The sequence below is a fragment of the Stenella coeruleoalba genome (genome assembly GCF_951394435.1).
Source record: "Stenella coeruleoalba genome assembly, chromosome: 14".
In the NCBI taxonomy this organism is placed as follows: Eukaryota; Metazoa; Chordata; class Mammalia; order Artiodactyla; family Delphinidae; genus Stenella; species Stenella coeruleoalba.
Window position 1 is genome coordinate 73654822 of NC_137160.1, and position 406180 is coordinate 74061001.

General features: G+C 41.0%; 8 protein-coding genes, 2 long non-coding RNA genes and 1 pseudogene across 20 annotated transcripts; 6 read left to right on the top strand and 5 right to left on the bottom strand.

Annotated features, from left to right (window-relative positions):
* Positions 1 to 3145: 3145 nt before the first annotated feature.
* On the bottom strand, positions 3146 to 3331 carry LOC307197105 (small ribosomal subunit protein eS27-like). Its single transcript, XM_079942708.1, has one exon. It carries the CDS (start codon positions 3303 to 3305, stop codon positions 3147 to 3149), a length of 159 nt encoding a protein of 52 aa, XP_079798834.1. The 5' UTR covers positions 3306 to 3331; the 3' UTR covers position 3146.
* Positions 3332 to 17306: 13975 nt separating this feature from the next.
* LOC307197041 lies at positions 17307 to 62585 on the bottom strand. 2 transcript variants are annotated; one of them, XR_013831308.1, is made up of 5 exons: positions 62116 to 62585; positions 49405 to 49511; positions 31958 to 32077; positions 20939 to 21108; positions 17307 to 17378 (listed from the first exon to the last, which is right to left on the bottom strand). It is a non-coding gene; the product is annotated as an uncharacterized lncRNA (long non-coding RNA). The 2 variants fall into 2 exon arrangements; XR_013831309.1 differs by lacking the exon at positions 17307 to 17378 and having other exon boundaries at positions 20604 to 21108.
* A 5903-nt stretch (positions 62586 to 68488) lies between these two features.
* ALDH2 (aldehyde dehydrogenase 2 family member) lies at positions 68489 to 99280 on the top strand. Its single transcript, XM_079942593.1, has 13 exons — positions 68489 to 68735; positions 79107 to 79211; positions 81099 to 81239; positions 82385 to 82464; positions 84600 to 84711; positions 85218 to 85346; positions 85783 to 85896; positions 88441 to 88543; positions 89147 to 89331; positions 91703 to 91867; positions 93710 to 93867; positions 95486 to 95600; positions 97802 to 99280. Exons 1-13 carry the CDS (start codon positions 68616 to 68618, stop codon positions 97832 to 97834), a joined length of 1560 nt encoding a protein of 519 aa, XP_079798719.1. The 5' UTR covers positions 68489 to 68615; the 3' UTR covers positions 97835 to 99280.
* On the bottom strand, positions 85905 to 99368 carry LOC307197040. Of its 2 annotated transcripts, XR_013831306.1 has the most exons (4): positions 99278 to 99368; positions 93944 to 94107; positions 89682 to 89766; positions 85905 to 86077 (listed from the first exon to the last, which is right to left on the bottom strand). It is a non-coding gene; the product is annotated as an uncharacterized lncRNA (long non-coding RNA). The 2 variants fall into 2 exon arrangements; XR_013831307.1 differs by lacking the exon at positions 85905 to 86077 and having other exon boundaries at positions 89342 to 89766.
* A 17739-nt stretch (positions 99369 to 117107) lies between these two features.
* MAPKAPK5 (MAPK activated protein kinase 5) lies at positions 117108 to 157563 on the top strand. 4 transcript variants are annotated; one of them, XM_079942594.1, is made up of 14 exons: positions 117115 to 118067; positions 128519 to 128592; positions 129078 to 129153; positions 129947 to 130044; positions 131478 to 131590; positions 133025 to 133110; positions 133862 to 133957; positions 142721 to 142801; positions 145281 to 145468; positions 147619 to 147739; positions 150274 to 150404; positions 150668 to 150789; positions 152149 to 152253; positions 154112 to 157563. In XM_079942594.1, exons 1-14 carry the CDS (start codon positions 118032 to 118034, stop codon positions 154204 to 154206), a joined length of 1422 nt encoding a protein of 473 aa, XP_079798720.1. In that variant the 5' UTR covers positions 117115 to 118031; the 3' UTR covers positions 154207 to 157563. The 4 variants fall into 4 exon arrangements, with proteins under 4 accessions (XP_079798723.1, XP_079798722.1, XP_079798720.1 ...); XM_079942595.1 differs by having other exon boundaries at positions 117117 to 118067; positions 150668 to 150783; XM_079942597.1 differs by lacking the exon at positions 129947 to 130044 and having other exon boundaries at positions 117108 to 118067; positions 131478 to 131586.
* TMEM116 (transmembrane protein 116) lies at positions 137709 to 273565 on the bottom strand. 4 transcript variants are annotated; one of them, XM_079942599.1, is made up of 12 exons: positions 272680 to 273133; positions 258906 to 258952; positions 258325 to 258388; positions 252274 to 252405; positions 198352 to 198456; positions 192473 to 192522; positions 191462 to 191545; positions 190982 to 191120; positions 188892 to 189036; positions 188268 to 188341; positions 146104 to 146206; positions 137709 to 142723 (listed from the first exon to the last, which is right to left on the bottom strand). In XM_079942599.1, the coding sequence occupies exons 1-11, from the start codon at positions 273022 to 273024 to the stop codon at positions 146117 to 146119; spliced, it is 1275 nt and encodes a 424-aa protein (XP_079798725.1). In that variant the 5' UTR covers positions 273025 to 273133; the 3' UTR covers positions 137709 to 142723; positions 146104 to 146116. The 4 variants fall into 4 exon arrangements, with proteins under 4 accessions (XP_079798725.1, XP_079798727.1, XP_079798724.1 ...); XM_079942601.1 differs by lacking the exons at positions 137709 to 142723; positions 146104 to 146206; positions 272680 to 273133 and adding exons at positions 177594 to 187492; positions 273528 to 273565; XM_079942598.1 differs by lacking the exons at positions 137709 to 142723; positions 146104 to 146206 and adding an exon at positions 177594 to 187492.
* On the top strand, positions 157664 to 161551 carry LOC307197164 (disintegrin and metalloproteinase domain-containing protein 1a-like). Its single transcript, XM_079942879.1, has one exon. The coding sequence runs from the start codon at positions 158661 to 158663 to the stop codon at positions 161196 to 161198; it is 2538 nt and encodes an 845-aa protein (XP_079799005.1). The 5' UTR covers positions 157664 to 158660; the 3' UTR covers positions 161199 to 161551.
* On the top strand, positions 273090 to 280774 carry ERP29 (endoplasmic reticulum protein 29). The gene is made up of 3 exons (XM_079942602.1): positions 273090 to 273320; positions 277914 to 278052; positions 279958 to 280774. The coding sequence occupies exons 1-3, from the start codon at positions 273177 to 273179 to the stop codon at positions 280458 to 280460; spliced, it is 786 nt and encodes a 261-aa protein (XP_079798728.1). The 5' UTR covers positions 273090 to 273176; the 3' UTR covers positions 280461 to 280774.
* A 1450-nt stretch (positions 280775 to 282224) lies between these two features.
* On the bottom strand, positions 282225 to 355863 carry NAA25 (N-alpha-acetyltransferase 25, NatB auxiliary subunit). Of its 2 annotated transcripts, none has more exons than XM_079942591.1 (24): positions 355801 to 355863; positions 344502 to 344587; positions 343561 to 343699; positions 340277 to 340395; positions 335800 to 335874; positions 334558 to 334665; positions 334119 to 334197; positions 330160 to 330271; positions 329053 to 329142; positions 327830 to 327999; positions 325556 to 325668; positions 318527 to 318734; positions 317614 to 317703; positions 313626 to 313806; positions 312836 to 312935; positions 307720 to 307871; positions 307055 to 307180; positions 302757 to 303000; positions 302206 to 302329; positions 300736 to 300801; positions 298766 to 298863; positions 296887 to 296997; positions 291567 to 291713; positions 282225 to 285100 (listed from the first exon to the last, which is right to left on the bottom strand). In XM_079942591.1, the coding sequence occupies exons 1-24, from the start codon at positions 355856 to 355858 to the stop codon at positions 284978 to 284980; spliced, it is 2919 nt and encodes a 972-aa protein (XP_079798717.1). In that variant the 5' UTR covers positions 355859 to 355863; the 3' UTR covers positions 282225 to 284977. The 2 variants fall into 2 exon arrangements, with proteins under 2 accessions (XP_079798717.1, XP_079798718.1); XM_079942592.1 differs by having other exon boundaries at positions 285003 to 286065.
* LOC307197039 (large ribosomal subunit protein eL22-like) lies at positions 332231 to 333278 on the top strand (annotated as a pseudogene). The gene is made up of 3 exons: positions 332231 to 332275; positions 332521 to 332873; positions 333250 to 333278. The product of its transcript is annotated as a large ribosomal subunit protein eL22-like (transcript).
* A 21947-nt stretch (positions 355864 to 377810) lies between the features above and the next one.
* Positions 377811 to 398756, top strand: TRAFD1 (TRAF-type zinc finger domain containing 1). The gene is made up of 12 exons (XM_079942815.1): positions 377811 to 377936; positions 379827 to 379885; positions 386025 to 386160; positions 386271 to 386324; positions 388895 to 389297; positions 389957 to 390163; positions 391586 to 391662; positions 392897 to 393127; positions 394180 to 394300; positions 395003 to 395342; positions 395796 to 395868; positions 396098 to 398756. Exons 2-12 carry the CDS (start codon positions 379839 to 379841, stop codon positions 396155 to 396157), a joined length of 1749 nt encoding a protein of 582 aa, XP_079798941.1. The 5' UTR covers positions 377811 to 377936; positions 379827 to 379838; the 3' UTR covers positions 396158 to 398756.
* The last annotated feature ends 7424 nt before the right edge of the window (positions 398757 to 406180 follow it).

Genomic DNA, 406180 nt, shown 5'->3' on the forward strand with positions numbered 1-406180 from the left:
AACCACCCTGTTGCTGCTGCTCCCGCTGCCGCCGCTGGCCGGGCAGCGCCTCACGGGGCGGGCGGCGCTCCGCTGTCGCTGCGACGCTCGCTGCTGCTGCTGCCGGTGGCCGCTCTCTGCAGCCGCGCTCCATGTCCCTCGGCTCGGCGGCAGCCCCAGCAGCAGCGGCGGCGACAGCGGCTGCTGCAGGGGCCGAGGCGGCGGCTCCACATCGCGCGCCGCGCAGCCCAACGAGCTCCTTCCTGACTGCCTCAGCTCCTCCAGTTCACCCGGACGGCCGCACCCGGCCCGGGGCTTCCGGCCGCGCCCCCTCTCCCCGCCCCTTGCCGGCGCCTGACGCGCACGGGCACCTGTTCGCCGCGCCAGCGCGCGATTCGCCGGCTCGTGGGTCTCCTCAGCGGCGCCCAGGTGGCGCCGACGGCCTTAACCCCTGCGCTGCCTCACGCCCGGCGGCGGCTGCGCGCACCGCCCGTGGAGACAGCTGGCGCATGCTTAACTGTCCGGGCGGCTCCCCGACGCGGCCGCGCCCCCGGCCTCACGTCCACCCGGTGTGGCTCCGCCCCCAGCACGCTCACCTCGGGGTGTGGCCTCGCGCGCACCTCCGAGCACGGCCTCGCCCCTAGCCTTGTTCTCACCTTAGGGGACGGCCCCACCCCCCGCCTCACTTCCGCTTCTAGGGCTGGGGCGTTTCTCTGGGTCCAATGGGTCTCAGTCTTAGGTGATCACCAAGGGGACTGAGGACATTTCTCCAAGACGGGTGGCGAAGCCCGACAGAGACTTGCAGCCACGGCTTGTGGGTCTGAGCCCCCGTGAGAGCTAAGCAGTCAAGAGAGGGAGCCCTAGAGAGCAGTAGGAGGGATGACTTCAGAAACCCAGCATCTCAATGATGATGACTCAGGGATATAAGGGACCAGATGCCTCAGAGATCAGCAGCCCCGAAAGAAAGGGGTTATGTTGAGAAACAACGGAAAAAACTGCTCACAGATGGAAATAACGAAGCAAAGACGCTCCATGATAACTTCCGTTTATTAGGCGCTTAGTATGTGCCATGTCTTGTGTTAAGTGCTTTATACGCATTATCTTAGATAATCCTCTCAAGAATCTTAAAAGTCAGTACTATCACTCTTCTCATTTTACAGAGAAGGAAATTGAGGCCTTGAGAAATACAGGATCAGATCCAGACAGGCTGACTCCAGGGTTCACATATATATCGTTATTCTTTACTTTCCTCACATATAAGTGTTGAGGAAGGTAAATAGTAATTTGTGATCAAGATGGCCTGTGTCGATATCCAAGGTGCTATCAGGAAAGCTTACTGCAATGATCAAACCAAGGACTGAAGAACCTACTGGGTGATTCCAGTCAGTTCTTGCTTTGACCTCATTGGTAATGCTCTGTCTTCTATTTTCAGAAACAATCCCATCTGAAGCTAGAATTGGTCACTATTCCCTTTCCTCTTGGACAACAACCCATTTTTGAGTTAGACCGTATTTTGATTCATTACAGTAAGATGGAATATTTCAGGACACTGAGCGGCTGAAATGAGTCAAATGGTTTCTCATGGCTTTTTGTCCTTATTAAATTCAGAGCCTAAACAATACTCAAGTATATACATCACCTTCTACCCTCAGGCTGAAGGTCAGAATCCTAAAGGTCCTGAGCCTCAGGGCTGACTTTGTTCTCTTGTTGACTGAAAAGGAGACAGACCATAGAGGGGTTCCCACATCAGTCTTAGAGCTAAATTTTGAAAGTTGACCATGGTACCATTCCAACAATGCATTGTTCTCACACTTTTTATTATGCCCTCTTGAGCAGAAATTGTGGGCCCATGGTGAGACCCAACTGAAGAATCCCTTTTGTCTTTTTTGATCAGGAAAGGAGAAGTTACTCCTATAAATAGATTAGGGACACACATATCAAGAGCAAACAGAATTCCTAATTCAAAGTCGTTTGTTTCAGCTATTTATTTTTCCTGATGCAGATTTGCAGCCTGTCTTTCCCTAAAGGTCTTTTCCTTGCCTTCCTTAAACTCGATGGTCCTACTCTATTAGACTTGCCTGTTACTGTGAGAATGAACAATTACAATGCTAACTCTAATTTCTGAGGATCCTTCTTCACAATGTTCCCCTGCCTAACCGGACTAGGAAGTGATCATTTTCTACTACAGGTTTGGCCCTAAGTACTATCTTCTTGTGAATAGTCAAAGGAGACCAGCCCAAGTTTGGAGAACTATTTAGAATAGTGGTTCTTATACTTTTTGGTCTCAGAACCTCTTTACACCCTTAAAAATCATCAAAGATATCAAAAAACTTTATATAGGTTTAGATATTGATATTTACTGTATTAAAAATTGAAACAGAAAAATTTTTATTTTAAATATTTAAAATAAACCTGTTAAATCTTAACATAATGTATTTAATGAAAAATATATATTCCCCTCCAAAAAAAAATGAGCAAGAAGAAAGGCATTGTTTTTCATTTTTCTAAATCTCTAATGTTTGGCTTAACAGTAGAAAATGGACTTTTATATCTGCCTCTCCATTCAATGTGGTGATGTTTTGTTTTGGTTGAAATATATGGAGAGAATCTGGTCTCACAAAGATGCAATTGGGAAAAGGAGGAATATTTTAATAGCCTTTTCTGATTGTTGAAGATATTTTTCTTTGATAATACACCAAAACTCGGCAAGTGATAGCTTCTTAAAGGTTAGTTGCAAGGTGGAATCTAAAACCACATCAAGGAAATCCACTGATCTACCTTTCGCTTTGAATGGATCTTTTACCCATGTGTGATTGATTCTTTAGAAGTATGTATCAGTCATTGGGAAAATATTGGTTCACTGAGTTATGCAGATCTTCCAAATATTGTCACATGTCATTATACTATATATATTTTAAAATACCATTCATTAATATAACCACTGATCTCATCAGAAAGGTCTTTATGTATTGGCAAGCTATCAAGCTCACTGAGGTGTGTATGAGTTTTCCAAAATTCTTATTTCTACTGGAAAGCTCCAGTTTTATCATTGGTAACCATAGTGTCTATTGTTTTCCTTGAAGTGACAGACTTGGTACATTCTTTTTTTTTTAATCCAAAATGTGTTTATTGGGATGGTTTCCCATTCATTTTGATTCAGGGTGCTTTTAGTGCTGCTTCTGTCTAAAGGAGCATCCTTCTGTAAGCCTTACTATTCCTCCTGTAGGCTGGCAGAGGACAGTAAAGCAGCCAACACAAAAAACTACTGTTTGTGCATGGCTAAAGATGGTTGTGATTTTATAGCATCCTGGGTATTTCACATCCATGAAATAGGAATTGGGGCTTTGCACCAGGTGCTTCTTCTTGTGTTTCCTCTTCTCCTCTGGAGAGGGATGAAGGGGATCCTTTGCGAGAGGCACGTTCTCGTGGGGAGGTTGTCACTGCCAGAAAGGGTGGTACATTCAATTTTGAGTAAATATCTGCCAGATACCCAAATCTGAATACCAAAGTCTGTCTATCATTCATTCAAGTAAAAACGGTGTTCCATGAAAAACGTGACTAGTTCAACTCCTAATTCAAATGATGGTACAAGGGCTTTATCTCAAGACAACAACATACTTAGGTATGCAGCAGAAGTGCTTTATCGGTACTTTCCATTTCATCACATGGAATATTAAAAAGATGTGTACTCAAGCATTGGGATTTAATAAAAGTACTGCTTCATCAGGCACATTTTTAAATGAAATTAGCTTTCTTCTTCTTCTTCTTGTGAGCACATAGTAGTGAAGAATAACTCGCTTTGGTACCACTGTCATGAATCATGCTAAGGTATCAGTAGAGTTACTTACCCACTATTCCTTTTGCATTACCAATGCCAATGTCAACACAGTGAAAAACAAAAATAGTATTAGACAATTAGTATTATGTCTACTAACATGAAATTATGAAATAAAATATGAGATTATGAAATTAGTTTTACTCTTATTAATAAAATTAGAATTACTATCATTGCAATTATTATGAAAATAGTGCTTCCTTCCTTGACCCTCTGAAAGGCTCTTTGGGACCTCAGGAGTTGACGAACCACACTTCGAAAATTGCTGATTTAAAGCCATTCGAGACAGGTCAACCCTAAGCTAAGAAGAATGAACAAGTACCTCCCCACATGGAAATTAGTGGCAGGATTCAAAACTCATCAAAGCAGAGATATAAAAACCCTCGGACTTCTAAGAAGCTTATTATTTAGTTTATTCTGCTTCATACTATAATAATAGTGGCTAGAATATATTTAGCATTTAATTCCTTAAATCCTTTATGACATCTCATTTAATCCCCACAATGACCCTATACCTATGCTGGTATATAACACTAGTATATACTAGGACGTGATACTATGATGCTGTCTAACTCTAAAGTGTTTGCTCTTAGTTACTAAGCCTCACATTTTCATCATTTTTATATTCCTTTATAATATATTTGCTTCAGTGTTGCTTTTGGTACCTGGATATTTTGGTGAACTTAGGTATGACCCAACTTAACGTGCAATGGATGGATTTCCACATAAGTGCTGTCACATCACTAAGAGTAAAGCATGAAATGTTTTATTTTTTAGAAACCCTGATATTTCCAAATATGATAACACTCATCGAATTTCCTCAAACTGTTTATTTTTATTAGCATCCTGATCTGCAAAAACTGGAAAGTGTAAAAGACAAAACATATTACAGAAAATTTGTTTTTGAAAAGTTAAGTGTGGAAGAAACATGAGGAGCTGGCAAAACGTGATAAAGCAGTTCTACACTTGGTATTTTCATTCAGCAATTTTAAGTGTGTGTGCATTTTTTTAAGTTTTATATTTTACTTATGAACTAGTCGTGGGAACATAAAAGTCTCAAAAATTCCTAAAATGTTACCCAAAAGCTTTTTATATTTTTTGGAGATGAATTGACTCAACATTTTGCAAAGTGTGGTGTGTGTACCTCTACTGATTCTCAACTTGATTTTTAAGGGAAAAACATTAACTTCAGTGGCTGACGCTCAGTAGTGTCAGCCTTTAGCAGATACCCTGCCTTGCCTGGTGTAGGCGTGTGCTTTCTCTGCTACCTATCACGGTGCCCCAGCATGCCCTGCTGGGACTCCTTCCCAGCCCCTCCCATCTCTAGGTTCTCACCTTGGCAGCCCCTCCCACCTTTCCCTTCATCCTCTCAGGGTCCCCTCAACCCCACCCCACACTCCCTTTTCCCTTTTACTTTTAGGTTGTTATTAAGATAAAAAGATTTCATGTATGTACAGCACTTAAAATAGTGCCTGGCACATGGTAGGCACAGTGTGGGTTCTTGATAAATAAATACATAAAATAACTGAACACAGAGAATTCCCTGGCGTCCAGTGGTTAGGACTCCGAGCTTCCATTGCAGGGGCCCGGGTTTGATACCTGGTTGGGGAACTAAGATCCTACAAGCTGCGAGGACTGAAAAAAAAAAAAAGCACATGTTTCTCCCTCTGACACCATGATTTTTCATATCTTTTATGTCTGACTTCTTTTCCTTTATATGCCTGTTTCCTTTTTTTTTTTTAATTGAAGTATAGTTGATTTACAATGTTGTGTTAGTTTTCTGGTATACAGCAAAGTGATTCAGTTATATATGTATTCTTTTTCAGGTTCTTTTCCACTATAGGCTATTACAAGGTATTGAATATAGTTCCCCATTTCCTTTTTTTAAAAATAAATTTATTTTATTTACTTATTTTTGGCTGTGTTGGGTCTTCGTTGCTGTGTGCAGGTTTTCTCTAGTTGCGGCAAGCGGGGGCTACTCTTCGCTGCAGTGTGCGGGCTTCTCATTGTGCTGGCTTCTCTTGTTGTGGAGCACAGGCTCTAGGCATGCGGGCTCAGTAGTTCTGGCTTGCAGGCTCTAGAGCACAGGCTCAGTAGTTGTGGCGCATGGGCATAGCTGCTCCGCAGCATGTGGGATCTTCCCAGACCAGGGCTCGAACCCGTGTCCCCTGCATTGGCAGGCGTATTCTCAACCACTGTGCCACCAGGGAAGCCCCTCCATTTCCTTTTAAAATAAATTTATCAAGTTAAAAAATAGTCAACTCAATAAAAATAATAAATAATAATGTGTCATTGGGTAGAGCAAAATCATGACGGTGGTATGCAAATGACTAAAGTTGGCATATAGTGCAGTTACTGAGAGTGATGACCTGAGGCTCCTGGATTAGATCTGTGTTTAACCAGCTGTGTACATTTGAGAAAGGAATTCAGTGTGTTTGGGCTTTGGTTTCCTCATCCGTATGGTACAGGGTTGGGCTGGATGATCATCTCTGCATCCTCTAAACCAGTGGTTCTCAACTGGGGGTGATTTTGCCCCCTGGGGACATTGGGCAGTATCTGGAGACATTTTTGGTTTTCACAACTGGGGATGGGGGTCGCTATTGGCATCTAGTGGATAGAGGCCAGAGATGCTGCTAAACACTCTGCAATGCATAAGACAGCAGCACCCACCCCCAACAAGAATTATCTGTCCCTAAATGCCAGTAGCACCGAGGTTGAGAAATCCTGATCTAAAACAACAGGCTTCTACAATCTGACCATGGGATTTGTTGCCTGAGAAATATATAAATGGGTTATACACAAGAGAGGCTGTGATGTGAGCCCAAGGGTGCCTTTGGTTGCTCTTAAGAATTCGCATCTGGAAACCAGCTCATAATAGAGCCATACCACTTAGGCAAACAAACAAATAAACAACAACAACAACAAAACCCTTCTGTTTTGGGCTGAATCGCTCCCAACATTGACTAAATTGCTCCCTACATTCACTCTCTCTTCTAGTGATTTGGCAGTCTCCACTGCTCAAACTCATCAGAAAACAACTGCTTTATGCTCAAGAGTTGGGTATTTTCGGGTCTTCCAATGCCCAAATATAGAAAGATTTGTGATTTAATTTTCTGTGCTCACATTTTCCTACTTCTTTTCAATGATCTTGGCCCTAAACACACTACTGATGTGTTTTGTACATAGATCATTCATCTGAAGCTATTTTTAGACACTTCCTAGTTTGTTTGCTTTTTTTTTGCGGTACGCGGGCGTCTCACTGTTGTGGCCTCTCACGTTGTGGCGCATAGGCTCCGGACGCGCAGGCTCAGCAGCCATGGCTCACGGGCCCAGCCGCTCCGCGGCATGTGGGATCTTCCCGGACCGGGGCACGAACGCGTGTCCCCTGCATCGGCAGGCGGACTCTCAACAACTGCGCCACCAGGGAAGCCCCTAGACACTTCCTAGTTTTATTTCATTTCAAGAATTTGCCAAATATTTGTTATGTCTTATTCTTTCTGCATCACATTCTGATTTAATCTGTTGGCTGTTAAGTTAATTATACCTATTGATACTGCTCATGATAACACTGTTTCTTAAGTGAATTCCCCTCCCCCCCATTTTCTCTTTATTTTTCTTTGTCATTTTCAGAGTAAACTGATTGTAGAAGTAGTATATCATCCAGTTGCCAGGACAACTGAAAACTTTTGCTGGTGGATAGGCAAAATGCCTTTAATCTATTTTTCACAGTTTGTGTTATCACTGCTACTACTACCCTTCTTGCTCTTAGTAAAAAGCCTAGATGGGCTTCTTGGTGCCTTTCTGTGATAAAAGGAAACATCATTATCCGAAGAGTCAAGGTTTAATTGCCTGTTTTGCAGAATGTAGTTTTGTTTGTGTCTGAGGTGTATATGTAGGCAAGTTAAGTGTTCTGGGAAGACAGGTGGAATAATGCACCAGTTAATATTGGTAATTTAATTGATACTTGACAGTCACTGGGAGAAACAAGCTTTTATTGGGGATTAATTTTTTACGGTGAATTTTGAAATTCCCAAGTCATGAAGAAGTCCACTGGATTATATAGTTATCAAGGTAGTTGGCCAGTAAGTATTAATTAAGTAACCATCAGAAGTTGGTATGGGTTTGGTATTCACATTATAAAAGCCCTTTAGGATTTAGGAAAATACAAATCCCTATCCTCGAGAATGATTCCATCATTGCTTGTGTAAGAGAGTGTGGTCAAACTGGGCAATCACCAGTCTCCTATGGCTTCTCTATAGCTCACACCAGAGGAAATATAATATAGTGGTTAAGAACATGGTTGCTAGGGTAAGACCCAGTTTCCAACTGAGGCTCCCCCAGTTACTAGCTGAATAACCCTGGTTAAGTTAGTTAACCTCTCTGGCCACCAGGCATTGTGTAAGTAAACAATTTTGTTCACTAACGTCTTCTTAAGGCCTAGCACAGTGCTTAGGATAGAGTAGGAACTTGATACATTTTTATAATGAATGATGTATGTAAAGCACTTAGCACATTGCCTAGCACAGAGTCAGTGCTCACACAATAAGACGTTAAAAAAAGCCACCTTGGGAATTCCCTGGCGGTCCAGTGGTTAGAACTCCACACTTTCACAGCCAAGGGCACGGGTTTGATCCCTGGCTGGGGAACTAAGATCCCACAAACCGCTCAGTGCGGCCAAAAAAAGCCACCTTGATCTCAGAATGCCAGATGTGTTACATATTAACTTGGTCTGTATGGTTGATATTAACCTCTTCATTTATCCAGAACATTTATTGCATAGAAGCTGTTATGCAGGAGAAACAAGGATTTATATGTTATGATACTTGCCCTCAAAAAGTTTACAGTTTAATAATGGATAGAAAACGTGAATAGAAATAACTATAATAATAACCAGTATTGAATTATATTAAACAGTATATTAAATACCTTATAAACGATGCTTTGCATTTTTTGGAATTCAGAGAAGGGAGATATTATTAGATACAGTAGCATAAAGCTAAAAGTCTGTGTGCTTTCTATTATCACTATGAGCTGGCAATTCTAAACAATGTCAGTGGCAACACATCCTTACCTCCCCCCTTGGCATGCCACTGACAATATTTGACAAAACTGATCAAGGAACACTTCATGACTGTGGCCCTTAAAGGACATAGGGAATTATATGGGCAAAGATGGAAGGCAAGGCAAGTAGAGAGAACAGCTTCTCCAAAGACCCTGGGGCAGGAAGTTGTGTTTGGAGAACAGCCAAGGAAGAAGAATAAAGTTGTAAAGGTAAAGATAGGTTGGCATTGGCTCCCAGAAGAAGGAAAGATGCCATTTATTGAGTGCCAACTACGGGTAGCCAAAGGATTGGCTTACATTGTCTAGCTTAAAACTTACAATAATCTTTCCACTTGGGTATTATTACCCCCATTTTATGGATGTGGAAACAGGTTCTGAGAGGGTCAGGGTCTTGCCCAAAATCCTGCAACTAGTGAAGGGCAGAGCTGGTATTAGAACAGAGATCAGATTGCTTATAAAACCTGTGGTCTTTCCACCTATGTAGCTTTGAATGCTGAGCTGAAGACAATGGGGGCCATTGGAGATTTTAAAATCGTGAAGTGATCTGAATACAGCTGTAGTTCAGGGAGGAGAATCATCGGGCACTGGTGTTGAGGATGAGCTCACAGTGGGAGTTGGGAATCGGGGAGGCCAGTTATGACACTGCTGGAAGGGTCTAGATGAAAGGGATGATGGAAATGGGGAAAAGATGTCAGAGAGGCTGAAAAGAAAGAATTGCTAGGATTTGGAGACTCACTGGAGATTAGGGAGTGGAAATGAGGAAAAAGAAGGATGCAGAGATGCCTCTGAGGTTCTAACCTGGGAAACAGAATGATGGTGCTATTGCCAGAAACAAGAAAGCCAGAAAAAAGAGGGAGAATCACACAATCATGCCCTTGGATCTGGCTATGGTTGAGGACATTTGGCCTGCCCAGGGAAATAAGACAAGCATATAATCAGTATAAACATAGCAATTCTAAGAGTGAGTTGTTGATGAGATGTTGGTCAGGAATTATATCAATGGGCTTGAAAATGAAAAGAGTTTCCTCATCTGGAAGAAACCTCCTTAAAGGAAGCTACACTGGATGGAAGAGAAGGGCTAGAATACTTGACAGGAGGAGAAAGGTTATTCTCTGTAGTTGGAAAAGCATTAGTCAAGGCCTGGCGATAGGAAACAGCTCACAATGGCTCCATACCTGCGGGAATGGAAGCGCCTCTCTTTTACTGGGCCAGGGTGACTACAGGTGGAGTGACCGTTTCCCCCATCTTCCTCAGTTCCCATCTGTAAGCAAAGAGCATTGGACTTCTCTTCCTGACAGCTCACTCCACCCATCCACCCCCAATCTAATAAAGGAAAGGATTAGGGAGAGAAGCAGGCCTCCTTGATGGGTTTGGAAAATAACTGCATAGAAAAAAGCTGGATGCATGTTCTATTATACATTTGCAATTACAAAAATCAAGAATTTGCAAAGGCTTATATTCAAGAAGGCAAATGAAATCACCCAATTAAAAGAAAAGAAGATGGCAAGGACTCAAAAACTGGTTACAGAATGTAATTTAATTGAAGAAAAACCAAGTATGGCAAAGGTATAATCTGCATTTCCCCTGGGTCTCAATTGAGTGATTCAGCTTTTTTTAGTAAGTGGGTCAGAAAACTGTTAATCCTATAATGATTTTGTTCAACTGCATTCAGCTGGTACATTTGTTTCTTGCAGATTTTAAAAAGCAAGTATGTTAAGACTGTCAAAGTTGTTGTTAACCCAATATCACATTGCTTTGTTTATCACCCATGAATAATGTATTTATTTTCTTGATTGAAGTCTGTCCTTTTAATTGACAAGTAGTGACAATATTGTTTGTGGTTTTACTTTGAAATTTTGTGTTTTGTGTTGCATAGCTCTATGGTATAGCTGATACAGTGATACCATATAATAGGGAGTCTCAAACAGAAATTTAACAGGCCAAGCCATTGCACTACATGAGGACAAATATAGGAGCTGATATATTGGTTTTGTGGAGGCAAAGCTCAGGTTTAAAAACATAAGCCATGAGTCACCATGGAAGAGCTATTTTTTTTCAGTCAGTCCCTGGACATAGTAATCTTAATTAACATGAGTCCTATTCTAAAATGTGGACCTGCTCTTGATGTGCTGGCAAATCAAAGATTTCAAAGCCTTTTAGACAATAGACCAGGGCCAGGTCATAGATGTCTCTGAAGCTCAGTTTTCTTATCTGAAAATGGAGTTTAAAAATAGTGCTTACCTTAGGGCTTCCACGGTGGCACAGTGGTTAAGAATCTACCTGCCAATGCAGGGGACACAGGTTCGAGCCCTGGTCCAGGAAGATCCCACATGCCATGGAGCAATTAAGCCCACACGCCACAACTACTGAGCCTGCGCTCTAGAGCCCACGAGCCACAACTACTGAGCCTGCGTGCCACAACTACTGAGCCTGCGCTCTGGAGCCTGCAAGCCACAGCTACCGAGCCCACGTGTCACAACTACTGAAGCCCATGCACCTAGAGCCCGGGCTTCACAACACAAGAAGCCACCACAATGAGAAGCCCTCACAAAGCAATGAAGAGTAGCCCCTGCTTGCCACAACTAGAGAAAGCCTGCGTGCAGCAACGAAGATCCAACGCAGACAAAAATAAATAAATTAAATAAATAAATTAAAAAAAAAACCCTCATATTAAAAAAAAAAAGTGCTTACCCAGGGGCTTCCCTGGTGGTGCAGTGGTTGAGAGTCCGCCTGCCGATGCAGGGGACACGGGTTCGTGCCCCGGTCTGGGAAGATCCCACATGCCACGGAGCGGCTGGGCCCGGAGCCTGTGCTCCGCAACGGGAAAGGCCGCAACAGTGAGAGGTCCACGTACCGCAAAAAAAAAAAAAGAAAAGTTTTTTTAATTAAAAATAAAAATAAAAAAGATAACCAACAAGGACCTACTGTATAGCACAGGGAATTCTGCTCAATGTTATGTAGCAACCTGGATGGGAAGGGAGTCTGGGGGAGAATGGATACACATATATGTATGGCTGAGTCACTTTGCTGTGCACCTGAAACTATCACATTGTTAACAGGCTGTACTCCAATATAAAATAAAAAGTTAAAAAAAAATAGTGCTTACCTTATGGAGTTGTTGTGATGATTAAATAAATAAATACATGTAAAGCGTTGAGAACAGTGCCTCGCACATAATAAACACTATATAAATGTTGATCTTGTTATTGATGGGAAATTCTCCAAGGCATTATTACCGTATGAACTTTGTTGGTAGACAAAGTCTGACCTCACGGAACACATTTGCTTCTTTTCTGTTGGAATCTGCATAACTCTTATTCTCAAAGCACAAAGTTGCGAGGGATTTACCTTGCTTGTCTATTCTTACCTCTTCATTTAGTGCCCCTCCCTCTGCTTCCAGGCACCCCACACCCTCAGGATTTTGTGCTCTGGCAAGACAAAGCCAGCACCCCACAGGCAGTAAGTACCCCAAGCTCTGGCCTTCAGATAACCCAGCTTGCAAGTTCCTAAGAACTGGTCACTGTAGCCAGTATGAGAAATTGACTGATGCCAATGAAGTCATGACTGATAATGACAATGGATTACACACAGGTATGTTTTAACCTTCCTGGCAATTTATTGCCAACATCCAAAGGAATGCTCTCAAATTGTAGAATTTAATTGACTGAGATTGGCCAATAGGGAAAAAACCCTATTTTTTTGGTGCCACCTCTCAAGTCTATAGTTTTCTCTACTGTCCCTTGGAAGAATTCTGGGCCATTACAGAAAGAGAACTTTTGCTCTTGTTGTGAATTCAAGGGGTTTTATGAGATTTGTAGGACTTTGGGTGAGACTAGAGAAATTCTTGGGCTAAATTAGGGGTTTCCAGGTGTGGGCAAGCTGCTGAATAGTAAGTATAAGGTAGTTCCGGGGCAGGTGCAAAAGAGTAACAATGAAATGGAGCTGGTCTGAGCCTAGGACAGACATTGTTTCTTTTGGAGCAAACTAGGCTTGGTCCAGGGGACCTAAAGCAAAGAGGTGGACTGGCCACCATTCACTTTGCTTCTTTCTAATTCTGAGTCAGTATATGTTGCCAAAACTAGCAGATGGTTCAGAGAATCAAAAATATGGTTAAACAATTGGTAAATAGAACTTACAAAGAAAATGTGAATGAAGAGAATTATTTAACCAGAGACAGGTAATAACATACCCTGTGTTATTTTACTGAAGGTTGGTTGTCTCAGTTCTCCTGGAAAACAGAACCAATAGGAGATATCTATCTATCTACCTATCTATCTATATCTATATCTATCTATATCTATATCTATCTATATCTATATCTATCTGTCTATATATATATATATGTAGAGAGAGAGAGAGAGAGATTTATGATAGAAATTAGCTCACATGATTATGGAGGCTGAGAAGTCCCACCATCTGCCCATATGTCTTCTGGAGAAGCAGGAAAGCTGGTGGTGCGATTGAGTCCAAGGCCAAAAGCTCAAGAACTGGGGGGCTGCTGTTGTAAGTCTAATTCCTAGTTCAAAGGCCTGAGAACTGGAAGAGAAACTGTCCAACAGCAGAAGATGAAAGTCCCAGCTCAAGCAAAAAAAAAAGCATATAGAGCTTTGCTCTGTTTTTTTGTTTTGTTCAGGCCCTCAACTGATTGGAGAGGGTGAACTTCTTTGTCAGTCTACCGATTCAAATGCTAATCTCTTCCAGAAACAGACGCACCCAGAAATAATGTTTCACCAGCTATCTGGGCATCTCAGCCCAGTCAAGTTGACTGCTAAAATTAACCATCACAGTGGTGATCAATTGTTCGCTAATTGCACTGAGGGTTTTAATTAAACATCAAAGAAAACTTTCAGAAAATGCTGGTTGCCTGACTCTGGGATCATTTACTGAGTTTACAGACTCGCTGGACACCTTTAAAAAACTGGGGAGGTGGGCTAGGATGGCTTGGATGTGGCCATGGTAAACATCTAAATATGAATGAATGATACACAAATGCCTTATCTCTATTATAATTAACCATGAAAACAGAAGTTAGTGTGTATTGACCTAAGCTCACCCACTATATTGGTCATATATGTCAGCATGTAGTGACAATATTTCCAGAAAGTTCTTGCCCTTAATTTAACACTTAGGTCATTATGGTAACTAGCCTTTGCAATGTCTGCAAACAGATCAGGATGGTTTGTGTCAGCTGTGCAAAGTTTTGACAATGAAAAGTGAAGGATACAATTTTTATCAAAGACAGCTGCGACTTCCATGATAAACATTTCTTTTCATACAAATCGACTTTGACTTTAAAGCTAAGATTAAATCTTCAGGACATAAGTTGGGTTACGGAAGCTCATTAGATTCTTGTGTAATAGATATTGTGAATTAGGTATTACCACAAACTGTTACTCTTAAGAAATGAATTCATGACCATTTCCTAGGGATGGGAAAGCTTTCTATGTCAAAGCCACCTTGAGAAGAGTGAAAAGTCCATTGTTCACACAGGTTTGGGCCACTTACCTCATTTACCTTCCACTCGTTTTTCCCTTGAAGTTTTGAGTAAGTGGGACTCCCTTTTGGGAGGGTGCAAATATAGGAGAGAGAGGAAGAGGCCAGAGGAGAAAGAGTGGAAAAATTAAGCGAAGAAACTGTTTGATCAGGGTGTCAGATCAGAGCCAGCTGTCTCAGTCAGCTAGCAAGGGAAAGGGGGTTTTAGATTTGTCCATGTTTTGGCCAGTTAAAGGGGGCACTATGGAGAAAGTCAGAGATGTGCTGGGGATTTTTGTTTTGTTTTGTTTTTTGCCAATTTCCTTTTCTCCTTGAAATGAACACCAGGGAAGTCATTTAAGGTATAGAATCATTGTACAAGACTGAGAAAATATACAGTATCACATGCAATTGCTCTCATAAAAATGGGAATGTCCCAAGAGGATAAATTTACCAACTTTAGTTATGCTGCAGCTCACTAAAAATTGAACCCTAACAACGTAACTTTTAGGGTTTATTCTTTTCAGAACACATTCTTGGGGGTGTGAAGCATAGTCATCTGGTATTATTTCAAATGATGATTAAAAGTGAGTCTTTTGTGGTAAGGAGTTCTGTTATTTTTATTTACTTAGTTACTTATTTATCTATTTATTTATTTATTTTAAGCCTCCTTGCCAACCACTGTGGTATAGTTCTGCTTATTTTAGGAAGCATGCATACAATTTGCCATTATTGTATTCAGTATCAATTATCCACTTGCTCTGTGTGGGTGAGTTGCAGAGTTGAGAATTTCCTTAAGAAAATGAGTTCTGATTTTTAAGTTTACTTTGATCACTTTCTTATTTCAGCTGGCTACCTGGGGTGAAGAAAAGCTCAAAAGACATCTGATGCTGCTTTTAACTTTTGGCTTGAGTCATACAGATTGGATTTAACTTTAATGAAAACAGAGGAAATAAACTCTGAATGTATGTGTTTGTCCAAATAAATAGGTCTTGGACAAGAAGCCTGAGTTGTTTTTAAAAATTCATAAAGAATGCACTTTTCATTTTGCTGTTTGAAATCTCAGGTATTGCTTAGCCTAAAACAATCAGGCCAACAAAATGATGTACTATTAGATTCTTGGCAAAAATTTTTTTAACTCCACCCAACCTCCCCTCCCAGGGTCTACCTCTCCCTTGTCAGCCCCTGCTTTCCCCTCATCAACACAAAGACACCCTCATCAGCTTCAGCATGGTAATGAGCTGGGCCCCTGCCTGCCTTATTTTCTTTCATCATAGAGACTGTTTCTCAAAGTCCTGTTTGTGATTAACTAACCTTGGTGGTTACGATAACAAAAGGTGAAACAGTTCAAGCAGCATGTGGGAAATTTCCTTTACAGATGGTTTCTTTCCCTTTGGTGGAAAAAACAGAAACTATTGGATGGCATATATTGGCTCATAATTAATCATAAGCCAGGTTTGATATCCATCGAGCTGACTCTCCCAGAGTGTTCTGATTTATAGGATTGCCTCCTTAACAAGAAGGTAGGTGGTTCATCCTCACCTCTGTCTGGGTCTAGAAGGAGTTAAGCCGATGAAAGATTAAAAACGTCTTGGACAAAAACATATTAGATCTGGCTTTTTATCCAGAAGAATTTAAAGCAGGGTCTTGAAGAGATATCTGTATATCCTGTCCACAGCAGCATTGTTCACAATAGCCAAAAAGTGGAAGCAACCCAAGTATCTACTGACGGATGAATGGATAAACCAAAGGTGGTAGAAACACCCAATGGAGTATTATTCCTCACCAAGGAAGGAAATTCTGATATGTGCTTCAACATGGTTGAATCTTGAGGACATTATGCTAAGTGAAATAGGACAGTCTCAAAAAGACACTTACATAAGGTACCTAAAATGGTCACATTTCTAGAGACAGAAAGCCAGATGGTGGTTGCCAGGGTCTGGGGAGAAGGAAGAATGAGGAGCTATTTAATGGCTGGCTATTGAGCTTGCCTTGCAAGATGAAAACGTTCCAGGGGTTGGTTGCACAATGCCGTGAATGTACTTAACAATACTGAACTGTGCACTTAAAAATGGTTAAGATGGTAAATCTTCTGTTACGTGTATTTTACGACAATAACAATACCTGGAAAGAGGAGTCAGTGAGAAACACTGACTGGTGCCAAGTTTGAGACCGCGACAGGGAGAGGCAAGTGTTGGGTCCTGGACACAGATGGGGCTGTTGTGGTTGGCACCAGCCGTCCCCCTTCGGGACTGAAGGGCACTTGTCACAGCTGACACACCCCCGTTACCAGCCCTCAGCTGTCAGCCTTGTGTGAGAATCGCCCTCGGCAGAAGAAAGCCATCCTACCCAGTGTCACAGCCACTTCCCCAGGGCAGCTCGCATCCAATGAGAAGTCAAGGCAGGGGCAGAAAAGGCCCAGTCCTCTTGGCCCCAGATGGGGACAGCTCTGAAGGGTAAGCCCAGCTTCAGAGCTCCCTGAGGGGTCAGCTGGAATCTCGCTGTGACTATGTCACAACTTCTCTCTCTGTCCCATCTTGCTTCCTTCACTTGCCCCACAGGTGTCGTGCTGAGAGCCTTCTCTAATAAACTTCCTGCCTGCTAAGCTCAGCGATAAGGGTCTGAGTCACATCACCAGCTAAGACACCAAAGCCAGCAGCGGTGGTAGCTGAGACGAAGGTGAATCCAGACCGGGTAGTGGAGGAGGAAGAGAATGGGGACCAACTGCAGCAGCAGGGGCCGCGGCTCAGCCCACTAATTCCCGCTTCCAAGTTCTCCCTCAAGAAGAGAGACCCACGGGGCCATGGAGGAGCCGGTCCATGGAGGAGAGTACATGGAGGCGGGGTCCAAGCAGAGCAAGAGGTGGACTCTGGTAGGCACAGAGATGTCCCATTCAGATAGATCCCTCTTCAAGGAAGGGCTTGCTGCCCAGCTGTGAGGAATGCGGTCAGCAGATGGCCTCCAGCTGTCAGCTTCTTCAGGGTCAGCCTCACCTGAGATCATGTCCTTCCCAGGGCAGCCTGCATCAGGGCTAAAAGGATGAGGACATATAAAGGAATGGCTGTTTTGTCCTATGAGTTTCCTGCTGGGTTGACCCAATGTTTGTGTCCCCGTAAAACCTGTCTGTTGAAACCTAATCCCCAAGGTGATAGTATTTGGAGGTAGGACGTTTGGGGGTGATTAGTGCCCTTAACAAAAGAGACCCCAGAGAACTCCCGTTCTGCCATGTGAGGCTATAGCAAGAAAACAGCTGTGTGACCTAGGGCTCTCCTCAGACACAGAATCTGCCAGCACCTTGATCTTGGACTTGCTAGCCTCCAGAATGGTGAGAAAAATGCCTGCTGTTTATAAGCCACCCAGTCTATGGTATTGTGTTTTAGCAGCCCAAGCGGCCTAAGCCATGGGTTGACCAAGGCTCTGTCAAGCTTGCATTTGCACTTTGCCTTCTGCCTCTTCCCAACCTTTAAATGTCCTGCACCCCTCAAAAACTCCACCTTGGTGTTTGCTTCCATATAATCCAACACAACATAAGCACCGATACTTTTAGCAGGTATTTTTAACTTATTTCATTGTCTACCACATTGTAGGTCCTCACTAAATGTTTGTTGAATAAATAAACAATATTTATTACTATGTAAAAAGCATTATTATGCTGGTTATACAAAAAAGAATAAGAAATTCTGTCTTCATTGGGGCTTGTTGTTCAATGCCCTCCTAGCTTGCACAATGGGCCCATGAACAAAGTGACTGGGGTGGCAGAGGTGGAGACGGTGCCTTTCTCACAATTATACCCAATGATCCACTTGCTGATTCTGTGCTTCTCATCCCTGTAAACTTGGGCTCTCTACGGTAAGCGCTTCTAATTTTTGGAGGAGCATTTAGGCTGGGGGACACAGGGAGGGTTCCACTGAATTGCACACTGTGACAACACTTAGTCACTTTGGGCTCCTCGTGTCACTGAACCAACAGACAGAGAAGGGAGTTACTGCACTACCTGGGTTAATCGGTTCTGATTGCCGGGGGAATTACTAGGGCTGCTGCTATAGTTGGCCCTTGAACAACATGAGTTTGAACTGCAAGGATCCACTCATACTCGGATATTTTTCAATAGTAAATCCTATAGTACTACTTGATCTGGTCTATGGTTGGTTGAATCCATGGTTGCTGAGGGACCATGGATGCAGACAGCCAACTATAAATTGTATGTGGATTCACCCCCTCGTAGTTCAAGGTTCAACTGTATTTAACAGGGGCAGGATAGAGAATGTCTGGAACCCAGAGGGTTCACTAGTGTTATCACTTGATACTTCTATGCTTGGGATGACTGTTAGTGGGCAGTTACAATAACTGCGACCCGACAAGGGCACCTAATCATTCGCACCCCTTCGGGATGAACGTCTGGGTATTCCATCAGGCAAGTCACCTTGACCAACAAAAATACTAGCTGAAGATGAGGGAAATCCAGGTGGGTAGTGGAGGAGGGAGATGATAAATGAATTATGGCCCTAGGACTTGCTATAGCAGTAGAGACTGTGTATTAGTTTCCTATTGCTGCTGTAACAAATTACCACAAACTTTGTGGCTTGGAAAAATATAAATTTATTTTCTTACAGTTGTTTAAGTCAAAAGTCTAAGATGGGTTTCACTGAGCTAAAATCAAGTGTCATCAGGGCTGTCTTCCTTTCTGAGGCTCTAGGAGAAAATCTGTTTCCTTGCCTTTTCCAACTTTGAGAGGCTGCCCACATTCCTTGGCTAGTGGCCCCCTTTCTCCACTGCAAAGCCAGTAACGTAGCATTACTCAGATCCTTCTTATGTTGTCCTGTTTCTCTTTAACCACAGCTGGGGAAAACTCTCTTATTTTAAGGATTCATGTGATTAGATTGGGCCCACCTCGATAATCCAGGCTACAGTCCCCTTACCCAAGTCCTTAACTTTATCGTATATGCATTTTGCCATGTAAGATAACATATTGACAGGTTCCAGGGATTAGGATATGGATATCTTTTGGGGATGGGGCATTATTCTTTCTACCACAGACTGTAACTTGTGTCACTAATCCTCTTGTCTCAGCCTTCCTGGAGTTTGTGACAGCCACCTTCCTGAGACAAACTCTGTAACTGACTGAACTCGTTTCTCTCCTCTTTGGGAAAGAGTAAGGGCAATGTGGTTCTTACAGACACAGTGGTGGCCCAATATTATCCTATGGAAGGGCATGAATGGACCTGAGTCATGCAGGGGAATTGCACTTTATAAACCTTTCCAGATTTCTCGACTACCATCTTCTTTCTTCTTTCCTGATCAGCTTCCTACCCACACTGAGTTATCCTTCTACTTCTGGGCTTGATGCAATGCCATGCATGGGAATTTTCCAGCCTGGGTGGCTGCAAGGTGCCAGGTTACACAACCAGGAAGTGTAGGGAAGTTAGTTTCCCAAGCAATGAGTCTTGACCACTGGGAAGTGGGAAATGGGAGAGAGCTGAGGAGATACATTCCCTCTCCTTCCTCCCCTTCACAGATCCCTCTTAGCTGTGGTTTCTTCTGTGGCCCCTCTGGAAAAATCCGTCTGCCAAGCAAACAAGCATCAGCTTCCTGCTGTGAATAATTGGGATCAGTGGCCAGTATGGAAATGCATCACGTTGCTTTGCATCTTTTCTCACCTCTTTTCTCTTTTTTTCCCACATCCTCACTTCCATAGGATTTTACCTCCTAAATAAAGTGTCAGCACATTAAGCTTTGTCTCAGTCTCTGTTTTCTAGATGAACCAGGCTAAGTAAGTAGAACCAAGGAAAGGAAACTTTGTTTACGATTGGGGAAGGTCCATAGTGTCAGGCCTCTGGGTGCTTATCAAGAAGGTTGTAAGATTGTAGAAAAAACTGAAAAGGAAGGCCCTAAAGGCGTGTTTCCCTGACTTAACACTTCTGTTGAGGCAAGCCTCTACAATTGGAGATAAAAAAGGGAATGTGGCCTATTCAAATGTCACAGTGACACAGAGAATGTCAAGACAGAAGGAATTCAGAACTTAAGGGGAGAAATTCCATAAAGCCTTCTTTCCTATAAGCTACAGTCTAGTTTTTCATCCATCCACCCATCCATCCATCCATCCATCCATCCATCCTCTACTGAGCACCTCCTTTGCATCGGGTACCACACTAGGTGCTAGGAAATAGCAGTGGAGGGAGATAATGATTCTGGTCCTCATGGAGCCCACATTTTGCAGGGAAGACAGAAAGGACACATATAAATGAAAAGTGCAGGATTAAAGGGGAGAATTTTTTTAGGAGCTTTTGGTGTCAAGAACCAGATGGTCTCCTATTACTACAAGCATATGAATGGAAATGAGCAAGGCAGAAATCTCAAAAGGCTGCCAGGTCTCATGGGAATCCAGATAAAAGCATACAATTCAGCTTCCCTGCATGTGTGGAAACTGGATCTTGTTGGGTTTCTGAATGACTAGATTGTAGGCAGGAACTGTAAGGCCCTTCAGATCCAGTGCAGTGATCCCAGCTCTATTATTTCCATGAATAAGCTACTATAACAAACAGACCCCAAAATACAGGGATTAATCAAGTTAGACATTTCCTCCTTTCTCACATTCTTGCCCATAGGTAGGAGTTGGTCCAAGACGATGAGGCAGCTCTGCTCCTGGAAGCTGAATGGGGACCCAGGTTCCTTCTGTGTTGTTGCTCTGCCATACCGGGGTGGGTACTGTCTGTATCTACACAGTCCAATCTGGCTCTCCAGCACTGCATCATCATTTGATCCTGTGAGAAGGGGGGAAATGGAGGAATTGAGTGGGCAAGTTGCTGAAGTGACACACTTCACTTCCACTTGTTCTACTGACAAGAACTAGTCACATGACCACTCCTACTGCCAGGGAGGCATGGAAACAGTCTCTAGCTGGGCTGAAACTCCTATTACTAAAAGGAAGAAAGGGAGAATAGGTACTGGATAAGATGGCCAGAATTAGCACATAATAATCCCAGTTAACATTGAATTTCAGATAAACAACAATTTTTAGTATAAGTATGTCCCATTTAGACATATTCATTGTTTATCTGAAAATTATTTGTCAGGTATCCTCAATTCAAAGCTAACCGTGTGTTCTATATTTTCTGTGTCAACACTAATAATGGGGCACAAAGAGCATTGTCACTTTTGTCACTGATATTGTCTTTTTGCATTGGTTACAAGTGAGCCATTAAGGCACCCAGGTTCAAGGGGAGGGATTAGAACACCTCTTGATGAGGAGGGAGTGACAAGGTCACACTGCAGAAGAGTGTGTGGGATGGAAGTTATGATTGTGGCCATCTTCGGAAAACACAGTTCGCCTTACATGTTTTATCTCATTTGAGCAAATCAAATGTCACCCCTCTTAAACACTAGTTTCATCTCTCTCTTGCACCAAGTCTGTTTAAGGGCACCTGACCCACCCTGGGCTCTCTCCCAGGAATCTGAAATTGGAAATAGAAAGGAAGGAAATGGGAGGAGACCTGGAACAAAGTGTGTGCTCTTTAATGGCAGTGCTCTGGAGAAAAAGTTCATTAGTTGCTATTGAATTCTCAAAACTCACCCTTGGTTTCTTCCTTTTATAAATTTTAATTGTTCAACTCTTCCTTTGATGCCACAAAATACCTCTAGCATCCTTTCATTAACTTCTTCTTCTCTCATTCGGTTTTTTTTTTTTTTTTTTTTTGGTTTACACTAACTATAGGACACTTCTGTTAATTGCAATCAAAATTTTGCAAGCAAGACATTGCACACAGCCAAATTTAACCTTGAAAGAGGTATAAAAGACGGACACTCTTTGGGGAATATTTGTCATTTCTCCTGAGGCATCTATAAAAGACATCACTTTTGTCAGCAACAGGACTGAATATGCCACCATGGTTTATATTTTATTGTTGTTGTCATTGCTGTTTAAAGAAACTATCCACCGTCTGTGTTATCAATAAATAAGAGGTATAGATTTATGGTGACAGCTATCACTCCAGTATTAGAAAGGTAGAATTTGAATACATTTCCACTATTAGACTGGCCAAGAAAAAACTGACCAGTGGAAACTTTATTTACTTTTCTCTCCAATCTAATAAAGAGGGGGGAAAAAAAGGCAGTGGGGAGCAAGAAAAACAGAGAGAGGATAAACAGTCCAGGCAGCCTACAAACTGAAGAATCATATTGGGATATAGAAGCATCAGAAATGAGAAAATGCTAAGGAGATACTTCCAGGTAAAGGGTCCTGATATTCAGGCTTAGCTGGGAGGTTTAAAAGATAAACTAATAGGAGAAGTTTTGATAAGAAAGTCTTAGAGGAACACTTCTTGATACCTGAGAGGTATGATTCAGTGCAATGAGAAAAACAAGAGGGGTTGTTGAGTGTTATCTCTGGGGGAGTTGAAAGAAAAGAGCAAATTACTTGTATTCATTTGGGATGGGCCATGTGAGCTCATCAGATCCTTCAGAGCCCTATGAATCATCCTTGGGGTTTCTTAAGGTTTTACGCTCCTAATCATTTAAGCTGCTCTTTTCATGTGTGTCGCGACCAGCACAGTGCCTGCTCTCTGTGATCTTCCTTCTCTGCTCCCCTCCAGCTCCCTGGAGGGGATGGCTGTTGGAAAACATTATAATGACTTATAATGTTCTTGAAGCACAGACCACAAGTTTCTGGATGCCGGGCACCCTTCAGAAAAACTATGAAAGGATCACAACATGCTCAAAAGTGTGACGGACTTAACAATCTGTCACCCAAAACGTGCTGATCATGTGGAACAGTAGCAATCAGATTCATGGCTAACTCTTGTGAAATAGAAACGTGACACTTCAGTGGCTGCCAGGTGGTGCTTAAATAAACTGGGACACTTCACCTTGAAAGCTTTCAGTAAGTGCTGGGAAGCTGTGTCCTGTAAAAACGGAAATAAATGATTTTAAAAGCCCTGGCCTCGGCATAAGAGTAGCTTGGTCCCGTGCTGTGCAATGTCAGTCTAGTGCTGTTGAGCACTTGGATTGAGGCTAGTGTGATGGAGGAACTGAAGTTATAATTTTAATTAAATTTTATTAGCTTCAATTTTTAAAATCAAGGTGAAATTCACACAACATAAAATTAAACATTTTAAAATGAACAATTCCATGGCATTTGGTACATTCACAATGCTGTGCAACCACCACCTCTACTCAGTTCCAGAACATTTTTATCACCCCAGAAAAGACCCCGTACTCATTAAGCAATTACTCCTCACTCCTCTTCCCCCAGCCCCTGGCAACCACCAATCTATGTTCTGTCTCTATGGATTTACCTATTGTGGACATTTCATATAAACAGAATCATAAAATATGTGACCTTCTGTGTCTGACTTCTTTTACTTAGCATAATGCTATTAATTTCCATGTTAAATTTTAAAACTGATAAACTTGATTCCATTACTGTAAAAACTTTTAAGTATTTTTGGAATTCCTTGGGTATGTGAATCTACTTTTTTTTTTTTTAACATCTTTATTGGAGTATAATTGCTTTACAATGGTGTGTTAGTTTCTGCTTTATAACAAAGTGAATCAGTTATATATATACATATGTTCCCATATCTCTTCCCTCTTGCGTCTCCCTCCCTCCCACCCTCCCTATCCCACCCCTCTAGGTGGTCACAAAGCACCGAGCTGATCTCCCTGTGCCATGCGGCTACTTCCTACTAGCTATCTATTTTACGTTTGGTAGTGTATATATGTCCATGCCACTCTCTCACTTTGTCCCAGTTTACCCTTCCCCCCCCACCATATCCTCAAATCCATTCTCTAGTAGGTCTGTGTCTTTATTCCCATCGTACCCCTAGGTTCTTCATGACATTTTTTTTTTTGGCATTTTTCACAGAAGTAGAACAAAAAATTTCACAATTTGTATGGAAACACAAAAGACCCTGAATAGCCAAAGCAATCTTGAGAACGATAAATGGAGCTGGAGGAATCAGGCTCCCTGACTTCAGACTATACTACAAAGCTACAGTAATCAAGACAGTATGGTACCAGCACAAAAACAGAAATATAGATCAATGGAACAGGATAGAAAGCCCAGAGATAAACCCACGCGCGTATGGTCACCTTATCTTTGATAAAGGAGGTAAGAATATACAGTGGAGAAAAGACAGCCTCTTCAATAAGTGGTGCTGGGAAAACTGGACAGGTACATGTAAAAGTATGAGATTAGAACACTCCCTAACACCATACACAAAAATAAGCTCAAAATGGATTAAAGATCTAAATGTAAGGCCAGAAACTATCAAACTCTTAGAGGAAAACATAGGCAGAACACTCTATGACATAAATCTCAGCAAGATCCTTTTTGACCCACCTCCTAGGGAAATGGAAATAAAAACAAAAATAAACAAATGGGACCTAATGAAACTTAAAAGCTTCTGCACAGCAAAGGAAACCATAAACAAGTCCAAAAGACAACCCTCAGAATGGGAGAAAATATTTGCAAATGAAGCAACTGACAAAGGATTAATCTCCAAAATTTACAAGCAGCTCATGCAGCTCAATAACAAAAAAACAAACAACCCAATCCAAAAATGGGCAGAAGACCTAAACAGACATTTCTCCAAAGAAGATATACAGGTTACCAACAAACACATGAAAGAATGCTCAACATCATTAATCATTAGAGAAATGCAAATCAAAACTACAATGAGATGTCATCTCACACCGGTCAGAATGGCCATCATCAAAAAATCTAGAAACAATAAATGCTGGAGAGGGTGTGGAGAAAAGGGAACACTCTTGCACTGCTGGTGGGAATGTAAATTGATACAGCCACTATGGAAAACAGTATGGAGATTCCTTAAAAAACTACAAATAGAACTACCATACGACCCAGCAATCCCACTACTGGGCATATACCCTGAGAAAACCATAATTCAAAAAGAGTCATGTACCAATATGTTCATTGCAGCTCTATTTACAATAGCCAGGAGATGGAAGCAACCTAAGTGTTCATCATCGGATGAATGGATAAAGAAGATGTGGCACATATATACAATGGAATATTACACAGCCATAAAAAGAAATGAAATTGAGTTATTTGTAGTGAGGTGGATGGACCTAGAGTCTGTCATACAGAGTGAAGTAAGTCAGAAAGAGAAAAACAAATACCGTATGCTAACACATATATATGGAATCTAAGGGGGAAAAAAAGGTTGTGAATCTACTTTTTCAAGTCTAAATTTTTGAAATCTAAATACAAAGCAATAATTTCCAATCAAATTTATCATCTCGGGAGTTCCCTGGTAGTCCAGTGGTTAGGACTTGGCACTTTCACTGCCGGGACCCAAGTTCAATCCTTGGTTGGGGAACCAAGATGCCGCAAGCCGCACGGCACGGACAACAAATTTATCATCTCAATTGAGATAAGCTGTAAGTATAAAATAAGAAAGAATGTAAAAGATCTAATTTATCTTTTTTAAATTTATTTATTTATTTATTTATTGGCTGCGTTGGGTCTTTGTTGCTGCGCGTGGGCTTTCTCTAGTTGTGGTGAGCGGGGGCTACTCTTCATTGCAGTGTACGGGCTTCTCATTGCGGTGTTTTATCTTTATTGTGGAGCACGGGCTCTGGGTGCCAGGGCCTCAGTAGTTGTGGCATGCGGGCCCAGCAGCTATGGATCGCGGGCTCCAGAGCGCAGGCTCAGCAGCTGTGGCACACAGGCCCAGTTGCTCTGCAGCATGTGGGATCCTCCCAGACCAGAGATCGAACCCGTGTCCCCTGCATTGGCAGGCGGATTCTTAACCACTGCACCACCAGGGAAGCCCTCTTTTTTAAAAAATGTTGATTACATGTTGAAATGATACTATTTTGGAAAACTAAGTTTAATGAAATGTATTACTAAAATTAATTTCAACGGTTTCTTTTTATTCTTTTCATTGTGGGTACTAGAAAATGTAAAATTTTGCGTGTGGGGAAAAAAATTATGCATGTGACTCACATTATATTTCTATTGGACAGTGTTGGTCTAGTCAAAAGATCTAACTCGGGCTTCCCTGGTGGCGCAGTGGTTGAGAGTCCGCCTGCTGATGCAGGGGACAGGGGCTCGTGCCCCGGTCCGGGAAGATCCCACATGCTGCTTAGCGGCTGGGCCCGTGAGCCATGGCCGCTGAGCCTGCGCGTCCGGAGTCTGTGCTCCGCAACGGGAGAGGCCACAACAGTGAGAGGCCCGCGTACCACAAAAAAAAAAAAAAAGATCTAACTCAAACTAGATACTAATTCAAAAAAATTTTTGAGCACCTACCGTGAACTTTTTTTTTTTTTTTTTTTCCATGTCACATGGCATGCAGGATCCTAGTTCTCTGACCAGGGATTGAACCCATGCCCCCTGCAGTGGAAGCACAGAGTCCCAACCACTGGACCGCTAGGGAATTCCCTACCATGAACTTTTTTTTTTTTTTTTTTTTTGCTATCATGTGAAAACGTTGGTTAGAAATAATGTTTGCCAATTCTATTGACCTTTCCTTAGACTTTACCCTGGACCAGAAATTGGTTATGCGTTAAACTGGGGAGTTTGATAAAGCTTTCCTCCTCTCCTGCCAGTTACTGATGTTCATACAGATCAGAATCACTAGGAAATGTTTTATGATACAATCATTAAAATATTTTAAATGAGGGAAAATAAGGGATGTTTGCTGGCCTCCCTGCTTTTTAACTCATACTTGATGATATACTCTCAGTTTTGGATGAAACAAAAGTATGCGTCTTTCCGCTATTGAGAACAGAAAATAAGCACTTGTTTATGTACATTCACTCATCAACATATTGGATGGATATTGTGTGCACTATGATTGGTGTTGAGTATTCAGCAGCAAAAAACCAAACAAGGTACCTGTCCTCAGGAAGCTTACATTCCAGTGAAAGAAGACAGAAAACCAATGAATAAGATAATCATAGATTCTGACAAGTTCTATGGAAAAAAATTAATATAATGATTTGGTAAAGAGTAACTTTATCAAATGGTGGGGAGCGTGTGTGTGTGTGTGTCTCTAATTTAGGTCAGGTAACTGGGCAATCTCTTTGAGAAGATGACATTTGAGCAGACACTTGAAGAAAAAGGATTCAGCCATAGGAAGAGCCATGGGAAAGGCAGTCCAGGCAGAAGGCATAACAGACGCAAAGGCCTTGAGTTGGAGGAGAGTTTGATGTGTTTGAAGAACAGAAAGGAAGTCATATGACTAGGATGTGGTGAGCAAAAGGGAAAGGGATAGGAGATGGGATTGGCAAGCAGGAGCCAACAGCAGCCAATAGGTCATATTAAGAAGTCTAAATTTTATTTTAAGGGTAATGGGGAGCCATTGAAGGTTTTAGAGCACAAGAGTAACCAGATGCTTTTTTTTTTTCCACACAGATGATCCAGTAGTAGCTTCAACGACAGCTGACCCTGTTCTATAATTGCCAGAAAGACCTAAGAACTGATTGGTTTGGGTAGGTGCCCTCCAATATTCAATAGTATTTTAGTTAATAATTCCATATACCAAGACACCTTGCATGTACCCTGTTTGCACCAGGGGCCCAAGAACCCCCAGGAGATAACTCATCAAAAGGAAAGACAGATCAGTCAAATAAATAAGTCAGACTCAGAATAAGGTTAATATTTGGCTAGGGTTTGGATGGGTGATTTCTGAGGAGTGCGGTGTACCTGTCACTCAGATTAGTTCTCATGACCAGTCCTTATGGACTTACCATGCCTGAGTTTTATGTGGCTATGGCTGTAAGTAAAAACTAAGGGGGTTGTTTAATGAAAACCTCTTCTTGGTCCTCAAAGCAATGTTGGTCTAGCATCTCATCAACACGGTGGAACACAGAGTGGCTGGGAGGCATTCCCCTCGACTGAACATCACCATTGAACATCCAACGGCTTTGGCACCTGCACCTTGTGTTAGTTAGTACCTGACAGGAGGCAGCAGTGCCTGGTAGGAAAGGTGATACCCAGTGATACAAGGTGGAGATGACTCTTGGATAAAGTGGAAATCAGTCAAGGTAGTCAGTCATAAGCAGCAGAAATAGCAGCATGCCTGGTTGGTACAGGGGTGCCCAGAATAGGAGAAAAAGAGGAAAAATCCACAAACATCGTAGCTGACTAGACTTGTTTCTGACCATATGTGACTCCCTCCTGGGCACCCCCAGAAATCCCGATAGGGAGTGAACTTTGCAGGAGCCTGGAGTTCTACAATAAATAGCAGATGAGGGTACGGTGAGCTGTTTTGGGCTGGGTTCCCCAAGAAGCTCATTCTGAGACAAGGATTCAAGGGCAGGTAGTTTATTTGGGCAACGATCCCAGGAAACAACAGGATGGGGAGAGGGAAAGGGCGACACAGAAAGGAAGACAACCAATAAAGGGCATGTGGCAAGCAAGTGACTGCTACAGGCAAGTGGAGCTCAGCATCCCCAGAGGGCACTGGGATACTGCAGATAACAGGCCTCACATTATCTCAGTGGAAGGAGAGGAAGCTGGGAGATTCCTCTACCAATACCCATCCATCACTGGGTGGGGCTGTTTCTAGGGAAACAAACTCTTTGGAACTTCCAGGCCATCCTGCTTGCTGGCCGGGTGTGCTTCCACAGCCAGAACAAAGCCCTCACTCAGAGTCACAGGTGTGGCAATGAGCATCCTTTGGTGTATAGAGAGGAGTGTTGAGGGACTCTGGGCAGGGCCCCAGCTGCATCGACTACACCAGTGACTACACCAGGCTACAAGCATAGAGGAAGTTATCATATAGTCTCATTTCTGGCCCAATTTCAGTCCTCATTCTTAGTTTTTCTTTTTCTCCCTTCTCTCCTACTTATAATTTATGCAATATGGCTGTTTGATGTATCCTTGTAAGCTGCCTTAAATCTTTTTCTGGAACACAGCAGCACATAAATAAATAAACACTAGCAAGATTTAACATTTTCCCTTTATTTATTGACCATTTTTCCCTTCTCTGAACTTCTTGGACCAGAGCCTCATTTACCTGCATCTAGCTCTGTGCTGGGCACATCAGAGGCATTTTATCGTTGTTCTGTAGACTGGCACAAAGATATACAGTTGGTTTATAAACTGACTCTGTGACCAGAAGCAGATATAGAGGCACAGGACTCTCTGGCCCCTTCTTTCTTGAACCCAGTGCTTAGAACAGTGCCTGCACATAACAGGTGCTCGGTAAATATCTGTTAAATGAAAGAATGAGACTTGGAGGACCTATGTCCATAAGGGTTCCCATAAATCACCATTTAGAAATCCATCAACATACTGGAATTGTGTGCTTTGTAAGGTCAAACTTGCCCTGGAAACCACTATCATGTGGATGTACTTATTTTCATGAGCACAAGCTGGAAGGCAGGGACTAAAGATAGATCTAGAGATGGTGTTTTAAAGTATATACCCAGCAGGCTCCGTGCATCTCAGAACACCCAGTGCTAACTCAAATGCAGTCCGTTTATGAACGTAATCTTTGCTTGTAGGTGTCCTGGCAAACTGTTCTCAATAACATCCCTATTGAGAAACTGGGTTCCTCAGGAATCTCAGATGCTAGAAACTGAGTGACTGCTTTACATCCCATGAATCAGAAAGAAACTGTTGTTTAAGTGGTGGGTCACATGCATGTAGGTATCTGGGTTTTTTGTTTTGTTTTGTTTTTTGCTGTAATACTTTTCTCCTTAAGAGGCAAGCACAGTAGTTTTATTTAATAAAACACTAACTAGAAATTTTTTTTTTGGCTGCATTGCACAGCGTATGGGATATTAATTCCATGACCAGGGACTGAACTCGGGCTCTCAGTGGTGAGAGCATGGCGTCCTAACCACCGGACCACCAGGGAATTCCATAAAACACTAACTAGAAATTTAAAAGTTTAGCCTTTGAAAAACAAATTTTTCCGTTTAATAAATCAGCATTACCCATAAGTAGGTTACTTCTAGGAAGCTCCATTTTTATGTAGATCTTAGCAAAGAAGGAGAGAGAAATAGTTTGGCACTTCTGCTATTTGTGTTTAAATTAAGATAAAATTTACATAATATAAAATTCATCCTTTTAAAGTGAACAATTCAGTGGTTTTTAGTATATTCACGATGTTATGCAAACAACACCACTATCTAATTCCAGAACTGTTTCTTCACCCCCAAAAGAACCCTATACCCATTAGCAGTCATTTCCTATCCCCCCCTCTTCTTAGCTCCTGGCAACCGCTAGTCTATGTGGATTTGCCTATTCTAGATATTTCATATAAATCGAATCATACCATATGTGACCTTTCCTTTCTGGCTTCTTTCACTTACCAGGATGATTTTAAGTTTCATCCATGTTGTAGCATGTATCAGTACTTCCTTTTTTTATGGCTGAAGAATATTCCATTGGTGTATGGATACACCACACTTTGCTTATCCATTCATCCATGGACAGACACTTGGCTGTTTCTACTTTTTGGCTATTGTGAATAAGGTTGCAGTGAATGCTGGCATACAAGTATCTGTTCAAGTCCTTGCTTTCAATTCCTTTGGGTGTCTACCTAGGAGTGGAATTGCTAGGTCATATGAGAATCACCTGTTTTCCAAAGTGGTTACACCATTTTACATTCACACCAGCAATGTATGAGAATTCTAATTTCTCCACATCCTCACTAACACTTGTTATTCTGTGTGTGTGTTCAAAGTATAGCCCACCTGGGACCTCCCTGGTGGTCCAGTGGGTAAGACTCCATGCTCCCAATGCAGGGGACCCGGGTTTGATCCTTGGTAGGGGAACTAGATCTCGCATGCATGCTGCAACTAAGATCCCACATGCCGCAACTAAAAAAAAGATCCCACGTGCCATAACTAAGGTCTGGCACAGCCAAAAAATAAAAATAAAAATAAAATAAAGTATAACCATCCTAATGGGTGTGAAGTGGTATCTTGTGGGTTACCTCTGTTATTTTTTTTGAAAATTTAAGTTTCCCCCTGTCCTGGAAAAAAACATCCATTTTTCCCCCATCTTTCCTCTTTCATACACTTTTGTTTTGTTTTGCTTTTAGAACAATTTTAGGTTTACAGAAAATTGAGCAGACAGTATAGAGAGCTGCCATATACCTCTTCTCTCTTCCTGTCACAGTTTTCCCTCTTAGTGACATCATACATTAGTGTGATATATTTGTTACCATTGTTGAACCAATATTGATACATTATTATTAACTAAAGTCCCTACTTTACACTAGGGCCCTTCTTTGTGCTGTACATTGGTATGGGTTTTGACAAACACGTAATGTTATATATCTATTACTGTCGTATCACACAAAGTAGTTTCATTACCCTGAAGATCCTCTGTGCTCTACTTATTCATTCCTCCCTCCCTCCCCCAAAGTGCTGGCAACCATTTATCTCTTCCTGTCTCTTTTAACTAGAATCATTTTTGACTATAGTTTTGTCTATTCCAGAGTGTAATGTAGTTGGAATCATATAGAGTTTAGCCTTTTCAGAATGACTGCTTTCACTTGTTTGTTTACCTTTTGAAGGACATCTTGGTTGCTTTCAGATTTGGGCAATTATAAATAAAGGTGCTATAGGCATTCTCAGATTGAGTGATGACCTGGAGAAGCCAATGCCATTGAACGACTGTTTATTACTTACATTCCTGAGAGAAGGGGACATGCCATGCCACTCAGGGCCACAGGGAAGGCATCAGGTTTTGATCAGGAGGCAGAAGCAGGAATAAGAGAAAAGCCTAAGCCAGAGCCTTTACTGGAGTTTCTGCAGAAAAGGAGAGACAGTTAAACAGTTTAGGATGGGCTCCTTTGAATAATTCCAGTGGGCTCTAGGGCATAGAAGCTGTCTTCAGTTGTCTGGGACCTGATTCTGGGATGATTTAAGACAGAGGAAATATTGAGTTGGTATGTGAGTTACATAAGCAGGTGGGTGGGGACGTGGCACTGGGTCAGGTGGTCTGCGCATGACTAGACATATTCCAGGCAAGCAGTCCACCTCCCCTAGGAATTAGCTAGCCCTATAAGGGCAGTCTCCTCTCAAGTCTGAAAGGTCCCCCAGGATGTCAAAACATCATAAGATACAGAAAATAAAAAACATGATGAATACACTGAGTTTCCCTATAGGGATGGTTTTGGGATAGGTTCTCTAGAAGCAGATGCTTACATGGGGTTTGGAAAACAAAATGCTTATTAAGGATCCGCCCCTCTGAAAGGAAAGGAAAAGTCTAGTTGCAATACTAGCTTGGCAAAGGCTTGGCCAACCCAGAGGGAAGCTCTGGAGTGAGGACTGCCCATCAGACTGTCCCGCATCTGGAGGAAATGGGCAGCCGTTATAGCCTGGCCTTGCTTGGTCAGCAGTGCAGGCTGCTCTGTGAAGGACGTGACCTTGAACGAGGCAGCTCTCTGCCCCTAAGGCAGACCCTGAAGGAGCTGACAGCTGGGGGCCATCTGCTGACCCCACTCCCTGCAGGTGGACAGCAAGTCCTTCCTCAAGGGGGAATGTGGGCGGCACATCTGTGACCGCCTCAGGGATCCTGTTCCAGTTGGCCTCAGCAGTTGCTGGCTTGAGGACATACTCTTACTGGCTACCTTTCTTTCCCTGCCTCACTTCCACACTCTCCTTTACCTCCCTAATAAACTACTCTCACCGAAATTTTTATCTTAGAGTCTGCTTTTGGGGGAACTGAAACCAAGACACATCCAACTCACCTTTAGAGTGATGTCCCTTGGGGCCGTTCTGGCAGTTTCCAGTTATATAAATGTACTTTTCTTGCATTACATATACTTAGGGTGATTCCAGTCCTGGTTTGTTCAACATAATTCCTGTTTAATATGTTGCCCTGATGTTCCATTCCATTGATGCCCCTTTTTATCTTAAAACTATCCTGGTTTGGATGATACATTTTATGATCAACCTACAACTCTTTAAAGTGAGTGACCCTTAATAAGATCCATGGACAGGGAAAAGTGGTTTCTTTTGATCTTGAATGCCATCAACTCATAGTTTATTTGGGGTGAATCATCCAATTTTAGAGCTGGAAGCAACTCTATGGCTGGCTTATCCATTGACTCTGCCTTTGGCTTATCCATTGACTCAACCTTTCTTTTTTTTTTTTAACTATTGGAATGCACATGGTTGGATATTCACATTTATAACAATCCCATGGGACTTCCCAATATGCCAGCTGTAACTCCACTCCTTTCCTCCTACCAGGAAAGCATATTGAATGCTGGCAAGAATTAACGTTGTTACAGGGATAATGTATTATTTTTAAAAAGATGAATCATTCTCAAGTCCTGGTACTTTAACCATTAGCATCAAATCAGTCATGACACAGTTCATGACTGATTGAATTTGAGAACTGCTGATCTCATTCTAAATCCCTGCATTACATAAAGAAGTCATTTAGCCACATGGTGGCCCCATCTTCTCACCTGGAAATGGGGATGCTAAAATCCCCTTCCCTGTCTGGCTGAGTTATGGTGGAAGGCAAATGAGATAATGAATGTAAAAGCTTTGGGAAAGGGACTTCCCTGGTGGCGCAGTGGTTAAGAACCCGCCTGCCAATGCAGGGGACACAGGTTCGAGCCCTGGTTTGGGAAGATCCCACATGCCGCGGAGCAACTAAGCCCGTGCACCACAACTACTGAGCCTGTGCTCTAGAGCCCGCGAGCCACAACTACTGAGCCCGTGTGCCAAAACTACTGAAGCCTGCACACCTAGAGCCTGTGCTCTGCAACAAGAGAAGCCACCGCAATGAGAAGCCCGCGCACTGCAGTGAAGAGTAGCCCCTGCTCGCCGCAGCTAAAGTCCATGCGCAGCAATGAAGACCCAACACAGCCAAAAATAAAGTTAAATAAATTTGTATTAAAAAAAAGCTTTGGGAAGTATAAATCCTTTGAACCAATGGAAGCCATTGTGGTGGTATCTGCAGATGGGAAGAAGCAGCCATATTTGCTAAGCATTTTCTAGAGCCACACCAGAATTTACAAAATAGCTGAATTTGCACCCATCTGGTTTGCACAGTACATCTATGAGCGAAAATTTTACCAGTGCTCCTGGTCATTATGTGAATTCTCTTTACAACTTTGCTAAGATGCCTTAGTCAAAACCCAGTGGTTGCAAGAGAAAAAATCCAACATGAATTAGCTTGAATAAATTGGCTCACATAATGAAAACATGGGAACGTCCTGGTTGGAGTTGGCCACAGCGATGGCTGGAACCCGAGATTGGAACATCGCAAGGATTCTCTGTGTCTCTCACCCATGCTGTTCTCTATGTATTGGCTTCGTTTTCTCAGAACAGCTTCTTCAGTAGGTGCGGGCATGGCTACTGAATGCTGGGCTCCCATCTTTACCTCTTTGTGATCATAGAGGAGAGATACCCTTTTCCCCTCCCTGCCCCCTCAGATTAGTTAGAAGAACCCTAGAGAGGTACTCTGATTGGCCCACCCGTGGACCAATCACTGTATTCCAGGAAATAACCTGTAAACTAAGCCCGTTAAGCCAGATGCCCACACCTCAGATCAATTACTCAGGGCTTCTCATGTATACAGTTGCTTCAGGGATTTTTGGGAGCTGGCAACCATCAGATCTGTGCCTATCATTCAGTGAAAATAAAGTCTTATAGATTGTCAAACCTTTATTCCTAATGAATCTTTTATATTCCTAGAGCTATAAATAGTAAATCCTTTCCCTTTCCTTCCAAATGCAAATATTTTGAATTTTTAATGATTGCTTTCCAAAGCCTACTTTCAGAATCACTCTTCAAAAGGTTTGTGCCAACGTATACTCCCACAAACAGATGGTGGTAGGCATTCTTGAATTGTAAACTGTCACTGATCTATGCTGGTGGTTCTCCATTGAGGGTGATTGTGACTTCCCAGGGTATAATGGCAATGTCTGGAGACATTTTTGATTGTCACAACTGGGGTGATGCTACTGGCTTCTAGTGGGTAGGAGGACAGGATGCTGCTAGACATCCTGCAATGCACAGATAGCAGCTCCCCACGACGAAGAATTATCTGGTCCAAAATCTCAATAGTGCTGAAGTTGAGAATTTCTGATCTATGCAAACAGACATGGTCTTTATTTTTGTATATAGAGAAGTCTCAACAAGAAGACTTGCCTCGACAGAAAAACTTTGGCAGCGCACTCTATGGCTGGTCTTGGCATAGGGAGGTACACTTGAAGTCCTATTTTCCCAATTTGGGAGGAGGGCATTGAACATGGCAGGTAAAAGTTTTCAAAGTGCCCAGTTAAACTGCTTGGAAAACTCACTCTCCCAAGCTCTGCTGGACTCTGTTTTAAGGATAGTATTTAAAACACTTTAGCAAAAAGAGGGGTAGCTCAGTATACAACTGAATGTGAGAATTACCCATGCTTGGTTTATTTCTATTCTGATCCTTGGAAAATAATAGTCATATACTATCATTAAGGAAATTTAATGCAGGACAAAATAGAATGTAAGAAACCCCCCACTAACAGGGTCTGGTCTCAGCAAATTATACAACAGGAAATAATTTAGCTTTCAGCTTCCTGGTTTTGTATCTTTCTCCATGTCACTCACTGCCTCCCTCTACCCATTGACCCCAACTAATGTACCACTTGCTGCTTCTTTTCAGAAGTAGTAAAATGAGGCAGTAAAGAGTAGACTCTGGCATTAGCCCACCTTAATTCAAAGCCTGACTCTGCTAATTACTATTGGTGCAACTTTGGGCAAATTACTTAACTAAGTTTCCTCATCTGTAAAGTAGAGATGATAATGGTGCCTCCTCATAGGGTTGTTGTGAGGGTTAAATAGGTAATATACACAAAGAACTTAGAGCAGTGCCTGGAACATACCAAGTACTATGTAAGTGTTAGTAATGTTATTTTCAATTCTCTACCACTTTATCAAAATCTGATGTTAGACCAATACCCAGTTTGAAGGCTTAAATGAATGGGAACAACTGAGTATGGAGTGATGGTGATAGCCTTTGGGTTTAAGAACCTGAAATCTCAGGACTTCCCTGGTGGCCCAGTGGTTAAGACTCTGCACTCCCAATGCAGGGGGCACGGGTTCCATCCCTGGTCAGGGAACTAGAGCCCACCTGCCGCAACCAGAGATCCTGCATGCTGCACGCTGCAACAAAGATCCTGCGTGCTGTAGCTAAGACCTGGCACAGCCAAATAAATAAATAAATATTTAAAAAATTTTTTAAAGAACCTGAAATCTCAACTGGACAGTACCCCACATACAACCCAGCCAACACATTCTCTACATACTTAAAGCTCATCCAGGAATAGAAATATCTAGAGCAGGGGTGGGCAAACGATAGTCTGAAGGCCAAATCCAGCAAGCCTTTTGTTTTTATAAGTAAAGTTTTTCAGAACCCAGCCACACCCATTTTTTAATGTATTATCTAAGGTTCCTGTTGTGCTATAATGGCAGAACTGAGAATTCACAATGGCGGAATTGAGTAGTCACAACAGAGACTGTACAACTTGCAAATCCTCAAATATTTCATCCACCACAGGACAAGTTTGCTGGCCTCTGCTCCAGACCCTTGTGACTCAAAGTAGCAGTCTGTGTACCTACAGCATCAGCATCACCTGGGGGGCTGGTTAGAAATGCAGAGTCTCAGGCCCCACCCCAGACCAAGTGCATCAGAAGCTGCATCCCCAGGGAGTTTGTGTGCACAGTAAGACTGGAGGACACTACAGAGAGTACACTTGCTTTCCAAGGAAGAGTAATTTATGTGACTTTCAGGGTTCCTTCTAATGCTAAGCTTCAAGTGAAGAACTTAGTTGATTTCTTTTTACTTTTTGTTTAAAATTAATTTATTTTATTTATTTTTGGCTGTGTTGGGTCTTTGTTGCTGCACGTGGGCTTTCTCTAGCTGCGGTGAGTGGGGGCTGCTCTTTGTTGTGGTGTGCGTGCTTCTCATTGCGGTGGCTTCTCTTAGTGTAGAGCACGGACTCTAGGGCGCTTGGGCTCAGTAGTTGTGGCACATGAGCTTAGTTGCTCCACGGCATGTGGGATCTTCCTGGAGCAGGGATCAAACCTGTGTCCCCTGCATTGGCAGGCAGATTCTTAACCACTGCGCCACCAGGGAAGTCCCCTTTTTACTCTATTTTAAAAATTTACTTTTAATTGAGCTATAATTGACAAGTAAAATTATATTACTTTTAGGTGTACAACAGAATGATTTGATATATGTATACATTGTGAAATGATTACCAGAATAAGTTTAGTTAACCTCCATCACCTCACATAAGTTTTTTTTTCTTGTGATGAGAAATCTTAGCAACTTTCAATTGTACAATACAGTATTGGTATCTTAGTTGATTCTTATTTGTCTCTCACTGATCTGAAATCTTAAACTTTGGGGGTATTACTTGAAATTAATAAATTTTGAGCTGGAAAAAACTTTAGAGATGCCATTTCTTTCTTCTCCCTCTTCTTGGTCCATTTTCCTTTTCTTTGTCACTTTTCAGGGTTTATTTATTTATTTATTTATTTGCCTTCTACCCAGAATAAAACTAAAGAAGTAATATCAATTTGGTTGTAGCCAGCGAACTAGGAATCAGATAACGTGGGTTCCAGCCTCATCTGAACTCTGCTCTTTCCCTGCGGCAAGGGCCTGTGCAGGCTGGGTCTCAGTTTCTTCACCTGCAAAATGGGAATAATTTTACGTGCTCAGGGCCTCCTTCACAGGATTGCTATGAGGACAAGTTGCAATACTGTATGTGAAAATGCTCCATCATTGGTAAAGGAGCATAAAAATGTAGGGAATTATTTATAGATTGCCTGGCATAGAGCCTTGAATACAGTAGGTGCTGCATAACTGTTGGGTAGAATTTTTTTTTTTTCTTGTGGGAACTGCTCCAATAACAGCCAGCAGATGGCAGCAAAAAGCAAGCTTCCCCTCAGAGGCTCCCTCTGGTCCACTCCCGGGGTTTTACAGTAGTAACGTAACTGAAGGTTCTCCCTGATTTCTAACAAGTTCATACCCCTTCACTCACTTTCTGCCCACATTTTTGAGGGCACTAGGGACTGGGCCTGCTGGGGCCGATGGAGAAGTTGGCCCTGAGTGAACTCATCCATTTCCATTTCTCCGACTATTGCCTTTGTTCCAACGACACTCAGGTCTCCATCACCAGCCCCATCATCTTTCTTGATGGCACAGCTGACCATCTAGTCACTCAACAGTATCCACATAATGCATCTGGTCCAAAACTGAACACATTGCTTTTCTCTCCAAATCTGCTTTTGCTCCTATGTCCTTATTTGCACCACTATCCAACAAGTCATGAATGGAGAAACCTCAGGATCATCTATGACTCTTCCCTCTCCTTCATTCTCCACATCCAATCAATCACCAAATCCTGCTAACACCACCGCCTGAAAAACACTAGGGAAAAACACAACTCCAAAGCAGATACAGACTCGTTTTTAAAACATTTTAAAACAGACTCGTTTTAAAAAAACACTGAAAAACACACATGGAACTGTTTCACTGTTTGGAAGACTGGTGTTTTCTTTGTGCCTTCCGCTTTTCTTTGTTTTCTAAAATTTCTGCACTGAGCTTGTGATTATTCTGAAATTAGAAAAATTTTAAAACCTACAATAAATGTTATTTTTCTCCCAAAAGTATATGTACACACAATTGCTAGGACATCACACATAGCTCTAGTGTACTAACATGCAAAAATAATTTGGCCGTGAGTACAATATTTTGCCAGGCATCTGTGGTGAGGCTGCACAGTGGATCAGCTGGCACGGTGACCCTGTAAGCCCTTCATTAAAAATGTCACTTCCAGGCTTCCCTGGTGGTGCAGTGGTTGAGAGTCTGCCTGCCGATGCAGGGGTTCGTGCCCCGGTCCAGGAAGATCCCACATGCCTCGGAGCAGCTGGGCCCGTGAGCCATGGCCCGCAGAGCCTCTGCGTCCGGAGCCTGTGCTCCGCAACGGGAGAGGCCACAACAGTGAGAGGCCCGCGTACAGCAAAAAAAAAAAAAAAAAAAAAAACAGCACTTCCTCCACACATGGCTCCCAGAAGCACTTCATGTTTGGATCCACTTATTTAATGTGGAAAAAATTTCTGCTGTAGAAATTCATTGTTATCTCAAGTTTATAGAGAAGATATTTTCTTCTCATGGAGTACAGTGCCAATACCTCTGAAGGGAAGCAGAGCCCTGCCCGAGTCCTTCTTTCAACAAACATTTATAGGGCGCTGACTTAATGCCCTGGGCATAGTTTTAGGAGTCTGGGTTCCAGAGGTGAAGGAGACATTCAAGGTCCCTGCTCTTAAGAAGAGGACATCATATAGCTGGTAAACAGATGAACAAGATGATTACAAAGAGTAATAATGCGAGGGTGGTGAGGGAGAAAAACTAAATCAGTAGGGGTGGCTAATTTGGGGTTGTGTGATCACCCCATAGGAGGGCACATTTGAACCAAGAAATAAACTACAAGATGGAGCTAGCCATCTGCAGAGCTGCTGATAGAGCCCAGCCAGAGGGAATGGCAAGTAGAAAGGCCCTGGGGCAGGAACAAACTTGGCTTATTTGAGGAAGAAAAAGGCCAGTGTGGTTTTCGAGAGGTAAGCCAGTGAGGAGCAATGGGGCAGATGAGGGGGAGAAGGTGGACAGAGTTCAAGCAGGGTCTTGTAGTTTATTGATAGAGGTTGTATTTTACTCCAAGTTAAAAACCAACGATATACAATAGCTTACACGTATGTATTATGTACCTACTATGTGCAGGTACTGTTCTAAGCATTTTACAAGTATTGTTTCATTTAATCATTACAACAACCCTGTGAAGCAGGGATTATTATAATCCTTATTTTTCCCGAGAAGAAAACAGAGTCATAGAGACTTAAATAACTTCAGGTTACACAGGTAATAAGCAGCTGAGCTGGGATTTGAACTGTGGATGGAGTTCTACTTCTGTACACTGTCCAGTGAACCAGGCATATGAACTCTACATCTAATGTGACCAGAAACAAAAAGCTTGTTCCAAACCAATTCTATCTTTGCCACTGTGAGATCATCACAATAATTTGTATAAATAGTTGGAAAAGTCACTTGCTTAACAAAAACATATCAAATACCTTCAATGTGCCAAGTATTGTGTGGACTGTGGTTTTTTTTTTTTTTTTTTGCTGTACGCGGGCCTCTCACTGTTGTGGCCTCTCCCGTTGCGGAGCACAGGCTCCGGACGCGCAGGCTCAGCGGCCATGGCTCACGGGCCCAGCCGCTCCACAGCATGTGGGATCTTCCCGGACCGGGGCACGAACCCGGTGTCCCCTGCATCGGCGGACGGACTCTCAACCACTGCGCCACCAGGGAAGCCCGGATTGTGTTTTTTATACATTTCTATCATTTTGTCTCCTCAAAGCCAGCATCTTAAAAAAATCTGATAAATGACTTCCTGCTTCAGAACTCCACACCATCTTGCCACCATTGTCAGCCATCGCTTAATAATGGTGGTAATGAGCAAAACAGCCAGGGAGCCAGCCCTTTTATACCAAGAGTAGAAATAATAGAAACAATCTCTTAAATTGCGATAGCTTTTAACCGTTCTCCAAAGGCTTCCCTACTTGCTATTTAACTTGATCCTCTCAACAATCCCTACTCTTTTCCAGTTGGATGTGCCTGTGTGACTTGCTTTTGACAACGAATTGTGAGCAGGAATGACAGCACAGCTTGGTGGGGCTTTGAAGAGCCAGTTTGTGATTCACCACAGCTTTTCCCTTGGTCATGACCACCAATGGCTCTCAAGATGATGGCGGCTCCATCAGCCTGAATCCCAGGGTGATTATGATGAACAGAGCCTCTTGTCAACAGAAGATGGGCATTTAGTGTGAGCAGGAAATAAACCTTTGCTGTATTAAGCCATTGAGATTTTGAGTTTGTTGCCTTGGTATAACCTAGGCTAGTGGTTCTCGAATTTGAGCCTGCATCAGAATCAACAAAAGACCTTGTTAAAACACAAAATGCTGGCCCCTCCCTTAGATTTTCTGATTCAGCACATCTGGGGTGGAGCCTGATAATTTGCATTTCTAACGAGTTCCTCAGGGCTGCTGCTGCTGCTGCAGGGACCATACTTTGGGAATTATTACCTCGCCTCTCTTTACCAATTCAATATTATCCCAAGGAAATATTACTCAGCCATAAAAAAGAATGAAATAATGCTATTTGCAGCAACATGGATGGACCTAGAGATTATCATACTAAGGGAAGTCGGTAAGAGAAAGACAAATACCATATGATATTACTTATATGTGGAATCTAAAATATGATACAAATGAACTTATCTATGAAACAGAAACAGAGTCACAGATATAGAGAATGGACTTGTGGTTGTCAAGGGGGAGGTGAGGGGGGAGGGAAAGATTGGGAGTTTGGGATTAGCAGGTGTAAACTATTATATATAGGCTGGATCAACAAGGTCCTACTGTATAGCACAGGGAACTATACTCTATATCCTGTGATAAACCATAATGGAAAAGAATATGAAAAAGAATATATATATATAACTGAATCACTTTGATGCACAGCAGATAATATAACACTGTAAATCAACTATATTTCAATAAAATTTAAAAAAATATATTATCCTAAGGAAATCAAAGCTCAGGCAAAGCTTGTTCATTCCTTCATGTATTTACTAAGCCAGCTACGTGCCAGGCGCTAACCTAAGTTCTGCATAATCAGTGACAAACAAAGCAGACACAATCCTTGCCCTCTTGTCTCATTAACTAGTGATTTGCTCAAGTGTACACAGCTAGTGGTGGAGCTAGCAGTTGAATCTGTGTCTTCTTACTCAAAATCCAGTATGTATTCCATTATGCAATAAGCAACATTGACAAACACCTCCTTGGTTGCTATTTATTTCCCCCTTCAATATCTTCTAATATGGAGGTAACTCTTAGTTCGGGGTAATTCTCAGACCCTTTGTTTGTGGATGGGTTTGCATTTGCAAGTTTGGAGAAGGAAGCTTCAGTGGGGGTGAGGAATGTGAGGGGTCCTCAGCCCTGTGAGGAGACAGGAGAAGAAGGGAAGCCTCCCTGATGGCAGCTGCAGAAAGAGAGAAGTGAGTACGGAAGTGCTGTAGGTACTGTGATGCGCTGTCCAGATTCCCCTTCAAGGATGAAGGACTTACTCTCCCAGCTGCTTGGTGTATTGCTGGCTGGCAGTCCTCAGCTCTCAGCTCCCTATGAGGACTACCTCTCCTAAAGAGAGCCACTTCATCCAAGGTCTCAACCCATTCCTATAACCAATAATTGATGGGGAACCAAAAAGCTCTGAAAGGCCAACCCAGCTCCAGCGTTCTTCACAGGGCCAGCCTTTGGGGTGACTGCATCACAGCTCAACATTTCCCAGTCCTGCTTTCCTTCCGTCCCTTCCCAAAGGTTGGGGTCCCAAGAGCACTCTTTAATAAACACCTTTCATGCTAATCTTCATCTCAGAGTCTGCTTTCCAGCAACCCAACCTGTGACAGGGGATTTCAAGGTATCTGCTGTGGGGTACCTTGAATCTAAATCTTCTCCTGGTCCCTTTCAAAAGCTTTGGTGAAATTGGCATTTCTCACTCATGCTTTTGTGAGACAGCATTATAGTGGATAAAATGATGTCCTCCCCAACCAAAAGAATTTTTTTTCATGCCTACATGGAACCTAAGAATGTGACCTTATTTGGAAGTAGAGTCTTTGCAGATGTAACTAGTTAAGGATCTCAAGATGAAATCATTCTGGATTTAGTCTGGGCCCTAACTCCAAGGACTGGCATCTTTATAATATGAGGAGAGGAGGCAGGGAGGCCCACATGCAGAAGAAGGCCACGTGAAGACAGAGGCTGAGATTGGGGTGATGTGGCCACAGGACAAGGAACACCTGGCACCACCAAAGGCTGGAAGAGGCAGGAAAGATTCTTCTCTGAAGTCTTCAGAGAGAACATGGCTCTTATTTGGGACTTCTAGCCTCCAAAACTGTGACAATTAAATTCCATTGTTTTAACTCTTCAGTTTGTGGTACTCTGTTATGGCAGCCTTAGGAAACTAACACAGTATTCTATTGATGAGGAAAATGAGGTGACAGCTGACCATCGTATGAATGGAAATGAAATGTTCAGTGCTGGGCATGGAGCAGGCATTCAGTAAATGCTTGTTGAACTAAACTGAACAAAATGCTCATAAAGGGGAAGAATGTGTTTCTTAGGATAACTTCTTGATTTATTTTCTTTAGACTCTGGGCATGTGGGCATCTGCTAATATGCATAGTTGCTCATGGTATTTGAGTCTATCCATGGAACTGTGGAAGGGTCAGTATTCATTTTTGGACAATTCTAATAACTCCTTAAAAGTTAGTCACTAATGAGGTCCCTGCGGGGACCTAGATTTATAATTCTAAAATGTCCCTGGCCTTTTCTTTCTTCCTTTCTTTCTTCCTTCCTTCCTTCCTTCCTTCTTCCTTCCTTCTTCCTTCCTTCCTTCTTCCTTCCTTCTTCCTTCCTTCTTCCTTCCTTCTTCCTTCCTTCCTTCCTTCCTTCCTTCCTTCCTTCCTTTCTTCCCTCCCTCCCTCCTTCCTTCCTTCTTTTTTTGCTCCTCCTGGCCCCTCAGGAGAACTCCAGTTCTATTTTTAGGCATCTAGGCAGGTGGATAACAATGCAATTTATATACAAAGGTTATTTAAGAGCTCTTCACAGCATTAAATGTGAACACCCTTGCTAGTGCTTGTCTTGTTAAGTCACAGCTCAGTCAATCACCACCACATGCCTCAGTTGGCCTTATCTGTAAAATGGAGCTCACACTTCCTTTTCATAAGTTAGCAGCAGTAAGAGAATAAAGTGAATTACCTGATCAGCTCTCATAAGCTCAGCTGCTCCTCTGGTCACTTTTGAAAGTCCCAAATCATTTCTGAATCCTGCAGATTGAGTCTTTGGATCAACATCACACAGAGGAGAGTTGTGTTTATCAATGGCCAGAGATGTAAAATAAATGATTTTCTGAGCTTTACGTGGGTTGTTAAGAGCCCGGAATTAGCCCCAAGACACTAGCTTTCTTTGTTCTTGCCTACTTCACACTTAGGACTATAGGAACGATTTTCAAAGACTAACTAAAATCACAGTGAAAATTTCCGGTCAATCATAAATTGATTTTCTTGCTTAGGTAGGACACTCTAAAAGATTCCATTGGAGGATGCAGACATAGGGTTTCTATAACTGAAGGGGCTCAAGGAGGATCTGTGAATACCCCTTAAAGTGCCAAGAGAGCCTGCAGAGCTTGCTTTGGGAGTTGGGTCCTCTTCAATGACACATGGCCTGATGTTCCTCCATCTCTTACCCCCTAAAGAAGTAGCAGGTTATTCTTATTAAGAGATAGTTGTCAGTGAGGGTGCTTTTGATTGCAGCCTAACTCCAGATGGCTTAAAATTACAGGCAATTTATTATCTATTTGCTCACATAACTCAATGTCTATACATAGGGCTCCCTTCAGGTAAGGCGTGATCCAGTGGCTTACAGAATGTCACCAAGCATGTCTTTCATTCTGCCTCTCCGTTCTAACTCCTGTAGTATTGGCATCATCTCCAGAGTCTACCCAGTGGTCCTATGGCTGCTCTGGATTCTGCTACTTTTAGTACATCTCATATCTTCATGCCACACCATTTAGGGGAGGAAAAAATAGATCTTCTGGTATCTCTCTCTTTTTTTTTTTTTTTCTTTTTTTCTGGTATCTCTTACATGAGTCCTGGTGTAGGGCTAGCCAACTGGAGGATGAGAGGTCATGTGGAGGAGAGCTGAGGCTCCTCAGATGACAGTCAGTCCCCACTACCAAATATTGAGTGAGACCATCTTGATCTTGTAGCCCAGCCCAGCCAAACTTCTAGCAACCCAGGAGTATCGCTTGCTGGTCCCACCAATATGTAGAAAGACAGCATCTCTGATGCAACTTAAACTTAGATTAAAGAAGGTTGGCCATTGTATTTATACTTGGAAAATAACAACTACTAACTCATATAGAACATTTTTAATGTACCAGGCACTATGCTACCTTTACATAGCATTTCTCCCTAAAACAGTCCTGTGACATAGGTATTGTATATTAGTTCCTTTTTATAGATGATGAAACTGAGGCGCTGAGAGATGAACTGACTTGTTCAGAGTCATACAGCTTGTAAGAGCCCCCGTTGCACAACCCTGGGGAAATGGAAGGGAAATCATTCACGTGGACTGCAGCGCTGGAATTTTCCTTCGGGGGCACAATTCACATTGCATTCTATGTGTATATGCTGTCCAACCTCGTGCTTTTTTACTCATTATTCTGTACTGTACTGACTCCAGCTGCCCATTCTGGATGCACAAATTAGGCCAACAGAACCTCTGAGAGACGAAGGATACAAAATAGCGTGACATTAGCCATCAGTGCCGTGCTGGGGATCTGGAGTCTTGGAAGTCGTCCACAGCCAGGGAACTTAGCAAGGGGGTGGGAACCAGGCGGCAAGCATTAGATGGAACCCTGAAGCTGCAGCTGGGGACCCAGGTAAGACTATGTGTCAATCTAGGCTGCTATGCAGAGACTAGAAAGGCAGAAACTTTAGAAGGCAAAAAGAAGGGAAGTGGTCAAGACTGGGTGGCTGGTTGGAAGCTAGAAAATACACTGATAGAGGCAGACAGCAAAAGTCCCTGTGCCTTTGCTGCAAACTCGGGCACTCTCTCTCCCAGACTGGTTTGGTGGGTGCCAGTCCCAGGTGTATCCATCATCGGGAGCAACAAAGAGGGTGAACTTGAGAGGTACCACTGACATAAAGAAAGCAAGTACCCAAAGCCAGGAAATGTATACCTATAGCTAGGTATGAAGATGTGTTTCCCCCTCACCCTCCTCTCTTTCTCTGTCTCTCTGTCTCTGTCTCTCTGTCAGTTTCTTAGTCCAGGCCCTGAACCTTGGCAATAATAGGAATCCATATTTGCACCTCATTGGAGGAACATGCCAGAGACTTGAATGCCTTCCGTCCAGGTTACTAGTCCACAGGATCAGCACGATCTCAGGAACTTGCACCACAGGGCAAGTTTGAACAGGGGTCTACTCTTTATAAAGCTGTTTGGGAGGCTTATTAGCATGTTTGAGGTTCTGCCAAAGGTTTGTAATAAAAACACAATGGAAGGACACAAGAAGTTTTAGGGAGATTATTTTCTATAACAAAACACTCTTCTAAACAGACCCCACTGGTTTATATTCCATTCCAGGACTCGATTCCCTTTTGCAAGTGCAAAGGTCTCTATGCCATGTTCTGCTGAGTCAGGTAAGAAGATAACTGTCAACTCCACATTCTTAGGTGCAGGTAACTTAGATTTTTTTTGGCTGACAACTCGAATAATGAATGCTCATTATTAAAAATAATCGGATGTGGCCAGGTGGGGCAAGGCCCCCAGTGGTAACCAGAGCTCTCACCCTTGGTCCACTCTGAGGCTGCATTCAGTGTTTAAATGCAATGCTAGGAGACCAGTTCCAGTCTGCTATACATGATGGAGCGATAAAGTTTTACTGAAGATTTTTTGGAGAAGGTGTGGAAGAAGACTGACATTGCATACCACGTGGCAAACATCACAGCAATTCCCTTTAAACATCTATGTTCCACTGGAATTTCCTCTCTAAATATCAGCCTCCTGGGACTTCCCTGGTGTTCCAGTGAGCAAGACTCCGAGCTGTGGTGCTTCAAGGACAAAGGACGTCCCTGCCTGAAAAGGTTTCAGCGTCACACCCCCTACTGGACTCTTAATCACCCTCCCTACCATGTTTCCATGGTTACGAAATTCCTGAGCCCACCTGGGCAATGGGACCTGTCCCAAATAAGGAAAGGCATCTGCCCTGTCCCAATCCCACTCTATAGAAGGAAGGTATATGTGCCTCGACCAATCAGTAAATGAAATTTTCACCTCGGACCATTCCTTTGTTCTCTGGCTATAAAAACTGGCTAATAGCACATGTTTGGAATAGGAAGTCAGCCCACTGTTCTGGGAGCAGCCCTTCCCTCTAATAAATTCTATCTTCTTTACATTCTGCCTTGTGTCTGGAAATTCTTTTCCAACCCGCATTTGGACCACGACACGCGCTCCCAATGCAGGGGGCCCGGGTTTGATCCCTGGTCAGGGAACTAGATCCTGCACGCGTGACGCAACTAACTCCACATGCCACAACTAAGAAGCCCACATGCCGCAACTGAAGATGCCATGTGCCGCAACTAAGATCTGGTGCAGCCAAAAAAAAAAAAAAAAATTCAGGCTCCTGTCCCCCACCCTTCTCCTTCCCTGTCTCTGTCTTTGTTCCCCATCAAAACATAAATTCCCCTCAATGGTCTGGAAGAACTCAGTTCTGGCTCTCAACTTGCCTATCCCACTCAAAAAGAGAAAAAGCTCAGTAGATGGCTGATTGTACTCTGACCCTTTTGAAAAAGAAAGCAGCTCAATATCCAATTATTTGTCAAGAATGGCTGGGAATGGGCACTGGAGCTAGCTTTCTCAGGCTTGAGAGACCTAACTGCGTGTTTTTCTTCTCAGTTGCACATTCAATGAAATCACGGTGGCAGCTTGAAACGGGCTGTGGTTGTAGCATTTACAGCACAGAAATTGGCGAACACTGTAAAGCACCACCTCCCCCCCACCCCAGAAGCTAGTTCTTAAGCATTTACCAGCATACAGCTGTACCCACTCTACAAGATATATCTAAAAGTTTTCACCAAACAAAATTAGGTCTTGTTCTGTGGAAGGCAGTGCCAGGAGGTGGGGTTAGGGTGGGAGATAATTTTTGACGTCAAGAAAATAAAAGATTTCTCCATATAGTGATATGTATAATATATATTGTTAAAGAGAAAAACCACTGGCCCCAAATGGCATCACTTGTGCTAGTGCCCATGGTACCAAACCTAGATTTCATACCTAATCTAATTGCAGTTTTGACCTTCACCAGAAATGCAATCTTAATTAACCAGCTTGGAATTTTCTGGTCAGCACCAATGTGGTAATCTGTCATGTGGGTCCTCTCCATTCCCCCCACCCTCACTCCTGCACCCGTGGATGGGGAGGAGATCTGCATGATAATATCCCTGCCTGTTACCTCCCTCCAAAAAGATATCCTGGCCTGAAAATAATCCTTATTTTCTTCTGCTAAGAGCTCCCTTGCCCCACCCTTCTTCCTATAAAAACGTTACATTTTGTACAACCCCTAGGAGTGCCCTTCTAAGTTGCTAGATAAAATGCTGCCTGATTCCTGAATTGTTGAAACCAGCCAATTAGATCTTCAAATTTACTAGGTTGAATTTTAGTTTTTCAACAATAGAGAAAGTTTAACTACCATTGCTTTCCCCTCTCACAGCATGCATTCTCCCCAGATAACCACTGTTAAGTTCTGTATATACTTTCCTCATTTTTTTCCCAAGCATCCACAATACTCTTGTAATTTGTATGGGATTATGCTCTACTTCCTGTTGCTGTCTTACTTTTTTTTTTTAATCTAACAAGGTATCTTGGACATTTTTCTTTGTGCGCATAGAGTTAATTTTTAAAAGTGGATGCATAGTATTCAATTGTGTGGCTCTAGATATGGAAAGTAATGGGAAGGGCGTTTGAAGGGGGACTTAAGCATCTGGTCTTGGCCCAGTTTACAGTTGAGAATTATCCACTGCATGGGCTCTCCCTGTGCGTGGCCTTTAAGGCAGAGTTTCTCAGCTTTGGCACTACTGACATTTGGGCCAGTTAATTCTCTATGATGGGGGTCCTGGCCTGTGCAACAGCCGGAGTTAGTACCACCCTCATGTCCAAAGGTGCAAGCCCGGGCTCCAGTTATAACTACAGCACAACACACAACTCCAAAACTGCGTGCCTGTCAACAGCGACAGCAATGATCTTACTCATGAATCTGCAGTATGGGGACAGGATGGCTTGTTTGTGCCACTGAGGTGTGTCTCAGGCAGGGGACTGGAATCACCTGAAGGCTTGCTCACACCTGCATGGGGGCAGAAGGGAGCTGAGCTCCCTGAGTCTCTCTCTGTGTCTCTGTGTTTTCCCACCTGGTCTCTCCAGTATGGCAGCTTCCGGGTAGCTGGACTTCTTACCTGGTGGCTCAGGGCTGCAAAGCTGTGTGTTCAGAGGGGAGAGGGCCAGGCGGGAGCTGATCACCTTTTCTGTCCTCGTCTCGGGAGTCACTCAGCACTGCTTCCACCTGCATTGTAATTGTTAGAAGTGAGATGTTTCCAGGGGTGAAGGATTAGACTCTTCCTTTTGTGGCAGGAGTGTCAAAAACCTGCAGACTTGTTTTAAAACCATCTCAGGGAAGGAGTAATTACCAGAACCCAGACATGGCCGCTATGTAGAGAGGGCTACCTGACCAAAGCTGTGGCTCTTGGGAGAGGAATATCCCTCAGTCTTCTGCTGAGAGGGAGGTGGGGAACTAATAAGCAGGCCCCTTTCCCACCACCTGCTGGTGTCCCAGTTGGCTGAGCCCGACTGAGCCAGAGGGCAAGGGAGCTGGTGGATGCAGCCCATGCAGGCTCCCGGGCACATGGGAGGGGTGGGGAGTGCTTCTGAAGGGGTCAGCAGAAGATGCCCAGCACAGAATACACCCTAGCGGTCACTTTTCTTAGCGCTGTCTCCATCCCTTCTATAGCTCCTTCAGGCTGGACAACATGCTATTCCATCCAGAAACGGCCGAGGTGCTTGCTGTCCTTGACTGGGAACTCGCTACCTCAGGTGACCCCCTTGCCGACGTGGCCTACAGCTGCCTGGCTCACTACCTGCCATCCAGCTTTCCCATTCAGCCAGGTAGGAACTGCCGCTGGGGGAGTAAGGGATGGAGCCAGCGCTATTCTCAAAGCATAGGACAAACTCGGCTAAGCCACTATTTCCCCATTTTTGTTATGGTTTTGCAATAAAAGATAACCAAGAACATTTAAGTAAACAGAATGGCTGCTAAGTCCAAACGGTGATGAACAGGTCTGATTGCCTGTAGGCCTTTTCTAGTGGGCTGCTGAGTTCTCACTGCCTTCTGCTCCAGTGGCTGGGGATAGCTGGATTGATTCTGCCATTAAGAATTATCCATTCTAGGGACTTCCCTCGTGGTCCAGTGGTAAGAATCCACCTTACAAGGCAGGGGACGCGGGTTCGATCCCTGGTCAGGGGACTAAAATCCCACATGCCGTGGGGCAACTAAGCCCACATGCCACAACTACTGAGCTCATGTGCCTCAACTAGAGAGCCTGCATGCCGCAAATTACAGAGCCCACATGCTCTGGAACCTGCATGCCACAACTACAGAGCCCACACACCCTGGAGCCTGCGTGCCACAACTAGAGAAGAGAAAACCCACATGACACAACTAGAGAGAGGCCCGCGTGCCGCAACGAAAGATCCCACATACCTCAACAAAGATCCTGCGTGCTGCAACTAAGACCCGATGAAGCCAAAAATAAATAAATAAATAACAAATAAATCTTAAAAAAAAAAGAATTATCCATTCTATGGATAAAGAAGATGTGGTACATATATACAATGGAATACTACTCAGCCATAAAAAAGAATGAAATAATGCCATTTGCAGCAACATGGATGAACCTAGAGATTATCATACTAAGTGAAGTAAGTCAGAAAGAGAAAGACAAACATTATATGACATCACTTATATGTGGAATCTAAAATATGACACAAACGAACTTATTGATGAAACAAAACAGACTCACAGACATAGAGAATGGACTTGTGGTTGTCAAGGGGGAGGGGTATGGGGGAGGGATTGATTGGGAGTTTGGGGTTAGCAGATGCAAACTACTATATATAGGATGGATAAACAACAAGGTTCTACTGTGTAGCACAGGGAACTATATTCAATATCCTGTGATACAGCGAAGGAAAACATAAACAAGACAAAAAGTCATCCCTCAGAATGGGAGAAAATATTTGCAAGTGAAGCAACTGACAAAGGATTCATCTCCAAAATTTACAAGCAGCTCATGCAGCTCCATATCAAAAAGACAAACAACTCAATCCAAAAATGGGCAGAAGACCTAAATAGACATTTCTCCAAAGAAGATATACAGATTGCCAACAAACACATGAAAGAATGCTCAACATCATTAATCATTAGAGTAATGCAAATCAAAAGTACAAGGAGGTATCACCTCACACTAGTCAGAATGGCCATCATCAAAAAATCTATAAACAATAAATGCTGGAGAGGGTGTGGAGAAAAGGGAACCCTCTTGCACTGTTGGTGGGAATGTAAATTGATACAGCCACTATGGAGAACAGTATGGAGGTTCCTTAAAAAATTAAAAATAGAACTACCATACAACCCAGCAATCCCACTACTGGGCATATACCCTGAGAAAACTATAATTCAAAAAGAGTCATGTGGGCTTCCCTGGTGGCACAGTGGTTGACAGTCCGCCTGCCGATGCAGGGGACACGGGTTCATGCCCCGGTCCGGGAGGATCCCACATGCCGCGGAGTGGCTGGGCCCGTGAGCCATGGCCGCTGAGCCTGCGCGTTCAGAGCCCATGCTCTGCAATGGGAGAGGCCACAACAGTGAGAGGCCCGCGTACCGCAAAAAAAAAAAAAAAAAAAATCAGATACCTGGGAGAGGCTGGGGTTCCAGCATCCAGTCCTGCACCACCCTCCTCCCCTACATGTCCTAAAAACGTTGTTCTTCTGTGACCCCCTCAAAGGTTGGAAGCCCACACAAAAGAAAGCTCTTGCTGTGAATGGCAATTCAAATCAGTTGTATTGACTTCACAAAGATGAAGCAAACCGTTGAGACCAAACAAATATTTCACAAGACACTCTGTACAAAGAACAGAAGTGGTCCAGTGTGTTTGGATTACTGAGCAAACCTGAGATTCACACCCTTCTGAGTTGAGACCGTGTTTTTTTTTTCTTTGAAAAGAAAATGCTCCTCTCTAAGGGCTCAGGTATAGTATATAGTACTCCAGTCCCATCCTGCAGAGAAGTTTGACCATACGTGTCAGAAGTCTTACACGGTGCCACAGTATTCACGTGGCTGTTCCACTCACAGGACTTGGTCACAAGGAGTAATTAGATTTGATACTAGGAGGCTCACCACAGCCGTGATTATAATATGTTGGAAACAACCTATAAGGACAACAATCGGAGCCTAGTCTAGATAACTGTGATATGCGCATGCAGTGAAATTCCAAAACAATGCTATAGAAATCTATTTCTTTCTTTCTTCTTCTTCTTTTTTGTTTTTGGCTGAGCCACGTGGCATACAGGGATCTTAGTTCCCTGACCAGGGATGGAACCTGTGCCTCTTGCAGTGGAAGCGTAGAGTCCTAACCACTGGACCTCCAGGGAATTCCCTAGAAATCTATTTCTTAATATATAGAGAGATGCTCTTAAATGAAAAAAAAACAAACAAACAGCAGGCTACAAAGCATTGTATAGAGTATGACTCCATTTTTGGTAAAAAGTGCAGATGTATGTATTTGCATGTACAAACAGTATAGAAGGGTATCCACCAAATATTAAGTGTAAGTGACTAGATGATGGGATACCGGGTGTTTGTATTTTCTTTTTTTGTCTGCAAATGTGTACTATTTCTGCCATGAGATATATTATTTGTGTCATAACTATTTTTAGTTAAAAAAGCGGAGGGAGAAGGATCCCTTATAACCTTTTCTGATCACTTGTGGCTTTCAAAGACTGTAGAATCCCCGTTGCAATAACGGTTGGCAACAAGGGGGCTCTGGCAGCCAGACTTTGCTCCCGAGGGCGCCCTCTTGGCCTGTGAGGCGCCCACAGTCACTGCCTAGTTTGCAGAGTAGCCCCGGGCCAGAGGCGGCTCAGATCAAGCACTGTCCCTGCCTGGCAGCGGAGCCTGCCCAGAAGGGGTTGGATGGCTGGAGTATAGGGGTTCCCAGAAGTAATTTGTGCAGCCACCACGTTGACTAGCTCCGCAGTGCCCACGAACTTTGTCTGCGTTTGACTCTTCTCCCTGGAAGTTTCCAGTGGCTGGAGAGCTGGCAAAGTGACAAATGCTGCATGGTCCCGCTTCTGCCCCTCTTCCCCTCCAGCCCTCTCCTGTGTGCTTCCACCCACCTCCTCTGCAGGGCACAGCCCCGAGCCTCCCATCCTGTCTCCTGTGTCCGCAGGCGAAGTCCTGAGTGGCCTTTGGGAAGCCCCTGGTAGAGGAGGGCACGGTCTTGGCCGACACCTCCCAGTCCTGCATGGAGATCGAGCAGGCCCGGCTGCTGGTGCTGAAAGCTGCCCACCTCCTGGACGTGGCGGGAAGGAGGTAGCAGGCCGAGGGGCCTCACAGAGGACAGGTCCTGACGTCACGGTGAGGGACTGAATCTGTAGACTCGGACTCTTCCCTCCCCATTCAGCAAACCACAGAGAAAGCGCTTGGCTCCTTGACATAAATGACTTTGACAAACTCTCCTTGGGACTGCTTGGGCAGCTTTTCAAAAATGGAAAAGGTACAATAAAAAAGGACGGAACTGGGCTTCCCTGGTGGCACAGTGGTTGAGAGTCCGCCTGCCGATGCAGGGGACACGGGTTCGTGCCCCAGTCCAGGAAGATCCCACATGCCGCGGAGCGGCTGGGCTGGTGAGCCATGGCCGCTGAGCCTTCACGTCCAGAGCCTGTGCTCCACAATGGGAGAGGCCACAACAGTGAGAGGCCCGCGTACTGCAAAAAAAAAAGACTGAACTTTCTGTTTTATTGACCCGATGAATTTCAGGGTCCAAGACAGCGGGCCTGACAGGGCCACACGGCCCCCGGCCTCAGCTACAGCACCGCCTGGACTTCCAGGCACCAGGCAAGCTAAGAGTAAACAAGCTAAGAGTAGCCAAAAGAGAAGCTCTACTTTCAGGTTTGACTTTATTCCTTAAAAGGCTCTTCTGAGGGCCTCTATCTCCAAGCACGATGTCACGCTGACCCCTGCCTCCTCCAGCTCTCCACGGGCCCTCCACCCTTTAGCCGAGAGCCTCGGTACGGGTGGGGGTGACCCAGACTCAAGTTCCCAGTTTCTTGGTTCTCTAGTGCCAGCATTGAGGGCTATAAGGGACTTCACTCAAATGCCCACACTCAGGGTAGATCCTTGCAGCTCAATTCCCCAGAGTCCTGGCTGGCCTTGGTCCAATGTCCGGTTGGAAACAGAGTGGCCATGACCCCGAACAAAGCACAAGCCAGACTACACACCCAGGCACACTACACAACATCCTGAGTCATCCTCCTAGTCACCACCGCCTCCCCCTCCACCCTCCTTGGTGCTGGATACACACTGTACACGAGGCAGGGCTGCCTCCTGGAGCTTGCGGTCCAGCGGGACCTCAGGTTCTGTTCTGCGCTGTAGTTTCTACTCTTCCCTGTGAAACAGATCATTCTTCCAAGCATTCGGCCCTCGGGTCTGCCCTCCTAACCACACTCCCTCTTCCTTGCAGGCTGCAGGTTTGGATATTGCCATGATTTAAATGGTGGCCCCACCCACGGCCTGCTGAGTGATTGATCATTCTATTCTGGTGAGCACAGACAGCGGATTGGTGGTTCCGTTGAATCATTTACAACAGATGCAAAACTCCCTCTCCTTCAGCTGCCCTTTGCGCACACTCACCACACGTGACTTTCCTTTTCCTCCTCAGAACAACGCTATGAGGGGTCCTATTCCCTCCTCTATTTTGAATATGTGGAAACAGAAGCGCAGAAAAGTGAAGTGACTTGTCCAAGGTCACTCAGCTTGCAAGGAGCTGAACTCAGATTTGGGGAACCTAGGTCCTTCTTTGAGCAGGCCCAGCCTCCTAACCATGCAGGGTTGCCTCCTTCCCAAATCTCAATCCCTGGCCCCAACAGAGGGATTTCCCGATGGCAGAAGTCACCTAGCAGAGCAGACCTGGGAGTCTGGCATCCCTGGTATGGCAAGTGCGGGCCCACCTGAAGTCTTCCAGAACATCGTTATCACACAGGTGTCAGGGGACATGCCTGGGTACGTGGCTGTTATGAGCTGTTCTGAGATCTTAGGAGCAGGCACTTGTTCCTGGGGTGCTCAGGGATGAGGGCTCACCCAGGGCTTCCCCCTTCCTGCCCTGTGTCTTCCAGGCCTTCAGAGCAGCAGGGCTGAGCAACAACTACCCACTGGCTCAGTTCTTCGCCTGGGCCTGAGCCCTGCACTTTGCCCTGATGAGGTACACAGGGCGGCAGTGGCCAAGACGGAGCTGAAGCGCTGCATTTAGACCCACAGGACTGCAGGAGCCCAGTCGTCCCTGCAGGGCCTGCCGGGCCTAAAACTTTAAATGATGTGCTTTGAAAGTCCTGATATGTGTGATTCTTGCACCCTGCCTGGCAGGTCTGTCCTGGGACCCTTACTGTGAACTCAGCCTTGGTGGGTCCCCACAGAAGACACTTCTGTGAGAAGCCTGGAGTTGCCTGTTTCAGGCAAGGAGGGAGGGGATTAGCCAAGAGCTGAGTGGGTTTCAGGACAGAGGGTGGAGAGCTGGTCTTCAGTCCAGGCGCCCGGTTGGGCAGCCAGGCCCCCTTCTCTCTGGCTGTGGCGCGTAAAGGCTGTGGGACTCTGCACGAATGTTAGGAGTCCTGCTGGGGTGGGGTGCCCGTGCTCGCTCCCAATATGGGGCCTCCTGCTCCGTGCCTCCGCACCCCCGCTCCCAGCTGATGGCTGCAGCCTACAGACCCAGGGCGGGAGTGCTCCTGGGAAAAAGGAATGAAACCCCAATCATGAAGCCACTGCCATCTGATATTCTCCCTTTGAATGTACAAAACACAGAATACTGACATCTATTTTGCAAAGGAACTCTGGGAACACAAAAGAACAAGAAAATATACCTCAGAGATGTCACGAATGTTCAATGTCATACAAAAAGAATGGAGAATAAAGGCTCACACTTCAGCCCCTGTCTCAGTACATCAGTTGCCTCCTAGTACCTGAGTTTACTTGGGATTCTGCCCAGTGCGTCGGCCCACTTGTATGCATGGGGGGCACAGACGTGGTGACCCCTGGTAGGTCCCGAATCGGCTGCCTCACTGCTGCTCATGTAAAGGTCAGCAAAGGACCACGGCTTTCTGGTGTGTGAGGGCCACTCCTCCATCTGCTCTATAGTTAGAATGTTCTGGGGGGAGGGGAGGTGGTGGGCAATATGTCATTACAATTCAGAGAGCAGTATTCTTCCCTCGGAGAAAGGTGGACATGCTTGCTCACCTGAGGTCCGAACTCTTCAAGGAATGGGTGTCCCATGAACCCAGGTGGCAGGCAGAGATAAGCCACTGGCTGTTAGGACCTGGACTGCTAATCTCATGATCTGGGATGATGTAGCAAAGAGCTGCCCATTTCAGGTCAGACCAGATGGGCAGGGACCCTCATCCCCTTGTCTGCTGCAATGCAGACTTGACCTCTTTGAGGGAACTGCTTTACTGGAGAGAGCGCCCACCTGCTGCAGCCAGGACAATGGGCCTTCAGGGTACCGGGGAGTCATGGGGGTGTTGTGAAAGGGCTTCCCAGACATTCTTGCCCCAGTGGTCTGGGGAGACAGGTCCTACTGCTTGTTGCTCACAAAAGGTAAAGTTAAATTCAAACCCCCAAACGAATTGCTGTCACAACACCAGCCACACTGGCAAACAACCTTTTGCAAACTCTGGCAGGGTTCTAGCAGCCTAACCTCCTGTTTCAAGCCTTAGGAAGGAGGAAGATGCTTTGAAAAAGGAAGTGCTTTGGCCGGTGGCCCAGTGTATCACGTGGTCCTAGAATTTCTCTCATGGCCTCTGAGGTTAACTTTGCTTGTTAAGTAGTACAGCTGCAGGGATGAAAATAGAAGCAGTGCTGTGGGGCGACTCCATGTGTCCCTCAGATACTGTGCTGCAAAGTGGGGAGGCCCGAGGGTGGGACAGTGAACACTGCCTGAAGGATGCGAGTCACAGAGATGTGGCCTCCAGCAGCCCCTCAACCAGGGTCTCCCATTCTGTGAAATAATTCCACTCATTGCTGTCAGTTGCACCCCACCTCTGGGCCTGGTACTGGTCTAGGCCTTGGGGAATGAGCAGGAAAACAAACAGGTCAAGCTGCCATTATCAAAGGGCCCATATCTCAAGTAGGGGATGGTGGTGAGGGTCCGAGACCATGGTGGGTGATGTGGGTGCTGTGGTGGGTGATGAGGGTGCCGTGGTGGGTGATGAGGGTGCTGTGGTGGGTGATGAGGGTGCTGTGCTGGGTGATGTGGGTGCCGTGGTGGGTGATGAGGGTGCCGTGGTGGGTGATGTGGGTGCCGTGGTGGGTGATGTGGGTGCTGTGGTGGGTGATGTGGGTGCCGTGGTGGGTGATGAGGGTGCTGTGGTGAGTGATGAGGGTGCTGTGGTGAGTGCTGTGCTGGGTGATGAGGGTGCTGTGCTGGGTGATGTGGGTATGTGGTGAGTGATGTGGGTGCTGTGGTGGGTGATGTGGGTGCTGTGCTGGGTGATGTGGGTGCTGTGGTGGGTGATGTGGGTGCCGTGGTGGGTGATGAGGGTGCTGTGGTGAGTGCTGTGGTGGGTGATGTGATAGGCACTGCTGGGGGTGAGGAGCTGTGGGCTCAGGAGGGGGGACTCGTTCCAGAAGAGGCATTTGAGCCAGACGTGCATGACATGAACAGGCAAGCGTGCTTCAGAAGGAGCAGCAGATGCAGAGGCCCTGGGGGGCAGCCCAGTGTGTCTGGGTGAGGAGCACAGAGAGTGGGAGGTGCCAGGTCTCGTGAGGCCTCAGGGGCCTTGGTCAGGAGTTTGGTGTTGATTCTAAATGTGACAAATGTGAGTTTAGATAGTGGTGTGACTTGCTTTGATTTGAGTTTTTAAAAGATCCTTTTGCTTTCCAAAGTTCACCAGGATGAAGAAGGAATAAAGGAGGATTAGAGCTGGTTCCCTAATGCTGCAGAAGGCTCCAAAAGAACCACCCACAAAATTAAAATTAAAATTAAAATTAAAAAAGAAAGAGGGACTTCCCTGGCGATCCAGTGGTTAAGACTCCATGCTTCCACTGCAGGAGATACGGGTTTGATCTCTGGTCGGGGAACTAAGATCCCGCATGCTGCACGGGGCAGCCAAATAAATAAATGAATAAATAAACAAACAAACAAATAAATAAATAAAATAAGATAAAAAAGAAAGAAAAGAGAAGGAAAGCCAGGGGAATGGGGGCAGAGCCTTAACAAGATACGAGCAAAGAATCTAAAGGATAAAGGAAATCTAACCTGGTCCTCATCTGGCTTTTTCCCCACCTTCAGCAGACAGTTGGCATTTCTGGTGGGCCAATGCTGTAACTAGTGTGGTGATGCGCCAGCACCGTGCTCCTCTGGAGTGGGGTCAGCGTGTGGTGTGGGTGCCCGCTGGGCGTGGACAGGCCTGGCATGGTGATGAGCGTGCCTGACCAGTTTTATCTGTGGCACACTTAACATCTTGCCACCAGCCCTACGTGGCTGGGCCTGCCTTCCTATTAGCCTGCCTTGGGAAAGGGAACAAAATGTGATCATAACATAGTAATGATATTTTTTTTCTTTCTCACAGCAATTTTCTATCCCCAAACAACTGAACACACATTCCTCTGCTCATCTCTTGGCGTCAGGGGCTAGATTCCTGTAGGGCTGAGCCCTCCCCAGCGGTCCCGTGACAGTCCCCGGGCCTCAGGGTTCCATCCAGGATGCCAGCTCTGGAGAGGCTTCCATCCTTCCCTTCCTATTCTCCCCCACCTCATGCTCCCTGCAGCGACTTGTGGTCTTGGCATCCACAGTTGCCTGTGCTCCTCCAAGCCCTGATTTCAGATGCTGTCAGATAATTCCAGAATAATCCTAGAGAGGCTGTAAGAGACCAGATTTCAGGCAACTCGCCTGGGTGCGACCCCTTCAGGACGTCACTGGGAGTGATGTTGAAAGAACAGGCTCCAGCGTTCTCCACCAACATTCCCATCCTAGAGTCCCCAGTGGTTGTCTAAGAGATGGCTCCTGTCTGTCACCACCCGGGACTTCAGAGTTCCCCAGGGATGCCTTGGGGATGCCAGGGCTGTGCTGCAGCTCACCTCTCTGCAGTTACAAGGAAACCCAGTGCGAGCCCAGGGCTGAAGCATTGGTTGAGCCCCTCTGGGACATCTGGATTGGTATTTATACTGCCCTCCACGGTGCCTTGTGGCTACAGCCCTCTCCCCTCTATTGACCTTGCCAATGTGTGTGAGCGTCAGAGCAGAAAGATGGAGGAGTCCCAGACTCCAGCAACCTGGGGTCCAAACCTGTGATCACCTATTGGACAAGTACTCTGGGAACAGAGTTCTTTTAATCAAGATGGCTGAATAGAGAAATGATTTCAGGGAATTCTATATCTTATTAGCATTAGATAGATAACCTAGTGGTAAGGAGCTGTCACAGATAAACAAAGACAGACACTACGGTATTAAGAACAGATATTAATCAGTAATATGTTATTTCATATATGCTATTTTCTAGTAGGAAAGTGGGCCCGGCATAAACTGACCTCAACTTCCATTTGTACAGAAGGCATTTTAAAGGGAGAATGAGGGCTTCCCTGGTGGCGCAGTTGTTGAGAGTCTGCCTGCCGATGGACGCGGGTTCGTGCGCCGGTCCGGGAGGATTCCACATGCTGCGGAGCGGTGTGGGCCATGGCCGCTGAGCCTGCACGTCCAGAGCCTGTGCTCCGCAATGGGAGAGGCCACGGCAGTGAGAGGCCCACATACCGCAAAAAAATAAAAAAAAATAAAAAGGGAGAATGAGAGAGCAGGGAGGGGCAATGGCGGGGTTTACACATGGAATTGCCTGCTAAATCTATAAAAAGTGGGAAGGTGGAGGGCTCTGGTCCACATGAAACTTACCTGGGTTTGCTAACTGGCACTTAAGGAAGTTTGGCTCCTAGACTCTCAAAGAGACTGGGAGATAGGGCCCTATCTTGAGGCGTTGGATGGAATAAACAGTAACTTCTGGCAGCTTTGAGTTTTCTCAGGCAGGCACATTTGCCAGGCTCCGGTGTGGCCTTGAGCTATTAGAAACTGTGTTAGTGTTTGTTCAGGTCTTCAGATGTAGTGGGGGTGGACTAAATCATTTGTGCTGCAGTTTTTATAGGCTGAGGTTGAGGCTCAGTCAGGAAGAGAGTTTAGGGACTTCCCTGGCTGTCCATTAGTTAGGACTCGGTGCTTCCACTGCGGAGGCCTGGGTTCAATCCCTGATCGGGGAAAGGGGGAGGGGGTGGGGGAGGAGGAGGAGGGGGGGAGGAGGAAGAGGGGGAGGAGGGGGGAGGAGGGGGGAGGAGGGGGGAGGAGGGGGGAGGGGGGAGGAGGGGGGAGGAGGGGGGAGGGGGGAGGGGGGAGGGGGGGGAGGGGGGAGGAGGAGGAGGAGGAGGAGGAGGAGGAGGAGAAGAGAGCTTAGAGAAGCCTAGCAAGAGTCCTGTCAAGGAGAGGCTCTTTGTCAGCTGTGCTTCTGGATTCCAACTTCCCTGGGTTTCAATCCTGCCTCTGTAACAGACAGGCTGGGTGACAAGAGGGAAGTGATTTTTCATCTAGTAGGGCTATTTTTCTCATTTGGAAAATGGGGAGAACAGCATTCCCTCCCAGGATTGTTTGAAGATTAAATGAGCTGACCCACAAAGATTACATATGAAGCCTGCAGTACATGCCAGTGTTTCACATGGCTGGAGTCCAGAGGGGGCTAAAGAGGAGGCTGTGCTTCAGCTGAGATACAGTCCTGCGGGGGCCCCACCAGGGCCTGGCACAGCTGGACCAGCTGAGGCTGCAGCCTCTCACAGGCTAATGTGCAGAGGAATGAACCCGGGGATCTGGTTATAGTGCCAAGCGTGACTCTGCAGGTCTGCCTTCCTAATGCGCTCACCGTTAATGCTGCTTGTTTGGGGACCCCATCTGGAGAAGCTGGGCAAAGAGAATGGCTAGACTCCCCTCACTTCATCCCCTGGATGGAGTAATAGCTCCTAGGTATTTAGTACCTACCAGGTGCCAAGAACTGCACATGTATTATTTTGAACCCTTAAAACAACTGGCAGATACATTTTTCTGCCCATTTAGGAGGTGAGGAGACTGAGGTTCAAAGAGTTTACATGACTTGCCTAAGATCACACAGCTAGTCAGTGAATTCAAACCTAAACTACGAGACTGTAGAGCTCTTTCCACTTGGAGGCATGGATTTTTACCATCTCTGAGGGGCTTCCTGAGAGGTGCTGGCTGCCTCACCCGGAAAAGGAGGAAGAGGAAAAAGCTCCACCCAACCAAGGAGGGCATGTCCTGCCATGAAGAAAGTGTGTGAGTATGTTTCCAGAGCCGGGGAATCTCGGGGGTACCTCCTCACTGCCTTAGGGGGCAGTCCGTGTGATGGGTGTGTCTCCTTCAAGGGCTGGGCTGCAGGTGGGGCAGGGTGAGTTGCCTGCGTGTGTGTGTGTGTGTGTGTGTGCGCACGCGCGCACGGGCAAGTAAGGAGGGCAGCCTGCACACAGGCTGGATCACATTTTTTCCTCTTGCCTCTGAGAGAGAATGTCTTCCTGTTTAAATGTTGCTTTGAATTAACCCTTACCATTTTTTGCAAAAAACAAAACACACCTGCCATTTGATAGTGTCAGTGTCCCAGCTCTGGGACTATATAAGCAAAGACCTAAAATCTCACCATTTTAGATGGACACCTCAGTTACCACCGTTTTTGGAGAGCAGGTGGAAGTAGATCTTTTTCAACCTGAAAATACACTGTTGGGCCATAACAATGAAAAGTTTTGGAGTACTTCAAAGTTAAGACTTTGTATATTTTCTTAGAGGAAGTGAATGACTATTTCTTACCCACCTCAGTGCTTCTCCCAATGATCTCAGCACTGTGGGAGGACACCATTTATTCACGTCAAAGTGTTCTGCATCTCTCCCCTCTGCAGTACCTGAAAAGAAGTTACATTTTGCTTGCTTAGTTCCTCCCCCTGCTTCATTCTTCTTCCCTTTAAGGATAATTTGCTTTTGTCAGTTCCTTTCCTGGCAGTGAGTTCCATAGACAAGGGGCAATGGAGAATAAGAAAGTTGGACCCAGAGAAAAAAGAGATTAAAACAATCAGAATAGGGACTTCCCTGGCAGTCCAGTGGTTAAGACTTCACCTTCCAATGCAGGGGGTGCAGGTTCGATTCCTCCTCAGGGAGCTAAGATCCCACATGCCTCGAGGCCAAAAAACCTTGAAGCAATATTGTAACAAATTCAATAAAGACTTTAAAAATGGCCCACAGTCAAAAAAAATCTTAAAAAAAAAATCAGAATAAAGACTTACAGAAGAGCACGAAAACAGATTGAAAGAAAGATGGAAGAAAGAATAGAGCCAACACAGATTGTCAGGGAGAAATCTAGGTTGAGAGTTGAATTGTATTTAATGCTTTGGTCAGACTGAGCCAAATGGAGCCACAAATATATTAGGGTTTCAGTACATGCAGTTAATCTTAGGCTGCAGTGTTAGGTTGACCTTGAACTGAAAATTGTGTGAAAGCAGCTAAAGGAGGCTAGTGTGGTTACAGAAGTCTTCCCCAGAAGACGGGATTTGAGTTGAATCTTGATAGGTAAGATTTCCTTAAGCAGAGAGGGTAGGATGAGCATGGGGAAGATGGGTCCCCAAAACTAGGGGACCAGGGGTGAGAAAGCTGCTGGTGGGGTATGGTGAGCACCACAGACGAACAAACCAGAATAAATGAACCTGTGAACCAACGTGTTCTAAAATGATACACACAACCATGCACACCAGTGGGGATCCAAGCATGTCGCCGCACGCCATCTCAGCATCAATGAATGTCTATATGTTAATGCATTTCTCCTTGCTGTCCCCACAACCAAATTTACTGTTTTTCCTGGCTTCCACTTCTTAGTGAACAGCAGAAGGTAGAAATCTCAGCACCATCTTCCACTCTTCCCTCACCCTCATCTCTACCAGGTGACCTGCCAATTCTACCTCCATGCCCTCCTTCCTAACCATCCCTGTTGCTTCTAACCAGGCCCTCATCATTTCCCAAGTCAGCTCTCTGCTTCCAGGCTGTCTCTTCTTTACAATTGATTTTCCATGCTGTCTCAAGAGGGATCCCTCAAAAGCATATTTGCAAACTCATCACTTCCAGGCTTAAAAATCTTGGTCAAGAGAAATGTTAGTACAAGAGATTAAGACTTACAAGAAAGCTATAGTGGCCACAACAGCATCATACTGGCATGTGAATAGGCAGATCCATGAAACAGAATATAGTTCAGAAATACTCAACTACTCAAGGGCATTTAGTACAAAAAGATGGCTTTTCATATGGGTGGGGAAAAGATTAATTATTGAATAAATGGTGTTAGGAACTCCAAGTAACATCAAAAAAAAAAAAAAAAGAAAAAGAACTGGATCTCTAAATCTTTCCTTGTACCAAAATTAATAAAAGAATCAAATTTTAGAGCATAAAATATGAACAATAAAAGTACTAGAAAATAAAGAAATACTCAATAAGTGGTGTTGGGAAAGCAGAAGAATGAATCTGGACCCCTATCTTACATCACTCACAAGAATTAACTCGAATTAACTGGAATAAAGACTTAAGCATAAAACTCCTGGAAAAAAAAAACATGAAAAAAATCTCCTTGACATCAGTCTTGGCAATAATTTTTTGGATATGACACCAAAAGTACAAGCAACAAAAGTAAAAATTAATAAGTGGGACTACATCAAACTAAAAAGCTTTTGCAGAGCAAAAGTAACAACAAAATGAAAAGGCAACCTTCAGAAGGAGAAAAATATTTGCAAATCATATATCTGATAAGGGGTTAATATACAAAATATTAAAAAACTCATACAACCCAATAGCAGAAAAACAAATAACCTGACTAAAAAATGGGCAGAGGAACCAATAAACATCTTTCCAAAGAAGACATACAAATGGCCAACAGTTCCATGAAAAGAGACTTGCCTCACTAATCATCAGAGAAATGCAAGTCAAAACCACAATGAGATATCACCTCACACCTGTTAGAATGGCTATCAACAAAAAGTCAACCATAGCAAGTGCTGGTGAGGATGGGGAGAAAAGGGAACCCTTACATACTACTGGTGGGAATGTAAATTGGTACAGCTACTATGGAAAACAGTATGGAGGACTACCTTTTGATCTCTCCATCCTACTTGAGTCCAAAGAAACTAAAATAACCATCCCAAAGAGATATCTGAACTCTCATGTTCATTGCAGCACTATTCACAATAGGTGAGATACAGAAACAACCATCAACAGATGAATGGATAAAGAAGATGGAATATTATTCAACCATGGGAAAAAAATCCTGCCATTTCAACAACATGGATGAACCATGAGGGCTTTATGCTAAGTGAGATAAGTCAGAGACAGAATGACAAATACTGTATGACTGTATTTGTATTGGAATCTGCAAAAGGTAAACCCATAGAAACAGAGTAGAATGGTTATGGTGGTTGTGAGGGGCTGGGGATTGGAGAAATGAGTAGATACTGGTCAAAGGGTACAAACTTCCAGTTATAAGATGAATAAATTGTGGAGAGCTAATATACAGCATGGTATTACAGTTAACTATATTGGTAATATAGTTAACAATATTATATACTCGAAAGTTGCTAAGGGAGTAGATCTTAAATGTTCTCACCACAAAAAAGAAATGATATTTAGGTGATGTGATGGGGGTGCTAGTTAATATATCAAATCAACATGTTGTATACCTTAAACTTACACAATGTTTTATGTCAATTAGATCTCAACAAAGTTGAAAAAAAAAGTACTTGAAAAAATATACGAGAAATTAAAAACAAATAATCTCAGAGTGGAAAAGGCTTTCTAGACATACTATAAAAGCCAGAAGGCACAAAAGAAAGCATTGGCCAAAAAACCCCACCAAAAACAAACAAAAAAATCTCTAAAACAAAAATAAAAACAAGTTATAGACTGAGTAAAGAGATAAATGAGGACTAACAGAAAGTATTTGCACTACATATGACAGAATAAAGGTTAATTGCTTTGATATAAGTGAAGTCCCTACAAATCAATTTTAAAGAAACCAACAACCAATCCAATAGAAAAATGAGCAAGGGACATGAACAGTTAGTTCGTAGCACATGAAGAATATGTGACTTTACACAGGCAAAGACACTCAAGCTCATTCCTAAGAAGAGAAATTCAAATTAATGCTATTTTTCATCTACCGGATTAGCAAAGCTAAAAAAAAATAATCTGATAAGCTGTATTTGTGAGGGTGTGAGGAAACTCAGACATGACAGGGGGTGGGGCATAAATTGATCAAACCTGTATGGAGAATAATATAGTAATAGCTATATTACTATTTACTATTACTAATTTATATTACTAATTACTAACTATTTACTATATTACTAATTACTATATATTAAATTGTAAATATCCTTCAGCTTAGTAGTTCCATTTCTATGAATTTCTCAAGCAAGACAAGGATATACATTGCAGCATTGTTTATAATGACAAAAGATCAGAAACAACCTAAATGGCCATTCAAGAGCACTTTCCTTGGGTGCAGGTACAGAAGATCTCCCACACACATTACTAAGTGAAAAAAGCAAGATGTCTTGGGGAAGGGGAACAGGAAGAGGGGTCTGGGTGCTGCATTCAGAGAAGAGAGGGAGACTCACTTTGCAGTTTATCTCTGCAGCTGATCTCCAAACTTATTTCCCCTTCTTCCTGGGAACATAGCCTGTTTTCTAGACTCCTTTACATGGAGGAATGGCCACATGACTGAATTCTAGCCAATGAAACAGGCTCAGCCCAGAAACACCTCCCTTGTGCCATCCTTAATGCTTTTTTCTCTTTCGGTTGTCTGGAATGGTGCTGAGACCTAGGGTGACTTTGGGAATCAGGTTTTGACCTCAGAGTCACCTGGAGGGGAACTACTGTGTGAGACTCATGTGGGCAGGGACTTTATTGTGTTTAGCCATCAGAATTTTGTGGCAAATCTATTTTAGCAGCTTTATTAACTATTACGATATCCTTTTGACATCATACTAGCTCTTCAAAACAAAGCAAAACTCTCTCTCTCTGCTGGTCTCCTTCAGATGCTGGATCAACATCTTTGCCTGGTACTTCATACTTGGGCCTTGTTCAACCTCTTTGGCCTCAGCTCCAATGGCTGGAGTCTTAAACAGCTCCCCAGACACATGCCACCTAGATGTGCCCCTTTCCTCTGCTTCTCTGCTGTCAAAACACTTATCTCTGACCAGCTCAGCTCCTCCTGCCAGGTTTCTTCACTCCTTCCTGGACTTTTGCTGATATTTACCTAGTTGAAATGCACACATTTGACTTGGTGTCCATCTGCCTTCCTATCCTATGTCCTCTCATTCCTCCCTGTGTCCCCAGTGCCCAGCTCTGGGATGTCTATGGAATAAAAGTTTGCAAGATCCTTACTTCCAGCCTTGCCCTCCTGTAGTCCATTTTCCAAAGAAGGAGAAACCAGTTAGTTTAAGATGCAAATCAAGCAAGTCATCCTGAGGTAGGAGATAGATGGGCCCCTGGGCCAGACAGCTGGTGTCTGTCAAGTGGTGTTTGTCCACTCTAAGGACAAAGCTAGTGGCAGAAGCTGAGCTCTGCTGAAGTAAAGAGATAAGATGACCACTCCTGAGGTCAGGGAAAACTTCCCTGTCTGCACATCTGCAGGAAGGCTCCTTAGGGTTCAAAAAGGGAGGGGGTGCCACCCCATAATAAGTGTGGACATACCCCCACAGGCCTCTGAGGTGGGATCCATTTTAGCAAAAAGATGTGCATGCATGTTGAGGATGTCCTAGGACTGGTCAGGTGTGAAAAAAGAAACAAGATAATTGGCCAAGGGACTTCCCTGGTGGCACAGTGGTTAAGAATCTGCCTTACAATGCAGGGGACACAGGTTCGAGCCCTAGTCTGGGAAGATCCCACATGCCTCGGAGCAACTAAGCCCGTGAGCCACAACTACTGAGCCTGCATGCCACAACTACTGAAGCCCGTGTGCCTAGAGCCCATGCTCCACAACAAAAGAAGCCACCGCAATGAGAAGCCCGCGCACCACAATGAAGAGTAGCCCACGCTCGCCGCAACTAGAGAAAGCCCATGCGCAGCAACAAAGACCCAACCCAAACAAAAATAAATTAATTAAAAAATATATAATTGGCCAAATGTAAACAAAGACCTGGAAGAACTGTCCTGTATGAGAGATTTAAATCGCCTCTTTATTGCACTCCTCCTCATTAGAGAGGACGCCCATACCCTTTCTCTCTGGGTATGTATTTCTGCCTAACTTCTGACTTACATAAATAAACTGCTTCTCTGTGTGTTCTCCCATACAGTTGTGCTGTGTCTCTAATAATAAACTTTGTACCTGATTTTACAGTTTTTGCCTCTTTGAACCATTCTTGCTTTCAAATGGGGGAAGGAGCCAGGGCCACTTTGCTTCTAGCCTCTAGCCCCTGGTGGTCTAGCGGCTAGGATTTCTGGTTTTCATCTAGGCTACCCAGGTTCAATTCCTGGGCAGGGAACTAAAAATCTCTGCTCAGGACCACTCACTGCTGTCTCTCCAAGATCTATCCTTCCCTTCCAAATCCCTCACCACTGCCTCTAAAATCCTTCCACCTCTGGCCCTGCCCACCTCTCTCACCTCACCTCCCAACCCTCTCCCCCTTGTTCACTGGCCTCCAGTTTTTCCCTTTCTGCAACACAAGTCAGATGTCCCATCTCAAGGCCTTGCCCTTGCTGTTCCTTCCCCTGCAATGCTTCCCTTAGTCACAGAACCTTAACAATTCAGGTCTTAATTCCTGACCAAGGGATTTAAAAGCAGTGCCTTCTGCCCCAACTACACCTTCACCCTATTCATTTCCTTCACATCCCTAATCACAATCTGAAATTACCTCCTGTTTGGTTTAAGGTTGGCCTCTCCCACTAGAGTATAAGCCCCCTGAAGTCAGGGCCAGGGTCGCTTCGGTTCTTGCCTGTACACATTAAGGGTTCAGGCACACAGTAGGGGTTCAGCCAACGTGCGGTGAACTCGCCAGATCCTGAGACGCTACACCCACGGCGCGCCACGCGCAGGAGGTTCTACCTTCGAGCCCCACCCGCCCCTTCGCGGGCGCGCGCGCGTATTGGCGGCGAGCAGCCGAGGCGCAGCTCCGCCTGGGGCGGGGGAAGGCGCGGGTACGCCCCAGGGCCCCGCCACGCGCCTGCCCATTGGCGGCCGCGCCGGGGACGGGGGGAGGTCGCGCACGGGGCTGCCCGCCCGGCCGTCCTTCCAGTTCAAGCCGCCAGGGCTCCGCTCGGCACTCCAGCGGGAGCCTCGGCATGTTGCGCGCAGTTGTGCTCGCCGCCGCCCGGCCCTGCCAGGGCCGCCGGCTGCTGTCGGCCGCCGCCACCCCGGCCGTGCCGGCCCCCAACCAGCAGCCCGAGGTCTTCTACAACAAGGTGAGGCCGCCCCAGCGCTTTGTTCTCTGGGGACGGAGGCCGCCGGGTGGGAAGGGACTGGATCTCTTCGGGCCTCAGTTTATCCAGCTGGGACTCGAGGGGTCTGCTGCAGTTGCTGTTTCCGCACATCTTCCCTTCCCTGCCTGCGAGCAGTTTGGCCCCTTCGCCGCCCCTGACACCTCGGTTCCATTATGCAGCTGTGACTTTGGCCACTTATTTGTCTTGTCTGGCCGCTGCCCGTTTTCCGGGTTCCATCCCCCGCCCCCTCCCCCATCCCCAGTCGTTCTCGGCTTTCGGGCCTTGGTCGTCCTGTGTCTGCGCAGAGTCTTCACGACATCACCCACCCAGAGGACATGTCCATTTAAGACCCTCTTTGCAGGAACAGTTTTGTCTTTTCGTAGTCTTTTATCCCTTGCCTCATGCCCTCGTCCAAGAACGTCCAAAAGGAAAAACAAAAAGGAGTCCTTTTCAGCTAAGGGTCACCAGTTCGCCGAGAGGCCAAGGCCACGGCCGCGGCCGCTCGGCGTCCTGGCACTTCCACTGCTGGCAACTGGGAAAGGGTGGAGACCTTCGCTACAACAGCGCAATTCCCAAATGGTGTCTGTGCCTTCCAAGGCTCTTTCTTTGGTCAAAGAAAGGAGGGACTTTCCAGGATAACTTTGACTCCCAGTAGCTGATTTCTTGCTCGATCAGGACTTGGGAATATTTTTTCTTTTGATCTTTGAGTTTGGGTAAAGTGCTGAAAGTCACAGAGAAGGAAATTGGTTATGAGAGTTCATTTTGTTTGTGTAGTTGCTGCCCTTCTCTGAGCTTCAACTTCTATAAAGTGGGAAGGGGTCAGAGGGTGAGCACAGGGGTTCATACACCACGTGGGCACTTAACAGGAGTAACAGCTCATATTCTCTGTGTACCTCCTTTGCACCTGGCACCAGTCTAAGCATTTACCTGTTGTGCCGGCCCGGTGGGGTAGGTACTGTGATTATCTCCATTTTACAGTTGAAGAGACTGAGTTACAAAGAGGTTTAGTGAGTTACCCGAAGACTCAAGTCAACGGCAGAGTTGGGGTCCACATCTAGGCCCCCAAGAGTAAGCCGATAACCAGAACCTTCCATAGTACTATTGTTGCAACTCTGGGTGGGAATAAAGGGGTCACTGCTGACTTAGGATGCTGTAGAGATGGCCCCTGGCTGGCTGCTTTCAACAGGGAACCTGCTTGTCTGGTCAGGAGCTTGGCTGCAAATCTGCACAGAGACAGTGGGTAAAGGCACACCTGTGTGATTTAAAGGGTGTTACAAATGGTCATTTGCAAGGGAATAAAAACAAAAGGTAAAATAAGATGCCCTTTGCATAACACAAGCCAAAAAGGCAGTGGCTGCTGCTCCTTAGGCTGCTTAAGGAGGAGTTCATGCTTGGAAGACTTGAACATCAAGCAGAAATATCCTCAAGGGAAAGGCAGCAGCATCCCAAGCCTTTGTGGCCGCAGGATCTAATGAAGATCATCCTCCTTTGTGCTTATGTGGAGGTGAGGAAACAGGGTCCAAACATGCACACAGCTCTGGTCGACAGCACGAGCCCTGTTCTCTAGATTTAGTTTATAAGGTAAGTTGGAGCAGAGTGAAATCTTCCTGCAGCTGCTTTTCTTTATCAGATTTTTTTGAGATCCTAAAAGTAACCCTTGGACTTACCTGCTGGTCCAGTGGTTAAGACTCCACGCTTCCACTGCAGGGGGCCCCTGTTTCGATCTAAGATCCCACAGGCCACACGGTGCAAGAGAAAAAAAAAAAAGAATGCTATTTATAAAAAAAAGGAACCCTTGCTCACTGTATACAAATGCAGAAGTAAGTAAAACTTCCCGCATACCCCCTTGCACTCCCTTCAAGAGCACTGTTAACTGGTAGGTCTGTGATCCTGCAGACTTTTTCTTTGCCTCAGTGTGTGTGTGAGAGCGTGCACCAGGTTTTTTTGCTTTTACTTAAATGAGATCCTTGCACTTACTGTTCTGAAGCTGTCTCATTGAACAATGTATCTGGATTGTCTTCCTAAACTAGTACATTCAGATCTTATTTATTCTTCCCAGGGGTTGCAAAGCAATCCGCATGAGCAATCCACACTCTGCTGGAACAGGCCCCTTTTAAAGCTTCTTGGGCCATTTTCAGTGTTGAGTTGTTGCAATCCCTGATGGCAAGAATGCCAAGGTCTAATCCTAACATTTTGAGTCTCTTACCAGGAGCTCTAGGTACAAACTAGATCACATGCCTGGACATTTCCCTGGGGATTATTGATTCCTTGACGTTCAGTGAACTGTTCTGGAGTCTGGAGTTTCCCCAGAAGGAGCTGTTCCAGGCTTTGAAGTTGCTTCTATAGGCGCTGGAATTTCTCACCCAAGGGTATTTGGGGGAATGTTGCATTTCAAGCTTGTTGGGTCTCTCCTTGAAGAGGGGGTGGCACAGGCAATAGGTCTTTTCCTTCCCACATCTATTTCATAACCAGAAGAGTCTATAGAGTGGGGTGGTTTGGTCAACCTTCCTGGGGTCCTCTTGCCTCTACTTGTCCTGGGTGGAGCTATAGGGTTGGGGGAACTTCTTTGTTGGGTTAGGGAGATTACAGGACAAGTTCCTCCCCCACTCACCAGCAGGGACCTGTATGGGGAGCTGATGATGGCCAGGCTTCATGAAGATCAACATTTCTCATCCTTGGTGGGTTTCAGGGACACAGCTCTGTCAAGGAAACTGATTTTCATTTTTCATTCCTTTTTTCTTCCCTGACTTGGAGAGTAATTAAGATCTGGAAAGACAACTCAAAGGAAAACTCAAGGGAGTGTGGTTTCAGCAGAGTAATTCCTTTGGATGAGCTGTGACTAATACTTTTCATCTTCAACATCACCAGTTCATGTTGGTTGATAATAATAATGAAGATGAGAAAAATCACTGGACACTATTTCACTCTCTGGACTCAGGCTGCCTGTCACTCAGTAACATCAATCCGGGTAGGTTCACTCATTCAAAAGACACCTCAGCAACCCCAATTCCAACCAACAAAACAGGCAAGAATCCCTGATCACGGGAAGTTTGCATCCTAGAAGACAAGCGAAATGCATAGTATGGAGCAAGCTGATCGATCGGCGCTATGGAGAAAAATAAGGCAAGGAAAGAGGGATATGGAGGGTGGTACAGTTACTTAGCTCTGTACCTTAGCTGCTACATCTGTAAAATGGGGTAAAAATCCCATCTACATCATCTGGTTGCTGTCAGGATAAAAGGGAGGCATCCTTGCACAGCCCTTAGCAAGTGCCTGGCTCATGGCTTCTTGCACCTCCGTATTTACTGCAGCCTTAAATAGGAGATAACAGTGAGGCTTTTGAGCTTCGAATATAATGGTGGTGTAACTCCATTTTATGCGGGCACTGTTGTAGTTGTAATTTGTTTCCTGGAGGGCTGCGCTAGGTTGCGGTAAAGTTGAATGGGAGTTCGGGGTGAATTAAATTTGTGTCTTGGGAACTCCCTGGCATTCCAGTGGTTAGTTCTCTGCGCTTTCACTGCGAGGGTTCAATCCCTGGTCAGGGAACTAAGATCCTGCAAGCTGCGCCTTGTGGGCAGGAAAAAAAATTGTGTCTCTATTCTTAACCTCTTGACCACAACATTCAGGAACTAAAGAGAAAACTGACAAAAAGAGAATTAAAAAAGGGTCTCCTTATATCGAATTTTCTGATTCCAGTAGTAATACATCCTCAGTACAAAAAGTCAAGCATTACAGAAGTATGTGAGGTGGAAATTCACTGGACATATACATAGGCACATATAGATGTTCATTGCTGCATATTAGCAAAAACCAAGAAATAAGCCAGCCTGCCTTCCATGGGGAAACAGATGAACAACATATGTTACAGCTACAGGAAAGAATAATTCTGTGCACACAGTAGTTAAAGGAATTAGCTGGAACCGTATGAATAATGGATCTCAAAAACAATGTTTCAAGAGGGGAAAATGTCTCCTACTCTGAGTGATGTGAAACTAATTAAAATTATCAAAACAGACTTTCTGTCAAATATGGATAAACATAGGTCCATATAAATGGCTAAAAATGTCCTGGAAGGAAAATGCTCCTTGGCGTGAGGGCACGGCTGCATAGGGAATCTGCTTGTGGGCAGTGATTCAAGGGGAGTTTAAATGTTTTATTTCTTTAAAAATAAGTGGCCTATAAGCTAATATAAAAATGAAAAATAAAAGAAAAACAGTCCTCTGATATCCCACCCCTGCAGATGATCACTGTTAACAGGTGGTATGTACAGAATAGGAGTTTGATTTATCTTGTTTTCCTTGAGAGATTGTTACGGAATGAGCCAAAACCTGTGTTGGGCTAAGCAGTGGTTTGGAATGGCTGTGTGCTGAATGAGTCAAGTGACATATCTCCACACTGATTACGTTGCTTTTATTGCTTGTTTAGGAGTTTTAAGATCTTTGTAGAAATAATAGAAAGTCCAGGAATGTGAGACCAAAGGCCTTGGGGGATGAGGAAAGAATGTTCAGGAAGACATTCTGGGGGAGGTGGCTGCCCTTGGCCTAAACCCCAAACTAACCCCGAGGTACCTAAATGATTGTGTGGATAAGTGTGAATGTGGGTGGCATTCCATGTTTATGTTTCTCTCCTTATGATCTGTTTTCTCTTAGACATAAATTACCCAACTGCCACTGAAAAAGCAGTTGCCAGCAGGATTCACCCCAGGATAGAAAGCCACAGCATTTCCTCACTCCTTCTTAGGGAAAATAACATATTCCAGGGGTGTAGATTTCCTAGGTAACAGATCCCTAATTCTTTCATGCATCAAAGCTTGAAAATAAAGTCTTTCTAGAATGGGTCCTACATCTGTAAATTGGAGCTGCTGAGTGGCATTTAACCTTTTTTGGCGACCTTGGGCAGATTATGACTGTCCATTGCCATGGGGTGGAGGTGGCACTAGAATATCACTCTGTCCTCGCTTTGGTTAAGACTCCTCTCCAGGGTCCTGCAGTCCTGCTCCCAGCTCTACTGTCCTGCCCCAGTTTCTCACCCCTCCCCACAAGTTTCTGTTTGCAGTTCCTAATCCGCAGGGGCCTGGAATAGAAGATATCCGAGGAAGCCACGGATCATGTTATCTTCCAACTCAGTAATTCTAAATACGGTAACCTGCCCCAGCTTTGCAAAGATGCGTGTCTAAGGATGTTTGCAGCAGCAGCACTGTCAGGAATACAGGCAGACCTCATTTTATTGTGCTGTGCTTTATTGCACTTTGTAGATACTGCGCTTTTTACAAATTGAAGCTTTGTGGCAACCCTGCATTGGGCAAGTCTGTTGGCGCCGTTTTCCCAACAGCATTGGCTCACTTCCTGTCTCTCTGTCACATTTTGGTAATTCTCACCACATTTCAAATCCTCCACCAGCAAAAAGATTATGACTTGCTGAAGGCTTGGAGGATGATTGGCACTTTTTAGCAATAAAGTTTTTTGTTTTTAAATTTTATTTATTTATTTATCTATTTTTGGCTGCATTGGGTCTTCGTTGCTCTGCGTGGGCTTTCTCTAGTTGCAGCGAGCAGGGGCTGCTCTTTGTTGCGGTGCACGGGCTTCTCATTGCAGGGGCTTCTTTTGTTGTGGAGCACGGGCTCTAGGCGCGTGGGCTTCAGTAGTTGTAGCACGTAGGCTCAGTAGTTGTGGCTCGCAGGCTCTAGGCGCAGGCTCAGTAGTTGGGGCGCACGGGCTTAGTTGCTCTGCGGCATGTGGGATCTTCCTGGACCAGGGCTTGAACCCATGTCTCCTGCATTTGCAGGCGGATTCTTAACCACTGTGCCACCAGGGAAGCTCCAGCAATAAAGTATTTTTAAATTAAGGTATGCACATTGATTTTTTTAGATATCATGCTATTGCACCCTTAATAGACTGTGGTATAATGTAAACATAGCTTTCATATGCACTGGGAAACCAAAAGATTCCTGTGACTCCCTTTATTGCAATACTTTATTGCGATGGTCTGGAGTGAACCCAAAATATCTCTGAGGTCTGCTTGCAGTGAAAACTTTTCCTAAAAGTGCATTTGTAGGACACGATTAAATAAATTGTGGTCCGTTAGTTTTGAAGATTGCTATGTTGCTTAAAATAATGAGGCAGATATGCCTGTGGAATAACGTCCAAGATAAACTTACTCATAAAAGCAAGTTACAGAATAAAAGTCCATTATCGGACTTCCCTGGTGGCACAGTGGTTAAGAATCCAGTCCTGGGGACACAGGTTCAATCCCTGGTCTGGGAAGATCCCACATGCGCAGAGCAACTAAGCCTGCGTTCCACAACTACTGAGCCTGCGCTCTAGAGCCCGCGAGCCACAACTACTGAGCCCGCGTGCTGCAGCTACTGAAGCCCGAGCTCCTAGAGCCTGTGCTCTGCAACAAGAGAAGCCACCCCAGTGAAAAGCCCACGCACCGCAACGGAGAGTAGCCCTCACTCACTGCAACTAGAGAAAGCCCGTGCGCAGCAATGAAGACCCTACGCAGGCAAAAATAAATAAAATAAAATAAATAAATTTATTAAAAAAAAAAAGTCCATGATCCCCACTGAGAATGGACACTCCCCATGTCTGTCCCGTTCCCTCCAGGACCCCAGCACGAGTGCAGGTCCTGGCACACTGCAGGTGCGGAACCCAGAGCCCCCTCTGTTCTCCCCCACCCTCACTCTGCAGCTACGGGGCCCTTTTGGTTCCTTGTGTCCCCAAGCCCTTGCCTCAGGTACCCCCTCTGGTCCTCACTGTTGCCTGTTTGTTTCTGCTTCTCTCTTCATTTGCTTGTTGATCATGTCTCTTCTCCCGGGACTTTGGTTCAACGAGCCAGGACTTGGCTGTTTCACTCAGTGCCCAGCATGGCAATGGCACTTGGTTAACACTAACCACTGCATGGATGAGTGAATCCAACTTATAAAATGCAGTGAGATGTATTTATTAAAATGTAGAGAAAATAGAGCATTTTGATGGAAAAGCTCTATGAGTTTTGCCAGCAGTCCAGATTCAAAGTGTCAGCTTCTGATTCCATGAGGCTGTCTGTCCCTCTGCTTCTGGAAACTATAATGGGGAAGTGTGAGCCCGGTAGGACCCCCTCCCAGGGAGAGTGAGTTAACATATTATGTAAGTTAGGCGTTGGGTTTTTGGCCGAGAGGTTATGAAGCATTTGGCCTAGAGTCCACTCTTGTGTTTATTCAAGATGAGTCACTATGAAGCTCTCCCCACTTGAAGCAGAACTTTGGCAGAGGCTTAGTATGAGAACGGTTCTCACCCTAGCTCCCCCTCCCCAAGGAGGGCACCACTGAAGTCTGGCTTTAGGAGAAGGGAAGTGGGAACTCTAAACAGAAGGAAGATTCCAGGTTCCTGCAAATCCCAGCTTATCCTATTAGTTAGAAGGGAGGATGGACTATTGAAAATCCAGCAGTGGAGAGTGACTCAACAAATCCAGGGCATTGAGAGGCAGACAGGGACCAGGGAGTGCTCTTTCCAGGGTCCTAGACAAGATCAGGGGACGGTGTGGGCCCCGCCCAGGGAGGAAGGGGTGAGGACCTGGGGAGTTTAACCAGACTGGCCCACTCTCCGCTTCATACTTCCTGATCTTTGCAAAATAACAACGAAAATTTTTTCAGGATAAACTAATTTAGTATGCTGCTGTGCAGGTGTCTGGAGTAATGTACTGACTGTGGTGGTGAGACACACTGTGTGTGGGGTCCTGGCTTAGGAGCTTACACCCCTCGTTGAATTTAGTCCTCACATTTAAGCCCCCGGCTGTGTCATCCCCAGAGACTGACGAGCATCTGGAAATGAAGGGATTGGCCCCAAGGTCACAGCTTGTGAGGGGTAGAGCCAAGATTCGAACACATGTCTGTCTGGCTTAGAGGCTGGTGCTTTTTATAGCACCCATAATAAAAACTCAAAATCAAACTGGCAGCAGGGCAGTTAAGTAAACCATAAAGATGGAGATTAGGAAACGAGTTCTGACCTCCTCGAAGGCAAACATGGGCTCTGACTGGAGTCTGGAGTTGGGGGGAAGAACTGGGTGAAGAGCACAGGCTTTGGAGTTCCGAAGACTTGGGTTCAAATCCCGGCTCTGCTCTCACTGCTGTGTGACCTTGAGCAGGTGGCTTGACTTCTCTGTGCCTCAGTGTCCCCCAACTGTAGGGAGGATGCAGCTTACCTAGGTTTGCTATGAGGTTTAAATGGGAATGATCCAGTAATGGAAAGCTTCTGGTACAGGGGCTGCCACATAATGAGTAGCCAGGAACTGTCAATAGCCATTTCCATGACATGCAGGTGATGGGTAGAACATTCACATGATTCCAGGTGCTGACATCTTGGTCAGCAGAAGGGAACAGTACAAGGCCAGCCAGGCTCACCCCCACCCACTGCGGCCTGCCTTTCTCTGTAGCTGACCTCCTCCTTAAAGTGCTTCAGTGAATCAGTGGGTGTGAGGCTGTGAAACCTGAGCCTGCACTCAGGGTGGCAACGGGAACAGATGTTTGGAGTGGTCACAGGCTGTGTGCCAGGCTGTCCTCCTTCCTCCACGGGTGTTACCTCTGCTCCTCCCCGTGGGCTTCACTCTCCTCCAAGTTCACCAGGAGGCAAGGCCGATTCTCAGAGAGGGGAGCATGTGGGGAGGGTGTGGCCCAGTCCAGCTTGAACTCGGGTCCAGCTGGCTTCCAGCCTGAACTCTTTCTGCTACACCTGTTCCCTCCACTGGAAACTACCTGTTGCCTGCTTCCCAGCTCTCTTGCAGGAGGAAACAGGGGTGTCTTTTCCCTTCAGATTGATGATCAGCCACCTAATGTGAACCCACACACATTTCCAAAGAACCTGGCTGAGTGACTGCAGACAACTTCCCAGGTCCTAAGCCGGGGCCAGGCCATGTTGGGATGCTGGGGCCCAGGAGAGCCCTTGGGGAAGGAAGGCAGAGTGGCCTTGGACAGGTGTCCTTGCCTTCACCCCACCTGTGACCTTTGCCCAGCCTTGGTTAAAGTGACTGAAGTGACCTCAGCCCCCTCTGGAAAGACCAGTTTCCCCAGCCTCAGGGGACAGCTTGCTGGGAGATTTCTGCTCTGCTCCCCTGAGGGTTTCACAGGACCTGTCCTCCTCTCTGACCCCATCTCCTAGCACTTCCTTCCTGGTTCATCAGTAACTCTGGCTGCCTTTGTTTTTTCTCAAACACACCAGACTTATTCCTGCCCCAGGGCCTTTGCACTTGCTGTTCCTGCTGCCTGGATTGTTCATCCTTCCATTCTTCCCATGGCTGGCTCCTTTTCATCAGTCAGGGCTCAAGTCAAATGTCTGCTCTTCAGAGAAACCCTCCCTGACCATCCCAGCTAGAGCTCTCTATCTTCCTCCACTTCAGTACTCTCTATGGATCTTGTTTTTCTCCTTTGCACTTATGACTGCAGTCTGAGACTGCCTTGTATATTTGATTGCTTCTTTATTTTCTGTGCCTACCAGAACGCCAGCTCCATGAGAGAAAAGTTCCTGAGTTTGGTTCCCACTGTGTCCTCAGCCCTAGAACCGTGCCTGGCCCATTGCAGGTGTTCACTAAATATTTACTGAATGGATGAAAGAATAATCTAACTTGGTTCTCATAACAACCCTACTACAGTAGTGTGGTAGAGGAACAGCGGTTGCTAATTCTTCGTTGCTCTTCCCAGGCAGAGGTGGAGGCTCTCCTCCCTCCCTGTGAATCTGGACTGGGCCTGTGACTCATGCTGACCAATGGAATTGGTGGCAGAAATAAGGCCATGTGACTTCTGAAGCTAGGTCTTAAGAAGCCTTTCAGCTTTTGCCTGGTGTCTTGGAACACTCTCTAGGGAAGCCAGCTGTCATGTGAGAGGTCTGACTAGCCTGAGTCTGCCATACAGTCAGGAAGCCCAAGCAACCATGTGGTGCCAGACATATGAGTGAAGAAAGTATCTTGCACCTGCAGCCCCAGGTGCCCTCGCTCTGCAACCACATGACCAAGCCCTGCCCAGCTGAGCCTAATCAATGGACACAACTGTGAGAGATAATAATAAAGCATTTTAAGCTACCAACTGTTGAGGTGATGTTACACAGCAGTATATACGGATTACTGATAAGAAAGGAACACAGTCTTCATTTCTCAGGTCAAAGAAACCAGGGCATTGAAAGGTGAAATGACTTACCCACAGTACTTGGCAGAGTGGGTGCTCCAGCTTGGATTGTCTCCAAGGCCTGTGCTTTTAACTTCTAGGCCACATCCCTCTGAAGCTAATTCCTATTTGTTCTTTCTGATTTTTTTTTTTAAAACATGGCTGGTGGTCAGTATCAGGTTGAGAGCTGGTCCTGAGGACTTTCTTCCTTCTCATTGTAGATCTTCATAAACAATGAGTGGCATGATTCTGTCAGCAAGAAAACTTTCCCCACCATCAATCCATCCACTGGGGATGTCATCTGTCATGTAGCTGAAGGGGACAAGGTGAGATATGGTAACTTAAACTTCAGGGCAGGGCTGAGTGGGTTGGGGGTGCACAAGGATGGTTTCATTCTCTAACATGTTTTTTTATGGTTGAAACTGTGTGTGTATTACTTTCATAACTAAAAATGCCAATTAAACTTTTTGAGTTAAGTGAAACCACAGAAACTCTTCCTTGCAGGTAAAAGTGCTAGATTGTACCCGGGTTCAAGAATTTGTACAGTTGTGCAAAGAAGATGTGGCACATAAATACAATGGAATATTACTCCACCATAAAAAGAAACGAAACTGAGTTATTTGTAGTGAGGTGGATGGACTTAGAGTCTGTCATACAGAGTGAAGTGAGAGAAAAATACTGTATGCTAACGCATATATATGGAATCTAAAAAAAAAAAAAGGTACTGATGAACCTAGTGGCAGGGCAGGAATAAAGACGTAGACAGACGTAGAGAATGGACTTGAGGACACGGCGGGGAGGGGGAAGCTGGGGCGAAGTAAGAGTAGCATCGACATATATACACTACCAAATGTAAAATAGATAGCTAGCTAGTGGAAAGCAGCAGCATAGCACAGGGAGATCAGCTCCGTGCTTTGGGACAACCTAGAGGGGTGGGATAGGGAGGGTGGGAGGGAGACTCGAGAGGGAGGGGATATATGTGTGCATGTGGCTGGTTCACTTTGTTGTGCCACAGAGGCTAGCACAGTATTGTGAAGCAGGTTATACACCAATAAAGATATATTAAAAATAAAATATAAAAAAATTCATACAGTTGCAGAATTGTAGACTTGGAATTTAATTTGAGAACATCTAATCCAGTCTGTCCATTTCAGACCTGGAAGTTGAAGGTCAGAGAAGGGAAGTACAGAGCTAGATGGAAATCTTCTTCAGCAGAATTCAGATCTCCTGAGATCTAGCTATGGTGTCTATAGTATATTTGGATTTGATTATATGTACCCATAGTAATGAAAAAATACTAATTTTAAAGTTAAAAATTAGACTTTCAGGGGCTCCCCTGGTGGCGCCGTGGTTGAGAGTCCGCCTGCCGATGCAGGGGACACGGGTTCGTGCCCCGGTCCAGGAAGATCCCACATGCCGCGGAGCGGCTGGGCCCGTGAGCCATGGCTGCTGAGCCTGCGCGTCCGGAGCCTGTGCTCCGCAACGGGAGAGGCCACAACAGTGAGAGGCCCGCGTACCACAAAAAAAAAAAATTAAACTTTCAGTAAAAAACATTTCATTTATTAAAATAGAAAAAGCATTAAAAATAATTCAAGAATGCCTCCTGTCCTCTGCTTTAAAACAGTCTTCTATATGTACATTTAAGGCCTTTCTCCCTTTGCTAAAAGAAAGTGTGAATACTTTCCTGGCTCATAGGGTAGTCTAATGGTAAATGTATTTAATATTAATGAAAACCATGCTCCGTACCTCCTGATACACATCTCCCTATATGGAAAATGCTAGCTGTGTTGATTTTATTGCTTTCCCAGGAGAGGGAAGCTGGTTAAACCTGCATTAGTTGGAGACTGCCAGTCGTCTCCGAAGGAATGGTTAATTTCACTGGGCTTGTTTTGAAAGGAAGAGGGGGAAAATGGCCAATTTCTTAGTGCTGATCCCTGAATGCCTCTCCCTACGTTAACTCTTTGGGGGATTTTGAAATGGAAACCATCAGGATCCTCATTCCCACCATGACTGCTGGGAAGGAGAGAAGCCCAGTCATTTAATTCTGAAGCTGGTCAAACAGAGCCCTTTTGAGGCTGGGAGGAACTGTTTGGGGCAGTTCCCACACAGGCATTGACTGAAGCTCCTGTGGGCACGTTCGGCAGCGGGGCAGGAGGCGTTTGGAGGTGGTTATTGCTGAGAAGGCCTGAAGTACCTCGGTGGGTATTTTCCAGGAAGACGTGGACAGGGCAGTGAAGGCTGCCCGGGCTGCATTCCAGCTGGGCTCGCCGTGGCGCCGCATGGATGCGTCCAAAAGGGGCTGGCTGCTGAACCGCCTGGCTGATCTGATTGAGCGGGACCGGACCTACCTGGCAGTAAGTTCTCTGCCCTCTCCCCTCTCATCCCACATGGCGAATGGATGTCCCACGGATAGCCAGGAAAGTGTTGCCTTGCTGACAAGTAACTGGCCAGAATGGCGTAGGCTGGACACCTTTGGGGTACCCTCCTGTACCAACCTGGGAAGCCTCTTAGTGTTTCCTTTGATGCAGTGGGTTTGGCTAAGAAAGGAGGAGACTCGGGTGGGGAGGGGGCTATGATGGGGAAACCTTCCTGGAGAGAGACCCCCCAGAGGGATGGACACCTCTCCCAGACCCTCTCTGTGTGGTGGGCCTCCTCCCTGTCTGCAAGAGGCAGAAGAAACCAGGAGGCAATACCCTCTCCTCCCCCAGTTCATACTGCACATAGCAGCCAGAGTGAAGCTTCTAGAAGGCAAATTATACCATGGCACTCTGCTCTTAAGCCTTCCATCACATTCTGTGTCCTTAGGATAAAGCCCTGTTCCCTCAACATAATCTACTAGGCCTTCCTGATCTGGCTCTATCTCCCAACTGTGGCCCTCACACACAGAGCTCAACTCACCAGCTTTCCCTCAGCTTCTTCGCTGCCAAGCTTTGGGCCTTTGCACATGCTGTTTCCTCTGCCCAGGGTACTCTTCCCTCTGTCACCATTCATACCTTCCCCTTTGCTTTGTTCCTCTTACATATCCTTCAGGTTTTAGCCTAAAGGGTGCTTCTCAGGCTGGAGTTTCTCCAGCTGGGTTGGGCACTTTGTAACACTCTTTTAACACTTGTGACTAATTCATGTCATTATTTGCTGGCTTTTTGCTCTTTTTTCTTTTTTTTTTTTTAACATCCTTATTGGAATATAATTGCTTTACAAAGGCATTTTGTTCTATAAGCTCCATGATCGCCTCTGTATTCCTAGCACCTGGATCCGCCATAGAGTAGAAGCTTGAAAAAAATATAGTGAAATGATTGAATGAGAAGTTGGTGCATCCTTCCTCTCATCCCCCTCCTCTTGCTCTCTGCCATTGAAGAGGCCCAGAAATGCCTCAAAGTTCAGCACAAAGGGGCCACCAGCCCTTCTCAGACCATGCTGAGCCTCAATGCTGTTTGTCACCCGATTTACTGATTCATTCCTGTGCCCCCGTGTCCGTGTTGATCTTGTTGTCTTTGCTCAGGCCTTGGAGACCCTGGACAACGGCAAGCCCTACGTCATTTCCTACCTGGTGGATTTGGACATGGTTCTCAAATGTCTCCGGTATGGGCTCAGGCTTCCTGTTCTTTGTTCTGGCCGTGCCAGAGGGGAGGGAGTGTTGCTGGAGGGGTGGAAACAGAATAATGTAAAAGGATCCACAGGAGTTGGAGAAATGTATTCTAGTTAGACTCCATCTCATGGGAATCATCCCTCAATACCAAAACTGTAATTGAGTCATACACGTTTTCTCTTTCAGTTTTGGTAATTTATATGTTAGTTGGAATTTGTCCATTTCTTCTAGGTTATCTAATTTGTTGACTACAGTTGCACATAACATTGTCTTATAATGATTTTTATCCCGTTTTTATAATGTCCCCACTTCCATTTCTGATTTTAGTTATTTGTGCTTCTCCCTTTTTTTCTTAGTCTGGCTAAAGGTTTGTCAATTTAGTGAATGTTTTCAAAGAACCAGCTTGTGGATTTGTTGATTCTCTGTTGTTTTTCATTTCACCCATCTCTGCTCTGATCTTCATTATTTGCTTCCTCTTGCTAGCTTTGGGTTTAGTTTAATCATAAACATTTTAATAACCAAGAAATACAAGATGAGGAATAAGAGCTTTGTCAGAGCCCTTGGGTCATAGGTAACAGGAACTCACTCAGCCTAACTTGGGCAACTGTGGAGAGTGAGGGGTCTGAAATCGAGAAGGCCATTCAGTCTAACTGCTGCCTACTTGCTTCCTTCTTCTCTCGACTACACTGGCCTCTCCTGGGGCCAGTCTGCATGTTGGAACCCGGTTGCTCACACCTGGGCTGGCTGCTGTATGAGTGCTTCCGGCCAGACTAAGCTGCAGTCCCTTAGTCCTCGTGCCAAATTCCTGGAAGGGGGGCCCTGACTGGCTGGCCTTGAGTCTGACCAGATGTGGTTCAGGTGGACAGATCATTGTTCAAATAATGGCTGTTCCTCTGTGACCATGTGGACAGAGGTGGAGGGGAAGAAGCGGTGCCAGAAAAGTATGGGTTGGACAACAAAACTGTAGTTATCCCCCATAACAGGGTTTCTCAACCAGGGCAGTTGCGTCTCCCAGGGGACAGTGGCTAATGTCTGGAGACGTTTTTGGTTGTCACAACTGGGAGGGAGGGGTGCTACTGGCATCTGGTGCATAGATGCCAGGGATGCTTTCAAAATCCTGCAGTGCACAGGACAGCCTCCCACAGCAAAGAATTTTCCAGCCCCAAATGGCAGCAGTGCCAAGATAGAGAATGCTCTGCAAGGACGCCCCAGAGGGAGCAGCCTGGTGAACAGCAGGCAGAGCCCCAGGCCTTCCTGTGTTTTAGCAGAGTGCCTCTGTGCCCATTAAATACCTGTTCTGAGGCGTGCAAACACACGTAATACAGACCTGGGAAGAAGGGAGCAGCGATGCCTTAATTCGTACAGATTGGCAACTCCGTGGCTATTTTTCTCCCTGGCGTCACAAACCTATGTTCACACCCAGGTCAAGTCTGGTCTCAGGCTAACCTCAGCAGACACATTCATTTCATAAATCTCTCTTTTACATTGCATGTTGCATCTCTCCCCCATCTTTCATTCTTCCTACTTCCCTGAAAATCATCACATACTATAAACACATGACTCTTCTTTTCCCCCCAGCTCTAATTTGCTGTGTTTTTGCCATTTGTGTCCCTGTGTGTCTGGATGGTAAGCTTTACAGGGTTGGGACCCAGTCATTGATTTGTTTCTGGTCACTGTTCACTCAGTCTTAGTACAATGCTCTGCACACAGCAAGTGCCAGCTGTTAGATGGGTTTGCACTTTCCCACTAGAGTCGATCCATGGTTCTCAGATGCTAATCTGTGGTGCTGGGCTGGTGCGACAGTCACAGTTTAATAAATCTGAATGTTTATTAAAAATACTGATTCCTGGGCATCAGCCCCAGAGTCAGTTGAGTAGGTCAGAAGTGGGTACCTGGAATTTGGTGTTTTTTATGAGCACCCCAGGTGATTCTGAGGCTTAGAGGTTAGTTACCGAGAATGAATTATTGTGACCCTAGCAGTTAAGTCTTTCTGGAAATAAGCCCAGAGCCAGGGCAATTATCAGAAAGACCCAGTTGGACCAGTTTGAGTTTTCTCTTTCTGCCAGAGTTTACAGGGGTCCCTGACAGTCATTGACGGAATTTGGATTTTTTTTTTTTTTTTTTTAAGTTACTATGCAGGCTGGGCTGATAAGTACCACGGAAAAACCATTCCCATCGATGGGGACTACTTCAGCTACACCCGCCATGAACCTGTGGGAGTGTGTGGGCAGATCATCCCGGTGAGTGTTAGACTCATAATAAACAAATGAAGGTTTATCAGGAGTGCTGTGAGAGGCAGCAATCTTGGGCAGGTTCATTGCCAAGGTGGGAGGGTCTGTGGGGTGATGTTGGAAGGCGGCCTGGGCAGTGGTTGAGAACATGGTCTTTAACAAAGCCAACCAGCCCTGCCACGGGTGAACTCTGTGACCTTGGACAAGTCACTTATCCCCCTAGGACTTGGTTTCCTTATCTGAAAAGTAGAAGTGATAGTAGCTGTCTTAGGGCAGTAGGGAGGATTGAAGGCGGTGATGTAGCATGGTGCCTAGTATGGAAAAGCATGAATGCGAGTCACTAATGTTATCATCCACCACCTGCCTTGTTTATCTGTCTTAAATCTACAATTGAGTGGTGAGGGGAACACGAGAGGTTCAGAGAACCTGGTGTTGCTTCTGCTCCCTGGTTGCCACTTTCTGCTGCCAGTGCAGCTCTCGGCCGAGATTTCGGGAGTGGCTGTTGTTGATTGCAGTGGAACTTCCCGCTCTTGATGCAAGCATGGAAACTGGGCCCAGCCTTGGCGACTGGAAACGTGGTTGTGATGAAGGTGGCTGAGCAGACTCCACTCACTGCCCTCTATGTGGCCAACTTGATTAAGGAGGTGCGTGGCTTGCGTCCATCTTGACCTCTATATGCCTTTGTAGAGGCTTGCTCTATAGGAGTGCTGATGAGGGGCCCCCGTAGTGGGGACGGGTATTTGTAGAGAAGGGAGTGAACCCCCCTCATCCCTGCTCATCACACTTCAGCTGAAGTGACCCGCACCACCTCTCTTCTACATTGGGTTTCATTGCAAGACCCCTCTGAAGGATGAAAACCATTCTAAGTGAGTGCCATGGGGGCAGGGGCAAAGGGCACAGGGAATCCCACAAAACAGGCTCCTTGCTGCACCATTTGGAATTCCTGAGCAGTACCCGGTAAGACTGCTCACCTGTGTGCTGGGCAGACTGCCGCAGCTTCTGGGAGGGGATGTGTATTCCTCTGTCCAGACCCTTTGGAGCGGGAGAATGACTCCCAGTGTCCCTGGTGTTTGCCTACAGGCCGGCTTTCCTCCTGGCGTGGTCAATATCGTACCTGGATTTGGCCCCACGGCTGGGGCCGCCGTTGCCTCTCATGAGGATGTGGACAAAGTGGCCTTCACAGGCTCCACTGAGGTAAGGCATCCTAGGACCTCAGGCTTGTGGTATGTTTGGCTCAAACGCTGCCAGTCCTCAAAGGATGATGCGTTCAAGACTATCCTGGCGGTCCAGTGGTTAGGACTCGGTGCTTTCACCGCTGTGGCCCAGGTTCAGCCCCTGGTTGGGGAACTAAGATCCCGCAAGCCGTGCAGCGCAGCTAAAATAAAGTAAAATAAGATTAGCCTCTGGGTACTGCATGGGGGTCTACCCCAGGACTGCCTTTGAGTAGCTCAAGTGAGGGGCCCCATGTGTGCCAGCAGGGACCATCAGGGTGGAACCCTTTGTGGATTGGTTGACACTCCAGTTGCTGTAGGGGGGTGGCCTGGCATCCCATGTGGGATAAAGAGGCCAGGACTGTCTATGTGTAGACTTTATAAAGCCCAGAGCTGACTGCCTGCCCAAGGTCAAAGCACCTCGGCTGTGTCAGACTCTTTGACTGGCACTGCCCTGGCAATTAAAGAGAGTGGGCTTTAGGGAGACATGAGTTCAAATCCCAGCCTTGTCATTATGACATGAGGCAATTCACTGAGTGTCTTTGGGGGCTCCATTCATTGTGTTTAAAATGAGGATGGCAGTGGGCTTCCCTGGTGGCGCAGTGGTTGAGAGTCTGCCTGCCGATGTAGGGGACACGGGTGCGTGTCCCGGTCCGGGAAGATCCCACATGCCGCGGAGCGGCTGGGCCCGTGAGCCATGACCGCTGAGCCTGTGCGTCCAGAGCCTGTGCTCCGCAACGGGAGAGGCCACAGCAGTGAGAGGCCCGTGTACCGCAAAAAAAAAAAAAAAAAAAATGAGGATGGCAGTATCTATGCAGTACAGACAGTGGGTGTGGTGTAGTGGGAAAGATAATGCGCTTTGGAGTCAAACTAACTGTTTCAGCAGCACTTACTTAGCTATGCGACCTTAGGCAAGTTAGCCTCCTGAAGCCTCCTTTTCCCCACCTATAAAATAGGGATAATAACTGTGCCCACCTCCCGGGGTTGGCCTGAGTGAGATAAAGCTTATGATGTATTCAGCAAAAGTCTAGCCCAGAGTAAGTGCTCAGTGAGTGAATGGATGAGTGAGTGCCGCTCTGTGCCAGGCCCCGGAGAGACAAAGACATATAAGCTGCCTGGGGATTCCTTAAACATAATCACCTTGAAAGCAGGGACAAAATTCATTTTTCCTATCTTGAATTCTTGGAAGCCTTCATTGCATGACTTTAGAGAAGGCATGCTGAATAGTATAATAAAGGTGATCTTTAAAATGATCCCCGAGGTAAAGTTACCTTTAGACATTCAGTCTGTATGCAGAGATGGCGGTTGCCGGAGGGCAGAACTGTGGCCTAGATGACACAGTCCAGGCTCTTTCTTGGCTTAGTCACCACCTAAATTAATGCCTCAAGGGGATGTTGAGAATCTTGCAGATGGGATGGTTTCTTTCTTTCTTTTTAAATTAATTTATTTTTGGCTGTGTTGGGTCTTCATTGCTGTGCACGGGCTTTCTCTAGTTGCAGCGAGCAGGGGCTACTCTTCGTTGCAGTGCGCGGGCTTCTTTTTTTTTTTTTTAACATCTTTATTGGGGTACAATTGCTTTACAATGGTGTGTTAGTTTCTGCTTTATAACAAAGTGAATCAGTTATACATATACATATGTTCCCATATCTCTTCCCTCTTGCGTCTCCCTCCCTCCCACCCTCCCTATCCCACTCGGGCTTCTTATTGCAGTGGCTTCTCCTGTTGCGGAGCACGGGCTCTAGGCGCAGGCTTCAGTAGTTGTGGCTCGCGGGCTCTAGGCCCGCGGGCTTCAGTAGTTGTGGCACATGGGCTTAGTTGCTCCGCGGCATGTGGGATCTTTCTGGACCAGGGCTCGTACCCGTGTCCCCCTGCATTGACAGACGGATTCTTAACCACTGTACCACCAGGGAAGTCACATGGGATGGTTTCTTGACCGCGGTATGTGTGCTCATTCAACAGATAAGCACAGGGGTTCTTTGTGCCAGGCTCTTGGAATATGGAGGTGAGAAGCACCCCATCCTTGCCCTGTGCTAGGAGATACCATTTAAAACACTGTGAGAATGAGGCAGGATAGCAGGTCTGAACTGGTGCTGGATGCAGTTTGCCCAAATGTGAATTCTGACTCCACATTTACTGTGTGACTTTGGGCAAGTGACTTGACCACTCTGAGCTATAGCTCCCACATTTCTATATCAAGGGAAAGAGTCGGCCCTACCTCTGAGGTTGTTGTGAGGGTTGAACTTAATGCACACAAAACACTTAGCACAGTGTCTGGTATGTAGGTGGTGCTGAGTGTGTAGAAGCCACACAGCAATGACCCTGCTCGTGTCGTTACTGACATTGTCATCCTACGAGCTCAGAGGATGGGGCAGTGATGGTAAGTGAATGGCCAGATTTGGTGAAATTCTCCAGGTCTCTTGTAGTCCAGCTACTCCCTCAGGTTGCGGGGGCTTCCGTTCTGTGTGTCTGAGAACATTTGGTTTTGTTTTCCTCTGCTGAGTTTGTCTCTGTTCCCGCTTCCCTGTAGGTTGGCCACCTAATCCAGACTGCTGCGGGGAACAGTAACCTCAAGAGAGTGACCCTGGAGCTAGGAGGAAAGAGTCCCAATATCATCATGTCAGATGCTGACAGTAAGTTTTCAGGGGGGAGGTCTGATAGCAACCTGCCGCTGGCTCTGTATTCTGTGGTTCCACTCAGTTCCGCAATCCTCAGCATCCCTCGGATTGGTTTCTGCCCCCAGGGCCTCAGGATGAAAGTAAGATTCCTCAGCATGGCCCTGTGGCCTACACGATGTGGCCTCTCCCCCAGCCTTTCTCCTCTCTGCTCCCTGTAATCCAGCCAGGCTGAGCTACTCACTTGCACAAGAATGCAGCCTGCTTTCAGATTAGACTACTTTTCCTCCATCACATCCTTTTTCCTGGTCCTGCTGAGGTGCTCCCAGATTCGTCCTCCTTGAGGGAGTCTTCCCTGATGGCCATAGGCCAGCTGGTTTGGTCCTCCAGCCGCCCTTGGCTCTATTACCATAGTGGGTGATGACCACCGTCCTTCGTGTCTATCTGCCACTTGGTCTCCACACTCAGAGAAGGGAGCGATCGGCCCTGCCTTGTTCCCACACAGAGTCTGGCACCCAGCAGGCATGAACGCTGTTGGTAGTGTTAACGGGTTAAGGGTAGCAGCCACTGGGGCCAGGCTCCTCCTTATCCTCTTCTTATGGTTGCCTTCTGCCTCCGCAGTGGACTGGGCTGTGGAGCAGGCCCACTTCGCCCTGTTCTTCAACCAGGGCCAGTGCTGCTGTGCAGGCTCCCGGACCTTTGTGCAGGAGGACGTTTACACCGAGTTTGTGGAGCGGAGTGTTGCCCGGGCCAGGTCTCGTGTGGTCGGGAACCCCTTTGACAGCCGGACTGAGCAGGGGCCGCAGGTAAGCCCAGTGGTTGCACGCAGGTCTCGGTGTCCGGAGCCACCATGGAGAAGCGGAAAGGGCCTTGGACTCTGAATCCGGCAGGCCTGGCTTCAAGTCTCAGCTCTGCCAGGTACCAGCTGTGTGCCCTTGGGAAGCCACATGCTCTCTCCGAGCCACCATTCTCTCATCCATAAAGCCTGTCCTTCGTAACTCACAGAGTGGCCGTGAAGTGGAAATTAATAATGGAAAGCCCTTTGTAAATTACATACACATAATAAATATGAGGAATGGCTGTGAGAAAGGGAATGCATGTTTCCTGGACCTTGGCCATCCATATAAATGCATCTACCAGAAAGACACACACATACCTGTTGTTAATCGCAGTTACGTCTGGGAGGAGGGCGGAGGGCTGTTGTAGCAGAGGGACTTCATTTCACTTTATACTCTTCTGAGCTGTTTGATTTAAAATTTAAAAAAAATTTTTTTTTTTTACAGTGAGCATGTATTCATTTTAACTAATAAAAATACAGTCAATAATAATTATAACAAAAGGAAACACAGTGCCTCACCCCATCACATCCTGATCCTTTTTCCAGCATTGGCCTTAGACCCAGCCTGTCTTGGGCTCACTCTCCACAGGGCCCTGTGCTGGCCTCCTCCAGCCTCCTCCTTCCAGGGATGAGGAATCCACTGGGTCAGGGATGCTTCCTCCCACAAATCCCTTGCACGCGGCCCTGAGCCCACTTCTGGGGCCAACAGGGGCGTCTCTGCAGGCTTCATTGTCCTGGGGATGTCTGCGTTCCTTGTGTCTACTCCCCAGGCTCCAGTGCTGGCCAAGGCAGCCTTTTTTTTTTTTTAATTAATAGATTCTATTCCTTTAGAAAAATGAGCAGAAAGTACAGAGTTCCCATATATCCCCTAACCTCCCCATCCTCTAGTTTCTCCTATTATTAATATCTTGCATTGGTGTGATACGTTTGTTATAATTTGATGAGCCAGTATTGATATATGATTATTAAATGAAGTCCGTAGTTTACATTAGAGTTCACTCCTGGTGTTGTACATTCTGTGGGTTTTGACAAATGAATCAAGACATGTACCCATGATTACGGTATCACACAGAATAGTTTCAGTGCCCTAAAAATCTCCTGTGCTCCACCAGTTCATTCCTCCCTCCCCCTAACCCTTGAACCACTGATCTTTTTACTGTCTCTATAGTTTTGTCTTTTCCAGAATGTCATATAGTTGGAATCATATAGTCTGTAGCCTTTTCAGATTAGGCTTCTTCCTCTTTTCCTTTCTTTTTCCCCCAGATTGCCTTCTTTTACTTAGCAATGTAATTTTAAGTTTCCTCTATGTCTTTTCGTGACTTGATGGCTCATTACTTTTCCTGGCTGAATAATATGCTACTGAATGGATAGGCCACATTTTCTTTATCCATTCATCTGCTGATAGACCCTTGGGTTGTTTCTACTTTTTAGCTATTGTGAATAGTGCTGCTGTGAATCCCAGCGTCTTTTTTTCTCTCATTTTTCTTTGTGGTTTGTAGCTATATAATTATTAAGGTAATACAAATTTGTATTAAAAACTTCATAAAAAAGAGTTTAAAGTAAAAAATAAGATCCCCTTGTCCCCTTCATGTCCATTCCTCATAGGTAACCACATACACACAGAGTTACATTTTGGCATGTTTGTTTTAGCAAAAGTAGGGTCATATAATATATATCATCCTACAAGCTTCCCCCCTCTTTACAGAACATCTTAGGCTGTCATTCTGTGTCTGTCTGTGGACAGGTCTGTTGTTAATGATGCCAACATATGGGTGTGCCATATTAACCAGCTCCTCTACTGATGCATACTTGGGATTGTTTCCACTTCTTGCTTCTGTAAGATGTTCCCCAGTGACTATCCTTGTTCAGGTCCCTTTGTCACATGTAGAATAAATTCCTAGAAGTTAAATAGCTGGGTCAGAGGATATGAACATCTAATTTTTTGTCTGATATTAATAAGCCATTTGCCCGAAGAGCTGTACCAGCTTATAGTCCTTTCTCTTTTTTTTTAAATTGAGGTGTAATTGACCTATAATGTTGTATCAGTCCTTCTAATAATGTATGAATATTACAGAGTATGCAGCATACCCTTGGTATCAATGTATTTTCTTACTATTTAAAATTTTTAGTAATCTCATACTTGAAAAACAAAAACAGTAGGCTTGATATTCATTTCTTTGAGGGCTAATGAGTTTGGTGGAATCTATTCTTGTTTTGGGCCTTGCTTATTCATGATCTGGCCATTTCCCAGTTGGCTTCTTGCCTGTGTGGTTCTAAGCCTGAAGCTGGGAGAGGTATGGCTGTAGCATCTCTGTAACTCTGGGCTCCTTCTCCCTCAGGTGGATGAGACTCAGTTTAAGAAGGTCCTTGGCTACATCAAATCTGGGAAGGAGGAGGGGGCGAAGCTGCTGTGTGGTGGAGGGGCGGCTGCTGACCGTGGCTACTTCATCCAGCCCACCGTGTTTGGAGACGTGCAGGATGGCATGACCATCGCAAAGGAGGAGGTTAGCATGCGTCCAGCGCTCGAGGGAATGTTCCTAGGAGGAGAAGCGGACAGTTCAGTCCAGCATCTTGACCCAGGACCCATCCGCTGGCCTTGGGCCAAATCCTGGCTCTATGCATAAGACAAATGATTTGCAATTCACTTCTGATCTTGTGCCTCTCCTCTTCAGTCTCTTATGGCTGCCAGTGGTTGGGGAGAAAGTCTGAATTCCCCAGCAGAGCCTACAGGTCCTTTGTGTTCTGCTCCCTGCGAGCTGTGAGTTAAAGGAATGACTCTTCCCAGCCCTTCTCATGGCCTTCGTGTAAGCAGACACTGGACTAGATCAAAGGGCTGACTTCCCCACATGGCGAGAGTCCCTTGATCTTCTCTCCCCCTTGGCACTGATTATGAAGGTAGGGCAGCAACTCCATCTCATTCATTCGTTCATTTCACAAAATTTTTTTTTTAACATCTTTATTGGAGTATAATTGCTTTACAATGGTGTGTTAGTTTCTGCTCTATAACAAAGTGAATCAGCTATACGTATATATATATCTCCATATCCCTTACCACAAATAATTTTTGAATTCCTACTATGTGCAAGGTGCTCTACAGACACTGGAGATCCAGGGGTATCCGACATGTGTACTCTGCCCTTGTGGATTCAGACTCACTCCACTTCCCCCAGCAGGATGAAGCCCTTTAGCGGCCCTATGCAGGGAAAACATTATACTGCCACCCCCTCTCATGGATAATTCAAAATAAAATAATATTAAAATGCAAAATCAGGGTAAGAGAGTACAACAGAGTTCTGCCTCTTTTCCCATCATGACTACTTCGATGCTATTTTTTTTTTTTAATCTTGATGGAAATGGAAAATATCCATTTTCTAGAAGGGCAGGGGCTGCCTTTGCTTTGCTAGTGCCCGAAGTGCAAGATGCCCCGTCTCGCAATCCTCGCTCCAACCATGATGGGCTCCTGGCAGTCTTCTCGCACCTCCGTCTTGACACTCTCCACCCAGTCCTAGAATCAGTGATTTCTTCAAGAAGTCCTAGTTTCTTTAGTGGAGAATGGGATGTTTTAAGAATGGGTGCTGCGTGTGCCGGTGACTGGAACTCCATTTCCCTCCTCCCTGCTCCTCATCCTCACTCTGGTTTGGCCAGTTTCTGCTCGTGTGGTGTCACAGCTTGACTGTCACCTCTCGAGGCCTTCCCTGATCCCCTGCCTCCCATCACTCAGACCAGGTAGCTCCTCTGGGCTCCCACCACTTGTCACGGTCACATGCCAATCACTTGATTACATCAGGATCTGTTCCCCGGGGTCTCTCCCCTGATAGGGCTGAGAGCAGCCACACCCCAACCGCAACAAGCACGCCTAGCTCCCATGTTTTGGTTTCTGAAGCCCACTAAAGCCCACTAAAAGGAACCAGGATGCCTTGAAGAAATGGCTCAGAAATAGGGCAGGGAAAGTATAAGATAAACTCAGAACATCTTGAGATCAGAGACCCTATTTTGTTCATAGCTTTTTCTTCAGCATCTAGTGTGTGCCTTGTTGAATGACTGACTGAAATTCTTTGAAACTAAATTTCCATGTGACCTGTCAGTGCAAGCCCCTACCTCACAGGACTGTTTAGAAATAAGATAAGGTATGTAAGGTCCATGCCACACAGAAGGTAACCAGTCCCCTTAGCTTCCTTCCCTTTGTATTCCAGTGAGTGTGAGAGCTGTCTTCTCCCTCTGGAACCGTTAGGGTGTGTCTGGTGGCTTGCTACCACATCTGGAATGATCTGCTCAATGCTGTGGAAAGCTGGGTAACAGGTGGTTCCGTGTCTGCCCCACCCACCCATTGTGCTCTCTAACCCCAGATCTTTGGGCCAGTGATGCAGATTCTGAAGTTCAAGACCATAGAGGAAGTCGTTGGGAGAGCCAACAATTCCAAGTACGGGCTGGCTGCAGCTGTCTTCACAAAGGACTTGGACAAGGCCAATTATCTGTCCCAAGCCCTCCAGGCTGGCACCGTGTGGTAAGTGCCTCCCAGCAGCCTCTCGCAACCCAGGTAGAGATCCCCAAGCCAGGGTCTTCTGGAATCCACTACTCACATCCCAGAATTGGGGTGCCGGGCTTAGTTCCTCCTGGGTCAGGGTGTGGTATAGCAGATGGGGATGTCCTTCCCCCTCTCCTCCAGATGAAACTTCCCTCCGGTGCATATGCCCATGCAGCTGTTCTTGGGCAAGCAGATGGATGACTGGGGCTCCTTACCAAGCTGTAACAAGAGCAGGAGACCAGAGCTGAGGGCCCACATCTATGTAAACACTGGTCTTAAAAGCTTAGCACCTATGGCACACCCACTAGGATGGCTGTAATTTATTTATTTTTAATTTTTTAAAAAAAATTATTTTATTTTTGGCTGTGTTGGGTCTTTGTTGCTGCACGTGGGCTTTTCTCTGGTTGCAGCAAGTGGGGGCTACTCTTTGTTGTGGTGCGCGGGCTTCTCATTGTGGTGGCTTCTCTTGTTGTGAAGCACGGGCTCTAGTCATGTGGGCTTCAGTAGTTGTGGCTTGCGGGCTCTAGAGCGCAGGCCTAGTAGTTGTGGCGCACGGGCTTAGTTGCTCCGTGGCATGTGGGATCATCCTGGATCAGGGCTTGAACCCATGTCTCCTGCACTGGCAGGCGGATTCTTAACCACTGTGCCACCAGGGAAGCTCCAATGGCTGTAATTTAAAAAACAGAAAATACCAGGTGTTGGTTAGGATGTGGAGAAACTGGAACCCTTACACATAGCTGGTGGGAATGTAAAATGTTGCAGCCACTAGAAAAGTCTGGCAGTTCTCCATAAGTTAAACATAGAATTATCATAGGACCCAGCAATTCCACTCCTGGGTACATACCCAAGAGAAAAAAAACATACATCCACACAAAAAAGTGTATCTGAATGTTCATAGATTAGTCACAATAGTCAAAAGGTGGAAATAACCTAAATGTCCATCAACTGATGAATGGATACACAAAATGTGGTTTATCTGTGCGATGGAATATTCAGCCATAAAAAGAAATGAAGTACTGATAACCTGCTACAACATGGAAAACATAATACTAAATGAAATAAGCCAGACACAGAAGGTCACATATTATATGATTCCATTATATGACGTGCCCAGAATAGACAAATCCATAGAGAGAGAAAGTAGATTAGGGGCTGCCAGAGGCTGGAGGAGGGGGGGGAATGGGGAGTAACTGCTTATTGGGTATAGGGTTTCTTTCTGGGGTGATAAATGTTCTGGAATTATATAGAGGTAATGGTTGCACAACATTGTGAATATATTATAAAGCACTGAATGTACTATAAAGCACCTTTAAAGTGGTGAGTTTTAAATTCAGTTAAAATTTAATAATTAAAAAAAATTGCCCCAAAAAGCTTAATACCCAATTAGCAAAAATGATTCATTGAAATGGGAAGGATGAGATGACTTATGGCTTTATTTCATGTGGCCTGCTTTTGACTTATATATAGCTAGCTATTAGTAGGGTTCTACCCATCCATTTTTCTCAATAAGATTTTAGAACAATACAGGAGGTCTGAGGGGTATGATGCTTATCCTCCACCCCAAAAGTTACTTCTGAAATCTCATCTTAAATTATAGGGTCAACTGCTATGATGTGTTTGGGGCCCAGTCACCATTTGGTGGCTACAAACTGTCTGGGAGCGGCCGGGAGCTGGGAGAGTATGGGCTGCAGGCATACACTGAAGTGAAAACTGTGAGTATGGGCACCTTCTCAGCCCTCTCCCTCGTGCTGGGGTCCATCAGTATTGACTGCTAGTTTCTTGTTTTAAGCCATGGAAGCTACCAAAGAGGGTAAAGACCCAGTCTCTGCTGTGTCTCATGAGGAATAAGTAGGGACTTGACCACCACTATGCCTACACAGTCCTTTGCTGGGCTTTGTTATACACTGAGTTCTGTAAAACCTGAGAGGAGGCAAAGATCCCAGTGGGCTGAAGCAGCGAGGAAAAACTTCTAATAAGAATCAAGCTACGAGGCATTAGATATCAAGGGGCGTATCCTTTGCTTCTGCAATCCTGAAGAACTAAGCAGAAATAGAAAGAAAGCTTTACTTCCCTAAATAGCCATCACAGCATTCTCCAACAGGGAAAAATCAGATGTAACCTAAATGCCCAATAAATTATGGAATATTAAGTAGCTGTTAAAGTATTTTTGTAGAATATTTGATGTGAAAAATGCTTATCCTTTAAAGTAAAAAAGGAGGATACAAAGTGATATATGCAGTATAAGCCCAACTTTAAAACTGTATATGCCCATATACAGATACTCAGATATCTTTATCAAAGTGAAAAAAGACAGGAAAGAAAGATACTAAGGTAAAAATGATTTTCTGTCTACAATGAATACTAATTATAATTTAACCAGGAAACATACTCACAATGATATTTTAAGAAAAGAGAAATGGGCACAGGGCAAGCAAACCAGCCTGGGGGTGGGGGGCGGCGATGGGAGCAGGATGAGAAAGGGGGAACAGAGCAGGAAAACGTAAACAGTGGTCTTCATTCAGTATATACTATATAGCGTGAAACTCTAATAAGATACAACCTAAGCTCTCAAGAAGATCACTGGAATAAAGTAAACATGTTTACTTGTTTATTGAAATGTTTCCATCATATACAAGAGGTGAGACCCAGATTTGATATTGACATTGAGATGTCATTAGCCTATAACTGTTCATCAAAACAATAGTTATGGAGGAGATTATTTAGGTATGGAGTGAGGGAGGAGGGAGGCCTAGGACTGAGCCCCAAGGAACTGCAGTATTTAAGGATTGACTGGAGGGCAGTGGAAGAGCCTGAAAAGGAGAGGCTTGAGTTGAGGTGATTTGTGGAGGAAGCCAACTGTAAGCTGCGAATGCTGGGGCCCTCAGGAAATGAGATGTTGGGGAGAACTCGAGAAGGCTTTTGAAGAAATGGCAGGACTTGATGGCTTAGGAGGGTTAGAGGATGTGGGTGAAGGGGGCAAAGCTGATTCAGCCCAGCATCCACACTGTGCTTGGTGCTCATGATAAAGAGTCCTGTTAAAAAAAAAAAAAAAAAAAAATCCTGTATTTTGAGCTTTAGGAACTTGAATGATAACACTAACAAAAATAAGGATTTTTGTGTTATCATTCACTAACAAAAATGACTGTTGCATGCTAAAGGTCTCAGAAGTCAAGTTTGCAAGGGGGACTGATGAGAAAATTTCTTTTTATTTTTACTGAAAGTTTACTTTGTGCCAGGATCTGTGCTACACTGTCTTATGTATGTTACATCATTTAATGCTCACAACAACCCCATGAAAGAGATATTGCTGTTACCCCATTTTACAGATGAGGGAACGAGTCACACAGAGGTGAAGCACTTGCCCAGTAGCGGGGAACGATGGGATTCAACCCCATATCCATCTGAATCTGGAACCTTCCCCCTAACACACTGAGACACCTGTGAGCTTGAGCACATTATCTTTTCCTGGCTCTGATTCTTGTGGAGGAACATACGGATCTCGGTCAGGGTCTCTCAGCCTTGGAACTGTGGACACTTGGGGTTGGATAATTCTTTGTGGTGGGGCTGTCAAGTGCAGCGTAGGATGTTGAGCAGCATCCCTGACTTTTGCCCATTAGATGCCTGTAGCAACCCTCCCCCCAACTGTGACAATCAAAAATGTCTCCAGACATTGCCCACTGTTCTCTGGGGGGCACAGCTGTCCCCGGTTGAGAATGACTAGGTCAAGGGGAGGCAGAGTGTGATCTCATGCAGAACACAGCCCTAGCGGTTGCTGGGATTGGCCACTGGCCATCGAGATGTTAGAAGTCAGGAAAGCCCTTCTGTTTATAGCTCAGGCATCACCCAGCTGAGGCGGCCTGCAGACCAAAGGGAAGCATGAAGATTTAACAGCTTCTCTGCACCCCTCTTACAGGTCACAGTCAAAGTTCCTCAGAAGAACTCATAAAGAACCATGCTGGCTTTACTCATCCAGTGATGGAAAGTTCAAGGAGATAAGCAACAAAACCAAGAAAAATGACCGTTGCATGCTAAAGGTCTCAAAAGAGAAATTCTGCCAGAAAAATCTCTTGGATCAAGAAAGTTCCAGAATTTGAATCAATAAATAGGGTGGGTGTGGGACAAAGGGTATATGGAAAGCCTTTTAAACTGCAACAATACTACTAGCTTTCAGGGTGATCTTTCAAAGATAGATTCAAATATCTCATCCATTCCTTCTGTAACTTGCCTTAATGGGGGAAGAAAAAGCCATTGTTTACCACTGTTCCATCTTTGAAGTAGCAACTAGCACCTTTCTTTGTATTCTGGACTAAAACTCATTAAAAACAGTGCTGCTCTTCACTTTTTAGGTAACTCTTCCTCCATCTCAACCCAAGGAGATGCTGTCACATAGATATGTTGTCCCCTCTGTGTGTATGTCACATTGTAAACAACTGTCACCCATCCCCTACTGTGGATAAATAGCCTTTGTTTCCTGCACGTAGTTAACAGATGTTTCCGGCCTGCCCATGTGTGGTGGGCCCTGTACGACACACTGAGGACGACACCTACACAAGACTCCCAGCCCCTGCCCTCAGAGAGAGGGAGGTAAACCAGGAAACACACACTTGACACCCAAGGTTGGTTCTCAGTGTTTTAAGTTCAAAAACTTGGTCAGACAAATGAGACAGATTCCTGCTGGACCAGTTTCATAAGAGATTAATTTGAAATCCAGATATCAATTTACTCACTTTAAGTGAGGTCTGTATTTCCAATAGCCGGACCTTTTGAATCTTGTATCAAGAACACTGCCTTACTTTAGTCAAGGGACCTGGCAAAAATCAGTATTATTAGTAAATTAGGAATCAGAAGATTCCTTAGTGAGCAATGGAATTGGAGCAAAAAGAATTGAATCACAGTAGTAGTTTGTGAGTGATCACATTTGGGTCACAGATTCCTTTAAGAATTTGAGGCAAAGTTTGATCCTTTCCTGAGGAAAAAACACCTGTATAATATTTGCAGACAGTGTCAGGGAGTGATGGAGCTCACTGGTTGACCCCTGGCTTTATTTCACTGAGGCTAAGCCACATCTTGATAGGTGATCCCTATTCCACTGGAGACTAATTGGACTTCTTTGAATAGCACTTCTCAATTTTTGTCATATATGCATATACCTGTACTATCATTTACTTTTTTCTTTAAACTGACCCTTATTTAGATAAAAATTTTGAAAAATACCTTACTGCAATACCTAAAAAAGAACAGCATTTAACTGCCATAAATAGAAGACATTATAAAAAAGATGAAACAATGTTACTAAATTTAAAATAATGAAATACAAGTAAAGCTAATCTTTTAGATTTTATATATGTATGTATACAAATTAATCATTCTATAGCTGAAATAAGTGTACCTCATTGAGGAGACAAGGATTTTATGACCAGTCAGCAGTAATGGGATATTCCAGTTGACGTTGCTTCAAGAAATGATTCTGTATTTTAGCTTTGATGATGAGCAGCAGCAACAGTGCCATTACACGTGAACCGAGCTGCAAAGGGCAGAGCTTTGAGCTCACCCCCGTTCTCCCATCTTCTCTGCAGCTTCTTAGGCTTAAGGTGGTGCGCGGTGGCACCAGGTCAACTGAAACGTCTGTCCCTGTCCTCATGGCACTTGCATCTACCTGGGGAGAGAGGCATTAAACATAGGGATATAACAGGAAGAGGGTGTTCTGAGAGTGCAAAAGGGGATGCCTGGCCTAAGCTGGGCCTGGTGGAAGAAAAGGTCACGCCCCTCACACATGCGTCCATCATAAACACTTACTGGGAGGTTACTGAGTGCTAGGTACTGGCGATGCAAAGACGAATAAGACTTATAAGACACTATCTAGAAGCTCAGGATCTGGTGAGGGGAACAGAGTCTCAAAAGTGATGATTATAATATAATATAGATGCCAGATATTGACAATGAGAGCGATCAGGTAATGACATCATGGAAGGATAAGAAGGGCCCCTGCTGACTGCAGGCAGGGAAGGATGCTCCCTAGACAATACTCATGTATTTTACTTGCTTTCCAGGCTTCTTGCCAGAAGTTAAATTCTTGAAGGTTTGAGCCTGGGTTATTTGCCTATAATTTATGCCCTTTATGTAAATGGGAGTACCACTATTATCTGCTAAATATTTACCCTAAGCAATAATAAATGCATGTCAAAGTCTGATTTTCAGAAGTTAAAAACATGACTCCTGTGTGAATATAAGATGAACACAGGTCAAAGATTTTACTCATTAATTAATAAGACGATGAAGCGGATAAACAACAAAGTCCTACTGTATAGCACAAAGAACTATATTCAACATCTTGTAATAAACCGTAATGGAAAAGAATATGAAAAAGAATATATATAACTGAATCACTTTGCTGAACACCAGAAACTAACACAACATGGTAAATCAACTATACTTCAATTAAAAAGAAAAGATGATGAATCAGGTTCAAAAATCATTGAGGAACTGGCCGTTTGTGGGCATTTTAATAAAGGTTTTTGCAGCAACGAAGACCCAACACAGGCAAAAATAAAATATATAAAAATAAATTAATTAAAAAAAAAGATTGCTAGGTTAGATACAAAACTGGTTAATGTCCTAGAAAGCAAGAAACAGTAACTAACCATGAGCATTTTGTTTTTACCAGATAGAAATCATTTGCAGCTGTACTGGACATAAATCTATATATAAATTATAAGTCACTTCACAGAGTGAGCTCTTAATTAGTTAACAGCAAATTCAAACAATGCTACGATCTCCTAGGGCAGAGTTGACAAGCTTTTTCTGTAAAAGGCCAAGGTGATAAACATGTTAGGCTTTTCAGGGTACATAACATCTCTGTCACATTTTCTTTTTTGGTTTTTAGTCCTTTAAAAATGGGGGAAAACCCAACATTCTTAGCTCGAGGGCTGTACAAAAATCGGCCACGGACTGGATTTGGTTTCCTGGCCGTAGCTTGCTGACCCTTGTCCTAGAAAATGAGAAAAAATGGGGTTAGGCATGACTTTGAAAGGACATGCATTTATCTTCTTGGCCATATTTGTAAGTTTTGGATAATTTACAAATATGTAATCATTAAGACAAAGTTTGCCTTTGTACCACCTGAAGTCATCTCAGTAACACCACTGGTGGGCAAAACTTACTTTGGGAAACAGGATTCCTTGTACATCCCAGCGCCAAGAGTCTCCCTCTAGCAGTTCAGACTGAACAAATTCATAGCCTTCGGTTCACTGCTTCTCTGACAAGATTTGGGAACTGCCCAAGCCAACTTGGAGGAGATAAATGGGGGGACCTGAGATTACTATCCTCTTGCAGCAATGTGTTAACAAATCATTCTGGCAATTTTTTTAGATTTTTAAAATTTTACCTTTTTTCCATTCATTTATCTATTCCTTGTTTCAGGAAGTCTTAAGTAGCACTTATCATAGGCTAGGTACTGTGCTAGGTAACTGCTTCCTCAGGGAGTAATGCTGGTGACATTACTGGCTCCCAATGCTTAGTCTAGCTGTGGAGATAATGAAACAAGCGATTGCACTAAAGTGAAGTGTCACAATAAAATGACTAGACACTCCCAGATTGTGGGATTACAGTGTTGGGGGCTTTGTCACCCTCCATGCACTAAACACATTTTTTAATGTAATATTTATTTTGTTAATCATAATAAACACACTTCTAATGTTTTGTTTTACTGGTTACAAGGAACAGTGAATTAGGAACTATAGAGGCAAAACTAGCATTATATTACCTAGTTTGGTGTCTCTTTCACTGAGTTACAAGGTTCTGACTCTTCCACTCCTTGATTTTGTTCCCAGTCCACATTTCTCAGGCAAAAATAACAACTAAAATAAGGATAAAAGTTTATTTCTCTCTCAAGTAAAAGAAGTCCAAAGTTGGGCAGTTAAGGGCTATTAATGTGACTCCACAAAGTCTTTAAGTAACCTGGGATCCTACTATTTCAATGTTCCATTATCCCTAGAGTATGACCCTCATCCTCAAGGTTTAATATGGCTGCTAACATTCCAGCCATCACATCAACATTCCAGGGAGTAGGATGGTAAAAAGGACAAAGGAAGGTGGGACACTCTTCTCTATAAGGCAACTTCCCAGAGGTTGCCCACAAAACTTCCATTTATATGTCTTTGGACAAAATTAAGATACATGGCCACAACTAGCTGCAAAGAAGGATAAGGAATATTGTCTTTTTAGCCAGGGATCAGCGTGCGTAGCTAAAACTGAAGTTCTTAATTCTAAAGAAGAAAAGGAAAATGGATTTGGGGAGGCAAATAGCAATCCCTACCATGATGTGAAACAGTACCCTCAAAATTTTGGGTGATGCCTCTCCTATGCCTAACCTTACCACCAATTTAATCCAAATCTCATGATGTAGGGTGAGAGTACTGGGAAGATTTTCTGAACAGACAGTGTATTACTTAAGAATATTTTAGTTGCAAGTGTCAGAAAACCAAATTCAAACCAGTGTAAAAAAATGGTTCCTATATTCCAAAATCCTGACATCTCAGCTTTGGCCATGGCTTGATTCAGAAGTTCAAAAAGTTTCCATCTCTTGGCTCCACCTCTGCCAGGTGGGCTTCATTTTTAGACCATACCCATTTTGGTTCTGGTGGGTCTGGATCCTTAGAAGAGCCAACTGACCTCAACAGCTCTCATCTCGCACCCAGCCAGACTCAAGTCCACTGGCTAGGAGAAAGTCCCTTTTTGCTAGCCCCAGCAAAGAGGTTCATGCTAATTGGTCCAGCTGATGTGACATCCTGCCCCTCCCTCAACCAGTCACTGTGGCCAGAGGGTTGAGATATGATGATTCACTTAGACCTGAGTCATAATGGTCCACACTTGTGGCCAGGACTGGAGTCCCCTCTAGTCCATCTGGGCTGAAAACGAGGGAGGGATGGATCCCCCAAAGAATACTGGTGCTCTTACCTGAAGAAGAAGACATAGAGATTGGAGAGTTTCCCGAGTTACTGCCGACCTTTTAATATTTCAGTGTTGCCAAAACCCCTGTTGGGGTGAATTGGAGAAAACAGAGGAATGTAATGTTTCTTGCCCCCAGTCCCTGTGAATTAGACTCATTGTAATTGTAAGAGAATCTGTTTTTCAAACTGACAAATAACAAAGGAAATGCTAGCTATTAAGAAATGTCTATAATGTTGATTCTGACATCCTAGACACATTAATCTCCTTGTGCTTTTAGTGACAAACCAGTTAGAACACTAGCTATCTAAGCAAAAAGATCTCAGGTTATAACCTAATCTCTCTGGGTATTTGGATATGGGTCAGTCACAGGAGTATTGGATGTAAAGCTGCTGTTTCTGCCTTTAGCCTTGCCCAGTGCCCAAGAGGAAATGGCTGAATAAGGGACACAAGGAACTACGCAGCCCCAAGAACTGAGCTGATGAGGCGTTTTCTAAGTCTAGGCGCCACCTCGTGGTCAATAAGTACAACTACAGTGTTATCCTCTCCGAGAGCTGATAGGTTAGACCTACCAGGCTGGTGTCTTTCAAAGATGGTGTTACACAAATGATTTTATTTACAAAACAGAAAAAGACTCACAAACTTATGGTTACTAAAGAGTATAGTGGGGGGCGGGGAGATAAATTAGGAGTTTTGGATTAACATATACACACTACTATATATAAAATAGATAAGCAAGGACCTACTGTATAGCACAGGGAACTATATTCAAAATCTTGTAATAACCTATAATGGAAATGAATCTGAAAAAGATTATATATAATATATATAATATATATATAACTGAATCACTTTTCTGTATACCTGGAACACAACATTGTAAATTAACTATACTTCAATTTTAAAAATGGTTAAAACAAGCAAAACAAAACAAAACATGGTGTTACATACAACAAAACTGTATATGGGCAATACCTAGCAGGCAAATGCAATGAGAGAATCAAGAGGCCAGGGTCACATACCCAGAATAACTGAAAACAGGGACTCCAACAAAAACTTGTTTACGAATGTTCACAGCAGTACTATTCATAATAGCCCAAAGGCGGAAACAACCCAAATGTCTATCAACAGATGAATGGATAAACAAAATGTGGTCCATTCACATAATGAAATATTCAACCATAAAGAAGTAATGAAGCACTGATACATGCTATAATATAGATGAACCTCAAAAACATGATGCTAAGTGAAAGAAGCTGAACATAAAAGGCCACATATTGTCTGATTCCATGTTTATGAAATGTTCAGAAAAGGTAAATCCATAGAGACAGAAAGTAGATTGGTAGTTGCCAGGGGCTGGGGAAAGGAGGAAAGGGGATGGATAATAGATACGGGTTTCCTTTGGGGATGATGAAAACGTTTTCAAACGAGATAGAGGTGATAGTTGCACAACACTGTGAATGTACTGAATGTCACTGAATTGTTTACTTTAAAATGGTCAATTTTATGTGAGTTTTACCTTAATTTAAAAAAATTAGCCGCATTACCTCTGGGCCTCCATCTCCTCACGATCCCTACAGTAACATCCAGTTCTCACTCAGCTCTTTTGTGAAGAATAAAAGGGAACTGATATTCATTTACATTGATTTTATTAACCCTTTTCTGAAAAGGAAATAAACAAACACAGTAAAAAAAAAATGTTCAGTGAAATATACCCCTAGCTCCCAATCTGGTGGCCCCAGGAAGAAGTATTTACTGTGTATCTACTAAGTGCCAGATGATGCTGATGCTGCTGGTCTGGCGGCCACACTTTGCGAACCACCGCCTGAGGAAAAAATGTATCAGGTCGTTCTTTGACCCTTCCATACAGAAACCCTCATTTCCTTAATATGAGAGGGATCTGAACTTCCTTCAGAAAGACTTGTGTTAGCTCTTTATTTTTTATTTTGAAATTATTTCAAACTTAGAGTTTTGAGAAAAGTACAATCATCTCTCATATACTCTACCCAAATTCATCCATTTTTAGCATTTTCTCCCATTTGCTCTATCCCTTCTTACCCCCCTTCCCAACTCCCATTATATATTTTCTTTTTTTTCTGGACCATCTATGAGTAAGTTGCAGGCATCATGCCCATTTACTTCTTAATACTTTAATGTGTTTGAATTTTTATCTTGGATACTCCCTTAAGTAACCACAGTTCAGTTACCTAATACAGGGAATTTCATTTGATACACACTGACCCAATACTTGTGGGAGCTTTTGACAACACTAGGAACATCTGAGGAACAGGATTATCCTGGGGGAAGCTGGTGATATTTCCTGGTCCTACTCTGCCTCCTTAGAGACTCTTATATGCCAGCTATGATCCAGGAAGAGGGCCCTCACCCAAACCATGTTGGCACTCTGGCCTCGGACTCCTATCCTCCAGAACTGTGAGAAATATGTTCCTGTTGCTTCTAAGCCACCCAGTTTGTGGCATTTTGTTGGAGCAGCTCGAATAGACTAAGATAGCACCTGCCCTTCACTCATTTCTGACTCCTGCTGATTCCTCTCTTCAATCCCATTGCAAAGGGTAGAGATAAGGATATCAGTTCAGTATATTACCTGGCAATAACAACAATAAAAACCATCATCACCATAATCATCTGAGCATTTAATGATTTATTTTTAAAGCTATATCAAAATGTCATGTTCCTGTGTCTCATTTCAGGTAATCTCTGTGTCTTGTTTCTCAGCTGAAAAGTGGGAATCACAGTCGTCAAATGAGATATTGTAACTCTTTGGAAATTGTGCCTTTTCAGAATCTTACTTTCCCCTTGGGGCTTCAAAAGGCTACCAAGTGAAGTGGTTGTTTAATGGGTATAGAGTTTCACTTTTGCAAGATAAAAAAGTTGTGAATATACTTAAAACTACTAATTCATACACTTAGAAATAATTAAGATGGTAAATTTGATGTTTTACAGTTTTTACCAAAATAATACTTAAAAAAAAAAAAAACTACCAAGTGAGACATCTGAGGAGCTGTCCCAGAAGAGGGATGATGTTTCTGTGGCTCCCAAAGGAGAGACCCGAGCCAGTCAGTGAACAGTGACGGAAGCAAGCAGGAAATCTCTGGCAATGGGCAGGAAAAGCTGCATGTGGGAAGGTTCACGCCAGGTCAAGGGAAGTGCTCCAGCAGGGGCTGAGGAGCCGCAGAAATGCAGAGCTGCACTGTGGGCACAGGGTTGGACTTGATGATTGCTAGGGTCCCTTCCACCTCAAGAGGCTGAAGGATTTGAACTGAGTCAAGTTGAGCAAATGCTAGAACTTTACATTCACAGACTGTCAAATTTTATTATGCTATATTTGAGGAACAGAAATTTAGGTAAAAAAACCAGTGCATGCTCTCATACTATAGGAGAATATAACTTGTTATGACTTTTCTGGTGGGAATCCACTGCTAAAAATTTATCCAAGGTAACAAATGGACAAGTGGACAAAATATGTTTATTTCCTAAGTGCTCTTTCCAAGCACTATTTGTGATAGCAGAAAACTTCAAACAACTTAAATGTCCATTAAGTGACCACTCGGTGACACTCAGAGGGTCGAGACATCAATCTGAGTATCAAGCAGAAGGGAGATGTTTGGGGCAGGATGAGGGACAGCAAGTACCAAGAGAGACTGGATGCTGCTCCTCTTTGCTTCTCTCCACAGCCTTCTCCTTTCTCTGCAGGTTGGCTTTCACTGCTTTAATATTCATGCAGCAGACGATGACTGCCTCAGCCTGGACAGCACGACTCACGGTTGGCTTAATGTTCCAGTCTCAGTTCCCATGAGCTTCTGATAGGTCCAGCTTGGCCCAGAAGTCCATTCCTGAGCCAGTCAGCTGTGGCTGCAGGATGGGGCCACATGGTACTCACTAGATGTTAAGCCCATCCCCTAAGCAGGGGCTTTTGGGTGATGGGCACCCTGGAGGTGTCTACACTCACTCATCAGTGTGGTCCAGGACCAACTGGCAGCATCTATAGCACCAGGCAGCTTCTTAGCAATGCAGATTCCCAGGTTCCACCCCATACCTAATGAATCAAAATCTGCATTTTAATAAGGTCCTCAGGGGTCAGTCTGCATTAAAGTTTGGAAGACACTGATTTATCACAAGAAACGATGGTTCCTTCCCATTTTCTTTCTTCCTTCCTTCTTCCTCCACCCCCTTTCCTCATTAAAATGCCTTTACTGAGGTATAATTCACATACCATACAATTCACCCATTTATTTAAAGAGTACAATTGAATTTTTTTAGTATGTTTACAGAATTATACATCTATCACCATAATAGATTTTATAGCATTTTGACTGCTCTAAAAAGAAGCCTGTACTCCTTGGCTGTCATCCCCTAATCCCCCCCCAACTCCCCCCACCCCAGCCCCTGGCAATCACTAATCTACTTTGTCTCTAGGGATTTGCCTACTCTGGATATTTCATGTAAGTGGAGTCATACAGTATGTGACCTTTTGTGTCTGTCTTCTTTCACTTTTTTTTTTTTTTTTTTTGGCTGTGCCTTGCAGCTTGCAGGATCCTAGTTCCCCGACCAGGAATCAAACCCGGGCCCCCTGCAGTGGAAGCACAGAGTCCTAACCACTGGACTCCCAGGGAAGTCCCTGTTGGGAGTTTTTAAAAATTACGGATTCAATTTCATTACTGGTAATTGGTCTCTTTATATTTTCCATTTCTTCCTGCCTCAGTCTTGGTAGATTGTACATTTCTAGCAATATACCCGTTTCTTCTAGGTTGTCCATTTTATTGACATATAATTGTTTGTAGTAATCTCTTATGATCCTTTGTATTTCTGTGGTGTTGGTTGTAACTTCCCTTTCATTTTTAATTATTTATTGGAGCCCTTTTTCTTTTTTTCTTGATGAGTCTGACTAAATTTTCTCTTTTCAAAGAAACACCTCTTAGTTTCATTGATCTTTTTTGTTGCCTTTTTAATCTCTATTGCACTTATTTCTGCTCTGATCTTTATGATTTCTTTCCTTCAACTAATTTTGAGTTTTGTTTGCTCTTCTTTTTCTAGTTCCTTTAGGTGTAAAGTTTGGTTGTTTGAGATTTCTTTTCTTGTTTCTGAGGTAGGCTTGTATCACTATAAACTCTCCTCTTAGAACTGCTTTTGCTGCATCCCATAGATTTTGGATCACTGTGTTTCCATTTTCTTTTGTCTCCAGGTATTTTTTTATTTCCTCTTTGATTTCTTTGGTGAACAATTTGTTGTTCAGTAGCATATTGTTTAGTCTCCACATGTTGGTATTTTTTGCCATTTTTTTCTTGTAGTTGACTTCTAGCTATCACTGTGGCTGGAAAAGATGCTTGATATAATTTCAGTTCTCTTAAATTTATTGAGACTCGTGATCTTTCCTGGAGAATGTTCCATGTGCCCTTGGAAAGAATTTTCAGTCTGCAGCTTTTGGATAAAAAGTTCTACTTACATCTATTAAGTCCATCTGGTCTAATGTGTCACTTAAGGCCAGTGTTTCCTTATTGATTTTCTGTCTGGATGATCTGTCCATTGATGTAAATGTGCTGTTAAAGTCCCCTACAATGATATGTTACTGTCAGCTTCTCCCTTTATATTTGTTAGTATTTGCCTTATGTATTTAGATGCTCCTGTGTTGGGTACATATATAATTGTTGTATCTTCTTATTGGCTAGATCCCTTTATCATTATCTAATGTCCTTCTTTGTCTCATTATGGTCTTTGTTTTAAAGTCTGTTTTGTCTGATACAAGTATTGCTATCTCAACCTTCTTTTTATTTCCATTTGCATGGAATACCTTTTCCCATCCCCTCACTTTCAATCTGTTTGTCTTTAGATCCGAAGTGAATCTTTTGTAGGCACCATATATATGGGTCTTTTTTTTTTTTTAACCATTCAGCCACTCTAAATCTTTTAATTGGAGCATTTAATACATTTACATTTAAAGTAATTATTGATAGATATGTATTTGTTGCCATTGTGTTAACTGTTTTCTGGTTGTTTTTGTAGTTCTCTTTTGTTCGTTTCTTCTTCTTTTGCTTTCTTCCTCTGTGATTTGATGGCTATCCTTAGTGTTGTTTGGATTCCTTTGTCTTTCTTGTGTGTGTATCTATCACAGGTTTTTGGGTTGTGGTTACTATGAGGTTTATATATAACAATCATATATACATATGTGATTATTTTAAGTTGATCTCTTAAGTTTGAACACATTCTAACCACCCTGCATATTTACTCACCACTGCGTTTAATATTTAATGTTTTTGAAACCATATTTTATGTCTTTTTGTTTTGCGTAGCCCTTAACTACTGATTATGGATATAGATAATTTTACTACTTTTGTCTTTTAACCTTTCTACTAGCCTTATAAGTGGTTGACCTACTACCTTTACTGTATATTTGCCTTTACATTTTTCCTTTAGTAATTTTTATATTTCTAGTTGTGGTCTTTTCTTTTTTTAAAGATTTCTTTATCATTTATTTATTTATTTAATTTATTTTTGGCTGCATCGGGTCTTAGTTGTGGCATGCAGGATCTTTCATTGCAGTGCACAGGCTTCTCTCTAGTTGTGGCGTGTGGGTTTTCTCTTTTCTAGTTGTGGCACACAGGCTCCAGGGCATGTGGGCTCTGTAGTTGTGGTGCGCAGGCTTAGTTGCCCCGTGGCATGTGGGATCTTAGTTCCCTGACCAGGGATTGAACCCATGTCCCCTGCATTGTAAGGTGGATTCTTTACCACTGGACCACCAGGGAAATCCTGTGGTCTTTTCCTTTTCACTCAGAGAAGTCCCTTTCACATTTCTTGTTAAGCTGGCTTATTGGTACTGAACTCTTTTAGCTTTTGCTTGTCTGTAAAACTCTTTGTCTTTCCTTCAAATCTGAATTATAACCTTGCTGGGTAGAATATTCTTGGTTGTAGGTTTTTTCATTTCATCACTTTAAATATATTGTGCCATTTCCTTCTGGCCTGCAAAGTTTCTGCTGAAAAGTCAGCTGAGAGTCTTATAGGAGTTCCCTTGTATGTAACTACTTCCTTTTCCCTTGCTGCTTTTAATGTTCTCTAATTTTTTTTCTATTTTAATTACAATGTGTCTTGGTGTGGACCTCTTTGTGATGATCTTGTTTAGGACTCTGTGCTTCCTGGTCCTGGATGTCTGTTTCCTTTCCTTGGATAGGGAATTTTTCAGCTATTATGTATTCAAGTAAGTTCTCTGCCTCTTTCTGTCTTTCTTCTCCTTCTGGGACCCTATAATGTGAACTTCAATATGCTTGATGTTGTCCCAGAGGTACCTTAAACTATTCTTATTTTTCAAAATTCTTTTTCCTTTTTTGTGTTCAGTTTGGGTGATTTCCACTACTCTGTCTTCCAGTTTGCTGATCTGTTCTTCTGTATAATCTATTCTATTGTTGATTCCTTCTTGTGTATTTTTTATTTCCACTATTGTATTCTTCGGCTGTTTGGTTCTTCTTTATATTTTGTTAAGCTTCTGTGTTCATCCATTCTTCTCCTGAGTTCATTGAACATCTTTATAATCATTACCTGGAATTCTTTAATGGCTAGATTACTTACCTCCACTTTGCTTAGTCTTTTTCTAGGGTTTTACCTTGTTCCTTTGTTTGGAACATATTCCTCTATTGCTTCATTTTGCCTAATTCTGTGTTTAGTTCTATGTATTAGGTAGATTGGATACAATTCTCAATCTTGGAGAAGTGGCCTTATATAAGAGATGTCCTGTGGGGCTTAGCAGCACCTTCTCCTCTGGTTACCAGAGCTATACACTCTAGGGGTGCCCCCATGTGGGTTTCATGGGTCCATCTGTTGTCACAGGGCTGACTACTTTGAGCACACTGGTAGGCAGGGCTGGCCTCCAGCCCAGTTGGCTGCCAGGCCCTGCCTTGTGTGGAGGCTGCTGGCCTACTGGTGGGCGGGGCATATCCCTGCATGGCTGGCTGTTCAGCTTGGGGATCCTGGGATCCCCAACTGGCTGGTGGCGGTAAGGCCCTGGTACTAATAGGCTAGTAGGAGGACTCCAAAATGGCACTTGGCAGAACCAATGTCATGGTAGAATGAGCTCCTAAAAATGGCTGCCACCAGAGTCTGTGTCCCCATGGGGAGTCCCAGTTGACTCCTGCCTCTCCTGGAGGCCCTCCGAGATCAGCAAGTGGGTCTGACCCAGGCTCCTTTCAAATTATTGCCTCTGTACTAGGTCTCAGAGCATGTGAAATTTTGCATATGTCCTTTAAGAGCCAAGTCTGTTTCCTATAGCCCTCTGGTTCTCCCATACAGAAGCCCCTCTCATCTTCAAAGCCAGACGTTTTGGGGCTGGACTCTTCTGGATGGCCTACCCTGAAGGTGTGGGTCTTAACTATACTGTATCTCTGCCCCTCCTATCTGCCTGGTTGTGTTTCCCTTTCTTTTTTTTTTTTTTCTTTTTGGCCACACTGCACAACTTGTGGGATCTTAGTTCCCTGACCAGGGATTGAACCCAGGCCCTTGGCAGTGAAAACACAGTCTTAACTACTGGACCTCCAGGGAATTCCCTGTAGTTCCTTCTTTCCATCTTTAGTTGTGGAAAATCTGCTAGTCTTCAGGTCATTCTCATCAATAGTTGATCTGTAAATAGTTGTAATTTTGGTGTGCCGATGGGTGGAGGTGAGCTCTGGGTCTTCCCACTCCATCATCTTGGCCACGCCCATAAATGTCTAATTCAAAGACACCCAGTCTACAGTATTTCCTTATAGCAGCCCAAGCTATGACAGATTTTGGTGCTGAGAAGTGGGGTGCTGCTATAACAATTACCTAAAAATGTGGAAGCAGCTTTTGAACTGGGGAAAGGGTGGAGGTTGGAAGAATTTGGAAGTACATGCTAGAAAGATAGATGTTTCTGGTGAGGGCTCAGAAAGAAAAGAGGAGAGGTGGAGAGAAAGCTTTCATTTTCTTAGCAAACACATAAATAATCATGAAAAGAGTGTTGGCAGAAATATGGATGGTAAGGTCCACTTTGTTGAGGTCTTAGAGGGAAATGAGAAACATGCTGTTGGACAATGGAGAACAGACGATTCTTGTTATAAAGTGGCAAAGAACTTGGCTGAACTGTGCCCTAGTGTTTTTGCAAGGTACAGCTGGAGAGCAATGAAAATGAATATTCAATAACTGAATTATTTTGCTGTACACTTGAAACTAACACAATATTGTAAGTCAACTATACTCCAATAAAATTTAATAAAAAAGAACAAATCCTGCTGCAAGTAAAAGATCAAAGTTAAATATTTAAGTCATATTTGTAAAAAAAAAGAAAATGAATATTCAGTGAAGAGATTTATAAATAAAGTGTTTGAAGAGTAGCTTTCTTCCTCCTGACTGCTTACAATAAAATGTGAAAGGAAAGAGATGACTTAAAGAAGGAATTGTTAAGCAAAGGGAACCAGAATTTAATGCTTTGGAAAATTCTCAGCCTGTCCATATCCCAAAAAATGAGCAAATGTGTTTGGAAGAGAACACTAAAGGGTGTGGATGGACTATCAAATGATAAGAGATTATTGGATTACAGGAACAGAAACACTGCCTGTTTGTGCTGAAGGGGACTGAGATGGGAAGAAATGCTTTCAGATGTTGATTCTACAGGACAGGATGATAAAGCTACTTGGCTATGAATGTGCACTATTCAAGAAAGGGGAAGAATGATCCCAAAAGCAATTCAGAAATCATCAGGGCCATCACCTTGGTTTCAACAGGACAGACAGGCTTCATCTGAAGTCATGGGGGCAGGACCCTTGCCTGGGCAGAGCTGCAAAGGCAGGACCACAACCCAGTGGATCCAGAGGGCAGAGCATCAAACCAAAGAGGATTATTCTGGAGCCTTAAGATCTAAAGGTATTTGCCTTGCTAGAATTGGACTTGGTTGGGACCCATCACTCCTTTCTTCCTTCTGATTACTCCTTTCTTTCTTCTGATCACTCCTTTTTGGAATGAGAATGTCTACCCTATGCCTATCCCACCACTGTATTTTGGAAGTAGATAACTTATCTGGTTTCACAGGTTCACAGCTAGAGAGGAATTTTGTTTCAAGATGAATCATACCTAGAGTGTCACCTATATCTGATTTAGATAGTATTTAGATACTTTATTTTTTTAAGGAAGGCTTTATTCTTTTTTTGACTGCACCACACAGTATGTGGGATCTTAGTTCCCTGACCAGGGATCGAACCCATGCCCCCTGCAATGGAAGCATGGTGTCTTAACCACTGGACCACCAGGGAAGTCCAACAGTATCTAGATACTTTAGACATTAGAGTTGATTCTGAAGAGTTAAGACTTTGGAGCTGTTGGAATGAAGTGAATATATTTTGCATGTGAGAAGACATGCATCTGCAGGGCCACATATTTTGTAATAGCAGCCTGAACTGACAAAGACAGATCATGTTTTCCTTACAGGACCCTGGGTTTGATTTTGCTTGAAAGCCATAGCTTAATTTTAGCCCTGGTTGCCATCTAGAGAGACTAAAAAATTTCAAAATCATCAAGTCCTGACTCCTTATTGTTCAATAATTTATCTCTCTTCTCCCATTTTACTACAAGAAGCAAGACGAAACCAGGCAGCACCTTCTGCTTGGTAACTGCTTTAGTTAGATCACCCAGTTCACTAGGAACATTTTCTCTTTCCACATACTTGCAGATGATGCTATTGCTAAACCTTCTGCCACTTCATAACAAGGATCCTCTTTCCTTCAGTTTCCAATAACATGTTCCTTACTCCCTTTTGAGCACTCATTGGCAGCAGCATCAAAGTCCAGATTCCTACTAAGTTTGTTCAAGATAATTTAGGCTGTCTCTAACACACTCCTCAAAATCTTTCCTGCTTCTGTCCACTGCCTGGTTCCAAACCACTCCCACATTTTAGGTAGTTGTTATGACAGCACCCCATTTCCAGGCACCAAAATCTGTATTAGTTATCTATGCTGCATGACAAATTGCCCCTAAATTTAGTGCTTTAAAAAGTTATTATCTCAAAATTTCTGTGGGTCAGGAATTTGGACACAGCTTAGCTGGGTGCCCCTGGTACAGAAGGTTGCAGTCAAGTTGTTGGCCAAGGCTGCAATCATCTCAGGGTTCAACTAGGTGAGGATCCATTCTAAGCTCACTTATGTGACCACTGGCCAGGCCTCAGGTTCTCACTGACAGTTGGTGAGACATTAGTTCCTTGACATATGGAGCCCTCTATTGGGCAACTATAGTGGGCTGACTAGTATCCCCACCCCCATTCATGTTCACATGGAACCTCAGAATGTGGAAATAGGGTCTCTGCAGATGTAATTAGTTAGGTTAAGATGAGGTCATACTAAATTTGGGTGGGCCCTAAATCCAATGACTGCTGTCCTCATAAGAAGAGAGAACATAGAGGCACACAGAAAAGGTCATGTGGAGATGGAGGCAAAGATTAGAATAATGTACCTATAAGCCAAGGAATGCCAAGGACTGCTGGAAGACTCCACCCTTCCCTAGAGTCTTCAGAGGGAGCATGGCCCTTATGACACCTGGATTTCAGACTTTTGGCCTCCAGAACTGTAGAGAATTTCTGTTGTTTTAAGCCACCCAGTTTGTGGTAGTTTGTTATGGCAGCCCCAGGAAACTAATAAAGCAGCTCACATTTTTGACCTGGCTTTCCTCAGAGCAAATAAGCAAGAGAATAGGAGAGAAAGGGGTACCCAAGATGGAAGCCACAGACTTTTTGCAACCTAATCTCAGACATGCCATCCCATCATTAGAAGCAAGTCACTCGATCAGCCCACGAGCAGGGTGAGGGGATTAAACAAGATCATGAATACCCAGAGGTGGGCATCATTGAAGGCTATCTTAGGCTATCTACTACCTCCCCAGCAAAAAAATGGAAAAAATGGAGGAAACCTCTCCTTCCTCAGGGCTCTGCCTTCTCCATTCCTTGATTCCTTCAACAAATATTTATTAAACACCTACAGTGGGCCAGCTGTTGGGGATGTGACCAATAATACAGACAAGGTTCTTTCCCTTGAGAGTATTTAGTCTAGTGTGGGAGAGAACACTAAAGAAAAAAAGCAAGTGGATATATAAATTAAAATTGTGATAAGTACAAGGAAGTAAATTATGAGGTAATAGGAATATCTGATTTAGATTGAACCAAGGGTCAGGCCTACACTTTCTGATAAAATAGTATTTCGAATGTGGTTGAAGACTGTGTAGAAATTGGGCTGTGTGTGTGTGCTGGGTGGGGAGAGTAAGTCTCTAGATAGAGAGATAGTATGTGCAGATAACAGCCAGTAAGTTTAACTGCCAGACTCAGAACATTTAAGGCAGGGATTTCATCTCTGCATCTCTACTATGTAGCACAGTGCCCGGCACAGAGAGGCACTTGATAAATTCTTACTGAATGAATGAATGAATCCAAGGTACCTTCTATTTCCTGTTATAGATAATGTCAATTCAAGTCATTTCGAAGTTTTCTCCCAAAGTTCACTGCTGGATCACTGTTCTTATTTGTATTAGGTAGCATAAACAAAGCTGCTATAATAAAAAGACGTAAATAGATAAAAGCTCAACACAAGAGGTTTTTTTTTTCTTTTTCCCTCATATAACAATGCTGAGTGGGTGTTTAGGTCAACAGGGCAGAGTTCTCCTCCACCCAGGTATCTTCCATCTTAAAGCCTTGCCTTCTCCAGAACCTGGTCATCATCTTCCAGCTGGCAGAGTAAGTAAGAGCATCTGTTGACAGATTTTCTGGGCCAGGCCTGGATATGTGCACATCCCTTCTGCTCACTTTCCATTGGGGGAGAGCATAGGCATATGGCCACTTTAAGGGGGTTGAGGAATGTACTGTAGGTGTATGGCCAACAAAGAGAACAACTAAATAAGTCAAATACTTGACTTATTCTCTGGTACATTACTCAAGAACCTCAAATTAACCAGATAAAAAAGAACTCTGGATTCCCTGCTTTCACTCTCATCTGAGTCTTTCATTCACTGAATGGCACCACCATCCATGCAAGTTGCTTAAGGCAGTCTCCTGGAAGTTATTCTTGATTTGTTTTTATTTTTTTGGCCGTGCTACGTGGGATGTGGGATCTTAGTTCTCCACCAGGGATCGAACCCATGACCCCTGCAGTGGAAGTGCAGAGTCTTAACCACTGGACCGCCAGGGAAGTCCCCTTGATTTGTTTATTTTCATCTTCCACGTGGAGTCCTTCAGGAAGCCCTTTCAACTCTACCTCCAAAACATATCATAAACCCATCTATTCTATCTTTACTGCCACTTTCTTAGTTCAAGCTTCATAATAATCTGGGTTATTCCAAAAGCATTTTAATAACTTTCCATGTCTCCACTTTCGCTTGCCAATATTTCATTCTCCATACAGCAGAGTCTTATCTTTTAAAACATAAATTTGATCATATCACTCTTTAGTTTAAAACCTTCCAGTGGCTTAGAATAAAACCCAAAGTTCTCACCATGACCCCTAAGGCTGTATATGATACAACCTCTGCCTACCTCTCCAACCTCATCCTGTATCACTCTCTGCTACTCACCCTGCTCCAGCTACAATGATCTTGCTGCTCCTTGACCACATTTACCTTACTTCCACTTTAAGACTTTTGCACTTGCTGTTCCATCTGCTCAGAAATCCCCTTGGATTTCCAATAGACAGTTCCTTCTCTTTAGAGGTCTCAGCTTCAAGGTTACGGCCTGGGAGACCTTCCCTGATCATCTACTTCGAAAAAGCCCCCACACCCAGTTATTCTCTTACCTCAGCATCCTATTTATTTGCTTTTTAGTATCCACAAACTCTGTTTTTCCCTCTTTATTTTCTGCTTCCCTTTCTTGAAAATAAGATCCATGAGCAGGTACCGTGTCTTTTTTCTACTGTTTCCCCAGGGTCGAGTAGGCGTGGCACACAGCTGTGCTCAGTAAATAAGTGAATGAATGAAGAGGCATCAAGAGGTAATTAACCAAAAGCTCCTGCAAGGTTCTTTAACAGATTGTTGGTGTCGTGTAAGGAGCACAAACCTGGGTTCCGGTTCCGACTTGCCCACTTCTCAGCTGTGCGCAAATGATTGCCGCTCTCTGAGGGCCTCAGTTACTGCATCCGTTAACAGGAAATAAGCACATACTTACCTGAAAAGGCCAAATGCCTACTTTATAAAGGAGAAAGGAACTAAGAGAAGAAAAGAGCTTCACGTAAAATAAACGCTCCGTATATATAACTTATTATATATAATTGTTTTTACCGTAGGACCCGCCCGTGGCCTCAGTTTCCTCTTCTCTATCACTAGTTGATATCCCCGGCTCCTTCCGCAGGGTGTTTCTGGCGCCACAAATCTCGTCCGCGGCGCTAGGAGAAAAGAGAGACGCTCCCGCAGCCACTAGAGTCCGGTGGTGAGGTCCAATAGCCCCGCCCCGCGAGCCTGAACCTTTTACATCATCAACTCGGCGCCAGCGCTGCGGAGGGCCCGGGGGCCTATCCTGGGTGTGGCGCCACCTTGGGGAGGCCTTGGCGGACGCCTGCAAGTCAACTGCTTGGTTCGGGGGCGGCTCGGAAACCGCAGCTGACCGTGACGAGGGGCGCGTGGAGCCGTGGGGACACGAAGTCGGGCGGCAGGAGAGGCGGCCCGGAGCTCAGGCGGGGCACAGCGCCGGCAAGCGGGCGCCTGGCGGGGCTGCCCGGCGCGGGTGTCCCGGCGATGTGTGGCGCTGAAGCGGCAGCGGGAGCGGCGGCGGCGGCGGTGGGCTCGGCCTCGGTTTCGCGGCGGTGCCGGCGGCGGAGGCGGAGGCGCAGGCTTCTACTCAGGACCTGGCGAGCCCGGGCCTAAGCGGCGGCCCCGCGAGGCCCCAGCACATCGCCCCGGATCGGGGCCTTCCCCGCCTCGCCCTGCCCCGGGAGCCTGCCTCCCCGGCCGGGGATGAGGCCGGGAGGCGGCCGCGCGGGGCCCAGCACAAAGGCTTGTTCCCGGGGGCCGCTGCCGCCGCCGCCCCCAGCCTAGAGCCGCCCGCCGAGGCCGAGCCGGCGCCGGGGCCGTCATCCCCGCAGGTCCCCGGGGGCGGCTGCTGCCCGTCTCCCCGAGACCCAGGACCCCGAGCGCTGAGCCCCTTCTTCCTTCGGCTGCGGCGGGATCCGGCAGCTGCGCAGCCTCCGCTGCTCCCGGCCGTGCGGGCCCCGCGGAGCATGTGGGAAGAGAGCGACATGGAGAAAGCCATCAAGGTAAGGGGGAGATGCCCCCTTCCTCCCCGCTTTGTCTCTGTGACATTCCTCTCGGCTCCAACCTCAGAAAGCGGAGAGAACTTGGAGCAACTCCCGGGTTTCGGTTTTCACTGGGTTCCGTGGACTGCGTTTTACAGTACTGGGGCGAAGGGTTTGTGTGTGTGGGGAGGGACATCCGACTCTCTCCGACTTACCTGCTTAAAGCAGGGATATGATTCCCCGCTTCGCTAGAATGGAAGGTGAGTGGCGTGGAGATACTTGATGTGAGTAGGACGGAGGGGGCCCCACTACTGTTTTCGATCATTCCCCAAGTGCCATTAGAATTTGCTTTCAGATGATCTGCTGCAACACCACTTGGAGAGCTGGACCTTACCCATCGCTCCAGATTTGTTTTAAATCTGCTGCTGCGGAAGGAGGTGATCGCCTTCTTACAAGACCTGTCCTTTGGCAAATAAGTTGTTCTCACTTTTCCGTGTGGTCCCTCCCCTATTCCTGTTTCCTTTTCCTTCTCCTCCTAGGTAGCGCTAAGTTTATTTAGAAGGAGCTAATGGTGTCCTGTAAGTTACTGCTCTGTTAACCAAAATAAAAGCAAATATGTGTGTTCCAAAGTGACCCAAATAAAATGACACATTTTTTAAAACCTGCTTTTTACTCTTTTTTAAACAGGCAGACATTGAGGCATTCAGTCACAGGAGTCAGAAATTTATTATTTAGCTGTACTTAGGAAATTAGGTTCTTATGTGAATTGAACACTGAATCTTAAAGTTTGATATGTATTATTTACTTATTTTACAGTATTAGGTCAACTCTGTGAATTTCATTTTCCCTTGAGGGACAGGCAACTTGGGGTTATTTTCCCCATCAAGACACAATCACTACAGTCAACAACTAATTAATAACTTACACATCTAACAATTTTGGGGGTGGTAAAGTTTATAGAAGTCATCAGTCACTTCAAAGAAAATTCACCATTTAAACGAGGCATCAAAACAGAACATACACATTAAGGAAGATCAAACTTTAAATAGTAGAAATAAAGGTTCTAAAAGACTACTTTGATAGATACATTTTTTTTCTTTTGGTTTGGATTTTATTGGTACAGCGGCGTGAATTGCCTAAAGTTATATGATTGGGTTGTGAATCAAAATATATTTGGCAGATTTTTAAATTCAAGAAGTATTATCTGCTTTGTGCCAGGTGCTGTCTTAGGCACTTGTAGTGCAAAGCCAGACTCCTAGATGTCCCTCTTTCATAGAGCTTCTATCTAGATGGTGGAGTTAGGTAATAAACATTGCCAGGTGATATAATTAAGTATTAAAAAGTGGGGAGTACTACGTTAGGAAGGGTAGGCAGGGAAGGCTTTCCTGAGGAGGTGACATTTGCATAGAGCTTTGAAGGGAATGAGGGAACAAACCTCCACTGTCTTGGGGAAGAATATTATAGGCAGTGGGAACAGCAGGTACAAAGGCCCTGAGGTAGGTGCGGGTCTCGTGTGACCCAGGAACAACAAGGTGGCTGGAATGCAGAGATAGAGATATGTGATGAGATAGGTGATGGGAAGCCACAGTATACACAGGGCCTTGTAGGCCATTGTAGGAACTTTGGCTTTGACCCTGAGTAGAAGGGGAAATCTCAGAGAGTTTTGAGCAGAACAGGGACATAGTTCTAGTGGGCAAATGTATAAACGGGGAAGCAGTGTTACTGAGTGATTGTTATAGTTTCTCCAGGTTGACTGATGAGTTGAAATTCAGCCTGGCCATTCATTTAACTGTGTCCTTGAATAAGTCACTTTACTTCTTTGTCACTTAGTTTCCTCATCCATAGGAAGAGGATAAAAGAATCTCCTCAGCTTAGGGTTTTTTTGAGAATTTAATAAGCACATGTATCTAAATGTGCTTACAGTACCTAGCATTTAGTAAGAACTCAATGGATATTAGCTCATAGCAACCTAAGAATGGTTTAGAAAGAGTTGGGGTTTTCTTCAGTCAGTCACTATTGTCCAACTTAGTTTTCTTAAAACTTTTTAGCTTTTCTTCATGTACTTACTAATAGGTCATTGGTGAATCTTCCTACTAATTTGGGTGTGTCCAACCAATACAAATTAGTGGAGTTGAAAATATCTGATCTAACAACCAGTACTGACGAGGATATGTTCCCTTGGCAGCAAGCCAGCATCACATCAAATAAAACTTTTGGTCTGTGGCATTGTGTTGTATTCATTGTTTTGCTTTTTTGAGGCTGTCCCTCATTTGGTAAGAACTGAGACCTCTGGAGTTCAGCTGGAAAAGCTATTTCCCTGGGTTCTCACCACAACATTTAAACTTCTGCTGCCTGATTACCTGAGAGTGGGTGGATTGGACTTTAAGATCTCATCCTATTACTCTTCAAGGTATTAGGATAAGGCCAACTGGCTACAACCATAGACTCTGTCTTCTCATTTCTGTCTCTACTGCCATAGGCCATGACTTCACTGCTCCCAAGTCACTTAGCTAAACCTAGATAATGAACGTTTTGGGATTAGAGATTGCCTTACATATTTGTTTTCTGTTGTATATGGCAGAGTTTTTAATACTTTATGAACTTAACGAAAATTCATTTTCTTAGTTTTAAAAACATTAAAAAAATTGCAGTTATAATTCACATACCATAAAATTCGCCCAAGGTAAGTGTATAATTCAGTAATTTTTAGTGAGTTTATAGAGCTGTGCATCTGTCTTCACAATCCAGTTTTAGAATTTTTCTATCTCGCCTCCGTCTCCCCCACCCCACCCCTGTCCCTGGAAAGTTCCTTCTGCCTCATTGTAGTCAGCCTCTACTGTGACTCCCCACCCCAGACAACTGCTGATCTGCTTTCTGTCACTATTCTTTTGTCTTCTCTAGAAATTCCAAATAATCAAAATTATATAATATGTAGTCTTATGTGTTTGGCTTCTTTTACTTATACTTTTGAGGTTCATCCATGTTAGTGTATGCATTAGTAGTTCACTCCTTTTTATTGTTGAGGAATGTTTTTATTGTTTATCCCCTGTTGATGGACATTTAGATTGTTTCCAGTTTTTAGCTATTATGAATAAAATGATAAATAAAACTTGTCCATACAAGTTTTTGTGTGAACGTATGTTTCATTTTCTTCTGGGTAAATACCTATGTGTGGAATTATTGGGTAGTACAGTAAGTTTATGCTTAACTTTTTAAGAAATGGCAAAACTTTTCCAAAATGGAATTGTTCCAAGACCATTTGTTCAAAACATTGTCTTTTTGCTTGTTGAATTACCTTTGTTGAAAATCAGTTGATCATAAATGTATAAGTTTATTTTTGGATTCTCTTTTTTTCTTCTTTTCCTTTTTTCTTTTCTTTTTTTTGTTTTTGTTTGTTTGTTTGTTTGATTCTCTTTTCTGTTTCATTGATCCATATAACTATCCTTATGCCAGTGCCACACTGATTTGATTACTGAAGCTTTATGGTAAGTTTTCAAATTGGGTAGCATGAGAACCAACTTGGTTTTTCTTTTTCAAAATTAAGCTGGCAGGACTTCCCTGGTGGTCCAGCGGTAAAGAATCTGCCTTACAATGCAGGGGACACGGGTTCTATCCCTGGTCAGGGAACTAAGATCCCACATGCCGTGGGGCAACTAAGCCCACACGCCACAACTACTGAGCTTGCACGCCTTAGCTAGAGAACCTGTGTGCTGCAGACTACAGAGCCCACGTGCCCTGGAGCCTGTGCGCCACAACTAGAGAAGAGAAAACCTGCCCGCTGCAACTAGAGAGAAGCCCGTGAGCTGTAACAAAAGATCCCGTGTGCCGCAACTAAGACCCAATGCAGCCAAAAATAAATAAAATAAATAAATAATAAATCTCAAAAAACAAACCCCAAGAAACCTAGGAAACTGAAGGTTTCTCTATATATAAAAAAATTAAGTTGGTTATTTAAGTTCTTTGTATTTCCAAATAAATTTTAGAATCAGCATGTCAATTTCTACCAAGAAAAGTGTGCTGGGATTTTGACGGGGATTCCATAGAATCTGTTGGTCAGTTTTAGGACAGTTGCCATCTTAACAATATTGTCTACTAGGCCAAGAACATGGTATAACTCTCCATTTTTTTCCCGGGCCTTCCCCTATTTATCAGTGTGTTTGAGTCTTTAGTGTATAGATCTTCTTTTGATAAATTTATTCCTAAATATTTTATTCTTTATGACGCTATTAAGAGTGGAATTGTTTTTAAAAATAAATTTATTTATTTAGTTATGGCTGCATTGGGTCTTTGTTGCTGCGCGCGGGCTTTTCTCTAGTTGCGACGGGGCTTCTCACTGTGGTGGCTTCTCCTGTTGCGGAGCACGGGCTCTAGGTGCGTGGGCTTCAGTAGTTGTGGTGCACGGGCTCAGTAGTTGTGGCTTGCAGGCTCAGGAGTTGTGGCACACAGGCTTAGTTGCCCCGCAGCGTGTGGGATCTTCCCGGATCAGGGCTTAAACCTGTGTCCCCTGCATTGGCAGGCGGGTTCTTAACCACTGTGCCACCAGGGAAGCCCCCATTTCTAATGTTAATAACTTGTGTTTTTTCTCTCTTTCTCAGTCAGTCTAGCTAAAGGTTTGTTAATTTTGTTGGCCTTTCAAAGAATCAGCTTTTGGTTTTCATTTATTTTTCTCTATTTTCTGTTTTCTACTTTATTGATTTCTGCTCTACTTTTTAATATTTCTGCTTGCTTTGGGTATAGTTTGTTCTTTAGTTTTTCAAGGTAGAAGCTTAGATTATTGATTTGTGATCTTCCTTTGTTATAGAGGTATTGATAGCTAAAGCAGTGTTTAGTGTTTTCATCTAAATGCTGCTTTAGCTGCAGCTCATACGTTTTAGCTTATTGCGTTTTCATTTTCCTTCAGATCAAAATATTTTCTAATTTCCCTTATTATTTCTTCTTCATTGGTTATTTAGAAGCATATTACTTAGTTTCTATATATTTTTAAATTTCCCAAATTTTCTTCTGTTGATTTATAGCTTAATTCCATTATTGTTGGAGAACTTTACATAATTTTAATTTTCAGAAGTTTATTGAGACTTATGACCTAGCATGTGGTTTATCCTGGAGGATATTCCGTGTGCACTTAGGATATATATTCCCCTGTTGTTGAATGGAGTGTTTTGTAGATGTCAGGTCAGGTTCATTGATAGTGTTGTTTTCTACATTCTTGCTGATTTTCTGTCTAGTTTATCTGTTATTGAGAGTGGAGGTTTTGAAATCGCCAACTATTATTTTTGTTTTTCTTTTCAATAATTATTTATTTATTTGGTTGCACCAGGTCTTAGTTGCAGCAGGGGGGCTCCTTTAGTTATGGCACTTGCACTCCTTAGTTTTGGCATGCCTGTGGGATCTAGTTCCCTGACCAGGGATTGAACCTGGGCCCCTGCACTGGGAGTGCGGAGTCTTAACCACTGCACCACCAGGGAAGCCCTTGAATTGATCTTATCATTATAAAAAGTTCCTCTCTTTCTCTATTAACATCTTCTGTTTTAAAGTCTGTTTTATCTGTTGTCAGGTATAGCTACTCCAGCTTTCTTTCGGTTACTTGTGGTATATTTTTTTCCATTCTTTTTTTTTTTTTCATTTTTTTAGTAAAGCATACATAGCATGAAATTTACCATCTTAACCATTTTTACCTGTATAGTTCAGTGGTATTAAATATACTCATAATGTTGGGCAACCATTACCACTATTCAACTCCATAACTCTTTTCATCTTATAAAACTGAAACTCTACCCAGTAAGCAGTAATTCCCCATTGCTTCCTTTCCCCCAGTCCCTAGCAACTGCCATTCTACTTTCTATGATTTTGACTATTCTGAATACTTCATATAAGTAGACGCATATAGAATTTGTCTTTTTGTGAATGGCTTATTTCACTTAGCATAATGTCCTCAAGGTTCATCTGTGTTGTGGCATATTGCAGAATTTCCTTCCTTTTTAAGGGTGAATAATATTCCATTGTATGTATAGCCCACATTTTGCTTATCTATTCATCCATCAGTGGGCACTCAGGTTGCTTGCATGTATTAGCTATTGTAAATAATGCTACTTTGAACATGGACATACAAATATCTCTTCAGGATCCTGCTTTCAACTCTTTTGGGTTTATACCCAGAAGTAGAATTACTGGATCATATAGTCATTCTATTTTTAAGTTTCTGAGGAACCACCATACCATATTCCACAGCAGCTGTACTATTTTACGTTCCCACCAATAGTGCACAGGGGTTCCAGTTTTCTCCACATTCTCTCCAATACTTGTTCTTTTCTGTTTTGTTGTTGTTGTTGTTTTTAATAGTGGCCATCCTAATGGGTTTGAGGTAGTATCTCATTGTAGTTTTGATTTGCATTCCCCTAATGATTAGTGACATTGAGCATTTTTCATGTGCTCTAGGCCATTCATGTATCTTCTTTGGAGAAATGTCTGTTTGAGTCCTTGGCCCATTTTTTGAATTGGGTTGTTTGGGGGGTTTTTTGTTGTGTTTTAGGAGTTCTCTACATATTCTGCATATTAATCCCTTATCAGATATATGATTTGCAAATATTTTCTCCAATTTTGTGGGTTGCCTTTGTTACACTGTTAATAGTGTTTTTTGTTTGTTTGTTTGTTTTGCGGTACGAGGGCCTCTCACTGTTGTGGCCTCTCCCATTGTGGAGCACAGGCTCCGGACGCGCAGGCTCAGCAGCCATGGCTCACGGGCCCAGGCGCTCTGCAGCATGTGGGACCTTCCCGGGCCGGGGCACGAACCCGTGTCCCCTGCATCGGCAGGTGGACTCTCAACCACTGTGCCACCAGGGAAGCCCCTAATAGTGTTTTTTGATGTACAAAATTTAAAATTTTCATAACATCCATTTTGTCTATTCTTTTGTGCCTGTTCCTCTGGGTTTTTTTTTTAATTTAATTTTTTTATACAGCAGGTTCTTATTAGTCATCCATTTTATACATATTGGTATATACATGTCAATCCCAATCTCCCAATTCATCCTACCTCCACCCCCACCCCCCACTTTCCTCTCTTGGTGTCCATATGTTTGTTCTCTACATCTGGGTCTCTATTTCTGCCTTGTAAACTGGTTCATCTGTACCATTTTTCTAGATTCCACATATATGTGTTAATATACGATATTTGTTTTTCTTTCTGACTTACTTCACTTTGTATGACAGTCTCTAAGTCCATCCACGTCTCTACCAGTGACCCAGTTTCACTCCTTTTTATGGCTGAGTAATATTCCATCGTATATATGTACCACATCCTCTTTATGCATTCATCTGTCGATGGGCATTTCAGTTGCTTCCATGACCTGGCTATTGTAAATAGTGCTGCAATGAACACTGGGGTGCATGTGTCTTTTTTTTTTTTTTTTTTTTTGCGGTATGCGGGCCTCTCACTGTTGTGGCCTCTCCTCCGGACGTGCAGGCTCAGCGGCCATGGCCCATGGGCCTAGCTGCTCCGCGGCATGTGGGATCCTCCCAGGCCGGGGCACGAACCCGCGTCCCCTGCATTGGCAGGCAGACTCTCAACCACTGTGCCACCAGAGAGGCCCTGAACAACACAGATTTGAACTGTGTGGGCCCACTTATGTATGGATTTTTTTTCAGTAAAGATGGATTACAGTACTAAATGATCTGTGGTTTGAAACCATGGATGTGGAACTCCTGATACGAAGTCTGACCCTAAAGTTATACTTGGATTTTGTTTTTTTTTTTGCAGTACGCAGGCCTCTCACTGTTGTGGCCTCTCCCATTGCGGAGCACAGGCTCCGGACGCGCAGGCTCAGCGGCCATGGCTCACGGGCCCAGCCGCTCCACGGCATGTGGATCTTCCCGGACCGGGGCATGAACCCGTGTCCCCTGCATCAGCAGGTGGACTCTCAACCACTGCGCCACCAGGGAAGCCCCTATACGTGGATTTTTGACTGTGCCAGTGCCAGCACCCCTAACCCCCTATCTTGTTCAAGGGTCAACTGTACTTCATTCCATGAGTCTATATCCTTATTTAAGACAGTGTATAGATTAAATATATATATATTTATTTATTTATTTGGTTGTGCTGGGTCTTAGTTGCGCCAGGCGGGCTCCTTAATTGTGACTTGAGGGCTCCTTAGTTGTAGCTCGCCTGCTCCTTAGTTGCAGCACATGGGCTCCTTTGTTGTGGCTTGTGAACTCTTAGTTGTGGCATGCATGTGGGATCTAGTTCCCTGACAAGGGATAGAACCCAGGCCCCCTGCATTGGGAGCACGGAGTCTTAACCACTGTGCCACTGGGGAAATCCCAGTGTATAGATTTCTTTAGCAGAACCCAGTCAATGTATTTGTCATTGATACATTTGAGGTAGTCCATAATTTTCTTCAATAAAGTGTCTTAATTGACCCATGCCTTTTTACTTTCTCTTTGCCATTAAAATATGTGAGAAAATATGCCATCTACACATAGAAGAGTCGGCTGATGTGAGAATGTTACTTCTTTTGCCCAGCTGGGCTTAGTGAAGTCTTAGAACTGGTTAGTGTTTATGGCACCATCAACAAATGTGCAAGAATTAAACCTGGTAAAGAGGACAACAGACGTAAGAAAAACAGGGTTCAGAGATCAGGGCTGTAGAGAGATCTGGTAGTGCTTCTCTTACCTTCTGCAAAGCCAAGTGTCAAAACTTCAGTCAGAGCCTCTATAATTTGAACTTTCTTGGCTGTCCATTAGGTAGAGTACCATCTTAATAAGCACCAGTGCAGTGAAGAATTTGGTCTAATATTATTTTTACATCCCAGGAACTGGACATATGAATAGTCCTTTGATCTGACTGTAACAAATAATTCCGTAGAATGAATCTGTCTTTTCCATTGAGTCTCCAGTGAGTGTATGTCTTCATTAGAGGCCTGGCAAATTTTACTCTACCATGAAGCATAGACTATGCTCCAATTCTTTCTTTCCCAATTCTGTCTTCCTCTCTGTCTTCTCAAATACTTCTGAATCCGGCAGGATAGGCAGTGGAAACATGAAGGAGGTAGACAGGTTAAATGGGTAGGTTTGAATTCTGTTTAGGAGATGGTGAGTGGAGACCTGGGACCTCCCTAATTGGGCAGGATTCATTCCTAATCCTCATGCAGGGGCCTGGGCAGTTACCCCTGATAGCTGGGGATGATGCCAAAGATGAATGATGCTGGGGAAGAGGCCAAAGCCATAGTTTCTAGTCTTATCAGTGCCTATAACTCACTGTGTGACTTTGACAAGCTCCTTAACCCTGATACACAGTTTTTCAGAAGAGAGTTTGTGTAATGATTTTGCTAGTCCCTCGCAAATCAATGTCCTTCCATCACCTGGTTTTAGTCCACCTTTCTAGTCATTCATTCCATAGTTATTGAGCATTTACTATATGATGGGAACCTTTATCAAGAACTGGCAGCAGGAAGGTGTGGAGATGAAGGCTATTCTAAACTTGTTTTATACACTTACATATTCATTGGACAGAAGCTGTTTTCATCTCTGAACTTATCCTGGTGTCTGGCACTTACTGCTCATTGAGTTTGTGTTACATGGTCAAATATTCTGTTCCTATACCTGGGAATCAAGATTCTGTTGCTAATTATAATCTATCAGATTTTCATTGCAACAAAACAATTTGATAGTCTCATGAGTTTTGGCCTAATTTCTTCAGGTCTGTAGTCGGTTTTCTGTTCTACCCGTGGAACCCTGAAAAATGAATTTTAGCCTACCACAGTTTAAGTGTATGGCTTTCTTGCCTAAAAACATATGGCAACAGAAGCTCAATATTTAGTGACTACACAGTAATTCAATAAAAACTTTAATTAATTTGTAGAGGCTGTATCTGGAACTATTGAAAGCTATTGGAATCTATTAAAACTGTGAAGAATATAGTTATACAGTGAACGTGACAATATCTTTGTACTCAAAATAGCACTTGAAAACTAGATAAATGTACTACAATATTTATTACTATTTTATTTGAACTTTTAAGGTTTAATTTATTCAGTTATTCCAATTTGATCAACTTGTTCAAGGATATAGACCTCTATATCATAGCAGCATATATCAGACCAGTCTTTCTAGAATCTCAGAAAATATATTTGACCATTTGGCAAATAAGTACTTAGTAGTGAAACATTTTGAAAGAATATCTTCTTCCCACACTCAAGAAAAAAAAAAACCACGAGTATTTACTCACGTGGACCTTGCAGATGAGCTGAAGAATTTCTTTTTATCCTAAAGTTTGCCTTCTCTTGTTGGAAAGCAATGCCTAGCATAGTCCTGTAGGCGAAATGTGTAATTATAAAGCCCTACACAAAGCTCTACTTATCAGCTTCTTTCAGAAGCTGAGATGTTGAGCATTAAGGTTTTCTGTTGTCCCACCTCTGCTTAACTATTCAGCTTTTTAACTGGAGAATCATTCTCTGCCTCCTCCATTTTTATTTTAATAGGAAACCTCCATTTTAGAGGAATACAATATCAATTGGACTCAGAAGCTGGGAGCTGGAATTAGTGGTCCAGTTAGGTAAGAGACCCATGTGCAAACTATGACACGATTGTTCTCAAGAGGACCTGTTCGAAATACATCTTAAGTTAGAAGCATTAGGTTTGCCAGATTTGTGAAACAGCCTTAATTTAACAAGCAGAGGTATTTATGATAGGCTTTTTCTCATCCATTTAGAAATATATTTAAGTGACGAAGTCACATGATCTGTAACAGAATCATTTAAGATGTTGATACCATGGAGCCACTGTATGAGTCACTTGTAGCCAGCAGAGGCCATTTTGTCTTTCTTGGCCAGCATCAAGTTGATTTCACATGTCTAAGGCCTGTGAAGGGTGGGCGAGATGCCTTTCTGCCTTTCCATCTGCTAGACCTGGGGGCAAGTTTGTTCTGATGTGCCTGGATATATTTTTGATTAGAAGCACAGTTCTCAAAGAACAGCTTGCTAAATTAGTTTTCACTGTAACTTAGATAATTTCTGATTGAACTTTTTTCTCCAAATCTAGAGTCTGTGTGAAGAAATCTACCCAAGAACGGTTTGCACTGAAAATTCTTTTTGATCGTCCAAAAGCTAGAAATGAGGTATGGTCCTTTATTGCCTTGATTTGCCTAAATATTTGAAGTGCCTAAGAATTATTCTTTTTACAAGTAAGGCAGCTTCATGGAGAGAATACAGAGATTCACAAAGAATTTTATGTTCATACTTACTCTCTTTATATTCATACTTTTTGCTATTCCATGTTATCATTATAAAGCACTTCTTCATCCATCAATACCAAAAGCTGTTAGTGAAGTCTTGCTTCCTTTCAAACCACCTTTTGTTCTTTTTCAATTAATGCGATTCTTATACCGCAAAATACTCAGGTTTACTTCAGCTTTTGCTTATTGGAAAAGGTCTTTAAAGAGTGGAGATAAAATAGTATGAGGAAGGTTCTAGTGAATAGTGTATTGAAAAGATGTTGCAGGAGAACTCTGAGGATGTATTTCTAGTTTTTAATAATAGGCATTTGTTTAAAATTATTTGGATGTGGTGATGACATGTTAATAATATGCAATGAAGGACTTATTCTTTTGCTTAGAGATATATGAATAATTTCTGAAATAAGATGTATTATTTACCAAATTTTTCATTTGCTAATAGATAGGACAGTAGAAGTAAATAAACCTGTTGGCGAGGTTTTTTTCATGGAAAGAGCATTAAGGAGGTAATCTGTGTATGAAAACACTTTTTTTTTTACATCATTCCAGGTGATAAGGTTTTTTACTGTAATAGGCTCATCCACGGGCCTAGTGTGGTCAGTTTTGGGGGGAAAGTTTGGAGAGAAAATGTTGGCATCCCCTATGTACAGAAACATTTCCTCTGTTCTTCTTTAAGGTACGTCTGCACATGATGTGTGCCACACACCCAAATATAGTTCAAATCATTGAAGTGTTTGCTAACAGTGTACAGTTTCCTCATGAGTCCAGCCCCAGGTAAGACTACACAGGGTCATTATCACATGACCACCTCTCCATATGTAAGCCAAGGTGTAGTGGGGTCTTCTTTTCTTTTGTGCCCTCTTTCTCTCCCTTCCCTTCCCTCCCTCCCTGCCTGCCTCCCTCCCTTCCTCTTTCTTTTTCTTCTCTCCTTTACTTTTTAATTTGGAAATTTTCAAACATTTGTAAAAGAATCATGTAATGAATCCTTAAGTACCCATCACCCAGCCTCAACAGTTATCAACTCATTGCCAGCCGTGCTTCATCTATACCCTACCCACTCTCCTGGGCCCCCCTGAGTAATGTGGAATTAAAACAGATTCTATTTCAAATTAGCAAAAGGAGACCAAATATTATTCTAGGCAATGTCTTAGAAGTTGATATGGCAAAAAGCCCTTATTGCTGAATCTGACATTCCTTTTAAAGGAAGAAATCAACATCATTCTTTTAGCCTCCAGATGTTTGGCAAGCTCATTGGGTGTCATTCTAAATCTTTTCCAGGGAATTCAAAGTTAAATAAGGTATGGTTTCCATTGAAGGGACTGAGATGTAAACCTATTATTCTAGCAGTGTGATAGGTACCAAGGAGAGGCATGCATAAAGTATTTTGAGCTTACAAAGGAGGAGAGCTGCCCTCTGTAGGCTAGGGAGGCGAGGTGTCTCAGAGCAGTTACGTGGGGGCGAGGACTTGAAGGGGGTGAGTAGGAGTTTTCCAGATGGAAAAAGATGGAATTTGTAAAGAAGAATGGGAAATCAAATGATTATTTCTTAAAATTGTGCTCTGTTGGTGAAAGCATTTGGATGGAAGCTGGAAGCATTTATATCAAAGAGTGGTAACCAAAATTCGGATTTTTTTTTTTCACAACATGAGAATTTTTGCTTTTATTTAGTAGCTGTGTAACCCTATCTGGCTATCTTGCTGGGCATGCTGTGGGTCATATGGAAAACTAGTGGAGTGGGGGCAGGGAGTAGAGAGGGGGAGACACACACACACACACACACACACACACACACACACACACACACACACACACACACACACGAGAGTGAATAACCAAGACAGCCCAACTGAATGACTTGATATTCATGTCCTATACAAAGTCGTATTCTGTTTTCGATACACTTTCAGTGTAGCGTCCATAAAATGTATATACAAGTTAAGTACAGAATCTTCAAAAGGATCATTGTCTTCAAAACTAATTCTTCTGCTTTCTTTTAGCTTCTTAGAAACCTTTAGGTCAGGGATAGTCCTCATTCATAGTGCCCAGCTGGTAGTGACAAGGAATCCAACTCAAAGGGGCTTGGTAGGACTAGATTTAGGAAGTAGTAACACTTTGTAGATGAGGTATCTAGGTTAGCTACTTGATGTTTCAGTTTTGTTTTGTTTTGCTTTGTTTTTTAACTTAACAAAATCAAATGCTTTCAAACAGGGCTCGACTCTTAATTGTAATGGAGATGATGGAAGGGGGAGAGCTATTTCACAGAATCAGCCAGCACCGGCACTTTACAGAGAAGCAAGCCAGCCAAGTAACAAAGCAGGCAAGTTAACCCCGGGTACCAATCAAACTGCCAACGGTGTTGGTTAACAAGCACAATTTCATTGGGGGGAATAAAAGAAAGCTTGAAGAAAAGCTCTATTTGATCTCTCATTGCCTGCTTTGTTATGTAATTAGAAAAGATGCCTTGACAGGAGGAATGTGACCCCCTTTTATGCTTTGGTGGGGGGAACCTGTATTCTTAAGTGGTTTTCAATTGTTTGCCTATGATAAGATTTAAATAAACTCTGGAAGGAAGGTAATCTTAACTCCTTTTTAGATTGTAGATAATCTTTAGACGTATAGCTTCCAAGCACTGTTATTGGACTTTGAGATAAAATGCTAGTGATACTACCTGAAAGACTGTATGGTGTAAAAATATGTTCTAAGGCAATTACATATAAGATACTTTATGCTTATGAGTCACCTTTCTCTCATCAGATTTTAATAGTAGTCTAAGGTCTTTGTAATTCTGGGTTATTCCTGGTTTTATGTTCTCTCTGTTTTGACATCACATTTTATTGCTAGAGGAATGATGTACGTCACAAACAATACTAGGAATCCAACTGGAAATAACCTCATGAGGAGATGAAAAAGCTAAACCCTCAAGGTTTCTCTTCAGGCCAAGCAAGCAAAGCAGAGAGAAGCAGGACACGTAGCCCAACTGGTTCTTAATGAAAAAATTCTTCCAAATTTTCTGTGAGCCTCAAGCATTTTTTGATGCCTCCTTTCTGGTAGGGAGGAACTGATATTTGGAATGCCAAGGCAATTCCATACAGAGTGTTAAAGAACAGATAAAATCTGTTCTATTTGATTTTAAAAATTATAGCTTGTATTTTTCAAATATTAGGCCTAAAGGATGAGCTCTGATAATCTTCTGTAAAACCAAACTCCTTTAAATCCACCTAAACAGGCAACATTTTCAACCAGTGGGACGGGCAGATTAGAACATCAGGTGGAAAAATCCATTCAGCTGCTTTCTGTTGTTCTTGAAAGCAGAACTTCAAGTTGGGCTCCCTGAAGAGTGCAGGTTTCCTCTGAGTCAGGCATTAGTGCCACTGCCCTGCTAGGGGGAAGCCAGGCCCTCTGAAGACTGCCTGGCCCAGTGTTTGCTTTGCAGTACTTGTCACATCTCAGATTAATGGAAGTGCAAGTATTTCATTTTTCCCATTTCATACAGGATTTAACCATCAGTTGATTATGACAAAGAATTGTTTTACTGTTGTATTTTTTCTTTTTATTGAACAAAATACAGCTTAATTCATTTCTATTTCTTGATATCTGAAATCTTACTTAATTTCTGCTTTAAAATTGAAAACTGACCACAGTCTTAATTGACTTAGTAAGGATCATTTTTTAACATCCTGAGTTCTCTAAACCAGGGGAATTAAAGAGCTATCTTTTCTAAGATATGGTTGCTCCATTATGTCCTTTCCAGATAGCTTTGGCTCTACAGCACTGTCACTTGTTAAACATCGCACACAGAGACCTCAAGCCTGAAAATCTGCTCTTCAAGGATAACTCTTTGGTGAGATGACTTGCCCTTCTGTATTTTAGTGCTGCTACTCTCAGTATAGTTCAGGAACAGTGTGTAGGTGTGTATATGTTTGGAGTGCTCTGAATCCATGGTGAAGAGGCTTTAGGCCAAAGCGCTGCAAGCAGCTTACTTTTCCCATATCTGTTTCCTTGCTAGAGGCTCAGAGAAATTGTACCATACCCCTGGCATCGATCATTTTGGATGACACTGATGTGTGTTTGTACATAAGGACTTTAGATTTTGGATATTATTTGGAAGGACTTTGGGAAGGGGCAGGAATCTATATGCTGTTATATGTTACCTTGGAACTTAGTGGTTGTGTTCAGTGTTAACCCTCATAAGGTGTGTTTTCCTCTCCAGCTCCAATCCATGCCCCATGCACTGTGTCCCACCAGATAACTTACTCTGGCTATCATGAAGCTGATGTTGAGGGTGAAGCAGCACCCTAGATTGATGAGAGATAATGGGCCAATAGAGTCAGGAAGCATCTTGATTTTAGTGCTGCCTTTACAAGTTATAAAACAGGGATAATTGTGAGTGGGTAGAAATTCCTTACTTCTGTATTACTAAGAACAGTTTCTAAATATGAATCATTGTCTCCAGAGCTGAGGACATGCTACTCATAGGTTCAGGTCTCAGCTAGAAACTCCTGAGAGCTTAAGGTAACATGTCTTGCACCTGCATTTTCCTTTAACGTTTTCTGAGAACTCTGGAGCGGTGACTCCCATTTGTTTTATTTCAGGATGCCCCAGTGAAGTTGTGTGACTTTGGATTTGCCAAAATTGACCAAGGTGACTTGATGACACCTCAGTTCACCCCATATTATGTAGCACCTCAGGTAAGCATGTGCTGTTTCTTCCGTAGGATGTGTCACCAAGCTGCCTGTAGACTCACGTTTCTTCCATTCCACAGCATGAGTGGGTATATATTACAAATGGAAGGAGGAGGACTCAGCTTCACAAACCTATAGGCTGCTTAATTTGGTGCAGGCATTTTATTCTTTTAAAAGCAGCCTTATTGAGGTATGATTAATATACAATAAAATACTTCTACATTAAGTGTAGTTTGATGAGTTTTGACAAATGGATACTCCTGCGTGAACATCACCAAAGTCAAAATACAAAACATTTCCATCACTTCAAAAACTGTCTTGTGTGCCTTTGCAGTCATTATGCTCCCAACTTAATCCCCTTAATTAAAACCACTGATCTACTTTGTCATTATTGGTTAGTTTTGCCTGTTGTAGAATTTCATAAAAATGGAATTTTGTACCTTTTGTGTTTCACTTCTTTGGCTCAGCATGTTTTTCAGATCCATCCATGTTTCTGTGTGTATCAGTAATTAGTTCCTTTTTATTGCTAAGTAGTATTCCATCATATGACCAAGCCACATTTGTTTATCCATTCACTGACTGATGGCCATTTGGGGTTGTTTCCTATTTTTCACCATTAGGAATAAAGTTGCTAGGAACATTCATTTACGAGTTTTGGGGGACATACCCCTACCTTTAGGTAAAATCTTTTTCCAAAATGGTTGTATGCACCACTAATGTAATGTAAATGTTCCAGTTTCTTCACATTCTTATCACCAACTTATGTTTGTTAGTGTTTATAATCTTGGTCATTCTGGTAGGTATGTTTGTGTTATTTCGTTATGGATTTAATTATAGCATTTTCCTGATGGCTACTGTTGTTGAATATTTTTTCATGTGTATACTGGCTGTTCTATTGTGAAATATGGGTACAACATTCTGTTGTGTAGTATGGGTACAAATCTTTTGCCCTTTTTGTGTTGTTTTATAAATGAGATATAAGAATTTTTTAAATTATATTCTGGATACAAGTTCTTTGTCATATATATGTATTAATATTTTACTGCTGCTGTAACAAATTGCCACAAACTTAGTAACTTAAAACAGCACACATTTATTACCTTACAGTTTTGGAGGTCAGAAGTCTGAAATGGTTCAGGATGTCAGCAGGACTGTGTTCCTTTTGGAGGCTCTAGGGGAGAATCCATTCCCTTGCCTTTTCAGCTTCTGAGGCTACCTGCATTCTTTGGCTTGTGGCCTCTTTTTTTTTTTTTTTTTTGCGGTACGCGGGCCTCTCACTGCTGTGGCCTCTCCCATTGCGGAGCACAGGCTCCGGACGCGCAGGCTCAGCGGTCATGGCTCACAGGCCCAGCTGCTCCACGGCACGCGGCATTCCCCCAGACAGGGGCACGAACCCGTGTCCCCTGCATTGGCAGGCGGACTCTCAACCACTGCGCCACCAGGGAAGCCCTGACTTGTGGGCTCTTCCTCCATTTTCAAAGACAGCAGTGTAGGTAGCATCTTCCAGTCTCTCTGACTCTGACCGAGGATAATTGGTCAGATTATCCTGGGTAATCCAGGATAATCCCCCATCTCAAGATCCTTAATTTAATCAAATCTTAGAAGTCCCTTTTGCTATGTAAGGTAACATATTCATAGATTCCAGGGATTAGGACAGGACTTCTTTGGGAGGCCATTATCCTGCCTACAACATATGTATTATGAATATTTCTCTCAGTCTGTGGCTTGCATTTCAGTTTTCTTTTTTTTTTTTTGGCCGTGCCACATGGCATGTGGGATCTTAGTTCCCTGATCAGGGGTCGAACCCATGCCCCCTGCATTGGAAGCACAGAGTCTTAGCCACTGGACCGCCAGGGAAGTCCCCATCAGTTTTCTTAATGATCTTTTGAATAGTAGAAGTTTTAAATATTGACCAAGTCCAATTCACCAATTTTTTTTTCAATGGTTAGTGCTGTTTGTTCCTAAGAAGTCTTTCCATATCCATGGAGATGAAGATTTTCTCATGTTTTCTTATTAAAGGTTATAGTTTTAGCTTTTACATTTTAGACTGTGATCCATTTGAGGTATGTGTGTGTGTGTGTGTGTGTGTGTGTGTGTATAAAGGGTCAAGCTTTTTTTCCCTTATGAATGTCGTTTCCATATCACTTGTTGAAAAGACTATCCTTGCCTCATTGAATTACCTTACAGTTTTGTCGAATTGAATTATTTTGCAGTTTTGTCGAAAATCAATTGACCATATATGTGTTGGTCTATTCTAGGCTCTATTCTGTTTATTTGATACATACGTCTATATATCATCTGGATCACTGTAGCTTTATATTAAGTCTTGACCTATATTAAGTCTTGACCTCAGATAGTGTAATAAGTCCTTCAAATGTATTCTTTTTCAAAATTGTTTTCACTATTCTGGATCCTTTGCATTTCTCTGTAAATTTTAGAATTCAATTCTCTATGACAGAAAAGCCTCCTGGGATTTGATTTGAATTGTATTTAATCTATAGATGAATTTGGAGAGAATTGACATCTTAACAATATAAAGTCTTCTATTTAATGAACGTGGTATATCTTTTTTTTTTTTTTTTTTCTGTATGCGGGCCTCTCACTGTTGTGGCCTCTCCCGTTGCGGAGCACAGGCTCCGGACGTGCAGGCTCAGCGGCCATGTCTCATGGGCCCAGCCGCTCCGCGGCATGTGGGATCCTCTCAGACCGGGGCACGAACCCGTGTCCCCTGCATCGGCAGGCGGACTCTCAACCACTGTGCCACCAGGGAAGCCCAAACGGTGTATCTTTCCATTTATTTAGGTCTTTCATTTTTCTCAGAAACATTTATATTTCTTAGTGTATAGGTTTTATACCTATTTTCTTAAATTTTTTCCTATATTTTATGTTTATGGAAATTATTGGAAATGATATTTTTAAAAATTTCATTTTCCAATTGTTTGTTTATAGTTTGTAGAGAAATAAATGATTTTTGATCCCTTGAATCCTGGGATCTTGCCTAAATCGCTTATTCTAGTAGATTTTTTTAATAGATTTATTAAGATTTTCTACATACAGAGTCATGTCATCTGTGAATAAAGATAGTTTTACTTTGTTCTTTCCAGTATGTTTGCCTTTTATTTCTTTTCCTTCCCTTATTGTGTTGGCTAGAACTACCAGTTGAATATAAGTGATGAGAGCAGACATCCTTGCCTTGTTCCTGATCTTACAGAAAAAATGTTCAGTCTTTCACCATTAAGTATGATATTAACTGTTATGTTTTTTGTAGATGTTCTTTATCAGGTTGAGGAAGTTTCCTTCTGTTCCTAGTTTACTGAAAGGGAATGTGTTAAATTTTACCCAAGGCTTTTTCTGCATCTATTGAACTGATGATATATTTTTTCTTCTTTATTTTGTTAATATGATGAATTAATTGATTTTCAGGCATTATACCAATCTTATATTCCTAAGATAAAACTCAGTCATGATGATTGATTTGTTTTGCTAGTATTTTGTTAAGGATTTTGTGTTTTTTAACAAAAGGGATATTGGTCCATAATCCTTTCTCATAATGTCTTTGCCTTGTTTCAAGGTATCAGGGTAATAATGCTGACATCATACTATTAGTTGGGAAATGTGTCTTCCTCCTTTATTTTCTGAAACAGTTTGTGTAAGATGGGTATTTTGGAGTTTTCATTGTGGATTTTTAATGATGTAATCAATTTAAAAATAGGTATAGGTCTATTGAATTTTTATATTTCTTCTTGAGCCAGTTTTAGTAATTTGTGTCTTTAAGAAATTTGACTGTTTTTTAATTTATTGGCATAAAATTATGATAATCCCTTATTAAACTTTTAAATCTTTGTAGGATCTGTAGAGATGGAGGTGGAAGTCTAGAAGTTGGCTTGCTGCTTCTGCAGTTAGTCCTTTAGTATGGGAGTAGGGAATTGAGTCAGTCTACTTAGGAGTTGAGCTTAGTGTGAGCTCTGTTGTTGCTATTGTTATTTTTACTGTGTCACTGGCTTGAGATTCCTCTCTTGTTACCTTGTGCTTAGGGTGGGGTTTGGGGTGCCACAGGTTTGTGTGTTTTTTTGTGTTTCTTCTCCATCTTTATCTTTGGCATTGGCTGTGTGCCTCTGCCTCAGAGGGGCTTTTGCTTCACAGTCTTTTTCTGCCACTAACAGTGGACTGCTGTTACTTATTACTTGGTGCTTGCTAGCCTGATGGAGGGTGATGGCAACGATGGGTGGAGAGGTATCTCTTTTCTGAACCAGCCTCAGTCTTGGTCAGGTCCTGTTTTCTTGGTTCTTACCATGGTTCGTTTATCCACTCATCTATTGATGGACATATACATATATATATAGCTGGTGCTTATTCTTTCCGAGATTTGTTTTATATAAGCCTTCTTTAAAAAAATTTTTTTATTGAGATGTAATTGATACATGATAAACTATACATATTTAACTTGCACAACTTATAAGTTTTGACATACACACACACTCATTAAACCATCACCACAGTCAAGGTAGTGAACATATTTGTCACCCCCCAAAATTTTACTGTGCCCCTTGAAATCCTTCCCTGCCTCTCTATTTTTCCCTTCATTGCCAGGCAGCAGTTGATCTGCTTTCTGTCATTATAGATTAGTTTGCATTTTCTGTAGATTTATATATAAAGTAGCACATCGTATGGTATTTTCTTTTGGGGGGGGTTTCTTTCACTCAGCAAAATTACGTTTAAGATTTATCCATGTTATTGCATGTATCAATAGTTCTTTCGTTTTTACTGCTGGGAAGTATTCCACTGTGTGGATATACCATGGTTCGTTTATCCACTCATCTATTGATGGACATCTGGGTTGTTTTCAGTTTTTGGCTGTTAAAAATAAACGTGTTACAAACATTTTTGCACAGGTTTTTGGATGGACATTTATTTCCTTTTCTCTTTGGTAAATACCTAGAGTGGAATGGCTAGATCATGTGGTAGATGTATTTAACTTACTTAGAAACTGCCAAGTTGTTTTCCAAAGTGGTGTTCAATTTTACATTCCCATCAGCAGTGTATGAAAGTTTCAGGTCCTCCACATTCCTACTAGCATTTGGTATGGACAGTCTTTTTATTTTTTATTTATTTATGTATTTTAATTTTTTTTAATATTTATTTATTTGGTTGCGCTGGGTCTTAGTTGCAGCAGGTAGGGTTCTTAGTTGTGGCTCACGGGCTCCTTAGTTGAGGCTCGCCAGCTTCTTAGTTGTGACACGTGGGTTCCTTAGTTGAGGCAGGCAGGCTCCTTAGTTGTGGCTCGAGGGCTCCTTAGTTGCAGCTTGCTGGCTCTTTAGTTGCAGCACATGGGCTCCTTAGTTGCAGCATTCATGTGGGATCTAGTTCCCTAACCAGGAATCAAACCCGGGCCCCCTGCATTGGGAGCATGGAGCCTTAACCACTGTGCCACCAGGGAAGTCCCCTGGACAGTCTTTTTAGCCATTTTAGTGACTGTGTAGCAGTATTTCATTGTGGTTTCAATTTGCATTTCCCTAATAACTAATGATGTTGAGCATCCATGGTGCTTCTTTGCTGTCTGTATATTTTCTTTGGTGAAGTATCGGATCAGATCTTTTCCCCATATTTTAAATTGGATTGTTTATTTTCTTATTGCTGAATTTTACAGTTTTTTAAATATGTTTTGGATATAAGTCATTTATCAGATATATGCTTTGGAAAGATTTTCTTCCAGTCTGTGGCTTATCTTTCATTCTCTTAACAGTGTCTTTTTCTTTTCTTTTTTTAAAAATTGAAGCATAGTTGATTTACAGTGTTTCAGGTGTACAGCAAAGTGATTCAGTTACACACATGCACACACACACATGTATATATACTTTTTCAGATTCTTTTCCATTATAGGTTATTTCAAGACATTGAATATAGTTCCCTGTGCTATACAATAGGTCCTTGTTGTTTATCTATTTTATATATAGTAGTGGGTATCTGTTAATCCCAAATTCCCAATTTATCTCTCCCCCACTTTCCTCTTTGAAAACCATAAGTTAGTTTTCTAAGTCTGTGAGTCTGTTTCTCTTTTGTGAATGAGTTCATTTGTATCACTTTTTTAGATTCCACATATAAGTGATATCACATGATATTTGTCTTTCTCTGTCTGACTTCACTTAGTATGATAATCTCTAGGTCCATCCATGTTGCTGCAAATGGCATTACTTCATTCTTTTTTATGGCTGAGTAATATTCCAGTGTGTGTGTGTGTGTGTGTGTGTGTGTGTGTGTGTGTGTGTGTGTGTGTGTGTGTGTGTGTGTGTGTGTGTCTATTACACCGTCTTTATCCATTCCTCTATCGATGGACATTTAAGTTGTTTCCATGTCTTGCCTATTGTAAATAGTGCTACTGTGAACATTGGGTGGCATATATCTTTTCAAATTAGTGTTTTCATCTTTTCTGGATATACGCCCAGGAGTGGGATCACTGGATCATATGGTAACTCTATTTGTAGTTTTTTAAGGAGCCTACATACTATTTTCCATAGTGGCTGCACCAATTTACTTTCCCACCAACAGTGTAGGAGGGTTCCCTTTGCTCCACACCCTCTCCAGCATTTATTATTTGTAGATTTTTAAAAAATATTTATTTATTTGGTTGTGCTGGGTCTTAGTTGCAGCAGGTGGGATCCTTAGTTGTAGCTCACCAGCTCCTTAGTTGCAGCTTGCAGGCTCCTTAGTTGCAGCACTTGGGCTTTTTAGTTGCAGCAGGTGGGCTCCTTAGTTGTGGCATATGAACTCTTCGTTGCGGCATGCAAATGGGATCTAGTTCCCTGAGCAGAGATCAAACCTGGGCCCCCTGCATTGGGAGCGTGCAGTCTTAACCACGGTGCCACCAGGGAAGTCCCTATTTGTAGACTTTTTGAGGATGGCCATTCTGACTGGTGTGAGGTGGTAACAACATCTTCTGAAGAGCAAAAGATTTTAATTTTGGTGTGAAGGCCAATTTGTTAATTTAAAAAAAAAATTTTATGGACTCTGCTTTTGGTTTTCTATCCAAGAAATCTGTCTTAACTCAAGACCACAAAGATTTTATGCTACAAGTTTTATAATTTTAGGCTTTACATTTGGGTCTGTGATCCATTTTGAGTTAATTTTTGTATAATGTGTGAGGTATGGATCCAAGTTCATTTTTTAGCATTTGGATATCTAGTTGTTCCAGTACCATTTGTTGAAAAACTATCTTTTCTCTACTGCATTGCTTCTGAGCCTTTGTCAAAAATCAGTCGAATGTATATGTGTGGGTTTATTTTTGGATTTTCCACTCTGTTCCATTGATCTCTTTGTCTGTCTTTACACTAATACCATACCGTTTTGATTATTGACACTTTTTAATAATTTTTGAGATAAGGTAGTTTTAGCCCTCCAACTTTGTTCTTCTTTTTCATAGTTGTTTTGGCTATTCAAATTTCTTTGCATTTCCATATGAACTTTAGAATTGGCTGTTTACTTCTACAAAAAAGCATGCTGGGATTTTGACTAGGGTTGTTTTAAACGTATAGTTCAGTATGGGATCACTGACATCATAACAATATTGAGCCCTCTGACCCATAAGCCAGCTGTATTTTTGTCTTTGGTTTTGCTCAGCAATATTTGTATAGTTTTCATGTACAGGTCTTTCACATGTCTTTTTAGATTTATTCTTAATTTTTTTTTTTTTTTTTTTTTTGCGGTACGCGGGCCTCTCACTGTTGTGGCCTCTCCCGTTGCGGAGCACAGGCTCTGGACGCGCAGGCTCAGTGGCCATGGCTCACAGGCCCAGCCGCTCCGCGGCATGTGGGATCTTCCCAGACTGGGGCACAAACCCCTGTCCCCTGCATCGGCAGGCGGACTCTCAACCACTGCGCCACCAGGGAAGCCCAATTCTTAAATTTTTATGCTCTCATAAGTGGTATTTTCTTTTTCAGTTTTAATTAATTCACTTTATTATTCTTGTGTGAAAACACAAGCCTTGTGCAACACAAGATGGTCAATGAATTGCTTATAGGGAGCCTTGGTGAGCACAGTCCCCTTCGAGAGGTCAGGTGTAAGATAGCTGTAGGTCTTAGAGGTGGCATCGAAGGTGGCCTTGGTAAAGTTGCCCAACGAGCCTGTGCAGCCGCTGACCAAGGGGTAACAGTTTTCAGTGCCTGCTGTCAGCAGCAGCTTTGTGGCCACGAAGACCAAGACACTAGCAGTGGATCTGGGTGCAAGGATGAAGCATACCAGCAGAGAGCTGCAGTATCCTGCCACCTTCAAGGAACTGTATGGGGTTTGCCAATCTTGTGTTTCCAGGAGTCCTATTACCCATGACAGCGGAGTGGTTGGCCAGGAGGATGGCCCTGTGGATGGCAGTGGTTACCTCCTTGGAGCACTTAACACCCAGACCCATGTGACTATTACAGTCCCTCATGGCAACAAATACCTCGAACCTGAACTGCTGGCCAGCACCATTCTGCTTTCACTGCTTTCAAAGGCATAAGGGACTCCCCTAGGGAAAAGTAACCTCAGATCGAGAGGAAGAAGAGATAAATTCTCCTTCAGGGACTTAATCTTCATGTCCTTGACCTCGGCAAACACTGATAATAAATTGCTGATTCCAAGAAAGAAAAAAGTTTTTGAAAGTATTTATGTAGAGTTTTTTCAGTTGTTGATTGTTGACTGCCAGTGACTACCCTCTTCAGCCTTCCAGCAGTCTGTCTCAAGCTGCAGGTCGCTGGTGTGATTTTCAGTAAACTGTCCCCTTTGGTGTAACTCTGACAGGTACTGGAGGCACAGAGAAGGCATCAGAAGGAGAAATCTGGCATCATACCTACCTCGCCAACACCCTACACTTATAACAAGGTAGGAGAGGAGACACTAATCTTTACCCCTTGGGTGTAGCCCCTCTTCTCCTATGAGGTGTTTGTGGCCCTCTGGGAAGGTGGCAAATTCCATTCTTATCCCTTAATATTGCTGCCCAAGAGGCTGAAAGCAGCCACATATGCAGAAGAGTGGAATTCAAGTATTTGTCTGATGAAATAAGATTCATACCAGTTTAGGTTTTGCAGCAGGAACCAAAGGCTATGGTCACCTGGAGGTTATTTATTTGGCTAGCTGTACAGTCCACTGATCACATTTAAAGATATGTTTGTCTTGCTTTTTTGAGGTGGAGGCCATTTCAGAGAATATTATTTGTCCATTTATGGTGCCATTCTTTCTAACCCCATAAAATACCCAACTTAGAACAGTGTCTAGTACACATAGCAAGTGCTCCCAAATGTTACCTGGTACTTCACAGTTCTTAATCAGTAGCCTACACATCAATCTTCTCTGTTCTAAAGTATGAGAGGTTTAGGGCCTCTTGAAACAGGTCCTAGAGGTCCTGGAGTCACTGAGTAGATCAGAAAAAAATGATGCTGCTTGGGGACTCCAGGTGATATAGATGGTAGAGAGGGAGCTGAGGATGGTAGAAAGGCAGGCCAGCTCTTCCCGGTCCCACACCTTTAGAGGGCCCCACATATTCCTAATGCATGTGCGTGCACACATGCAGGCATACATATTGAAGAACACACAGGCTTCTGTGGCACTCAGGACCCTCCACTTGCATTGGCACTGGCACTGGCACAGCATGACCAGAACGCTAAACAACTACTTTCATGATTAACACTGTTCAGTCCCCAAGTAAGAACTGCTCCACATCATCTTGATCTACTTGCAAAACTGTAGGCAGCTGTGCCCTTATATAGTGAAGGTTGGAAGTGAGGGCTGTGCTGATTATAGTCAGTCAGAAACTGCTTCCTGCTTCCCAATGCAGACAGGAATTGAGTGGTAGAAGCACTTAGCTAACAGAGATATTAATTTACCTGATACGGTCTTCTCGTCATGAATACAATGGATTCTTGTGTGATACATTATTTCCCAGTACTATTTTTTTCTCCTCTTCCTGTTCCATTTTGTGAATCTAGTGGTGTTTGTGAATTAGCATGGCATTCATAAAATTTACACTCCACAGATGAGTAGTATATTGAAATAAGTTCATATTACTTTTGAATGTGTATATATGTTGGTCTAGTTATAATCTTTATATTGGCAACTAAGTGAACACTGACTGCTACATTTACAAATAATTTTTTAAATAAAAATAATGTAAAAAGATGTAGTTAAAATTTCAAAAGTTAAATAAATACATCAACGTTAATTAAAAAGAAAAAGAGGCAGTAAGCCAGGTGACTTGCTGTGACTCCACCACCATTCAGCTGTATGATGTTGGTTGGTGCACTTAGTTTCACTCTTGACAGATGACCTTAGAGATGACAAGATCTCTGTAGTATCAGTTTCCTCATGTGAACTATTTTTTAAGATTTCTCTCCACCTCTATAATTTTATAAGTATGTTCTACAGCATGGGTCATGTCATCTATAAATGTCTACTAGTATGATGCCAAGACATGGCTGAGAGTACCTGAGACACCTCATTTTCCAGGCTTCACTCAGAGCAGCACACAGCTGTGGTGTGAGGAGCGTGTGGCCACAGTGGCAGGTTCCCTGGGCTGCCTTTCTCAGGTGGACACTGCTTTTGTCCTGCAATTCAGGAGGACAAGCCTCTGTGTTGAAGCCTCTGAGGACCCAGTTTCCGAGGCAGGTAGAGCTACGTTTAATTAAAATAGGAGTCCTTTATTAATAAGCATGCTGTGACTACAGGCCATGAAATCACCTTAATATCTACAGACATGGTAGTTGGTGGCAGTTTTGTTTCGTTCAGAATATCTTCCCCAAGAATGGTCTTGCAAATGGGCACAGTGAGTCCTTCATGGCCAAAGGATTGCTTTTAGCCTCCTGTTTTTCCCTGCAGTGCCTATCCCTAATCTTTGTCAGACTGCTTTGGGCCTTTATAAAATGACTTGTGCTGTTTTATAGAGTCAGCCCACCTGTGTCCTAGCTGCTTTGTTCCTGCACCCTCAGCCCTGCCCAGGTGGACAGAGTAAATGTTTCACAACCAGCTGGCTTATATCTACCACTTTTCTGGCTGGGGACAAAGTATCCTACATCTGTACCCAATAATCAGGTAGCAGCTTGGGCCTAAGCAGTGAGAATAAGTGACTATTTTACCCCAGACTGGCCTTGTATATATGGTGTGCACATATGTAGTGTTGGTAGCACGTAACAAATAAGGAGAGAATGGTTAATTCTCTTAAGACTTCCTGAAGCTTTTACAGTCTCTGTGAAGTGATTCTCGGAGATATCAGCCTGTGTATATCAGGGGCTGTTTCTGGGTCAGTCCTAGGGACTTTATTTTAGAGCTGTGCCTCTGCTGTGAGTGACCATGTTCTTTTTGCTTTCAGAGCTGTGACTTGTGGTCCCTAGGGGTGATTATCTACGTGATGTTGTGCGGATACCCTCCTTTTTACTCCAGACACCACAGCCGGACTATCCCAAAGGATATGCGGAGAAAGATCATGACAGGCAGTTTTGAGTTCCCAGAGGAAGAGTGGAGCCAGATCTCAGAGATGGCCAAAGATGTTGTGAGGAAGTGAGTCCCCAGGCCACTGCGGGGGGAGGCCAGGGAGGCCTTAAAAGTGGTGGAACACAAAGGAATGTTGGGTAAAGGAAAGTCATTTGTTTCCCAGGCATACTCCTTCTCATTTTAGCATCACAGAAAATTTTCCCTGGAGCCTGAGATGAGAGTTCTCAGTGTCCACACCTTGGTGAAATTGGAGCTTTGCTCCCTCCTGTTGCACTCCTAGAATTTGTCCTTAGGGTTGAATCCAGGTCCCTTGGTAGCCATTGTATCTGTGAGCATTAATTTAGGACCTTAAATGGTAACCCCCCTGGTGTACCCTTCCTGCACGGAGGTTGGTCATTTGGGACAGACATGATTCCAGGAACTGAACTGGGGTGCTAAAATGACCATGATGCTTTTGGCTTTTCATTCCTTAGCTGCTGTGGGAGTGTGTGATTGGTTGTGCAGGGCCTGGACCCCACCTCCTGCCCTTCCTACTGCTAGTTGGTTGCTCTGGTGTATATTAAGATGGAAAGATTTAGAAGAATTAGGGGTAGTGAATGGATGATGGAGACTTGACATTCAGAGTCCTTTGGAGAAATTAGCTAGAGCACTAAGAAAGAAGTCAGACCTAAATATGAGGTGTCTTTGCTTTTTCTACCCACCTGTGTCAGAGGCTTAGCTGACTGGAGCTTGGATGCTGTTCTGGTATCCTACTGCTTGTTCTTCACTGAGTAACTTTTCCTCTTTTGGTTTCAGTTTCTTCATCTGTAATGCGATAAAGATAAGCATTAAAAGGGCAGTACCTGGGAACTGTCTCCTAACAGTACAGCTGTTTCTGTATGGAGATTACTCTCTTTCAGAAGTGAGCTTGTTCTGTTGGTGTTGGGTATTTATGTATTCAAAAAGGGACTAGTTTCTAAAATATACAGGTGAAAGTTTTTTAGGAGGGTGGAGGCAATGTTTAAATCATCATTTGTCTTCCTATGCTCTTTCCCTGCTGTATTCTCAGTTACTTAACCAAAATATCAGTATCCTCTAATTGGTTCTTTGGAGTTCTGTAGAATGTATTTCCTCTCCCTAGAGCAACATTGATTATCTTCTTTCAGCATTGAGATTCTTTTCTAAATAATCCTTTCTTTAGAATCTGTGTTTGTTCACAATGATCCAAAAGGTTACAGAGAACATGAAAGAGCAAGTAGGCATGTTGTCCTGACTCTGATGTTTGGAATGGGAGGCTATGTATTTGGAAGAAGGTGCTGTAAGAGGCCCAGGGAGTATGCTGGGGTGAGCTAGGAAGTGCATTAGGATAAATGTACAAGATGTAAAGAACTATGGTCAAAAAGCCGATGGTACAGAACAATACATTAGGCTTAGAAGGAAATGCCATCCCCTTCTCAGAGATTAGATTTTTAGCTTTTTGTTGTTGTTTTGTGTGGTTTTTTTTTTTTTTTTTTTTTTTTTTTTTTGCGGTACGCAGGCCTCTCACTGTTGTGGCCTCTCCCGTTGCGGAGCAATAGGCTCCGGACGTGCAGGCTCAGCGGCCATGGCTCACAGGCGCAGCCGCTCCGCGGCATGTGGGATCTTCCCGGACCTGGGCACGAACCCGTGGCCCCTGCATTGGCAGGCGGACTCTCAACCACTGTGCCACCAGGGAAGCCCTAGATTTTTAGCTTTTGAATGTCTTTGGAATAAAGGGTTCATGTCCTGCCAAATGGTGACAAGAGTTTTATCACAAGTAGCAACCTGGATTTTCAGAACCGTATGACCCCTCAATTTTACAGTCACTGTTAGCCAAAAGAGCACTTTGAGTCCCTTTTGGAAATTATAGCCCACTGTCCTAGAAACATTAGTCTGGGGATTCAGTGTCTCAGAAACTGTAAGCCATATGTAAGACTACTTTACTGAACCTAGAACTCAGTCTGAGGTATCACTGGACTAAGCCTTTTCCTACCATTCTTATCTCAATTTATTTAGTATAGAAAGAACTGCGTAAGGACAGAGTGCCCTCACAACTAACGGTTAGGGACGAGAGCCCCACCTCTGTCCTGCAAATAGAAAGCCTAGGCTTGTAAGAGTTGGTGGAAAGTCAGAAGCTGGAGCTGGTTAGAGCCAGACCCAGGAACTTCCCGGCCTCTGGAAGCAACTGCATGGCAGCCCTGTTGGCCTTTTCTCCACAGGCTCTTGAAGGTCAAACCAGAGGAAAGACTTACCATCGAGGGAGTGTTGGATCACCCCTGGCTCAACTCAACTGAGGCCCTGGATAATGTGCTACCCTCTGCTCAACTGATGATGGATAAGGTTTTGAATGATGCTTATTTTGTTGGCCGAAAAGGCTGTGTTGGGAAGGAATGCTGAGGCTTGACTCAATGAGGGGTTAAAGGCAAAACAATGCAGAGCACACAGTCTTTCCCAGAGAAATACCTCTGGTCTTCCAAAGATCAGGATTGGAAATAAAGAGGTTATTTCCGTAAAAGACCAGATCAAGGCCTGGTAAATACACTAAGGGAACACTCAAAGGACTATCCTTCATATTTGTGCTATGGGGTTGGGGGCCCAGAGCAGTATCAGACACCGTTCTTTTGCCCAAGGTGTTTAAACAATACTGGTTGGAAAGACCAATAAACACAAAACAAAGAGGGAACATTTTCAGACATCAGAGCTTTTGCATGCTAAATTTTCTGTGAATGCTATGGAAATTCAGAAAAAGAGAACATCTTTGAAGGGCTGTAATTAGGGAAGGGTTCCCAAAGAGAAGGCAAAAACCATCACAATTATTAACTATTGTGTGGCATTTTTTAACCCCTTTACATGTTTAACCCCTTTACATGTAATGAAGCCTGACTTCATTGATGGGAAGTTGGTAAAATGGGTGTGGCAGACCTGGCTTTGAAAGTAGACAGAGGGGTTTAAGTCTTAGTAGGACATAATTGAGAGGCTATTGTAGATTTTTGAGAAGAAATTTGCCACAGGGAAGGTGTTTAGGGATGGTTAGTCAGACTTGCAGACTTGCCAACCTAATACTTTTACAATAATCTAGAAGCTGAGAAGCTGCTCTAGGAGCAGAGAAGTAGAGATGAATGAATAGGCTCAATATTTTTGAAGACAAATTTCTACAATTTTTGGTGACTGACTAGATATAAGGGGACAGTGGGTGGCATATCTGGTGACACCATTGACAGAGGGAAATCAGGAATGAGGCTGGTTTTGGGTGAAGGGAAGTCTCTTAGGTTTTAGATATTGTTTAAGGTGGTAGATGGATGTGTGGTGTGGAATCAGAATGTGGCTGAGAGGGAAAGGCAGTGACACAGACTTGAGTGTTACTGACTTAGAAGGGATGGAGTTGAAATGTAAGCGAATCAGAAAAAAGAATGCTAAGACCTCCCTTAGTTTAGCTGGAGTATGAGAGAGAAAGGAGAGCTAGAAGGAACAGAGTTTTCTGCTATCTCTGATTTATGTGCAGTTGTCTTCCTGGTTTAAATGTGCCCAGTAGTCCAGAAATGGTTTGTTTGGTCAGTCCAAAATACAAAAGGATTACTTATACCCTCTGGTTGTCAGCAATTGAGTGTTACATTGTGGCTTTCCTCAAGATCTTGAAATGGAGAAATAAGATTGCCTTCTGGAGTTACTTTAAGATTAGTGTATAATGAAGCCAAGTATGGATATGCATAATCTTCTTAATGAGGAGGAGTAGCTCCTGGGCCTATAAGATGGAACTGCAATGTGACAGTGTATTCCTATTTTTAAAGAAATGATGTGGTCAAGATGCAGGCTGGTCAACTTTGGAAGTGTAGAAAAAATGTCCACATATGCAGAAGCTGAATAGTGTCCATCTAAGCTGTGCCTAAGAGATGGAGCCTAAGCTCACAACCTTGAGGTGTTCCCATCTTTTTGGTCGGGCTATCACGGATAAGGAAATAGATTCAAGGGTCTGGGGGTGTGTAGCCAGGGCCAGTTAGTATAGTTCTCTTAAATGAGTTCAAACTCTTCCTGATCTAATTGCACGCTTACCAAGGAACTATTTTTGTAAATTGTCAAATTTTGTTGTTGAAATTCAAACAACACGGAGGTATATAAAATAAAAAGCAAAAGTTCCCTTTCATTACCCTGCCTCAGTCTCACCCCTCAGAGGTGAGGTGACCTATGGCTTGATGTATTCTTCCTGATCTTTTTCTGGGGAGACACACACACACTCACAGAGTTTGTCTTTTTTTTTAAATACAGAAGTGGGATCGTCTCATTCTTACAAAGCCTTTTCTGATTATTTGCCTTCCCTTATTGGTCTGCCCGTAGTAAGAGAACGCACTGGTCATAAAGACAGACTTGAAGAGTGCTAGACCTTATGACAGTTATTTCTCATTGTAAATTAATTGACTGGCTTATAGATCAGTTTGTGAGGGTCTACTATGCTCACCAGGTGAAATGCTTGGGGTTCTGAGCCATCAGGGCTAAGGTGACTGTCTACACCATGGGGGCAGGGAGTAAATGCCAGTCAGGGAGGCTTCTCAGGTGGCAGCCTGCTAGCTTTTCCCCTGATGTACATGTATGACTCTCTTTACACTTGCCCTTGCCAGTGACTATGAGTATGAGCCTTGTTAGTATTTCTTACTTGCATTTCTGTCAGCCCACAGGAAAGAAGGGCTAGCTGTTGGCCTGGTATTCCCTGGGCCCTGCTGATCCATGGGGAAGAGTCCTCTGCCTTATCAAAATTTGTATACTGCCAGCATAAGAATGAAATTGCCACCTTAGTTCTTTGTGATTCTCCTTCCCACTGTCTTAGATTGGCTTTTTAGGTGCCCAGAATGTGAAAAACTGATGGCAGTGTTTGCATTCAGGCGGTGGTTGCAGGAATCCAACAGGCCCATGCAGAACAGTTGGCCAACATGCGAATCCAGGACCTGAAAGTCAGCCTCAAACCCCTGCACTCTGTGAACAACCCCATTCTAAGGAAGAGGAAATTACTCGGGTAACTGAGCTTATTTCTTCAGTTCTCCCTCATGGCTGGTGTGGTTGAGTACAGGGTCCTGAAAGGTCAGCCAGGGGTCTGCCCTTTTTTGTCTCTTAAGAGGGTGGAAAGGATATGTTCTTTAAATAGCATCAGAAGTTGGAGATACTCTATAGTTACTTATTTATCTGAAAAATCTGTTCCTTATGTTTAGCATTAACATCTGTTAAGAGTTGGGTTTTGGGGTCTCACCTTGTTATTACCTCTCTCCCAAACTTCTAAAGCACCAAGCCAAAGGATGGTGTTTATATCCACGACCGTGAGAATGGAGCCGAGGATTCAAATGTTGCCTTGGAAAAGCTCCGAGATGTGATTGCTCAGTGTATTCTCCCCCAGGCTGGTAAAGGTCACACCATTTATGAATGCTCTGTGCGTGTCTGTGTGTGTGCACGTGCACATGACTAAAGGAGTGGTTTAATTTGAAGTTGTCTGTTTCATCTTTGTGTTATAAGAAAATAAGTACATTATATAGTTTGTGCCCACTGAAAAGAATGGACAGTGGGAACTCAGAAATGTGAGGCTCTGGCCCACCTTTGGCTTCCTGTAAAATTTCTAGTTTCGGTATAATTGCCAGCGTCAGACACAGCACGTAATTTTGTATTTTCCTAGTTTGTTAATGAGATTACAGGATAGAGGATGGAAAATGGAAAATGTGAACAGGGTCAGGATTAGGTTGGGAAGGTCAGGAGCGTTGGGAAATACCATATCCAGAGCCCTTAGAGTACAAGGCTGTCATTAACTTGTGAATATAAAGAGACGATCTCCCAAGTTCAGAAGTGGCCCTGGCTGCTACTTGTATCATGGGCAGGGTGGGACTTAAACAGAAGTCCTTTCGAGTGAGAGCTCTCTTTCAGTATGTTCTCTTTCCACCTAATGGGGTATGATGGGCTTTTCTCAGCAGATGAATGAGATGCTTCAAGTAGTAGGCCAGGAAACTGTTGAGTTGACCAGTCTTCCTAGATTCCTTGGCTTTTAAGGGAACTTACTAGTGTGCCTCAGGTAGTCTTCCAAAGTAAGAAATGAGCTTAGGAGAAAGAAGGTAGCCCACTCAGCCTTATTCTCCCTCTCGCTCATGGTCTCTTAAGTTAACCAGGTGCTTTTGCTCAGCAATAGTCTGACATCCTATGGGATGCCTATTTCCCATCCCCCAGTGCTAAGACTCTGGGGGCATCAGGGAATTTGTGTGAGGTGGTCAGAGCAGGAAGAGTTGAGAAACCAGAAGCGGTCTACATCAGTGGTCCCCAACCTTTTTGGCATCAGGGACTGCTTTCGTGGAAGACAATTTTTCCATGGACTGGGGGTGGGGGTGGCGGGGGTGGTTTCAGGATGATTCAAGTGCATTACGTTTATTGTGTGCTTTATTTCTATTATTATTACATTGTAATATATAATGAAATAATTATACAACTCACCATAATGCTGACAGGAGGCAGAGCTCAGGTGGTAATGTGAGCGATGGGGAGTGGCTGTAAATACAGATGAAGCTTCCCTCGCTTGTCCACCGCTCACCTCCTGCTGTGTGGCCCAGTGGTTGGGACCCCTGCTCTACATGTAATGTAGGGACTAGAAGTAATGATAGTCTGGTAAAGCTTGCACCTTTAATCATCACTTCTCAATAAGTTGGACATCATGTCCTTCCATCTCTGACACTAAAATCCCATGATGCTGCAGGAAAATGCAACTTCTTCTTCATCTTTATCAACAGGAGAGAATGAAGATGAAAAGCTGAATGAAGTAGTTCAGGAAGCTTGGAAGTATAACCGGGAATGCAAACTCCTAAGAGATACTCTGCAAAGCTTCAGCTGGAATGGTAGGAGTCTTAATTATGCCTTTCCCCAGGAATGCAAAGAAGTAATTGTGTTTAGAATATGTAGGATCTCTGGGGGCTGAGTTGGGACTGTTTTCAGGTAAAGTAGGGCTGGCGAGTGAGTGGAATACTGTGGGACAGGGGGTTAGCCCTACAGTAACTGCCCAGGCGTATCTGGACATCTGGCCCTTTCGCTTGTTTTCCAGAGTTCAGATGAATTATGTGTCGCAGATTCATTGCTGCAGAGCCCCCGTCACATACCACTTGGGCAAAAAAACAGTCAGATCTCAGAACTCCTTCCAGATACCTGAACTGTTCACTGGGTCATTAAGGAGCAGTATACTCTGAAGGGGAGAAAGAGGGCAAAGTACCACAGAGTCCGCCCTGCTGATCTGCTTAGCTTAGAGAAGACCTGTTTCACTGAAGAGTAGAGAGTGCCAAATCTGCTGCTCTTTGAATTTTTTTCCCCACAGGCAAACAAGGTACAGGTGTGTTTTTTGAGCTGCTTTTGTATTGTCTTTCTACTTTAGCAGACTAAACTAGACTTAAGGTCTAGGATGCTCAGGGAAGGAAGCAAACTCATTGCCTAGCTTGATTCTTGGACATGAGAAATCCAAGGTGCTAGCCTGGCCATTCCCATACTTGGAGGAGATTAGCTTCCCTAGGATTTTTTTTATTTTTTAAGATTTTGAAATATCAATACAGAAAAGTGATCACATTTGAGGTATGCACGTCCGATGAATTTTCACAAAGTGAACACTCCCATGTAACAAGCACCTAGAACATGTAGTGGAGCATGTGCCCTCTTTTAACTGCTACCTCCCTCCTCACAAGGGTAATTATGATCCCAGTTTCTAGCAGTGTATATTAGTTTTGCCTGGTTTTATATTTTATGTAAGTGGAGTCAGAGAAGTCTGTGTTCTTTTGTGTCTGGCTTCTTTTAGTCAAGATTATATTTGTGAGATTCAACCATATTGTTGTGTGTAGCAGCAATTCATTCTCATATATATGTATGTAAATATATATATATTCTCTCTATATATATTTTTCTCCATATATATATACACATATATTTTTTGTATTTATATTTATTCATTCTGCTGTTGAACGGACATATGGGTTGTTTCCAGGTTTTGGTAATTAAGGAAAGCACTGCTATAAACACTCTTGTGTACATCTTTTATGAATATTTTAATGAACTCATTTCTCTTATGTATCTAGGATTGGAGTTGCTGGTTCATGGGGATATTCATCTGTTTAGCTTCTGTAGGTACTGCCACCAGTTTTCCAAAGTGGTTGTACCACTTTACACTTCCACTAGCAGTGTTTGAGGGTTCTAGTTATTCTATATCCACACCAACCCTTGCTATTGTCTTTTTCATTTTAGTCATTCTGATTAATAAGTACTACTGGTATTGCGTGTCATTTTACTTTGCCTTTCCCTGATGACTATGAGCTTAAGCACGTTTTAATGTTTATTGGCCATTTAGATTTTGTTAAGTGCCTATTCTTTTGCCCATTTTTCTGTTGAGTTGTATCTCTCTTATAGATGTGTAGGAGTTCTTTATACAGTCCGGATATGAGTTCTGTTGTCGACATACATATCACAAAGAACTTCTCCCTCTTTGTGGTTTCTTGCTGTGCTGTTGTACTGAACATTGGATTTTTACGGCCAGGTTAATAAGCTGCTCAGTTCTACTTGAAAAATGGGGGAGTTGAACTGCTTTTGATCAGTGTTGGTGATGGTTCCTCCATGGTGAGGGTGAATTTGACACTGGTGAGATGTACCTTATTGGGTCCCTGTCAAGAATCTTATCACCTCCCAGTTTGGAGACTGACCTTTTTCTTTTTTGGGTTTCAGGTCGTGGATTCACAGATAAAGTAGATCGACTAAAACTGGCAGAAATTGTGAAGCAAGTGATAGAAGAGCAAACCACATCCCACGAATCCCAATAATGACAGCTTCAGACTTTGTTTTTTAACAAGTTGAAAATTTATTCATTAATGTATAAAGTAATTTGTATGTAAATTAATAAATCATAATTTCATTTCCACATTGCTTAAAGATGCTGTATAAATTTAGATACAGGATTTACTAATAGTATAGTTCATTTGTTTTTAAGAAAAGCTCAGTTCCTAATATATTATTACTTTAGGATTGTTTAGTCATATATGGTAAAGCTGACAGATGGTATTGTCAAGCAAGATTGTTTTATTTGTAATAAAGTATACAAAAACCATTTGCCAGTGGTAGGCAAAGGACCAACTATACTGACCTTAGTAAACAGTTGAATCAAGTACTGTGGAATCTGGTTTCAATTGCCCTGTGTATTTTACTTTCTGCACTATCAGTGGATTAGCTCTGGTGCCAAGAAATTTTTGTGGATCCATGTTGCAGACTGCTTGCCTGTTACAGGGTGCCACCTCCCATGATGGAAGAGGCAGGGAGTTGAGCCCTCATTTCTCTTATCCCTAATTCCCTAGAGAAGAGTGGTAATACTCCTTTTTTGTCATATTTTTTTTAAAAGGTATTGGTGTATTTCTTAAATCTAATGGGATTCTCTATTGAGTTTATTCTTTTCATGTTTAACCAGAGCTTCAGCCCTCCCACCTCCTTTGAGATCCTACTTTGTCCTCTCCCTTTCCTGCAGCCCTCACCAGCTCCATTGCTTCTTATCTCCTTTCCCTGTTCTTCTGGCCCCTTTTATGGGATGATTTTTCTGAGAAAGTTACATATCATAAAAACTGGACTATTGGGTTAGCATCTAAAGATGGTCCAAGTTTTTTCTCTTAAAGCTACCCTTTTTCTCTAACATTTCTGCCTGGGTTTCATGGTGGCATCCCCTGGGATGCATGTATTTTATTTATCACCCTTCATTTTCAGGAAGCATGGTTCTGGCCCAGAGATCAGATACTGGAATAGAAAACAAGGCTGGGTGCTTTTCTACTTTGCTGTTGTACATATCGGCATCCATAACACACCATTTTTATTTATTTTTTTAGCAGTTCTTGATTGGTGGTTCTGTGTTGGTAAATGGGAGAGCTAATAGGCCAACTCCAATTCACAGAGGAGAAGAAAAGGGTCAGTAGGCTCAGTTATTCAGTTTCATCCCATCAAATTCTCTTCAATCAAAATCAACCCCCCAGAGCTCACTTATTTTCTAACTCTTCCACTTTGCTGAGTATGTCTTCAGGGTGACATTTGCTTAGTATGTCCCATATGTGTGTGAATGACTGTAGGAATATATGATAAAAACATTAAGTATCTCTTAGAAATTACCTTACACATTGGTTCCCTTTTACTTTGGAGAGTTTTAAATTCAAGGCATTTTTTGAGGTAAGGCTCACTAATCTTCGGTGATTGATAACTGCTACAAATGGATAACCTGTAAGGAGAATTCAATACTTTTTTTTTTTTTTTTTTTTTTTGCGGTACGCGGGCCTCTCACTGTTGTGGCCTCTCCCGTTGCCGGAGCACAGGCTCCGGACGTGCAGGCTCAGAGGCCATGGCTCACGGGCCCAGCCGCTCCGCGGCATGTGGGATCTTCCTGGACCGGGGCACGAACCCGCGTCCCCTGCATCGGCAGGCGGACTCTCAATCACTGCACCACAAGGGAAGCCCGAGAATTCAATACTTTTAAACATGGCAAAATCTAACAGGCAGCAGAGAAAAACAAAATGTTTTCTTATTTACTAACCACAAAACTTAGCTGAGAGTTGAATTAAGGGTTGAATAATTCTGTTTTTTCAGTGAAATGCAGTCTTACAAATCAAAATCACTTCTTACAATCAGGAAAAACTCTGCACTTGTTTCTGGAACAACTGAATACCTGTTATTTTTCTTATCTTAGGGTAGAGGTTCAGTGTTCACTTGGGAGAGGAAGGCAGTAATTAACTTTGTTACTCTTTTTCTTCAGAGGAATCTTCTAGCATGCCCAGTCTACCATTAACTTCTCAAATTTGTTATCTGGGTGTCTTCTAGAGGCTCAAGATGATTTCCTTCCCTGTGTGGTGAATTTTAGGCATGATCTAAAAGGGTATCCAAAAGATTCTTCCTTTTACTCTGAGCAGCAGTTGCCCGTGTTTCTTTAGTTTGAATTAAACTGGCCGCGAAAATGAGTGCTGTATCCAGACAGGTCCATGCTGAAAGTTTGTGAATACCCTGGAGGATGCTCTAGCTGTTGTAACTCAAAAGTGGGTCCTATCCTACAGAGAGCTCCTTGACAAAACAACAGCTTCCAAAAGACTCAGCAATGTTTGGTCTTTAAAGTGGAGTTTTGTTTATGGAATTTGTTTGTAGGCCAGTAGCAAATTCTGCTTTAACTTTACCAGTCAGGTTTACTAATAAAACATTCACATGTACTGGAAGTGAAACAAAATCATCCTTGTCTCTTTTGGCCTGTCTGTCTAATGCCTGTACCTGCAGGAAGTTCACACTGTAAGAACAGTTCTCATAGGCAGGAGGTTAGAGTCTTCAGTTTTCCTACATGATTTGCTAACCCTCTGCTTACTATAAAACCATTACTCAAATACCTTTAGACTTTACCATAGTTATTAATCTGCTTGATGCGAAACAACTTTTGTATTTTTCTGGCTAACATATTGTATAAGCTATAGGAGAACACCTGTGAGAAATTTATTGTCTGAAACATATGATAGGAGGAACTGCTTTTTAAAAAGTTTTGTTTTTGTATTCATTTGAGATAGAACAAGTTGAAGGAATTATTGGTTGAAGAAGTCAAATGATTTAAATCAGATCTTTTGTGTGAATGCTTGCGTGCGTGTGTATTTATTGAAGAAAATGTGTCTCAATTTGAGAACTGGAAAATTGGATATTTGATTTTAATTATATTTTTATTTATTTAAAAAAGTAGAAGTGGTCTTTCATTATTGATTTTTTTGTCCCACAGAATGACTTAAATTTTCCCTGCCTGTTTGGTTAAGACACAGGGGAACATCTTAAATCTGTGATAATTTCCAAGTTACATAATTTTAAGAGGCTTTCCTCTTATACAGAACACAAGGAGAAAAGAAATCCAGCTGGAAATCATTTCACCATTTTTGCTGTAAATTTTTTAATATGTTTGTGATATGATAGTATTAATTTTCTTGCTAGATGTGGATGATTAATTTTTTCATCTGTATTAGGAATTAAATATTATTAATTGGGGTTAATGAGTTGATCTACTCTCATGCTTATATCTGAGCTCTTGTAGTACTATTCCATTCTCTTTTGAATTATATAAGGCATTTCTCCATTTTTGTGTGGTACTTATAGCCATAACCCTTATTTTGAAGGTTTTATATTGTAGATATTTGACTTAATATAAAATTATTTTTATGCAAGATAAAAGATGTAGAGTCTTTAGTTCATCTTATGATGCAAAGGAGAATAACTGGGCAAGGAATGTGGTTAAATAGGGCTTTTTTCCTTTTAAATTTATACTGCTAAATACACCAGGAGATCAACATCAAAATCAAATCCAAGGACTTCCATAGACATTACAGTTCAATTTTAGTTACGAAAGCAAAGAAGTCTTTAAAAAGCTCTTATACAGTCCATTTTTATTTTCTTGATGAAATGGTAACTAGATACCTGGTTAATCAGAGTTTAGTTTTATTCCAGACTTTGTTTTTATGTTGGGAGGAACTGAACTTTGATCTTAGTCACTTGTAAGTCTCCGTAGTGAAACTGAACTCCTTTCATTTAACACTTAGTACGTTTGTGCATTAGGAAAACTTATTAGAGGAAAATTATGTTTATATGCAGACACAAAGTGGCTAAACTCATCTGTTATGAACAAAAGTTAATGAGGGAGAATTTGTGCATCCACATACAAGTTTTCTTGAATTAAAGGAGAAAAACCAGACCCTGACAAAGGAGGGCTGGACTGAAAAACAGTACCCTCAATACTACAGAAATGAGGAAAAGAGGTAATGGGCAACAGAGAGCTTCGTCCTGCTCTGAGATCCCGAAGAATCCCCATCCCCTCCCCCCTGACCTCCTGCCAGAATGTTGGGTTTCAAAGAATGCGCAGATTAACGGATATCAGGAGTAGCGTGGCCCTGGGCTGAGGATAAGGATAATTTACCTGAGTAACAGTCCTGGCTGAATCATTACAGGCCTTCTACTTGGTATATCTCTGTGTAAGCGTAAAGGGAACTTAGCCAAGGAGCATTAAAACCATTGCTGTTGGAAGGAAGTCATATAGTAAGGAAACCACTGAAGGCCAAGAGAGAAAAGCAAGAACAGAAACACAGCCCCAAGGTCTGTAAGACTCAGAGTTGGGCAGTGCCCACCCATAAGGGAGCCAGCATAGATCTGAAGTGAATACCTGTGACGGAGGGTCTGCGTGTCAGGGAAAGCTGCTGCTGCTGGACATAGGCCCTGCATCATCAACTGATTTAACATGGCAGCGTCTGTGACACACTCTGCCTCTATACTGCCTTCTCTACGGAAAAACCAAGTGGCCTTGAAGGAGGGTAAGATGAAGTTTCAGACTTGGGCTCAGCAGAAGAGGGATTTGAGGCTGGGGCCAGTGCCAGGATCTTCATGTTTCAGTTTGAGGATTGTGTTGCTGTTGGTGATTTCTCTGCCAAGCTTGTACTGTGACCTGGGATCAGTATATTACTCTTCCTATGAAACAGTCACCCCCAAGAGTCTGACAGTGGAAGGAAGGGAAGACCAAGTGGGAAAGCTCTCCTATGTGCTATTTATGCAGGGCCAGAAACAGCTGATTCACCTGAAGGTGAAGAGAGACTATTTTGTGAATAACTTTCCAGTCTTCAGCTACCACAATGGCATCCTGGGGCAAGAAATGCCTTTGATCTCACATGACTGTCATTATGAAGGCTACATAGAAGGAGTCCCAGGTTCTTTTGTTTCTGTCAACACCTGTTCAGGCCTCAGAGGCGTCCTGATTAAGGAGGCAAAATCCTATGGCATTGAGCCCATTCACTCTTCAAAACGGTTTGAACATGTGTTGTACACCATGGCCCGTGAAGCTCCAGTCTCCTGTAGTGTCACTTCCAATGACAGCCAAGTGGCATTCACCAGCCGGCAACAAGAGAGCAGCAAGCCTCGCAGTCGGCAGGTGCCATCCTACTTGTGGTCACATACCAAATACGTGGAGATGTTTGTCGTGGTCGACAACCAGCGGTTCCAAATGTGGGGCAATGACATCAATGAGACAGTCCAGAGAGTAATGGACATCATTGCTCTGGCCAACAGCTTCACTAGGGGAATAAACACAGAGGTGGTGCTGGCTGGAATGGAGATTTGGACCGAGGGGGACCTCATACAGGTCCCAGTGGACCTGCAAGTTGCACTCAGGAATTTCAATAGCTGGAGACAAGAGAGGCTCTTCCATCGTGTGAAGCATGATGTTGCCCACATGATCGTTGGACACCATCCTAAAGAGGATACGGGGCAGGCATTTCTCAGTGGTGCCTGTTCAAGTGATTTTGCAGCAGCCATTGAATCCTTCCACCATGAGGATGTCCTCCTGTTTGCAGCGCTCATGGTCCATGAGCTTGGGCACAACTTGGGTATTCCGCATGACCATTCGGCCTGCGTTTGTAAAGATAAACCCTTTGGCCTCATGCGTGAAAATATCACTAAAGAAAGTGGCTTCAGCAACTGCAGCTCTGACTTCTTCTACCAGTTCCTCTGGGAACACAAAGGGGCCTGCCTATTTAACAAGCCTGGGCCCAAAGGCCGCGTACGGAGGGATTCCCGCTGTGGAAATGGTGTTGTAGAAGAGGATGAGCAGTGTGACTGTGGTTCTGACTGTGACAATCACCCATGCTGTGACCAAACATGTAGGCTGAAGGAGAATGCAGAGTGTAGTGATGGACTCTGCTGCGTTAAATGCCAACTGAAATATAAGGGATTCATGTGCCGTCCTGCTTTGGGGGAGTGTGACCTCCCAGAGTATTGTGATGGTTCCTCTGGAGAATGCCCCATAGACAGCTATAAGATAGATGGTACAATGTGTGATAGAATTCACTATTGTGCTGGAGGTCGCTGTAAGAACCCTGATAATCAGTGCATGGATATATATGGGTTCTCTGCAAGGTCTGCCCCAGAAAACTGTTACATTTCAATGAACAGAAGAGGGGACCGGTTTGGAAACTGTGGTATTACCAACTCACCTAGGTTAAGATATTTGAAGTGTGTAGATGATAATATATTTTGTGGGAAACTTATATGTACAAATGTTAGACAGGTACCACAAATCAAACCAAATCATACACTGATCCAGGTCGCTCATGAAGATGACTGGTGCTGGAGCATAGATGCCTATAACACTACTGATATCCCTGATGATGGAGATGTACACACTGGCACTCTTTGTGCTCCAAACAAAGTCTGTGTAAATTACTCTTGTACTGATTATGCTGTGCTCAAGTATGACTGCAAACCAGAAGAAATGTGTAATGGTAACGGAGTTTGCAACAATTTTAGGCACTGCCATTGTGAGGCTGGCTATGCTCCCCCTGACTGCAGAGGTCCAGGAGATGGTGGTAGTGTAGACAGTGGTCCACCTGGCAAACCAACTGAAATTCAAAGTGTAGGTGTAGGTGGCGGTTCTTTTCAACGTAGCATTGAGTTTAGAAATGTTGGCAAGCTAATTTTCATACTCCCTTCATTTCTTTTAATATTGTTGTTAGTTTTAATATTTTACATTACCCTCAGGGCTGTAAATGAGTCAGTAGAGACCCTAGGGCGTACCTTGGAGGAAAGTTCAGAGGAAACCACTAGTAAGGGATTCTTAACGGAGTTTCTACCAGTGGGGCTACAGGAGGAGGAGTCAGAAGAGAAGGACCAAGAAGAGGAGGCCCCCCCACCGGAGGAGGCCCCCTTGCCGCCGCTGGAGGCTCCCCCGCCGCTGGAGGCAATGCTGCTGCTGCTGGAGGCCCCACCACCAGGAGAGCTAGAACCATAAGAGGTAGCAGGTGAAGGAAAAGGATAACCAAAGGCAGAAGTGTATTGGTGGAAGAATCCAAAAATATCGAATATCTCAAGCACTGAGTGGGAAAGAGGGGCTCAGAGAAGCAAAGGTGAAGTGAGAATTGATGGCTCCTGTAGCTCTGAACAGGATATATAGTCTACAGAAACATACTAACATGGGAACAGAGACGTCCCTGCTTTCAGTATTCATTTTAGTAATTTGGTTATATGTTCATATATGAACTCATAAAATATTCTATATTTTTGCTTTTTTCCCATTTCATGAAACAATTTTATTTAAGCTCTTCTCATGAATCATACCTATCAATATCATCATTCATTTGGGCCAATTTCTGATCTGAAATTACTTTTCAGGGCCTACCATCTTCCATCTACATTGTTTGATACATTATCTCTACCTATGACTATCACAGGGTCATTAATCCCACTCATAACACATTATCTTAAAAATGTTATCTGTTGAGTAATCTAATTTGCCCCAAAAGTTGCTATTCACGAATAAAAGGTAATTTAAAATAAATAAAAAGCTATTTTAAGATGAAGCATCGCTTCAGACTCCATACAGCCTAGTCCTTGAGGCTTCTTTATTTTGGGGCTCTCTTGGAAGGGGCTACATCTGATCCAGGGTTGTCCGATCACCCTGGGTCTGGGTGCATGGGGGAAGGGGAGCAACTTAGGCAAGAGACAACCTTGTCTAGTGCGGAGTTAAATTGAAAGTATTAATTGTTCCTTCTTTTCTGTTTTTCGACTTTACTTATTATATTTATTTCTCATTTCCTTTTTAAGTTAACATATTGTTGACTGACAGTCCAAAGGAACAGAGCTTTGGAGGGTAGTCAATTGTCTGTAAAGAGAGCACAAAGCACATACAATAAAACATGCATTCTGTGCAAGACACTGTGCTACTTTACATTTGTTGTCTTAATTTAATCCTCCCATCCACCCTATGAGACCTCCATCTTGTACATGAAGAAACAGAGACCAAAGATTTTTGCTCTAGAGTTGATAAGGGGTGGAACCTGCATACGGCCCCACGTATGACTGAATCTACATTCGCCACTGCCTCGTGAGCCTGTTCCTTTAGTAAAAAAAAAGTGAGCAGGAAGACAACTGTCCTTAATTGCCCAGGTGATTAGTGATGTTGAACACCTTTTCATGGACCTGCTGGCCATCTTTATGTCTTCTTTGGAAAAATGCCTATTCAGATTCTCTGTCCATTTTTAAATTGGACTTTTTTCTTTTTGATATTGAGTTGTATAAGTTCTTTTTATATTTGGATATTAACCCCATATCAGATATATGATTTGCAAATATTTTTTCCCATTCGATAGGTTGACTTCATTTTGTTGATGATTTCCTTTGCTGTGCAGAAAGAAGCCTTTTAGTTTGATGTAGTTCCACTGTTTTTTCTTTCCTTTTTTAATATTTATTTATTTATTTGGCTGCTCCGTGTCTTAGTTGCAGCATGCAGGATGTTCATTGCCACGTGAGGGATCTTCCTTGAGGCATGCAGGATCTTTAGTTGCAGCACACAGGTTTTTAGTTGCGGCATGTAGGATCTAGTTCCCTGACCAGGGATTGAACCTAGGCCCCCTGCATTAGGAGCATGGAGTCTTAACCACTGGATCACCAGGGAAGTCCCTAGTTCCACTTGTTTTTGCATTTGTTGCCTTGGCTTTTGGTGTCAAATCCAAAAAGCCATTGTCAAGGCCAGTGTCAAGGAGCTTACTGCCTATGTTTTTTTCCTAGGAGTTTTATGGTTTCAGATCTTATTTTCACATCTTTAACCCATTTTGAGTTAATTTTTGTATATGGTATAAGATAGTGATGCACTTTCATTTTATGCATATGGTTGTTCAGTTTTCCCCCTTATTGAAGAGACTGTTCTTTCCTCATTGTATATTCTTGGCTTCTTTGTTGTAAATTAATTGACTATATATGTATGAGTTTATTTCTGAGCTTTCTATTCTGTTCCATTGATCTATGTGTCTGTTTTTATGCCAATACCATAGTGTTTTGATTACTATAGCTTTGTAATATAGTTTGAAATCAGGAAGCATTATGCTTCCAGCTTTGTTCTTTTTTATCAAGACTGCTTTGGCTATCTGGGGTCTTTCATAGTTCCAAAAAATTTTTAGGATTATTTGTTCTATTTATGTGGTAAATGTCATTGGAATTTTGATAGTGATTGCACTGAGCCTACAGATTGCTTTGGGTATTATGGAAATTTTTTTTTTTTTTTTTTTGCGGTACGTGGGCCTTTCACCATTGTGGCCTCTCCCGCTGTGGAGCACAGGCTCCAGACACGCAGGCCCAGCGGCCATAGCTCACGGGCCCAGCCGCTCCACGGCATGTGGGATCCTCACGGACCGGGGCACAAACCCGTGTCCCCTGCATCGGCAGGCGGACTCTCAACCACTGCGCCACCAGGGAAGCCCTATTATGGACATTTTAACAATAATAATTCTTCCAACTCATAAACACAGAATATTTTTCTATTATTTGCATCTTCTTCCATTTCCTTCATCAATGTCTTATAGTTTTCAGTGTATAGGTCATTCACCTCCTTGGTTAAGTTCATTCCAAGTATTTTATTCTTTTTGATGCAATTATAAATGGGATTGTTTTCTTAATTTCTCCTATGATAGTTTGTTATTAGTGTATAGAAACACAACTAATTTTTGTATATTGATTTTGCATCCTACAACTTTACTGAATTCATTTATTAGTTCTAACAGTATTTTGATTGAGTCCTTAGGGCTTTTTATATATAACATGTCATCTGCAAGTAGTGACAGTTTTACTTCTTCCTTATTTATTTATTTATTTTTTTCCGTACGTGGGCCTCCCACTGCTGTGGCCTCTCCTGTTGCGGAGCACGGGCTCCGGACGTGCAGGCTCAGCAGCCATGGCTCACAGGCCCAGCCGCCCCGCGGCATGAGGGATCCCTCCAGACCGGGGCACAAACCCACATCCCCCGCATCAGCAGGCAGACTCCCAACCACTGCGCCACCAGGGAAGCCCACTTCTTCCTTTTTGATTTGGATGCTTTTATTCCTTTTTCTTGCCTAACTGCTCTGCCTATGACTTTTAATACTATGTTGAATAAAAGTGGTGAAAGTGGGCATCCTTGTGCTGTTACTGATCTTAGAGGAAAAGCTTTCAGCTTTTTCACCACTGAGCATAATGTTAGCAAGGGGTTCAAATTTCATTCTTTTTTTTTTTTTTTTTTTTGTATGCGGGCCTCTCACTGTTGTGGCCTCTCCCGCTGTGGAGCACAGGCTCCGAACGCGCAGGCCCAGCGGCCATGGCTCACAGGCCCAGCCGCTCCGCGGCATGTGGGATCTTCCCGGACCGGGGCACGAACCCTTGTCTCCTGCATCGGCAGGCGGACTCTCAACCACTGCGCCACCAGGGAAGCCCAAATTTCATTCTTGAGTAGAATTCATCATTTGGGGTGGGTGTGGACCAAAATCTCACTGAAGTGTTCTCTTAAAAAAAACAAAACAAAAAACAAAGGCAATCTTTCTCCACCAATGAAAATGCTGAGCAACTTTAAAATAATTTTTCACCTGCTTCTATACATAAAGCTGTCAAAATATTTAAGCTCCATTATTACACAACCTAAATGTACAACGTTAGATGAATGGATAAAGAAGATGTGGTACACATATACAATGGAATATTACTCAGCTGTAAAAAGGAACGAAATTGGGTCATTTGCAGAGATGTGGATGGACCTAGAGTCTGTCATACAGAGTGAAGTAAGGCAGAAAGAGAAAAACAAATATTGTAAATTAATGCATATATGTGGAATCTCGAAAAATGGTACAGATGAACCTATCTGTAGGTCAGGAATAGAGTTGCAGATGTAGACAATGGACGTGTGGACACAGGGGGTAAGGCGAGGGTGGGACGAATCAGGAAATTAGGTTTTACATAAATACACTACCATGTGTAAAATAGATAGCTAGTGGGAACATGCTGTATAGCACAGGGAGCTCAGCTTGGTGAGCTGTGACGACCTAGATGGGTGGGATGGCAGAGTGGGAGGGAGGTGCAAGAGGGAAGGGATATAGGTATACATATAGCTGATTCACTTCACTGTACAGCAGAAACTAACACAACATTGTAAAGCAATTTTACTCCAATTAAAAAAAAAAGGCTATCTTCCTCCAGCAACAAAAATGATGAACAACTTTAAAATAATTTTTCACCTGCTTCTATACATAAAGCTGTCAAAATATTTAAGCTCCGTTATCACACTCCATAATACATGTCATGGCTCCAGGTGATTACTCGGGAATGAGGAGATGAATCTTTCGTAACCCTCCCCCCAGAAATATGCACACTCCACCACCTTATGTTCTGTTATGGAAAATTCTTCTAATTCCAGATGCTGATTGGTGGGGGGAGCTAAATACTTTGACTATGACCTTACCTATGAGATAGATTTTGTGTCTTTGAAACCTGTAGCATAATGAACTATAATTACACACATTTCAAATTCTCAGTAGTTTTTGCTTAATCAGAATCAAAGGCAAAATCTGCATTTACTTGTGGGAGAACCTTTCGGTGAAATTTTAAGATAAAACTCAAGGCCTATTCCTCACTAGAGTGGTTGAGACATGATTTATATACAGCTCGACTAAACTTAAAGATGAGCTGTCTTCAGTGTAGGCAAAATTACATCCTTATGGAGCTCATTGTAATGTTGATCACTGAGAAGGAAGGATTTTGTTGAGAGAAAAGTTGGAAGTTGGGGACCTAGGGTTTGTTTAAGAGGGTCCAGGTAAAGGACCGAGGCACAAGAGGCTGGAAGGTACTGCCCTCTGGAAGACTGCTGCCTCTTGAGTTTTGATGCATTGATGTCACACATCCATTATCTCCTGTTTTCTGAATTGTAATCCCTGTTATTTTCAGAAAGCCCAGACCCAAATACTTTTTAAAAATGGGATCCTATCCTACATGCTCCATTTATTTTGGACTCCCTCCCTTTAAGAAGATGCTATCTTAATTTATTTCATGATCATCTCCTTTTACCCCCTTCACTGGCTGCAGCTCTCCTCACTTTGTTCTTGAAAGTCACTGCTAACTTAGTGTACAACTTTCCATATCCTTTTCCATAGTCATGTAAGTATACATATATAGAGTATATATATATATATATATATATATATATATATATATATATATATAGTGTGTGTTTTAGGGGTAATCTTTTAAAACTGAGTTCACATTATTTTTTTTTTTTTTTTTTTTTTTTTTTTGCAGTACGCGGGCCTCTCACTTCTGTGGCCTCTCCCGTTGCGGAGCACAGGCTCCGGACGCGCAGGCTCAGTGGCCATGGCTCACGGGCACAGCCGCTCCGCGGTACGTGGGATCCTCCCGGACCGGGGCACGATCCCGTGTCCCCTGCACTGGCAGGCGGACTCTCAACCACTGCGCCACCAGGGAAGCCCCACATTATTTATATTCCTTTGAATCTTGCTTTTCTCTGCATAGTGGCAAGCTCAGCAAGTCATCCTATATTTCGAAATAATTTCTTTTCACGACTGCATAGTATTCCATGGTATTTTGTTAAGTATCTTCTACAGTTAATTCAACCATTTTCAATAGTTGGCCATGAATTTTGTTTCCATGGTTTTGTTTTTAGCCTCTACAAATAATACTGCCAACAAAATACTTCCAAATACACAAATCTGAATATAGTACATCTAGGATTTTCTTCTGGGCCCTATTCTCCAACTGTGCTATCTTCCTGTTATTCCTTTCTCTTCTCCACCACTCCTCTTGGCAGAATTCTACTCTCAGGATGACTGACAGACATGTTCAGGAAACTCAGACCAGGTGAGAAGCACCTCCCAGTATCATGCTTCAAGCAATCCTGTTACCTTGAGTTAACTCAAGCTTTGGCTGCTTGTGTTGTGCTGGTTCTGAGAGGCAGTAACTCCACAGCTAGAATTCATTATTGTTAGCAGGGGATAAGGCCGAGGTGATTTATGGCAGCCTGCCCCTCTCCTTTAAGGCCTTGCAGAGGTAGTTTCAGAGGACATCTCTCTATGAAAAAAAAATTAACAAATTTTCCCAGACACCTCATTAAGGGTTTAGGAATAGTACGTTGGGCTTTGGGGACTTCTGCTCCTTCAACGCACTCACTAAAATGGAATCTAAACTTCTAATCCAGGCATACCACTTCCTATACCACTGGCCAACTCTAGGGCTATTTTGAGAGGTTGGCTAAATCATTTGGGTTTTGAAGTCATAGTGATTTAGGTTTGAATCTCTACTCATCTTTCTTAGCAGTGAGTTTGGATAACTTAATTTTACCCTATGAACATCAGTTTTTTTCAACCATAAAACTGGATAAATCATAAATACCCTGCAGTGTTATCGTGTGGATTACTAATATGTAAAACTTTTAGACTTCTGCTCAGAACAAAATAAAGTCAATAAATATTTGTCCAGGTTACTATTGTTTTCCTTTGTTGCATATCATATTAACAAATTAGGTCTTTATAGGGTATTTCCTGCCCATCCTACATCCTCTTAATTCTCCGCAAGTTGTAACAAGTTATAAATCCCAGAAATTTCTAACTAGGGTCTACCCTGAAATGAGGACTCAGTTTATGCTTTCCAAAAATTCCACCTACATTTAACTAGATCAAACTGTCTTCTTTTTTGTAACACTTATCTTCTTAAATGAATATTTATGGGAAAAAAACCTGTCAGGAACTTATAGAAGAAGAGGGAACTGGTAGAGTGGGCAGAAGGATCTTCAGAGAAGGAAAGTAAGGAACTGAGTTAGCCTCAGCGTATGTGGTTTTGCCTAGAGTTTAGTGGTCAACAAGTATTGACTAATAAGTCTCTTATCGGGACCCAGCTCCACGGTTGAGCTATTCACATTCATACCTGACCATCCATTAGATGTCCCAAACTGGTACTTTCTCATGTCTTTTCTTTTTTTTTTCAATTGAAGTATAGTTTATGTACAATGCTATATGTTACAGTAGACAGTATAGTGATTCACAATTTTTAAAGGTTATACTCCATTTACAGTTATTATAAAATATTGGCTATATTCCTTGTGTTGTACAATATTGTCTTTTCTTATTAATAACACAAATGTCTTTGAGGTTAATAGAAATAGCTCAATTTTATATATGAGGCTCAGAAAGGAGAACTGTTTGGCAATGTCACATAGTTAATTAGTAGCAGAGTCAGGACTGGAATTTTAGGTCATTTGATTTCATCGTCAGTTTTCTTTTTGGTATTAGTGATGTGCTGGAGCAAGTTAATATTGCTGGTGAGAGCTCACTGTAGCATATCTTACCAATTCTGTGTTCAGTGACATCATACTGGTAGCTTGAAATTGGCCATGGTGGTGGGAGTATTTACAGCACAGAAATAGGTAAATCATACAAATTTGAGTACCAATTGTCAAACACTTACGAGCATATCACCACAATTATTTCTAGTAATACAAAGAAATTATAAACCATGTTCCCTGAATCCAAGGAATTTATAATCTACCTGTCTTTGTAGACAAAACAATATTATATGAACCCAACTGGTTGTGATATGTATAGGACTAACTGTAAGTTCATTAATAGAATAATGTAAGTTCATAACACCAAATAATGGTCAATTGATCAAATGTAGGCGATAAATCCATGGACCTTGACTTACCCTAGAATTATGAACCAGGATTAAAATTGAGGGACTTCCCTGGCGGTGCAGTGATTAAGAATCTGCCTGCCAATGCATGGGACACGGGTTCAATCCCTGGTCTGGGAAGATCCCACATGCTGCGGAGCAACTAAGCTCGTGCGGCACAACTACTGAGCCTGCGCTCTAGAGCCCACAAGCCACAACTACTGAGTCTGTGCCCCTAGAGCCTGTGCTCTGCAACAAGAGAAGCCACCGCAAAGAGAAGCCCGTGCACCGCAACGAAGAGTAGCCCCCGCTCGCTGCAACTAGAGAAAGCCCACGTGCAGCACCGAAGACCCAACACAGACAAAAATAAAATAAATTAAAAAATAAAAAAATAATTAAAAAAAGATTAAAATTGAGAAACTAATGGTCAATATCTTTACTGTGAATTGCTATTAAATATGAAATCTGACCTCAACACATTTGTTCACTTTTTCATTGATTCATTCTTTCATTCAAGCTTTCACATTCAAGAAACATTTATATGCCAGGAACTGCACTAGATGCTGAAGATAAAAACACAGATTCTGGATGTGGAAAAACTGGAACTTCTACATATCATTGGTGGGAATTTAAAAATGGTGCAACTACGTTGGAACAAAGTTTGGCAGTTCCACAAAATGCTAAACATAGAGTTACCATATGACCTAGCAACTCCACTCCTATAAACATATATATCCAAAAAATATGAAAACATACACCCATACAAAAATTTGTACACAAACGTTCAGAGCATCACTATTCATCCCCAAAGTGGAAACTATGTAAATGTCTATCAGCTGAAGAATGGATAAATAAAATGTTGTATAGCTATACAACAGACCATTATTCAGCAATAAAAAGGAAAGTAGTATTGATACATGCTACAGTATGGATGAATCTTGAAAACATTATGCTAAGTGAAAAAAGCTAGTCACATAAGGTCACATATTATATCATTCTATCTATGTTAAATGTCCAGAATAGGCAAATCCACAGAAACAGAAAGCTGGGGTGGAAGAAGCTGAGGGGGAAAGTGAGGAGGGACTGCTAACCAGAACAAGTTTCTTTCTGGAGTGATAAAAATGTTCTAAAATTAAATTGTAGTGATAGTTGCACAATATTTATTCTAAAAACTTTTGAATTGTGAGCTTTAAAAGGGTGAATTTTGTAGTAGCTTAATTATACATCAATAAAGGTATTTTTTTTTAATTTTTATTTTTTTTTATTTTTTATTTTTTTTTAAACATCTTTATTGGAGTATAATTGCTTTACAATGGTATGTTAGTTTCAGCTTCACAACAAAATGAATCAGTTATATATACACATATGTTCCCATATCTCTTCCCGCTTGCGTCTCCCTCCCTCCCACCCTCCCTATCCCACCCCTCCAGGCGGTCACAAAGCACCGAGCTGATCTCCCTGTGCTATGCGGCTGCTTCCCACTAGCTATCTACCTTACGTTTAGTAGTGTATATATGTCCATGCCTCTTTATCGCTTTGTCACCGTTTACCCTTCCCCCTCCCCATAGCCTCAAGTCCATTCTCTAGTAAGTCTGTGTCTTTATTCCTGTTTCACCCCTAGGTTTTTCATGACATTTTTTTTTTTCTTAAATTCCATATATATGTGTTAGCATACGGTATTTGTCTCTCTCTTTCTGACTTACTTCACTCTGTATGACAGACTCTAGGTCTATCCACCTCATTACAAATAGCTCAATTTCATCTCTTTTTATGGCTGAGTAATATTCCATTGTATATATGTGCCACATCTTCTTTATCCATTCATCCGATGATGATTTTTTACTTTTAAAAGTAAAAAAATTAGGGAATTCCCTGGTGGTCCAGTGGTTAGTACTCCACACTTCCACTGCAAGGGGCACGTGTTCGATCCCTGGTTGGGGAACTAAGATCCCGCAAGTTGCGTGGTGTGTACCAAAAAAAAAAAAAATTATAAAAGTAAAAATATTAAATATAAGGCTAAAGTTCCCTTTTATCAGTAGTCCTAATCACTTCCTAATCCTCCTCATTGGGAACCATTATTATCAGTTTAGTGTATTTGTTTCTAGACCTTCTCTTAAGGTAGAAAGAAAATATATAGTATTGTTTCATGTATGTAAGTATAACATAAATAGTACCATGCTTTTTTTTTAACTCATTATGTCTTGAAGATGGATCCATTTATATATAAGCTCCTCAAAGAAAGTGCTCTGGTGGGATCTTGGGCATTATAAATGTATGTAAGTATAACATGTATGTAAGTATATAAGTATGTATGTAAGTATAACATGTATGTAAGTATAACATAAATAGTACCATGCTTTTTTTTTAACTCATTATGTCTTGAAGATGGGTCCATTTATATATAAGCTCCTCAAAGAAAGTGCTCTGGTGGGATCTTGGGCATTATAAATGCTTACTGTATTTGATGTAATTCAAATAAATAGCATCAAGATATTTGGGGAAAGGCATTGTCATTTCTGCAAAGGATTTCATGCCTGGCTAATTCCCTGGACCTCCATGGTGGGTTAAATATTCCTGATGATATAGTAAGAACTTTGCTACAATCTTCTTCAATTAAAAAAAAACTTTGCTCCAGCAAAGGGTTGAGAGTACAAGCCCTGGGACTTTGTATGGAGGAGCCATACTGGAGGTAAAATAAGAAACAGGAGAGGGTCACGTCTGGAAAGCCAAGTGCAAAAGTGTTTCAAGGAGTGATCAACAGTATTTATGTAGGTGATTAACCAAAAAGCTTAACTAAATGGGATTCTAAAAATTAATATGAACATACTTTAAACAACTTGAATATTCGTCTATTGGACTATTGTTTGATGTGGTAGGTAAGAACCTTTATTTCTCTTTGGTTCATTAATGGAAGTAAAATGTAAATAGAGAATGATTCGTGATTTTTTTTAAAAGAGCCTCTCTGCCATTTACAGTTGTCGTGTTCACATCTAATGCTATAACATATATTTTCAAGTAGCTTTTCCAAATCATTTGACTCAGTGCAAAAACGTTTTCTCTTTACAGTCACATCTTAACACTTTATGTAATATTTAATTGGGTACTATAGTCATAGGTACCATAGTCATAAGTATAACTGGCACAAATAGGTTTGGAAATAAACATATCTTGGTACTTGGTGGAAGCAGATATGTAAGGAAAGTAGATATTAAAGTATAGCCTACTAAATGTCCAGTGAGTTGTGACTGTCACTTTGTTTTAGAGAAAGAATGGAGAACATCAGTTAATGAAATGAGTAGGTCACTTTGTTTTACAGAAAGAATGTAGAACATCAGTTAATGAAATGAGTAGGTAAGTGAAGGGTAAGAGAACTTCCAGTACATACCAAAATATTAATGTTAAATGAGTATGTTGGGCATTATAGGATACTTTAAAACAATTACAGTCATCACCCCAAACTTGTAAGGTCAATTAGGCTGCAGTTTAAAAATGTGTCCTGAAAAGACAGACTCTTCAGCAAGTGCTGTTGGGAAAGCTGGACAGCGCATGTAAATCAATGAAGTTAGAACATACCCAAAAATAGACTCAAAATGGCTTAAAGATGTAAATATCAGACATGACACCATAAAACTCCTAGAAGAGAACATAGACAAAACATTCTCTGACATAAATCATAGCAATGTTTTCTTAGGCCAGTCTCCCAAGGCAAAAGAAATAAAAGCAAAAATAAACAAATGGAACCTAATCAAACTTAAAAGCTTTTGCACAACAAAGGACACGATCAACAAAACAAAAAGACAACCTACAGGCTGGGAGAAAATATTAGCAAATGATGCAACTGACTAGGGCTTAATTTCTAAAACACATAAACAGCTCATACAATTCAATAACAAAAAACCAAACAACCCAATCAAGAAATGGGCAGAAAAGATAAATAGACATTTCTCCAAATAAGACATACAGATAGCCAACAGGCACATGAAAAGATGCTCAACATCGCTAATTATTAGAGTAATGCAAATCAAAACTACAATGAGGTACGACCTCACAGTGGTCAGAATGGCCATCATTAAAAATTCTACAAATAATAAATACCAGAGAGGGTGTGGAGAAAAGGGAACCCTCCTACACTGTTGGTGGGAATGTACATTGGTGCAGCCACTATGGAAAACAGTATGGTGATTCCTTAAAAAACTAAAAATAGAGTTGCCATATGATCAGCAATCCCACTCCCAGGCATATATCTGGACAAAACTCTAATTCAAAAATATACATGCACCTGAATGTTCACAGCAACAATAGCCAAGACATGGAAGCAACCTAAATGTCCAGCAACATGAACATAAATGGATGTTCATGAATGGATAAAGAAGATGTGGTATAGATATACAATGGAATACTACACTCAGTCATAAAAAAGAATAAAATAATGCCATTGGCAGCAACATGGGTGGGCCTAGAGGTTATCATACTAAGTGAAGTAAGCCAGAAAGAGAAAAACAAATACCATAGGATATCACTTATATGCGGAATCTAAAATATGACACAAAATGAACTTATTTATGAAACAGAAATGGACTGACACACATAGAAAACAAACTTATGGTAACCAAAGGGGAAAGTGGGTAGGAGAGGGATTAGGAGTTTGGATTAGCAGATACAAACCACTATATACAAAATAGATAAACACAAGGTCCTAATGTATAGCACAGTAAACTACATCCAATATCCTGTAATAAACCATAATGGAAATGAATAAGGTGTATATATGCATATAGGTATATATATGTATAACTGAAGAATAGGTATATATATGTATAACTGAAGAACAGGTATATATATATGTATAACTGAATCACTATGCTGTACACCAGAAACTAACACATTGTAAATAAAGTATACTTCAATAAAAATAAATAAATAAGCAAATAAATAAATAAAACTGGGAAAAAATTCATGGGAAAGGGGAAATCCTAGGAAAGTTCTCAGTCAAAAGGGAATATGTGAAGGAAGTTGATAATAATATCCTGTGCCTGTGTAGCACTTTTTATTTTACAAAGCATTTTTACAAATATTATTGAATCATCAGAAAAGCTCATATAGATATTATTTCCACTTTACAAACGAAGAAGCTGATGCCCAAAGAGAGTAAATGACAAAAATAAAAAAATTTGCAAATAAACAAACTGAGTCTTGAATTCGGGTTTCTATGTTAAAAAAAAAAAACAAAAAAACCTTGTAGTAAGGCTCCATATCACAGTCCATGAAAAAAATTGATTTACCATAGGATGTAGCATTCAATTTCTTAAAGGCTACAAAACAAATTTAAATATAGGAAGAGAGATTTTCAGAAGGTGGCAGCAGCAGTGCAATTTTTAAAACTCTCCTCAAGTCACCCCATAAAAACAGACAAAGCACTATGATGGTAAAAAATCAAACCCTACAAGCAACAACAAAAAAAGGTGATAAGTCATCTTACAAACCCCAAGGTATGGTGTATAAGGACAAACTACCAATAACTCCAAGACCCAAGTGGTAAATAGTACCTGTCATGGAGAAAGCAGAGAGAAGTAATGGGATGCCTATTGGACCTGAGAACAGGATAAAACCGAATATCCAACAGATACTCGCTGGAAAGCATAGTGAGCCAATTTGAAAAAAAGCACCTGAAACTGAAGTTTCTGACACTTCAATTTTGGGGAGAATGCAAGGGGTCGATTGTAAGGGGTGAAGGGGCCAGAGAAGTCTGAGGCCTACAACTTTAAAAATTAAAGGACAAGGGCTTCCCTGGTGGCGCAGTGGTTGAGAGTCCGCCTGCCGATGCAGGGGACACGGGTTCGTGCCCCGGTCCCGGAAGATCCCACATGCCCCGGAGCGGCTGGGCCCGTGAGCCATGGCCGCTGAGCCTGCGCGTCCGGAGCCTGTGCTCCGCAACGGGAGAGGCCACAACAGTGAGAGGCCCGCATACCGCAAAAAAAAAAAAAAAAAAAAAAAAATTAAAGGACAAAGTCTTCTAGGACAAAGTCTTATGCTGGGGAGAATCTGCTGTTAGTAGAATTCAAATTGTCCAGGACGAAAAGGCAAAGGAAAGAGATTTTAACTGGAAACACTTCCATTGTTTCACTAATTAATGTTATTTGGCATTACATTTTGGTAAGTGGTCTTTACCATGTTTATGTAGTATCTTTGTTTTCCCATTAAAGTTTTAAAATAGGAATAGCCAGTGAATTTTAACAACTTTTTGGCATGCATTCATATGTTTATATTTATTTCTCCTTTAACTTTTTTGTGTGATGAATTATGATGATACATTTCTTAATGCTAAACTCATGCTTATGTTTCTGGCATAAATTCTTTTTGAGCATGGTGTTTTCCTTGAATATACTACAAGGTTCTATTTCTAATATATCTTTTAAAATTATTTTAATCTACATTCAGAAAAAGTGAAATTTATTTTGGAGTTTTAAAAAATGCCATCTTTATCAGGTTAGGGAATTAAGATTATATTACCTCCAGGCTTCCCTGGTGGCGCAGTGGTTAAGAATTCGCCTGCCAATGCAGGGGACACGGGTTTGAGCCCTGGTCCGGGAAGATCCCACATGTCGCGGAGCAACTAAGCCTATGAGCCACAACTACTGAGCCTGCGCTCTAGAGCCCACAAGCCACAACTACTGAAGCCTGTGTGCCTAGAGCCCATGCTCCACAACAAGAAAAGCCATCACAATGAGAAGCCCGCACACCGCAATGAAGAGTAGCCCCCGCTCGCCACAACTAGAGAAAGCCCACGTGCAGCAACGAAGACCCAACGCAGCCAAAAATAAATAAATAAATACATTTAAAAAAATTATATTACCTCCATAAAGAATTTTTCATATTTTCCTTTGAATTTTAAAATTTAGCGATGATAGAGTTGCACAAATAGTTTTGTATAATTTAAAATCCTCTGTACCCATATTATACATTTCTAACATTCATTTTTGTACTGTGGTAAGAACGCAACAATTTTTAACAAAAATTTAAGTGTACAACACAGTATTTTTTTTTAATTGGGGTATAGTTGTTTTGCAATGTTGTGTTAGTTTCTACTATACAGCGAAGTGGAGTTCTCTGTGCTATACAGCAGGGTCTCATTAGTTATCTATTTTATACATATTAGTATATATATGTCAATTCTAATCTCCCAATTCATTCCCACCCACAACACAGTATTGTTGACTCTAGGTACAATGTTGTACAGCAGAGACCTAGAAATTATTCATCTTGCTTAACTGAGACTTGATGTTATTGATTGGTAAATCCCCATTTCCCCATACCCCAGCCTGTGGCAACCATCATTCAACTCTTTGATTCTATGAATTTGACTAATTTAGATACCTCATATAAGTAGAATAATGAGGTATTTGTATTTCTGTGACTGGTCTATTTTACTCAGCATAATGTCCTCAAGGTTCATCCATGTCATCACATGTTGCAAGATATCCTTATTTCTTAAGGCTGAATAGTATCATATGTATATCACATTTTCTGTATCTGTTGATGAACATTTAGGCTGTTTCCACATCTTAACATCTGGTTATTGTGAATCTTGGCTGCAATGAACAAGGGAATGCTAATATCTCTTTGATATCATGCCACTCCTTTCTGGCCTGCAAGGTTTCTGCTGGAAAAAACGCTGAGAGTCTTTTGGATGTTTCTTTGTATGTTACAAGTCACTTTTCTCTAGCCTCTTTCAAAATTCTCTGACTTTTGACAATTTGATTATATGCACCTCAGTGTGGATTATCTTTAGATTCATCTTGCTTGGTGATCTCTAGAGTTTGTGGATCTGTATTCCACTTGCTTCTCTATATCTGGGAAGTTTTCAGTCAATTTTTTGAATATGCTTTCTGGTCTTTTTTTCTCTCGTCCGACTGGGACTCCTATAATGGTTGGCTTGATGATATCCTGAAAGTCCCTTAAGCTTTCTTCACTGTTTTTCATTCTTTCTTTCTGTTTTCTCCTCTGACTGCATTATTTCCAAAGTTCACTGATCCTTTCTTCTGGTTGATCTAGTCTAATGTTGAACCCTTCTAGTGAATTGTTTTTCAGTTCAATTATTGTGTTCTTCAGCTCCATGACTTCTGTCTGGTAGTTTTTAATATCTTCTATCTCTGTGTTGAAATTCTCACCTTGTTCATGCATTGTTCTCTTGACTTCAGTGAACATTTTTAAAACAGTATTTTTGGATTCTCTATCAGGTAAATAATACACGTTCATTTCACTAGGGTCAGTTTCTGGAGATTTATCTTGTTCCTTTAATGTGGAACATCTTTGCCTAATTCTTCATACCTTTGACTTTCTGTGTTGGAGTCTGTGTATCAGACAAACCAGGCACCTCTTTCAATCTTCATAGACTGGCCTCATACAGGAGAAGACCTCAACCAATAACTCTGGCCAGAGATTCTAGGGGCCTCTACCAACTCTTTCTCTCCCCAGGAAGCAGCAGGCATCTGTGTTTTTTATATGCTTGCTTTGTGCTAAGCCAAGGGGAGGAGTTGTCTTTAATTTTTGCCAATTTGATTACTGTGTATCTTGGCATGTTCTTCCTTGGGTTTATCCTGCCTGGGACTCTGTGTACTTCCTGGGCTTGGGTGACTGTTTCTCTTCTCATGTTAGGGAAGTTTTCAGCTATTATCTCTTCCAATATTTCCTCAGGTCCTTTCTCTCTCTCTGTTCTCCTTCTGGGACTCCTAGAATGTGAATGTTGGTGCATCTGACGTTGTCCCAGAGGTCTCTTAGACTGTCTTCATTTCGAGTCATTCTTTTTTCTTTATTTTGTTCTACAGCAATGATTTCCGCCATTTTGTCGTCCAGCTCACTTATCCATTCTTCTGCCTCACTTATTCTGTTATTGATTCCTTCTAGTGTATTTTTCATTTCAGTTATTGTATTCTTCATCTCTTTGTTCTTTAGTTCTACCAGGTCTTTATTAAACATTTCTTGTATCTTCTCGGTCTGTGCCTCCATTCTGTTTTCCAAGATCTTGGATCATCTTTACTATCATTATTCTGAATTCTTTTTTGGGCAGATTGCCTACCTCCACTTCATTTAGTTGTTCTTCTTTGGGGGTTTTATCTTCTTCCTTCATCTGGTACATAATCCTCTGCCGTCTCATTTTGTCTTACTTTCTGCAATTGTGGTTTCATTCTACAGGCTGCAGGGTTGTAGTTCTTCTTGCTTCTGCTGTCTGCCTCCTGGTGGATGAGGCTGTCTAAGAGGCTTGCACAGGCTTCCTGGTAGAAGGGACTGGTTCCTGCCCACTAATGGGTGGAGCTGGGTCTTGTCCCTCTGATGGGTAGAGCTGTGCCAAGGGTTGTGTCTAGAGGGCTATGGACTCAGGAAGACTTTAAGCAGCCTGTCGGCTGATGGGTGGGGCTGTTTCCACCCTGTTGGTTGTTTGGCCTGAGATGTCCCAGCACTGGAGTCTGCAGGCTGTGGGGGTGGGGCCAGGTCTTAAGAAAATGGTGGCCTCCAGGAGGGCTCATGCTAATGAGTACTTCCCAGATCTGCTGCCACCAGTCTCTCTGTTCCTGCAATGAGCCACAGCTCCCCACTGCCTCCACAGGAGACCCTCCAATACTAGCCCAGTCTAGTAGGCCTGGCCCAGTCTCTTACGAGGTCCCTGCTTTTTCCCTGGGTCCTGGTGCACATGAGACCTTGTGTGCATGCTCCAAGAGTAGAGTTTCTGTTTCCCCCAGTCCTGTGGAATTCCAGTGATCAAGCCCTGCTGGCCTTCAAAGCCAGATTCTCTGGGACCTCCTCCTCCCATTGCCAGACCCCCAGGCTGGGAAGCCAGACGTGGGGCTCAGTACTTTCACTCCTGTGGGAGAACTTCTGTGGTATAATTATTTTCCAGTTTGTGGGTTGCCCACCTGGCAGGTATGGGATATGATTTTATCATGATTGCACCCTCTCCTACCATCTCACTGTGGCTTCTTCTTTGTCTTTGGGTGTAGGGGATCTTTTTTGTTAGGTTCCAGCACTTTTTTTTTTTTTTTTGTCAGTAGTTGTTCAGCAGTTAGTTGTGATTTTGGTGTTTTCATAAGAAACAGTGAGCTCACATCCTTCTACTCTGCCATCTTGTCTCTGTCTCAAGCTAAGGTTCTTGACAAGAGCTTTTACTTTTGATGAGGTCCAATTTATGGATTTTTTTTAATGGATCATGCTTTTTGGTACCATGTTTAAGAATTCTTCACCAAGTCTTAGATCCTGAAGATATTCTATGTTTTCTTCTAAAAAGTTTTATATTTTACATTTATATCTATGATCCATTTGAGGTGATTTTTTTTTTTTTTGTAGTACGTGGGCCTCTCACTGTTGTGGCCTCTCCCGTTGCGGAGCACAGGCTCCAGACGCGCAGGCTCAGCGGCCATGGCTCACGGGCCTAGCCGCTCCATGGCATCTGGATCTTCCCGGACCGGGACACGAACCCGTGTCCCCTGCATCGGCAGGCAGACTCTCAATCACTGAGCCACCGGGGAAGCCCCTGAGGTGATTTTTGTATGAAGTGTTAGGTTTAGGTTGAGGTTCCTCTTTTTTGTCTATGTATATCCAATTTTCCAGCACAATTTGTTGAAAAGATGCTCCTTCCTCCACAGAATTGCTTTTCCCCTTTTGTCAAAAATCAGATGAACATACATGTGTGGGTTCTCTATTTCTGAATTCTCTATTCTGTTCCATTGATCTATGTGTCTATCCCATCACCAATACTACACAGTCTTGAAACTCAGTAGAGTGGTCCCTCCCACGTTACTCATTCCCAAAATTATTTTAACTATTCTAGTTTTTTTGCCTTTTAGAAAACATATATTCACAATAAATAAATATTTCACACTGTGTACATATATATCAAATCATCATATTGTACACTTTAAATATATAAAATTTTATTTGTGAATTATACCACAGTAAAGCTAGGGGGAGAAAGTTGAGAAGAAAAAAATGCCAAGAGCTTGATAGAAAAAGGGGAAAAGACATTAACCGACAATTGTTAAAAGATATAAAAATGGCCTTTAAACATATTAAAACATTTCAAATTCACTCAAAATCAGAAAAATACAAATTAAACAATATCGACCTGCTACTTATCACCTATCAGTCTGGTGAAAATTAAAACGTATGGCATGGCAATATACTCTGTTGCTTAGACTTTGGGGAAACAGGCACTCTGATACACTGCCAGTGGAAATGAAAACTGGCAAAAACCTTCTGAAGGGGAATTTGGCAATATCAAACAAAGCTACATATGCAATTAGCATGAACACTACCTTCTCATTTCTAGGAATTTTCCTCCACAAAAATATATATGTGCAATATTATTTGCTGATGATAGTGTATAATTTCAAAATAATATAAACAATGCAAAAACCCATACATAGGAGAGTGATTGAATAAATTATGGTACATCTATAAAACTACTATGTAGCTATAAAAAAGAGAATGAGGAATATTTCTATAAACTGATATGGAGTGATTTACAGGATGTATCTTTAAGTTTAGAAAGGAAAGTGGAAAATATTATGCTACATTTACATAAGAAAAAAGGGGATACAAGGAAATGTATCTGCTTATTTGTGCAGAAAGAAATACAGGAAAAATAAACCAAGTACTATTGAGACTGATGAATGAGAAGTGGGTGGAAAGAATAAGGACATGGGAACAGGTTAAAGGCTTTGAATACACGTTTTTGCATAGTACTGACTTTTAGAATCATGGAAACATTTCACATACATTTCCCTCCAAATCATCAGCAACATCCCAAATGTGGGGGCAAACCAGAATGAAATACAAACAGTAACATATGACCCTAACTGAATTAAAAATGAATAACATGACCATACTGAATAGGTCTGGATAGAAAAGTACCAATCTAAATAATTTTGGGAAACATTATTGCAACCTCATACTGTAAGGCTAAAGATAAAAAGAACTGAACATATTGGGTTGACCAAAAAGTTCCTTTGGTTTTTAAGTAAAAATAAAAGACACATTTTTCCTTTTCACCAAGAACTTTATTGAACAACGTATTCACCATTTTGTTCCACTACCTTCTGCCATTTTTCAGGCAACTTCATAATTCCATCTTCCCCAAACTTTTTAATCTTTTTGAGCAACGAACTGTTCCAGGTGCCTTTTACAGTCTTCCAGGGAATTGAAATTTTTTCCATTAAGAGAATTTTGTAAAGACCGAAATAAATGGAAATCCGAAGGTGCAATGTCTGGTGAGTATGGCAGATGAATGAGAACTTCCCAGCCAAGCTGCAACAGTTTTTGTCTGGTCATCAAAGAAACATGCAGTCTTGCATTATCCTAATGGAAGATTGTGCGTTTTTCTGTTGACTAATTCCAGATGTTTTCCATCAGGTGCTGCTTTCAGGTGGTCTAATTGGGAGCAGTACTTGTTGGAATTAAACGTTTGGTTTTCTGGAAGGAGCTCATAATAGAGAACTCCCTTCCAATCCCACCATATACACATCATCACCTTCTTTGGATGAAGCCTGGCCTTTGGTGTGGTTGGTGGTGGTTCATTTCACTTGCCCCACGATCTCTTCAACTCCACATTATTGTACGGTATGCACTTTTCATCACCCGTCACAATTTGTTTTAAAAACAGAACATTTTCATTATGTTTAAGTAAAGAATTGCATGCAAAATACGGTCAAGAAGATTTTCTTCACTTAACTTCTGTGGAACCCAAACCTCAACGTGAATAACATAACCAAGCTGGTGCAGATGATTTTCAACGCTTGATTTGGATATTAGGAGTATGTCGGCTATCTCCCATGGTATAACTTTGATTGTTCTCAATTAACGCCTCGATTTTTAAAAAATATTTTAATTAATTAATTTATTTGGCTGTGTTGGGTCTTAGTTGCAGCACGCAGGATCTTCATTGCAGCATGCGGGATCTTTAGTTGAGGCATGCAAACTTTTAGTTGCAGCATGTGGGATCTAGTTCCCTGACCAGGGATCGGACCCAGGCCCCCAGCATTGGGAGCACGGAGTGTTAGCCACTGGACCACCAGGGAAGTCCCTAATATCTCAATTTGATCACTAACAACTTCAACTAGTCTACCCGACCATGGAGCATCGTCCAGCAAAAAATCTCCAGCACGAAACTTTGCAAACCACTTCTAACACATTCAATCAGTCACAGCACCTTCTACATACACTGCACAAATCTTTTTTTGCATTTCAGTTGTGTTTTTACCTTTCTTGAAATAATAAAGCATAATATGCCGAAAATGTTGGTTTTTTTCTTACATCTTCAATATTAAAATGGCTACGCAAAAATTCACCAATTTTGATAAGATTTTTTAAAATGCATGCTGATATGACAGCTATCACGATACAATCTACCAAAATTGTTTCAAATGAAGTTAGAGACAACTAAGCACTACTAGAGCCATCTTACAGAAAAATCTGAACGAACCTTTTGGCCAACCCAATAAACACTGTTCTCCAGTTCATATATTTGCTTTTCACAGAGGCATGGGTTAGTTACTCTAAAAATACTTTACATGTATCCTAGGATTGAGCAACTAAACAAACATATTGTGAATAATTTTTTTTTAAAAAAGGAAAAGGATTGGATGTTTGAAATGGGCTGTATGGTACAGAGTAGGGAATGGTGCAAAAGGCATTAAACAGCAGACCTACCCAGAAATCCACAAACCTCTGCTCTGGAAGTTAAGTTTCAATGACTCAAAAGAGTACTGGATGACAGGAAGGGAAGGCTGTTCCATGGGAACTGGGACTAAGGGAAGAGGTTATATATTTTCTTTTCTTGGGGCCTGATCCTGGATCGTTGTACTGACTGGACCTCTGAAAGTTTCCTCTCCTTGGTATACTCCTCTATGAAGACAGCAGGAGCTCAGCTAAGGAGCACTAAAACTGTTGTTCTTTGAGGGTGGTTGCAAAGTAAGGACACTCCAGAAGAGAGAGAGCTCAAGAGGAGTAGGAAGAGACATAGTCAAAAGGTAGGTGTCATCATGTAATACTCTGAGGGTGGGAGCAGCTATCCTTCTGGCAGGCAGCATAGCTTTGATCTTTGGCCAAACAACTGTGTCACTGACAAAGACTTGGGTCCAAGGGAAGTCAACTCACAGAGGTCTGGGATCATTTGCTGTTTCACTTGGGCCATGACAATGACAACCCCAGTTAGTTACTTTGCCCGCCCCCTGTCTTGTCTTCTATGAAATCAAGTGGTCATGGATAAGGTTTGGAGTGATGTTTCTTCAAGGAATGCCGCTTAGGGCATTTGAGAAAGGGCCCTTCCCATATTAAGCTGCATGTCACTTTATTGGTAATTGTGACTATTCTTCCAGGGATGCACTGTAGTGGGAATCTCTTTATTATGAAATAGTCTTCCCTAGGAATCTGATGATGTTCAGAGAACTAGAAGAAAAAGCAGAAAAGGTGTCCAATGTCCTGCTCAAACAAGAAAAACGGCATACTATTAAGTTGAAGCAAAAGAAAGAATTATTTGTCAAGAAGTTCCCTGTTTATACACATCAAAATGGGAAACTAAAAAAAAAAAAAAAAAGGGAAACTAGTCTTGCTTTTATTCAGGATGACTGAGTATTCAGAGGACGACCTGGATTCTTTTGTGAAAATCAGCACTTGCTCAGGGCAAAAGGGAATCCTGACCTTAGATGGCACTGTCTTTGGTATCAAGCCTATATATATTGAGCATATATGGTTTACAGCATATCTTTAAAATCAGGTGAGTCTTGTGTAATCCGTGGAGATAAGCAAGAGGAGCTCTTAAGCACTTCACAATTTCAGAGCAAAATAGAACCTTCCTCAGTTCCTATGTCCTATATGTGGCCACTTCCCAAGTATGTACAAGTTGATTGTGGTTGACAATAAGTGATTCCAAATGTGGAATAATAATGTTACCAAGACCACAAAGATGTTAATAGATGTCCATGCTCTGGTCAATAGGTACACGAAGGATATAACATGAAAGCGGTGCTTACTGGGTTAGGGATATGGATAGAGAAAACCCTTGTGCAAATCTTCCTGAATTTGCAGGAAACACTTCAAAATTTTATACACTGGAAAGGCCGGAATCTCTTGAGAGGGGTGAAACATGATGCTGCTCATGTGATTATTGGCCAAATTCTTGGGAAGTATGAGGGCCATGCATTTCTCAGTGGTTACCTGCATTGCCAAGAATGAAACCATTGCTGAATCTTTCTTTCATGAAGATACACCACATTTCACAGCTTTCATAGCTCATGAGGTTGGCCATGACTTGGGAATGAAGCATGACCACGTGGCCTGCAAGTTCCATGGCCAGCACCTCTGTACTACTCATGAATTTATTACTGTAGATATGGGCTTCAGCAACTGCAGCTTCCACTATTTCCACCAGCTGTTGCATAAGCACAGAGAGGGCTGCCTATTTAATAGAACTGAGCTCCAAAGCTCTTTTTGAAAGCCATATTGTGGGAATAAGATATTAGACAAAGGAGAAGAATTTGACTACGGCAGTGTTCTTGACTGTCAAAAGGATCACTGTTGTCTGCCCTCATGCCAGCTGAGGAAGGGTTTAAATTATGTATTTGGATCTTGCAGCAAAAACCGCAAATCTCTAAAAGCAACCACAACTTGCCACCTCAGCGTGGATAAGTGTGACCTCCCAGAATACTGTAATGGCACCCCCAAGTGCTGCCACACGGACACCTACAAGCAAGATGGCACTCCTTGCAAGGAACAAGGTTATTGTTGCCAAGGCCGGGGTTGAAGCCTGGAGAATCTGTGTGTTAAAATCTTTGAAAGGGGCACAAAGGTTGCCCAGGAAAGTTGCTAACATTAATGAATACCAAGGGAGACAGGTTTGGAAACTGTGGCAGTGAATCTAAAGGGATATTTAAAGTCTTCAGCAAGTGCAAGGCCAGAGATGTAAAAAGTGGGAGGCTGCTATGAGAAAACATCCAAAGGCTCCCATGCATTGAAAAACATCAAACACCCAGTTCCCCATGCAGAACACATGGTATTGGGGTGCAGAGATTTTTTGAAGCTACAGACTGGGCTGATGAGGAGGAGGTGAAGGATGATACAACATATGGTTCAAGGAAGATCTGTATTAATCAAAGCTGCATAGATACAACTGTACTCCACTATGACCGTAAACTGGACAAGTCATGGAGTCATGGGAGGGGTATTTGCAGAAATTTTAAGAACTGCCACTGTATCTATGTCTATGCCCCTCCTACATGTGAATTCAAGGGTTACATAGTTTGAATAGTGGCCCTCCTACTCTCAGCATGACGAAGAGTTGATAATCCCAATCTTGCCTACCATTTTATTATTTTCCATTCCTACTATCTTTTTATTTGCCTACATCTATAGAATATCTAAGACCAGTGTCAATGCAAAAAATTCATCAGAGAAGCAAGATGAACAAACCTGACATATATTTGATAATTATCTTCTTTCTGGTAATAAAGTCAAATATGAAGTGATACCAATAGGACATTTTAAGAATTGGACTCCTAAATTCTGGTGTCCCTCAAGGTCTATGGAAATGAGAATCTTGCTTCCATCTGTCTTTCTATATGCTGAATTCTTATTAGTTTTTAAATTAAAAGAAGTTAAAGCAGCTCTCTAGGTAAGGCAATCTTTCTTGTTCTGTGCTACCCAGTAATCTGTGTTATACGTCTTAGGAGGCCTCAAGATGTGTTCTTGACATAATGAAGTCAGGTTACCATCCATAGTAAGGCTGAAGCTCATGGCCTAAAACCTAAAGAACTATTATTGAGCTCCCTAACATTTCTACTGAGAACTCCTTTGGAAAGATCTCTGGAACTTACTTTTCAGAGTATACTGTCTAATGCACCATTATAATCTACTCTGTCAATTTCCTCTAATCTTAAGGATTTTGCCTTGCACTGATGAAGGGAATTTACCAGGTGAAAAGTATCTGATTATTAGTTCCAGATGTTTTAGTTGATTGTCATTCCAGTTTTTGTCCATTTGGCTTTCCCCTTTGTTTTGGCATCATAGTATCTGATGCCCTGGCCTCAGTTTGGCCTTGTTAATGACTTAACTGGAGAGACCAAACATCACTTGTTATGTGACTAAAGAGGAAGAAACATTAAACATCCCTACCCATGAATGAGGCTCTTCAGTGTGGGAATCTTTTATTTCCCCAAAGGTTAAATTCTGCTTGTTAGTCATTCATTCATCTGTTCATTCATTTATTCAATACACATATATTTAGCACTTACAGCCAGATTGAACCATGTAAAATTGATATTAGACCATTTTCACCTACAAAAATGGCAAGTTCATATGGTTCAACCTAATTCTACGTCCAAGCACTATGAAACCTACCTTGGGTTTTTGCTTATAAATGAGAGTTGAGAAGTTTTTGATTCAGAGTTTTAGTCCTGATTTCTCTTAAATCTTATTATCCACTGTAACTTCAAAAGACTGGCCTTAATTTTATGGAGCAGGAAGGTTCCTATTGCTAAGGCCTAGAACGGCATGGAATATGTAAGAGACTAGGATGTGGTGTGTATGAGGATCCCACTATCACTTTTTTTTAAATTAATTAATTTATTTTGGCTGCGTTGGGTCTTCATTGCTGCACGCGGGCTTTCTCTAGTTGCGGCGAGTGGGGGCTACTCTTCTTGCGGTGCACAGGCTTCTCATTGAGGTGGCTTCTCTTGTTGCGGAGCACGGGCTCTAGGTAGTGCGGGCTTCAGCAGTTGTGGTTCGCGGGCTCTAGAGCGCAGGCTCAGTAGTTGTGGCGCACACACTTAGGTGCTCCACGGCATGTGGGATCTTCCCCGACCAGGGCTCGAACCCGTGTCCCCTGCATTGGCAGGCAGATTCTTAACCACTGCGCCCCCTACTATCACTTTTTTTGGCAGCTTCTGTCCTTGCTTCTTCTGAGTTTCCAAAACTCTTCAAAAAATGTAAACCCAGGACTTTGTACAACCAAAAGGAGAGTAATAGCAATGTGAAGATCTGAGAAAGTTGTTGCATGCCACACTACTTCCCCCACAACCATGGAGTAGAGAGCCTGGAAATACTTTATATAAATAATAACTTGGAATTTATTTTTTGTAGAAGAGACTTAGACAAATCTAATATCTATTGAAATAATGAGTCTATGTCTTAGGTGGAAAGTGGCTTCATCTCCCTGAATAGTGACTTTACTTGTGAATCAGAGAATAATGATTAGATCCCACCCACTTCACCTAGAGTAGCTACTAACCATGGCACTACACTCCCTTTCACTTCCGTAGTTTAAGGCATGGTTAGAAAAGACTTAAGATGTTCTTCCCAAACATTCCTCCCAAACCATTAGTGTAGAATCATTCCAGTTCTGGATGTTCCAGTTTTACAGTTTCAAAGAATGGTGGAGGTGCTAGTAGCAAAAGCAATGGTAGACTCCAGTGGATCTGGGCCTCTGCTATAGAATCTCTTCTGTGAGCATAATAATGGTGTCTGGGTGTCTGCATCATGCCGAGCTTCTTGCTTTAGTTGGTAGAACTTGTACTGTGTCCAGCTGTATACTCCACAGTTGAGCAGACCCTGAGATGATGCTGTTAGAGCCTGGAGGAGATGAAGGGGTGATGGAGCCCATCCTTCAGATTTTCAGAGATTTGGGGAATAGTTTCCATTCCTCTTATTTATAAATCACTGTTATATTTATTCTATCTCAAAAATCAAAATTTGGTGTCAGTTTTTAAAAAATATTTTTCTAGCTCTTCCTGAACTCACTCTTCACACCATACCTTGTTATGGATGACTGAGAGTTAGTCATATTTCTTAGTATATACATAAGGATAATGAAGTCGTTTCAATGGCCCTCCTTATTGCCCCATTTCCCAGGTTAGGCTTGAAGAAACTGCCCTATCACCATAGTCGGATAGCCCAAAAAACCCTTCTTAAATCTGATAAAGGATGAAAAGAGAGAACCATTTTTTCTTTACTTCTCTCTCTCCATTCACCTAGAATAGCTAATTTATCCCATTCATTTCACTCTGGGTGAGAGAGAATCATGTCACTATCAGAGTTTCATAAGAACATTATCTGGTAGATCTTTTCTTTTGTTACCCATCCCTTAAAAAAAAAACACATCAATGAAATGAAGTTGGCCTGAGATATACATGCTCTGGAATGCATGGCAGCACTTCACAAAGGTATCTACCTCATCTGTGAGGAAATTTCCACATTCTTCATGACTGAATATAAATAATATATTTCTCTCTTGCAATGCAGAAAGAAATACCCTAAGGGGAAAAATTGTGCTTACTGAATAATGGCAATGTAAGAGAACAGGATAAGAGAGTATAAGAACAGAAATGCTGGATGTTCAAGGTGTTACCTGGAGAACATAGAGGGCCATGTGAAGTTTGGTGTCCTGTGGCTTAGTCATCTTTATGATCATCAGAATGACAGCTGTGAAAACACAAAGTATAAATCTTGCTGCCAGCCCTGGCTGCCTGAGCATAATTTTTTTCAGTATACACGCCTAAGCATTGTGAGAATTATAGGCATAATGAAGACTAGCAGTGAGATTAACCAGTTATATAAACCACTGGCCTCAGATCTCCAACCGCTATTCCTCATTGATTAAACTTTGCAGATTATTAGAGTAGCAATGGTGGCAAGACATACTACAGGAACATCATAAGTTACAATTCTTAACTTCTTATGTTTACCAAGCCCTTTCATAAACATTATCCTATCTGATCCTTACACTTTAACTTTATGTAGTAGAAAGGGCAGGTGTTAATGTCTCTGAGTTCTGTCAGTACATTTCCTCTCATATCATCTCACATCTAATTCTCTTAATTTCTAAAACATAAGAAGATACGGGTGGAATGAAGGTAAATTTTACATGCTGGACAGAAATTTGTAGTCATCCTTCTTGGTGAGACTACTTTGCTTGACCACAATCTAATGGTTACCCTTTTCATTGCCCAAATCTTTCCATTAAGATACCCACCTGGGCCCCAGCAGCAAAAGAAGGCCACGGGGTAGAAGCGTACTCGCTGCTCCACAATGTGAATCACTGCCCACTGTTCACTCCCCAGAAAGCCAGTCGATTTCAGAAACTTCTTGTAAAGTGTCTGGGCTTGAATGAGTAAGACCTAAACATGAGTATAGCGGTGAGTAGTCTGCCTAAGGCTTACTAAAACTTCCCAGGTCTAGCCTATCATTTTGGAGCGATCCTTCTCTTAGGATCTGACAGCAGGAAAGACCATCCTCCTGTCTTTACCATCTGAGACCAGGCTTTTTGAAAATTATCTCTAGAGTGATCTTTTGCTTGGCCAGGTAAATTGACAGATATTAGTCAAACTATATATGTTCAATACATAAACCTTACATCAACCCTCAGGCTTTCATTTTTCTCAATGAAGTTAATCACAATATGCATGGGAAGTTAAAACTAAGATCTAACCAGATTCTCTCTTAAAACACTTTATTAAAGGCTGTGTTGCAGGGAGATCAGCTCGGTGCTTTGTGACCACCTAGAGGGGTGGGATAGGGAGGGTGGGAGGGAGACACAAGAGGGAGGAGATATGCGGATATATGAATATGGTGAATTACATGTACAGTACAGCTGATTCACTTTGTTGTAAAGCAGACACTAACATACCACTGTAAAGCAATTATACTCCAAAAAAGGTGTTTAAACTAAATAAATAAAGGTTGTGTTATTAAGTGTTCTGTGCTTAATACCCCTAAAATAAATACTTTAGCACTGTGACAGAGCTTAAATTCTCAACTCCCAGAAAAAAAGTTTTAGGAAGTCTCTTCTTGCACTTAGATGGAAAACAGATTGTTTTTCCCTTCCATTTGGGAGCAATTTGAATACGGTTTAGTTAATGAAATAAATATAAATCAGTTCAATGTCCTTTTTGTGGGGAGTAAATTAGGTAATAAAATCTGTCCAAATCTGAAACTTTTTCTAATAATCCAGATCCACTCTGTAAGTTAATAACCCAATTACTTAAGGTTAGCCATGTGGTTTCCTTTCCCCACAGACATAGGAATCATAAAGAGGCTTGAACTTATTTGAGAATATTTACATCTAGTAGAATCAGTTCACCGTTTGCTGATTACAAAAGAATCAGAATGCCAGTCCTGAATGCCCACTGAAGCCTGGGTTATTCTGAAGGAGCAAACAGGAATCCCTAGGGTGCCAGGTTTTGGGACACATGTCTCTCCTGTCAATCAGTTCTAAATGAAAACCATCAAGGCCATTTTAATATAAACTAGTCATTGTGCATTCTTTACAAAGTTGCTGATTTGATCTAAGCTATCTCCATAACTTATTTTTGAATTGTCAAAGAAAAATTTCCACAATTGTATTTCATTCACAGATGTTAGTTGTGTTAGCAAAAGGAAAAAAACTGTGGGATAAAGTTGGTCTGCAACCAGATAGTTTATAATTCCTGAACTAGCATATGAAAAGTGGAGAAAATGATACTGGAAAGTAGATATGACAAATAAAAAGGCATGTTCACTTGCTTACTGATTTCGTACTGGGCAGTTATATATAAATAATGTATTGTCCCATGGATGATTACTTGTCCATCAGTCTGATGATGTCAAATGAGTATTTAATAACTGTCTGAGTCACTCAGCACTTTAAACCCAGTTAGACATAGCATAAATGCAAATTTATAGTCAATAAAGAATTGAGAAAAGAAAACTCTTTAATTATTTGGAAAATTAAAACAGAGAAGATGTCCTGTGTTCCAGAGTATCATACTTTATAAAGAATATACCCGACACATACTACTTTTCTGGTCTGGTCCTCCATGAGGATCCACAGGAACACATTATTTCTAGAGTGAGCATAATTCTCGCATAATGAATATAGGCTCTTTTCCCCACTCATCATTTGATCTTGGGAAGTCCAAAAGACTGAGGTAGTAATTAAATTATCAATATCTGCTAGACACTTTCTTAGTTCTAGGACTATGAGAAGTGCCTCTCCGCCCCATCTTTCCCAGGCCTGGGTATACTGCCCCATCCCACCCAACCGCCCCCTCTCTTTCCATAAAGGCAAGTAGGGTGGCACCATACCACAATGGTGAGGAGGCTGAGTAGAAAGCTGGCCAGGAAAATGATAAGCCCATAAAAATAAAGTGTGCTACAGACTGATATGTTGGCAGAAGGCAGGACTTTAGCCATGGATGTTGGTGTTGAGTACATCAGGATACACCTAGGAAGAGAATCAATGGTCAGGAATGTTGCTACAGGTATAAGACCAGAGAGATACCTATTTGGTGCAACAAAAGTTAATGAGTATGTAATTTAACTTATCATTTAGCTAAGCCTTGCCCATAATACCTTATTCCTTCTCACTGACACATAATCATCTAGTCATTTTGTGTTGTATTTCTGCTTATATATTTTTGGCCTTGACTGTACAACTTGTCCAAAGCCCATTTCAAATACAAGCACCTTGGCCAGAATGTATGTACAAAGTCTTCCTCCATCTTTGTTTGTAGAAAAGAATAGGTGTAGTCTATTATAAAAATGATAGGTTTGGTCCTTACTTACCTGTGGCTCTGGCTGAAGTTGCGGAAACATTCACTGGCATTGCCCAAACAGAATACAGGTATCATCAATAGTAGAGGTATCAGGCTGGGAGGAAAAAAACTTATCACCCTAATATTCAAACTTTTTTATGCCATTTTCCCTTTGCAAAATATTCTCCTGTCCTTCTTCCAACTCCATCACCCCACCAGCTCTCCGCAAATACATATATTTAATTCCTTCAAGAAAAGTACCTCAAAAACTTTAAGTATACCTTCTTTTCAAGTTCTGGGGGAAGTGGAGTGGGAAATGTATTTTATACCTAGGTTAATAAACCCTAACAGAGTTTCACAGAGAGTCTCTGGGAGCTGTATGATCAGATTAAAAATCCAAGTGGGTAATCGTGAAATGAAAAAGCTACCAAGGAGCTCTGTGATCAGTCTGTTTCACTTTTCATGGTGACCAGTAATAACTTCATTCTCATCAGCTCCTTCCTGAGAGCTTTTCCAAAGCACAGCTTTAAGCAACCAGTTATTTATGCAGCTAAATATATCCAGATCCCTATAAGAGGAAAAGATCTAGGAGTAAAAGTTATAAAGTCTAAAACCAACTCAATGTGACTACCACTTTAGGTGAGATCCAGATCCTTTCTGAGCTTAATAATTTTAAGAGTCTCACCCAATGTTATAAAGGTGAATAAGATCTTGAAAACCACCTACTACAACTTTTCATGATATATGAAAAGGAATTAGAAGTCAAAAGACTTAAAGGGAACTATTTATTGAAGGTCACACAGAGTTAATGGCAGAATTGGGACTAAAACCTAATCTGAAACTTCAAATTGCTTGCCTATTTTACCTGGGAAAATGGAATCAATGATCACACATTTGTTGTTTCTTACTTAGTAAAGCTCTGTGAGGACTCAGGAGTGACAGAATCAATGGAAATAAGGGCATTGTCCTCCTATTTGTTCCTACCTAGACCCAAGACTAACAAGAATCTACGCCTTGCTAGGAAGGAAAGCAAAAATCTTACCTTGACAAAATGATGGCTATTTGACTAACTCGACAGGTATAACCTATAACCTATGAAAAGAATAAATGTGAGTAATGTCTTAGGATATTGCCAATCATATTACAATAAATACCAGATCATCACTTACCATTTGATAGTACAAAAATTCCCAACAGCAGGTTTACTTCAGTTAAGCAATATTTGATATAAAATTCAATGAAATAGGGGGCTTCCCTGGTGGTGCAGTGGTTAAGAATCCGCCTGCCAATGCAGGGGACATGAATTCGAGCCCTGGTCCAGGAAGATCCCACATGTCACGGAGCAACTAAGCCCGTGCACTACAACTACTGAGTCTGCGCTCTAGAGCCCGCGAGCCACAACTACTGAAGCCCGTGTGCCTAGAGCCCGTGCTCCGCAACAAGAGAAGACACCGCAATGAGAAGCCTGAGCGCTGCAGCGAAGAGTAGACCGCGTGCAACCAAGACCCAATGCAGCCAAAAATAAATAAATTTATTTTTTAAAATTCAATGAAGTAGATAGTTCCTTAGCACTGAAGATAACAGAATTTTATCTGTATTACTATATTCTAAAAAGTACACCAAAAGCCACAAAGAGGGCCTGTAGAAAGTAGCTTAATATAAGATTTGGATACCACAACAAATTCTCTTAAGAAGAAAGGCAAATATGAAATCACACCATAATCCTTCATCTTCTAATAAAGTTCAATCCTCTCCTCTTTTAGATCAAGGGAGGTGTAGACTTTTCAGACCATATGGGTGGAGTAAAAGTCTATGTATAAGACGACCAGCAGAAACCATTATAGGCCAGTTTCAGTATAATAGGGCAGAGTCAGAAAAGCCCTTTGAATATAAGACCTATCTAGAAGAAAGAACATTTCAAAAATTCCCAGTTGCATTAGACACTGTAAAACAACTTACAGAAGAATGGCCCATATCCACTAGGAGTCTATGGAGAGAGATTTTGAAGAGAACGTCTTAATATAATAGAAAACAAAATTTTTTCTATTGGGTTGGCCAAAAAGCTCCTTTGGTTTTTAAGTAAAAATAAAGACACATTTTTCATTTTCACCAGGAACTTTATTGAACAACGTATTCACCATTTTGTTCCACTACCTTCTGCCATTTTTCAGGCAACTTCATAATTCCATCTTCCCCAAACTGTTTAATCTCTTTGAGCAAAGAACTGTTCCAGGTGCCTTTTACAGTCTTCCAGGGAATTGAAATTTTTTCCATTAAGAGAATTTTGTAAAGACCAAAACAAATGGAAATCCAAAGGTGCAATGTCTGGTGAATACGGCAGATGAATCAGAACTTCCCAGCCAAGCTGCAACAGTTTTTGCCTTGTCATCAAGGAAACATGCAGTCTTGCGTTACCATGATGGAAATTTATGCGTTTTCTGTTGACTAATTCCAGATGATTTTCCTCAAGCGCTGCTTTCAGTTGTTCTAATTGGGAGCAGTACTTGTTAATCGTTTGGTTTTCTGGAAGGAGCTCATAAAAGAGGACCCTTCCAATCCCACCATATACACAACATCACCTTCTTTGGATGAAGACTGGCCTTTGGTGTGGTTGGTGGTGGTTCATTTTGCTTGCCCCACAATCTCTTCCATTCCACATTATTGTACAGTATCCACTTTTCATCGCCTGTCACAATTTGTTTTAAAAACAAAATGTTTTTGTTACATTTAAGTAGAGAATCGCATGCAGAAATACAGTCAAGAAGGTTTTTTTCACTTAACTTCTGTGGAACCCAAATCTCAACGCGATTAACATAACCAAGCTGGTGCAGATGATTTTCAACACTTGATTTGGATATTTTGAGTATGTTGGCTATCTCCTACGTGGTATAATGTTGATTGTTCTCAATTAATGTCTCAATTTGATCGTTATCAACTTCAACTGGTCTATCCAACCATGGAGCATTGTCCACCGAGAAATCTCCAGCACGAACTTCGCAAACCACTTTCGACACGTTCGATCAGTCACAGCACCTTCTCTATACACTGCACAAATATTTTTTTGCACTGCGTTTTTACCTTTCTTGAAATAATAAAGCATAGTATGCCGAAAATGTTGCGTTTTTTCTTCCATCTTCAATATTAAAATGGCTACACAAAAACTCACCAATTTTGATCAATTATTTTAAAATGCATGCCGATATGACAGCTGTCACAATATGATCTAACAAAATTGTTTCAAATGAACTTAAAGACAACTAAGCACTATTAGAGCCATCTTACGGAAAAAGCCAAATAACCTTTTTGGCCAATCCAATATTTTAAGGCAGAGATCATATTATATTCTGGAATGCCATTGCTAGGGATCAATAAGGATTAAGTGAGCAATTAATCAATAATCAGAGCTGGGGGCTTCCGTGGTGGCGCAGTGGTTGAGGGTTCGCCTGCCGATGCAGGGAATACGGCCCCGGTCCGGGAGGATCCCACATGCCGCAGAGTGGCTGGGCCCGTGAGCCATGGCCGCTGAGCCTGCGCGTCCGGAGCCTGTGCTCTGCAATGGGAGAGGCCGCGGCAGTGAGAGGCCCGTGTACCGCAAAAAAAAAAAAAAAAAAAAAAAAAAACAAATCAGAGGTGGGTAACTGATTTTTCCTAAGAACTTTGGATCAGGAATAGCAAATGATTTAAAGTAGAACAGCCAGTGTCGACTTCAGGTAAAATGGGAAATAAGTAAAATTAGTCTTTGGTGACCTCTCCCACTCACGTTTCTTCTTCTTTTTTTATTCTATCTTCTATCCATCATCACGTGGCTACCCTGTGTTTAACTGCTGTTCTTATCCACTGTCAATGAATCTCTGGTAAAAAGCTTACTAGTAATAGTTTAGGGCCGAAGTCTTCCTGGGGTATTTAAAAGAGAACTCAAAAATGAAAAACAAATCTTCAAGGCTCCTGATATAAAGCTATAATGACAGAGTAATAGGCAGTGGGGGCAAATTTGGAGATAGAGTTTGTTTTCTTGGAATTAGTGTCATAGCATGGGTTATAAAGAGAAGTATCAATACTGCATTTGTATGCATAGAAAGCAACAGAATATTATATATGAGAGTTAATCTTACATCTCTCCTTCTATTTTCCTTCAAAAATTAAATTGCTCTGTAAGAAACAAGGATATATTATATGGCACAGGGAAATATAGCCATTATCTTGTAATAACTTTATTTTTTTTATTATTATTATATTTTGCGGTACGTGGGCCTCTCACTGTTGTGGCCTCTCCCGTTGCAGAGCACAGGCTCCAGACATGCAGGCTCAGTGGCCACGGCTCACGGGCCTAGCCACTCCGTGGCATGTGGGATCCTCCTGGACCGGGGCACGAACCCGTGTCCCCTGCATCGGCAGGCAGACTCTCAACCACTGCACCACCAGGGAAGCCCCTGTAATAATTTTAAATGGAGTATAATCTATATAAATATTGAATCAATATGTTGTACACCTGAAACTAATATAATATTGTAAATCAACTATACTTCAATTTAAAAAAAAGGTTAATTTGTTCTACTACCAGGAGCCCAAGACTCAGGATAATATTCCCCCATGTTGTCCCCATCCTTGGCTTCTGGTCTCATGACTACTTCTTTAGAGAATAACTCTGTGCCTGAAGAACTTCTCTCAAATTCCAGTTAGTCTCTTAGCTTATGAGTGAATGAATGAATAAAAACTTTAAATACTATATCTATACATTTCTTGAACTTTTTTGACATTAATCTGCTTGAAGGGAGGGAACTGAACTAATTGTTTCTTTGTAGTATCTTCTAGCTCCAGGATTGTAGGATTATGTAAACAAACATGTAAAATGGATATATAGCCGTAGGTCATTACTAAATTGCAGGGAGTTAAGAAATTATACAAGTTGAAAATATAAAAGAATAATTATAAGGGTTGAATCCTCAGAGGTAAACAAGAGATAAAGGGATCAGAATATAGTCCTGGGCTGTACAATACAGTAGCCACTAGCTTCATGCGGTTAAATTAAAATTAAGATTAAATAAAATAGAGATTAAAAAAAATTAAATGAAATAAAAATTCAGTTCCTCAATCGCATCAGCCACATTTCAAGTGCTCAGTAGCCACATATGACTAGCGGCTATAGAACTGAACAGTACATAAAATATTTTAATCATTGCAAAGAGTTCTATTGACAGTACTTGTACAGACTGTAATATCCTGTCTGGGATGCTGATAAGGGGGTCTCGTCATATTAATTTTTCAAGGATTTCCTTACCGCACTTTGTCCTTACAACAAAAAAGAAAAAAAAGAGAGAAAAAAAATTAAAAGCATTCTATACTCCTGCCCTTTTCCAGCAGTATGTATCTAGAGCAAGGCTACAAAAAGCAAGAAGAGTATCTTCTTAAGAAGTCAGTCAAGTGAGAATTTAAGAGTATTGTAGCATTTTAGAGCTGGAAGAAGACATTAAAAATCACAAAGACCAGCACTTCATTTTTATGATGAAAAGTTGAGGCCCAAGAAAGGGAGATGACATGTCCAAGGACATACAGGAGATAAATGACAGAACTAGGTTTATAAGACAGATCTCCTGATTCACTTTCAAATGCTCTTTTCACAGTGCTATAATACCATTTATTCATTCAACAAACATTTGCTGAGTTTCCCCATATACATGACAGTATACCACTTTCATTTGTTCTAGAACTGATGTGTAGGCTCTGGAAGAAGTATGTTGGGAGGATTTCCAGATTCACTTACTCCATGGTGCTCTTGAACAAAAATTCCCCTTCAAAAAGCCACAACAGAATGGATACTACAGAAATAAAAGGGCTAGAATATTTGTAAGATATGTATAGTAAGATTAAAATACATAAAGACATTTAAAGAAATGAAAATTGCTAACATCAGAAAAATGTCTTCTGTTAAATCACTTAGTGATTTACTGAAAGAATCAGAAATAAGAAACTAAGTGTACTATACAATAGAATACTACTGAGCAATAAAAAGGAATGAATTACTTAGACACACTACAATGAATGAACTTCAAAAGCATTATGCTGAATAAAATAAACCAGACACAGAGACTACATTTTGTATGATATATGAAATGTCTATATGAAATGTCCAGAAAAGGAAAATCTATAGAGACAGAAAGTATATTAGTGGTTGCCTAGCGTAGGGTATGGAAAATGGATTAACAGTAAATGTGCATGAAGGATCTTATTGGGGCAAATAAAATATTCTGAAACTGATCTATGATGATAATTTTACAACCTGGTAAGTTTACTTTTAAAACCACTGAATTGTACACATGAAATAGGTGAACTATGTGACACGTAAGATATGTATACACAAAAAAGAATCCAGATGTACTGACTCACTGACTTTGTGTTCTCCTCTCTTTTTGTAATGCTAGACAGTGCCCCAAACTCTTTGTGAACCAAAGAAGGAAAGACAGTTGCTCCCTGGATCCATCTTGTTTTCTGATTACCACACATGAATTCCTCTGCCCTTCTTCACACCAATACCTGTTACCCACACATACCAAAGAAATACATCAGAGAAGAACAAACACCCTCCCTTTCCAATACCTGTAACCCAAATCCCATGTTAGCTGGCTGAGCACTTTCCCTAACTGCTCTCCAAGATCTTTTTCTTTACTCTAAAAATAATGACGGATTGGCATAGAGCCAAGAAGGATTTCCCTTACTGAAAGGAACCAGGCAGGAATGGCAATACTATAAATAATATTTCCTATAATCAAATCCTGTTGGTGGTGGCGGTGACGGCAAGAGAGAAGGGGAAGTCATGTCAACAGACTGGAAACTACGCCAGTGTTGTTTGAGTGCTGTTTGTCAAGGATGTATGGGTTTGTCTTAGCATATTGTTCATAACTATTAGCTCTGAATAAAACTTACCAGTGGAACTGTGCTCTGTCCACTCTGGTGGGGTTTCATCCTCAGCTCTTTGTACAGGTACCAGATGTAATTGACAGTGTAGAAAAATGAGGAAATGTAGAGTATCTAGGTGAAAATCAAAACAGCCCATCATAACTGTCCCACTATGGCTTCCTTCAATTTTCTACATTATTTTCTGCTGTAAGAATCCTACCTACTGGTCTATTAGTAACTTACCATCTACTATCCATACCATGCAAAACAGGGCCAAGTCTGGGAAACCTACCCAAGGCCTAAAATATGTCCCAGGTTTCTTATTTTATCCTTTTGAATATTCAGAGGAACCACAGCATTATCTACCTCCTCTCACCCAACTGTTCTAATTTTATGAGGATATCACAGAATCTTCTTCTATTTTATTTTTTAATTGCAAAGGACATAAGAAGGGTACAAATGACCTTGTTTACAAAACAGAAGTAGAGTCACAGATATAGAAAACAAACTTATGGTTACCAGGGGATAAGGGGTGGGGGGAGGGATAAACTGGGAGATTGGGATTGACATATACACACTACTATATATAAAATAGATAACCAATAAGGACCTACTGAATAGCACAGGGAACTCTACTCAATACTCTGTAATGGCCTATATGGGAAAAGAATCTTAAAAAAGAGTGGCTATATGTATATGTATAACTGATTCACTTTGCTGTACACCTGAAACTAATACAACATTGTAAATCAACTATACTCTAATAAAAATTTTCAAAAAAGAAAAGGCCATAAGAATTTCCATTTCTAATAATGATAGCCTAGGCTGTCTTAACCAAACTTTCCAATCAAAAGAACAAAATATGTTGAATAAAATGTTTTTTAAATCTTTAAAAGCATCAAAGAGCTGACAAGATCACAATGAACCAGCAGCACAAAATCCAAGAGAAGGAATTTCTGCTTCCACCTTTGATGAAATAACATGAATAGAACTTGTCTTTCAGCCTTAAAAACTAAAAATTGGACAAAATATATGAAAACACCCTGTTTTCAAACACTGGATAACATCATTACAGAACAGTAATCCCTGAAAGAAGAAAAACGAACAAATTGAGTTCATCAAGTTCCCCAGCTACCTGGCTAGGAAAAGTGAGTACAGTGATGGGGAATCCAAACAGAGACAAGCTGTCCTGGTGAGTTGAGGAGACATTTCAGTGTTTGGGGAGGCCAAGGCAGCTAAAATGTGTGAAGCAAATTATCAGAGAAGAGGCAGACACACAGAGACATAGTGCTCTGGAGATGTGCAGAGGTACCTTCAAGTCTTTGATTAAGTATTGATCTACACACATGGGAGAGAAAACCATGAAGAGAAGAGAAAGAAGCACCAGAAAGGAATAGGTGGAACAATCTCCAAAGGAATCCCTGAAGGAGTAGTTTGTGTTCCCATCAGCCAGTGTGGCATGACTTCCTAATCCATAGGCTGGAAGGGCAGTACTGTAGAATAATAAGGTAGAATCATAAGAAGAGTATTGCCTTACTATTGGGACCAAATTAGCTGTACATGAAATACTTTCCTAACTAAAGCTTGAAAGCAAGCCTTCAAAAAATAAAGGATCAAACAGACTCAGAGTTAACTATATATAAGACAAAATCCCCAAATTTAAATGGGATTTATATATGTATATAAAATTTATGCATGTATATAAAACCTAATACCCAACAATGTTAAATCTAGAATGTCTGGTGTCTACTAAAATATTGTAAGTCATGTAGATAAGCAGGAAATTATGGCCCATAACTAAGAGGAAAATTAATCAACAGAAATGAACCCAGATACAACATAGATTATGAAAATTAGGAGACAAAAATGTTAAAGGAACTATTGTAAATATACTCAATATGTCCAAGAAGGTAGAGGAAAGCATGAGCACAACATTGAGAAATGGAAGATATAAAAAAGATCCAAGTTGAAATTCTAGAGATTTTAGAAAAATTCTAGAAAAATATAATATATGGAATTTAAAATATGGAAAATTAAAAACCACAAAAAATTAGTAAACTTGAAGACACAGAAATAGAAACTAAAATGAAACATCTAGAGAAAAAAGACTGAAAAAAAATGAACAAAACTTCAGTGAGCTGTGGAATACAAGTGGGCTAACACACCTGGGATTGGAATTCCAGAAGGAGTAGAGAGGAAGGGAGAAACAAAGAAAATATGTTTGAGGAAATAATAACCAAAAATTTTCCAAATATGATGAAAATATTAACCACCATGTCCAAGAAGCTTAACAAAACCAAACATAAGAAACATGAAGAAACCACACCAAGGCACAAGGTAATCATGAATATAGATGCAAAAATCCTCAACAAAATATTAGCAAACCAAATTCAACAACACATAAAAAGAATCATACACCATGATCAAGCTGGATTTATTCCAGGGTCACAAAGATGGTTCAGCATATGCAAATCAATCAATGTGATACACCACATCAACAAAAGGAAAGGCTAAAACCACATGATCATCTCAATAGATGCAGAAAAGAGCATTTGACAAAATTCAACAATTCATAATAAAAATTCTCACCAAAGTGGGTATGGAGGGAAGACATCTCAACATAATAAAAGCTACTTACGACAAACCCATAACCAACATAATACTCAATGATGAAAAGCTGAAAGCCTTCTCACTAAATTCAGAACAAGACAAGGATGCCTACTCTCACCACTTCTATTCAGCACAGTATCGGAAGCCCTAGCCACAGAAATGAGACAAGAAAAAGAGATAAAACGTATACAAATTGGAGAGGAAGAGATAAAACTGCCACTATCTGCACATGACATGATACTCTATAGAGAGAACCCTGAAGTCCCCCACAAAAACTGTTAGAACTAATAAATGAATCCAGCAAGGTAGCGGAACACAAGAATATATAGAAATCTGTTGCATTTCTTTGCACTAACAATGAAATATCAGAAAGAGAAGGTGAAAAAACAATCCCATTCTAAATTGTATCCAAAAAAAAAAAATACCTAGGAGATGAAAGACCAAGGAGATGAAAGGTGTATATACTGAAAACTACAAAACATTGATAAAGGAAATAGACGATGATTCAAAGAAATGGAAAAATATCCCATGTGCTTGGACTGGAAGGCTTAATATTGTTAAAATGGCCATACTACCCAAAGCAATCTACAGATTTAATGCAATCCCTACTAAAATAACCATGACATTTTTCACAGAACTAGAACAAATAATCCTTAAATTTATATGGAACCACAAAAGACCCAGAATTGCCAAAGCAATTCTGAGGAAAAAGAACAAAGCTGGAGGCATAATGCTTCCAGATTTCAGACTATACTACAAAGCTACAATAATCAAAACAGTGTAGTATTGGCACAAAAACAGATATATAGTACAACGGAACAGAACAGAGAGCCCAGAAATAAACCCACGCACCTAGAGCAAAAAGACACATAACATACATAGGTCAACTAACCTATAACAAAAGAGGCAAGAATATACAATGGAGAAAAGACAGTCTCTTTAACAAGTGGTGATGGGAAAGCTGGACAGCCGCATGTAAATCAATGAAGTTAGAACACTCACTCACACCATATACAAAAACAAACTCAAAATGGTTTAAAGCCTACATATAAGACATGACACCATAAAAGTCCTAGAAGAGAACATAGGCAAAACATTCTCTGACATAAATCGTAACAATATTTTCTTAGCTCAGTCTCCCAAGGCAATAGAAATAAAAACAAAAATAAACACATGGGTCCTAATCAAACTTAAAAGCTTTTGTACAGCAAAGGAAACCATCAACAAAATGAAAAGACAACCTATGGAATAGGAGAAAATATTTGCAAATGATGCAATGAACAAGGGGTTAATATCCAAAATATACAAACAATTCATACAAATCAATATCAAAAAAAAAAATCAAACAACCCAATCAAAACATGGGTAGAAGACCTGAATAGACATTTCTTTAAAGAGGACATGCAGATGGCCAACAGGCACATGAAAACATGCTCAACATCACTAATTATTAGAGAAATGCAAATCAAAACCACAGTGAGGTAACACTTCACACCAATCATAATGATTACCATCAAAAAGTCTACAAATGAAAATGCTGGACAGGGTGTGGAGAAAAGGGAACCATCCTACATTGTTGATGGGAATATAAATTGGTACAGCTACTATGGAGAACAGTATGGAGGTTCCTTAAAAAACTAAAATTAGAGTTACCATATGATCCAGCAATCCTACTCCTGGGCATATACCCAGAGAAAACTCTAACTTAAAAAGATACATGCACCCCAATGTTCACAGTAGCACTATTTACAATAGCCAAGACATGGAAGCAAACTAAGTGTCCATCGACAGATGAATGGATAAAGAAGATGTGGTTATACATACACAATGCAATATTACTCAGCCATAAAAAAGAATGAAATATTGCCATTTGCAGCAACATAGATGAACCTAGAGAATATTATCCTTAGTGAAGTAAGTCAGAGAAAGACAAATATATATGATATCACTTATATGTGCAATCTAAAAATAATACAAATGAATCTGTACACAAAACATAAACAGACTCAGATATATGAAACAAACTTATGGTTACCAAAGAGAAGAGGGAACGGGGAGGGACATATTAGGAGTATGGGGTTAACAAATACAAACTACTGTACATAAAATAGATAAGCAACGAGGATTTCCCATATAGCACAGGGAATTATAGTCAATACCTTGTAATAATCTATAATGGAAAATCTGAAAAAACATATATATAGAACTGAATCACATTGCTGTACACCTAAAATTAACACAATATTGTAACTCAACTACACTTCAATTTAGGAACTTCCCTGGCAGTCCACTGGTTAAGACTCTGCACTCCCAGTGCAGGAGGCACAGGTTCACTCCCTGGTTGGGGAACTAAGGCCCCGCATGCCTCATGGCACGGCCAAATAAATTAATGAATTAAAAAAAACTATACTTCTAATTAAAAAAGCGGACATCATAATCAAATCACTGAAAGTCATGGGAAAACAGAAAATACCAAAAGCATCTAAAGCAAAAAGACACATTACATACATAGGAACAAAGATGAGAATGATAGCAGACACAATGCAGAAACAATCAGAAACAATGCAATCCAGAAAACATTAGGAGCAACATCTTTAAAATACTGAAAGGGAAAAAAAAATCTGTCAACCCAGAATTTTATACACAGTGAAAATACCTTCCAAACAAAGGAAAAAAATAAGGACTTTTTCAGACAAACAAAAGCTGAGAGATTACACCGAAGCACACCATTACTATAAGAAATGTTAAAGGAAGTACTTCAGGGAAAAAATGTAGTAACAGATAGAAATTTGGATCTACACAAAGGAATTAAGAGCATCAAAAATGTGAATCATTTGGTGCTTCCTCAAATAATTAAACATAAAATTACTGTATGATTCAACAATTCCACTCTTAGGTATATACCCAAAATAATTGGAAATAATCAATCACATGCACGTGCATGTATATAAAGGTGAAAAGGTAGAAGCAGTGCAAATGTCCATAATCAGAAGAATAAATAAGCAAATTATGATGTATACACACAGTGGAATATTATTCAGCCATAAAAAGGAATGAAGTACTGATACATGCTACAATGTAGACGATCCTTCAAGACATTATGCTAGGGCTTCCCTGGCGGTGCAGTGGTTAAGAAGCCGCCTGCCAATGCAGGGGACATGGGTTCAAGCCCTGGTCCAGGAAGACCCCACATGCTGCAAAGCGACTAAGCAACAACTACTGAGCCTGCACCACAACTACTGAGCCTGCACTCTAGAGCCCACGAGCCACAACTACTGAAGCCAATGCACCACAACTGCTGAAGCTCGTGTGCCTAGAGCCTGTGCTCCACAACAAGAGAAGCCACCGCAATAAGAAGCCTGCGCACTGCAATGAAGATTAGCCCCCACTTGCCACAACTAAAGAAAGCCCACACACAGCAACGAGGACACAATGCAGCCAAAAATAAATTTATTAAAAAAAAAAATCTTCCCTGTGTAAAAAATAAAAAAAGACATTATGCTAAGTGAACAAAGCCAGACACAAAAGGTCACATTTTGAATGATTTTATTACTACATCAAATAATATAGAATAGATATAGCCATAGATACTAAATTCAGACTGGTGGTTCCCAAGTGTTGGAGGTAGGAAAGACGGGGAGAAACTGTTTAATGAGTAAGCTGTTTTACTTTGGAAGGACAGAAATGTTTTGGAACTAGATAGAGATGGTGGTTGCACAACACTGTGAATGTACTAAATACCACTAAACTGTTATTCACTTTAAAATGGTTAATTTCATGTTATGTGAATTTCACCTCAATAAATTATTTTTTAAAACCTTCGTGCATGAAAGGACATTATTAAGAAAGTGAAAAGACAACCTAAAGAATGGGAGAAAATATTTGCAAATGATATATCTGATATGGATCTATTATTCAGAATATATTTTAGGGCTTCCCTGGTGGCACAGTGGTTGAGAGTCTGCCTGCCGATGCAGGGGACGTGGGTTCGTGCCCCGGTCTGGGAAGATCCCACATGCCGCAGAGCGGCTGGGCCTGTGAGCCATGGCCACTGGGCCTGCGCGTCTGGAGCCTGTGTTCTGCAATGGGAGAGGCCACAACAGTGAGAGGCCCGCGTACCGCAAAAAAAACAAAAACAAAAAACCAGAATATATTTTAAAAACTCTTACAACTCAACAACCAAAAGACAAAGCTGTGGTGTCACTCTACACAGCTCACCTCCCAATACACACCGAGAGTCCACACAGGCCTCCACCAGCTCTATGGAGCAAAGAGGGCCAAGAGCAGTGGAGGCTGGGAAAGTGATTGGCTGTGAGGGACAAAGGACACCTGCATCCGAGGCTGCATCTGAGTAGAGTCGCAGGCACTTACACAGGCAGCACATCAGACCTGTATCTGCACATGGGCCCCCCCCTTGCTTTGGCACTCCCCTCCTCAGGGGCAAGAGACCTGGTGTGGGGAGAGCGAAAAACACACACTTAAAGGGAACAGAGCCAGCCTGAGTCCAACCCTCAGGGGTTCTGCTCCAGTAACTTGGGATCAGACCCTGCCCCACGTAGGGTCATGATGGCCACTGAGCAGAGGGAAAGCCCTGCCTCACACAGTGCCAGTTCGCGCCCCTCCATCTCCAGCCCTACTCCCTACTGGGGTGATAGCTGCCAGCACACCCTGTGGAAATATGTGACTGGCATACAAGTCAAATCCAGCTCTCCCACCAAAGGCACCGGACACATGCAGTCCGTATAGGGACACTCCCTCATAAGAGCACCCCTTCAAAACTGCAATAGGTAACTATTTCACCTAAATTCATAGAGGCAGAGAAAGTTACACAAATGAAAAAAGCAGAAGAACTACTCTCAATTGAAAGAGAAAATCCCTGAAAAAATGAAATAATGAAATGGAAAGAAACAATTTACCAGATAAAGAATTCAAAACATTGGTAATGAAATTACCAATGTTAACTGAATTAGGGAAAAGAATTGATGCAAACAGCGAACATTTTAACAAGCAACTAGAAGATATAAAAAAAGACCCAATCAGAAATGAATAATTCAATAGCTGAAATAAGAAACAACACACTAGACGGGATGAATAGCAGACTAAGTGATACAGAAGAATGCATAAGTGATCTGGATGACAGAATAATGGAAACAATCCAATCGTAACAGCAGAAAGAAAAACAACTTTTTAAAAAATTAAAGCAATTCAAGAGATCTCTGGGATAACATTAAGCATACCAACATTCACATTATAAGGGATCCCAGAAGGAGAAGAGAGAGTGAAGGGGATCTAAAATGTAATTAAGGAAATTATGGCTAAAAACTTCCCAAACCTGAAGAAGGAAACAGATATCCAGGTACAGGAAGCACAGAGGGTCCCAACCAAGATCAACTCAAACAGACTCACAATAAGACATATCATAATTAAAATGGCAAAAGTTAAAGAGAATACTAAAGGCAACAAGAGAAAAACAAAAAGTCATATACAAGCGAATCCCCATAAGGCTAAGAGCTGATTTCTCTGCAGCAACTTTACAGGCCAGAAGGGAGTGGCATGATTATTCAAAGTGCTGAAAGGGAAAAACCTGCAACCGAGGATACTCTACCCAGCAAGACTATCATTTAGAATAGAAGGAGAGACAAAGAATCTCTCAGATAAGCTAAAACTAAAACAGTTCATCAATATTAAACCTACCCTAAAAGAAATGTTGAAGGGTCTTCTCTAAGTGGAAAAGAAGTAAGAATCTACAGGAAAGGGGAAATCCCACTAGGAAAGGCAAATATATATATGGTAAGGACTGGGGATCAACCATTAAATAAGCCAGTATGTAGAATAAAAGATAAAAAATTGTAAAAGTGACTATGACTACAATAAATAGATAAGGGATAAGCACAAAGATGTAAAATATGGCATCAAAAACATAAAATGTTGGGGAGGTGAGTAAAAAATGTAAATATTTTAGAATGTGTTTGAACTTAAAAATTACCAGTTTAAAACAAGTTGATATAATTATAGGTCAACATATATGAGTCCCATGGTAACCACAAATCAAAAACCTACAATAGATACACAAAAACTAAGAAGAAAGAAACACAAGTATACTTCTAAAGAAAATCATCGAACATAGGGGAAGAAACTAAAAGAAGAAATGAACAGAGAAGAACTATAAAAACAATGAGAAAACAAGCAATAAAATAGCAATAAGTACATATCTATTAAAAATTACTTTAAATGTCAAGAGACTAAATACTCCAATCAAAAGACAAGAGTGTGGCTGACTGGATGAAAAAAACAAGACCCTTCAATATGCTGCCTACAAGAGACTTCACTTCAGGGCTAAAGACACATACAGACTGAAAGTGACAGAATGGAAAAAGATATTTCAAGCAAATGGAAATGACAAGAAAGCAGGGGTAGCAATACTCATATCAGACTAAATAGACTGTAAAACATAGGCTATAATAAAAGACAAAGAAGGGAATTATATAATAATAAAGGGATCAACACAGAGGAGGCTACTACACTCATTGACATATATGCACCCAATACAGAAGCGTCTAAATATATAAAGCAAATACTAACAGACATAAAGGGAGAAACTGACAATAATAAGTAGGGGACTTTAACACCCCATTTACATCAATGGACAGATCATCTAGATGGAAAATCAGTAAGGCAACAATAGACTAGTTGGACTTAGATATCAACAGGCCGTTACACCCCAAAACAGCAGAATAGACATTCTTTTCAAGGGCACATGGAATGTTCTACAGTATAGATCACATGCTACACCACAAAACAAGACTCAACAAATTTAAGAGGATAAAAATTATATCAAGCATTTTTTCTGACCACAAAAGTATGCTAAATACATTAAAGGGATCATACACCATGATCAAGTGGGATTTATCCCAAAATGCAAAGATGGTTCAATATCGGCAAATCAATCAGTGTGATACATCACATTAACAAATTGAAGAACAAAAATCATGTGAGAGGGGCTTCCCTGGTGGCACAGTGGTTAAGAATCTGCCTGCCAATGCAGGGGACATGGGTTCGAGCCCTGGTCCTGGAAGATCCCACATACCATGGAGCAACTAAGCCCGTGGTCACAATTACTGAGCCTGTGCTCTGGAGCCTGTGAGCCACAACTACTGAGCTTGCATGCCACAACTACTGAAGCCTGCACGCCTACAGCCCGTGCTCTGCAACAAGAGAAGCCACTGCAATGAGAAGCCCGCACACCACAATGAAGAGTAGCCCCCGACTGCCACAACTACAGAAAGCCCGCACACAGCAGTGAAGACCCAATGCAGCCAAAAATAAATAAATAAAATAATAAATTTATAAAAGAAAAAAGATCATGTGACAATCTCAACATATGCAGAAAAAGCTTCTGACAAAATTCAACATTCATTTATGATAAAAACTCTTAACAAAGTGAGTATAGAAGGAACATATCTCAACATTATAAAGACCATTTATGACAAGCCAACAGCAGCATCATACTCAACAGTGAAAAGCTGAACGCATTTCCTCTGAGATCAACAACAAGACAAGAATGCCCACTCTTGTCACTTCTATTCAACATAGTATTGGAAGTCCTAGCCACAGCAATCAGACACGAAAAAGAAATGAAAGATAAAAGGAATGCAAATTGGAAAGGAAGAAGTAAAACTGTCACTGTTTGCAGATGACATGACACTATGCATAGAAATCCTATAGACACCAAAAGACTATTAGAACTCATAAATCAACTCCATAAATTTTCAGGATACATAATTAATATGCAGAAATCTGTTGCGTTTCTATACACTAACAATGAACTACTAGAAAGAGAAATTAAGAAAACAATCCCACATACAATAGCATCAAAAAGAATAAAATACCTGGTAATAACTCTAACCATGGAGGTAAAAGACCAGTATTTAGAAAACTTTAAGACACTGATGAAGGAAACTAAAGATGACACAAACAGATGGAAAAATATCCCATGTTCATGGATTGGAAGAATTAATACTGTTAAAAAGAACATAGTACCCAAGGCACTCTACAGATTCAATGCAATCCCTATCAAAATACCAATGGTATTTTTCACAGAACTAGAATAAATAATTTAAAACTTTGTATGGAAACACAAAATACCTTTAATAGAGAGAACAATCTTGAGAAAGAAGAACAAAGCAGGAAGAATCATGATCCCTAACTTCATATTACACTACAAAGCTACAGTCACCAAAACAGTATAGTACCGGCATTAAAAACAGATACACAGATCAATGGAACAGGACAGAAAGCCCAGAAATAAACCCATGCACTTATGGTCAATTAATCTACAACAAAGAAGGCAAGAATATACAATGGAGAAAAGACAGTCTCTTCAATAAGTGGTGCTGAGAAAACCAGACAGCTACATGTAAATCAAATTAGAACATTCCCTAACGCCATATAAAAGAATACATTCAAAATGCATTAAAGACCTAAATGTAAGACCGGATAATATAAAACTAGAGGAAAACATAGGCAGAACATCCCTTGACATAAACACAGCAATATTTTTTTGGATCCTTTTCCTAAATAAAGGAAATAAAAGCAAAATAAACAAATGGAACCTAATTAAACTTAAAAACTTTTGCAAAGCAAAGGAAACCATCACCAAAACAAAAAGACAACCTACAGAATGGGAGAAAACATTTGCAAATGATATGACTGATAAGGGATTAATATCCAACATACATAAACAGCTCACACAATTCAACATCAAAAAGCAAATAACCTGATTAAAAATGGGCAGAAGAACTGAATAGACATTTTTCCAAAGAGGAAATGCAGATGGCCAACAGAAACATGAAAAGGTGTTCAACATTGCTAATCATCAGGGAAATGCAAATCAAAACCACCATTAGAGAGGAGCTTCAAGATGGCGGAAGAGTAAGACGCAGAGATCACTTTTCTCCCCACAAATACATCAGAAATACATCTACATGTGGAACAACTCCTACAGAACACCTACTGAACGCTAGCAGAAGGCCTCAGACCTCCCAAAAGGCAAGAAACTCCCTACCAGGGTAGGGCAAAAGAAAAAAGGAAAAACAGAGACAAGAATAGGGACGGGACCTGCACCAGTGGGAGGCAGCTGTGAAGGACGTAAGGTTTCCACACACTAGGAAGCCCCTTCGCAGGCGGAGACTGCAGGTGGTGGAGCGGGGGGAGCTTTGGAGCCACGGAGGAGAGTGCAGCAACAGGGGTGTAGAGGGCAAAGCGGAGAGATTCCCACACAGAGGACAGGTGCTGACCAGCACTCACCAGCCTGAAAGGCTTGTCTGCTCACCCGCCGGGACGGGTGGGGGCTGGGAGCTGAGACTCGGGCTTCAGTCGGATCCCAGGGAAAGGACTGGGGTTGGCTGCGTGAACACAGCCTGAAGGGGGCTAGTGTACCACAGCTAGCCGGGAGGGAGTCAGGGAAAAAGTCTGGAGCTGCTGAAGAGACAGGAGACATTTTCTTGCCTATTTGTTTCCTGGTGCGTGAGGAGAGGGGATTCTGAGCACCGCTTAAAGGAGCTCCAGAGACGGGCACGAGCCGCGGCTATCAGCGCGGACCTCAGAGACGGGCATGGGACGCTAGGGCGGCTGCTGCAGTCACCAAGAAGCCTGTGTACAAACACAGGTCACTCTCCACACCTCCCCTCCCGGGAGCCTGTGCAGCCCACCACTGCCAGAGTCCCATGATCCAGGGACAACTTCCCCGGGAGAATGCACGGCACGCCTCAGGCTGCTGCAATGTCATGCTGGCCTCTGCCACTGCAGGCTCGCCCCGCATCCGTACCCCTCCCTCCCCCCGGCCTGAGTGAGCCAGAGACCCCAAAGCAGCTGCTCCTTTAACCCCATCCTGTCTGAGCGAAGAACAGACGCTCTCAGGCGACCTACATGCTGAGGCGGGTCCAAATCCAAAGCTGAACCCCAGGAGCTGAGCGAACAAAGAAGAGAAAGGGAAACTTCTTCCAGCAGCCTCAGGAGCAGCGGATTAAATCTCCACAATCAACTTGATGTACCCTGCATCTGTGGAATACCTGAATAGACAATGAATCATCCCAAAGTGAGGAGGTGGACTTCAGGAGCAACGATATATATATATATTTTTTCCCTTTTTCTCTTTTTGTGAGTGTGTATGTGTATGCTTCTGTGTGTGATTTTGTCTGTATAGCTTTGCTTTTACCATTTGGCCTAGGGTTCTGTCTGTCCAGTTTGTTTTGGTTTTTTTTACTTAAAAATATTTTTTTCTTAATAATTATTTTTTAAATAACTTTATTTTATTTTATCTTCTTTCTCTCTTTCTTTCTTTTTTTTCTCCCTTTTATTCTGAGCCTTGTGGAGGACAGGCTCTTGGTGCTCCAGCCAGGCGTCAGGGCTGTGCCACTGAAGTGGGAGAGCCAAGTTCAGGACACTGGTCCACAAGAGACCTCCCAGCTATACGTAACATCAAACTGCGAAAATATCCCAGAGATCTCCATCTCAATGCTAAGACCCAGCTCCACTCAACGACCAGCAAGCTACGGTGCTGGACACCCTATGCCAAACAACTAGCAAGACAGGAACACAACCCCATCCATTAGCACAGAGGCTGCCTAAATCATAATAAGGCCACAGACACCCCAAAACACACCACCAGATGTGGACCTGCCCAACAGAAAGACAAGATCCAGCCTCATCCACCAGAACACAGGCACTAGTGCCCTCCACCAGGAAGCCTACACAACCCACTGAACCAACCTTAGCCACTGGGGACAGGCACCAAAAACAACAGGAACTATGAACCTGCAGCCTGCAAAAAGGAGACCGCAAACAGTAAGTTAAGCAAAATGAGAAGACAGAGAAACACACAGCAGATGAAGGAGCAAGGCAAAAACCCACCAGACCTAACAAATGAAGAGGAAATAAGCAGTCTACCTGAAAAAGAATTCAGAATAATGATAGTAAAGATGATCCAAAATCTTGGAAATAGAATGGAGAAAATTTTTTAAATGAAGAAACATTTAACAAGGACCTAGAAGAACTAAAGAGCAAACAAACAGTGATGAACAACACAATAAGTGAAATTAAATATTCTCTAGAAGGGATCAATAGCAGAATAACTGAGGCAGAAGAATGGATAAGTGACCTAGAAGATAAAATAGTGGAAATAACTACTACAGAAGAGAATAAAGAAAAAAGAATGAAAAGAATTGAGGACAGTCTCAGAGACCTCTAGGACTACATTAAATGCACCAACATTCAAATTATAGGGGTCCCAGAAGAAGAAGAGAAAAAGAAAGGGACTGAGAAAATATTTGAAGAGATTATAGTTGAAAACTACCCTAATATGGGGAAGGAAATAGTTAATCAAGTCCAGGAAGTACAGAGAGTCCCAACAGGATAAATCCAAGGAGAAACACGCCAAGACACATATTAATCAAACTATCAAAAATTAAATACAAAGAACAAATATTAAAAGCAGCAAGGGAAAAAAACCAAGTAACACATAAGGGAATCCCCATAAGGTTAACAGCTGATCTTTCAGCAGAAACTCTGCAAGCCAGAAGGGAGTGGCAGGACATATTTAAAGTGATGAAAGAGAAAAACCTACAACCAAGATTACTCTACCCAGCAAGGATCTCATTCAGATTTGATGGAGAAATTACAAGCTTTACAGACAAGCAAAAGCTAAGAGAATTCAGCACCACCAAACCAGCTTTACAACAAGTGCTAAAGGAACTTCTCTAGGCAGGAAACACAAGAGAAGGAAAACACCTACAATAACAAACCCAAAACAATTAAGAAAATGGGAATAGGAACATACATATTGATAATTACCTTAAATGTAAATGGATTAAATGCTCCAACCAAAAGACACAGACTGGCTGAATGGATACAAAAACAAGACCCGTATATATGCTGTCTACAAGAGACCCACTTCAGACCTAGGGACACATACAGACTGAAAGTGAGGGGATGGAAAAAGATATTCCATGCAAATGGAAATCAAAAGAAAGCTGGAGTAGCAATTCTCATATCAGACAAAATAGACTTTAAAACAAAGACTATTACAAGAGACAAAGAAGGACACTACATAATGATCAAGGGATCAATCCAAGAAAAAGATATAACAGTTGTAAATATTTATGCACCCAACATAGGAGCACCTCAATAAATAAGGCAAATACTAACAGCCATAAAAGGGGAAATTGATAGTAACACAATCATAGTAGGGGACTTTTAACACCCCACTTTCACCAATGGACAGCTGATCCAAAAAGAAAATAAATAAAGAAACACAAGCTTTAAAGGATACATTAAACAAGATGGACTTAATTGATATTTATAGGACATTCCATCCAAAAACAACAGAATACATATTCTTCTCAAGTGCTCATGGAACATTCTCCAGGATAGATCGTATCTTGGGCCACAAATTAAGCCTTGGTAAATTTAAGAAAATTGAAGTCATATCAAGTATCCTTTCCGACCACAACGCTATGAGACTAGATATCAATTACAAGAAAAAAATCTGTAAGAAATACAAACACATGGAGGCTAAACAATACACTACTTAATAACCAAGAGATCACTGAAGAAATCAAAGAGGAAATCAAAAAATACCTAGAAACAAATGACAATGAAAACACAATGACCCAAAACCTATGGGATGCAGCAAAAGCAGTTCTAAGAGGGCAGTTTATAGCAATACAATCCTGCCTTAAGAAGCAAGAAACATCTCAAATAAACAACCTAACCTTACACCTAAAGCAACCAGAGAAAGAAGAACAAAAACCCCCCAGTTAGCAGAAGGAAAGAAATCATAAAGATCAGATCAGAAAAAAAATGAAAAAGAAATGAAGGAAACAATAGCAAAGGTCAATAAAACTAAAAGCTGGTTCTTTAAGAAGATAAACAAAATTGATAAATCATTAGCCAGACTTGTCAAGAAAAGAGGGAGAAGACTCAAATCAATAGAATTAGAAATGAAAAAGGAGAAGTAACAACTGACACTGAAGAAATACAAAGGATCATGAGAGATCCTTTGTACAAGAGAGATCATTTGAGATCCTAGATACAAGCAATTATATGCCCATAATATGGACAATCTGGAAGAAATGGACAAATTCTTAGAAATGCACAACCTTCCGAGACTGAACCAGGAAGAAATAGAAAACATAAACAGACCAATCACAAGCACTGAAATTGAAACTGTGATTTAAAATCTTGCAACAAACAAAAGCCCAGAACCAGATGGCTTCACAGGTGAATTCTATCAAACATTTAGAGAAGAGCTAATACCTATCCTTCTCAAACTCTTCCAAAATATAGCAGAGGGAGGAACACTCCAAAACTCATTCTACGAGGCCACCATCACCCTGATACCAAAACCAGACAAAGATGTCACAAAGAAAAAAAACCACAGGCCAATATCACTGATGAATATAGATGCAAAAATCCTCAACAAAATACTAGCAAACAGAATCCAACAGCACATTAAAAGGATCATACACTATGATCAAGTGGGGTTTATCCCAGGAATGCAAGGATTCTTCAATATATGCAAATCAATCAATGTGATACACCATATTAACAAACTGAAGAAGAAAAACCATATGATCATCACAATAGATGCAGAGAAAGCTTTTGACAAAATCCAACACCCATTTATGATAAAAACCCTCCAGAACGTAGGCATAGAGGGAACTTACCTCAACATAATAAAGGCCATATATGACAAACCCACAGCCAACATCGTCCTCAGTGGTGAAAAACTGAAAGCATTTCCACTAAGATCAGGAACAAGACAAGGTTGCCCACTCCCACCACTATTATTTAACATAGTTTTGGAAGTTTTAGCCACAGCAATCAGAGAAGAAAAAGAAATAAAAGGAATCCAAATTGGAAAAGAAGTAAAGCTGTCACTGTTTGCAGATGACATGATACTATACGTAGAGAATCCTAAAGATGCTACCTGAAGACTACTAGAGCTAATCAATGAATTTGGTAAAGTAGTAGGATACAAAATTAATGCACAGAAATCTCTTGCATTCCTATATACTAATGATGAAAAATCTGAAAGTGAAATTAAGAAAACACTCACATTTACCACTGCAACAAAAAGAATAAAATATCTAGGAATAAACCTACGTAAGGAGACAAAAGACCTGTATGCAGAAAATTATAAGACACTGATGAAAGAAATTTAAGATGATATAAATAGATGGAGAGATATACCATGTTCTTGGATTGGAAGAATCAACATTGTGAAAACGACTCTACTACCCTAAGCAATCTACAGATTCAATGCAATCCCTATCAAACTACCAGTGGCATTTTTCACAGAACTAGAACAAAATTTTTCACAATTTGTATGGAAATACAAAAGACCCCGAATAGCTAAAGCAATCTTGAGAAAGAAAAACGGAGCTGGAGGAATCAGGCTCCCTGACTTCAGACAACACTACAAAGCTTCAGTAATCGAGACAGTATGGTACTGGTTCAGAAACAGAAATGTAGATCAATGGAACAGGATAGAAAGCCCAGAGATAAACCCACACACATATGGTCACCTTATCTTTGATAAAGGAGGCAAGAATATAAAATGGAGAAAAGACAGTCTCTTCAATAAGTGGTGCTGGGAAAACTGGAGAGCTACATGTAAAAGAATGAAATTAGAACACTCCCTAACACCATACACAAAAATAAACTCAAAATGGATTAAAGACCTAAATATGAGGCCAGACACCATCAAACTCTTAGAGGAAAACATAGGCAGGACACTCTATGACATAAATCACAGCAAGATCCTTTTTGACCCACCTCCTAGAGAAATGGAAATAAAAACAAGAATAAACAAATGGGACCTAATGAAACGTCAAAGCTTTTGCACAGCAAAGGAAACCATAAACAAGACAAAAGGACAACCCTCAGAATGGGAGAAAATATTTGCAAATGAAGCAACTGACAAAGGAGTAATCTCCAAAATTTACAAGGAGCTCATGCAGCTCCATATCAAAAAAATCAAACAACCCAATCCAAAAATGGGCAGAAGACCTAAACAGACATTTCTCCAAAGAAGATATACAGATTGCCAACAAACACATGAAAGAATGCTCAACATCATTAATCATTAGAGAAATGCAAATCAAAACTACAATGAGGTATCATCTCACACCGGTCAGAATGGCCATCATCAAAAAATCTACAAAGAATAAATGCTGGAGAGGGTGTGGAGAAAAGGGAACCCTCTTGCACTGTTGGTGGGAATGTAAATTGATACAGCCACTATGGAGAACAGTATGGAGGTTCCTTAAAAAACTAAAAACAGAACTACCATATGACCCAGCAATCCCACTACTGGGCATATACCCTGAGAAAACCATAATTCAAAAAGAGTCATGTACCAAAATGTTCACTGCAGCTCTATTTACAATAGCCAGGACATGTAAGCAACCTAAGTGTCCATCAACAGATGAATGGATAAAGAAGATGCGGCACACATATAAAATGCAATATCACTCAGCCATGAAAAGAAACGAAATTGAATTATTTGTAGTGAGGTGGATGGACCTAGAGTCTGTCATACAGAGTGAAGTAAGTCAGAAAGAGAAAAACAAATACCGTATGCTAACACATATATATGGAATCTAAAAGAGAAAAAATGGTCATGAAGAACCTAGGGGCAAGATGGGAATAAAGATGCAGACCTAGTAGAGAATGGACGTGAGGATACGGGGAGGGGGAAGGGTAAGCTGTGACAAAGTGAGAGAGTGGCATGGACATATATACACTACCAAACGTACAATAGATAGCTAGTAGGAAGCAGCTGAATAGCACAGGGAGATCAGCTCGGTGCTTTGTGACCACATAGAGGGTTGGGATAGGGAGGGTGGGAGGGAGGGAGATGCAAGAGGGAAGAGATATGGGAACATGTGTATATGTATAACTGATTCACTTTGTTATAAAGCAGAAATTAACACACCACTGTAAAGCAATTATACTTCAATAAAGATGCTAAAAAAAACACCATTAGATTTCACCTCACACCTGTCAGAATGGCTATTAAGAAAAAGTCAACAAATAACAAATGTTGGCGAAGATGTGGAGAACAGGGTACACTTGTACACTGTTGGTGGGAATGTAAATTGATGCAGCCGCTATGGAGAACAGTAGGGAGGTTTCTCAAAAAACTAAAAATGGAACTGCCATACAACCCAACAATTCCATTCCTGGGTACATATCTGAAAAAAAACAAAAGCACTAATTTGAAAAGATATATGCAACGCAATGTTCATATCAGCATTATTTACAATTGCCAAGACATAGAAACAACCTCAAAGCCCATCAGCAGATGAATGGATAAAGAAGAAATAATATCTATATACAATGGAATACTGCTCAGCCATAAAAAGAATAAAATTTTGCCATTTGCAGCAACATGGATGGACTTGGACAGCATTATGCTAAGTGAAATAAGTCAGACAGAGAAAGACAAATACTGTAAGATATGTGAATTCTAAAAATACAACAAACTAGTGAATATAACAAAAAAGAAGCAGACTCACAGATATAGAGAACAAACTAGTGTTTACTAGTGGGTGGGGGCAATATAGGGATGAAGGAGTCAGAGGTACAACTATTGGGTATAAGATAGGCTCAAGGATGTATTGTACAACACAGGGAATATAGCCAATATTTTATAATAACTGTGAATGGTAACCTTTAAAAATTGTATAAAAAATAAGTAAATTAACTGCAAAGAAAAAAAAGAAAGATTCTGAACATCACTGAGATCACTCAGCATCACTGAACATCATCTGAGAAATACAAAATCAAAACACCATGATGTATCACCTCCCACCCATCAGAATGACTATTATAAAAATGACAACAAATAACAAGCGTTGTAGAGGATGTGGAGAAAATGAACTCTAGTGCACTGTTGGTGGGAATGTAAACTGGTGTAGCCACTATGGAAAACAGTAAGAAGGTTCCTCAAAAAAACTAAAATTTGGGCTTCCCTGGTGGCGCAGTGGTTGAGAGTCCGCCTGCCGATGCAGGGGACACGGGTTCATGCCCCAGTCCGGGAATATCCCACATGCCGCGGAATGGATAGGCCCATGAGCCATAGCCGCTAGGTCTGCGAGTCCGGAGCCTGTGCTCCGCAACGGGAGAGGCCACATCAGTGAGAGGCCCACGTACCGCAAAAGAAAAATAATAATAAAATAAAACTAAAAATTGAACTACCTTATGATCCAGCAATTCCACTTCTGGGTAGTTTTTGAATACAACAAAAACACTCGAAAAGATATATACACACATATGTTCACTGCAGCATTACTTACAATAGGCAAGATATGGAAGCAACCTACATGCCTATGGATAAAGAAAACATAGTGTCTGTGCATGTGTGTGTGTGTGCGTGTGTGCATGTGTGTGTGTGTGTGTGTGTGTGAGAGAGAGAGAGATGGAATATTACTTGGCCATAAAAAAGAATGAAATCTTACCATTTGCTACAACATGGATGGACCTAGAGGGTATTATGGTAGGTGAAATAAGTCAGACAGACAAGGACAAGTACTGAATGACTTCACTTATATGTGGATTCTAAAAAACCAAACAATGAACAAACATAACAAAACAGAAACAGAGTCACAGATACAGAGAACAAACTGGTGGTTGACAGAGTGGAGAGATGTTGGGGGATGAGTGAAATAGGTGAGGGAGATTAAGTGGTACAAACTTCCAGTTGCAAAATAAATGAATCTCGGGGTGAAGTGTACAGCATGGGGAATATAGTCAATAATAATGTACTATCTTTGTATGGTGACAAATGGTAACTAGACTTATCATGGTGATCATTTTGTAAAGTATAGAAATGTAGAATCACTATCTTCTGCATCAGGAACTAACATAGTGTTTGTAGGTAAATAATGCTTCAAAAAACAAAGTCATAGAAAAAGAGATCAGATTTGTGGTTACCAGAGGTGGGGGTGGGAGGAGGGGGAACTGATGAAGGTGGTCAAAAGGTACAAACTTCCAGTTATAAGATAAATAAGTACTAGAAATGTAAAGTACAACATGATAAATATAATTTAAACTGCTGTATGGGGCTTCCCTGGTGGCACAGTGGTTAAGAATCCGCCTGCCAATGCAGGGGACACGGGTTTGAGTCCTGGTCCGGGAAGATCCCACATGCTGCAGCGCAACTAAGCCCGTGCACCACAACTACTGAACCTGAGCACTAGAGCCCACAAGCCACAACTACTGAGTCCGTGCCTCACAACTACTGAAGCCCGTGTGCCTAGAGCCCGTGCTCTGCAACGAGAAGCCACCACAATAAGAAGCCTGCACACTGCAACGAAGAGTAGCCCCTGCTTGCCGCAAGTAGAGAAAGCCCGTGTGCAGCAACAAAGACCTAACGCAGCCAAAAATAAATAAATTAAAACAAACAAACAAAAAAACTGCTGTATGTTATACATAAAAGTTGGTAAGAGTAAATCCTAAGTGTTCTCATCTCAAGGAAAACTTTTTTCCTTTTCTTTTATTTTTATCTACATGTGATGATGGATGTTCACTAAACTTATTACGGTAATAAATTCCTGATTTATTTAAGTCAAATCATTATTCTGTACACCTTAAACTTACACAGTGCTATATGTCAATTATATCTCAATAAAACTGGAAGAAAAAAGTTTATCTCCTATTGACAGCAAATAGTTGGATCTCTGCCTCGATTCAATTGTTTAATCCGTTCACATTTAATATTATTATTGATATAGCTGTATTTTATCTGATATTTGCCATTTATCTTCTATTTATCTCATGTCTACGTTCTCCTTTGTTTCTCCTTTATTACCTCGTTTTTGCTTAAGTGAATATTTTCTAGTGAGCCATTTGAATTCTTTAATTTTTTTTTTTTTTTGTGGTATGCAGGCCTCTCACTGTTGTGTCCTCTCCCATTGTGGAGCACAGGCTCCCGACGTGCAGGCTCAGCGGCCCTGGCTCACGGGCCCTGCCGCTCCGTGGCATGTGGGATCTTCCCAGATTGGGGCACGAACCCACGTCCCCTGCATCGGCAGGCGGACTCTCAACCGCTGTGCCACCAGGGAAGCCTAATTATTTGTTTTTAAACATCTTCATTGGAGTATATTTGCTTTACAATGGTGTGTTAGTTCCTGCTTTATAACAAAGTGAGTCAGCTATACATATACATATATCCCCATATCTCCTCCTCTTGCGTCTCCCTCCCACCCTCCCTATCCCACCACTCTAGTTGATCACAAAGCAACGAGCTGATCTCCCTGTGCTATGCGGCTGCTTCCCACTAGCTATCTATTTTACATTTGGTAGTATATATTAGTCCATGCCGCCAGTCTCTCACTTTAATTATTTTAAACTATACTTTTGGAGCTAATTTCTTGGCGGTTGCCCTAGGTTTTAAAATGTACATTTTAATTTATCAAAACTGACCTCATGGGCTTCCCTGGTGGCGCAGTGGTTGAGAGTCCGCCTGCCGATGCAGGGGACACGGGTTCGTGCCCCGGTCTGGGAAGATCCTACATGTCGCAGAGTGGCTGGGCCCGTGAGCCATGGCTGCTGAGCCTGCGTGTCCGGAGCCTGTGCTCCACAACGGGAGAGGCCACAACAGTGAGAGGCCCGCGTACCACAAAATAAAATAAAATAAAGGTGTGATTCCTAAATGCCCCAAAATGTCGGAAAATTAAAATGTTATGTTTAAAAAAAAAAAAAAAACTGACCTCATATTTATACTAACTTAATTCCAATAGGATATACTCCTATATAATCTTTAGATACATACTTATACTAATTTAATTCCAGTAAGATTACTCCTATATAGCTCCATCTACTCTCCTTTTTATTTCTATTTTTTATTCATATTACATCTGTATATGTTAACTATACATTGTTACAATTATTGCTTTCTATAATGTCTTTTAATGAACCTAAGAGAAGAAAGGGGAGGACAAATCTATAAAGTTATATTAACCTTCTTATTTATCACTTTTGGTTCCCTTTATTTATTCATATGATTTATCATCTAATAAAATGTTCTTACTGCAAATATAGCCTTATTCCCACCCTAACTTTTGTGTTGTTATTGTTAAATATATTACATTTATGTATGTTATAGGCCCAACAATATAATACAATTTTATAGATAGTTTTATGTGATTGCTTTTTAAATGTAAGCTGGGACAAAGTGAGAGAGTGGCATGGACATATATACACTACCAAATGTGAAATAGATAGCTAGTGGGAAGCAGCCACATAGCACAGGGAGATCAGCTCGGTGCTTTGTGTCCACCTAGAGGGGTGGGATAGGGAGGGTGGGAGGGAGACGCAAGAGGGAGGGGATATGGGGATATATGTATATGTATAGCTGATTCACTTTGTTATAAAGCAGAAACTAACACACCATTGTAAAGCAATTATACTCCAATAAAGATGTTAAAAAAAAAAGAATTGAGGGCTTCCCTGCTGGCGCAGTGGTTGACAGTCCGCCTGCCAATGCAGGGGACACGGGTTCGTGCCCTGGTCCAGGAAGATCCCACATGCTGCAGAGCAGCTAGGCCCGTGAGCCATGGCCGCTGAGCCTGGACGTCTGGAGCCTGCGCTCCGCAACGGGAGAGACCACAACAGTGAGAGGCCCGCGTACAGCAAAAAAAAAAAAAAAAAAAAAAAAAAAAGAATTGAGAAGAAAGAAGCAGAAATATGTAATCACACTGTCTTTCACCATTACCTACATAATTATTTTTATTGGAAATCTTTATTTTTTCATGTGGATTCACATTATTGTATTGTATCACTTCCTTTCAGCCTAAGTAACTTCTTTTAATATTTGTTGGTTTTTTTTTGGCCACACCACGCAGCTTGTGGAATCTTAGTTCCCTGACCAGGGATCAAACCCAGGCCCTTCAGAAATTGAGACACAGATGTAGAGAACAAACGTATGGACACCAAGGGGGGTAAGCGGCAGGGCGGGCAGGGTGGTGGTATGATGAATTGGGTGATTGGGATTGACATGTATACACTGATGGGTATAAAATTGATGACTAATAAGAACCTGCTGTATAAAAAAAAATTAAATTTAAAAATTAAAAAGAAACGAATATATATATAGGAATACAAAAATATCCAGCACCCAATTAAAAATTACCAGGCATGCAAAGAAGTAGGACATTAAGGCCCATAATGAGGAAAAATATCAATCAACTGAACCTGACCCAGAAACGACACATATGATAGAATTAGCACACAAAAATAGTTATAAAAACAAAAACCCGGGCCCTTGCAGTGAGAGCACGGAGTCCTAACCACTGGACCACCAGGGAATTCTGTTTTAATATTTCTTGTCTGCTAGCAACCAATTCTCTCCATTTTTATTCATTTGGGAGTGCCTTTATTTAATCATCATTTGTAAGAAATAGTTTTGCTGGGTATAGGACTCTCTTGGTTAGCAGAATTCTTCCTTCAGCACTTTGAATAAATATTCCTCCACTTGTTACATGTCTTTAGGAAAATTCCCAGGGGCTTTAAATAGTTGTTCTTTGTTTTGTGTTGTTTATAATTTTGACAGTTAAATAGCTGCTTCACTGGGGATAGTGTCTGCCAGGCTCTTCATAGCATCTTTCCAGAAATCCGGCCTCTGTGATATTCAGATTTTTAAAAATATCTTTTAATCACCAGGTTCCCCTTCCATTTTTTGGTCTTTTTTAAATAGAAGAAACAAGATTTTTTTTTCCTATAGTTCCCCACAGTCTGGATTTTTCTAATTGCATCCCTATTGAGACAGGCTGGGATCTGGGACCCAGGTCTCTTTGCTGCAGTGCTTGCACCTGGGTCTCCTCAAGCAACAAAATACAAAGAAACTACACAGGACTAAAAATAACTGTGTACATGTGCAGTTGGGGCAAATTATGAACAAGATACAAAAAGACCAAAACCCCACATAGCACCACCAAGGGGATAGGCAGACCACCTAAGCCACCCCTCTGCCCCAACCCCTGGACCACCCTTACCCTCACTACCCTCAGGGAGTGAGGAAGGGAACCTGTTACTTGTTTTTGCTCCCCCTGCTGCAGCAGGGGCCCCAATAAAGCCTTGCCTGAATTTTTTGTCTGGTTTCTTATCAATTTCTATTGATTAGGCCAAGAACCCTGGTTGATAACACTATGGTATAGTTTATCATATTTTTCTGTCTCTGTATTTCCCATATATTAGATATATACCACCGTCCCAATAGGTCAATTTCAGATTTGATAATTTTTTTGCCAGTAATACTTCATAGTTTGTGTTGTGTTCTTCCATCGGAGACACATAAATCAGATACTCTCTCTTTTTGTAATATAAGCAGTTGTCAGTGTTCAATACTTCCATCTTCTAGTTTATTGGGGGAACATTACTTTTAAAGGATGGATACTGTTCACTACGTGCATGTACCATTATTTAGTAAATCATTCCGTAAGAGGGATATCTGGGTTCCAACTTTTTGCTATTATAAAATATTATGTATGAATATCCTTGCAATTCTTTGCCCAGTTGTGCATACATTTCCTAGATTCCTAGAAGTAAAATTGCTGTAAGATATGAAAAATTATTATTTTGAGAGATGTCACCAAATTGCCTACCAAAAATTTTTTTACCAATTTATATTTCCATCAAATATGCCTGTTTTCTCACATTCTTACCAGCTGGCGTTACCTGTCTTTTAAATTTTTGCCATCTCATTATCACCTTAATTTATACTTTAATTATTAGTGGGGTTGAACATATTTTCATTTATTTGCCTTTGTACTTCTTCTGGGAGTTGCTCATTTACACATTTTGTGGGTCAAATTCCTTCACCTCTTGCAAAGTCCACCAGACTCAGCCAAACAATCAAACTCACATGACTACCATTAGCCACATTTTATACTCAGAAAGATACGGGCCAGGAGACACAGTGTAGGAGCAGGGCAGCATCAGGCATTTCTCTTCATTGAAGACTTTGTGGCACTCCAGGAACTAGTCACTGCCCCCATCCACACCAAGTGAAAGCTTAAGTATTAGGGGACACAATCACATTGTCATTATCAGGGTGTGAAAACCATCTTGGTTTATGTCTCAAATAGGAACCAATATGTCTTTTACTGTCCATGAACTTAGCTTCCAGGTTCTCTGTAAGGAACATGCCAAATTCCAAGATTCACTGTATTCAGAGAAGCCTAAAGATATCACTTCCTAACAGATTTTATATTTTATCTACAATCTTCCTGGTCTAGGTGTATTTTATCTAGCAGAGGTCATTTTTACCATAATCAATGTTGCCTGGTAACAGAACTGATGTTCCATCTTATCAGGTATCCAGGAGAAGAGAGTAGAAAATTAATTCAAGGTCACATTTGTCCACAGAGACAGAGAAAGGAGTTTTTCTTAATACTTTTCCCACACCTTTCTAAGCCTCAGTTTCAGTACAAGAATAAAAGTATCTACCTTTGTAGGGTTGCTGTAAAAATAGCATGAAATAATATATATAAAGTACTTTTTGTAGTCCATGGCACATAGTTTAAGCATTCAAAAACTAGTATGTGTCATTATTTACAGGGATTTTGCAAAGTTATATTGTGATATTTAAATAAAACTAACAGGGAAGTTGTTATTAAAAATAACAGAGAAAATAATGGATGTCAGTTGAGTCACAAAAAGATATGGGGTGTAGCAGTCTCAGTGTCAGAAAGGAAATCAGTGGCAAGAATTTGGGTGAACTACATGAGCTCGTGTACAAACAGCCTGAATGAGATCACTGGGTAAAATGCCAGGTCTCCATTTTTCAGTGGCTAACCATAAGGTCATGTACTACCTATATCTGCACTGCCCAATAAATTAGTTACTAGACACATGTTGTTATTTAAAATTAAACTAATAAAGTTGAAATATAACTTAAAATACAGTTCCTCACTCATTCTAGCCATATTTCAAGTACTCAATAGCCCAGTGTGATTACCGGTTACCATACTGGACAGCGCAGACAAAGAACATTCCTATCACCACTTATCTTGAGGCCTGACGTTACATCCTTCCTTACATTGCTTGGCTTCAGACCATTTTACTGTTCAAGTTGCTCAGGAAAATAATGAAAGAGAGGAACCTCAGATAAATACATTTTGTTCCTAAGATGTACAGTAAGAAGAGGCTGAAACTTTTGGTTAAGTGAAACTTTTGGTTTTGTTACCCTTTCTGTGATATTTTTCTCAATTTCTCCAGTTAGAATCAATCACTTCTTTCATATTCCTAGTTTATACTTTTATTAAAGAACTGAATTTGCTTTGTGCTGTAATGATTTATATAAAGTATATATGTCCATCCTCCCATTAGGTTTTAAGCTCCTTGAGGTGAGGCACCATATTTGTATCTATATTTATACCACCATACACAGAGCCAATCTCACCTTCTAGAAGCTTAGCACAGAGCTTTATATACAGCAGGCACTCAACAACATGAGGTGAATTATTACTAGAACTGTAAACTCCATGAAGGTAGGAAATTTATCTTTTTCATCAATGTGTGCTCCAGAGTGTAGTATAGTGACTGGCACATTGTAAACACTCAAAATATTTATCTAATAATTTTGAGTTCCTTTATCCAAGGCCACAGGCAGGTACAAATTTAGCTTTCTGAGAAGATGTGTAGAGAAAGATCCCCCAAACCTAACCATCATTACTAAGGTAGACATGTGAGAGAAGTGATGGTCTATAATAGGAAATAATGTCCTCTAAATTACATGGCTCTCCAACACTGGCAGTAAAATTTTAAATGTGATCTGATTCCCTTGTCTTCCCCTCTCCTATTGCTTCCATGCTGAGGCTGAAGTCTTATGAAGCAGTAGGTAATTTCATTTAAGCCCAGTAGAGGGAATCAGGATGTCATTATATCCGATACATTCCTCCACCCTCACACTAGACACATAAACATTCTAAATTTGACCTTTCTTGCAATTTTCAGATTTAAAAGTTTGTTAAAGCCTGAGAGGTATTCTTGTCAATAACCTTGACCATTGTGATTAATGTTAACATTCTACAATGTCAAACAGAATTGACTAATCGTAAATTTATCATCTTAACTACTTTGTATTCTTTTGAGAAACTTAAGACTCATCAAATCCATCATCTTTATTTTCCTAAAATCCCAGTAAGGCAAATAGTTATTGAATGGTTACCATGTACAAAGGAGAATCTATAATAGGGAAGACAAACAAGAACACTCCACTCAATCTTATATTTGTATGATGCTTTATAACTGAAAAGTACTGTAACATATATGCTGGCATTTATTTACCCAATTTTTGTGATGAGAAAACCAAGACTATAAGTGATTTAGTTTTTTAAAGTGACTGAAGGTCTGTTAGGTGGCGGAAAGTATTTTGCTTCTATTACTAAATTAATAAAAAACTAATGTAAAAAGTTATTTGCCCAAAATCTCTCCTACACCAGCTGGAGGCAGATCCAAGAAGGTAACTCCAGAGCCCTGGTTTTCAACCAGACTTTTTAATTGCCTGTGTCTAAATGAGACCTCAATAGCTTATTTAGTGCACTCTTTTACAAGATGAACATATCTAAAACTATCTCAAACATGTAGTTTTCTACTTCTTTGTAAAATTGTCTTGAAAAGATGGCAGCCCAACCTTGTCACAGAAAATAGAGACAGAGTACAATTAAGTACAAAAATACTCTCAGATGAGGTTTTCCGAACAATTTAATTCTGCCTCTATGCAGTCAGAAGCCATTTTCTGAGGAACAGAATAAAAGATGGGAGAGTTCCACTCTAATGTAGACTCTAGACATCCCAAAACACTTAGGATGATAGGTAAAGCTATTTCTATTACATGGACCTAGGGTACAACGGATTTTTGTTGCTGTTTTTCAGTGCTTACTCCTAACAAAGGGAATTGGTCATGATACAAATCTGTTCTGCTACAGATCAGACATGGTGCCACGGCATTAATCAGATGTTGGCTAAAAGAGGTAAAAGCTAGCTCAAGGGGGCTAGGATCAGAAATATACCCATATAGAATGGCCTAGTGCCTCTCAGCATAGCATTAATCCAGGGAGGTGAGCTATGAAATAGCAAAAATCATTTGAACTCTTTTGATATTTAATCCATTAGAAGACCCTAAAAATCACAGTAAGAATGCTATGTAAACCCCCAGCCACTCTAAAATTTAAGCCTTGAAGTTAGGCAGGTTAAGTCCAAGAGGTCAGAGGGGCAGTGAGAATACATTAACTAGCAAAGATCATGAAATCTAATCCTAGATGAAAGAATCTTTTATTAGACCCAGATTTCTATTGCCAGACAGATTCAGAAAGTAACAGATAAGTAGCTACGTGGAGGAAAAGAAAGGCCTGACGGTCAATTCTGTTCTTAAGGAGGTAAGCAGAGATTCTATTTTACCTCCAGAAATAATTATAATTTTAAAAACAACAATAGTTTACACTAAGGGCAAGCACTTTGCATTTGTTATCTATTTAATCTAATAAAGAATCCTACCATTATTCCTATTTTACATGGGGAAACTAAGACTTAGAGAAATTAACCTGCTTAAAAATCACACAGATAATCAGAGATGGGATTTGAACAAAGGTCTGTTTGACTCCAAATCCTTTGCCTTAACTCTAAGCTACAAACTTCAAGTCATTTGCAATCTAAACTGGTATCTCTAAATTACCTGACTAGCACATTCTTTCAGGAAATGAAACGGTTCATTCAGAAAAGATGACTGTTGACATTTCAACTTGTGCCAAAATAAACACTAGAATAGCCAAGAGTAAATAAGAGAGGCTGGACAGTGTCTGGCGCTGTCATTTCCCCCCCATCTTGTTTCTCCATAGCAGTTATTTTTGATAAACAAAAATATTAGCACAGTAATACTTCCAGACCCTTTTGGGAAAAGCATGGAATTTTTTCCTGACCCCAAGACTGATCTGGGGGACAATCATACACAACCAAATTAATCCTCTCAGTGAAGAGCTAGTCATCTAACAGAATTTTTTAAATCTCAGTATTTTAGACTATGGATCAGATTCCATCTTTCTGAGCCTGATGCTGGAGTCTAGACAAAGTATTCTGATCCAAATACTATTCCAGTACTGTAACATCTACTTAGCTGGTTGCCTGAGCTCACAAAGAAACAGCACTTGGAAAACCCCACATCTCAAGTTATTAATCAAAGACTAAAATTACTTCTGATGGTTTGGTTCTCAAACTTACTTTGCTCCTCAGGTAAGTTCCAGAACAAAAGACTGAGATCAGCTGGGACCTGGGACCCTTTACCAGAGTGCTTGTACTTGCACCTGAAAAAACATCTCCTCCAGCAACAGAATACAAAGAAACTATAAGGGACTAAAAATAACTGTATGCATATGCAGTTGGGGCAATTATGAACCAATAAGATACAAAAAGGCCACGAATCAACTGCCATTTCTGAGGTGCTGGGAGCAAAGGCAGGTACTGCGCATGATCCCTGCACACAGCATCACCAAGGGGGTGGGTAGACCACCTAAGCTGGCCTCCTGCCCAACCCACGGATCCACCCCTACCCTCACCAGCTTGCCACCCATCCCACGAGCAAGGGCACCTGTTACTTGCTTTTGCTCCTCCTGCTACAGCACGAGTCCCAATAAAGTCTTGACTGAATTTCTTGTCTGGCCTCTTATCAATTTCCATTGATTAAAGAGTCCAATGATCCCAGTCTGTAACAATAATAGCTCTTGGTAAATGGTTGATTTCTTCTGTTTCAGTTCAGTGAAGTGGCATAAGAGTGACCCAGCTATATTGAGCCAGTTCTCTCCCCAGTCAGCTCTGGGTTTCCTACAAAACTCTTTTCATTATCTGAATCAGGCAGGAACCCAATAACTGTAGGCACATAATAAAGTTATAAGAAGTGAATAAGCCTGGTTCTAATTTGCACCCCACATCCACCCCAGTAGAGGAGAAAAAGCTCAAAACAGAAAAATATTCATGCGTCCTGAAGCTTTAGCATCCTAAACCTGGAAAAAACTTTGAAAGGAGATTTAGTACAATAATTTCCAAATGCTGGTTTACAAATTAGTGCTGATCCCTGACAAAACAGTCATTAGTCTAAGAAATACTGAGAAAAATATAGGCTATGTTGTAAGTTTTGCATACGGCTAAATTTACTGATTTAAAGAAACGATCCTTTATTCTGAGATTATATTTTGCCCAGTTTTTAAGTATCAATTATTATTCCCACAACTAGGGTGCCTGTAGGCTGCTGGTGGGGGACTCTGACGCCCAAGGAGATGGGAAGAACCCCAGAGTGAACCGGTAGGATGTAGGGGGACTGAGGGGGGGAGGAGGAGTGGAGGCCAGACAGGATTGGCGACCCTGAGATGAGGGAGATCAGGAGAGGCAGGTGGGAGGGACTCTCCGGGAGGAGCTAAGGGTGATGGCCTGGCCCACTCGGGGCGGGGAGCCTGCTGAGCTCCCAGGCTGGTCCCCTGCCATCCAAGGCACTCCCTTACCCACCCGGCCACATTGGTCCTGGGGCCATAGGAGGGAGGCCAGGAAGATCAGGAGAGTCAGGCAGGAGGGGCCCTCGCAGACCCCAGACCAGAGGAGCAGGAGAGGAGAAGAAGGCATTTGCCCTGCCCACTCGAACCCAGGAAGACTGCTGGGCTCCCAGGTGAGGTCTGCTGCCCTCTGAAAACAGGGGTTGGGGGCATGCCTGGGCCCCTTCTGTTCCTTGAGCCTAAGCCCCACTGCCCACAGCCCACAGGGGTCCTAAGCATTGGCCCTGCCCACCACCCAAACCTCGCCCTTTTTTTTTTTCTTTTTTTTTTCCTCCTCCTCTTTTTTACTATTGTGGTACTGATGTACCTTCCGGTTGTGATTCACCTATATTTTTATTTTTACATTCTTTCTATCATGTCTGTTAGTTTCCTAGTCTAATCTTACTTTTTGACTTTGGTATTGTTTTTTTTGCCACCCCACGTGGCTTGTGGGATCTTGGTTCGTGAGCCTGGGGTCGGGGGTAAGCTCCTGCGCTGGGAGCTCTGAGTCCGAACCACTGGACTAACAGAGAACCTCAGAACCCAGGGAATATTCATCGGAGTGAGGTCTCACAGAGGTTCTCATCTCAGCACCAAGACCCAGCTCTACCCAACAGCCTACAAACCCCAGTGTTGGAAGTCTCAGGCCAAACAACCAATAAAACACGAACATAATGCCACTCATAAAAAAAAAATGAGATGGCAAAAAAATATGTCACAGATGAAGGAGCAAAGTTAAAACCTACAAGACCAAATAAATGAAGAGAAAATAGGCAATCTACCTGAAAAAGAATGCAGAATAATGATAATAAAGATGATCCAGAATCTCAGAAACAGAATGGAAGCAAGGATTGAGAAAATACAAGAAAAATTTAACAAACATCTAGGAGAACTAAAGAACAAACAAACAGACATGAACAACACAATAACTGAAATGAAAAATACACTAGAAGGAATCAATAACAGGATAACTGAGGCAGAAGAACGAATAACTGAGCTGGAAGACACAATGGTGGAAATAACTGCTGAGGGGCAGAATAAAGAAAAAAGAATGAAAAGAATTGAAGACAATCTCAGAGACCTCTGGGACAACACTAAATGCACCAACATTAGAATTATAGGGGTCCCAGAAGAAGAAGAGAAAAAGAAAGGGTCTGAGAAAATATTTGAAGAGATTATAGTCGAAAACTTCCCTAACATGGGAAAGGAAATAGTCACCCAAGTCCAGGAAGCACAGAGAGTCCCATGCAAGATAAACCCTAGGAAAAACACACCAAGACACATATTAATCAGACTAACAAAGATTAAATTCAAAGAAAAAATATTAAAAGCAGCAAGGGAGGGCTTCCCTGGTGGCGCCGTGGTTGGGAGTCCGCCTGCCGATGCAGGGGACACGGGTTCGTGCCCCGGTCTGGGAAGATCCCACATGCCGCGGAGCAGCAAGGCCCGTGAGCCATGGCCGCTGGGCCTGCGCGTCCAGAACCTGTGCTCCGCAACAGGAGAGGCCACAACAATGGGAGGCCCGCGTACCGCAAAAAAAAAAAAAAAAAAAAAAAAAAAAGGCAGCAAGGGAAAAACAGAAAATAACATACAAAGGAATCCCCATATGGTTATCAGACAATTTTTCAGTGGAAACTCTGCAAGCCAGAAGGGAGTGGCAAGATATACTTAAAGTGATTAAAGAGAAAAACCTATAGCCAAGATTACTCTACACAGTAAAGATTTCATTCAGATTCGATGGAGATGTCAAAAGCTTTTTGACAAGCAAAAGCTAAGAGAATTCAGCACCACCAAACCAGCTTTACAACAAATGCTAAAGAAACTTCTCTAGGCAGGAACCACAGGAGAAGAAAAAGACCCTCAAAAACAAACCCAAAACAATTAAGAAAATGGTAATAGGAACATACATATCAATAATAACCTTGAATAAATGGATTAAATGCCCCAACCAAAAGACACAGACTGGCTGAACGGATACAAAAACAAGACCCAAAATATGCTGTCTACAAGAGACCCACTTCACACCTAGGGATGCATACAGAATGAAAGTGAAGGGATGGAAAAAGATATTCCATGCAAATGTAAATCAAAAGGAAGCTGGAGCAGCAATACTCATATCACATAAAATACACTTTAAAAAAAGACTGTTACAAGAGATAAGGAGGGACACTGCATAATGATCAAAGGATCAATCCAAGAAGAAGCTATAACGATTATAAATGTTTATGCACCCAACATTGGAGCACCTCAATATATAAGGCAAATGCTAACAACCATGAAAGGAGAAATCGACAGTAACACAATAATAGTAGGGGACTTTAATACCCCACTTAACAGCAGTGGACAGATCATCCAAACAGAAAATAAATAAGGAAACACAAACTTTAAATGACACAATAGATCAGATAGTTCTAACTGATATTTATAGAACATTCCACCCAAAAGTTGCAGATACACTTCCTTCCCAAGTGCACACAGAACATTCTCCAGGACAGATCACATCTTGGGTCACAAATCAAGCCTCAGAAAATTTAAGAGAATTGAAATAGTATCAAGCATCTTTTCTGACCACAACGCTATGAGACTGGAAATCAATTACAGGAAAAAAACTGTAAAAAACAAAAATACATGGAGGATAAACAGTGTGATACTAAATAACTAAGAGATCACTGAAGAAATCAAAGAAGAAATTAAAAACTACATAGAAACAAATGACAACAAAAACACAACGACCCAAAACCTATGGGATGCAGCAAAAGCAGTTCAAAGAGGGAAATTTATAACAATTCAATCTCACCTCAAGAAACAAGAAACATCTCAAATAAACAATCTAACCTTACACTTAAAACAACTAGAGAGGGCTGCCCTGGTGGCGCAGTGGTTAAGAATCCGCCTGCCAATGCGGGAGACACGGGTTTGAGCCCTGGTCCAGGAAGATCCCACATGCCGTGGAGCAACTAAGCCTGTGCGCCACAACTACTGAGCCTGTGCCCTAGAACCTTCGAGCCACAGCTACTGAAGCCTACGCGTCTAAAGCCCATGCTCCCCAACAACAGAAGCCACCGCAATGAGAAGCCCGTGCACAGCAACGAAGACACAATGTGGCCATAAATAAATAAATTTAAAAAAAAAACTGGAGAAAGAAGAAAAAAGAAAACCCAAAGACAGTAGAAGGACAGAAGTCATAAAGATCAGAGCAGAAATAAATGAAATAAAAATGAAGAAAATAGCAAAGATCAATAAAACTAAAAGCTGGTTTTTTGAGAAGGTAAAGAAAACTGATAAAGCCTTAGCCAGACTCATCAAGAAAAAAAGGAGAGGACACAAATCAATAAAATTAGAAATGAAAAAGGAGAAATCACAACTGACACTGCAGAAATAAAAAGGATTATAAGAGACTACTACAAACAACAATATGCCAATAAAATGGACAACCACAAAGAAATGGACAAATTTTTGGAAAGGTACAATTTTACAAGACTGAACGAGGAAGAATTAGAAAATATAAACAGACCTATCACAAGTAATAAAATTGAAACCGTAATTAAAAATCTTCCAAAAAACAAAAGTCCAGGACCAGATGGCTTCACAGGTGAATTCTATCACACATTTAGAGAGCAGCTAACACCAATCCTTCTCAAACTCTTCCAAAAAATTGCAAAGGGAGAAACACTCCAAAGTTCATTTGACAAAGCCACCATCACCCTGATACCAAAACCAGAAAAAGATATCACAAAAAAGAAAATTATGGACCAATATCACTGATGAACATAGATGCAAAAATCCTGAACAAAATACTAGCAAACAGAATCCAACAGCACTTTCAAAGCATCATACACCATGATCAAGTGGGGATTACCCCAGGGATGCAAGAATTCTTCAATATATGCTAATCAATCAATGTGATACACCACATTAACAAATTAAGGAATAAAACCATATGATCATATCAATAGATGCAGAAAAAGCTTTTGACAAAATTCAGTACCCATTTATGATAAAAATCTCTCCAGAAAATGGGCATAAGAGGGAAACTACCTCAACATAATAAAGTCCATATATGACAAACCCACAGCAAGCATCACACTCAATGGTGAAAAACTGAAAGCATTTCCACTAAGATCAGGAACAAGACAAGGATGTCCACTCTCGCCACTCTTATTCAACATAGTTTTGGAAGTCCTAGCCATGGCAATCAGAGAAGAAAAAGAAATAAAAGGTATACAAATTGGAAAAGAAGAAGTAAAACTGTCACTGCTTGCTGATGACATGATACTATACATAGGTAATCCTAAAGATGCCACCAGAAAACTACCAGAACTAATCAATGAATTTGGTAACGTTGCAGGATACAAAATTAATGCACAGAAATCTCTGGAATTCCTATACACCGACAAATGAAAAATCAGAAAGAGAAATTAAGGAAACACTCCCATTTACCATTGCAACAAAAGGAATAAAATATTTAGGAATAAACCTGCCTAAGGAGGCGGAAGACTTGTACTCAGAAAACTATAAAACACTGATGAAAGAAATCGAAGATGACATAAACAGATGGAGGATTATACCATGTTCTTGGATTGGAAGAATCAATATTGTGAAAATGACTATACTACCCAAAGCAACTTACAGATTCAATGCACTCCCTATCAAACTACGAATGGCATTCTTCACAGAATTAGAACAAAAAATTTTACAATTCATATGGAAACACAAAAGACCCCGAGTAGCCAAAGCAATCTTGAGAAAGAAAAATGGAGTTGCAGGAATCAGGCTCCCCGACTTCAAACTATACCACAAACCTACAGTAATCAAGACAGTATGGTACTGGCACAAAAACAGAAATGTAGATCAGTGGTACAGGATAGAATGCCCAGAGATAAACCCATGCACAGATGGTCACCTAATTTACGACAAGGGAGGCAACAACATACAATGGAGAAAGGACAGCCTCTTCAATAAGTGGTGCTGGGAAAACTGGACAGCTACATGTAAAAGAATGAAATTAGAACACTACCTAACACCATACACAAAAGTAAACTCCAAATGGATTAAAGACCTAAATGTAAGACCAGACAATATAAAACTCTTAGAGGAAAACATAGGGAAAACACTCTTTGACATAAACCACAGCAAGATCTTTTTTGACCCACCTCCCTGAGTAAGAGAAATAAAAATTAAAATAAACAAATGGGACTTAATTAAACTTAAAAGCTTTTTCACAGCAAAGGAGACCATAAACAAGACAAAAAGACAGCCCTCAGAATGGGAGAAATTATTTGCAAATGAAACAACAGACAAAGGATTAATCTCAAAACATACAAACAGCTCACGGAGCTCAATAACAAAAAAAACAAACAATCCAGTTAAAAAATGGGCAGAAGACCTAAATAGATATTTCACCAAGGAAGACACTCAGATGGCCAACAGGCACATGCAAAGATGCTCAATATCACTAATTATTAGAGAAATGCAAATCAAAACTACAATGAGGTATCACCTCACACCAGTCAGAATGGCCATTATCAAAAAATCTAGAAACAATAAATGCTGGAAAGGGTGTGGTGAAAAGGGAACCCTCCTGCACTGTTGGTGAGAATGTAAATTGATAGAACCACAGTGGAAAACAGTATGGAGGTTCCTTAAACAACTAAAAATAGAAGTACCATATGACCCAGCAATCCCACTACTGGGCATATACCCTGAGAAAACCATAATTCAAAAAGGGACATGTACCACAATGTTCATCACAGCACTATTTACAACAGCCAGGACATGGAACTAACTTAAATGTCCATCAACAGATGAATGGATAAATAAGATGTGGCACATATATAAAATGCAATATCACTCAGCCATGAAAAGAAACGAAATTGAATTATTTGTAGTGAGGTGGATGGACCTAGAGTCTGTCATACAGAGTGAAGTAAGTCAGAAAGAGAAAAACAAATACTGTATTCTAATGCATATATATGGAATCTAAAAAAAAAAAATGGTACTGATGAACCTAGTTGCAGGGCAGGAATAAAGAAACAGACACAGAGAATGGACTTGAGGACACGGGGTGGGAGGGGGAAACGGGCAAAGTGAGAGTAGCATCGACATATATACACTACTGAATGTAAAATAGTTAGCTAGTGGGAAGCAGGTGTTAGCACAGGGAGATCAGCTCAGTGCTTTGTGACGACCTAGAGGGGTAGGATAGGGAGGATGGGAGGGAGGCTCAAGAGCGAGGGGATATGGGGACATGTGTATGCCTATGGCTGATTCACTTTGTTGTACAACAGAAACTAACACAGTATTGTGAAGCAATTATACTCCAATAAATATCTATTAAAAAGAAAAACCTAAATGATGAAAATATTCCTTTTTTAGGGAAGTAAGTATTTCTGTCTTGATATCCAGGTTTCTAAAGAGTATTAAATTAGGTACCAGGATGCTCCAATAACATGGAAAAAGAAAAAAGAGTCAAATTTGGGTTTGCTTTTGTGACATAATAAGAAATATAAGAGTAAGCTGGGACAAAGTGAGAGAGCGGCATGGACATATATAGAGTGGCATGGACATATATACACTACCAAATGTAAAACCGATAGCTAGTGGGAAGCAGCCACATAGCACAGGGAGATCAGCTCGGTGCTTTGTGACCACCTAGAGGGGTGGGGTAGGGAGGGTGGGAGGGAGAGAGACACAAGAGGGAAGAGATATGGGGATATATGTATATGTATAGCTGATTCACTTTGTTATAAAGCAGAAACTAACACACCATTGTAAAGCAATTATACTCCAATAAAGATGTTAAAAAAAAGATTAAAAAAAAAAAAAAAGAAAGAAATATATATTTGGTCTCTGTCCCTGGTTGCTGACACAGAGCTCAAAAACCCTTGGAATTTCCTGGGTGACAGGAGTGTCTTTTGTTCTAATGAGGCAATTCGTGGTAGGCTCCTGGCTAGCTTCAGGATTGGGGCTGGTCACCAAACAGATCAAGCCATAATTAGAGGCTTGGAACTTTCAGCCCTATGCCCAATCCTCCGGGGAGGGGAGAGAGATTGGAAATTGAGTTAATAATTGATCATGCCCACATGATGAAGACTCAATAAAAATCTCTATAACAGTGGAATTCGGAAAGCTTCCGGGTTGGTGAACACATCTGTGTGCCAGGAGGGTGGCCCACCTCAGCTCCATGGGGACAGAAGCTCCTGTGCTAAGGCCCCTTTTGGACCTTGCCCTCTCTCTCTTTTTTAAAAAAAATATTTATTTATTAATTTATTATTATTGGCTGCACTGGGTCTTCGTTGCTGCGCACAGGCTTTCTCTAGTTACGGTGAGCAGGGGCTACCATTTGTTGCAGTGGGCAGGCTTCTCATTGCTGTGGTTTCTCTTGTTGCAGAACACAGGCTCTAGGTGCATGGGCTTCAGTGGTTGCGGCAAGCGGGCTCAGTAGTTGTGGCTCATGGGCTCTAGAGCGCAGGCTCAGTAGTTGTGGTACACAGGCTTAGTTGCTCTGCAGCATGTGGGATGTTCCTGGACCAGGGCTCAAATCCATGTTTCCTGCATTGGCAGGTGGATTCTTAACCACTGCACCACCAGGGAAGTCCCCGTATCTCTCTCTTCATCTGGCTATTCATCTGTGTCCTTCATTATATTCTTTATAATAAACTGGTAAATGTTAAGTATTTCCCTGAGTTCTGTGAGCCATTATAATTGTATTATTAATAGCAAATTACCAAACCTTAGGATGGGGTCATGGGAACCGTGATTTGTAGCCAAGTTGGACAGAAGAGAGGGTAACTTGGGCACCCACTTCTTGCAATTGGTGTCTGAAGTGGAGACCAGTCTTGTGGGACTAAGCCCTTAACCTGTGGGATCTGTGCTAACTCCAGGTAGTTAGTGTCAGACCTGAACTGTAGGATACTCACTTGGTGTCTGGAGAATTGAGGAACTGGTTGGTTGGGAACAACACATTTGGTGTCAGAAATGTTGTGAGTAGAGAAAGTTTTCCTTTAGCTTTTTAATGTAATAATAGAACAATCAATTATATCATCTAATTCCCAGCTCAAAAGTGGAGAAAATAGAAAGTATTCTTAAACAATTCTTACTGAGTAGCGGTAAAGGTGAAGGTTAGGTCCTAAAGACCTACTTAAAATATTTTCATCTGAATTTGTCTAAGGAGAAATTTAGCTATGGTACCAGACTCAAGGTGATCTCTTAACTAACTAACTAGTTATGATCTCATAAGTAGTGCTAGGAAACTCTGATTCTGTAAAACTGATGCCTGGGTGTGCTCTCAAGTTAAACAGGTAAACAGTAATGGATTATCAGAAGATCCAGACTGGCTATATAAAAAAAAATGACTCTGAATGGAAATTTCCACTCTATAGACAGGTGAAAGGGAAGAAACAAGGGTCTCTCAATCCACCCTTTTCCACTGGATTCCAATCAGGAGAGGGAAGAAAAAGGCAGTTCTCCTTTCAGGGGTGGCTGTGGCTCACTATGGGGACAAGGACACAGGTGGTAATGGGGAATATTCATTGGTATGAGCTCTCCTGAAGGCTGCCATTTTGACACCAAGACCTGGCCCCACCCAACAGCCTATAGGCTCCAGTGCTGGGACATCTCAGGCCAAACAACCAACAGGGTGGGAATGCAGCCCCACCCATCAGCAGACAGGCTGCCTAAGTCTTCCTGAACCCACAGCCACGTCTAAACACACCCCTTGAAATGGCCGTGTCCACCAAAGAGACAAGATCCAGCTCCACCCACCAGTGGGCAAGCACCAGTCCCTCCCACCAGGAAGCCTGCACAAGCCTCTTAGACCAGCTTCACCCACCAGAGGGCAGACACCAAAAGCAAGAGGAACTACAATCTTGCAACCTGCAGAACAGAGGCAGCAAACACAGAAAGTCAGACAAAATGAGACAGCAGAGGAATATGTTCCAGACAAAGAAACAAGATAAAACCCCAGAAGAAAAACTAAGTGAAGTGGAGACAGGAAATCTACCTGAAAAAGAATTCAGAGTAATGACAGTAAAGATGATCCAAGATATCGGAAAAAGAATGGAGGCACAGATGGAGAAGATAGAAGAAATGTTTAACAAAGAGCTACAAGATATACTGAACAAACACAGTTGAACAACACAATAACTGAAATGAAAAATACAGTAGAAGGAATCAATAGCAGAATAAATGAGTCAAAAGAACAGGTAAGTGAGTTGGAAGACAGAATGGTGGAAACACTGACATGGAACAGACTAAAGAAAAAAGAATGAAAAGAAATGAGGACAGTTTGAGAGACCAACATTAAACACACCAACATCTGCAGTATAGGGGCCCCAGAGAAGATAGAGAGAAAGGGCCTGAGAAAATATTGTAAGAGATAATAGCTGAAAACTTCCCTAACGTGGGAAACGAAACACTCACTCAAGTCCAGGAAGCACAGAGAGTCCCATACAGGATAAACCCAAGGAGGAACATGCTGAGACACACAGTAATCAAACTAACCAAAAATTAAAGAAAAAGAGCAAATATTAAAAGCAACAAGGGAAAAGCAACAAATAACATACAAGGGGATCCCCATAAGGTTATAAGTTGATTTTTCAGCAGAAACTCTGCAGGCCAGAAGGGAGTGGCATGATATATTTAAAGTGATGAAAAGGAAAAACCTACAACCAAGAATACTCTACCCAGCAAGGCTCTCATTCAGATTCAAGGGAGAAGTCAAAAGCTTTACAGACAAGCAAAAGCTAAGAGAATTCAGCACCACCAAAACAGCTTTACAACAAATGCTAAAGGAACTTACCTAGGTGGAAAAGAAAAAGCCACAACTAGAAATAAGAAAACTACAAATGGGAAATCTCACCAGTAAATGGAAACATAAAGTTAGGAAATCATCCATAAACAAAGCCAGCAATCGTGAGAAGAGGAGAGTACAAATGCAGGATATTGGAAATTTATTTGAAATAAAGAGACCAAAAACTTAGAACAATCTTTTATATACATAGACTACTATATCAAAAGCTCCTAGTAAGCTCAAACCAAAAATCTACAATAGATGTACACACTAAAAAGAAAGAGGAATCCAAATACAACATTAAAGATAGTCATCAAGTCACAAGAGAAGAGAACAATAGAGGAAGGGAAGGAAAAAGACCTACAAAAACAAGTCCAAAACAGTTAATGAAATGGCAATAAGAACATACATATTGGTAATTATCTTAAATGTAAGTGGATTAAATGCTCCAACCAAAAGATACAGACTGGCTGAATGGATACAAAAAACAAGACCTGTATACATGTTGTCTACAAGAGGCCCACTTCAGATCCAGGGACACATAGAGACAGAAAGTGAGGGGATAGAAAAAGGTATTCCATGCAAATGGAAAGCAAAAGAAAGGTGGAGTAGCAATATTCATATCAGACAAAATAGACTTTAAAATAAAGACTGTTACAAGAGACAAAGAAGGACACTACATAATGATCAAGGGATCAATCCAAGAAGAAGATATAACAATTGTAAATATATATGCACCCACCAAATGAGCCAAAAAAGGAGAAATTGACACTAACACAATAATAGTGAGGGACTGAAATACCCCACTTACATCAAAGAACATATCATCCACACAGAAAATAAATAAGCTAACACAGGCCTTGAATGACACACTAGACCAGACAGACTTAAATGATATTAATAGAGCATTCCATCCAAAAGCAGCAGAATACACATTCTTTTCAACTGCACATGGAACATTCTCCGGGACAGATCACATGCTAGGCCATAAAGCAAGCCTCAGTAAATTTAAGAAAACTGAAATCATATCAAGCATCTTTTCCAACCACAATGCTATGAGATTAGAAATCAACTAGAAGAAAAAAAAAAAACTGTAGAAAACACAAACATGTAGAGGCTAAAAATATGCTACTAAACAATCAATGGATCACTGAAAAAATCAAAGAGGAAATAAAAAAAATACCTAGAGGGCTTCCCTGGTGGCGCAGTGGTTGAGAGTCCGCCTGCCGATGCAGGGGATACGGGTTCATGCCCCGGTCCGGGAAGATCCCACATGCCGCGGAGCGGCTGGGCCCGTGAGCCATGGCTGCTGAGCCTGCGCGTCCGGAGCCTGTGCTCCGCAACGGGAGAGGCCACAACAGTGAGAAGCCTGCGTACCGCAAAACAAAAACAAAAACAAAAAAAAACCCTAGAGATAAATGAAAATGAAAGCATGATGATCCAAAACCTATGCGATGGAGCCAGCCCTTCTCTGGCTGGAAGCAGCATTTCTCTGGGCGCCAAGGTGAGAGTGGAAGTGGTGTTGTGCAGGGAGTGGGGGGCAAGGCACCACGGGTCGGCAGGCAAGGCGCGAGGTTCACGGTGCTGGGCTGGATGTCAAGGATGCATTCCAAGACAGTTCTAAAAATATGTCACCAGCTCCAACCTTATAGTTGACCTAGCCATGGAAAACCTCATTGGAACCTCACGAGATCAGACCATACTGAAACTCTTAAAAACCCTTCCCATCAAAAAGTATCGGGGGGCTTCCCTGGTGACACAGTGTTTGAGAGTCCATCTGCTGATGCAGGGGACACGGGTTCGTGCCCCGGTCCGGGAGGATCCCCTGGGCCCGTGAGCCATGGCTGCTGGGCCTGCGCGTCCGGAGCCTGTGCTCCGCAGTGGGAGGGGCCACATCAGTGAGAGGCCCGCATACCGCAAAAAAAAAAAAAAAAAAAAAAGTATCAGGAAAGAAAATCAGGAATGATATATACCTACGACTTCAAGAAAGTTCCTGTATAAGCTAACAGTTTAGCAGATCAGCTAGCTTCTTTGATCATCAAGCAGACGTAGTCAACCCAGTAACACAAAAGAGGAAAACGTCTCTATATCAGTGTTTTTCACATTATGCATGTGACCCATTTAGTAGGTCATGAAATCAATTTTGTGAGTCACAATGAACATTTTTAAAAACAAAATAAAAAATATCAGAGTGCTTTGCATGAATCCTTTGCCAGAATTTTACACCTTGCAAGGAATACTAAGGTCAGTTTCAATATGTGGAAAGATATTTGATGGAGGGGATATGAGGAATAGAATGTACATTGATTGCCTAAGAAATGGTTTTTCAATCATTTGTCTGCTGATGTCTTATTTGGTTTTCATAATAACAGGTTGATGTGCAATCTAGTTTATATATTACCATGACTTGCAACTGGATATAAAGTCTGAGATGTTCCACTGAGATGCAGCTGCAAACTGCATTTTTTGGAAAGATGTTATCTAGGCTATAAAAAATATATATATATATATACATGAATGGCAATTATAGTTAATGGCAAATATTATAACTGCCTCTTTTCAAAATTGCTTTTAAAATGGATCATTTCTTTTTTAAAAGAAAGAGGAATAATGACGTGAAATATGCAGAAACATGTTCAAGTTCTACAGCTGGATCTCCAAGTATGAATAGTGACAATATTGAGAAAAATGTTGACTCTAATCTGCAAACATCAACTTCGTTTGAGCCACATTTCAAAAAGAAAAACGTAACTGCAAGACATTATAATGAAGATTATTTAAAATATGGTTTTATCAAAAGTGAAAAACCCTTTGAAAATGACAGTCTTCAGTGTGTTATTTGTAATAATATTCTTGCAAATGAAAGCTTAAAACCTTCAAAATTAAAAAGGTACTTAGAAACACAGCATGCTGAACTTATTGATGAGCCTCTTGAATACTTTCAAAGAAAGAAAATAGATGTAAAGTCATCAACACAATTTCTTAGTTGCTCTACTACTGTTAGTGAGAAAACATTATTATCATCATATTTAGTTGCATATCATGTGGCAAAAGAGAACATGGCTCACACAGATGCTGAAAAAATTATTCTTCCAGCATGTTTGGATATGGTGCATACAATTTTTTACGATAAATCTGCTGATAAATTAAAAACTATTCCTAGTGATAACACGGTATCTCTTCAAATTTGTACGGTTGCCGAACATTTAGAGGCAATGCTTATTACTCAGTTACAGTCGGCAATAGACTTTGCAATCCAGCTTGATGAAATCACAGATACTGGAAGCTGCACAGCACTTTTAGTCTATGTCAGATATGCGTGGCAAGGCGATTTTATGGAGGATTTTTTGTGTTGTTTAAACTTAACCTCACACCTAAATGGATTATATATTTTCACAGAATTAGAAAGGTGCATTGTTGGTCAGTATAAATTAAACTGGAAAAACTTCAAAGGAATTACAAGTGATGGAACAGCAAACATAACTGGAAAACAGAGCAGAGTAATTAAAAAATTGCTACAAGTTACTAGTGCTGCGTGGAGTCACTGTTTTATACATCGTGAAGCGTTAGCGTCCAGAGAGATTCCACAGAAGCTCATGGAAGTACTGAAAAATGCAGTGAAAGTTGTTAACTTTATTAAAGGAAGCTCACTAAATAGCCGAATGCTTGAAACATTTTATTCGGAGATTGGAGCTAATTATACCCACTTACTGTATCATACCAAAGTTCGTTGGTTGTCACAAGGGAAAATACTAAGCAGCGTTTACGAACTCAGGAATGAGATCCATGGTTTTCGCATTGAAAAGAAATCTCATTTGGCAACTATTTTTGAGGATGATATTTGGGTAACGAAACTGCCATATTTAACTGATATTTTTGGAATCTTTAATGAACTACGTTTAAAGCTACAGGGGAAAAACAGTGATATATTCCAACATGCCGAACGTATCCAAGGACTCCAGAAGGCATTGTTGTTGTGGCAAGTGAGGCTTAAAAGCAACCGTCCTAGCTACTACATGTTTCCAAGGTTTTTGCAGCACATTGAAGAGAATGTTGTTAATGAAAACATTTTGGAAGAAATAAAACTAGAGATATTGTTGCATCTCACTTCTCTATGTCAAACTTTTAACCATTTATTCCCAGAAGAGAAATTTGAAACATTAAGACAGAATTGTTGCATAAAAGATCCGTTTGCTTTTTGAAACCCAGAATCAATAATTGAGTTAAACTTGGTGCCTGAAGAAGAAAATGAATTATTGCAGCTCAGTTCTTCATATACATTGAAGAATGATTATAAAACACTAAGTTTATCAGCATTTTGGATTAAGATAAAGGAAGACTTCCCTTTGATAAGTCGAAAGAGTATCCTGCTATTATTACCATTCACAACAACTAGTTTGTGTGAACTAGGATTTTCAGTCTTAACCCAGTTAAAAATAAAGGAAAGGAATGGATTAAATGATGCAGCAGATATGCTAGTAGCATTATTCTCCTGTGTTCCAGACTGGAATGAACTTACGAACAGGCAAGCACGCCTACCACGTTAAATAAATCTTTTTTTTAAATTGGAGTATAGTTGCTTTACAGTATTGTGTAAATAAATCTTACCTGGGTTTTTTGTTTTTGCAAAAAAAAAAAAACCTACGTGACACATCAAAAGCAGTTCTAAGATGGAAGTTTATAGCAATACGATCTTACCTCAGTAAACAAGAAAAATCTCAAATAAACAAGCTAACTTACACCTAAAGCAACTAGAGGAAGAAGAACAAAGAAAACCCAAAGTTAGTAGAAGGAAAAAATCCTAAAGAGCAGAGCAGAAATAAATGAAATAGAGATGAAGAAAACAATACAAACGATCAATGAAACTGAAAGCTTGTTCTTTGAAAAGATAAATAAAATTGATAAACTGTTAGCCAGACTCATTAAGAAAAAAAGGGAGAGGGCTCAAATCTATAAAATTAGACATGAGAAAGGAGAAGTTACAATGGACACCACAGAAATGATCCTTTGATCATAAAAGACTACTACAAGCAACCCTATGCCAATAAAACAGTCAACCTAGAAGAAATGGACAAATTCTTAGAAAGGTACAATCTCCCAAGACTCAACAGGAAGGTACAGAAAATATGAACAGACCAATCACAAGTACTGAAATTAAAACTGTGATTTAAATACTCCCAACAAACAAAAGTCCAGGACCAGATGGTCTCACAGGCGAATTCTATGAAACATTTAGAGAACAGTTAACACGTATCCTTCTGAAACTATTTTTTAAAATTGCAGAGGAAGGAACACCCCAAACTCATTCTATGAGGCCACCATCACCCTGATACCAAAACCATACTAAGATACCACAAAAAAAGAAAATCGTAGACCAATATCACTGATGAACATAGATGTAAAAATCGTCAACTAAGTACTAGCAATCCGAATCCAACAATACAATAAAAGGATCATACACCATGATCAAGTGGGATTTATCCCAGGGATGCAAGGAGTTTTCAGTATTCTCAAATCAATCAATGTGATACACCACATTAACAAGTTGAAGAATAAAAAACATATGATCATCTCAATAGATGCAGGAAAAGCTTTTGACAAAATTCAACATCAATTTACGTTAAAAACTCTCCAGAAAGTGGGCATAGAGGGAGCATAACTCAACATAACAAAGGCCATATGTGAAAAACCCAGAGCTAACATCATACACAACAGTGAAAAGCTGAAAGCATTTCCTCTAAGATCAGGAACAAGACAAGGATGTCCACTCTCGCCACTTCTTTCAACATAGTTTTGGAAGTCCTAGTCATGGCAATCAGAGAAGGAAAAGAAAGAAAAGGAATCCAAGTTGGAAAAGAAGAAGTAAAACTGTCACTATTTGCAGATGACATGATACTATACATAGAAAATCCTAAAGATGCTATGAGAAAACTACTAGAGCTCATCAATGAATTCAATAAAGTTGCAGGATACAAAATTAATACACAGAAATCTGTTGCATTTCTATACACTAACAGTGAAAGGTCAGAAAGATAAATTAAGGAAACAATCCCATTTACCATCAAATCAAAAAGAATAAAACACCTAGGAATAAACCTACTAAGGAGGCAAAAGACCTGTCTCTGAAAACTATAAGATGCTGATGAAAGAAATCAATGATGACACAAACAGATAGAAAGATATACCATGCTCTTGGACTGGAGGAATCAATATTGTGAAAATGACTATACTACCCATATCAATCTACAGATTCAATGCAATCCCTGTCAAATTACCAATGGCATGTTTTGCAGATCTAGAACAAAAAAATCTTAAAATTTGTATGGAAACACAAAAGACCCTAAGGAGCCAAAGCAATCTTGAGAAAGAAAAACGGGGCTGGAGGAATCAGGTTCCCTGACTTCAGACTATACTATAAAGCTACAGTAACCAAAATAGTATGGTATTGCACAAAGACAGACTTATAGATCAATGGAACAGAATAGAAAGCCTGGAAATAAACCCACACGCCTATGGTCAATTAATCTATGACAAAGGAGGCAAGAATATACAATGGAGGAAAGATAGTCTCTTCAATAAGTGGTGCTGGGAAAACTGGACAGCTACTGTAAGGGAATGAAATTAGAACATTTTCTAACACCATACACAAAAATAAACTCAAAATGGTTTAAAGACCTAAAGGTAAGACCAGATACTATAAAACTCCTAGAGGAAAACATAGGCAGCACACTTTTTGACATAAATTGCAGCAAAATCTTTTTCAATTCGTCTCCTAGAGTAATGGAAATAAAAACAAAAATAAACAAATGGTGCCTAATTAAACTTAAAATCCTTTCCACAGCAAAGGAAATCATAAAACGAAAAGGCGACACAAAGAATGGGAGAAAATATTTGCAAATGAAGTGACTGACAAGAGATTAACCTCCAAAAGATGTATGCATCTCTATGTTCACTGCAGCACTATTGACAGTAGCCAAGACATGGAAGCAACCTAAATGTCCATTGACAGAGGAATGGATAAAGAAGATGTGGTACATATATACAATGGAATATTACTCAGCCATAAAAAGAATGAAATAATGCCATTTGCAGCAACATGGATGGACCTAGAGATTATCACACTAAGTGAAATAAGCCAGACAGAGAAAGACAAATATATGATATCAGTTATATGTGAAATGTAAAAAAAAAAAAGATACAAATGAACTTATTTGCAAAACAGAAACAGACTCAGAGACTTAGAAAATAAACTTATGATTACCAAAGGGGAAAGATGGGGGGAGAGAAAAATTAGGAGGTTAGGATTAACATATACACACTACTATATATAAAGGGAACTCTACTCAATACTCCGTAATAACCTATATGGGAAAATATTTTTTAATTGGGGTATAGTTGTTTTACAATGTTGTCTTAGTTTCTGCTGTACAATGAAGTAAATCAGCTATATGTATACATATATCCCCTCCCACTTGGACCTCCCTCTCACCCACCCCTATGCCACCCATCTAGGTCTCCACAAGGCACCAAGCTGAGCTCCCTGTGTTATAGAGCAGGTTCCCACTAGCTATCTATTTTACACATGGTAGTGTATAAACATCAATCCCAATCTCCCAATTCATCCCACCCCCATTCCCACCTGCCGTGTCCACACATCCACTCTCTACATCCGTCTCTATTCCTGCCCTGCAAATAGGTTCATCTGTACCATTCTTCTAGATTCCACATATATGCATTAACATATGATATTTGTTTTTCTCTTTCTGACTTCACTCTGTATGACAGACAGGAAAAGAATTTGAAAAAGAATAGATATGTGTATATGTATAACTGAATCACTTTGCTGTATACCTGAAACTAACATGACATTGTAAATCACTTATACTCCAATATAAAATTAAAATTTAAAAAAAAGAAAGAAAATGGCTCTGCCTGTTTACCTAGGGCTGGTGGAAAACTATACTTAAGCCAGACTTGGAAAGTTTCAGGCTTCAGTGCTATTCAGTTTAAAAAGAGACTTCAGAGACAAGAGAGGTCTCACTGGGTGGTTAGAACCTTAACTCTTAAAAGAGGTGTTGAGGGAGTTCTCTGGTGTCCTAGTGGTTAGGATTCCTGGCTTTCACTGCTGTGGCCCGGATTCAATCCCTGGTCAGGGAACTGAGATCCCGCAAGCCGTGTGGCACGGCAAAAAAAAAAAAAAAAAAAAAAGAGGTGTTGAACTATATACAATGCAGTTCTGGTTTGATATTGACCAAGATTTCCTAATCTCTGATTCAGTGTACTTTCTACTATTTCTTTTCTAATGGATTGTACAGCTGGAGCATATTTTATCTTCTCATCGGCTCTCCTGGGCCTGTTAGCTTTTGGTAAATGATTGATTTCTTCTGTTCCAGTTCAGTGAAGTGGCATAAGGGTGCTGTGGCTGTATTGAGTTAATTCTCTCTGACCAGCTCTGGCTTTCCTATAACTAGCCAAACATCTGGAACAGAACATCTAGGCAATTTCTGACCAATTTTGGGAGGAGGCACTAATGCCTCGACAGATCAGCACAGTCAACCTATCTTGTCAAGGGAAGTTTCTGCCTTATCAAACATATTTCTCCATAGGAAAGTATCAAAAATGAGGTTCTGAAACCTTGCCAAGTGGAGAGAGAAACTGAATCCACTTTCAGGACTAGGAAGAAGCAACTCTTGGTATAGGATACAAGATTAACATACAGAAATCTGTTGCATTTCTTTACACTAACAATGAAGTATCGGGAATTCCCTGGCAGTCCAGTGGTTAGGACTCTGCACTTTCACTGCTGAGGGCCTGTGTTCAATCCCTGGTTGGGGAACTAAGATGCCAGAAGCAACACGTGGACATAAATAAATAAATAAATAAGTAAATAAAGTGTTCATCTGTTTTAAAAAAAAGCAATGACGTATCAGAAAGAGAAAGTAAGAAAACAATCCCGTTTAAAGTCACATCAAAAAAAATAATAAAATACTTAGGAATAAACCTGACCAAGGAGGTGAAAGACCTATATACTGAGAATTATAAAACACTGATAAAGGAAATTGAAGATGATTCACAGAAATAGAAAGATATCCCATGTGCTTCGATTGGAAGAACTAATATTGTTCAAATGGCCATACTACCCAAAGCAATCTACAGATTTAATGCAATCCCTATCAAATTACCCATGACATTTTTGACAGAACTACAACAAATAATCCTAAAATTTCTATAGAACCACAGGAGACCCAGAATTGCCAAAGGAATCCTGAGGAAAAAGAACAAAGCTGGAGGCATAACCCTTCCAGACTTCAGAAAATACTACAAAGCTATAGCAAACAAACAGTGTGGTAGTGGCACAAAAACAGATGTATGGATCAATGGAACAGAACAGAGAGCCCAGAAATAAACCAACACACCTACAGTCAATTAATCTTCAACAAAGGAGGCAAGAATATACAATGCAGTGTATAATTCAGCCCGTGGTGTTGGGAAAGCTAGACAGCCCACATGTAAATCAGTGAAGTCAGAACACTCCCTTACCCCCTACACAAAAATAAACTCAAAATGTCTTAAAGACTGAAATATCAGATATGACACTTTAAAACTCCTAGAAGAGAACATAGGCAAAACATTCTCTGACATAAATCGTAACAATGTTTTCTTAGGTCAGTCTCCCAAGGCAAAAAAAATAAACAAATGGGACCTAATCAAACTGAAAACCTTTTGCACAGCAAAGGAAACCATAAACATATTGAAAATACAACCCACAGAATGGGAGAAAATATTTGCAAATGATGCGACTGACAAGGGATTAATCCAAAATATACAAACAGCTCATAGAACTCAAAAGCAAAATACCAAATAACTCATTCAAAAAATGGGCAGAAGACCTAAATAGACATTTCTCCAAAGAAGACACACAGATGGCCAACAGGCACATGGAAATGTGCTCAACACTGCTAATTATTAGAGAAAAGCAAATCAAAACTACAATGAGGTACCACCTCACACAGATCAGAATGGCCATCATTAAAAAGTCAACAAATAACAAATACTGGAGAGGGTATGGAGAAAAGTGAACCCTCCTACACTGTTGGTGAGAATATACACTGGTGCAGCCACTATGGAAAACAGTATGGTGGTTCCTTAAAAAACTAAAAACAGAGTTGCCATATCATCCAGCAATCCCACTCCTGGGCATATACCTGGACAAAACTCTAATTTAAAAATATACATGCAGGGCTTCCCTGGTGGCACAGTGGTTGAGAGTCTGCCTGCCAATGCAGGGGACACGAGTTCGTGCCCCGGTCCAGGAAGATCCCACATGCCACAGAGTGGCTGGGCCCGTGAGCCATGGGCGCTAAGCCTGCACGTCTGCAGCCTGTGCTCCACAACAGGAGAGGCCATAACAGTGAGAGGCCCACGTACCGCAAAAAAAAAAAAAAAATATATATATATATATATACATGCACCCAAATGTTCACAGCAACACTATTTACAATAGCCAAGACATGGAAGCAACCTAAATATCCATTGACAGATGAATGGATAAAGAAGATGTGGTATATATACACAATGGAATACTACTCAGTCATAAAAAAGAATAAAATAATGCCATTGGCAGCAACGTGGATAGACGTAGAGATTATCTTACTAAATGAAGTAAGTCAGAAGGAGAAAAACAAATACCATATGATACCAAATTTGTGTGGAATCTAAAATGACACAAATGAACTTATTTATGAAAGAGAAATAGACTCACACACATAGAAAACAAACTTATGGCTACCAAAGGGGAAAGGGGGTGGGGGAGGGATAAATTAGGAGTTTGGGAATAGAAGATACAAACTACTGTATATAAAATAGATAAACAACAAGGTCCTACTATATAGCACAGGGAAGTATATTCAATATCCTGTAATAAACCATAATGGAAAAGAATATGAAAAAGAATAGGTATATACATGTATAACTGAATCACTTTGCTGTACAGCAGAAATTAACACAACACTGTCAATCAACTATACTTCAATTTTTAAAAAAGAGAGAACATTGGACAACAACAACAAAAAAGAAAAAAGCCACATAAAATAGTATTTTTTTTCCCTCCAAACTGGCAGAATTAATCAGGAGGAAATGCAACGGGGAATATTAAAAGTTTTACTTTAATCTGGAAGAAACTGGACATTTTTTTCTTTTCTAAAGAATAATTTAGACATTCATTAAGAATTATTTATATAGTATATTCTCCTGAATCTGCCAAGTTAACCCTGAATATCAAAAGGCTGAAGTTTTTTAGCATAATCTCAGTCCCTGAGCTTTATTTATGACATCTGTACCAAGCACCTGTGATTTAAAAAACACTTGATATTACAATAATAACACAATGAATCCTGGCCTAATAAACATCACATAGGTGGTTAAAAAATACACTTTATAGGGTTTCCCTGGTGGCGCAGTGGTTGAGAGTCCGCCTGCTGATGCAGGGGACACAGGTTCGTGCCCTGGTCTGGGAAGATCCCACATGCCGCAGAGCGGCTGGGCCCGTGAGCCATGGCCACTGAGCCTGCACATCCAGAGCCTGTGCTCTGCAACAGGAGAGGCCACAACAGTGAGAGGCCCGCGTACCACGAAAAAAAAAAAAAAGAATCTGCCTGCCAATGCAGGGGACACGGGTTTGAGCCCTGGTCCGGGAAGATCCCACATGCCACGGAGCAACTAAGCCCGTGTGCCACAACTACTGAGCCTGCATACCACAACTACTGAAGCCCATGCGCCTAGAGCCTGTCTCCGCAACAAGAGAAGCCATAGCAATGAGAAGCCTGCACACCGCAACGAAGAGTAGCCCCCACTCGACACAGCTAGAGAAATCTTGCACGCAGCAACGAAGACCCAATGCCAAAATAAATAAATAAATAATTAAAAAAACGCCACACACGGGGGCTTCCCTGGTGGCGCACTGGTTGAGAATCTGCCTGCCAATGCAGGAGAAACGGGTTTGAGCCCTGGTCTGGGAAGATCCCACATGCCGCGGAGCAACTAGGCCCGTGAGCCACAACTACTGAGCCTGCGCGTCTGGAGCTTGTGCTCCGCAACAAGAAAGGCCATGACAGTGAGAGGCCCGCACACCACAATGAAGAGTGGCCCCCGCTCGTTGCAACTAGAGAAAACCCACGCACAGTAGCAAAGACCCAACACAGTCAAAAATAAGTAAATAAATTAATTAAAAAACAAAACCCACACACGTGTTTAAAAAAATAAATAAATTTATATAAGATAGGTAACATATTAGTACATGGATTTCATACCACTAACTACATATTGGTATTTTCCTACTACATTGAAACAAATTTCTCCTCTAGTAACAAATCCCAGAGGAAGCATCCAGCAGTGAGTACAGACTGCATATTAACCTCTACTTTTTTCACATCCCAAGTCTCAGAAACATTATATACTGATGGTACTATGTGGGTGAATCCATTGATAAAATCTATGAAAGATATATAACTCATATATAATCATATGTAGTATTTCCAAAAGTTAATGTTTATTAATGTAATAAAAAACATGCAATAATCTCAAAAGATGTAGAAATATATTCCATTACATGGAAATATGGTCACACTATGTTGAATAATAAAAGCAGATTACCAAAAGTATTAATGTGTTATTTGTTCTAAAATGCATATACCTAAAGAGAAGAAGACTGGAAATATATAATATACATAAAATATTAAAGAATGATTATATCTGGGTGATTTTAATTATCTTTCTGCTTCTCTGAATTTCCCAAATTTTCTGTAATAAATAAGTAGTTTTTTAATGGGGAAAAACAATAAAAGCTATGTTTCAAAGTGTAACAATAAACAAAAGGGTCCTGCTTCCCAGGATGGATTATCTTTGCTTCTTATTTAAATAAGCGTGTGCCTTTCGTACAAGGTACTATGACAATCTAGTAGCACTCACCTGTCCAACTGCTTGCAAGTTATAGCAGACGATGTCCTTATTGGCTGCTGAAGTTCCATAGAGAAGTGCCTCAATGAGCCAGTATATCCCCAGGAGGAGGTCAGAGAAGCTCAGATAAACGAGTGGCCTTATCTGTAAAGGAATAAAATTCATAATTTCAAAAATGATATAGACAGGAGAATGTAACAATTAATTACTTTTATGTTTTACCCTTCTAGTAGAAATCTGGGCATAATTTTTCTGGGGCCTCTGCTATTGGTTGACTGGGGAATATAAAGGAATACTCCAAGTAGGAAGTAATCTGTAATCACAACTATCCCAACTGTTCTGGAACCAGACTATTCATGGAAGTATTAGCATTGGAAATTCTTCCTCAAGGAAAGAGTGAAAAGATGAGAAATTCTGTGATGGAGACATACCACAAATGGGAAATTTTAAGTACTCTAGCTGCACAGTCAACATCTTCTAACAATAAGAAATGAGGGGCTTCCCTGGTGGCGCAGTGGTTGAGAGTCCACCTGCCGATGCAGGGGACACGGGTTCGTGCCCCAGTCTGGGAAGATCCCACATGCCGCGGAGCAGCTAGGCCTGTGAGCCATGGCCGCTGAGCCTGCGCATCCGGAGCCTGTGCTCTGCAGTGGGAGAGGCCACAACAGTGAGAGGCCCGCATACCGCAAAAAAAAAAAAAGAAAAGAAAAGAAATGAGATTATCACCTGAGTGTTTTAGGATATGGTTGAGAACTCAAAGAAAATGAAAACAGGTTTTTTTTTAATCTTCATAGAGTTTAATTTGATCTAAAAGAAATAGCTGAAAAATTTGCCCACATTCAAATGAAAAATGTCTGTGTCAAAAGACACCATAAAGAAAGTGAAAAGACATGCCACAAAGTGGGAGAAGATATTTGTTAACACATATGACTAACAAAGGACCAGTATCCAAACAATATTAAAAACAAAGCACGGACTTCCCTGGTGGTCCAGTGGTTAAGAATCCGCCTGTCAATGCAGGGGACATGGGTTTGAACCCTGTTCTGGGAAGATCCCACATGCCGCAGAGCAACTAAGCCCGTGTGCCACAACTACTGAGCCTGTGCTCTAGAGTCCATGAGCCACAACTACTGAGCCCACGTGCCACAACTACTGAAACCCGCACACCTAGAGCTTACGCTCCGCAACAAGAGAAGCCACTGCAATGAGAAGCACGTGCACCACAGTGAAGAGTAGCCCCCGCTCGCCGCAACTAGAGAAAGCCCGCGGGCAGCAACAAAGACCCAGCGTAGCCAAAAATAAATAAATAAATAAAATTTACTTTTTTTTTTTAATTTACTTTTAAAAAACAAAGCAAACAAAAGCTCTTCAAAGCAATAAGAAAAACCAATAGAAAAAAAATGGACAAAAGATTTGAACAGGTACTTAAGAAATCCAAATGGCTGTAAAAATGTGAAAATATGCCTGACCCCATTAGTAATCAAGGAAATTAAAAAATTAAAACTATAAGGAGAACAAAAGTCAATAAATCAATCAATCTACAATGGGATGAAAATTACACACCCATGGCAAAAATTTTTGAAGTCTGACAATATCAAATATTAACAGGAACATGAAGCAATAGGACATTTCATACACTGCTGGCACAACTATTTGGAAAAAGTCTGGCACTATCTAGGGGATATGAATATCCTATATTCTGTTATTAGGTAAAATCACTAGAGAAATTTTTGCATGTGTGCATCAGAAGACATGTACAAGATTGTTCATAGCAGCACAGATAGATATACTGTGGTATGTTCATAATATAGAATGCTAAGCATCAGTGAAAAAGAAATGAACCAGAGCTGTACACAACGCCATGGACAAATCTCAGAAGTGATACTGAGGGAAAAAAGCAAGTCACAAAGCAATACATACCAAAAAATAGTATTATCCCATTTATGTCAAGTTCAAAAATGCAAAACTAAATTGTTTAGGGATATATACATTACTGGTAAAACTATACATAAAAGCCAAGAAATGATTAAGCAAAAATCTGGATAGTGGTTACTGCTAGAGGTGAGGTTGTGATTGGGAAGGAGTACAGTAGGAATGTTTGGGGATATGAGCGATTCCTATTTCTTGTCCCAGGTTTGGTTTATAGCCATCCATTATATAGCACACATGAGTTTTATGCCTTCTAAACCATGGCTGGTATATCTCACAGTAAAAAAGTAAAGTTAAAAATTTTTGGTGCCCCCACCACTGGGCCCACAGGCTGGCCCGGTCCCTGGGATGTACCCCCCGTGCAAAAAAATTACTAAGTTATCAACAGATACTACCTAATATAAGAACTAATCTCCTCAACTGTACAAAAGGGAATTTTTCTCATACTTTTCTTCCAAATGAGAGGAAAGTTAAGATGCTAATACCTTGCTAATAGGGGTAAATGGTCAAGCTGCTTTGGCTAACACAAACAAAAACAAGTGAAATAATATTTTAAACTGTATTTACTAAATATCAGATACAATTATTTTAACAACATATATCCTTTGCTACAAGGAAGCCTGTTAAGGTTCCAGCCAGGTGGCATATTCCTAGATTTTACTGGTCTATGACCTATCACAAGTTTATAACTGTTAATGGGTGAAAAATTAAAACTGAATACAAAATAAACTCTGGAGCAGAAAGGCGGCCAAGCAGCTTTTGTGAGCAAGAACATAATTATGGTCATTGAGTCAATAAATAGCCTTATATATAGGGAACTGTTGGCCATTAAAACACACCTAAGGTCTTTGGCACAGAAATAAAGGATAAAAAGAGGTTTATATACTTTCACTCATGGTTGGAAAATCATGAGTTCTAGTAACAGGAGATAAAATCAATCAATTAAACAACAAAACTTAACTGAGCACCTAGTATTGAAATTAAAAAAGATTTCACCCCTTCTATGTTTAACAAGATACTGTGTCAAAGGTAATACAGAGAAATGTATGATACAGGTCACGCTTTAAGAAAAATACAAACAATAAAAAATTTTTAAAAAGGGACTTCCCTGGCAGTCTAGTGGTTAAGACTCCGTGCTTCCACTGCAGTGGGCACAGGTTTGATCCCTGGCTGGGGAACTAAGATCCCACATGCTGTGCAGCGCAGCCAAAAATATTTTTTTTAATAAAAAAATTAGGGCTTCCCTGGTGGCACAGTGGTTGAGAGTCCGCCTGCCGATGCAGGGGATGCGGGTTCGTGCCCTGGTCCGGGAAGATCCCACGTGCCGTGGAGTGGCTGGGCCCGTGAGCCATGGCCGCTGAGCCTGCGCGTCCGGAGCCTGTGCTCCGCAACGGGAGAGGCCACAACAGTGAGAGGCCCGCATACCGCAAAAAAAATAAATAAATAAAATTTTAAAAATTAAAAAAAAAAATTAAATTAAAATAAATAAAAATACAATCAGCATAGTGCATGGTAATAAGAAGAAAAACCTTAAGACATGATCCTAAATATGAAAGCAAAAACTTTAAATATATTTGTACTTGTCTCATTTAAATCAAGAGCAAAGTAAGGTGCAGGGACGGAATGCATTGTGTGAAAGGCTTTCCCTAAGGAGGTTCTGGGTCCAGGTCTAACCTGGTAAGGTAAAACACCTAAAGCAACTCATATTTATACTCTTCCAAAACCCTGCTTCCTGATATTTCTAGTGAAATCAAGTTACAAAGAATATCGAAAGTGACCTTCACAAGGAAATGAAGTGCACTTCACACAAGTGCAGTAAAGTATATCTGCCTCGTGTTTTTTTTTTTTTTTAACACTGGCTGGCCTGGGTTACTTTCTTCTCTCTTAAGGTTGCCTCTCTGAGTTACTCTGAGTTACTGTCTAATCAGCTAGTCCCCTCAAAGATTTCCCATGGATTTCTCCAATTTACTATAATCATTAATTTAATAATTTTTGTCTTTTTCAGATTATGCCTTCCATGTGTTTATGCTGTTAAAAATGTTATTTGATGAAGAAATAAAGGAAAACGGTGGAGCATGGCTGACATTTTTAAGCTGGAAAAATTGGAATCTTCCCTATGCCAAAAAAGCAGAATGTGTAGGAACCACTGAATTAATGATTACTAAGGTCCTTCAGGCTCTGGTTATGTGAAAGGTATGAGAACCGAAGCCAGAGAAATTAAAGGTCACATCCCAGGCCAAACCAGACCCTACATCTTTATAAAGCTCTAACCCACTGTTATGGCAGAGGTCACCCTAGAGCAGTGGTTTTCAACCAGGAGTGACTGCCTCTCTCAGAAGACATTTGGCAGTATTTGAAGATATTTTTGGTTCTCACAACTGGGTGAGGAAGGTTGCTGCTACATCTATTGGGTAAAGTCTGCTAAATATCCTAAGATGCAGGACAGCCACCCATAACAAATAACCATCTAGCCCAAAAGGTCAGTAGTACTGAGAATCTCTGCTTACCTCTCTCCACAACGTAACTTATACTTTATTAACTTAACCACATCTGAACTCAAATTTCAACAAACATTCAGGAAAGAAACATTAGGGAACTCCACATCACAGGAAGATGTGTGGCCTAAGATTACTTTGGCAGGCAATTGACAATACAGTATCAAGACTTGTACTTTCTAGTTTTACTTACATAGTCACATTCTACCTCTGAAATTCAAAATTCTCTTTTCATTAGACATTATATTTCAGTGGTTTAAAAGTGTATGTGAGGGACTTCCCTGGTGGCGCAGTGGTTAGGAGTCTGCCTGCCACTGCGGGGGACGCGGGTTCGAGCCCTGGCCCCGGAGGATCCCACATGCTGCGGAGCAGCTGAGCCCCTGTGCCACAACTGCTGAGCAGCCCCTGCTCGCCATAACTAGAGAAAGCCCGCACATAGCAACGAAGACCCAATGCAGCCAAGGATAAATAAATAAAAATAAATTAAAAAAAAAAAAGTGTATGTGAGAAGCAGCTTTGGAACAAGACAAGTCTGCCTCAACTTCTAGCTCTAACACTTACTAGCTATGAGACCTTAGCCATAGCTAAGCTAAATGTGTCATTTTCCACTTTACAAAAGCTCTCTCATACATGTCCTAAACCACATTTTGCTTAATTTTGTGCCACTTGGCCTGATTAGAAAAACAGTTTTGTTACATTTTTCTTAAAATCTTTTTTTTTGGGGGGGAGCACACCATGCAGCTTGTGGGACCAGGGATTGAACCTGGGCCCAGCAGTGAAAGCCCAGAATCCTAACCACTAGGTCACCAGAGAACTCCCTGATTGATTTTTTTTTTAATACCTTAAGTATATACTATTTTTATTTGTCAATTATACCTCAATAAAAGGAAGCGTTTTTTTTTTTTTTTGCTGTACACAGGCCTCTCACTGTTGTGGCCTCTCCCGTTGCGGAGCACAGGCTCCGGACGCGCAGGCTCAGCGGCCATGGCTCACGGGCCCAGCCACTCCGCGGCATGTGGGATCCTCCCGGACCAGGGCTACGAACCCGCGTCCCCTGCATCGGCAGGCAGACTCTCAACCACTGCGCCACGAGGGAGGCCCAAGGAAGCTTTCTGACTTGACTTTTTTGGTATGAATAGTTTTACATAGGATGTATTTTTGTTCTATTTTCACCATTAAATTGTAATTGCCTAGAAAGCCAGAACAGCAAAATAAATACCTTTTGTATAGCAGTGTTTGAACTATTTCCAGCCCCACCAGCAATTTTACCAAGATATGAACATCAGAAAACTCACCTCTAGGCAGGATCCTACCATGCTTAGAATGAATATAGGCTTCAAACAATACTCTGTTTCTTTGACTTTAATAATTAATGCATACCCCCCAAAAGTCTACATTTATCCACTAATCCACATTTAGTCAATTCCTCAGTATTCAAAATTATAATTAAAATAACTACCTAAAAGAAAAGGGAGACCTTTGGGGCAATGTCTAAAATATCTCAATGTATTATATCAAAACGACAAATTTACAAGCAATTCATAGCATTATTCCATCATTTATAGGGGACACCTTTCTTTTTTATTTCAAAGGCTAAGTCACAAAAAATTCAAATCCAACACAGAAAGAGACTGCTCACCTCTGGAGATTTCTGTATGTTCTGGAATACAGCATAGGCAATAAGTGAACTTGAACCTATAACACTGGCAGAGATAAAAGACTATCATTAAACAGGACAATTGGGGCTCCTTTGTTTTTGCTACTTTTTTTTACAGCTTTATTGACATATAATTGATGTAAAATAAACTGCACAAATGTTTTAAAAATATGGAATGCTTCACGAATTTGTGTGTCATCCTTAAGCAGAGGCTATGCTAATCTTCTCTGTATCATTACAATTTTTAGTATATGTGCTACTAAAGTGAGCACTTCACAACTGATTTTGCAAATCAATCCTGTTGACCAAATTGTCCTTTGATTTTCAGATGTTACCCTTCAATCTGTTTTTTTTGTTATTATTGTTGTTGATGTTATTACATTTTATTAATCAGATAATGTCAACATGGTAAAGAACAGCATTTCTAACTAATGAGTAAAAGCAAATCCCCAGGGAAAAAATATATAGAGAGACACTTCAGAATTCTCCAGTTTTGCTTGTCTCCAGTTTTGCTAGTTGTACTAGTTCAAACAGGCACATTACATGAGGTTAAATAAACTTACCTCAGAGTAGCCATAACAAACTGTATCCACTGTATTGCAGGAAATAACTAAATAAAAGAGAAAGTAAGAATAAAATTAAGCCTTTTAAATTTAATATTCAACCTTTCTCTAATTTCACTGTTTGTTAACTATCTGTGCAAAGCACAAACTCTTCAGTGCCTAATCAAAACACACTACAAGTCTGAGAATGAGTAAAAAGGGTGAATAGGCCCCTGGAAAGCCAGGGTGGCTCCTTTCTTCCTCCCTTATTGCTACATTGCTGGGAAACAGTAAGATAAAAAGAACTGACAGGTGGATAGAAAATGACTGAAGGAAAAAAAGACAGTTGTATGAGAAAATTAATAAAGGGAAGAATAAAATGGAAAAGAGGTAGAAAAAGTTAAATTTTAAGAGAGAACAGACAGATATGTGGAAAGAATGGGTAACAGTAAAGGCAAACAAATACTAAATAAAGTTAACTGACAGAGAGCTAGACAGACAGAAAAAACAGAATAGTAAGCAACAGGGGAAAAGGAAGAAGAAAAGTTAGTATGGAAAGAGATGCTGTGAGTGAAAAATACAGAACAGGGAGGAAGGAAGGGGGATCGAAAAACGAAGAGAGGGGCTGCTTCTAGTCTCACCAAGTTCCAATTATCCTCCAAAATGCTAGCCTCCAGTAGGCAGGCCATACGGACTTCAGCCTCAGCTAAATTCAAGCAGCCTGATCCTTCCTGGTCAGGTTCTGAATCCCAAGCAGTAAACAGGTAGCTCCACCCTTAACCCAGCTGGGCTCCTCCCTACCCAATCCTGCCCCGAATCTTGAGGGCAAGGAGAGAAAGTAGCGACAAGTGGAGGAGAAAGCCAAGCAGAAAGAACAAAAATAGAAAGAGCAGGTGACAAGGAAACAAAGTTCTAAAAAGCATTAGGAATTGTAAAAAGGGGCAAGAGGTAGGACTAATAAAAAGTACAGAGAATGAGTTACCATGAAAAGGTAAATAGAGCTGCAAGAGAGAAATAGAATAGAAAAAAGGGAGAGAAAAATAGGGAAGAAGGGAGGTCTGTTTGAAACCTGTCCTGTTTAGGGACAGAAGCCTGTGTTGGGGAAGACAGACTATATATTTACTCAATCAGTAAGTTTTTAGTAATATCTGGAAAAGGTGTGAAGAGAAAGCGTTATTAATGTCTCATAATACGAATGTTTTCTTAAATATTCTGTACCAAAATTCCCACCATAAATATAATAAATGTAATATTATATATTTGTAATATTATATTTGTAGTAATATTACATTTATAAATGTAAATATATTACTAAATTATACAATTCATTGAATATGCTTATGTTTATATATCAACTTTGTGTAAAATGCTGTGTTATGTTAAATATAAAGACAAAAAAGATCAGACCCAGACTTCCAGGAGCTTATAATATAGTAGGAAAAACAGCTTGAATACCAAATCTCAAATAATCTGTACACAAAAATAATATACACTGATTGGCATTTGAACATTATTTGGAAGAACTGATAAAATTTGGACAAAAACTGGGGGAAGGAGAAAGCAGAAGGAAGAAGGTTTCATTTACATAACCATTTATCTTTCATCTAACCATACACTCATACATTTTACAAATATTTATTGATAACATAAATTAGATCATTTGCATGGCTTGAGTAATTTAAATATATTATTCATTTATTCATATGAAATTAAGAATATCATGTGCAGTGGAATACAGGACATTGTTAAGTAGAGGTAGGCTCTAATCACTTTGCTTACATTATTAGATAAACAAATTAAAATACCAGTATATTTCTGGATCAGAAATCCCTACCATAAAATCTTAGGGAGTCTTTTGAGGCCTCTAATCATGTGTCTATCTAATAAGGGTGAGGGGACTAATGACAGTCTCACCAAGTGATAAGAGAATGCTTTTGGACAAAGGACTCTTGTCTCAGTCAAGAACAAATCTCAGATTGTTCAGAGAACAACCATAGCAAATCAGTCTGCTGCTCTTGACAAGAGAACTTTTCTCTTTTGGCATCTATTCTAAAATGTCTTATGCCACCAACCAACATTTGGGGGTTTACTTTTCTATTTTTCTCTCTAAATTAAGCCCCTCCCTTCTGTATATTTAGCACTGTTCCCCTTTGAAGTGTCTTTGGAATCATAATTCTCCCATTTCCTTTTCTACAAGGGCTAATCCAAGCCCAAATGATGAACTGGGTGAAATTTATTTTCAGTTTTGTCTTTTCTTTTTACTTAGCTCCTTAGCAAGCTCAAACACATCTCAGTTCTCAATGTAATGGGCTACTACTATATATTACATATCAATTTCAGTTAACAGATATTCATTAAACTTCTACCATGAGCAAGTTACTGCAGTGGATACAAAGTCAAGAAAAACACCTACGTAGTAAAGTATTTTAATTTAAGTAAAAATAGTACTTAAAGAAAATTTCTAGTAATAATAGCTACCAATTATCAAGTGCTTTCTCTGTAAGCATTTTAATCCTCAACACAACCTTTGAGGTAAGAAGTATTATTCTTATTTAACAGATGAAGAAACTGAGGCTTAAAAAAGTTGTGTCATTTTCCCTCTGGTTACAGAATTATCAAGTGGTAACACCAACATTCAAACTCAGTCAGTCTGATCATAGTTCTCACTCTTAACACATACAGTACTCTTAACAGGAAACTGGTCAATGGGAAAACAGGGAAAGGTAATTTAAAAAATTAATGGGACATCAAAAGAATTATTAGGCAATTGCTTCTTAGATATGACAACAAAAGCACAAACAACAAAAGAAAAAAATAGATAAGTTGGTCTTCTTCAAAATTAGAAACTTTACTGCTTCAAAGGATACCATTAAGAAAGTAAAAAAGACAACCCGCAGAATAGGAGAAAGTATTTGTAAACCATATATCTAATAAGGGGCTTTTATGTAGAATATATAAAGAATTCCTACAACTCAATAACACAACCCAATTTAAAAATGGGCAAAGGTTTGTTTTTTCGTTTTTTGTTTTTTTGGCTGCACCTCACGGCTTGTGGGATCTTAGCTCCCCAACCAGGGATCGAACCCGGGCCCTGGCAGTGAAAGCATCAAACCCTAACCACTGGACTGCAAGGGAATTCTCGGGCAAAGGTTTTAAATTAGAGATTTCTCCCCAAAATGATACGAATAATTAATACACATGAAAAGATGATCAACATCATAAGCCACCAGGGAAATACAAATTAAAATCACGAGATGACATTTCACACCTACTAGGATGGCTATAATAAAAAGACAATAGCAAGTGAATGTTGAGAAATAGGAAACCTCATACACTGCTGTGGAAATATAACATATTGCAGCCACTGGTCAGGGAACTAAGATCCCACATGCTGCGGGGCAACTAAGTCCATGCGCCACAACTACTGAGCTTGTGCGCCTCAACTACAGAGCCCACGTGCTCTGGAGCCTGCGCCACAACTAGAGAAGAGAAAACCCGCACACCACAACTCGAGAGAAGCCAGCGTGCCGCAACAAACAGCTCACATGTCGCAATGAGCGCCACAACGAAAGATCCCACATGCTGCAAGGAAGATCCCACGTACCGCAACAAAGATCCAACGCAGCCAAATAAATTAATTAATTAATTAATTTTTAAAAATGTCCCAAACAGGCAGTTTACAGTGACAGAAAGTAGATTAGTGTTGCCTAGAGCTAGAAAGGTAGTTTGGGAGGGAATGGGGAGTGACTGCTAATGGGCACAGGCTTTCTTTTTAGGATAATAAAAATATTCTAAAATTAGATAATGGTGCTGGTTGTACAATTCTACGAATATACTGGAAACCACTGAATTGTACACTTTAAAAGGATGAATTGTACGGTACGTAAATTATATCTTAATAAAGCTGTTATCCAAAAAAATGACGTTTGGGACAAAAGCAAGGAAGGATATATCCCATTGCTGAAACTCATGGTATAGTGATTAATGGATAACATGTTTCTTTCTCTCCTACTGAAAAGAATAATATTTAGAATAAAAAGTGTAAAACATTGTAAGAGGGAACTGAAGATAAAGATTGTAAGAGAGCATCTGACTGCTCTAAATGAATACAGTACTCCTGGCCTGGACAAATTACACTCCAGGGCTTTGGTAAAACTTGCAGGTTAACCCAATAAACCATTGAATGAAATCTGAGAGTTCATGTAAAACTGGAAAAATTGCTAGAAATTGTAGAAATTGCTAGAAGTTGTAGAAATTGTAGAAAGCTGTTGATATCTAAAAATTTTTTATAAGGAGAAAGGATAGTAGAATCTGCAAAGATCTTAGTATTTATCTCAGACAAGATTCTAGAATGAACTATCCAAAAGATGTGTTTTTATCAATTTATTTATCATTGGCTACATTGGGCCTTTGTTGTTGGGTCTTACTTGCTGCACACGGGCTTTCTCTAGTTGTGGCAAGTGGGGGCTACTCTTCGATGCAGTGCACAGGTTTCTCATTGCAGTGGCTTCTCTTGTTGCAGAGCTTGGGCTCTAGGCGTGCGGGCTTCAGAAGTTGTGGCACATGGGCTCTGTAGTTGTGGCTTGCGGGCTCTAGAGCACAGGCTCAACAGTTGTGGCACACGGGCTTAGTTGCTCCACAGCATTTCGGATCTTCCTGGACCAGGGCTCAAACCCGTGTCCCCTGCATTGGCAGGCAGATTCTTAACCACTGTGCCACCAGGGAAGTCCCAAGATGTGTTTTTAAAGAATTAGAAAAAAGTAACCATTAATTCAACATGGATTTATAAAAAAAATCATGCCAGACTAACCCCATTCTCTTTTTGGACAGAATTACTAGACACAGTGTATACGGTATTTTGACAAAACATTTTGTGAGAAATTTCATGATATAAAAATACGAAAATATATTGGGAATTCCCTGGTGGTCCAGTGGTTGGGACTCAGCACTTTCACTACTGGGGCCCAGATTCGATTCCTGGTCGGGGAACTAGGATCCCGTAGGCCGAGCAGTGTGGCCAAAAGAAAAAAAGAAAGAAAGAAAAGAAAAGAAAATGTAGACCAAGTAGAAGCACAATTAAGGGCATTTCTAAATAAACCTAAGGTAGTGCTAACTAATTGATAAATATCAACTTAAAAATGGCTTCTAAAAAAAAAATGGCTTTTAGTGGAGTGAACCAGAATTCTGACTTGACACTGTTCTGTAAAACATTTTCATCAATAACTTGAAAGAAAATACAGTGAGCATATTTATCAAATATGTGTGTTACTTATCTATTGCATCATAACAAATGTCCACAAATTTAGCAGCTTAAAACACACGTATTATCTCACAGCATCTGTGAGTTAGGAGTTCAAGAATAGCTTAGTTGGGTCTTCTGCTTCAGTGTCTCTCACAAGGTTATGACCAAGATGTTGACCAGGGCTGGGTCTCGTCTGAAGGCTCAAATGGAGAAGGATCTGCTTCCAAGTTCATACAGTTGTTGGCCTAATTCAGTTCCTTGAGGGTTGTGGGCCTGAGGGCCTCAGTTCCTAACTAACTCTTGGTGCAAGGCTACACTCAGGTCTTTGCCATGTGGACTTCTGCAAGATGACCTCCTAGCGACATGGAAGTCTCAATCTTATGTAAGCAAATGACTGAAGTGACATCCCATCACCTTTCCTGTATTCTATTCATCATAGATCTTGCCAACACTCAAGGGGAGAGGATTACACAACAGTGTGAATACCAAGAGGCAGGCATCATTGGGGGCTATCTTAGTGTCTGCCCACCACTGTGTGTTTATCCAACATGTCAAATACTTTTCCAATTCAGATAATTTGCAATAGCTCTTCCCTCTCTGGAATGCTCTTCCCCCAGATAATCACATGACTAGCTCCTTCTCATCCTTCAAGCATCAGGTCAAATGTCGTCACCTCAGAGATGGAACATTTATTTAAATTCCAAAATAACTTGTTTGTTTGTGTGCCTATTTCTCCTTACTAGACTGTAACTTCCTTGGGGCCAGGCAACTTATCTGTCTCATTAACCTCAATATCTCTAGTGCCTAAAAGTGACTAAAATAGGCATTCAGTATTTATTGAATGAATGTACCAAAGTTGTGAGGGATAGATCTTATACTTTAGAATAATGAGTTTTATTTAATAATGTAATAATATAAAAGTTAATAGAAATAAATGCAACTATACTGCACTTGGGTCTAAAATATCAACTGGACAGAGATTAGGATGAAATGGTAACCCAATCCCATTTACCATCACATCAAAAAGAATAAAATACCTAGGAATAAACCTATCTAAGGAGGCAAATGACTTGTACTCTGAAAACTAAGACACTGATGAAAGATATCGAAGATGATACAAACAGATGGAAAGTTGTACCATGTTCTTGGATTGCAGGAATCAATACTGTTAAAATAAGCATACTACCCAAGGCAATCTACAGATTCAGTGCAATCCCTATCAAATTACCAATGGCATTTTTCACAGAACTAGAACAAATTTTTTTTAATTTGTATGGAAATACAAAAGACCCCAAATAGCCAAAACAATCTTGAGAAAGAAAAACTAAGCTGGAGGAATCATGCTCCCTGACTTCAGACTATATTACAAAGCTACCATCATCAAAACAATATGGAACAAAAAAGACACACTGATCAATGGAACAGGACACAAAGACCAGAAATAAACGCATGCACTTATGGGCAATTAATCTATGACAAAGGAGGCAAGAATATACAATGGAGAAAAGACAGTTTCTTCAATAAGTGGTGTTGGGAAAACTGGACAGCTACATGTAAATCAATGAAATTAGAATATTCTCTAACACCATACACAAAAGTAAATTCAAAATGGATTAAAGACCTAAATGTAAGACTAGATACTACAAATGCTGGAGACAGTGTGGAGGAAAAGGAATCTTCCTACACTGTTGGTGGGAATGTAAATTGGTGCAGCCACTATGGGGAACAGTATGGAGGTTCCTTAAAAAACTAAAAATAGAGTTACCATATGATCTAGGAATTCCACTCCTGGGCACATATCCAGAGAAAACTCTAATTCGAAAAGATACATGTACCACAATGTTCATAGCAGTGCTGTTTACAATAGTCAAGACATGGAAGCAACCTAAATGTTCATCAAGGGATGAATGGATAAAGAAGATGTGGTATATGTATACAATGGAGTATTAGCCATAAAAAAGAATGAAATAATGCCATTTGCAGCAACATAGATGGACCTAGAGACTATCACACTAAGTGAAGTCAGACAAAGACAAATATATGATACCACTTATATATGAAATCTCAAAAAATGATACAGGGACTTCCCTGGCGGTCCAGTGGTTAAGACTCCATGCATCCACTGCAGGGGGCATGGGTTTAATCCCTGGTTGCGGACTAAGATCCCACATGACGTGACGTGCAGCCAAAAAAAAAAAAAAAAATACAAATGAATTTATTTACGAAACAGAATTACACAGACATAGAAAACAAATTTATGGTTACCAAAGTAGAGAGAGGGGAGAGGGATAAATTAGGAGTTTGGGATTAACATATACACACTACTATATATAAAATAGGTAAACAACAATGTCCTACTGTATAGCACAGGGAACTATATTTAATATCCTGTAATAATCTATAATGGGAAAGAATCTGAAAAAGAATCACTTTGTTGTATACCTGAAACTAACACAACATTGTAAATCAACTATACTTCAATAAGAAGAGAGCAAAATTTTTTTAGAAAAGAAAAAGTTAGCAACATTTTACTTTAAAAATCTAGAGTCATTCTATCCAATAAATATGTAATGTGAGCCATATATGTAACTTAAAAGTTTCTAAAAAACTTTTAAAAAAGTAAACAGAAACAGGTAAAATTAATTTTAATAATATATTTTATTAACCCAAATATTTAAAATTTTGTCATTTCAACATATAATCAATATAAAAATCACTGCAATATTTCACTTTCTTAATTTTGTACTTTGTAATTCAGGGTGTATTTTACACTTATGTCTCAATTCCTGTTAGCCACATTTCAAGAGCTCAGTAGCTACATGTAAATTTATTTATTTATTTATTTATTTATGCATTGGGTCTTCATTTCTGTGCACAGCCCTCCTCTAGTTGTGGCGAGCGGGGGCTACTCTTTGTTGCGGTGCGCAGGCTTCTCATTGTGGTGGCTCCTTTTGTGGCAGACCACAGGCTCTAGGCCCGTGGGTTTCAGTATTTGTGGCATGTGGGCTCAGTAGTTGTGGCTCACAGGCTCTAGAGCACAGGCTCAGTAGTGGCACATGGGCTTAGCTGCTCCGCGGCAGCTAAGATCCTGGGAAGATCCTGGGATCTTCCTGGACCACGGCTTGACCCATGTCCACTGCATTGGCAGGCAGGTTCTTAACCACTGTGCCACCAGGAAAGTCCTACATGTAATATTATAAGTGGCATTTTTATTTACAACTAGGTTGTAGAGGCTCTTGCATTTGAATTTTATCCTGCAGAGGTGCCGTTATAAACTTTTGAGCAAATAAATGACATGACATAATTACCATATAACTCGTCCTTAGTGAGTATGTAGTATATGCCAGGCCCTATTCTAAATGCTTCCTATACATTAATTTAATCCATTCACAATCCTATGAAGCAAGTATTATTATTATCCTTTTACATGATACTATCATGAGTAACATGTTGGCAGTGTGCAGGATAGATTAAAAAGGGAAGAGACTGGCAAGAATTAGGTTATTTTTATTTACTTATTTACATCCCACTTTGACCTAGATAGTATTTCAGGTGGCTTATGACAGTGTATAAGATAAGACAAAACAACATGAATTGAACATGGGACAAAAGGAGAAAGAAAAACATCTCTGCTGAAATGATCTGATCCCTGGATGTTAAAATCTCTATGCATTTTTTTAATGTTACTTTATTGAAAAAACAATATTGAAATAAGAGAAATCTAAAGTAAAAAGTTTGCTGCAATCTCATCTAGTCAAAATGAGTTTTACTTTTGTTACTTTAAGTCTTTGTCCTTATGCATATTCAATTTTTACATGTTTGTAGCAATTCTATAGCTAGTATTTTATATTCTACATTTTTGCTCAACATTATTCCATAATAACCTTTTTTCCTTTTATTAGAGTCTTATTTTCTTTCTCTCCACTCCCCTGAACTGTAACCAATGCAAAAAGCCTGGTATATTTCTCTACATCATTCTCTGTTCTTATTAAAACACACCCAAATATATATATACACATATATATATATACTTCTATACACACACACACACACACATATACAGAGGTTGTTGCAGTGGTATGGTAGGTTTTTTAAAATGGGATCATATATTTCTGTATACATTGCTGTTCTCACCTGTTATTTCAAGGATATCTCTCCACTTTAATATAAATAGTTCTAATCAATTTTGATAGCTGTATAGTATTCCACATAAGAAAATTTATCCAACAATTCCTCTCGTGATGGACATGTAGCCTTTTTTCAGGTTTTGTTTTTAATTTCCTTTATTTATTTTTCATTCTGCAAACAATTCTGTGGTAAACATCCCTACATCCCCGCATATATAATCTCCTTCTTTGCTGATGTTTTTATTACTAAAAGACAGATTCCAGAATGGAACTCTTTTTGTTCCTCAAGTATTTCAAGCTCTTTTTCATTCTGTATTATTTTATTGGTCACACCATGCAGCTTGGGGGATCTTAGTTCCCCCACTACAGATCGAATCCAGGCCCCCAGCAGTGGAACCACAGAGTCCTAACCACTGGACCGCCAGGGAATTCCCTCTTTCTCATTCTAGAACCTTTGCACATACTAGGTTTTTTTCCTAAAATGCTTCCTAACATAGTAATGTGTAATTTAAATTTATTTATATAATTATTTAATGTTTGTTTCATCAATCAAGGGTAAGTTCCTTGAGAGCTGAATCCCATTCATGCTTTAGGTCTTATATCAGCTCAAATATAATTGTTTGTAGAGGTTTTCCATGCACCTCAATGCAAATTTATTCCCCCTATCATATTCTTTCATAAGCCCTCAACTTTTCTTTCTTAGAAATCATCACAATTTGTAATTATATATTTATTTGTATACTTATTTAATGTTGGTCTCTCCTCTAGGACTGCAGAGAGCACATCTATTTTGTTCACCAGTGTAACCCTTGCCTCCAGAAGTGTATGTGGTGTGTAAAAGATGTTCAGTAAATAGTTATTAAACATTGAAAGCTTCTTGGGACTTCCCTGGTGGTCCAGTGGTTAAGAATCTGCCTTCCAATGCAGGGGACACAAGTTCGATCTGTGCTTGGGGAACTAAGATCCCACACGCCATGGGGCAACTAAGCCCGCTCACCGCAACTACTGAGCCCGCACGCCACAACCAGAGAGCCTGAGCGCTCTGAAGCCCACACGCCGGAACTAGAGAGAAGCCCACAAGCGGCGATGAAGAGCCCGCATGCTGCAACAAAAGACCCCACGTGCCGCAACTGAGACCCAATACAGCCAAATAAATAAATAAAATATATTTTTAATTGGTATGATGTGAATAATCCTGCTATTAAAAAATATTGAAAGCTTCTTAAAGGAGGATGGGCTTGGAGAAAATCATACTGTGGAGTAAATTTTCCTTCTATAACAATTTTTTAATGTGAAATCTGCTTTAAGTGTTCATTAAGACATCTATGTCAAAAAAACTAGTGTTAATATCACCAAAACCTTGCAGGGGAAAAGCAATTAGCTCTAAGGGATGGGATAGCTCCAAAGTACAATATGTGATCTAAGAAGGGAATGCAGCAAGGACCAGTGGAATTTTGAGAGACAGCTATGGAATAGTTCCTCTTTCATTGACTTGATTCATTTATTCACAGCACAAGAATGTACTGAGCATCTACCATGTGCCAGACACTGTTCTAGGTGCTGGGGATATAACAGTGAACCAAAAAGACAAAACAAAAATAAAAACAAAAACAAACCCATCCCTCACGGGAAACAGATACTTAGAAAAATAAGCAGGGACTTCCTTAAGTGGTCCAGTGGTTAAGAATCCGCCTTCCAACGCAGGGGACGCAGGTTCAATCCCTGGTCGGGGAACTAAGATCCCACATGCCGTGGGACAACTAAGCCCATGCGCTCTGGAGCCCGTGCACCACAACTAGAGAGCGCATGCGCCAAAACTACTGACCCGCATGCCCTGGAGCCCACAGCCCACAACTAGACAGAAGCCCGCACGCCGCAACGAAGAACCCACGTACCGCCACGAAAGATCCCGTGTGCCACAACTAAGACCCAATGCAACCAAATTAATTAATTTTAAAAAAGAAAATAAGCAAATTATACAGTATGTTAAGCTGAAGAGTGCTATGGAGAAAATAATAACAGAGAGAAGGGAGATGGAAAGCAGGAAGGTATCAGGGAGGAGCAATTTTTTTTTAAGTATGGTCAGGGTAGATCTTAGGAAGCTGACATTGGGTCAAAGACTTGAAGGAAATGAAGGAGCCGGCCATATGAATATCTTGAAGAAAAGTGTTCTAGAGGGAGAAAGCCAGCACAAAGGCTCTGAGGCAGGAACATGCCTTGTGTATATGAGAAATAAAAGATGTCAGTGCGACTGGGGGCTCACCAGCTTGATGATGTTAGAAAAAAAGATGGGAGAATTTATGTATTAGTTGTCTTAGCAGACCATGCCATTTTCCTTCTCCCTTACTCCAGTTGCTACATTGAGTCATATGCACACTCAAGTAACATACCTTGTCATCTCCTCCTTCCTACCTCACCCAGGTGAGCCTTTTGATTTTCCACAACAGAGTCAAGTGTGGGATTTTATGACTTCCTAAATATGGAGAGTTTTACTTGGCTTATTTGTGTAGATTGTTGTTGTCAAGGTCCTGAAGCCAAGAATCTAATTATACCATGAGGTAACTGACTGGGACCAGGGCACTATTAAAAGGCAGCATTAAGATAATTACTGCACTTTTGCAATTCATAACAAAAGTACCAATATTTCCCTTCCCTCTCCAACCAATCCACCTCTTGCACTTTTCTCAAAACCTACTTCTAAACTAATCATGACTAAAAAGTCACTCCTGATCAATCATAGTAACTACTGTAGATGTACTCAATGCATTTATATACTCAGAAGTGGATACTAGCTCCTTATTGACTACAGGACAAAATAGCAATTTCCTAATTTGATTTTCAAGATTCTCCCCTACCTGGGCTTAAAACTGTCTTACTATCTACTGTTTTGAGAACTCCCTCAAGCAAGCCGGTCATTCCCCAAAACATCATGCTCATTTCCACTTCTGCTCTTTTTTCACTTGTTCTCCACCTAAAATGTTCTCCGTTTCCACCTCCTACATGAAGCTTTCTTTAACCACCTTAGCTCACAGTAATTATCCCTTCTTCTAACTTCTATTCATTTGTCTATGTGGTGCATTTTCTTTAATAATTTATTAGGGCAAACTCAAAATAAATTTTTCTGAACCTTCCCAACACACACACACACTGGACTCTCTCAAAATTTCTATCTAAACTGGCTGCCCAGGATTGGCGATTATCTTTGATGACTACTTTATACATACATACATACCTACACACACATTTATTGGACACATGCAATGGTTAACTTGGTGCTAAGCCCCTTATAATGCATTATATAATTTATTCTCTTACAAGCATATCCATTTGTTCAAGTCTTGTGAATTCTACCCTATAAAAGTTTCTCAATTCCAACCTCACCTTTTCATCTTTCTATTAGGTCCTATTACAGGACCTTAATCTCTCCCACCAAGACTATTGCAGTGAACCTCCCTGACCTCAGCTTTCTCCATTCCAATGCATCCCTTTTATTCCCGAGTGACAGCAAATCTAACGTCACTCTCCTAGCTACAGCCTCTGGTGGCTCCAAACCCTTTAGCTTGATAAGACCCTTTACAACGTGCCCATTTAACTTTACAGATTCATCATGCTTTCCCCCTTGCTAGAAATATCCTTTGGTGTTTGCCCTGCAAACACCTCCTCTTCTCTCAAGATCCAGTTCAAAAGTCATCTCCCGTCTATAACTTTCCCTGACATTCCTGAGCAGGGCTGACTGAATCTCCATTTGTGCTTTCACGAGACTGTAATATAGTCTTATTTTCTACCGATTACACTATAATGGTTATATTGCTCTTCCCACGTCTCCTTCCACCACTGAGTTTGTTCAGTACACTGCTATCTCTTTCCTCTTGACTCTGTATTACCGCAGGCAAAAACCAGGATCTGGTGTAAACTATCCTGAACAAACACCTGTTGAAGAGAATTACTAGGATTTAAAAAAAAAATATCTTCAGGGCTTCCCTGGCGGCGCAGTGGTTGGGAGTCTGCCTTTCGATGCAGGGGATGCGGGTTCGTGCCCCCCGGACCCCACATGCCGCGGGGCGGCTGGGCCCGTGAGCCATGGCCGCTGGGCCTGCGCGTCTGGAGCCTGTGCTCCGCGGCGGGAGAGGCCGCAGCGGTGAGAGGCCCGCGTACTGCAAAAAAAAAAAAAAATCTTCAGAGAGCCCAGGACACAGCTCGACGGGTACTCAGCTTTCAGGGAAGCCTGTTTTTATAGGAGCCTGGAGCCTCCCTGGTGAGGCACTCACCACAGAGTAGGTCTCATATCGGACTGGGAAGCGGCAGGAGTGGCCCTGACTGCCATACTGACGAATAGCTGAGTCTCACTTACCACCTCGGGTCGTGGCTAAGGGAGGGAGAGGAGTATGACTGAGGGGTAGTAGCACAGTCAGACTGACAGACTAACCGAAGGTAGCAACAGGTCCCAACCGACTGCCTGACGGACCAAAGGCAGGAAGAAATGACGGCTGGCCTCGTCATCTTCGAAAAAGAGGATAGCCATCGAAGAGCTGCAAGGACGCCAAGCACGCGCTTCACGCCGCGGCTCACGCGGAGAAGGACGGGAAAAGAGCAGGCTGGTAGCAAGCCTCGCTGAGTGCGCGTGCGCGGCAGTCTCTCCTTCCTCCTCTTCTTCCTCCCCTCCCCCAGCCTCCCCGGCACTGCCGTCCAACCCCCACACTGCCACGCGGCCAGGCCCGCTCTCCCTAGGCCTGCTGGGGCTTCGCCGAGTGCGCACGCGCGGCAGCTCCATTTCCCCGCCCCTCACGTGGCTCCTCCCTCTCACCACGCCGGCCTGGCTGTACACGTGAGCGCACCCGTGCCCGCCTTCCTAGCCACGTGACTCCCGGCTCCGCGCTTGCTCCACTACAGCCTTCCTATCCCTTACTGCCAGAATCCGGCGTTATGGCTGCCGCCGTTCCCCGCGCCGCTTCTCTCTCCCAATTGTTTCCCCTTCTCCTGTTCCTCCTGCTCCTCTCTGCTCCGCAAGGAGGCAGCGGCCTGCACACCAAGGGCGCCCTTCCCCTGGATACAATCACTTTCTACAAGGTAACGGGGCGGGGGACATCGCGCACAGGTGCAGCCAGACTGCCCAGGGGAGCGCGCATCCGTGGGGGACACAGGGGACAGAGAGCTGGCAGGAGGTGGTCTGTAGCGACAATCCCGTGACTTCCCACCGTCCTGTAGGACTGGTGGAATCTGGGCCGAGGCCGTATCATGACCATGGAGCATACGTGTTCCAGGGTCCTCGCGCACCTTTGCAGTATTTGCACTTGCTTCCTCTTTTGCAAGAGAACTGCAGAGGTGCAGCCGAGGGAGCCGGGTGCCTCTTCCCGTCGCATATGGGAAGAGGGCGGTGCCGGGCGAGATCCAATCCTCAAATCCCAAGTAGGAGACTCGGAGGGCGGTACTAGGCGGACGCCACCCGTCTGTGGTGGGGCAAGGTTGGAAACGGGGCTCGTTAGCCTGCGTTTCAGCGCCCCTCTCCCTTTGGCTTGGCTTGGATTGCAGCCACTGTCCAGATATTCTGCGTCTCCTTAAAAAGTGCTAGGGTTAAGAATAAGCTTCGGTTCAACCACCCTACAGTGAGTGTCTTGGGCCTGGTGACAAATCAAATCGGGTCGAGACATGGAAGGAAGGATTCGCCTCTACCCCCGCCTTCATATTTACAGAATTGGGGTCTTGGCCTCGGTAAATGGACGTTGGAAATATTGAAGGCTGAATGCAGTCCCAATCCCTTAATTTTACACCCACTGGCACCTTTTTAACTTCGCCCATGAGATGGGCAATCTAAGTGTTGAGATTTATTAATTTATTTTCTTAATTTGTACCCACTGCTGGGAAGTGAACCAAGAAGTGAAACCAAGAAGTGGAGCTCTAAATCTCTAAATCTATCTCAAGTGGTTTAACTACTCTTCGTATTTTCAAAAGGGTTCCTTGTGAGTTGGCACCTGTGGCTCATTGAATGCAAAGTTTCAAGAATTTAAAACTTTGCTGGTTGTCAGGCACACACCCCACAGCACCCTTTGCTTTAGGGGGCTTTCCTGGCAAAGTGACACCCCTGCCACCCAACATGGATATGGGGTAACATCACAGACCACATGTGACTTAGAGGGAAACTGCACTGTAACAGTAGTAGTATTTCCTAATCAATTGGTGTGCTTCCATCTTTACAGCTACCACCCTAGTCTAGGCTATGGTTATGTAGCCTCCTCACTAGCCTCCCTGTTTTCACTCTGGAGCCTCTCAGTCCAGTAGCCTAAGTCCTACATGATCTGACCCTTGCTTCCCTCTCCTCTCATCTCCTAATCATTCTCCTCTTTGTGCCCTCTGCTCCAACCACATATGCCGTGCCCTCTGTCCTTTGGCTGTTCCTAGCTCAGTACTGCCTTAGGCCCTTTGTACTGGCAGTTCTTTGTGACTAGAACATTCTTTGCCCAATCTTTGAAAGGCTGGTTGCTCCTCGTTGTTCAGGCTTGGGTTAAATGTTACCTTCTCAGATTTCCCCCTCCCCCAGTCTAAAGTGCCAGTCACATTACCCTGTTTGATTTCTCTGTAGAGCACTCATCACTGATTTTTTTTTCTTGTCTAGTGTATTGTGTCCCACACTAGGATATTATATGCTTGTGAAGAACTACCTTGTGTATCTTGTTCACTGATCATCTGCACAACCTAGGAGGTTACCTGTTACATAGAAGATGCTCAATAATAATTTGTCGAATGAATGAACAAATGTTTTCTCCAGTCCCTTTCTAAATCTCACTCTCTTCCTTCACTATTGAACAAAAGGGGAGCTTCCTAGGGTTACCATATCCAGGAGACTTGTTCCGTGCTTTGCCTTTCAGAGATTTCCAGTGTCTTTTTTTGTTTCTTGCCCTTTACCATCACTAAAAATGAGAAACCCTGTCTGTTTTCTTTACTGCTGTGTTCAATTAGAACAGTGCCTGGCACATGTTAGGTCCTCACTACCTTTTTATTGAATGAATGAATGAATAATGAATTCATCTATACATTGAAGAAGCAAGTCAACTAAATGTAGTTTATGGTGGAGCTGATTCCTCAAGGATGAAGAAAGGAGAGACTTCTATTTCTTTCTCTTTTTTTTGGCCGCGCTGTGCCACATGTGGGATCTTAGTTCCCTGACCAGGGATCGAACCCGTGCCCGCTACATTGGAAGCACGGAGTCTTAACCACTGGATCACCAGGAAAGTCCCGAGAGAGATTTCTAAAGCAGTTAAGAGGTACAGGTTGAGTAAAAGAACAAGAAAAAATTAGCTGTGCAAATGTTTGCCATTCAAAACCATTCTGCTGATGGCTAAGAATGGTGAAAATAAAAGATGAAGGCCTCTCAATTCTATTTCAGTGTTACACCACTGTATGATTATTAATATTATTTCATAATATAAATGTAGGCCCCTTGAAGTTAGGTTTTCATGTGTTCTTTTATAAAATTTTCCTGGACATGTAGCATCTGCTATCAAAGCCTGCCCTGGTTTTGTTCATTTATCAGATATTTTCAGAGCATCTGCCACATGTCAGGGCACTGTTGGGCACTAGGGATAATACAGCAGAAAACAGGTCAGAGACGGTCCTTATTCTCATAAATTATATTTTAGTGGAGAGGACCGACAATAAGCAGATAAGGATTTCAGAGAGTGATTAATGCAGTGAAGAAAGTCGAGGGCAGTAGCCTGCTAGAGTATGATGGAAATGAAGCAGAATTAGATGGTATGAGTGGGGAAGGCCTCTCCGTTAGGAGATGACATTTGAACTGAGCTTTGACAACCATGGAAAGAACCAGGGAAAGGGCACTCTAGCCAGCAGAGACAGCAAATGAAAAGGCCCTGAGTGGGAATGTTTGGTGCGTTGAACTGAAATAAGGCCAAATGGGCCAGAGGGATGTGATCTGATTTATATTTTTAAGTCTTCCCTGCTCTTAGACTCCAGAACTCAGAATTTTTGGGGTCAGTGACCACTTAAGGATTACCTGTTCTGGTCCCTTCTCCCTCTTCCCTTGTGTCCTCTGGTACTGTTAAATATTTTTTAAAACCTAAAACGAAATGGACAGCAACCCACAGTAAGAAACAAGGACTAACAAAAACTGGACTGATGTCAGCTTGACTTAATTATGGCAGGGATTGCCTGTGATGAAAAATTAACCCGTAGTGATGACTTTGATTAGAAAAAATAAAAGTTGTAGGAGGAGGGGAGGCAGTACTACCAACCAGAGGCAGCTTATTAGATAAAATCTATGCATTAGGGGCTTCCCTGGTGGTGCAGTGGTTGAGAGTCCGCCTGCCGATGCAGGGGACACGGGTTCATGCCCCGGTCCGGGAATATCCCACATGCCGCAGAGCGGCTGGGCCCGTGAGCCATGGTCGCTGAGCCTGCGCGTCCGGAGCCTGTGCTCCGCATTGGGAGAAACCACGACAGTGAGAGGCCCGCGTACTGCAAAAAAAAAAAAAAAAAGAGTAGAGCAACTGAAAATCTATGCATTGGGTGAAACCATCAAAATGAAGTTTTAGAATTCCTCAATAAGTTAAATACAGAATTGCTATATGACCCTGCAGTTCCACTCCTAGATATATTCCCAAAAGAGATGAAAACAGGTGTTCAAACAAAAACTTGTACACAAATGTTTATAACAGCACTATTCACAAATAACCAAAAGGTGGAAACAACCCAAATGTCCACCTACTGGTGAATGGGTAAACAAAGTATGATATATCCATACAATGGAATATTTGGCCATAAAAAGGAATGAAATACTGATGCATGCTACAACATGAATGAATCTTGAAAACATTATGCTAAGTGAAAGAAACTAGACACAAAAGGTCACTTATTGTATGAGTTCATCAGAATAGACAAATCCATACAGACAGAAAGCAGATTAGTGGTTGCCGGGGGCTGGGGGAAGGAGGATTGGGGAATGACTGCTTAATGGATACGTGGTTCCTTTTCGGGTGATGAAAATGTTCTGGAACTAGATGTTAGTGATGGTTGTGCAACACAGTTAATGTAATAAATCCCTGTGATGTAAATTTTACCATAATTGAAATAGAAGTCTGGATCCTGGCAGTTTAGGTCTTAGAGATCTAACTTCAAGGAAACTAGTTTAGGGAGGGGACATTGTCCCAAGCCTGGCCTCTCAGCAACTTCCTATGAGCCCTGAAATTGCAGAGTGCAAACTCTGGACTCCCTAGCCAGAGCATCCTCCGTGGTGCCAACTCCTTTATAGACGGTTGTTTGGTTTGGCTCAGATTTCTGGTTCATTGCCAGAGAAAGGCCCCTGGGATGATGGGCACGACAGGGGCCAACGTAAAGTGGCTAAGGATGCGTTTCCTTAGCCTTACCAAAAGGGCCACTGGAGGAGAAGGCCTTAGTACATCTATAGCATTGTTTGTTCCAGACAGTTTGATTAGTGTGAGCAACTACTTAATGGGGTACTCAGTAGTAGACACTGTCAAATTGTTAAGTGAATCAATGGGTGAATGAATGAATGAAGGTTAGTATATGAGAGCTTGTCTCCCTTGTGGGCTTGTTTTCCACTCTGTTTCTTAAACAGGGGTCCCTTGGGAAAGGGAATTAGCCCCAGAGGCCCTTGGGAACCCCCACTTGCTCAGCTCTGTATGCCCTCAGGTCATTCCCAAAAGCAAGTTCGTCTTGGTGAAGTTTGACACCCAGTACCCGTACGGTGAGAAGCAGGATGAGTTCAAGCGTCTGGCTGAAAACTCGGCTTCCAGCGATGATCTCTTGGTGGCAGAGGTGGGGATCTCAGGTATGGATAAGTCTGGGATGACTGAGGAGGGCAGAGAGGGAGGAAACTAGGAATTATTTCCCTACTTATAGGGGGAATACCCAGTGCCTTTCTGTCTGAGCCACACATGAGGAGTATAAATGGGGTCATGTCCTCAAGGAGTCTGGTACCCACAGTAAGCTTAGCTTGAGCAGATTCTGCGACCACAGAACCTCAGCTCAGCCTTGCAGGTGCCTGAGGGGAGGGAATTCACCATCCTTCACCCTTCACCCACACTGACATCAAACTTATTGTGAGAGCTTGGAGCTTTCCTTGCAGGGGACTGTAGTCAGAGGGGGGGTGCCTTGCCTCCCAGGGGACAGCGTAGTCAGTTTTTCCATCTTCATGTCAGCTCTTTTGTACCAAAACTATTGGGTTTGGGCTTTAGCTCAAATCCACCAGAGCTGCCACTAAACCAAGGGTAGCTCTCAATGATAGGGACAACTTTAATACATAGTTGCCAACATTTAGTGGTTTTTCAGTCTGTAAAGATGTACACAGACATTGCATTTTTAATCTTCACTTGAACCTCGCCTGAGAAGCGAGATGCATTATCTCCTTTTTATACTTGAGGAAAACTGAAGCTCAAGGAGCTTAAATGATTTGTCTCAGGCTGTGGGGTAGCAAGGGGCTCATGCAGAACTCCTCCTAAGTGTGTATTCTTAGGAGGAATGCAGTAGGTTCTTCCCTCTCTGCTTCCTCCCAGCTGAGATGCCACAGTTCCCTAGTGAGCTCTTGAGTCTGGTCTTGGATAGAGGTAGCTGTCACACTTCTTCAGGGCAGTTGATCAAGTCTAACTCAACTGTGAGTCCACTCCTTTGGGGCTTTAATAATATTAACAATAGCTGACATTTCTGAAATGTTTATTATGTGCCAGGCCACTGTGCTAAGTGTTTTACATGTATGTCATCCTGTGGCAACTCTGTGAAGAAAGTTTTATGACTCCCCAAATGAAGAAACAGATGCTTAGAGTAACTTGCTCAAGATTATAAAGTGCCAGAACTAGGATTGGAACCCCACACTTCCTTTACTACTACCCAGTAATAGGTGGTCTTGGCCATTTCTTCTTGGCCAGGTGTAAGAAACCAGTTATAGCCCTTGGGGCTGCTGCTGCCTTTTGGGAAAGACATAGCAAATACTAACAGCTACCACATATTAAACACTTAACTCTGCCGGGTTAAGTGCACATATCCCCTCATTGGGTCCTCCCAACAGCCCTCAAGTGGTAGGGACTGAGTTCGTTACCTACCACATATTCACTAAGCTCCAGCCAGACTACGCTTTGTAATCCTTAAATATACCCAGCTCTTTCCTGCCTCAGAGCTTTTGCACTTGCAGTCCTTTCTGCCTGAGACACTCTTCCCACAAATTGACGTGTCTGCTATTGATGTCTCTGATATGTCTCCTACATATTCAGGTCCCTCAGTTCATGTCATCTTCACAGGGAGGCCTTCCATGACCGACCGAAGTGGGCCGTCTCACCCAGTCACTGTGTCATATCACCATTTTATTTTCGTCATAGCACTAATCACTTTGGTTCATTTGTTTATTATCTCTCTTCTCACTTTTTGAAGAGTATGAGCTCTTTGAGGTCAGCAAGCTTGATACTCTTAATCACTCTAAATCACAACTAAGTCCCCAGCACTTAGAACAGTCCCTGGCACATAGTGGGCATATAATAAATATGCAGAATTCCTCTTTTTCAGATGAGGAAAATGAAGTTCAGAGAGATTAAAGGATTTGACTAATGCCACATGGCTAGGAAGTAGCAGAGGAGGAATTCAAACAGCCGAGATTCTTCTTCCCCTCAGCTCAGATAGGCTTCACAGCAACCTCCTGCCATACCTTCCTCATGTTTTATTCCTCATTTCTGGTTTCTACTCACAGATTATGGTGACAAGCTGAATATGGAGCTGAGTGAGAAATACAAGCTGGACAAGGAGAACTACCCAGTCTTCTACCTCTTCCGGGATGGGGACTTTGAGAACCCAGTCCTATATAGTGGGGCAGTTAAGGTTGGAGCCATTCAGCGCTGGCTAAAGGGGCATGGGGTTTACCTAGGTATGCCTGGTTGCCTGCCTGCATATGACACCCTTGCTGGAGAGTTCATCAGGGCCTCTGGTATGGAGGCCCGCCAGGCCCTCTTGAAGCAGGGGCAGGACAACCTTGCAAGTGTGAAGGAGGCTGAGAAGAAGTGGGCTGAGCAATACCTTAAGATCATGGGAAAGATCTTAGACCAAGGTGAGGACTTCCCAGCCTCAGAGATGACCCGGATCACCAAGCTGATTGAGAAGAACAAGATGAGTGATGGGAAGAAGGAAGAGCTCCAGAAGAGCCTAAACATTTTGACTGCCTTCCAGAAGAAGGGGGCCGAGAAGCAGGAGCTATGAAGAGGCACTCCAGGGTTTTCAAGGGTTTGGTGGGGTGGGGAGGGGTAAGCTACCTGCTGGCTGTGAGACCCTCCTGGGATATAAGGGAGTGGTAGGAAAAGTGGCACTAAACCAGAAATCTGAGTATGCCCAGATATTGATGCTGGTGTGACTATGCTTGGAACATCGCTGTAACCAGTCTGGTATAGCTGGTACGTTTACTCAGATGGCTTGTGAAATTCCCCCTCAGAAGGAACTGGTGCTATAAAGAAGAGTGTACTGCCCAGGTTTTTGATAGATATAATTCTGATTCAATTAAAGTTTCTGTGTTTTGGTTAAAAGGACCTGAAGCCATTCAGTTTTCTTTTACAAATTATACTTTGGCCTATGACCTGCTTTCTCCTTTGAATTTATTTTTTAATCTAAGGTGGTGTGGACTCTGCTCTACCAGGGTAACAGACTACCAATAACTGCTTTTCTCATACGGAAAATAGTACATTACCTGGGACCCACTTTTACTAAGATATATGGAAGCGGAGGTTGCAAAACTCTGTTCCCCAAGCATAAACTACTATAGGTACCCCACAAATAATTTTTATAAGCATTTGGCTCATGGTTGCTTAGCCTCCACTTGTTACTATGAAACACATGTCTGCATTGAGGCAGTGACAGCATCTCAAAAATAGGGAACATGAAAAAGTATAAACCTGAGCCCACCTTTTGGGGAAAGTCAAAAATGGCAGTGAGGTATACCCAAGTGCCCACTTTTTGTTAAAGGAAAAAGAGAATGTTGGGGTGCAGTTAATTCATAACTGAAGAAGCAGGCAAGAACTTTTTCAGGGCTCAAATAAGGGCATTTAGTATCATAGGACAGAAAGGAAACAACTAGGAGGAAAAACAAACAGCTCCTCTTTCTACTGTGTGTGTCTGAATAAATGATCTCAGCCTATGGGTTCATATACCCTTGGATAAATCATGTCATCCGCCTGCCTGAAATCCTCCAGTAACTTCCCACTAAATTTAGAAATCTCATTTCTTCCCCTGGCTACAAAATCCTGATTGCTCTAATCCCCACTCCACCTTCTATCTCAATCTGTACCCCTTTTCCGCTCCTTTCATTAAGTCCCAGGCACTTGAGCTTTTTTTTTTACAGTCTCTGGAACATGCTCAGCAGTTTCCTGCCTTGGGGCCTTTGACTTGTATTTGCTTTTCAATAGCTGACTCTTCATCATTCAGGTCAGATGGCACCACTCAAGAGGTCCTCTTGTGACCCCACGTATCACATACCCTGACATATTTTATTAATCAGGACTTAATTACAAACTAATATTTATTTTTATTGTCTCTTCCCCCACTTCAGCCACTAACTAGGATATAGAGTTCATTTACCATTATATCAGCAGAGCCTAACACGGAATCTGGCACGTAGTAAATAAGTGCTCAACACATAAATGTTGAATTAATGAATGCGAGCACGCAAGGTACTTTAAACAAAATAACTAGTGGCCTTGGAATAATTTTAAATTCACAAATATTACCATCTTGCTGAGGAATATAACAATACAAAATTGAGATGACTTACACCATTTAAAAGGTTGTGGCTTCTAGGAATCTGAACAAAAATGAACCAGGCAGAAATGCCAACTTAAGATGAAAGTGTTTAAATAAATTAACCCATCCATTTTAAATAGATTTGCTATGCTTCACTTAATTCTGAAGAAGGAAGAATATATACTTCCCATATTAATAAATCACAGCAAAAAAGTAGGAAGAGTTTCAATAACAAGGCTGTAGATACATTGAAACCCCTTTTTATATTAAAAGTTAGAATGAAAGACAAATCCAGATTGAACATAGTGATTGCAAAATATAATGCAATTTTGAACAATTAAAATTATGAAAATATACAAAATTGATGGGCAACACAGCTAGGCATTTGTACATTTTCCATTATGTGGAGAACACTAAAAAGTTCTCTACCTTTTATCCACATCAGATAAATGATTTAAACCAAATGTTTGCTTTGGAGAGTCTTAGGATCTCAGTAGTATAAAAAGCAGTAATTTTTCAGTCTGTAAACAGTAGTCGTGTTTTTTCTCCTTTTCTTTTTTTTAAATATCAGTTTTCCACACAAAAACAAAATAAAACAAAAAACCCACACAAACTAAAAACAGCAGCAGCAGCAATGAGTTATTTGGGAATTCTCTTCAAATACCAATTACATACAATTGCTGGAGAGGGTGCTTTTTACTCATGTAAGAATATATGTGTATATATATATATTTTTTTAACTGTACACAATTTATAGTGCATGACAATTTCCAAAAGAACAGATCAATAAAAGATATTGGCCATTTCTGCATAATTTCATTCTTTTTACAATTATCTCAAAATGTAAGAGGTTGGATGTAATTGAAATGCTACATTTAGTAGGGAAATCAACATGTAACAAAGGAAGCATAACCCCAATGTAACATTATCTGTCACTAAAACCAGTAGAGGACCCAGATGCCCCTAGGCAAGAGACTAGGTAGGTAGACCACTGGAGTCACACACTGTCCCTGAGGACCAAGGCCAGCCCACTGAGCACACATATGCTAGAATGATCACTGTCAGTTAATAGACTTGTTTCAAAGAACATTTCTATTTCTACGTATAGTATTTTTGGATATTCAAAGAAACATCATTTCAAGAACACATGCCATACACACATACCCCCAACCCCATACACAAAGTTCCATCTAAATAGACCATAGTTTTATGAAATTATGATGTTATTAAGTTAGATTCAGAATCAATCAGAATTTTTAATTCATCTTGTTCAAGGCAGTTCTTTTCTTTTGGGGTGGGGTATAACAGTTGTGGCTACCAATTAACATCAAAACTGGTTTTTTTTAATTACTGGATAGACTAGGATTTCCAACAAGTCTTATTTTGACCATGTAATTCAGTAATTTTCAAAAAAGTTTCCCTACAAGTTGAGACAGTTATTAATCACCCTACCAAATTGTGAATCTAAGAAAGTCAAAATGATAGGGACAAAATGCAATTGCTTTGCATACAGAGATTTTCCAAGCTCTTTTTTGGTTGCTTTTAAAAGAAAAAAGTATCACATTTCACTGGAGAAGTGAGTTGGAAAGGACCTTGAAGGTCTTCAAGACCAATCCTCCATCAGATATTTGAATCTCCTCATCAAATTCATTTCTTTGCTTTTCAGAATTATTAACTTTAACGGTATTTGGGTAACAAAGACCAAAAACAGAGGCACAGATTCAAACACAAAAAAGTTACCAAAGCAGTTGTATAAAATGTGTAACATTTTCAAGAGCAATGTTTATCTTTTCTGTCAAACCAACCTCTGAAGCCATAGTCTTGGGGAGCTCCAGATGAACAAAGTAAACACCATCCTGGTAATAATTCTCAAGTTTGAAAAAGGTAAACTGAACCTCAAGCCCAACTGATAACATTTCTTTTGCCAGCCTAAATCTTAAAATCTAGGTTAAATCCATATTAATATACATTCCTTCCTTTCTTCCTTCTCAAACCTCCCACTTAAAAAACACTAAAGTATAAAATCTTTACTTTCAAGCATATATACATGTATATACATTTACATATACATGTATATACGGTTGAAAATATACGTATATATGTAAAAGCATATACATATATATATATAGCTCACAAAACCAATGACACTGGTATTAGACTTGCCTGCATAAATTATGTACACCTCTCTTCTTTAAAACAGTGATTCCCATCTTTCCCAAGTAGACAAAAGACAGCAAGCTAGTCCTCAGCAGGCTTATCAGTGGTCTGCACTACTTTCCCCTCCAAACAGCTGTAAGGTAACAGAAGGCTACTTCTGATTTAACTCTCACAGGAGCTAGGATGGGGATGTCTCGGCCATTGGGATTATTAAGCTGAAAACCGACAGCCTGTGGGCATCGGAGTGATGTCCTTCAGTGGCAGGTGCTTATGCCAAATTTCATCTGAGGTCCTTTGGGTACCTGCCTTGGGTTCTGTGGGAGCCAAGCATTTGAGGAAGCCTCAAAACTAAACTGCTAATGTGGAAAGAGGGCCTGCTCCCAATCATGGTCCCCCTCTTCTTCTGCTTTCTGCTTCCTAAGGCTCAAGGACCAGACCAAAACACGCACTGCTATAATGGTAGGGCCATTCAGCTGCTCTGAGGTCAATGCTTTATGCTTAATTTCTATTGCTGCTTTCCCCCCACCCCACCAGATGTTTCTGGTGATAGAAGGGAAGAAGAGTGGGGTTCTCTTGTGGCTGCCATATGCATATGAACATGTATAAAAAGTGGTCAAACCCAGATGAGGGTCCTGCTTCTGGTTTATATACAATAATTTAATCAGTTGTACACATTTAATACCTAAAAAATTAATTCACGATCAAAGTCCTTCATGCATTTTATGAGGAAGTTCTGGATTAAAATGATGGTCAATCAGATGTAGCTTTTGCCTGGGAAGATGATGTCATTTTCTGTTGTAGAGTCATCAGTGCTTGTGGTTCACACTAACTTAAATTTTTAGTTTCTTTGTAGTCTCAAGTCTTTTTTTCAGCAGCTCCCCAATTTCCAGAAGTGAGTGCAGGTAACTGCTCTGCACCTTCCCTTGTACAGTCTTTGAAAATTTTCTCTCTTCCTACAAAGGAAACAAGAATTAGTGGTCTTGCTCAGAAAGCATTCCCCCAGATTAGAGATCCTCAGGTATTAATTAAAATTACCACTACCTCTGGTCTCACTGCAAGCTCCATCAGAATAGAGTGGGTCATTTTCAATTTCATTAAATGCAAAGATGGCTAAACTCATCACAGATGTATATTTTTCCATGTGACTTTTCACTGAGACCCCTGTTGCTTTAGCATTACCAATCTTTCAAGTAACCTTTGTTATAAATTGTATCAAGTCGGAAAAGCGAGATTTCTGATTTCTAGTTTTCATCAAGAGAAAAAGTTAGGGGCTTCCCTGGTGGCGCAGTGGTTGAGAATCTGCCTGCCAATGAAGGGGACACGGGTTTGAGCCCTGGTCTGGGAAGATCCCACATGCCGTGGAGCAACTGGGCCCGTGAGCCACAACCACTGAGCCTGCGCGTCTGGAGCCTGTGCTCCGCAACAAGAGAGGCCACGATAGTGAGAGGCCCGTGCACCGCGATGAAGAGTGGCTCCCGCTTGCCGCTTCTAGAGAAAGCCCTCACACAGAAACGAAGACCCAACACAGCAATCAATCAATCAATCAATCAATCAATCAATCAATAAATAAATACTTTTTTTAAAAAAAGAAAAAATGTTAGAAAATTATTACTAAGTACTTTAGCCATAAAATTACTACTATTTTGTTATGAGCTGTACAAAGTGGAAAAATTGAGATTTCTTATTATTAGTTTCATCGGAAAAAAAGTAGAAATTTATTATTCATTTAGACTTATCACAGCCACTTTTTAAAGGCATCAAATTTACCAGTATCATCTTTTCTAGTTACAATATTGACAGGCCTCCCTCCATGTTGACAAAGTCCACGATCATGTTCCAGAGGCCAAACAACTAAAAAAAGACCAGTTTTCCTAAGGCTGCTCAAATATGTGAGTTAAATATTTGCTGCACGTTTGACCTGTGGTAGAAAGCACAAAAAATAAAGGGGATGGAGTGTTCAAACACAGAAAGAAGGTTGGCTGAAAACTGGTTAGCTTTACATGAAGTTGGCAGTACTTTAAAGCCCAAAAGAAACCAACAAGTTTCTGACCCAACAAGTGGGTCATTTTATGACCCAACAAGTGCATAAAAAGGTATGTACACAAATACATTTCATTCAGTACTATATGTAAAAGCAAATGTATAGAAACAACCTAAAATATGTCCAATGGATGTGGTACATTCATATTTTGAACACTATACAGTTGTTTAAAAGAACAAGATTGATCTAGATGCAGTAGCCTGAACAGAACTCTTGAATATTGGTTGAGTGAAGAACTCATTGGTTGAATTTATGCTTCTGAATAAAATAAAGTGTATATAATTTACTTTAAAAAAACCTAACAGATGTTAGAGTACATTATAAAGTTACATTAAGACCAGATGGATTTTTAAAAAAGGGTGGGGAGGAGGACACTTCCCTGGTGGTCCAGTGGCTAAGACTCCACGCTCCCAATGCAGGTGGCCCAGGTTCAATCCCTAGTTGGGAACTAGATCCCACATGCATGCCACAACTAAGAGTTCGAATGCCACAACTATGAGCCCACATGCTGCAACTAAAAGATCCCACATGCTGCAACAAAGACCTGGTGCAACCAAAATAAATAAATATTTTAATAAGGAGGGGAGGGTGTCTTGGCATACAACCAGTTTCAGTGGATACCGCTAGGGAAGAGGAAAGGGGACCAGGACTAGAGGTAGTACTCCAGAGGCCTTGTTCATAGTGTTTCAAGTTTAGAAAGAAAGGAAGGAAAGAAAAAAGTGAACCTAATGTAAATGGAACTGAAGTTGTTTTTTTTTCTTTTTTTTTTTTTTAACCCAAAAGAAAGTACTAAGCACTACATGGATCCAATATTTGGTGGCCCGTGCTGCTCAGTATGTTATATGTATCATGACTTTAACAAAATAAGGCAATATACAGCCATTATTGTTTTGTTTAATCTTCACTATAACCCTATGAAGTAGGTATTATTTTATCTGAGCAGGACACTATGGGGCCTTCCTGGGACAGGCCTTCCCCCATATCCTCTGCTTTAGCTCTTATCTGAAGTACCTAGATAATAGTATTTGATGCAAATTTCCTGAGTTGTTTTGCAGATGTGAAATCAATCCCCCCACCAAATGGAAGATGTTAACTACTTGATGACCATGAGCACATAAGCCCCAGGCCTCCTGGAGCCTAAGGACTGATAAAGTTAACCCCTGTGACACCACCCTGTTCCCCCATCATCAGCCAATCAGAGAACTGTGCACGATCTGATCACACACCCTGCGACCCTCCTCCCTCACCTGGCTTTTAAAAATGCTTTGCTGAAACCCTTCAGGGAGTTCTGGGCTTTTAGGGCATGAGCCACCCGTCTCCTTGCATGGTCTTGCAATAAACCTTTCTCTGCTCCAAACTCCAATGTTTCAGTTTGTTTCGGCTCACTGTGCACTGGGCATGCGAGCTTGCATTAACATTATTATGATTTCCATTTTCCAAATAAAGAAATTGAGGCCCAAAGAGGTTAAGCGACTTTCCCAAGGTCAAAAGATGAAGACAGAACCAGGGCTTGGAAAATCTAGCAAGTAGCCCAGAGTTAAGGATAACCTCTAGAATAATCAAAATGAGAAATCTTATTCCTCATTTCAGGAGGCAGATAGATCTTTCAACAAGAACAACCACTCAATCCTCTTGACAACAGCAGGGCTACTATGCCTGTCACCTTTGTATCCAACAGTCCTTCCCACATACCACTGAGGCAGGAGATAGATGGGCTCCAGGCTAGGCATTTACAACTGGCCTCCTGTTCACACCTCATGGGATGAGGAGAAGATGAGCTCCAGGCTGGACATTCATTATCAGTCCCTATTTACAGTTCCTGAAGCAAGAGACAAACGGGCTCCAGGACTACATGTTTATGACTAGACTCCTGTCTATATTTCGAGATGTGCACCTCAATATAAAAACCAGCAACAGGGGCTTCCCTGGTGGCGCAGTGGTTGAGAGTCCACCTGCGGATGCAGGGGATACGGGTTCGTGCCTCGGTCCGGGAAGATCCCACATGCCGTGGAGCGGCTGGGCCCGTGAGCCATGGCCGCTGAGCCTGCGTGTCCGGAGCCTGTGCTCCACAACGGGAGGGGTTACAGCAGTGAGAGGCCTGCGTACCGCCAAAAAAAACAAAAAAAAACAAAGAAACAGGAACAGGGTAAATAACCGGACACTGGGCATTTTTATGGCAGGGACAGACTGGGACTAAACCCTATTAAATGATCCAGAGGTCACACACCTCCCATCCTTGGGGCAAGGGAAACACTACGCATGTGCAAAAGCCTACACAGCGTCAAAAAGGCAGGAGATGCCAGACCATAGTAAGTCCTGCCATCTCCTCCCAGAGGCCTTTGCAGTGGGATCCATCTTAACTTAGAGGTGCGTGCGCACCCAGGGGAGGGTCCAGAAACAAATTAGCCCTGGGGTCAAAACAATACAACTGGCCAAAAAGAAGACAAAGACCCGGAAGACTGACACCTTATAAAGGATTTCAACTTCCCAAAGGCGCTACTCTCTGAGTTCGCCTGTGCATCTTTCCGCATGTACTTTGCTTTTCCAATAAACTTTTTACTTTTCTTTACCTTCTGCCTCCTTGCCTGAATTCTTTCTTGCCAAGGCATGTAAGGACTAGGGACCCAGGCCCTAGCTGCTGGCCCCTGTGGTCCAGTGGTTAGGACTCCCAGTCTGGGAACTAAGATCTTGCTTCCTACTACTGCTCACTGCTGCTTGATGCAAGCTGCCGCTTACTACTGCCTGCGTCCGAAATCACCATGGGCTCTGGCTCTGCCAAATGACTCATGGTGCACCACACAATTCACTTTCCTGCCTCTGTGCTGTTGTCTGTGCCTCCTCCTGCTTGGGATTCCTTTCCTCCATTCCTGTCTGCCTGGTGAAAATTTATTAATCCTCAGATGTCCCCTTTCCAGTGAGACTCTTTTTGACTCACTCAGATTTCTGTGCCTATATCGTATCTCCAATTTAGTAATTTGTATGCATCGCTCTACAGCCAGACTCTCTACAGTAGGTCTTTGATCATTATATTTCTACAAGCTTTAAGCCCAACAATAGTGAGCTCAATAAATTTATATCTACTTATTGAAAATCTCAAAGATGTCCGGCAAAGCCCAACCACATGAAGCAATGTGACATCTGTCCAAGTGTGCAATCCTTAAGATTTTAAAAAATAGGTACTATAATTTCGAGTTCTTACTTTTCTATACTATTCACAAAAGGGGATGGGAGTTTAGAGCACAGAATGAGTTTGCATTTAATCTAAAAAGTCAAAAGTTAAACAGCTCCAAATCTACTACTATGAATTACCAGATCTCTTTATAGGTAAAAGGGGTCCAAAAGGACTAGCAAAGACCTTTTGGCATGCATGTGGGGGCGGAAGGCAGATTCCTGCCTGGGATGTACCTGTTTCACAAGGATTTAATTACTAGGCCTTTACTGGGTAACCAAGTACCTGGAAGTCATAAAGGCTAATGGCAGACACAAATGTGTTTAAAGGTGATAGAGAAGAGGGAGAGGTGGAGGTGGTTCTGGATGGTGGGACTGGGAGGTGCTACTCTCTATTTTCTAATTCTCTTGTAACAAGCATACATTTTTGTCTGTAGAGAAACAGTGAAACACTACAGAGCAGTTAAAAGGAACAAGGTAGATAAGTTACTTATATGTAACGATCTCCTAGAGACTAAACAGAAAAACAAGAGACTAAACAATATGTATAATACGCTATCATTTGTGTTTAAAGGCAAGATGTGGGGGGGAGGGGCACGGTCATAACGTACTTGCAAATGGGTTCTCTAACTCAGGAAGATTACACAAGAAATCATTGATAACAGCAGTTCCTTCTAAAAAGGGAACTAGGGAATGGGTTAGAATGGAAAGGAGGCAATTCACTGGATTTTCTTTCTTTACTCTGAATTTTTTTTTTACCATGTACATATTTTACTTTTTAAAACAATGTAAGGCTTAAAAAAAGGAAGACAAAAATACTAAAGAATTAATAATCCATCAATCAGTACCTCTAATTACCACTGAAGTCTATATTCATTCTAGTGGACATAAGAAAGCAGTTGAATATATAGCTTAACTGGCTAAAACCAAACTTCTAGCCAACACTTGTCTGCTTTCTTTAATCAGTCTTTGGAAATGTTAAATGCTCTGAGCCCTTTCCCACAGTAAGCCCTTTTTTCAAAGCTCTAACATGTTGACATTTTACAAAAGAGGGGCTTACAACCTTTTAAAGCTGGTGTGCCAAGCAAGATTCCATTCACTCCCTTCCCTAGAAGGGCCTGGGTGGAGGTCTTAGACTAGGATGATGCCTGCCCTCAGATTGCTGGATGAGCTTCCTCATCAGCAGAGGCTTAGGTCAAACTACTCAAGGAAAGCATTTCCTCACGATCGGAGTTTCATCACTGGAACAACTAGCCAGAATCAGGTGGCTCCACCATTGCTCTTCTGGCTCCTATCAAAATCCTAAACCTACTCCAAGCTGGTGCATGTTAACTCACCTGACACCATTTGTTTGTTTTATTTAATTAACTTTTTTAAAAGAATCCCCTTTTTTTTCTTTTCTTGGTACGCGGGCCTCTCACTGTTGTGGCCTCTCCGGTTGCGGAGCACAGGCTCCGGACGCGCAGGCTCGGCGGCCATGGCTCACGGGCCTAGTCACTCCGCGGCATGTGGGATCCTCCCAGACCGGGGCACAAACCCGCGTCCCCTGCATCGGCAGGCGGACCCTCAACCACTGCGCCACCAGGGAAGCCCAAGAATCCACATTTTTAAAAGTGAGACTTTATCGGGGATTTTGCTAGCAGAATTTTAAGAAACCAGCCTAAAATAATGATCAGGAGAAAACTGACTAGTACCTTTGATTCCATACTTGTTTCCATTCCTTTTTGGCTGGCTTGCTCTGGCCTCATTATTACTGACATAATTAGTTCTGATGTCCAGCATCTTTCCTTTTCCATGTGATAACTGCTGGGCTGGCAAAGAAACCAGCCAATCCAACAGCAGGTAAGTTCTCAGTCAAGGAGATTGTCCCTGAATCTCAAAAGTATGGCTGGTTTCCTATGGTGCTCAAAACAGGGACAATACTAATTCTACTCTTCAACAATTCATCAGTTGTTTTCATAGTAAAAGAACACCCCCAAAAATGTATTCAAAGGTGGAAAGCGGGAGGGGGGATGAAGGGAGAGGAGACACCACCACCACCAAGACCACAGCAAAAAACCAGTGCCAGGCACCTTCTAATCACAATTCCCATAAGGAGAGAATAATGAATTAAAAATTAACTTGTCCCTGTGATAACAATAAGAACACTTGAATGTCTATATATAACTTATTGCTGATCAACTATAGTCTCTTACCATACAGTCTCTTACCAGTGAGAGGGAAGTGTCTTCTAAAATAAGTTCTTCAAGTTTAAGTGCAATTAGATGTGTTTCAAGTCCTTTAATATGATCCACAACATTCGAAATTAAAGTCTGAAGCCCAGTAACATAGTCTTGGAAACTGGTAAAGACAGGTGGCTGGAAAAAAAGATTTTTAAAAAGTTGAAAGATTATCAAACGTATTTCTCCCATGCTATATCACATAAGATATACTAATTTCATGCTATAGCATTACTTAATTCTATTAATAGTAACAGGATGGGACTTCCCTGGAGATCCAGTGGTTAAGATTCTGCACTTCCACAGCAGGGGGCACGGGTTCAATCCCTGGTTGGGGAAATAAGATCCCACATGGTGTGTGGTGTAGTCCCCGCAAAAAAAAATAGTAACAAGGATAGATATAGTTTTGGATATTAAGAGAGTCTCTCAAACCAAGGTAAATTTAATAGCCACCAAATGCTAACTCAGTAATGATGACTTTTTTTCAGTGTGGTTTTATTTCACTCTGGGGAAGTAGAGGTGAAAAAACAAATAAAAAACCTTAGTTGGTCATTATTCAACTTCAGGTTGGGAATCTCCTAGAACACTAAAGGAGATGAGAAGAACCAAGTCTTCATTTCTTCTCTTTATGTCTTTGAGATTTCCTCTATTGTTAATAACAGAAACAGAAATTCTAAATTCTAATGGAAAAAATGATGGGTGACAACAATCAAGAAAATTCTGAAAAAGAGCCGTTAAGGGGAACTTGCCCTAATAGATATTAGGGTATATTATAAAGTTACATCAAATCCCGATGGGACTGGCATATAAGTAAATTGACAAAGACTGAAAGAACACAAATCCCAAGATAGAGCAAAGAATATAAAGGAATTTAAATGGTTACCTTTCAAAACAGTGGTTTTCAAGTGGATGAATGGTACTGAATAGCTAGCTAGACATATTGTGAAATATAAAATAAATAAAATAATAAATAACAAAATAAATTCCAGACAGATTTAAATACTTAAATTTTTTAAAAAAATCCATCGACGCACCAGAAGAGGATTTAGGTAGTGGCTTTTGCGATCATAAATTGAAAAGGTCTTTCTAAACATAATACTAACCTAAGAACTGTTAAAAAAAAATCTTGGGGGAGGGGCAATAGGTGGGTGGGGGAGTGGGAGGTACAAACTACTGGGTTAAGATAGGCTCAATGACGTATTGTACAACATGGGGCATATAGCCAATATTTTGTAATATCTGTAAATGGAAAGTAACCTTTAAAAATTATACAAGAACTAAAAAAAATTTTTTAATCACCATACATTTGGAAATTATTGAATAGCACCTAAACAAAACAATGGTCAAAGAATAAATCACAAGAAGTATTAGAAAAAAATGTTTGCTATGTCAGATGAAGATATGAAGTACCAAATTTGTGGGATAAACATAAAGTGGTGATTAGCAGCAAATTTGGAGTCCAAATCCCATTAGAAAAAGGATAAAACCATAAAACCAATGATCTAAGCATTAATTCAAAGGAGTTAGGCATGACAAAAAATCTTATTTTTTAAAAACTACTATACTGACAAAAAAATCACTCAAGTTAAAAGACATGTCAAACTGAAAAAAACTGCATCATATATGAAAAAGGATTGTGTTAACACTACTATGTTAAGAGTCTAATAGCTCAAAACATATCAATGGAAAAAATACTACCACCACAATAGGAAACTTGGGCAAAGACAGAAACAATATCAAAGAAATCCCAGCAGTGATACAATTTAAAAAACAGATAAACACAAGAAACCTAGCCAATCAACTAGTTAAGGCCAGCTTTTCACTCAAGAAGTCTTCTTTGAAGGTGCAACATCAATAGAATTTTTTTAACGCAAATTGGAAAAAGGAGAGTATCAATGTTTGCCTATCAAATGGGTAAGGATACAGACACACCACACCACTGGGGAATGTAAAAACAGGTAACTCCAGCTTTTTGAAAGTTCGCTTCACGCCACTTAGCTTTCACGAAAGACCTACATTAGTACCTGTTTTGGCTAACCAAAAGAAATCCAAAGAGGATTTTTGCTTTCACAGGAAAAAGGCGGCGAAAAGCGTTTGCAGCAAGCTGTTACAGAAGCAGCGCACACCCTTAGCAGCAAGAGTGGCACCGGAAGTGCCACTCAACATCAAGCCGCCACAGCGGTGAACTATGTCTGTAAGCATCTGTGCTTTATCTCAATTTACTTTGTGCATCCATTGTCCTAAGGTAATTGCTTCTTCCCTTTATGCCACCTGGGCTTACGAAAGGTTTCAAAGGAATGCTATACTTCTGGATAGCAGCGAAACCTGTATACATAGTAATGTCAGATCTAAGAGATAGCCTAAGGAAATCATATTATAAATTCATCTTGTGTTTGTCCTTTTTTTTTTTTTTTTTTTTGCGGTACGCGGGCCTCTCACTGCTGTGGCCTCTCCCGCTGCAGAGCACAGGCTCTGGACGCGCAGGCTCAGCAGCCATGGCTCACAGGCCCAGCCGCTCCGCGGCACGTGGGATCCCCCCGGACTGGGGCACAAACCCGCCCCCCTGCATCGGCAAGCGGACTCTCAACCACTGCGCCACCAGGGAAGCCCTGTCCATATTTTAATAGCAGCACTATTTATAATATTAAAAGAAAATCAGAACTAAACATTCAACAATGGGAATAAGTTATGATATATTAATATAACAGGATAGTACATAACCATTAAAAGTAATGAGATACATCTATATTTGCTGAAATGAAGAGATGTCTAAGATACCCTATTAAGTGAAAACAAAAACAAATAGCAAAGTTGCAGAACTTTCTACAGAGCATGATTCTGGTTTGTATGCAGTGGCTATCTCTGTTTGCTGGGAAAACGGGTGATCTTCACTTTATTCATATATTTAGGTTACACTGACCATCAGAAAAATAGGCGGCTATTCTCATTTTTGGAAATTAGAAAAGCAATAACTACAAAAACTCTCACAAAATTCAAATACCAAAAGCTATTGACAAGTACTAGGAGTGTAGGTTTTCATTAGAAGAGAAAGTAATCACACAACTCTGATCAATTCTTTCAAACTGCACTCATGGTCTGTTAAATTATCTTGAACAAAGTGAAGGAGAGAAATGAATGAATGGCAACACTCAGGACAAGTGTCAAATCTAAAATTGTTACTGAATTGTGCAGGAAGTTAATATTACTAATAAATCCATCAACATTTTCAAACGACAATGTTACTATATTCCTACAGTGAACAAAAATCTTCCATTAATAATAAGATAAATTCGAACATTAACAAAACAGCATGCCATTAGAGAATAAATCCTAAACATCTTTCCTTATGAAAAGGATATAAATTATGTTAATGTTTTACACATGCAAAAATTAAATCAATTAAGATGGGAGGAAACTCCAAAATTGAATACAAACAGAAATAGATGAATCTTATTTGCATCACACTAATATAATCTGAGTTTTTAATTCCAGTGCTTTTACAGAGTACCTCAACTGTCTACATTCACTGGAACATATTCTAAGGACAAAAAAGAAATGCAAAAATTTGAACTTTATTTAGTGGGTTTGTTATTGGAACTGGTAGTGGAACCAATGTACTAATTCCAAAACTATTTAGTATTTATTGTAAAACAGCAAATGAATAAATATATTGATGCTGTTGGGAACCATGGTTCTTACTCTGAAAAGAAAACTACAAATATGGAATGAGGGAAGGAATGGAAGGAAGAACACTGATATTGGACTAAAACTGGAGGTATCAGTAAGAATTAATTATTTAAAACTCTGTGTGTGTGTGTGTGTGTGTGTGTGTGTGTGTAAATAAATTTCCTGTCTCTCTTCATGGCCATTAACTAGAAACAGTAAAACTCTAATAGCAATTAGTATACCTAACAACTAGATCTTGGTATTTTGAATACCATTCCCCATAAAGGAACCAGGGTTCATTGAAAAAAATGACTGATTTCAGTTCAGTGGGTGAGTACAAAGTGCTTGGAGCATTTTTGTTGTTTCAGACAGTAAGGGCTCAAAGACCAATGTTCAAGGACGGGAACCAGCTTAAAGTGGCTCCCATTAGCCAAATCTGTGCATCCAAAAGAAAATGATGATAATGGTTTACAAGGTAAATTTAAAAAAGAATGAGTCCACAGTGATACTAAAATAGTGATATTAAAAATATACAGCTCTATTTTTACAGAATGCCAGTTAATAAATGATAAATGATTGGTAGAATTTTTTTAAATCACCATTGTGGAACCACCAAAGAAATAAATGATTCATGCAAGTTAGACTAACAATGGATGTTAAAACCAGTGGGTGAAAGGCTGGTGGGGAACAGAATATTCAGAGTCTCAAAGCATCATCTCACAGATTAATTACACGGGAGGAAAGACACTCTTACAATAAAGAAATCCGGCAGACACTTCCTTTATCAAATAATTAAACCTGAAATTATCAATAATGGGACATAACAACATTAGTGCCTCCTAATTTAACTGCTAAAAAGGACACAGCATCTATGTTTAACCTAAATCTATGGAAACAATTAGCCAGATCCAGACTGTGGGATAGTCTACCAAAAACCTTGCTAGACTTTTCAATAATAAAGACAAACAAAAGCTAAGGAAGTACGCTTGATGAAAGAAAGGTACAGAGAAATGACAACTAAAAGCTGTGTCAGATCCTTAGTAGGATTCTAGTATTTTGAAAAAGACTATACAGGATGTAACTGGGATAACAAGGAAAAGGTTAATATGGACATTATAATATTATTGTATCAATATTAAATATCTTGAGTATAAAAATATCTTGAGTATTATGGTTTTGTAGGAGACTGCCCCTGTTCTACCCTGGTGTGTTAAGTATCACAGTCTGTACTTTTCTTTCAAATGGTTCAACAAATGGGGGTGGGGGAGGTAGAGAATGAGAGAGAGGGGGGGGGAGGGGGAGGGGGAGGGGGAGGGGGAGGGAGAGGGAGAGGGAGAGGGAGAGGGAGAGGGAGAGGGAGAGGGAGAGGGAGGGGGAGAGGGAGAGGGAGGGGGAGAGGGAGAGGGAGAGGGAGAGATAAAGCCAATGTGGCAAATTGTTAACAAGTGGTGAATCTAGGTAAGGATGTCTGGGTGTCATTATACTAGTCTTCCAGCTTTTCTGCAGGTGTATATTTTTTTTTAAAAGCTGGGGAGAGAAAAGGAATGCATATTGGGTCCTATGATCTCTTACAAAATGCAGGAAAACAGTGAAAAGAAAAGGCAGCATGCAGCCAGATTGTTACTTGTGTTTTCTCTGTTATTACCATGATGATGCTGGTTTCTTTTTTCTTCTTCTTCTTTTTCTGTAAATTTAATTTGTATGGTCGCAGGACACTCTCACAGTAACTGGACACCCAAAGGATAATAGAAATAGTCTGAAAGAGGAAAAATTGCAAATTCATCAATAAGGATTACACTCAAGATATCTATCAATAACAAAGATTATGAACTATACAAATTCTATGCAAACAGCTCTTCTATGCAAATCTCTTCAAGTTCTCTTGTAACTCTCCACTCTCTAATTTCTACAATCACCACACTGATCCAGGTCTTCTTCATCTCCCACTCAGAATACTGTCTTTATTCTTTCTTCTGGCTCTCCCAGCTCTAAACTCATCCTCTACTCCAGTGGTCCCCAACCTTTTTGGCACCAGGGACTGGTTTCGTGGAAGACAATTTTTCCATGGACGGGGGGATGGTTTGGTGATGATTCAGGCTCATTACGTTTATTGTGCACTTTATTTCTATTATAATAACACTGTAATATATAATGAAATAATTATACAACTCACCATAATGCAGAATCAGTGGGAGCCCTGAGCTTGTTTGTTCACTTGCCACTCACTGATAGGGTTTTGATATGAGTCTGCAAGCAACTGATTTATTATGGTCTCTGTGCAGTCAAACCTCTCTGCTCAAGATAATCTGTATTTGCAGCCACTCCCCAGTGCTAGTATCACTGCCTCAGCTCCACCTCAGATCATCAGGCATTTAGATTCTCATGCGGAGCACGCAACCTAGATCCTACAGTTCACAGTAGGGTTCGCGCTCCTATGAGAGTCTAATGCCGCTGCTCATCTGACAGGAGGCAGAGCTCAGGCGGTAATGCAAGTGATGGGGAGCAGTTGTAAACACAGACGAAGCTTCGCTCACCTGCTGCTCACCTCCTGCTGTACAGCCCAGTTCCTAACAGTCTGTTAACAGACTGGTTAACAGTCCGTGGCCCGGGGGTTCAGGACATCTGCTCTACTCAGCCCAATTTTCTTTCACTTCCTTGCAGGAGATGGGGATCCATTAACATCCTTTTCACTGAAGTGAAAAGTCCAAATTCCTAGGTATGGAATCCAAAGGTTCTGTAAAATATGCCTCTCCCCACCCACCTCTCCATCCAGGTAAGATACTGCCTCACCTACAAACCTTAAATTGTGTATGAAGAAATCTCCCCAGTTGGTCAGCACATATTCTCCTTTGAATTAAGTTAGGTGTTTACACGTCTTCACCTATGCTACAGCGTATTCATGTACATATATACACGCAATTATTTCTCATTCACTCATTAAGTATCTCTTAGGCACTTAAAATGTCACCAAAACAGAGAATATTGCCTTCAGGAAGCTTACAGACTAGTAGAAAAAGAAAGTAAATAAACATGTGACAAAATAAACGGAAAAAAGATAATGGATTATGAGTGTTTGTGATCCTTCTTTCTCTCTCTGGCTAAAAGAAAAAAAGTGTTTTGCTACATCAGCTCCTGGATTCTCTTTCATAATGCAGAATCTCAGCAATTAGTGAACAGCAGCAACAAATTTAGAAAGCTGGCAGAATTAACTTAAACTACATGATAGTTGAGTCAAAAAGGAAAATGAACAGAAGAGAGCTAGATTTGCAGTGAATCTGAGGAATCTTTAAAGATTTGTAAAGCAAATTTCAAGAAGTTTTACCCTAACATTATGAATGAAATTCTCCTGATACCCTTGGAAGGAATTAGTTCAGAAAACTGAAATTGCTTTTCAATTAACAAAAGGTGGGAGTGAAGGGTTAAATTACAGGCATAAGGTGCCTATTACCTGTTCATTTTTGAAAAATTAATCCTGCATACAATTAAGGAAAACTGAGTTTTTCACAAAGAGAACAAAAACATACCTCAACCAAGAAGACTAGATTTTCTAAAAGAGTAGGATGTGTTTTCAAGTTACCATCTTTAACTTCTAAGAGATCACCTTTACATTTACTAAAGACATCTGAAAACAGAAAAATAGTTTATGGTTTTATTCAGCTTTTATTTCAATGTTATTTTTAGGAACACAATGCACAATCTAATAAAGAATAAGCAAATATAAAGACTTAACCCAGAAAGCTCCCCCACCCCAATGAAACAAACACCAAAGAATATCTGTTTTAAGCTCTTTATTTTATTTTATTTTATTTATTTATTGTTTTTGGCTGCATTGGGTCTTTGTTGCTGCCCTCAGGCTTTCTCTAGTTGTGGCGAGCGGGGACTACTCTTCGTTGCAGTGCGCAGGCTTCTCATTGCAGTGGCTTCTCTTGTAGTGGAGCACAGGCTCTAGGCGCGCGGGTTTCAGTAGTTGTGGCACGTGGGCTCAGTAGTTGTGGCTCATGGACTTAGCTGCTCCGCAGCATGTGGGATCTTCCTGGACCAGGGCTTGAACCTGTGTCCCCTGCATTGGGAGGCAGACTCCCAACCACTGTGCCACCAGGGAAGTCCTATTTTAAGCTCTTTAAAAAGCCACACAACTACTGCTCTATTGTCTTCAAAACATAAAAGGCAGACTTATAAATTATATATTCTAGGGTCTAAACACCAGCTACGGGGACTTCCCTGGTGGTCCAGTGGTTAAGACTCCACACTTCCAGTGCAGGTGGCCTGGGTTAATCCATGGTCAGGGAACTAGATCCCACATGCACGCCGCAATTAAGAGTTCACATGCCACAACTAAGGAAGTCCACGTGCTGCAACTAAGGAGCCTGTGAGCCGCAACTAAGGAGGCTGCCTGCCGCAACTAAGACCCAGCGCAACCAAATAAATAATTTTTAAAAAATAAATAAAATAAAATATGGGATAACTGTTTAAAAAATAAATAAACACCAGCTACGCCTTTCCAGAGATAGGCCATTGGCACAATAAAAATAAGACTTCAAGTGGATGGTTTAAAAGAACTTGTGCCATTATAGACTAAAAGACCAATGTGCATGGTAGAAATGCACCTTCATAACAAGTACCAGGTTTTATTCTCATAATCCTGATCATCTTTTAATTCTCAGTCTTCATTTGAGCAACAAAATAAAAAGACTTTTTAGGCTCCTAAAAAGAAAGACCCTTATAGATTTAAAATGCACAATAATCTATAATGGAAAAGAATCTGAAGCTGTACACCTGAAACTAACACAGTATTGTAAATCAACTATAGTTAAATAAAATAATAATAATTTTTTTAAGTATTTGAGAGAGTTAAAAGAAAATGCATATGTATATTCTTTACCAAATAATTTCATTGCTAGGAATTTAACCCCAAGGAAATACTCAAATAAGTACCCAAACAATTGTGTCCCAAGATATTTATGTCATCATTGTTATACATAATATATTATGTACTTAGAGCATATAAATAAATCTGGTACACTGATACAATACTGTGGAATATTATGCAGCCCTTAAAACAAATGGGGTGTGTATATAACTGACATGGTAAAATGTCCAAGATAACAAATAATTAAAGCCAGAAAAGCATGTATTATACGTTTTCATATATTTTTTTTAAAAATCACTACTATGTATTTCCATACACACACATATGACTGTTTAGGTGGTATGTAGAAATACAGACTGCAAAGTGCCAACAGCACGTACCTACTTACTTCTGCAGGAATGGGGCTGGGAAAGGGGAAAAGACCATACCCACTTGTGTACTGTTTTACAATAGGTGTCTACTACTTTTGTAATCAAAACTTTTTAAAGTTAGAAACAAAGTCTTTAAAAATACCAAAAATGTGTGTATTATTATTTTTCAAAACCTCTTGCAAGTTTGTATGAAAAAATGAGCTATTGTCAGACAATCAGATACAATATGGGAATCCACAGTAAGACCACTTACCTTTTAACTGTTCTAGTAAAGACTTAAGACTATTCTCTACTCGCTCCTGGATCTCCATTGTATCCTCTAAAATTGAAACACAATGAAAAACTTTCAATTCAATTTTTAGTAAGATAAAGAAGCAAGACCAATACCTGGAAGCATAGGCAAGGACATTTTGTTTTCTCTTAAGACCCACAGGCCTCTAAATTCCATTATTGAGAGAAAGATGAAGGACAGGAAAAGGAGAAAAGGAAAGAGAAAGGGAAAGAAAAAAGGCAAAGAAAGGTATTAATTACTGTTCTGCCAAAAGCACTACCTAAGATTCTCTAGGAGGACCAGAAATCTATGTGTTTCAAATACTCTAAATGACAGGATCCACAAGCCTTATGACTTGTGAAAAACAAAACACAAACAAAAAAACATGACCTATATGGTATTTGTGACTCTCGCTGGGTTGACAGCTTAGAAAAAAATCTTTTCTCTACAAAGTTTAGGCCTTCTTCTTTCTTTTTTTAAATATTTATTTATTTATTTTGGCCGCACCAGGTCTTTGTTGTGGCATGCGGGATCTTTAGTTGCAGCATGCAGACTTCTTAGTTGTGGCATGCAAACTCTTAGTTGCGGCATGCATGCAGGATCTAGTTCCCCAACCAGGGATCAAACCCCGGCCCCCTGCATTGGAAGCACAGAGCCTTACCCACTGGACCACCAGGGAAGTCCCTAGGCCTTCATTTTTAAGTAAAGAATTTAATCTGATACAAATGAAGTTATTTATAAAACAGAAACAGACTCACAGACATAGAAAACAAATTTATGGTTATCAAAGGGGAATGAGGGAGGGATAAATTAGGAGTTTGGGATTAGCAGATACAAACTACTAGACATAAAACAGATAAACAACAAGGTCCTACTGCATAGCACAGGGAACTATATTCAGTATCCTATCATAAACCAGAATGGAAAAGAATATGAAAATACATGTATATATATACAGGTATAACTGAATCACTTTGCTGTACACCAGAAACTAACATAACATTGTAAATCAACTATACTTCAATTTAAAAAAAATTTTTAAATGAATGAATGAAAAGAATTCAACTTGAAATCCAACAATATTTCAACAAATCAAGGATTTCTTCAACTTTTGGCCCTAAAAAATGATTTTAAATATGGAACAGACTTAAAACAAAAGTGGGAAAATGAGGGAAAGGGAGTGAGCAGCATTTAGAGGTGCGGGGGTGGGGTGTGGGGGGCGCAGCAGGGCGGATTAAAAAAAAATATGGAATGGACTTAAGCTTCTAAACATTATTTTGTAAACTGTTTAATGGACTTTCTTGTATAGCAAACCAGAGATTCCAGAACAGCTTCCACCTCCCATCTCCTCCAAATTTTTCCAAATATGTGAGGTTATAGATATTTTGTTGCATTTACTAAGTTTTCAGTGACAAAGACGCTGTAAACATACTCATGCAAGTATACACTTACCTAAACCATTGATGTCCAGCTCATAAATATCACTAACAAGATAAAAAGAGCTGGTCTGACACTGAGAACAGCCAGAATTAAAGAATCCAGCCATTCTGGTAGGTACAGGACCAAGGAAAGGATACTGGAAAGGAAAAAAAGTTCTTTAAATGTTCTTTAAATCCACTGAAATTTAAATTCATAAAATACAAAATGAGAAAACAAGGAACTGGATAAAAATCTATCTCCATGATTAAGTTACAAAGCACTGATCAGCAAGCTAATAATAACCAAATCATTATGGTGAAAACAGAAACGCTGTATTAATTTGTTGACAGGTATTAAAAAGTTTACCATCACAAAAAAGCTATTTTGCTTTTCCTCACTATCCAATTTGGATACTGAGGAAGCATCTGCAATTCCCCAAGTTTAAAAAGTTTGTCTTTTTCCTGTAGATGCCATAAAGTGGGACAAAATACTGTTCTTTACTACTCACCCATCCCCAATTCCTATTTTCAAAAAGACAGTCACATATTATTGCAGCTTTGATTGTAAATACGCACTGATGATACCTGAATGTCCTTCTCAATAAATCGCTTTCCCGTCTCCAGGGCCACCTCCAGCTGTTGAAGGAGCAAACGGAAAATATCAATCCGGGAGGATACTCCATTCTCAGTGGTCTTCTCTGAGTTCTCTGGCCCAACAGAATGGTTAAGACTTGGAAGTCCACTGATCAGCCTCAAGGTTAAGGAACGGATTCTTAACCACATTGTCTCCTCCTCCAAGGAAAGTTTCTTATGTTCTTCAGAAACATCCCTTAAAAAGAAACATCCACAAACCATCCATTTTATTCATGTTAACTTTAAAGCTTTCAAAGTTCACTTTCATCAGTCAAGACGCCTTTGAATGGTCTCAGCTGTCATTTAATAGCTGAATGATCTTGGACAAACCAAAACAGTCCAAGTCCCCATTTCGGTATCCATAAAATGGGAAAGATAACCTACCTAACAGGTCGTTTTCCCCTTACATGAGATTCATTTTTCTGATGATAAAATACATAATATAAAAAATTCAAATGACAGAAAAGTAAAAAAAGTAAAAGGAAAATGGGACCTGATAACCAAGAACCCACAATATATATATATTTTTTAACCACCAAAATGGTTTTATTTTTGACTGCCAACATGCACAACAATGCATTACTTTGGTTTCCTTAAACATTACTTAAGTACGCATTAGAAATATATGTTTACATTTAAGAAATGTAACACATTAAAAAACTCCTCCATAAACAAATTCTTTCTCAATATATTTTCCTGCTTTGTTTCACACATAAATAACATAATCTACAAAGTAATAAATAAAACTATTAACTCTTATGACCTAAAAGTATATACAAATTTTGGAACCTGACAAGAATGTCCTTTATCTGATTTTATATAAATAACAACATGCAGTATTTGCAATGTTTTTTAATTAAATGAATGACTTACAATCAAAACTTTTATTTTCTCCCAACCAGTTCTCCCTATAATAGACCTTCAGTGTACTTGGTAAAGATGTCATGTATTTAAAAAGTCAAAGTGGTCAAAAGACTAGATTTTTAAAATAGAACAGAAGCTTGCCATTAAATATTATTAAGCCTTATTAAAATCACTTCTGTTTGTCTGAAGAACAAAAAATGCTCCCAAAGAGTATATGCTTGTACTATCTTTTTTTTCCTTTTTTTTAAAATTTTTGGCTGCGCCCCGCAGCATGTGCACCCCTCACCAGGGATCAAACCCGCACCCCCTGCATTGGAAGGTGGAGTCTTAACCATTGGACCTGATTTCCAGGTAAGTCCCTATACTATCATTTAAATGGAAGCTAACAAAGTCTTAAAAAAATCAGATTAAATTTGTATTAGTCTTGGGAAAAATATTCCACTGAGATTCTGTTATAGGAACAGAATCCATGCTATCCTAAGTTTTCTAAAATTTATTTTGAACCATCACTTCAATTAGTTAAAACTTTCAGGGTAAAAATGACACATAAAAACGATCTTAGAAAGGCATATTTAGAATTCCTGATACAGAACACTTGATTATTTAGTTTTTGTTTAATGACTGGAAATCTTTATTCCTTCAGAAAATAATAACATTATTTGTTGAGTGATACCATCTATTTAGTGATTTACTAGATAACCACTCAAGGTATATTAAGTAAGCACTCAAATTATTTTTATGTAACAAAAGTAAAAAACACTTTTCATGTTGGAATTGTTTCATTATGCATTATTATTTTTAAGGCCGTGATTTACAGAGTATAAAAATTAGAAAGAAAAACATTCTCAATTAATATTCTCACTAAATTTAGATGATTCAAATGATAAATAATAGTAAGCTAAGCACTGTCACTAGATTTTAAATTAGATTTTAAAACCTAAGTTTCTAAGTTTCATTTTCAATCAATACAAATATGATCTGCTTCACACTATTAACTGCCAGTCAAACTTTATGTTTAAAAAAACTAAATATTCTTTGTTAAAGAGCAGTTTACAACAAATGTTTTTCCATGCTCTTATAAAAAAAGATTCTGATATGCATAATGAATCTAAGTCAAAATCCACAAATGGTAGCCAAAATTGTCAACTTTCAGCCTAACACAACATAAATCCAGTTATTCTGCATAAACAATTCAAAACTAAAGTTTATAACGGAGGGCTTCCCTAGTGGCGCAGTGGTTGAGAGTCCGCCTGCCGATGCAGGGGACACGGGTTCGTGCCCCGGTCCGGGAAGATCCCACATGCCGCGGAGCAGCTGGGCCCGTAAGCCATGGCCGCTGAGCCTGCTCGTCCGGAGCCTGTGCTCCGCAACGGGAGAGGCCACAACAGTGAGAGGCCCGCGTACCGCAAAAAAAAAAAAAAAAAGTTTATAAGGGAAATGTCAACAAGTCATAACTACAATATTACTACTGATGGAGAACCCACAATATTAACATGCTTGGTATAGATCCTTTCAGACTTTTGCAATACGATGTACGAAAATGAACTACAAATATTTATGTAATATACTTTAAACAGATAAAATGGGTTCACAGTGTTTATACTATTTTGCAAACTGCATCTTTTTATGACAGTGTGTACAGAAAACAGTTAACACAGGGCTTGCCTTGTGGTGCAGTGGTTAAGAATCTGCCTGCCAATGCAGGGGACATGGGTTTGAGCCCTGTTCTGGGAAGATCCCACATGCCACGGAGCAACTAAGCCTGTGCACCACAACTACTGAACCTGTGCTCTAGAGTCCATGAGCCACAACTACTGAGCCTACGTGCCGCAACTACTAAAGCCTGCGTGCCTAAAGCCCGTGCTCCACAACAAGAGAAGCCATGACAGTGAGAAGCCTACTCACTGCAACCAAGAGTAGCCCCCACTCACCACAACTAGAGAAAGCCCACACACAGCAACGAAGACCCAACACAGTCAAAAATAAATAAATAAATAAATAATCCCCCCACCAAATATTCTTTAAAAAAAAAAAGTTAACATAGCAACCGTGAGGCTATTATCTTCAGAAGGGCCTACTTGCAAGGTTGGCCCTTGTCTGATGTCTGGGAACCTAGCAGGCCAACCATTCCCTAAATGACAAGAGTGGCTCACCTGCCTAGATTGTTCATACAAATTATGTGGTTAAGGGTGAACAGTGCTTTCCTTCTGGGAGTCTGAAATATTGGTACATGCTAGATAGACTGAGGGTGCCTACATCACCAGCCGATGAAAACCTTGGGCACCAAATCTTTAATGGGCTTCTCTGGGCAGAAATATTGCACAGAAATACCGCATTTTTTGCTGCTGGAAAAAGGAGCACACGCTCAGTATATTCCTTCATAGGAGGGAGAGAACACTGCAAGTTTGTGCATGGAGTTTTCTGAACTCCACCTGTATGTCTTTCCCTTTGCTGATCCTGTCATGTATCCTTTTGTTATAAAACAACTTAGTTGTGAGTCCAACTACATGTAGAATCCCATGAGTCCTGGCAAATCACTGAATGTAGTCTTGGCAGCCCCCAAATTACAGCATATTCAGAACTACCTTCTATACATGTCTCTGCATACTTGTGCACTTATTCCTTAGTTTCCACTTTCCTAGAAGTGGTTCTCCTGAATTAAATGGTACACAGCCTTTTCAATCTTGATACATATAACTAAAATTCCCTATAGAAAGGTTATATAAAGTTTTACTGCCATATAAACTCACAACAACCACTTTCCCATAACCTAGCTGAGAACAAGGATTAATCTTTTTTTATGGGATAGGTTACATCTTCGTCTGATAGATTAAAATACAAATCTTTATTGCTGTAAAGTACATTTCTTTAATTTCCTATTAAACCCTTTGCCCCATTTGTTTTTCATTTATCTACTTCTTATTGATTTATTGAGTTCTCTGTATATGTGAAGGATATTAATATATATGAAGAAATTTACCAATTTACCAGCTACCTCTAGAACTTGTTAACAAATTTACTTCTATATAGAAGACTAATATTTACAGGTCAAATCCTTTGTTTCCAGATCTGATGTAATGCTGAGAAAGACTGTCCCAACCATTTAAAAATATTTTTTATATTTTCTTCTAAGTTTTAACATATAATCTTTAATCCATCTGGAATCTGTTTTCATGTATGCTGTGAAGGAGGAATTAACTTTTAGATTAACCAGTAATCTCAACATAGGGGTGAGGTTTTCTTTTCTTCCTTTGGCTTACCTATATTTTCTGATCCCTACAATAAAAATGTTATTATATATACATAATATATAATATAATATATAAAACTCTTAAATTCATCTTGATTCTTTAAAAATAAATTGCTTGGGGTTAAATTCAAGTTACCTGTCTTTTGGATCCCAGCTAAAGAAAACATTTAAGTCTCTGTTGTCTCGCAAGGCTTCCCATGGAATGTCATCTTCTTCTGGCCGAAGATTCATTGACTTTATACTTTCTGCTAAGCTGGTTGATCTGTGATAATGAAAATTTATTTAAGTATTATTCAATAATAAAATAGTCATGAAAACATGTTAGCCAGGACTTTGTTTTACTAGAAAGAGAGAAAAGGAAAGAGTGAAGGAAGAAAGGAAGGCTTTATTTAATATTAGGAAGTAAAAGCTCATATAACGTGAAATAGAACCAAGCACTGGTTCTGGTCTGCTACACAGCAAAAGAAAGGCATCCGGAGGCCCAACCAAAATAAAGTTCATCAGCATTAATTCCTGAAATCCCATGTTTGCAGGGTATGGGGAAGCTTGTAAACACAATATGGGCCAGGGATGATGACCATGGCCTAGCTGGTTTCTGTATGGAACCTGGGATGGTGCTGGCAGTACCCTAGCATTCCCCATGACAGGCACCTTCCCCTTTCTTCCCTGTCCCCTCCTACATTTTTTTTTTCCCATTTTTCTTTAGCTTAAGCCCGCTAATGACACCCATGAGGCCCATTAATGGCTCTCAGCATCTGATCTAATCTCTTAGTTCCTTATTAGCTCTTGTGCAATACTTACACATTTGCTTCAAGTAGAAGGTCTAACAACATCCGTTCAGTACGGACTTGTGCAAAATGAAGAGAATTATTCAGCCTGTTCCTAAAAGCGATAAACTCTGGGATCTTCTCAAATGCACCATATTTGTAAGCTTGAATAATATATTCTGAGGTCTGGGAAGGAAAGACATCACCTTGGTATAAACATTTCACATGTCAGGTAACGAAGACATACCTTGCCAGACAAAACAAAACAACACTCAAACTAAAATTAAGATGTTGAATCTAATCTTTAAAGTTCTTGGTCACCAAACAGAATATCAGCTTTTAAAAATGATATTTTTCTTCTATCCTATACTGGAGTCAAATGTCTTCTTCACTAATATTACTACTAATAATATTTAGCTGCTGCTACCACCATGTAGACTTTCTCCTAGCAGTTATGTTCATTTCAACAGGACTGAAGGTTTTGTTATACCACATCAGTCAAGGTTTTGGTTAGTGCCATTGTGGAAGGGATATTACTCCATGTTTTTCTGCATCTAAGATAAACTTTGTTTTATACAAAGTTCCCAAAATACCAGAATAATATAACCATCCCACCACCACCACAAATAAAAATTACTGTCCTTCAGAAAAAAGACAGGCTGCTCCTTGGTTTTGTTTACTTCTGAATAATATATCACAAACATAGGAATATGTGTATTGCATCAAGATAGAAGACACCAAACAAAAGACCTATAAAAATTCATGTCATCATCCATTCTGAGGACAGAAAATGCAAAAACCAGGTTACCTGTCCATCCAAACTACTATGCTAGAAAATCCCATAACATACACCACATGTGCTTTAATTAGATTAATACATATATACAGATGAAACATGAACAGAGGCAAGATAAAGAATCCTAAACAGAAATTCTGGCACAACAGAAGAAAATCTCAGGGAAGAACATTTCATGGGTGTGGGCCTATGCCATCAGGATCGGAAGTCAGAAGGGCACCCTTTTGGGCTAAGTAAAGTACTAAACTCAAAGTTGATGTCTGCCCCCAAAGATCCTTTCTAGAAAAGACAGTCTTTTTGCACAGCCTCAGTCAGCTCTGCCCCCATCTCCATTATGACCGAATAATTTGCCCAATAGGAAAATAGGCCAATAGTCAACAACATACCCTCTGATACACAGCCTCGCAGGGTTCATTTCAGGCCGCGGGATTGCGCCACGGGCGCTAATTCAACTGCATTCGATGCGGCTTTTAAACCCCCATGGGACACCTCGGCGAGCTGTTTGCCTGCAGTATCTGGAGAAATTAAAGACGGACGGACACAAGAAAATTAAAAAGATTACTTGTGATCCTGCAGGTTTAAAGAAGGACTATCTGAAAAAGCTCAAGTGTACCTTCTAGCTTGATTAAAGGACAGTGATACGCTCAGTCAAGAAGAGGCCAGGATACCCTAAACACATATGCCTATCCAATGGCCTCTTGGTTTGGAAAACATAGCAAGGTTTACCAACAGCCCTTGCAACAGGACCTTACAGTTTGAAAAAAACGGCTGGTTAGTAACATATGATCCAGCAACTAATCAGGATAAAAATTTGACTTTGGTGATTCCAATCAAATTTATTAATTACAGTTCCAAAATATACTATGGTTAAAGGAAAGAACTCAGCCTTACCAAGTGCAGAGGAAGTTTTAACTTCTGAGTGGTCCACGGAATACCACTTTAGAAAAAAGGCAATAGAAAAATAAGAGGCCACAAAAAAGGAATGCAGTCCTTTAACAAACTAAGAAGGCAACTATAGTTCTCTGGCTTCTTTTTTTAAGATAGTCCTCCTTTAATACTGCAGTAAAGTATCACTGCAGAGCTAGAAAAGGGCCTGGGCAGCTACCAATAGGACAGACTGAGGAAGCACCATGATTTGAAGAAACAACGACCTATTGGAACTGCAGGCAAAACTGGAAGCCATGGGTACTTTAAAGACTTCTGAATATCAGAGAATGTTGTCTGTACCCATTTCTACTCATTTATGCACCAATGAGGCTATTGAGATCCCATATGGATTCCTGAAATGAACCCTGGTCACTGTAAAAATTAGCGAAATACATGGACATCAAACCCTTGAATAATGATCTTCATGAATACCTAAAATGCAGACTTGTAAAGGCAATTTTTTTTAAAGTACGAACATGGAAGTTACTTTTGGAGATATGTAAATCTAAACTCTAGTTTTATATTATAAAACTCTATTCCAAATAAGATGACAGCAGACAACGACCTTTCCAAAAAGAAAACCCCTACATCGACCTTCCAAATACAACTTTCAATCCCATAGCACAAAGCCTTACAAAGCAGATTTCCATTTAAGGAGTAGATGTTCTTTCAAAGAGCTAGTTGGTAATTGAAATACATCAGTCACTCAAGGAAAAACCATCTGGGGGTGCCAAAAACTACCAAGAATAAAAGATGTAGAGCATAGAGCTTTAGCTTTCCAGAGATGTATTTCTAATACTATCAGAAGGTTTAACACATACAGTGTAACACTACAATCGTGATCTTTCTTAGCTTCAAACTCCTGTAGGAAACAGTCCACACCACAGTCTCCATTTTCCTATTCTGGGACTTGGGCTGGGCATTACGGTTTAAAGTATGTTTTCCTTGCTGTACTGTGTTTTGCTTTTACCTCCAGAACCTAGCCCCCTCCATGCTCTCTCCCCAGTTATCTACTTTAATGTGATTAAATAGCTGTTTTCTTAGTTAGTAGTAATAAAAATAAATTTCAAGCAGAGAGTCCTAGTCCCAGATTAATAAAATGCTTTACTTTTATCAGCTTCAGCATCACATACATTCAGATGAATTAGTCACTCCTGTCACACACAACCATCAGCAAAATATCAAACAAAGATACAAAAAGCCACTGAGGACAACATGCCCTCTCATATCACTCCTGGGGATCTCCTTTCCCTATTACAATACTTTCGTGTGCGTGTGTGTGTGTGTGTGTGTGTGTGTGTGTGTTGTTTTCAAAACACTTCTTCAGACACAGTATTTGTGGGAAGAAAAATTAAAGCTTGATTTTTATTAGTATAAAATAATGTGCCTTTATTGACCAACTCACGAACAATATAGTTCTTCTAGAATGCTGGATGACTGAAAACTGGAGTAAAACCAAACACCAGGCTTGGATTAACCCCTTATTTACCCCCCACATCCACATCAAGCTATTTGAGAAACAAAAGTTTGAAAAGGATTCTTCACTATATCAAATGTTTACTTAACCTCTTCCTTAGAAACACAGTAATCAGAGCCAGAATAATGAGATTTGAAATACACTTTTCTTTTGATTTTTTCCTCAGTTAGTGAAACTTCTTGAAAACAGAGAAGGGCAAGCATGGATACTTTTTTTTTTTTTTAATTTTTATTGGAGTATAGTTGCTTTACAATGTTGTGTTAGTTTCTACTGTACAGCTAAGTGAATCAGCTATATGTACACATATATCCCCTCTTTTTTGGATTTCCTTCCCATTTAGGTCACCACGGAGCACTGAGTAGAGTTTCCTGTGCTATACAGTAGGTTGTCATTAGTTATCTATTTTATACATAGTATCAATAGTGTAGATATGTCAATCCCAATCTCCCAATTCATCCCACGCTCCCCCATTCCCCCTTGGTATCCATGTCTATGTCTCTATATCTGCTTTGGAAACAAGATCGTCTATACCAATTTTTTCAGATTCAACATACATGCATTAATATACGATATTTGTTTTTCTCAAGCACAGATACTTGAATATACAGTGAAAACTCACAGATTTATAACTCAACTGCCCACTTATGCTAAGAGATTTTAGAACCAAGGTCCTAGAGATGCCCTTCTGACAGTGAAGCCAGGCTAGCAGCTTCTGAGCAATATGTTTAAACGCTGATGCCCACTTCTGTCTCTCCCTGATCAGAAGCTAGGGCACAAAATGAGGTTTGAACAGAGATACAATCACTGTTGGGAAGTGGAGCCATGGGTGGAAAGGGATAGAGCTCAAAAGCCAACTGATGATGCAAAGATCACAACCCCGTGCTACACCAGCCCTCTAGGCCATGACCTGAAGTGTGTCAGAATATAATTATTGCAAGATGAGAACAATAAACCTATATTCTATTGGTCAGAAATGCTTTTGCCCTGTCCCAGCTTTCTATTTAACACAAGCTTAAAGAATTAGATGGAAGATAAATTAGGTATAGCAGTCATATTTACAAATGGGTTTTTTAAAAAATCCTCATGAGTGCTTTGCCAAGAAGAATCTCAGAAACCAGCTTCCTTGCCAAGTTTCTTAGTTGCTGTCAGACCATGAAAAATGGAACACTATGGGCAGATACCTGGCATGGCGAAATTCCAGGTGATGAGTCTTAGAAGCACATGAGAAGCAAGCAGGTAGTGTGACCACTGTAGAGAGGCACCTTATCTCCACATATGTTCCTGGATGGTTTTACATACCTCGACTGAGTAGAGACCATATACTTTTTCCACAATAACTTCTGCTTAACTGACAAGTGGAGATCACATCTGCTTGCAGTGAAAAATATGGTGCAAATCCCATCCTTTCATTATGGCACATAAAAGCTCTATCTTATTTATTGTTACTTTAAAAAACATACTACTGACCTAAGTTTCTTAAAGTGTCCTGAATTGGTCAATTTTATAATTGTAAGAAAAGATAAGTATACTCTGTTGATAAAGAACATGGTGGTTATCAACTTCAGAAATCAATAAAAGCGAGAACAACTGCTATCGCAAAATCATATATGGCATCCCAGGCTATACACTCTTATGGGCTATTTCTTATACCCTTAGAAAGTCTCTTAGAGATTAAAACACAGACCTAAGAGGCACTTCATATTCTGCTAATACCTAGTTTTAAATGCACCTTCTTATGGATTCTATTAAACATACCCTTACGAACAAACACAAAAACTCCTTACCTCTACCTAACAGCCTTGGCCAGTAAGCTATAGACTAAGGGCACATGTGAGTACAGCGTGGTGCACCTTAATATGTGTACTTGTGACCCGAGGGAAGATGCTCTCTGAATCATGTTCTTTCAGCAGGCCAAGACCATATTAAAAAATAAAATTTTTTTTCACTTACATCTTTCTGGTTGGAGTGGAAAAACCTGAGCGCGAAGTTACAGGACTGGGATGCAGCAGCATACTGACCTAGGGATTCGGCGTATCGGGTCAAAAGGTAACTAGGTCGGAAGGAAAGAAAAAAAAGGTTATACCTACCCACCTCTAGTATCAAATACTACACTTCAAATTACTATGGTAGAAAAACAGCTAAGCATACGAAAAGTTAAAACATGCGGCCATAGAAATGATCTAATTCACAGAATCAAATTTTAAAAAACAGCAAAGTTAATTCAGTTTTGTGGGAGACCTAAAGCTCTATGCCATGCTTTCTTACACTCAGATGATTAATGGAACACAAGTTGTTAGAGAACAGAATACTGTCTTCCTAAAACAGCTCTACAGGACACAGAGAAAATACCCTTGATTCATCACAAAGAATAGTCAAAATACAAATTCAAAGGATCTCTGGGGTCAACATACAAGTGTCAACCTCAACTGCAAGGCAGAAGTAAAGACTTGAAAACAATGTGTGCTAAGAAAAAGAGTTCAAAGTATATAACTGTTACCTGTATCTGGGAAAAACTTTTTTTTTTAACCATTTCTAAATTGTACACATTTGAAATTACCACAAAATGCTGAGAAAGATAAAACTCTTTCTGCTTTGCAATGGGTCATAACAGGTGATTAATCTACAAAGCTTAATACCGGGAACAACTTTTCTGCTAAAATCAAAATGTTAAGAATTCCATATATGAGGACCCCACACTGCTGTAGCTGGCTGCTCATTATTCAGAGTATATACTACCAACCCAATGGTGTCATGCTGGATATGCTTAGCATCAAGGCTGGAATACAGATCCACCACCGGTTCAAATGCCCCCAGCATACAGTAGATTCGAACAAGCAGCAATTTGAATTGAGCATTGGACGGGCTGTGAGTTAGTCCCTCTTCCAGCAAAGTCAGGGCCTGCCACACAGCGGTCTCATCACCTAGAACCAAAATATAACAGCATTATCCACAGACCTTGACAGCAAATGGGGGTTTCTCAAAACTAAAAAATAAAAACTAACTGACACCATCACCTCCCCTAAGTATTCTAAGGATGTGGTTGGGTGGCAGAGAACAAATTTTAGATACACACCTGTAACCAAAATAGGGAATTTCCCTGAAAAAACAGTCCCTCAATAGTTACCTCAGTTCTTAAACCTGCATCTGCAAAAATGATGCAAACTTTGAGCTGCCAGGTCTTAAAGAGAAGTCTGGAATCTCACAGGATCCTAGATTCTGAGAAGAGATGGACTTTGAAGGAGAAGTAGAATCCACCAACCTTCCCAGTACAGGATTTTCTCTACAAGACCCCAGACAGATGCTTTCTCTTGACATCATTTTTCTTCCACATGTAACTCTACTAACAGATGTCAACTAATATTTGAAAAAAGAACTGCTCATTAATAACCAAACTAAAATGATACACATTTTTGGCCTACTAAAATTCAAAACGTTACATGCATCAATATTCTTAAAGAAAAAGTAATTTCTCTTTTATGAAATTATCTGAAGAAAATAATATGAAATGCAGATAAAGCTTTATATACAAAAACATTCACTGTACTAATAATGGGGGGATGATTAAGTAAACTGTAGTTACACCCACACAGGGAAACACCATACAGCCATTTAACGTTAACAAGGAGTTTTTAACAGCAAGGGAAAATAATTATGCAATAATGATCAGTAAAACGTACAGAATTCAAACTAGTATGAAGAGTTCATCTCAAGTATTTAAAACATTCACAGAGAAAGAGAGAAGGAACTATGCAAAAATGTTAGTCTTTTGGAAGTTGGAAAAGCGAGATTAAAATAAACCATTTGCCAAATTTTTACGAGCTACTTTTAGTTAGAAAAAACAGCTAAAATAAAAAGCTCCCCCTCAAAAAAACAAAAAAGCTCCATGCACTGAGCTTTTAAAATTATATTCTATATGCTTTTTTCCAAAAGAAACAAGACATAACCAAAAATTGGGGATTTAGATAAATATCATCCATAATCCTACCTAAACTACGTAAACCACCCATGATCTACTCAAACTACCATTGTGATTAATGTACTGCTTTTGAACGATCAATTATGTATACATAACGTTACTATGTATCAATTATAGCTCAATAAAACGAGAGGAGAAAAAATGACATCCTTCACTCCCTATTTTATTTTTGCAGCACAATTTTACACAGTAGTAATCATGGCATACACCCGATTTTGTGTTTTCCCATATTGCTCCCTGGTCTTCACAATCATAATTTTATTTAATTCAACACTCAGTGACCTAAACTCTGCAGTAACACTAGATATAACACCCAAAGATAAGAGTCATAGGTGGTTCCAGGCCTCAAGAGGTTCAGAATTGAGTAGAAGAGATAGTTGGACAATTATAGATAATAGATAATTTTTTAAGTCCTACTTATTCAAGGATAACCAATATCAGAATTTTTTTAAAAAACTTCTTGAAGATCTCTTTTAAATAGAAACAAAATTTCAAAGTAAATAGTAAAAAAAAAAAAAAAAGGTTTAATTTACACTTCTGAACTATTAAACCCAACATTATGATGACATTTATCATCTTATTTTATTTTGCAAAATTTAGAATATAACTACAACTCTATGCCAAATCAAAGAGCATCAAGGGTTGATGAGGATTTGGGGGACAGAATTTTTTAAATCAAATTTTATAATATAACAAAATGATATAATAAAAAGATATAAGATAAATAAATTCTGGGGATATAATGTACAGTATGGTGACTACAGTTAACCACACTGTACTGTGTATTTCAAAGTTGCTAAGAGAGTAGATGTTAATAGTTCTCATCACAAGGGAAAAAAAAGTAGCTATGTGAGGTAATGGACTTTAACTAAACTTATTGTGGTAATCATTTTGCGATATATCACTATATTGTATACCTTAAACTAATACAATGTATCACTATATTGTATACCTTAAACTAATACAATGTAATGTATCAATTATAGCTCAATAAAACTAGAGGAGAAAAAATGGCATCCTTCACTCCCCATTTTATTTTTGTAGCACAATCATAAAGAAATGCTTTTTTGCAAAAAATATTTGAGAGCATCATCAATTTAACCTTAAAATGCTCTTCTTAATCCTGTCACATTCAAATCAGTCTCTTTCAACATCCTCACCAATTTTCTATACATTTCTAATTTTTGTCATATCCACCTTGAACAATGACTATTGTTCCAGCCTACAACTGGAACATTCAACATCACTTTCACTGACTTCAAGAAACCTTGCATCTATATATATATAATATCTAGAACTTCCCATGTATTTGCACTGTATGATTTTGGACAACCCACCTAACTTCTTTCTCTCTGCCCTGTATTTCCCACATCTGTAAAACTGTAACGATCTTAACTGTACTGTTACAAGGTTTAAAATTAGCTAATTCATATAAAGCACTTTCAAGTGCCTGATGATCCACAACTGTTAACTGTTATTACTATTATATGGTCAGATATCTTGCTCCGAAACCAAGAGATTAGCAAAGCCACAGTCACTATGAGCAAGAATAGATGCCAGGAATAAGTGGGGAAGGGTACGAGTAGGGGCCAAATTACTAAGTAGTCAGTTCATTAATGGTTTTACATTAAGATGACTTTTACAGCCCTATGCAACCTCCTGAATGTGGGGTTCCAGATACCAAGTACTCTGATGAAAAGGATTTCATCCCCATCCCCGGTACAATACAGTATAACAAGTACTATCATATGGATATACACAACGTCCTACAAAAGTTCAGAAGGGGCATAAAATCTGCAATGAGGAAGGGGGTGAAATCAAGACAGGCTTGTCAGAGGCACTGTTTGAGTAAAAGTGAGATGAAGGAGGTAAGAAAGTTATTTCAAAGAGAGGTAACATGATGTTCAGTGATAGTAGCAAAAAAAAAAAAAAAAAAAAAAAAGTAGATTTAGGGCCTTAAGTACTAAGAATCTGGAGATGTAGACAGACACTAGATTATAGAGAGCATTGTAAACCATCCTAATAAGGCTGACCTTTATCCTCAGGAAAATAGGGCATATCTGAAGGATTTTAAGCATGAGAAGATAGTATCAAAATTGAGTGCTTGGTTAAATGACCCATGAGGGCAGGGTTGTGTCTGTCTTGCACAGCACTGTCTCCCAGCCCTGTTTCTTCTGCAGTTTATTCTCATGAATAATATGCGATAAGTAGCTAAAGTTATTTTTTCTCAAAAACTGCTAATAAGAGAAAATGTCAGAAAGTGAGACCTAAAGAAAAGGCAATCTCAGTACCATTTGCTGAATCATCCTTCTCTTGCTTAATGACTCATGAAGCTTCCTTTACCATGCAGTATATATTTGTCTTAAATGGGCTAATCTGAACTATATTCCAAAAAAAGTATATTTTCCTATATAAACTGAAGTGAACAAAAATGGCTCTTTCATTCCATGGACCCATACATCTATATCTGAATCAGTTTCTCTGTATTTTAATTATTGTAACTTTGTAATAGGCTGTTTACTCACTATGCAGAAATATTTTAAAACAGAACAGATATCCACTGATTTAAGATTATCCTGATTACAGAGAGGAGGATACTTGGAGACTTTGGTTCTTCTAGAAGCACCCTGGAGAAGGGCAAGGAAGAAAAACCTAAAAGCATAAATCAAATTCTTGGATTATATACTTAGTCTAAGGATTTATAGTCAATAAAAACAAAGAGTAAAGTTAAACTGAAATCACTGCTCTTTACCTGTTTCTCTCCATATATCAATAAGCACATGGACAGCAAGGAGACAGTAATAGTCTGAAAATTGCAATTCGGTTTTCAAACAGGATTTCCCTATAGGGAAAAAAAAAATCATATCTGTATTTTAAGATTTGTTCAATTATTACTGCCCCAAAGGAGTTTTTTTAAAGCAAGAAAGTGACAGGAGGAAGAAGAGAAAAAGAGGAAAAGAAACTAATAAGAATGGAGTAAATACCAGAAGAAAAATATAAGCCATGAATCAAAAGAGTCAAAAGAAGGTGAGACCACACTCAGCTGGAGCAGAAGGAAGGGTTCCAGAATAGAGGTGGTATTCCAAATGGTCCCAAAAGGAGAGCAGCAAGATTTGGAAGGAGGTTTTAGGTGAAGAAAAGAACAGAATCCAAGAGCCATGTACAACTAATGTAATATTATGCTCATTACTTCACCTAATTTTTTAGAATACAGTTAGAGAAATACTAATATCATCTAGTCAGATAATTTATATTTTATCACACATATCTAAGCAATCTGAAGATCATCTACTTCTAAACTAAATATTTATCTCACAATTTACAATTCTTTTGGGTCATTTACACAGTCTATATATTTAGAATATTAAGGCCTATAAGCAGAAAATATGACAATTATCATAAACTCTGCAATTCATCTGAGCCCCACTGTGATAAAGAGTTGGCTGGCCAGATCAGGAAGAATATGGATATCTGGGAGCCAATTATAATTTTTAAAACTCCAAGCTTAAGAAAGGCTTTGCATTTTATTACCTGGATAGTGTTCCCACTTGACAAAATATTTTCCTTGCCAAAAGCATTACAACAGCATGCTATGAGAGATAAAAAACTAACTTCTAAATCTTAGCAGATCAGGGAACTACTGCACATTTTGAAAGGCTGCTCACCAAATTCTAGTCCATGCTGGTACCTTAACATCAATTCTCTGACCACACTCAATTTCTGATTTTTATCCATCATGTGGTACAAGCCAAGTAACCTCGTCAGCTGCACCACACACAAATGTTGCTGCAGAGCTCTGATGTCAGCAGGCAGTGCCAGCTTATCCTCTGTTGGTGTTGACAAAGGAACAACTCCAAGTAACTGATTAATAAACTGCAAAGTTGAAAGAAAAAAAAAGAAGTACAGGTCTCAAAACAGAACTAGTCTTTAGTAGGCCACAATTAACAAATACTGAAATGGTCTAGAAAATGGTATCAAGAAAAAATACAAATTAAAACCCCTTTTTAAAAAAAAAAAAAAAAAAAAAAAAAAACCCCTTTAGTATACCATTTTCTATCTAACAAAATTGCCAAAACAAAAACACTTCTAACAGCACACAGTGCTGGTAAAACTCCAGTGAAACTGGCACACCCATTCATTGCTGGCCAAAAGTATTATGTTAATACCATGTAGTATATGCACTAAAAGATTAAAAGAACTGTGAAAATGTTTCCTAAATTACAATAGATTGACATAATATGTAACGTAGCAATGAAAAAGTTTAATTAGGAAGACTGTAAAAAGAACAATTACCCCAAAACAAACCTATTATATTGATATACTACAAATAAATTCTTAAAGGAAACATTATACATTGAAAGGAATGGTTGTCCTGTCAATAGCCTTAAATAGTTTTTTTGATTAAAGCTTTAATTTTGAGATAATTATAGATTTGCATGCAATTGTAAGAAATAACACAGTTCCTGTGTACCCTTCACCCAGTTTTTCCTAATGGTAACTTTTTTTTTTTTCCTGTGGCCGTACCGCACGGCATGCGGGATCTTAGTTCCCTGACCAGGTATTGAACCCATGCCCCCTGCAGTGGAAGCGTGAAGCCCTAACCACTGGACTGCCAGGAAATTCCACCCCAATGGTAACATCTTAAAATAAAATGTTTTTAATTCTCTAAATTCGGTATAAATTTTTAAGAACACCAGTTCCACAACCAGTACAGTGCAATATTGGCAGAAGTGAGAAGGGACCCCTGCATCACATACAGGGTGTCTGTTTAAACTTCCCACATGGTCGTATATTATACTCTTCAGCTGTTAGGATGTGAGAAAATGCTTGGGCAGCACGAGTCTGGAGTTCTAAAAGGTGTTTATGGACAGGAAGTGCAGCCAAGGGGTCACAGGCATCACCCTTGTGTCTTCCCTATATTTTGTGATCCAAAACTAATAAATTATTTTTAAAGCAAAAAAACCCAGTTCCATTTACACATGTATTAAACACAGGCTATTTTCACTCCCTTCCAAGATCCTATTAGGATGACAGTAAAGAACAAAAAAGGAATCAACCCCAAAGGATCAAGAACATGTGAAGAGATGACAGCAAATAATAAACATTAACAAGATTTCAAAAGATAAAAAGCAGAAGGGCAGGTGGTAAGTAATAACCAATGTACAGGGCCAAGAAAGCTGAAATCCAACAGTATGAATGGGGAGACCACCAATAAGCAGCAAGCCTCTTCCAGCCACAGAACCTTGGAAGACTCAGAAATTAAGGGCAAGAGGTACGTCTGAAAGCTAAAGTGCTGGTGGGACTGAAACAGAAGAATTTGCTAAATTCTAAGAAATTAGACCCCTCCCCAAGCTCACTAACTGACTTCCTAAACCCAGCAGAATCCACGGGTTTTCTTTACCCCCAGGAGATACTGAACCAGAGACACTGTAGACTCAACGGGAGAATGGAACAGATCTATCACCTCATGTTTCAGAATACACTAAGAGGAGTTTTAAACTTTTATGGTTCTGTCAGATTGACTGGGGTGAACTGAACAAAAAAATATTAACTCCAAGAAAGAAAGTTAAGAAAGGTAATCTCCACATATACAAAGTGGCTTAGCTGTGAATATTTAGTCATTAAAATATAAATACTGCATAATTACTAAACTATACTGGGGGAAAAGTAGGTAAGGGGAGAAGTGGGATGTTATGAACAAAATTATTGCCTTCCACAGTAAGATACCAATAGATGAAGACTATAACTGTAAAAATAAACAAATAGCTAAATAAGCCTATAATTTAGAAATATGGAGTTAAATAACAGAAGCAGCAGTTAAGGGTTGAAAGTGATTTGCCTGTACGGAGCCAGAATCAGGGCTGAAGAAGGCAAAGAGCTGCAATTGTTTTTCAATATAAGCCTTGTAGCACTATTTGACTTTTTCAATTTTATACATGTAATTTTTGGAAACAAAAATTAAATTAAAATAAAAATCCTACTCAACATGCAGTTTCACATCTGTAATGACTTTACTTCAATTTTCTACAATTGTATGAATTTTAATTTTAATTATTATGATCAGATAATCACATTTGTAACAAAGAAACTGTGGCACTAGTGTTCATGTTTTTGATTAAGTACCTATATAATTTCTATTGCCAGCTCTTCCATTCTTGTAAGCCATTTTATATACTAGTTATGTTTATTATTAAGGCCTTCTTTATTGAATGCTAAAGAATCTTCCAAACAGGTTTTGTCATGAAACAATACGTTCATTTGCTATTCTAGTCTGTACAGTTTCACTGCTACACAAAAAGCTTCTTTAAAAACTGGAATTATTTTATTGTTAGCTTAAAACCCCAAGGCAAAGGAAACAAAATACAAAAACGCCTCTATGGGTGAGCCTCTTCAGGATCACTGGACTCAACGGCCTCCTCTTAGGGGCCAGTCCCATTTTAGAATGCGTCTCCTAATTCATTGGGACAACAGTTCTCAGTCTGAACCTTACTTGGACAGTTTGCAATCCTCTGACAAACATACTGCTGAGTGGCAGGATTTTTAGCTATTGAAGTCATCCTACATTTAAAAAGTTGTGGCAGCAAAATTACCCCTCTCAATTAAAAATTTACACAGGACTACAAAACTCACTGCAACAGCTTTAAACCCTTTGTCTCACTGAACAATGACCACCTCATCACTGCTAGTATTTCACTATTTCTAGAGGGTTCCTCCCAGTAGATTATTAGTATATGCAGTCACAGAGGTGATCTAAGATTTTCAAACATGCCAATAAAGTAGAGCTTCTGGTACTAAAATTTATGCTAGCAAACCTATATGAATCTCAGCTAAATGCGATATAAGCATTCCTCTAATGCTTTCCCATCATTTGATGCTTTAACTTACAAGACAGTAAGCACTATAAAACATGATCAATCATTCCTTACCTTAGCACTTAGCACATAATATGTGCGACAAACACTTAGTGAATGAATCTTTCCCACGTGGTTTTATTTTCTGCTTAAATCCCTCCAGTAACATGAAACTCACACACTGTGTTTTTTAGAGAATTGTGACTATAAAAAATATCTTTCTCTCACTGAGCCAAATTCTTAATTCCCTGCAACAACTTCTTGCTGGCCCTGTTCTCTTCCCTCTTTTACAGGACAGCTTTTCAAATTATGAGAAATAAAGTACTCTGTCATCACCATACCAAACCTATCTCTTCCACTCAACCATTTCTCTCTCATAGGCTTTCAAGTCTTTCTATAACCCAGAACCCTCTTTTCTGGATATGTTACAATTTATCTAGAAAACTTCTAAAGCTTAGCCTGTGCCCTATAAGCACAGCAACCCAAGAACAACTTTTTCTAAACCAAAGTGAACAATGGTAGTCATTTCAGAACCCAGTAGAGACCACTGGCTCCTTAACAGTTTGGGAATGCACTGCTCCATCTGCCCTAGATGTGTAACCTCAAGACTGCCAAAGTATCAAGTGCTGGTGAGCTAAGGATATGGTCACGAAACAAATACTGTAGTCATTGCCACTGTGTTCCCATTGAGTTTCACTCATTCCATATGGGGATGATAGAGTCTTTCTGGAAAAACAGGTTGTGGTAGCCCTGTGACAGCAAGACTTCCAACATTCACTAATTAGAGTTTTTTATGAGTAAAGCTGACCAAAGTCACAGACTCTCTTGATACATATCAGTATTTCTTTACATGATGTTGATATACATATAATTGATTTACATTGATTCTATCACATCAAAAACTCCCAATAGATGACAATTAACTACAATATGGTACCCAGGCTTAGATCCCAGAAAAGAAAAAGGACATTAATGGAAGAGCTACAGAAATATAAAGTCTAGAGGCCAGTTAACAGTAATGTACCAAAGTTAGTTTCTTAGTTTTGACAAATATACCACTGTAATTTAAGATGTTAATGTTGGGGAATGCTGGGCGAAGGGTAGAGTATAACCTTCTTTACTATCTTTACAACTTTCCTGTAAATGTAAAGTTATTCCAAAATTAAAGGGGTTTTTTTCTTTAATTTTATTGAAGTATAGTTGAGTTACAATATTGTATTAGTTGCAGGTATACAGAAAAGTGATCTGGCTATGTATTTTTTTCAGATTCTTTTCCATTATAGGTTATTACAAGATATTGAATATAGTTCCCTGTGCTATACAGTAAATTCTTTTTATATATTTTGCTATAGTAGCCTGTATCTGTTAATCCCATACTCCTAATTTATCCCCTCCCCTTTGGCAACCGTAAGTTTGTTTTCTACATCTGTGAGTCTGTTTCTATTTTGTAAATAAGTTCATTTGTATTATTTTTTAGATTCCACATATAAGTGATATCATATATTTGTCTTTCTCTGTCTGACTTACTTCATTTAGTATGATAATCTCTAGGTCCAACCATGGTGCTGCAAATGGCAATATTTCATTATTTTTTTATGGCTGAGTAATATTTCACTGTGTATATATATACCACATCTTCTTTATACACTCATATGTTGATGAACACTTAGGTTGCTTCCATGTCTTCACTACTGTAAACAGTGCTGCTATGAACACTGAGGTGTGTGTATCTTTTCGAATTAGAGTTTTCATCTTTTCTGGATATATGCCCAGGAGTGGGATTGCTGGATCATATGGTAGTTCTATTTTCAATTATTTAAGGAACTTCCTACTGTTTTCCGTAGTGGCTGTACCAATTTACATTCCTACCAACAGTGTAGGAGGGTTCTCTCCACACCCTCTCCAGCATTTATTATTTGCAGACTTTTTGATGAAGGCCATTCTGACTGGTATGAGGTGATACCTCATTGTAGTTTTGATTTGCATTTCTCTAATAATTAGTGATGTTGCACATCTTTTCATGTGCCTGCTGGTCATCTGTATGTCTTCTTTGGAGAAATGTCTATTTAGGTCTTCAAGTTTATTTTTTTTAAATCCCTTAGATTTAAGAGTCTCAGACTGCTTCAGCAAGAATGAATCATGACTTGACATAATCAGCAATTAACTGCTACAGTTTTGAGCAAATAAGAGACAAGATATTAAAAGGAAAGTCCACTGGACTTCATCAAACTTTAAAACTTTGCTCTGAGAATTCCCTGGCGGTCCAGTGGTTAGGACTCAGTGCTTTCACTGCCGGGGCCTGGGTTAGATCCCTGGACGGGGGGAACTAAGATACCGCAAGTTGCATGGCATGGCAAAAAACAAACAAACAAACAAAAAAAAACTTTGCTCTGCAAATGATCTTGTTAAGAGGATGAAAAGACAAGCTACAGACTGGGAGAAACTATTTGAAACCACATATCTGACAAAGGACTTGTATCTAGAATATCTAAAGAACTCTCAAAACTCAACAGTAAAAAAACAAATCAACTAGAAAATGAGCAAAAGACACTTCACTGAGGAGACAATACAGATGGCAAATTAGCACAGGAAAAAATGTTCAATAGCATTAACCATTAGGGAAATGTACATTAAAACCATAATGAAACATCACTACACACTTACTAGAATGGCTAAAATAAAAAATAGTGACAACACCTAATGTTGATGAGGATGCAGAGAAACCAGATGACTCATACATTGCTAACGGGAATTTAAAAGATATAGTCACTGTGGAAAAGTCTGGCCATTTCTTTAAAAAACTAAATGTGCAGCTACCATAAGACCCCACAACTGAACTACTGGGCATTTTTCTCAGAGAAATGAAGACTTAGGTTCCCATAAAAAAACCTGCATACAAATGTTCACAGCAGCTGTATTTGTAATAGCCAAAAACTGGACACACCCACATGTTCTTCAACAAGTTAAAGGAATCATGGTACATCCATACCATGGAATATTATTCAGCAATAAAAAGGAATGGACATGGTACATGTAACAACATGATGAATCTCCAGGGAATTACGCTGAGTAAAGAAAGTCAATCTCTAAAGGTTATAAATAATATGATTCCATTATATAACATTCTTAAAATGACAAAATTATAGAAATAGAAAATATCAGTAGTTGCTAAGGGAGAGGGATGGGGAAAGGAGATACAAGGAGGTGGCTGTAGGTAAAAAAATGTAGGGAGCACATGGAGGGACCCTGGTGGTGAAACTACTATGCATCTTGTCTAGGTGGTGGTCACATGAATCCATACACTATATACGGCACTAAATATACACACACAAACACACCACACGTATACACACAAATGAATGCATGTAAAACTGATGAAATCTGAATAAGGTCAGTGGATTTTATCAATGTCAGTTTCATAATTATGACACTATACTATAATTATGCTAGATCTTACCATTGGGACAAAGTGGGTGAAGGGTATACAGATCTCTCTGTATTATTTCTCTTACAACTGCATGTATATCTACAATTATCTCAAAATTTATATATATATATATATATATACATACATACATACACACACACACACACACACACACACACACACACACACACACACACACACACCAGAAGAATCCAATTATCTACCAGGGGCTTATTCTCATTGCGGCTCAACTTTACAAGAAATCATGCCTTTAATCTGATAGCACCTAGACTACTTGGCTTGATAGCACAATATCTTGATATCTCATGTTCACCACTTTCACCCATTTTAGAAAGGAAACCCAAACACTTAACCTAGTTGCAATAAATACAGGTACCCAACAGAACTCTGCTTACTTTTGTACACTGTGTAGCAGGCAAGAGGTCAACAAACACCTTGAGGTCTGTGAAACAACAAGGTTTATCCCCAAACTTTTTAAAATACTGGAACATTAATTCTTCTGGATCACCTAAGAGAGAGGGGGGGGAAATATCACTAAATTATTCATGGACTGAAGCAATCTCTAATTTAAGTGAGAAGTCTGACTTGAAAAACATTTATTTCAATTAAATGAAAATTTTGCTTGAATGAGAATGAGGATGACAATGAGGGCCGGAAGATAGCTTGCCAGTTTAAAAATAAATACTAAAAAGGAGTTGAATCTTGCGAACTCAGTTTACCTGTTATTACACTGAGGAAATGTGAAGTTTTTCATTCAATTAAAGTTTAAATAGTTTAAAAGTTTTCATTAAAGTTTAAAGACAAGTTTATATGCAAACATTAAACAAACATGCTTTTCTCCACAACAGTTCCTGAACTACTTAACAAATATTAAATATATGTTAACTAAATGAAAGGTAGTGTTTGTTAACAGGCACACCAACAGAAGAGAAAATAAATGGGAAGAGCCACGGGCCAATAACTCCAAAGTCACTCACTATGGAAAATTTAAACCTGGATATGCAGAAAGCTACCAATTCATTTTATTTTTCCTCAAATTAAAAATAAAAATAATAAAAGTAAAATACTCTCAAATTGGACTAGATTTAGGAAGGAGAGATTTTTAACAAGGTCTCTGTAAGATTTTAGGTCTTGGTTCCTGCTCACACATTTCTGGGAACAGAGATTTCACGGCTTTAATCAGATTCTCACATGCCTCTGTGATCCAAAAGAGACTAAGAATCACTCACTGGTCTGGTAAAAAAAAAAAAAGAAAAAAAATTTTTTTGTGTGTGGAGACAAATTTGTAAGATTCACCAATTTGTAAGATTCAGGCTGGTGAGAGAGAAGAGAAAGACAAGGGATGAATATAGGAAGTGTGAAAACAGATCCAAGTAGTTTTATATCCAGCTTTGGAAAGAAAGCAACTCTTTTTTTTTTTTTTGGCCACATCAGGCGGCTTGTGGGATCCTAGTTCCCCGACCAAGGATCGAACCCAGGTCCCCTGCAGTGGAAGCACGGTGTCCTAACCACTGGACCATCAGGGAAATCTGAAGAAAGCAATTCTTTGCAATATACTTTAACAATATTTTGCTGAAGGTCGCATAAAAATTTTCATTTGCAATTCTAAAACAAACACCAACTAAAGTAATTGAGGTAGACCCAAAGAAAGAAGTCAACATGGAATTCAAAATTGGTTATGAATAATCTACATAGGAAATGACAGAGAGATAGCCACAGTTAATTTTAGAATGAGCTGCAAAGAACATTAATTACATGATTAAAATGGACAAAGATGTTCTAGGATAGGTTTTAGGTATTGAGAAGTGCTCATCATCTCAGGACAACTGGTCCCTAAAGAAACCTTCTTAAAGTTATTCAACTTTTAATGAGAACTAAATTTTTATAATGATGAGTGGGAAAAAAAGTTTTCTTGGAGCTTTATCTTAAAAAAATGAAACTAAAAAAATTTTTAAAGTTTATTCGCCTAAACTTAAAAAATTTAGGGTATAATTAAAACTAAAGCTAATTCTTAGTATGAGCAAAGAATTACTGATTTTGGGGGGAGTGGTGCTTTTTTCCCCACAAAACTGTGAATTAGTACAATATGACAACATTTACTTCTTATGTAGTATGCTCAAAAAGAACCATTTTACAAAAACCTCTAAGGGCTTCATCAAATTTCCTGAAGGCCTCTATTAATGCTTTACTATCCAAATCATACTTTTCTGCCATCTTGTCATTGTCCTAATAAATTTTCTCCTCAACTGTTAACTGCTCTTTAACTGCTCTAACTCTGCCAGATGTTATTTCGTCGATGGTTTTGTGAGTGCTTAGGGTAGATTTTCAAGAAACCTTTCATTCACTTCTTGAAATCCTGAAACTTTTATAAAACTGGCTATTTACTTTGAAATTGATTTTGACATTATTGCTGGGTCAGCAAAAGAACGCCTGACAAAGACTCTGATGGAATAGGGAGAGATGCTAAAGTTAAGCCAAGTTGCATGTGTGATTGAGGGCTAATTTTATAAGTGATCCATTCATTAGTTAATATTTTCAGGTTATGAAGACATTTGCTTCTCAAACACAACTTTATCACTGTAGGCTTCAGAGAATAGATACTGCACTTGGGTACTGAGGGCATCCCTGTATCTTCTCCAGGGTTCCCAAATATCATTACAGCTTCTTACCCAGTTTGTACTCATCATTAAAACCTTGACGCCGCAAACGTCTAATCAGCTCCAGTTTAGCCAGATGTGGTCCTCGGAGATGGCGAGAACTTTTAGATTCTTCTGTTATCCGATCTTCTATAAATCTCACAGCCTCTTCTGCAGAATAATGTACTTCTCCTTCTAAAGAGCTAGGTATAAACACATGAAAAAGGTATTTTGTGCCTCTATCAAGCCAAATTGATTTTAAGAAACAGATTAAAAATAACAGAAAGTACTGTGATAATTACAAAACAACACAAATTAGAATAAAAGAGAAATATGAGCATATTCTGACAGTTAACATGGCATATGATTCCTCTCAATTTTGTCATTTGATTATTGCAGAGTGACTAACCACCTCTACCTCTTTCTTAAAAAAAAGAATGAATAATTTTGCATATATAAAATATTACCTAATTAAAAACATAAGTAAATTTTATTGCTAGAAAAATGAGGCTGAGAAAAATTAGATGACTTACTTAATATTATAAAGTAAGCCTCAGTTCATATTTGGTATCATAAACCCTATTTTGTTATTCACTTTTTTAAAAGAGCTCATTATATTTATTGTGGTATTGTCTGTAATAGCCCCCAAAACAGGAAGCAGCAACAATACAAGTATCTATCAACAGCAGACAGATTAAATGAATTTGGTACATTTCTAAAATGGAGTCCTCTTAAGTCATTAAAAAGAATTAATCAGATCTGTATGCACCATATATGGAAAGATGCCCAAGATACACTTTAGGGGGTGAAATACGAAGTTGTAAACCATTACATCTAACATAATTGCATTCTTATGTTAAATAAGAATAATTATATTAGTATATGCATAATATAAATAAATCTGGAAGAAAAGACACCAAACTGTCTTTTCCAAATAAATCTGGAAGACACCAAACTGTTATCAAGAGTTATTTCTGTGTCAATTACATCTCAATAAAACTGGAAAAAGAAAAAAATCATCCTGGGATGATAGGAAAACTAGGAACTAACACTTTCCACACCATACATTTCTGTACTAATTTAAGATTTTTACAATGAACACATATTTATTTTAAAATTTAAAAATGGAAAAATGTCTTGCTTTGAAAGGGATACATTATTGAGACAGAAAAAGAGAATTCAATTAGGCTTACAATGAAATCATTTTGCTACACCATACTAAAAAGTGTTGTAATTCAGGAAAGAAGACAACTTACTGTTCACCTTCAGCAGGAGGAGTCCAGGCTTCTTCAATCAGTCGAAAGACAGAATCGAAATAAGTCAGATAGAACTGCCAGTCATCTGAGCTAAAATCAGATTGAATGGTGCACACAGGATTAAACCCAAGTTGTGACAAATCTGCCTGAGGAACCATGTTATTCAACTTATTTTCTAAGTTATATTTTAGTCTTTACTAGGAGAAGCCCAACCTTCCCTCTGGGTTTCTTCTACAGCCCTAAAAGGGCAACAACTCCAGAGGCATTTTCAAAGTCAAACATTTTCAAGAAACTACTGTTTCCTTCAATAAAATGACCAGGTGTAAAAAACTAACATTCTCAGGACTTCCCTGGTGGCCCAGTGGATGAGACTCCGCACTCCCAATGCAGGGGGCCCGGTTCAATCCCTAGTCGGGAAACTAGATCCCGCATGCATGCCGCAACTAAGAAGTCTACCTGCCACAACAAAGATCCCACGTGCCGCAAGTAAGACCCAGAGCAGCCAAAATAAATTAAAAAAAAAAAAAAAACAGCTCATGCAGCCCTTAATAAAAAACTAATATTGTTAACAGAAAACTCCCCACATTAGTGCTTTCTAGGGGGGCTAAGGGGAGGGTCTCTCTTTTAGACCAATATTGAGTTTGACAAATTAATGACTTTTCAGCATTCATTCTGAATACTCAGCACCCTGGTGGCATAAGTTCCATTACACCTCTTTATCGAAAGATGAAGGCTCGGGCTTCCCTGGTGGCGCAGTGGTTGAGAGTCCGCCTGCCGATGCAGGGGACATGGGTTCGCGCCCCGGTCCGGGAAGATCCCACATGCCGCGGAGCGGCTGGGCCCGTGGACCATGGCCGCTGAGCCTGCACGTCCGGAGCCTGTGCTCCGCAACGGGAGAGGCCACAACAGTGAGAGGCCCGCATACCGCGAAAAAAAAAAAAAAAAGATGAAGGCTCATTAAAAACTTTAAAAAAAAAATCCAGAACACACAACTAAAAGATTTCACTTTATGCCCAGAAATCTCAAAGGATATAGACCAAAAAAATCAATGGTGAGACCTGAAAGCCCCACTCCAGTCTCATAGTCCAAAAAGAAGCATCTACTTACTTTTTCAGTAAGAGGCGCCGAGAAAGGGCATTGCACTCTGGCCACCTGCTCAGCTTCTTGTACATAGCCATGCATTTATTTTCCCGACTCTGAATCTCACTTGTTAACTTCTCTACAATTAAAAGTTATAAAAGTTGGTAAGCTGGTTTCATTTCTGCTCAGAAACCAGAACAAAATCCATATACAAGAAGGAAACTGTCACATTTTCTTATTCACTCTCTTAGAAAATGGGACCACTATTAGATACAAACTACTATCTCACTAAAGATTACTTTCCTGAAAGGAAAAATCATATATTTCTGATACTAAACTTTCTAATCCTTTTCTTCTACAAAATACAAGGATCCAGAATGTCTTGAGTTGAGGATCTAGTGTGTGGGATACACATAAAATCCCAACAGCATCTAAGGAGTGGTATATTTAGACCTGATATATTTAGACCATAGACAGACCATCCATACATTTCCAAAACATTGAATAAGCTTGGACTGGAATGAGATGAGAAAGGGGAGATGTTATGAGGAAGATAAAAAAAGAAAAGAGATGAATCAAACTCTTCCAACAGTTGAGAACAAAAAAACTAGGACTATATTTCTGACCAAATTAGATATGCCCTGTCCTTTTAGAATGGTTTAGCAGATTAAGGATGCCAACAATTACATTATGAATTTTCTATAGAGAATCTAAACTGTAACTATCCATACAACTACAACCTAACTGAATAAAAACAAAGTTGACTTGTACCCACCTGCAAGGAGGCTGAAGTTAGAGAGTAACATTAAAAATAAAAACAAAAACAAAACTCTTCCTACATTTTATATAATTAAAGTACTTAACTCAGTTACTATTACAGTTTTGTGATAGCACAAAGTCTAGTAAAGGATATACATACTTGTAAAAAACAAAGTCTTTTTAATGGCTGGACCTAATGAGAGTTCTGAGGCTACTCATCTACAGTTAGTTACTCCCAATAACCATAAAGGCACGATTAAAAAACCAGGGTTGTCAAAACGATAACTGCATTCCCACGAATTTCTCCTAAGAAAATCAAAGATGTGTAAATATTTAGGAACCAAAATCTCCTAAGTGTCCAAAAATAAGGGAATAGTTAATGCTATCTATGAAGTTCATACAAATCAGTTTTCCAACAACAAAGGAGGAAGTATTTTCACAACAATGGAAAAGAGCTAACTTCTTTAACATGTAAAGTACTCTTGCAAATCAATAAGCAGATTAACCAAATTTTTAGAAATAGGAAAAGGATAAGAAAAAGCAGCTCAGAGAAAAAAAATATATTAATGGCTTTTAAACAAATGAAGAAATAATTATCCTCCCTCATAACTAAATAAAAACTGTAAGGTATGTTTTACCTATCTCATTGAAAAACATAAAAGGTTTGATATGGGACTTCCCTGGTGGGCCAGTGGCTGACTCCACGCTCCCAATGCAAGGGGCCCGGGTTTGAACCCTGGTCAGGAAACTAGATCCCACGTGACACAACTAAGAGTTCACATGCCACAACTAAAGATCCCGCATGCAGCAAGGAAGATCCAGCATATGGCAGCGAAGACACGGCCCAGCCAAATAAATAAATAAATATTTTTTTAAAAGTTTGATCTAAAATTTTGCAAAGAAACAGGACCTCTTACAATCTAATAGCAAATACAGCTGGTGGAAATGCACACTGTAGCCTCTTAGAGGGCAATTTGGTTTATAGCAAAGATGTTCCTTGCAAATAGCCTAAATACCCTTCAAAGATGAGCTATGTAGTAAACTGTCTACGTTTATGCTGTGGAACACTGGGCACCATTAAAGAGAGTGAGGTAGTGAGGTATATCTCTAAGACACACTGTTAAGGTAAAAAAAAAATGGGTCTAAGAGTATGCAGAGAAAAGGTCACAAACTCAAATGCCTTCATAGGACAGACACAACAAACATTTAAAAATTTTAAAGAAAAAAATATTTAATAAGAACATTGTGCAGAGTAAGATTACACTTAGGGTCAAGGTACAGTATATTCTCAATTGTGGTTTAAAAAAGTGGGGGGGCCCTTTCTGCCTCCGCTGCCACCATGGCACCCAGTAGAAAGTTTGTGGCAAAGGGGGGCAAAAAAAAAGAAGCAGGTCCTGGGGTTTCCCTGGTGGCGCAGTGGTTGAGAGTCCGCCTGCCGACGCAGGGGACACAGGCTCGTGCCCTGGTCCGGGAGGTTCCCACATGCCGCGGAGCGGCTGGGCCCGTGAGCCATGGCCACTGAGCCTGCGTGTCCGGAGCCTGTGCTCTGCAACAGGAGAGACCATAAAAGTGAGAGGCCCGCATACCGCAAAAAAAAAATAATAAAATTAAATTAAAAAAAAAAAAAAGAAGCAGATCCTGAAGTTTACTCTTGACTGTACCCATCAAGGTAGAATCATGGATGCTGCCAATTTTGAGCAGTTTTTTCAGGAGAGAATCAAAGTGAATGGAAAAGCTGAGAATCTTGGTGGAGGTGTTGTAACAAACGAAAGAAGCAAAAGCAAGATTACTGTAACTTCTGAGGCAGCTTTTTCCAAAAGGTATTTGAAATATCTCACCAAAAAATATTTGAAGAAGAATAACCTATGTGAAAAAAAAAAAAAAAAAAAAAAAAAAAAAAAAGAATAACCTATGTGATTGGTTACACGTAGTTGCTAACAGCAAAGAAAGTTACGAACTGCATTACTTTCAGACTACTCAAGGTGCAGAAGAGGGGCTTCCCTGGTGGCGCAGTGGTTAAGAATCCACCTGCCAATGCAGAGGACACGGGTTTGAGCCCTGGTCCGGGAAGATTCCACATACCACGGAGCAACTAAGCCGTGCACCACAACTACTGAGCCTGCACTCTAGAGCCCACAAGCAACAACTACTGAAGCCCACGTGCCACCAACAACTGAAGCCTGCACGCCTAGAGCCCATGCTCCACAACAAGAGAAGCCACTGCAATGAGAAGCCCGCACACTGCAACGAAGAGGAGCCCCCATTCGCTGCAACTAGAGAAAGCCCGCATGCAGCAATGAGAACCCAAAGCAGCCAAAAATAAATAAATAAATAAATTTCTTTAAAAAAAAAAAAAAGATGAAGAAGAGGAGGAAGATGAGGATTAAAACTCAATTATCTGGGGACCTCCCTGGCGGTCCAGTAGTTAAGACTTCACCTTCCAATGCAGGGGGTGCAGGTTTGATCCCAGGTCAGGGAACTAAGATCCCACATGCATCATGGCCAAAAAACCAAAACATAAAGCAGAAGCAATGTTGTAACAAATTCAATAAAGACTTTAAAAAAAAATGGTCCACATCAAAAAAAAACAAAAAAAACAACTCAATTATCTGGAATATTTTGTATGAGTTCTTAAATAAAACTTAGGACCCCAAAAACAAAAAAAAGGGAAGGGGGAGGGGAAAGATACTACTTTAGAAGGATATACAGAACAGGTAACTGGAGAAGGATGTAGAGGGCAGAGGGTTGGAGATCTGGGGTAAAATCATACTCCCTGAATTTTCTGAATCCATGAATTATTTTCATTCATTCATTCATTCACTCATTCAGCTATGCCAGGTCTTAGATGCGGCACATGGGATCTTCGTTGCCACGTGTGGGATCTTCCTTGTAGCATGCGGAATCTTTAGCTGCGGCATGCGGGATCTTAATTGTGGCATGCAGGATCTAATTCTCTGACCAGGGATCGAACCCAGGCCCCCTGCATCGTAAACGCGAAGTCTTAACCACTGGACCACCAGGGAAGTCCCCATGAATTATTTTCAACTAAAAATTATTTTTAAAAAATAAATAGAGAAAAACCTGAAAGAATCTAAAATGATCGCAAGTGATTTTTTAAAGTCTTTATATCTTTGTTTCTGTATGTGGAAGAAATTTTCCACAATAAAATGTCATGTTTAAATAGGAAAACAAAACAAAAAAAACTTTAAGAAAACTCTAAAAATTACCTCCTAATTTTCCTCTGATGACATCCAAGGCTTCCTGGTACTTTCCCAAACGTTCTAGGATCATATAATAAAGTTCAACCTTACAAAAAAAACAAACAAGAAGTGCAACCATTGAAACTTTTCAATAATAAAAAGATAAGTCATTTGTATCTTTTTAAAAAGCTATCTAACAGAAAAGAACACTATATCTTCAAATAAGATGAAATTAACAGTGACAATCAGACCATAGTATCTCTCCTATCTATATCTCGGCAGAGTACTTTCTGGAAACATGCTAGAACCTCACTCATTATACCTAGGCTGGGGAGTTCCAAAGCTTCACATTTACACAAAAGGCAAGAGTGAGGACCCAGTCCTCTAAATGGAATAAAGCAACAGTTCATAATATTGTAACAACATCAAAAACATGCAAATACAAAGTGGGGCTTAAATTACTCACTTCAGCCTCTGCTTCTATCTTGTCCTCTTTTACCATTTTTTCTACCATTCTCTCAGCAAGGGGCAGAAACATCGTTTTTGAGAGGTTTTCATCCTGCGCTGATATAGACTAAACGAGAAAAGAAAAATGTTTGCACTATTTATATTATTACCATGCAGACCATTATTGTGACTCTGGCACATAATTATCAACCCACTATGTCAAATATCAGACCTAATTTGAACTTGAGAGTGGTTTGCTTTATAGGAGATTTCTTTACTAAAGATTCTTATCGTATGCATTCTTGAAATACATAGTTTCCACAATATGACCTAACTTTTAAATATTAGACCATTCATACATTTTTTTCTAGAAATATGTTAAGAGGGGATACGTTTATACTATTTAGTATATATAAAGGGTACCAGGTATTTGAAGAGTCAAAAACCTTTGAGATGTCTTCTTGAGACCTTCACATATTAGAAGGAAAATGTCAATTCCTTCTATTTATAGTATGGTTTACTATTAGCTACAGTTACCTTAGCATGATATTAATCATTTTAACATTGCCAAAGATTCTGCTCAGAGCTCATTTACCCCCTGAAAACAACCTTTCAGGGTAGCTATTATGCTTATTTTATAGTTAAACTAAGGTTAAAAGATTCTCCAACAGCTCAAGAGACATGGTGAAGCCAATGTTTGAAAGCAGACCTGTCTGAACCCAGAGCCTCTCTGTTCTTAACCTACATTTTAACTCCAGAGCCTCTCTGTTCTTAACTGCTACATTTTAACTCCTTTCTCCCCATCCTCTCATACACAGTGTCTTATCTTGGTACTTATAGCTGCTCTGGGAGATGAGCATCTCCATTCTGCAAAAGAGCAGACTGAGGCTCAGAAAGCAGAAGTGATGAAACAAGGTCACCCAGTTCAATGATCCGTTCAACAACCAACAATAGTGCCTTAAAGACAAACCTCAAGTTAAAATATCAAACATTTCGAGGCTCATACTTGATCAAGTAACCCAGTAATGGATCTAAGATTCAGAGGAAATACACTCTGTGCTACACACAAATAAACCAATACATCAACTCAAAAAGAATACTAAAACTCCTCAACTCAAAAAAATCAACTGACAATATGTCACATCCCTATTTGACACATGCTGCAACACATTACCCAAGATGTTCAGAGGACACATTAAGGACAATTACTATATACAAAAATAAAAACAAATCTCAATCCCATTCTGAATGCCATACTCACTTGCATTATTAAGCTCATCACAGACCAAAAGTAGTAAGGGTTTTTGGGGACAATCTTATATAGAGCCATGCCAGCCTGAAAGACAGAGAGCCATAAATACTTAACTTAGAAAACATCATACAGAGGGTAATTAATGACCTAGACATGTGGCAAGAAGTTTCCTAGGAAAATAGCAACATGTTTACATATGCTGGTTACTGTAAGTGCCTAGTAACTTGATGGATGTTGTCTACAGCATAACAACAGAGGTAATCCCAAAGGTGAATTTTTACAATATCAAGAATGATATTTCATCTTTTGAATCAGATTTTCTTAAACTGAAGACCCAGTGTTCCTAGAGAATACTGCAATCCAATATAGTTCTGGTAGACTACCAAGCAAAAACAAAAGTTGGGTTATGAATGTATATCAATAAACTTTACTGAAGCCATTGCACTAATCAATTATAGTAAAACAAAGAAATCCAGACAGTATATTTAAACTTCAAAATCAGACAAAATGACTCTGACATAATTCAAAAAATAGTTCTTAGGTTAGGAAAATATTCAGGTTCTTTCAATATACCATTAATTAGAACTGAACCCTCTCATTGTGAAATGTATAATATGCAAATACTTAGAAGTAGGAACATGGCACAAAGGAGCAAAGTAGATCTATTCACGTAAAACTGAGAATCTGTCCATAATTGCCAACTAGTAATCAATGCTAAGAACTGTCAGCTAATTATCACAGTTACTATTTTATTTTTTAATCTTTTGCCTATCTTCAATCCACTTGAAAAAAATGCATGGAGCCCCTATTAAGTGGAAGGAAATGTCTATTCCTGCCAAGGATACAAAGATTGAGTCCCGATCCCCAAGGCACTTAAAAGCAAGGGAGAGGTAAGACAAATATTCAAACGACTAAAATATTCTTGGCAATAAAAATAAACATCCTATACAGGGAATTCCCTGGCGGTCCAGTGGTTAGGACTCGGCACTTCCACCGCCAGGGCCAGATTCGATCCCTGGTCAGGGAACTAATAATATCTCACAAGCAAAGCGGCACAGCCAAAAAAAAAAAAAAGAAAACAAAAACACCCTATACAAAAACACCACACTAGGGTGTTTCCAAGGAAGGCAAGGTTAGTATGTTTGTTTATTCCTTTCTTTTTCTTTTTTTAAGGAAAAGTAGGGAAGAGCATTCTCCAAAGTAGCAGTCTTTCAGATGGACCTTGAAGGTGAAACAGAATGTCTATAGGCAAAGATGGGGGGTAAGAATACATATACAAATAATACAATTATTTAGGGTGAATGGATAAGTGAATGAATCAATTCGAAGTAGGAGCAAAATGAGTAATTAAACAAAAACATTAAAGAAAGAAAAGATATATGTTGACAAGAACAAGTAGGACATCTAGCTGAAACAAAAAATTAAGAGCAGGAGAAGGGAAAAGGGCTAAAAGGTAGACAGAGGTACCTTTGTTATAAGGCATTCCAAAAGGAGTCTATACAGAGTAAGCGAGTGATATGTATAAATCTATACTCTTCTAGGAAGAGTATTTTAGCAGTACTGTGAAGAAAGAAAATAGGGAAAAATAAGAGGTGAGGCAATGAAGAACTAAACCAGGATGAGGTAGATCAAATAGAAAAAGAGACCTCAGGGAATTCCCTGGCAGTCCAGTGATTAGGACTCCGAGCTCCCACTGATGAGGGCATCGGTTTGATCCCTGATCCAGGAACTAAGATCCAGAAAGCCCCGTGGCCAAAAAAAAAAAGAGAGAGAAAGAGAGAGAGAGACCTCAAAGACACTGTGGAGGTAGAATCAAGATGATCTGGAGACAAAATGGACATAGAAGATGAGAAGGAGAGTCTAGAATGGCTTGAGGTCCCTGCTCTTAACACCAAACTGGAGAAATGAAATGGAAAGTGTTAGAAAACCAATTTTATTTGATAACTTGGGGAAAGAAAACATTTTTATAATGACACACAGAAATAAAAAGGAATAGAATGTTAAATTAACATGAACTTTTAACATAAAAGAGAAATTTCATGCCCACACCCTACTATCTTATAGGTGATAGCATTCTGCTGCTACAGAAAACTTTTGACCAGAGAGAAATTTGAAAAACACGGCTGCAAACTGGTGACTCAGAGAATAGGAATGTCACTTACAGAAAAAGGAAAGTCTAGTCACCATATGAATGACTAGCAACTCTTTATTCAAGGTGGTTTTAAATTTACCTGCCAGAGATGATCTGTGGGGCAGAAGTCCTTAAATCTTCTGATTCCCTGGCTTCCCTCCCTCTTACCTCCACCAGTTTATGCAAATCACTCATTTATTTAACAAACGTTTATCATGAAGTGAGGATTCAGCAGTGAACAAAACAAAAGCCCTTATGAAACATAACATGTAATTTATAAAATACCTATTACCCCAGACTGACATTCCCCTTTCAAAATAAGCATACATATAAGCTAAGAACTGTAACTACCTTAAGCAGCAACAAAGGCAGAATAAAAATCAGACGTTCCATTCTAAGACATTTAACACTAGAGGACTCCATTCTTCCAACATATTAGACTAAAATAATGCAAAAGCAGGCTATGGTTAAAACATATTAAGAAACCATAACTACTAAGCCACATCAAAGCTATGTCTCCAAAAAGCAAGATGCAAAATTGTATATATCTCTGGCAACATGTAAAGTTAAACCATACAAAAATATAATCTGTTCAAGTGGTAGATTATTTTTTTCCCTTTTTCAAAATTTACCTTAATATTGCTATTGCATGAACTTGTACTTTTTGTTATTTTATAAGTGTGTGTATAATATATATTTCAAAAATGTATTTCATGGGATCATAAAATTAACACATGCTTAAAAAAAAAAAAAAGAAAGAACAGAAATTAAGATGGAAAGTATCCACAGCCCTATATCCTGGCAACATTTCAGTACATATACTTAATAAGGAAGGGTGGAGGGGAAGGGAGTGAGAGAAGGCCATTTTACAACCTGCTCTTCTCACTTAACATATATTGGGAATATCTTTCTACGTCAACAAATAAAGACACACAGTACCATTTGGGGGGGGCGGGGTGTTGCATTATTTTCTACCACATAGGTGAACTATAATTTCTTTCACTATGTCTGTATTAATGTACATTTAATATACTTTACTTAAAACATATTCCTAGGGGCTTCCCTGGTGGCTCAGTGGTTAAGAATCCGCCTGCCAATGCAGGGGACATGGGTTCGAGCCCTGGTCCAGGAAGATCCCACATGCCACGGAGCAACTAAGCCTGTGCGCCACAACTACTGAAGCCTGCGTGCCTAGAGCCCATGCTCCACAACAAGAGAAGGCACCTCAGTGAGAAGCCCATGCACCGCAACGGAGACCCAACGCAGCTAAAAATAAATAAAATAAATTTTTAAAAAAAAACAAAAAAATATATTCCTAGAAGTAAAAATGATACTAAGGATTTATATGTATATATGGTTAGTGCTGCCAATTTAAGAAATATATACCCATTTTACAATAAAAGAAAAATTATAATCTGTGAATATTTTTCCTGAGAACATATCAATACTCCAATGATAAATAAAATAATGATAAAATTTCTTCAAAGAATTATATTTGGGCCAAAAAATCTCTTCCAATTTAAAAACTTACATAAGCAAATACAAAAACTGATTTGAAAGAGAAAGGGTTTATCTTAATATAGTATCTTCCACCCTCCCTGGTCTACCTATCTATTGTTATAGTTTGATATTTCAAGTAAACAAGACAAAATAAAAATCCAAGTAGGAAAGCTGCCTTCCAAACACATTATACCCACAAACAAAGCATTTCTTTAAAAATTCTAGCTTGACTTCATAACCCTTTATGAGCTTAAGAGTGCAAATTTCATTTCTCTGGGATGCCAGCTTTATGCACCTATTAGTCCAAATGTATCCAAATAAGGCTCCTTCACATGTGTACAAGGAACACCTAAAACGTGCTAACTGGCAGATAAGCTGCATCCAGAAAAAAAAAAAAAACAAGCATCCCAAGCAATAGGGATTTTCCCGCCATGGATTTAAAAATCTTAGCAGGCTATATAAACAGTTAAATTTAAAAAATAGATATAAACTTTTACAGTTAATCTTTCTATAGTCTGTTCATTTTCTGCTCTAGGATTTCTGCCCATTTTCTGAAAATATAACAGCAATCTGATGCAGTGAGACAATCTGAAGCCAACTTACCAGAACCAAACAAAACATACCATCAGGCCACAAAGGAACAATCACATTTCCCAAAGAAAACATTTAAAGAACTTGAATAATTGTTCATCTTTAAAACACACACAAAAAATAACTGGCTGATCTCCACACGCAAATACATAGATTCACTTCTACACATATATGCAAACACACACATGCAGACACACATACCACTGCAGTTAAACCACATTAATAGAAAATCCTGCAGCCCAGGAGGTTTGGGCATCAAGTTACCTGTTGCATTTTCTTGTATTCGCCCACTCTGGCATAGGCCATGAAGAGGTGAGAGTGATATTCCTCACTATTGGGAACTTTCTTCACAGCTGCCTCATAAAGTTTTGTGACTAACTCCGCTAAAACAAAGAGAAAGAGAATTTTCTTTAATTACTGAAGTATAACAAATCTTAACAGCATTTAATTTCTTTCCTATTTGGAGGAAATAGATGTCTCCTATCATTAAGGAAGAAGAAAGTATTTGCTTTGCCTCATCTGCTCATTACTCTTACCTTGCTTAGGTGTTTTCCGATGAAGCATGGAATAGGTCAGGCCTCCCCATGACGTTTACAATGTACAAGACCCTCCAGGATCTATCTAGCCTTTCTGTCTTCTTCCAAACTCTTCCCTCCTGCACTTTATGCTCTAGCTACATCAAACTACTTGTAGTTCCACTAGATTCCCTGTACTGTATCAGACCTGCATGACTTTAACACTGTTCCCTCTGCTTGGATTCCCTTTTCTTCTCTTTTCTACTGAGTGAACATCATCCAAGACCCAGTTCAAATGTAATCCTTCCCTGAACACGATCTCTGCTCCTCCATCCCAGTTTGTACACTGCTTCCTTCTGCCATCTTTAAATCTTTTAAATAACACTCTTATACAATTTATTAATATATAATGCAACATACTATCTATTGATCTATGTTTCCTCATAGACTATGAGTAACATGAAAGCAAAGAATACCTTTCATCTTTGACTCTGATACAATATCTGTCATAGAAAAACATTCAACCAATACTTGTAGGACAGATAATTTTTTTTTTGAAATGCTGGGAGAGAATCCATAACCCTAAATCAACATAATCCCTAAATAATCAGATATAATACCTCAACTCTTAAGTTTTATCTTTCATAAGAATGAAACACAAAATTGAACTATAAAATAACATTTTCTGCCTGCTAGGTTGGCAAAAAATTTATTTTATTTTTTTCAGTTTTACTGAGAAACAATTGACAAAAGCTGTATATTTTTAGGAGTACAACATGATGGCTTGATGGCAAAATTTTTTAAGTCTAAGAATACCAATGACGGGACTTCCCTGGCGGCGCAGTTGTTAAGACTCCAAGCTCCCAATGCAGGGGGCCCGGGTTCAATCCCCAGTCAGGGAACTAGATCGCACAGGCATGCTGCAACTAAGAGCTCACATACCACAACTAAGGATCCCACGTGCCGCAACTAAGGAGCCAGTGAGCTGCAACTATGGAGCCCGCCTGCTGCAACTAAGACCCAGAGCAAATAAATAAATATCACATTAATTAAAAAAAAAAGAATACCAATGACAAGCATGTGGAACTCTGATACACTGCTAGTGGGAAGGTAAATTTAGAAGATAAGTTGACACCATGTTTATCTTTAAGCTGAACCTACCCTGTGACCTAGCACCTCCACTCTAGATTCTAGTGTAGTCAACCAGTGAAGTATTCTGTGGCAGTAAACATGAATTAACTACAACCACTTGGATATTAGATGAAAAGTGCAAGTCACAGAAAACGTACAGCATGAATCTATTTATGTTAAGTCCAAAATAAGTGAAACTAATAATGTATTACTTAGAAAAACAAATGTGATAAAGATTTAAAGACAAGCAAGAGAATAAAAATATTCAAGATAGCAAATCCCTCTTAGGAAGTTAAAGGGGAAATGAGATTGATGAAGGACACACAGGAAGTCTTCTTAGTACAGACATACCTCATTTTATTGTACTTCCCTTTACTGTGCTTTGCAGATATTGTGTTTTACAGATTGAAGGTTTGTGGCTACCTAGCAACTAAGCAAGTCATTAGCACCATTTTTCCAACAGCATTTGCTCACTTTGTGTCTCTGTGTTACATTTTGGTAATTCTCAAGATATTTCAAACTTTTTCGTTATTATCGTATTTGTTATGGTGATCTATGACCAGTGATCTTTGAAGTTACTACTGTAATTGTTTGGGGGCACCACAAATCACAACCATATAAGACCCTGAACTTAATCAACAAATATGTGTGTGTTCTGTGCTCCACTATCTGGCCGTTCCCATCTATCTCCCTCTCCTCAGGCCTCCCTATTTTTTGAGACACAACACTGAAATTAGGCCAATTAATAACCCTACAATGGCCTCAAGTGAAAGGAAGAGTGCCACATGTCTGGCACTTTAAATCAAAAGCTAGAAATGATTAAGTGTAGTGAGGAAGGCATGTCGAAAGCCAAGACAGGTTGAAAGCTAGGCCTCTTGTGCCAATTATCCAAGTTGTAAATTCAAAGGAAAAGTTCTTGAAGGAAATTAAAAGTACTACTCCAGGGAATTCCCTAGAGGTCCAGTGGTTAGGACTCCGACCTTCCACTGCAGGGAACACAGGTTCAACATCTGTTCAGGGAACTAGATCTCACAAGCCGTGAGGCATGGCCAAAAAAAAAAGTACTCCTCCAGTGAACACATAAATGATAAAAAAGTGAAAACGCAGAAAGTTTTAGTGGTCTGGATAGAAGATCAAACTAGCCACAATATTCCCTTAAGCCAAAGCCTGACCCAGAGCAAGACCCTGACTCTCTTTAATTCTATGAAGGCTGAGAGAACCGGGAAACCAAAGAATTCATATGACTCACTTTACTGCAATATTTGCTTTAATGTGAAACCAAACCCACGATACCTCCAAGGTATGCCTGTACTGATAATGCTGTATTTCTTAAATTGGGTGGTAGGTTTATGAATGTTCATTTATTCCACATCAAATGTTCTAGTGCTACATAAAACATATTTTTCTATAATATGTATTACTAAAGATATGTATTTCATAATAAAATATTTAAGAAATCAACAATGAAAAACTTTATTTATAGATGAAACTAGGCAGACTACCTAGGATATGCTTAGAAATAATCTGGCAGGCAGAGAGGTATACATAAAATTGATCATGTCTCAATAACTGCTGAAGGTGAGAAATGGACACAAAGGGATTTATTATGCTATTCTCTGTTTCTATGTTTGAAGTTTTCCATATTAAAAAGTGGAAAAAAAAGCAACTCTTTCATTTAGCAAAAATGTCATAAATGAAATTCAAGTCCTCATTCCAATCCAAGGATCCTAATACATGTAAAATATCCACTCTGCCTACAGCCTTTGCAAGCCATGGTTAATGCATTTTTTACCTGTTGCTATCCATCAAATCATGAGTGATAAGTAAATCGGACAAACAGAGAACTCAGAAATACCCAAAAAATTAAGCAGTTTTAAAGACAATGAAAAGAAAGAAACATACGTCGATGCATCTCCCGGTAAAGAATGGTCAGTGCCTGCAGCGAGTTGTCGTCTGTGGGTTCAAGGGCTGCCACCTCCTGCGCCAAGGTGAAGGCTTCCTCTTGCTTTCCAGTTCTCTGTAAACCAATTGCTTTTAAAACCTGATAGAAAGAAAAGACAAATCAGTTTTAAAAGGACAGAAAAGGAAATATGAACCAAAGAAAGACAATTTGAAATCACAAAATAAGTTATAAGGTATGCCAACTATTTTACTAAAAATATCAGCAAATAAAGATTATTGCCAGGGCTTCCCTGGTGGCTCAGTGGTTAAGAGTCCGCCTGCCAATGCAGGGGACACAGGTTTGAGCGCTGGTCCGGGCGGACGCCACATGCCACGGAACAACTAAGCTCATGCACCACAACTACTAAGCCTGCGCTCTAGAGCCCGCGAGCCTAACTACTGAAGCCAGCGCCTAGAGCCCATGCTCCGCAACAAGAGACACCACCACAATGAGAAACCTGAGCACCACAACAAAGAGTGGCCCCCACTCGTCGCAACTAAAGAAAGCCCATGCAGCAACGAGGACCCAACACAACCAAAAATAAATTAAAAAAAATAAAGTTCCCTTAAAAAAAAAAAGATTATTTCCTATTTCAGTCATATTAAGAATGCACAAAACAAAAAGAATGCACAACATTGCTTAAAAGGACTTTGTGGGGTGGGGGGGGAAGGACTTTGTGAAAATAAAATAATTAAATTAGATAAGTCATGTCCAAAAAAACAAGCAGCTAGCTTTTAATTAAATACTCTTTATGGCATTTCATTTAAGTGATCAGGCAAATAAATGGGCTAAAAAATACTCTGAAAAACACAGTCACTAAAGAGATTAAACACCTCTTCCCTTTAAAGATTACAGTACATAACCCACCAAATGTAAGTAACTCAAGGGCAAATGAACTTACCTTAGCACAATGAAGATCCTTATGCTTTTTCAACAATTTATCTGCTTGCTGAATTGCCATTTTATTATTACCATTATCAAGATAATCTATGAAAACAGAAATTATGAGTTATTATATTCCTTCAAAAACAAATATGAAATATGCATAGGCTAGTATCAGCTGTTTCAGAAAGTATCCTAATTCGGTATTAAAAACATCTTGGAGCTGATTTTAACTCTAAATGGCTAGGATGGTCCAGAACACAATCTTAAATTTCTATAGTCATCTCTCATCCAAGAGCAATATAATCCAGTTATACTAATCCTTAATGAAGATTCAAGACCAAATATATTTAGATGATAGATGACACTAATATTTTTACCTATGGGAAACAAATGGGTTTACTAGCACAAAAATTAAAATATCTAAAAAAAAAACAACCTTTATTACATTCAAGCTTCAAATCTACCAAATGGACCACGTTCCCTCAGTAAAATGTTCAGTGAATCTTACTATGCCACAGAGTTAAGAATAATTCTTCGAAGAAAAAAATAAGAACCATGAGTGGGGGAGTAAATCCAGCAGTATCAGGAGTAGACAAGGATGTAGGGAAAGCAGCACTTTCATACACTCTGGTTGAAATAGAAACTAGCGCTGACTTTGAAGAAACATTGACTTCTAGGTTCCCTAAGCTATGCGTCCATTCCAAAATTCAAGGCATATGGAGACCTGCTATAAAATTGTGTTAAGGAAGAAAAGCAATCAATTATTATTCAAAAGTCTAACAAAAGCAAAGATTAATTTTCAGATGAGAGGATCTGAAAGAAAATGATTAGTGTTTTAGATGGGAAACAGTGGTAGCTGTCAATTCTATATATAGAAAGATGACTAAACACAGGCCAGTCCACAACCTACTACTACTACCAAGTCCCTCTTTGCTCATCAAGGTCCCAAATCAGCATAGGGACAGACAAAACATAAACAACTCAAATTAATCTGTGGACCAAATGCTGGTGAGGACATGGAGCAAAAGCAGCTCTCATTCACTGTTAGTGGGAATGCAAAATGGCACAGCCACCTTGGAAGACTGTTTGGCAGTTTCTTAAAAAATTAAACATACTCTAACCATATAATCCAGCTCCTTGTTATCTACCCAAATGAGCTGAAAACTTACTTTCACACAAAAATCTGCACGCAAATGTTTATAGCAGCTTTATACAAAATTGCCAAAACCTGGAAGGAACCAAGATGTTCTTCAACAGGCAAACGGATAAACAAACCGTGGTACAGCCATCCATACAATGATATATTATTCAGTGATAAAAAGAAATGAGCCCATGCGCCACAACTACTGAGCCTGTGCTCTAGAGCCTGTGAGCCACAACTACTGAGCCCACGTGCCACAACTACTGAATCCCACGGGCCTAGAGCCTGTGCTCCGCAACAAGAGAAGCCGTCACAATGAGAAGCCTGCACACCACAACAAAGAGTAGCCCCCACTCACCACAACTAGAGAAAGCCTGCATGCAGCAACAAAGACCCAACACAGCCAAAAATAAATAAATAAATTTATTTTTAAAAAAAAGAAAAGAAAAGAAATGAGCTAGCAAGCCACAAAAAAATATGGGGGACTCTTAAATACATATTGCTAAGTGAAAGAAGCCAACATGACAAAGCTACATACTATACGATTCCAAGTGTATGACATTCTGGAAAAAGCAAAATTATAGGCAGAGTAGAACAATCAGTGGTTGCCAGGAGCTGGGGGAGGAATGAATAGGTGGAGAACGGGATTTTTCAGGGCAGTGAAACTATTCTGTATGATACTGTAACGAAGGATACATGTCATCATACCTTTGCAAAATGCATAGAATGTGCAACACACAGAATGAGCCCTAATGTAAACTAGTAAACTATGGACTTTAGTTAGCAATAACATATCGTATTGGCTCAGCAACTGTAGCAAATGCACCACACTAATGCAAGTGTTAATAACATGGGAAACTGGGGGAGAAGAGAGGTGTGTCAGGGTGAATAGGAAGGAACTCTGTACTCTCCACTCCTTTCCTGTAAACTTAACCTAAAACTGCTCTAAAAAATAAAGTCAATTAATTAAAAATATATATCTAATAAAAGCAAAGATTCATTTCTAGAAAAGGAACGTGAGAGTGTTATAAATGGGAAATAGGGTGGTAGATGTAGATTTGAAATACAGAAAGATGACTGAACTCAGGCTAATTCACAATCTACTACTACTATTGGTCCCTCTTTGCTCATCAAGGTCCCAAGTCAGCAACAGGGACAGAGGAGGCACAGACAACTCAAGATCATCTATGGCCCTGGTGGCCCAGGGCCAAATAACAGAAATACACTATCATTTTACCTAACGGTTTCAAAGTATTCCTATGAATACTTTACCACAACCTTTAACAGACAGCTACATGAACACATGAGTTTCATCTCTTTAGTTCTTCTTCAATGCACCTAACGTTGATGAGCACCAATAACACTAGGTAAAAAGATTAAGAAGCCTTACTCTGGAGGGAATCACAATCTAGAAAAGATCAAAGACTTAACACTCAGGTAGAGAGATTAGAGAATCACAGAAATCACAATCTTGGCCTGAATACCCAAATATCTAATACCAGTTTTCTTAAGTCCTCATCTCAGCCGATAGGCCACCATTTGTCCTTACAGAATATCTGACAGAGACATTTCAGCTCAATAAATGATATCTTCTCTTCCTAATAACTTGGTGCTGATCTCATGCTGAGTGAGTTCTAAGTTACGTCTGACTCAGTCTTCTTGCAAGACTCCAGGTTCACAAAACATATCTTGAAGTCTTCTCAAAGAGCAGGTATCTTTGATGAAACCCCAGCTCTGAGGGTCTGCCCATAGATGGATCAGACCAGAGGTTAGGACTACAAGGATATTGAACTTTTCCCTCTGTTGTTGACAAGGCCCTGATATATAAATACACTGCACCCATGCCCTCTTCTGTGGGCATGGTTTCCACAGACTGCTGAAGGGGTAGAATTGGATGAGCATGTCTAGATCATGCAACTGAAGTCTAATGGAGTGGACATTTGACCCAAACTGGGTAAATCAAGTTTCTTCCTGGTAATTTGTAATTACAACACTGAAATCTGGAATCAGAAAGCTATGGACAGACTTCCCTGGTGGCACAGTGGATAAGGCTCCACGCTCCCAATGCTGGGGGCCCGGGTTCGATTCCTGGTCAGGGAACTAGATCCCACATGCATGCTGCAACTAAGAGTTCACATGCCACAACTAAGAAGCCCACATGCCACAACTAAGGAGCTGGCAAGCCGCAATTAAGGAGCCCACGTGCTACAACTAAGGAGCCCACCTGCCACAACTAAGACCCAATGCAACCCAATAAATAAATGAATATTAAAAAAAGAAAAGAAAAGAAAGCTATGGAGAACCCCATTTGGAAGGCAATAAATATTTCCAGTTTGAGATTACTAGTGGCAGCTCCAGAATCTCCATTTGGAAGGAGCCTTGGGAGATGCAAGTTAGTTAATGGAGAGTGAAAAAAAGGAGTTATCTCTTGACTCTTCATTCATATAACATTTATAAAAGAATAAAGAACGTCAATTATCTTTATCAAAAAATTGGGGGAGGGGCAGTGCTGATTAAGCTTGTAGGGGGAGGCTAATGACCTCTCCTTACTCTATTCTCAGCTTGGTGTGGCCACAAAGTCAACATGTTGGGCCCCAGGTAAACTGATGAGTAAGCAGAAAAAACCAGTTTGAAGAACCTAGCAGAGAAAAGAAGAGCCACAAACAGATAAGAGCATAGATGAGCATCTGAGAAAGAAGCTTCAGATCCTGACAGCTTTCCAGTTTCCATCAGGCTCTAGAACACTGCATTCCTGCCCTAAGCTCCCACAAGGGTTTATAAACAACCTCCCTCTACTTGAGCTTGTGTCAAAGGGTTTCTGTTCCTTGCACCCAGAAGAGTTTTAATTTTAACTAAGACACCCCACCACATTTAGACTGCTGTCAAGGTCCCCCTTCCTGGACACCTAGGTGATTGCTGATTAATTGGTTGCTGAGGCTTTTGGGAAAGTTTACTTCCATTTTACATTGCTGACTTTGTAATATAAATTATGTAGCCAGGGCTTCCCTGATGGCGCAGTGGTTAAGAATCTGCCTGCCCATGCAGGGGACACGGGTTCGAGCCCGGTCCGGGAAGATCCCACATGCCGTGGAGCAACTAAGCCCGTGCACCACAACTACTGAGACTGCGCTCTAGAGCCCACAAGCCACAACTTTTGAAGTCCGCACACCTAGAGCCCGTGCTCCGCAACAAGAGAAGCCACCGCAATGAGAAGCCCACACACCACAATGAAGAGTAGCCCCCACTCTCAGCAACTGGAGAAAACCCGAGTGCCGCAAAAGACCCAATGCAGCCAAAAAATTAAATAAATGAATAAGTAAATTTATTTTAAAAATAAATAAAATAAATTATGTAGCCCTTGGAGAAAACAGGCCCATAAAAATGATACCCTAAGTCTGTTTTTTAGCCTTTTTAAAACTTACTCAAGGGTAACTGTGGCTTGACCATGAGGACTGGTATTGTTCCCTTAATATGAGGAGTAAGCCAAGTCAGCCGTCCACAAATCAGGCATAGGAAATAATAAGATGATGATGTATCAGTTAAAGCAGTGTTTTTCAAAGCATGGTTATCATTCCAACTAAAATGGTTTTAAGTGGTCCTTGCAGGCAGCACTAGATAACACGGATAGTGAGAAAACTGACCTTTTGTAATATTTCCCTTATATTAAGGAGATAGTCTGTTTGGTATCAGCCTGTCATTTCTTTAACACTTGCTGATGCCTTTTTTTTTTAATGGAAAAGGAACAGGTCTCAGATTTAGAGTTTCTCAACTATCAGAAACTAGTTAAGACCTTAATAACATTGTTTTGTTTTCACTGTGTGTACTTAATTTTATGGTTTTGTTTTCTCAGGGCAAGTGACAGGTATTCCACTGATGGTAATGATACATATTATTTCTATTTTTAATTTTAAAAATTTATTTATTTTTGGCCACGCAGAATGTGGAATCTTAGTTCCCTGACCACGGACTGAACCCATGCCCCCTGCAATGGAAGCGAGAGTCCTAACCACTGGACAGCCAGGGAATCCCTCCCACTGTCTCTAAAACAAACTTCAAAATCCTTAAAATGGCTTACAAAGTTGACTCCCTCTACCTCTGTAGCCCCATCTCACCCTTCTCTACATTCCAACCACACAAGTCTTTTCTTAGGTCATCAAGTACATACTCTCTCTGTCTATCTTTCTTACACACTCTGTCCATCACTCCTTTCCATCTGATCACCTGACTAACCTTTGCTCTTTTTTCTTTTCCAAAGTAAAATGTCACTTCCACAGAGAACCTTTTCTTGAAATGTTCCCAACAGTCGAGATGCCATAGTGTGTGCTCTCACGGTAACCGGTACTTTTCCTTCAAAGTCCTTAACACAAATGTAATGATTATGTATACTATTGTTTAAAAAACCTCTTGAGACTACAAGCTCCCTGAAAGCAGAAATCATGTCTGTGCTGTCTGGTACTCTCTCATTCCCTGAATCTACATTGTGCCTAGCACATATTAGGCTCTCAATAAATAAGCTGAATGAAGAAAGGAATACATAAATGAACAAACTGTATAGGAAAAAAAATCTTCTAGAAATTGAGTAGTCTATCAGGGGAGTGAGAGATATATACATACAAAGTGACCACAACAGGATGTTCAAAGAACCAATTATTAGTGATGGCTTCCTGCTATTAAGTTAGATTTTTTAGTCTTTTCAATTAATTTCTTAGGGGACTCCCCTGGTGATGCAGTGGTTAAAAAAATCCGCCTGCCAATTCAGGGGACATGGGTTCAATACCTGGTCCAGGAAGATCCCACGTGCTGCGGAGCAACTAAGTCCATATGCCACAACTACTGAGCCTGCACTCTAGAGCCTGCGAGCCACAACTACTGAGCCAGAGTGCTGCAACTACTGAAGCTCGCATGCCTAGAGCCCGTGCTCCACAACAAGAGAAGCCACCGCAATAAGAAGCCCGCGCACCGCAACAAAGAGTAGCCCCCACCTGCCACAACTAGAGGAAGCCGGCGTGCAGCAACGAAGACCCAACACAGCCAAAAATAAATAAATTAATTAATTAAGAAAAAAAACCCAGACATTTAAGAGTGAAGACAGAGGGAACACAAATTTATTGGGTGTCTACTCAAAACCCAGCAAGGTACCGTTAGCAACTCCATATTACAGAAGAGGCTCAGGGAGGTAGGTTAATTGACAAAATCATAGCAGAGAGTGAAACCCAGCTCAGTCTGGCTCTGAAGGTCTGCACCCTCATTGCCTCAATTTCTCTAGACAGAACTCTTAGAGCAAGAAACTATATAAGTACAGATAGCTCATTGATCCTAAGGAGACAAAGAACAAATTTGAAATTTATTTTTCTTTTCTTTACTACCTTGCCACAATCCAATCACTTCAGTGAACACACAAAAAACATACCCCAAATGGCCAACTGGTTTCTCCTAATTCTCAAGAAGATACTAAGTGCAGTATTTTTAATTAAAGTATTAGTCAGATGCTCTGACAGAAGCAAGAGCATGAACAAAAGAATGAAAAGGAAGTATGCACCTTTAAAACCCGATTTACACCCACCATCAGGCGTGCACTGGGGTAGTTCCAGCACTGACTGCCTCAACACCACCAGGCTAAGCCTGCTGCATTTGGTCTTGGTAAATCATCCCAAACCAAATGTGTTCCCTGGCCATCTGCCCTGCTGAGAAGGCTGTGCGCCAGTCATCACTGTTTATTAGGGGAAAAGAACATGGACAAGAATATTCTGCCCTCAGGAAAATGTTTCAAACACTCGGTTTACATCTGAGCAATTTTTTAGTAAGAGCTGGACTTGGGTGCCAGAAAGGCAACGAGAAGCCCACGCACCGCAACAAAGAGTAGCCCCCCTCCCCACCCTCCCACCCCCCCGCCCCGGGCTCAGAGCAGCTAGAGAAAAGCCCGCGTGCAACAACGAAGACCCAACGCGGCCAAAAATAAATAAATAATTTTAAAAAATAATAAATAAATTTATATAAAAAAGAACGTTATCTGAATGAAACCATACAGTATCTGATCTTTAAAAAAATTAATGTCTTAAATAATAAAAATAATACATGTCATAGTAAAAACAAAAATCCAATAGTTCATACAGGTATAACATGAAAAGAATTATTAGTCTCTTAATCTTGCCCTATGCTCACACTACCCTCTACTCTATGCATTCTTCCAGGAATGTTCTGTGCATTAACATCTGTCTTTTTAAGTTTAAAATGTTTTTAGAATTTAAAAGTCTAAGAGCTTTTTAAACGGTCATAATTTCAGAACAGGAGAAAACAGGTTGTGCCAAGTGACTTTTCTACAGAAAGGCAAGATAATCTTCACTCACCAAGATGCCCTGCCCCGCCCAGGCAAAGGACAAGACTCACTGAGCTAACACGGCCCAACAGAAGGCTCAGAATACATACAACATCTGACCGAAGACCTGGGAAGTTTTAATAACAAACTATAACAGAATAATTACCTGGAGTCTGGCCACACATGGGAAGGGAAATGTCCTAACACACCAAGGCAGTGACTATCATTCAGGAAACACAGCTGGGAAATATGTTACACCTGATTCAGGCTAGAGCAAGACTGCAAGTCAGGAACCATCAAGGACCTACTGTAAAGCACAGCGAACTCTACTCAATATCCTGTGATAATTTATATGAAAAAAGAATCTAAAAAAGAGTGAGTATATGTATATGTGTAACTGAATCTCTTTGTTGTACACCTGAAACTAACACAACGTTGTAAATCAACGATGCTCCAATAAAATTTAAAAAACAAAATAAGTATTAAAAAAAAGACTGCAAGTCAGTAACACATATTAGAACAAAGGATCTTGTGCCATAAAAGTAAATGTGTGTGTGTGTGTATTCTAAAGACTATGGAACTTTGAAACCTCTATTTTTATTTTGCAATTCTTGCATCCTATAAAAAATTTTTAATAAATGAATTTTTTATACTTTTTTTATACAGAAATTCTTGTTTATCTATCTATCTATTTATTTATTTATGGCTGCGCTGGGGCTGTGCGCAGGCTTTCTCTAGTTGCGGTGAGTGGAGGCTACTCTTCGTTGCGGTGCGCGGGCTTCTCATTGAGGTGGCTTCTCTTGCTGCGGAGCACGGGCTCTAGGTGCGCGGGCTTTAGTAGTTGTGGCTCACAGGTTCAGCAGTTGTGGCTCGCAGGCTCTAGAGTGCAGGCTCAGTAGTTGTGGCGCACAGGCTTAGCTGCTCTGCAGCATGTGGGATCTTCCCAGACCAGAGATTGAACCCGTGTCCCCTGCATTGGCAGGCGGATTGTTAACCACTGTGCTACCAGGGAAGTCCCCTATAAAATTTATTAAGTGCCATACCTGACCATCTTCCAACTCTACCCATCCCCTAACCACTAAAAACATTTTAAAACAGTAATGGTAGAAGAAAGCACTAGGGCTCACCAAGTCACATCAGGATACAACATCTGTTCAGAACCACATAGCACAAGAGAATAATTTTAGCAAAAGGAGAAAGAATAATAAAGTAGGTGTTCTGGAAGGTCAAGGTGGTTTTCAAAAACCAAAAATGCACTACCCAAACTTACCAATTTATGAGTAAAGAGAAGCACTCTGAAGATGTTCAACTAATCAACTAGCTATTTCATACCTAGACACCAAAAATAGAATTTCAACCCACCATGATTTCACAATTAATGACCCTGTCCACTTCTATCCTCAACAGTATCAGCAAGAGCTGAGGTCATAGGCAAAGTTTCTAACAGCTGTAAAATCCTAAACCTTGGCAATATAAATAATGCTGCATAAAGATCGTGATGCTGTGGGATCTGAACTCAGTGAAAGGCTGAGCTCTCCAGTGGGAATGCCTGTGTTCAAATCCCAGCTCTACAGTTTACTAGCTGCAATTCTGAGCAAGTTAATGTCTGGCATTCAGTTTACTACTATGCTCACAATAATCTTACCTACCTAATAGGACAGTTAGCACACAAATAAGCACTCAGTCAACACTGAGTGTTGTTGAACTTTTGGCTGGTGGGCAAGCACCACCATGCATAAGCATGTTCATCTGTCAGCTAATGAAGGTCCAAATTCAAGAACGACAGTGGTTTAGAGATACTAATATATTTAAACACAAAAGCAGAGGCTGTCCCAAAGTCTAGAGGTCAAAAGTCAAAAGTGCTGAAGTCAAGGTCAGTCTTTCTTTTCCTATTTCTGTCAGTTTATATTAATTGCCTTGGAATTCCTAAAGAAAGTATTTTCTTATCTTCTTCCCATGTAACTATAACAAAAGCTACATAATTCTGGCTTCAGTTTTGAGAATATGACCTATCACATCTGTTTAACATATCCTGATGTTTACCAGCATGAAACGGACTAGAGGTTTTCCTTACTGGATAGTTTCAAAACATTATTATTTCTAAGTGACTTATGGGACCCCAAAGGCATTTTCTTTGATCCTCAAGAATAATTTTAGAAATCCAATTATTCCTAAAAGTTAAAAAAGAAAAAAATCTGCAGGCAGCTGCTGCAGAGAGCTGTAACCAGCCACCAATTGTGAACCTTGGATTCAGTTCCTACCCTCAAGCACCCTAACATATGTCATCTCTGCCCTTTAAAATGTATACTGGAGGGCATGAGAATATGTAGCCCTGGGAAAATGGAAATCCACCACTCTCCACCTACGTGACCTTTGGCAAGTCAGTGTCTCCAGCTCAAGTGAGGTGATTTCTAGCACAGTGGTTAAAAGAGTAAGCCTGGGACATTCCACAGGGGTTAATATCCTAGCTTCATGTTAGCTGAGTGACCTTAGACAAATTACACATCAGTAAAGCCCCAGTTTTCTCATCTGTGGAAAGAAAAGGGGGAGAGAGAGGGAAGTGGGACTGGGGGAAAGTAGCCACCTCCGAAGAATGTGTGAAGATTAAATACTTAAGACGAAGGACAGTGACTGACATAATTAGCAGTCTATACATACACATTAGCTATTATTATTATTTCTCACCTCACAAGGTTGTTGTTGAAATGAGATGCAAGAGCAAAGCATCATACAAATTACAAACGCACTACCAATTGTACCAGAAACATAGTTATTACCCCCTTCCAAAAAAGTTAAATGATCTCAGCTATTGCAAAGAAGCCTCCATTTAGTAACATCCACGTTACAAGAGGTCTAATTCTGCAAAAACCACTGAACTTGAAGCCTTCCTCACCATGAACTGAGCTAGACCAAGACCACACAGCCATCTAAGAGGAAAGGAAATACAAAAGGGACCACTATCAAATTATTGAACAACTTGGTTACTGAAGAGGTATTTCTCCCTGACTCAAATGTGTGATTTTTCACAACCGGGATAGCAAAATGCCATCAAGGTCTTAAAGCCTGAGGGTTGAGGTCAACGTTATGGAAGGGGATCCACTTAGCACGCGGAAGGCAAGCTGCAGAGAAAAACCAGAGAAGCTTCAAAAAAGAAAAGCCCTGCATGCCCCTCGACACGAGCTATTACAGTCGCTTCACCGCTATTTTGGGCCCAAGCCAACCTCCCCCCCCCCCCCCCGCCTCGCCCCACCCCGCCCCCGCCTCCCACGTGTGTCCAGAGCAGCTGTTCCTCCGCCAAAGAGCTCTGGATTGGGATCCTCAAATCCAGGCCTGCTCCAGACTCGATCTGGGTGACCTTGCGTCAGCCCCTTCCCCTCCCGGGACCTCTGTTTCTCCATGTGCACCGAGTACAGTTAGTCAGACAACACTTTAGGCCCCGTTCCCATAGGTAAAAAGTCTTGAGCGAGGAATTTTCCCTCAAGTAGGGTGTCCCACCCTCACGCCGGAGCCAGCTTCCACCTGCGGGCAGACCTCGGGTCTCCCTTGGCGTGGCCCCGACAACGTAGCCTGCGTGTAGCGCAGGTCTCTACGAGAGGAAGTGTCTCACAGGGCTCGCCTGTCAGGCCAGCTCTGCCGACCTGCCGCTGCCCTGACCGCGCCGCTGCCACCTCAGGGCTCAAGAAAGCCAGGCCGGCGCTTACGCGAGGCCCGTGGCTGCGGCCTAGAGGCCCGCGCGGCCCGCCCCCTGTGCCCGCCAGCCCTGCTCCCGGCCCCTCAGCGCCCCTCCCGGGCCTTTGCCCCGGGCTCCGCAGCCCTCGGCGCCTCTGGCTGGCAACCAGACTGGCCCCAGGTACTCACCGTAAATGGGCCGGAGGCGCCTGTCGTTAGGGTCCTGCACATGGCCCCGCGTCGCCATGATGACAAGCGCAGAACCGCAGTGCGCACGCGCGGGGCAGGCCCCCGGGAAGGGGCTGTTAAAGGGCCAGCGCCGATCTCTCTCTGTCGCAATGGTCGCGGGGTTGTGACAGAACGCGCCGGCGCGGAAAGGGACGACACCCACACCGCAAACCCCCCGCCCCCACTCCCAGTTGTCACTTAAATGGATCCTTTTCCTCCCCTTTGCTGGTAGAATCAACCTAGCTGGTAGAAGCGGCCGTTGCTATTAAAATCCCTTCCGAGTCACATACTGGAGAGTGCGGAAAGGAGGGGAGAAAGTCTTGGTCAAAGTTAGGGCTCTGCTGCTCCTGCTTATCCTGTTTCTCCTCTGTGCTGTAGGACCAGTTAGACTTGTCTTTGTTTAATTGTTGAGGACCCGGGAACTCCTCTGGGAAGGTGACCCAGGGGACAGCAGGGGACAGAGGTGCTGATCAACAGTAGAAATCTGCCAGAAAAGTTCAAGATCCCTTCACCCCTATCCCGGTGCTCAGCCAACTAAGAAGAACCTTAGATCTATAGTAATCCAGTCAATTTATTTATCAATTATATCTCAGTAAAACTGGAGGGGAAAAGTAATTCAGTCAGTATATGCCTAGACACTGTGCTGCAAGCTCCAAATGTATTATCTCATTAATATTCGTAACAACCCTAGTATCCCCCTAGGAGGTAGATTTTTTTAATTTAATTTAATTTATTTATTTTTGGTTGAGTTGGGTCTTCGTTGCTGCGCGCGGGCTTTCTCTAGTTGCGGCGAGTGGGGGCTGCTCTTCCTTATGGTGTGCGGGCTTCTCGTTGCGGTGGCTTCTCTTGTGGTGGAGCACAGGCTCTAGGCGCACGCGCTTCAGCAGTTGTGGCTTGTGGGCTCAGTAGTTGCCACGCGAGGGCTCTAGAGCGCAGGCTCAGTAGTTGTGGCGCACGGGCTTAGCTGCTCCGAGGCATGTGGGTTCTTCCCAGCCAGGGCTCGAGCCCGTGTCCCCTGCATTGGCAGGCGGATTCTTAACCACCGTGCCACCAGGGGAGCCCTATTTATTTATTTATTTATTTATTTATTTATTTTAGTATTTAATTTATTTGGCTGCACAGGGTCTTAGTTGCAGCACACGGAATCTTTAGTTGCAGCATGCGGGATCTTTAGTTGCAGCATGCGGGATCTAGTTCCTTGACCAGGGATGAAACCCGGCCCCCCCCCCTGCATTAGGAGCTCGGAGTCTTAACCGCTAGACCACCAGGGAAGTCCGGGGAGGCAATTTTATATAGATAGTGTGGTCAAGGATAGCCTAGCTGAAAAAGTGACAATTGTCAAAGACTTAAAGAAAGTGGGAGAGGGAGGGAGCCAGGCAGGTGTGCCAGGCTCTGTGGGGTCATGACCTAAGGCCACACTAGTAACTGTGATTCAAACCTAGGTCCTTCTAGGGGCTTCCCTGATGGCGCAGTGGTTTAGAATCCAGCGCAGGAGACACGGCTTCGAGCCCTGGTCCGGGAAGATCCCACATGCCGCGGAGCAACTAAGCCCGTGCGCCACAACTATTGAGCCTGCACTCTAGAGCTTGCGAGCCACAACTACTGAGCCCGTGTGCCACAACTACTGAAGCCCACGCGCCTAGAGCCCGTGCTCCGCAGCAAGAGAAGCCACCGCAATGAGAAGTCTGCGCACCACAACGAAGAGTGGCCCCCGCTCGCCGAAACTAGAGAAAGCCCACGCGCAGCAACGAAGACCCAACACAGCCATAGATAAATAAATAAATAAACAAACCTAGGTCCTTCTAGTACAGAACCAGAGTTAACCCCTCCACTATGCTGTCTCAAACCCAGTAAATATCCCCAGTGTCAGCCTTGACCAGCTGGGGTTGACCCCTTCTATTGGTGTTCCATCCCTCTTCCTTTCTGTATCTTTTAGGGTGTAAGAAAATGATTCTCCAACTTTAGTGAACACCTTGGGAAACTTGATAAACATGAGTTTCCTGGGTTCTACCCCCAGAGGTTCTAATTCGATCCGAGGACCCCTCTTTGAAAAGTAACTAACTAATGGATCTAAATGAAATGATTTTAGAATGCACCAGAAGAGCAAGTTAGAAATTGCTATTCAAATTTTAAATATACATCCCCAGGGGGGAAAAAAAAACTGTAATGTTAATAGTAGCAATAATGATAGTGTGTGTTTATTGAGCTCTTATTATGTGCTGGAAACTGTACTAAGCTCTTTTACATACATCATCTTATTTTATTCTCACAAACTGGTGGAATAGGTACTATTGTGATCCTCATTTTAGAATGAGAATTTTGAAGCATAGACATATTAGGTCATTTGCCCAAGATCACACAGTATTCTCTGGTGAAATTTGTGGTGGTCTCACTCCAAAATCCACACTCTTAGCAGTTAACACCAAAAGTATTACAGTGGTTACCTCTTAGGAGAGCAGATGTTTTCTCCTCTTACTTCATGCATAGCTGCACTGTTTGATTTGTTTATAATGAGCGTTATTACATTTTTAATTTCTAAAAGGTCTTTAAATTTCTGTTTACAAAAATCACACACACAAAAAAAGGTAAACAATGTCAAGCCTTTTGAGCCAAAATAAAATCCTTTTATTCCAAGGAGATAATCAGCAGACCACAGAAAAATATAAAATAGAGATTGTTTCCTGACAATCCTAAGGTCCTAACTATCCATCAAGAGGGACTGATGAAATAAATTATGATACACCATGAAATGGAAAAAGGCAGCCATTAAAATTAATGAAGTAGGGCTTCATTTATAGATATGGAAAGATGCCCATGACATGTTGAGTTTATAAAGCAGGTTGTAGAAGAGTATGGATGGCATGAAAAAAAATTATGTGGACAGATAGCTATCTAGCTAACATAGACTAGATTTCCATGGTGGTCCAGTGGTTAAGAATCTGCCTGCCAATACAGGGGACACGGGTTTGAGCCCTGGTCTGGGACGATCCCGCATGCCACGGAGCAACTAAGCCCGTGTGCCACAGCTACTGAGCCTGTGCTCTAGAGCCCACGAGCCACAACTACTGAGCCCACATGCTGCAACTACTGAAGCCTGCGTGCCTAGAGCCCACGCTCTGCAGCAAAAGAAGCCACCACAAGGAGAAGCCTGCACACCTCAACGAAGAGCAGCCCCCGCTCGCCACAACTGGAGAAAGCCTGCGCCCAGCGATGAAAACCCAGCACAGCCAAAAATAAATAAGTAAATAAATAAATAAAAATTTTAAAAAATAAAATATTTATTTAAAAAAAGACAGATGTCATATGTATCTAGAGAGAGATCTAAAAGGACATTTACAAATGTCAAGCTTCCTCCTCTCTTAATAATGGAATTTAGGGGCCTATTAACTTAATTTTTAAAAACTTTTCCTTACTGTTTGAATTGTTTATAATTTTTTTTAATTTTAGTAGCAATGAGCACACCTAACATCAAGATTTTGGTTTCTAATACCACTCTCCAATGAAAGAAAACAGGGCTTCTTGGGGAAATGACTGATTCAAAGGCCGGGGCAGGAATATACCAGATAAGCTTGAAGCATTGACAGAAAGAAGGGAAGTGCTCAAAATATAAAAGGATGGAGGGATACAGGAGTCAACCTGAAAGTACTCCCAAGAGCCAAAACTAGAACTATTTGAACAAGAAAATAAATAACACAGTATTGGATTATAACCTAAAGTATAAAATATGTAAACATACTAAGCCCATGCTGATATAAATGTTATCAAATAAATAAATGGAGGAGAAGAGATTCATTGTCCTTATAGAATTCCAAGCAATGTGTGTAGATACTCCTTGCTCCAGAAAGTGAAGCTTAACTTTTCCCTTCCCTCCTGAGTGTGGGCTCTAATTATTGACCAGTTTCCAAAGAGTTGATATAGAAAAGGAAAAGTAATAACTTCACAGCTAAGAAACCTGATAAGCACTACCTTAACTAAGGGATCAAAGTTAAAATTACCAGTGAAAATTCATGTTGATATCATGTACCCCAATTTGGGGTGATGATAAGGGAACTTCACTTTTGTAGTATTTTTTCTGGAAAACCCATAAACCCAGACTAGTCATAAGGAAAACATCAAAAAAATCAAATTGAGTGACATTCTGACAAGTACCCTTCAAGACTGTCAAGGTCATGAAAAATAAACAATGAGAAACTGTTACAGACCAGGGATGTCTAAGGAGACATGACAACTAAATGTAATGTGATATCTTGGTTGGTATCCTGGGACAGAAAAAAGGGCATCAGTGGAAAAACAGTTGAAATTCAAATAAAGTCTAGAGTTTAGTTAATAATATTGTGCTAATGTTGGTTTCTTACTTTGATAACTGTACCATGGTAATATAAGATGTTAACGTTAAGGGAAACTGGTTGAGGAGTATATGAAAACTTTCTCTACCCTCTTTTCAACTTTTCTGTAAGACTAAAATTATTCCAAAATAAAAGATTTTTAAATGCATTTTTTAATAATGGGGCGGGGGGCTTTTTTTTTTTTTAAACCAGATGCACCGGAAATTCTCATCCCAATTCTGTCCTGAGGCTAGCTGAAAGAGAAAATCCTGGAAGCAAAGTGCACAGAGAAATTCTCATCGAGAATGGGGATGGTTGGGGGGTGGGGGTGGGGGTCCCTCCAATGAATCTATAATCTGTGATCATCATGGAAAATCCTTCCTAAGGCTGAGGAGGTTTTAAAATACCCCAGATAGAGAGCTTGGCATTGGGGGAAGTTCCTTCCCAGATCAGTGGTTCTCAAGGCACGGTCCCTGATCAGCAACATCAGCATCACCTGGGGACTTGGTAGAACCACAGATTATTAGGCTCTACCCCAGACCTACTGAATCAAACACTCTGGGAGTGGGGCCCAGCAATCTGTGTCTTTACAAATCCTCTTGTGATCTGAATTCAGACAAAAGTTTCATTCTTCTGCTTTAGGTCAGAAGTGGGCAAATTATGACCCACAGGCCAAATCTAGCTTACTACTGTTTTTGTACAGCCCGTGAGCCAAGAATGATTTTTACATTATTAAATGGTTGGGGAAAAATAATCAAAAGAAGAATAATATTTCACAGCACGTGAAAGTTACATAAAGTTCAGAGGTCAGTGTCCATAAGTAAAACTTTATAGAACACAACTATGCCCATTCATTTATGCATTGTGTGTGTTTGCTTTGGTGCTGCAGCTGCAGAACTGAGTAGTTGCAACAGAGACCATATTGCCCAGAAGGTTAAAATATTTACTACCTGACCCTTTACAGAAAAATTTTGCCAACCCCTGCTCTAGAATAATGGAAGCCATCTAAATACTCCCAGGGTAATTGGGATTGATACATGTACACTATTGATACTATGTATAGAATAGATAACTAATGAGACCCTACTGTATAGCACAGGAAACTCTATTCAGTGCTCTGTGTTGACCTAAATGGGACGGAAATCCAAAAAAGAGGGGATATATGTATATGTACAGCTGATTCACTTTGCTGTACAGTAGAAACTAACACAACATTGTAAAGCAACAATACTCCAATAAAAATTAAATAAATAAATAAATACTCCCAGGGTGATAAATAAATAAATACCCACAGGGTAGAGTCGTCAGATAAAATATGATGCAATATTTGGGGCATACTTACACTAAAACAATATTCACTGTTTATCTGGAAAAAAAATCACATTTAGCCAGGTGTCCTATATTTTTTAAATTGAGGCGTGGTTGATTTACAATATTATACTAGATTCAGGTGCTCAGGTGTTCTGTATATTTATTTGCTAAATCTGGCAACCCTATCCCAGGGAGAACACCATGCTCCCCAAATCATGCTAACCAAAAAGAATGAAGGTCAGCAATGTAGCCAAAAATAAATTAAAAAAAAAAAAAGTCAACCTCCTCCCAAGGCTGTGTATACTGATCAAGTCTAAAGTGCCACCCCCAGTCCACCCCACCTCCCCACCCCAGTCACTGTATCCCATTATCCTGTAGTATGTTCTTCATTACACTTATTATATAAATGTATCTTACATATCTTAAAAAAAAAAAAAAGAATGAAGGTCAGGAGCCTCCAGTAAGCTGACCCCAGGCTTGCTCTGAGGTGATGTGGCCAGGTAGGACCGGGCTGAGGTTGGGCTTGGAAAGCGGAGAGGTGGGAGGAGACATGGGGTTCATCTATGGTACAAGCGAAAGAACCGATGAGTTACCTGAGTTTCAAGAATTTCCCAGAATGGAAAAATACAGCACCTTAAAGGGGGCACATACGAGGCTCCTGGCCAGGACTGTGGTTACTTAGATATGTTCTTAGGTTACCTTTGATGGCCTGGCCCCAGAGGAATGCTGACACTTTTCACCCTGTTCCCTGAACTTGGCAGGGCCAGAGCCTTATGGACCTACCTAACAGAGACCTCTAGATCCTTGAGTCACCGTTCTGGGTGGAGTATGTTTCCCTCCACCGTGAAAGCCTGTTTGGCATTCAAGCAAAATGAATGGGCCTTTCTCTTTTCTTATTCTTACCCCTTGTCCTCAGAAACTAAGGCTGAAGCAGTCACTTGGCTCTGGGCCTGTCCTTACCTGCTCCCTGGGAGGCAGCTTCCACACCCTTTGGCCTGAATCATTTCAGGTAACAAATGAGAGGACCCCCCAAAGAAGCCAAGAACCTATCCTTCTTACTGTACATTAGAGCTGACATTATGGAAAAATGCTTGGTATACAACAGATGTTCATTATATAGTGGTTTCCATTTCATTGACTTAGAACAGGGGACCAAGCCCTTCATTCTTGTCCTATGTGGTGGCAGATTTGCTCTGGTGAGAAATTCTCTTGCTCACGAGCATCTTAGGCACACAGGTGCATTGTGCCAGTAGCTGGGGGACACAGGGCAGGGGATTGCATTACTTGGATATGGTGGTTGTGGGTATCTCCACTAGATGACTTTCCAGTTTTTCTTTGTTTTTCTTTTTTCTTTTCCACCTTGATCCAATACCTAACCCTCCACAGAATAAACAGAACAGTGACATATTTCATAGTTTTCATGGTTGATTTCCTGCACTTGTGTGTGTGTGTGTGTGTGTGTGTGTGTGTGTGTGTGTGTGTGTGGAACCTACCTGACCAGGGATGGAACCATGCCCCCTGCAGCGGAAGTGCCGAGTCTTAACCACTAGACCACCGGGGAAGTCCAGATTTCCTGCACTTTTGACAATAGAATAAACAGCAACTCTGGCTTTGAAATCAAACAGACTTCGGTCCAAATCTGGGCTCTGACATTTATCAGCTGTGTGATCCTAAGCAAGTGACTGAACATCTCTGAGCCTCAGTTTCTGCATTTGTAAAATTATGATGATAAAAGGACCTACTTCATAGGGTTGAGGGGAAGAATAAATGTCCATGCAAAGAAACAGGCAGAAAGAAAGCATTCAACAACAGTTATGTACTATTATTATCTTTAATATTAGTATTATTACTCCCTTCTGTTAAAACTGCAGAAATCACCTCCTGATACTTCAGAACACCAAGGAAGGAATTTTATCCAAGTCTGTCCACCAGGTGGCATATGAGTGCTAAATTGCCTAGGCCACTTTTGTACCAGAAGGATCTCATTTTAATTGTTTTTTTAAAAATAAAACGTAGCAAATATTTTTGTAAGCAATATTATATATGTGTGTGTATATATTTATTTATTTATTATTATTATTATTATTTTTTGGCTGCGCTGCTTGTGGGATCTTAGTTCCGCGACCTGGGATTGAACCTCCTCACCCCAGCAGTGAAGCACGGGGTCCTAACCACTGGACTGCCAGGGAATTCCCTATATCTTTATAATCTTTATACTCAACTTTATTGAAGTGTTATTTACATACCATAAAATTCACTCGTTTCAAGTGCACAATTCAATGATACTTTACTACATTTTGACCAAGTTGTGCAACCATTGTAATAGTTTAATTTTGGAACATTTACATCACCCTAATAATATCCCTCTATAAGCTATATTTCCCAACTTAAAAAATTATGAAATGTTTGGGAACTTCCCTGGTGGTCCAGTGGTTAAGAATCTGCCTTCCAGGGCTTCCCTGGTGGCACAGTGGTTGAGAGTCCGCCTGCCGATTCAGGGGAAACGGGTTCGTGTCCCGGTCTGGGAAGATCCCACATGCCGCGGAGCGGCTGGGCCCGTGAGCCATGGCCGCTGAGCCTGCGCGTCCGGAGCCTGTGCTCCGTCCGCAACGGGAGAGGCCACAACAGTGAGAGGCCCGCGTATCGCAAAAGAAAGAAAAAAAAAAGAATCTGCCTTCCAATGCAGGGGACTCAGGTTCGATCCCTGGTTGGGGAAATAAGATCCCACGTGCCGCGGGGCAACTAAACCTGCATGCTGCAACTAGAGAAAAGCCCGCGTGCCTCAACTACTGAGCCTGTGCACTCTGGAGCCCAAGAGCCACAACTAGAGAAGCTCGCAACAAACAGCCCGCACGCCACAATGAAGACCCAGCACAGCCAAAAAAAAAAAGTACAATAAAAAATTATGCAATGTTTCAAAATCTGTAAAAGTAAATAGAATAATAACAATGCGTGCATATCACACAGGTCTAACAAATGTTACATTTTATAAGCATAGACTTGATACTGCAGGTACATTTCTGCATCTCCTCACCTCCCTGCCTCTCCAGAAATAGCTAGTATTCTGCTATTAGCCAGTGTCCTTCCTTCTATGTTTTAATATTTTTATTGCATGTGTATGTATCCATAAACAATATATGATAGTTTTGTTTCCTTTAAAATTTCCATAAATGTTATCATACTATTTATAGAAAAGTTGGTTTTTTTAACCTAATATTGGGTAAATATTCTCTAATTTCACCTCACAAAGGTTGTATCAATTTGCATTCTCACAACCAGTGTGTGAAAACTCCAGTTTCCCTTGCCAACACAGTGTGCTCTCAAAGTTTTATCTTTTATCTTTGACAATCTCATAGTGAAAAATGACATCTCAGTATAATTCTAATTCATGTTTCTCAGGTTATGAATGATACCTAGCATATTTTAATCTATTAAAGATCAATTTGTAATTCATTTACTTTTATCAATCTGGTCATGTCCTTTGGCCTTTTTTTTTCAGTTTGTCAGACTTTTCTTATTAATTTATAGTCACCCTTTATATACTAAGGAAATTAACCTTATGCCATAAATAGGTGTTTCAAATATTTTTTTCCAGTGTATTGTTTGCCTTTTGACTTTTGGGATACAGGGGCAGGGTTTGCAATGAGAAAATGTTTTATTTTTTTCAGGCTTTTCCTACCCCAATATTATTTTTAAATTACTTTACGAATTCTAGTATTTTTTAAAATTATTTTTTAATTTATTTATTGGCTGCGTTGGGTCTTCATTGCTGCATGCAGGCTTTCTCTAGTTGTGTCAAGCAGGGGCTACTCTACGTTGCGGTGCGCGGGCTTCTCATTGCCGTGGCTTCTCTTGTTGTAGAGCACAGGCTCTAGTCATGTGGGCTTCAGTAGTTGTGGCACGTGGGCTCAGTAGTTGTGGCTCATGGGCTCTAGAGCACAGGCTCAGTAGCTGTGGAGCATGGGCCTAGTTGCTCCACGGCATGTGGGATCTTCCCGGACCAGGGATCGAACCCGTGCCCCTGAATTGGCAGGCAGATTCTTAACCACTGCACCACCAGGGAAGTCCCCGAATTCTAGTATTTTTGTGGTTTCATTTTTAACATTTATATCTTTTATCTGTTTGGAATTTTATTCAGTGTGAATAATGAGGTAGGGTTCCAATTTTATCCTTTCCCGTTGCTTCAAACCATATTTATTGAATAATCCATCTTTTTCACAAAGCACACAATGCCATCTTTATCATATAATAAATTCCATATGCATTTCTGTCTAGTCATGGAACAGTTTGCAGTCTCCTTTCAAGGGCAGGTCAAAGCTGGAGGCCACAAATAAAGAATCTGCAGAGCTGGCTGGAGTCTGTGTTCTGAGTCAACTTTCTCTATACAGCCTCTGAGTTGCTGAACTCTGGGGAGAGCCTTGTCGGCTGCATTTGGCTGCTGGATGCCAAGAAGGTGGTCTTTGATTTAGGAAGATGGAGTTCTCTGGTTAAGATAAAGCATAAAAGGTAAGAGATTAAAACTCACAAACTGATTCTAAAATTTATATGCAAATGACCTATAATAGTCAAGATAAATCTCAAAAAAAGAGGAACAGAGTAGGAGGACTTAACATTACCAGATTTCAAGACGTACCATAAAGCCGCAGTCATTAAGACAGTGTGGTATTGGCCTAAGATAGACAAATAGATTATTAGGACAGAGAGTCCAGATACAGCCTCCTACATATCCTTGGATTTATGACAAAGGCCCAAGTGCAATTCAATGGAAGAAAGAAATCCCCCCCTCCCCCGCTCCCCAGTAAATGGAGCAACAGGATATCTCTTAAAAAACAAAAAACCCGGGACTTCCCTGGTGGTCCAGTGGTTGGGACTCCACATTTCCACCGCAGGGAGCATGGGTTCGATTCCTGGTCATGGACTAAGATCTCACATGCCCAGGTGTGGCAAAAAACAGAAAAAGAAAAACAAAAAACCCTTTACCCCTTCCTCAGACCATACACAAATATTAACTCAAGATGGGTCATAGAATTAAATGTAAAAAAATAAGGCTTCTAGAAGAAGACATAGAATATCTTTGTGACCATGGGGTAGGCAAGGATTTCTTAAATAGGCACAAAAATCACAAATTATAATAGATAATTCTTCTCTTTATTCAACATTTGTTGAGTGCCTACTGGGTGCCGTTCTATGCTAGGTACCAGACATGCCTTAGAGGAGCTGGTTCAGTTTAATGGGACAGACAGGTACCTCCTCAGGCAACAATACTGTAGCTTTCTAGGGGCTGTGATTAGGTAATCACAGTAGGCAGTGGTGGCAAGAGGAGGGGAACCTTACCCAGAGTTCTTAGAAGGCTTCTTGGAATATGTGAAATCAAAGCCAAGCCTTAAAGGATGAGGGAAGTCTGACAGGTTGTAGCAGAAAGAAACAGTGTTTTTGAAGTGCTGGCAGGAACGGAGTTGGTGGGTAGAACTGCAAGATATTCACTTTGTGGAGAGCAGGTGGTTGGGACTGGATATAGTTTCAAGAATGTGTGTATGTTGTTAATTGATCACTTAAGCCAGAGGGTTCTCCAAGTTCACTGAGCACAAAAATCACCCACAAACTTCTAAAATGAACATTCTGGGACGCTGCCACAGAAATATTTACCCATTTATCCAGTAGGTGTGAAGTGGGCCTGAAAATCTGCATTTTAACAAGCAGATTTTCCCCCTCTCCCCCAATGACGCTAATTCTGCCAGTCATCAAACCACCCTTTGAAAAACAGTGATGATGCATCAAGGTTCTTCCCCCTGGGAAATGGAAAGTACTTTCTTAGGCAGCATGGGGTAAGAGAGCTGGGAGCTTTTCTGGATAATCAGACTATGATGCAAGTAAGCCTAATAAGTCTCCTCTGGAACCAGAAGGACCCTGTGCAAGCATCTGAGGGATGAGGAAACAAGGAGGCAAGAGCAGCAGCTCCTGGGAATTCTGCCTAGTAACCAGGAGGTCTGGAAAATTTCCCAGCATGCTCTGGGGACTCAGGTCCAATCTCCATTCTCCTTATGAATATGTATGAGCCCCCAGAAGTCAGCTGGTTTCCTAGCCTCCTGCTTCAGAATTGACAAAATAATGTAAACATTACAGAGCCTGAGGACATACACATAGCATGTTTCAGTGCCTGGCACCTCGATTAGGAAACTGTTTTCTAGCAGTGGTTTCACAAGTATTTCTCCAGTAATAGATGAATACACTTGTGACTATGTGCAAAATATCAAACAAAATGGATTTTTTAAGGACTGCCCTGAAAGTTCTACCTCCATCAACAGGGTTAGTGTGTATGATGGATGAGTGCCTTTCCTATAGCAGACACTGGGTTGACAACCTAATAGCAACCCCCCGGGAATTCCCTGGTGGTCCAGTGGTTAGGACTCTGGACTTTTACTGACAAGGGCTGGGGGTTCAAGCCCTGGATGGGGAACTAAGATCCCACAAGCTGCACAGCACAGCCAAAAGAAAAAAAAACAAAGTCATTGCTAATAGCAACCTCTCCTTTATTCCCTGGCAGAGGCCTTATATCCCCTTCCTAGCTTGTCAATTGTCTAAGCCCATCTGGGTCATCATAAGGGGACCAGCTAATGGATCAACCCCTGGGGTCATTGAGAAATAGAAGATAGAACCCAAAACTCATAGGTGGAAATTAATAGGCTAGTGGAAAATAAAAAAAGCAAGGGCTAACTATTAAATACTTGAGAATCACCAACTCATGAGAGCTGGAGATATTTATGAATACATGGATGGCTGGAACTTTTAATAAACAAAAACTAAATAAATGCATACCCTACAGCCCTGCCCAGCAATTGCACTCTTGGGGGTATATCTAACAGAAATAAATGTCATATCTAACCAAGAACTAGAATATTCATTCTTGGGTGGAACAGAAACAAACCAAATGTTCATCACTGTAGAATGAGTTAATAAATTGTGATATGCTCACAATTTATTTGGAATACTGTACAGAAATGAAAATGAACAAACTAAGGCTATATGCAAGAACATGAGTGAATATAAGAATCAAATATTGCATGAAATAAGTCAGATACAAAAGACTATATAATGTATTATTCTGGTTTTTGGTTTTTTTTGTTTTTTGGCTGTGCCATGTGGCATGTGGGATCTCAGTTCCCTGACCAGGGATGACCAGGGATTGAACCCATGGTCCCTGCATTGGGAGCACAGAGTCTTAACCACTGGACCGCCAGGGAAGTCCCCATAATGTATTATTCTATTTACAGGATGTTCAGGAACAGGCAAAACTTATTCTTATTTATTTATTTGTTTATTTGAGATATAATTGACATAAATTATTGAGTAAATTTAAGGTGTACAACATGTTGATTTGATTTGATACATTCATATATTGCAATATGATTACTACCTCAGCATTAGCTAACACCTCTATCACCTCACACAATTATTTCCTTTCTGCGGTGAGAACACACAACTTATTCTTTTTTTTTATTTTTATTATTATTTTTTTTTTGCGGTACGCGGGCCTCTCACTGTTGTGGCCTCTCCCGTTGCGGAGCACAGGCTCCGGACGCACAGGCTCAGCGGCCATGGCTCACGGGTCCAGCCGCTCCGCGGCATGTGCGATCCTCCCGGACCGGGGCACGAACCCGTGTCCCCTCTATCAGCAGGCGGACTCTCAACTACTGCGCCACCAGGGAAGCCCCACACAACTTATTCTTAAATGATAGAAGTCAGAAGACTGGTTATCTTGTAGGAATAGGGAATAGGGTCATACAGGGAAGGAGCCTAAAAGAACTTACTGGTGCTGGAAATATTCTATTTCTTCATCTGGGTGGTGGTCACATGCATGTATACATATGTAAAAATTCATTGTGCAAACTCCCATCCTAGGTGGAATTTCTCCTAGCAAAATGAGAACATATGTCTACACAAAAACCTGCATACAAATGTTCGTAGCAGCATTAATCATAGTAGCCAAAAGGTGGAAACAACACTTTATTAGTTTGTTATGGCTGCTATAAAAAAGTACCACAGACTAGGTGCCTTAAAAAATAGAAATTTATTTTCTCACAATTCTGGAGGCTAGAAGTCAGAGATACAAATTGTCAACAGAGTTGGTTTCTTCTGAGGCTTCTCTCATTGGCCTTTCTCACTGGCTTGTATCTTAACATAGTCTTCTCTCTGTGCGTCTGTGTCCTAATTTCCTCTTGTTCGAAGGAAACCAGTCATATCGGATTAGAGCCCAATATGACTCATTCTACTTAATTACCTTATTTTACTTAATTACCTCTTTAAAGACCCTGTCTCCAAACACATCACATTCTTAGGTACTTGGAATCAGGACTTCAACATATAAATTTAAAAAAAAATTTTATTGAAACATAGATGACTTACAATGTTGTGTTAATTTCAGGTGTATAGCAAAGTGATTCAGTTATATATATATATGTATTCTTTTTTAGATTCTTTTCAATTATACATTATTACAAGATATACATTATTACAAGATAGTTTCCTGTGCTTTCAACATATGAATTTTTGAAGGACACATTTCAGCTCATAACAAGCCCAAATGTCCATCAACTGATGACTGGAAAAACAGAATGTGGTATATCCATTATAAAAGAATATCATTCGGCAGTAAAAAAGAAATGAAGTATTGATCCGTGCTACAACATGAATAAACCTTAAAAACATCATGCTAAGTGAAAGAAGCCAGTCACAAAAATGTACATGTTGGACTTCCCTGGTGGTCCAGTGACCTAAGACTCTGCGCTCCCAATGCAGGGGTCCAGGGTTTGAACCCTGGTCAGGGAACTAGATCCCACATGCCACAACTAAGACCCAATGCAGCCAAATAAGAAAATAAATAAATATATATATATATATTTTTAAAGTACATATTGTCTGACTCCATTCATATGAATGTCCATCATGGGTAAATCCATGGAGACAGAGAGTAGAATAGTGGTTGCCAGGCCCAGAGTGGAGATGAGGGAGAAATAGGGAGTGACTACTCATGAGCTCAAATGTTCTTTTTGGGGTGGCAAAAATATCCTAAAATTAGACTGTTGCACAACTCTGAATATATTAAGCACCACTAAAATGTTTAACTGGGTGAACTGTATGATACGTAAATTATATCTCAAGAAAGCTGTTATGAAAAATTCATTGCTCTATACCCTTAATATTTCTGCACTTTATTGTGTGTCATATACCCCAATACAAATAAAACAAATGAAAACTATATGAGTCCCAGGGCTTCCCTGGTGGCTCAGTGGTTAAGAATCCCCAGCCCTGGTCTGGGAAGATCCCACATGCCGCGGAGCAAGTAAGCCCATGTGCCACAACTACTGAGCCTGTGCTCTACAGCTCACAAGCCACAACTACTGAGCCTGCGTGCCACAACTACTGAGCCTGTGTGCCACAACTACTGAAGCCCACGCTCCTAGAGCCCGTGCTCCACAAGAAGAGACGCCACCGCTCGTCGCAACTAGAGAAAGCCTGTGCACAGCAACGAAGTCTCAATGCAGCTAAAAAAATTAAACCTCTATTAGTCCCATAAACAACAAGGTCCTACTGTATAGCACAGGGGACGATATCCAATCTCATGGAAGGGAACTGAGATCCTGCATACCATGTGGTGCGGCCAAAAAAAAAAAAAAGTATATATATGTGTATAACTGAGTCACTTTGCTGTACAGCAGAGATTGGCACAACATTATAAATCAACTAGACTCCAATTAAAAAAAAAACTATATTAGTCCCTTCCTCCAGAGGTATTCAAGAAGATGGGTGGAGAGGAAGAAGGTATATGCTCACTGCCAGAGTTGCCCTTCACTGTATCTGAAAAAGTGCCAGAAAGATTAAGCATGCAGGCAAGTGGGACCAGGGACCTGAAAATGGATGGAGCTGGGGAAGAACTGAGGGAAGTAAAATAGGATGCCTGAGAATAAAACGGAATTCAATTCAATGAAAACAAATTTGATTTTGGCCAAACGAAAACAAACCTACCTTTTAATATTTTCATATGAAGCAGTCCATAAAGAAAACCATCAACCACTACAAAACAGAGATGACCGTCAGGAACACCTTGATGCAATTCTGCAAGTATGAATTGAGTGCCTCCTATGTGTCAGAGTCTGTGCGAGGCACCAGGCCAGGAATATGTGACTCCAGACAGCTGCTGGGAAGTACACGGGGGAGGAAGGGAAGAGAGACGGTGTTGGCTAGAGACTCAAGGAAACGCCTCATTCAGTTAGGCAAACCCCTTGAGCAGGGGCTGAGGCTGAGAGGAGCAGAGGATGGGGGCGTGTTTGTGTGTGATCTGGGGCTTCAGGGAAGTGTTGGGGAGGAGGAAGTCCATTCTGGCTTCTCAGACTGGGTAGTGACAGCTTTAGCTAGAAGAGAGGGATCGCCTTCCCCATCCGGGCTGGGACTTGAGTTTGGCAGAGCAGGGAAGAGTAAGGCAACACCTATCCTGAGGGCTTTATCAAAATTCCACTCCAGTCAATGCTGAATCTGCCTGAGCCAAGAAGGGAAAAGTTCAGGCCATGCTCCCCCAAGTTCAGATTCTGTAAATCCAGGTTGTGTTTGCAGGTATGAGAGACGAGGGGTAGTCTGGGATCAGACATTTAAATTTTTTAACAAGCCCTCAAATGATTCTGGTGCAAGTGGGTGGGAGGTAGGGGGATGTTTCTTAAACTATAGTTGGAGAAACACTGCCTAAGGGGAACTGCATCTAATCCTCTTCTACAGATTTGTCTCCTAGTAAAAAGTCTCACCTAAATCCTTTCTGCTGCTGCTGTAATCACCACACACTTGCCTGCCTCTTTTGGTCGGAAATAAAATGTTTGATAAACTTTTTAAAATTTCTGCTGTTGGGTACAGGCCAGTAAAAGCAAGGCAACCCAGGGAGTTAAGTGAACTTTTGAGCTTGTCATTATTTCTAATTTATTCTTTGCTACCATGGATGATGCCTCCCACTGTAAATTCTGAATTCAGAGGAACTTCTGGGTCACCCATGCAGGGGAAGAAAGCTAGTTATTCCCAGGAGATAGGAGTGCTATTCTTTTGTTTATTTATTCAAAATATATTTATACCAAGTTGGCATGTATGTGGAACAACTGGAACTCTCATACACTGCCGGTGGGAATCTTAAATGGTACAATCACTTTGGGAAAACAGTTTGGCAGTTTCTTATAAAATTAAAACACAGGCTTACCATGTGGTCCAGTAATTCCACTCCTCAGTGTTAATCCAAGAGAAATAAAAACATATGTCCTCCCAAAAGGCTTGTACAGAATGTTCACTGCAGTTTTATCTGTATTAGTTAAAAACAGGAATCAATTCTATCAACACAAATTGTGGTATATCCATATGCTGGAAAGCTACTAGACAATAAAATGGAATATTTTATTGATATGATCAATAGCATAGGTGAACTTCAAAAACGTTATGCTGGGACTTCCCTGGTGGCCCAGTGGTTAATAATCCACCTGCCAACGCAGGGGACACAGGTTTGAGCCCTGGTCCGGGAAGATCCCACATGCTGCCGAGCAACTAAGCCTGTGTACCACAACTGCTGAGCCTGCGCTCTAGAGTCTGTGAGCCACAACTACTGAGCCTGTGTGCTGCAACTACTGAAGCCTGGGCTCCTAGAGCCCGTGCTCTGCAAAAACAGAAGCCACCGCAGTGAGAAGCCCCCACATCGCAACGAAGAGTAGCCCCCGCTCACCACAACTAGAGAAAGCCTGCGCTCAGCAACGAAGCCAAAACTAAATTAAAAACAAACAAACAAAAAAAACAATTCAAAACATTATGCTGAGTGAAAGAAGCCGGACACAGAAGTGGACATACTGTACGATTCCACTTATATGAAATTTCACTCTGCAGTATATAAAGCATGATATGGGCTGCCAGGTGTTGGGTGAGGGTGTGGATTGAGAAAAGAATGATTGAAACTCTCTGTATCTTGATTGTAGTCATAATTACAGATGTCAAAATTGTACTGTGCACTTAAAAGAGCTGCTTTGTTTGTAAATTATGCTTCAATAAAATAAAAAAATAGGGTAAAAAATAAAAAATATATTATGCTATAGATCACTCAACTAATAAGGCATACAAAGCATTCAGCAAGTATAAAAATCTGACTATGATTCATCAGTACATTGTGTGCAGGTCAGGAGCAGAGGGAGAAATATGGATTCTTTTTTTTTCTCTTTCTGATTACAAAAATAACCCACTTGTAAGAAGTTATTCTAAGTCCTTATAAACCCAACATTTCAGAGGCCACCACTGGAAATGGATTATTCCTCCAGTTTATTTCTAAGCCTATTCTAACATATATTATTAGAGAATCCTATTAAACATATTTTGCTTCTCAACTTTCTTCTTCATAAAACAATGTATTTCCCGTATCTTTTCATACTTCTTTTTACTTTCTGTATATTTCCATTGAAGTATAATTTAACTGGTCTCCTTTTGAGGGACCATTTGTTGCTATTTTCATTCTTTTCTTTTTTTTTTTTTTGCTCAGCGCAGCATGCGGGATTTTATTTCCCCAACCAAGAATCAAACCCATGCCCCCTACCGTGAAAGCACAAAGCCTTAACCACTGGACCTCCAGGGAAGCCCATCCTTTTTTCATTCCTGAAAACAGTTATAGCCATCCTTGTAATTACACAGCATGAAGATTCCTATATGTAAGTTGGTTTCCTAGAAGTTTGTTGGTCAAGTTGCTTGGTTAAAAAGAATAACAGTTTTGGGCCTCCCTGGTGGCGCCGTGGTTGAGAGTCCGCCTGCCGATGCAGGGGACACGGGTTCGTGCCCCAGTCTGGGAAGATCCCGGAAGATCCCACATGCTGCAGAGCGGCTGGGGCCGTGAGCCATGGCCGCTGAGCCTGTGCGTCCGGAGGCTGTGCTCCGCAACGGGAGAGGCCACAACAGTGAGAGGCCCGCGTACCGCAAATAAATAAATAAATAAATAAATAAATAATAACAGTTTCAAGGAGGGGAAAAAATGATTCCTTTTCTGTTGCTGTGGCTGCAGGACCTCTGTGGGGCGGGGCTGGGGAGGAAAGGAGATACACGTTCTCAGAATGCTTTCTTTATCAGACAAGATTATTAATTACAAGGCAAAAACCCAACTCTGGCTGATTAGTGAAAATGGATTTTTTGTTGAAAGGATTCTATTTAGTTCACAGAATTGGGGGAAACTTTTGTTATAAACTGAATAACATTTTGTGGATCCGTTTGAGACTGGAACCACCACTGTAACACTGCTGCTATGGGGAAATCTGTTTCAAAGTTCAGAAACCTGTTTACAAATAACCTGAATTCACTGCAGTTGGAGACCACACCTAATTAATTGCTGTGACCCAAAAAGACTCTGTGGACTCTCACCGTGGTGGTTGGGTGGTCTTACACCTTAACTGTTGTGTTTCACCCCCAGCTGGCTGTACTTATTCAATTCTGATGCTAACTATCTGGAGTTAGCACCTGACTCCAAAGGTGTATGGGCTCAGTCCCTGCGATATGGCGATATAACAAGAAATAAATGTTTGGACTTGTCCTAGTTCCTGGCCTAAGAGCTTCTAAAATCCTTGGAAAATTCCCTGAGCGTTGGTGGTGAGAAGAGTTTTTTGTGACTCATTATAAGCTCCTTTCAACCATGCTTGAGTTTATACTAATGAGGTGACTTTTGGTGGATTCCTAGATAGCTTGAGGGTGAGGGCTGGTTACCAGATGAATCAACCATGTGATTAGAGCTTTGGAAGTTTTAGTCTTACCTTACGCCCACCTCCCAAAGGGAGAGGGGCTGGAGATTGAGTTAACCACAAATGGCCACAATGATTTAATCAACCATGCTTGTGTAATGGAACCTCCATAAAACCCCCTGAACTATGGCCTTCAGAGAGCTTCCATGTGTCAGGAGGGTGCCGCACTTCAAGTCCACTGGGACAGACACTCCTGTGCTTGGGACACAGCCAGACCTTGCCCTATGTACCTCTTAGTCTGGCTGATCAACTGTACCCTTTATGATAAACTGATAAACGTAAGCAAAGTGTTTCCCTGAGTGCTGTGTGCCAATATAGCAAATTATCAAATACGAGGAGGGGGTTGTGGAAACCTTCAATTTATAGACGTTTGGTCAGAAGCATGGTGACAAACTGGGCTTTTGACTGGCATCTGAAGTGGAGGAAGGGGGGTAGTGTTGTGGGACTGAGCCTTTAACTTGTGGGATCTGTTGCTAACTCCTCAGGTAGTTAGTGTGAGAACTGAATTAAATTGTAGGATACCCAGCTGAAGACATTTGTTGTCAGATGTTAATTGCTGTGAGTGAAAAACATCTTCCTAGTTCTCAACAAGATGGCCCTCATGTCAACTGCTAGTCACATTTGGGGGTCCCCAGACCAACCATACTTCTGACCAACTGGTTACAAATTCAGGGTTTCCCATGACTCCCTTAGGTTTGGTAATTCACTAGAAGGACCCACAGAACTTGGGAAAGCACTAAACTTACAATTACAGCTTTATTATACAGCACTAAACTTACAATTACAGCTCTATCAGAAAGCATAGAGATCAGGAACGGCCAAATGAAGAGACACATAGGATGTAGCCTTTAGGGGCAACACAGAGCTTTGGTGCCTTCTCCCTGTGGAGTGAGGGTGAGTCATACTCTGGGCACACAACAGGTTCACCAACCAGGAAGCTCCCGCCAGCCTAAGTGCCCACAGTTTTTATTGAGGTTTCGTCACCAAAGGCACAATAAATGAAATCACTGGTCATGTGACTGAACTCAGTCTCCAGACCTCTCCCCTCCCTGGAGGTGGAAAAGCCCAATCCTCTAATCATGTGATTGGTCTTTCTGGTGACCAGCCCACTATTCTGAAGCTATCTAGGGGCTCAATTTGAGTCACCTTATTAGCATAACATAGACACTTCTGTTGCTCAGGAAATTCCAAGGTTTTTCTGTGCCAGGAACCAGGGACAAAAATCAGAGACATTATATTCTTTATTATACCACAGCAGTATCACACTCATTGTCATTACTATTGTGCCTGTCTCCTTGGTAAGCTTCTGGGAAGGCAGGGAGCTTGACCTTTGTTTGCCACATATGGTGCCCTCTTTAAATTTGCTGAGGAAATCAATGAGGCTGGTGCTGATGTAGTTCTGGACTTCAGGTATTGGTTATGCTGTATTCAAAAACAGCACCTTGTAGCCAAAATGTCTATCAACAGGGAACTAGTTGAATAAATCACAGCACATCATACAATGGAATTACTACTGAAGAAGTACGAAGATGCTCTAGATAGATGTGCTAATAATGAATAGAGTTCTAAGGCAGAATGTGTAGTACTACAAAAAAAGAGTCAAGGTGCAGAACAATATAGAATGGTATGTTCTCTTTCACATACAATGAAGAGTGTTTAAATCCTAACTGTACAGCCTACTGACCATTTACTAATAAATACATCCGTGTTTACCACTTTGCAGATCAAATTATAGAACATTTCCAGGACTTGGAAATCTTTCTCATATTTCCTTGCAGACCATACTCTCCAAATGGGAACCATTATTCTAACTTCTCTCACCTTAGATTAACTTTGCCTGATTTTGAACTTTATATCTTTGGAATCAGAGAATATAGTGCCTATTTAAACTAAGCATTCTATCCTGTTATAAATAAATAGTGCTTTGTGACCTGCTTCTCCTGCTTACCACTATGTCATGAATGTCTTGCATTTATAATCTGCAAAAAGATGATGACTTTAAATTGTTGCATTGTAAATAATATGCTCTCTGCTATATTTAACTATCCTATTTTTTTTTTTTAATTCATGAGGGAGGAGTTCAGAGAATCCATACAGGCAGCAAGTGGAGAAACTAGAACCCAGCCCTGCGTGTCAGGCACTCACTTTTCCACTGCAAAAAGCAAAGTGCTCAAATATGGGCAGTCTTGCAGATGTCTCGCACGAGGGCATTATAATAGCAACAAGAATGACTAATAAGTATTAATGGCTCATGACAAGAGAACAAATGCCATTAATTATCTTAATATATAAGGCATGTTAGTAATGTGTGTACAGAATTATTCATGCAAATATGGTTAGCCTGTGTCAGGAGAAGTTGCTGGGCGCAGACCTGGGCTCGCAGCTTCGGTCTCCGCCGCTCCTTCCAGATGTGTATGGGTTGGGACTTCCAGGGACACGCCCCCGTGGAGCTCTGAGGAGCCAATCGGAGCGTGGAAGGCGGGGCTCTGGGAGCGACAACGGTGCTATCCAATGGGCAGAGAGTCTGGGCCGCTCCTGGCCAATGGGCGCGCTCCTCCAAGACGGTCGGAAGTGGTGAGGCGGCTCCGGGGGCCGTTGTTCAGCGCGGGGGCCGACTGAAGAGGCTCAGTGTCTTGGCTGGCTGGTCGGTTCGGCGTCCTTCGTCTCGTCCCAGGTGAGAGAAGCGGTGGCCAGCCCCTGGGGAGCCTCCTGCGGCCTCCAGTTCGGGAGGAGGCCGGCGTCCCGAGGGCGGGGTGTGTGGGCGAGGGTCTTCTGGGCCCGGGGGTCGCGGGGGTTTCTCGTAAGGAGAAAAATGCCCGCGCCGCGGCGTCTCCCCTGGCCAGTATGGGAGGCCGTACTTTCTTCTCTGGAAACCGTAGCCTCGACAGCCCCTGGCGGCACCGCCCCTTCCAGGCCTTGGCCGCGGGGGCTGGGAGGCGGCCGTCGTTCCGAGCGCCGCCGTGGGCACCGCGCCCCGGGCGGGGCTGGGCCCGAGTCGCGAGCTGCCAGCCTCAGGGGTCGCGGATGGCCTCGTGCGGACTTTAGGCCGACGGGCCCGTGTTCGAGTCACCACTCGGAACAACTGTGCGACGGCTGTCTCCCTGGACTTCCTCTTTCGCGGTCTCTGAAATGGGGATGATGGCTTTCACCTCGTAGTGTTGTGGTCTGGATTAAAAGACTGTCCGTGTAAAGCGTTTAGCAATCAGTGAACACACAGTAAGTGGCAACTATTATTTGTGAAGCTGGTGCCCTCTCCACTCCCCATCTCGGACGCCCCCTGGGAGGGGGCAGTTGGAAACCGCCTCCTCCTGGGTGTGGACCCTGCGGTGGTGTCTCCACCGCCTTGGGCACAGGAAATCCCGGGGGTGCTGGCTGACCCCTAAGAGGGGCGCCTTCTAAGGTTTGAAGGAAACTTATTCTACCAAAGCGCTTCCATGCATTCGCTCATTTACTCCTCCCAGTGACTCTTTAAAATATTGTCAGTTGTCTGCGTGAGGAACCTGAGGCTCAGGGAGGTTAAATCACACATCTGCTGAGTGGCAGAACCAGAATTGGCCCTCAGAGGGGCCGACTCCGAGCCCTGCGCGTCACCCCAACTCCCTTGTTGCTAGAAAACCGGGCACTTCCCTCGTCCGAGGCTCTTACCTTGCCTTAGTGGGCTGGAATAATCTAAAGTAAATACAGGTATTAAAGTTGCAAGGGCTTTGCTTTCTGTATTGACATCTTGTTGAGAAAGAAGGAAAAATTTTCAGTGGTGAAACCTGGCAGACACGATCTCAACTAAATGATAAAAGTTAGCATCATCCGTAATAATAAGACTGTTAACATCATGTGCTTTCTGGTATAATGCACTGAGATGAGCACAACATCGCTTCTATGGTATTTCTGTCCAAAATGTATTAATCATGAGAAAACATCAAATGAACCCAAGCTGAAGTATATTCTACAGAATAACTAGCCAGCTCATTTAACAAGGTTATGCAAGATGAAAGACTGAAGGAATTCCCTGGTGCTCCAGTGGTTAGGGCTCTGTGCTTCCACTACAGGGGGCACAGGTTCGATCCCTGGTCAGGGAACTAAGATCCTGCATGCCTCCAGACCAAAAAACAAACAAAAAAAAGAAAGACTGAAGAAACTTCCCAGATCAAAGAAGATTAAGGAGAAATAACAGCTAAATGCAATATGTGACTCTGGATTGCATCCTGAACCAGAGAAAGGGCATTAATGGCATGATTTGTGAAATTAACTAATTGTAGATTAGTTATTAGTATTGTATTAGTGTTAGTTTCCTGCACTTGGTCATTTTACTATGGTTATTTATGATGTACTGGGTGAGAGGTATGTGGGAAGTCTTTGTGCTGTTTTTGCAAGTCAGATTATCTTAAAATGAAAATTAAAAAATCAAAAGGTAAAACCCTAGTGTGTTGGGTATTAAATGAAATGCACTGGTTTTGGTGACATTTTCTGTGCACTGTTTTTTTTTGTTTTGTTTTTGTGTTTTGCATGTCATTCTTAAAGCAGAAATGAAATTGAAAGATCATACTTCTTCCTTTGTTGTTTTCAGGAACAGCTAAAGATGGCTGAATTTCTGGATGGCCAGGACACTCGACTGTGTGACAACTGGTAAGGAATCTAAGAAATGTTCTTGGAATGAGGACAGTTCTTTCAAGAGTTGGGTTATTTATTGGCAGGTTAAAATTGGAGCCATATAATACGTTGTGCAAATATGTGGGACTAAAGCTTTTTTAACAATTTTGGATAAAATTGCCCGTTCTAGAAATTCAACAACATGGTTGGTTAGGTAGCATAGAGTAGTGACTAGACTGATGGGATGAAGCTGGGATTCAGCGCTCTGGTTCCTACCATTAATTAGTTAATGACTTTTGGCAAGTCACTTGACTGCTTTGAAACCTCACTTTTCTGACCTATAGGTAAGGGAATTTATTTTTTGTCTTCCTGGAAAAATATTGTACTTTTAAACTTTTTTTTGCTTTTTTTTAAAAAAAAATTATTTGGCTACACTGGGTCTTAGTTGTTGCATGCAGGGTCTTTAGTTGCGGCACGTGGGATCCAGTTCCCTGACCAGGGATTGAACTCGGGCCCCCCCTGCATTGGGAGCGCGGAGTCTTAGCCACTGGATCACCAGGAAAGTTCCTGCTTTTTAAAAGATGCTTAAAATATAATGAAATGTTCGGACTAGAGCAGTGTTTTTTTTTTTTTTTTTTTTTTTGCGGTACGCGGGCCTTTCACTGTTGTGGCCTCTCCTGTTGCAGAGCACAGGCTCTGGATGCACAGGCTCAGCAGCCATGGCTCATGGGCCCAGCTGCTCCACGGCATTTGGGATCTTCCCGGACTGGGGCACGAACCCGTGTCCCCTGTATCAGCAGGCGGACTCTCAACTACTGCGCCACCGGGGAAGCCCTAGAGCAGTGTTTTTTAAAGTACGTTGCAAGGATTTCCCTGAATGGCTACAGTGGCTGTCTTGAGGTTGATTGGGAGCAAGGTTTAGTGTGAACTTGGCTCTACATGTACAACCAGAGCAGCTCAACTGTTTTTTTTTTTTTTAATATATATATAAATTTATTTATTTATTCTTGGCTGCGCTGGGTCTTCCTTGCTGCGCACTGGCTTTCTCTAGTTGTGGTGAGCGGGTGCTACTCTTTGTTGCGGTGCGTGGGCTTCTCATTGCAGTGGCTTCTCTTGTTGTGGAGCACGGACTCTAGGTGCCGCAGGCTTCAGTAGTTGTGGCATGTGGGCTTAGTAGTTGTGTCTCACGGGCTCCAGAGTGCAGGCTCAGTAACTGTGGTGCACGGGCTTAGTTGCTCCGTGATATACAGGATCTTCCTGGACCAGGGCTTGAACCCGTGACCCTTACATTGGTGGGCGGATTCTTAACCACTGTGCCACCAGGGAAGCCCCAGCTCAACTGTTTTTATAAAGGATTTTGCTGAAGGAATGTTCCACTGCTTTAAAAAAAAAAAAAAAAAAAAAAAAAAAAAAGAAAGTCTAGTCAAAGTCTTCCAGCAGTCCAGTTTAATCATTATCATTTCATGATTCCAAAACTGTTAGTGGAAAGACTGGATGCAGACTTGAATGTCAAACTTTCTTATTTTGTTGTTTTTAACCGACAAGAGTGACAAGAAAGAGCAACTCTTTCTTGCTGAAACGAAACTTAAGAGTTCAGCTAGTAATTCCTGGTTGGGATTTCTCAAGAACCTGGTATTTCAATGACATACAAATTCCCTTACTGAAAGCAAAAGAAAAAAGCAAAGCAGAACTATCTGTGCTATGTTTAACTTACCAAACTGTGTTAGAAGGTGAGAGATTTTTTTTTTTTTAAGTCAGTCACAGACCTCATTTTTTTAAAATAAATTTATTTTTAAAATTTATTTATTTTGGCTGCGTTGGTCCTTTGTTGCTGTGTGCGGGCTTTCTCTAGTTGCGGCGAGCAGGGGCTACTCTTTGTTGCAGTGCGCCGTCTTCTCATTGGGTGGCTTCTCATTGCGGAGCACGGGCTCTAGGCACATGGGCTTCAGTAGTTGCAACACACAGGCTCAGTAGTTGTGGCACATGGGCTTAGTTGTCCCGCGGCATGTGGAATCTTCCTGGACCAGGGCTCGAACCCATGTCCCCTGCATTGGCGGGCAGATTCTTAACCACTGCGCCACCAGGGAAGTCCAGAGATTTTTTTTTTTTCTGTTTTGAATGGTTATTAATTATTGGTTCAGTTTCATTAATAGATATAGGCCTATTCAGATTATCTATTTCTTTTTTTTAATTAAAAGTTTATTTTATTTTTTACAATTTTTAAAGTTACTTTCCATTTACAGTTAATACAAAATATTGCCTATATTCCCTGTGTTGTAAAATACATCCTTGAGCCCATCTTACAATACTTTGTACCTCCTGCTTCCCATCCCCTATATTGTTCCTCCCCACCCCCCACTCATAACCACTAGTTTCCTCAGTGTGTCTGTGAGTCTGCTGCTTTTTTGTTATATACACTAGTTGGTCATATTTTGTTAGATTCCACATATAAATGATATCATACATTTGCAACTATTTTCTCCCATTCAGTAGGTTGTCTTTTTTTAAAATCATTTCTTTATTTTTTTCCCATGTTCAATATTAGTTATCTATTTTATACATATTGGTGTATACATGTCAATCCCAATATCCCAATTCTTCCCCCCCACCCCCACCCCCACTTTCCCCTCTTGGTGTCCATGCATTTGTTCTCAGAGATGTTGATAAGGAAAATAGTTTGACCCAGATTGTTGAAAGGTTGAGCCAGATAAAAAATTTTATTTTTTTACTGCCTTTTTCTTTCTGCTCAGCTTCTTGGCAGCATTAGGATATAATCAGAACAACTGCTGGTCACAATATTCTTTCCCTGCATAGAATTAAGATTGTATTTCTGTGAGGGTGTCTTGCCTTATAGGGTATTTTTTCTCCTGTGCTACTATTACTTTTGCCATTTTAAAACTATTGTAGCTCTGTTTAGGTTTTATGTGTACTGTTCCTGATGCAAAGTGTAATAATCAATGATACAAATATTCACAAGGAAACATTGTGATTTTATAAGAAAACAGACAAATTGGCTTTAACATCAGTTAAGATATTCTTATTTTATCGGTCCACTCCAATTTGAAGGAATTTCAAACCTAGGACAGTAAATAAATAACTATGCTAAGGGAGTTTTAAAAAAAAAGCAGGGGGCGGTAAGTTAATGGAAAGCTAATGAAAACAAGGTTATTCAAAGCCAAAGCAATTTATTTAAAGAAAAAAAGCAGATTAGCATGGAAAGCTGACTAAGCCAGCACAAACCTCCTGTCTGAGTAGTCCTGTTTAAATTCCAGGTTTTAAAATTTTGTCTCTAGAGTCATATTCCTGTTGTTCCTTAAGAAAAGTTAAGGTACTCATCAAAATATAAGCTGCGATTAAACCTGCTGGGCCAGTAAAAAGAATAGTTTGTTGTGATTGAAGATGTTTTTTGCATGTTATCTCTTTTATTACTGTATTGTCTGATTGATGGGAGAGTTTGCAGGAGAGTTTGCGTCTAGGGAACAGAAACTTCAGTGTTAGAAGGCTTTGACTTTTTACTTTTGCGTGGCTCGATGTGTTTAGCATTTGGAAGGCTACTGGGGATTTTTCTGAAAGCCTTGGCTTGCCTTTCATTCATTTCTATCTAAAATGAATTTCATCTCTAACTTGGCTAGTCCTTCCTTGGGGCTTTCAGCAGTTTTATCTAGAATGGAATTGTGTTCTCATTTATCTCACTTAGAATGTCTTGATTTTATCTGTAAGTAGGTAGCAAGTATATTGGTATTTTGTCTGGTTAGTACATTTGGCGGAACTACCTTGGCAGTTAAATTTAAAAAGAAAGCAAAACCATCAGGCAACTGTTTCATGTAATCGTTGCAAATAGCTTTTATCTTTTTCTTTCAAGGTTTCCCAAGAGGTGAAAATGTGTAATAGTAAATGCTCTGTGACCTTACCTAACAGCTGCTTTTGATTCTTGCTTCTTTATGTTATGGTCCTTAATATATTTTAATTCTAAAATTTTAGTGGCATTATGTATGTAGAATGCTCTATGTCAAAATAGCCCTGTAAAATAAAAACTGTAGACATTTATTTTCTTGACTTTAAAAGAAAATTATTGTCAAAATTATGGAAAAAGAATGTAGAATCTCAGCACTGTAAGCAGTAGTTACTGGCTTTAATTTTTTGTGGCATTTGTGCACATAGGATTTGCAATCAGGATACAGCTTTGCTTCTTGCATTTTGTTGGTGTACCATATTTAACTAGCTGTTCCCTTAGAGTTTAGATATTTTTAATGGTTTTCAGTTTTTTACCATTTTATGACACTAGTGATAATCTTCATAATTCCAAGAGTGGAATTACTGGGTCTTTAACATATAATTACAGGGTCTTTAAATACTCTTTAAGCATATAATTTTATGGTCCTAGAGATGCATTTGTAGACAGTTTATTTTAAAAACTTTTTAATTATTATTTTTAAGTTAATTGATTAATTTATTTTCAGCTGCGTTGGGACTTTGATGCTGCGTGCGGGCTTTCTCTAGTTGCCGGGAGTGGGGGCTACTCTTCGTTGCAGTGCGTGGGTGGCTTCAGTAGTTGTGGCTCACGGGCTTAGTTGCTTCACGGCATGTGGGATCTTCCCGGACCAGGGCTCAAACCCATGTCCCCTGCAATGGCAGGCGGATTCTTAACCACTGCGCCACCAGGGAAGTCCTGTAGACTGTTGAAAAGTAGTGGTTTTATACTACCACTAGCAATATTTTAGAGTACTAGTTTCATAACATCTTTAATAGTGGGACTAATTTTAATATTTATTAGTTTAATAGAGTTAGATGATAACTTCCACTATATATTTTAATATTCCACAGTTTTGAAAAACTTAGGCTGGGTTAATTTAAAACCAGTGGTTTCCTTAGAAAGCTGGGAATTTTGGAGAAATAGGGGAAGTTAAATGTATTGAAACATTGGTCATTTCCCTCTTTATCCATTGGAGTTTTCTTCCCATTTCTCACACTTGATTGTTATTCTGTATCACCTTCCAGTTTTGGTATGAGAGCTGCCTTGATAGTTCTACCTTTGGATAAAAATGAATTTGCATTTTTTGGTGTCTTGGTCTTTGAGATTGGGAGTATGACTATCGCTGGAGGCACATCATTCATCCTACTTTGAAATGTTTCTTAGACTATGAAGATAAAAACTATAAAAGAAATAAGCTATCTACAACTTAACGTGGGAGAAGGTTTCTATAGTATTCAGCTTCAGAGGCAAAATGGGTTATTAAAGATTTGTTGTGTAACTATCTGTATTTATCCTGTTCAGTATTTTATTTTCTGAAAATTTATTCTAGGTGACATACTTATAGGCACATTCTTTTAATGCATCCTTTAGTTAGACTGTGAAGTTGGAGCTTTCTCACGGTCATAACCAAATGAGTGAAAGGAAGGCCTTTGAATATTACCGTGCCTCTAGTTAGAGTGTATATGTACTCTGAGAGAGGGGTTCAGGATTTCATTTCTGTACATTTCTGTAGTAAATTTCTGCAGTGAATGTAGTACATTTCTGTACATTTCTGCAGTGAATGTAGTACATTTCTGTACATTTCTGTACAATGTAGTACATTTCTGTACATTTCTGCAGTGAAGTTTATATCAACCCAGCCACAGAGCTTGGTCCCAATTAGCGTCTAGCCTGCTTTGAAAAGACAGTTGGACATAAAGGAGGCAAGTTCCCCTTCCCCCACTGACGATCCCAAAGCTGGCATCTGCTCCTTTTGGTTTGATTTTTAGTGGAATAAAATCTACTGAGATTAAAGCTATCTGAGACTGAAAATAAATGGTAGGCTGTTTTTTAAATAATCCTGGAGTGGATCATTGTGCTTTGGGGCATGGATGGTTTTGGAAAAGCCTAGCTCAGCTAGCTCTTCCTGGCATCTGACTATATGCTGTTAGTTGTGATAAGCTCTGACATCTAGAAAGTGAGGCTGAGCTTTTAGAGATAGTGCATAGCACTGATAACGCAGAGTGTTGCACAGAAGACTCAAAACCTTCAGGAGTTAATTCTTGAAAAGCAGGGGTAGTAACAGTCGTAAGAGCTTATACACTAGATACTCACTAAAGAGAAATAATGGAGACTAAAGATTGGACAGGACAGATTTCCGTGTGATACCTCTGGGCATAGATGTCAGTAATTCTTGCCTTTTTCTCTGATCTATTTCTATAGCAAAAAAGAAATTCCTGTGTTTAACTTTACCATCCATGAGATCCACTGTCAAAGGAACATTGGTATGTGTCCTATCTGCAAGGAACCATTTCCCAAATCTGACATGGAGACTCACATGGCTACAGAACACTGTCAGGTGAACCACCAAGTACTTAGATGTTAATAAGTGGATTATACTTGCTATTGTGTAATAACAAGTGAGCATGTTGTCACAAATAACTTACTGATTTTTGCTTCTTACCCTAGGTGACCTGCAAATGTAACAAGAAGTTGGAGAAGAGGCAGTTAAAGAAGCATGAGGTTAGTTGCCCTGCACTATGAAGGCAGTGAATTACCATGGAGCCAGTTCTATTGAGATTACAGAGCCACATGCAGAGCAGAAAGCCAGTGTTGTTGAGTCTTTGTTCTCCACCAGCTCCATGCACACTGCCTCTCAAAGCCTATTTGAGACTTTGTTTGCTGCCAGATTTGACTGCATGGCTGCTGTGCTTTATGCTCAAGCCTCAGAGCCTTTTTCCCTTTGGAACCGAGTCATTTCTCCTGGGGTTTATTGGCAAGCTCACTTGAGTGCTAAACCAAGCCTGGGATTGCCAGTGTGGTACGACCTCTAGCATACAGCCTGCCTTACATCTTATAATTTCATTTTGACTTCTTGATCACTTGGATGACATGCTGTTTACACCCAAAGAAATTCTCAGAGAGCATTTGATGAGAGAATATAATTTGGTCCCTAGTTGAGATAAAATTGGCTGTAGTTGAATGAGTATGTGTGTGTGTATATATATATATATATATATATGTATATACATATATATATATGTATTTCTTTTTTTTTTTGAATGAGCCTATTCACCAGTTAAAAATCCCAACAACTATTTAGTTGGTGGTCATGCAAGAGTGTGTGTACGTATGTAAAAATTCATCAAGGTATGCATTTATGATTTGTGCATTTCATTCTATGTATCTAAAAAGACTATTAACTTATTAATTTTTTAATTTTAAAAGGTGATTCATATTCAATGTAGAAAACTTGGAAAATATAAAAAGAAAGAAAGAACTACTCATGACCCCACAGCTCAGAGATAAACATCTCATAAATAATTTAGCACTCTTACTGTCATTATTTTATCTAAGCATTTGACTTACGTTTTACTAGGCCTCACCAGCAAAAGGGGGGTTATGATTGAGGTCATATTAACAATAATAATAAGTATTTCTTTGGCTCTTAACATCTACTTGCTGCATAAAACAACTCCAATCAATTGTCCCCCTCTTCTCCTTTTTCTCCCAGCTATTTCTGGGAGTCATATGGTGATAACACCAATCATTATGAACGTACAAGTACAAAGTATTTCCTAACATTCCTGCAAGTCAGGCTATGACAGTTGTAGACCACAGATTAAAGAGTTAAAAAAAATTCTCCTTTAAAAAAAAAATGTTGACACTTTATTTGCTGTTCTTGTGAGTTACTAGCAATTTTTAGGGTTGTTAACAAAGTACTTTTATATTATGTGGTGTGTGCCAGCAATTATTTTCTCTTTTGCTTTTGAGTAACTTAAATCAATGGCATTTATCTGATAAAACTTTTCTTTAAAAAAACATCTTTCTGAATTGATATTATAGCTACATGGTATATAATTTTAAAGCCACAAAGCATATATATAAAAATTATCTCTCTTCCACTCCTATTCCTAAGCACTCTTTGTCAGTTTCTTATGTTTTCTGTAAGAGATATTCCATGCATATACAAAATGTGAAAAATGTTTGAAGTATCATTTAGAATAAAACTTGGGTTTAATTTGTATGAAAAGAAATTTTGCTCTTTGACACAGTGGTTATAAAGTGTCTAAACTTTAGAAGTGATGTTATATGAAAGTTCTGAGTTTAAGTTCCCAAGTTTTGGAATGTCCATATCATAGTAACATATTCTTTCTTATCTTTTTAAAGGAATATTAATTATTTAGTGCTTTAGTGGCGATTTCAAATTAAGTATAAAAGTTTTGTCCTTCATCTGCTGAATACATTCACATTCTTGGGGTCATCTTCATTGGTGATTCTTGACTGGGCTTCCCTGGTGGCGCAGTGGTTAAGAATTCGCCTGTCAATGCAGGGGACACGGGTTCGGGCCCTGTTCTGGGAAGATCCCACATGCCATGGAGCAACTAAGCCTGTGCGCCACAGCTACTGAGCCTGCGCTCTAGAGCCCGTGAGCCACAACAACTGAGCCCACGTGCTGTAACTACTGAAGCCTGAGTGCCTAGAGCCCGTGCTCCACAACAAGGGAAGCCACCACAATGAGAGGCCTGCACACTGCAACAGGGAGTGGCCCCCGGTCGCCGCAGCTAGAGAAAGCCCACGCACAGCAACAAAAACCCAACGCAGCCAAAAATAAAATAAATAAATTAAAAAAAAAAAAAAGCCAGTGCTATATACAAATGTGCAGATTTGAAAAATCAGTATCTTTCTAAAGGACAATCCCTTTTCCTCATTGCCAGGTACTTAAATCGGAGTAGTAAGGGGAAATTGGTCTGGGGAAGCTTTGACAAGCATATATGAATTGCTGTGCTTTTGCTCTTTGCTCCTGGGCTTCTCTGGCGGATTTTGGGTTACTTTGTAATGTGTGCACAAAATGATGGTAGGGTGACTGAGTGAGTAGATTCCTTATAAGACTTTCTTTTCCTTTGTAGAACTTGGTGGCAGGACAAAGAGGGAAGGGGTGACTCTTAAATACATAGAAAACCATGGCAGGCAAAGCTAGGGTTGGAAGAGAATATTTTTGTAAATACTTTTTACTTTCCTTGCCCTGTACTTTATAAAACATGGCCTCTCTTAGATTCACATATTATCTGCCTCATTATTCTGTTTTGCAGGAGACTGAGTGTCCTCTACGACTTGCCCTTTGCCAGCACTGTGATTTGGAACTTTCTGTTCTCAAACTGAAAGACCATGAAGATTACTGTGGTGCCCGGACAGAGTTATGTGGCAACTGTGGGCGCAATGTCCTGGTGAAAGATCTGAAGACTCACCCTGAAGTTTGTGGGAGAGATGTGGAGGAAAAGAGAGATGAGGTTGCCATGCCGCCTAATGCATATGATGATTCTTGGGGTCAAGATGGTATCTGGATTGCATCCCAACTCAGACAAATTGAGGCTCTGGACCCACCCATGAGGCTCCCTCGAAGGCCCCTGAGAGCCTTTGAATCAGAACTTTTCCAAAGTAGAACCACCAACCAAAGGAGCATGACAGCCCAGTTTCCAATTCAGAATAATCTATGTGAGTTGTGTTTGGGATTAGAAAACTGGAATGGTATCAGATCTTAGGGCTGGTAGGAACAGGGCTTTGGAGCCAAATAGATCTTAATTATAGAAACCTGATTGTAGCTGGGTAACATAAGGAAGAATACTTAACTTTCCTATAGATTGGAATAACAGAACCTCTTTGCTATTGGATTTTTGTTGGATGACAGTTAGGGTTGATGGATGACAATGCTGTTAATAGCTGACACCGAGTATACCCTATGTGCTTAAAGGCATTTACAAAGTGCTTTAGATGTATTAACTCATTTAGTTCTCACAACAGTTTTATGAGGGTGGGTCAGTGGTAGAGCTGGGATTTGAATTCAGGCAATCTGACCCCATGCTTTAAGCCATCCTGCTATAATGCAGAAAATACATATAAAATGCCTAGCACAGTGCCTATCTCTTAGTTATAGCTCATTAATATTGTTTATTAATAAAAGTTAGAATAATAATGGAAGCTTTTATCATGGCAGACTTAACATTTGGAGTCCCATGAGCACTGAAGGGCTGGGCCTCTTTTGTTCCTGCACAGATTCCTATAAACCTTGAATATTTGCTAGGCATGGACTTGAACTAAGGGATGGCACCATCTTTAACGTTTCTTGAATACTGGCTTTTTTTTTTCTTCCCCAGTGGAAGAACAAGAAAGGCAGGAAAGGAATAGAAGCCGACAGACCCTCAAAGAGGGTGGTGAAGACAGTGCAAACTTGGATTTCATGTTGGCCCTAAGTCTGCAAAATGAAGGCCAGGCCCCCAACTTGGCAGAGCAGGACTTCTGGAGGGTCATATGTGAGGCAGACCAGTCCCATGAAGGTCCCGGTGCTCTGAATGACATAAGGGGTATGTTTGTTTACACTAGCCTCTGTCTCTACAGTTTTTTAAAGTCTTACACTAAACAATTTATATAAAATTGAAAGTTTTTCATGAGATAGAATTTTTTAAAATTTTGTTCATTTGCTTTTCCCAACTTTTATTTATTTACTTATTCATTCATTCCTTTACTTATTTACTTATTTATTCATTCATTCTTGCATGCATGCATGCATGCTGCCCAGTTGTGTCTTAGTTGTGGCACGTGGGATCTTTAGTTGCAGCATGTGGGATCTAGTTCCCTGACCAGGGATTGAACCCAGGCCCCTGCATTGGGAGCGCAGAGTCTTAACCACTGGACTACCAGGGAAGTCCCTGTCATATCTTTAAACATGTTAAAAATACTTGTTTTTCTATTGTGTCTGAAAGTATACCTAAAGTCTATTTTTTGCTATTTGCTGTTTCTACTGACTCTCAACGGTGGCTTGCTGCTTCCCTCTGTGTGCTTGCGTGCGTGCGTGCGTGTGTTTTAACATTAAGTTTTCTGGTGTGTTCCTCTGAGGGTATTTATATATGCTTCTAGCAGGCTCCTGGGGATACTACTGACTGGAATAATTTTAAATTGAAGTTTTGGCCTGGGCTTCTTAAAACCATAAATGTGAATTTATGTAAAAACATAAATGTAGATTCTCTACTCAAACCCACGTAAAGGCCAAACTCTGGTTACTGTTCCTTAGTAGAGATTTTTCTCTCTTCTATGTAGAGCCAAAGCTTAGTTAGGCAAGTTTCCTTACCTCCTCGCATCGTTCACCCTCCCTTGTTCAACAGTCTGACTGAGGCTGTTGTGTTTTGGGATGCCTGGGATTAAAATTACTCTTATTTATTGGGGTTGGCCAAAACGTTCTTTTGGGTTTTTGTAACATCTTACAGAAAAACCTGAACGACCTTTTTGGCCAACCCAGTATTTTCTCATTTAAGTTACTTTTATTCAGCATCTTTTGTTTATATTTTGTACTGGGAGGGTTTTTCTTCTCAGGATATTTGTCTTCCAGTAATATCCAAGCCTCAGTTTCTTCATCTGTAAAATGAGGGTCATGTGGATCTACTTCATAACATTTTTCCTGAGGATTGAAATAATGCACAGAAGGTTTTTAGATTACTGACTAGGGTTATGACACATTTAAATTTCTTTCTTAATTGGAGTAGTGGGTAAACTACTACTTTACTGCTTCTCAGGAAATGGTGACAAGTAAATCTCTTTCTGTAGTGCAGGTTTTTTGCTTAGGGTTTGTCTCTTAAATAGTTTCCCTTCAAGGATTTTCAGCCCCACAAATTGCTATGTCCAAGAAATTGCAAAGGAAATCAGACTTTCCTATCAAACCCCCCAGGGGGGATAAAAGGTAGAATCAGGTTTGTTTTTGTTCGAGTCTGACTGTGTGGCCTGATACCTAGGTGCAGCTGATGAGACCATGTTGCCTTGTGAATTTTGTGAGGAGCTCTACCCAGAGGAACTGCTGATTGACCATCAGGTGTGTTGTGAATTACCTGAGGGCTTTAAGCTTTAGGGAGGAATATGTGCAGGCCCTATTGGTGTTGCAGGCCACACGAGATCTTGAGCAAACTATTTTAATACAACTCCTGTGATAGGAGTAGCAACTGTGTTTTTAACCCTGGGGTGACTGACATGTGGGCATGAGAACTCAGCCTCATTCCCTCTTGGGCAAAGTAACATTTACACCAGCAGGCCCAGTTGCTGACTCCGTTCTGTGGTGATAGTGTACATCTCTACTGACCATCTTGTAATCTGGTCTCATCTCATGGTACATTTGATTTATTGGAGCCATACTGAAGTCCTTGCAGTTCCCGGGAGGGTCAGGAATCTGTTTTGCACTTTACTTTTCTGCCAGCTACCCCGCTTCCTTAACACACCCCTCACTCATAGACTCAGTTCAGACATGACTTTCAGGAAACCATCCTGTGGAATGCTCTGAAGGCTAGGCCAGAGGTCCCACCTGCATGCTCCCCGCAAGTCCTGTGCCCACAGCTCTCTTAGCCTGTTACCCTCACCCTGTGGTGTTGTCTTGCTGATCCCCTGTTGGTCTGCACCACTCGGCTGAGTTCCTTGAGAACAGGTTCTGGGTTTTCTTAGTTTCTGGAATCTCTTAACGCCTGGTATATGAAAGGTGTCAGGTATTTTGAATGATTGAAGGTTCTTGTGCTATTTAGGAATGATTAGAGAGTAGCCTTTGTGTTTGAAGAGTGGCTCCACTGATGGAGGGAGCCACTTTTCCCCTCAACACTTACTCTCTGATTTGGTTTGGCCTAGTCTGGCACTTCCATAGCTGTTAAGTAGTCCCTGTGCTCTGGGTGGAACATGCATTCCCCCCGTAAGTGGAACAATACAGCATCTGAATACATCTAGTATTTGGTTTGGGAGTAGCATGAGAAAATCCATTAATAGGGATAACAAAGAATATTTGGGCCTCTCTTACTGTATGACTGTGGGAAGAATCTTGAATCTTTTCAAATTAATTTAAAAAGAATAATCACATTAACACAGTAAAAAAAAAATTAAAACAGTACAGAAATGTTTAAAATAAAAGCAAAGTGAGTGTTCCATCTGTGTTCCTCTGACCCTTCTTAGTCCCTCTCCCCAATATTAAACATTATTAAGATTTTGTGACTTATGGAAAATGTTTTCAGAATTTAGTTTGTTCCTTAACCTCTGCTTTTTTTTTTTTTAACCTATGTTTTTTGAGACAGACGAGTTGTAACCCTTCATGTGCCTTACCTCCGATCAGTGTGGGCAATGCTTCTCCCAAAGGGGTGGAGGACCCTGATGTGATCTTCCAGAAGTTGATGCAGCAGGCTGCAAGTAACCAGTTAGACTCTTTGATGGGCCTGAGCAGTTCACCTTCTGTGGAGGACAGCATCATCATCCCCTGTGAATTCTGTGGGGTCCAGCTGGAAGAGGAGGTGCTATTCCATCATCAGGTAAGAACACTTGGAGGACCTGTCCACTTCTTCCATCCTGTTGATCCTCTGAGCGAACCTGAGGCTTTTAGAGCCAAGAATGCCTCTTTGGCCTTTAAGTTGTGTGCATACCTGATCTGGCTACTGGCCATGTCCTGTTTTGTGAGCTGTCTGAGGTATAAAGTACCTCAGGCCTTTGGACTTTCTCTGCCTTCTGGCAGTGGAAACCATCCCGTCACTAGCTGTGGCCCAAGGAGCCAGGACTCCATTTAAGCAGGCATGGAGGACTTGCCAGAGGGTTTAGAAAAGCATTTCCCTGAGGTCATCGACAATTTCTACTTTTGACCAGGTGGGTTCTTCCCTGTTGGGGTGGCACTTGCGTCTTGCATTCCAGGAGACTGGGATCTAATTCTAGCTTTGCCATATGGTTGGTCTAAGATAGGTCCCATTCCCTCACTGGGGACATCTGTAAATGAAGGAGTTAAACTAGATAATCTGAAGTCCTTTTTCAGCTTTTGCAGTCTAGGATGCCAGCATCTTAATGGAAGATACGTTTTCTGCCCCATCTTGTTTGTCGTGGGAGCTAACACTGAAGGTATTTCAGGGGCATTTCTGTAATCAATGCCCTATAGCTAGCTGTTGCTAGAACACCACACATTGCATTTCTGTAATAAAGACTTTTGCCTTTGGATCAAGCAGTAGATAAGTCACTGCTTGTTGTCTCCTCAGGAGACTACAAAATAAGCAGTGGTGCAAATACTCTGTGGTCAAAATGTAGACATGCTTTTCTGGGCTCCTAGGACCAGCCCTTCTTTCATCCCTGAACAAATCAGAGAGTGCTTCTGTCAGTGCTAGTTGGAATGATTGCTCTGTTCCAGGTGTGCTTCCTCTTAGTCCCAGGCCCTTCCTCTCAGTGGTTGTCAAAGTCATCCTGTCCCATCGACACCCCCCCCCCCCGCCAGCCTCCCCATAAGGTGTGTTCACCCAACCTGCTGTTCCTTCCTTTCCTCCCGCTGCTCCCTCTCTGAGGAATGACTCAGTCCAGAGGTACTAATTCTGGTTTTTCTTGTTAGGACCAGTGTGACCAACGCCCAGCTACAGCAAACAACCACATGTCGGAGGGGATTCCTAGTCAGGATCTCCAGCCTCGACAGACTTCACCAGAGCTACCCAAGAGGCGTGTCAGACACCAGGGTATTAGCCAGGCATGAGCCAAGGCTGCAGGTCTGCTGCTGCCTTGGGCCTGCTTTCCACTTCTCATCTGCTACTCTAAAATGGGTTTTACCTTCATCCCAAATTAGCAAGCATAGCACGAGCTCACTGGGGACTCCCTTGGGGCTACCTGTGGTCCTGTGTTAGACTCAGGTGTCTCGGGTGTGTAGCTTTATAGGGTAATGGCTTTGGGGACAGCCATGAGCTATGCATATCAGTCAGTGCTTATTCAGCCGCTGGTCCCTGTCAGTACATTTAGCGGATGATTGGAAGATAATTTTCAGCCTTACTGTGGCTGCCCTGGGCCCCTGCTTCTAGTTGAAATATGCTCAACTAGAGTAGGATAATCAAACTTATTATCAGTATTCTTATTATGTAATAGTCTCACAACTAGGCAAGTAAAATTGCTTTTGAAACCCCGTTGCCATTAGAAGCCCAAAGCCAATTAGAAATGATTCTTCAAAGTTTGCTTGTGCACCATTGTTGACTAGTTAGTGAGGACTTAGGCGGTAAGTGTACAGTGTGGATTAATGTTTCCAACCCTGTCCTGGAGACATGGGTTTCAGCATCCTTTAGGGATGAGGCAGTCATCTTTTACCCAGCATCTTTTGTTCCTGCTCCAAATCCAGCACTAATAGCAAGAGCAGCCTTTTCCCTAAAGCTGGTGCTCTTTTCTCTTCTCAGGAGACCTGTCTTCTCGTTACATGGATGATATCAAGCAGGAAATGGCCAAAGGGCCCACCTATCCTCTCCCTGCCAGCAGACCCACTAACAATATGACGGCTACTTCTAACCGCCTGACAACATCCACATCAGGCCCCAGACCTGGGTGCCAGCCCAGCCCTCCTCGCGCTCTGAAGCTCAACAACTTAGACAGCCAGGGCATCCAGGGGCACAATCGAAACAGCCATAATGGGGCCCTGGCTCCTGGGCACGTTCCAGTGGTTCACTCCGCTCGAAGTCTCTACCCAGAAAACCTTGTGCCCTCTTTCCCCCGTGGGCCTTCAGGGAGATGCGGAGCAAGGTGAGAATCAGTGGCCTGGGAGTGGAGCTTGTGGGTGGCTCAGGAGAACGTGGAAGTGTGGACTTCGCTTGTATCGTGGCCTGATTCAAAATGTTCCTTTGCTCTGTGTGTTTCTTTTTTTTTTTTTTTTTTTTGCGGTACGCGGGCCTCTCACTGCTGTGGCCTCTCCCGTTGCGGAGCACAGGCTCCGGACGCGCAGGCCACGGCTCACGGGCCCAGCCGCTCCGCGGCATGTGGGATCTTCCCGGACCAGGGCACGAACCCGTTTCCCCCGCATCGGCAGGCGGACTCTCAACCACTGTGCCACCAGGGAAACCCCTGTGTGGTTTTTTATTCATTAGTTTTATCTGCTACTGGAGAGCTGCTTTTGTCTGGTTCCAGCTGTTCTGTTCTGAGTTTTCTGACTTTTGCTTGGGGCATCTCGGGAACTAGTTTCCAATCCTTCTCTTTCAGTGGCAGGAGTGAAGGTGGCAGGAACCCCCGGGTCACCCCCACGACCGCCAGCTACCGCAGCAGAACTGCAAAGGTGAGCGGGATCCAGCCCAGAATGCTCATTGAGGACTCAGAAGTGGGTGGGCTGGTATGGTTCTTGAAGTCAGAAGCAGCTGGGCAACAGGCCGGTTGTGGCTGAGGACTGTTCTTGTGCTTTTGATGAGGAGGTTTCCATAGAAGCCTGACATTTCTGGCGCTCTTCAGGAGGAGTGCTGCTTTCTTACTTTCTACGTAAACTTCGTCTGTGTTCTATTGTTCAACAGGCAAAACCCTCCAAGCAGCAGGGAGCTGGGGATGCAGAGGAGGAAGAGGAGGAGGAGTAACAGTGTCTGCAGGGAACTTGCGCATCGGTTCCATCTTTCCTGCACAAGTTGCCGTGGTGCAGCCCCGCCCCTTGGGTTCTGTGGGTAGGGGCCATCTGACAGATGTAACTTTTTCTAGGCTATGGCCATTTTGTGTCTTTTGAGATTGTGCTGTGGGAGTTTGGGGGTTTGAGGGAGGGTTAGCAGGGAGGCTGTTGAGAATGTTTCAGCTTTAGCTGCTGCCTTTTGGCAGCATAAGTTACGGCCTCTTGGCCCACCAGGGCTTCATCTTTTGACATGCTGTCACCACTGCTTCATGGTGCTGTGTGGTCCTGGTGAAAAGAGGGAGGGTTCTAGAAACCTGGTCCCCACCAGTGAGGTGATGCTCTTCATGTGGTGGCCTAAATTGGGGAACTTTTGGATATCCTCTCCTGTGTACTGCCCATCCTCACTCTAGAATTTGGGCCTCTGGTGTGCGTGGAGGAGCTTTGGTAAAGTGTTCAGGCCAGTTGCAATATGTGTTAGGAACGAGGTTTGGAGATGAGTTGAGCCACAGGTGAGCGGACTATGTACAGGCTTTGTTTTAATCTGCTTCTTTGGCATTTGGCATCACTGCCTTCTGTTTCTGATGGGGAGCATGGCTCCTTTGCCTTCACTGCCTTCTGATGGGAAAGGCTGGGGGCTCTCTGTCCCCTCCAGGGCCATGCTGGGCTCTGCGCTAATCAGGAGTGAGGCCTAAGCTCATGGCTTGCTCTGAAAACCAAGAATCAGAGCCCCCTCCCCCTCTTTTTATTTTACTGTTATTATTATTATTATAATTATTAACATCCTTGTGATAGAAATAAAGTTTGTACTTGGAGTTCAGCTGAGTCTTGTGGTTCCTTCTCCTGTGTGCTCTTTGGAGACTTTAGGGAGACCAGAGTGGACTGGAGTCAGCTCTGAAGAATGGGGGAAGGTGAGCAGGGCTAGGTTTTCTCTGTGCTTCTTGGAACCCCAGCAGATCCAGCATCATCCTTCTCAGAGTGCCAGACATTCAAGGTATAGTTTTCTCTTTTACTGGAGTTGGAGGAAACTGACAGGTGGCTGCAGCTCTGGGGATGATTTGGGGTGGGCTGGGGGCTGCCCACCACCAACTGAAGAGAGGAAGGCAGATTCCTCAGAAGCCTCAGTCCTGAGAGTTGTTGAACCTTAGCAGCATTATTCATTACCCCTCAGCACCTCATACTTTGCCCTGGACCATCTAGTACCTTAGCTCATTTTGAGCTCATTTGTTTTTCTCTCAACAACCTAGTGGGGGTGGGAAAGGTAGGAAGAATTGCCCCAATTTCATATGTGGAAAGGAGTGACTTGCGTAGGCTATGCAGCTAATTCATGACAGCCGGGACTCTGAATTATACTGAGATAAAGAAAAAGGGTGACTTCCCTGGTGGTCCAGGGATTAACACTCCATGCTTCCACTGCAGGGGGTGTAGGTTCAAAAAAGGGGATGGAACCCAGGCTCATGGCAGTGAAATCGCCAAGTCCCAACCACTGGACCGCCAGGGAATTCCCTATTTATTTCCTCTTCCGTGAACTTTGATGGTTTGTGTCTTTCAAGGAATTTGTCCATTTCAGTAAGTTGTTTAACTTATTAACATAAGGTATTCATAATATTCCCTCCCTTATTATTTAAAAAATATCTGTAAAGTTTGTAGTGATGTCACCTCTTTAATTTCGTTTGTTGATAATTTGTGTCTTTTCTCTTTCCCTAATGTGTTTGGCTAGAGCACGGATCTCCAAATTTTTCTTTGATAAAAGCCAAATAGTAAATATTTAAGGTTTTGCAGGCTATACTGTGTGTATTTCAACTACAGTAAGCCCCCTACATACCAACCTTCAAGTTGTGAACTTTCAAAGATGCGAACGTGAGTTTGTGTGTCCAGTCATGTAAGTTAGTTCACGTGTCTGGTGTACATTGTCACGTGTGTGCATCCTCTACAAGTGGCTGTGTTTCTGTGTACTGTACAGTACTGTATGGAGTACAGTAGTACGGTATCTTTATTTCAAGCCCAGGACGTCTAGAAGCAAACGTAAAAGCAGCAGTAATGTAGCTGGTACTGCTAAGAGGCGCCAGGAATTGGAGGCCCAGAGAAAGGACGAAGAGAGACAAGAGGAAGAAGAAGTAAATGAAGAACCGAAGAGATTCATGACGCAGGAAATGGCAAGGGAATTTTCTTTATCTGAGGAGGCACTGTTAGTTTTTGAGGCATAGGAACCGAATGTAGAACGGTACACGAAGGTTACAGCAGCCAAAGTGCAATCCAGTGCTACCATGTCACCTATGACGAGAAAAAAAGGAGCTAGACATCACTGGATCGTTTTCTCAGGAGGGTAGATAGAATTGAATCCAGCAAGGAACCAGAACCTGTGCCATCAACATCAGGCATGAGTGAAATAGCAGCTTGCCCTGTGTCTCCTATTGCTGGCAATCCTTCAGCTCTACCGTCTCCCACCTCCTCCCCCTCCTCCAGTCAGTAACTTTTCTTGCCTGTTCCCTCGATGCCAGCCTCTGTATGCCAGCTGTTGCACTGTACTACTGTACTTTTCAAGGCACTGTACTGTAAGATTAAAAATGTTTTCTCTATTGTGGGTTTTTTTATGTATTATTTGTGTGAAAAGTATTATAAACCTATTACAGTACAGTACTATATAGCCGATTGTGTTAGTTGGGTACCTAGGCTAACTTCTATTGCACTTAATGAACTCACTCTCGGAATGGAACTCGTTCATTTGTACGGGACTTATTGTACTCAACAACGCTGTTACAGAGTGAACACAGCCATGGACAATACACAAATGAATGGGTGAATAAAACTTAATTTACAAAAGCAGGTAGCTGGATTATGGGCCATAGCAGGGCAACTACTGGGTTAGAGATTTATCAATTATATTGATCTCAGAAAATCAACTTTGATTCCATTGATTTCCTTTACTGTTTTTCTGCTTCCATTTCATACATTTCCTATTCTGATTTTTATCACTTCCTTTCTTTTGCTTACTTTGAGCTTAATTTTTTCTTTACCTAGTTTCTTAAGGTCAAAGTTGAGGTCACTGTTGAGATCTGACTTCTTTTTAAATATAACTGTTAAGTGCTTTACCTGCATCTCACAAACTTGATGTGTCTTTTCATTTCATTCAGTTTAAAGAACTTTGATTTCTTCTTTGATTTATGGGCTATTTATTAGTGTGGAATCTAGTTTCCAAATATTGGATATTTTCCAGATTTGTTTCTGTTATTGTTTTTAATTTCACTGTGGTCAGAGAACATACTCTGTATGACTTGCATCTTTTAAAATTTATCGAGACTTCTTGTGTCCGTAGAATATTCTCCAGGCCATGATTGTTCTGTATGTACTTGAAACGAATGTGCATTCTGTTTTGGTTGGATGAATGTTATAAAAATGGCAGGTGGGTCAACATTGGTTGATAGTGTTTTTCAAGCCTTTATATCCTTACTGATTTTCTGTTTACTTGTTCTATATATTATGGAGCAGGAAATCTCTTATTATAATTGCGGATTGTCTGTTTTTCTTATAATTCTATAATTTCTGTTCCATTATTTTCAAGTCCTGTTATTACATGTGTAAATACTTATGATAGTTGTGCCTTTGTTTAATTGGCCCCTTTATTATTATGAAATGACCTTCTGTATTCTTTGTAATATTTGCTGTGAAGTACACTTTGATATTAATATAGCAATCTTAATAATATTAACAGTCCTCAGCTTTCTTGGTGTTAGCACAGTACATCTTTTCCATCCTTTTATTTTAATTCCTATTTGTATCTATATATTTAAAGTGGGTTTCTCAAAGACGGCATATAGTTGGGGTTTTTTTCCATTGTTTTTTGTCTTGGTTTTGGGTCCATTCAGACAATCTGTCTTTTAATCGAGGTGTATAGGCCATTTACATTTAGTGTGATTATTGATATGATTGGGTTTAAATATATAATTTTCTCTGTCTTTTTTTTTTCTCTTTTTCTGCTTTCCTTTGGATACTTTTTATAATTCCACTGTACCTCTTTTGTTGACTTATTAGTTATTACTGTTTATTGTATTATTTAAGTAGTTGTTTTTTTGTGTGTGTGGTACGCGGGCCTCTCACTGCTGTGGCCTCTCCCATTGCGGAGCACAGTCTCCAGACGCGCAGGCTCAGTGGCCATGGCTCACGGGCCCAGCCGCTCCACGGCATGTGGGATCTTCCCGGACCGGGGCACGAACCTGTGTCCCCTGCATCGGCAGGCGGACTCTCAACCACTGTGCCACCAGGGAAGCCCTAAGTAGTTGTTTTAGGGTTTATGGTATATACTTTTTTTGGCCGCGCCACATGGCATGTGGGAATCTCTGTTCCCCAACCAGGGATCAAACCTGTGCCCCCTACAGTGGAGGCCCGGAGTCTTAACCACTGGACCACCAGGGAAGTCCCATAGGGTTTATAATATGCAGTTTTAACTTTTCAGTCTACCTTCAAGTGATATTATGCCATTTCATGTTTGATATTACAACAGCATATTTCATTTCTCTCCTCCCAGGCTTTGAGCTATTGTCATAGTTATTTCTGCCTTTGTTACAAATCCCCAATATACTGTTGTTTTCTTTATAAACAGTCAATTATCTTTTAAAGAGATTTAAATAGGAAAAGTATCTTTGGGAGTTCACTGGCAGTCCAGTGGTTAGGACTCAGCGCTTTCACTGCCATGGCCCCAGGTTCAATCCCTGGTTGGGGAACTAAGATCCTGCAAGCCGTGTAGTGTGGCCAAAATAAATAATAATTTAAACAGACAGAGGTTATTCCCATATAGATTTTTGGTTTGCAGTTACCATGAGGTTTTGATATAGCAGTCTATATATATACAAGATTGTTTTAAGTTGCTGGTTTTTTAATTTGAAATGCGTTTCCAATATCCTGCATTTGTACTCTCCTCTCGATTGCTGGTTTTGAAATCATATTTTTGTGTGGATGATTTTCTACCTTTACTGTATGTTTGCCTTTACCTGTGAGCTTTCCCATTTGTGATTTTCTATCTTCTAGTTTTGTCCTTTTCTTTTCTCTCTAGATAAGCTCTTTTAGCATTTGTTATAAAGCCGGTTTGGTGGTGCTGAATTCTCTTAGCTTTTGCTTGTCTGTAAAGCTTTTGATTTCTCCATTGAATCTGAATGAGAACCTTGCTGGGCAGAGTATTCTTGGTTGCAGGTTTTTCCCTTTCATCACTTTAAATATATCATGCCACTCCCTTCTGGCCTGCAGAGTTTTTGCTGAAAAATTAGCTGATAACCTTATGGGGATTCCCTTGTATGTTATTTGTTGCTTTTCTCTTGTTGCTTTTTTTTTTTTTTTCTTGGCTATGTTGGGTCTTTGTTGCTGTGTGCAGGCTTTCTTTAGTTGTGGAGAGCGGGGGCTACCCTTTGTTGCGGTGCACTGGCTTCTCATTGCGGTGGCTTCTCTTGCTGCAGAGCATGGGCTCTAGGCGTGTGGGCTTCAGTAGTTGCAGCACGCAGGCTCAGTAGTTGTGGCGCACGGGGTTAGTTGCTCAGTGTCATGTGGGATCTTCCCAGACCAGGGCTCGAACCCGTGTCCCCTGCATTGGCAGGTGGATTCTCAGCCACTGCACCACCAGGGAAGCCCATCTCTTGTTGCCTTTAATATTTCTCTTTGTCTTTAATTTTTTTAAAAACTTATTGGAGTATAGTTGATTTACAATGTTGTGTTAATTTCAAGTGTACAGCATAGTGATTCAGTTATACATATACATATATTGATTCTTTTTTTATTCTTTTCCCATATAGGTTATTATAGAATATTGAGTAGAGTTTCCTGTGCTATACAGTAGGTCCTTGTTTGTTATTTTACATATAGTAGTGTGTGTGTGTGTTAATCTGAAGCTCCTAATTTATCCCCGCCCCCTCCATGTTTCCCCTTTGGTAACCATAAGTTTTTTCTTTTTTCTTTTTTTCTTTTTTTGCGGTACGTGGGCCTCTCACTGTTGTGGCCTCTTTCATTGCGGAGCACAGGCTCCGGACGCGCAGGCTTAGCAGCCATGGCTCATGGGTCCAGCCGCTCCATGGCATGTGGGATCTTCCCGGACCGGGGCACGAACCCACGTCCCCTGCATCGGCAGGCGGACTCTCAACCACTGTGCCACCAGGGAAGCCCCATAAGTTTGTTTTTGAAATCTGTGAGCCTGTTTCTGTTTTGTAAATAAGGTCATTTATATTATTTAAAAAACATTAAATTCCACATATGAGTTCTTTTTCTTTAATTTTTGTTAATTTGAATACTACCTGTATTGGTGTGTTCCTCTTTGGGTTTATCCTATATGGGACTCTGCACTTCCTAGACTTGAGTGTTTGCTTTCCCATGTTAGGGAAGTTTTCAGCTATTATCTCTTCAAATATTTTCTTAGGCCCTTTCTCTCTTCTCCTTCTGGGAGAAGAGAGAAATGTGAATGTTGGTGCATTTAATGTTATACCAGAGGTCTCTTGGACTGTCCTCATTCTTTTCATTCTTTTTTCTTCAGTCTGTTCCACAGCAGTGATTTCCACCAATCTGTCTTCCAGCTCACTTATTCACTCTTCTGCCTCATTTATTCTGCTACTGATTCCTTCTAGTGTATTTTACATTTAAGTTATTATATTGTTCATCTCTCTTTATTTGTTTTTTAAATCTTCTAGCTCTTTGTTAAACATTTCATGTATTTCTCTGTCTGTGCCTGCATTCTTTTTCCAAGATCTTGGATCATCTTTACTATCACTACTCTGAATTATTTTTCAGGAAGATTGCGTATCTCCACTTCACTTAGTTTTTCTTCTGGAATTTTATCTTGTTCCTTCATCTGGAAAATATTTTTCTCATTTGGTCTTAACTTTCTGTGTTTGTAGCCTCTGTTCCTCAGGCAACAAGATTGTAGTTCCTCTCGCTTTTGGTGTCTGCCCCCTGGTGGGTAAGGTTGGTCCAGGCTTGTGCAGGCTTCCTGGTGGCAGGGACTGGTGCCTGCCCACTGGTGGGTGGAGCTGGGTCTTGTCCCTCTGGTGGGCAGGGCTGTATCAAGGGGTGTGTTTAGAGATGGCTGTGGGATCAGGACGACTTCAGACAGCCTGTCTGCTGATGGGTGGGGCTGTGTTCCCGCCCTGTTGCTTGTTTGGCCTGAAGTGTCCCAGCACTGGAGCCTGCAGGCTGTTGGGTGGGGCCAAGTCTCAGTGCCAAAATGGTGACCTCTGGGAGAGGTCATGCCAATGAATATTGGCTGGGGCCTCCACCACAGTTGTCCTTTCCCCCACAGTGAGCCACAGCTGACCTATGCCTCCCCAGGAGACCCTCCAAGATCCACAGGTAGGTCTGGCTTAGGCTCCTATGGAGTCACTGCTTTGCCCTGGGTTCCAGTGCACATGAAACCTTGTGTGCACCTTCCAAGAGTGGAGTCTCTGTTTCTTCCAGTCCTGTGGAGCTCCTCCACTCAAGCCCAACTGGCCTTCAAAGACAAATGCTCTGGGGGCTCCTCCTCCCAATGCCAGACCCTCAGGTTGGGGAGCCTGACATGGGGCTCAGAACTTTCACTCCTGTGGGAGAACCTGTGATGTAATTATATTTGTTTGTGGGTCACCCACCTGATGGGTATGAGATTTGATTATATCATGAAAGTGCCCCTCCTACCGCCTCGCTGTGGCTTCTTGTCTTTGGATGTAGAATATAGTTTTTGGTAGGTTTGAGTCTTTTTTTGTCGATGGCTATTCAGCAGTTAGTTGTGATTTTTGTTTGTAAGTGAGAGGACGTGAGCTCAAGTCCTACTCTGCCATCTTGTCTCCTCACTTTATCACTGATTTTAAGCAACTTGGTTATAATGTGCCTTTGTACAATTCTGTGGCATTAAGTACATTCACATTGTTCTGCAACCATCACTACTACCTATTTCTTTGCTTCATTAAATTCATTAAACATCTTGCGTCTTTGAGTTTATAGCTTTCAACCAAATTCAGAAAAATTTCAGCCATTCTTTCTTCAGATATTTTTTTGTTTCTCCATTTTCCCTGTCTTTGGGGGATTAAATTTACGCATATATTAGGCCACATGAAGTTGCCCCATAGCTTATTGGTACTCTTTACACTTCTTTGGATTCTTTTGTCTGTGTTCAGATGGATAGTTTCTATATGTCTCCAAGTTCACTAAATCTTCTGTAGTCTGATTTGTTGTTAATTCCTCCAGTGTAGTTTTCATTTGGGACATTGTAATTTTTATCTCTGGAAGTTAAATTTGGGTTTTTATATTTCTCAGGTCGCTACTTAATATGTAGTTATAATAACTGTTTTAATTCCCCTGGTCACTAATTTATCATTTGTGTACTTTCTGGGTCTTCTTGTGTTGATTTTTTGCATGTTTGGTGGTTTTGATTGGATGCCAGATATTCTGAATTCTACCTATTTTGGTGCTGGGTATTTTTGTATTCCTATAAATATTGAGCTTTGTTTCTCATACTTAGTTACTTGGAAACAGTTTGATCCTTCTAGATCAAACTTTTAAGCTTTATTAAGTGGGACCTGAGCAGTGAGTAGCCTAGGGCTAATTTTGCTCCACTACTGAAGCAAAACTGATGCCCCATAAACTGTGTTTTCCACACTGGCTGTTGGGAAAAGGAACTATTTCCTGTTCTTTGACAGCTCTAATCCTTTTGGCTGGTTCTTTCCCCAGCCTCTGGCAGTTTCCTTACATGCATGGGATTATCAGTACTCAGTGAACACTTGAGTGGGATTCTCAGCAGATCTATAGAGCTTGCTCTCTGTATAACTCTTTCCTTTTTGATACCCTGCCCTGTAAACTAGCTGCTTTGGTCTCCTTGGGTGCCTCGACTTCTCCTCTCAGGGAGACTGTTGGGTTCCACCCTCAGTTTCTCCTCCCTTTGCTGCTGACAACTCTGCCCCAACTGTAAGCAGAGGCAGTGGTAGGGCCCACCACATTTGTTTCTCTTCTCTCAGGTCTCTGTCCTTCATGCCTGTTGTCTGATGGTAATTTGTCAGGTTTTTTGTATATTTTAGAAGGGAGGGTAAGGTTTGGTTTCTGTTTATCTATGTTAGCTAGAATTAGAAGTGTCTTGAAAGCATTACTTTCTAGATTGTTATAAAATCTGATGCCATTCTGATTTGCATGTAACCGGTTTTTTCCCTTGAAGCTTTTTAGGGTGTCTATCTGGTGTTTTGAAATTTCCCCATGTTGTACGTTGGTATAGATTCTTTGGAAACTCATGTCCTCTTGAGTTTTTCAGAATTTTCTTGTGTTATTATTTTGGTAATTTCTCTCCTGTGTTCTTTCTTTGCAGATTTCCAAATTATAGTTGGATGTCGGCCCTCTTAGACCATTTTTTATTTTCCTTCATATTCTCTTTTGGTTTTTTTGCCCTACTTTATGGGAGATTTCCTCAATTTTATCCTTTTATCATATTATTTCTGATATTAATTTCCAAATTAATGTTTTTTATCTTCTCTCACAGCCTTTTTCTCCCCTTACTTAATGGACACAATATTTACACTTTGCGCCTTAGTTGTTTCTTGGATATCTTGTTCTACTCCCTGTACTATTTCCTGGGAGTTGTTTATTTTTGTTTTGGTATTTTTATGCTGTACTTTTCCACAAACCTCTGATGTTTCTGGGCTATCTGTATATACTTAAGAGTGAGGCACTTGAAGGTGATGAGCTCTCTTCACCATTCACTTTCACTGAACAGTAGGCTGGCATTTTCACTGGAGAGCCCAGGCTGGCAGGATCTGTAGGTTTTTCCTCTGGGTTAGTTCAGGGCAGGGTCTTCCAGCCTGCTGTAGGAGCCTGGGGTGGGGTGGGGGCAGGGGCTGGAGCCCTGAGCATCTCAGGTAGTTTCTCCAGAATATAACTTCCAGCCTTCTGCAGGGTGGTGGGGACTTGAATTTCTGCTTCCTACATGCATTTCCAGTCCGTGTTTTTCCCTGGCACATGAGGCCTCCAATTCCTTCCCTTTACAATGTGTTTTGGTTCTGTGTGTATG

Excerpts from the sequence above, each read along its gene's own strand:
- TMEM116 (XM_079942598.1), bottom strand. The coding sequence starts at position 273,024 with ATGGAGCTGCCGCGCGTGCGCACTCGGCGAAGCCCCAGCAGGCCTAGG. Across the intron at positions 252,406-258,324 it reads ACATACAGAAATCTCCAGAG|ATAAGGCCACTCGTTTATCT; the intron begins GTGAGCAGTCTC and ends ATTCCTTTACAG. Across the intron at positions 191,121-191,461 it reads AACTTCAGCCAGAGCCACAG|GTGTATCCTGATGTACTCAA; the intron begins GTAAGTAAGGAC and ends TTCTCTTCCTAG.
- TRAFD1 (XM_079942815.1), top strand. The coding sequence starts at position 379,839 with ATGGCTGAATTTCTGGATGGCCAGGACACTCGACTGTGTGACAACTG. Across the intron at positions 379,886-386,024 it reads ACTCGACTGTGTGACAACTG|CAAAAAAGAAATTCCTGTGT; the intron begins GTAAGGAATCTA and ends CTATTTCTATAG. Across the intron at positions 390,164-391,585 it reads TGCTCTGAATGACATAAGGG|GTGCAGCTGATGAGACCATG; the intron begins GTATGTTTGTTT and ends CCTGATACCTAG.
- ERP29 (XM_079942602.1), top strand. The coding sequence starts at position 273,177 with ATGGCTGCCGCCGTTCCCCGCGCCGCTTCTCTCTCCCAATTGTTTCCC. Across the intron at positions 273,321-277,913 it reads ATACAATCACTTTCTACAAG|GTCATTCCCAAAAGCAAGTT; the intron begins GTAACGGGGCGG and ends GTATGCCCTCAG. Across the intron at positions 278,053-279,957 it reads GGCAGAGGTGGGGATCTCAG|ATTATGGTGACAAGCTGAAT; the intron begins GTATGGATAAGT and ends TTCTACTCACAG.
- MAPKAPK5 (XM_079942594.1), top strand. The coding sequence starts at position 118,032 with ATGTGGGAAGAGAGCGACATGGAGAAAGCCATCAAG. Across the intron at positions 130,045-131,477 it reads CCTCATGAGTCCAGCCCCAG|GGCTCGACTCTTAATTGTAA; the intron begins GTAAGACTACAC and ends GCTTTCAAACAG. Across the intron at positions 142,802-145,280 it reads CACCCTACACTTATAACAAG|AGCTGTGACTTGTGGTCCCT; the intron begins GTAGGAGAGGAG and ends TTTTGCTTTCAG.
- LOC307197105 (XM_079942708.1), bottom strand. The coding sequence starts at position 3,305 with ATGGATGTGAAATACCCAGGATGCTATAAAATCACAACCATCTTTAGC.
- LOC307197164 (XM_079942879.1), top strand. The coding sequence starts at position 158,661 with ATGGCAGCGTCTGTGACACACTCTGCCTCTATACTGCCTTCTCTACGG.
- ALDH2 (XM_079942593.1), top strand. The coding sequence starts at position 68,616 with ATGTTGCGCGCAGTTGTGCTCGCCGCCGCCCGGCCCTGCCAGGGCCGC. Across the intron at positions 82,465-84,599 it reads ATGGTTCTCAAATGTCTCCG|TTACTATGCAGGCTGGGCTG; the intron begins GTATGGGCTCAG and ends TTTTTTTTTAAG. Across the intron at positions 91,868-93,709 it reads TGACCATCGCAAAGGAGGAG|ATCTTTGGGCCAGTGATGCA; the intron begins GTTAGCATGCGT and ends CTCTAACCCCAG.
- NAA25 (XM_079942591.1), bottom strand. The coding sequence starts at position 355,858 with ATGGCGACGCGGGGCCATGTGCAGGACCCTAACGACAGGCGCCTCCGG. Across the intron at positions 334,198-334,557 it reads AGATAGAAGCAGAGGCTGAA|GTTGAACTTTATTATATGAT; the intron begins GTGAGTAATTTA and ends TTTTTTTGTAAG. Across the intron at positions 291,714-296,886 it reads AAGAAACCAGCATCATCATG|CCACCTGTCTTTACCAGTTT; the intron begins GTAATAACAGAG and ends CTTTTTTTCCAG.